The sequence below is a fragment of the Pleurodeles waltl genome, chromosome 3_1 (genome assembly GCF_031143425.1).
Source record: "Pleurodeles waltl isolate 20211129_DDA chromosome 3_1, aPleWal1.hap1.20221129, whole genome shotgun sequence".
NCBI lineage: Eukaryota > Metazoa > Chordata > Amphibia > Caudata > Salamandridae > Pleurodeles > Pleurodeles waltl.
The window spans coordinates 679,453,356-680,030,071 of record NC_090440.1 but is presented as its reverse complement, the minus strand read 5'-3'; the positions used below and the strand labels follow the sequence as shown (position 1 = coordinate 680,030,071).

At 47.4% G+C, this 576,716-nt stretch overlaps 1 non-coding gene across 1 annotated transcript; it reads right to left on the bottom strand.

The window, feature by feature from the left end:
- Positions 1–482,654: 482,654 nt before the first annotated feature.
- On the bottom strand, positions 482,655–482,808 carry LOC138286329 (5.8S ribosomal RNA). Its single transcript, XR_011201975.1, has one exon. It is a non-coding gene; the product is annotated as a 5.8S ribosomal RNA (ribosomal RNA).
- Positions 482,809–576,716: the final 93,908 nt, after the last annotated feature.

Genomic DNA, 576,716 nt, shown 5'->3' with positions numbered 1-576,716 from the left:
ACAGGAGACATGAAAGCGACAGGAAGATGGGGGAAATTACAAGAGAAAAACAGAGATCCATTAGGTACAGGAAGTCACAGACATAGGCATATACTAGTTTAGAGAGCAATGAACAGCAGGACACAGGCACATGAAGGCTACGGGAGATTGAGACAGTAGGCAGTGACATATGAAGATGGACATTGAGAAAAAGGAACAATGGGAGCCACGAAATCAGAAAAACGTGAATCTGGGAACCATTTGCTTTACAAATACTTTCTAGTGTAGCATAACTTACAATTACTTCTAACTCTTTTTAATTAGTATCAGGTGAAATAAAAGCAAAAAAAAGTGTTGGTATGGTCCATTAAAAGTATAGCTGTTCTGGCTAGAAGTATCGCTATTGTGCACTAAAAGTGAAGCAGCACTTCTGACACATGTCAGTACTATGCAATAAAGTTATGGGAGACTCAGCCTTACTCAAATGTTTTTGTACAGAATATGAAATTGCAACTGACTTGCTGAGAAATGATGAAATACCAGCTCAGAATTGCCTTTTTCATCCATTTTAAGCAAGTATGCTAAAATTCCAAGACTGAGTCAAGAAAATATGTTATAATATTTCCTTCGTAATTCCTAAATTTTAAATAAAATCAGTATTAATACTTCTCTGACAATTATTTTTCAATGCACATAGTATCTACAAAGACTGAACTAAGCACATTGTTTCAGTACAGCTTAACAACTCATATCTAGCCAGATCTGGTGGCTTAGTGGACTAATGCGTTCAGTGTTAGTCGATAAAATGAGTACTGTTAGGTAACGGTAAACATCTGTTACTCAGCATCAAGATACCCTTCTAGGTGAACGTTTTCTTTAGAAATGCACATGTTATGTTATATATCCACAAATGTTTGTTGAACCTTTAAATTTACTCAAGTTACCATTATAATAATGCCCTACAATAAATATTAGAAGGTGGGTTATCATTATGGATGGAAATATGCAAGTTGGAGGAGGTTTTAGGTAGAGACTGCCTTTTGCACATATGGTGACAAAAGTTTGTTTACTGATCTGGCATTGCAGCTAAGAACTGTCAGTGCCGGCGAACGTATAGCACCACTTTTGAGAAGTAATGGTATTATTTATGAAAAGTATTGCATCCCAGCTCAGGGCAGTGCAATTATGGTGAAGAAATGATGGGTAACTAAAATATTTTTCACATAAGCTGCCTATCTGCAGCCGAATTCAATGAGTCACAGAGGCATGCCTAGTAATCCAAGAGCCCTACCTAGCCCTGTTAAGCTCAGAGAGACCATGTTTTCAGTTTCCTGCACAGACAGGCTTCAATGCCTTCTACAGTTACAGTGCACAATTTAGACTCAGCATGTGAAGGTCTGCGCAGACAGGTTAGGCAGATGTCTACACACTGTTACTACTAGGCTTCAAAGCACTAGGACGGGTACGTATGGTGGAAAGAAGGAGTTTTTTTTTTCTAGGGGGTGTTACAGCTTTACCACATACTTACCTCAAGGCATTGTTCCTTTGGAGGGAGATAGCAGACGTCTGGTTTGTATGCTAGCTAATTGATGATGGTGGATACTATATAAGTAACCCCTTACTCTCAAAAGAGAGCTGGGTAATCTTTGTTTCAAACCACAATGTCCCAGAGGGCATCACTAGAGAAAGAAGTAATATATAAACCCTTACAATACTGAAAAACCATGTATCGTGCAACCAACTGAATTACAGCACAAATAAAGAGTATCTACAGATATGGCCAGACACGAAGTAGTCAAATATATTCTATCAAGTTTATGTATGTACAACTGAGAGCAGCACTAAACATGGATCAAGCAGGTGCTCGTGGAGCAAGGTGAACACATAGCGCTTGTTAAAATCAGGTAAATGCCGCAGTGTGAAACAGGCAAAATAAAAGAACAGAGAAAAAACACATCAATAAATATTGTGCATGATTATGATATGTCCAGTATTTCAAAATAGTTTCATTGCATAATAAGTATATTTTTTCTGGTAGGAAATGTCGACAGCATTTTGACCCTCCACAATTTGACAGTTCATCATCAGGACAAAATGAGCACAGTGAACATGATTGCTGCCTGTAGGACAAAAAATACCTATGCAAGACCCATGCACACACCCTTGCACTATGGCTCAAAGGTGTGTATATGGCGCTCAGGAGCAATATTCTGCACCAGCACTAGACTGAGGAGAGGAGAATGCCATAGCTCTGTAGCTGTAATGCTCACACAACGCAGCAAAGTAGTTTTGGCTGCTGTACTGCATTAGGTGACACTTTCATAAATCTGTCCCTCGGTCTGCTACCCGGAAAAACCAAATGTTACAATGAAGAAATCTACGCAGAAAAAGCATGCCTCTTTTGGATCTTATTCAAGATCAACTCAAGTGCACTTTTTCTACTTGTGAAGGGGATGAAGATGATGCAATTAAGGTAGATAACCTGGTACCCCCTTTGATTCAGGTACTCCTTCGCTTGCACATCAGGAAAATATAATGTTTTAATATGGTGCTACAAATCGATGTTCCTGCTTCAGAGTGTCCATTTCTGTACAGGAAGTACAACTTGCTTTTGTTGTGAAAAAATATCTGAATTGCATTATTTACTATGGTACTAAACTCCTCTCTTTTTATGGAAATAGTGGTAGCTAAACAACACACATAGGGTATTTTACTATTTATTGAAGTCTTGGTGGGCCAGGTCGCACACACTTGTTATAAGTCTTAACCAAAAGCAGCAGTTTCAAGAATGGTGTCTAAGAAGCTTTGGCTTGCTCTGCCTAATCCATCGTATTTCACTTCACAAACAATCCCAGAGAGCTTAGCTATTTAGGCTTTTGGCTGATAAATTTAAGTCTGAAATGATTCACGCTGTTTAACATGATGGAGAATCTCAAAGGTTGTATTCTTGGGATGGCAAGCATTTTGACTCAGGTACTGATGCTTTCAAATTCACCAACCTATATTGTTTGCTGTTAATGTATAAATATGCATTTCATGTGTACGAAGCTGATGTACTCCTCTACTTCCACAAATGATGAGAAAGGTGTTCCATGGTCTGTGTAGAGATGGCGAGGATGCTTCTTGGTATGCAATATGCAAGTTGCATTGGATCTGTGGATTCGGTGGGACACCCACTGGGGTCTGCTGTGGTTTTGTGCAGATATTCATGAAAACTCGAAAGAGATTTTTCAAACGATGTTTAATCTTCTTGATTTGTTTTTGAATGGCCAAAGATTGTTCAGAGAGAAAGCAGATGATTCTCTCTCCTACCATTTTTCATAATTTTTAAAAAAGAGCAATGTTTCTAAGTAATGAGAGCAGGGCAATCTTTTGCAAGTAGCCTGCAACCAAAAGTAATAAAAAAAAATAAAGAGAGAAAGAAAGAGTCCTTGCAGAGGTTCAGCAATTTGGAATATTTGATGGCACACACTACTTAGAAAACATTGTCTACATTGTAGAATACTAACATCTCTTACAAATAAACAAACGTTTACATTCCTGACTTAAAAACGGCAATTAATTACAACTAGGAAAATTAATAATATTACAATATGTTATTACCTGGAGCAGTCTTCTTTTTTCAAGTGACAGAAGTATTTTAAAACTTTTGTACTGTCACTCAATGTTAATCTGTGTAACATTGCTCCTCAGATAAAAAATGAAATCAACTAGTAAACCTTTTTAAAATGTGTCAAAAAGTATATTTAACAAATGCTATAATTAAAGATAAATATGGCTGTAAGGAGTACTATTATGTTTTCATAATATATGCCAAACTGCCTACAGTAAGCAATTAAGAGCCTGATTAAATGTTGGCGGAAAGGTACAACATCACAAAAGTGACTGAGTACCCGTTCCATTAACTTGAAGGTCCGCCCTGTTTATTTACAGATGGGCAGATCTGATCTTCAGTATGTAGATGGCAGAGACTACTCCGTCTACGCCACCTACCTACCTACCCCTCAGATGGCCAGACAGGTTAAGGACTGGCAGAGATTTGGTTATGTGTCCACGTACCCAATTTAGAATGGGTTGACACATAGCCAGTTTTTAAATGACAAATTGTGACCTAAACATGGAGGTATGTAAAAGTAAGAGCTTTTCAATTCCCCCATGCAATGAGAGGACACTCTGAAAGTGAGGATGATTATTACTTCTTTTAATTTCTAAAACAAAATCTGGCATTGGGATTTTGTTTTTAAAAACAAAAAAAGAAAATAACAGTGTGCCGTTCAACACAGTCATGTTGACAGAGCAGTGAGGCACACTTTAATTGCATTTTCAGGAACAATTGTGACAGTGGTATCTGTAAATGCAAGAGATGTCTGTTGGGACATCGTACATCTCTAAATGTGGCAGTAGGAAATACCCTGCTATAGCAACATTATAAACACCGTCTGGCAGCATTTAAATCGAGGTCCTAAGTATGAAAAATATGTGTAATTATCAAAAACTGCTCAAATGGAAAAAAAGGAATATAGTGGTTGAAAAATAAAAGTACATCCTACTTTTTTTAAACTTGAAGCAGAAACAATAGAGTACTGATACGCAAACTGTTCTGACAGAACCCCTTTCAGAGTGTCACGTGGCAAGCAGGAGCTATAGAGCCCAACCATGGTGGTTGAGGCTTTTTACTCCTGATATCCCAGGCATGACCTACTATAGATCCTCAGCAACTGGGCCAAGTACCTTCAACACTTGCCTCTTAGTAGTAGCATGAGTTTAGCAGTAGGAGGCTTCTCGAGAGGGAGGTAGATACATGAGATTGAACACAGGTTTATAACTCAAATTACGTTAAAAAGCAACAAAAATGACTGTCCAGGTAAATACTTGCTTTTATGAAAAAATTAGTATTTATATACAAACAGTAAGTGAAATACAGCGTACACAAACAATACACACAGCCCCCTAAGGTTAGGGCTCTAGTGTTCAATAGGCAGAATCCTGAGGCCCATATGCCTCTTGTTAATTGTAGTGGTTATTCCAAATTCACTATTGGTGATATCCAAGTTAAATCCAAGTAGTAGTCTGAGTCTCAGGAGTCTCACTCCAACTCTTTCAAAGTCAAAGCTGTTCCAGCGCTCAAAGTACTCTGTGGCAGAACACGTTCCCCCCATAAAATTCTGTACGTATGATGAGTCCTACCTGCTTGCTCTTTCAGGAATTGTGTGACCGGAGATTTAGGGGGTAATTCCGAGTTTGGCGGGTGGCCTCTGCTGCCCACCAAACCCAACCCGCCACCTGACCGCTCGTGCCGCCAGGACACCGCGGCCCTATTCCGACTTCACCGCAGGGCCGGCGGGCGGAAACAGCTTTAACATTGACGCCGGCTCGGAATCGAGCCGGCGCCAATGTGGCGGTGCAGCTGGTGCAACAGCACCCATCGCACTTTTTACTGCCTGTAATTCGGGCAGTGAAATGCGTGACGGGGCTGTGCATGGGGGCCCATACCAATTGCATGGGCAGTGCAGGGGCCCCCGGCCCCCTCATTCTGCCAGCTTTTCCACGGTGGTGTGAAGCGCCATGGAAAGGCTGGTGGAAAGGAACTCGTAATCCTGCTGCCAGTGCTGCTTGAGCCGTGCCCTGGTGGATTACAACCACCGGGACTGCCAGGCTGGAGGCTGTCTCCAGCCTGGCAGTGTCAGTGGTATTACTGCAGCGTTTCACCCGTGGTCGGAATTTGGCGGATCAGATGGCCACCTCGAGTCTGGCGGTCTCAAGACCACCAGATTCAGCATGACCCCCACAGTGTACTCACAGACATCACAAAGAGATGCAGCAGCTGCTTTTGGTGAGTGGCACTCGTGGCTCTGCACGGGCAGGGGCTGGGCTTCTATGGCACTTAGACAGTAAGGCCCATATTTATGAAAACTTGCACCACCTTTGTGTAATTTTTTTATGCAAAAGTGGTGCAAACCTACCACCATATTGATATTTTGACGCCTGACCCGTCTAGCAACAAAATATATGAGTTGGTGTCATTTTTTGGCAGCGCCAACCCACATTGCATCATTTTGCAACAATAATATGCAGAGCAGGCATTCCCTTCCAAAAATTGGCACTAGCCCTATATTTGCTGCCCGATGCAAAAATAACGCGCAGGAAGGAATCGGTCTAAAAAAATGTGGCAAAGCCCGATTTGAGTCAATTTTGAACGCCTGGTCAGACGAGGCGTTAAAATGAGGCCCACATACCACAACTCAGGGAAAACCTACAGAAGGAGCATTAGCCAACTTGTGGACAACATGAAACTGTTAATGCTCCAGCTTGGCACATGCCGCAGAAAAACAGCAACAGGTCCCTCCAGCACCACCACAGCAACCTCAAACACCACCACAGCAGCCACAAAGGCAGTGCAGAAGGCAGGAGAAGATATTCCAACAACGCACAACCATTGTTGGGCCGAGGGAACAAGAAGTCATCAGAACCTAGCATCTGAAGCGGGAGTCCATTGACGCCTGCTGCGCCACATAGCACCAGACATCACTGCAAGGGTGGAAACTCCAACTAATATACCACCCATGATCTGACTCCTCACAGTCCTCCATATGCTGGTGTCAGGATCATTCCAGACAACAGGTACACAAGTGGCTGGTGTATCCCAGCCATCCTTCTTGGCCTTCCTATGAAAGGTTCTGGATGCAATCATCCGCCTCACACCCCACCACATCTGCTTCCCCAACACCCATCAACTGCAGCAGGAGACCACGCAAGGTTTTTATCAAATTGTTGGGTTCCCGCATGTGCTGGATGCAATGGACTGCACCCATATCCAACTTGTGCCACCTGCTGCAACGGAACACCTCTACTGGAACTGCAAACACACACATTTCATGAATGTGCAGGCCATTGTGTACCACAGTGGGCTCTTCATAAACATCCTAGCCAAATATCCTGGCAGTGTCCATGATACCTACATATTTCAGCATTCCACCATCAACGAGTGCTTCCAGGATGGGCAATGCGGCAATGGCCTACTCGTAGGTAAGCCAACATACCAACCAGTACACAGACAACACACCAACCTTGTAGGCCAAACAAGACATACACCACACTAAACACACATGGGCAGGGGAACACAGATGTACAAATAACAACACATATGCCACATGCCACACTGCATTGCGTTTTGTTGCACATCACACACACATACACACAAAAGTACATAATCCAGCCACAACCTGACTGGCACACCACATGAAGGATAGGTGAAGCTATGTCCCCTTTGTATACAGAAGCTGGGCCCAAACCACTGCAATTGTCCGCTGGTTGACAACTAAATACTGATCCCACACACATAACACCAAACAATTTAAAGCTCAGCCATGTGCGTGGCATAGGCCACATCAATGTAAAGAACGTCACACATTGGCACAGCCTCACATTTGTCATGGTGTACAAGCCTCTGGTGGCACCAATATCAAATGCCACACAAGTGTTAGCATGAACAACTGCATATCACCTACACATACCTGACATACCTGTAGTGAGTAACTTCATCTTTCTGCTTCATTGTGCCACACACATAGGAATACAACATCACCTGCCATGAAAGACCATGGGTCAGATAAATGAGAAGTGGTGCTGCACCTAGTCCAGTGCAACTTCACTTGCTCCCCTTAGCATCCCGTAACCCCACCATGTGTGCACTGTATACAAGTAACAGGATAACATGGCGCACGGTAGGTGCAATAATGGATGCCATAGTAGGACTCTGTAGGAGTATTGAGAACATACCTGATCTTTCATGGACCGTACATAGGTACCCAGGCAAAAAAATGGTGTGGCCTCTCACCAAAGCCTGCACTTTGCATATGTTGAAAGTGTCTGTGAGAAATCATGTACAAGAACCTTGGAGATTCCACTGCACCTATTTTGCTTCTCCTCCAATTGTGTGAATCACACCATTGTACACATGATGGCTGGTACAGCCATCATCTGCCAAAAAGTGTTGCAAAGTGTCACATTGCATGCATCGTGCCACATGGTAACATGGAGGCCTACGGTGGTGTCAACAGAAATGACACTATTGTGGTGCAAGGAGATTGTAGGTCCCACTAACAATAGGACACAGCCTCAAATATGGACACAACATGTGTATGGCATGGTTGAACTGTCAGTTTGGATTATTTGTACAATCACCAGGTCCCTAAACCACAATCCATGATAGTAATGCCCATCAGTACAAACCAAGGGAACCATACTACAAAACAGAACCACACACAAAATACCAGAAAAATTTACATCTGCCATGGAACATACAAAACCACATATATGCATTACCAAAACATGTTTTCTCATTCCTTTGCAGCCGACCAAGGTTACAGCATACAGCCATGGGTGATGACTCCATTTGGCAACCCAGCAATGGTGGAGGAGCGGGCATACAATGAAGGGCACAGAAAGACACAAAGTGTGGTGGAGAGGACATTTGGGCTCCTGAAGCCAAGTACAGGTACCTGGCCCTGACAGCAGGAAACCTGTTGTATGCACCACTGTTGTATGTGCAATCTTGAATAGCATATGTATACGGCCCAATGTTCCCTGGGATGAACTGGTTGATGTCACAATGAGGAGGAGGATGACAGTGGTGCAGCACAGGTGGAGGGGGAACAATAAAACACTGCTGCTGGAGATCACAGGAGACAACAAATTGTACAGAACTTCTACACCTAGACCATGTACAAATAATATCACTTGTAATCGTCACCAATCAATCATTTTCCACCTGAATGTCCATGTTTTACTCATTCTTCACTACATATACCATTAGAATGTAGCTCATACCTCAGAGAGCAGGAAAGAAACAAAACAGTATCAAAAATGGTTGGAACATAGGTTGTGATGTAGGAGGGTATAGCGCCTCCATGCCACACATCAGTGTCACATAACTCACTGCCATGTGGCTCTCTCTTACCTAGATCCACACAGTACAAAAATGTATGTGGTGTTAAGTGGCCATTGTGTAAATACCTACCCCTTCCCCCACATCATTCCAATGCCTGGCAAGATGTACGCAGGGGGACGTGCATATGTTAGAGGCTGTCCCAAATAGTGCATTAGGAAAATAGGTACTGAACTGTGTCACATCTCAGGAGGATAGCAGCTACACCAGCACTGAGCACGTGTGACAAGGGGGGACACCATTGTTATCAATGGACCTTCCTTGACTGTTCAGGGTTAGCAACCAAAGTTTGAGCCTGCACTGTATATCAATGGTGTTATGTTCCAGCACTGCCATTGTGCCCTACCCTGCCACATGGTTTGTTGTACCTCATATATAGCACACACATGTTGGCTGTGGAGCGTGCTAAGGGTTGCTAGACAAGTAAAGCAGCAATGGGTGCTGATCCACTCTCCATTCATATGGCCTATAACCAGGATTTTAGTATAAAATGGGGCAATGCACTACCAAATTAATGACTGGGTTGAATGTGGGCAGAGCCTGTCCCACTCCCTATGTACATTCTAACACACTTGTCACACAAATCTGCTGTATGGACACATGCATGCAGCTAATCTGGATATACATGTGAAGACTGATGCACGGGTGTATGGCCTAGGTAGGAAAGGGTTTGCAATTACCAACAATGGTTGACATGTCAGCAAGGTTACCCTGTAAAGTCTATATCATAGCATCACACACTACATATGAAAACACACCTCTCATTGACACTCACATGCCTGACGAAGAGTAAGTTACCAACACTGACAAAATTTCCTAAAATGTCTAGGTCTCCAACATGCCACTCTGGTGTGGGATGTGCAAGTATGTCTAGCAGTGTCCAAACATGTCACAGACCCATCCTAAAATGTATATCATGAAGGAGACAGATATGTTACACAATGGACAGAAAATGATACAGCGCTGAGATGATTTCACTCACCAACAAGATACACTCATGGTGACACTGACATAGGCTGTGGAATGCTGAATTTAGTGCAAGCAGATGTACACCAAAGGATGTGGAAGGATAGCTGAGAGAATCCCACAGAAACTTGGAAATACAACATGGGGAGGTCACTTGGGGACTATACAAGTGCTGGGGCAGGTGTACTGTCAGGTGTGTGTAGAAGTCATGTAATCTGACAGAGCCTGGAATTGGGAGGTAAAATATCATGCAGCCAGTAGTAGAAGATGTGTACATCTCCAAATTACACAAGTCACATGTTGCATTCTGTCCATGTATGACTGCACAATGCTGCAGTAGACGATGTGTACAAAGTGTAAGCAGCCTAAAGAATGCCAGCAATGTAGGACCTAATCTATTCCAAACAAGATATGCCATAAATGATGGAGAAGGTACACACATAGATCAATACTGACTGGGCAACACAGCAATGTCATCATAAGATCACTCAACATATGTAGAAAGGTGATGGCTAGGACAGTACATAACCCATCATTTTTTGCTACAACAATAACATTGCAGTTTCCCATCACATACTATTCTGACAGAAGGCAGTGACAGATGACAACATCTATTCCCTGGGTCATACAAAAATTACAAGTTACAATAGAGATTTAGGCCCTAACCAAGCTGCAAATGGAAATTAAAGAGACTGTATTACCATGACTGTCAGACCATGCCATGCGACATGTCCTACATGTACAAGTAGCCAGACCTCTGTACATGATAGGGCAAGCCTGACATCAAGTACTCCAAAGGAAAATGAAAATCCCAAGCTATTTGATCAGAAATGGATATGTATCATTCTGCAGGGGACTGTGCATTGCTCTGTTGAACAGCTATCATGAGGAGGCAGCTATGCCAACGTGTGCAGCTATGGAATAGTGGGTGTTAGGAATAGGAAAGCATACCCACATATACAATGATGTCAATCGTGATATGTGTCTGAGCCTCTGTTTCTCTGATTAGCATGCCTGTTGCCAACTTACATGGCACTGCACTTTTGACAGCACTGTGTGCCAAACATAGCTTTCAGTTAGTCAGGAAACTGTACAGATGATGTACACGTTTAGAGGTCTCTAGGGGGCTTATGTAGGAGACACTTGCAACACCTGTGACTCACTACTCTTCAGATTTTGAGTGAGGCAGTGGTTGTGAAAGGAGCCTTATTGTGCTGGCCAACAGTCAGTTGAGTACACAATGAGAATACAACTCTGCTCAAGTAGGTTGTGGGACATGTCTATGGTATATAGCAGACTAGATGTGTACTGATATACCAACGTGGTCTACCATCATGATATTTGTCAGTGATCTTGGTCACATCACGTGAGCATAGAATGTGGATGTTGAGTACATAGTACCTGGTACATAGGAGATGTCAGACATGCATGTGCACATGTTGTTTAATATGTAGGATTACTGTAGCTGCACCTAGTGCACTGCCAATATTACTGTGCACCTTAGGCTACCCACACATCCACCATGTGTGTGCCGCATTACCCAATTTGCACAACATAACACAGGGTAGAGGGCAATAGGTACCAATTCTGTAGACAACATAGATGTACTGTTCATGCTTTGGCCATACTATATGGGCACTAAGCCTGAACTGTACATGGGGGCCCATTGTGAGCAATGGTGTGCCCTCTTGTAATGTGTGCTCTGAGCAGGTATTAATCCACAGAGACATGAATGATGCTTTGCCAAACCTTAGAATTGCCAGTGGGAAGTTTCTTGTCCCCCTATCAGATGACCCCCACCTTGCATCCATGATGCCTGTCCAAAGCTTGAAGGGGCACCAGGGGGTGTCAAAATGGTTGATTGGATACATTGGGCCACAAATTGATAATGGCACAGGGGTTCTGGAATTGTAGGGCCACTTGAGCCTCACTAGTCTGATGGCACAAATGTTGAGCAAGGACGCAGTAGTCTACTTAGCTCTGGGCCCTGATGGTCAGCAATGGATAGCCGTTACCCCAGTGACATGTACATGATACCGTAGATGGCTGGTATGAAGTTTGAATCAATTTGGAGTTTGTCAGTGTTGTGGAATGTCTGATGAACAGCATGTATAAACTGAGGATGCTTTGTACATTGCATGTCTGTTCTACCTCAAACCAATGCTTCATTTGAAGCCATGTTCTCTTCATCTTTCAGCAGCCAATATGATCCCAGTGGAAAAACATTCCTTTGAGAAGAGGGCTGACAGTTACCAGCACATAATGGCAGTACAGGCCGGGTACCAAAAAATGGAGAATACATATAGGAGGGAGAAATCAACTGGGGCTTGGCGTGCATTTTCGAATGGGGGACCTCCGCTACAGCCCACAACTTGTCAGGCCACATCGGGGAAGACATCTTGGACCGGGGAGGCTCTGCTGGCCCTACCCCCTCCACTTCAACAGCACCAATCCACATCCAGACACCCCAAAAGCCACCTGCTCCAGCAACAAGCTCTATATTTGAATCAGACAAGAGGCAGGACTTGGCAGCCATGATGGCAAGACTGGATAAGTTGGAGAGAGACAATGCCCATAATTATAAACCTCTAAAGTACTGCAAGAAAAAACTGAAGAAGTTGTGCCACATCCTCCCAGTTCCCCCCTCTCCAGTTTACTGTTGTTAAATTATTAAGTGGGTTTTAGGTGGGTAGTGATAGGATAGTAAAATAGTGTAGTTTAGGTGTAGGTTAGTGTTAGTATAGTTGGGGGGGGGGGGTTTAGTGCTTTTTTTATTTTGGGGGTTTGGTGGGGGGGTTAAGATGGGATTTCTCTGTTTACTTAAAAAATAAGAAATCTGAAAAAATCACAAAAAAATATATAGGTTTAGGTAACAGTTTAGGTTAGTACATGTGTAGGCTTAGTTTATGTTGTCCTACGCGTGTCTTGTCATTTAAGGTGTTGTGGGGGGACAATGTTTAGTGTGGCGTTACATGTGTGAGATTAGTTTAGAATAGGATAGATAGGTGTAGGTGTAAGTTAAGTTAAGTTAATTTAGTTTAGGGTAGTGTATAGGATAGGTTTAGATATGATGTTTATAATATTTGTAATTAATCCTGTCAGTATTAGACAATTATCTCTCTGTGTTGATTGAGTGTCCTTGTGTTCTCATGTGTGCACTGGCCAAGTAGGTGGAATGGCTTTAGGTATGCTTTCTGAAATTATTTCCATGGATGACCATGTGCATCCCCTATGACCAAAGAGCTCTCAGATTGGCTGCTAAATGACATCAGCTAGTCCAAACATTTATCATCCACAGTTTCAGCCATTCACATTGTGTATGTATACAGTATCTTAGACAGGTAAGTATGGAACTTCAACTGTCATTGCTGGGGTCTGGCAGTAATATTGTTGGAAAGTGTGGCACATATGACAGCCATATTTGGTTCTGTATCCTGCCACACTGACTGCTGCTCATCACTGATTAGATTTGCCTCTTCTGATTCACACATATTAGTTGTACTTGTTTTCTCATCTGGGTAAATTAACATACACTTGGTTCAGACCCATACATGCCATATGCCAACTTCTATGGATATCTGTTCAATACATGTATTTAAGACTCTGTAAATTGGTTGTTGCTCACAACACCATTGTTCACCTTTTTCATGTTAGGATCATAGTGTGTGGCTTTGTGTCAGACAGTAATGCACACATATAATTGTGTTCTGTTCTCATTGACATAGCTTCACACATTGCATATTTGTAGCTGTGTAGATGGGCCCCAGTAAACTATAAAATGTTACATGTAAACAAGGTGATTTATTTGCAGGTGCAAGTATATTTTCCAATGCTATACTATGTCCAGTTCACAGACCCCATGAGAGATCCTGAGCCATTTGTTGAACAGAGTTCAGGAGTGAGGGACATGTCATGATACATGGTTAGGAGAAGTGTGCATTAGTGACGAGGTGTCCAAATTGCCAATAGGTAAAATTTGAGACAATGACGTACATAGCAGAGAAGTCAACAGTGATTGAGTGAAGAGGGCAAACTGCCTGTTGTCACACATTGGCATCATCTTAAGCATGGTACTAAGATACTGTGCATTAGGGACATACTGATGGTACTGTGTGGTTTTCCTTGTTGGTGTTGTTCCTTACACATCTTTATCCTCTGATGTGTGTGGTGCCTCCTGTGCTATGGGTGGTGCTGTTATTGAGGGGTTCACACACACTTCAGGGGATAGAAATGTGGAGTCAAAGGTCCAGCAGATGCTCTTTTTGGGAACACATACAGCATCACTGCAGCAAGGAGGAACTTCTGATTTCTCAACACTGCAGCAACATCACTGTTGTGGGCAGCCATGTTTTCCCTGAGGGAGGCCACTTCCCACTGTATGGACTCCAGGGTATTCTGTATAGCCCCCAGCCTTTTGTCTATCATGCCGCTGCCATTTTGGAAGGGCAATTGTTGAAGCCTCTGCCTCATGACAACAGTTATGTCGGCCAGGGACTGCTGGAGTCCACGTAGTGGGGAGCTGGTGCCTCTGATGGCAGCTGAGTTATCCTTAATTGGACTGAAGCACCTCTGCACTCTCTCTAGGCTGCCTGCCATGGTCTCCATCCCCACGCGTACCTGCTTGGCCAGCTCCCACTAGACTCCTACCACTGTCCTCTGGAAGGAGATGTCTGGGTCCTCGGAGTCCAGGGATGTGTCAGTACTAACTGGTGCTGTGTGTTGGTAGCTGTGTGGTTCATGTGGAGACCCCGCAATGCTGTGTGTCTTCCCTGTCACTGGAGGTGGTGTCTGGAGGGAACCTAGGACATCCTGGAGAATCTCTTTATTGATCGTCGGCAGCTGGTCATCCATGTCATCTGTAATATCCAAGACAGACAGGTCAGCAGGAGGTAAGGCATCATCCTATGCAATGAGATAGTGATATGTCAATTTTTGATTGTGGTGGCTGTTGGCATGGCACATCATTTACTTGCTACTGGAGGCTCAGTGACATGTTATAGACCCCATTTTTTTTTCTTTATAATGTGTAGCATTGTGTATTACACATGGGGAACCTTACAGGGTATTTTGTGCTTTGATCTTCCACCACCTACTTCCTTTCAGACTCCTTGTCCCTGCCACTGACAACATGGTTGCACGTATTTTGCCTTCCTATTCACTGTGGTGGACATTGCCACAGTAGTGTAATGTGTGCTGTCACTCTTTTGGTGCTGTAATACATTGGCACCATGCATGATGGCACTAGTGCAGCATAGCACAGGTAGGTCCATTATGTACATTGCTTGTGTTACATTCTCATCTGCCTGTAGCAGTCCCCACACATGTGCTAATTGGAAGAGACAGTGCAGCCATTATAGACTGTCTGTCCCAGTAGTTTGTTCCTCCCTATATTTGGGCCATTTTCTTGCACACAGCATATCTGCAACTTTGATGCCATTTATGCCAGTTGTTATGTATGTTGCTTGTCCCATTAGGCAGTCCACCAACCAATCACACAATACACTCAATTTTGTCAGATGGTGAGATTGCAATTAATTGTACAGCTGCACAAGTGACACAAAGACATGCCCCATGTGTTGTATGAGTTGCCTTTTGTGGCCATTCCCGCCATTCCCAAATGGTGCATGGAATTGTGTGAGAGTTGTTGTTGGTCCACCCTGTGTGGTTTGCGTTCCACAGGTTGCACACTTAAGGCCTGATTTTAGCTCAGTGCAGCAGCAAGATGTGTTTCATGGAGCTGCACCAGTTTTTAAATGCAGGGGTGCCTCATGTTTACTGGAATAAGGCACACTCCTGCGATTGCCCCTGCACCTGTGCAAAATTGTTCTCCCTGCACCAATGCAGGCATTGTTGCACCATGATGAAGGGGTACCTGTGTTGAGGGGATAGATTGTTTAAGTTCAGGGAGGGGTCCCCTCCTGCACATGTACAAGCTATTATGGCAAGGTGGCATTTCAATGTGTGCTGCGGGAAGTAGCACACATGAGAAAGGCAATGATTCAAGGAGAAAGGGAAGCATTTTGCATTGTTACGCCATCCTGACACCACCCCTGGGGTGCTATTGACTTCAGTCCCATTCTCTGATGCACATGATGTGTTAGATCTTAGGCAATGACAATATCCAATGGGTGCTGTTTTGGCACAGCCACACTAATTGCATGTCCCTTCCAGCAATGTGCTGCAAATTGACATGGTGGTGGAAGGCATTGTAAGTGGCTTATGTCCACGTTGTGTAAATGTCAGGGTGCATTGCACAACCAAAGAGTCACTACAAGTGTGGCTTGGGTGTCGATGGGGCATTTTGATTCAGGGCCTATGTGTCCCGATGCACCCATTTAGCATGCATTGAGTGTGTCCTATGTGCCTCATCCTTCTGCCATTTGTAAGATTCCAAATAGTTCCCCACTGTAACTTACCATGCATTTGTGGTAGTTCTTGATAGTCTGCGCTGTCCTGCGATTCCAGAAGCCAGCTCCTCCGGATGACTATCTCTTCCAGCTCATCCAGGTCCTTCTGTGGTGCGGTACTTCCACTTCCAATGTGCAGTGCTGTCCTTTGGTTCCTGGCCAGTTTTTACTTAGTCCTGCGCTTGCAATCGTGCCAGCACATCTTGCAGTCGGTGACAGTCCTCCACACCTCTGCCATGCTGTTGACTTTGTCTACTATTGCCTACCATATGGCCCCTCTCCTATCTATTGAAAATTTGGAGATTGGTCTAAAGCCACACTTCTGCTTCCTCTTCTCCTTCTCCTGGGACTTTGCATGACCCTCCTGACTGGTCCTTGGCTGATTCGGGTCTCCCTGGGGTCACGCCTGGCCTGCATTTTCCATCTTGTCTTCCTAGATGTTTATTTTGTGCTTGTGCAGTTTTTTTTATGCTAATGCGGTTAAATATGGATCTAACACGTTTTGCGTCAAAAATATGTGCAGCAAAACTGTCTAGAGCAACTTTTGCAGCATTAACCTAATTTTTTCTTATGGCATGTTGCAATGGTTAGCGTCATTTTTTGGGTGCTGACCTTTCCTTAGTGCCATTGTGCGTCATTTTTTAAATACTGTGCACCGATGCGCTGCGGAATGATTGTAGCTTGTGTTAAATATTTTGATGCATAGTTCTCATATATCTGCCCCTAAGTTTGTCTGATACTTTTCATGGGTAAGAGGGTTAGTTCCTCCGGATCAGACCCTCAATCAGGGCTCAGGCCCAGACGGGTCACCACAGTAGCCTTTACTCTCAAAGAAGGCTTAAATCAGGTAATGGTGCTTCTGATCTCCGACGGCCACTCTGACATACAGGATCACTAACTTCACTCTGCACATGGACTACAGGCTGTTAGCATGGCAGTAATATTCACAGTGGCCCCTTCAGCATACACGGTCACTGACTTAACTCCACACACTGGCTACAACCCAATCTCACTGCAGTGATGCCAACCACAGCTAACTTCATGTGGCCCACTCTGGCATACAAACTTGCTGAATTCAAGCTACACGTGGGAAATGTCTAATCAGTGCAGCGGCTATCTCCTCACACCGCTCTACAGGGACCCACCCACCAGTATCCCCCTCTGGACCTTGCTTCCTCCAAGTGCTCTCTTCTTCTACACAGGGGTCACTTGTCCTGGCAGGCAGGCACTGCTGCTCCAGGTGCAGGTGATCTTGCATTTCCCTGGGTGATATCCCCTTACCCAGCTGGGGGACTGGCAGGCCTTAGCCTCTATTAATGATCACAGTCAAAATTCTTATAGAGCTGTTCCTCCTTCTACAACCCAACTGGCTGCTTAGAAGTTTGCAATTTTGGAGGCCCCAACCGCTTCTTCTTATAGTCCATTTTCAGACACCAAAGCCCTTATTTCTACTTTTTGGTGCAAAACTGCACTAACGCAGTTTTGCACCAAAAAGTTTCGCACTGGCTTGCACCATTTCTGTGCACCAGCCAGGCACCGTATTTATGGAATGGTGGAAGACGGTGCAAAGGGTAGGCTAGCATTTTTTTAAATGACGTTCGTTGGGTGGGGTTGGCGGTATGGAAGAAGGGTGTTTTGCACCAAAAAATGACGTCAGGCAGGTTAGAGTAAAATAAAAGACTCTAACCTGCCTAGAGTAATTTTTTGATGCAAAATCACCCATACCACATGACTCCAGTCTTAGGAATGACAGGAGTCATGCCCACCACCCCAATGGCCAGCACAGGAGAACAGGCTCCCCTGGGCATGGCCATTGCATCCAGCACCATATAGGGGGTCCCATTTCAGGGCCCCCAAAGGCACTTTAAAAAATAAAATACTTACCTGTACTAACCTATACTTACCTGGGTTGGGGTCCCCCATCCTCTGCTGTACCTCTGTTGTGGGTTGGGGAGTCCCTTGGGCCTGGGGAGGGCACCTGTGGGCTGATTCCATGGTGTTCTGCCATGGAAATAGGACTACAGGTCCCCTAGTGCCTGCCCTGACCCAGGCGTTAAAAAATGGTGCAAGCTATGCACCATTGTTTGACCCCCTCCCCACTGAGCGTGATTTTTGCACGGGAGGATAAATAAGGTGGTAGGGCCTTAGGGAAAAAAATTTCCCCGTAACGCCTACCTTGCATCTCATTGATGCAAGGTAGTTTTCTACAGGCAAAAATGACTTTAACTCAAATATTTTCGCGCTAGACTTGTCTAGCGCCAAAATATAAATATGGAGTTAAGTTTATGCCTGATTTGCATTAAAAAAATGATGCAAATCCGGCACAAACAGAGTATAAATATGCCCCCAAATGTGATCTATGGTTTGAGTCTTTGAGGTTTGTGTAGGGGTCCTGCTTCCTTTGCAAGTGCCCACTCCTCTGCCCTTCCTCCTTAAAGTGGTCTGTTACAGCTGGAACAACTCTAAATCTGATAGCCGCACAACACAGGACTTGGGAGTGACTGGAGTTTCACATGTGATATGTGCATCAGAAGTTTATCCGAGGGCCCCAGCCCTACTCTTTATGATTTTCCTATCAGCCCTATCTGACAAAAAAAAGGAACAAATCAAATGGAAAAAAATATATTTTGCCCCACCTAATTCACTCTAGCGTATCCCGGCACTCTAGTCCTGGGGACAATTTTTCAAGCTTCACAGAAAGTACACCTCAGAATGGCCGCCTCTTTGACAATGTGCATTATCATATCCCTTTCCAAATGTTACATTGTCGTGTTTTAAAAACAATTTAAGAACAATTTATACTGGGACATTGTGGCTCTAAGTTGGACGATGATGGTGCCTTGGCAGTACTTAGAAAGCTTGGCCAAACTGACTGTAAACAAAGTGGCCAAGGTGCACTTCTGAAGAATTGCATACCATGCTGCTTTGGTGTTGAATCACTGTGAGGATTCAACACAAATAGAAGCAGGAGAAGCTTTCTGTTGGGCAGGGGCAAATAGGAGGGAACTAATTAATCTAGTATTTTTTGATATATCAGTGATCTCTTTGGAACCCATTCATTTTATTCACATGGCAGATCACAAGCATCAGACATCTGCAGTAAGACCTGATGTTAATACACTCATTTAGGGAAACAGAGCTTGAAGGAGAGACGGATTTCTGTCTGGTATTACAATTATGTACCTTTCATACTATTGAACCATATCATTGGACCCTGCACAAACTGATTTGGAATACAAGTGAGAAGTCCTGGACTTAAGCAGTCTCAACATTTTGCCATCTCCACTTACTTATCAGGAATAGACAAACTAGAAAATTGAATAAATAATATGGTGCATGTTATTTTGTCTCTTATACGCATTGGTCTATCCACTTTCTACCACAATGATGACATTGTAATACGTTTCTCACTTTCAGATTCTGGCCCAGAATTAAGAGGGCCTAGTGCCATTCCAACTCTACATTAGCTTAATTTTATTTACGCTAATGTGGCATTAGAAGGACAAAATATACGCACCACATTTTCAAAGTGGCGCAATGCATGCATTGAGCCACTTTGTAACCACTTGTGCCACATTATGCCTGCGGCAGGCATATTGTATGCAAAAGGGGGCATTCCCCCGGTAGGGGAGGCTGTAAAAATGTCACAAAGAAATTTAACAGATTTCTTGGCATAATTTTTACCAGGATTTCTAATGCCTGCTCAGAGGAGATGTTAAAAGGAGGCTCCCATTGGTTTCGAATGGGCCTCTTTATGCTTTGCAGGGTTAGCGTTGTTAGACCTGGCATCCATGGTGTGGTCTGCCCTGTCCTTTTTGCCTCTGCTTCCCCGGTTTTGACTGTATGCTGGACTCTGTTTTTCTGTTTTTGGTACTCTGAGCACTTTACCACTGCTGACTAGTGCTAAAGTGCACATGCTCTTGTGTAAATTATATGTGTCATTGACTTTTCCATGATTGGCATATTTGATTTACTAGTAAGTCCCTAGAAAAGTGCACTAGAAGTGCCCAGGGCCTGTAAATCAAATGGCACTAGTGGGCCTGCACCACTGGTGTTGCCACCCACATGAGTAGCCCTGTAAACATGGCTCAGACCCGCCACTGCAGTGTCTGTGTGTGCAGTTTCAAACTGCCATTTCGACCTGGCAAGTGTACTCACTTGCCAGGCCCAAACCACTGTTGCAAGGCCTATCTCTCTCATATCTCCAAGGGCTTGAACTGAGCTCGCCACCTGTTTTGAAGTCTCAGGGCAATCAAAGACTTCCTCTGCCAGCACCTGGACTCCCTGCTGAGACTCCTGCCCTGCCAAGTGGGGCCCTATCCAGTCCCTGGGCCCTTGAAAGGTGAAGTTGGCAGAACACCAAAATCCACGTACAGAACACCGTGTGGGGAAATTTTAGACACACCACCTGCAACTCGGTTGAAAAACGACACGCCACCCTCTACGCAGCTGAAACCGGCACCCCCGGCATCGCAGCTGGAGAAACAACTCAACACCCACTTGTGGCTGCACATAACGAAGCAAACCCCACGCGGCGTGGTTTTCTAACACCACGCAATTTAATTTCTCATGTATCGTCGCTGGACATCAAAATATTTGTGAACCTGTTCAGATCCGAGGTGCCCTGTCTGAAAATTGACACATCGCTTTCTTGCGAGGGAGAAAAATTACACATCGCCTCCCCGACTGGAGAAGAGATGATGCACACCCTCACTTGCGAGTAAGGAACCAATGCATCACTGACTTTTTTGATGTACACTCGCCCGTGTGACTTTTTTTACGCAAACCAGGTACTTTGTGTAACAACAACATTTCCATTGTTTTCTATGGAGTAAGACTCTTATTCTTTTGAAAATTCTTATCTTGACTTCTATATGTTGGATTTTTGTCATTCTGGTCTTGTTTGATTTAGATAAATATGACCTATTTGTCTAAACCAGTGCAGTGTCTATTTTGTAGCATTTTCACTGCATTACTGTTTGTGTTGGTACAAATACTTAACACATTGCTTCTGGGTTCTGGGTTAAGCCTTTCTGCTCGTGCCAAGCTACTAATCCAAGCTAAGAAGGGGGTGAGTTGGGGTTAGCCAGGTTTGTTTCTCCTTTGCCCTGACTAGAGTGAGGGTCCTTGCTTGGACAGGGGGTAACCTGACTAGCAACCAAATATCCCATTTCTAACAATGGGTATCATTGCACACTATCACTGCAGGAACTTGAACAACACTATGATCACACACTATCTTTATGGAGACCTGGGCATCACTATAATCACATACTATCTTGGAGGAGATTTGAACAAGAGTATCATTGCACACTGTCACTGTGAGGATTTTTCCAGCAGTATCATCACACACTATCTTTGTAGGGACCTGGGCATCACTACAATGACACACTATATCTGTGGGGACTTGAACATAACTATCATCACATACTATATGTAACGGGACTTGAGCAGGACTATAATCAGACACTATCTATGAGCAGACCAAGGCATCACTATAATCACATACTATCTCTGTGGGGATTTGAACATATCATTGCACACTATCACTGTGGGGACTTGAATAACATTATCATTACACACTATCTTGGTGAGGACCTGAGCATCACTATAATCACACACTATCTCTGTGGGGACTTGAACATGACTATGATCACATATAACCTCTGTCAGTTCTAGAATATTAGTGTTATCAACCGCCCTCTCTAAGAAGACTAAAATTACAAGGTCATTTAAAACAGACAACTCCTAATGGTAAAGTTAATAAAAATTGAACCAGAAAATCTAAGGGCCAGAGTTAGAACTCAGCGGACGGGTTACTCCGTCACCACAGTGACGGATATCCCATCCTCTGAAATCTAAACCCTATAGGATTTAATGGGATTTAAATTTCAGCAGATATGATATCCTTCACTGGTGGCCAGTACGGACGCCGCTTTTCATCTGTGGTCGGACGTGGACCACCAAGATATTCCCACATGGGGTACTTGGAAAATAATTGAGATTGTCATATACGAATTCCATCTTGGGAAACTTTGTAAAATGGATGCACTTTGTAGGAAACGTACCTGCACATCAAATAATAAGTACAAGTGTTCTTTTGGATTAAAATGAATTACTCAATAGTGAGAAGCCTTGAAAAAGTCCTATAACAGGACCAAACACTTGTCGGCTGAATCCTGTCAACGTTTGCCAAAATATCTACAAATGGACACCTCATGTTTGAATTGTTAAGAAATAGGCTGGATTTTGTATTAATATTTAAAGATTATTTTAAATGTAATTGAATTTTGATTATTAAAAATTTAATTTTGTAAAGGAACACTATTGTGTCAAATAAATATATCTATATATGAATATGTGCCACATACCTGTGTATATATGTAGCAACTACTGTTTTTGACTATATCTTATCTTTATAACTTGCATATTCTTATTGGAATACAGTAACTATTGAATTTAGCTTTTTTTTTTGGACAGTTAAGTTTTATGGAATTATGTCTCTGTGTGTGCACCACTAATTGTTCTTGATTTGATATTTACTGGTTTAGATTTTTCTATTCCGGTATACATACTTTGGCAACAGGTATGTTTTTAGTGTTTGAGCACCACATATGAACCTAAAAGAATTTGTAGGAAGTTGCAGCTTATTTAAGTCATTGTTGCCAAATACTTCTAGGATATCCGTCACCACTGAGTTCTAAATCAGGCCCTAACTCTAGCTTTCTCACTTAACACCATTTTATTTTCTGAGGCCATTCTATTATTTTGCCTATGTCTCTTTTCCTAATCTCTTACCATTGTGAGAAATTAGCAATGGACTAGGTATCTGTGAGTCTCTTTATGTTTACTTGCTTGATTACATTTTTCTGGTGGGAAAGGTATTATCATCAAAATCCATTCTGTGTGCGTTCCTAGGATAAGCATGTCTATTGCTATGTGCATAAACAATCATGTAATCAAGGTCAAGCACTGAAAAATAAAGATGTAAACATTTGACTGTGAATGCATTCAATAAAAATTACGGTTTTGGAGTAAGTCCTCACAAGGGTAGTAACACGTGTTCAGGTACCCATAATGATGGTTATGAGCGCATGATTAAATAAAGCTATATTTGCAAATTTGAAGAAGGATCCTGTATCCTGATTTTTTTCTGAACATGTATCTGTTATTTGTATAGTTTAAAACCATTGTGAAAAGTTAGTCCCCACAAGGCAGGTATCCACATATAGGCCCTCTTTATGACATTGGCAGTAAATCCCACTTACCGCCACGCTGACTGCTGCCAACATACTGCCGCCACGGCGGATATCCATTCACCATATTATGACACACACACACACCAATCCATCACTATTCAGCCACAGATACAGCTCTGTCACACCAAAGGTCAGTGATAAACTGGCGGTATCCACACCCACACTGTTACGCCAACAGAACAACGCCCATCACATTATGACCCACAAATCACATAGCGGACATTCAATGGCGGTAAACCATTGGTGGTACATACTGCTGCGCTCAAAATACACACACACACATACAAAACAGCACCACATTGGACAATTCAAACTACACACACCTGACACCCATTCACATACCACACCCACACCACTATAAAACAGGCACCCACAGTACCCACATCCCTTTACAACTACAAAACATTGCCACGAGACAGACACCACAGCCACAGACAAAACCAGAGCCACACACCACCATCACCTATACACCACCCACGTACCTTACAACACACCCAAACACATCACCCTACACACCCTCACCCACACTACTCACACAACACCCATGGCACCACAAAGACACCCCCGATTCTCAGAGGAGGAGCTAAGGGTCATGGTGGAGGAAATCATCAGGGTAGAGCCTCAGCTATTTGGAGCACAGGTGCAGCAGATATCCATTGCTAGGAAGATGGAGCTATGGCGGAGGATCGTGGACAGGGTCAACACCATGGGACAGCACCCCAGAACAAAAGATGATATCAGGAAGAGGTGGAATGACTTACGGGTGAAGGTACGTTTCATAGCAGCAAGACACCAACTCGCTGTACAGAGGACTGGCGGTGGACCCCCACCTCCTCCCCCACAACTAACAACATGGGAGAAGCAAGTCTTGGCAATCATGCATCCTGAGGGCCTGGCCAGAGTTGGAGGAGGACTGGACTTTGGTACGTCAACTCTATACTACTACTACTACCCCTCTACCTGCATGTCATCACATACCCCCACCCTCACCCTCACTCCCATCACTCCACCACCTCCCACACAACCCACCATCACATATCACCCATCCCGAAGCCAAGCCCTCCATGCACCACCAATGCATGAACATCACTCACACCCCTGCATGGACACCTATCACTAAAGCATGCACACTAGAGAGAATCAGCTAGCCCACCACATACCAACTCACACAAGTGAAAGCTGCCAGGGCAAATACAACCATAGAAGGCAACACACTGATTCACAATATGTCACGCACAGAAACAATAACACTGCATTTACATCCCCACAGGTATCCCAGCCAATGTCAGCGGAGAAGAGGTGTCAGCAACTTCCAGTCCCCCCACAGAAGAGGCCCACAGTGATGACATCGACTCTGGTCACCTGGATCCTGATGACCAACCTGGCCCATCAGGGACCTCTGGACAGTCGATTACCCAGGCACAGCCTCCCTCCTCAGGAAACACCACCACATCACCCACTCAGCCTACCCATACTTCTGTCCCAGGACATGTCAATCAGCAGTGTGTCCACCACTACAGGGACCACAGGACACACCTCGCCCCCAAGACAATCAGGGACCTGGGGTCAGTAGCAGCTGGCACATGATTCAGGGGACAGATTCACAGGACAAGAGGGACACTGGGAGGACAGGCCCAGGGAACCGACTCTCCAGGAGGCACTCACTGAGATCCTGGGAGCATACCAACATTCCCAGGATACGCTGGGCCAGATCCTGGCCAACGTGCAGGAGAACAGGCGGCTGCAAGAGCGACAGTACCAGGGGATCAGGGATGACTTGCAGGCAATTAACACCACCCTGGTCTCCATTGCAGGGGTGCTGGCAGACATGGCCAACATTATGAGGGAGGCAGCCTTACAACAGCGGGCCCCTGCCACTAGCCAGACATCTGAACTGTCTTCCAGCTCCGCTGCCGCTAGTGGACAGGAGGCCCTGCCACAGGACCAACAGGCCACCAGTTCTGTTGTCCTCATCCTCATCCTGTGCCTCCTCATTTTCACTGTCCACAGGGTCCACTGCTACCACACGGGCATCTCCTGCCTGCTCCTGCTGCAGAAAAGGCACATGGCGTCTCAAGGTAAGGTTGTGCAACATGCAGCAGGCCACGATTATGTGGCAGACCTTCTTGGGTGAGTAGCACAGGGATCCACCTGTTGGACGGAGGCACCAAAATCTGGCCTTCAGGAGGCTAAAGGTACATTAAATTATCCTTCTTGTTCGCCCATGTGCCTCATCGAAACATTCCTCTGTCCTTGTCCTGGGATTCCTCACAGGGGTCAGTAGCCATGATAGGTTGGGGTAACCAGAATCACCTGCAAATATCAAGAGACAACATTTAGCCACACACTATCCCATATGGCCCACACCATACACATACACCAACCAGGGCTCACCTATTAGCCACACACACTGCCTCTGCAGTTGGCCATCACATTTGGGATGCTGCTATTCTTCAGGATAAAGGCATCATGCACAGACCCAGGGTACTAGCATTGACATGGGAGATGTACTGGTCCACCACGCACACCATCTGGACATTTATGGAGGGAAAACTTTTTCGATTTCTGAAGACCTGTTCATTTTGCCAGGGGGGGAACAAATGAAATCTGCATTCCATCAATTGCCCCAATTATGTTGGGGATTTTTCCCATTGCACAGAAGTCAGCCTTCACACTGGCCAAATCCTTCACCTGGGCGAAAACAATGTACATGTACATGTGTTTAATCAGGGCAGACAACACTCTGGTCGGCACTATTGAGAACATTGGCTGTGACATTCCTGCTGCCAAACCCACTGTCAGTTGGAAAGAACTAGTTACCAAGATATGGAGCACAGATAGCATTTGCACAAGAGGGGAGGATCCCAATGGGGTGATGGATAGCATATATTAGGTCAGGCCCCAATTGGGCACACAACTCCGCGATTGTGGCCCTGTCAAGTCTAGAGGTGAGGATGATGTGTCTGTCCTCCACTCTTGCCAAGTCCACCAGGGGTCTGTACATGGGGGTATGTCTCCATCTCGTATTCATCTGCAGCGGTAGCAATCTTTGGGGCAAAAGAGTGAGGAGCCGGTCACAAACTGTACATCGTAGCCACAACAGTACATTGCATGATTTACATTTTTAATGTACATGTGCCATATGTCCTGTATGTCCAATTGTGTACTGTGACGCAGTTATAATCCAGGGCCTGCCCCTCCCCCCCCCCGAAGTGGCATCCTCCTGTCCTGTGTGGAGGGACAAGTGGAAGTGAGGTAATTACGCTTCCGTTGTGTGCCGTTGCGGGAGGTGGTCGGGAACCGCCGTGCAGCTCCTCATTGGATAATATTTGTCCCTATTGGTTACAGTGGCCAATGGTGATGTACGCTGGCGGTGACGGTATACACTGCCACGGACGTGACCACCATTTTCTATCTGTTCACTCACTTGCTACCTGACCTTCAACAGGAGAGGACCTACACTGAATGTGCTGCTGTGACCTGTGTTTGGAACCCACCATGGCTCGTGTGACGGGGAAAGGGCCCCTGCCTGCACCTCGGCAGAGTTGGAGCGACTGTGGATGGGGTCCTACCCCAGAACCGACTGCTGTATGGGCCTCCAGGCCAATAGGTGAGTACACTGTGAGCACGATGCATGGGGCATGAATGCATGGAGTGGTGTGTGTGAAGGCCTCATGTGGGGGGGAGGGTGGATGGCCCCTGGGTGGCAGACAGCTTGTGTGCTGGGCCCTGTTTATGGAAATGCTGATATGAAGGGGTATGGTGGGCCATGAGTGTAACAGGTAGGATGGTCTGACTAATACCTTTCCCTGTGTGTATTTGTCTGCAGGTCAGCGCCCATCAAAAAAAGTGTATATGTGTGCCATTGCCAAGGACGTGCGGACCCTGGGGGTCTACGGCAGGCAGAGCACCCACTGTCGGAAATGGTGGGAGGGCCTGAGATGCTGGGCACGGAAGATGACAGAGGCCCAGCTGGGGATGACCTCCCAACGAGGAGGGGTTGCCCGTCAAACCCTGACCCCCCGATGGTCCGCATACTGGTGGTGAACTATCCGGAGCTGGATGGGCACTTGAGGGCATCACAGCAGCCACAAGGGGGTGAGTACAGTTCCCACCATTACAACTTACCCATGGTAGGGGGGGTGCTCAGGTGGGGGATGTGTGTCAGTGGGTGCCCTTAGGACAGGCCTGACATTGCAGAGTAGGTCCCATGTTGGCCAGGGTTCTGAAGTGATATTCCTGCTACCTAGCTTGTAGGTATCCACTACTGGGCAGGGCTGTGTGGGTCCCAGGTATGCTGCAGTTGGTGGTATGTGTCCCTGCCCATGCCCTGGTGGCTAGCATTACTACTGGTAGTGCATTGCATAGTGCGTAAACCTGTACCCTGTATGTGAGGGTGCTGTGTACGCCAATGGTGGTGTTGGTGCAGCCACTGACCAAGTGTATCCTTTGTCTCTCCCCCCTTTTTTGTTTTGCACCCTGTCCTTATGTCCATTAGCATCATCTGGTGGAAGAGCAGAGGCACCGGCAACGGAGGGAGCAGCATCCCACAGGACCCAGGAGGCAGAGTCCACCGACGCTGAGGGCACCAGTGGGACGGAGGGTGAGGGGAGAACCACGGCAGAGACTGGAGGGGACAGTTCAGACACAGATACCTCCTCCGGTGGAAGCTCCCTGGTGGTGGCGGACACCTCTGTGCCCACCCCAGCTACAGGTACAGCCGCCACACCACGTACCAGCACAGCCCTCCCAGCAGCCCCTCATTGAGTTTCCCGTGCCCGCTCACCCAGGAGGGTGGGCATCTCCTTCGCCCCAGGCACCTCAGGACCTGCCCCAGATAGCCCTGCTGCCGTGAGTGAAGAGGCTATTGAACTCCTGTGAGCCATCTCTGTAGGGCAGTCAACCATTGTGAATGCCATCCAGGGGTTGGCAGCCCAAATGCAACAGACAAATGCATTTCCGGAGGACATTCACATTGGCTTGGTGGCCCAACAGAGATTAATCCAGGCTCTGGCCTCCTCTCAGATGGCAGCCATTGTCCCTGTTTCCACCCTCCTCCCTCTAACGTCCTCTTTCCAGTCCCATTCTACTCAACCCCAACCTATCCCAAGCACACCGGCAGATGTGCACGCACACAGGACAACACACAAGAATGGCACAGGCAAACACAAGCACCACACATCATCCCACAGGCACTCACACAAACACCATCCAGATGCAGACATACCAACATACACTGCCTCCACTGTGTCCCCCACCTCCTCCTCCTTCTCCACCTCCCTCTCAGTTGCATCTACACTCACACCTGCAGGCACTACATCCTCATCCACTACCAGCATCACCACCACACCTAGCAGAATCCACACCTCACTGGCAGACACTTCTACAACAGCCATGCACACATCCCCTGTGTCCTCCCCCACTGTGTCTGCCCCCCCCAAGGTACACAACCTCAAGCATTCATACACCAAACAGCCATCCACCTCACAACAGCATCCAGCCCATGCACCTGCACCCAAACACAGCAGACAGACACCACCTACAACCACTCACTCTACCTCCACTCCCAAACGTTCTCCCTCTTCCCGCCCAAATGTCCCTAAGCAGCTTTTCCTCTTCACCATTGACCTCTTCCCTACCCCTCCTCGTCCTTCATGTATGGCCAGGGTTGCAATAACCCAAGCAAGCACCTCAGCCACCCAGTCCACGGGCCCAGTAGTCTCCACACCCACTCGTGGTGGGAAAGGATCCAGGGCACCAGCCAGCCTCACAGAAAGTGTGCCTGCCCCAGCTGCCGCCCGGAAGGGCTAGGAGCCTGCCCCAAGTGCTGTCCGGAAAGGCAAGCAGCCTACCCCAGCTGCTGCCTGGAAGCACTAAGTGCTGCCCGGAAGGGCAAGGAGCTTTCCCCAAGTGCTGCCAGGAAGGGCAAGGAGCCTGCCCCAAGCGCTGCCAGGAAGGGCAAGGATCCTGCACCAGCAGGCAGAAAGAACAAGGAGTCTGGTGCAGGGACTCAGTCGGAGCCCCCACCACCAACCATGGTTGTGCAGCCGTCCGAACCTCCCCCCACCACTGCCAGCAGCAGCACCACCACCAGTGGGCAGCTGTCCGAGCCTGCAGGAGATAGGCTGGAGCCTTCCCCCACCAGCAGCAGCAGCACCACCACCACCGCTGAGCAGCCGTCACCGCCGGAAGATGGTCTGGAGTCCTGCCTCCATGGGCTGTTGTGCTGCCTGTCCTCTACTAATCTTGTGGGAATGACACCCAGCTGAGAGACTGTGACCTTGCACTCCCCAGGATCTAAAGCACAGGGCACGATGCCCCTTCAGAACCAGTGGGTAAAATACCCACTCACCCCATCCTCCCCAGGATCAGAAGTACAGGGCACGATGCTCCCTCCAGAACCAGTGGGTATGGCACCTAGTCATCCCATCCTCCCCAGGATCAGAAGCACAGGGTACGATGCCCCCTCCAGAACCAGTGGGTAAGACACCCACTCACCCCATCCTCACCAGGAACAAGAGCACAGGGCACAATGCCCCCTCCTGAACCAGTGGATAAATCACCCACTTGAGAGACTGTGGCCTTTCACTCCCCAGGACCAAGCACAGGGCATGTTGCCCCCTCCAGGACCAGTGGTGTTTTTCCATCTGCCGGCTGAGGTGCCTCCCATTCGCCGCCCCCCTGAGTTGCCTGCATATTGTCCAACTGATGCCCCTGCAGTGTTCCCTCTGTGTTGCTGTAGGAGACAAGTGGGGCCTTGGACTTTGTCATGTGGCCCTGTGGCCCACACGCATTGAGGACTGGGCAGTGTCCTTGAACTGTACATGTATTTTCATATTTCTACTATATTTATATTATTACACTCACTTTCATCTATTCCTATAGTCATTGCATTATTCTTGAGGGGTACGGGGTAAATATGTTTTTTTACTGCATCTGTTTGTGTGTATGGTGTTGGGGGTGGGGAGGTGTGTGTTGTGTGTGTGTGTCACTCTCTTTTTCCTCCCCTGTGTGCTAGGCAGCTGTTCTCACTGTGGTCATCTTTGCCGTCGTTGGTGTTCGTGGTGGAGCAGGACGTAGAAGATCATTAGAAAATCTGCAGCTCGGGCTCCATGGTGGCGTGGTTCTTCCATGTGTCTCCAATGGTGAGTCCTTTCCATTCTGTGCAGTGTTTCCGCCAGGCTTTTGATGTTGTTGGTACCGCCCTGGAAAAGGTGGCAGATTGGGTTATCTTAATATGGTGTGCGGATCATTGTCTTCCGCCTGGCTGTAGGCGGCTACCGCCGTGGTGGCTGTTGTTTCCACCCTGGCGGTCGGTGTGGTAAAGTGGCTGTCTATCTGAGTGCTCACAACATGGTCATAATTTGGTGGGATTACCGCCAGCCTGTTGGCTGTATTACTGCCACTTTATCACTGACCACCGGGGTTGTAATGAGGGCCATAGTCCCCACAAGGATGGTAACACATGTATGGGTTTGTATGTTGGGGCATGGGAGCCTAATGTGTCCTAGCACTGGGAGAAGTGAAAAAACATCACCATTTCTTAGTATATATGGTGTGGCTTCTCTCTCACCCTTTGATGCAGCACAGAAACTTGGTTGCTCTGTTGTATGGTGTCAAAACTTAGTAATTATGCTCCTGCCTCTCAGCAAATCAGCACAAAGTTTCTATGTGGCTGGTTCTGCTGTGCAGAAAGCAGTCCCTGCAGTTCAATTATACGTTTTGCTACTCACATTTCTTTAAAACCCATACAAGCTAGCCTCCTTAGTGTAGGGATATCAAGCTTTAGAAATGGGATTTCCCTCAAGAAGCAGAAAATCAGTAAATATAGACATACAATGAGGACTATTCAAGTCCGCAGTCAGACTGGGACAGAACATAGCCCAAGGCACCATAATAAAAGTTGCCCATTAGTGAACTGGATAGCTCCCAGGCATAGGCATAGCCAATAGGTTTTGCCTATGCGAGATCTGTTGGCTTTGTCAATGTCTCCAAACAGACATCGGGGGTGTTAGAGAGAACAAAAAGGACTGGGGTGTGTGTGGCCAAGATGGAGACCAGAGCGGACGTCTGAATCCAACTCCGCTCCAGGCCCTACGTATATCCTGCATTAATAGCCTCATTCCAAGCTGATCGACATGAGGGCCCCAACAATGGATACTACTCTGCTGCCACTGGTGAAAAAGAACAATCTGTATGGCAGGAGGTATAACCGCTGTAATGGAGCCACGGCCGACTGAGGGAGTGAGACCGTGGCGCAGACCTGGAAGCCCTCTGATCGGGTCTACTGATAAGGGCCCGGGCACAGAAGCATCGAGCTGGACTCAGCAGTGTAGTGCACTTCCTATCCGGAGGTGTGTGATCAGTGATCCCGGCGGGCCACGGCGCTGCAGAGAGGCAGCGGACCTCCTGGGGCACATCTCAGGGCATGCAGGGAGTGATGAGTTGCTGAAGCTGGGACGGGTAGCACCCCATGGGAATGGCGGCTGCCCCAGGCAGCCCCGCTGTAGAAGAGGAACTCCCAACCCGGCAGCATTGCACCAGGGACCAGGCACATGACTCTCCCTGCGGGAGCAGGCCCCCTCCAGGCCTATCGGAGTCCCAACGGAGGCTCACTGAGGACACTGTGCAGAGTTAAGGAAGGAGCACCACCGGAGGAGCTGATTGACTGGGACCCCCCCCTTCCCTCCGCCTCCGGTCAATGAGCCGCGTTCCGAGTGGTGACTTGATAGGATATCAACGGCTACCAGGTGGAAGTAAGGAAGACATACGGGAGAGGGGGGTGAGGTATCATAACACAGATAGGCGGGCTCATGGCTCCCTGAAGCATAGAATCGGGAAGGACATTCTAGCACTGCCTAATGCACAGTAAACAAACACAAGGGCAGGAGAAATCAGCTGCTAGTCGAGAAAAAATGATCTGGGTGCCTCTCTGCGAGCTAGCCACATTAAATTAATAATACAGCCTGAAAACAGGCCTGGCAGCAACAAACAACTTATTACAGACACAAAGGACAGAATGGGGATGGGCTGCAACAAAGACAGACAAACCTGAGATGAGTATCTTCCGGTCGCAGGGGGCGATGCGCTTGGAGAACACAGACACCCCCACATGACTCACTGGTGGAGACATTAGCAGAGCATTCCCAAAGATTCAATGAAATACTAAGCGCCATACTTGACATCAAGACCACACTAGAACCCAAGATTGATGCATTGCGCATTGATATGGGCCATATGCGGGAAGATCATAAAAAGCTCAAGGAACAGGTTGATGCCACAGAAGCTACAGTATCCACCCTAAGACCAACCGTTGCAGATGCTGCTTCCCATATTAGGGCTTTGCAGAAGGAGTTGCGTCAGTTGTGTCAACAAGTAGAGGATCAAGAGGGAAGATCCCGCCATAAAAACACATGCATAGACCGGGTGGAGGGCCCCAGCATGGACTTATACATCAAAGACTGGCTCTCCAGAACAGTACTGCAGGGTAAACACTCGTCTTTTTTCTCTGTTGAGAGAGCTCACAGGGTCCTGGGCAGGCCTCCCCTTCCAGGGGCCCCCTCGCACCCTGGGGTGCCCTGCATCTTTAATTACCGGGACAGAGACCATATACTGCAGGTTGCCCGTGCATGTGGCCCAGGGAGTGTATAGGACTCACATGTACACATTTACCCAGACTATACCTTGGAGGTGCAACGCAAGCGAACATTGTTCCTCCTGGTCAGACGCACACTTAGAGACCATAATATTAAATACACACTGCAATTCCTGGCAACCTTCCTGATCACGTGCGATGGCATTACCACATTCTGCACCTCACCAGAGGAGGCATGGACATGGATGGAAAGCAGAGGCATAACTCGCAGGATACCAAGGACATCGGCTCAAGCAACAGGGAGCCTGAGACAAGGGGACCAAGGCACACACAGGCAGCGGACAAAGACAGGCCCATCTAAGGAACAAGCGGCTAAAGGATGAGCTCAGTCGGTGGCAGAAGTGGAACACTGGGCGAGTTGCCTGTACCCGATCATGGCAATACAGGAGCATACAGGCGACAACACCTTTGAGGTGGATGGCGAACTGACAAACGCGCTGTTTTGCGGTGGCCCGCCCGTGACTCCACAGACTTCAGACGACCTGATATAGGACCCGATAATACTAAGGTTATGTACTTGGGTTCAGGGGGCCGCATGCACATGTTGTCTTATGTACAATCCGAGAGGTAGGGATGATGTTTCTATCCTAAGGGCTGAGTACCAATGTTTTGCAAGACTTTAAGGTATGCTCATTTGACATGTAGTCCATGTGCCCCCTACATACACAAAAGGTGTATTCAGAGTTGAACAGATGTCAACATTGTTACTTGTAAGCATCATAGTGCTATTGGCTGATCGCCCGTTCGCACCACAGCCTGGGACTGGGAGTTCACGGCCATACCTGTGTTGTTTTCTATGTTTCTAGCAGTTATAGTTGGTTATGCATATGGGAGTGTGTGATCAAGATCGTGATCGAGAAACCACAAGACCCCAACACCGCATCCCTCCTAGACAACCTTCACAACATAGGACTTCGACCGATCATGACAGAGCCAACACACTCGGCAGGACACACCCTCAATCCCATCTTCACTACAGGAACCTCCACTACTTTCAGCCACACTACGGAACTCCCATGGACAGATCACCAATGCATCCACTTCACCTTCAACTCACCCACCATCACCAGACCCCAACTCCAATCATTGCATACAAACTGTACAAGAATAACTGACGATCAGCTCACCGCCGCCCTTGCCGCACCCACCATCACACGCAACGATGACCCAAACACCGCAGCACGCACCTACCACAAGTGAATCACCGACTGCGCCAACACCATAGCCCCCCTCAAAAAGAACAACAACACCCACGCAAAGAGAGCCAGCTGGTTCATCCCTGAACTCTGGGAATCAAGACGCACCTGTTGCTGCCTTGGTAAAATCTGGAGAAACACTAATGCTCTCATTTCGAACATGGTGGTTCAGGCCGCCATGCCGGCGGTGGCGGTAAATACCGCCATATTCTGAACAAGGGTGGCCCACCGCCAGGCTACCGCTGACAAGGAGCCTGACAATGGGGGAATACTTTATCCGGCAGGGCAGCACTGCCCTGCGGATAAAGAACCCTTTTTCCTCTAGCCTTTCCCTGGCGGTTTCCCCCTGCCAGGGAAAGGCTGGCGGAAGGGATGCTCCGGGGCCCCCCTCGGGGCCCCTGCACTGCTCATGCACTTGGCATGGGCAGTGCAGGGGCCCCTGTGCAGTGCCCCGTCGGGCAGGTCACTGGCCGATTTACAGGCAGTGATCTGCGCGAAGGGTGCTGCTGCACCCACCGCACAGCACCATTGACGACGGCTCCATGTTGAGCTGTCGGCAATGTCCCGGCCCTGCATTCTGCTAGCCGGTGGGTGGAAACGCTGTTTCCACCCACCGGCCAGCAGAATGTCCATTATACGGACGGCAGAGTCTCAAGGGGGCTGGCGGTCTGTGAAAAGACCGCCAGCATGAACGTGGCGGGGTTTCCTGCCGTGTTCATAATGACCTCCTAAATTCCCAGAAGCCCACAGCAACTTCTAAGCTGCCACTACCACACACCACCAAGTCATCAGAAACACCAGAAAGAAGGCTATTCAAGACAGGATCTCCTCACAAGCACACAACAGCAAGGGACTCTCCAACATCATCAAGGAGTTCGCCCAGCCCAACCGCGAGACAACGGACATCCCACCCTCACAGGACCTATGTGACAGACTCAACACCTACTTCCACCACAAAATGAAGATCATCTATGACAGTTTCAACAAGCACAACCCACACGCAGAACCCCCTGTTCAACCACTGAAACCAACAAACCCACAATCTCCACTTGAACATTCCTCTCCACCGAAGATACATTGAAAACCATGAAGTCCATACACTCCGGGGCCCCCATGGACCATGCCCCCATCACGTCTTCACTGGAGCTGCAGACACCATTGCTCCAAGCTCTGCCTCACCATCAACTGCTCAGTAGCCCCCGCCACCTTCCCCGATGACTGGAAACACGCTGAAATCAATCCCCTCCTCAAGAAACCCTCGGCTGACCCCACCGACCTCAAAAACTTAAGGCCCATCTCCCTACTTACATTTCCTGCAAAAGTCATACAAAAAGCTGTCAACAGCCAACTCACCATGTTTTTAGAAAGCCACAACACCCTCGACATCTCCCAATACGGGTTCAGGTCAAACCACAGCACCGAAACAGCCCTCCTATCCGCAACAGACAACATCCTCTCCGTACTTGACAAGGGAGAGATGGTGGAACTCATCCTACTTGATCTCTCATCAGCGTTCGACACAGTCTTCTATCACACCCTGATAAGAAGACTCCACAAAGCCGGCATTAGAGACAAGGCCCTTGACTGGATCCAATCCTTCCTCTCTGGCAGAAAGCAACGAGTGAAACTCACCCCTTCCTCGCAGAACCAACACCCACCACCTGCGGAGTGCCCCAAGGATTCTCCCTCAGCCCGACACTGTTCAACGTCTATATGGCCCCACTAGCCACCATCGTCAGAAGCTATGGAATAATCATCATCTCCTACGCCGATGACACCCAACTCATCCTCTCCCTCTCCAACGAACCAGACAAGGCCAGACACAACTTCTATGAGGACATGAAAGCAGTCGCCAAGTGGATGAGAGATAGCTGCCTTCAACTCAACACAAACAAGACTGAGGTACTCTTCCTGGGCCCTCAATCCAACGCATGGAGCAACTCCTGGTGGCCACCGACCCTCGGAAACCCATCCACCCCTGCCCGCCTAGCCCGCAACCTCAGAGTCATCCTGGACCCCAACATCAGCATGAACCATCAGATCAACTCAGTCACCTCCACCTGCTTCCGCACCCTCCCCGTCCTACGTAAGACCTTCAAATGGATCCCTATCGAGCATAGAAAGACCATCACACACGCCCTTATCACCAACAGACAGGACTACGGCAACGCACTCCACACCAGAATCAACAAAAAACTCATGTGCAAATTGCAAAACATCCAGAACACCGCCACCAGATTGATCATCGACCTACCCCGACAATGCCACATCTCACAACACCTACACACACTGCACTGGCTCCCCATTAAGAAAAGAATCCATTTCAAAATCCTCACCTACACACACAAAGCCCTCCACCGGACCTGCCTACCTTAACCAGCCACTCAACTTCCACATACCCCACAGGACCCTGCACTCAGCCCAGTTCTCTCTCGCAGAAGTACCCCACATCAGGAAAACCAGAACAGGAGGACACTCCTTCTCCTACCTCGCCGCCACCACCTGGAATGCCCCACTCATCCACATCAGACAAACCACCTCCCTCCCTAGCTTCACAAAGGAACTGAAGAAACAGCTTTTTTAATCCACCTTCGGTACACTCTACACCCCCCAAGCGGCTTGAGACCCTAATGGGTGAGTAGCTGCGATATATAAACTCTGATTGATTGATTGATAAGCAGGCGTGGGTCAGACGCAAAGAGGTCAGAACCTCTAGATGGCATCAACAATGCCTTAAAGGGCATATGCAGACCCTACCACCCTATAAAGTAAATGTCACACCACTCTTTTTTGACATGGAATGTAAGGGGGCTGGCTGGGTTCTTTAAAAGAGATAGGGTGTACCAGATTTTACAGCGATGTAAAATACATGTGGCGCTGCTGCAAGAAACACATTTTACTGCATTAAACTTTGAGAGGGTACACAAACGCTGGCGGGGCACACTTGTGGTGACCACATACGCTAGTTATGCCCGGAGGACCCTTATCTGGCTTGCGCCGGGAGTGCCATTAGAGGTGTTGAACACCAGAACAGACCCAGAGGGAAGGTATGCAGTACTAGAAGGGAACTTAGATGGTGCACCAATCTCAATAATTTCACTCTTTGCCCCCAACTCTAACCAAGCCACGTTCTTACAATCACTCACCACAGCCCTATTACATAACCCGATGTCACCATGCTATTGGGGGGGGAATACAACAGCATCCCAGATATAGAACTAGACCTGTCTCGCCTGCCAGTGTCTGGCACCCAATCTATAACTATTACAGAACATTTGCGCCAGTGGGCAACCTACAACCAACTCCACAATGCATGGAGAGCTCTATATCCCAAAACGCATGGATATTCATATTACTCAGGATTGCATGATTTACATACCAGGATAGACCTTTTTTATTGTAACTCGGAGGCATTGTTGAAGATCACCAATGCAGAATATCTTGGTCGTGCATTGTCAGATCACTCTTCCCTGCAAATTTGGTTAAAGTGGAATTGCAACCCCCGAGCATACCCACATGGAGGCTTCCTGTGTCAGCCCTACAGGATGCAGCACGCAGGCACTCCATTAGAGAGCATATTAAAAACATTTTTTAGATGAACATGGTATCAGCATCTGATGTGGGGATTGAGTGGGATGCCTTCAAGGTAGTTCTCAGGGGGCATGCGATAAAAACAAAGTTACATTACGCAGGGAACTTCAGGAACTAGAGTCCAAAATACGACACTATGAACAACGCCGGCCAACAGACGAGACTTTGGCCTCCCCCTTGGTGAATACATGCCTTATATACAAGGGGCCCTAAACAGACTTGGCAAGTTTGACTACAAGGAATACCAAGTGCAAAAACATTCTGACGGGGAAAAAGCGGGCAAACTCCTGGCCTGACATTTGAGCTCGGAAGCCACTCGTGCCCCAATTGCATCTATTTGGGACGTGGCTGGACAGATGCTTAACACACAGGCGGCTATTAATTCTACCTTTCCCATGTACTACTCCAAATTATACACTGCCCCCACGTCGGACACTGAGGACACTAGGTACATTTCTAAATGGTGCATACCGTGCACAGAACCAGAGGACCATGACACCCTAGAGACTCCTCTGTAAATTTCGGAAATAGAAGAGGCAATCAAACGCATGGTGTGAGGTAAAACTCCGGGCACCGATGGCTGGCCGATTGAATTTTGTGCCACACACCCAGATTATTAACAACTTACAATACTACATACACCAAGGGGATCTTGCCTGCTTCTATGCTTGAGGCAGCGCTAGTAGTGTTACCCAAACCAGGTAGTAACCCGCTATTGATGGGTCGTACCGCCTACTGTCACTACTAAACTCGGACTACAAACTACTTGGTCGTGTACTGGCGAACAGGCTGTCACCCATAATTAAAGAGCTGATCCACCCTGACCAGAATGGATTAATTCCGGGCAGAAATATGTTTCGGAACCTCCAGTGGTTGTTCTCACTCATGTGCTGGGCGCAAAGTGAAAAGGCTCGGGCCTGGGTGGCGTCACTCAACATAGAAAAAGCATTCGACACACTGGGTTGGGACTACTTGATGTCGGTGTTAATAATAATGGGCATTGGCCATAGTTTCCTTAGGTGGATCGCCCTTCTCCATAACACACCACTTGCACAAGTGATGACAGGCAACCTGATATCATACCCCTATGTTATTGAGCATGGGACCCGCCAGGGATGCCCCCTGTCGCCACTGCTCTTTGCATGCCCCTGGCTCACACCCTTTGGATGCGCGCACCCAATTGGGGCTTACCGGTAGGTGATAGTTGTCACTGTACATGGATGACGCTCTAATATACCCTTGCAATGACACTAGGGTACTGACCCAACTGATGACACTATTGCAACATTTTGGCAGGTCATTAGGCCTGAAAGTAAATTGGGAGGAATCATGTCTTTTCCTCCTCACACCCCTGTCAGTAGATCAGCGGCAACAATTTCCTCCCACCCCCCTGACATGGGCTTGTAACAACATCAAATACCTGGGGATCAGAATATACCATGAGGACAGGGACCTCATAGATACAAATGTTGGCAGGGCCCTGATGGACGTGAGGTCTTCCCTGCAGTTTGGGACCCCCCCCCTCCGCAATGGGCAGACTTGCCATCTCCAAGATGTTAGTGCTCCCTAGATTATTATATTACTTCTCAGCCATCCCGGCCTTACTTCAACGCAAAATGTTTACTGAAATGTGATCCCTCCTTATAACATTGATTAGGGGTAAGGGAAGAAGGCGGGTGTAAACAAGTCATACACACCAATATCGAGATGGGGTCTTGGCGCACCAAAATATGAACACTATTACGTAGCAGCTCAGCTTCAATGGCCCAAGCATTGGCTGACAGCACACAATCTACATGAGCTGGGTGACAGCTACAGACATGGTTCCCACACCAAGATACTGAGTTGGATAATGAAATCTGGCCCAGATGTCCCAGGAGACGATATTAATATTCTGATGAAAACCACCAAGAAATGCTGGAATACCTACATGCACTTCAAACACCAAAGTTACCCATATGCCCCTCGTTTGCGGCTGTGGGTTCTGCCGGGATGCATAGACAAGCACTATGAACTAACGGCGCACACATGGGAGAGAGCAGGCATAAAGGAGCGGGGAGACCTTTTCGAGGACCAAATTTTGGTCTTGTTTGACAGTTTAGTCACTGGCTATGGCATACCATTGGGCACCTTCCTGACATGTGCTTCCCTAACACGATACATTATGCAATACTGGAACAGAACAGAAGGGGAGCCACCCACATCCGCATTGCTCCAGGTTCTATTATCCCAAGAGGGTGCAAAATGTGCGGTCACAAATATATACAGCGCGTTAAGTACGGACAGAGAACAACCCCTCCAGGCGCTTAGGCAATATTGGGAAACTGCTCTCCACAGACCGCTCACAGATAAACAATAGGCGCAGGCCCTCTTAGGACCGAAGATCATATCCACGAACGCCTGTTACAAATTCATATAATTTAACTACCTGCACCACACTTACCTCACTCACACAAGACTGGCAAGTTTGTACCCGGGATTGGAGAGCATATGCCCGAGATGTCAATCACGAAATGCCGATTTCCTACATATGGTATGGACATGTGACCCTGTGAATAATTTCTGGGAATCCATAACCAAAATACTAAATGTAATCACAGGCAGGAACTTACGTCAGGAGGGGATACATTACATACTGGGAGTCACGAACCAAACCCCACAGCGAAAATCTACCAACAAGGTTCTAGACCTTGCACTGATCCTTGCAAAACTTCACCTAGCAATGTGCTGGAAATCTGATGCAACAGAACCAGTTGCGGGATGGTTGTCAGACCTACTAACAGGGATACTTGCTGAACAGCAATGAATGTATATAGCTAACACACATTGTAACCCCCCAGCCAGACCCCGAGACTGGTCAAGACTACTAGAAGAAGTCTAGAGACTATCAAACATGCAAGGGGCCCAGATGGATATAACACACAGGAGACCCAATATAATATGAGCCGGCTCTCCTACCGCCTGCAATGCAGCGCACTACCCCATGCGTAATGCTGATCACTCGTGCACCTCAACACACTCTAAAAGTTTTAAGTTGCATGTATTGGTTATATAGGATGTTCAAGGGAAGAGCATGTCCATAGAATACTTGGCAAAACTTGGCACTATAGCCCTCACCAACAGTTACGTAGTGGAGATATACGCATTACCAAGGGGATGTACAATTCTGACAGCCTAATTGCTGGAAATATTGTGATGTTAAGAAATACCTACCTTGTGTGCAAATGTGGAAATGATAATTGAATGTAACCTTTTATATTATGCACAATTATTTTGTTCCTGACTTTATTAAAACAAATAAAGAATTATGAAAAAAAGAGAGAACAAAAAGGACAGTAGGAATAGGGTGGGTTGGAGTGGAACAAAACAAACAGCTAAAGAAGGGTGGGGAGAGCAACACATGTAAGCTGTGGGGGAGGGAGAAGAAACAATGGACAGCTGGAGCAGCTTTTAGCCAGTGAATGGACACCGGCTGCAAACGGGAAGCAGTACTAAGTCCATGCCCGACAGCTGGGACAGCTGTCAGGAAACACGTTGCATTGTCAGTAAGAAGCAAGGAAAGAAGAGTGGCATGGAAGCCACAAAGTGGTAAGTATTAGTAAGTAAGGGATGGGCGCTAAGCCCGTTTCCAAGTTTTATTTTTATTTACAATACATTTTGCTGACAACACATGCGTGCTGTAGGCAAAACCTAAACAGTGGCCCACATGTGCAAATTGTGGCACTTTTGAATTTGCGAAGACACACTTTATAAGTGTTTTGCAAGGTGTGAAAGACTGCATGGATTTGAGCTTGTTGCAGGCAATACTCGTTTTACTATCAGGGAACTCAACAGTGCAAACAGTCCCAATAAACCATAAAGTTGGCCACAAGCAGCAGGATCAGTGAGAGTGGGGATAGGATCAAAGGCATGACCAAAAAGAACAAAGGGCCACATATATGAACAATTTGTGAATCACAAATTGGTCACAAATCATTTTGCGAATACAAAAATGGCTGTATACTATGTATGGCAGGATTTCGCAAAATAAAAATAGCAATGCTACCAGTTAGCAAGTCAGTACATTTTGAAACCAGATTTAGCAAGTTGAAGTTAGGGAATTCCTAATTGGAAGTCAAAAACAGCATATACAAGGCAGTCGCAAATTGTGAATAGTCTCAAAATTAACCATTTGCACATGCAATTTACCACTAATTAAAAAAAGGTGGTAATTGGTCCAAAGTATAAAAGAAGTAGCCCCAGAATGCCTCAGGGGCTTCTACAATGGCTGTTCTGTACCTAATAACCATGAGGGTGAGCATGCTGCCAGCTCAGCACAGCTGGCGGAGACAGGAGAAGGTATTCAGAGTCAGCACAGGAGGCGGAGATAGGAGAAGGTATTCAGAGTAAGACTGACCATGTTTGAGAAGCCAAAGGAAGAAATTTATGAACAATACAGGCTGAGTAGCACAATCATCCTGGAGCTAACTGCAACTTTAAAGCCACACCTTCCAAACACTATGCAGTGCACCAATGCAATCCCCCAATCATGTCCAGGTGTTGTGGTCTGTAGGAGGCTGGACTGGCTTGTAGTGAGTACCAAGGGGTACTTACACCTTGCACCAGGCCCAGGTATCCCTTATTAGTGTATAGGGGTGTCTAGCAGCTTAGGCTGATAGAAAAGGTAGCTTAGCAGAGCAGCTTAGGCTGAACTAGGAGACGAGTGAAGCTCCTACAGTACCACTAGTGTCATATGCACAATATCATAAGAAAACACAATACACAGATATACTAAAAATAAAGGTACTTTATTTTTATGACAATATGCCAAAGTATCTCAGTGAGTACCCTCAGTATGAGGATAGCAAATATACACAAGATATATGTACACAATACCAAAATATGCAGTAATAGCAATAGAAAACAGTGCAAACAATGTATAGTCACAATAGAATGCAATGGGCGCACATAGCGATGGGGGCAACACAAACCATATACTCTAGAAGTGGAATGCGAACCACGAATGGACCCCAAACCTATGTGACCTTGTAGAGGGTCGCTGGGACTGTAAGGTAACAGTGAGGGTTAGAAAAATAGCCCACCCCAAGACCCTGAAAAGTGAGTGCAAAGTGCACTAAAGTTCCCCAAAGGACATAGAAGTCGTGATAGGGGAATTCTGCAGGAAAGACACAAACCAGCAATGCAACAACGATGGATTTCGAGGGTACCTGTGGAACAAGGGGACCAAGTCCAAAAGTCACGATCAAGTCGGGAGTGGGCAGATGCCCAGGAAATGCCAGTTGTGGGTGCAAAGAAGCTGCCACCGGATGGTAGAAGCTGAGGATTCTGCATGAACGACAAGGGCTAGAAACTTCCCCTTTGGAGGATGGATGTCCCACGTTGTGAAGAGTCGTGCAGAAGTGTTTTCCCGCAGAAGGACTGCAAACAAGCCTTGCTAGCTGCAAGGATTGCGGTTAGGGTTTTTTAATGCTGCTGTGGTCCAGAAGGGACCAGGATGTCGCCAATTGCGTGAGGAGACAGAGGGGGTACCCAGCAAGAGAAAGAGCCCACTCAGAAGCAAGCAGCACCTGCAGAAGTGCCGGAACAGGCACTACGAAGTGGAGTGAATTGGTGCTCACCCGAAGTTGCACAAGAGAGTCCCACGCCGCCGGAGGACAACTCAAGAGGTCGGGCAATGCAGGTTAGAGTGCTGTAGACCCAGGCTGGGCTGTGCACAAAGGAAATCCTCGATGAGTGCACAGGAGCCGGAGTAGCTGCAAAACACACGGTTCCCAGCAATGCAGTCTAGCGTGGGGAGGCAAGGACTTACCTCCACCAAACTTGGACTGAAGAGTCACTGGACTCTGGGAGTCACTTGGACAGAGTTGCTGAGTTCAAGGGACTTCGCTCGTTGTGCTGAGAGGAGACCCAGAGGACCGGTGATGCAGTTCTTTGGTGCCTGCGGTTGCAGGGGGAAGATTCCGTCGACCCACGGGAGATTTCTTTGGAGCTTCTAGTGCAGAGAGGAGGCAGACTACCCCCACAGCATGCACCACCAGGAAAAACAGTCGAGAAGGCGGCAGGATCAGCGTTACAAGGTCGCAGTAGTCGTCTTTGCTACTTTGTTGCAGTTTTGCAGGCTTCCAGCGCGGTCAGCAGTCGATTCCTTAGCAGAAGGTGAAGACAGAGATGCAGAGGAACTCTGATGAGCTCTTGCATTCGTTATCTAAGGAATTCCCCAAAGCAGAGACCCTAAATAGCCAGAAAAGAAGGTTTAGCTACTTAGGAGAGAGGATAGGCTAGCAACACCTGAAGGAGCCTATCAGAATGAGTCTCTGACGTCACCTGCTGGCCCTGGCCACTCAGAGCAGTCCAGTGTGCCAGCAGCACCTCTGTTTCCAAGTTGGCAGAGGTCTGGAGCACACTGGAGGAGCTCTGGGCACCTCCCAGGGGAGGTGCAGGTCAGGGGAGTGGTCACTCCCCTTTCCTTTGTCCAGTTTCGCGCCAGAGCAGGGCTGAGGGATCCCTGAACTGGTGTAGACTGGCTTATGCAGAGATGGGCACCATCTGTGCCCATCAAAGCTTTTCCAGAGGCTGGGGAAGGCTACTCCTCCCCTGCCTTAACACCTTTTTCCAAAGGGAGAGGGTGTAACACCCTCTCTCTGAGGAAGTCCTTTGTTCTGCCTTCCTGGGCCAAGCCTGGCTGGACCCCAGGAGGGCAGAAGCCTGTCTGAGGGGTTGGCAGCAGCTGCAGTGAAACCCCGGGAAAGGCAGTTTGGCAGTACCCGGGTCTGTGCTAGAGACCCGGGGAATCATGGGATTGTCTCCCCAATACCAGGATGGCATTGGTGGGGCAATTCCATGATCTTAGACCTGTTACATGGCCATATTCGGAGTTACCATTGCGAAGCTACACATAGGTAGTTACCTATATGTAGTGCACGCGTGTAATGGTGTCCCCACACTCACAAAGTCCGGGGAATTGGCCCTGAACAATGTGGGGGCACCTTGGCTAGTGCCAGGGTGCCCACACACTAAGTAACTTAGCACCCAACCTTTACCAGGTAAAGGTTAGACATATAGGTAACTTATAAGTTGCTTAAGTGCAGTGTAAAATGGCTGTGAAATAACGGGACGTTATTTCACTCAGGCTGCAGTGGCAGGCCTGTGTAAGAATTGTCAGAGCTCCCTATGGGTGGCAAAAGAAATGCTGCAGCCCATAGGGATCTCCTGGAACCCCAATACCCTGGGTACCTCAGTACCATATACTAGGGAATTATAAGGGTGTTCCAGTATGACAATGTAAATTGGGAAAATTGGTCACTAGCCTGTTAGTGTCAATTTGGAAAGAAATGAGAGAGCATAACTACTGAGGTTCTGATTAGCAGAGCCCCAGTGAGACAGTTAGTTATAACACAGGTAACACATACAGGGCACACTTATGAGCAGTGGGGCCCTGGCTGGCAGGGTCCCAGTGACACATACAACTAAAACAACATATATGCAGTGAAATATGGGGGTAACATGCCAGGCAAGATGGTACTTTCCTACATGGTCCATCCAACTTTTGGCCAATGTCATAGCTGTGGCCAGAGGGGTGTCGCAGAGTACACTTTCATTTTTCTTTTGAAATTTCCTAGATGCCATGCTCCTCTACATACATGATGGGCAAGTGCAAAAAGCTAAATTGCAATTCTACAGGATAGCCACATTCCCACAGGTTACAGAGTGTATAGAAGGAACCCATTTGCCCATGCTTCCACTTCCCACCTGAACATATATTTAAGGCCCACAAAAACACCCATTCTTTGAACATCCAAGTTGTCTGTAATGCACACAATATCATCACATATATAGTGGCTCAATTTCCTGAGAGCACCCGTGACTCCTACATGTTCAGGTATAGAGGGATTTACTAGTGACAGGAAAAACTGGAGTTTGATGAAGGTTACCTTCTAGGTATTGTAAAGTAATATAAAGACATACATTATTGCCCAGTAAGCATCCCTTCCATGTTGTCTCACGCACATATATTTGCTTTGTCAGGTCAAAGTGTGTTTGCCCTGAGGCCATGGCTCCTCACACCCTACATGTCTCCAAGAAACTCTCATGAAACGCAATATAACACGGCACATAGGCACACCAGGTTGGTGTTTGCGAGTACCTTTGGGCTCCTCAAATTACACTTCAGGTACCTGTACAAGAGAGGGGCAGCCTTACAGTATACACTCAAGCCAGCTTGCAAGATTTGTGGCTACCTGTGCCATCCTCCATAACATTGCTTTCAGGAGAGGATTACCCACTGAGGTTACCACATTGGATTTCCAGGGTGAGGATCTTGGCTCACCTATCCAGCAGCCAACCGAGGCAAGCACAGCAGCTGAGGGCAAAAGGTGTAGGTACAACATAGCCAAACATTACTTTGCTCGGTAAGACATGTTTATATGCACAATACTGTCAGATGACAGGAAACAAGTGAATGTTTGCTCTAAACAAAGATCCCTCCAATGGCAGGGTTCAACAAACATTGACAGACAAACTTTCGTCATACAGAAACTTAACTACTTTGTGGGCACATGTTGGGTGGTTAAATTCCCGCCAAATGAAAGGGTAGAACAGAACAGAAAATACCCTGAGTTTGGCACAGCACTAACTTTTTAGATTCACATCCAGTATGTGTGCTGGTGCCCTGAAGAGGTGCTGGTGTGTCGCTCCTGCTCAATTGCAGCACAGAGGCATCTGAGGCAGATATGCTGCTGAGCCTTGACACCTCACTGTCTGGACCTTCAGCACTCACCCCGATGGCAATGTGGGCAGTCTGGATGGCTTCCACTGCTGATGTGATCTGTTCCAGACCCCGTAACACATCTCCAGTGTATTAGTCCAACTCAATCTTTAGGGTGACTGAGTGCTTTGACAGAATAGTTGTATCCTGTGCAAGTCTGCCTATGGCCCTTGTCATGGCATTCATCCTAGCACTTCTGCTCCTCTCCCTGCATCTCTGCTGGAACCTGTCCACTGATAGTACAGTGCATAGTTGGTTCAGACACCTGTCAGTGCATCCTCTTAGAGTCCATACGGGCCTGATTCTCTTCCAAATGGCTGGTTAAGTTGGTGAAGCCCAGAGTGACATTCTGGTTAATCAACTGTATTTGTTTTTGGTGTAGGCGTGCAGCATTGCCTCTTCCATCCCGCCATATACTTCCTGTTGGTTTGCATTTGTCTGGCACCCAGATGCCTGCCTTGTCTGGTGGTGCCTACGACCATGTAGGTTGGAACGCTGCCGTTGGACCAGGCTGACTGGATGGTGGCTGTGAGTAGGTGTGTGTCTTGTCTCCTGTCCCCATACTGATGGTGGCTATGTGAAGGTGGGCACAGTGCTGGAATGGCCATGTGTTGTGAATGGCTCACTCTCCGGCACTCCTCTTGGGTCTTCCTCCACCTTACCCTTATCTTCTTCCTCAGCTGCCATGCCTTCAAGTTCATTCACTGGTGTATCTAATTGGATAATGGGAATATCAATGAAATGTTACGTATGACACACTATCTCGTTGGCCATACAACTTTATTCTATCAATATCTGACACTGACTACACTGTTTATGTCTTTGACTACATTTTCCTTAATGCTCTATGTATGATTTCTGGTACCTGTACATGAAAAATTCTGATATGCTGCTGTAAGGTTGTGTTACATGCATTTAGATACCAGGTTTAAGGACAGTAAATGTGGCTTAGTAGAGGTTTCACACTTACTTGGCGTAAGTGGAGGAGCAGACGTCTCCAGGGTCCCAAATCCTGCTACTGCCTCTGGCTCTAGTGTCGTCTCCACCATTGCCTCTGTTGGTGTGGGTGCAGTTGAGGGACCACCTCCTGTTGCCCGCGAACCCCATAGGCATGTTGCCACCCTTTCCTTAGCACACAACAGTAGGTTATATCACCACTTTTTGATTTCCTCCACTGAGCATTCTGCCACTCCAACAGCATTAAACCTCTGATGCATGTCTTTCCAGATCTTACTCTTTTGTCACTCAGGGACAGTCATGGAGTCACATTAAAAAAGCTGGTCCTAATTGTTGCAGCACTCCTCTATCAAGATTTGCAGTTCTCTCTCAGAAAACTTACATTTTCTTTTCCTCTGCCCTGCGTCCTGTTCTCCATGTTGGCTGGCCATGCCTGGATGTGTGTTAGTAGTGTCCTGGGCTCCTCAGCTCACTTTGCCTGCGCTGCACTTCTGTCCCTCTCACTGTGTTTGCTCTCCAGGCTTCTCCTGAGCAACATTTCAGGTGTTTGGGGCCTTCCCCTGACCTTGAAAGCAGAAAGGTAGTATTTAAGGGATACCGTTGTTAATTGTAATAGCAATCGCAATTTGCAACTGCATTCGCTAATTGCGACCAAATATGAAATCGCAAAAAGCAATTTCCTATTTTGCAATGCAACTTGATATGGAGTTGCAAATTTGGCCATACATGCAAACGTAAATTTGACTTTGTTACTTCCTAACTGCGAGTCGCAAAACTTTGCAATTAGCAAGTCACACATTTTGCCGATTGTTCATGTGCCCCAAAATATACTGTAACTATTTTTTGGGTAATTCACCTTCAAGTACTGCATACAAAAGAGCATGCACCTTAAACAAAAAATAAATACTTGTTAAACTAATTAGTGAGAAATGCAGTATTTTTCATTATAAAGCCTCTGTTGGTTAGTGCAATCACTGCGGATATCTATGTGTGTAGCCAGAGAGCCACTTAGTTGAAGTCTGATTAGTGCAGTATTGAATAATGACTTGTGTGTTTTTAGCCTTATGAGCTCCCAACCTGTGACAGGAAGCACTTTGAATGTGTACATAATTTTTTCAAACTTGCATTGCACACAATATAGATAGACTGCCAAAAAGTGAACAAAAAATGTAGTCTCAAGATAAAAAAGAACTTCCAAAATATAAATCTGAGTAATATGTAGACTGTACGAATGGCAAATATTTTTATAATTGTCCCTTAAATCCGCACACTCCACTGCTCATTAGGTCAATTTACAATACATCTCAAAGAGAATATGCTTCAAGTGACCCCATCAATTAAAGCCAATACTGGCTTCCAAGGAGCCTTTACATTTGCAGATTAACCAAATGTGCACATTGACATTTCTTTCAGGCTGAAGTCTCTCTGGCAAAGTTTGTTTCTTTTCAGGTGTCTCTCCCTACCTAGGCTTCATAGCACTGGAGACGCTCCCCCCTTTCACTTCAGCTAAGATGTCTCAAATGTGGGAATTAATCCATCTCCTGCAGCACATGCAAAGAAAAAGAGGACCTCGCAAGCATGAGTTTCCTTTAAAAAATAAAGAAGAGCTGGCGTTATCAAGACATCCCTTATGTAATTTCATTTTGTTCTGGGAGCAGGGAGCGCGCTCCTACAGAGAAAGGGCTGGATGGAGCAAGGCTGCGTGCCTCACAGGCGCACAGTCCAATGGGAACTTAGATTGTAACCCTTTGAAGCCAGGTTTAAATTGTAAGGTGTTAGCCACATCTGTGCCATTCATCCCTTCCTAGCACACTCCTGAGAAACGGTTCCTATTTGAGAAGAACAAATAAAAGATGCTGTAGCACGTCTGCTGGATTTTCCTATTAAATGTATAAAAGATGTGAAATAGTTGTGTTATAACCTTGTATCTTTGCCATGTGAGTTATTTAACAATGTTCCATGGTCTAAATAATTATGAATAATATGCACTTTGATAAATTAAACAAACTTGTTGTGAAAATAATGCACAAAGTTGTGTCTCTGAATCTCTGAGGCTCTGCACCAGTGATTCAAAGATTCTTGCAGACCCAGGGCCATACTAACAAGAAACTGGTGCATCAGCTGTGATGCACCAGTTTCCTTATGCTGTTTCCTTGTGCTGCCCTGCAACTCCCCCACCCACCGACTGACACCATGGTGGGCTGTATTTACAATACAGCCCACCATGGCGCTTGTGAGCACAACTACATCACAATTTGGGGCACAATTGTAGCGGTTTGTTGGACTAGCGCTAAACATTTTGGGGCTAGTCCAACAAAGGTCAGGGAGGCCCATAGGATATAGCAGTATATGTCACTTTAACACCTGCCCTGGACAGGCGTTAAAAAAGGACACTAGAATGGCCCAGTGACATCTTGAAGACTTCACTGCACCACTTTTTTGGGCTTCCCTGCAGTGGAAACCCTCCCTTGCATACATTAAACCTGACACAGGTATAATGTGGGGCAAGGGTTTACAAAGTGGCACAATGGTACCATTTTGCCACTTTGTACATATGGCGCAGGGTGAAGGCCTGTTTAGCACCGATGTAGTGTAAAAAATAAATGACACTACGGTGGCAAGGGGCTTGTAAATATTCAATACAATAAATATGGCCCCAGTTTCCAATTCATTTTACAGATTTGTTGCACACTGTCTTTTATTTATCAAACATAATTGACATTGCTCACTTTTACAAAATTATTGAATGTGGCATGTTGAGTTTATTCCTTCATTCTTAAATTCACTTGTTTCAAGCTTGTTTGGTAGATTTCCAAACATTCCTCTGCTAATTGTGTGACATTCTCATCTTTTTTTTTATTATTCTAGTTAAGAAATAAACCAGTGCAACCAATCGCAAGAACTACAACTTTCCTACTTTTTACCTTCGGCAACTACATTGGTTGCCTGTAACCAAATAAATCCAATTCAAAGTACTAACCTTTGCCTTTAGAGCATTTGAACAGAAAGACCTCTTTACCTTAGGAGGAAGTTCAAGACTTGCCATCAGGTTAGATCCTTGAGATCGAACATTTTAAAACCACTCCAACTGCTGAGGATTCACAAAGTTAAGAGAGGTGGGAGATCTTTTGTCTACCTCAAGTCTAAGCTCTGGAATTGTCTTCCTCTCAGCCTTTGCCTTGGACCATCAGAAACTGCCTTTACAAAAAAATTTAAAACTTTTCTTTTCAGTTCTCTTTTGGTTGGTCCCTGACTCTGAAATACTTTGAGTAGCTTTATTACTGGTCTCATGCCACGAGCACCAGGATACTTCTTTGAAAGTAGCTGTGCACTTTATAATTGTTTATTTTATGGTATTGTATCTCTAGATTTCTTGGATGGTGATGATTTTATCAGTGCCTATGTCCTTCTACTTCAATAGCGGTTACTGAACCAAGAAGTGGAGGTCAAATATTAAGCATTCTTATGCTCTATCCTCGATTTTTCAATCTTCTATAACTGTATATTATGGATTTTGCAGAGGCTTCATGACTTCAACATCATCAACTGTAAAAGAATAAGAACACCTCAGTCAGGTACCAGTATGAGACAAGAAAGAAAATGAAGACACGTTTTTAACATTTCCTTTTTTTGTACCCGGCTGCGACAGTAGCATTGGAGTGCTTTCCCAGTTTGTATTTTTTGATTTGTCAATGTGTATATAATCTCTAACAAGATTTCATGCATATATGTAATGATAAAAATGCCTCCATCTTTATTATCAAGTTCGGCGATGTCGCAAACACCGTGACAGTTCCTGTACAGACTTTTCATTTTTATCCGATTAGGCTCTACTATTTCAATTCCTTGTCATATTCAGATTCTACTATTTCATTTACAGAAAGTGGAAATTTTAAACATGCGTAGAAATGCTAAACACTTGTCTGCACCCTTTGCACCTGTTGTTATCATTAAGATAATGGAGTTGACACATTTGTTGCCATGATTGTTTTGTCTTGTTGCTGGTATAGTGTCTGTCAGTCCAATTGTTTTCAAAATACAAAGTAAGATTGATAATCCGATTCAATTAAAACAAGCATTTACAATGCAACGGGTCTCGCGTTTGCTCATGTTAGAGCTGATCGCGTTGTAAACTCCTAACCCGACTTTTCACCTATCGGGCAAAAGTGCATTTATGTACAAAACCCGAAAAAGTGAAATTAACTACTTAAAGCTCTCGACTTGTGCCAAGCGAGATCGCGCTCGTAAATTAGAGAAAAAGAAGTCCCCGAGCCCGATGGAAAACAGCGAGCCTCGCATGTTTTCTGTACTTGGTCGCTGCGCTCGAGGAGGGCTAGCTACCGGAAAAGGCATGACGTATGCATGCTTTCGACTAATGAAAGCAAGCAGATTTTATTAGGCAATCCCACGAACCAATAAAAAACACTAATGTGAAGTTGACAGGGCTCCGAGCCCTTTTCTAAATACTAAAGCGCCTCGCTGCGATACGCATGCGTGAGCGCATGCAACGCAGGCTCGATCCTAAAAAACAGATATCTGAAGACATTTTAGTGCAGAACTTCACATCACCAGGGCTATTGAGACAGAACTCACGCCAGTTTTCTTCATGAGAAGATCATGCCACCTACTCAGCAGATTTTGCAGAAATAACAACTTTCTGATACGTTTATGCTCTATGAACTTGCATTGTGAGAAACGTTTATGAAGGTCATCAAAATGCATGCATTTTAGCATTATATGCTCCATTTTGCCCTTTTAGGTACAAGCTCTGGTTGATTCAAATGACAATTGCTGCCTGATTAATTGATGTACTGCTTAATAATTTTGCAAGAAAGTTTTTTTTTGATTTTTGGGCTTCTTGGCTTCTATACACACTTGTATATTCAGATGCTGCTGCACCCTGTTTATGTTAATTTCCTAATTATTTTACCTATTCTTAATTTTAAAATTTCATTTAATGTGACCTGTTAGAGCTGCCTGTCTGTTTGGAGCTCAGCAGTGACTAACATCTAACTTCCAATTGACCTGGTCACATGATTCTCTTTGTCTTTTTATGGTGGCTGCTACCTCTGAGCTCAGCATACAGGCACTGTGGGCAAGCGCGTTTATTTATGTTTGTGTCTGCCTGGTACTAGGGACCAGCCATGCTGCTGGTTTGCAGACTGATCATTTAAACTACCCAGGTCAGGAGCTACCTGACATATTTTCATCTTATTATAACGTACACGAGCAAGCCGTAAGGAAGATAAATATACTTCAAATATACCCATTGAATGGGGCAGGTCCTCACTTTGGGGCAATATAAAAGTGTGTCCATGGGGTCACCAGTATCATAGATGGACTAATCAGTGTCATTTTATGCAGTAAAAATGCTTAGGCCCTCATTACAACCATGGCGGTCGGTGTTAAAGCAGCGGTAATGCCGGCAACAGGCCAGCGGTAACAAAAATGGTATCATGACCACAGCGGAAACCACCAACACTGACAGCCACTTTAACACTCCGACCGCCACGGCGGTAGCAACGAACACTGCAGCGGTAACCGCCAACAGCCAGGCGGAAGACAATGTACCACCCACAGAATTACAACCTGCCCATCTGCCAGTTTTTCCGGGGCGGTATCAACGCCATCAAAAGCACGGCGGAAACAGTACTTTGAAGGGAAACCACTCACCTTTCGACACTCAAGGAAGAACCAGGACGCCACTGAGCCTGAGCTGCAGGTCCTCCCCATGCTGGTGTATCTGCTCATTTACCAGGAGCACCAACGCTGGTGATGACAATCACAGTGAGTACTGCACCTAGCACACAAAGGAGGGGGGGGGGGAAAGAGAGTGACACACACACATGCAACACAGAACACCCGAACCCCCACCCGCACCCCCAACAGCATACACCCAAACACATGCAACAACATTACATATACAACCCCGTAACCCTCTGGAATAATGCAAGGACAAAAGGAATTGAGTCAAATGAGTGTAATATTCGAAATACTTAAAAATACATTAAGAAATAAATAAACGGTATTTACAATATATACAATATATACAAAATGAGGGACAATGTCAAAACAAAAATAGTCCGAGGCCCACTGGGCCATAACACATAAGCCAAGCCCACACTTGACTCCTGCCTCAAAATGGAGAGAACACTGCAGGGGTATCAGGTCAAAAACACACAGGCACCTCGGTGGGATGGGGAAGGGGGGGCCACCTCAGCCGGAAGATGGTACTATGCCACTGCTCCTGGAGGGGGCACCAGGCCCACTGCTTGATCTTGGGGAGTGCAAAGCCACAGTCTCTCAAGTGGGTGGTTTGCCCACTGCTTGGTCCTGGGGAGTGCAAAGCCACAGTCTCTCAAGTGGGTGGTTTGCCCACTGTTTGGTCCTGAGGAGTGCAAAGCTACAGTCTCTCAAGTGGGTGGCTCCTCCACTGGTGCTGGAGGGGGCCTTGTGCCCAGTGTGCTTCTTCCTGGCAAGGAGGGGCTGAGTGGATGCCTTCTTCCACTGGTTCTGGAGGGGGCTTTGTGCCCAGTGTGCTTCATCCTGCCAAGGATAGGGTGAGTGGATGCCTTCTTCCACTGGTCCTGGAGGGGGCTTTGTGCCCAGTGTGCTTCATCCTGCCAAGGATAGGGTGAGTGGATGCCTTCACCGACTGGTTCTTGAGGGGGCTTTGTGCCCAGTGTGCTTCATCCTGCCAAGGATAGGGTGTGTGGATGCCTTCTTCCACTGGTTCTGGAGGGGGCTTTGTGCCCAGTGATGCAGCACTTGGGGGGTGCTGGGTCACAGTCCATCACCTGGGTGTCAGAGCCACGAGATTTACAGTGGCCAGGATGCATGATACTCCATGGAGGCAGGGTTACAGTCCATCCGCCGGTAGCTATGGCTGCACAGTGGTGGTAGTGCCGGTGCTGATGGGAGTGCTGCCAGTGGTGGGGGGAGGCTCCAGCCCTTCCCCTGCAGCCTCGGACGGCTGCCCACTGGGGCTGCTGCTGCTGGCAGTGGTGCTACTTTCAGCGGTGCAGGTGGCAGTGCAGGTGGCGGTGCTTGCAGTGGGGCTTGCAGTGGTGCAGGTGGTGGTGCTTGCGGCGGTGCAGGTGGCGGTGCTGGCAGTTGTGCTGCTAGCCACCAGGCCTTCACCTGCAGGCTTGGATGGCTGGAGTATCTTGGCTGGTGTTCTGTGCCCCTTCCTGCTCTTGGCAGATGGTGGTGTCACCTTGGGTCTGGCAGCTGGAGTCTTTGACGTGGCCTTGCTGGCTGGTTGTGGCTCCTTCTTCTTGCTGGATGCTGTCCCCTTCTTGACCTTGCCAGGTAACGGAATCTTCTTGGCCTTGGCAGGGGTTGGTGGCACACTGGCTGGGCTGACGGACCCTCTGACAGCTGCAGAAACCACAGCAGATGTGGGCGTGGTGGCTGAGGTGGTGGGCTGGGTCCTGGCCACCCTCGCCCAAGGTGAAGGATGGGGGGTAGAGAAGAAGTCAATGTTGGCTAGGAAAAGCTTCTCAGGGACATTGGGGCAGGAAGAGGGTGAAGGTTTGGGAGTGGAGGAAGAGGGAGTGGTTGTAGGTGGTGTCAGTCTGCTGTGTTTGGGTGCAGGTGCATGAGCTGGATGCTGTTGTGAGGTGGATGGCTGTTGGGTGGGTATGTGCTTGCGTTTGTGTACTCTGGGAGGAGGGGTCACAGACACAGTGGGAGAGGACACAGGGGGCATGTGCATGGACGTGGTGGTGGTGACTGCCAGTGAGGGGTGTGTAGTGATGGGCGTGCTGGTGATGGAGGTAGTGGATGAGGATGTAGTAAATGCAGGTGTGAGTGGAGAGGCTACTGGGAGGGAGGTGGATGACAAGGAGGAGGGGGACACAGTGGAGGCAGTGGATGTTGGTGTGTGTGAATGAGGATGGTGCTTGTGTGAGTGCCTGTGAGATGAAGTGTGGTGCTTATGTTTGCCTGAGACACTTCTGTGTGTTGATTTGGGTCACTGCTGGTCTGAAGGTATGCTTGGGATAGGCTGGGATTGAAGGGATTGGGACTGGGTACAGGGAAACACGCTGAGGGGCTGCTGGGAGGGTGGTGCTGGTAGTGGGGGTGGCAGCTGTACCTGTTCATTGGGTGGGCACCGAGGTGTCCGCCACCGGCAGGGAGCTTCCATCGGAGGAGGAGTCAATTTCTGTAGTGTCCCCTCCTGTCTCTGTCGTGGTGCTCCCCTCATCCTCCGTCCCACCGGTGCCCTCACCGTCGGTGGATTCGGCCTCCAGGCCCATGTGGGATGTAGCTCCCTCCGTAGCCGGTGCCTCTGCTCCTCCGCCAGATGATGCTAATGCACAGAAGGACAGAGTGACAAAACAAAAAGAGGGGTAGAGACAGAGGATACACTTGGTCAAACACTACAGTTGGTGTACACAACACACAGGGAGCAGCCCTATGCACTAGGCCATGCACTACCAGTTACAAAGATAGTCACCAGCCCATGGGGTACATAACATAACACCATCAGCTGCACACCTGAAACAAACTGGGCCCTGCCCAGTAGTAGATGCCCACTAACACCATTGGGGTTGGAGTGCTTCAGAGCCTGACCAACAAGGGACCTACCCTGCCATGGTACCCCTTGCCTAGGGGCACCCACAGTCCACATCCCCCACCGAGGTAAAAACTTAACGTGCGCAAAGTCATGATTCTGAATCTGTACTAACCCCCTTGTGGCTGCTGTGATGCCCTCAAGTGCCCATCCAACTCCGGATAGGCCACCACCAGGATGCGGAACATCAGAGTGTCAGGGTACGATGGGTGCCCCTTCCTCGTTGGGAGGCCAGCTCCAGCTGGGCCTCCGCCATCTTCCTTGCCTAGCGGCGCAGGTCCTCCCACCATTTGCGGCAGAGGGTGCTCTGCCTGTCAAAGACCCGCAGGGTCCGCACCTCCTTGGCGTTGGCATGCCCAGTACCCTTTTTCTGATGGGCGCTGACGTGCAAGAAAAAGACAGCAGAAAAGGGATTAGTCGTAGCGTCTGGACTGTCATACTCATGGCCCACCATATCCATCCCATCCCCTTATGCACATACATTGACCACCATACATGCAGCACTCTCCCCAGGACCCCTCCACCCCCCCCTACATGTGGCTTACACACACAGCACTCCATGCATTCATGGCCCATGCATCATGCTCACAGTGTACTCACCTGTTTGTCTGGAGGACCATAGAGTAAAGTGTACTGGGGGTAGGACCCCATCCACCAGTCTTTCCAACTCCTCAGAAGTGAAGGCAGGGGCCCTTTCCCCAGACTCATGAGCCATTGTGGCTTCCAGACACAGGTCACAGCAGCACTTGCAGTGTAGGTCCTCTCCTGTTTAAGGTCAGGTAGCAAGTGAGTGAACAGATAGAAAATGGAGGTCACGTCCATGGCAGTGCATACCCTCACCTCTGGTGTACATCGCCATTGGCTCCTGAAACCCATAGAGCCTAGTGTTAACCAAAGCGAAGTTGCGCGGCGATCGTTGACCGCCGACCGCTACGACGCACTACGCCAGCGGAATTACCTCATTTACACTTCTCTCTCCTGAGAGGTCAGGCAGCTGCCATTTCAGGGGGGCACAGGCCATGGCACCTAACTGTGTCACAGCAGACATTGGCACATCAACTAGCTCTCAAATTCACATAATGTTTCCGTAAAGGAAGAGATGCATCATCATTTCAATAGATGTGTGAATATGACCCTCTGCTCACCGTTTTTCTCCCTAGACTTCAACCGCTGAGGATGAATATGAGATGGAGACATCCTCACGTGCACGTACCCCTGGTGGACCTGGCGACAACGGAGGACAGACACATTATCCTAACCTACGGACTTGATAGGGCCACAATCCAAGAACTGTGTGCCCAATTGGAGCCGCCAGACCTAATTTCAGCTATCCACCAGCCCACAGGTATCCCCCCTCTAGTGCAAGTCCTGTCAGTGCTCCATTTCCTAACAAGTGGGTCCTTTCAAGCAACAGTGACCATGGCATCAGGGATGTCACAGCCTATGTTTTCAAATGTGTTGACCAGAGTGTTGTCTGCCCTGCTAAAACACATGCACAGCTACATCGTATTCACATAGGTGAAGGACTTGGCTACAGTGAAAGCTGACTTTTATGCCCTGGGATATATCCCCAACGTCATTGGTGCCATTGATGGTACATATGTAGCATTTGTCCCTGCCCGGAGGAATGAACAAGTGTTCAGGAATAGAAAAAGCTATCACTCTCTGAATGTGCAGATGGCGTGTTTGGCGGACCTGTACATCTCCCATGTGAATGCCATGTATCCTGGCTCTGTGCATGATGCCTTCATCTTGAGGAATAGCAGCATTCCACATGTGATGTCTCAACTCCAGAGGCACAGGGTGTGGCTAATAGGTGAGCCCATGGTCCCCACCCAGTTTATGTAGGTATATGAGTTTGGGGTTGTCCCTAAGGGTTAGTGTATGTCTAACAGGTATCCCTCGAATATTTGCAGGTGACTCTGGTTACCCCAACCTGTCATGGCTACTGACCCCAGTGAGGAATGCCAGGACAAGGGCAGAGGAACGTTACAATGAGGCACATGGGCGAACAAGGGAGATCATTGAAAGAACCTTTGGCCTCCTGAAGGCCAGATTCCAGTGCCTCCATCTGACAGGTGGATCTCTGTACTACTCACCCACGAAGGTGTGCCAGATCATCGTTGCATGTTGCACAACCTGGCCTTGAGACACCAGGTGCCTTTTCTGTAGGAAGATGAGCCTGGAGATGGTCTTGTGGCAGCGGTGGAGCCTGTGGACAGTGAGGAAGAGGAGGCAGAGGAAGAAGATGTGAACAAAAGAAGATCACTCATACAACAGTACTTCCAGTGACACACAGGTAAGACACTGTAGCTTCACTTTCCATTGTAGTTTTGTGGTGGACATTGTACATGGCAGCCTGATTTTCCATATTGTACTTTCTGTACCCTTTGGCATCTCTATTTTCAGATATATGTGCCCCACTCTGGCTCCTAGTGTGTTCCCTGCTGCCCACTACAGGTCATACCTATGTATACATGACTGTACAGTTGAATTGCAATGTTTACAGCTTGTTAAACTAATACATATTTGAATCAATTGACATACTCCATACTTGTATTAGTTCCAAGGGTGTATATTTATGTGCAAATAAGTGGAGGGGGTATTGCAATGGGCTGGGTTGATGATGGAGGAAAGTCCAGGGTAGAGACCAGTCTATTGGTATCACAGGTGCATTGTCCAATAGGGCATAGGAAGGGGAGCAATAGCAGTGCAAGGTGGACAGGGTAACAGAGTGGGACAGAAGGGTGACAATCAGGAGAGTCTTATTTCCTGGCGGTGGTCTTGGAAATGTTCTCTGGCATCTGCCTGGATCGCAGGGACTGTTTGTGGGGTGGTTCTCCTTCTGCAGGGGGTGGGGTGCTGGTGGCCTGTTCGTCCTGTGGCGGGGCCTCCTGTCCACTAGCACCAATGGAGGTGGAGGGATGTTCATTGGTGTGGCTAGTGTCAGGGGCCCGTTGGTGTGCCACTGCCTCCATCAGGACGTTGGCCATGTCAGCCAGCACCCCTGCAATGGTGACCAGGATGGTGTGGATGTGTGTGAGGTCCTCCCTGATCCCCAGGTACTGTCCCTCCTGCATCCGTGGGTCTCCTGCAACTTGTACAGTATCTGGCCCAAGGTCTCTTGGGAATGTTGGTAGGCTCCCAGGATCCCTGCAAGTGCCTCGTGGAGAGTGGGTTCCCTGGGCATGTCCTCCCCCTGTTGCACAGCAGTTCTCCCAGTGTCCCTGTTGTCCTGTGCCTCTGTCCCCTGAACCATGTGCCCACTGCCACTGACCCCAGGTCCCTGATTCTCCTGTGTTTGTGGGGTTGCCTGGGGTCCCTGTAGTGGTGGATACACTGCTAATTGAAGTGTCCTGGGGACGGAGGTATGGGCCCCCTGGGTGGGTGCTGTGCTGGTGGTTCCTGAGGGGGGAGGCTCTGTGGTGGTATGGGCCTGTGGCAGGGTAACTGACTGTCCAGAGGTCCCTGATGGGCCAGGTTAGTCATTGTGATCCAGGCATGCAGAGCTGCTGTCATCACTGTGGGCCTCTTCTCGGGGGGGACTGGATGTTAGTGGCACCTCCTCTCCGGTGATGTTGAGTGGGGGTCCTGTGCGAATGAAATGCAGTGTTATTGTATCTGCGTATGCCATCTTGTGCATGGGTATGTGTCTCTTTATGGTTGTTATTGGCAAGGCAGCTTTGGCTTGTGTGAGTTGTGAATCGTTTGGCTAAGTGATGGTCACTAGTGTGCATGCTGTGCTCATGGGTGTCCATGCAGGTCTGTGATTGGTGTCCATGCATTGTTGTTGCATGCAGGCCTTGGTATTGGGATGTGTGGGTTGTGATGATGGGGTATATGTGAGGTGGTGGAGTGATGGGGGTGAGGGTAGGGGTGGGGGTTTGTGATGGCATGCTGGTAGGTTAGGGGGGGATAAAGTAGTAAAGAGTTGACTTATCAGAGTCCAGTCCTCCTGCTACTCCTGCGAGCCCTCAGGATGCATGATCGCCAAGACTTGCTCCTCCCATGTTGTTAGTTGTGGGGGAGGAGGTGAGGGTCCACCGCCAGTCCTCTCTACCGCTACTTGGTGTCTTGCTACCACGGAACGCACCTTGGGTGCTGTCCCAGGGCATTGACCCTGTCCAAGACTCTCCACCATAGCTCCATCTTCCTTGCAATGGAAGTCTGCTGCACCTGTGATCCGAATAGCTGTGGCTCTACCCGGATGATTTCCTCCACCATGACCCTTAGCTCCTCCTCTGAGAACCTGGGGTGTCTTTGTGGTGCCATGGGTGTAGTGTGAGTGGTATGTGTGAGGGTGTGTGGGGTGATGTGTTGGGGGTGTGCTGTGAGGTGCGTGGATGGTGTAAGGGTGATGGTGTTATGGCTCAGATTGGGTGGGTGCTCCTGGCTTGTCTCTCTCTCTCAGTTTGCAATATTAATAAGGGATTGTGGGTGTGTGTTTTATAGTGTTGTGGGTGTGTGGGTGTGGTGTGTGTATGTGTGTCAGGTGTTTGTATTTTCAATTGTCCAATGTGGTGTAGTTTTGTTAGTGTGTGTGCATTTTGCGTGCGGCGGTGTGTACCGCCAATGGTTTACCGCAGTTGAAAGACCACCATGGTGATTTGTGGGTCCTGATGCTGTGGGCGTATTTCTGTTGGCGTAACGGTGTGGGTTTTGGTACCACCAATTTATCACTGACCTATGGGCTGGCGGACTTGTGTGGGTGTCTGTATAGTGGTGGATTTCTCTGTGTGGGTCATAATATGGGTAGCGGTATACCACCACGGTCACAGTATCTTGGCGCCCGTCAGCACGGCGGTCGGCGGCATTTACCGCCAAGGTTGTAATGACGGCCTTATTGATTGACAATCTTTTAATTGCTAAGAAACTGAATTTCTTTTACATTACAGAAACCTGGTGGACATCATGTGTGTCATCATCAACTGAGGATCTAAATCCATCATATTTTAAACTTAATTTAAAAAGACAGAGGCAAGTTGGATGGAGGTATGGCCCTGATCAGCAGGAATGAACTCAATCTTAAATTGATCTGCCATATTGAATTATGAAGAACATATTCTGTTGTCAGGAAATGTCAACTGCCACATAAAATACATGGATGTAATATTCTCATATACCAGCCTCCTAACATCCCAGATGAGTTTTTTCAATGGCTCAATTATTTTTTTTACTTCAGTCAAAGGAATCTCAGAATCTCATCTCCTGTATAATAAATCTCCTGCTTTTAATTTGAATCAGTTGGTGAGCATCCCCACTCATAAAACTGGCCACAGCTTAAACTTGATCTGGACCATTCAAAGACACTGTAGGCTCTTTGATCCACGTTATTTTTATCAGATCATTTTTCATTCCTTTCAGGATCCAGTCCAGGTTAGAGCAAAGTCATTAAATCCTCCAAATTAATTACGTAAGAATTCAGATCTCGCAAAATATTACACCAAGCCTTACATTCTGTATTAGATGAAGCATTTGTGAAGTTAGACTGTGACACATTATTAGCAGATGCATCTTTATACCTCCAGCTGATAAATACGTTTGGGCCATATGTACAACAGCATTTTGTGGTCCCAAATGGCCCACATTGGGTGGAACTCGAGGAGTTGCACTATGTGGAACTCTGCCGAGTGGCCCAAAACTTCTGCCATTCTATGTGGCATTCAGCGAGAGGGCAGAGTTTCCTGGCACTCCTGTTCGCATTGTTATATGTCAATCGCAACACAGAGTACGTCTTTGTGTTCAAAATTGCATGTGAATAGCACCATGTGGTTCGCATGGGCGCAGCCATCTTATTTTCTTACTCTGCTCATGTTGCTGGGCCTCTTTTTGAATCCCTTCTTAATCTTTTCAAGCTTCCACCCTCTCAGTTATTCTATCTCTTTATTTTTATTTATTGTATTAGTGTGTGTTTTTGTGTCTCTGTAATTTTTTGTGTTTTTTTGTGACTTTTTTCATTTTTGTTTATTTTTCCATTTTCTTCCTTATTTCTTCCTTCCTTCCTTTCTCCCTTCCTTCATTCCTTTCTTCCTTCCTTCCTTCCTTCTTTCCTTCCTTCCTTCCTTCCTTCCTTCCTTCCTTCTTTCCTTCCTTCCTTCCTTCCTTCCTTCCTTCCTACCTTCCTCCCTTTCTTTCTTCCTTCCTTCCTTACTTCCTTCTTTCTTTCCTTCCTTCCTTTCTTCCCTCCTTCCTTATCCTGTTTCTTTTTTTACCCCGCCAGTGCCATGGCAGAGCAGGACAACCAGGAGTGGGGCGGCACCATGACCCCCGAACAGCAAGCAACAGCTGTCACCTACCTTGCTGACAGCAGCGACCCGGGCAATCTTTTGTGAGGTGGAGGTGGCATCACTGTTTTTGTTTTCTTGCAGCGCCACCTCCCCTCCATGCTCTCAGCAGGCGGCAGGCCTAGCAGTGGATGCGTTGGCTGCATTGGGGGAGGGTGCACAGCTGTGTGCAGTGCACCAGCCAAGTCCAGGACACCACCCAGCAGTTGACACACCGGCGGTCCGATATCCTACACTGGAAGCAGGACCTGCTCAATCTGTTATGTATTGAGATTCCGGGGCTCTGTAAATATTAAGAATTTGTCATGTTTGTGTTTTATAATTCAAACTGTTTTTCCAACTAACATGCTGCTCACACTCAGAGGTAAGTTATGTTAAGTTTACATTAAGAATATTATTATGTGATCCAGTATGAGCTAGGCAGGTGCTTGGTGCTACCTAATCATACTCATCAGTGCTCACTTTGGCTGAATATTTAAGAAGCCATTGCAGACTCCTCTGCCTTCCTGTCACCATAATGAATTAGTGATATCAGTAAGTTAGTGTTCTTTGTGACTTACTAGTTCAGAGAAATTTCACAGTGATATCTTGTCCAAGTATGCATCGATGCATTGCAAAAAAGGGAGACTGAGTTGGTCCATCAAGGGGGTTGAGAAATTAGAATAGAATAAAAAATAATTTATTGCAATGCTTTAGTTCCAAATGTAGTTTTTGTAAATTAAATTTGGAATATTGATTTTAGGATTAGTATGGCCAACTCAACAATAGTTGAGAGATTTGATTTAGATAAGCACAATGTTAAAGCAGCTGCCTGTTATAATAATTTTGTGGAGATAAACTGTACCACCGATCTATTTTTTTATCTTCTTTGCTTCTTACATTAGCACCCAATGGCAAGAAGAGAGGCAGCACAGAGGTGAGTCCTGGAAGAGGTGGGGAGGAGGGGAGGACCACCAAAACCACTTCTGAGGGCTCTTCTCATCCCAATGAGTCCTATAATTATTATTATTTCCCTAACTTTTACCTCTGCCCACTATTATACTACTTTTAATTTTGCCTTCTTTATTTTTTCACAATGTCTCCTTTTTTCCAATCCCCTTATCCGCTTTTTGTTTAATTCCTGTAATCCCTGCATTATCTTTTTTTTTTCTCCTTATTTCATGTTTTTATTTTGGTAGCTGGCTTTTTCCAGTCTATACTATGAACATGTTTTTGGTACTCTACTGTCTACTGTGAAGATTGCAAGACCAAGTAAGCTAGTATTATAAATAATATTCACCATGTATTTTTGTTGAGAAGGCTTTCGTTTTAGTGCTCATTCTCTAACAGTTAACAAGAGAGTGGCCATGGTCATGGACCACCCCCTAAACCCCCAATGTTGAGCTGTGTTACTCATTCATACAGTATACCAGCAGTTCCCATTGCATTTGTCAATCAACACCATATCTCTTTCATTGACCATTATTATTCGACCCCCTCATTGCACTTCAATGATTCAGATTCATCATCTTGTTTTTTTTAACTTTGGAACTTTTCTTTGGACTTCGTTGTGGAATTTTGTTCCTTTTGTTGTGGGCTTTTGTTGGACTTTTGGGGTGGGCTGTTTGTTTGGGGGAGGGGTAGGCCTGTTTTGGGTGGAAAAGGTGGGTTTCCTATTTGTAAAAAATAAAAAGGGGTTATTTATTTTGCTTAATATATTTCTGAACTAAACTTAGGAAATTAAATCCCTGAGTCAGAAGTGGGCACAGAGTCTGGAGTGGTTGGACAAGGTTAAGCATTTACGCAACACACAACACAAGCCCTTAATGATGATATTGATGGGGTGGATGCAGACTATTGCTCAGGTAATAGAAGGTCATGCTGTGAGTTGGTGTCGTGTTCACCACATCCTCCCCACCAAGTGTGTGATCCATTTATGGTGTAAAATTAAATCACACCACAATAAATTACACTGCCCTGGGGGAAGAGGGTTAGGGCCTCAATGAATCGATGGGATAGGGGATTTGGGGAAAGGTGTGACAAAGAAAAATACTACACAAAAGAAACCATGACAATATTCATTGGGGTGCTGAGAAACACCATCAACAAGCTGTTGTGGAAGGAATCAATAATGGAATAAGTATGACACAGTTCAGTTAAATACTTTGCAAATAGTCCTTCTGCCCCAGAGAGACCCAAGATAGCATGGGCCATATGTACAAAGCATTTTTCTAGTCACAAGAATTGGCACGTTTGCGACTAGAAAATTGCTTTTTGGGATGTACAAAGTCCAAATTGGGATTCGGTAACTTGTTACCGAATCGCAATTTGGGTTTCGTGATTCGGTATTAGGAAGGAGCGTGCTCAGGGCGTTCCTTCCTAATACTGACTCCGAATGGTATGTATGATAGTTTTGTGACCGTGAATGCGGTCACAAAACAATCACAGTTAATACCAATTTCAAATTGGTGCTAACCCATTCACTTTGTGAATGCATGCCATGGACCACTGTCTACTCTGAAAAAATGAAACTGAAATGTTTATTTTTTTTATTTCTAAAAACACAGCCTGTTTTCCTTTAACCCCGTCCCCGCCACGGACGTAATGGTTACGTCCATGGCAGCGCCCGTGTGGCGCCATGGACGTAACCATTACGTCCTGAATGCTGCCCTCGGGAGAAGCGCTAGCGCTCCTCCCGAGGGCCGCCCCCCCACCCCCCTAGGTCAGGGCTGACAGGGGAATCCCTTCCCTTTCAACCCCCGACCCCCCCACCCCTGTGACGTCAGCGCGCGAGCGCGCGCTGAAAATCACACAACCTCCCCCATCGCGCTGGAAGCAGAGCTTCCAGCACGATCGAAAGAGAAATGCTCAGCATTTCTCTTTCGATCACGTGGGGGAGGCCCGGAGGGGCATCAAAGGGAAGGAAATGTATTTCCTTCCCTTTGAAGTCTCTCCGAGGGTTTCAAAAGCCAGATTGCTTGCAATCCGGCTTTTGAAACCCCACTAGACACCAGGGATTTTTTTTTTTTATATGAAATTGACAGAAGGGAGCGACCCCTTGGGCAAGGGTCGCTCCCAGGGGGTCATTTTTTTTTTAAGGCCTTTTCTGCCCCCCTGGGGGCAGATCGGCCTATTATTAGGCCGATCTGCCCCCAGTGGGGGCAGAAACCTCTAGACACCAGGGATACTTTTTTTTTTTTTGTTTTTTTATTTGTTTTCTTTTGTGTTTTAGGTGTGGGATGCGACCCCTTAGGCAAGGGTCGCTCCCATAGGGGGGAAATTATATTTAGGCCATTTCTGCCCCCTTTGGGGGCAGATTGGCTTATTTTTATGAGGCCAATCTGCCCCCAAGGGGGGCAGAAACCACTAGACACCAGGGAGTTTTTTTTGTTTGTTTGTTTTTCACGTAAGGGGAGCAACCCCTTAGGCAAGGGTCGTTCCCTTCGGGGGCAAATTTATTTTAGGCCATTTCTGCCCCCCATGGGGGCAGATCAGCCTATTTTTATTAGGCCGATCTGCCCCCACGGGGGGCAGAAACCACTAGGCACCAGGGATTTTTGTTGTTGTTGTGTTTTATAGATGGGGAGCGTCCCTTTAGGCAAGGGTCGCTCCCCTGGAGGGGCAAATTGTATTTAGGCCATTTCTGCCCGCTTTGGGGGCAGATCGGCCGATTTTAGGTCAATATGCCCCCAAGGGGGGCAGAAACCACTAGGCACCAGGGATCTTTTTTTTGCGCCGTCACGCAAGGGGAGCGACCTTGTAGGCAAGGGTCGCTCACCGGGGGGGGGGTGAGGGGGGCAAATTTATTTTAGGCCATTTCTGCCCCCCCTGGGGGCAGATCGGCCTATTAGTATTAGGCCGATCTGCCCACAGGGGGGGCAGAAACCTCTAGGCGCCTGGGCAAATAGTTTTTTTGTGGTTTATTTTTGTTTGTTTGTTTTTTTAGAGATGGGGAGCAACACATTAGGCAAGGGTCGCTCCCCTGGGGGGCAAATTGTATTTAGACCATTTCTGCCCCCCTTGGGGGCAGATTGGCCGATTGTAGGTCAATCTGCCCCCAAGGGGGGCAGAAACCACTAGGCACCAGGGATCTTTTTTTTGCGCCGTCACGCAAGGGGAGCGACCTTGCAGGCAAGGGTCGCTCCCCGGGGGGGGGGTGGGGGGGCAAATTTATTTTAGGCCATTTCTGCCCCCCTGGGGGCAGATCGGCCTATTGATATTAGGCCGATCTGCCCCCGGGGGGGGCAGAAACCTTTAGGCGCCAGGGCAATTTTTTTTTTGTGGGTTTTTTTTTTGTTTGTTTGTTTTTTTAGAGATGGGGAGCGACGCATTAGGCAAGGGTCGCTCCCCTGGGGGGCAAATTGTATTTAGACCATTTCTGCCCCCCTTGGGGGCAGATTGGCCGATTGTAGGTCAATCTGCCTCCAAGGGGGGCAGAAACCACTAGGCACCAGGGATCTTTTTTTGCGCCATCACGCAAGGGGAGCGACCTTGCAGGCAAGGGTCGCTCCCCGGGGAGGGTGGGGGGGCAAATTTATTTTAGGCCATTTCTGCCCCCCCTGGGGGCAGATCAGCCTATTGGTATTAGGCCGATCTGCCCCCGGGGGGGGCAAAAACCTCTAGGCGCCAGGGCAAATTGTTTTTTTTGTGGTTTTTTTTTTGTTTGTTTGTTTTTGTAGAGATGGGGAGCGACCCATTAGGCAAGGGTCGCTCCCCTGGGGGGCAAATTGTATTTAGACAATTTCTGCCCCCCTTGGGGGCAGATTGGCTGATTGTAGGTCAATCTGCCCCCAAGGGGGGCAGAAACCACTAGGCACCGGGGATTTTTTTTTTGGAACCAATGTCACGCAAGGGGGGGGGCGACCCCATAGGCAAGGGTCGCTCCCGGGGGGGCAGGGGGGTTGGACAAATTTATTTTAGGCCATTTCTGCCCCCCCTGGGCCCGGCTGAGCTAGAGGCCAAAATCCACAGGTAGGCACTGTTTTCTATGAAAAAATGTGATGTGTCCACGTTGTGTTTTGGGCCATTTCCTGTCGCGGGCGCTAGGCCTACCCACACCAGTGAGGTATCATTTTTATCGGGAGACTTGGGGGAACGCTAGGTGGAAGGAAATTTGTGGCTCCTCTCAGATTCCAGAAGTTTCTGTCACTGAAATGTGAGGAAAACATGTTTTTTTAGCCAAATTTTGAAGTTTGCAAAGGATTCTGGGTAACAGAACCTGGTCAGAGCCCCACAATTCACCCCATCTTGGATTCCCCTGGGTTTCTAGTTTTCAAAAATGCGCTGGTTTGCTAGGTTTCCACAGGTGCCGGCTGAGCTAGAGGCCAAAATCCACAGGTAGGCCCTGCTTTCTATGAAAAAATGTGATGTGTCCAGGTTGTGTTTTGGGCCATTTCCTGTCGCGGGCGCTAGGCCTACCCACACAAGTGAGGTATCATTTTTATCGGGAGACTTCGGGTAACGCTGGGTGGAAGGAAATTTGTGGCTCCTCTCAGATTCCAGAACTTTCTGTCACCGAAATGTGGGGAACATGTGTTTTTTTAGCCAAATTTTGAGATTTGCAAAGGATTCTGGGTAACAGAACCTGGTCCGATCCCCACAAGTCACCCCTCCCTGGATTCCCCTAGGTCTCTAGTTTTAAAAAATGCACAGGTTTGGTAGGTTTCCCTAGGTGCCGGCTGAGCTAGAGGCCAAAATCTACAAGTAGGCACTTTGCAAAAAACAGCTCTGTTTTCTGTGATGTGTCCACGTTGTGTTTTGGGGCATATCCTGTCGCGGGCGCTGGGCCTAACCACACAAGTGAGGTACCATTTTTATCGGGAGACTTGGGGGAACGCTGGGTGGAAGGAAATTTGTGGCTCCTCTTAGATTCCAGAACTTTCTGTCACCGAAATGTGAGGAAAATATGTTTTTTAGCCAAATTTTGAGGTTTGCAAAGGATTCTGGGTAACAGAACCTGGTCAGAGCCCCACAAGTCAACCCATCGTGGATTCCCCTAGGTCTTTAGTTTTCAAAAATGCACAGGTTTGGTAGGTTTCCCTAGGTGCCGGCTGAGCTAGAGGCCAAAATCTACAGGTAGGCACTTCGCAAAAAACACCTCTGTTTTCTTCCAAAAATTTGGATGTGTCCGCGTTGCGCTTTGGGGCGTTTCCTGTAGCGGGCGCTAGGCCTACCCACACAAGTGAGGTATCATTTTTATCGGGAGACTTGGGGGAACGCTGGGTGGAAGGAAATTTGTGGCTCCTCTCAGATTCCCGAACTTTCTGCCACAGAAATGTGAGGAACATGTGTTTTTTTAGCCAAATTTTGAGGTTTGCAAAGGATTCTGGGTAACAGAACCTGGTCCGAGCCCCGCAAGTCACCCCTCCTTGGATTCCCGTAGGTCTCTAGTTTTCAGAAATGCACAGGTTTGGTAGGTTTCCCTAGGTGCCGGCTGAGCTAGAGGCCAAAATCTACAGGTAGGCACTTTGCAAAAAACACCTCTGTTTTCTTCCAAAAATTTGGATGTGTCCGCGTTGCGCTTTGGGGCGTTTCCTGTTGCGGGCGCTAGGCCTACCCACACAAGTGAGGTATCATTTTTATCGGGAGACTTGGGGGAACGCTGGGTGGAAGGAAATTCGTGGCTCCTCTCAGATTGCCGAACTTTCTGCCACAGAAATATGAGGAACATGTGTTTTTTTAGGCCAAATTTTGAGGTTTGCCAAGGATTCTGGGTAACAGAACTTGGTCCGAGCCCCGCAAGTCACCCCTCCTTGGATTCCCCAAGGTCTCTAGTTTTCAGAAATACACAGGTTTGGTAGGTTTCCCTAGGTGCCGGCTGAGCTAGAGGCCAAAATCTACAGGTAGGCACTTCGCAAAAAACACCTCTGTTTTCTTCCAAAAATTTGGATGTGTCCACGTTGCGCTTTGGGGCGTTTCCTGTAGCGGGCGCTAGGCCTACCCACACAAGTGAGGTATCATTTTTATCGGGAGACTTGGGGGAACGCTGGGTGGAAGGAAATTTGTGGCTCCTCTCAGATTCCAGAACTTTCTGACACAGAAATGTGAGGAACATGTGTTTTTTTAGCCAAATTTTGAGGTTTGCAAAGGATTCTGGGTAACAGAACCTGGTCCGAGCCCCGCAAGTCACCCCTCCTTGGATTCCCCTAGGTCTCTAGTTTTCAGGAATGCACAGGTTTGGTAGGTTTCCCTAGGTGCCGCCTGAGCTAGAGGCCAAAATCTACAGGTAGGCACTTTGCAAAAAACACCTCTGTTTTCTTCCAAAAATTTGGATGTGTCCACGTTGCGCTTTGGGGCGTTTCCTGTAGCAGGCGCTAGGCCTACCCACACAAGTGAGGTATCATTTTTATCGGGAGACTTGGGGGAACGCTGGGTGGAAGGAAATTTGTGGCTCCTCTCAGATTCCAGAACTTTCTGACACAGAAATTTGAGGAACATGTGTTTTTTTAGCCAAATTTTGAGGTTTGCAAAGGATTCTGGGTAACAGAACCTGGTCCGAGCCCCGCAAGTCACCCCTCCTTGGATTCCCCTAGGTCTCTAGTTTTCAGAAATGCACAGGTTTGGTAGGTTTCCCTAGGTGCCGGCTGAGCTAGAGGCCAAAATCTACAGGTAGGCACTTCGCAAAAAACACCTCTGTTGTCTTCCAAAAATTTGGATGTGTCCACGTTGCGCTTTGGGGCGTTTCCTGTCACGGGCGCTAGGCCTACCCACACAAGTGAGGTATCATTTTTATCGGGAGACTTGGGGGAACGCTGGGTGAAAGGAAATTTTTGGCTCCTCTCAGATTTTAGAACTTTCTGCCACAGAAATGTGAGGAACATGTGTTTTTTTAGCCAAATTTTGAGGTTTGCAAAGGATTCGGGGTAACAGAACCTGGTCCGAGCCCCGCAAGTCACCCCTCCTTGGATTCCCCTAGGTCTCTAGTTTTCAGAAATGCACAGGTTTGGTAGGTTTCCCTAGGTGCCGGCTGAGCTAGAGGCCAAAATCTACAGGTAGGCACTTCGCAAAAAACACCTCTGTTTTCTTCCAAAAATTTTGATGTGTCCACGTTGCGCTTTGGGGCGTTTCCTGTCGCGGGCGCTAGGCCTACCCACACAAGTGAGGTATCATTTTTATCGGGAGACTTGGGGGAACATAGATTAGCAAAACAAGTGTTATTGCCCCTTGTCTTTCTCTAAATTTTTTCCTTCCAAATATCGGAGAGTGTGTAAAAAAGACATCTATTTGAGAAAAGCCCTGTAATTCACATGCTAGTATGGTCACCCCGGAATTCAGAGATGTGCAAATAACCACTGCTCCTCAACACCTTATCTGTGCCCTTTTTGGAAATACAAAGGTTTTCTTGATAGCAATTTTTTACTCTTTATATTTCAGCAAATGAATTGCTGTATACCCGGTATAGAATGAAAACGCACATCAGGGTGCAGCTCATTTATTGGCTCTGGGTTCCTCGGGTTCTTGATGAACCTACAAGCCCTATATATCCCCGCAACCAGAGGAGTCCAGCAGACGTAACGGTATATTGCTTTCGATAATCTGACATTGCAGGGAAAAGTTACAGAGTAAAACATAGAGAAACATTTATGTTTTTTTCACCTAAATTTCAATATTTTTCTTTTTCAGTTGTTATTTTCTGTAGGAAACCCTTGTAGGATCTACACAAATGACCCCTTGCTGAATTCAGAATTTTATCTACGTTTCAGAAATGTTTAGGTTTCTGGGATCCAGCATTGGTTTCATGCCCATTTCTGTCACTGACTGGAAGGAGGCTGAAAGCACAAACAATTGCAAAAATGGGGTATGTCCCAGAAAAATGCCAAAATTGTGTTGAAAAATTGTGTTTTCTGATTCAAGTCTGCCTGTTCCTGAAAGCTGGGAAGCTGCTGAGTTTAGCACCGCAAACCCTTTGTTGATGCCATTTTCAGGGGAAAAACCACATGCCTTCTTCTGCAGCCACTTTTTCCAATTTTTTTGAAAAAAACGAAATTTTCCCTGTATTTTGGCCAATTTCTTGGCCTCTTTCAGGGGAACCCACAAAGTCTGGGTACCTCCAGAATCCCTAGGATGTTGGAAAAAAAGGACGCAAATTTGGCTTGGTTAGCTTATGTGGACAAAAAGTTATGTGGGCCTAAGCGCGAACTGCCCCAAATAGGCAAAAAAAGGCCTGGCACAGGAGGGGGAAAAGGCCTGGCAGCGAAGGGGTTAAGAAAAGCAGGCTACATTTAAAAAAAAGATTGCTTTACTTAAAAGCAATCACAGACATGATGGTCTGCTGACAGCAGCAGGCCACCATCCCTGTGTTTTTTGCGATTCGCAGTGCGTCGCAAATTGTGACCTACCGCATTATCATTAATGAGGTAGGTCTATTGCGACCCACAGGGAATCGTGAAAGAAACTCAATGGGGTTTCTTACATTTGGGATTGTGATTTCCTAATTGTGATTCACAATGAATCACAATTAGGAAATCACAATTTTAAATGTTCGTACATGTGGACCTATATGTCTAAATGTTATGTCTTCTAGGTTTCAAAAATACAAATTATAGAGGATTGAAGTCAACCTACCCAGTTATAAAAATTATGATTATTAAACGGAAAATAATACTGTATTGCCGAATTGGGGGTGCATCTCCATTCTTCTTGGAATGACGCTCTTGAGTGCCTGGCTGAACCTCTCTGGTAGGTAAGCTGGAGTGTTGAGCTTTCACCAACTTTTGTTCATGCAGGAGATGACTAGGAGAAGGCCTGCGTATTGGAAAACAGTAATTGTTTTATAGAGTAAAGGGAAAGGATGAAAGGAAGCAAGGTAAGCTTAATTAGGAGTCAAAAGTGTACCAAGAAGACTCAGAGGCAGAGCAAGAATATAAAGAGGAGTTTCACGTTTGAGCCAGCAATGCAGTAAACACACATTCAGCAGCATTTCCCGAATCAACGTACCTTTCTCCAGTCCACAGAGCTAAATGAGTACTAGACCTCAGATTCTTTGCCATAATCATGGGTTCTCTTTGAAGTTGATAATCTTCTCCTTCTAGCTGTTGAGGTAGTCCTGCCCTAAGTCCTTCCATCTTCCTTATCCTTCTCTTCATTTTGAGTAACTCCATCCCAGTCCCATCACGAGTGAGGTAGACATGTGTCGTGCACTGCTGTTAAAGAACAATTAGAGAGACAGAATTGGAGTATTTTGTGTAGATTTGTGTTTGATATCTAAAGTGACTGTCCTAGTCTCTGAGGAACCAGAAAGAAGGAGTGGACCCTACTGGAAAAGTTAGCTAAGTTTGAAAGGCCAATCACTTTTAGGAAAAAATGATCACCCATCAGTCTCCAAACATTGTAAATCATCTAAATCAAGTTTGCAAATTTCATGAACTCCATTCCTGTCTGTCAGCCACTACATACATCATCAATCATTACTCACAGTCTCTCAATATATCACCACTCATTGATACAATAGTTAGTAGTTACCTCTTCCAATCCAAGCACAGTGGTTAATACAAAATATTATCTCCTCTTTGATGGTAGCAACACATTGAAATTTGCCACTGCCACTGGCAGTCTTTTTTTATCAGTGGTCTTCTGGGACATCCAGGCTAGATGATGTATAAATAAAGAAAATATAGGCAATGGTATGTGAGTGAGGGGGGCATTGTCTTGAATGTCCTGAAGGGGATGTGGGGGCCTCTTCACTGCACAAGGGTCCAACTCCAATCTGACCACATATGTGACAAAAAATGGTAGGACAGCACAAACTCAAAAAAAGCAATGCTCCACTAACTATGTTTTCCTTTTTTTGCAAAGAAAGAAAGAAGTTACACGAGAAATAATTAAAAAGTTCTATGGTGGCACTGGTAGCCTCTGTTGGGGAAGTAGAATGTGTCCTCAAACTCAGGGAGTTAACTCAGAAGTTGGTCAGCAACCACACTTGATTCTGAGGAATCAACCTCTTCCTCCTCCTGTGGTGTTTTGGGAACCGTGTAGTCAGGTGGTATAAAATGCTGGTTCATTTTGATCATGGTAAATCTTGCCACGTTTTGAGGTGAGACATTGGTCCATCTCACTATAACAACTGCACCAGCTGCACTGAAGACAAATTTAGCAGACAATCTGGCTACAAGACAAGCTAAATACTTTATTGCCAGCCTGCTGAACTCTGTCCATTGGTGCATCTTCCCACACCAATACACCAATGGGTTTTGATGCACATAAACCTCTTTTGGGTCATCCAGGTATTCCTGGAACATCCTCTGAATGGTCATTGGTGCTGGCACCTGCTCGATCTCTTTTGCCTTCCTCTCTGTGCGGACCTTAAAACCTGTCACTTGAAACCAAGCAAACGCAAAGGTTGGCTCTGATTCTTCTGATGCTGTTGTTGCCGGTGTACTTGTTGCTGGTGTTGGCTGCTGTGACATAAGACTGCCCTCTCTGGATCTTTTTTTCTGGGAAACAGACCCAGGTGACTTCAGAGAAATAGGTGGGGGCAGACTCAGTGTGCATCATGGTGCGGTAACTGTATGCCGTAGTGTCTCCTTCTGACTCTGAGTCTTCCTATGCCATTGTGAGGTCGCTGAGGTGCGGGATTCTGGTGCACTGCTAGGGACAGGGCTGCTTTGTGTGAGGCTGTCAACCTCTTCCTCCTCATTTTCCAGCGTGATATGACCAGTTGTATTTCGTGTTTCCTGGCTCTCCTCACATTCACTACCACAACCATGTTCAGCAATTTTTTTAAGGTGCTCCTCCCACCGGATTCTGCAATATATGGGTCATCCGGACTCCAGTACTACAATGTGAACCAGGCTTACTTCAAGAAACCCTTGTGTGGAATATGGAAGGTGTTGCAATATTCTCCTCATGTTTGCTAATCATAATAAAGTCCCAAACTGGGGAGAAGTACTTTCTTACCAGGCCACACCAAATGCCTGAAGAAGAACTATAGGTAGGCGAGTGTGTAATTTGCCTCTCTGCAGTGCATACTTCTATTGGGGTAGGAGTAGGTTCAGGTCTTTGTTGGGGCCTTACAAACATGGGAGCTGGCAGTGCAGGTTGGATAGTAATGTCAGACTTCTCTGTGCTAGCTTCCACAATGACTGGCTTGTCGTCATCGTCCTCCTCACCATCATCCCCTTCCATGATTCTAAATCTTTCTGGAACTTTTATTTTCCCTTGTCTGTCCTGGAATCTCCTGGACTTTTCCACGGTCCACTGCATGTCCCTTTCATCATCATCAAAAGTGGTGCTTGTTGAAGATGGTGAAGTAGTACCCTTCCCTTTTCTTGCTGGAGATCTGTGAGTCATTGGTTCTAAAAGAGGAGGTTCTTGTTGGGTAGGAAGCATGACCTCCAGTTCTGCTCCAACTTCAGGAAGATCTACTATTGCTGGATGAGGCTGCTGTCTACTTTGCTCTGTTTCCTGAAATGATTGGGTACTACTTTTCAAAAGGGAAGCAATCAAATTCAGCATTACTGCTTTTTGGCATCGCCATATTGCAGTTGCTGCCTCACTGACAGTTATGGCCTTGGGCTTAGTTTGGGGCGGTGCTGTTGATGCAGAAGTGCTGCTCCCAGGCTCCTCCCCGGAGGTTGGTGTGGTAGGCACACATCTCCCAAAAAAGGTTGTGGTTGGCACGGCATTGGTGGAAAGCTGATTCTTCTCACTGACCACTTTCTTGGAAGCAACTTTCTTTGGGGCCATCTTAAAGCTCTCAGTTGGCAGTGGCACTGCGCGTGATGTGATGTCTCTTCTCTTGTGCACCTAAAAGCAACCAAGCAACAAAAAATGTAGTTAGTGAAACGTGGCATTGTTGCAGGTTAAAATAGTATAGAAAAATGTAATATTAATGTAGTTGGTTACATATGTAATAAATACCAATTTAATCAAACATTGTAAAGTCAAACCACACCACCACACCATAAAATTTAAATTCAAATCAGGCAGCACTACATGCATATATAGCTCTTTGCTTTATCTCCATCTGTGAAAGAGACACCTGTGGTAGTCAGAGAGAGGTGCATGGATAAATAGAATAATCCATAATTAACTTGTGGTGGCAAGATGGTCCAGGGGAAATGGAATAATTATTAAAAAGAACAATTTATGCTGCTGATGTGTCACTGCAGTCAGAGTGTCCAGGAGGAAATGGAATTATTATACACTTAAAGAAAGCGAATGCTGTAGTGTGGCTGTGTGCCTTTGGTGGATGGCTGGAGGAATGAAATAAAACATATATTTTTTTTTTAAACTAACAAAAATGTAAAAAAATAAAATAAAAATACAAATAAAATAATAAGTTATAAAAAATTGAAATAAAAAAACAAAGAATTAAAAAAATAATACAAATTAAAATTAAATGAAATAAAAAATTAAAATCGAAAATGAAAATAAAAAATGGAAAGATGATTTTTCAAAAAAAACCTGAACAAAATTTGTTGATGTTTGTATGCAAGCCTCTGGCAAAGGCACACTGGCTACATGCACAGAATGGATGCCAGCCACAAACAATAACAACAAGGAGCAAGGAGGCCTAGCAAACAAAGAACACATGCAAGTGTATGGTGAAGGGACACTGGCTGGATGCACAAAATGGCCGCCAGCTACATGGTCAAACAACAACAACAAGGAGCAAGGAGGCATGGGAAACAAACAACATATGCAAACCTATGGCAAAGGCACACTAGCTGGATGCACAAAATGTCCACCAGTCACATGGTCAAACAATAACAATCAGGAGCAACAAGGCATGGGGAACAAAGAACACATGCAAACCTATGGCACACTGGCTGGATGCACAAAATGGCCACCAGCCATATGGTCAAATGGCAACAATGAGGAGCAAAGAGTCGTGGGGAACAAAGAACACATGAGAGCCTATGGCAACGAGACACTGGCTGGATGTACAAAAAAGCTGCAAGCCACATAGTCAAACAGCAACAACAACAAGGAGCAAGGAGGCATGGAGAACAAAGAACATATCCAAGCCTATGGTGAAGACACAATGGCAGGATGCATGAAATGGCTACAAGCCACATGGGCAAGCAACAACAACAAGGAGCAAGGAGGACAAAGAACACATGCAAGCCTATGGCAAAAACACAATGACGTGATGCACAAAATGGTCACCAGCCAAATGGTCAAACAGCAACTTTGGTCAGGCAGGGAGAACAAAGAACACAGCCAAGCTTATGGACATAGACTACACAAAATGGCCCCTAGCCACACGGCATGGAGAACAAAGACAAATGGTGGACAATGACAAACACACACACACACATACATACACACACATACACACACTGGTCATAAGGAGGCATAATGTTAACACTGAGCAAAACAGGAACATTATTTCAGCAATTCAAAACCCGAAAAATAACTGATTAATGAAACTTTAACAACACCAGTACCTATGCCATCAAATATTACTTCACAATATATGCACTTTTTGAAAACAAAAAATTAAATGCGAATAGCCATCATTTTTAATTTAATCTAATGTCACCGCATAGAACAAAAGAACTTTCTTTTCCAGTTAACTTGGTGAAGCTAGCGCACAGGGGATCACTAGGCTAAAGGTATTTTGATCTTCCCTAATGAATTTTGCATAATCCTTGTGTTGCTTACTTATCTTTTACTACGAAGATTGTTTTACTGATATTTTAACCTGTTTTTACATGCCCGTGTTCAGTGGCATTTTTACACTCCTCTCCTCACTAAAACAGCCATTTTCCACCCTCCTGCTTGCTCCAACAAGAGCCGCCATTTTGACAGGCGGTCTAGTCTTTCTTTCCTGCGGCACCAGCCCACTGTAAAGGGCTTGATGAAGCGAACACACAGAGGATCACTAGGCTAAAGATATTTTGACCTTCCCTAACAAATTTTGCATAATCCCCGTGTTGCTTACTTACCTTACTGAGATTGTTTTACTGACATTTTAACCTGTTTTTACATGCCCGTGTTCAGTGGCACTTTGACACTCCTCTCCTCACTAAAACGGCCATTTTCCACCCTCCTGCTTGTTCCAACTAGAGCCACCATTTTGAGTGGCGGTCTAGTCTTTCTTGCCTGCAGCTACGGCCCACTATACAGGGCTTGATGAAGCGAGCACGTCAACGGCGCGCCTAAGGCAAGCCCGTCTGCACCCATCCGCGCCCGATCGAGACCAGGGACGAGGAATGCCACCCAGTGCTCTCCTGAAAGCTTAGTCTACTTAGCTTCTCAACTGTTAGCTATCAGGAAGGACACTTCTCACCTCTGTAAACACTCTTTAAATCCTGTCTCCCCTATTATACATTGTAATGTATGTCACTGGTCTCCCTTGTCTCATTTCCAGTTCCAGCAGCGGAACAGCTTTGGTTGAGGTTGCCAAATCCTTCTTCTCAACTGTCGTTCCCTGCCTGCGCATAGCTCCATATTTTCTCACTATTAATTGATCATGCTCTGGAGACATTATTTCTAACAGAAACCTGCCTATCCGAGGACCCTGGTCTCGATATAGCCATGGCTCTTTCCAATGATTATCATATACACCAATTAGACAGACCTCACTCCAAAGGAGGTGGAATCACAATCATTGTTAAAAATACTATAAATTGTACTACCCACAATTTGTCTATTCCAGACTGTGAAAGTCTCTTTTTCTCATTTTTTTTTTGGGGGGGGAAAATCTTTTAATTGACATTTTCAGTGCGTGACATACAGTACATTAGACATTTTTGTATAAAAATAAACATAGATCCAGCCCTGTTGGCTGTACAAGTGGCTTTGAGAGCTAACATTTCAGGTTAGATATATAAGATCCTCCATTTAATACAGTACAAGCTTCTCAGCTGTGATATGGTGTATATTAGTCTGGCATAGTATATAACCTTCAATCAACATGTTCTACCGTTTCTCTCATTTGATTTCAACTTTAACTTATTAAACTTAACCTAAATCTGACATCATCAATCTTTTCTATGAGGGATAAAGTGTATGTACCTTTCATTGACCACTGCCTTTAGTTATATCTTGGGATAATGTGTTGCATGTGTTTGTTTAAGCATACGTTTCTATCACCAACGGAAAGCATTCTAGGATTAAGATTTCCATGTCACTCGTTGTGTGTTTATATAGTGACATCACTATATAGTAATTTCAAATCCTTCTGTTCTGCATATTGTCACAAAATTCTCTAATATTTCATCCCATTCGTCAGCCAAGGGGTAATTTCTCATTCCTCTACTTTCCTCTCTTTTAAGAGCTGTACTTTCTGCTTTTCCCCAGTCTAGCATCTCTGCACACAACTGTGTCACCTGGGGGGGCGCTGCAGCTTTCCAGCGCTTGGTTAGTAAGCGTTTTGCTAGTATGAGTGCTAGGTTTGTTAGCCGTGGGTGTGCCTTTCCTTTCTTTGGACGTGGGAACAAACCCAACAAGCAGGCCTCCGCTGTCTGGCACATAGGTGCGCCCGTTACTTTTTCCAAAACAGTTGTTACACTATTCCAATATTGAGCGATGGCTGGGCAACTCCAGAGCATGTGTAATAAGTCTGCCTCTTCAGTACCACATTTGGGGCAGCCTGGTGATGCGTTGGGATATAGCAAGTGTATCTTGTGCGGTGTGAGATATGCCCTGTGTAAAATAGCATACTGTATACATTTAAATATAGTATTATATGGTATTTGACTAGGATATTTCAGTATTGTCTCCCAGTCATCCTCTGAAAGTTATTTTCCAACATCTGTCTCCCATTTAGTCTTCAGCTGGGCTAGAGGCGATGATAAATGAGTCCTCAACCCACGGAACAGCCATTTTATTTCATGTCTACCATGTCCTACTGTGTAAACAGCATTTACAAGTTCATGTGTTTGGGGTTCTTTACTGTCTCGGGCCCAGTGGTTTTTAATATAATGCAGTATGGTAGCAAGTAGAAGAAAGAGCGATGAAGTCAAGTTGTGTTCATGCGTGAAGTCCGTGTGTACTAATAAATGCTGATCTTTGAGGAATGACCCAACCGTGTCCACGCCTTCCTGTGACCACTTCAGTAGTTGTCATTGGGACAGTATACCTGTGTTTACTGGTGGTCCCAGAAGTGGAATATTGGGGGAGTACGGGATTGTTTTAGTTGTATATTTGAGCGCTGTTTTCCAGTATTGCAAAGCTACTCGTAATAAGAGTGATAGTAACAGGGAATGTATGTAACCTTTATCTAACATTTCTTGGGTGTACTCGATTTCTTGTAAATTTCTTCCGGCTAGCCAATATGCCAGCCATTGCAGTTGAACTGCCATACAATAAGCCTTAAAGTCAGGTGCGCCCATGCCTCCTCTCTCTGTTGGCATCTGCAGTTTGGCTAGGCCTATACGGCGTCTACCCCTCCCTCAGATCAGGTCGATTAGCATCGAGTTGAGGGTTTTGAAGTGTATTTCTGGGATTTTCACTGGTAAATTCATAAAATAATATAGCAAGCGGGGTAGCATTACCATCTTGGCCAGGGCGAGCTTACCCGCGACTGATATTGGCAGTGATGTCCAAAATTGTATCTGTGATCTAAGTGAAGCCATCGCTTTTAGTAAATTATCTTCCATTAGATCTATTGAGGTGCAATAAATTTGTATGCCGAGGTATCGGAACGTGTCTGCGGCTAGTTGTAATTGTTTGTCGCCAAATGTTATTGTATTTCTCGGATCTGGGCCAGTGAGGGAGAACGTCACTGATTTGTCAAAGTTTATAGATAGTCCTGATAGTGGTGTGAAGTTTTGGAATATTTGTGCTATTGTACCCAGGTTCTGCCTCATATCTTTCACACATAAAATAATGTTGTCCGCATATAGTGATACTGTGTGATTGGTCCCAGGTGTGCCTATTCCCCAGTCTATCCCGTCTTGACGTAGCCTGCAGGCTAGTGCTTCTATCGCCATAATGAACAGTAAGGGGGATAGCGGGCATCCTTGCCTGGTGCCCCTTTGTACATGGTAGGTATCTGAGATGTTCTGTCCAGTTCGTGCCCTGGCTGTCAGGGAAGTGTATAATAACCGAACCCAGCGTATGTAGTCGTGGGGGACATTGAACCTCTCTAATACTTTAAACATATATTGCCAGCTCAGGGAGTCAAATGCCTGTCGGAGATCCAGTGACAGGCATCCTGCTTGTGGATAACGACTCTTAGCAGCATCCATTACATGGTACAGTCGACGAATGTTTAGGGAAGTGTTACGGGACAGAACAAATCCGCATTGGTCCGTGTGTATCAGGCCATCTATGTAATTAAGCAGTCGCTGTGCTAGTATTTTTATAATATTTTATATTCTGTATTTAACAGATAAGGGTCTGTAAGATGACATATCAGTTGTGGCTTTTCCTGGTTTTAATAGTGAGGTGACTATTGCCTGTTTAGTTGTGTCTGGAAGAACTCCATGTTTTAGAGAGGCATAGTATAATTTTTCTAACTGTGGGGCAAGTTCTGAGCAGTAGAGGGAGTAAAATTCAGATGGTAACCCGTCTGAACCCGGTGCTTTATTTCGCGCCATACTTTTAATTGTTTCCTTTATTTCGTCTTGTGTTATCTGCACGCTTAATTGCAGCTTGGCCTCCTCTGTCAATGTTGGTAGTCTAATGTCAGCTAGGAAGACATCGATCTCGGCTCGATTTATAGTTGTAGGGGCTGAGTATAAAGTTGTGTAATATTCATGGAAAGCATTATTTATCCCCAGTTGTGTATTTATTGTATTTTTTTGTGGCGTAATAATCTGCAGGATAGGAGTGGGGGGGGTTCAGCTTTAATCAGGCGTGCCAATAGAGTTCCTGCTTTGTCTCCTGCGCTGTGGATGCATTTGCGGTATTTTACATAGTCTATTTTCCGTAATCTTTCCACAAGCTCTGTGTGTTTCGCTCTTGCTTCTTGCAGCTGCTGAGTCGATGAGGGTCTTAATATCACCTCTTTTTCTAGTGTGTGCAGCCTGTTTTCTATTAGCTTTAATTCCCTGGTTAGTACTTTACGTACTCCAGTTGTCGCTCCCAGCACCACGTCCCTTATCACCACTTTAAATGCTTCCCATTCGAGTAATGGGGAGGATGCAGAGCCAGTGTTGTCGGTGAAGAAGTTTGTGATCGCTTTGGATATTTCTGTTCTTAAAATATCATCTTCTAGTATTGATGGCTGTAAACGCCATGTGGGGATCGGCGTAGATCACCGCCCCCACAATAGCGCTATCTCGAAGGGGTTATGGTCTGACAATGTTTTCCCTAAATATGTGGCTTGTGATATCTGAGTCTGTACTGAAGTAGTGCACACTACACGATCTAGTCTCATATGTACTTTATGCGGATCCGAATAAAAGGAGTATTCTCTTATACCTATGTTTCTAGCTCGCCAAATATCCGTCTGTGACCAGCCTTATAGCTAATTACGCAATGCTTCTGCCTGTCGTTGTGCATTAGTTCCTGACAATGGGGGTATGGTGCGGTCTGTCATGATATCCAGTACCGCGTTAAAGTCTCCGACTATTATCCATGGGATGTGAGCCCATTGCAATAGTACCCTCGACAAGCGCTCCAGGAAGGTATGTTGTGCAGTATTCAGGGCGTATATGCTTCCTAGTATTATATGTTTCCCATCTAGATTACCTTTGACTAGTGTGTAACGGCCTTCATCATCAATTTTGGTCTCTAGTATTTCAAATGGTACCCCAGCACGTATCCATATCGCCGTTCCCCTTGTGAACGCGGAATATGTTGTGTGTAGGAGTTGGCCCCGCCATTTCTTGCCGAGTTTTGTTGCTTTGTGGGTAGTGATGTGAGTTTCTTGTAAATAGGCAATATGTATATTCCGACAATTTAGTTGAGCTAAAATTCGATGTCGTTTTTTAACGGACCCCATTCCCCGTACATTCCAGGTGATAATATTGTATTCACGTAATGCAGTCATATTGAGATATTAATGTAGTTGTCTCTTTAGTAGTCTGTGTTACTGTCTGTCCCTCTTGGTATAATATATATGATATGTGTGTTGATGTCAGTGTTCTAAATCTACTTGCAACTTTACTTTTTAAACTGAATACTGGGCGAAGATCAAACTGGCTTTGCCAAACCGTTGAGCTATATAGAACCATTATCGTTGCCACCAACGGGGAAGCATCTACAAAGAAAGGGCCTGCGCTCTGGGGTTCTATTTGGTGTACTGTTAATAGTTCTCGCCTCTAGCCAACTAGTTATTTGGTAGATGACGAGGAGTACGGTTCTCAACCGTCCGGGCCCGCCATGTATAAAGGAAGAAGAAGTCTCTGCTAGCGGTGGGTGCCCAGCGGCAGCTATAGAATACTGTGTCTTTCTTCAGAGGTCGAGGGCTGACTGCGGGGTAACAGCAGGGATTGATGAAGGAGGTCTGTGCGGGGAGGAGTCTGTCCCTTGTAGGGAATACGCTGATTGCAGTGCCTCATTTCGGCCCTCCAGGACCTGCAACATAGTTGGGCCAGTCTTTTTTAGAGTCGATTGCATCCTACCACGTCCGCTTCTACGTGATTGATGGGGCTGTATCGGGGGCAGGGCATCACTACGCTCTTCGTTCCTCAGGTGAGGAAAGGTCGCATCCAGCCAGTCGCATGCAGAGTGTGGTGTTTAGAAAAAAATTGTTTTCTGATTAAATGTGACACGCAACCGGGCCGGGAATAATAGTGCATATTTCAGTCCTTCAGTTCGTAGCCTCCTTTGCACTACTTGGAAAGAGGCTCTGCACTTATGGACCATTAGTGTGTAGTCAGGGTATAGAGAGATTCGAGTGTTTTCTACCGTGATGGGGTCCAGATCTCTTGCCGATTGTAGTATGATGTCTCTGTCCCTGTAGTTTAGGATCCGGGCTATCAAGGGACGTGCTGGCGCGGCCGGAGGGGGTCTCTTTCCTGGCATGCGGTGCGCCCTCTCTACTGCAAAGTGGGTTGACAGTTTGTCTGCCGTTATTTTCATCAGCCAGTCTTCTATGTATTGCGTAGGATTCCTGCCCTCTGTCCCCTCCGGGAGACCTATCATGCGTACATTATTGCGCCAGGATCGCCCCTCCGCATCTTCAACACGTTCTTGTAGAGTTTGCACCTGTTGTTGGAGGCGTTCAATGGCATTTTTGTTTTCTTTGTGGGTCGGAAGGATCTCAGCGACATTGGATTCTGCCTGTTTCAGTCTGTCCGATAATTTTTTCTGGTCATCCTTCAGGATATTTAACTCAATCGTTATTGATCCTAGTTTTTTCTCTATTGCTTGCCTTGAGTCTCTAATCTCCTGGAGAATAATGTCCAGTTTGTATGTTTGATCCCCAGGTGGCGTTGCTTGCATTGGGTCATCAGTGGATGGTCTTTCTATGTCTTCTGATTGCTTTCCCTTGGTGCGGCCCATTGTTACTTGTTTCTATGCTGGTATTTGCGTAGAGGGATGCTTGTTATATGTGGTAATTGCTAGCTGTAGTCTGGAGTCTGCGGGCTTTCCTTCTGTGTGCGTCTTCAGCTGCCAGGCTTAGCGGGTGTGGTCTCGTGGCCGATCCGAAACTTTGTGTTGGGCTCCGTTGGTATTGGGGCATGCAAAGTTTTAGTTTCAGCGGTGTTTCCCTCTCGGGCTGTCTGGTCCCCTCTGTGTGTCTGTAAGGCCCTTTTGGTAGGGGGCCAATTAAGTTCTGAATGGGGACTCGACCGTCAAGCGGGGGTGGGGCTCCAGTAGTCCCACGGCGCAGCACTCTCCATCAGAGGGGTGCCGCTGCTCCCCCGCTTTTGTTTCCCGTGCACGGACGGGCCGCTGGTGTACTTAGTCCCTGGGCCGCCTCCTCGCTCCTCACCACCCAATTTGCGCTCTCGGCGGGCCCCGCAGGCAAGATTCAAGGCGTGGAGGGGGAGGGAGGGGGCAGCCGAGGAGCGGACTCCCCGTTTTCTCCAGGTACGCCGCGTCAACCCCAGCCCCCGGCACTAGCCCGGACTCGCTCTCCTCCCCTCACTCACCACAGTGCGGCTTCCTCCGGTCAGCGTCCATCTACACGGCTGCTGCGGCGCGGGCCCAGATCAGGGCCAGGTCCGGTATTTCATTCTCGCGCCCAGCCGAGTGCACCGATCGCTCTTTAGGGGTGGTCCGCCGGCTCCCACGCTTTCCGGATAAATTTTCACCACAAAGCAACCCAATTCCGCGGCAGAATCTACATTTTAGGTGGGCCCGGGACGGGAGCTCTGGGATTAGACAGCCACCATCTTTGGCGGTAGACCACGCCCCCCCACTCTTTTTCTCGTTAACAATCAACCCTACCTTTACTCTCTCTGGAACATTAATTTATCATCCTCCTTGTCCTGAGAGAAAATTTCTTCAAGCTTTACCAGAGCTTATATCAGACTTTGCCTGTAGGAACTCTAACTTCACCATTTTGGGTGATTGTAATATTCACGCTGAAGATGAATATAACAATCTGGCAAATACTCTGTTGATGGATCTAGCAGCTTTAGATCTGCCACAGTTGATCCAAGGCCCCACTCATATTAATAGACACACCAACGACTTGGTGTTTAGTAATTTGTCAAACCTTTTGGTTTTGCCTCTACTCCCTCTAGTTTGGACTGATCAATATCTAATTTCTCTTTCACTCCATCCTACCCCTGCATCATCACAGTCCTCACCTAGCACTACCACCCATCGCCCCTGGTCTAAGTTAAGTCACAAAAACTGGATAGATAGTTTAGAACATCATTGTCTGTTCTCCACTACTAATGAGACTTGCTTGGTGTCAACATTTAATGAATGGATTTCCAACTCCCTGGACAATGTACTTCCGGCTAAGACCGTCCATAACATTGCATGTACCAAGAAGTCCTCTGGTTTTTTCCTAAGATACGGCAACATAAAAAGATATGTAAACAGTTAGAAAGGAAATGGAGAAAAACCTATGACGATGAATCTAAACATGAATATAGGGCAGCAATTAGAGACTATCATGCGGAAATTAAAACCGTGCAAGGACTGTTCTATGATGCCCGAATAGAACAATCCTCTAATACTCCTAAATAAATCTTTACAATTTTTAAAGAATTAACTCAAGACCCTTCTCCTTGCAGCCTAATTCAAGCATCTTCGGAGCACAGTACCAATTTGGCAGCTTTCTTTCATGAAAAAGTTCTTGATATTCAACAAGGCTTCTCCCACCTCTCCACACAAGAAGCCACTATGGCATTTCAAGACCCCTCAAATGTCTCTTTCATAGCTTTCCAGGCTCTGACTGAGAACCTAGTTCTCGATCTCCTATGCACTATAAAATCAGGCTCTCCCCTTGATCTGGCCCCACCGTTTATGTTAATCCTCGGTGCGAACGTTATTGTGCCTGTTCTAACTAGGATTCTCAATAATTCTCTCACCTCTGGTCAGCTTCCACAAAACTGGAAACATGCTGTCATCAAACCCTTTGAGCAATTATAGACCAATTGGCCTTCTGCCGAGAAAATCAAAAGTTATCGAAAAACTTGTTAACAAATTTCAGGCTTTCTCGAGGATTACAATCTTCTACATCACACTCAGATGGGTTTCAGACCTTTGCATAGCACATAATCTGCCCTGTTGGAGGTTACCAAGGACCCGTCAACACTTGGATTCAAGTGGCTATGCAGCAATTATCCTTTCTGATCTGAGTGCTGCATTCGATACTGTAGATCATAATATTCTCCTTCAGAGAATCTCTCAGATGGGCTTTTCAGAGACCCCATTTGAGTGGCTCTCTGACTTCCTGAAGGACAGGACCTTTCAAGTCCTAGATCAATCTTTTTTTTCTAAACCTCTGCCACCGAGTTGTGGGGTGCTGCAGGGTTCCTCTCTGAGCTCTACTCTTTTTAACATTTATATGTCACCCCTGGCAAGCATTATTGAGCCACATGGACTATCGCTAGTATCTTATGCGAATGATTCTCAGTTGGTCTACTCCTTCTCTGCTAAGAATACCCAAGAACAGGCTACCTTATCTTCCTGTCTCTCAGATATCACCAGATGGATGATAGAGAGCAAGCTTAAGCTCAACGATGGGAAAACAGAAGTTATGATCATCGGGAATCCTTCTTTACTTATGTCCCCATCCTTAGCAGTGAACTTGCCTAAGGATCTACCTCCGCCTAAAGATTCCATAAAAAGCTTGGACTTTTGGCTAGATCCGCACCTTACAATGGAATGCCATTCTAAGAAACTGGCAGCTACCTGTTTCGGTTTTCTAAGAACCCTTAGGAAAATCTTTAAATTATTTCCATTTTCAGCCAAAAGACTTCCTACTCAGGCTCTGGTACTTTTACATCTCGATTTTGGGAATGTGCTTCTCCCAAACTCTCCTTCGCATGTTCTAAAGAGACCTCAGGTGGTGCAGAATGCTGCTGCTCGCCTACTCACAGACACCCCCAGACATTCATCTGCCACTCCAGCCTTGGCTTCCCCCATTCACTTCCGATTGAACAACGCATTATTTTTAAAGATATGTGTTTTATTCACCGATCCCTTCGAAACAAGGGTCCAGTGTTCCTCAGACGAATGATCACTCCCTATACGCTCCGGAGAATACTCAGATCTTCTTCAGCTTTTTTAATTAACTCATTTCGTGCTAAGAAAGTTAGATGGGGGGATAGATCCTTCGCCTGTAGAGCAACTAAGATCTGGAACTCCATCCCCTTGGAACTTCGTCATGACATGCCAGAATCTTCTTTTCGTAGAAAATTGAAAACTGTATTGTTCCTGTTAAGGTCTGTTCCTCTTACCTGGTGATCTTCCTGAGTGCTGGGAGGCCTTTGGGTAGCCATGCGCTCTACAAATCCTCAAAACTAAACAAAACTAACTAATTAAAATAAATAAATGCAGACCTCCAAGGGGGGAGCAAACAGCAATGAAACCCTCTCAAACGAATTGTAAGCATCTCTAAATCAAAAACAAACATTTGATAGCAAACTATTCCTCTCACTCAGAGAAACCACTTGGAGATGTTTAAATGGCTATCTTTTAAGAGCTTCTACTGCTAATGTTTAAAAAACAAACTGAGACACTTTGCCTGGGAAAGCTAGCTACGCTGACCAGCAGTACTTAACCATTAGCCACCAGCAACATAAAAGAACACGCACAGCAACTGAACTGACTACCGAACTATTAGGAACATGGCCTCCTACTGTGGGGAAGGGATGGGGGTGGAGGGCAGTGAGTGTAGTGGCACCCAGGCCCAGTGCTTGTGGCTGGACAAGTGAGTAAACAGTAAACACAGCACCTGCAATGCATGTGAGAAAAGCCCCACCCACCCTTACCCCAAAACCTGCCTTCATCTAGAATCCATTTCCCTCGCTGTTTCCACCCCAGAAGATGGATTCTAGGCTTGCCCAATCCCAGTGAATTCATAGTGCATTGTCCTGAAGACACTAACCTGTCCCTGGCTCATCCTTAGGGCAATAGGAGGACGGTCTGTGCTTCCTTGGCCGGGAAGGAATCCTGCAGCTCCACGACCCTGCCCTACCTCTTGCGCTAATAAACCTAGCTCGCTGATAGGCTGAAGGCTGTAAGCATGCACCAACCAGCACTTTTAAACTTGTCTTGCTGCTCGGATGGGCTATTTGGTTACATGGCTGAAGCAGGTACGCCGAGGAAGACAGAAGTGAAGATGGCTCTCAGGCTCTCATCCTCATTGGAAGAGCAACGGGTACATAAATCCTGCAACCCAGCTGTCAGGTAAGAGAACACCTGAGAAGTAGGGATGGTCATGCCAGTAAACTCTGTCACGTGGCAGGTGGTGGGGTGTTTGCAGCTGCAGAACTCTGCAAACACTGCAGGCGAAGCTGAGTTTACCACTTACTCCTCCTATGTGCACTTTTACATCTATCTAGGTGGATGAACTGATCACTTTTACTAGGGCGCGGAATGTCTCTCTACAAGTTCAAGATTTACCAACTATACTGGAAGTCAGAGCTGGTGGTGCATGGACCATGATATCAGAGCGTTGTGGTCTCAGAGAGATTTCATGACTTCTTCTGGCTCACCTATCAGGAATGGAAATTTTGTGAAGAACTTACTAGTTCCGTTGTAAGTGCCTAGAGAAAGAGCTGTAATGAAATGTGCAGAACAGAGTGGATGGGATTTTGTGACTGCTGGAAACTGCTAAGCGGAACAGATGGATAGGTACTGTTCTCCTGGGTCTTGCATATTCAATAGTGAACTAAAGTGTATTCAGAAAGAGGCCCCAGAGGGCAAACAGGAGAAGTGGGTCATGTCAGGGTTCATGAAGAATCAGAATAAAAACAGGATTTTGACAGATAAGAGACATTTCTATAGAATGTCATGTTGTCTCCCATGTTGTCTCATATGGCAAGGCATTTCCATGGTTCCACTCACATAAGGAGAGATGCTATGGTTTATCTCTACAAGACCTACTGGTTTCATCCCCATTTCTGTGTCTTTGTAGAGAATTGGTGTCACAGATGCCTTACTTGCCAGCAGTTTAGTGCGGGCAGAACAGTTCTGACTATGAGTCACATAGGAAGTTTAGGTGATCTCTTTTTAATCAAATGCAACTTGACTTTGCAGAACTGCCACTATATTTTGGTGGTAGTCTGTCTCTTTTTTAGTTGGGAGGAAGCATACCCAACTAGGAGGAATGACACTCTAACAGTGGCCAAACTATTACTGATGTAGTTGATCCCTAGTTTGGGCTGTCGGTTTCTGTGTATTCCGATAGGACCTAATTTAAGAATGAATTTTGAGGATGCTGTGTGTATCACTTCAAGCAGAGCAAAGGGTCCATTGTAGCTACAGGCCAGAGGTATCTGTGATTATTTAACAAATCAATGGGATGCTAAAGTCTCCACTAACCAAAGAGTGTGCATCCACTTTCCTCAAATGGCCTGACACTTTTGCCCTGGTTATGATGAGCATAGGAAGCACGTGTTCAAAGGATCGGACTCTCTCTCTAGGAGATTATGATGGGGAGAGCCATTAGACTTCCTGTTGTACCTGCAGCTCTGCTTGTGAATACAATTGATGAGATGATTCATGACTACTTCAAAGGACTAGCTGGCATGATGTGTTCTGTTTCTCACCAGGTTGAGTTGGCAACTCCACTTCCACAACAAGAACAGTGCCATGACCTAAGTCAATGGGACTCGGTTTTGCTGAAGAAACATCAGGAAATCTCACCTGGAACCCCACTCGTGTGGTCTCTTACAAATCATACTTTTAACAAAAACTGCCAGGAAGTGTGGGGGCCTTCCAAACTGGATTCATGCTTTGCACCCCAAGAAAGAGAGACAAGCCAGTGAAGAAGTGGAAGCAACAACCACTGATCCTCAGAGGGTGGAGAAGAAGCTGATAAGAGAATCAAAGTCAACTCGAGACATTTGCAGAGTCTGTGGTGAATAAGCAAAGAGTAACCAGAGTAAACCATAGTGAACCAAGCTGCAGAAACTAGAAGTGGAATCCCTGAGCTTGCAAAAAATGCACTTCCCGAGGCTGAAGCTTCTTATTTATATACTGAATATCAATTGACATTATGAGGGGCCAGGAACATGCAGAAAAGTTGGTTTGTCCTTAAAAAAAAGAGCTGTAGGTTTAGATTCAAATTCTGAAGTCAACTGAACTAATATAGCTGCCTCTAATCAACTGAAGTTCACTGATTTGCACAGTAGAGCGATGAGTAGAATTTCTCTTTTTGATTTTTAATTTCTTTTGATCTGTTCTGGGAGAAACTATGGTGTACAATTCACCAAACAAATGTAGAATGTTAATAATATCAGTGGCAATTGCCTTAGTTACCTCGATGATTGGCTTATTAGTGGGTCTAAATTGGCTGTTGAGCAGGCTTTCACTGAAACTAAACCTGATTCAGATTATTTAGGAATGCAGCAAAGAATTAACATGTACATTTTACATAATGATGCGTCTGAAGGAAACGTCTTTGAAAATAAAGGGCCATATTTATACTTTTTTAGCGCCGCATTTGCGCCGCTTTTTGACGCACAACGGCGCAAAAAAAGTATAAATACGGGCCAAAATGTGTACACATTTGTTTTGAGTACTATTTTTTGATTTATTATCTGCTTCTAGATGATGTGCCTTCATATAAGAGCCTGAATCCGAATGCTGGAGCAAAGTTAGTGGTGAGAGTGGGTTATGAGTTAAGGTCTAACACAAAAGAGTAATGTTTCTAAACTTCACAATGGTAGAATTGCCTCTAAATTGTCCTGACCAGAGAATTTTATTGAAGAATTTGAAGAAAGGAGGGATGAAGTCGAGAGAAGGGCAAAGAGAGGAGATAAGATGGAGTGGGAAAAGAAAGAAGAAAAGATAAAGGCAGCAAGAATACATCCAAAGTTATATTTGAATTTTCAACTGGAAGGAAAGTTGTGTATCATGAATCAAAAAGGACAAGTTAGGAATCCTCAGATGATGGGCTGGAGTGAATGTGTATAGAGGATGGACATTACAGGTGACCAGATATTGTCTGGGAAGGATCCTGTTTTTCCTGGGATTTATCATGTGCTCGACAAAAAAGTGTATTTTTCACTTCCTGTGAATAGGATTTGTAGCTGCTGCCTCTCACTAGGGGTGGGTATAATTCATATAAATCCAAGTAGCATATTTACGCTGAAGTACCCAAATATTCTGTGAGATTATGATGAATTAGCAGAGAAAAGCAATTCTGCATTTAGCACAGAAAATGGAAAGTGAGCACAACTATTGTTTGCTAAATGTAGTCTTGTTGTGGAATTTCTTTACTCCAAATTGCTTTAAACTACACAAGTGGGTGTAATTGCATCATTATTGGTAATTGTGCAACAAAGAGTAACATGGAATTACAGAAATTACTCTGATTACTCCAGCAGAATTGAAATTCCACCCAGGCCTACCTAGTTCTAGTGTTTCCATGTAGATGATGCAAATAAAGAAGTAGTTGCTCAGGAATGCCCTAAGCAAAAGAACTAAGGAGCATATTTGTACTCTGTTTGCTCCGAATTTGCGTCAAAATTTTTGACGCAAATTCGACGCAAACCTAACACCATATTTATACTTTGACATCCGACCCTGGGAACGTAAAAATTCAGCAGTGTGCGTCATTTTCTGGATGCGTGAAACCGCCTTGCGTTAATGACATGCAAGGTAGGCGTTCCCATCCAAAAAATGACTTTAAGGCATGTGTGCCTTATTTATACTCCAGCGTCATTTTGACGCACAGGAGGGGGCAAGCCTTAACAAATGGTGCACAGCCTGATTTGCGCTGTTTTATTTACACCTGGTTGAGGGCAGGCGTTAAGGGACCTGTGGGCTAATTTACATGGTCTCTGATCGTGGAAGCAGTCCACAGGTGCCCTTCCCTGCCAAAATGGGACACCCCATGCCACCCTCGCCCACCCCTGGAGGACACCCATGGTTGGGCCCTCCTACATGTCATTGTGCCCAATGACCATGCCCAAGGGGCACAGGTCCCCTGGGCATGGTCATTGGGCGGGGGGGCATGACTCCTGTCTTTCCTAAGACAAGAGTGATTTCAATGGGGGTTGTGCATCAAAAAATGGCGCAAGTTCGGTTATTGCCATGATTTTTTACTCTAACCTGACTTGCACCATTTTTTGCAGCACAACCCCCATTCTTCCCTAAGCCTGTGTTGCCCAGTTAGCATAATTTTTTTTTACTCTAACCAGGCTGCAGAGCCGGCTAACGTCAATCCATAAATAAGGCGCCCGCCTGGCGTTGGAATGGCGTTAGCCAGTGGTTTGCATCAAAAAGTATAAATATGGGCCTAAGTGTAGTGTTTTGCAAGTAGTAGGTCACATCTTTGGTACTATGATTCCTTCTGTAGGGGTCGTTTTGAATGATTTAAACATTAGAAAACTGTCTATTTAGTTAACTACTAGCAATGACAGTGGTTTAACTGCCATTAAGTCTGAGCTTGTGGCAATAAGAGCAATGGTTTTACAGAAGAGACTTGATTTAGATATTTCACTTGCAACAGAAGACAGAGTATGCTTAATGTTCCGTGTCCCACAATGTTGTACATTTGTCCCTAACACCAGTGATGAAATAAGGAATTTGTTGCTGATATTTCTGTCATTTACAAAGACTTGGAGGAGACACATGCCTGGGCAAGCAGTAGGGAAAGGATTTTTTGCTGTTGGCAGATGACTTAGTGGTAATGTTTGTGGATATAATTTAGATTTTTGTGATATGCATATATATTCTCATAAAGGGAACAAGAATGATTACTGCAAAGGGTGGGTCAAAATATAATAGACCAAAGCAGCTGAGACGTCACTAGTGATATTATAAATGATGTCACAGAGCATGTCATGAGTGATGTCATATGTGAGGTCATAAGGAGTGCATGACGTGGGAGCAAGATACAGTTAGCTCTGCTAAATTTAACTGGTGAATTTCTGTTTTTTTTTTTTGTTCAAAACATTATTGTTGTCGCTGACAGATTCACCTACCTATAACGTTACTTTTACCTTTGGTTTTTAAGTGAATTTCTTAGGTTTATTTTTTTTAAAAAAAGGTCTTTTTATCACCCAAAATAATGTTACTTTAACTTCTGTTTTTTGCTTTTGAATTTCTAGGGTTTTTGTAATGTAAAGTAATATTTAATTGCAATACGTAAATCCAACTCTCGTCTGCAGCCAGGCTTGCAGCCAAAACCCCACATGCAGCTGACCCCATGCTGGGGAGTTGGCCACAAGGCCTGCGGCCAGGTACAGTGGCAAACCCTGATAAAGGCAGCCAACCTCGCACTGCACATGGCCTTTAGCTGTGCACGGTGAGGGGTTAGCTACAGAGTCCAGCCCCGGAGACCCTATACCCCAGGGCCTTTTTTCTAATGGAGAGAAGGGCAGTGTGAACCACTTCCCTTAGTGTCATTATGCCCTGGGGTCCCACCCCCCCACGCCCCCAGTACCAAATATGTAAGTTAAAAGGGCATGGCCCCCTTCCCTGAGCCTTGTTAGTTCCAGGGGACCCCATCTTAAAGGCCATTTCTAAAAATAAAGGGGAGGGGCCACACAGCCCCCTCTCTGAGCTGTTCTTAGCCCCAGGAACGCCATCCTCTGGGGTCACTTATTTAAATAATGGGCAGAGGGGCTGTCACCAGGCAGGTCGCTCCCCCCATCTGCCACGCAGCCCCCTGTGGGTTGAACCTCCGTTGCTGCTTTTGCCGCCTGACTACTCGCTCCCTTTTTTTCGGTACCCCTGTGCTTGGCTTCTGTGCTACTTTGTTTTTTCATTCTGTGCCCCTGTGTTTTGCTTTCTGTACCCCTGTGCTCTGTTGTCCCTCTCCCGCCGTCTTTTCCCGCCGTCTTTTCCCGCTGTTTTTTTCCCCGGGTTTTTCCCTCGCCGCTGAGCCCCTGCTGCCCCGCCCCCTTCACTCCCATTGGCCGCCCCGCTCCCACCTCCCAGCTGCTCCTCCCTCCCTCTGCCCTCATATGGAGGCCACGAAGCGGGCGTGCCGCTGGCTCGCCGAAGGCGCGCCTAAGGCAAGCCTGTCTGCGCCCGTCCGCGCCTGGACCGCACCCAGCACCAGAACCCCTGGAACCTTCCCCCCCCTGCAACGCCAGACTGCACTACGACGCAAGCACCCTCCACGAACTCAACATCAGACGAGACCACCCCTGCTACCGGGCCACCCCAAACACACCCAGGGGCCTTTCGCCTGCCGGAACTGCAGATTCACCAGCATCCAACCCTCCACACCACCAGCCAGAGAACCCAACCACCTCCGCTGCATCCTCCTCAACACCCACTCCGCTTGCAAGCACGCCATCGAACTTTGGGACCTCTTAGACTCCACCGCCCCCGACGTCGCATTCCTGACGGAGACCTGGCTGAACGCCACCTCAGCACCAGACATCGCCATAGCCATCACACAGGGCTACAAGATCTCCCGCAGAGACCGCACCAATGGAGTGGGAGGAGGAATCGCCATCATCCACAAAGACTCCATCAAAATCTCAACAAACACCGATGACACCCTCACCACTGCCGAGCACATGCACTTCCAGATCCACACCGACCCCAACACCACCCTCAAAGGAACTCTCATCTACAGACCTCCCGGATCCCGCCCACAGTTCAGTGACATCATCGCCGACCTCATCAGCACCCACGCCCTCGCTTCCACGGACTACATCCTCCTCGGGGACCTGAACTTCCACCTCGAGAACAACAACAATGCCAACTCCACCGCCCTGATCGACAACCTCGCCAACCTCGGACTCAAACAGCTCGTAACGACACCTACTCACGCTGCTGGACTCATGCTCGACCCCATCTTCTCCGCAAGCCCCCACGTCTCCTTCAACCACACCACCGAACCACACTGGACCGACCACAGATGCGTCCACTTCACCTTCAGAAAACCCACCACACAACACCGCACCCAACAGCTACCATGCCGCTGCTGGGGTAAGGTCACCGAGGACCAACTGACTACCGCCCTCGCCCTGAGACCACCCACCGTCCCCACCGACCCAGACACTGCCGCGACCAACCTCACACAGTGGATCAACGACTGCGCCAACACCCTCACCCCTCTCAAGACCTCTACAACCAACCACACCAACAAGAAAGCCGCCTGGTTCACCGAGGACCTCCGGATCTCCAAGCACACCTGTCGGAAGCTGGAGAAGAAATGGCTCCACGACCGAACACTAGACAACCTCACAGCCCTCAAGAGCGCCACCCGCAGACACCACCAACTCATCAGGACCGCCAAGAAGACCGCCTTCAAGGACCGCCTAGACAACAACGCACACAACACCAAAGAGCTCTTCAGCATCGTGAAAGAACTCTCCAACCCCAGCTCCATCACCAACGACATCCCGCCATCTCAAGACCTGTGCGACTCCCTGGCCACCTTCTTCCACCGCAAGATCACCGACATCCACGACAGCTTCAACCCCGACACCCCCGCACCCACCACTGAGTCCACCACCCCTGCGACTACCACTCACACCAGTCGCCTGACTGTCTGGTCCAGCGTCAGCGACGAAGACACCATCAAAACTATGAACTCCATCCACTCCGGATCCCCATCGGACCCCTGCCCTCACCACGTCTTCAACAAGGCCAGCGCAGCCATCGCGTCCCACCTCCGGAAAACAATCAACTGTTCCTTCAAGACAGCAACCTTCCCAGAAAGCTGGAAGCACGCTGAGATCAATGTCCTTCTGAAGAAGCCCAAGGCGGACCCCAAGGACCTCAAGAACTTCCGGCCCATCTCCCTTCTCCCTTTCCCGGCAAAAGTGACCGAGAAGATTGTCAACAAACAGCTGACCCGCTACCTCGAAGTCAACAGCATCCTGGACCCTTCCCAATCCGGTTTTCGCAGTAACCACAGCACCGAGACCGCCCTCATCGCCGCCACTGACGACATCCGGACCCTGATTGACAAAGGAGAAACAGCCGCCCTCATCCTCCTGGACCTATCAGCAGCCTTTGACACGGTCTGCCACCGCAAACTATCAGCACGCCTCCATGATGCCGGTATCCAAGAGAAGGCCCTGGCCTGGACCACATCCTTCCTCTCCGGCAGAACCCAAAGCGTCCGCCTCCCACCCTTCCACTCCAAAACCACCGAGATCATCTGCGGCGTCCCACAGGGATCCTCCCTCAGCCCGACACTGTTCAATATCTACATGGCCCCCCTCGCCCATGTCGCACGACAACACAACCTCAACATCATCTCCTACGCCGACGACACCCAGCTGATCATATCCCTCACCGAAGATCCCCACACCACCAAAGCTATCCTCCACGAGGAATGAAGGCCGTAGCCGACTGGATGAAGGACAGCAGACTGAAACTGAACTCAGACAAGACGGAGGTCCTCATTCTCGGACCCACCCCATCAGCCTGGGACGACTCTTGGTGGCCCACGTCACTAGGCACAGCCCCGGAACCCACGGACCACGCACGCAACCTGGGGGTCATCCTCGACTCCACTCTCTCCATGACCAGGCAAGTCAACGCTGTCTCTGCGTCCTGCTTCAACACCCTCCGTATGCTCCGCAGGATCTTCAAATGGATCCCCCTCGACACGAGAGAAAACGTTACCCAGGCCCTCATTACCAACAGACTCGACTACGGGAACGCCCTCTACTCAGGAACTACAAACAAGCTCCTGAGACGACTCCAACGCATCCAGAACGCCTCGGCCCGACTCATCCTCAATGTCCCCCGCCGCAGCCACATCACACTCCACCTGAGAGGCCTGCACTGGCTCCCCATCAACAAAAAGGATCACCTTCAAGCTCCTGATCCACGCACACAAAGCACTGCACAACACCGGACCCACCTACCTCAACAACCGACTCAGCTTCCACACCCCCACCCGAAGCCTCCGCTCAGCCAACCTCGCCCTCGCCACAGTCCCCCGCATCCGAAAAACCACCGCCGCCGGCAGATCCTTCTCCTACCTCGCGGCCAAGACCTGGAACACTCTCCCCACCATCCTACGACAGACCCAGGACCTGCTGGCCTTCAGAAGACTCCTCAAGACCTGGCTCTTCGACCAGTAGCACCTCCCTCTCCCCAGCGCCTTGAGACCCTCGCAGGTATGTAGCGCGCTTTACAAATGCAGTGATTGATTGATTGATTGATTGTGACCTCCTCCTCCACATCTTCACTGCACAGTGACGACTGCTCAGCCTCAGCTTCCCTCCTCTCATACTCACCTGTCTGGAGGTGTCGTCTTCCTCGTGTCTCGTCCTTCCAATTGCTCGGCGTCCTCACAAGGCAGTTTTAAGCATTCCGTGAAAAAACAATAAATGACAAATCCCAAGAGCTATAGGTAGGGAGGACTAGACATATATGTATCTCTTCTCATTATCCATCTGCCCATCCTACCACCAAGTAAATGACCTCCGATTATATACATTGCCTTTGTACATAAATTTGTTCCATCTGACTATGATTCTATTATATAAATACCTACATACATATATTCATATATACATACACACTCAAATACATTACCACTTACTCCGGCTTCTGTTTGCACCCAATGCATTGCAGGGTTGGAGCACACACACATACAGAGCTGAAGTTATCCAGTACTTGAATGAAACTTTTAGATTTGTATTCTGCTGCTCGCAGACCCGTATTTGTAATGAGAAAAGAAAAGGTGCAACTATCAAACTAAAACCATCATTTGATAAGCTAACTGCAGTTTAACCTTTTAGTGCTAATCTCTCTAATAACGCACGGAGAGGCTTTCTAGAATTCAATGCCAAGAAGACATGGTTAAAGCATTCAATGTATAATCTAGCCTCTCACCAATACATGTGCAAAAATAGCATTAGTTTCAATAACTGATTTGCCTTTCTCCAGGGATGTTCATTTAAAATAGAGATGTAATCGTATTTATTATTCCTAAAAGTACCTCACAGTTGCTAGTCAATTTTTACCCTGGATTTCGAAGCGACAAGGGTGCTCAAATGCTCAAAAAGTCTGGGAATAGACGTTTCTTTCCCCTGACTGTGATAGCTCTGCTACCTAGAGAGCATGCAGGGTATATAAGATACACATTCTTTTTATGTAGGATTGCAGAGACTTTTTGCTCCAAAAGATAAGAACCACTTCAGTGCCCCATCCTTCGTGGCAGCCTTCCCTCAAACTCGGGTAGTGGGTGAGAGCCTATGTTGTCATGACTGCCGCTGAGGATCAGGTGTGAATGGGCGCTTTGCCAGGTTCAGCATAACAAAGGGCCGAGAGCTTGACCTTCTCACTCCATCTGGGCCTGTTTCACACCCTGGCTCCAGTATATGCGAGACAGTAGGCTACTCAGGGCTAGCCACTGCAATACTGGGATGTAGCTGTAAGAGGAGAAGGTAAAAGTGGGCTCATGTGTAAGGCTGATATTTGCATCCTCCGAAGGAATCTGCCTGTAGGCATAGTTAGTAAACAGATAAAAATTGATTTTAATAAACTGTAGTAGCATAAAAATAAGAACATTATTTACGCATAAAGGGATAAACAAACATTTTCAAGTATTTCGTTTACTTTCTTCTACTATGCAAAAGTAATAAGCGTAATTCAAGGGCATATGTTCAACAATTGGAGGGCAAACCCACCATTTATAGCTCAACTATTTTCTATTTGATGACAAAATACATTTCTCAATCTAGACCGTCTTTCTCCACAAGCTGTAATGCTGCCAATTGCTAGTTATTAATACAATATCCACTTAGAAATGTGAAAAGTTTATGGCTCCAATATATCATTTGTGAATTTGATAAACCGAAACAGGGTGATATAGGAAGGCTGTGCTTTCAGACGACTAGCCTAGTTAATTTTGTAGCACATAAAACGAGTTATATATATATATATATATATATTAACACTGGCGTCGGCGTGGTCACTCCCCAAGAGATCGCGGGTGGTGCTGCACTTTGAACGCGCACCACCGTGTTCTATAATCCACACTTGCCTTCAATACTGAATTGAGGAAGCAGAACTCCAGAGCGTGTATTCATAAATTTTATTATACGAGCACAACAGGAACGCGTTTCGGCATAACTGCCTTCATCGGCCTGCTGGCCGCCATTTTAATTAACTATTTATACATTTTAACACAATCATCTTTTTTCCTGTCCATTCTGCCGTAATCAAATTTCTCACATTCATAAAGTCAAAATATATGATTTCCCAAAATATATATACTAAATCATACACTGAAAATAAAATTACCACATCTTTGCGCTGTTTCCGTGAAATCACCCAAACATTTAGCATAATGATGACGATTCCTAAACAATACTCAGCCCGATCTTTACAACAAAGCATTCTGTCTCAGTAAATATTTCCGCCAGATCAAAATCAACAGTTTCTTCGCTCATAGTGAATATACCAAATCAGGCAATAAAATTTATTTTATGCTTCCGTAAGATCCCCAATTCATTCGGCATCATTTCACCTCAGATACTGTTTGAAGCGTCACAAAACAAAGGTGTGGGCTTGTCTGTGAACATTGTAAGAAATAAATGATACAAGATAATATATATAAAAATAAATAATACAAAATAAAAAATAAAAATGATATATATATATATATCATATAAATGAACGTGAAAAACCATTGACAAAACCCCAATGGTCAATAATCTCACTATATATTAAATATTGAGCGGAAATGATGAAGAAATCTTCTCACCACATTCAACGTTATTGATCAACTCCTTATTTCCATGCTATCTTCTATATTAATCCACTATCATTTCATTTTTGTGGTTGACACTTAGTTTTCACATTTTAGGAAATCAACCTGAATGACTTCATCTACACCAATTTTTTTTATCATACTGAATAATTATCCATATAACAATTTAATTTAAACCTTTAAATGTATTTGTAGCTCTTCACTTTTATTTAATCCGTTAGATTCTTTAGTATCAAACGCCAATATATACCTTGATTCAAGTATTCTTAACTTTTTCTCTCTGTCTCCACAGCTAAGATCCTTTGGTATCCCATCTATCACACTATGTTTTAGATTAGTGGTATCTCCTGCATGCATTTCCCGAATATGACTGGCTACCGGATAGGAATCATCTTGATTGTGAACTGCTCTCACAAGTCATCAGCAAACTTTGTTTCATAATAAAGTCAAGATCCCTGAGAAACAAGAAGAAAATGAGGGACCACAACTAATATTAACATACAGTAAAGAAAGTAAGACAATTGTAAAGATTTTCAAAAGATATTGGAAGATTTTAAGGAGTGATTAAGACTTGAAACAAATAATTGGAACAAGACCACAAATAACTTATAGGAGATCAAAATCTTTAAAAGACATGTTGGTCAGAAGTCACTATGTAGAACATCCTAAAACAAACTGGTTAAACAAAAGTGTAACTGGGTTCTATAAACATAACAAGTGCAAAGCATGTCAAATCACAAAAAACATGAAATCTTTTGTGGATTACAAAGGAAGAGAAGTACAGATTGTACAAAGATTGACTTGCAATATCCAATTTGTGGTATATCTGATCAAATGTCAATGTGGACTTCAATATGTGGGTAGCACAATCTGCTCACTGAAGAAGAGAATACTGAAACATACTAGAGCATTTCAACATCAAGATCAAAGTTATGCAGTGTCTAGACATCATAGTAAATGCCATACCACAGATTTGAAAAGTATAGCATTTTTTGGTTTGAGCACAAGTAAATAATAATGAACATGGAGGAAATAGAACATTACTGTTGAGACAACTTGAAAGTAAGTATATCATTCGACTCTTGAAAAAAATCCCATTTGGGTTAAGCGTTGATGAAGAACTTTTTGTACATTTAAAGTGAACCAACTATACCAACAATGAATAGTTGAGGGGATTAGTACAATATTGAACTGAATGATTACCAAAAATTATTGGATCATTTGTGGACAATTGCTAAGTTTTCTATCAATTGGAAAATAATCATTATGAAATAAAATTATTGTTCGAATGGGGAGGATATGGATAATATAACACTTAATTTAGTGTAAGAACAGATATGATTGAATCTGATATGAAGGCTTGATAGTTATTATGTTTAAATAATCAGTTTCCTTGTTGAGGTGATGTTGAAATTTATTCCGTAAAGGCACTTAGCCGACATTTAATGATTAATAATTGTTGTAATATTTGGTAAGCAGCGAAGAAAGAGCTGAAATGATTTATATGTTTCTATTTATATGAGATAACATCATAAGCAATATATGGTTTGATAATAGAGTAAGACAAGATCAGTGATAATCCTATCCTCAAAAAAATGAAAAATTATAAGACTATAAAAAGAAATACATATATAAAAATATGCAAGTAGGTATATGCATAACATTCTCATGATAAAAATTACCGACTGCAAAAATGGAGGCAACATATTTAAAATGCAGAAAATAACACTGGTTACAAGTCTAATTTATATAGAAGTAATTATTTTTATGTAATTAGATGTTTTATGATTCTAATTTGAGTGATATTTTTCATTTAATTTTTTAAATTTCACTTTCATATATGCTTTTGTATAATGTCAAACTACCATAACCAGAATGCAATGGGGCGGTAACAATGACATCACACTATTTAAGGGTGGTGTGAAAAAAAAAGCATTTACCATGAGCAAAACTCAAGTGGAGTTTAAACACGTTGGTGGTTGCTATTCTTATCAATAAAACTGCCTAACATTGGAGTGAGGTAAATTACTTTTTGGACACTAAATATCTTTCGAGGGTGGTCTCCTTTGTTACCGGCACCGGCAGCTGAGTGAGCCTTTAAGAAAATGACTCTGACCATTTGGATAAACTATATATATATATATATATATATATATATATATATATATATATATATACATATATATATCTCTTCATGCCAGCTTAACATACAGGTTAAAGATGCCGCACTCACAGAATTCTGTAATTAATCTTCTTTTATTCAACAAGAAAAAAAACCACCAAAAAGATATGGAAAATCTGACAAAGGAACAAAGACAGGCATTGAAAGGTTTAATGGACAATCAAACAATAGTGATTAAACCTGCGGATAAGTGGGGTAATACTGTAATTCAGAACAAAGATGATGAGGAAGCACTGAGACAATTGAATATGCATGTAAAGTACTGTAAATTGACGCAAAATCCCATCAATGACCTAATATGGAATCTGAATGAAAGATTAGACAAATGGTACTCAGAAGGATTAATCAGTTATGATGAGAAATTATATATGATGAACAATAATCCAATCATGCCAACAATATATTTCTTGCCTAAAATCCACAAAACCCTAGATAAACCTCCTGGTAGGCCCATCATATCAAGTTGTGGCTCGCTATATGAAGGTATTTCAAACTATATAGATCACTATCTGGCCCCAATGGTAAAAGGTTTAAATTCATACATACAAGATGCTGGAGATTTCTTAAGAGCATTGGATGGTGTAGTATGGCAATCGGATTATTTGTTGGTTACAATAGATGTCGTGTCACTGTATACATCTATCTCACATCAAGTGGGGTTAAATGCAGTAAAAAAATTCTTGGGCCAAAAAAGCATTCACTTTTTGAAACATTCTGAGATGCTATTAGAGATGATAGAAATATGTCTCAATAATAACATTTTTTTGTTTAATCATCAGATATATAAACAAATATAAACAAATCTGTGGTACAGCGATGGGAATGACCTTCTCCCTGAGCTATGCGAGTCTCATGATGGGGTGGTGGGAGAATTGTTTAGCTTGGGTTCAAGAGAATGATAGATACATGGACAAGGTGATCATGTGGCTTCGTTACATAGATGACCTGTTTTTGATCTGGCACGGAACTGTGAGAGAATTTGAGCAATTTTTTAGCATACTAAATAACAACGATGTAGGACTACATTTTACATACAAAATAAGTGATAGCTTGATTTAATTTCTAGATGTACAAGTATACATTGCAGCAGGACCATTACACACCACATTATATAGGAATGCCACAGCAACTAATAGTATCTTACATGGTACCAGTTTCCACCCTAGGTCTCTGATTGGTAGTATCCCATATGGAGAATTTATTCGGATCAAAAGGAACTGTTCGGATGAACAGGACATGAATGAGGAATTCAGTGAGATCAGACAAAGGTTTATCAATAGGGGATACACTTTGAAATCAATCAAGCAGGGAGAAATGAAGGCAAGGAAGAAAACCCGTGCACAGGTATTGGCTAAGAAAAGCAATGAATTAGAACAGTCAGCATGAATAAAGAATGAGATTAGACTAATTTTAGATTATAGTAAAGAAAGTCACCAAATAGCAAAAGTATTGAAAAAATACTGGCATCTAATTAAAAAAGATAATGATATTGGACATTGTGTCGCCACTTGTCCTTCAATTACATATCGGAAAGCACCATCTCTAAAAGATATGTTAGTTAAAAGTCATTTTGAGATGCCCAAAACCTGCAATTGGTTATCAAGGGGCAACAAGGGTTTTTTCTGCTGTAGGAAATGCAAAGTATGCAAAATTGGTTGTGACAAAAAGTCCGTAACAGATTTCAGAGGAAAAGAAATATTGATCAAAGAGAGAATTACATGTGAAACCTCCTTTGTTGTATATGTTTTGGAATGCCAATGTGGTTTGAAATATGTGGGCAGTACCATATGCCCCTTAAAAAAAGTGCATTCTAGAAAATATAAGGGCAGTACAAAATGAGGATACCACATATGCTATAACGAAACACTTGAAAATTCACTCAGATCTAAATTGGATGTCCATGAAATATTATGGTATTGCAACAATACCAAAAAGTGAACAAGGGGGTGATAGGGTTCAGAAACTGAGACGTTTAGAATCCAAATTTATTATCAAATTAAAAACAAGATGCCATATGGGATTAATTACGATGAGGAGCTGTATTGTCATTTATGATTTGTGATTGTAAAATAGAATAAGAAGATATTACTGTCTCTGAATTAACCTAAAATAATCTGCAATAAATTTGATGTTGGTTAAAATAAGGATAATTATCCCTATGATGAATTAAGGCACAGATAGGTTGTGACTTTGATTAAATAACAATTGGAAATGCGTAAGAAGTTCTGGTATGACAGTAGAATATTATTATTAAGAATATGCATAAACATTGTGGGGACTATGGAAGTAATGATCTTGTTTTTGGTTGTATTCGATATTGTATGGCTGTATTTATATTTTGGGTGCACATACATTTTTCACATGTTTATTTCGTTATACTAGTAACACTGTTGGATATTTTTTATGTTATGGATGGTTTCATTCAGTATAATCCATGTTACATAAAACTACATATCCCAGAATGCCACATAAAGGCATGGCTTAGTGGAAGAGTATAATTAGTACATGGATTGGATTATTGCTTTACCATGATCAAGACCAGGAAGGTCGAAACACGTTGGTGTTATTTGGTGGGGTTTTTTCTTGCTGAATAAAAGAAGATTAATTACAGAATTCTGTGAGTGCGGCATCTTTAACCTGTATGTTAAGCTGGCATGAAGATTTATTGGGAATAGGTCCTTTCCCTGATGCTGGCACCAACGTTAAGAGCGCGCCTTTTCTGTGGACCTGCTGGAGTGTAAATATATATATATATGTATATATATATATATATATATATATAGATATATATATATATATATATATATATATATATATATATATATACAAAACCTATATGTCTGTAAAATATTGTCGACTTTTGCACGTGGACACCTTGGATTTAACTATCGCTTTTGCGCTAGACAAAACATTATGCAGTCCCTTCTTAACTGCAGGTAAATTTCCCGTCAAATTCTGTTTTTTTCTAACACAGTCACTACTGGTCTTGCACACCTATTCGGGTTTGAGACTTTGCTACCAAAAACCTGTTTCTCTGCACAGTGTCCCACTGTTCATAGGTCTACGCTTAATTGAACAGCCGCAGAAGATAGGAGCAGGCGCATTATGGACAGAGGAAGTCACAGGTTGACATAAGAAGACATGAAAATGGCAAATGTTGAAAGACACAAACATACACCAACACAGGGGACCTGAAAAGCGACAGGAAGATAGGGGGAAATTACAAGAGAAAAACAGAGATCCAATAGGTACAGGAAGTCACAGACATAGGCATATACTAATTTAGAGAACAATGAACAGCAGGACACAGGCACATGAAGTCTACTGGGATCAAGACCGAGGGCAGTGACATATGAAGATGGACATTGAGAAAAAGGAACAATGGAAGCCACAAAATCAGAAAAACATGAATCTGGGAGCCATTTGCTTTACAGACACTATCTAGTGTAACATATTTTACAATTACTCCTAACCCTTTTTGTTAATTAGTATCTGGTCAATTAAAAGCAAAAAAAGTGTTGATATGGTCTATGAAAAGTATGAAAACCTTGCAGTGAAGAGGTTTTGGAGGTTTTCCCATTAAATATATAGTGTTGGTAATGTTCAATGCAAAATCAACAAACCCACTGAAAAATGTTTAAGCTATGCCATTAAAGGTATAGTTGATCTGGCTAGAAGTACCGCCATTGTCCACGAAAAATAAAGCAGCACTTCTGAGGCATGTCAGTACTCAAAAGTGTTTGTACAGAATATGAAATTGCAACTGACTTGCTGAGAAATTATTGAATACCAGCTCAGAATTGCCTTTTTCATACATTTTAAGCAAGTATGTTAAAATTCCAAGACTGAGTAGTAATATTTCCTTCGAAATTCCTAAATTTTAAATAAAAATCAGTTTTAATACTTCTCTGACAATGATTTTACACTGCACATAGTGCGGTCTAGTTGTTTTTTTTAAGCCGGCTGAGGCTGCCATACGTCAGTATTTAATGACTGACAGGCGCTGGCCGCACAGCGGACACGCGCAGCGGGCGCGCCGCTGGCGCGCCAAAGGCAAGCCCATCTGCGCCGTCCGCGCCCTAGAGCACCCAGAGATGCTGCCCTTTACACCCCTATCAGGTTAGTCTATTCCTCTTCGCAGCTGCAGGCACTGAGAACTACTGACCCCTGACCTTCCCGCCATAGTAATATGAGTCCCCTTCCCCTTCTCCCATGCCCACATTGTTCGTGGACTGTTCTGCAACCGACGTCCTCTGACATCCCCCTCCCTCACCTTGGCAGAATGATGTTGCTCATCTGCCGCTCCCTTCCAGCCCACTCCTTAAACATTTACACTCTCCTGGAAGAACTCCTGCCCGATGTGCTATTCCTTACGGAAACCTGGTTGGACGATGATTCTACAGTGGACATTTGTAACTCTCTGCCCTCTACATACTCTATGCTACATCTAGATAGACCTGTCACCAGAGGTGGGGGAATAGCTATTATTCATAAAACTACTATTAAGTGCACCATTTCACCTTTGGACATTCCTGATTACGAGAGCCTGATGTTTTCATTATACCTGTCCTCTACCTTCACTTTTTCGGGAATCCTGCTTTATAGACCCCCTGGACCTGTTTCCCGCTTTCTGGACAGCTTACCTGAGATTGCAGCCAGCCATATTTGCATATTCTCTAATTTAACTATTCTAGGAGATTTTAACATTCACCTTGATAAATTGGATTGCCCCTCGGACAAACTATTAGTAACTTCCCTTTCGGCACTTCAATTAACCCAGCACGCAATTGGCCCTACGCATCTGAAAGGCCATATGCTAGATCTTATTTTTTGTAATATTGCTAACCTGACGGCTGCTCCCCCTCTGCCACTAACATGGACTGATCACTCCCTTCTATCCTTCACCTTCCCTTATGATGTTATTCAGGAACAGCCCCTTAGTTCTTCAACATCTGGGCATATTTGGTCAAAACTGGACCCAGAGGAATGGCGTAGTGCCCTCCGGGCCCTTGGTAAAACCAATTACTCTCTTGCTCCAGAATCGGCAGACTCATTTGATAATTGGATTTTATCCTCCTTGGATGTTATTTTGCCCATCAAACCTAGAGTAAAAAAATCTTCTCATAAACCCAAACCTTGGTTTTCTCCCCCCCTTCTTGAACTTAGGAAGAACTGCAAAAAGTTAGAGAGGCTGTGGCGAAAAAACTACAGTCTCTCTGCTGGAGATATTTACAGACAGTCTATCAGAGTATACCATCACAATATTAAAATTGCCCAGTCCACCTACTACGGTGGGAAAATAGAAAATTCCTCATGCCCCCAGAAAGAAATTTTTAAATTTTTTAAAGAACTTACTACACCTCCCATATCTGCCCCCATGACTGAAGCGTCTGTTACCCACAGTAATCTACTGGCATCATATTTTCAGGATAAAATCACCAGTACATACTCTGGGTTCCCCACCTCAGTGAATCTGCTCGCTATTTGCCAGGCCTTAGATTTTTTCTCTGAAGGAGTCTCATTAACTACTTTCTCCCCTCTCACTGATGTGATAAATGACAACCTTTTGTCCAAAATTAAATCCGGTTCTCCCTTGGACCCTGCCCCTCCTTCTGTTCTCTTACGGGTATCGGATACTATTGTTCCTCCGCTTACTAAAATTCTGAACTATTCTCTATCCTCTGGCTCCCTTCCTCAGTCTTTTAAACATGCTGTTATTAAGCCTCTTCTGAAGAAACCCAAACTTGACCTTACCCTACCAGAAAATTACAGACCTATTGCCCTCCTTCCTATTGCCGCCAAGATCCTGGAGAAGCATGTCAATTCTGAATTAACCAGCTATCTTGAGAACCATGAGCTCCTACATCCCACCCAAATGGGCTTCAGAGCCTTGCATAGCACTGAGTCAGCCCTTCTTACTGTAACTGAGTCGGCTCATCAGCTCTTAGATCAAGGGACTCATGTGGCCATTATCTTGCTTGATCTGAGTGCAGCCTTCGACACAGTCGATCACGATCTCCTCTGCTGCAGACTTCAGAAATAGGGGTAGGAGGATCTTCTCTGTCCTGACTAACTTCCTTTCTCAAAGGTAGATCCTTTCAAGTTCTGGACCGCACTTTTTTCTCTGATATTTTCCCTTTGACCTGTGGAGTCCCGCAGAGCTCCTCTCTTATTCCCACTCTTTTTAATGTTTATCTGTCGCCGTTAGCCAAAGTGATCGCTCCTCACAACCTCTCATTGGTCACTTATGCAGACGACACCCAATTGGTGGTGTCCCTCTCCAGCTCTGGAGACTCGTCTGTGGATAACCTCTCCTGCTGCATGAGGGACATCACTAATTGGATGATCGAATCCAAACTTAAATTTAACGATGGGAAGTCGAAAGTTTTGGTTCTAGGCAATGGTACCCTGCCTTCCCTCTTCCATCATTCTCAGATACTTTAAATAATCTTCCCCCTCCCAAAACACAAGTTAAGAGTCTGGGCGTGTGGCTCGATCCTCGGCTTACCATGGATTCTCAAGCCAATAAAGTTTCCTCCACTTGTTTCGGTCTCCTACGTGCGTTTAGGAAGATTCTCACCCATCTCCCTCCCACCGCCAGAAGAATTCTTATCCAAGCTTTAATTCTTTCCCGGCTTGACTACGGAAACTCCCTGTTCCTTAGCTCTCCGCTTTACGTAATAAAGAAGTTGCAGAGAGTGCAAAATGCAGATGCCAGGCTTCTTATTCAATTACCAAAATATTCTTCTGCCAAATCGGCTATTTCTAGTCTCCACTGGCTCCCCATCAAGGAGCGGATTCACTTTAAATCACTTTGTATTGTTCACAGGGCCCTTCATGGTAGGGGTCCAATCCTCTTAAGAAAACTGATTTTCTTATATACTCCATCTAGGAATCTTCGGTCTTCCTCTCTTAGGTATGTCCACATTTCTCGGAGAGCCTGGTGTAGCAACTCCTTCTCCAGTAAAGCTGCCCGTCTCTTGAATGCCCTTCCCTCGGAGCTCCGCCATGAATCCTCAGAGCGACTCTTCAGGAAAAAACGTAAAACTATTATTTTCCGTAACTAACTCTTGGTCTCCTACCTGTACATGATTTCTGCTGCTGTTAGCGCTGGGATGCCCTTGGGTAACTATGCGCTCTATAAATCCAAAAACGAAAACTAAACTAAACTAATCGTGAGCTTTAAAAATACACGTTATGTTATATATCCACAAACAGTGCTTTAAATGTGCTGGTACTGCCCGGTACTGAGTACCAGCCCGTTTTTATTTTGAGAGGAAGAGTACCTGCACTTCTCAAGAAAAACGTAATACTTTTCATTGGACAGTAGTGGCACTTCTCAGACTCAAGAAGGTACTCTGATACAGAGTAGCTGAACTTCTATTTTTCCATTTCAAATACTGTCAACAAATGTTTGTTGAACCTTTAAATTAGTCAAGTTACCATTATAATAATGCCCTACCATAAATATTAGAAAGTTTGTTATAATTATGAATGGAAATATGTAAGTTTATCACTTTTTTATGATCTTTTATAAGGAGGAGGTCTTAGGCAGAGAATGCCTGTTTCACATCTGGTGACAAAAGTTTGTCCTTCCCAATTACTTATCTGGCAGTGCAGCTACGAACTGTCAGTACTGTCAGTACTGGTGAAAGTATAGCACCACTTTTGAGAAGTGATGGTACTATTTATGAAAAGTATTGCATCCCAGCTCAGAGGAGTGCAATTATGGTGAAGACATGATGGGTACCTGAAATATATTTCACATAAGCTGCTTATCTGCAGCCAAACTTAGTGAGTCACAGAGGCATGCCTAGTAATCCAAGAGCTCTCCCCGGACCCCTCTTTAAGCTCAGAGAAACCATGTTTTTAGTTTCCTGCACAGACAGGTTTAAATGCCTTTTACAGTTACAGTGCACAATTCAGACTCAGCATGTGAATGTCTGCCCAGTCTGGCTAGGCAGATATCTACACACTGTTACTACTAGCCTTCCATGCACTAGGATGGCTACATATGGTGGAACGAAGGAGTTTTCTTCTAGGGGGTGTTACAGCTTTGCCACGTACTTACTCAAAGCAGTGTTCCATTGGAGGAAGACAGCACGTGTCTGGTTTATATGCTAGCTATTTGGTGATTATAGATACTACATGAGTAACCCCATACACCCAAAAGAGAGCTGTGTAATCTTTGTATCAAACCACAATGTCCTGGAGGGCATCAAAAGGGAAAGAAGTAACACCTGATCCCTTAAAATACTGGCAAAACATGATTATTTAACCAACTGAATTCTGGCACAAATAAAGAGTAGCTACAGATATGGCCAGGCAAGCAGTAGTCAAATAAATTCCATCAATTTTATAAATATAACTGAGAGCAGCATTAAATATAGATCATGCAGGTGCTCATGGTACAAGGTGAACACATTGGTGGTCATTACAACCCTGGCAGACGGTGTTAAAGCGGCGGTAAAACCGTCAACAGGCCGGCGGTAAAAAAATTGCAATTACGACCGTGGCGGAAACCGCCAACAAAGACAGCCACTTTAACACTCCGACCGCCACGGCGGTACAAACAAACAGCGTGGCAGTCACCGCCAACAGACATGCAGGAGACAATGTACCGCCCACACTATTATGACAGGCCAATCCACCACCTTTTCCGGGACGGATTCACCGCGGATAAAAACACAGCGGAAACAGGAATTTCGAAGGGAAAACGCTCACCTCTACACACCCCACGAGGAACCAGGACACCATGGACCCGGAACTCCAAATTCTCCCTGCGATAGTCTTCCTGCTCGTCTACCAGGAGCACGAACGCCGGCGGTGAAGAACTGGGTGAGTACTGCACCTACGACACAGGGGAGGGGGGAGGGAAAAAACAGGGACACACACACGCAACGTCCCCACCCTCACCCACTACAACGCACACAAATGCATATCAATATATCACAGTAACACCCTCCAACCCCCCTGGAAGAATGCAAAGACAACAGAAAATTAGTGTAACCATTGTAATATATTAAAAATAAGTAGGCAGGAATATATATATACACCATGTACAAAATAAATACCAAGCATAGTAGTCCAGGTAGTGCACTAAGATAGTCCGTGGAACACTGGGACCACACGGTATGAGCGAGAGCCAACACAAGATCCCCGATCATGATGGATAGAACACTGCAGGGGCATCAGATACCAAGAAAACAGGCACCTCAGGGGGAGGGAAAGGGGGGGCACCTCAGCCGCTTGAGTGCACGACGCCAAATCCACGAGGGGGCCACATGACCACTGTTCCATCCTGGGGAGTGCAAAGCCACAGTCTCTCAAATCTCTACAGTGGGTGGTCTGCCCACTGTTTAAATCTGGGGAGTGCAAAGCCACAGTCTCTCAAGTGGATGTCAGTCTCCACTGGTTCTGGAGGGGGCATGGTGCCCAGAGTGCTTCCTCCTGTTAAGGACAGAGGTAGCGGATGAAGGATCTGCTGCTGGTTGTAGTTTGATGGATGCAAGGGACTGCAAGGTTGGCGGAACGCAGTTGGCAGGTGGGAGTGTGGAAGGTGAGTCGCTCGTTGAGGTACGCCGGGCCCGTGTTGTGAAGAGCTTTGTGGGCGTGGATGAGGAGTTTGAAGGTGATCCTCTTGGTGACGGGAAGCCAGTGAAGGTCTCTGAGGTGGGCTGAGATGTGGTCGCGGTGTGGGATGTTAAGGATGAGGCATGCAGAGGCATTGGGTATACGTTGTAGTTTCTTCTAGAGCTTGGCTGTGGTTCCTGCGTAGAGCGTGTTGCCATAGTCCAGTCTGCTGCTGACGAGGGCGTGGGTGACTATCTTTCTTGTTTCGTTGGGGATCCATCCAAAGATCTTGCGAAGCATGCGGGGGTGTTGAAGCAGGAAGATGAGACGGCATTGACTTGCTGGGTCATGGTGAGCGATGAGTCTAGGATGAAACATAGGTTGCATGCATGGGTGGTGGGTGTTGGTGCGGTTCCTGGGGTGGCTGGCCACCAGGAGTCATCCCATGTGGAACGGTTGGAGCCGAGGATGAGGATCTCTGTCTTGTCCAAGTTAAGTTTGAGGCGGCTCTTCTCCATCCAGTTGGCGATGGCATGCAGTTCGTCATGGAGGTTGGTTTTGGCAGTGGCGGGGTCCTTGGTGAGTGAGAGGATCAGCTGGGTGTCGTCGGCGTAGGAGACGATGTTGAGTTTGTGGGATTGGACGATGTTGGCGAGCGGTGCCATGTAGGTGTTAAAAAGACTTGAACTGACAGAAGACCCTAGGGGAACGCTGCAGATTGTTTTGGTGGCTTCTGACAGGAAGGGAGGGAGGCGGACTCTCTGAGCTCTGCCAGAGAGGAAGGATTTGATCCAGTCCAGAGCCTTGTGGCGGATCCTGGCGTCGTAGAGGCAAGTGCAGAGGGTGTGGTGGCAGACGGTGTCAAAAGCAGCTGAGAGATCCAGGAGGATGAGGGCTGCGGTTTCACCTTTGTCGAGCATAGTCCTGAAGTTGTCGGTTGCGGCGATGAGGGCGGTCTCGGTGCTGTGGTTCCTACATGTTGGACTGTTTTGCTTATGCAGGGTCATCCCCAATCTTTTGCCTCATGCCTCCTATTTTTTCTGACCTGTTGCTGTTGGCTTTAGAACTCTGAGCACTTTACCACTGCTAACCAGTGCTAAAGTGCATATGCTCTCTGTGTGGTTGATTGGTTTTTCCATGATTGGCATATTTGATTTACTGGTAAGTCCCTAGTAAGGTGCACTAGAGGTGCCAGGGCCTGTAAATTAAATGCTACTAGTGGGCCTGCAACACTGGTTGTGCCACCCACATAAGTAGCTCTGTAATCATGTCTCAGACCTGCCACTGCAGTGTCTGTGTGTGCAGTTTTAACTGTAAATTCGACTTGGCAAGTGTACCCACTTGCCAGGCCTAAACCTTCCCTTTTCTTGCATGTAAGACACCCCTAAGGTAGAGAAGAACTCTCCAAGGGCTTGGACTGAGCTTGCCCCCTGTTCTGAAGTTTCAGGGCCATCAAAGACTTCCCTTAGCAGCACCTGGGCTCTCTGCTGAGACTCCTGCCCTGACAAGTGGTGCCCTATCCAGTCCCTGGGCCCTTGAAAGGAAAGGCTGGTGAAAACTCAAGGAAATCGACTTCGGACAACTCCGGACCGCTGCTGCTGCTGAATCCAGTGACGCCGCCTGCACCCGACTCCGTGATCTTCGCTGGAACGCGACGACCTTCGCAGGCTCGACACCGCTGCAGCCCCACCGAAGTCCGTGACTCCGTGGAAGTCGCCACACCACGCCGTGACCGACGCCGCTCGAAGTGCATGGATTCAACATATCGTACAGATGCCGCGATCCCTGATTTCGTGCATTGGCTTGTTTCCATTCTTCACCAAGGTACTGTACCTGGGGGTCTACTCGCTGCTGGTGTTGGATTGCTGGGAACGACTCCGTCATGACGCATGTTAACACCTCATCGAAGCATTTTGTGTTTATAAGTGCTATTTTGGGATTTAGGGGGTCATTCCAATATTGGCAGGCGGCGGGCACCGCCCGCCAAGCGGCAACCGCCAAATGGACGCTCCGCGGTCAGAAGACCGCGGAGGCCATTCAGACTTTCCCACTGGGCTGGCGGGCGCCCGCCGGCCCAGCGGGAAAGGCCCTGCAACACAGAAGCCGGCTCCGAATGGAGCCGGCGGTGTTGCAGGGGTGAGACGGGTGCAGTTGCACCCGTCGCGATTTTCACTGTCTGCTATGCAGACAGTGAAAATCATGCTGGGGCCCTGTTAGGGGGCCCCTGCACTGCCCATGCCAGTGGCATGGGCAGTGCAGGGGCCCTGTTAGGGGGCCCCACGACACCCGTTCCCGCCATCCTGTTCCTGGCGGTTTTAGGCTGGCGGGAAGGGGGTCGGAATCTCCATGGCGGCGCTGCTTGGAGGTTCTGCCCAGCCAGGGGAAATCCGTCGGGAAACCACCGGATCCCCTTTTCTGACCGCGGCTTTACCGCCGCGGTCAGAATGGGCAGGAAAGCACCGCCAGCCTGTTGGCGGTGCTTTCTGTCGGTCACGGCGCTGGCGGTTTTTACCGCCTGGGTCGGAATGACCCCCTTAATCTTTAAATATTCATAACTTGACTTGTGTATGGTGGATTTTTTTCATTTTGGTCTTGTTTTGTTTAGATAAATAATTCCTATTTTTCTAAAACTGTGTTGTGTCATTTTGTAGTGTTTTCATTAAGTTACTGTGTGTGGTGGTACAAATACTTTACACCAAGCACTCTGAAGTTAAGCCTACTGCTCTGCCAGGCAACCAAGGGGGTAAGCAGGAGTTAGCTGAGGGTGATTCTCTTTTACCCTGACGAGAGTGAGGGTCCTTGCTTGAAGAGGGGGTAACCTGGCTGTCAACCAAAGACCCCATTTCTAACATTACAGAATCCGGATTAGGAGATGTCCAGCGTGTTGTTTTCCTCCAGGAAGCGGGTTAGTTGGCCGATGACGATCTTCTCGATGACCTTCTCCGGGAAGGGGAGGAGGGAGATGGATCGGTAATTCTTGAGGTCTTCGTGGTCCGCTGTGGGTTTCTTCAGCAGAGCGTTGACTTCGGCGTACTTCCTGCTCTCCGGGAAGGTGGCAGTCTTGAAGGAGCTATTGATGATCATACGGAGTTGGGGGGCAATGATGGGGCTTGCTTTTTTGAAGACATGGTTGGGGCAGGGGTCAGAGGGAGATCCGGAGTGGATGGTTGTAGGAAGTTGGCTCTGTATATACTATCTCAAAGTAAGAGATAGTGTGCATACAGTCCAAAGGTTCCCCTTAGAGGTAAGATAGTGGCAAAATTAGATAATTCTAATGCTCTATTTTGTGGTAGTGTGGTCGAGCAGTAGGCTTATCAGAGGGCAGTGTTAAACATTTGTTTTACACGCACGGGCAATAAATGAGGAACACACACTCAAAGACTTAACTCCAGGAAAATATTTTTTATGTAGAAAAATATATTTTCTTAATTTATTTTTAGAACCACAAGTTCAAGATTTGAATTAAATACATAAAATGCCAGGTACTCCACACAGGTAAGTTAGGAACGATGAATTAGAGCAATAACATATACAGTTTTTGTTAAAATGGCAATAACCTATTTTAAAAGTAGACACAGTGCAAAAATCAACAGTTCCTGGGGGATGTAAGTATTGGTTAGATTGTGAGGTAAGTAAGACACTTACAAGTCTCAGTTCCTGGGCATAGGCAACCCACCATTGGGGGTTCAAGGCAACCCCAAAGTTAACACACCAGTAGCTCAGGGCCGGTCAGGTGCAGAGGTCAAAGTGGTGCCCAAAACACATAGGCGCCTATGATAACAGGGGTGCTCCGGTTCCGATCTGCCAGCAGGTAAGTACCCGTGTCCTCGGGGGGCAGACTGGGGTGAGGTTTGTAGAGCACTAGGGGGGACACAAGTAGGCACACAAAACACACCCTCAACGGCACAGGGGCAGCCGGGTACAGTGTGCAAAGCAGGCGTCGGGTATTGAATAGGAAACAATGGAGGGATCCGGGGGTCACTCTGGAGGTGCAGGCAGGGCACAGGATGGCTTCTCGGGCCAGCCACCAACTGGGCTAGGTTGAGGGTTGCCTGGTGGTCACTTCTGCACTGAGATTCGGTTCCTTCTGGTCCTGGGGGCTGCAGATGGAGTGGTCCAGGTGCTGGGTTGCTTGTTACAGGCAGTCGCGGTCAGGGGGAGCCTCTTGATTCTCTCTGTATGCGTCGCTGTGGAGGCCCAGGGGGGTCGTCTCGGGCTACTCACGAAGTCGCAGTCACCTGGGAGTCTTCCCCGTGGTGTTTGTTCTCTGGATCTCGAGCCGGGGGTGGCGGGTGAAGAGGGTGAAGTCTCACGCTTCCGGCAGGAAGAGTGAAGTCCTTTAAAGTTGCAAGAAAGTTGCAAAGTTGTTGTTGAAGTTGAGCAGAGCCGCTGCTCACTGGACTTTCTTGGTCCTTTGGTTCAGGGCAGTCCTCTGAGGCTTCAGAGGTCGCTGGTCCCTGTCGGATGTGCCACTGGTTGCAGGTTTTCGAGTTAGGAGAAAGGCCGGTAGGGCTGGGGCCAAAGCAATTGTCGTCTTTCGTCGTCTCTGCAGGGCTTGTAGGTCAGCAGTCCTTCTACTTGGTTCAGGTTGCAGGAATCTGATTTCCTGGGTTCTTGGGTGCCCCTAAATACTAAATTTACGGGTGTGTTTAGGTCTGGGAGGGCAGTAGCCAAAGGCTACTGTCCTGGAGGGTGGCTACACCCTCGTTGGGTCTCCTCGCTGTGGGGAGGTGGGCACATCCCTAATCCTATTGGGGGAATCCTCCAAACTTAAGATGGAGGATTTCTAAAGGCAGGGGTCACCCCAGCTCAGGACACCTTAGGGGCTGTCCTGACTGGTGGGTGACTCCTTCTTGTTTTTCTCATTATCTCCTCCAGCCTTGCCACCAAAAGTGGGGGCAGTGGCCGGAGGGGAAGGCATATCCACTAGCTGGGATGCCCTGCGGCGCTGTAACAAAAGGAGTGAGCCTTTGAAGCTCACCGCCAGGTGTTACAGTTCCTGCAGGGGGAGGTGAGAAGCACCTCCACCCAGTAAAGGCTTTGTTCCTGGCCACAGAGTGACAAAGGCGCTCTCCCCATGTGGCCAGCAACTCGTCTGGTTGTGGCAGGCTGGCAGAAACTGGTCAGCCTAGCACTAGAAGTCGCATTGGTATTCAGGGGGCATCTCTAAGATGCCCTCTGGGTGCATTTTACAATAAATTCCACACTGGCATCAGTGTTCATTTATTGTGCTGAGAAGTTTGATACCAAACTTCCCAGATTTCAGTGTAGCCATCATGGAACTGTGGACTTCGTGTTTGACAAACTCTCAGACCATATACTCTTATGGCTACCCTACACTTACAATGTCAAAGGTTTTGCTTAGACACTGTAGGGGCATAGTGCTCATGCACATATGCCCTCACCCGTGGTATAGTGCACCCTGCCTTAGGGCTATGAGGCCTGCTAGAGGGGTGACTTACCTATGCCACAGGCAGTGTGAGGTTGGCATGCCTTTTTCTCCCCACCAGCACACACAAGCTGTGAGGCAGTGTGCATGTGCTGAGGGAGGGGTCCCCAGGGTGGCATAAGAGATGCTGCAGCCCTTAGAGACCTTCCCTGGTGTCAGGGCCCTTGGTACCAGGGGTACCATTTACAAGGGACTTAACTGGGTGCCAGGGTTGTGCCAATTGTGGAAACAAAGGTACAGTTTAGGGAAAGAACACTGGTGCTGGGGCCTGGTTAGCAGGGTCCCAGCACACTTTCAATCATAACTTGGCATCAGCAAAGGCAAAAAGTAATGGGGAAACCATGCCAAGGAGGCATTTCCTTAAAATGGTGCTCATGGTTTTGATGGTGTCCTCGTCATTGAGGTGGGTCCAGGAGTGCAAGAGGTTGGTGTGGCTGGGTGCGTCGGGGTTGATGGTGGCGGCGGTGGTACTAGGGGGCGAGGAGTTGAAGCTGTCGTGGTTTCCGTGATCTTGCGATGGAAAAAGGTGGCGAGGGAGTCGCAGAGGTCTTGCGATGGAGGGGGGTCGATGGAGCATGACCTGGGGTTGGTGAGTTCTTTGACGATGCTGAAGAGCTCTTTGCTGTTGTGGGTGTTGTTGTTGATGCGATCTTTGTAGAAGGATCGTTTGGTGGTCTGAATGAGGTGGTGGTGCTTGCGGATGGCTGTCTTGAGGGCGGCGTGGTTGCTTTCTGTTGGTTCATGGCGCCACTTCTTCTCGATTTTCCAGCACTCCCGGTTGGAGGCCTGAAGGTCGGCGGTGATCCAGATGGCCTTGGTGCTGGTGCGGTTGTTGAAGGATTTCCTGAGCGGAGCAAGGGTGTTAGCCCAGTCTTCTAGCCAGTGTCTGAGGTTGAGGGCGGCTGTGTTGGGGTCGGTGGTGCTTGGTGGCGGGGCCCGGGTGAGGGTGAAGATCAGCTGGTATTCCGAGATCTTGTTCTAGCTGCGGCGGAGGATCTGTTGTGGAGTGTGGTGAGTGGCGGATTTCTGGAAGGTGAAGTGGACTCAGCGGTGGTTGGTCCAGTGGAGTTCGGTGGTATGGCTGAAGGTGACATGGCTGCTAGCGGAGAAGACGGGGTCCAGCGTGTGGCCGGCGGAGTGGGTGGGCGTCATGACCAGTTGTTTGAGGCCGAGAGTGGTGAGGTTAGCGATCAGAGCGGTGGAGTTGCTGTTGTTGGCGTTCTCAAGGTGAAAATTCAAGTTGCCGAGGAGAATGTAGTCTGTAGAGGTTAGGGCCTGGGTGCTGAATATGTCGGGATGGAGTCACTGAACTGTGGTCAGGGACTTGGGGGCCACAATGAGGTGAGTAGGTCCCAGAGTTCGACGGCATGTTTGTGGACAGAGCAGGTGTTGAGGAGGATGCAGCTGAGATTGTTGTGCGTGGTTCTGGCGTGATGCTTGGCGGCTTGGGGGCAGGTGAAGCTGCAGGGCCGACGGGAGAAGGCTCCGTGGCTGTGCCTCGGGTTGGCTTGGACGCAGGCAGTGGAGCGGCCTGAGTTGAGGGCATGGAGTTCGTTGGCACTGTAGCGGCGTCTGGTGGCGTGGGGAGTGCGCGCCCAGGGGTATGGCACTGGACGGGTGCAGACGGGCTTGCTTCTGGTGTGCTTTTGGCACAGCTGCACCATTAAGAAGGGGAAGTGGGAGGGAGGAGCAGCTGAGAGGCGGGAGTAGTGGGCGAATAGGGGCGCGAGGAGGGCGGGGCCGCAAGGACTCAGTGGCGGAAAAGAACAGCGAGGAAAAGCCGCAAACGGACGGAAGGCACGAAAAAGAACCCACTAGAATCGATGCAGCTCCTGCTTTGCTGCCAGAAATTCAATCCACAGCCTATCGGATCCATGCACAGCCAAAGCGGAACGACGCAGCCCGATTCCTGAGTGAAGAATTGACGCAGCGGCTGACGTGTGACAGAAAATTAGACGCATTGCCTACAGGATCGATGCAACACCTGTGAATTCTTCCTGCATGCCCAGGATTTTACCAGCATTGTCCCTGGGCATCAAACAGATACCTGCATCGCAGTGTAGAACCAAGACTGCACTCCGCGAATAGTCGCAAAGCCCCTTGCAACATGGAAAGGAACGACGCATGGTCTGTGCCGCGCCAGAAAATCAGACGCACACCCTATTTTTCCACACTTCTCCTCCTCTGTGGTCTCCGTGCCTGTTATTTTTTATGCAAACCAGGTACTTTGTTCAAACAAGCGACAACTGTTGATTTCGAGGATTCAAGACTCTCTTTAATCTTGCAAAAGTGATATCTCAACTTATACTTATTGTATCTTTATCGTTTTGACCTTAATTTAACCAGATAAATATCATATATTTTTCTAATCCTGTGCAGTGTGTTTTTGTGGTGTTTTCACTGTGTTACTGTATGATTTGTTGCACAAATACTTTACACCTTGCCTTCTAAGTTAAGCCTGACTGCTCAGTGCCAAGTTACCAAAGGTTGTGCACAGGATAATTTGGGTTGTGTTGACTTACCCTGACTAGAATTGTGATCCCTATTTGGACAAGGGTGTATACCCCTGCCAACTAAAGACCCCACTTCTAACATGCATAACATGCATAATTATGATATGCCCATTAGTTCAATATAGTAGCATTGCATAATGAGTATCTTTTTCTGGTAAGAAATGTCGACAGCATTTTCACCTTCCACAATTTGACAGTTCATCATCAGGACAAAATGAGCACAGTGAACATGATTGCTGCCTAAAGGACAAAAAATAAATATGCTAGACCCACGCACACTCCCTTGAACCATGGCTCAAAGGTGTGTGTATGGCGCTCAGCAGCAATATTCTCCTCCAGCACCAGGCTGAAGGGAGCAGAATGCCGTATCTCTGTAGATGTAGTGCTCTCCAGCTCCCTCCCTGTCACGTAAGGCAGCACAGCAGTTTTGCCTGCTGTGCTGCATTGGGTGACACTTTAATAAATCTGTCCCTCGGTCTTTTGTAAAAGAGATTAGCTACCCAGAAAAAACAAATGTTACAATGAAGAAATCTAAACAAAAAAAGCATGCTTCTTTTGGGTCTGATTCAAGATCAATTCAAGTGCACTGGAGAGGGGATGAAGATGATGCAAGTAAGGTAGATAATCTGGTCCCTCCCCTTGATTCAGGTACTCTTTAGCATGCACATCTGCAAAATATATTGTTTTGATATGGCGCTGAAAATAGATTTTCCTGATTCAGAGTGTCCATTTCTGTAAAAGAAGTACAATTTGCTTTTGTTGTGAAAAAGTCAGTTAAATATCTGAAATGCATTATATACCGTGGAACCAAACTCCTCTCTTTTTATGGAAATAGTGGTAGCTAAACAACAAACAGAGGGTATTTTATCATTTATGGAAGTCATGGTGAGCCAGGTCGCACACACTTGTTATAAGTCCTAACCAAAAGCAGCAGTTTCAAGAATGGTGTCTAAGAAGCTTTGGCTTGCTCCGGCTTATTTGACTTCACATACAATCCCAGAGAGTTTAGCTATTTAGACTTTTTGCTGAAAAATTTAAGTCAAGAATGCTTCATGGGGTGGCAAGCATTTTGACTCCCTACTGATGCTTTCAAATTCGCCAACGTATGTTGTTTGCTGTTGATAATTATGCATTTTAAGTGTACTCAGCTGTTGTACTTCCTCTTCTTCCACAAATGATGAGAAAGGTGTTCCATGGCCTGTGTAGAGATGGCAAAGATGCTTCTTGATATACAATGCAAGCTGCACTGGATCTGTGGATTCGGTGGGACACCCACTTGTGTCTACCTTTGTTTTGTGCAGATGTTCATGAAAGCTCAAAAGATATATTTTAGAAAATGTTAAATTTTTTTATATATGTTTTTCAATGGCCAGCGATTGTTCAGAGAGGGAGCAGATGCGTCTCCTATCATTTTTTATAAATTTGAAAAAAAAGCAAAGTTTCTAAGTAATGAGAGAAGAGCGATCTTTTGCAAGTAGCCTGCAACCAAAAATAATTTAAAAAACTAAAGAGAGAATGAAAGAGTCTGTACGGAGCAAGTAGGAATGTTTGGTGGCACACACTACCTAGAAAACGTTGTCTACATTGTAAAATACTAACATCTCTTACAAATAAACAAACTTTTACGTTCCTGACTTTAAAACGGCAATTAATTACAACTAGCAAAATGAATAATTTTGAAATATGTTATTACCTGGAGCAGTCTTCTTTTTTCAATTGACAGAAGTATTTTAAAACTCTTGTGCTGTCACTCAATGTTGATCTATGTAATATTACTCCTCAGATAAAATACGATTTTTTTTTTTTTCTACAATTCAAACATTTCTGAAAAATGAAATCAACTGGTAAACCCTTTTAAAATGTGCCAAAACGTATATTTTTACAAATGCTATAATTAAAGGGCAATATGGCTGTAGGGAGCACTATTATATTTTAATAATGTACGCCAAACTGCCTACATTTAGCAATTAATAGCCTGATTTAGCTGTTGGTCCGCCCACTTTATTTACAGATGGGCTGACCTGACCTACAGGAAGTAGGTGGCAAAGACTACTCTGTCTCTGCCACCTACCTACCCTTAAAATGGCCAGACAGGTTAACGGCTGGCGGAGGTTTGGTTATGTGTCCACCTACCCAATGTAAAATGGGCGGACAGATAAGCAGTTTTTAAATTACAAACTGCGACCTAAAACATGGTGGCATGTAAAAGTAAAAACTTTTCAATGACCCCATGCGATGAGAGAACACTCCTAAAATTAGGGTGGTCATTGCTTCTTTTAATTTCAAAAACAAAATCCGGCATTTGGATTTTGATTTTGAAAATTAAAAAAAAAAAAATGTTCAGTGTTGAAGGAGCAGTGAGGTACACGTTAATTGCGTTTACAGGAACAATTGTAAAATTGGTACCTGTAAATGCAAGAAATGTCTGTTGGAGCATCAGACATCTCTAAATGTGGCAGAAGGAAAATACTCCGCCATGGGAACAATATTAATACCGCCTGCCAACGTTTAAATCGAGGTCGTAGGTATGAAAGAAATGTGCAATTATCAGAAACTGCTAAAATCGGGAAAAGGAAAATAGTGGTTGAAAAAGAAAAGTACATCCCACTGTTTTAAAACTTGAAGCAGAAAAAATACAGTACTGATGAAACCACTTTTTTTTTTTTTTTAAAGTAGCGTGTATCTCTGCAAACATAATAGGGAAAAGATTAAAAATGCAAACCAAAACTACACAACATTTGATTCCTCTTCATAAAACAGCTTTCTTGAGTCAGACCAGATTTTAAAATGAGGTCCACACACCACACCTCAGGGAAAACACACAAAAGGAGCATTGGCCGCCTTCTGGACAATTAATGCGCCAGCTTGGTACAGGCCAGATTCAACAGCAATGACAACAGGTCCCTCCAGCACCACCACAGCAACCCCAAACACCACAGCAGCCACAAAGGCAGCGCAGAAGGCAGGAGAGGATATTCCGACAATGCACAACCATCATTGGGCTCAGGGAACAAGATGTCATCAAAGCCTACCCTCTGAAGCGGGAGTCTATTTTACGCATGCTGCACCACTTAGCGCCAGACATCACTGCAAGGGTGGAAACTCCAAATAATATACCACCCATGACCAAACTCCTCGCACTCCTCCATATCTTGTTGTCAGGATCATTCCAGACAATGGGTGCACAAGTGGCTCGTATCTCCCATCCACCCTTCCTGGCCTTCCTACAAAAGGTTCTGGATGCAATCATCTGCCTCACACCCCACCACATCTGTTTTCCCAACAGCCAGCAACCACAGCAGGAGATCAAGCAGGGTTTCTAGCAAATTGTTGGTTTCCCGCAAGTGCTGTATGCAATGGACTGCACCCATGTCCAGCTTGAGCCACCTTCTGCAATGGAACACCTCTACAGAAACCACAAACACACATTTCATAAATGTGCAGACTATTGTGGACCACTGTGGGCTCTTCACAAACATCCTAGCCAAATATCCTGGCAGCGTCCATGATGCCTACATGTTTTAGCATTCCACCATCAACAAGCGGTTCCTGGATGGGCAATATGGCCATGGCCTACTCATAGGTAAGCCTTCATTCCAACCAGTACACAGACAGCACACCAACCTTGTAAGCCAAACAAGACATACCCCACACTAAACACTAATAGGCAGGGGAACACAGATGTACAGACAACAATACATATGCCACATGCCACACTACATTGCATTCATTGCAAATCACACACACATACACACATATGTACATAATGCAGCCACAACCTGGCAGGCACGCCATGTGAAGGGCAGATGGAGCTATGTCCCCTTTGTATACAGAAGCTGGGCCCAAACCACTATCAGTGTCCACTGGTTGATAACTAAATGCTGATCCCACACTCATAACACCAAACAAGAAATAGCTCAGCCATGTGAGTGGCATAGACCATGTCAGTGTGAAGAAAGTCACACATAGGAACAGCCCTACATTTGTCATGGTGTACCAGTCTCTGGTGGCACCAATATCAAATGCCACACAAGTGTTGGCATGACCAACTAAATATCACCTACCCATACCCGATGTACCTGTAGTGAGCACCTTCACCTGTCTGCTGCATTTTGCCACACATAGGAATACGACATCACCAGCCATAAAAGACCACGGGTCAGATAAATGTGAAGTGATGCTGTGCCTAGTCCAGTGCCACTTCAGATGTGCCCCTTAGCATTCCGCAACCCCACCATGTATGCACTGTTTACAAGTAATGGGCCAACATGACGCACAGTAGGTGCAATACTGTAAAGATAATGAATGCCATAGTAGGACTCTGTAGGAGTATTGAGAACTTTCATGCACCGTACATAGGGACCAATGCAAAAATATGGTGTGCCCTCTCCCAAAGTATGCACTGTGCATGTGTTGAAAGTGTCTGTGAGCAATCATGTATAGGAACCTTGGAGATTCCACTACACCTATTTTGCTACTCCTCCAATTGTGTCAATCACACCCTTGTATACATGATGGCTGGGACAGCCATCATCTGCCACAAAGGGTCACAAAGTGTCACACTGCATGCGCAGTGCCACACAGTAACATAGAGGCCTGAGTTTGGCGTGGTAGGGCTACCATGGTGTCAAAAGAAATTACACTATTTTCGTGCAGAGAGGTTGAAGGTCCCACTAACAATGGGACACATCCTCAAATATGGATAACACAACATATGTATGGCATGGTTGAACTATCAGTTTGGATTATTTTGAAAATCACCAGGTCCTTGAGCCACAACCTATGATAGTAATGTCCATCATCACAAACCAGTGAAACCATACTTCAAAACAGGAACACACACAATACTAGAAGCAAGTTGGAGTCACCACTCCACCTAAAATTAACATCTGCCATGGAACATACAAAACCAAATATATATATTACCAAAACATGTTATCTCATTCCTTTGCAGCCGACCAAGGTTACAGCATACAGCCATGAGTGATGACTCCATTTGGCAACCCAATGGTGGAAGAGCGGGCATACAATGAAGGGCACAGAAGGACATGAAATGTGGTGGAGAGGACATTTGGGCTCCTGAAGTCAAGGTACAGGTGCCTAGCCCTGACAGCAGGAAGCCTGCTGTATGCACCACCACTGGTATGCAAGATGATACTTGTATGTGCAATATTGCATAACATATGTACATTGACCAATGTTCCCTGGGGTGAACTGGTAGATGACCTCAATGAGGAGGAGGATGGCAATGTTGCAGCACAGGTGAAGGGGGAACAACAAAACACTGCTGCTGGAGTTCGCAGGAGAAAACAAATTGTTAAGGACTACAGGACTTCTACACATAGACAATACAAATAATATCACTTTGCAATCATCACCAATAAATCATTTTGCACCTGAATGTCCATGGTCTACTCATTCTCCACTACATATACCATTGGAATTTTGCTCATACCTCAGAGAGAAGGGAAAAAACACAAAAGTAACAAAGAGAGTCTGTCCCACTCCCTATGTACATTCTAACACACTTGTCACACAAATCTGCTGTCTTGACACTTGCATGCAGCTCATCTGGAAATGGTGTATGGCCTAGGTAGGAAAGGGTTTGCAATTACCTACAATGGTTGACGTGTCAGCAAGGTTACTCAGTCTAGTTTGTATGATAGTATCACACACCACATATGAAAACAAACCTCTCATTGACACTCACATGCCTGACCAAGAGAAAGCTAACAACACTGACAAAATTCCCTAAAGTGTCTATGTCTCCAACATGCCACTCAGGTGTGGGATGTGCAAGTATGTCTAGCAATGTCCAAACATATCACAGACCCATGCTAAAATGTATTTCAGAAGAAGGAAACAGATCTGTTTCATGTGGCCAGAAAATGAGACAGCGCTGAGATGATTTCACTCACTAACAAGATACACTCATGGTGACACTGATATAGGTTGTGTAATGCTGAATTTTATGCAAACCGATGTGCACCAAAGGATGTGGAAGGACAGCTGAGAGAATCCCACAGAAACTTGGAGGTACAACATGGGGAGGTCACTTGGAGACTACACAAGTACTGTGGCAGGTGTACTGTCATGTGTGTGTGGAAGTCATGTAATCTGACAAAGCCTGTAAATGGGAGGGAACATATCATGTAGCCAGTAGTAGATGTGTGTACATCTCCAAATTACACAAGGTACAAATTGCATCCTGTCCATGTATGACCGGACAATGTTGCATAAGAAGATGTGTACAAAGTGAAAGCAGCCTAAAGAATGGCAGCAATGTAGGACCTAATCTATTCCAAACAAGATATGCCGTAAATGATGGAGAAGGTACACACATAGAGCAATACTGGCTGTGCTACACAACAATTTCACCATGTGATCACCCAACATATGTACAGAGTGGATGGCTAAGACAGTACATAATCCAATCATTCTTGCTAAAACAACAACGTTGAAGTTGCCCACCGCATATTATTCTGACAGAAGGCAGTGACAGAGGACAAAATCTATCCCCTGGGTTGTACAAAAATTACATGTTACCCTAGAGATGTAGGCCCTAACCATGCTGCAAATGGAAATTACAAAGAATCTATTATCATGACTGTCAAACCATGCCAAAGGATGAGACATGTACAAGTAGCCAGTCCTCTGTACGATAGGGCAAGCCTGACATCAAGTACCCCAACGGAAAATGAAAATTCTAGGACATTTGATCACAAATGTACATGTGTCATTCTGCAGAGGACTGCGCATTGCTCTGCTGAAGAGCTGTCATGAGGAGGCTAGATACAATTTGTCATGGGTATCACATGCTTGACCATATATTGGACAAAGCCCATCATATCTACTGTGTTGGAGTCATATGTACATTTGCAAATCAGACATTACAATGTGGTACACCCACATATATGTCTTAGATCACATATTTATAATCCTAGTACACATTTTGTGACATGTATGTGTACAAAGTCTAGCAACACATGCCCATATGCAAACAGTATCAGACATCGCATGCATCACACACAAATATACAAACACAATGGTAACACATACAGATATTAGCGTTAAGATTTATACAAACATGCACACACATGTAGCCATACAATAGTTACTACATACATGCATAGCCCCTGTGACCTTGTATGTGAATCTGAGTGCAACTGTTGATGCAAACGGCAATATCCAGTAGTCCGCTATGCCAAAAATATTACACCTATCCCCTGCGCATCAATCTCAAGTTCACAGGCCTTGTCAGGCTTCATGGGAAGGATTACCACGCATGACCGTCACGCATCAAATATTTAGATGCAAACGCAACTACTTGCTCAGGAAAAACTGATGCCTGGCCCCTGCGCGTCAATCCCATGTCTTGAAGCGTTGTCAGGCTCAATGGGGGAAAATTGACACATGGCCGTCATGAGTCAAAAAATGTATGCATTACTGAAAACGTGACACACAGGCCCAGAAAGTGATGAAATAGGACTTCCTGGCTGCATACATGGTACAGTGGATTCATTTTCACTTCACTGTCTTTTTTTCTGTGACTATATGAGGGTGTGTTGGACTGGTGCTGGTGGAGGATTGGTGTTGTTTGAGAGTTTTATGCTGTGTCCTGTTGCTGTTGTGTGCTTTAGTCTTTTTCTTCAGTCTTTTGTAGTGTTTTTGTCCTGCATTTGTTATTATATTGTGGGGTGTTTGTCCAGGGGTAGGATAGTTTTTTGTGGTAATTGAGGTTAGGTGGAGTAGATTGTTAATTATTTTTTGGGTTGATACATTTGCAGTTTGTACATACTGCATAATGTCAGGGAAAGGGAGGGCAAGCAAGATCCTAGCTGATGAACTGGGACGGTTCATTTGGTTGGTGCAGCATTACCTTCAAATGATGCTGAATTTGAGTGGCTGCATAATCCAGGGATACCTCACACAGGCAAGGTAGCAGTGGTGGGACAAGGTGTTCCTCCACCTGTGCAGAATATTTGAAGTAGTGAGCACCGACCACCTATTGAAGCATAGTTGGGCTGACCTGATAGCACGGGAGCAAGATCTACTGGATCATCTGGGGATACAGATTGGTAGACCATTTGGTAAGTACCCCATTTGCATAGCTACATCCTTATTTGCATGGACATGACAGGCTGACATAAGGTTTAGTGCAGCATGTTTTGTCAAGAGTCAGGACAGGTTAATGTGGGCCACATTTAGGAGCCCCTACCGCCACCTTAGCGCTGCCATTGGGAAAATAACAAATTATGCTAGGCCAGGGCTGAAGGGCCATTTTCCTGCGCCATATTAACAAAGTGGTGTGTTGCATTCATAGCACCTCTTTGTAAAGAAATGCACAACATGATTGCTACACCAGCGATCATGTATGGAAGGGGTGCTTTCCCGTGTAAGGAGGGGCAAAATAAATGGGGCAGGGAATAACATTACATATCCTAGGGTCAATTATTCAACCACTTTGAATGCCTGCTCAGAGTAGGCTTTAAAGGGGTCGTACATTTAGATATGATGGTCCCCATATACTCTGTAGGAGTAGTGCTAAAATTTGGTTCCACTCCTGCTGAGTACATATTTTGCCGCTATTGCCCCTACCCTGCAGAAAAATGAGCCGTATACTACATATGGTGCACGCATGGTGGGGGAAAGAGGGCGCCAAGGGGCGTAAGGACAGTTGCAAGGTACTACATGCAGCACCACTCTCCTTCAATCAGCCTTTTTGTGTCTTTGGATGATGGCATTTAAGAGAGCTTAGCTAGGCACCGAGTCCAGACTACTTGCACATTCCTGTTTGTTTACATCATGTATCACATACACCGCACAATGTTATTGAATCTGACACACGTGCAGATTTTGTACCACAGACCTGCCACGTTTTACACACAATATGGGGCAGCACTAGCACATAACTCAGGAGTCAGCACCAATACAGGCATACATGGACCAGAGTGCAAGTGTATCTGTGTTGAGGGGAGTGTATATGTCCAGGTTGGTATCCCTTCCTGGACATATATGATCTACTATGGTGACAATGGCTGCCCAGACAGTATTGGCAAGGCACCCGTAATATTATTAGGGAAACTACGTGAACATGAGGAAGCTGCCATGCCATTTTAGCTCTAGTGTGTGTGCCTTGACATGACACACACACATTAGTGACAAGAAACAAGGATTTATCAATGCATTCCTCAACACTTTGCTATGCTCTCTCCACCCCTGGGCAGTTGTTAGATTTGTTAGCGTTAATAATGACTAAGATGTCTTCAACATTCTGGGAAGAATTACAAGGAATAGGTGTTACATTGGGGCGGTCACTACAACAACCATTACATGCCCCTCTGATGCAGAATACTTTGTCATGCTACCCCATATGGACATGGAAGTGTAACACTAATAAACAGCAGCATGACAAATCCATGTGCATACGGTGCAGTGAAATGCACCACAGGAGCGTCAGGGTAACTGAAGCTTTGGTGGTGCCAGGGTCTCCATTATCTGGCCCTTCATCACACAGACATATAAATGTTTAGCAGTTATTCTGACCTACCACCAAGTTGAGTTGCTTACTCAGCTTAACAAGATGAATATGAAACTGTTGTCCACGCAAAGAATTGTCCAAATTTAACTAAGCTGTGTTTTCCTGTCAGGTATTGCAGGTGGGCCTCCACCATACACCACTGGAGAAGTGTCCCGATTTGAAGACGCCAATGCAGCAGTAAGTGTCAATTTGCGTGACACGTGTGTCATTCCTGGGTTTTGTGTGAGAGGGTCTGATGTGTGCAATGCAATGATGAAATATAATGTGTGACCAATAAACTGACGTCATATGAATTAGGATAAGGACCTCATGTGTGATGCTATATTGAGGATGGAGTGTGAGCTGATTTTTGCACAAGTGCCTATGTGTACAGCTATGGAATAGTGGGTGTTAGTAATAGGAAAGCATGCCCACATATACATTGATGTCAATCGTCATATATGTCTGAGCTTCTGTTCCTCTGATTGGCATACCTGTTGACAACATACATGTCACTGCCCTTTTGACAGCACTGTGTGCCAGACGTAGCTTTCAGTTAGTCAGGACACGGTTCAGATGATGTACATGCTTAGAGGTCTCAGGAGGGCTTATGTAGGAGACACTTGCAACACCCGTGCCTCACTGCTCTTCAGATTTTGAGTGAGGCAGCGGTTGTGAAAGGAGCCTTATTGTGCTGGCTAACAGTCAATGGAGTACATAATGAGAATACAACTCCCCTGAAGTAGGCTGTGGGACATGTCTACGGTATACAGCAGGCTAGATGTGAGCAGATGTAACAAAATGGTCTACCCATCATAATATTTGTGTGATCTTGGTCACATCACATGCATAGAATGTGAATGCTGAGTGGGCACCTGGTACATAGGAGATGTCTGACATGCATGTGCACATGTTGGTCAATATGTAGGACTACTGTAGCTATATCCAGTGCACTGCCAATCTTACTGTGACCCTTAGGGCACCCATACAGTCAACATGTGTGTGCTGCATTACCCAATTTGAACAACAGAGTACAGGGTAGCGGGCAATAGTTACCACTTCTATAGGTAACATAGATGTACTGTTCATGGTTTGGCCAAACTATATGGGCATTAAGTCTGAACTGTAAATGTGGTCCCATTGTGAGCAATGGTGTGCCCCCTTGTAACGCATGCTCTTAGCAGGTGTTAATCCAAGGATACATGAATGATGCTTTGCCAAACCATAGAATTTCCAGTGGGAAGTTTCCTGTGCCCCTATCAGATGACCCCCACCTTGCATCCATGATGCCTGGTCAAGGCTTGAAGTAGCACAAGGGGTTTCAAAGTGGTGGATTGCATACATTGCACCATGTATTGACAGTGGCACAGGGATGCTGGAATTCCAGGGTCACTTGATCCACACTAGTCTCATGACACAAATGTTGAGCAAGGATGCTGTAGTCTACTTAGCTCTGGGCCCTGATGGTCAACAATGATTAGACGTTACCCCAGTGACATGTCCATGATATGGTAGATGGCTGGTATGAAGTTTGTATCGATTTGGAGTTTTTCAGTGTTGTGGAATGTGTGGTGGACAGCATGTGCAAATTTGAGGATGATTTGTACATTGCATGTCTGCTCTACCTCCAAACAATGCTGTATTTAATGCCAATTTCTCCTCAAGTTTCAGCAGCCAATATGACCCCAGCAGAAAAACATGCCTTTGAGAAGAGGGCTGACAGGTACCGGCACATAACAGCAGTACAGGTCGGGTACCAAAAAATGGAGAAGAGACATAGGGGAGAGAAATCGAAAGGGGCTTGGTGTGCGTTTTCAAATGGGGGACCTCCGCTACAGCCCACAACTGATCAGGCCACATCAGGAAAGATATCTGGGACCAGGGGGGGGCTCTGCTGGCCCTATCTCCTCCACTTTAACAGCACCAATCCACAGCCAGGCACCCTAACAGCCACCTGCTCCAGCAACAAGCTCTGCATTCGAATCAGACATGAGACGGGACATGGCAGTCATGATGGCAAGGCTGGATAAGTTGGAGAGAGACAATGCCCGTAATTATAAACTTCTAAAGTACTGCAAGAAAAAACTGAAGAATGTGTGCCACATCTTCCCAGTTCCTCCCTCTCCCTTTTACTGTTGTTAAATCATTAAGTGGATTCTATGCAGGTAGTGTTATGATAGTAAAATAGTGTAGCTTAGGTGTAGGTTAGTGTATATATAGTTGGGGGTGCTTTAGTACTTATTTATTTTGGGGGTTGGGTAAGGGATTATTTTGGGTTTTCTATGTTTATTTGAAGAAAGAAAAAAATCAGAAAAAATGCAAATATATATTTGTTTAGGTAATAGTTTAGGTTAGTACATGGGTAGCCTTAGATTATGTTGTCCTACTCATGTCTTGTCACTTAATGGGGTGAGGGGACAATGTTTAGAGTGTGGTGTTACATGTGTAAGATTAGTTTAGAATAGGATAGATAGGTGTCGGTGTATGTTAATTTAAGTTAGCTTAGGTTAGTTCAGCGTAGGGTAGTGTATAGGATAGGTTTAGATATGATGTTTTCAATATTTTGATAAATCCTGTTAGTATTAGACCTCTATCTCTCCACATTGATTGAGTGTCGGGGTATTCTTGTGTGTGCACTGGCCAATTAGAAAGAATGGCTTTGGGTATTCTTTCTGTACTTATTTCCATGGGTGACCTTCTGCATCCCCTGATTAAGGAGCTGTCAGACTGGCTGCTAAATGACATCAGCTAGTCCAAATATTTATCATCCACAGTTCCAGCCATTCACATTGTGTATATATACAGTATCTTCGATAGGTAAGTATGGAACTTCAACTGCTATTGCTGGGGTCTAGCAGTATTACTGTTGGAAAGTGTAGCACAAATTACATTAGCCATATTTGAGTCTGTATTCTGTCACACTGGCAGCTGCTTATAAATGATTAGATATGCATATTCTGATTCACACATATTAGTTGTACTGGTGCTCTCATCTGGGTAAATTACCATACACTTGGTTCAGACCCATACATGCTCTATGTAAACTTTTATGGATATCTGTTCAATATATGTATTTAAGACTCTTTAAGTTGGTTTTAGCCCACAACACCATCATTCAACTTTTTCATGTTAGGATCATAGTGTGTGGCTGTGTGTCTGACAGTAATGCACACATGTAATTATGTTATGTTCTCATTGACATAGCTTCACCCATTGCATACATTTAGCTGAGTTGATGGATCACAGTAAACGTTGAAATGTTTCATGTGAACAAGATGATTTATTTACAGGTGCAAGTGTATTTTCCAATGCTATACAATATCCAGTTCACAGACTCCATGAGAGATCCTGAGCCATTTGTTGTACAATCAGATTCCAGGGGTGAGTGACATCATGCAACATGGTTAGGAGAAGTGTGTATTAACGAGGAGGTGTCCAAATTGCCAATAGGTATGATTTGAGACAATGACAGTACATAGCAGGCAAGTCAACAGTGGTTGAGTGAATAGAGCAGGGCACATTGCCTGCTGTCACAACACTGACATGATCTTAAGCACAGAACCAAGGAGATACTGTCCATGTAGCACAGACTGGTACTACCAGGTGTTTTTCCTTGTGAACGTTGTTCCTTCCACATCTTCATCCTCTAATGTGTGAGGTGCCTTCTGTGCTATGGGTGGTGCTGTTGTTGAGGTTAAGGGTGCCACACACACATCAGGGGATAGAGATGTGGAGTCAAAGGTCCCGGCAGCTACCATTTGTGGGAACACAGTAAGTATCACTGCAGCAAGGAGGAACTGCTGATTTCTCAACACCACAGTGCTAGGCAGCCATGTTTTCCCTGAGGGAGGCCACTTCCCGCAGTATGGACTCCAGGGTAGTCTGTATAGCCCCCAGCCTGTTGTCTATCATGCCGCTGCCACTTTGGTAGGGCAATTGTTGAAGCCTCTGCCTCATGACAAGCAACTATGTTGGCCAGAGACTGCTGGAGTCCACATAGCAGGGAGTGTGTGCTTCCGATGGCAGCTGAGTTGTCCCTATTTGGACTGAGGAACCTCTGCAATCCCTCTAGGCTGCCTGCCATGGTCTCCATCCCCACCCACACCTGCTTGGCCAGCTCCTGCTGGACTCCTACCACTGTCCTCTGGAAGGAGATGTCTGGGTCCTCCCAGTCCAGGGCTATGTCAGGACAGGCTGATGCTGTGTGTTGATAGCTGGGTCATTCTTGTGGAGACTCAGCAATGCTGTGTGTCCTCCCTGTGTCTGGAGGGAACCTAGGACATCCTGGAGAGTCTCTTCATTAACTGTTGGCAGCTGGTCATCCATGTAATCTGTAAAATCCAGGACAGGCAAGTCGGCAGGAAGTAAGACATCATCCTCTGCAATGAGATGGGGATATTTCAATCTTTGACTGTGGTGGTTGTTGACATGGCACATCAGTTACTTGCTACTGGGGGTTCAGTGACATGTTACAAACCCCATGTTGTAGTTGTATATTATGTGTAGCACTGTGCATCACACATGGGGCAACCTTACAAGGTATTTGGTGCTTTGATCCCACACCACCTACTTCCTTTCAGACTCCTTGTCCCTGCCACTGAAACCACGGTGCCACATAATTTACCTTCCTATTCACCGTAGTGGACATTGCCACAGTAGTGTAATGTGTGCTGTCACACTTTTGGTGCTGTAATGCATTGACACCATGAATGATGGCACTAGTGCAGCATAGAACAGGTAGGTCCACTGAGTACAATTTTTGTGTTATTCTCATCTGCTTGTAGCACATGTACTAACTGGATGGGACAGTGCAACCATTATGGACTGTCTGCCCCAATTAGTTTGTCCCTCCCTAAATCTGGGACATTTCCTTGCACACAGCATAACTGCAACAGGCATATGTTGGTGTGAGGATGTAGAATGTGGATCTATGCATGCATTTTGAGACTGTGTTGATATTGAGACGGGGCCACTCACCTGAAAAGCAGGATCTCTGCAGGGGCGATGGTATGCCCCGACCTCCTGGAACACTTGTCGCCACTTCCTGGTGGACACAGAAACCCCGGCAGGTGTCCCTAAAGGAAAGGGGGAGTGGAAGCGAAAGAGACAAAACACTGCCAGGTCTTGCCGGTCCAGCCAGACACCCTGTATCTTCGGGGGGGGCAGGTCGTTGTTGACAGAGTGATAGTAGAGTTAGTGCACTCACCTTCCTTCAAACTGAATCTCTCTTTCTGATATGGGCACGGGAGCGGTAGAAGAACACCGGGATGCTTCAGCACTTTTCTTGGATAATAGTAACTGTTGGCACAATTACTAACACTGCATTACCAAAAACCCAAACTGAGTACCATAACAATAAGTGCTGCAACACGAGGGCTGGCTTCACAGAGATTCACTGTTGCACACTACAATTAGAACTGTGGTTGCACTTTTCATGCACAAGAAAGACAAACAAGGGCATTAATTATATCACGTATAACGTTCCTGCATGCATAGGGTTAAATTAAAAGGAACAAAAGCAATCCAAGAAATACAAATGTCCACTCTGGGTTTAAACAGTTAGGGTGGCACAGTTTTTTTTGGTTTCACTGTGTGTGTGAAAAACCCTTCAAAAGCAAATTCCTCAAACCTGAAACACAGGCATGAATGACACAATTTAAATCCAAGAGTTATGCTATTAGAGAAAGAAAAGTCATGTAAATGCTCTTTTAAAATTGCACTGTCACTTTTTGTAGTACTTGAGCTCAAGCAGATTTCCTGAAGCACATTTAGGCAAGTAACAACAATAATAATGTAGACTGTTCAGAAATGCATTTGTCTCTTCAAGATAAGCACTCTGCCAAAATACGAGGTCTGAAATACACCAGCTGTTCTAGGAAAGCGTGGGGCTCAAAGAACAAACTCCTTGGAGAATACTAGACACTTAGCTGCAGTCTTTTCCAGAGTGCTGGAGGAATGCCTGGTGTCATCTGGTACAGAAACGAAGAAAAGAATGAATGAAAGGCCTGATATTTTCAATGGCACAGCTCAGTGCAGCAGCAATATGTGTTGCATGGCACTGCACCAGTTTTTAAACTCAGGGATGCACCATGTTTACTAGAATACGGCACACCCCTGCGATTCCCCCTGTACCTGTGCAGATTTGTTCTCCCTGCACCAATGCAGGCATTGTTGCACCATGATGAAGGGGTGCCTGTGTTGAGGGAATAGATTGTTTATGTGCAGGGAGGTGTCCCTTCCTGCACATGTACATGCTATTGTGGCAAGGCGGCATTTCAATGTATGCTGCAGGATGCAGCACACATGAGAAGGTCAATAACACAAGGAGGAAGGAAAGCATTTTGGCTTGTTACACCATTCTGACATGGCCGCTGGGATGATATTGACTTCAGTCCCAGACTCAGATGTACATGTTATGTTAGCACTAGGGCAATGGCAAAATGCAATGTGTGATGTTGTGACACTGCCACAGCCACAGTAATTGCACGTCCCTTACAGGCAATGTACTGCATTTTGACAAGGTGGTGTAAAGTCATAGTAAATGGCTTTTGTGTATATGTTGGAGTGCATTGCGCAACCAGATCCTCACTACAAGTGTGGCTTGGGTGGCGATCGGGGATTTTGATTCAGGGCCTATGTGTCCTGGTACAACCCTTTAGCATGCATTGAGTGTGTCCTAGGTGCCTCCCCCATCTGCCATTTTTTGAGATTCCAGAAAATCCCCCCACCTGCAATTTACCCTGCATTAGTGGTAGTTCTTGATAGTGTGCAATGTCTTGTCCTGTGATTCCAGAGACCAGCTCCTCCGGGATAATACACTAATTTAGGAAAACATAGCAGAAGAGGACGATAGATTTCTGTCTAATATTACAATCATGTACCTTTCATACTGTTACACCATATCATTGGACCCTGCACAAACTGATTTGGGGTACAAGTGAGAAGTCCTGAATGTAAGAGATCTCAACATTTTGTCATCTCCACTTACTTACCAGGAATAGACATACTAGAAAATGGAATAAATAACACGGTGCATGTTAATTTGTGTCTCATAGGCATTGGTCTGTCTACTTGTACCAGTTTATTAGAAGTTACAGTGATGATATTGTAATAAGCTTCTCACTATCAGATTCTGACCCACATTTAAGAGGGCCTAGTGCCATTCCAATGCCACATTAGTGTAATTTTTGTTTTTTTTACACTAATGTGGCATTAGAAGGCTAAAACGCCACGCCACATTTACAAAGTGGTGCAATACATGCATTGCGACACTTTGTAACGCCTTGCGCCATATTATGCCTGCACCAGGCATAATGTATGCAAAGGGAGTGTGCCCCCATTGGGGGTGAGGGGGCGTAAAAACGGCACAAAGAAATCTAACAGATTTCTTTGTGTCATTTTTACCAGGATTTTTAACGCCTGCTAAAAGTAGGCATTAAAAAGAGTCTCCCATTGGTTTCAATAGGCCTGTGGGTGCTTTGCAGGATTAGCATCAACATTGATGCTAATCCTGCAAAGTGCCAAACTAGCATAAAATATTCTGACCCTAGTTCCCTAACTACCACCATGGTGCACTGTATATTAAATACGGCGCACGCATGGTGGCATCAGGAAGGCCCTAAGGGGTGCAAGAAATGTGGCGCTGCACTAGGTGCAGCGCCACTTTTCAGAAATATGCACCTCTGTGTTCTTCGTTGAAACTGAACTGTTCTAGGGCTTTTTTGTTTAAACTATCTGGCTAGGAGATGGAACAGCTACTTAAACCAAACATTCTAAAAGCAGGTCTGGAGTAAGACGCTCAGAGAAATGTTGTTCTATGGTACAATGGATAGAACCTGAATTTGGGAACATTTCAATAGTTTCCATTGAGCACTGCCTTTACATGACATCGCCTTTGGCTTAATTTATTTGATACGTTTTATGATTAAAAATTAACCTTTTTGGGCAATAATTCTAAATTTGACTTTGCTGGAAACATCCTCATACTCTACAGAGAGTACGCTCATGGGCTGTCCTTGCTCCCTTTACACAATGTGTAACTGGTTTGAGCACTTTTGCAAGGGCTGATTTTGCTTCCTTATCTAACCCGGTATGTACACAGGGAAGTAAAAACTGTCCAACTGCATAATTGGAATTGTCATATAACGTCCATGGAGTCACACATTGATGATATGGTAATTTTACTGAAAATTAAACAAAATAAAGCATTTCCAATACGAACTTTTAGTACTTTTAATGTATTTGCTAAAAAGTCTTGATTAGTGTTTTGCACGGCTTTTCATTTACTTTAACGTGCTGTAAGGAAAAAAAGGCAGTGCCAAGAAAAATGTGCAAGTTGGTCGAGCTTTACCACTGAAGTATTGTTATTATAATTTTGCAGGGTATAAAGTCACATGACACCAGGAAGAATACTGCCTACTGTTTCCACTGGTGTAAAAATGGTGTCTGTTTTGCACAATTCAAGTTCCATAATACGGAATGGAGTAAACAGGATTTCCACCATTCCATCCTACGTAAAGAATTATTGCAGAAATATGTGACACTTTGCTAATAATTTATTTATATTCTATAAATTAAAATATATTTGTGCACCATCTGTGCAGCATTCATAATGAGAAAGTGGTACTAACTCAGTTTGCCCATCACGTATCATCTCCTTTCATTTATTTTAGTGGATAATCAAAATTTGATTCTTTCCTTAGTACGTAAACCCAGCATATGGAGACTTAGAAATGCCTACAGTAGTATCTAAAATTGATCAGCAAAATATGTTTTTCCGTTCCACATATGTATCAAGCAGTTCATAACAAAACTGAATGCAGTTTTGTTTCCATTTAGTACCTTGCAGTTATATCTTTCAAAACATTATGATTCTTTAAAACCATTTTAGCATTTGTTCTTATACCAAATTCATATGTGGTAACCTCTCCTATATGTGAGAGACGTTGCGGTCATGCTAGCCATCGCTGGTTTTAAGACTGAACTCATCTTCTATGAGGGAATAGGGCTCACGAAAGTGAAAACGTCAAGTCATTTGCAGTTTAGTTTTTGACAAACCAAATCATACCTGTTACATACTAGGAACACATGCAAATTTAGAAAGTAGATGCACATTTCAAGGTAATGGCTACGAAGAGGAAAATGGAGAAAAGAGACAATTTTATATACTTTCATAGCTGTAGCTGTATAGATGCAAATTACAATGTTAGATGTAAACTCTGCATGTGAAAAGGTTTTGAAGTTGTCCTGGCGGGCAGACATATAGTTTACCAATGAAAACACACATATGGCATCCTACACTCGTGAAAATATTTTTATTTTGTAAAAAAAGTGAATTGTAACTTGATTTACACTGTGCATGCTTGGAATGACACACAAAGTTCTCTTTAGAGTTTACAGGATTCGAAAAAGACTGTCTCCTTGAGAATTAATGTCTGAAGACAGCTTAATCAGAGTGAAGCTGTGATTCCGTCACCGCAAGAAACAAGAATGCTTTTCAAAGACATGTTGTCAGGTGCTTCACCTGCTGTGCCTGCATGAGACAGCCTTTCCACTCTAGCAGGGGGGAGATACCAGGCACAGATTGTCGCATCAGCAAATCAATAGACTGAGCATTGAACCCATCAGCTCCCGAGCCACTGACCACGGGGAAAACCAACGTTTAAAAGCACTTCACCTGTTTTGAGAATGAAGTACGTTTTGGTGGGTGTTTCAGCCTAGAAAGGGGTTGGGGAGTGAAGTGAGATTAGTTACCAACATGAAGGATGAGTTTTGAAATTCGAAAAAACAAACACTTTATTAAAACGCGAGGTTGTCATTTTACTGGAACATTTAATACCTCTCTTGGTGAAATGACGGCCTGGTGAAATAAACCAACGAAACTACTTCACTTTCAGTTAAATACACCACTAGGTAATGCAGGCTGCCCTGTTATAGTGCTATTCTAACAAACATAAGCTAATCATAGGCCACAGCGAATTATCATACCGTTGCAAACTATCTACTGACCTCACAGATGTTAGCGCGTCTGACCTTATTTGGTTATTTGTGATTAATATATAAGGGTACGTGTTAGAGATTCGGTGGACCTTTTGACTGGGCTTAGAGTAGTCCCCACCATAAATTCAGTTCCGGTACAAATCAATAACAACATCAATCAATAACATCAATAATCTTAGGAGTCAGTAATTTCCACACACCATGACCCCTTGGCCATGAATAACCAGATCTTCATGTAAAAGTTAGAATGTTTATTTCCCTATGTTAACAATGCTAACATCACATAACTTAGTCTCAAAATCAAATGATAAGCATACAGAAACCATACTGGTTCCCAAATCTTCTAAAGAATCTCAATTTAATCAAAGCTTGAATCACTATAGATTCCAAGGTTGCAGTGCTAATTAATAGCAAGAATAACTGCGCAAAAGAAATGGCATACATTTAGATTCAGCAAAGAAAAGACATCAACTGTTTTTAATATTTAGCAGGCATCGATCAGTGAGTATCCTAACTATCCTTCAGATTTGAATGGCATGTTTGGGCTTCATGCAAAACAATTTAGTCAACACAAATTTGGAAAACATCTAACTATGGCTCTATCAAATTTAGCGGTGGTACCTAAGGACAAAATCAAGTAGACATAACAATCAGTAGCATCGTCTTATACCTTGCCTCAGTATGGTTCAGCAAGCTGTAACTCTCTTCATAAACTGGACATCTGTTCGGTCAGCAAAGCATCGGAATTCAGCATTAAAGTTCAAGATACAAAATGTCTCTTCATGCAGTCCAGAAAGAATAATAACTATGCTCTCTGGACGTTTAGGAAGGAATGGGGAGAATGGCCTCTCGCCTCTCGGTGCAGCCTGGCTAAGTTAGATTCCCTAAAACCACTTCCCACATTGCTATTGATCAAAGAATCATACGTTTAGTCCAATCAAAGTAGAACCTCAAATCTAAGAATTTACTAAACCATTATCACATGTCGATGATTGGCTCCTCTTCTCCTGTTCCCGTCGTTGAGGTCGTCAGGTAACACATTTGTATCAGCTTATACCCCAGTCAGTGCATCCATTGTCTGCTCCTGGGAACATTGCCTTTACACACACTAAGTTATACAGAGTATCCTTAACTATTACAACATATTCAAGCAAATAGTTCTGAAGAATTCTAGTTACTATCATTCGGTCAATTAAATGGAAAACTACAATTTAAGTCTCTAAGCATCCTTTGTATAATTCGACTAAGCAATGCAACTTGACAGGAGGCCGTGCAACTAGGCCCAAGACCTTGCTAAATTAAGGCCTATGATTGATAGAGCAAATACTCAATACATAACTATTAATATGACATACTACTACATTAATCCAAATACAAGCTCAACATATTACATTAATAAGCTGTTAATAAGTACACTTCATTTTCTATGCAGATTCAACACTCAGAATGAATGAATATTCATTAGTAACATTTCAATGTTATCAATCCCTCCTCTGATGACTAAATATGTCATCACATTTACATCTTCCCCAAAAAAAATTCAGTTTGAGCTAAAAGTTGTCATCTCTATCCCTTTTATTCTTCATTCCCTCCTTGAATTTTCCATATACAAATTTTCCATTTGTATGTCTTTCTTCCTCTGGTCATTTTTTATTTTCTTTGATTTAATCACATGATACAATTTACTTATTCTCCATGCTCCAATTATGCAAATAACAATAATATATATCCCTTGTATTATTTTCAATATTATCCCTTTCCCAATATTGCTCAGTCAATTTCTAACTGAAGCAAATCCTTTGCCAACTTTCTCCCAAACACCTGGGCCCATAAATATACTTTTTGACGCAAAGATGCGCTAACGCAGTTTTGCGTCAAACAATTTAATGCTGACTAGCGCCATTTCCTAAATCCACCGAGCATCATATTTATATTATGACACTGGGTGGCGCTAAGAACAGGTTACAGTAATTTTTCCTGACGCTAACCATTGCGACTTGACATAAGGGAAAATGTTGTTAACACAGGAAAAATGACTCTAATCCATTTTATGGAAATGCACCATTTTTGCCCGCAATAGCGTCAAAAAGAGACGCTAACGGAGCAAACAATGCAAAGGAGAGGCAAGATGGACCCACAAAGCCAGGAGAGACCCCAGGGAGACCCCAGACAACCAAGAACCAACCAAGAGGACATTGACAAGACCCAGGGAAGAGACAAGAAAAAGAGGAAGTGTTGTTTCAGGGAAGAGGAGCATGAAATATTGGTGAGAGAGGTGACGGAGCACCAACATCAACTCTTCATCATCTCTAAGTTGCCAATTGGAAGGAGAGAAGCAATTTGGCAGCAGATAGCGGACAAGATTAACAGTGTGGCAGAGGTCAGGAGAACTGTCACTGAGTGCAAGAAACACTGGCTTGACTGCAAGCGGAGGATAAGGAAAAAATGGCAAGAAACAGGAAGGCAGAATTTCAGAACAGAGGTGGGAGTCCAGCACCACAAGAGGACCTGGACGAGATGAAGGAGATGGTTGCAGGGGTAATTCCGGAAGAAAACTTCATAGGTATCGCAGGACAGGACAACACAGACTACCAGGAAAGAACAATATGCAGGGTAAGTTGCATGGGGGAAAAATATGCCAAAATGTAAAGTGCAAGAAGGGGGAGGCTCATAGCTTATACACAATGCATGTCAGCCCTGCAAATCAGGCAGTGGAAAGGGCAAAGAGCAAGGGAATGGGACCCCCTGCACTGCCCATGCCAGGTGCATGGGCTGTGCAGGGGCACCAAGGGGCACACCACAACACAACACCAACAACCTCTGAATGGGGGTTCACCACAATGCCAAGGCTGGTGGAAATGCTGAAACAGACCAGGAGGGTAGCGTTGAACAAAAAAACGGTGTGGTGTCCCAGGACAGCTGGTATTGCCAGAATGTAAACTGCAGGAAACTGCCCCATGCCAGGCCGTGCTGTTGGCGTTGGTCATTTAGGAAATGGCAGTTAGGTGCCCATAGAGCAAACACACTTGAAATGAAGGTTCAGTATGACTTAGTGATCAATCCCCATCAATCCCTATCCAAGTACAACTCCTGTCAACTGGTCATGTCCATATACTCAATAACCATCAGGCACTGTAACGTACATAGGGGGTGATTTTAACCTTGGCGGACGGCGGAGGCCGTCCGCCAAGGTACCGCCGTGAAATGACCGCACCGCGGTCAAAAGACCGCAGCGGCCATTTAAACATTTCCGCTGGGCCGGCGGGCGCTCTCCGAAAGAGCGCCCGCCGGCCCAGCAGAAATGCCCCTGCAACGAGGACGCCGGCTCAGAATTGAGCCGGCGTAGTTGCAGGGGTGCGACGGGTGCAGTTGCACCCGTCGCGTATTTCAGTGTCTGCAAAGCAGACACTGAAATACTTTGCGGGGCCCTCTTACGGGGGCCCCTGCAGTGCCCATGCCATTGGCATGGGCACTGCAGGGGCCCCCAGGAGCCCCGCGGCACCCCCTACCGCCATCCTGTTCATGGCGGGTTTCCCGCCATGAACAGGATGGCGGTAGGGGGTGTCTGAATCCCCATGGCGGCGGAGCGCGCTCCGCCGCCATGGAGGATTCAATGGGGCAGCGGTAAACCGGCGGGAGACCGCCGGTTTACCCTTTCTGACCGCGGCTGAACCGCCGCGGTCAGAATGCCCTCGGGAGCACCGCCAGCCTGTTGGCGGTGCTCCCGTGGTCGGTGACCCTGGCGGTCACCGGCCGCCAGGGTCAGAATGACCCCCATAATGATGTTCACAGCAGTAATCTCATACCCATGCTGGCCAACCCTGGGTTTACCCCTGTGCCTGTGTCACATTAGTTGCAATGCCACCATGCAGCATCTCAGGTATCGTAGTGCAAGGACGACTGCATTGAGGGGGTGGGCATAAGTGGGAAGGCAAACACACCCACACAGTCACAAGAGGAAATGGAACTCTGCCAGGTCCATCTGTGCAATGTTATGTAGCACACATACGCAAACATAAACATGAGGAACTAGCAATGGTAACAAATGCATTGTGTCTTGGCAATGCCATGCATGGGGTGGTGCTAGGACTCATCACTGCATATGTGTATCTGAAACATGAAAGACTGGGACAGGGCCATATTGTCTTGTGTGGTACCATGGCATCAGCACAGCAACACCCATTGCAAGGCCTCACCATGCAAATGGAAGCATAGGGAGGGTCGATGTTGGACAAGACGGTGGGAAGCCACAAATAAGACAGAACCCACACCTAGAAGATGTGGAGCAGACAATTGCACAAACTGCTCTTCCCTGCATGTGACATGCAGGCGGGCATAGGGTTGAGAGACTGCAAATATTAAGTACAGGAACAATGTATGGGAACCAAGATGACAATGTGCCACCAATAGGAAGTCAGTGATGTCACATATCAACTGCCACAACACAGAGTCACTAATTGTACAAGATCTCATTGCAGAGGACGATGGCTCTCCTGCGGATCTGCTTGTCCTGGACTACCCTGATGACCTGGATGACCAGCTGACAACCATCAGCCAGGAAACCCTCCAAGATGTCCTGGGAACCCTCCAGACACACTCTCCAGTCGCAAAGAGGAGCATTCATGTAGCAGTCATCCCAGAGGCCCCACCCACCACCTCAATAGTATCACCTGCCAGCTCCAACACAGCTGAGGACTCCAAGGACACAGGGACCAACTTTGAGAGGACAATAATGGAAGTCCAGCCGGAGATGGCCAAGGAGGTGTGGGTGGGGATGCAAAGTATGGCAGCCAGCCTTGAGGGTATGCACATGTGCATCATAACGGCCACTGAACAGACAGCAGACAAACAAGGCACACAATCCCCACTGCATGGAGTCCAACAGTGTGTGAGGGACCTTACCACTGCCGTGAGGGAGTTTACACAACACCTGCCCTCCCAATCTGGCTGCTGCATGCATGACAACAAGCTGGACTCCATGCACCGGGAACTGACCTCCCTCAGGGCAGACATGGCTGTCTACCATAGGGATGTTGCTGCCATACTCAATAATCAGCAGCTCTTCCTTGCTGCAGTGATGCCATATGTAGTTCCCCAGGTGGCAGGTGCCAGGAATTTGGTGTCCACTTCTCCAACCACTGAAGTGTGTGTGGCCTCCTCTGCCCCACCACCACCACAATCAAGGGCAGAGGAGACAACACACACATCAGAGGATGAAGATGTGGAACAGATCATTTTCACCCGTAGGAGTACCAGGTAGCACCAGCCCATGCCACATGGGCAGTGATTTCCCATTGTCCTGTGCTTGACATCATGCCAGTGCTGCTACAGTTGGTGACATGCACTCTTTACCGACACACTGTTAACCTTTCCACTATGGACTGCAATTGTCTCTCACTACTCAATTGGCAATTCATGTTCCCCTGAACTGTACAACACTTCACCCCAGCATGTCCAATGACATGTCCCTCAACCCTGGACTTGTGTTGTGTCACGATAGAATGGTTTTCACTAATAGGGTCACAGACCTGGACAATGTAAATATTGCACTACAGCACTTTGAAATAAACAGCACCTACACAACCGCATTGTCTCTGTGTAATGTGACAAATCTACCTTGCTCTTGATTTGAGATGTGTGTAACATGTCTATAGTCACAGAGTGTCAGTACAAGAGTGCAGAAATATTGGGGGCATGTATCTACGCACAAGGTACCTACATTATGAATGTCAATGCTGGACACATCCCTTACGAGCAAGTCACTGTGTATGTGAAATATGGTTAACACATGTATGCCTCACCCACTACATACAGCAGGAATGGCTTTGTAAGAGTGCTCGGGCAATATCGTCAGAAGGGAGTACCAGTGAAGCATATTTATGTGAAACAGATATACTTAACCTCATCTGAAATTGGCACTGCTCAGTTTAGCAATGTTGACATGAACTTCAGGCTGCAGGCAGACGTTCTGACAGAGGACCTAAATAATGACAGCTTACAACCCACACCTGCCTGTCCAATACATGGGAACCATAGTCGCCTTGAGTAGTGGGACATTGGATGGCAGATGCATTGACAAGTAGATGTGTTGTAGCTGCCAATGTGACAGCTCAGCTGAAAGTGGGAATGAACATGTCAAGAGAGGGATCTGGATGCAGGACTGAATCCCCAGGCCAACAGATAATTAGCACTGTGAACTCATGGGAAGACCCCGAGACCCAAGTATATGACACATGCAGTAAGGGAGTACCAAAACTTGTATTATATATGTAGAAAATTGAACTGAAAACATGCCTATCCTAACCTAATCTATCCTACCCATACATTACCCACAACTGGCCCTAACTACCTGCCCCCCCACCCCACTTATATCAGAAGACACATGCAGGACAACATAAACTAACTTAAACATATACTATCTAATCCTAAACACATATATATATTTTATATATTTTATCATATTTTTAAATTCTTATTATTAGTTGTTTTAAAAACAGAAATGTCCCAACATTACCCTGCAACCATCCACCCACCCACAAACTAACATGTAATCATTTGAAAACCCACTCCCCAAAACCTACTTATCCTATCAGAACAACTAATCTAATTTAACCCATCACTAACCCCCTAAAACCCACTCCAAAATATGGTAAGGAATGAGGAGGGAGGGGACTGAACTGGGGGTGAACAGGAGGCATCAGTTCAGAGGTTGGCCCTCTTGAGTGTCCTCTTGATGGCCTTTCGTCTCTTTGTGTTGCAGTCCACTTCGTTCTTTAGGCTGTCCAGCTTCTTGAGGACCTGTTTCATGTCCCTCTGTAGGTCCTTTATTGCTGACATCTCCATTGCATCAGGCATGGGATGCTGTGGTGCCAATGTAGAGGGTGTTGCAGGTGGAGCAGAAGTGACAGTGGCAGCTGTGGCCCTCTGTGTAGCTGTGGTGCTTGGTCCACGCTTTATGGCCAGTTTGGGCCCCCCCTGGCTGAATGCCCCACATTCCCCAGTGGCTTGCTCCTTTCGATAGTGTTGTGCCATCCTGCGGTACCCAGACTCCACATCCAATATGTGTCACTAGCGCACTGCCCTCTTCTGGAAGGCCCTGAGTTCCTCACTGTCCACGTTGGCAGCTGTTAAATTGAGACAGGCAACCATCAGTGTCAGCATTGTGTGATGTAGGTACAGATGATAATCTAACTCTGCCACGATTTGCACATGCACTTCGAATCACATTCCAGATAGTACAATGTCCCTGATGAATGTAACAGCAATGCTGCCTACCCATCAAATCATTATCACGAAAGCGATGCACAACAAGAGTTGGAACCAAAAAAACTATTTTGTGCATTGATTTAGTGCAATGTGTCACAATGCAAAGGCAGCAACAACTTCACATGGGCCAGGCCCACTAATCTTCATCATCTGAATCAACTTTAAACCACACAACACCAGTAACTAGTAGATGTCATTGGGAGTATGATAAGAAGTTGCTAATCATAAGGGGTCAGTGTTGATTGGGACCCATGAAAGCCTGATTGAGATGACTGTCATCTACACTAGACCATCACATCTTCCTACATATATGTTGTTTCCCTACCCCTGTGCCTCAGGGGGGATGGGCATGCAATCCATCATCACAACTGTGGAGGTCAACCACTAAGCATGTCCACTTATACATGGAATGGAGTGAGGGAGTGGACCACATGTGAGGGGGGCTGCCACCTAGGAAGCAGGTATCTATATGTCATTCACATCTACATTCATGTGTCCAGGTGTGTACACCTCTCAACACCTGATCTGTCAACACAATTCCCTAAACACCCACATTGATGCCAGCACACATCTGGTGTTGACCTGCATCCGCACCTATTACATACCACATAAGTGTCACGTAAATGGAATACAACTTATGGGGCACCATGCTGCGGGACAGTTTCCCACCCAGTCCTACATGTACATTACAATACAGGGATGCACCAATTTGTGTGGAAAACTGGTGCATCACTGTGTTCTGAGAATGACCGTATGACCCAGTGCCAATATACTGACAGTGGTGTACTGCCAAGTCACATGTGGGCCTACTAATCACCTTGTTCACACGCTGCTGCCTGTTGCACAGCGCCAGAGTCCCAAGATATGACTCTCTGCTTGTGAATGGGTAACCCTTGTATGGGACACAATGTCACCCTCCAGCCTACTTTGAAATCTTATCATGTGCCAGCTCATCATATCTAGCATTGAGTGCAACACACAGGAGTCACTCACACAACAGCCACAATCACAAGATGGGACAGACATTATCACACTTGCTGGATACATCTGGGTCCTGAAATCTTGCCACTTCTCCAGTAGTGTAGGGGGAAGGTCCACCTGTAAGACATGGATGGAAAAACATGTTCAGTGTCATATCACTGTCACTACGAGTGGACAACATATCACAGTGTGTAACATTTTAGATGAGTGAGCTAGTGATCCTGCCTGAAGACAGTACAACAGACATACCACTGCAAACTCACATTGACACTGACACTCCGGTGATTGAGAGCCACATTATCTGATGTATCCTACAACAACCATATATGGCCAATCCATTTAAGATGGTACTCTGTGGCATGATTTGTATTTGGGTGAAAAATTCATGGCACTTCCCTGGCACACTGCAATACAAGTGACTCAGGTATTGTGGCTTGTGCATCAAGGCACACTAAGTTAACTGTTTGATTGATATGCAGCTCAATTTTTATACTGCAATTGCCATGTGTTCAGTAGTCCATGACTGATGTGGCACAGTTGTATGTTGGCAACAAATACCCCATTGCCAGTGTCCCCTATGGCGGGTATGCCCCCTTTGCCAACATAATGGCAGGGATCATGTGTGTGTGTAGTGATGACAATGTAGCGCTACATATGGATTGCCCACTTTGCTGTCAGGATCCAGTGAAATATGGTATGCTGCCGGTGTCTTGCCTTATCATCATTGAAAGAATGCAGAGGCACAGTTGTTGCCATGGCCCCTGAAATGTGTCACTAAGTGATAGTCGTACATGTCTCAACAAACCTGACCTGCATTGTTAACATGTATAGACATGTGGACTCCATCTCAGTACTGGGACAGTAACACTTCGTTCTGGTTGCATTCAACCTGTCCACAAGCATTGCATGCAGCACACCATCACATCTGCTACTGTCACTCAGGAGCATTCTACTGTATGTCAATGGAATACTCACCAACAGGGACACCGATCTCCACACCTAGGTGGTCCAGCAGATCCTGCACTCCACCAGGTCAGTCCAGCGATGCTTTAGGTGGTGCTCATTACGGCTGGTATGGTACACCCTCTTCAGGTGGTGGAGCACCCTGCCCACCGTAGCCACCTCGCCTCCGTCTGATACCCCTGTATCACTCTGCCACCCATCTTGAGCATCATAGGTAAGAAGTGGCACACCAGCCACACAAAGCCTCCGAGCTCCTCCTCCCCCATCAGTGTCAGCCTCGCCCCTCCTGACATATCCCTCATGCACAATATGAAACAGTAAATAAAATTAAATGAAAAAGAGGAAACTTACAGCCCAAACGTATGAAGCCAAACTAATCTAATAGCCAGACCGACACCCCAAAGTACAAGTACAAAGTAAAATACAGTAAACTACACAAAATCACAGACACTAGTACAAGTAACAATCAGATTTCACAAAAGACACAACAAGAGAGACACCACAAGGTACAAAAATCGCCTACAACACACCAGTAACACCAAGACACAGCCACACAGTCGACAAATGCACAGATTGTAAAATGAAAGTTAAAGTACACCCACTGTACCATGCCTGTAAACAGTATTTCCTATTACATCACTTCCTGTCCCCTTGCGACACGTTTTTCGTCATACGTGTATTTTTTTTTACACATAAGATGTTTGCGTGACTATTTTCGACACATTACCTACGTGTGTAGCAATATACACAGGCTATCCGCATGAGTGTAGTGTAAGGGTGGAAGTCATGCTAAGGGCCCATGTATCGCTAGTTTGCGCTTGTGTTTTTTTTTGACGCATTAGTGTAAATTATTTTGACTCTATTTGTGATTGAGTGATTTTGTTCTATTTACCATGGATGCACCCTGTATCATCATGCAAATGGGATGGTATGGGCTGCAGTGTGTAATATTGTAAATGGTCACGTGGTAAAGCATGTAACTTTGTGATTTGGGTGTGAATGGTCTGTTACACTGATGTGTGTGTTTCTGAATGAACGGCATACAATACTTTGGACGTCATGAATATGTATGAATGTGTGCCAACTGTGTATCCGCATTTGATGGCAGTCAGTGATCTACAACAGTGATTGTATGTGTTTGTGAAATGTGTTGACTCAGGTGATGTGAGTAGTTGTTTGACTTAGAGGATATTACATTTTAGACGACAAACACAACTCAGGCATTATTGATAATGGCTAATGAGTGCTATGTAGGATATGTTACCCCTCATATGTCTCTAATTGTTGGTTATGAGTTCATGGTGACTTTTGTGTGGACCACACAAATGTCTGACATGTGTACACATTTGGTACGTACTGTGTTTGACACACTGTGCCTAAGTTCCAACCATATAATGTTTTGTACATGTCAGTTTGACTCATTACAATTAGCTATGTTTCTTGTGCTGCTGTGATGGACCTGCTGCCCTAGCTGCATGTGTTTACATTATTTCAGATGTGCATTCCACAGAAGTGTCCAGTCCAAGTGTGTGGGCATGTGCACCTTGTGTCAGGATTGGTCTCCATGGCAGTGGCAGGTCTGAACATTGCTTGTCATGCCTGGGACAATCATGCTATCCATTGTCACAAATGATGCCCCCATTATCACACAAAAGGTCCTTGCAGACATTGCAAGTGTCACACTTAGTAATGTCAGTGGTCTTTTCATAAATTCCTGTCCTTCTGAAATTTCACATCCACTGCCTCATGTTTGGGGCCTTTGCTTACCTTAAAATTGGAGATGTCATAGTTGTGTGTCATGTGCTACAGTTGAACATGTTGGCAACGTGGATGTGACTCATATATGCCTCCTGTGATGTCTAGGCACCTGAATCTGACCTTCAGGATGGCAAAAGTCCTTTGCACAGTGGTGCGTGTCCTCCGATGTGCCTCATTATAGGCACGCTCTGCTGCTCTGCTGCTCTGCTTGGAATTAGAATGGGTTCATGATCCATGGCTGGATCCCATAAACCTGATATCCTTCAAAAGATAATAGGAGTGAGTATTTTGTTAGTGCTTGCAACAGGATTGTCAGTTGATATCTTGTGTTTTCTGTGACCCAACGCTCACGCCTCAGCAACTCTGGAATCAGCGATAGAGCCCTGGACTGGGTAACCTCCTTTCTCACCGGCAGAACCCAGAGAGTCCCCCTCCCCCATTCCGCTTGGAGGCCACGAAAATCATAATCGCCCGATCCCACAACCTCAATATCATCTCATACACCGACGACACCCAGCTGATCCTCTCCCTCACCATGGACTCTGCCAAAACCTACCTCCACATAGGAATGAAGGCCATCGCCGAATGGATGAAGAGCAGCTGCCTCAAACTCAATTCTGACAAGAAAGAAGTCCTCTTTTTGGGCTACACTCCCTCCGCATGGGATGTATCCTGGTGGCCTGCCACTCTTGGAGCCACTCCGACTCCCACTGACCACGCACACAACCTTGGATTCATCTTGGACCCCACACTATCCATGACCCAGCAAGTCAACGCCATCTCCTTCTCCTGCTTCAACACCCTCTGTATGCTCCAAAAGATCTACAAATGGATACCCACCTAAACCAGAAGTTCAGTCACCCAAGTCCTCGTAAGCAGCAAACTGGACTACGGCAATGCCCTCTATGCAGGAACCACGGCCAAACTCCAGAAGAGGTGGCAACGCATCCAGAACGCCTCCGCACGCCTCATCCTGGACATTCCCCACCACTGCCACATCACAGACCGCCTGAAAAACTTGCACTGACTTCCAGTCAACAAGAGAATCACCTTCAAACTCCTCACCCACGCTCACAAAGCACTGCACAACACCAGACCAGAATACCTCAAGAGACGACTCTCCTTCTACTCCTCGACCTGGCATCTCTGCTGACCTCGTCCCCGCAACCATCCCACGCGTCCGCAGAACTACAACCGGCAGTAGATCATTCTCACACCTCACTGCCAAAACGTGGAACACTCTTTCCACCCACCTGCCCCAGACCAAAGACCTCCTTACCTTCAGGAAAATTCTCAAGACCTGGCTGTTCGAGCAGTAGCAGAACCCCCCCTCATCCTCCCTCCTCCCTGTCTCAACGCCTTGAGACCCTCACGGGTGAGTAGTGCACTTTACAAATTTCTGATTGATTGATTGAATGACTCATATGTGTTTGTGGTATGGTGTGAGTTCCTGGGTTTCTGTGAGGTCTTCTCAGCACTGGGTTGTTGGACATGACAACTTGTGAATGGCTCATGGACCTGGGATATATGATTTGGTTTCCTAACTGTTGGTCATCATGTATGTACCTTGCGTTGTGTAATGTCCCATATCTATCAGTGTGCTTTTACTGGCGGGGACATAATACATCCACAGACACAATGGGTTCAGATGTGGTGGTAACATGTTGCACTACATGGCCTGGACATCCCATCCATTTAGACATGTGTTATTGCAGATGAAATGCAACACTGAGGCCTTTTGAATTGGGTAGGTGACAATGCACAACACATCTCCATAAGTTGGCAGCACTGAGCTGTTCAGTATTGACAATGCACGATTGTCCTATGTTTGACTAGGCAAACCTTTGGTGTTCCCTTTACTAGTTGCTCATGTGCAACCGTGTACCTACACTACCGAAATTGCACCAGGGAACCTGGTTAACGTCCTTGTGGTGGTGGATGTATCTGTGCAGGAAGGGCCATCTCCCTGTATATATGCTGCTTTGATGGACAATTGGCTCTTTTAGTGTGTGCAGCAGTGTGCAGTTTGCATTGGTGGCACATCAATATGCGTTCATAGCACAGTCAAATTCCTTATTGCAACCTGCAAACAGCACCCCAGGAGTGGCATTTGATGTTGGCACTGCCTCAGCATTTCCATCACCTACATCTGAGTCATCATCATCATGTTATGTGTCTCATGGTGTTGGACCTGCTGCAACACACATTGAACACCCCTTCCATGCTACGTTCTGCTTGGGAGGGCGGCCGATTGACTATGTGGCCTAAAGTAATTGTAATAGTCCATCTTCTAAGTTGTACTTACAGTACAGGGCATGTCATTGTCACTGTGGGCTTTAACATTGGTCCCTTGGTGCTCTAGAGTGGCAGCTAATGTTTGTGGCAGCCGTCAGTTGTCCAAGGATGTGTATCCCATTGTGCCAGGGTGTAGAACATAATTACCAGTGTCACACCTCAGCGTCACCCTGCCCACGTGTCAGTGTATTGGTGTATGTCTTGTGTGTCCTGCAGGGTTGTTGTGCTGTATGCATACTGCTAGGTTTGTTGACATACTGACAAGTCAGCCATTGCTATGTTGTCCATCCTGGAAGTACTCATTGATCCTGCTGTCCCTGGTGGTCAACTATGGCCTGCACATTAATAGAATGTGTGTACTTTCTGTTCCTGAATAGGTGCTCTGTTGCTACAGGTGGGACGATTCAGACATGGGTGAAGTCAATTGCACCAAGCACATGTGGCAAGCCATGGATTTGATAAAACCCTTGTTCTATCTCCTGCTGCTAGGTGTTGGGGAAGCTGATGTGATGGGGTGTGAGGGAGATTATGGCATCTAAAACTTTGGGCAGAAGAGCCGAGAATGAGGGCTGTGATACCCCAGAGACCAGGGCACCTGTTGTCTGGAAGGAGCCACTTGCCAACATATCCAGGACAGCTACCAGCTCGGTCACAGATGGCATGTTGTGTGGTGTCTGTAGGCTGCTGCAGTATGGCTTTGCAGTTGAGTCAATAGCTCCGAATGATGTCCTGTTCCCTGAGGCCATGGAGGGTTGTCGTGTTTCTGAAAAGTCTCTCCTGCCTTCTGAGTTGCCTTTGTGGGCTGCGTTGTGGTGGTAGTGGTTGCTGCTGTTGGCCATGTACTCGGCATTGTCTTGCAAGCTGCATCAGTAGCACCTCCATGTTGTCCTGTTGGTCTGTAATATAGCTTGTGTGTGTTTTCCTCAAGTAGTGGTGTGTTTGCCTCATTTTAACGTCTGCCCTGACACAGGTGTTAAAATTTGACACAAATCAGAGTTAATGTAATTTTTTGGGTCCGCCTCCCACCCGTGAGTAATTTTTGCCTTGTTCGATAAATATGGCGCTAGGGGTTTTGAGTCATTTTTGCGACGGGACGCCTACCTTGCATCTCATTGATGCAAGGCTGTTTCACGCATCCTTAAAATTACGTTAACTTAATATTTTTGATGCTAGAAGGGTCTAGCATCAAACTATAAATATGGAGTTAGGTTTTTGCTGAATTAGCATTAAAAAAATGACGCTAATTCAGAGCAAACCAAGTATAAATATGCCCCCAGGTTCTTTCAGCTCTTTCAAATCAGCACTTTAATTTGTCAGATTAGTAAATAACCCCTTCTGTTCCCAGGACGTAATGGTTACGTCCTGAGGCACAGTGCTGCCAATTTATTTTAGGCCATTTTCTGCCCCCCCTGGGGGCAGATCGGCCTATTGTTATTAGGCCGATCTGCCCCCGTGGGGGCAGTAACCTCTAGAGGCCAGGGCAAATATTTTTTTGTGTTTTTTTTTTTTTTTTTTGTTTCTTTAGAGATGGGGAGCGGCCATCTTTTCAATCCAAAGTTTAGACAAGTTGCTGAAGCAGTTTGCCATTGTTGCGCCATTTATCAACAAATGGACACAGGTAAAGGGACAGTGGTCAATTTGAGTCATATTGGAAGAGCAGGAGGTCCATTCAGCAGACTACAGATGGATGTTATTGAGATGCCTGTGTGTGGAGGATTGGGAAATGTGTTGGTGATTGTCTGCATTTTTAGTCATTGGATTGAAGCTTATCCTACACGAAGAAATGACAGCCTCACAGTAGCAAAATTACTGCTTAGGGAACTGATACCACGTTTTGGGTTTTCGATCTCTTTAGAATCAGATAGAGGAAGTCACTTCAACAATGAAGTAATTAAATTACTAAGTGCAGCCTTAAACATTGAGCAGGAGTTGCATTGTAGTTACCTCCCTGAAGCATCAGGACTAGTGGAACAGATGAATGATACCTTGAAGTCAAGAATGGCGAAAATGTATTTGTCTACGAATCTGAAATGGCCATACGCACTACTGTTAGTTCTGATGACAATGAAAAAAACACCTGATAGGAAGACAGGATTGTTACTGCATGAGATCATCATGGGCAGAACAATGAGGTTGCCAGCGGTTCCTGCAAATGCTCTTGTGAACATAACAGATGATATGGTATTGGACTACTGCAAGGGTCTGGCTGATATGGTTCACTCTTTTTGCAACTGTCTCAAGATCAAGGACACAACCTGAGAGCAGGTGACTGGATTGTGATCAGGAAACACGCGAGGAAGACATGTTTCGAACTTCATGGGAAAGGCCATTTGCAGGTAGTGTTAATCATCCCACCGCTGTGAAGTGTGCAGGAGTTCTGAACTGGATCAACTCAAGCCATACGAGAAAATTGGCATGTCCTTTGGACAATGAAGAGAAGTTGTTGAGAGTACCAACAACAACCATACAAACCTAAGAGCTGGAAAGAGGCGAAAGAGGAACTGAGAACGGATCTGAGCCAACTGAGAATGGTTCAGCCACTCCTGATGGAGATGAAGGAAAAGACCTACAGGAGAGGGGAAGTGAACCAATCTCAATTGAGGCAGCAGGAAAGTTTAGTCAGAGCAGGGATTTCCCAGAAGCAGATGATTTTGAGAGACAGAGCAAATGACAGACCTGAGGGGGAAGGAGTTGAGGTGGATCAAAGCTGCTGTGGTCTGGCTCCTCCTGAACCAGTTGCAGGTCCATCAAGAGAAAGTCCTGCAGAGCAAGAAGAAGTTACAAGTTCAACACTGGAAAGAACATTGACAAAAGGTCCACTGAAAGGTCCACTGAAAGGAGATAAGTGGCCGGAGTCACAAGCAAAGAGAAAGGAAGAAGTTGCAGTGACGATTGAGGAGGAAGTAGATACAACAAGGAGAGAAGATCTGAGTGAAGGAAAATTGAATGGAGATTGAAAGTTGAAAGGAAAGAAAACTGCAAGTCAAAGGTACGCTGGTCATGAATGGGCGTATGCAACAACAAGTGAATGGCAAAGAGAATTTTTGTCTTTTTGTTTTGATCAAGATATTCCAGGTCAATATTTTTGCACTTGAAGGAAACCAATAAACTGAACCATTGAAGCTAGAAGCTGGGACAGTGCAAAGAAGTATAAAGACAAAGATACTGTTGAAAGTAACTGGAAAAGATGTTTTTGATCACCTGATTTGACAACACAGTCCTGGACTCTCACCATGCAGCAGCCCCACCCTGGAAACCACTGTCCCCCCCACCACCCAGTCAAGACCAGCAGCCCAGGGCAAGCATCCCCACACCAGTGTATCCAGGCCACAGACTGGTGGAACACAGGTACAGAGGCCACAGTCTCCCACTCTTAACATGCAGGAAGGCGAGGGCCCCAGTACAAGTGGTACTGACAGACCTGTGCAGGGGACACAGGCACAGGGGGCTAGGGCACGTGCAAGGGTGGCAGTGGGCCAGGGGGGAGGCCACAAGATGGATGCAGCAGCCCAGGATGTGATGTCAGAGGTACTGGGGGCCTACCAGCATACCCATGACAGGTTGGCACAGATTGTGTCTACCCTGGAGCACAGTCAGAGGATGCAGCAGGAACACCACCAACAGGCCATGGAGCAGTGGAAACAGCACAACGCCACAATAGCCACCATATCAGGAGCACTGCTGCAGCTGGTCCAAAACCAGTCTGACGCCCACACAGGACAAGAGGCCCCCACAACAGCACCGGACAACCAGCATCAGATTACCCTATCAGCAGAAACATCCCAGGAACTACCTTCACAGGAAACCCAAGGGTCTATCATGTCATCCCCTGAAGATCTACAGTTCCACCCAAACGGACCCTCAGGCCAAGATATGGCACTGGAATCCCAGCAAAGAACAAGGTCCCCTTCAAAAAGAAAAGTAACTCAGCAACAATCTGCACAGCAACCATCCCACCCAATCACCAACCACACATTGCTAAGAGGCAATATGAACTACTGTAAGACAAGAAAGACCCATCATTATTACCAACAAGGCTGCCACCATGTTGGTCTTGAGGACACCCACCCCTTACGACTTGCCATCACTGTAAATAGCACTATTCACTCACATCAACCAATAAAACACATATCACACCTGTAACACTGTCCCCTGTGTTAAATTGTGAACAAAGTGAAGTATGGATGTAACTGGCTGATAACTACTTTATTGTAAAATCTGTGCATGAAGGGAGTCCTGTGTGGGTAAACGGTGGCAATGAGTAAATGCATAACATTTCAATCTGTACCATGCAGAAGTGGACCAAGTTTTGCCTATCATTACCAACCCCCCCATATGACTGACCACACTGAAAGTATTTGTCACAAACCCCAATGTCAGGCCCAAGTCCCACACATTTACTGGAAGTAGAGTTGTATCAGTTGGTTCCTGGAATTGACATCTTTCCCTTCTTCATCATCACCATCACTCTCCTCACCTCTCAGAGGTAGTTGATCAGGACATACAGCACCCTCCACCTCCAAGAGGGGGATAGAATCCCTCACTTCCACGTTGTGCAGCATGCAGCAGGCCACCACTATTCTACACACCTTATCAGGCCCATAGGCCAGGGAACCCCCAGAGATATGTAGACAATGAAATCTAGCCTTCAGGAGACCCATAGTTTGCTCTATCACCCTCCTAGTACGTCCTTGGGCCTCATTGTAATTCCTCTCTACATCCGTCCTGGGATTCCTCACTGGTGTCAGGAGCCAACGCAAGTTTGGGTAGCCAGAATCACCTAGAAAAAGGTGCAATACAGAGTCGTCATTGTTATGCCCCTTAATCAGACAGCCTAGCTGTCCGCTATGTGTCAGTTAGTGACAGGCACACTTACCTATGATCCACCCTCTGTCCTCTTGGAGTTGTTCCATCTTCTGTGGCACACTACTGTTCCTCAAGTCAAAGGAATCATGAACTGAACATGGGAACATGGCATTCACATGTGAGATGTACTGGTCTGCAGTACATACCAATTGGATGTTCATGGAGTGAAAGTTCTTTCTATTTCTGTACACCTGTTCACTCACTCTTGGGGGGATGATCGGTATGTGGGTGCCATCGATGGGGGTATGGTGCCAAAGGCATAGAATTCAGGCTTGATGGCAGGGAGGTCAGTACTTTGGGGAAACCTCACATAGGACTGCAGGTGTCATACAAATGCATTCAGAAATCTTGTCAGTACCATGCTGAACATTGGCTGTGAAAATCCAGCACCCATGCCCACTGTCACTTGAAATGAGCCTGTTGCCAGGAAATGGAGTGCAGAGAGCACCTGCACTTCAGTTGGAATGGCATGCTGATTATGATTTCACAGAGTTAGTGCAGGGTCCATTAAAGCACAAAGGGCCAGATGTATGAATCTGGCCCATTGCGATTCGGTAATTGCGATTTTTAAGAAATCGCAATTACCGACTCGCAAAGGGCCATGTATCACATTTGCGATTCGGTAATTGCGATTTCTTAAAAATCGCAAATGCAATTACCGAATCCCAAATTGCGATACTGGCCCCATTCGCAGCTATGGGCCTGTTGGCCCATAGCTGCACATTTTTTGCATTTCATAAATTGCGATTTCTGAACCAGAAATCGCAATTTGGGAAATGCAAAAGGCCAGGGTGCTGGGGGCCTAAGGCCCCCTCTCCTGCACCCCAATTTTTTTTTTTTTACCATGTAAAGTACACACATGCCAAAAGGGCATGTGTGCTTTACATATTAAATTTAAAAATGCAGTTTTACTGCATTTTTAAATCTTGCACCAGGTTACCACCTGGTTGCAGACAATGGTATTTTGCATGTGCAAAATACCATTCTGCGAAAAATCGCAATTTGCGATTTTTTGCAGAATTGCCTTGCGACCTGGATTTTGCGAATCGCAAATTGCGATTCGCAAAATCCAGGTTGCAACGCAGAAAATCACAATTTTCATTTTGTGGTCTGCGAATGCCTTTGATGCATTGCAGACCACGATTTTGCACTCGCAAATGGCCGATTTTGCCATTTGCAAGTGCAAAATATTTTGATACATCTGGCCCAAAGTTCCTGAATTGTTGCACATGTGAGTCTGTAATTGATTATGATCTGACGCTCCACCATGGTCCTCATATCTACAAGTGGTCTGGACACCGATGGTGCCCTTCGTCGCCACAAGGGTCGGTACCTACGGGGGGATTCAAAATGGTGTGATGAAGACACATACATAGGCACACTTGTCATCATTGATGCACTGCATAGTTCATTGTCGTGACTCTACATTAACTGCTACCTGACAGATATACATGTACATCACAGAGAGGGAACAGAGTATTTTATGTGTGGTAGGATACTGAATGGACAGAGGCCTAGGTGCTTCATGTGGCTAGTAGGGCCTGCATTGTGAAATGTTTATTTTTTAGATGCGTAATTCATGGCAAAATGTCTGCCCACTGTAATTCTGCCCTTTGGTTGAGGAAGTGACCTCATACCGCTAGCGGTTGACGTCACAGCGTAAGACCCCGGATCTAGTGCGTACAGGTACTCCACTGTGTGTACTGCTGTGGCCTGCCTCTGGCTATGGATGTGCCTCGTGTTGCAGGGAAAGGGCCCCGGCCTTCACCCAGGAGGAACTGGAGAAGCTAGTAGACGGGGTCCTGCCTCTGTATGCAAAACTGTACGTACGGCCAGAGGTGCAGGTGAGTCTGGGTTTGGGGGGCACTGTGTGTGTGTAATGGATGGTGTTGATTGGACAAATATGTGCACCTCTAAGCCTGCATGGGCCATGGTGCATGGCATACTGCGTGCGTATGTCCTGTATGTCTGACAGTACTGTCCATCCCATAGTGGACGAATAGCCAGCTGTACCTATCATGCAAGTGCCTGACCTCTGTGTTCCATTTCTGTGTCACCCTTTCAGGTCAGTGCCCACCAGAAGAGGACACTTTGGCATGCCATCGCCAAGGAGGTGCGGACATTGGGGGTCTACCACTGGTGGAGCACCCACTACAGAAAGAGGTGGGAGGACCTGCGGCGCTGGGCGCATAAGATCAGTGAAGCCCAGCTGGGGAAGTCCTCCCAACGTGGAAGGGGTGCCTGTCGGGCACTGACCCCCTCATGCGACGGATCCTGGCGGTGGCGTACCCAGACCTGAATGTGCGCATGAAGGCTGCACAGCAGTCACAAGGGGGTGAATACTCATTTCACATACTTCAGTTTGGAAGGGTGTCTGGGTGTGCATTAGGGTTCATGCTGCTTAGAGGCAGGGACTTCAACTTGTGTCCATCTACTTTATTGTCCCCAAAGGGTATAGGGGTGTCTTTGTCAGGTCTCCCATACGTCGCCTCCTTAGGTAGTCCAGGGGATGGGTGTAGAGCAGTACTCTGTCAGTAGTCAGGGGCATGGGCATAGTGAATGGTGCTGCCTGTTGGGTGTGTCTTCTGGGTGGGTGTATGTCTGGCCATTATGTACCTCCATTCAGCTACTTACAACTGTCCCTCTTGTTTTGTCTCCCCTTCCCTGTTCTCTTGTGTTGGTTTGGTACAGCATCAACATCTTTCGAGGGAGCTGAGGCACCGGCAAATGGGGAAACAGCGGCACACGGATCATTGGAGGCAGAGACAACCGACGCCTAGGGAACCAGTCGGTGGGAGGGTGAGGGGAGTTCCACGGGGGAGGCAACTACCACAGGAGGTAGTGACTCCGAGACCTCCTCCGATGGGGGCTCCCCGGCGGTGGCACACCCTAGTGGCCACACCACTACCGTGACATTTTCTGCCACCCCCCATTCCATCACCGCCCTCCCTTCTGCTCCCCACCGAGTTGCCCGTGCACGCTCACCCAGAAAGGTAGGTGTCTCCTTCACCCCAGCACCTCCTCCCCTTCCCCAGGCAGCCCTGCTGCCCTCACAGAGGGAGCTATTGACCTCCTGAGAACCATCTCTGTAGGGCAGACAACCATCGTCAATGCCATCCAGGGGCTAGCATCAGAGGTGCAGCAGACAAATGCCTATCTGGATGGCATTCACTGTGCCGTGTATGCCCTACAGAGATCTTTTCAGGCTCTGGCCTCCTCTCGGACAGCAGCCAGTTTCCCTGGCCATTCTGTCCCCCCTCCAACCTCCTCTATCCCTTCCAGCACCCCACTCCCTTCACCCATCCAAGGCACACATTCAGACACACAGTCAAGCACATCAACACACAAGAAACACACTTCAAAACACAAGCACCACACCTCCCACCACAAGCATTCACACAGCCAACAGACATATGCACACACAACAACATCCACTTACCCCAGTGTGCCCACCTCTTCCGCCTCCCTGTCTGTCCCCTCTACATCCACACCCTCATGCACTGCACCTTCAGTCACTGTTGCTGCTCCTCTTACTGCACTCACCACAATAGCAGACATCCATACATGCACCCCATACACCACACTTGCACTCACCACAGCTACTGTAGTTGACACATGCAGCACACTCACCAGACTTGCAGACACCCACACAACATACATCCACACTAGCTGTCTGTATTCTCCCACTGTGTCCACCCTCCCTCCAAAAACACACAAACGCACCAAGACACCCACCCATCAGACACCCACCACACCACAGCATACTGTCCAGTCACCTGCACCCACTATACGCACCCCTACACCACATACATCCACTGCCTCTGCCTCCACTCCCACGCCCTCATCCAGGACCACCCCAATTGCTCCAAAGAAACTTTTCCTCTCCCATGCTGACCTCTTCCAACCCACTGGCCCACCCTGTCTTGTCCCCAAGCTTGCTCACCTTCTTGCCCTTTCCACTCCTTCCACATCACAGCCCACCCCTGTCCGCCCTTCACATTCCTGTGCCCCTTCCGCAGATTAAAAAAAGGCCCGGATTGAGAGGAGTCAATCTAGCTCCACCCGATCTAAACACCCCTCACCCCCTTCAAAGAAGAAATCCACCCCATCCACCTTCCAAACGAAAATCCAAGGCCCACCCCAGTCGCAAATCCCCACCCCCACCCCCCCATGCCCCCGTTCCGTGAGGTGCCTGGATGCCCATATGTTGCCCCATTAGGTGGAGTTCCATGCACTTGTGGAGTCAGGTTGGGTCCGTTGTGGCCCATGGCAATTGTAGCCATATGGACTGGCCATTGACCGTGTTTGGACTGTTTGGCTCTGTGAGCTTCACATTAAAGATTTCTGTGTCGCCTGTGTTTTGGTGGCACGCTGTTGAACCCTGGTCTTTTGTTTCATTGTTCATGGGTGTGGGGCATTTGTATGTACTATGGTCAAATTGGATTGGCCTTGTGTCGGGTAAGTACCTCTTGCTGTGGGGTGTATGACTTGTGCTGCTATGAAGGATTGGGGGGCCGTAGCAGGCTGGGTGGGGTGGGTGTGTATGGAACTGTGCCCTTTCCTCCCTTGTTTCGTAGAATGCAGTACTTACCATTGTCGTCTTTGTCGGCGGTCTCCGTCGTGGAGGTATATGGCAAGGAGAAGGGCTGGCATGATCTGCAGCTCTCTATCCATGTCTGCTTCAGCGCGTTGTGTGGCCCTTCGGTGAGTGTTTCCTTACATTTGGTTCATTTCCACCTGGCTTTGTGTGGCTGTGGTTCCCGCCCCGGAACTGGCGCGGACTGGCGGTTCATTATTTGATGGGTGGCTTGGGCCTTACCGTCGGCCTGTGGAAGGACTCTGCCGTCGTCGTCGGCACTCCTCTGCTGGCAGTGGGTGGTTTTCGGGATTCCTGTCTTTCGTTTAGTTCATTATTTGGCTGCCCGCTCCTCTGTTGGCGGTTTTTACCACCACTGCCGGCGGCGCGGAACGGACCACCTGCAGTAAGATCTATGACTCTTCAGAACTGCCATGTGTTGAACATTCTTTTAGCAAAGGATGGTGGAGTTTGTAAAATGCTGAATTGGAAGCATTGTTGTTCATATATTCTTAATAATAGGAAAGAAATTAGAAGCACAACCCCTTCGCTGCCAGGCCTTTTCCCCCACCTGTGCCGAGTCTTTTTTTGGCTATTTGGTGCAGTTCTCGTTTAGGCCCTCATAACTTTTTGTTTCAAATAAGCTACCTACCCCAAATTTGCGTCCTTTTTTTTCAACATCCTAGGGATTCTAGAGGTACCCAGACTTTGTGGGTGCCCCAGAAGGAGGCCAAGAAATTAGCCAAAATACAGTGAAAAATTTGTTTTTGTAAAAAGAAATTGGAAAAAGGGGCTGCAGAAGGCTTGTGGTTTTTACCCTGAAAATGGCATCAACAAAGGGTTTGCGGTGCTAAAATCACAAGGTTCCCAGCTTTCAGGAACAGGCAGACTTGAATCAGAAAACCCAATTTTTCAACCCAATTTTGGCATTTTACTGGACATACCCCATTTTTACGATTTGTTGTGCTTTCAGCCTCCTTCCAGTCAGTAGACAAAATTCTGAATTCAGCAAGGGGTAATTTGTGTAGATCCTACAAGGGTTTCCTACAGAAAATAACAACTGCAAGAAAAAAAATATTGAAATTGAGGTGAAAAAAAACTGCAATTTTTCTCTACATTTTACTCTGTAACTTTTTCCTGCAATGTCAGATTTTTTAAAGCAATATACCGTTACATCTGCTGGACTCTTCTGGTTGTGGGGATATATAGGACTTGTAGGCTCATCAAGAACTCTAGGTACCCAGAGCCAATAAATGAGCTGCACCCTGCAGTGGGTTTTCATTCTATACCGGGTATACAGCAATTAATTTGCTGAAATATAAAGAGTAAAAAATAGCTATCAAGAAAACCTTTGTATTTCCGAAATGGGCACAAGATAAGGTGTTGAGGAGCAGTGGTTATTGGCACATCTCTGAATTCCGGGGTGCCCATACTAGCATGTGAATTACAGGGCATTTCTCAAATAGACGTCTTTTTTACACACTCTCTTATATTTGGAAGGAAACAATGTAGAGAAAGACAAGGGGCAATAACACTTGTTTTGCTATTCTATGTTCTCCCAAGTCTCCCGATAAAAATGATACCTCCCTTGTGTGGGTAGGCCTAGCGCCCGCGACAAGAAATGCCCCAAAACACAACGTGGACACATCCCATTTTTTTACAGAAAACAGAGGTGTTTTTTGCAAAGTGCCTACCTGTAGATTTTGGCCTCTAGCTCAGCCGGCACCTAGGGAAACCTACCAAACCAGTGCATTTTTTAAAACTAGAGACCTAGGGAAATCCAAGATGGGGTGACTTGTGGGGCTCTGACCAGGTTCTGTTACCCAGAATCCTTTGCAAACCTCAAAATTTGGCAAAAAAAACACATTTTCCTCACATTTCGGTGACAGAAAGTTCTCGAATCTGAGAGGAGCCACAAATTTCCTTCCACCCAGCGTTCCCCCAAGTCTCCCGATAAAAATGGTATCCCACTTGTGTGGGTAGGCCTAGCACCCAGAAAAGGAAATGGCTCAAAACACAACAAGGACACATCACATTTTTTCACAGAAAACAGTGCCTACCTGTGGATTTTGTTTGGCCTCTAGCTCAGCCGGCACCTGTGGAAACCTTGCAAACCAGCACATTTTTGAAAGCTAGACACCTAGGGGAATCCAAGATGGGTTGACTTGTGGGGCTCTGACCAGGTTCTGTTACCCAGAATCCTTTGCAAACCTCAAAATGTGGCCAAAAAAACACTTTTTCCTCTCATTTCGGTGACAGAAAGTTCTGGAATCTGAGAGGAGCCACAAATGTTCTTCCACCCAGCGTTCCCCCAAGTCTCCCGATAAAAATGGTACCTCACTTGTGTGGGTGGGCCTAGCGCCCACGAAAGGATATGGCCCAAAACACAACCTGGACAGATCACTTTTTTTCACAGAAAACAGAGGTGTTTTTTTGCAAAGTGCCTACCTGTGGATTTTGGCCTCTAGCTCAGCCGGCCCCAGGGGGGGCAGGAATGGCCTAAAATAAATTTGCCCCCCCCCCCAATTCCCCAGGGGAGCGACCCTTGCCTATGGGGTCGCTCCCCTTGGGGGCAGATTGACCTAAAATCGGCCGATCTCCAGGGGAGCGACCCTTGACTAAGGGGCCGCTCCCCATGTTGGGAGGGATGCAATGCTTTGCTTGTTTAAACAGTATTTTTGATGGTCATTGGTGCTGGCACTTGCTTGACCTCTTTTGACTTCACCTCTGCACTGGCCTTAAAACCTAACACTTAAAACCAAGCCAATGCAAAGGTTGGCTCTTATTCTTCTGATGTTGTTTTTGCAGGTGTTCTTGTTGCTGGTGTTGGCTGCTGTGAGTGAAGACTGCCCTCTCTGGAAGTTGAAGGCAGCACCCCAGAATTGCAGAATGGGACTCTAAGTTCCAACAATTCTTCTCGTAGTACTCCAACTTGCTCAATAATCCAATGCTTGTATTTCGAAACATCCCGTTCAGAAAAAGGAATGAAAGTGGGAAGAATTGTTTTGTAGCGTGAATCAAGTAGGATGGCACAGATTTACTCTTTGGGTAAGATAGTGTAATGTTGCAGCCTTGCATTATGAGTCAAGTGATAGCTTAGGCTCTCAACCAAGGCATGTGCTTCTGAGTGAGAACTTTACAGACACCTTCTTTAGCTGCACCTGTGGCAGATGCAACAATGGGATAGCTTGGCTCATCGTATTGCCCTTTTGCTAACTACCCATGTGAAAACCTCAAAAGGGAGCAGCATCTTTATCAGGCATTTGACTAGGCCCCATTTGTTTGCATTCATAGTCATACCTTTCCCAATTGCATCCCCTCTTCTTAGAATGACATAATCATTGATCTGTCTATACTGCTCGAACAGAAGTTGCAACATATAATAGGTTGAATTCCACTGTGTTGGTACCCCCTGATACAGGGCTTTAGCTGGAACTACATTACCATGCAGAATAATCTGCAACTGCTTCTGGGCTTTAAAATAATGGCTGAAATGAATGCAGATTCAACTGCAGGTGGTCAGTATGTTGCTAACTATATCTTTTTTTGAGAAAGTATTTCATAACCAGGTTGATGCAGTGTGCCAAACACAGGACACTGAAATAGCCACCACCTGCCATGGCCTTGACTATGCTACTGCCGTTGCCTGTGGCAACAAATCAAATTTGTATACCTCTGGATCACAGCCATTCAGACACCTTGCTATTAAATTAGTTCAAGCTGATTGCAGCTGTATGTGGTTTCTCCATGGAGAACATGGCTACTGTTTCATGCCACTGAATGCTCTTAAAAATGTATTGAGGGCCAGGACCTGTAGATAGCTTTTGCTTTACCCTAGCAAAAGAGATCCAGTGTGCATTGATGCACATGTAATTAGTAGCCTGACAACTGGTTTGCATGTCTGTTTGCAGGTGGATAGCGTGGACGATAGTTTGGTGCAAAGCTTACACAACCAATTGCAGCACATAGTGATGCAGCACTGGAACATCACCTATGGCAAAATAGATCTGACTTTGAACCTTCCATTTTGGGCAAATGACTGACACAAGTTCTGAGAATCCCACTCCTTCAACAAAAGAAAAAGGGAGGAGGTTCAGCACTAAAATGTTTGCCAGCTTCCCATTGCAGAAACGTGCCATTGGGTGGCTGCGGTCATAGGGCCCCCCTGCCTAAACATGCCCATAATAGTAGCCTGAATTTTCTTCTTTTCTGGGAAACTGAAGCAGGTGACTTTCGAGAAATAGGTGGGGGCAGACTCGATGTGCATCGTGGTGAGGTCACCGTATGCTGTGATGTCTCCTGACTCTTAGTCTTCCTCTGCCATTGTGAGGTTGCTGAGATGGGGGATTCTGGTACACTGCTGGGGACAAGGCTGCTTTGTGTGAGGCTGCCAACCTCTTCTTCCTCATCTTCCACTGTTATATGACCAGTTGCAGTTGATGTTTCCTGGCTCTATTCACATTCACCACCACAACCATGTTCAGTAATTTTTTTAAGGTTCTCCTCCCACTGGATTGTGCAATATATGGGTGATATGGACTCCAGTACCATAATGTGAACCAGGCTTAGTTCACCAAACACTTGCATGGTATATGGAACATATTGCAATGTTCTCCTCATGTTTGCTAATCATAATTAAGTCCCAAACTGGGGAGAAGTACTTTCTTACCGGGCCACACCCAATGCCTAAAGAAGAACTAGGTATGTGGGAGTGTCTTTTGCCTTTCTGCAGTGCATACTTCTACTGGGATAGGGGTTGGTGCAGGTCTCTCTTGTGGCCTTGCAAATATGGGAGCTAGAAATGCTGCCTGTGCCACATCCCCCAGAGCAGGTTGGATAATAACGTCGGACTCCTCTGTGCTAGCTTCCACACTGACTAGCTCATTGTCATCATCATCCTCACCATAATCCCCTTCAATGATTTTAAGTCTTTCTGGAACTTTTATTTTCCCTTGCCTCTCCTAGAATATCCTGGACTCTGCCACGGTCCGCTACATGTCACTTTCATTGTCATCAGAAGTGGTGCTTGTTGAGGATGGTGGAGGAGTACCCTTCCTTTTTCTTGCTGGAGATCTGTGAGTCATTGATAATAAAAGAGGAGGTTCTTGATGGGTAGTAAGCTTGACCTCCAGTTCTTCTCCAACTTCAGGAAGATCTACTATTGCTGTCTGAGGTTGCTGTTTATTTTGCTCTGTTTCCTGAAGTGATTGGGTACTACTTTTCAAAAGGGAAGTAATCAAATTCATCATTACTGCTTTTTGGCCTTGCCATTATTACAGTGGCTGCCTCACTGTCAGACATGGTCTTGGGCTTAGGTTGGGTGGTGCTGTTAATGCATACATGTTGTTCCCAGGCTCCTCCCTGGAGGTCGGTGTGGTAAGCGCACATCTCCCAAAAAAGGTCGCGGTCGGCACGCCATTGGTCGAAAGCTGCATCTTCTCACTGACCACTTTCTTGGAGGCAACTTTCTTTGGGGCCATCTTAAAGCTCTCAGTTGGCAGTGGCACTAAGCTGCACAAACAGAAGAGAATGAAGAACTAATTGTACAGACCTTCTCTTGGCAGTACTGCGGGTAATGTGACGTCCTTTCTCTTGTGCTCCTAAAAGCAACCAAGCATCAAAAACATGTAGTTAGTGAAACGTGGCATTGTTGCAGATTGAAATAGTACAGACAAATGTAATATTAGTGTGGTTGGTTACATATGTAATAAATACCAATTTAATCAAACATTGAAAAGTTAAACCACACCACCACACCATAAAATTTAATTTCAAATTAGGCAGCACAACATGCAGATATAGCTCTTTGCTTTATCTCTACCTGTGAAAGAGACACCTGTGGTAGTCAGAGAGAGGTGCATGGACAAATAGAATAATCCTTAATAAACCTATGGTAGCAAGGTGGTCCAAGGGAAATGGAATAATCATTACAAAAATGCTGCTGATGTGTCACTGCAGCCAGGGTGTCCAGGAGGAAATGGAATTATTATACACTTAAAGAAACCGAATGCTGTAGTGCGGCTGTGTGCCTTTGATCGATGGATGGAGGAATTAAATAAAAAAATTCAAAAAACAAACAAAAATTTAAAAAACTAAAATTAAAATTAAAATTAAAAAAGAAAGTATAAAAAATTAAAATGAAAAACTAAACAAAAAATGTGAAAATATATAAAAATTAAATAAAATTAAAAATTTAAATAAAAATGAAAAAGAAAAAAATAATTAAAGAAAAAACAAAATTAAAACTAAAATCGGAAATGAAAATAAAAAATGTAAATATCATCTTCAAATAAAAAACTGATTAATGATTGCTGATATTTGTATGCAAGCCTCTGGCAAAGAAACACTGGCTACATGCACAAAATGGCTGCCAGCTACATGGTCAAACAACAACAATAAGGAGCAAGGAGGCATCTAGAACAAAGAACACATGCAAGCCTATGGCAAAGACACACTGGCTGAATGCACAAAATGACCACCAGTCACATGGTCAAACAACAAAAATGAGCAAGGTGGCCTGGTAAACAAAGAACACATGCAAACCTACAGCAAAGACACACTGGATGGATGCACAAAATGTCTTCCTGCCACATGGTCAAACAACAATAACAAGGAGCAAGGAGCCCTGGCAATCAAAGAATGCATGCAAGCCTGTGGCAAAGGCACACTGGCTGGATGCACAACATAGCCACCAGTCACATGGTCAAACAATAACAACTAGAAGCAAGGAGTCCTGGGAATCAAAGAACATATGAAAGCCTATGGCAGAGGCACACTGGCTGATGCACAAAATGGCCACCAGTAACATAGTCAAACAATAACAACCAGCAGCAAGGAGGTATGGGGAACAAAGAACACATGCAAGCCTATCACAAAAGGACATTGGCTGGATGCACAAAATGGCCACCAGACATATGGTCAAACAACAACAACAGGGGGCAAGGAGGCATGGGGAACAAAGAACACATGCAAGCCTATGGAGAAAGGGGACACTGGCTGGGTGCACAAAATGGCCAAACAGAACAACAAGGAGCAAGCAGGCCTGGGGAACAAAGAACACATGCAAACCTACGGCAATGAGACACTTGTTGGATATACAATCGTGTTGGATATACAATATGGCCACCAGTCATATGATCAAATAACAACAAAAAGGGCCAAGGCGGCATGGGGAATGAATAACACATGCAAGCCTATGACAAAGAGACACTGGCTGGATGCACAAAAAGGCTGCCAGTCATATAGTCAAACAGCAATATCAACAAGGAGCAAGGAGAACAAAGTACACATGCAAGCCTATGGCAAAAACACAATGACTAGATGCACAAAATGGTCACCAGCCACATGGTCAAACAGCAACTGTGAATAAGGCAGGGAGAACAAAGAACACAGCCAAGCTTATATACATAGACTACACAAAATGGCCTCTTAGCACATGGCATGGAGAACAAAGACAAATGGTGGACAATGACAAACACACACACACACACACACACACTGGCCATAAGGAGGCATAATGTTAAAACTGAACAAAACACTAACATTATTTCAGTAGTACAAAACCCGAAAATTAACTGAGCTTTGAAAATTTCACAACAGTACACAACCTCCTACACCATCAAATATCACCCTACCATAGATACACTTTTTGAAAACAAAAAATGAAATGCAAACAATAGCCAACATTTTCAATTTAATCCAGTGCCATCCCTGCCTTAAATGAAGTTTTTGAAACATATACCACTGAAACATTTATATGATGCACTGATGACTACTAGGAGTGGGCCTACTGGCTAGATGGACATTTGGAAATCTAGACCACATAGTAAAATAATATAACACATGTTACAAACATGTAGAAAACGTACTGAGCTGTGCAACAATTTTCCTTTACAAAAGATGAAAATTCAATAAAATACAAAATAAATACTAGCTATGCTCAAACTTAAACTCCAGGCCATTCACAACTATAAAATTTAAAAATCAAATTAAAATACAAAGAAATACTGGTGCATTCCAAAGTAAAAAAACAACACCCTTACTCAATAGTTTTTTAACTTACTTGTGTGATTTCACAAAAGCAAAGTCCTTTAATCCAAAGGTATATCCAGGAGACAAAGAGAGTGATCCTTCCACTTCGAAATCCCAATGAGAAGTGACCAGGAGATGGACAAAGCACTGGGAGGAGCCTGGTGAACAGGAACTGGAAGTTGGAGTATCTGCGGCATTTCCTTCCTGTCTGAAAAAAATAAAAAAGGTTTCTTACATTAAAAACAACTTGAAGAGTGAATTGGAGAAGAAAATCCAATCAAAAACCTCTTTTTGACTAGATTTAGATGCATCTCGAGTAGGAAACCTACTCCAGGGACGTTCATGAGTGGGACTGTTTCCGCCTATGCCGCAGCCGGAAGCAGCCTGGGTAAACGTTAATTTTCGTGCATGGCTTGAAGTTGGACAAGTGAACACTAAGGGGGTCATTACGACCTCGGCGGTCTTTTCAAAAGACCGCCGAGGCCGCGGGAGACAGAATACCGCCATTGCCGGCGGTATTTCTGTCTCCCTATTATAACATTTCCGCTGAGCCAGCGGACGGTAACAGTGTTACCGTCCGCTGGCCCAGCGGAAATGTCACATCAACATTGCAGCCGGCTCGTAATAGAGCCGGCGGCAATGTTGATGTGCAGCGGGTGCAGTAGCACCCATCGCGCACTTCACTGCCCGAAATTCGGGCAGTGAAATGCGCAACGGGGCTATGCCTGGGGGCCCCTGCACTGCCCATGCCAAGTGCATGGGCAGTGCAGGGGCCCTCAGGGGCACCCCCAGTCCCCTTACCGCCGGCCTTTCCATGGCGGTGTGTACCGCCATGGACAGGCCGGCAGTCGGGGACTCATAATCCCCAGTGCAGCGGTGCTTGCACCGCTGCCCTGGGGATTATGACCGCCAGGCGGAATCCTGGTGGGAAAGTGGAGGGGCCGGCGGTATGGCCGTGGCAATTCCGCCACGGTCATAATTGCTGGCGGAACACCGCCAGCCTGTTTGTGGTGTTACTGCCAACATACCGCCGGCCGCCAGGGTCGTAATGACCCCCTAAGTCTTGTGCATGCTAGCTAGCGGACCAAGAATATTGTGGGGCTCGCAATAGAATACCAAAACCAAATCTCATGCACATGCTAATGAGCCTGGTCCTTAATAAGTAAACTTGCAAGGGGACGCGTAGAGGCCGATGACCCTTTGGGAGCGCATGGAGTATCCTAATCACGTAGTGACCAATGGCATTTACAATCAATGTCATCAATCAGTAACCACTAAGAGAGCCATTAGTCAATAAAAAAATTATAATCAACATTTCATGAATAACCACAACTCGATAAAACGTTTAACAATTCTGATTTCCCTATTAATTACAATTTTAATGCATTCGGTTAACTCAAACTTTATTCAATCAGCTCAGAATTCGTTTATTAGCGACCACCAATAACACAATCTAATCAGAACTTGAGAAAACATGTGCTCAAAAGCTTCAGCAAAAGCCAACAAAGATGAATATATCAACATTAATAGCAGAGTTAAGCAATCAGTCCATCAAACATTTGTCACTGTCAACGTCACCCAAAAGAACCCTACCTAACCCAGATTAGCATCAGCATGTGGGACTTCATGCGAAAACAATTTAGACAAAACATGAATTTGGAAAAACATCTAGCTAAGAGAAAAACTATAAAACAGCGCAGTTGGTACCTAGAAGAAAAGGCAAAAAGTTAGTCAGTCACATTTTTATAGCTACCTATCCACGAAATGGATCAGCAACAAAGTTAGTCTTCATCTTCAGGTCATCAAATAGATCAGCATCCCATCAAGCTCTCAAGAATATGAGCCTAATGACAAAATCTCGAACCGTGTCTCCTGAGGTCATCAATTCTCCCCTCGCATCTCCCCAAATTCTGAAGTTTTAGCCCCTTGTCATGACTTTTTATTAGAGTTTTTCAGTCTGTCCCCCTAATTCCTAATTGGTCAGTCAATCGGGAGATATGACTCTAGCCTATAATATTAATTTTAAAAATCTAAGAGTTCTAATATTTCTTCTTTCTCAGTTCACAGATTGGTCCACTGCACAATGTCTTCATCATCCGGGTCTTCAGGTATCGAAAATGTTGCATGTTCCTCTTCAGTCAGTGCCCTGGGAAAGTACATTTAGCCTACTCTACACATAATTTTATCAATTTGACTTCATCATCTCCTGTCCGTCGGTACATTGCAGAAAATTCTAGCTAAGCAACTTTCACATGGGGTGGTTCAGGGTCAGGTGAAGGCATCAGCTTCTATGCAGTGCTCTAGAAATTCAGCTTCTTGGGTGAGGCCTGGAAAAGACTAGGCCATAACTTCAGCTAAGTTAATGCTACAAATTAATGCAAAACATAGGTTATACATCTCAATATGACATATTACTACATTATTCTTATACGTTTTCATTATTTCACGCATTTTATGTTATTTTAGTACAACTTTGGTATAAGTTGATGCCATACCCAGTGGGCACATTTTGAACGTGCACATTATTTTCCTTACAATTAATTTCTCTACGAGTTTTTCATTAATTAAAACACATAAACATTCATTAATAATTTCTAATTAGCATATCTGCGTCAACAGTCCTTCCTTTGATGACTAAATATGTCATCACACCTTTCTTTTCCCGTCATTTCCCAGTCCTGTTTCATTTGTATTTTGTCTCTTTCTTAAATCTTCCCTATAAATTCTTTCCCTCTTTCGTTCTTCCCTCCTCTGATTATTTTTAGATCTTTTCAATTTTATCTTTTGACATAATTTACATGTGCCCCTTAATCCTAATATGGAAGCAATCACAATTAATATTCCTTGTATGATTTTTAATAATACCCCATTCCAATTTTTTGACTGAGACAATTTCCCACTGAAGCAAATCCCTTTCCAACTTTCTCCCAAACACCTGGTTCTTTCAATTCCTTCAAATCCTTACTAGAATTAGTCAGATTAGTGAGTAAGTGTCTTATCTCCTTATCATTGTTCGGAAAATACAAACAACAAAGCCTAGCATTAATCATTTAACAGACTCCGCCATCTTTCGCTAAAAGAATGTCTAAAGCAAGCCTATTTTGAAGCGTCATAGCTCTATCCGCGGCTAATTCAGTATCTATCAGAAGTATTGCCCCTGTAAAATTCATCAGCATGTTATCCACAATAGTAGACAACTTTTGTATCTTGATCAAATTCAAAATGACTTCCACTGAGGGAATCACTGCACCAAAGATATTTCCCACAATTGCAGAAGAGGTTTCCCTCCTCTGTTGCTTATAATGTAATTCAGTCAATTTTGGAAACATCTTTAAGTCATCTATCCGATCAATTTTAGGGAAAACTATCCCCAAATAACATGTCCCATACCATCGTCTACGAAGATGGTGATAAGCACTAAGTCCACAAATATAGTAGATTCCAGGAATAGCAGGGTCCTGAATATTCAGCATAAATGTCTACTTACTCTGAAACAAAAACACATGCCTACATTCACTAGTTCCCACTAATAAAGTGTCAGTGTGCGATTTTGGCCTTTGTATACAAAGCCTCCCTACATGTAATGCATCTAATGCTAATTTCCCTTGTGTTTTAATAGCTGTGTGAGCATAATCATTTTTGTAAGTCCTTTTCTCTAACCGTTTTTCTAATTTCTCTTTTAATGCTCTTCTTCTTTCATCAGTATGCTCTTTTCTAAAGGTGTAGGCAAGCATGTGAGGTTATTGCGATGTGCAGAAGCAGTCCCAAATGTTAGTATTGGCTCAAAGAATCCTCTAACTAGTACTATATAATGTTCTCTAGCTATTCTACTCAGATATCTAATAATAGGAACAAATGAAAACACTACATCACAGCTAGAATAAAAATACTGTATATACTCTTGGTTATAAAATCTTGTTAGTACCAAACTATAGCTTGTTCCATAAGTTAAAGGAAGACTATGATACGTAACCCCTTCCTCTACTGACAAAGAATTTGCGTACACACAAGACACTTCCTCGCACCCATTGTCTCAACATACTCACTCAACAAGCAATAGAAAATATTAGAAGAAAACTCTTCTTGAGCATTAATATAGTCATGCAAATACTTCTCATCTAATTTAAACCTTTCTTAAGCTGTTAGTGTATTAGTTTCAGAAGCAGAAGTAATAATAGCTCTTTTCATATCATGAACAGACATTCCCACAATAATTATTATAAACATTATTCCACACATAACTGCCAATCCAACAATCATGTATCTACAGTGCCTAATATTTATATCTTGATTATTTAGTTCAGCCATGATCTGTAAAGAATCAGAAAGCATAAGTAACTCTTAGAGAAAGTGCAGTAAAAAAAAAAAAAAATGAAGGATTTTTTTTTTCTCACAGTTCAATTTCACATCCAGGAACTCCTTTTTCCTTTGTAAAAATCGATTAGCAGCTTGTCACGTCTGGTTTTCAATTGTCATATCAGGTTATCAATGTATCTTTCGGTTTTATTTTAAAACAGTTCCTTAAGTCTTTCAGATTAGCTCAACAATTCAGCTTCCTGATCACCTTCAGGTTACATCAAAATACTGACTCAGAACTTCTCTATCAAAACAAAAAGTCATAAACTTGTGTTGTCACTCATTGGTAGTTGCATATGCCCTTTCAGGAGCTGCGTAACGTCGACTTGCTATTCTCTTTCTTTTCAATCTTGGATCACCACTTAGTTCTCCTTCACTTAAATCTTCCTTTCTTGTACTGTCTACTTCTTCTTCTATTGTTTCATTTATGACCAGTTCCTTTTTCTTCCATATTTGCGCTTCAGGCCAATTATCTCCTTTTCTTGCTCTTTCTGTCAATATTCTTCTCAAGATTGGACTCTTCTCCTTTTCCTTTTCTATGGTGTTTTCTCTTGATGGACCTGCAACGGGCTCAGGAGGAGTCGGATTACTTTGACTTTGATCTGTTTCAACTCTTTCCCCCTCTTGGTCTGGCACTTGCTCTGTCTGTTTTTCAGAACCACCTGCTTCTGGGAGAACCTCTGTTGTGCTAGGCTCTCCTGCTGTATCCGTCGAGATAGGTTCCTGCACACCCTCCTGTAATTCTTCACTTTAATCTCTTACAGGGGTAATGGAACCATCTTCCACAAGCTCTGGTTCAACCTCAGGTTTTATTGGTTCTTTTTCTGGCTCAGGTGCGGCAACCTGTTTCCCTGTTGTTGGTGCTCTCGACAACGCTTCTTCATGATCTGGTGGACATACCACTCTCTTTGTATGACTTGCATGTATCCAGTTCAGGAGTCCTGCACACTTCACAGCTGTTGTAATTGTTAATACCACCTGGTAAGCACCAACCCAACGCGGTTCCAAACAGGTCTTGTGAGCGTGATTTCTGACAACGACTCAGTCTCCGGCTCTCAGATTGTGATGTGAATCATGGATGGCTGGCAGGGTAGTGGCCTGCACCTGCTGAGAGAAAGAGCGAACCACATCAGCCAGACCCTTGCAGTAGTCCAACACCACATCATCCAAAATATTGATAAGTGCATTGGCTGGAACTGATGGTAATCTCATTGCTCTGCCCATAAGGATTTCATGGGGTGACAACTCTGTCTTCCTGTCAGGTGTGTTTCTCATTGACATCAACACCAAAGACAATGCATCTGGCCATTTCAGATTCGTAGCTGCACACATCTTTGCAATTCTTGGTTTCAAGGTATCATTCATTTGTTCTACCAGTTCTGATGCTTCAGGGCAGTAACTACAATGTAACTTCTCAATGTTCAGAGCTGCACATAAGAGTTTAATCACCTTGTTATTAAAGTGAGTTCCCCTATCTGATTCTAAAGAGATCGGCAACCCAAAACGTGGTATCAACTCCCTAAGCAACAGCTTTGCCACTGTGAGACTGTCATTCCTTCTTGTAGGGTATGCTTTGATCCAGTGACTAATGACACACACAATCACCAGCCCATACTTCAAACCTCCACACGCAGGCATTTCAATGAAATCCAGTTGCATTCTGCTGAATGGACCTCCTGCTCTTCCAGTGTGGCTCAAATTCACCACTGTCCCTTTTCTCACGTTTAGTTGCTGACAAATTATACAGTGATGACATACTGCCTCTGCTGCATGTCTGAATTTAGGGTTAAAACAATAAATTTTAAACAATCTAACCATAGCATCCCTCCCAATATGTGCCGGTCCGTGATAGTAACGGGCCACTTGCGACAATAAACTATTGGGCAGGACCATTTGACCTTCCTCAGAAACCCAAATTTCATCAGGTCGTTTGACACATTTTAACTTAATCCAAAGACGTTTCTCTTCTTTGTCAACATTATTCTGCAACGTTTTTAACTCTTCCAGAGTATCGATCGCTTTCAATGAATAACTTGTACATGTATTGTATTCTTCTGACATCAGTTCCCACTTGTCTTTGAATGATATACAATTCAATGCACAAAACCTTGCAACTTGATCTGCATATCTATTTCCAAGTGAGATGTAATCCTGTGCCTTTTGATGTGCACTACATTTTACCACAGCAATTTCTTCAAGTAACTGTATTGAATACAATAATTCTTTTATCTTGTCGTCATTTCTTATTGGTGTATCAGTAGAGGTCAGAAAACCTCTTTGCGACCACAATTGACCAAAATCATGAACAATTCCAAATCCCTATTGACTGTCAATATAGATTCTGACTCTCAGTCTTGCATGGCATTCCCTGCCTATCCTGCCACTTGTGCAGAATATACACCCTGAAGCCAGAAAGCTTCCAATGTACCTGTGATTGTGCATACAGCATATTCTGCTCTTAATATCCCTGTACCATCTCTGAGACACGAGCCATCAGCAAAGATAATTTTATCATTTTCTTCTAATCGTGTATCTCTGATATCAGGCCTTGGTTTTGTACACAAATCAGTTACCTCAAGACAATCATGTTCGATGTCTTCCTCTTTTTCAATTTCAACAGTATCACTTGGAAGTAATGTTGCTGGGTTCAACACTGTTCATCTTTTAAATGTTACAATTGGAGCACCTAGTATGCTCGTCTCATACCTTGTCAGTTTTGCACCAGTCAAATACTGTGTTTTCGTAATTGTCAGTAAAATTTCAACAGAATGAGGAACCATTACCGTCAAAGGGTATCCCATCACTACTCCCTCACATTGAGGAAGGTTTTGACCAACTGTGGCAACTGGCAAAGCTGCTGCGACTGGGTCCAAGGTAGCTGAAAAATAGGCTACTGGGCGATAAGCACCTCCATGGACCTGGGTCAAAACAGACAAAGAACAAGCATCACGCTCATGACAAAACAATGTGAATGGCTTTGTGTAATCAGGCATTCCCAATGCTGGAACTCTGCACAAACTCTCTCTCAACTCAGTAAATGCTTTCATCTGATCTTTATCTAATGTAATGGGATCTGTGAAATCCTTGTGTGTCAGCTGTTGCAATGGTTTGGCAATCTCAGCAAAATTTGGAATCCACTGTCGACAATAGCCTACCATTCCCAGGAACATTTTGACATCTCTTTGTGAAGTCGGAGGACTTCTCTGCAAGATCATTGTAATCCTCTCTCTGGAGATTATCCTTGACCCTTTCTCAATCTGATGTCCCAAGCATTTCACTGACTTCTGACAGTACTGCAATTTCAAAAGTGACACCTTATGTCCAAACGTGTCCCCTGTCTTGGATGCAATCAGCAAATCATCAATGTACTGCACTAGAGTCGATTGGTACAGTAGTTCCAATGACTCCAAATTCTTTTTCAAGATCTGATTGAACAGAGACGGTGACTCCGTTTACCCTTGTAGAAGTCTGCACCAGCTGTAGACTCTGTCTAGGAATTTGAAACTAAAAAGAAACTGACTATCCTCCTGAAGAGGCACAGAAAAGAAAGCTTGTGACAAGTCAACCACTATGAACCACTCAGAATCACCAGGAATCTGAAACAGTATCACTGCTGGATTCGGCACTACAGGGCAACACTTGACCACCATGTCGTTCACTTTTCGCAAGTCCTGCACAATGCGCACTTTTCCACTCGGCTTCTTTAAGCCTATTATCAGTGAATTACATGGACTGCTCAACACTTCCTTTAAAATCCCTTGCTTTGGAAAATCTCCAATTATCTGCGCCACTTTCATCCGAACATCTTGTGCCATGTTATACTGTGGAAGCGGAAACCCTACAACTCAACCTGTACTGGATCTGTGATCGGATTTGCAAATTGTCTGTTTGCTACTCCCACAACCTGAACTGTTCTACCTGAAAGAGGTAAGTTCGGAACTTCTGCACTTCTCACTGCAGAGCGTGTAACTCCTGTGTCCACTCAGAATGAGACTTTGTGACCCATCACTTTTCCCTTCAAAAAAGGTCCTCTCTGATCTAACTCTAAGGATGCTGCAAGCATACGTGGCTCTTCATCTGAACTAATACTCATCCATTCATTGTTTATTTCATTCTCACTACGTAATGGGAAATGGTGCACTGTGTCATTACTTCTGCCTTGTCTCTGACCTGTGCAATGCTGAATAAGCATCATCTGTTGCTGTTCCATTAGGGCTTGATGTATCTGTATTTGCTGTCTAGTTACCATGGGAACCTGCTGCTGCATTGTTGCAATGGTGTCACTTGTGCATGCAGCATTTGCACCTGCTACATGGGTTGAAAATTCTGCACTTGATTCTGAACATTCGGATTAAGTCCACTCATTCTAGGGACTTTCAGGTTTGAAATGCATTGACATCACCACCTTGCTGAACAACACCATCCTGCACCATCAACGGACACTCCAGCTACCAGTGTCCCACGTTTCCACACAGATGACACGGTAACATCTTTTTCATCCCTTGCACATCATTTTGAACCACTACAGTACTCAAATCTGGACCGCGATTCATATTGACCCAACGACCCCTACCTCTCACCTGAGGTTGGAACACAACAGTTCCCTGCTGCTGCAGTATCTGTTGCACTAAAGCTCCCTGCATTCCTGTTTGAGCTGCCTTAATCTGCATCACCATCGCCTTCTACCCCCAACTTTTTCTGCTTCAACTGAATCTCATCACTACAGTATTTCGCATTCTGCAACACCTCATCAATTGGCTTTGCTTGCCAACAAATCAAATGACTCTTAATCACCTGGGCTATATTAGGTCTCAAACCTTCAACGAACCTGAACGGAAAGTGCAACATGTCTTTCAGCTCAATTGCTTCTTTACCACTGTACTCCTTGAATGCCTTCAACAATCTCTCATAATAGGTATGTATTGACTCTTTCGTCTCCTGCACTGTCCTGTCAATCTTTCGCCAGTCAATATTTTTAGGCGAGATTCTTGTCTTCAGGAACTCAATCACCTTATAATAATACTTCATCACTTCAGGTGATGGTGCACCTGTAACCTTATCCCTTTCTGGTTCACTCGTTGGCCAATCTACTGCTCTCTTGCACTCAACCCATAAGTCAGATGGAACCACTATTTGCAACAATGTGTTCAACTCTTCCCACAGACATTTAGAAAGTTTCACAAATCTATCTGTCTGCTGGTACCACTCAACCGGTTTCTCTCTCAGTTTTGGGTAATCATTTGTGAATGACAGTGTATCACTCCTCTGCCATGGGACATGAACAAACTGCCCCCCTGGAATTTCCCTCATCTGTAATATCTTTACTGGATCCTTTTCTTTCTGAACACCTTCAGACCCTTCTTGTTAATCTTGTTTCCATTTATCCTTCTTCTTTGCCCATCTGCCTTCCCACTTCTCTAATGCTCCCCAAATCTGAGCACTCTGCATTAATTCTTTAAGATGCGCTTTTATCCCTGCTGACCTCATGTGCTCGAAATCCTTCACCTCAAAATCTAACCCGTCACAGCTTTTCAAATGTTTGGTTCTCTAAATCTGTATGTCATGTTTGTCTGCCAGATCTGCCAATTGCTGATGTATCTTGCTCACCTCCCTTGTAATCCTGGGACACAAGTACCTCGACTCTTCTTCTGTGTAGGATTCCAATCTGTTCACTCCCATCGTTCCTTCAACTAGCTCAGCTATTTCTATACCTAATCTTACACGATTTATCTGCTCTTCATCCTTGGAAGTATTTAGAGGAGTTTTTAAACTGTCAATCCATTCACTCAATTGTTGTGCTGTCAATTCCTGTAATGAGATGTTACACTCATTCGGCATTGGCACCTGTTGTACCACTGCACTTGGAGTCTGCGGTGTCAAAAGCTTCAAGCTCTGACTTGCACTTGGGCCATTTACCGCATCTGGAAGTGTAACAAGTGGACTAAGATCCATTAAAGGTACAGATCCATCAAAGGTCTGACCCATAGATTATACCACCTGCACATGGTCACTCACTCCCCTCCTCACGAGGCTCTGTGATATTTCACCCTGATCTCCTGCAATTGTTTTATTTTACGCAAACAATGGTACTGCTGGACCAACTATAATCGGCAGCGATACTCTATCTGGTGCTGCTCTGACACTCACATTTTGTGGAATGATTACTCCCATGTTCTGATTCTGGTACTGGAACTGGTACATCTGGATAAATTCTCTATATCAATGGTGGGTGCATCTGCGCTTGGACCACCAAAGTAGTCACTACATTAGGAGTACTTTGTACTACCCCTTGTACTGGTCCATTATCTGTCTGCACTGGTCCCACTGTCCCCGACACTTGTGCTGGAGCAGTTGGAGCACGACTAGTACTCGGACCCCCTACATGAGCCGCATATGGCAGAGGTCGGTCCCTCAACAATTGTGTAATAAGATCCTCGACATCTGAATCTTCTTCTTCTACATAGGTCTTTTTCTTCTTTCTACCCCCTGACAAACTCTTTTCTCTCTTGCTAGTATCTTCATTCTCATCAGACTCATCTCCTTCTGCAATAGCATGAAACAACTTAACACCTTGCAGTATCTCAGTTCCCCACTTCTTCTGTTCCCAATCCCACGTTGCTTCTGCCAAGGACATTTCTACCTTTCTTATTCTCCTCTGGAATTTCATCTCTTGCTGCTGTCTGACTACAAGCTCCAAAACTGATAAAGCCTCAAACTCTGCTGGCCTCAGAACTGGCTTCGTTTCATGTAATGTAATTTGCAACTGATCCAAAATTCTCAAATTAACCGTTCCATGCTCTGGAAATGCTAAAGCTCCCTGTTTCTCTGTCAAGTTGCACCACTGCTTTAACCAAAGGCATGGCGCGACACCTCGCTCCTCCATCACAATATATGCCGGAGAATTTTCCGGTGGGGTTGGCTCCCCAACTGTCGCCTTACTGTAAGAATCACCCTTCATGGCACTTCTGAACGCCTTGAAAAACTTAATTTTCTCTGTCTTTTGTGTATTTGATTCAATAAGGAAATGACTTTTACTCCCAAGATTCCCTTCTCCCGCTTACTCAACCAATTGCCTCTTACAGACAGCTGCCAATCTGCTCACAACTTTTCTCACTAACCAACCTATCCCAGCGCGGCTCAGCTCACTCTGATGGCACACTCACACATTGGGGCTAACAAAGTCTTGCAGCTTGTCCTCCTAACTTTGACTTGCATGGAACTAATGCAAAATTATTGCGAGCACTGACCAAAAATCAAAACAAACCTGCTAGTTTACTACAGGGTTTACTACAGGCCTACTGGATTACTACAGGCCGGGAGTGTTATGAGAAGGAGCCAGGACTATGCTACAAACTATTGAGGATTAGTTTGGTTATTTGAGCTGAAATTTTGCAGCCTCACACCCTTGCGGATTTGCTCAGAACTGATCTATATCAGAGTCTTCACCAGACTAATAAAATGACGCGGTGCCTACTTTTGATACATTGCCCTGACGAAGGTGGCATACACAATTGTGACTGAATTGGATGGTGTAAGCCCACCGAAATGCGCGTTGGCAACAGCAATGGCAAATTATATGGCAACGACAATGATGTATTATCACTCAGATGAGCAATGATACGTGGATTTCAACTCTAAGAAACAGCTGGGTTGAATACTTATATACCGTCTTTCATTTCTTCAAGAACAGCTTTGCACTATGATGTGGTCATGTATTCTGGATATTTATCTCAGTGCATACTGGAACTGAATTTTTCAGAATAAGTTGGGAATGGATGATCATATTGTTCTTAATTCAGTTTTGAATCCATGAAATAATTAGAATTCAAAGTTGGTTACTTGATTACTTTTTTTTTTGGTATATGAAGTGTATTATAGTGAATATATGAAATTTGTCATGTGAAGTTTAACATGTGTTTGTCCATATGTATGTGATTTGTTTGTTGCTCTGGTGTCTTGATGTTATTTTGGCCTTATTCTTTGGTGTTGTGTATTTATATGTTTGTTTATATGTTGTCTTGTGATATTTCATATCTGTTATCTGTTTTATCGGGGGAAATTGTTGTATACCAGTTTTTCTTCTGTAATTTTGTTATATCAGTATCTATATACTGTATCTATATCTATATATTGTATCTATATATTGTTTAAATAAACTATCGGAGTGTGTTATATTGTGTTGAATCATTATATCAAATGCATAGATGGAGTGAACAGGAGAGAGATGTGTGTGCTTTGTATTTTATGATTATTTCCCTGGTACTCTCTCCTTATTTGGTCAGGGACCCTTTTTTCTTTTGAAGTTACTACAGGGAAGGTACACAATCGCTTCAGAGATTTCGGATTTTCACTAATGGCCCTCTCGCTCATGTAGCTATTCATCTTTCTCAGTCTCCTACATTTGCAAGTAAAATTCGACCCGTGAATTTCACTCTCAACTGATCAATGGGTCTGTCCAGGTCATGGGTACTCACAAACATTTTCCCAGGGGCCGCACTCTTTGGTCTGTGTTGTGACTGAGGGCCGCATTGATGCTCACAGGGCGGCAGTCGGAGAGCTGGTGGTGGGGAGGGGTAGTGGTAAAGTGGTTGTAGGGTAAGTGAAGCGTATATATCTAGTGTCTGAATTGTGCAATGTGAAACCAGAAACTTGGGTATAAATCCCAGCTTCTCCACTTAACCAAATTGTGTGATCCTAGGCAAATGTTTGACTTCACTTTTCCTCCTTTTTCTTCATCATCACATATAAGAACCTTGAAATACATCTTCAGGATGTATGCTGCATAATACCTTTTGTGTCTGATTTAATCAAATATAATGTTGTTCGTGTACAATTGAAACCCAGCCCTCCCAAAGAGTTCACATAACAGCTGGCTTGCCTCTTAGTTCACAGTTCACATTGTTGCCAGGGTGTGGGGGAAAGAGGGATAAAGTTTTTTAATTTATGTTTGAAAATTATCAGTCTAAAAATACTTCTCAGTGCAGTGACATAATTGTGTGTACTAAGGTGAAACGGTTCTGCAGGTTAATGAAATGCACCTTTTGAATTTCAAACAGATCATACTTTTATATTTCTGCTGCACGATGTCTCTAATAATGAAGGTGTTTCTAAAGTTGAGTTTCAGGACACCCTAGTTCCTCCCTTTTCAATTAGCCTTCAACTAAATACTTGCCCGTTTAGTTAACAGTGTTTAGTTCTGGTGCCTCGTCGAATAAACAGCAGCACAGTGCTGCTGTTGACCTGGGGGCATCATGTAAATGTCAGGAGGGCCGCATGCGGCCCCCGTGCCGTACTTTGAGTATCACTGGTCCAGGTGCACATAGGACTCGCCAAATCTCAGATGAATATTTCTCTTACTGGCTAAACTCACACACCGACTTGTTGACCACGCCCGATCAACCTACTAAACCAGACAGATTACAACATATATCCAAGTGTCTCCTACACTTGTCAATATACTCCGGAGTCTTAGACCACGCAGGGTCCGTACATCACCAACAACCACGCAGATAATTTTTGAGTACAAAGTTCGACGACTTCCCTACTCTCATCCTGCGGAGTACGAACACTCCTACTAAACTTCAACTGGAGTACACAAAATCCCTACTTTATCTCTCATACATCACAATTCACCTGCGATTTGCATAAGCCTTTGCAAGCGCAACCTACCACTTTCACACAATCACAAGAAGGCCGAGAACATACCCGTCTTTACTAGCGGGATCCAGGATCTGGGAAAGTCATTTCTAGGCTTAAGGGGACATCATCTTTGCTACAATTACCATTTCAGAAAAACAAAATTCAAACCTCGTAAAAACAAACAACTAACCCTAACTTAAACTACCACCATAAACATCGGTCACCACATAACTAGTTCTCTAAGGAAGCGAACCATCAAGCTGCTACCAAAACTGCTAACGTGTCTGGTCCTTAATAAGTGAACTTACAAGGGGACACGTATAGGCCAATGAACCTTTTGGATCGCATGGAGTATCCTAATCACGTAGTGACCAATGGCATTTACAATCAATGTCATCAATCAGTAACCACTAAGAGGATCATTAGTCAATAAAACAATTATAATCAACATTTCATGAATAACCACAACTCGATAAAGCATTTAACAATTTTGATTTCTCTATTAATTACAATTCTAATGCATTCGGTTAACTCAAACTTTATTCAATCAGCTCAGAACTAGTTTATTAGCGACCACCAATAACACAATCTAATCAGAACTTGAGAAAACATGTGCTCAAAAGCTCCAGCATAAGCCAACAAAGATGAATATATCAACATTAATAGCAAAGTTCAGCAATCAGTCTGTCAAACATTTGTCACTGTCAACGTCACCCAAAAGAACACTACCTAACCCAGATTAGCATCAGCATGTGGGACTTCATGCAAAAACAATTTAGACAAAACATGAATTTGGAAAAACATCTAGCTAAGAGAAAAACTATAACACAGCACAGTTGGTACCTAGAAGAAAAGGCACAAAGTTAGTCAGTCACATTTTCATAGCTACCTATCCACGAAATGGATCAGCAACAAAGTCAGTCTTCATCTTCAGGTCATCAAAGAGATCAACATTGCATCAAGGTCTCAAGAGTATGAGCCTAATGACAAAATCTCGAACCGCGTCTCCTGAGGTCATCAATTCTCCCCTAGCAGCACCCTAAATTCTGAAGTTTTAGCCCCTTGTCATGACTTTTTATTAGAGTTTTTCAGTCCGTCCCCCTAATTCCTAATTGGTCAGTCAATCGGCAGATATGACTCTAACATATTATATTAATTTTACAATTCTATGAGTTCAAATATTTCTTCGTTCTCAGTTCACGGTTTGGTCCCCTGTATGATGTCTTCATCATCCGGGTCTTCAGGTATCGAAAATGTTGCATGTTCCTTATCAGACATTGCTCCCATTGTTCAAGTCCTAGGAAAGTACATTTAGCCTACTCTACACTTAATTGTATCAATTTGACTTGATTATCTCCTGTCCGTCGGTACATTGCAGAAAATTGTAGCTAAGGAACTTTAACATGGGGTGATTTAGGGTCAGGTTAAGGCATCAGCTTCTCTGCAGTGTGCTAGAAATTCAGCTTCTTGTGTGAGGCCTGGAAAAGACTAGGCCATACCTTCAGCTAAGTTAATGCTACAAATTAGTGCAAAACATAGACTGTACGTCTCAATATGACATATTAATACATTATTCTTATACATTTTCATTATTTCATGCATTTTTTGTTATTTTAATGCAACTTCCGTATAAGTGGCTGCCATACCCGATGGGCACATTTTCAACGTGCACATTATTTTCCCTACAATTAATTTCTCTAAGAGCTTTTCGTTAATCCACACACATAAACATTCATTAATTATTTTTAACTAGCATATCTGCGTCAACACACACAAATAAACTCCGCTCCACACCAGGTTGCAAAATTCAGGAACTCCATACTACTCCGCATAGCAAGAAGTGCCTGAATTAAGTAAACTCTGATGGTGGAGTCCTGTGCACAGGCCTAATATGAAAAAGACCACACCATGTCAAATAGTAACTAGGTGGGGCACTGGAAACAAGAATGAAGACTATATCCAAATTAAATGAAAATTGATGTTCCATTGCCAAAGATGAATGGGATGCCAATGCACAATATGCAAATGCAAAGACCCCATAGTGTTCATATGCCCAAAGCTCCTGTGATAAAACAAAACATAATCAACACAATGTATAATCCAAACCTGAATCCAAAGGTTCAGCAAACCCCTTTTTGAGCCTCAAACGTTTTCAACAGTTCTCGGTTTTCAACAGCCACGCTAAGATGAATTCTGACCAATCACAATGGCAGTGCCTGAGAGGGTAGAAAGATCACAGGCTTGGCGCCATTCTAGAGCAGGCCAGGGTGGGCCTCATGTAAATGGGGAGGTGAATGGCCACCCCATATCATTCGTGATTGATACTGGAGTTACCTACTCTACTGTTAGAATGGTAGAGGTCCAAAGCCTACCACTCTTGGGAAAACACATCCAAGCTCTAGGTATTGCTAATAAGCAGAGCACAAACCCACTTTCAGCTGAAGATAGGGTCTCTTGAGAAAGGTCATCAATTTGTAATATACGATTCAAGTCTAGTCAATCTTTTGGGAAAGGATTTACTCTGCAAGATGAATTGTGTGATCTAGTGCACATTGGATGATGCTGAGCTTCAGACACACAATGAAGATGTATACTTTTTTTGAAAAAACTTAGGAGTCAACCATTGGATTGTTCTCAGTACTGACAAGGGAAGCCTTACTTCTTGATATAACACATGTAATTAAAGAAGGGATTTTACAGGCAAAAACATTGGTCTCATCAAAGATGTTGAACCAGTGAAACTAATTATAAAATCAAATGCAGAGCCTCCACAATGCCTCAATAAAACCTCTTAATAGAAGTTGAGCTGGAACTATGCCTGTGGTTGAAATCTTGCTAGACCATTGCATCCTAAATGATATATTAGTGAATGTAAAATTACCCAGATAGTTTTCCCATATTTTCCTGTGGTGACGAATTCCTGATCTTTCAAATAGCCCACAATGCTGAATGGTTCTCCTCCATTACCCCATTTTGCTTTTGGATTTCAATATAAAGTTTTTGCATGGTGCAGAATCCCACAGGGATATTTAGAAAGCCCATCAATCTTTAATCACATACTGAAGAAAAACATGGCGACTGCAGTTGCATTTTATAGGAGGCCTAATAGCGTTGATAGTGCAACATGCATGCAAGCAAGTCCCTATTACTTTGGTGAAGCATTTAGCAGAGAAAAGTAAAGTACTGTTAAAAGGAGGTTCTATATTTGGGACATCAAAGTGAGAATTTCTACAATCCTGAAAATAAATCCTCCAACAACATAGAGAGAATTCCGGATCTTTCTCGGAATGGTGGGCTACTGTCATCAGTGGATTCCCAACTTTTACCAAAGGCAATGCCTTTACAGAGACTTACACACAAGGATATGTCTGGTCTGCTACTTGGAACAACAAATGCATGATTGTGTTTCTAGAGCTGAGAGAAATTCCCTGTCGCGTCCCGACTCTAGGAATGCTTAATTACGAGAAAAATGTTGTACTTTATGAACCTGAAGGCTGTGCTGTCCATGTTGACACTGACCCATGGTGAAGCCAAAGGACCCGCTGCCTACTTCTCCGTCACACTTGATCCATTAGGCGCAGTGTTGGCTGAATGTCTAAAGGCACTATCTGAAGTTGGTGTCAGCATGCAACAGCGCAAGGGCATTGTAACGGACTAGTCATTTATAATCATTGTCCCACACTCAGTTGAGATTTTGTTGACCTACAATCGAACACAACACTTGACAAATAGTAGATATAACTGATACAAACACATTATTCTAGCTTCTGAGAATATCATCTTAAAACATTACCCCTCTTTGAACCCTGCTACCATTTTGCCATTGCTTTTGTCTGAGGAGGATGGGGTTTATCATGACTTTCTGGATGTGACAGAATTATGTACCAAGCTAAGACGTGATATTCAAGATGTCCCTCTAAAACAGAACAATTTTACCTTGCTTGTGGAAGGCTGTTTTGTTAGAGATGAACAAGTAATTCTGAGAGCAGCATATGCCATGTGCACTCTAGGACTAGGGGTTGGCAGGACTTATGGAATTCCACCCATCCCTTTTGGGCATGAAGAGACAAGAGAATATTGAGTAGAACCAAGACTCTGGCTTGCCCACCTGATGCAACATACTTTAAACAGCACAAAAATAAACATATGCAAGAAAAGGCACATTTAGAATTCATTGAGTGACATGGGTACGATGGACACCTCGGAGAGATCCGAGGTATCTAAATGAGACACTTGTTATTGAACTGAATCAGTTAAAACAATAGCTCCCAACTTGAGCTGGGTAGTAGTTTACATGCTCAGCTGGCCATGTGAACTAAAATATGCACTAAAACAACAGTCTGTGCTCACAAACGTGCCATGCAGTGCCAAATACTGCTGTCCCTCGTCACCGATAGAGCTGACCACATGTCAGTCAGGCTCTGTTGCTGAGGAAGCTTCTCAGCCAAAATGCCCCTCCTCCTTCTTCCACATGGAACAAGAGAAGCAAATCTTTATTTTCCCAAAAAAAATTCAATTAACTTTATTAATATAAAAAACTTGAGGATCTACAAGGGGAGAGCAAAAAGCAATGAAACCCTATTAAATGAATTGCAAGCATCTCTAAACTGAAAACAAACATTTGATGAAACCACTTGGGAATGTTTAAATGGTTATCTTTTAAAAGCTTCCACTTCTAATGTTTAAGACACAAACCAAGACACTCCTCCTGGTGAAGCTAGCGACGCTGCCCAACAGTAGATAACCATTAGCCACCAGCAACATAAAAGAACACACACACCATTTTCACTGACTACCAAACTATTAGGAACATGGCCTCCTACTGTGGGGACAGGATGGAGGGGCAGTGAGTGTAGCCACACCCAGACCGAGCGCCGGTGGCTGGACAAGTCAGTAAACAGTAAATACAACAACAACAATGCATGTGAGGAAACCCCCACCCACCCTTACCCCAAAACCTGCCTTCATCTAGAATCAATTGCCCTCATTGTTTCCACCTGAAAACATGGACACTAGGCTTGCCCCATCCCAGTGTACTCACAGCGCATTGTCCCAAAGACACTAACCTGTCCGAGGCTCATCCTTAGGGCAATAGGTCTGTGCTTTCTTAGCCAGGAAGGAATTCTGTGGCTCCACGACTCTACCCTACCTCCTGCACTAAAAAAACCTAGCTCACTGATTGGCTGTAAGCACACACCAACCCGCACTTTTAAACTTGTCTTGCTGCTCGGTTGGGTTGTTTGGTGACACGGCTAAAGCAGGTACTCCGAGGAAGAGAGAAGTGCAGATGGCTCTCATCCTCATTGGAAGAGCAACGGGTTCAGGAATCCCCAGCTGTCTGGGTAGAGAACAGCTGAGAAGAAGGGGGGATCATGCAAGTAAACTCTGTCACCTGGCAGGTAGCGGGGTGTTTGCAGTGGCAGAACTCTGCAAACACTGCCGGCAGAGCACAGTTTACCACCCACCCCTACACAGAACTTGTTGTGGAACCCTCCTATTTGCGCAATATACCATCTATCCAGGTGGCTGATCTTTTACTAGAGCATGCTGTGTCTCTCTACAGGATTGAGTCCTATCAACTATACTGGTAGTCAGAGTCGGTGTGGCATGGACCATGATTTCAGAGCATTGTGGTCTCAGAGAGCCTTCATGACTTGTTCTGGCTCCCCTATGAGGAATGGAAATGTTTTGAAGAACTTACTAGATTCGTTGTAATAGCCTAAGAAATAGCTGTAATGAAATGTGCAGAACACAGCGGATGGGATTTTGTGACTGATGTAAACTGCTAATCGGATCAGATGGCTAGACACTGTGCTCTTGAGTCTTACATATTCAATAGGGAACTAAAGAGAATTCAGGAAGAGGTCCCAGTGTACAAACAGGAGAAATAGTTCATGTCAGGGTGCATGAAGAATCAGAACGAAAACTGGATTTTGACAGATGAGAGACAGTTCTACAGTATACCATGGTGTCTCCCTTGTTGTCTCCTATGCCAAGTCATTTCCATGGTTTCACTCACATAGGGAGAGATGCTATTGTTCGTCTCTACAAGACCTACTGGTTTCATCCCAGTTTCTGTGTGTTTGTAGAGAATTTGTGTCACAGATGCCTTACTTGCCAGCAGTTAAGTGCAGGCAGGACAGTTCTGAATATGAGTCCAATAGGAAGTTTAGGTGATCTCTTTTCAATTGAATGCAGCTTGACTTTGCAGAACTGCCTTTTGGTGCTAGTCTGTCTCTTTTCTAGTTGGGTGGAAACATAGGGGGTCAATCCGACCCCGGCGGGCGGCGGAAGGCGCCAAAAGACCGTACCGCGGTCAAATGACCACGGCGGTCATTCTGACTTTCCCGCTGGGCCGGCGGGCGACCGCCAGATGGCCGCCCACCGGCCCAGCGGGAAAGCCCCTTCAACAATGAAGCCGGCTCCGAATGGAGCCGGCGGAGTTGAAGGGGTACGACGGGTGCAGTGCCACCCGTCGCGATTTTCAGTGTCTGCACAGCAGACACTGAAAATCTTTATGGGGCCCTGTTAGGGGGCCCCTGCACTGCCCATGCCTATGGCATGGGCAGTGCAGGGGCCCCCAGGGGCCCCACGACACCCGTTCCCGCCATCCTGATCCTGGCGGTATTTACCGCCAGGACCAGGATGGCGGGAAGGGGGTCGGAATCCCCATGGCGGTGCTGCAAGCAGCGCCGCCATGGCGGATTCCTTGGGCCAGGGGTAAACCGGCGGGAAACCGCTGGTTGCCCTTTTCTGACCGCGGCTTTACCGCTGCGGTCAGAATGGCCCTGGAAGTACCGCCAGCCTGTTGGCAGTGCTTCCGCGGTCCCCGGCCCTGGCGGTCATGGACCGCCAGGGTCGAAATGACCCCCATAATCAACTAGGAAGAATGACAGTCTAACAGTGGCCAAACTATTACTGAGGGAGTTGATCCCTGATTTACCCTATCAGTTTCTACATATTCAGATAGCAGGACCCATTTCAAGAATGAATTTTGAGAGTGCTGTGTGTAGCACTTCAAGCAGAGCAAAGGTTCTATTGTAGCTACAGGCCAGAGGCATCTATGACTATTTAACAATTCAATGGGATGCTGAAATCTCCACTAGCCGAAGAGTGTGCATCCACTTTCCTCAAATGGCCTGACACTTTTACCCTGGTGATGATGAGCATTTGAAGCACCCCTGATCAGAGGATGGGACTCTCTCCCCAGGAGATTATGATGGAGGGAGCCATTAGACTTCCTGCTGTACCTTCAGCTGTGCTTGTGAATATAATGGATGAAATGATTCATGACTACTTCAAAGGACTAGCTGAAATGATGTTTTCTCTTTCTCACCAGGTTGAGTTGGCAACTCCACTTCCACAACAAGAACAGTGCCATGACCTAAGTCTATGGGACTGGGTCTTGCTAAAGAAATATGTCAGAAAATCTTGCCTGGAGCCCCACTGGTCTGGCCTACTACAAATAAAACTTGTAACAAAAACTGCCAGGAAGTGTGGGGGCCTTTCAAACTGGATTCATGCTTTGCACACCAAGAAAGTGAGACAAGTCAGTGAAGAGGAGGAGGCAGCAACCATTGATTTGCAGAGTCAAACTCCAGTGCAAAATAAATGCTCAGAGGGAGGAGAAGATGGTGATAAGAGTATCAAAGTCAACTTGAGACATTTGCAGATTTTGTGGTGAAGCTCCAGAAACTAGAAGTGGGAACCCTGAGCTTGAAAAAAGTGCAAGCAATTTTGCCAGGGGACAGCAAAGAAGAGAACGTTGGACAAACAGGGATGAGAACTGAGAACTGTCAGAAGAATGCATCCCAGAAATGAAGAAACAGAGAAAAGTGATCAAAATGAAAGTGACAGTAAGCAGCCAGTAGTCGGAAGATTAAGGAGAAAATGGTTGCCTAACCGAATCAGAAGCTATTCAACCCCTGAATGGAATTACTTTGTTGAAAGTTGGCCTGACTCAAGAACACATGAGACTGAGAATCAACAGAAAATTTTAGAAAAGCCTCCATAAATAGCACTACCAGAGTGAAAATTTGACAGATTGAATTCTAGTAGCACACTTCCTGATGCTGAAGCTTCATGTTTATATACTGAATATCAAGTGACATTATCAGGGGCCAGGAACCAGTAGAAGAGTTGGTTTGTCCTTTAAAAAAATGGGCTGTAGGTTTAGGTTCAAATTCTGAAGTCAACTGAATTAATATACTTGCCACGAATGAACTGAAGTTCACTGATTTGCACAGAAGTGCGATGAGTAGAATTTCTCTTTTTGATCTTTAATTTCTTTTGATCTGATCTGGGAGAGACTATGGCGTCCAATTCACCAAACAAATGTAGAATGTTAATAATATCCATGGCAATCTCAATGATTGGCCTATTAGTGGGTCTAAATTCTTCTGTTGCGCAGACTTTCACTGAAACTAAACCTGATTCAGATTATTTAGAAGTGCAGCAAAAAACTGAAATGAAAAGTTTACATAATGGTGTGTCTGAAAGAAACGTCTCTGAAAATGTGTACACATTTGTTTTGTGTACTACTTTTTGATTTATGACCTGTTTCTAGATTATGGGGGTCTTTACAACCCCGGCGGTCGGTGCTATAATGGAGGTATTACTGCCAACAGGCTGGCTGTACCTACTTCCACTAATGTGACATTGGCGGTTTGGCCAAAGCCAAACCTCCAAGTCAACACAACGACCGCCGGGCTGGAGACTTCAGTCTCCAACCCGGCGGCCATCACTAGGCCGCCCATGACATTTTGACCCCGCCCACCGCCATGGCGCCATGGCGATAGGCACTATCAGTGCCAGGGAATTCCTTCCCTGGCACTGATAGGGGTCTCCCCTGCCCCCCTCCCCAGAGTCCTCCCCCACCTTTCCCCTCCCACCCCGACCCCCCATATGCACCACGCACATACATACACACCCATACGCACACGCATACACACATTCACCAACGCATGCATACATACATACACACTCACTGCAAAAACTCACAAACATACATCCAGGCACACACACAAGTACATGACACAACATGCATGTACACACACACACACACACGTGCATTACACATGCATGCACACATTCAAACACAGTCACACACATACCCACAACATCTCCCACCTCCCTCTCCTGTCAGAGAACCCGACTTACCTGCTTGAAGGAGGACCTCCTGCTGCAGGAGACAGGACATGGCGCTGCTGCCAGCAGCAGCGTCCACCAGCAAAACACCGCCAGGCCGTATCATGGAACATGATACAGTAGGCGGTGTTTTGCTGGAGCGGTGCTGCTTCTGGCAGCAGTGCCACTTCACCGCCGTCCGCCGCCATGACCGTCACTAGAATTCTACCACCCTTCTGGCGGAATTCCGGCTACAGCCATAATGGCATGGACGGTCGGTAACCACGGCGAAGGTATGTTGGTGGCCGTCGCTGTGGCGGTAGGCCGCATTTGCCGCCAATCTCATAATGAGGGCCTATGTGCCTTTACATTAAAACCTGAATCCGAATGCTGGTGCAAAGTTAGTGGTAAGAGTGGGTCATTAATTAGGGACTGAAACAAAAGAGTAATGTTTCTAAATTTCACAATGGTAGAATTGCTTGTAAATTGAACAGACCTGAGAATTTTATTGAGGAATTCGAAGAAAGGAGGAATGAGGTTGAGAGAAGGGCAAAGAGAGGAGAAAAGATGGAGTGGGAAAAGAAAGAAGAAAATGTAAAGGCAGCAAGAATACATCCAAAGTTATATTTGAATTTTCAACTGGAAGGAAAGTTGTGAATAGTGAATCAAAAAGAACAAGTTAGGAATCCTCAGATGATGGGATGGAGTGAATGTGTATAGAAGGGGGACACCACAGGTAACCAGATATTATCTGGGAAGGATACTGTTGTTCCTTGTACTTACCATTTGTGCGGCAAGAAAGTGTATTTTTAACTTCCTGTGAATAGGATTGGGAGTTGTTACCTCGCACTAGGGGTGGGTATAATTGAAGTAAATCCAAGTAGCGTATTTATGCTGAAGTACCCCAAAAGTCTGTGAGATTATGATGAATTAGCAGAGAAGAGTAATTCTGCATTTAGCACAAATTTCTTAGTGCAAAAATGCCCCCTCTCATTTTGCACTGAAAAATAGCACAAAATACAATAGGAAATGGAAAGTGAGCACAACTATTGGTTGCTGATTGTGGTCTTGTAGTAGAATTTCTTTACTCCAAATTGATTTGAATAACACAAATGGGTGTAATTGCATCATTATTGGTAATTGTGCATCAAAGAGTAACATGAAATTACTGAAATTACTCTGATTACTCCAGCAGAATTTAAATTCCGCCTAGGCCTACCTAGCTCTAGTGTTTCCATGTGGATGATGCACATAATAAAGAAGTAGTGACTCATGAAATAACTAAGCAAAAGAACTAAGTGTAGTACTTCACAAGAAGCAGGTCACATCTTTGGCACTATGATTCCTTCTGTAGGGGTAGTTTTGAATAACTTAAACATGAGAAAACTGTCTATTTAGTTGACAATTACCTACTAGCAATGCCAGTGGTTTAACTTACATTAAGTCTGACCTTGTGGCAATAGGGGCAATGGTTTTACAGAGGATACTTGATTTAGATATTTTACTTGCAAAAGAAGACAGAGTATGCTGCATGTTCCGTATCCAACAATGTTGTACCTTTGTCCTTGACACCAGTGATGAAATTAAGAAATTTATTGCTGCTATTTCTGTCATTTCCAAAGATTTGAAGACATGGAGGAGACACATGCCTGGGGAAGCAATAGGGAAAGGATTTTGTGCAGTTGGCAGATGATTTAGTGGTAATGTATGTGGATTGATAGGTAGTATACTAACTCCTATACTAATAATTTTGATTTTTGTGAGATGCCTATTTCTTCTTATAAAGGGAACAAGAATGATTTCCAAAGGGTGTGTCAAAATGTAAGGGACAAAAGCAGTTGGGATGTCATCAGTGATGTTATAAGTGATGTCACAGAACATGTCATGAGTGATGTCATATGTTAGGTCATAAGGAGTGCATGGCGGGGCAGCAAGTTATAGTTAGCTCCACTCAGTTTAACAGGGTAATTTCTGTGTTTTTTTTAGTTCAAAACATTAATGTCGCTGACTGAGTCAAATACCTATGTTACAATTACCTTTGGTTTTTAAGAACATTTCTTACACTTTTTCTTTTTTTTAAACTGATCTTTTTATCACACCTAATTATAACATAACTTTTTTTTTGTTTTTGAATTTCTAGGATTTTTGTAATGTGTAATTGCAACAAGTAAATCCAACCACCGCCTGGCTTGCAGACAAAATCCCACATGCAGCTGACCCCATGCTGGGGGGTTTGCCACAAGGCCTGCAGCCAGGTCCAGTGGCAAACCCCAATAAAGGCCTCCAACCCCACACTGCACATGGCCTCCAGCTGTGCGCAGTGGGGGGTTAGCCGCAGGGTACATAAACGGAGACCTCATACCCCAGGGCCTTTTTTTAATGGAGAGGATGGCTGCTTGAACCCCCTCCCTGGGTGTCATTATGCCCTGGGGACCCCACCCCTCAGGACCACATATGTAAGTTAAAAGTGCATGGCCCCACTCCCGGAGCCTCGTTAGGTCCCGGGGACCTCATCTCAAAGTCCATTTCTAAAAATAAAGAGGGGCCACATAGCCCCCCTCTCTGAGCTGATATCATCCCCAGGGACCCTATCCTGTGGGGTCACTCATTTAAATAATGGGCAGTGGGGCCATGTGGCCCACCTCTTCCAACTCTTCAGGCCCTGGGGACCCCATTCCCCACATATATCCAAAGAAGGAGAGGGGGCCCTGCAGCCTTTCTCACCAAGCAGTTATCAGTCCTGGGGACCTCAACGCCGCGGGCACCACATGATTTTTAGGGGGAGGGGAGCACCTTGCCCTCTTCCCAGGCCGATATCAGTCCTGTGGACTCTATCCCTTGGGGCCCATGTGACTTTGAGGGGGGAGCCGGGCATGAGGCCCCCTCCCTGGTCCATAGCTTGCGAGACAGTCCTTCGGGATGGGGTCACCATGGCAATTAATGGCTCAGGGAGGGAGGCTCCCCTCCTGTAAAGTAATTAGCTCTGTGGGGGGGCTCTCTGAGGCGTTCGAGCCCTAGGAAGGGGGGCACACAGCCCATCTCCCCATTTATATTAATTTCAGTCCCAGGTGTAGGCTCCTCAGGGGCTCTGGAGGCATGGGGAGGGGTTGCACAGCCCCCTCCCACATAAACAAATTTCAGCCCCTGGGGAGGGCTTTCTGGGGCCTCTGGTGGCTCGGGAGTGGGCGCCATGCAGCCTCCCTCCCATTCATGAATACAGACCAGGGATGGTGTCCCTGGGCTTATAATTATTGACCTCCAGGGGGCTTTAAAATTTATCTATGCTGCCAGCCACATCTTTTCCTAAAACTACAACACAAAATAGATACACCTACAGAGGCTCTTAATCAACACTCTATTGCTATTGGTCTATTCAAATGCCACTCAAATACTGCTCCCTTCCACCACAGCATAAAATATAGCTCAATTGACCAACCCACTTCAGCTATTGGATGCTTTCGCTCTCAGTGACTGCATTTTGTCCTTGCACATGTATACATACACTTAAAAAAATAGCTTGCAAAGACTAAAACTTTTTAGACACTTAAACTTCTCAGTGAGTGCTAGCCCCAATATATAGTAGGATTTCATCAACTCTTTCCATAATACTCAAGGCATTTATTGTAAGTTGCAATGTTGGCTCATCACTATCACTCAGCTTTGGGATATTTATTCATTCTTTAAAAAATGAGCACAAGACATTAGAGTTGCAAGAGTGTAAATGGAAATTTCTAGGTTGGAGCCTGCAAAACCCCCTCAGTTTTGACTGGCATGTCAAGCAGTTGTAAAAGACTAGAATGGGATCTTTGGTAAAGACTTAAGGAATAACAGCAGCTTTGCAGCCCTTGTACTTCCTTCTGATACATTGGTGTTGCACTTACATGTATCCATTTTGTGCAAACATTCTAAGATTGTAATCTAGGATAGCTGTTCAGTTGCCATGCCCTATTGGAGTGCACATGCTAATGGCTAAAAAGAAATTAAAAGTTTAATGGTGGAACTCAGTCTATGGTAAGTGCGATCCTACAAAAGGTAATATTATATTTATTGCACTTGTTTGAGGAAACCTGATTCTAGATGCAAAGGAGTTCTGTATGTCTGTTCTGAAGATGTCAATGCCGTGTGACTTTTGCGTAAGTTGCTCTTCCACAGTGTTAGTATGCACCCTGGAAGGGCTATGACATAATTGTACTCTTCTGTGAGGCCCTATGTTGGTAGAATTGTACAATATAGTGCCACATACTTTGCATTGTTCTATGAATACCTCTCTTGATAGTATGGAGCAGCTGCAGCATTCAGTCTCCATCGCCACTGTATTCCTCTATGAAGACCTCTGTTGGTGGAAAGGTGCAAAAAGGTTTCCATTAAAATTCTATTATTCTATGAGGTCTCTGTTAGTAGTATAATAGAATAGTAACTGTCCTGCACAGGTAATTGTAGGAAAGCATGAGGAAGGGTTGGGTAGGTTGGTGGTTAGGGTAGGGTGGCTGTGATGGCTAGGTTAGAGTGGTAGTGGTTAGAGTAGGGTGGTGGTGGTTGTGGCAAGGATAGGGATGCCAGACGCCACATGCATAACACAGATGCCTCTTTAAGGTGGATCGCATAGCCTTTAAAGCTATGCACTGCACCATGACAACTGCTCATGATCAGCTTTCCTCCCCCTGTACTCACCTGTGCGGATGTGTCGTCTTTCTCATGCCTCGTCCTTCCGATTGCCTGGCATCCTCACAAGGCAGTTTTTTGCTTTCCGTGGAGTCATCGGGTTCCCTTCTTCTGTGTCACTTTAATCTGCCAAAACCTGGAAAAGACAAGCAAATTACATTATTCAAGCGGTAACTGTTACAGATTGGTATTATTTATGGTTCATACTAAAACAATGAACGAATACTTATCTGAAGGAGTACTGTCAGAAAAGACTGGTGAAGTTAACCATTATTTTTCTGTTGTTGTTTCTACCCAAGGAAAGGAAAGACATTTTATTATTATTTTTTTCAACAGTTTTCCCACAGAATGTGGGGGTAAAACCGTTGGGCTGCTTTCTGCAGCTAGCAGGAGAGGCGAGGGTCAGATTTCAAAGGCAGCAAAGCCTTTGAAGCTGACTGCTGAAACAGGGTGTCTGTCTGGGGGAGGAGGTGTGACACCTCTGCCCAGAAAAGGTTTCATATTCTGGCTCCTGAGAGCAAAGGCTCTCTCCTGAGGAGTCCAGAATCATGTCTGGTGGTGGCAGGCTGGTTGAGACTAGTCAAAAACCATGCCAGGGCTTTTATGTTTTGAAGGGGGCACCTCTAAGGTACACTCTGGGTACATTTGATAAGAAATCCCACACTGGCATCAGTGTGAATTTTTTATTCAGAGTTCTGAGAGGCCATCATGTAGCTGGGGAACTCGTAGTGGCCGGTGGCCAGCACCTGCACTTGCTATGGCTTCCATGTACACTTACTATGTCTAAGAATTGGCAATGACACAGTAGATGCATTTCTGCTCATGAATATATGCCCTCACATGCATTGTAGTGCACCCTGCCTTGTGGCTTTAAGGACTGCTAAAGGGGTGACTTACCTATATTGTATGTAGTGTTGGTGGACATGGCACTCATGGTGAGTGCCAAGTTGAGTTTGCATCTTTGGGTACAACTTGTCATGCACTTGCAATGGCAGTTTGCTTGAGGCTGCTGTGGGGCCTCTCGGGGTGGCAGAATTGGTGCTGCAGCTCTGGGGGGCCCTCTTTAATACCCACGCGCTAGGTACCAGGGGCACAATTTACCAGGGACTTATACATTTTACAGTACAGTTTTGAGGGGAAAGATTTGGCCCTGGGAACCTGTTTAGCAGGGGCACAGGACACTTACAGTTCAAAACCACATCATGTTCCAGGCAAAACGTGAGGGGCTAACCATGTCAAAAGAGCCACTTTCTTACACACAGTGGCTCAGGCGTGACTTCTTTTGGAATCCGTTTGGTTCATAGGGAGATTGGGGACTACTTCATTTCCATTTAACTCCTGCTGAAAGGTATAAGCCTGATAAGGGTGGGGATGGTTAGGTTGGTGGTTGAAGTGTCTGTAAACAGGGTTGGTGATGAAAGAGTGATGGTGGTAGGGGTAGGGTGGTGGTGGTGGTTAGTGGGGTGATGGTTAGGGTGGTGGTTATGGTTAGAGTGGTGGTTAGGGTGGTAGCTTGGATGGCTGTGGTTAGGGTCAGAGGCGGCTAGGATGGGGTAGTGGTGTTGGTGGTGGTTAAGGTGATGGTGGTTGAAGTGGAAGTTATGGTGGCTGTGGTTTGGGTGGTGGTTATTGTCTGTGGTTGTTAGGGTAGGGTGGGTTTGAGGGTGGGGGTGAAGGTGATGTCACGCTGGAGGCAGATACAGCAGTGGTTATGGTGGTGGTTGTTAGGGTGGAATGGGGTGGTTAGGGTGGTGGTTCTCTGAGTAGTCTACAGGTCAGAGGTGAATCACTGTCAGATTACCTCAACCTTTTACCTTCTTAGGTTGATGGAGATAAGTAACAAGATGACTGAGTAAACAAAATAAGCCTATTCTACACCTCCTAACATAAGGTGAATATGGCTGTCGAACAATGTTGTAGCAGGGGTTCCATAGGCCAAAATGCAAGCAAAGAATTGAGGTCGCTGCTGCTGATTTGGTAGTAAAATACATCAATAATATGGATTTAGCACACCTATCAGGCATTTGGTCCCTGGTTCCACTGTGCCTGCTGCTCCATTAATAGCTAAGCTCCTGCTATTGAAGCATGACTGTTCATAAGGTAAACAGCACTTGGACAGGCAGACCACTGCACACAGAAGTTTGGGAAGTTATTAGTTGTGATAACACTAACAGATAACCCAAGTCATTAAACCTTAAGAGAGTACATGTGCAGGGTTTACAATGCTCATGAAAACATTCCTAGACAAACTAAGGTGGGTGTGGCCATTCACACAGAGGGTAATAGATCATCCTGCACATGTCAGGTGAGTGGGAGAGGAAGACGTACTACAGGAGCTACAGGTCCTCAGTATTTATTTGTAGAAAGTGAGTGTCAGGGCCCTTCTCAGGAGGTCACTGCAGCTTGCACCACCCATTGCCAGTGCTACCAATGACAGAAGCAACACAATTACTAACCATCACACTCCTAACAATGTGATAATTCAGACTATTCCAGGCCCCCAAAACATAAGAATGGCATGATATGCAGGTATTAGTCATTTTAATGTTTATTGTATTAATAAATAACTGTTGTTGTGTTCATCTCTAAATTAGATAAACAGACTGTCATAGTGTGGTGTTGACAATTAAGTCAAAAGTATAAATATGGGCCTAAGTGCCATTGCTGAGCATCGGAAACCACTGGTTCAAATTAACCACTGGTTGTAATATTGGCAGCTGCAACATGGATGTGCAGCATACCGGCACAGCTGGTGCGGCAAAGGCAACTTTCACCTAGAAGACTGAAACAACCCTTGCTTCACAGCACTCCAGGAAAGCTTGAGTAACATGGGACTTACCCAGCTTGTCTCAGAACCAACACACAGTAGGACACACACTGGACCCCACTTTCACCACAAGCGACAGCATCAAATACAACTCAGTCACACTGATCACATGGACCAACTACTCTATCACCCACTTCCAAATCAACACACCTGAAGTCAAGACCCCTACCAGGTTCAACATTACAAGCCACAGCTGGGACAAAATCACAGAAGCAGACTGGCACAGTGCCCTCTGCACAGATCAACCTAGCCCCACAGACAACCTAGACAAGAACATCAACAACTTCAAAAACTGGATCAAGAATTGCACAGACTCTCTTGCACCCATCAAACCCAACAAGCATAGTAGATCAAATAAGCAGGCCAGCTGGTACAAAGAAGTTGTCTGAGACACCAAACAACACTATAAACAGATAGAAAGGAAAAGAAGAGCCAGTTACTACAGCTAGCAATCCACATCAGAACTACCTACAATGCGGCACTCAGATGCTATCACCAGCAAATAAGAGGCACCAAGAAAAAAGCACTAGTGGACTGCATCAAAGGAAGCTCGAACAGCTAGCTGCAAGAAGATTTTCTCAATCATTAAGGATTTCACCTTGCCCTCAGCCACTATCAACAACACTGCTGCCTCCCAACAACTCTTCAATAATCTATCCAACTTCTTCCTCAGCAAAATCGCAAACATCTACAGAAACATTGCAACTTTTCAGCCCAATTCCAGAGAACTCTTTGCTAACCTACTGACCACCAACTAAGATGCCGACCTGACCAAATGGACAACCCTCACTAGAAACGACACACGGGATATCATGCAGAATATCCACTCAGGGGCCCCAACTGACAAATTCCCCCACTGCATCTACAACCTGGGAGCATCACTAATCAGCAACCTCCTGACTCACATCATAATCACATCCATTACATCTGCCACTTTCCTGGATAAATGGAAACTTGCAGAAATCAATTGACTCCTCAATAAGCCCACAGCTGACCTGACTTAACTGAGCAACGTCTGGCCCATCTACCTGCTTCCCCATCCAGCCAAAGTGATTAAGAAGGCCATCATCAAGCAACTCACAATGCACCTCGAGCTTCACTATCTTCTAGACAACACTCGATTCAGAAAGACCAACAACACTCATTGCGGCCTCTGACAGCATTCTAATCATCCTGGACAAAGGAGAAACAGGGGCCCTTATTCTGTTCAGCCTCTTAGTGGCTATCCACACTGTCTCCCATAAAACCCTCATCTGAATACTCCATGAGACTGGCGTACAAAGGTCTGCTCTCAAATGATCTTTCCTTCCTCAATGAAAGAACCCAAAGGGTCAGGCTGCCACCTTTTACATCTGAGACCAAGAGTTTCATATGTCAATTCCCACAGGGATCATCCCTCAGCCCCACACTATTAGCCATATATATTACACAGCTCATCAACATCATCCAATCACAAAACATCATCATCATCTCATACGCTGATAACACCTAACTCATCCTCTCCCTGATGGACAAGACAACCACTACCAGCACCAGCTTCACCAACTAAATGACCATGGAGCAGACTGGATGCAAACCAACTGCCTGCAGCTCAACTCTCAACTCTGACAAGTTGAAAGAACTGGTCTTCGGCAACAAGACCTCCTCATGGGATTTTACCTGGTGGCTGTTGAAGCAAGACCAATGCACACACCAACAGACCACACAAGAAATCAAGGGATCATCCTACATGACAAACTCAACATGATGGCTCAAGTCAACACACTGTGCACCTCCTGCTTCCCCATCCTGAACATGCTAGGATAGCTGTTCAAATTGTTACCTCAAAACACAAGATAGACCATCATGCAAGCACTCATCACCAGCAGGCTGGGCTATGGTAACACTTTAAAAAAATATATATATTTATTAATCATTATGCACACACAACAGTACATTTTGCTATTAATAATTTTGCGATCTGTTTACACACATTTATAAGCTTGTACAGCGCGATTGCGCAATGAAGTGCTGAAATACAACTTGAAACTGTGCAACAAGTGGTTAAAGTCACAACTGAATATCGAATAATGAATGCTGGTATCACACATGATGCTGGCTACACCAATTGGAGGGTGGGGGGGAGAGAGAAAGATATACCTGCTGTGTATGGGAGCCGTGAGGCCATAGCTGAGGTATGAATTGTGGGTCAGAAAGGGGCGCGGAGCCAATCGAATAGTGAGCAAGGCTAGGCATAGGTTACATAAGAGCATAGCCGTAGGAGAAGCACCAAGAGACGTTACGTTGTTGCATTGAGGAGGGAAATGAAGAAGTAAGTATAGAGAGTGAGTGTTGGGGGGGCAACTGGGAGTAGCGTGGTATAGATATTGAGCAAAGAGATAATACATATACAGTTACTAGTTTAGGGGGGATATGTGTCATCCCTAGCTTCTATTGCTACCACAAAAGTATCCCAGACTTCGGCACCATCTTGTAGTAGGCCTTTATGTTGTAATAAGCGTAGTGTCTGAGCTTTGGCTTGTGAGCGACTATGTAAGTCGGGGAGTCAGGCAGAATGGGAGGGAATGTGTGGGGCCTTCCAGTGCGTAGCTATTAGGCGCTTGAAGACAACAAATGCTAGATCGATAAATCTGTGTAGATGTTTATCGCTTTTGGCTCGGTGTCGTATGCCAAGTAAGCAAGAGTCTGGGGTGGGTAACAGGGTGTGGGACGAAATGTCTGCTGTGACATCCGTAATGCGGTGCCAGGCTGAGTTTATTGAGTGGCAGCTCCAGACCATGTGGTAAAAGTCTGCTGCCGGAGTAGCGCATCTGGGACATACCGGGTTTGTGTTCGGGTATATTCTTTGGATGCGGGCCGGGGATAGGTTTGAGTGGTGGATATAATTGAATTGGGTGTAACCCAATCTGGGATTGCGGGATATTGACTTGATCATTCTGAGAGCCACGACCCAAGTTTTTTGTGGTAGTGGTGAAGGGAGGACGGAGTCCCAGCGTGCTTTAGCAAGCGGCAGTGCAGAGCAGACTTCAGCTAGCAGCACTTTATATAGTTTAGTTATGATGCCTTTTGTGCTTCCTATGGTAGGGATAGTGGTGAGTAATTGGGACTCGGGTGGTTCGTTGTTGCCAGAACCCCATAAGTTATTGAGTAGCCATTTAGTGGCGCTATATGTCAAAAAGGCTCCAGTGTGCATAACCCCAGCAGCCACTAGTTCTGCGAAGGTGCGCATTGTGGAGCTAGAATAGTAATTGCCCACATTCAGTGTACGTATGTCGCGTGTATCGTGGTGTAATGAGAGTGTTTAGGTGCCCGGCGGTTGAAACAGCTGTAACAGAGGGGAATAAGGAGGTGAGGGAGCCTTACTTTGAACGTATCTACGCCAGCAGAATCTAACTGCTTCCAACAATATGGGTTTTGACTATAGGCGGTTAGGGCCGAATAAAAGTGAGGACAGTATCGTTTGCGGGGCTATATATGCCTGCAGCATTATGCATTCGGGAGGAGGAGTTTCCCTGAGCCATGTGGATAGCCACAACAGCTGGGCAGCTGCATAGTATATTTCGAAGTTAGGCATGCCCAGTCCGTCCGCTTCTTGCGGATATTGTGTTATAGATAACGCTACTCTGCGTCTGTCTTTGCCCCAGAGCAGGTCAGTTAATAATGAGTGCAGTTTATGAAAGAACGAGCGTGGTAGACATAGTGGAAGTGCGGTAAAATAATATAAGAACCTGGGAAGGATGAGCATTTTGGCTATTGCTACCCGACCCATGGGGGATAGGGGAAGTGAAGTCCAGAACGACAATGAGCTGCGGGTGGAACTGAGTGCCCTGTCAATGTTGCCCTCTTTCAGATCGGCAAAGGAGTGGTAAATTTGTATCCCGAGGTATTTAAAGGTAGTGTGTGACCATGGCAGTTGATACTGCAGTAATACCATGTGAAGGTCGATTGGTATGGGGGTGAGAGGGAAAATACTTGACTTGGACCAGTTGACACGAAGACCAGAGGTGAGTGCGAAGGAGTCAAGTTTAAGCAACACCCCTGCCATGAAGGTGGAGTGATTACGCAGGTATATCAGGGCATCATCTGCGTATAAGGATATAATATGATGTGTATTAGATTCTGTGATGCCTCATTTGTGTGCGTAGCTACGTAGCTTAATTGCTAATGGTCCCATGGCTATAGCGAATAATAAAGGGGATAATGGACAGTCTTGTCTAGTACCTCTGCCTATGGGGAATGCTTCAGAGATAGCTCGTCCATTTTTGACTCGAGCTGTGGGTTTGGAGTAGAGCGTTTTGATCCATCTAATGAAAACGTGGCCGAATCCAAATGCATTGAGTGTGCGTAGAAGGTAATCCCAGCTCAACGCATCAAACGCTTTTTCAATGTCTAGGGAGAGGGCCACCGCTTCTGATTCTGTATTGCTGTGCATTATGTGGATCAGTCTTCTAATATTTAAAAAGGTGCTTCTCCCTGGAATAAAGCCAGACTGATCAGAGTGTATTAAGCTTGGTAGGTAGGGGAGTAGCCTATTTGCCAATATTTTTCCCAGTAGATTGCAGTCTGTGTTTAGTAGAGAGAGCGTCCTGTATGATTTAACGTCGAGAGGGTCACGGCCTGCCTTTGGAAGAACGACTATCAGAGCTTCGCGCATGGAGTCTGTCAATTGTGATTTATTGCGCGCTACATTGAATACCTCTATGAGTGGTTGTAGGAGGTGAGTAGCATGGGAGTTAAAATACTCTACCGGTAGGCCATCTGAGCCAGGGGTTTTGCTGCGTGCCATTTGTGCCAGAGCTGAGCACAGTTCTTCTATAGTAATGGGACCGTCTAATGTGGCTGCATTGTCAATAATGTGTTGGTTTTGGGAAACGAGTGATAGTATGTCAACTAATTGCTGCTCCGATGGGGGGAAGGAGGCGTATATAGGGCACGACAGTATGTAGAGAAGGCTTCATTGATTCCTACTTGGGTGTTGATAATGTCGTCGGAGTTCAAACGTATCGCACCAATGGGCGAGGGTTGCTAGGGTTGGGGAGTCAGCCACGCTAACAGTCTACCTGATCTATCCCCCTCAGCGTGTTGTCGTGTCATGTAGTGTCTGTAATCATGTTTACATAGTCTGGTGTCTACTTCTCTATGGGCAGCTCTAAACGAATTCAGTGCTGCTAGTGTCGACTCGTTTCTGGAAACCTCAACCTCTGCTTTGCGGAGTTTAACCTCCAGAGCTTGTCGTTCTTTGGTGAGTGTCTTTCTTACCCGCACTGTGGCCGCAAGGCAGTGTCCGCGTATTACCGCTTTGTGGGCATCCCACTCTATATCGCGAGATGAGGTTGTATTTTTATTCAGTGAGAAATAATCTGCCAGTCGCTTGGACATTTCTGCGTGGAAGGGGGGGTCTAAAAGAGCTTCTGTCTGTAATCGCCATGTTGGTATGCGAGTGTGCGTGCGGCCCCAGGCCATTATTGCGCAGAGCGGGTTATGATCTGATATGGTGCATGCCAGGAATTCGGTCGTACACACTTTCTGGATTACGGCTGCGGATACGAAAATCATGTCTATTTTGGTATGTAACTTGTGCACAGAGGAATAGTAAGAATATTCACGGTGGGTGGGGTGACCGACCCTTCAGATGTCTCTCAAACCATTATTGGAGGCCCAGTTTGCTAGTGCTTGTGAGGCATGATTGGATGGAGCCGTGAAGAGTGGGGGAAATGAGCGGTCTATCTGAGTATCTAGGACGCGGTTAAAGTCCCCCCCCCCCCATATGCACTCTAATGTGGGGTCACTAAGATTACCAGGAAGTTGCGTTGATTTGAATTTGGGGAGTATAGCGCTACTAGCGCTAAGGGGGACCCGTCAAGGACACCTTCTAGTATCACGTATCTACCGTTTGGGTTGCATTGTGTACGAGATGTGATGAGTGGGACCCCAGGAGCAATCCAAATCGCCACCCCTCGAGCAAAAGACGAGGAAGTGGTGCCGTGCAATTGTCCTTTCCATTTTGAGCGTGTGCTTTCCAACGTGGATTTAGAGAGGTGTGTCTCTTGTAGTAGGGCTATGTGTACCTGATGTCTCTTAAGAAATGTATGAATCCTTTGCCGCTTACGCGGTGTTGCCATACCTTTGATATTCCATGTGAGTATCTTATATTTTAAGACACCTTGTTGAGTTTGAGAGGTCATGAAGCAATTATGGATTTAGCAAAACCGGAGAAATGTGTGTCCCCAGCCCCCATTGTGGAAGTATTGTGTTGGTTACCCTCCAAGGCTAGCGAGTTAATGTCCTTAGTGTTGTTAAATGTAAACCTATTGATAAGGTAAATGTGACATGCGCATTTGTCAATGTGTTTACAATTAATTAGCGTGTGACAAAACCAACAAAACAAAATGCACCCAAAAACAGTATATAACATCAACTGAAATAATGAAGAGTCAAAAGAAATTCCAGCGATTGCCGGCTTGGGAGAACAGTCCATATGGAGCAGGGGGGTGCCGAAGGAAGTTAGTTCAAAGTCATGGAATTACCCTGCCCGAGTTACTCTCAGTGCTGGATCAGCCGCCCAGGACCACAAGCGGGCAGAGCGCTGCAACGAGGGACCAGTGGTGCCTCCAGGCCATTTCTGAACAGCTGGGGGTGGCAGGATATGTTATTGTATATAAGGAGCGGAAATAGATGGTGCTTGTCTTAGCAAATATCATCTGCTGTGCGCGGCGTGAGGGTAGGACCCCATGCAGATTCCGCTGAATCAGAGTTTACGTCGTGATCTGGTTTCCCGTCCGTTTGAGTGGACAGGGCTGTTGGCGACGTGTTAACAAATCTAGATGTGGCTTGCAGGAGAAGGGAGCGTTCAGTTTGTGACTGTTCAGGTGAGGGTTTACTTCCTTGTTTTTTGCATTGCCTACGCCTTGTCTTGGGAGAGGACCAATTTTCACCCGGAGTGCTTGTGTCTATCGGGTCGGCAAGGCCCTTGGCATGCAGCCAGATCCAGGCGTCTTCTGGTGTAGTGAAGAAAAGTACTTGTGTGTCATCTTGTACACGGAGCCTGGCTGGGAACAGCAACGCATACTTGATGTTGTGTTTGCAAAGGCATTCTTTAACACGATAAAAAGAACTCCGCTTCCTCTGAACTTTTGCTGTAAAGTCTGGGTAAGCTGTGATCTCTGCGTTTTCAAAGTGTAACGGGCCTGATTTGTGGAATAACTGTAGGATGAGGTCTCTATCGCGGTAATTAAGGAGTCTTGCTATCAACGGGGGAGGCTGCGCACCAGGTGGAGGGGGTCTGCCAGGGACCCTGTGGGCACGCTCAACGGAGAAAAACTTCGGGATATTGTCTTTAAGAATTGTTTCCGTGAGCCATTGTTCTAAGAATAATTCTGTGCTGGGGCCTTCGACACGCTCAGGGAACCCGACCAAGCAAATGATATTGCAACGGGACCTTCCCTCTGCATATTCAGCTCTACGTTTTAAGAAGTCCACCTTGGTCGTTAAATGAGACAATTGCGATTGGAGATCTTTCACAGTCCGGGGGAGGGATACAGAGTCTTTTTCCAGTTCAGACACCCTGTCAGCCAGTGCGTGTTGGTCAGTGCGGAATATGTTGAGGTCTTCTGTCACCGAGCCTATTTTGGCTTCCAGGGTGGACTTGGGGCCATATTTATACTTTTTGACGCACAACGGCGCCAACGCAGTTGTGCGTCAAAAATGTTAACGCCGGCTAACGCCATTCCAAAGCGCCATGCGGGCGCCTTATTTATGGAATGACGTTAGCCGGCAGAGCTGACTGGTGTGCGTAAAAAAAAATGACCCACATCAGGCAGCGCCGGCGTAGGGGAAAATGGAGCTTGGGCGTCAAAAAATGGGGCAAGTCGGTCTGAGGCAAAAAATCTGCCTCAACCCGAGTTGCGCCATTTGTTTTGACTCCCACCCTCTATTGACATGACTCCTGTCTTAGCAAAGACAGGAGTCATGCCCCCTTGCCCAATGGCCATGCCCAGGGGACTTCTGTCCCCTGGGCATGGTCATTGGGCATAGTGGCATGTAGGGGGGCACAAATCAGGCCCCTCTATGCCACAATAAAATTAAAAAAAAAATACTTACCTGAACTTACCTTAAATTCCGTGGGATGGGTCCCTCCATATTTGGGCGTTCTCCTGGGGTGGGCAAGGGTGGCAGGGGGTGTCCCTGGGGGCATGGGAGGGCACCTCTGGGCTCCTTCCGAGCCCACAGGTCCCTTGACGCCTGCCCTGACCAGGCGTTAAGAAATGACGCAAAAGCGGCTGGATGTCATTTTTTTTTACCCGCCCACTCCCGTGCGCCATTTTTGCACAGGAGTTTAAATAAGGCGCACATGCCTTGGAGTCATTTTTTAGACGGGAACGCCTACCTTGCATATCATTAACGCAAGGTAGGTGTCCACGCAAAAACATGACGCAAACTCCAAGATCTTTGGCGCTAGACAGGGCTAACGCCAAAGTATAAATATGGAGTTAGCTTTGTGACCCAATTCCGGCGCAAACAGAGTATAAATATGCCCCTTGGTGTCTAGGATGGCTTGCAATATCTTTTCAAACTGTGACGTGTGTGATTGTAAGGTAAGTTCCATCTTCTGCAAAGCCAGCTGCATGGTGACGTGGGCCTCAGAGGAGGGGAGGGTGCTGGAGTCCATTCTACCCGGAAGTGCAAGTGGGGTTTTTGGTTTGACCATTTGACGAGTGCGGTTCCAGGTGGTCACTAACGGAGTAGGACCAGTTGGAGACGGTGCGGGCAGGGCGGACAGACAAATAAGCTGCGGCGTTGTGAGGTCCCGGTTCCAGAGCGCTATGGGTAACTATTGAAGGCCAGAAGCAATATGCTAGAGTCAGTTGAGTGTTGCGCGAAGTTTGGGAAACACCGCACCCTCTTCCGGGCCAAGTGTACAGGTCTGTGATAGTAAAGCAATCAGACTAGTTCCTGGTGGTTAGCAGAATACTTTAGCGCTGCGCCGTATGCCTGCCTCACCTCCCGATTTCAGTCAACAGAGGGGCCAAGCGTGTTATCTTCCTATGTTCACATAAAGCATCGAAGACAAGTAACCACGCAGGGGCGTTGGAGCAGCAGAGATGTGGGAATTGTTGTATACGGCCGAGTCAGGAGGCACACCTCAACTCAGATCAGCATGTCACTGAGGTCAGACAAAGCATTAGCAGGCCAGTGAAGGATGGTGGGTAATGGCCTAGTATATTGGCGGTTGCTTGCGCGGCTTGGGGTTGGTTGCGCTGATGGGGAATTCTATGTAGGGCCTGGAGGGTCAGGGACAGTACCTTGTGTGCCTTGTTAGCGCCTCAAGCTGCTCCGTGTAAATTGGTCTGGGGGGAGGTGGTCATCTAATTTGCGCGCTGCGACTCGATTAATGTCGCCGAAAGGCTCACCTCTCACTTCCTTTCACTTCATCTTCCTTCTACGCTCCTGTCCTCCTCCTTCACACCTTTTTCTTCTCTTCTCCTGTGGTGAAGCTCAGACGAGTTCCAGGTGAGGCCCCAGGCCTGTGGTGTTGTTGGTAGCAATTGAGGCCCAGCTACCGGGCTGCACGTCTTCTTCGAGGTCTCTGCTCTGAGAGGCCTCATCCGGGCAGGCTTCAGCTTCCCCGAGCCTCTGGGCACAAAAGGGCGTCGGACATGCCCCCTCCCAGTGAGCGGGGGAGCCGGGACGCGGACACCAGCGTCGGCGACCTCGCACGGAGGTCAGTGAGAATATAAGCCTGCTTCAGCAGGCATCAGCGGGCGGGGCGTGGCTCTGCTGCAGGCCAGCCTCGCAACGGCGCTGCCGCCCTGGAAGGCAGGAAGAAGCAGAGCGCCCGCCTCCGGTGCTGTCCATGGGGCCGGAGCTCCTACGCCGCAGTCTCCGGTCTGGGCGCGGTTCTGCCACCCGGCGCCGAAACCCAGGAGGTGGCTCCAGGCGGCGAGCGTGCAGGATGCAGCTGCGGCCGCGGGCTCAGCAGCACAGCGGACCGCTCACAGCCGGCGGAGCAGCCGCGTCATCCAGTGTGCAGCCGCGGCTGCCATTGCGGGTCCCGGGCGGCTGACTGGGTGACGCCTGTCACCCTTAAAAGGGAGTACAGGCGCCGCTAGCAGGATATTTGAAAGGGCCAGGGATCGGAGCTGCAGTTTATGCTGCCGCTCCGGTCCCCATGTTGGCCACGCCCTGGCTATGGTAACACTTATGCTGGATTCTTCAAACAACTCCTACACAGACTACAGACCATCCAGAACACTGCTGCAGGACTCATACTCAACCTCCCAAGCTACACCCATATCACATAGCACCTCAAGAAGCCTCACTGGCTCCCCATTAACAAGCGCAGCCAATTCAAACTTCTCATGCACACAAAGACCTACACAATACAGGACCAGAATGTCTGAACATCTGCATACACTTTCACCAACCCACAAGACACCTACACTCTGCTTCACTCTCACTCACACACATTCCCTGCATCCGCAAAGAAAAACTGGAGTTCTCTCATTCTCCTACATCACACCCAAGACATGAAATGACCTCCCTCAAAACAGCTGAGCTTTCACCTCACTTCTTGAGTTCTGCAAACAGCTAAATACGTGTCTCTTTGTATTATCACCTTTGGGGCAACACACCTACCCAAGCGCTTGGATACCCTCTTGGGTAATTAATGTGCTATACAAATATAACATAGGAGAACATATGTCTATCTAGTGATGGACTGGGAAGCAAAATCAGCCCAGTCAAATATGTTCACCAGTCCCATCCTGCAGGAGGCCGCAATTAGAATGAGGCCAGTGCACGGCTGTCTCATACTGCTATAAAAGCAGCCTCCCAGTCTGCAGCAGATCACATCTCACAGAGTAAGGGAACATGTACATCTCAAAGAATAAAAGGAAAAGACAGGTATATCTCACAGAATAAAAGTGTATGTATGTTTCCGAGAATGAAAAGCCTTGCATTTCACACAATGAAAAGACAAGAACATGTTATAGAGAGTAAAGACGTGCACCTCCAAGGATGAAAAGACTATGCAAAATACAGCGTGAAAGCACATATTTATCTTAAAGCCTGTGATGTATTGTGAGGGCATTATGAATAGGCTGAGAATGTGAGCCCAATGGACGGTAAGCAAACACTGGGGCCTGGATGCTTTTAACAAAACACAAGAATTCACAAAGTCATAATGAATGGACGCGATTTTTTTTTTATTTACTTTTTGCAAGCATGTTCAGTTGAAATTAAGGCCCAAAAATTATACTTTTTTAGCGCTGCATTTGTGTCATTTTTTAACGCAAAAGAGGCACAAACTTAAAAAGTACAATTGCATTTTGTAAGTTTGAGCCTCTTTTGCGTCAAAAAGTGGCGCAAATGCGGCGCTACAAAAGTATAAATACGGGCCGAAAATCTCTAAAAGTTTAAAAAAAATAAAAAAAATTACATTGGGAACTGCTAGTCCAATGGAAACAAGAAAATGAGGAAGCCAAAAATGTACATTAAAAAAAAAGAAAATGAAAGAACAACTAACTAAATAGCACTGGCACTGTTAAGCAGATGTGCCTATGTGATTCGGTAAAAATGACAGCAAGAGCTCAAGAGAGCCAGTGATTAAAGTGAGCTAACCAATTGTGCAATGCTGCATGTTTGGTGGGCAGCAACATTGAATGACAACTAAACAGACCGTTTAATAAAAAAAATACCCACTGGGCAACAGGAAACTAAAACAAAAGTTGTCCGTCACACATTTTCACCAGCCAACCTGCATCCTCCAGACACATATGAAGACACATGCCGATTGAGGTAAAATTAAAATAATCGCCAAAGGCATTTACACAAGGCTGGTTTGGGCAGTCTCAAAATTGGATTGCCAGAAATCACAATATCCAAACATGCAAAAAAAAGTGTTTGAAATCCTAGGGGCTTATTTATACTCTGTTTGCTCCAAATTTGCATAATTTATTTTAATGCAAATTCGGTACAAACCTAACTCCATATTTATATTTTGACATTAGACACGTCTAACGTCAAAATATAGGAGTTTGCACCATGTTTGGATGCGTGCACCTACCTTCCGTCAATGAGATGCAAGGTAGGATTTCCCATCTAAAAAATGGCGCTATCCCTCATAGCTCTATATTTATACTCTGTGCTAAAATGACGCAGGGGTGGGAGGAGAGACTAAATGCCGGTGCAAAGTTTGCTTTGCATCATTATTTAATGCCTGGGTCAGACCAGGCGTTAAGGGACCTGTGGACCCATTTCCATGGTAAACACCATGGAATGGGTCCACAGGTGCCCTCCCCAAGCCCTAGGAACAAACCGACCCCCACCAGAGGGACACCAGAAGATGGGGGACCCCATCCCAGGTAAGTAGGGTAAGTATTGGTAAATATTTTTAAAAAAATTTAAGTGCTATCGGGGCCCTAACTTAGGGGCCCCTGCATGGCACAGGAGCAATGGCCATGCCCAGGGAACACTTGTCCCCTGTGCTGGCCACCGAGCTGGTGGGCATGACTTCTGTCTTTCCTAAGGAGTCATGTTTTTGGTGGTTGTGCGCTAGGAAATGGCGCTAGTCTGGTTAGAGGCATTTTTTTTTTGCCTCTAACCAGGCTAGCGCATTTTCTGATGCAGAGCCCCTTTCTTCCCTACTGCCACCCCCACCAGGCTAGCATTGTTTTTCAGAATGCTAGCCAGGCCTTACTGCTGGCTTGCACCATTCAATAAATATGACGCACGGCATGCGTCTGAGAATGACGCAAGCCATCTGTAAAGTTTTTGACGCAAAATTGCGCTAGTGCAGTTTTACACCAAAAACTATAACTCTGGGCCCAAGTTCTAAAAAGTAGTCCAAATCTCCCTTTACAGGGCCATCCTACAGCACCTAGACTAGCAAAACCATTTTCTTTTTCAAACACTGAGGCTGACTGAAAACCTCTGAGTCCACCTCTATGTTAAAAACATGAACTGCCAATGGCAGTGATTCAGATTTTTCAGTAACAAAACTGCAACACATTTGGAAAGCCTACGGACTCGAAACTGCAGGATTTTCTTTAAACTTCCTGAGTTTTACAAAATACAAAGATCTCAAAATAAAAGTATTACTAAAGCCAATAGGTCTTGCCTTTTGGAACTATTTGCTTTTCCAATGGTGTTTGCGATGCTGTGCAGAATGACTAAAGAAAAAGACAAAAAAATGTGCTATGATGCAGCTGCTACAGCCACGTAATTTTGTAAGTGCATGCACCAAACTTGCATCCATGATGGATCAGTAAATAAAGGGGCAGAGTTAAGAAAAGTAGCGCTGCATCCAATCCAGCGCCACTTTTCTTGCGCCCCTTAGCGAGCCCCTAACGCTACCATGTGTGCGTCGTATTTATGATAAGGCGCACCATGGCAGCAGTTAGGGAACTAGCATCAACATTTTTTACGCTAGTTTGGCGCTTTGCAGGATCAGCATCAAAATTGTTGACGCTAATCCTGCAAAGCACATTGAGGCCCTTTATAAATAATGGTGGGCCTCCTTTTAACACCTGCTCTGTGCAGGTGTTAAAAATGCTGCTAAAAATGGTGCAAATAAATCTTTTAGATTTCTTTGCACCGTTTTTCAGCCCCCCTAATGGGGGAAAGCCCCCTTTGAATACATTGTGCCTGGTTGGAGGCATTATATGGCACAAGGGGTTACAAAGTGGTGCAATGTGTGCACTGTGCCGCTTTGTAAATCTGAAACAGTGATTTTGGCCTCGTTGAGCAACATTAGTGTAAAAAATGACGCTAATGTGGCGCAAGGAGGCACTACGCCCTCTTAGATCTTGGCCAAAGTTCCTTCTCAAAGTTCACAAACTTTGACACAACTGATTTCTGTAGCTAAATCTCACAGCATTATTGGAAATCTAGATACAGAGTTTTGGGTGAAAACAAGTTACTCAAGAGTAAACAAATGCAAACCAAGGCCACAACTTTCCATGAGAACAACATTCAAGTAATGAATTGAAATGGTTGTTAAAACAATAAAGAGCTTCTACAGGAATTCAGATCCATGTTTAGCGAAAGGGTGGTGGTGGATACTTTAGGAATATAAAATTGGTGGTAGTGATGAAAGTGGTGGTCATAGTGGTGGTGAGGGTGGTGGTGGTGGTGAGGTGGTGGTGGTAAGGCTGGTGGGAGTGTGGTTAAGGGTGGTTGTGTTGAGGGTGGTGATAGGACGGTGGTGAGATGAATGTGATGAGGGGTGTGGTGGTTAGGGTGGTTGTGGTGAGGCTAGGGTTGGACAGGGTCAGGACAGTGGTAGTAATGAGGGTGGTGATGAGGGTGGGGAAGATGATGGTGGTTAGGGTGTTGGTGTTAGGATGGTGGTTAAAGTAGGAGGGTCATGGGTGTTAGGGTAGTGTGGTGGAGGTTAGATTAGACTGGTGGAGGCTATAGTAGGGGAGTGATTAAGGTAGGGTGGTGGTGTTGGTTAGAGTAGAGAGGTGGTAGTTGTGGTTAAGGTGGTGGTATGTAGAGTGGTGGTAGGGCAGGGTGGTTAGAGTGGTGGTTGGAATGGAGGTAACGGGCGTTGGTGCCCTAGGGTGATGGTAATAGGGGTAGGGTGGTAGTAGGGTGGTGGCAGTCTGGTTAGGGTGGCATTGGTTACAGTGGTGGTAGTTGGAGTCATGGTGGTTAGTGCGGTGATGGTTAAGGCTGTGGTGATAATTAGGGTGGTGGTGGTTAGGGTGGCTGTGGTTAGATTGGGTGATAAAGGTGGTTAGGGTTGGGTAGTGTTGGAGGTGTTTAGGGTGGTGGTTAGAGTGGAGGTTAAGATTGTTGTGGTTAGGGTAGTAGTTAGGATTGTGGTAAGGGCCTGGGGTGGCTAGGGTAGGGTGATGATGGTAGTTGTTAGCGTGGTAGTGGTGGCGAAGGTATTGCTGGTGGTAAGTGTGATAGCAGTCAGGATAGTTGTGGTTAGTGTAGTGGTTTGTGTGGTGGTGGTTAGGGTGGACTGGTGGCACAGGTGGTTAGGGTAAGGTGATCTTGGTTAAGGTGGTGGTGGTGCTTAGGTGATGATGTTATGTCTAGAGTAGTAGTGGTGGTGGTAGGGTGAGGTTATTGAAAGTGGTGGGGTTGATGGTTAAGGTAGGATGTTGGTTAAGGATAGGATGGTGGTGGCTACGGTGGTGTTTGGAGCAGAGTGGTGATATTTAGGCTATGGTAGTAAGTATAGTGATGGTAGGGTGCTGGGGGTTAGGATTGGTGGTGTTAGGGGTTAGAGGGTGGCAGGGTGATGGCGTAGATGGTGTTATGATAATGGTTTAGGTGGTGGTTAGGGTGTGGTGGTTGGGATCAGGTGGTGGTGGTTATGGTGGTTAGGGTAAGGTGGAGGTGGATTGGGTGGTGTTAGGGAGGTGGTGGGGTGGTAGTGGTGGTAGGGTGCCGGTGGGTTGGTCATGGTATGCGGCGGGTTAGGGTAGTGGTTAGGGTGGCAATGCTGGCTAGGGTAGAATGGTGGTGGTTAGGGTGGTGGTGGTTATTATAGGGTGGTGGTAAGGTGGTGTTGGATAGGGTGGTTTTTGGGGATGGTAGCAGGTTGATGATGGTAGGGTGGTGGGGTGGCAGTGGTAGGGTGGTGTTAGGCTGGTTCAGGTGATAGTGGTGAAGATATGATAGCTAAGGTGGTGGTAGTAGGGTAGTGGTGGTGGTGGTAGGGTGAGGGTGTTGAAGGTGGTGGTGGTTAGGGCAGTAGTTAGTGTGGGGTGTTGGTTTGGGTAAGGTGATTGTGGTGGTTGGGGTGGTGGTTATGGTAGGGTGGTAGTATTTGGGTGGAGGTGTTGGTTAGAGTATTGGTGGTTGTTAAGGTGGAGAATAGGAAGGTGGAGTTAGAGATAGGGTCTTGTTTTCTATAGCATCTAGAAACTGAAAAGGGGCAGTATGAAGCCTTACAGAGAGCCATAGTAAACTGTGAGTGACGTGTCAGCTTCCTCACATGGCTAATCTTATCAATTCTATTCCGAGGAGATCAGGCTGCTCTTTGAGGCAGGGCTTTGAGGGCTGCAGTGCATGAACAGCTGACCTGAGGCATAATAGTGGATTTAAAGACAATAGCTGTGTGCATTAAGTTGTATTTTTGTTGTATGCTGAATAAAATCTACTATGTGAAGGAAGATAGTCACAGTGAGCAGCTTTCTGTCTGGTATCATTATGTTTACTTATGTAGCAGTCACTTAGCCCTAAAGGCTCTTTTGTTAAGGTTATCACAGCTTTACTGTTCACTACAATAAATAACAGAGTGGCAGCAGAGAAACACATGGGGAAAGGGAGCAATATGGGTGTGGGTGAGGATTGGGGAAACAGAAAAACATGGGTGAAACAGGAATGTGGTTGTGGTGATGTAAAGAGGCACATAGAGCTTGAGAAGACAAGGAGTGCAGGGAGGAGAGAAGCATGCAATAGAGACAACTGCAAAACTCATGCACTCTCATGGAGTGCTTCACAAAACATAGAAAGAAAGTTCCTGAAAAGCAAGCACTCGTGGAAGAATAGGAGGAGCCACTCAGGGAGGTAGTTAAAAGGCTATGCTCCATGGGAAGGACAAAGATATGCTTGAAGCAGTCTTAATTTGTAAATTAAAACGTGCCAGTGCTCAAAGCCCTCCTCTGAAACATGCGGCTGCTGCATTTAAATGTGCGAGCACGGAATACTGAGGCATCGTAATCCTGAAGCCATCTCGGGCCTCTTCAATCTATTTAAAGCCATTCATCGCCCCTTCAGTGCACTCTAGCAGCTTTCTGCTTTTTAGGTCGAGCATTCGAGACCTATTGTATATACTTTAGTATATACTTCTTTGTGGGGTCTCTGCTTTTTCACTGGTTTGTTTCAGTGTCCTTAAAAAATCCTTGCTTGCTAATGGTCAAGCCTTGCTCTTTGTAAGACCTTTTCCACAGTTGTATACTCCCCTGGAGCATGGCCCTAGTACTTGTACCCTTCCACTTGTGCCTATGTAGCATGTGCTTAGGGATTACTTTGTTCAAAGGCTAATAGCATTTGACCAGAGCGCTGGATGCTTCAGTGGCCCCAGTCTATTTCTGTTAACAGGGCTCTAGTCTATTACTTACTTTTCATCTGCACTGATGTGTGACTTTGTTTATTCCATTCATTACTCTCCCTCGCACATTTTCTGTTCTTGCATTACAAATGCTTGTTACTTTTGTCTGTCTCTGCGAGCTCTCAGCAGCACTTTGAACCGGCTGCTTATGTCAACTGTTTTACTTTTTATTTTCAGTTTGTGGCAAGAAAACACTAATAGCTGAAACTCGAGCGAACAGGAGACCTATTGCAGTTCAAATGCTTTGTTATTTTCAGCCTGTGTGACAATAAAAGTCCAGTCAGTAATTTACAACGCTATGAGCTCTAACTCGAGCAAACACAAGACTATTGCATTCCAAATGCTTTTTATCTTTTTTCGCAGCGCGATCTCGCTTGGCAGAAGTCAAGCGCTTTCCATGAGATCGACCCTGTTACATAGTTAATTGCACTCATTATGGCTGAAGTGCGCACATAAAAAGCGCAGACTGTAAATTGTTTTGTTTTTAGATTTTAGGGGACTCGAAGTCCCCCCTCAGCTCAGCTCAGGTTACCCAGGAGTGTTTTTCTGAAGCGTATTTCCATGGTTGCCGCACCCAGGGAAGGATGCTCTGGCAGAGCTGTGCGGGGAGCAGCTTCTAAGCATCTGTCCACTATTATGTGTTTTCTTGGACGCTTGCAAGGGAGGCGGCACAGAGATGCTCCCCACCCTCATGCGTGAGGGCACCACGCCACTCCTCTCCTCCCCCCCATCCTCCCAAAGAGCAGGAATGAGAAAAGGAAGTCCATACAGTGCTGGGCCCGGGGCGCCGGTCTCCCGAGAGGAGAGGAGCAGACACCACTAGTTTACAATTGGGACGAGCACTTCCCATCAGTGGTCGTGTTTTGTTTCCATCCTCAATGCGTTCGTGCTTCACGATCGCCGCTCTTTACCTGGTGGCATTGTGCCACTTTTGTGGGGCGTTCTTACTCTCGGTTGAATAAGTAACACACTTTTAAACAAACAGTATCATGTCCCTTGTGGAAAGGAGCGATATTTATGTTTGAGGTTCGTACATAGCACTTCCTTCATTTTTTTCCCTTGTGATTTCATTTCAACCTGCAGCATAATAGCACTTTTGGGAGGACTTTTTACTAGTCGCATTCACTTAGATAAATTGCTTTTTGAGCACTTTAATTTACTAACCAGATGTGAAAGGTGCGCTATTTAATTTTTGTGCATAGCGCCAACGTAATTTTTTTTCCTGCGTGATTTCAAATCATTGATGTGTTTTGTTTTCATCCCCAACGTGGCATCTGCTTTGCGACCACTGCGCTTTATCTGGCAGCATCATGGCAGTATGAGGACGTGTTCTTACTGTTGGTTGAATTAGTATCATACTTTAAAACAAGCAACAGTACTGTGAGAGAAATTGATTTTTCAGCACTTTAATTTACTAGGTACCTGTGAGAAGGAGCGCAACTTAATTTTTGTACACAGGTCCAGCTTTATTTATTTTCCGTGTTATTTCAAATCTTTGTTGTTTTTTCCTATAGGAAGGAAATCTCACAAACTAGGTGAACGCTTCACGAAAGCAGCGCTTTATCTTTTAGCATTGTGGCTGTTTTGGAAAGTGATTTCATGTTCGGAAGAGGAATCAACATATTAAAACAATAACAGTCACAAACTACAGCATCATGTTTTGAGTGGAAAGGAGCGCAATTTACTTTTATAGGAACCACTTGATTTATTTTTGGTGTGATTACATTTAATCTTTGAACAACATTTCATCAACGCGCCTCAATAAAGTACCATGTTTTTGCTTCTGTGGGCATACGGCCACTTCTGCTTTTCTGACGCTTTCAGGGGTCTTCTGGCTCTGCCGATCTTGCTTCTCCCATCTAGAGCTGCAAACCAATGTCATTTTTAAGGTCGAGCCTAAATCAGGGATATGTGTCTTTACTCTGTGTTTTCCCATTTTTTTTGTTGTTCTCAGCCTTCTGCTGGGTTTCAAAACTGCCACTTTCATAAATACATTACATAGCATACTAGCTGTGATACCGAATAACAAACAAAGGACATAAAATACCATTTACATATATGCAGTGCCTAATTTGTGCTTGTTGTTTCCAGTGCGGAGCAACAGCACTTTTTTTTTAGGCTGGCACTTATTTTTTTGCCACAAGCATTTGCTGTGAGCAAAAGACACATATGGGAAAGACAAAGGAAGAGAAAAACGAAAAAGCGTCAGAGATGGAGAAAGCGGAAAGCTGCAAGAGTGAGCTGAAGGGGCAGGGAGTGGCTGTAAATGGATTGAAGAGGCCCGAGATGGCTTCAGGATTACGTTGCCTCATTATTCCGTGTTCGTACATTTAATTGCAGCAGACGCCTGTTTCAGAGGAGGGCTTTGGGCCCTGACACCTTTTTTATTTAGAAATTAAGCACTGCATATATGAGGAGCACAACAGAGGCATTCTTTATTTAAACTTTACACAATGGAAAGCTTTGTATGGTGTGTTAAATATTATAGAGGCCTTTTCTTTCAAATACATTCTATTTTTCGGTACCCTAAAAACAATATAACTCTCTCACCGCCCGACAGACTACTTGTTGCTAATTTACTGTTGTTCAGGGTAAAAAAAAACTTTCCACAGATGGCTCTAAAGGTCAAATGTGTTCTTTTTCATGCCATTAGGCTACCTTTACAATGAAAACCAATTCCCATGCATTCACATCTGTTTAGAAAGCGATATCTACCCTACATGAAAGAACAAATGAGCCTAGCTGTAAAGGTCTGTCTCACTCCTCACATTTGGAAATGTCTGTTTTGTTGCTGTGTAAACATGGCATGAATTGCCCTGAATCACCAGCTCTAAAACTTCACAAAGAGACTGGAACGGAGTTGGCAACCTACCAAATTATTTGATATACATTTCAAGTTACATTTGGTGTAACTGTGGTGGCTCTGGCGCTTAAGCAAAAATAAAACTGTCTTAAACTAGCAATTGGTCCCATGTATATATAGCACAAAACATTGTCAATGGTGTTTGTAAACTTCCTCTCTCTGTTTGCTACTTGGCTTTACTTTATAAAAAGAAATTTAAAGTGAGAGAACCCGTCTTGGAAGGTGCATTTGTCACTTTTTATGACACCAAACTATCTTATGTTTCTTAGGACAAAAGCTTACAACGTGCATCATCACAATATCCCTCTTTCTCTCCAGAATACATTCTGGCCATCTGTGACACCACTCATTAGCCATATTTCGTGCCTGTCTTGTTGTGTTTGCCAGCGTACATGACGGTGTAAGTGTTTTCTTTTTTTTTTTTTCTAGGAATTGTGTTAGCTAGCAACTCTGATGGTGGGGTGATGAAAGTGGTTTTGTATTGAAATTAGCATGGCAAATGCTAAATGCTAAATTACAACATGTTTATTTATTTTTTGCTACTGATAGAAGAAGAAGGTCAATGGAAGTGCTTTACTTATTTGCAGGGCCACTTGAACTCTGTGGCAGAAGAGGACTAAATTATGTGGCAATATAAGTCCAATTAAGCATTTACAACACCAATAGCTCTAACTCTCGCAAAGGCGAGACCTATTGCATTGCAAATGCTTGTTTCCTTTGTGACGCTTTTTCGTTTTTCTCTTCCTCCGTCTTTCCCATATGTGTCTTTTGCTCGCAGCAAATGCTTGAACTAGAAGAATAAGCACCGGCCCTGAAAAATAAGTGCCGGTGCTCAGCACCGGAAACAACAAGCACAATTAAGCACTGGCTTGAGGGGCTAAAATAAATAAAGCCAGCAAATTGAAAGCAAGCAAATTGAGCAGCAAAACATAAAGTCTGCGTAAGTAATGATTGAACTGCATTCCAAGTTTAGCTTTGAGCATATCCCCAATATGTTTTTGCCATATGCCTTTGCTGTGCTGTCTCGTAGTCTTCGACCTAATGAGGAAGGCAGGACGGGTATTATGAGTGGCAATGTGCTCTTTCTACTATAAACTTCGCAGAAACACTTGCTACCTAACATGTGGAGAAGGTCCTCCTCTTCATAGAGAAAGAACTGGGGCAAGAAGGGCGGGCTCGTCGATAATGCATGCAGTCTCCCACATCTTGCAAACACCCATTCCACTTGCGCTTCGAACTTTAAAACTGCCCCGAATTTCAAATATATATACTTTTTTAGCAACTCTCCGACTCTCCAATAGATGGCACTTTTATATTGGTGCAGGGTATACTTACTGTTCCAGGCCGAGTCTGAACACGGCCCAGGTCATATTTAACAGGTTGAGAGGCCTCGGGCACTTTCAATCCTATGGCTCCTGAAAGGTTTGAAGCGATGTGGCAGAATTATTAACAAACATTGGCAAAGCCAGTAGGTCTCGCCTTATTGACCTATTAGCTTTACCACTATGTTTTGCCGATGCTGTGCAAAATTGGCCAAAAAGGGGGTCAGGGTGCAGGCTTGATGAAGCAGCCGCTTTATTACTGAGGCTCCAGCGTGCGTGCTGACGTTTGCACATGCATCTATGAAATAAACAATGTAATAAGTGATGATTGATAGTACTTTTCAGAGTACTTTTGGGATATAATGGATCACTCATGTATACACAGGGTTTCCAACATTTGAGTACATAATTAACGCGTTGGTGCATTTCTTTAGTCTGCCTCCTTTTAACAGGAAATAGAATATAAATAAATATCGAAATGGAAAATAAAACGTGTATTCCCACAAGACACTCAAGTCCAAATCCCAGGAACGTTCGAAAATCCCAGGAGGGATCAGAATCTGAAAGAAAGCTCTGGAGTTAGTGGCTGCCCAGGTTTATTACATTTGCGCAAAAAAACATATATGCATGTACGTAATACAGAGGGAGCACTTGAGAGAGACAGGCAGTGTTCGGCTAATACCTAAAGCCGCCGCTGAGCACTGCGTTGTCCCTGATGAAGCTATGTTCAAAAACGTGTTTAGTTTATTGCTGTTGATTAGCAGGGGGAAATAGCCCCTCATCCCTCTCCGCGAAGTTCCACGTGATCGCATGATAATTATGTGCATCATTTCTTCAGAAAGTGAAGATGACTGCCTTTATGGAAATCAAATCCACCGCGGCATTTGCTTACAATCACCCAGCTTACCTCTGCTCTTTCACATATTGCTTACTTACAACGTGTGAGCCATTCTCAGGCCATTGATTATCCGTCATTTCACATTTACATCTCCGCAATCGCATCTTGTGCATTGGGACCAAGCATTATCTGTTGCATGCTTAGGAGGGGAAAAATAATAGAGGACCGATAAACCATATTGAATGAAGATGATTATCGAATCCAATATATATTTGTAGTAAGATGAATGGAGGCTCAACAGAAGCAATTAGGTTTACAAGGCTTTATTCTATTTTCATGTATAATGTGAGAAAACAGGGCTGATTGCAGAGGCCCCCTAACTTTTTGCCCCCATTTTCCACTTTATGCTGGTGTTTTCCTGACTCTGATGGTGCCCTGGGTACTGCTAACCAGTCCCAGGGCCTGTGCTCTGTGTAAAATCAATATGCAAATTAGGCTAATTATAATTGGCTAAGTTAACCTACCTATAAGTCCCTAGTATATGGTAGGGCATGTAGGTTTAGGGAGCACAGCATAGGTGGTGCACACCTAGCTGCACTGCTGAGGTGCCCAGTGTCATTTTAAAAGCAGGCCTGCCTTGCTGGCTGCTTTTAAATTAAAGTTATATGCAAATTCGACTTTGGAATTAAAGGTAGTTCCAAAGTCTTAAACTACCTTATTTTTACATATAAGTCACCCCTAAGGTGTGCCCTATGTGCCCCTAGGGCTGGGTGCCATGTAACTATAAGCAGGGACTTTATAAAAATAGATTTATAAGCCCTGGTGAGGTAAAAACAGCCAAATTCGTTTTTCCCTCATTGAAGTAAATGGCCTTCATAAGCTAGAATGGGGAGACTTTATTTTAAATTTTAAAGTCTCCTTAAATGTTGCATACCAAGAATTTGGTATCAAATTAATTGTTGTAATAAATCCCACAACTTCCAGTTGTGGGATTTAATATAACTTGTTCAGGTAAAAAGTTTAGACTTTACCTAAAAAGTTGCCAATTTCAGCTCTGCATTGTTTTTGCTGCTGTGCTCTGATTGGCCAGCCTGCAGCAGCTTTTGCCAAGCTGCCTTGATGAGGTGTGAAGTGGCCTGGCTTCACACAAAGGAATGTGCTTGGGGGAGAGAATCTCCCCTCAGCAAATGGTGAGGCAGGAAGGGGGAGGGCTGCCAAACTGGTCTTCAAAGGCAGAGAAGGACATCTGGAGCACCCAGCAACACCCCCACATCCTGCAACCCCAGACAACTAGGTGCCCCCTTGATTCGATTAGGAGCGGGCACGAGAGGGGTGTGTTTATGATTTTTAGCCACACCAGTGGGTGGGCTCAGCCAGATGTAACCTCCAAAAATCAGATTCAGCCATGTTGGATTTTTAGAGACTGTTGCCTTTTGGGATGGATTTTTGCCACACTTCCCAGGAAGTGGTCATCACAGGGGGACGACCCTGTACCTGATTGGAGGACCAGGACCCCCCTGCTTTTCACCCAGGAGCAAGGATAAAACTGGCAGACCTGCCCCCACACCTCAGATCCCCACCAACTTTCAAGAAGAAGGAACTAAAGGAGAAGAAGGACTGCCCTGCTGGACCCCTGGCCTGCACCTGGAACCTGCACTCAGAAGGACTGCACCAGCTGCACACTTGGGCTTCACCACAAGAAGGACTTTGCCTGGCTTCAACTGGTTCAAGGAGGGACTCCCTGTTTGCTACAGGTGAAAAATTGCTATCCAGAGTCCCCTGCACCAACTCCTGAAAAAAAGAGACCAGTTGACCACTGCCCAGTGGCCAAAAAGGAGTTTGCGCAAGGTGCATTCTGGGAGTTGAAGTCCACACCCCCCAAGGACCATCACAGAACTTCTGGACCCTTGGGGTGAGCTGTGGACCCCAAAAGAACCTTAAAAGAACATCTGGGTGAAGCCCCAGAAGTTTGGAAAAGATTTGAAAAATTTTGTAAAAAAGCTCCAGAGAGGGACTGACCCGCCGCGGAAATTCTAGCCGGCTTGCCTCAACCGCGACCCGGCCTGACTTGGTGGTTCGTCCCGGTAAAGAAAAACCTCCGAAAAAGAGACTAAGTCCGAAGGTAAAAAGTTGACCGGGACCTCCCAGCCATCGTATCCGAGAAGGGCTCCACGGACGTCGGATCAAGATCCAGGTTTACCCCGGTCGAAGGATTTTAATCTCGAAAAAACGACTAAGTCCGAAGGTAAAAATCTCCACCGAGGAAACCCACATCGCGTATCCGGACAAGGGCTCCAGGAGGTCGGATTCAACTGGTAGGTTCGTCCCGGTGAAGAAAAACTTCAAAATAAAGACTAAGTCAGAAGGTAACTTTTTCACCGAGGCCTCCCGCGACTTGTAGCCGAGCAGGGCTCCATCGCGGTCGGCCTGAAACTTTGACTTTGCCCTGGTCGAGGTGCAACCAGATGACCCGATTGGCGCTTTTTGTTTCTAAGCGCTAGAAAAATAATAATTTTTTTAAAATTCATATCTCCGGTTCCCCTGATTCAATTTTATTAGTTTTTGTGTCATTTTAAAGATAAAAATATAAACTATTTTTATAAATTGGTTTTGGATTTTTAAACTGTTTCCTGTGTTTTATTTAATTACTGTTTTGTGATATTTGAATGCTTTACACACTGTCTCCTAAGTTAAGCCTTGACGCTCGTTGCCAAGCTACCAAGGGTTGAGCTGGGATTAATTTACTGAGACCTAACTGTACCTAGGTGGAGGTTAGTGGCTTGTTGCTAGGTGTAGGTACCTACCTGCCCTTACCAATAACCCAAAACCCACCACACTGCACGTCCTTCCATTCCTTCCATTTCGAATCACAACAGCAAGCTAACTGCTGTCAAGGAATCAGGCTGTCAGTTCACGAAACGTGTGGTGACATACATTAAAACATAGCAGCGCAGGCATCTATACCAGTGGCCGCAGCTGCAAATCTCAAGGTGTGGGGGGGGGGGGGCGGGGGGTTGGGGGACAGGGGGTACGGAGGCTAAGTAGAAAATATATAATTTAAAACATCATACCTTTTCTCGTCACCGCCTGCTGCATTGCTCCTCTGGTACTCTTATGGTGTTCCTGCATTTGCTGGGACACAAGCAAAGCACAGGCGCCCCAGCAGTCCTGACACGAAACCATACACACATGCACACTTAGTGCACTCCACTCCACCCCCCTCCCACCTCCCACAGCCAAGCCACAACCCACCCTGAACACACTGCTCGCTGAGCTGGCAGATGAAAGATAAAACGATAATTAAATATTGTTTAATCTTTCATCTCCTGCCTTAGTCAGGTGGGCAACGCTCTTCCGCCATTGTGAAGAAGCCGTCCCTGAGCTATACACCTGAACGCAATACATATATAGCACGCCTAGTACATTTGAAAAATGCATAACAAAAATGCTGATATATACTGATACATTACATCACATCTAATGCTGGATTTAACCCAATGGAGGCCCCTAGGTAGTCAAAAATAGACCCCCCTCGCAAATTATCTCCTAAAAATTGGTTAATTCTACCAACCAACAATTTAAATAAATCAATTTTATTACACAAAACTAAACATTACATGCACGTAGCTTGCACCAATTGTTTTTACAAACTGACAGGTGACAGAAGATGAGCTTTTAAGAGACAAACTGTTATGTGAATCTGGTGTCTGTGGTTTATGTACTTTTAGTTGTTAATGGGTACATCAAATTAATACAGTATTTTCTCTATAGAGTCTTTAATGTAGAGTTTTTGTTTCTTTGGGTTGATTTTTTTTTTTTATCTTTTAACAATTTAAGAAAGCTTGATTGTAATTTTCTTTCAAGATCAAATAAATATTATTTTGATCTATTGTCATGGGTCCCCTAAAAGGAGAGGACCATAGGCTGGTGCCTACTTTGCCTATTTGGTAATCCTGCACTGATCACATCACTGTAGCCCCTTTAAAATTAAAACAAAAATAATAATAATAAAATAAAATTAAGCCAATTAAATGAAACCATATACCCCTGAAAGAACACATACAGAATAATTACAATTTGCGTAAATAATTACGAGAGTACAAAGTCGTCAAAACATATTTGTCAACATGCACCTGGTCACTAATTACACAAGTGTTTGAGCCCACTTGAATGCTCATGGGTTGTAGCCACTGTGCCCAATCAACATTATGAGCAGACCCTGTAAGAATCAATAAGAATCAATAAGAAGCACAGAGTACCTCATGTTACTTGGTAATGTGGAATAAGGGCCTGAAAAATCTAACCCTAAATTCTCCCATGCACTCTCAGGAAAAGATGTCGGGAGTCTGCATACTCTTCCAGTGTTTGTCAGGTAGCAAACACTCAGGACAACTGTCAATCATGATCTTCACTTGGCTATCCAACACAGGCAACCAATAGTGTAGTTTGAGCTTCCTGCATGTCTTGATGGTCCCCAAATGACCCAAATGTGCATTGGATATTAAAATTGCACAATTCTGTGGGTGGAACAAAACAATCTCCTCTGATTATAATTCCATGAACCACAGACAATTCATCAGCAACCTAAAATACTTCCTTACAGTCCGGATCACAACAGCAAACTAACAAATGTCGAGTAATCCCCACTGTCAGTTCACAAAGCGTGTGGTGACATACATTAAAACATAACGGTGCACGTGTCTATACACATGAACACAATACATATCTAGCATGCCTACTACATTTGAAAAATGCTTAATGAAAATACCGACAAATACTGATACATTAATCACAATATTGTTTTCATGCGCACATTGTAAAACACCACATTATTATATATCAATTACTCTGTTTTATTCAGTTAAATATAGAAATCTTGGTCACAAATTATTCAGCAAAAGTAGTAGAGCAGCTTAGACCAGTGATCTATGTTTGTCAGACAACATTTTAAAAATGAAGTAAACAAAAAAATGACAGTGCTCAAGCATGTGTGTGAGCTCAAAGCTGTGTATGTGTGTCAAATCTAAATAGATGAAACTGGAATCCTTTCAATGCAGTCTGGAGTGGTCAGCAGCATGAATGTTAATTCTAGTCGTGGCTCGCGCTAAACAGAAGGGGTGGGGTGGCACGCGGGCAGGGGTGGAGTTTTGGGAAGAATTAAATTAACAAAAAAATAATTTTTTAAAACCCCATACTCTCATCTCTTCCGCAGCGCGCTGCTCCTCTGTCCCTCGTCGACTGCAGGCACAGGCTCCCAGCTTGCCCTGCGACCAATCCTGACACTGCTTAAAGCAGCATCAGGATTGGCTGGGAGCTCCCAGCCAGACTGGGAGCCTTTGCAGGCTCCCTCCAGTGCAGCAAACGTGTTGCTGGGCTGGAGAGAGCCCGGTGCGCATGTGTTTTTGGCCGGCCCGAGACAGCCAGCCAAACACACATGCGCTCTGAGGGGGAGACCTGTGCACTCGCCCTTATTGCTCATCACCCTGTGGCCCTGCCCCTTTTCCTAAAAAACGATCATAAATACAGTTTATCATTGTTGTTTGGGAAAAGGTTTGCAGCTGGCGCTGCTGGCGGGGGGAAGGGGTGATGCTCCTCCGCCCTTATGGAGGAGCCGCCCCTGGTTAATTCACCAAAATGCCAGGGGTAGCAGAAGCTGACCTCTACTTTCACTCATACTTACACATACATATACATGCATACTTACATACACTCTCTCACATAAACACACTGTTACCCACAAGCACACACACCACATACACTTAAAAGCATTTTTTATCAAACTTAGCTGCTACGGAAAAGCGTATTCCAGCTAACTGTATTCTATTTTTATTGCACTAATAGTTTACAATATACTAGTATTCACTATTTGTGTAATACAAAATTGACAGACAACAAACAGTGTGGGGCTCAGTCCAGAAGGACAAGCTGTCATTGTGTTCCTGGAGCTGAATTTGAAACCTCAGAGGCCAGGGGTCGCAAAGGCAGGGCCAGGAGCCTCAAAGGGCGGGCCAAGGGTCGCAGCTATGACCCCTGGCAACCCCTAAATAACCTTCATGGCCAAGTCATATCTAATAGGTAGGCTGTAAGCTCTTTGCGTAGACAGAACTTGCAGCGACAGTGCATGCTGTCTCAGATGAGACCAAAAAAACAGCGATGGGGACATTCATTTTAAGACCACTCTTAATGTGCTACATGAAAGTACACTTAATTAGCTATTAAAACAATTTCAGTTGTGTAAAATAGTGTCTGAACTCTATTTTCTGCATGGGTTCTACCTGTCACTATGTGTGGCTTTTGAGTAAACAGAGAAGGGCATCCTATGTTTAATGTTTGTTTAAAATATGTTAAGGATAACAGTGCACAAATGTTGATAATACAATGAATGAAAGCTTATTTTGTGTGATCATTTTCATTTAAAAGTTGATGTATTAATTGTTGTCTTAAAGATCGGCATTTTATAGGTTGGCTTGTCACAATGTTGTCAATCAAAACAAACCGCAGAGTATAGAACCAATGAGAGGAGAAGGAAATACAGGCTTTGGATATCCTCATCACGGGACCATCCCAGGGATGTAAAACAAATGAGCTCTAAAGGGCTTGTTTTCGGTTAGATTGAGAGGAAGGTGCTTGGTGCCTGGGTGGCTACATGCTGTGGGGAATGGTGGATATTAATCATTGTGTGGCTACCACAAGGGATGGCTATATTTGCTGTGTGTAGCTGGAGGTAGTTGTCTGCACGGCTTTCTGCGGCGTTTCAGTGTTCAATACCTGCAGTTCTAAAAACCAGGTGCTGAGACGGATCCCTATTGCGTTTTCCATTTTTGCCCTCACCCTCAGAATGAAATAAAAATCTTAACTTGGCAGCAGCACCACCCTTAAGCAGCCTTTGATGTAACTTCAAACAGACTCGTTATAGTAATTTCACAGTCTCATCATCTTAGAATTAAAGCACTTTCAATATTATATACAACAAAGTCATCTAGTTACTTATCTTATGCAACCAACAGCCATTGACAAAGTCAACAGTCCTGGGTTGTTTTAGGTTTAATCAGGAGTGTTAAAATTCTGATAGCAGCACTTTATATGCCTTGACTTCTTGTGCGTTCAAACAAGGGGCCCCTAAAAGTGACGCAAACGTTTGTGATGGACGGGGACATGAAAACATGCCACAGCACCAACATAAAAGAGGCACCATTAGCAAACCTAATAGCTAACAAAATTGGCCACGTTTCCAAATCAGGCCAGTTCGGAACTCATAAACCCAGCTGTGCGGGTATTTTGCAAAGTATGGAAGACTGCATGCATTTGTGATTGCTGCACGAAATTGTGGTAATGTCAGGGAATTAACAATAAAACTCAGCCCACTTAGGCCCACAAATTGCTAACAGACGCCCGCACACTGATCTGCCAGACCAGCCCATCGGACTCTGCCTTCATTCCTATATAGGCTATTCCGACCCTGTGGATGATCACTACCAATTGTCAACAGAAATGCTTCTTAACGCTTGACCCCTATACTCAGGAGTATAAATATATGACTCGGTGAAGGTGGTTCGACTGTAGACATGGGTTTCCTATCAACAATGCACGTTAAAGCCAGTGTCTCGCATGTTTGCTTAATAGACTACTGGCCCGCATTCGAAATGAATGGCACCTGGAAACGTGATTGTCGGGAAGCAGAACATTTGTATTGAAAGCGCCATTGTTATACTTTCTTTAAAAAAAAAAAAAAATGCAAAATGGGTGCGCTCTAAGCCCTTTTTAGATTTTTTTTTTAAAGAACAATAGAACTCGCAGTGACAGCATGTGCGCTCTCATGCTGCACCTAAAAACGGCCTCCTTTGTGACATTTCGCAGTAGCAAGAAACAATTCTGCTACCGCAAAGTGAAATAGGTTTACTGGTATTGCATGATAGAAATTCCTTGTTCTTTTTCAATTTCATGGTTTTATTGAGCAACAATAATTAGAGCATTATTCAGATATACAAATAAACTAACATTGCAATAAATAAAAATGTAATATATACACGTTAAGGCTCCATTAAGTCAATACACATATTAAAAGCGTTAAATACGAAGGGCTACATATACAAAGAATAGGAATAGCGATTTCCTAATAGCGATTTCGTGTTTCCTAATTGCGATGTCGCGTAAATTGCAATTAGGAAATCAGGGGGTGTGGCCACCGGCCAAAGACGGCGGATGCCTGAGTCTGCAGCTCCCAGTCCCAGACCCTGAAACGTCAAATATACGGCAACATCTGCTACTATCTGCACCCCCAGATACCGTCACAGTGATCTGTAACACCGGGGCTGCATCTCTTGCCCGGCAGCACCCTGCTGTTGGCCCGTGCGCTGCAGGTCTCGACATGTGCAGAGGGCTGAGGTGGCGAAGCGCCTGGGCTGGGTTGTGGTGGAGTAGTGAGCTGAATCCCAACTACGCCATGAGCATGAAACCCCGCAGCCACGGGACCTGAGCGGACCAGGAGGATCTGGGGAAAGCCGGACAGGCCCACCCATCTCCTGCCCCCTGTCACTCGCCCCCCTCATTGACGATGAAAGCTGAGAGTACCGGCCACGATGTGGGTGCAGGAGCATGGAGTCCACCCCTGGAGCAGCAGGAGGGGCGTGGCCGGAAAGAGCGAGGACCTGCTCCGGTCCCTCGGGGAGACTGCATGCAGTCATCTGGGCCATGCGAACTCTGGGGCCTGAGGTCTGAGGTGCGGGTGCGGCCCGGCAAGGGGAGTTTACCGAAAAAGTTGCAGTACATGTCTGCGACCCGCTCCACTGACACCCACGGCCATCTTTCTGGAGCCCTGTCGGCCCACGGCATCACAGGAAGTAAACTGTGGCATCCGTGCTCCCCCCCCCCCCCCCCCTCTCCCGACTCCTGCTGGCCCGCAACATCAAGGAGGCCAGATCTGTGGCTTACTTACATGAAATCCCTGCAGCCGATTGCTCCAGAGCACTTTTCTGCATGAACTCCACAACACATCAGCTGTCCAGCTGCCCCCAAAACAATACCATGCTGTAGGAAAGTGCCCCTTTTGGCATGCTTATCCCCCACTTTTTGCCTGATATTGATTCTGACTTGACTGAGAGTGTGCTGGGAACCTGCTAACCAGGCCCCAGCACCAGTGTTCTTTCCCAAAACTGTACAATTTTTTCCACAATTGGCACAACCCTGGCACACAGCTTATTCCCTTGTAAAAGGCACCCATGGTACCAATGATCTGTGGCCAGGTAGGGTCTCCCAGGGCTGCAGCATGTATTGTGCTAGCCTAAGGGACCCCTCACCATACAAAAGATAAAGTCAACATGGAATTTCTCTCAGGGTGCCATGCCCACAAACCACTGCCTGTGGCAAAGGTAAGTCACTCCTCTAGCAGGCCTTACAGCCATAAGGCAGGGTGCCCTAAATCACAGGTGAGGGCATAGCTGCATGAGCAATATGCCCCTACAGTGCCCAGGTCCATTCCTAGTCATTGTAAGTGCAGTGTGGCCATACTGAGTACATGAGGTGAGAGTTTGTCATTATGAACTCCAAAGCTCCATGATGGCTTCACTGAGGACTGGTAGGTTTGGTATCAAACCTCTCAGCACGTTAAACCAATACTGATGCCAGTGTTGGATTTATTGTAAAATGCACCTAGAGGGCATCTTTGAAATGCCCTCTGTATTTTGCCCAACCCTTTAGTGCTAGACTGACCAGTCTGTGCAAGCCTGCCACTAACAGACATGTTTCTGACCTCATTGTAGGAGGCTGGCATGGCTTATAGTGGGTACCTTGTGGTACGTACACCCTGTGCCAGGTATCCCTTATTAGTAGAATAGAGGTGTTTCTAGCCGCTTAGGCTGATAGAAGGTAGCTGTGGCAAAGCAGCTTAGGCTGAACTAGGAGACATGCAAAGCTCCTACTATCCCACTTATATCATATAGCACAATATCATAAGAAAACACAATACTCAGAGTTACTAAAAATAAAGGTACTTTATTTTAGTGACAATATGCCAAAAGTATCTCAGAGGATACCCTCACTTAGGAGGTAAGTAATATACACAAATTATATGTACACAAACCCAAACAGGTAAGTAACAGTAAGAAAAGTAGTGCAAACAATGTAGAATCACAATAGGATTGTAGGAGGCTGGCCTGGCTTGTAGTGGGTACCAGAGGTACGTACACCTTGTGCCAGGTCCAGTTTTTCCCTTTTTAGTGTAGAAGAGGTGTTTCTAGCAGCTTAGGCTGATAGAAGGTAGCTATGGCAAAGCAGCTTAGGCTGTACTAGGAGACATGTAAAGCTCCTACTATACCACTGGTGTCATGTGCACAATATCATAAGAAAACACAATACACAGATATACTAAAAATAAAGGTACTTTATTTTTATGACAATATGCCAGAAGTATCTCAGTGAGTACCCTCAGTATGAGGATAAGATATATACACAAGATATATGTACACAAACCAAAATTATGCAGATAATAGCAAAAGGAAGTAATGCAAGCAATGTAAAGTTACAGTAGATTGCAATAGGAGCACATATGTATAGGGGCAACACAAACCATATACTCCAAAAGTGGAATGCGAACCACGAATGGACCCCAAACCTATGTGAGCTTGTAGAGGGTCGCTGGGACTGGTAGAAAACAGTGAGGGTTAGAAAAATAGCCCAACCCAAGACCCTGAAAGGTAGGTGTAAAGTGCACCTACTACCCCCAGAGAGCACAGAAGTCGTGATAGGGGGATTCTGCAGGAAGAACAAACACCAGCAATGCAACAACAGTGGATTTCCGGACCTGAGTACCTGTAAGACAAGGGGACCAAGTCCAATAGTCGCAACAGTGTCGAGAGTGGGCAGGAGCCCAGGAAATGCCAGCTGAGGGTGCAAGGAAGCTGCCACCTGTTGGAAGAAGCTGGGTGTTCTGCAAGAACGAAGAGGACTAGGAACTTCCCCTTTGGAGGATGGATGTCCCACGTCGTGAAGAAGCTTGCAGAGGTGTTCCCACGCAGAAAGACCGCAAACAAGCCTTGCTAGCTGCAAGGGTTGCGGTTAGGGTTTTTGGGTGCTGCTGTGGCCCAGGAGGGACCAGGATGTCTCCACTTGGATGAGGAGACAGAGGGGGCGCCCAGCAACGTAAGGAGCCCTCACAGAAGCAGGCAGCACCTGCAGAAGTACCAGAACAGGCACTTAGGAGAAAAGTGAACCGGAGTCCACCCGAAGTCACAAAAGGGAGTCCCACGACGCCGAAGGACAACTCAGAAGGTTGTGCACTGCAGGTTAGAGTGTTGGGGACCCAGGCTTGGCTGTGCACAAAGGAAATCCTGGAAGAGTGCACAGGAGCCGGAGCAGCTGCAAATCACGCGGTACCCAGCAATGCAGTCTATCGTGGGGAGGCAAGGACTTACCTCCACCAAACTTGGACTGAAGAGTCACTGGACTGTGGGAGTCACTTGGACAGAGTTGCTGAGTTCCAGGGACCACGCTCGTTGGGCTGAGAGGGGTCCCATAGGACTGGTGATGCAGTCTTTTGTTGCCTGCGGTTGCAGGGGGAAGATTCCGTCGACCCACGGGAGATTTCTTCAGAGCTCCTGGTGCAGAAAGGAGGCAGGCTACCCCCAGAGCATGCACCACCTGGAAACAGTCGAGAAAGCCGGCAGGATGAAGCTATACAAGGTTGCTAGTAGTCGTATTTGCTACTTTGTTGCGGTTTTGCAGGCGTCCTGAGCAGTCAGCGATCGATCCTTGGCAGAAGTCGAAGAGGGAAGTGCAGAGGAACTCTGGTGAGCTCTTGCATTCGGTATCTGAGGAATAGCCCAGAGGAGAGACCCTAAATAGCCAGAAAAGAGGTTTGGCTACCAAGAAAGGAGGTTTGGCTACCAAGAGAGGTAAGCACCTATCAGGAGAGGTCTCTGACGTCACCTGCTGGCACTGGCCACTCAGAGCAGTCCATTGTGCCCCAACACCTCTGAATCCAAGATGGCAGAGGTCTGGGACACACTGGAGGAGCTCTGGGCACCTCCCCTGGGAGGTGCAGGTCAGGGGAGTGGTCACTCCCCTTTCCTTTGTCCAGTTTCGTGCCAGAGCAGGGCTGGGGGATCCCTGAACATATAGGTGACTTATAAGTTACTTATGTGCATTGAAAATGGCTGTGAAATAACGTGGACGTTATTTCACTCAGGCTGCAGTGGCAGTCCTGTGTAAGAATTGTCTGAGCTCCCTATGGGTGGCAAAAGAAATGCTGCAGCCCATAGGGATCTCCTGGAACCCCAATACCCTGGGTACCTAGGTACCATATACAAGGGAATTATATGGGTGTACCGGTGTGCCAATGAGAATTGGTAAAATTAGTCACTAGCCTGCAGTGACAATTTTAGAAAGCAGAGAGAGCATAAACACTGAGGTTCTGGTTAGCAGAGCCTCAGTGATACAGTTAGGCACCACACAGGGAACACATACTGGGCATACATTATGAGCACTGGGGTCCTGCCTAGCAGGATCCCAGTGACACATGGGCAAAAACAAACATACATACAGTGAAAATGGGAGGTAACATGCCAGGCAAGATGGTTCTTTCCTACACAATCCCCACCACCCCCCAACCGAAGGACAATAAGGCTAACCTTGCCCAGATGAGTCTTCAATGTCTAAGTGGAAATATCTGGAGAGTCCATCTGCATTGGAGTGGGTACTCCCAGGTCTATGTTCCACTGTATAGTCCATTCCCTGTAGGGATATGGACCACTTCAACAATTCAGGGTTTTCACCTTTCATTTGTTTTAGCCAAAGTAGAGGTTTGTGGTCTGTCTGAACAATAAAGTGAGTACCAAACAGGTATGGTCTCAACTTTTTCAGTTCCCAGACCACAGCAAAGGCCTCCCTCTATGGCAGACCAACACTTTCCTCTAGGGGTCAACCTTCTGCTGATAAAGGCAACTGGTTGATCCTGGCCCTCAGAATTCAGTTGTGATAGTACTGCCCCTACCCCTAATTCAGATGGATCAGTTTGAACAATTAATTTCTTGGAGTAACAAGGGCTTTTTAGGACAGGTGCAGAGCACATGGCCTGTTTGAGCTCCTCAAAAGCTTTCTGACAGCTGGCTGTCCACAATACCTTCTTAGGCATTTTCTTGCTAGTGAGATCATTAAAAGGGGCTGCTATGGAGCCATAATTCTTTATGAATCTCCTATAGTACCCTGTGAGGCCTAAAAAGGCTCTCACCTGGGTTTGAGTTGTAGGGGGAACCCAATCCACGATAGTTTGGATTTTCCCCTGTAGTGGTGCAATCTGTTCTCCACCAAACAGGTGGCCCAGATAAACCACTTTCCCCTGCCCTATCTGGCACTTTGAGGCCTTGATAGGGAGGCCTGCCTTTTGTAGGGCCTCCAAAACTTTCCATAGGTGGACTAGGTGATCATCCCAGGTTGAGCTAAAGACAGCAATATAATCTAGATATGCTGTACTGAAAGCTTCCAACCCTTGCAGGACTGTGTTCACCAACCTCTAAAAAGTGACAGGTGTATTTTTCAAACCAAAGGGCATTACTGTGAATTGGTATTGCCCTCCAATGGTAGAAAATGCAGTCTTGGGTTTAGCATCTTCTGATAATCTAATCTGCCAATACCCTGCAGTTAGATCAAAAGTGCTAAAATACTTGGCAGAAGCCAGTGTATCAATGAGCTCATCTGCCCTGGGTATAGGGTGAGCATCAGTTTTGGTTACCTGATTGAGCCCCCTGTAATCTACACAAAACCCCATCTCTCTCTTTCCATCTTTGGTGTGAGGTTTTGGTACAAGCACAACTGGGCTAGCCCAGGGGCTTTCAGAAGGTTCAATCACCCCTAAGTCCAACATTTTCTGCACCTCTTGTTTAATGCAGTCCCTGACATGGTCAGGCTGCCTATAAATTCTACTTTTGACAGGCAGGCTGTCTCCAGTGTCAATTGTATGTTCACACCAGGATGTTGTACCTGGTACAAGTGATAAGAGGTCTGAAAACTGACTTAAGAGATTGATGCAGTTGTCTTTCTGTTCTGCAGTAAGACAATCTGCTAAGACTACTCCCTCCACTAAAGCATCCTCTTCAGTGGAGGAGAAGAGATCAGGGAGAGGGTCACTCTCTTCTTCCTGTCCTTCATCTGTTGCCATGAGCAGGGTGAGATCTGCCCTGTCATAGTAGGGTTTTAGGCGGTTGACATGAATCACCCTAAGGGGACTCCTGGCAGTGCCCAGGCCTACCAGATAGGTAAACTCACTTTTTTTTTCTCAACAATTAGATGGGGTCCACTCCATTTGTCTTGGAGTGCCACACGCTCCAATACCCACACCTTCTGTCCTGGTTGGTACTGAATCAGAACAGCCTTTGGGTCATGCCATTGCTTCTGGAGCTCTTGGCTGGCCTGAAGGTTTTTACTGGCCCTTTTCATATACTCAGCCATTCTGGATCTTAGGCCAAGTACATAGTCCACTATGTCCTGTTTGGGAGCTTTCCCAACCCTCCTTCACAAGTGTTAGTGGACCTCTTACAGAGTGCCCAAAGAGGAGTTTAAAGGGGCTGAAGCCCAGTCCTTTCTGGGGTACCTCCCTGTAAGCAAAAAGGAGGCAAGGAGTCCCATTATCATTCCTTTGAGAGTTTTATTAAACCTCTCTACCAGTCCATTAGTCTGTGGATGGTAAGGTGTGGTGAATTTGTATGTTACACCACATTCCTTCCACATAGCCTTCAGGTATGCAGACATAAAGTTGCTACCCCTGTCTGATACAACCTCTTTTGGGAAACCCACCCTGGAAAAGATTCACAGGAGGGCTTTTGCCACTGCAGGTGCTGTAGTGGTCCTTAGAGGAATTGCTTCATGATATCTTGTGGCAAGGTCCACAACCACCAAGATAAACCTATTGCCAAAAGCAGTAGGATGGTCAAGGGAGCCAACTATGTTAACCCCTACCATTTCAAAGGGGACCCCAACCACAGGTAGTGGAATAAGGGGAGCCTTTGGTGTGCCACCAGTCTTTCCACTGGCTTGGCAGGTCACACAAGACTTACAAAAATCTTTTGTGTCCTCTGACATCCGAGGCCAGTGAAACAGGGTGACAAGCCTTTCCCATGTTTTGATCTGGCCCAAATGCCCAGCTAAAGGAATGTCATGTGCCAGAGTTAGGAGGAACTCTCTGTACTGCAGGAGAATGACCAATCTCCTGGCTGCTCCAGGTTTTGGGCCCCTTGCCTCTGTGTACAAGAGGTTGTCCTCCCAGTAAACTCTGTGTGAGTCACTGACATCCCCATTTTGCTGCTTGACGGCTTGCTGTCTGAGACCCTCTAATGTGGGACAGGATTGCTGTGCCTCACTCAACTCTTCCCTGGCAGGCCCCCCTCCACCCAAAAGCTCAGCAGTGTCTGCTTCCAGCTCGTCTGGTGAAGGTTCTGCACAGGGAGGAAATTCTTCTTCCTCAGAAGGAGAATCATCTGTAGAGGCAGGGATAGTGGGTAAGGATTTACCCTTGCTACCCCTAGCTTTAGGGAGCACTTGGTCCATTGTTCCAGGATCCAAGTTACCCTGTCCTTTTTGCTTTTTGGCCTGAGCCCTTGTCAAAGCAAAAATATGCCCAGGAATGCCCAGCATTGCTGCAGGAGCCTCCAACTCCACTTCTGCCCAAGCTGATGTCTCTAAATCATTTCCTAGTAGACAGTCTACAGGTAAATTTGAAGCAACCACAACTTTCTTTGGACCAGTAACCCCCCCCAGTTGAGATTCACAACAGCCATGGGGTGGCTAAGAGTGTTGTTATGAGCGTCTGTCACTTGGTACTGCTGACCAAGTAGGTGTTGTTCAGGGTGTACCAGTTTCTCTATTTCCATGGTAACACTGGCACCTGTGTCTCTGTAGGCCTGAACCTCAACACCACTTATTAGGGGAAGTTGCTTGTACTTATCCATATTAAGGGGACAAGCAACCAAGGTGGCCAAATCAATGGCACCTTTAGAGACTAACACAGCCTCTGTGGTCTCCATAACAAGACCAACCCCAACTAAATTACCAAAAGTGAGCCCAGCTACTCCCTTGGATTGGCTATTAGTAGGTTTTCTCCCACCACCACTGCTATTACTAGGGGCACTAGAATTTGCAGTAGGGGTTGTGGTAGTGGGAGGTTTGGTGTTTTTCTTTGGACAACTGGCATCAGTTGTCCAATGGCCTTTGACTTTACACAAATAACACCAAGGGGTTTTAACTTGATTTAAAGAGGATTTGGACCCACCACCCCCACCAGAGGATTTTTGTGGGCCTGATGAAGACTCATTTTTAGGGTCGAGCCTGCGTTGCATGCGCTCGCGCAGGCGTATCGCAGCAAGACTCTTTTGTATTTAGAAAAGGGCTCGGAGCCCGGTCAACCTCACGTCAGTGTTTTATATTGGTTTGTGGGCTTCCCTAATAAAATCTGCTTGCTTTCATTAGTCGAAGGCACCCATATGTCATGCCTTTTCCGGTGGCAAGCCCTCCTCGAGCGCAGTGACCAAGTACAGAAAACATGCGAGGCTCGCTGTTTTCCATCGGGCTTGTGGACTTTTTTTTCTCTAATTTACGAGCGGGATCTCGCTTGGCAGAAGTCGAGCGCTTTACAAACTTGATTTCACTTTTTCGGGGTATGTACATAAATGCACTTTTGCCCGATAGGTGAAAAGTCGGGTTAAGAGTTTACAACGCAATCAGCTCTAACATGAGCAAACGCGAGACCTGTTGCATTGTAAATGCTTGTTACTTTTGTCCCCACCTTTGTCAGAAGACTTACCATCCTTCTTCTTGCCATCCTTGTCACCCCCTGTATGAACCTTTCTGTTCACTCTTGTTCTGACCCATTTGTCTGCCTTCTTTCCCAGTTCTTGGGGAGAGGTCAGATCTGAGTCCACTAGATATTGGTGTAACAAGTCAGACACACAGTTTTTCAGAATATGCTCTCTCAGAATAAGATTATACAGTCTTTCATAGTCAGAAACTTTACTGCCATGTAACCACCCCTCCAAGGCCTTCACTGAACAGTCAACACAGTCTATCCAGTCTTGTGAGGACTCTTTTCTGGTGTCTCTGAACGTAATCCTGTATTGTTGAGTGGTTAAGCCAAATCCATCCAAGAGTGCATCCTTCAAAACTGCAAAATTGTTAGCATCACTTTTTCTAACAGTAAGGAGCCTATCCCTACCCTTTCCATTGAAAGATAGCCACAATATAGCAGCCCACTGCCTTTGATGGACCCCCTGTACCATACAGGCCCTCTCAAGTGCAGCAAACCACTTGTTGATGTCATCCCCCTCCTTGTAAGGGGGGACTATCTTGTGCAGATTCCTGGAATCATGCTCTCTAATAGGATTACTATCAGGAATACTGCTATTGCTGCCACCATGGGGTCCAAACCCTAATCTCTGTCTCTCCTTCTCCAGGTCTAGGGATTTCCTGTCTAGAGCCAGCTGTTGCTGTTTAAGCTTCAGTCTGGTCTCTTCCACTCTCAACTTTTTGAGTTCCCTTTCTAACATGTTGTCTTCAGGGTGGGTGGGTTGGGAATGCTTGGACACAGAGGATAAATGGGAAACAACAGAGGGAGATCTGTCCCTAACTGACTGGACTCTAACAACCTGGCCTCCAGGAATAAAAACATCCCTACTATGATGGGAGCTCCTGTTACTACTAGCATTGCTAGGTGGTCTGCTAAGAGGCAGATTTGGAACAGAACCCTCCCCACCTCCCTCAAGGTGATCCCCTGAGTCAGAATGGGAGCCATCTATTAACTTCTCATTTGAAGTGCCTGCTTGGGATGTGGTACTGAAAATTCTGGACCCGTGTTATAAACATCGTCGTATCACAACGATTTTGGTATCAGCAGACCGAGAATTATTAGAATAGTATGCACAAGCATTGTATTCATATTCGGGTGACGAAATCACCCGAATATCAGAGTTTCCGTCCTGAACCCTTGGGTTCCATTTAAACGACAGCCATTTTGTGATTGCCCTCACATAGGCCAATGACTAATGCCGAAAACGAGTCTGAAGGACACGTACATCTTTGCTGACTCCTCTGTGACCTGGGCAAGCTGACTCCACTGCCTGAAGCCAAACCTGTTCGGCCAGTTTCTTTCCCAGTGGCCGAATGAGATTAGTATCAAGGCACAACACATCATAAAACCTTTCATCACACACAAACCATGCCTAATCTTACACGCACCTGTCCCTGTTTCTTTCATTATGTCTTGCTTTACAAGGAGGAGGTGCCTGTTTATATTGGGGGTCCGTCGATATCTGATGAAAGTACTGAGCCTTGCCGGGTAATTGATTGAGGGCTGGACAAACTGAATTATGGGCTTGTCATCATAACCCTGCTATTTCTTTGTAGTGAAAATATGTGAATGGTCAACTGTAAAATAAGGGATGTTTGCCTAAAGCATAATATTTTGTATAAAAAGAGAAGGTTAGCTTTGCAAGGAGAGCAGTCTCCTGAGAATATACACCGTGTTGTACTTCTAGGATACCTGTTACTGGTTGCAGCCAATAAACAAGATCTTTGACTTCACCAAGAAGACTCTGTGTTTCTGTAGTCTGAAACAGGAAGGACTCGAAGTCTTAGGGTGTGTTCCCTGGCACCACTGGGTTCTGAAAAACCCAGTACTTCAGGGACTCATCATTCACAATCAGCATGTTATATAGAAACTCTTTTGTGGGGTTCTTTCCTATCACTTAACCTCTATCTAAGCAGAGACTCCTTAGGATCTTGTAATTCAAATTGTCATAGGTAGTATTGACCATTTTAAGAGCAGACTCTACATCAGACATGATAGAAGAAGGTTTAGAGACAGTGAGAAGAAAGAAAAAGTTTCAGAACTTTTTAAAGAACAGAGAAAAAAACTTTTTCTAACTTTTTGGAAACTTTAAAAAGTTTTAGAGTACTTTTCAGCACTTAGTAGTGTCGCATGGGCTCTCATTATCCTAAATGAGACTACTGGATTTCCAGGTAGCAGGATCGTTCCTGTTGTGGGGAACTGAGTCTTACCCACTTAGAAGGACCTCTGTCACCTTCAATCCGGTTTTGCTCCGGCTAACTAGCAGTGCCTCATCTCTCCCAAGGGGAAGGGATGATTGGGCAGCCGAGCGCATGACATCTATAGAACTTCTCAGGGAAGTCGTGGTCACTCAGGTCCCAACCAGCTCTCTCATTTACAGTATGATCTCATAGACAAATGACAAAGGCAGTTTAAGTTTTATAGATTGTTTTTAATAAAACGACTGCATTTTAGATATTAAGGCGTGAGCCGCAATAACCAGAACCATACAACACAGTAAGACTGAAATAGTCACGATGAGAGTGAAACATAAAAACAACGCTATCATGGTGTTAATAGATTCTATTCTCTCTCAGTAAGTTGTATTTCGAGCACAGCATGTTAAGCTATTAACTTGCCTTTCAGATTCCCCGGGAAGACATCAACCCTCATACCTGAGCAAAGGCCTGTGATCTGGTTCAGCATCTGCAACAGGGCAGTCAGCGTCTAGTTGTGGTTCCCTGGTCGGAATCTCCCTTTGCGTGTATTAGGACAAGGAAGTGTTTTTATAAATAACATGTCAGTGTGATCACAAAATGTCCCTGCACAAGAATGTGTCCAGAGACTAAGCTCCTACCACGTCTATCGGCAATGTACCAGACTGTATCCTTGACTGGAGCCCAGAGTGAGCAAGAATGTGTTATTGAGAACTCCAGCACTGAACAGTGTGATATCAAAAATAAAACAAGACCGTAGAACTGGCTATTTGAAAAATAACAGTACGAACCTGAATAAAATGCATTGAGAGCAAAGTGCACCGAGGCTCAATGCTGCAAGCAAAGGAATAAAATACATCCAGGCAAAAGTGCACAAAGGCCTAACGCCTGAAGCAAACGCGCAAGGATACATAAACCTGACCACACTACACCCTCCCCTTGTCGGTAGTAAGTGGTTCTAAACAAAATGAAAAACAATAAAAATATGCCCCAGACGCAAAAATACACACAATATATTTTGACAAGTCCAGAGGACAGCAAAGCACAGATCCATATTTAAATTTGTTAAGCATGTGACGGTAAAAGCCGAATCAAAATAATGTCAATTTAGAGGAAAACCCAATTTCAAATGGAAGTCACGGAAAGCAGGATATCCTCCACTTCGGCAGATGTCAACACCAGAAACTCCACGCCAAATACTATCATGGAGTTGTGTTCCAAAGCCCCAGAACCATCCAAGGCGGCATCCCGTGTAGGGCCTATGAACGAGACAATACCATCTTCCTCCAGGAAGGGAATCTCTTAAACAGCCTCACAAAGCAAATGCAATGCAGTGCACATGTCTGGGAATGAGCCCTAATCCGGGACATCAACAGATTAGCATCAACCACTGTGGGCGCTGCAGTGAGAGACATAGAGCCATCGCATGTTCAAACGAGCACCAGAGGCACCGAAACACGGGTTGCACACAATCCAGAACTGGTCGGAATGACAGAGACCAGTCACACTCCAAATATCCCAGGAGTGTTGCTCCAAAATGCTGCATCATGCGCTCACGACACAGCTGCGCTGATGGGAGCGCCCATATTGGATCTTGTCGCGGCGGGACAGCCATTGCAGACGAACAACTGCAACAGCAAAACACCAGCCAATAAAGCCAAAGTGATCGGAAATCCCCCAAAGATGCTTCCGAAAATAGAATGAATAGCCAAAGGTATCAAACCGAATATGGAAGAGAAGGCATGAGCAAACCCAACACCAACAGCTTTAAAAAAATGTGCAATTCCAGCAGTGCTGGACGCATTAAATATACGTCCCACGAGTTCCACAAAGTGACTCGGAAAGTTAGTATTTAAAAGGGACTGTATTTCTGCCGATGACCTCGCCACCTGAAGTGCGTAGGTCTCGCGTGAAGAGGTAAGGGCCACATGCTTTTGAAACAATAGAGCCTTTAGTCGACTCAACTTGTCGAAATTCACCTTGGAAGTAGCAATGTGAGGCCAGATGTCTGCTACCTCCCTAAATTGAGTGGGGGGAAACAACACATTCCCGCAGCACGTAACGGCCTTGGTGACAACGACCACGTAAACTATTCCGTCCCGCATGCCACAACTGGCTTCACTATTAAGAAGGACGTAGCTGCCGTTTGAAAGCACCTGGAATGTGTTTTTAATCACGGGGACCGGAACTCCCTTTAGATAGCAAGCTAAATTCGCAACCGAGGCATTACACGCCCCATGTAAGGACAGCTGCTTACAAACCATTGAATGGCTGGCAGAAGTTTCACATTCGCTACAGCTAAGAAAAACCTCCCTCACACCATTAAGACATCTGTATAAAAAGGGAAGCTCCCACACCTCATGTATGTAACTGTCTCCCAATTTCTCATTTCTGCCCACCGGAATATGCTTCAAACAAGAAGTGAATTGCAGAGTGGAAATAGGCAAATTTATAACCCTGTGTATCAACCATTCAGCTGACGGAATCTCAGCCACAGTAAAAGGCAACTTCTCCAACTTTTCAATATTCAACATAACATATGTCGCTTCCTTTTTAGCCATCAGCTGCTGCTGACACGTCAAATTAAAGGAAAAAAAAATCTCTCTGGCTCTGATGTGCTGCCACGGAACGCCTTCAATGTCTGTAGAGTCCAACCCAACTGCATAATGGACCACGTTTGACTCTGCCCATGATATAAAGAAGACATATCCGATCTAATAATGTCTATAGCAAAGGAAACAATATTGTCAATCGTATATACACGGTCGGACAGGGTATGCATTCCATTATCCACAACAGACAATGTTTGTTTCAAATTTTCCTGATCTATCTGCCTCAACCTGGCCGCTGCCTCCTGTTGTGAAAGTTTCCATATCTCATTGTACACTTCATACAAAAAACGTTTCTTCCGGGGCACTCTTGGACCTGACAAAAAATCTTGCAAGTCAGTATAATTAGACAGTAAAGTGAGATGTGCCTTAACTGCATCTAGCGTGGATGACTTTAACCATTGTTGACAAAGTTTCTCCACGCTATATGTAGTAATAATATCAGCATGCTCTGGTGATATGTAGCGAGGGTCCGCCCTACTAGTCCTGAAACCTCCCGAAGAGGTGACAAAACGTTGATGACACCCATTAGTGTCTATGGGCCACAATAACCACCCGCCTGGACGTGTCAATGAAGTGTTAAGCGTACCATTCTGGACCCAGTCTGTAAGCTCACTAAACATGGCATTTATATAATGTTGCCAATCTCTCAATTTGGAAGGGACAGGTATGCCAGGCATATTTAATTCTCTAATCGTTGCTAAGCCTAAACAGCTAGTCTGTTGTACAGTGTCATTTAAGAAAGTCATCTGGACAGGAATAATACATGCCCTAAACAATGTGTCCCTACCCCGCATTTACCAATTTTTCGTACCCCAAACACTTTTCAAATCAACAGTTTTGGACCAGTATTCATACCCCTCAACAGATAGTTTGGATACAAACAAATTGGAATACAGTAATTTAGTATCAGTCAACAACATTTGCTTATTAACATGCGGAGTAACTCTAAAATAATATGACTTAGCATTCTGTTGATGATGCCCAGAAAAATATGCAAATTTGTCAGAATAAGTTTTAGAACTCCCCTGTGGCGGAATCGGGCAATGTTCCCATTGCATATACTCAAATATCGATTTAGGGCTACTGGCTTTATGAATAAAGTGGTGTCCATAATAATTGTAACAAAACATGTCACCATAATTATCTCTAAACTGGTAAGCATTTTCATTTTCATACACAGTATAATACTGCAATTCTGTTAACATAGAATCAACTGTCTTCACATCCCAATCATCAGATACAATGCCTGGTATAACAATATAATTCATTGATAATTTGAGAACATACGGTATTTGAATGATTTCAGTGGGACCATATATATCAAACATTACTCTATCCCACACAATCCCATCCGGAATTGGTATAGCAGAAATGTTCACAAAGGACAAATCTCTTCGAACCATATGTGATGAAAAATGCGGTTTCAACACCTTCTCCACCTGCTCAATCTCAGATCGCTCAGGAAGAAAATGACCATGTATCACCAGAAAAAAGGTGACAACAAACCCCAGCCATAGGAAAAAAGCCATCAAAGTCATGAAAAGCCACAGATAGTTCCAAGGAACAACAAAATACGTATGTTTGAGCCAATAGAGCAGCTTACGTGGACCCAGGGCTGGTGTTGAAGAGGACGAAGAGTCTGACACAGTATTATTGTTGTTATTAAAGCAGCCGGAGGCAGTTCTAGCAAAAGGTGCAACAGTAAACAAAGGAGCAGATTGTGTCTCACGCTGTGGTACGCTGTTGATAACACCTTCAGCAACATCAGAAGTCACAGCAACTTGATCAAAAGATTCCAAATTATTCGCCGTTAGTGGAACAATCGCAAGATCATCTTCCACCCTCCCCAAGCTCGGAGAGGAAACAGTGTTGGTGCAAATCACCTGCAGCGGAACATCTTCCCCAGTAGTGAGAGGGATTCGGGAACTACTGGGCATTCCTCTTGGCCTGCTGTGCAGAATCGGCCACATGTTGTAACTTGACATTGTCGATGGATACAAAGCGATTTCCTTTGGCTCCTTGTAACGGCGGCAAAATCACAATTCTTGTGCCGTGTATCCCCAGTACAGGGACTGGTGCTCGATACGAAGGGCCAAATTATTTTTTCACTGCGACCTTTTCACGCACAAGATCCCCAACTCTGGGAATCCAACCAGTAGACGTTACTGGTTCATCCTTAATTCCTGTGGAGGCAGCACTGGCAGAAGAGTTATCTTCACGGAATTGTTGTAAATCCTGCAAAACAGTGACACGATCATTTATGCCAAAGGACATATCTGCCGCCTCCACACCAGGACCATCTAGATCTGGAACAAACATTCGTGTTCCAAACAGGCACTCATATGAAGTACGACCCCCCAGGGACCTTCTAGGCAAGTTATTCAGTGCTCTATGTACTCCATACAGGTGGGCTAGCCAGCTACGACCCGTACCTATAACTCTGGCCATTAAGGATTGCTTTAAATCGCGATTTAAACGCTCCACGACAGAATTTCCCTCGGGATGAAATGGAGACGAGAACTGGAGCTGGACCCCCAACAAAGCCATGGTTTCCCTGAATGCCTTAGAGGCAAAAGCAGGGCCATGGTCCGAATGAAAATCCGCAACTGCATATATATCGACAAAGATGCACAAATCTTTAATAACAATCCGAGCATCAGCCGAGCGCTGTGGCCAGACCCACACAAATCTGGAGCACGAATCTACTGCTACCAATATATATTTGTATGCACTATCTGTGGTCAACGGACCACAATGATCTAAGTACACACACTGTAATGGTTTATTAGATATTAGAAGGGGCGTCTGCTGCGGGTGTCTAGCCGTGGAAACTTTAATTTGTTGACCGATGTCACAACAAAGGACATACTGCTTCGTCTCTTTATAGAGGCCCGGCCACCAGTAATGGGCCTGTAAGAGTGAAATAGCGGCTGCCACGCCGGCATGTGCAGATGCCGCCCCCTCATGAGCTGCAGTAATCAATTGAGGTCGCACAATTTTATTGGGCATGTCGCGTACACCAACGCCTGGGATCTTAACCTCAGCGTTCAGCATACTACCCATGGAATAATGATATTTTGAAGGGAATCCTTTAGGATATGGCGTGCCATCAGCCGTAGCCTTTATGGCCGCCAAAATCTCTGTGTCTGGTTTGGAACTCGAACGAGTTACTGCGGCCACAGTGGCAACTGCCACAGCCGATTTCGAGGCTTCATCAGCCAAAGTATTTCCAGCAACGTGTATTCCAACGCGCTGGTGTCCAAGTGTATGCACAACATGGACCTTAGGAAGCGTTTCCTTCAGATCCGCAACCTTCCCCCACAGTAACCTGTGTTTTATGGTTTTGCCTTTGGAATCTCTGAACCCATTTAACCTCCAGTAATGTAAATATTCATTGAAAGACTGAACACAGTAATAGGAATCACACACAAGCAGTGTAAACTGTGCCGGATCCGCATGTTCTAATGCCAATAACAGAGCTTTCAGCTCAGCCAGCTGTGCCGTACAGTCTCCCAAGGTCTGTGTATAAGTATGTTGGGGGCAGAACACCTCCCGCTCCATATGGCCGCTCACCACTGCACATGCAGCAGAATACTGTTGTTTAGTTCCCACCGCAGGTTGCGCAGAGCCATCAGTGTATATGACTACTTGATATTGATCAATAGGCAACGTGCCAGCGGGAACTGGGTACTCCATTTCATAGTGAAGAAATTCCTTAGTCTGCAGTTTTGGGTCAAAAATGTAATCTACATCAGTGGCTGTCAAAGACGTAGCCCATTGCATCCATCGCGGGTGTAGTGCTTTCGCATTAGGAACACTCGCTTTTGTAACGGCCTCTAAGGCTGGAATCAGGGAAACGACAATGATGCATTGGCCCTGGGCAAGAGGTCTCTCTTTAATCACAGCCATCTGTACAGCAGTGATAATTTTCCCTGTTTGTGCAAAACGTTGTTCTGCAGCAGAATACAAGTTAGTCTTGTATCCTATCGGGACTGTCTTACCCTCATTAAAGGTGACATACGTAAACCCAACGGCCCCAGCTATTACTCTGATGACCAGATGTGTCTTATTGTCCTGTGTGTGTGAATGTTTTGCAGCTTAGAGATCAGTTTGCAAGTCTCGAAGAATATGTGTATGCTCAATCATCCAAAATCTACTCGAAAAATTTGGGCGAATCAAATCGTATCATGGCTTTATACGTGTAGCATAATCAGGAATGGAAGTTCTGCCAAAATTTAGAAATCCCAACAACGACTGAAGTTTCTAAATCATATTAGGAGGTTGCAACTGTGCACATTTTTCCAAAAAGTGTGTCGCTAAGCTCCTGCCCTCATTCGACAGCTCATATCCCAGGAAAATGACGCTGAGGAAGGCAATTTTTGACTTCTTGAAGTTAAATTTGTAGCCAATTTCGGCAAATCCCACAACAATGCGGGCTACCCACCTTAAATGTTGTAGTAATTCGTCATCTGTCAGATATATATCATCGACATACGACAAAGCTTCAGGGTCCAACTCGTGTAAAATTTCAGTCACACAAGCCGAAAACAGTTCTGGGCTATTCCTATACCCCTGTGGCAAACGACAAAAAAAAATTTGAGAGCCAAACGCACTAAAGCTAGTGAAATCCCTACTTTCGGGTGCTATATTCTGGCAGAAGAAACCATTCGAGATATCTAAAGTGGTCTTGTACTTTTTTCGTACAATATTATTCATGAGCGCTGCACTATGTGAATTTTGTATAGCATATGTGCGTGCATGGCCGTTTAAATATCTGTTATCCACCACTATCCTATAAGAATGGTCCGGTTTAGCTACAGGGAACAAGGGATTATTCATCGGCGAGACACAGGGTTCAATTATTCCCTGGTACTCCAACTGTGTAAGAACGTTCCTTACCGATGCCCTTGCCTCAAATTTTATGGGATATTGGGGGTGCGGCTGAGGTTCGCCCTTGATTGGAATTACATGATAAGGTGAATCCCTATCCCACCCCACATGATTTCTATATAAGGCGGGTGCCTGTGCCAGAGCCCATTCAATACTATAGGACTCCGTGAGTTCTCCCGGAACAAGTGGTGAGAACGAAGGTGTAATACCCTCCTCCCCAACAGGACAGTCGCGAACAAAGTCTGGGGGCCAATCCTGTTCTGCTAGCAGAATGTCATACAATTTGACTACACGATCCCAAAAGATGGCATGTATAGTGCGTTCAATGTCCCCTTCTAACTGTAGAGTAACTGTAGAGACTCTAACGGGATCAGAGACACGCATATCTGCTGTTTCGACTTGTATGAAGTCATCAGTTGCTTTCACCTCCAGATGCTCTAGAAGATTCTGGCGAACTATTGTGACCTCTGCCGCGCTGTCTAACAGTGCTATTGCCCATGTCTTGTTCTTCAAGAGAACTCTCTTCTTGTGTGGCATGTCTAACTGAGACCGCCGCCACTTTCTTCTTTTTAAACTGCTGTTTTTGTTGGACCGGTTTCTCTTCCTTCTTCACAGAAACCTCCGATGAGCGTTGTGATTCCTGTCTCGGTTTCACGTACTCTGTTCTGCGCTCTGACCGCCCACCTCTCTCATTTCTCTTTTCCGATGAGTCCTGAAAGAAACGAGATTGGCGTGTATCAGTATATTGATATCTATCAGGCGTCTTCAAGTTATCCCTATTTCTAAGATTATACCTAGCCTGCGGGGTCTCCGGTCGCGGAGATTCTCCCCTTTCTTTTTTAGGTGTTTGCTGTTTTTTCTCCCAGCGCTTTTTAGTACCCTCAGGTTGCTGTTGCTTAGTAGTATCCTTACCACCCTTACTCTGAAACTGTGGTTTTTGTGGTCTAGCCCCCAGGCTATCACGACCGATACTTGAATATGTTTCCGCTATTATTCTCGGCAGTTCCCACTCCTGATTTAGTTGCGGGACGTCTCGTAGACGCATACGCACCGCTAGTGCCACTGCCTCCCCTTTTAGATTACTCAATATAATAGGAGAAACCGTGGTAAAATTGCCCATCAGTTGCATTCCCAAATCTAAGGCTGGGGCAGCCCCATATTCATCTTGAATTTGTTTGAGCACCTCCGGTAAATTAGCCAATGTCGGAGTACCCTGTGCTGTAGTGTAGAGCGCGGCAAACACCGTGCCCCATGTATTGCAGTGGTCCACAGTAGGAACCATACCAAACGGCAAACACATCGTTAATATTCTATGTTTATCCTGAGGTCCCGTATGGGGAAATACTACTTCCAGCGTATGAATTTTTTGTGCCAGCCAAAATGGAGTCTCCTCACGTTAAGCCGGTACTTTACCCATCACTGAGTGCACAGTGGCCGGATTAATACCCAGAACTAATGCATGTTGTTGCGCCAGAGCAGCACGCGCTGGGTTTGTGTTCAGTGTCTGCATCACAAATTGTACTAAACGTCTATATGTAGCCGTTAATTCCGTATATAAGCGCCGAACTTCAGCCACTGCCAATTGAGCAACCGCAGGATGAGGTGTATATGTAGCCAATAAAGGCCAGGTAGGACCATCGTTACTTAGTGGACCTAGCCTAACTGATGCTATGGTGTGGGGTAGGGCGCCATCAAGCCAATTATTATGTTCTTGATATGATAAAGGTATTTCTAAGTATGCATATGCCCTGTATTGTCCAGGGACATTTGCAAGAGTGTAATCGTGAAATGTGTGCGTATTCCCATCAACTGCCGGAAACACTACCCAAGAATAAAAAAATTCTGTTCTATAGGCTGCATCGGCGTCCACCACAAACATGACTGGACCCCCCTGGTTTGTCAAACCAAGTGCTAACAAATGTACTGTGAGCGGTTGTCCCATATTAACTGCAATGTTCATTACTTGGGGATTCGCCATAATGAAAACAGCACTAGTCCAGAGAAGGCACACCTATATCGGGGATTTCCTTTCAGAGTTCAAGCTTGAACAACCAACCACAAAAAAATAGGATCTACCTATATTGCGGTGGACGTTAACGGAACCGAGCAGTCAATATATATATGAGACCGAGAGAGTCAGTCGGACCCGAATATTAGAGCCTCACCAATCGTTGGCGGCGCCATGTCGCGTGGGCTCTCATTATCCTAAATGAGACTACTGGATTTCCAGGTAGCTGGGTCGTTCCTGTTGTGGGGGACTGAGTCTTACCCACTTAAAAGGACCTCTGTCACCTTCAATCCAGTTTTGCTCCAGCTAACTAGCAGGGCCTCATCTCTCCCAAGGGGAAGGGATGATTGGGCAGCCGAGCGCATGACATCTATAGAACTTCTCAGGGAAGTCGTGGTCACTCAGGTCCCAATCAGCTCTCTCATTTACAGTATGATCTCATAGACAAATGACAAAGGCAGTTTAAGTTTTATAGATTGTTTTTAATAAAACGACTGCATTTTAGATATTAAGGCGTGAGCCGCAATAACCAGAACCATACAACACATTAAGACTGAAATAGTCACGATGAGAGTGAAACATAAAAACAACGCTATCATGGTGTTAATAGATTCTATTCTCTCTCAGTAAGTTGTATTTCGAGCACAGCATGTTAAGCTATTAACTTGCCTTTCAGATTCCCCGGGAAGACATCAACCCTCATACCTGAGCAAAGGCCTGTGATCTGGTTCAGCATCTGCAACAGGGCAGTCAGCGTCTAGTTGTGATTCCCTTGTCAGAATCTCCCTCTTGCGTGTATTAGGACAAGGAAGTGTTTTTATAACTAACATGTCAGTGTGATCACAAAATGTCCCTGCGCAAGAATGTATCCAAAGACTAAACTCCTACCACGTCTATCGGCAATGTACCAGACTGTATCCTTGACTGGAGCCCAGAGTGAGCAAGAATGTGTTATTGAGAACTCCAGCACTGAAGTAGGCTAAACAGTGTGATATCAAAAATAAAACAAGACCGTAGAACTGGCTATTTTTAAAATAACAGTACGAAGCTGAATAAAATGAATTTAGAGCAAAGTGCACCAAGGCTCAATGCTGCAAGCAAAGGAATAAAATACATCCAGAGCAAAGTGCACAAAGGCCTAACCCCTGAGGCAAACGTGCAAAGGATACATAAACCTGACCACACTACAGTAGAAAGTGTAAGAGGAGAAAAGGAAAACTTTTTGGTTAGGTGTACATACATTGTATATTATTCTCTTATGAAAAAGTACACAATGACAAAGTGGTAAGTAGTTAGAAGTACTTATCCCACTTATTTGCACAACCAATGTAGGAGGCTGGCTTGGTTTGTAGTGGGTACCAGAGGTACTTACACCCTGTGCCAGGTCCAGTTATCCCTTATTAGTGTAGAAGAGGTGTTTCTAGCAGCTTAGGCTGATAGAAGGTAGCTATGGCAAAGCAGCTTAGACTGAACTAGGAGACATGTAAAGCTCCTACTATACCACTGGTGTCATATGCACAATATCATAAGGAAACACAATACACAGATATACTAAAAATAAAGGTACTTTATTTTTATGACAATATGCCAAAAGTATCTCAGTGAGTACCCTCAGTATGAGGATAAGATACATACACAAGATATATGTACACAAACCAAAATTATGCAGATAATAGCAAAAGGAAGTAATGCAAGCAATGTAAAGTTACAGTAGATTGCAATAGGAGCACATAGGTATAGGGGCAACACAAACCATATACTCCAAAAGTGGAATGCGAATCACGAATGGACCCCAAACCTATGTGAGCTTGTAGAGGGTCTCTGGGACTGTAAGAAAACAGTGAGGGTTAGAAAAATAGCCCAACCCAAGACCCTGAAAGGTAGGTGTAAAATGCACATACTACCCCCAGAGAGCACAGAAGTCGTGATAGAGGGATTCTGCAGGAAGAACAAACACCAGCAATGCAACAACAGTGGATTTCCGGACCTGAGTACCTGTAAGACAAGGGGACCAAGTCCAAAAAATGCCAGCTGAGGGTGCAAGGAAGCTGCCACCTGTTGGAAGAAGCTGGGTGTTCTGCAAGAACGAAGAGGTCTAGGAACTTCCCCTTTGGAGGATGGATGTCCCACATCGTGAAGAAGCTTGCAGAGGTGTTCCCATGTAGAAAGACCACAAACAAGCTTTGCTAACTGCAAGGGTCACTTGGGTGCTACTGTGGCCCAGGAGGGACCAGGATGTCGCCACTTGGATGAGGAGACAGAGGGGACGCCCAGCAACGTAGGGAGCCCTCATAGAAGCAGGCAGCACCTGCAGAAGTACCGGAACAGGCACTTAGGAGAAAAGTGAACCGGAGTCCACCCGAAGTCACAAAAGGGAGTCCCATGACGCCGGAGGACAACTCAGAAGGTTGTGCACTGCAGGTTAGAGTGTCGGGGACCCAGGCTTGGCTGTGCACGCAGTACCCAGCAATGCAGTCTAGAGTGGGGAGGCAAGGACTTACCTCCACCAAACTTGGACTGAAGAGTCACTGGACTGTGAGAGTCACTTGGACAGAGTTGCTGAGTTCCAGGGACCCCGCTCGTCGGGCTGAGAGGGGACCCAGAGGACCGGTGATGCAGTCTTTTGTTGCCTGCGGTTGCAGGGGAAGGATTCCGTCGACCCACGGGAGATTTCTTCAGAGCTCCTGGTGCAGGAAGGAGGCAGGCTACCCCCAGAGCATGCACCACCTGGAAACAGTCGAGAAAGCCGGCAGGATGAAGCGATACAAGGTTGCTAGTAGTCGTCTTGCTACTTTGTTGCGGTTTTGCAGGCGTCCTGAGCAGTCAGCGGTCGATCCTTTGGCAGAAGGTGAAGAGGGAGATGCAGAGCAAGTCTGGTGAGCTCTTGCATTCGTTATCTGAAGAATTCCCCAAAGCAGAGACCCTAAAAAGCCAGAAAAGGAGGTTTGGCTACCAAGGAAGGAGGATTGGCTACCAAGAAAGGTAAGAAGCTATCAGAAGGAGCCTCTGACATCACCTGATGGCACTGGCCACTCAGAGCAGTCCAGTGTGCCACAGACACCCATGTTTCCAAGATGGCAGAGGTCTGGGACACACTAGAGGAGCTCTGAGCACCTCCCCTGGGAGGTGCAGGTCAGGGGAGTGGTCACTCCCCTTTCCTTTGTCCAGTTTCATGCCAGAGCGGGGCTGGGGGATCCCTAAAATGGTGTAGACTGGCTTATGCAGAGATGGGCACCATCTGTGCCCATCAAAGCATGTCCAGAGGCTGGGGGAGGCTACTCCTCCCCTGCCTTCACACGTATTTCCAAAGGGAGAGGGTGTTACACCCTCTCTCAGAGGAAATCCTTTGTTCTGCCTTCCTGGGCCAGGGCTGCCTGGACCCCAGGAGGGCAGAAACCTGTCTGAGGGGTTGGCAGCAGCAGCAGCTGCAGTGGAAACCACGGAAAGGCAGTTTGGCAGTACCCGGGTTCTGTTCTAGAGACCCGGGGGATCATGGAATTGTCCCCCCAATGCCAGAATGGCATTGGGGTGACAATTCCATGATCTTAGACATGTTACATGGCCATGTTCGGAGTTACCATTGTGACGCTGTACATAGGTAGTGACCTATGTACAGTGCACACGTGTAATGGTGTCCCCGCACTCAAAAAGTCTGGGGAATTTGCCCTGAACGATGTGGGGGCACCTTGGCTAGTGCCACGGTGCCCACACACTAAGTAACTTTGCACCCAACCTTCACCAGGTGAAGGTTAGACATATAGGTGACTTATAAGTTACTTAAGTGCAGTGGAAAATGGCTGTGAAATAACGTGTATGCTATTTCCCTCAGGCTGCACTGGCAGGCCTGTGTAAGAATTGTCAGAGCTCCCTGTGGGTGGCAAAAGAAATGCTGCTGCCCATTGGGATCTCCTGGTACCCTGGGTACCTCAGTGCCATATACTAGGGAATTATATGGGTGAACCAGTATGCCAATGTGAATTGGTAAATTTAGTCACTAGCCTGTTAGTGACAAATTTGGAAAGCAGAGAGAGCATAACCACTGAGGTTCTGGTTAGCAGAGCCTCAGTAAGACAGTTAGGCATCACACAGGGAACACATTCAGGGCACATACTTATGAGCACTGGGGCCCTGCCTGGCAGGGTCCCAGTGACACATAGACTAAAACAACATATATACAGTGAAATATGGGGGTAACATGCCAGGCAAGATGGTACTTTCCTACAAGGATGCAATAGGTAAACATAGGTCTAGGGGCAACACAAACCATATACTCCAAAAGTGGAATGCGAATCACGAATGGATCCCAGACCTATGATAGGTTGTAGAAGGTCGTTGGGACTGTAAGAAAACAGTAAGGGTGTCCAAGATACCCCACTCCAAGACCCTGAAAAGTAGGAGTAAAGTTACCCTACTACCCCAGAAAGTCAGAATAGCTGTGATAGGGGATTCTGCAAGAACCACAAGCACCAGCAAAACACTGAAGACGGATTCCTGGACCTGAAGACCTGTAAAGGAAGGGTACCAAGTCCAAGAGTCACGCAAGTGTCCAGGGGGGCAGGAGCCCATAAAACCCAGGATGAAGGTGCAAAAGGGCTGCCTCTGGGTGGAAGAAGCCAAAGATTCTGCAATAACGAAAGGGGCTAGGAACTTCTCCTTTGGATGGAAGATGTCCCACGGCGTGCTGGAGGTTGCAGAAGTGGTTTCAGGCAGAAATACCGCAAACAAGCCTTGCTAGCTGCAAGAGTTGCAGTTGAGGATTTTGGGTGCTGCTGGGGACCAGGAAGGACCAGGATCATGCCTCTTGGAGGAGGAGATAGAGGGGGCGCTCAGAAACTCAGCAAGCCCCCACAGAAGAAGGCAGCACCCGCAGAAGTACTGGAGCAGGCACTTGGAAGATCTGAGGACAGCGGTCGACTCAGAGTCCCAAAGGAGGGTCCCACGACTTCGGAGTCCAACTCAGCGGGTTGAGCACTGCAGGACGGAGTGCTGGGGACCCAAGCTAGGCTGTGCCCAAAGAAATCCTTGGAAAAGTGCACAAAAGCCAGAGCAGCTGCAAATCACGCAGTACACAAGTTTGCTGTCTGGCGTGGGGAGGCAAGGACATACCTCCACCAACTTTGGACAGAAGGGCCACTGGACTGTGGGAGGTACTTGGACCCAGCTTCTATGTTCCAGGGACCATGCTCGGCAGAATGAGAAGGGACCCAGAGGACCGGTGATGCAGAAGTTTGGTGCCTACGTTAGCAGGGGGAAGATTCCGTCGACCCACGGGAGATTTCTTCTTGGCTTCCAGTGCAGGGTGAAGGCAGACAGCCCTCAGAGCATGCACCACCAGAAAACAGTTGAGAAAGCCGGCAGGATGAGGTGCTACAATGTTGCTGGTAGTCGTCTTGCTACTTTGTTGTTTTGCAGGCATCCTGGAGCAGTCAGCGGTCGATCCTTGGCAGAAGTCAAAGAGGGAATTGCAGAGGAACTCTGGTGAGCTCTTGCATTTATTATCTGAGGAATAGCCCAGGGGAGAGACCCTAAATAGCCAGATAAGGAGGTTTGGCTACCAAGGAAGGAGGTTTGGCTACCAAGAGAGGTAAGCACCTATTAGGAGAGGTCTCTGACTTCACCTGCTGGCACTGGCCACTCAGAGCAGTCCATTGTGCCCCAACACCTCTGAATCCAAGATGGCAGAGGTCTGGTACACACTGGAGGAGCTCTGGGCACCTCCCCTGGGAGGTGCAGGTCAGGGGAGTGGTCACTCCCCTTTCCTTTGTCCAGTTTCACGCCAGAGCAGGGCTGGGGGATCCCTGAACTGGTGTAGACTGGCTTATGCAGAGATGGGCACCATCTGTGCCCATCAAAGCATTTCCAGAGGCTGGGGGAGGCTACTCCTCCCCCTCCCTTCACACCTATTTCCAAAGGGCGAGGGTGTAACACCCTCTCTCAGAGGAAATCCTTTGTTCTGCCTTCCTAGGACTGGGCTGCCCAGGCCCCAGGATGGCAGAAACCTGTCTGAGGGGTTGGCAGCAGCAGCAGCAGCAGCTGCAGTGAAAACCCCGAAAGGCAGTTTGGCAGTACCCGGGTTTCGTGCTAGAGACCCGGGGGATCATGGAATTGCCCCCCAATACCAAAATGGTATTGGGGGACAATTCCATGATCTTAGACATGTTACAGGGCTATGTTCGGAGTTACCATTGTGACGCTACACATAAGTAGTGACCTATGTGTAGTGCACGCGTGTAATGGTGTCCCCGCACTCACAAAGTTTGGGGAATTTGCCCTGAACCATGTGGGGGCACCCTGGCTAGTGCCAGGGTGCCCACACACTAAGTAACTTGGCACCTAACCTTCACCAAGTGAGGGTTAGATATATTGGTGACTTATAAGTTACTTATGTGCAGTGAAAATGGCTGTGAAATAACGTGCACGTTATTTCATTCAGGCTGCAGTGGCAGTCCCGTGTAAGAATTGTCTGAGCTCCCTATGGGTGGCAAAAGAAATGCTGCAGCCCATAGGGTTCTCCTGGAACCCCAGTACCCTGGGTACCTAGGTACCATATACAAGGGAATTATATGGGTGTACCAGTGTGCCAATGCGAATTGGTAAAATTAGTTACTAGCCTGCAGTGACAATTTTAGAAAGCAGAGAGAGCATAAACACTGAGGTTCTGGTTAGCAGAGCCTCAGTGATACAGTTAGGCACCACACAGGGAACACATACAGGGCATATATTATGAGCACTGGCGTTCTGCCTAGCAGGATGATCCCAGTGACACATGGGCAAAAACAAACATACATACAGTGAAAATGGGGGTAACATGCCAGGCAAGATGGTACTTCCCTACACTCATGAGGTGAGAGTCTTTGAGCTCTCTCAGGCCAGAAACAAAGCCTCCTCTGGGTGGAGGTGCTTCACACCTCCCCCCTGTAGGAACTGTAACATTTGGCGGTGAGCCTCAAAGACTCAGACCTCCTGTTACAGTCCCCCAAGGCACTCCTGCTAGTGGAGACACCTGCCTCCTGGGCAAAGCCCCATTTTTGGCTGCAAGTCAGTGTGAAAATTTGGTAAAACAGGGAGGAGTGACCACTTCAGCTTGAACCACCCCTAAGGTGTCCTGAGCTGAAGTGACCACCTTCCTTCAGAATCCTCCATCTTGGTTTGGAGGACAGGGACCAATAGGGTTAGGTCTGTGTCCTCCTCCCTAAAGGGAGTGAACACCGAAAGGTTGTAGTCACCGTCAGGGACAGTAGCCATTGGCTACTGCCCTCTGACCCCTGTAATGGCCCTAAATCTAGGATTTAAGGGCTCCCTTGCACCTAGCTTGTCAGATTTCTGGCGACCTCAAGAAGAAGAAAAGGACAGGACTGCTAAGCCGAACCCACAGCAAAGAAGACTCCAGACACCAACTGACTTTTCCCCAGCCCTACCAGCCTGCCTGCAGCTTCAGAAGCCCTGCTACCAAAAGGCGATGGATGCTGCAGGACCAGACACCTCTCCAAACCCCCAGAGGACTCCCTGCCCACCAGACAACCAAGAACTCCTGAGGGCAGCTGTCTTGTCCATAACAAACTCCAAGAAGGACTCCAGAACTGCCCCGGATCCCCACTCCTGCCCAATCTTCACCCGATGCCCATGGCCCATGTCCAGGTGGCCCACCAGTCCACAGCAGGTCCCCAGGTGTTTCTGACCTTGTGTCCACCCTGGGTTGACCTCTCCTGTCCAACACGATGACTCCAGCAGCCTAAGTCCAGATGACCCCACTGACCGCAAGAGAACCGGATGAAGTTTACTGATGCCTTAAGGTACCCCTGCACCCGCAGCACCCTGGCCTTAGGGAACCTGACCACTGGTCCAGCAACATTCAGCAGGTGGCTTCATCCTTGACCAGCCTGTGAATTCCTGGAACCGACTGCCTGGACCCAGCCTGCAGTATCTTTATGACCCCCAGAGTCCCCCTATTGAAAAGCAATGGGAGCCTGACGCTGTGTTTGCACCCTGCACCCGGCTCCCTGTGCCGCTGACAGTGTGTGTTTGGTGCTGACCTGTGCCCTCCCCCCCAGTGCTCACCTAAAACCCCCAGGTCTGCCCTCCGAAGTCACGGGTACTTACCTGCTGGCAGATCTATTTCAGAGTGCCCCAGTCTCAGTAGGATCCCATTCTAACTCTGACACCAACTTTGACCTCTGCACCTGGCCAGCCCCGTGTTGCTGGTAGTGTGTGCTTGGGGTCAACTTGAACCCCGACCAGCGGACATCCTAACACCCAGAGAGTGGAACTTTAAGTCGAGAGCTTACTGCAAAACTTCACTAACACTTTTTCTCCTCAGGACTGTGTTGAAAATTGCAGTGTGTCAACTTTTGAAACAGAAAATTGCTATTCACTTGTAAATTGTTTTCTTTGCCAAATCTAAACAAACTAGTGTTGATACATATGCTTGAATCTTACTTGCTAATGTACTTACCTGCAACAAGATCATTTTGGTTCTAGAAATAAAGTAACATAATATATTTTTGCCAAGTAAAAACAATTGGCCCGGAGTTAGTCATTTAGGCCCTCATTACAACCCTGGCAGTCGGTGATAAAGCGACAGTAATACCGCCAAAAGGCCGGCGGTAAAAAAAATGAAACATGACCACGGCGGAAACCGCCACCGCAGCCAGCCACTTTAACACACCGACTGCCACCGCCGCAGCAACAAGCACCGCAGCGGTAACTGCCAAGAGCCAGTCGGAAGACAAAGTACCACCCACACTATTATGACACACGTATCCGCCACCTTTTCCGGGGCCGTACCAATGCCATCAAAAGCACGGCGGAAACAGTACACAGAAGGGAAACAACTCACTTCAGAAGGGAAACAACTCACCACTCGACACTCAATGAAGAACCACAACTCCATTGAGCCCGAACTGCAGATCTTCCCCATGCTGCTATACCTCCTCCTACACCAGGAACACGAACGATGGCAAAGACAACCACGGTAAGTACTGCACCTAGTACACAATGGAGTGGGGAGGAAAAAGAGAGTGACACACACATGCAACATGCAACACCCCCACCCCCACCCCAAATAACATACAAACAAACAGATGCAACAACATTACAAATACACCCCGTGCCCCTCAGTAATAGCGCAAGGACAAAAGGAAGTGAGTACAGTCAGTGTAATAAGATAAAGTTCAAGAAATACGTCCTCAAAGCACAAAACAATATCTACAAAATATACAAATGGAGGGACAATGCCCAGTCCAAAATGTCCATGGCCCACAAGACCATAACACATAGGCAAAGGCCACACTTGACTCCTGCCTCAATATGGAGAGAACACTGCTGGGGCATCAGATCGAAAAGATACAGGCACCTCGGGGGGAAAGGAAGGGGGGGCACCTCAGCCGGAAGATGGTATAATGTCACTGCTCCTGGCGGGGGCTACATGCCCTCTGCGATGTCCTGGGGAGTGCAAAGCCACAGTCACTCTAGTGGGTGGTTTGCCCACTGCCTGGTCCTGGGGAGTGCAAGGCCACAGTCTCTCAAGTGGGTGCATTGCCCACTGCTTAGTCCTGGGGAGTGCAAAGCCACAGTCTCTCAAGTGGGTGCTTTGCCCACTGCTTGGTCCTGGTGAGTGCAAGGCCACAGTCTCTCCAGTGGGTGGTTTTCCCACTGCTTGGTCCTGGGGAGTGCAAAGCCACAGTCTCTCTAATGGGTGGTCTGCCCACTGCTTGGTCCTGGGGAGTGCAAGACCACAGTCTCTCACCTGGGTGGCTTCTTCCACTGGTTCTGGAGGGGGCTTTGTGTCCAGTGTGCTTCATCCTGGCAAGGAGGGTGTAAGTGGATGCCTTCTTCCACTGGTTCTGGAGGGGGCTTTGTGCCCAGTGTGCTTCATCCTGGCAAGGAGGGGGTGAATGGATGCCTTCTTCCACTGGTTCTGGAGGGGGCTTTGTGCCCAGTGATGCAGATCTTGGATGGTGCAAGGTCACAGTCTCTCACCTGGGTGTCACACCTACAGTTGTTGCAGGGGCCAGGACGCACTACAGCCCATGTAGGCATGACTACACACTGCCCTCCGGCGGTGGCGGCTGCTCAGTGGTGGCAGTGGCGGGGCTGGTGGCGATGCTGGCAGTGGTGGGGGGAGGCTCCAGCCCTTCCCCTGTAACCTCAGACAGCTGCCCACTGGGGCTGCTGATGGCAGTGGTGCAGGTGGGGGTGCAGGTGGCGGTGCAAGTGGCGGTGCTGGCGGCGGTGCAGGTATCGGTGCTGGCAGTGGTGGAGGGAGGCTCCAGCCCTTCCCACGCAGCCTCGGATGGCTGAAGTGCCATGGCTGGTGTTGTTTGCCCAGATGCTGCTCCAGCACAAGGCCTTTTTCATTGCCCTTGGCAGCTGGTGTTCTCTTCCTGCCCTTGGCAGCTGGCGGTGCCTCCTGGCTTCTGGCAGCTGGTGTTCCCTTCCTGCCCTTGGTAGCTGGTTCTCTCTTTTTGCCCCTGCTACCTGGTGGTGCCTCCTTGCCCTTGCTAGCTGGTGGTGCCTCCTTGCCCTTGCTAGCTGGTGGTGCCTCCTTGCCCTTGCTAGCTGGTGGACCCTTCTTGCCCATGGCAGCTGGTGAAGGCACACCGGCAGTGCTGACTGGTGTCTCCTTGGAGCCTCTCACACCTGCAGTAGCTGCAGAAACTACAGTGGCCGTGGACTGGGTGGCTGAGGTGCTGGCCTGGGTGCTGCCCACCCAGGCCCAAAGTGAAGGACGGAGGGGAGGGGCAGGAAATAGGTCGAGGGTGGAGAGGAAAAGCCTCTTAAGGACACTGGGGCTAGAAGAGGGTGAAGGTTTGGGAGTGGAGGAAGAGGGAGTGGTTGTAAGAAGTGTCTGTCTGCTGTGTTTGGGTGCAGGTGCATGGGCTGGATGCTGTCATGAGGTGGATGGCTGTTGGGTGTCTGAGTGATTGTGTTTGTGTACCTTGGGAGGAGGGGGCACAGCCACAGTGGGAGAGGACACAGAGGATGTGTGCATGGATGTGGGGGTGGTGACTGCCAGTGAGGGGGGTGTAGTGATAGGCGTGATGGTGATGGAGGTAGTGGATGAGGATGTAGTGCATGCAGGTGTGAGTGGAGACGCTACTGGGAGGGAGGTGGACAACAACGAGGAAGGGGATACAGTGGAGGCAGTGGATGTTGGTGTGTCTGCATCTGGATGGTGCTTGTGTGAGTGCCTGTAGGATGAAGTGTGGTGCTTGTGTTTGCCTGAGCCACTTCTGTGTGTTGATTTGGGTGCATGCTGGTCTGAATGTGTGCTTGGGATAGGCTGGGGTTGAGAGGAATGGGAATGGGGAGAGGAAGTTGGACTGGGGAGGCTAGAGACAGGGACAATGGCTGCCATCAGTGAGTTGGCCAGAGCTTGGAATGATCTCTGTTGAGCTGCCACACCAGAGTGACTGCCCTCCAGGAATACATTTATTTGTTGCAAATATCCTGCCAGCCCCTGGATGGCATTCAGTATGGTTGACTGCCCAACAGAGATGGATCTCAGGAGGTCAATAGCCTCCTCACTGAGGGCAGCAGGGCTGACTGGGGCAGGGCCTGAGGTGCCTGGGGCGAAGGAGATGCCCGCCCCCTGGGTGAGCGGGCACGGGAAACACACTGAGAGGCTACTGGGAGGGCGGTGCTGGTACAGGGGTGGCAGCTGTACCTACAGTTGGGGTGGCCACAGAGGTGTCCGCCACCGCCAAGGAGCTTCCATCGGAGGAGGTGTCACTGCCCGAACTGTCCCTTCCAGTCTCCGCCGTGGTGCTCCCCTCACCCTCCTTCCCACTGGTACCCTCACCATCGGTTTATTCGGCCTCATGGCCCATGTGGGATGCAGCTCCCTCCATCACCTGTGCCTCTGCTCCTCCGCCAGATGATGCTAATGCACACAAGGACAGGGTGACAAAACAAAAAGGGGGGGAGAGACAGAGGATACACTTGGTCAATGCCAGCAACAACACTACCGTTGGCGTACACAACACACAGGGAACAGCCCTATGCACTAGGCCATGCACTACCAGTTACAATGCTAGTCAACAGGCAATGGGGTACAATGCCTAACGTCAATAGCAGCACACCTGAAACCCACAGGAACCTGCCCAGTAGTAGATGCCCACTAGCATTTTTGGGGTTGGAGTGCATCTGAGCCTGCCCATCATAGAACCTACCCTGCCATGTTCGTCCTGGCCTAGGGGCACCCACAGACCCACATCCCCCACCCAGATAACACCTCAACACGCACAATTTAATGATTCTGAAACTGTCCTCACCCCCTTGTGGCTGCTGTGATGCCTTCAAGCACCAATCCAACTCCGGATAGCCCACCGCCAGGATGCAGAACATCAGGGGGGTCAGGGTACGACGGGCACCCCTTCCTCGTTGGGAGGTCATCCCCAGCTGGGCCTCCGACGTTTTCCTTGCCCAGCTGCGCAAGTCCTCCCACCGTTTGCGACAGTGGGTGCTCCTCCTGTCAAAGACCACAGGGTCTGCACATCCTTGGCGATGGCACACCAAATACCCTTTTTCTGATGGGTGCTGACCTGCAGAAAAAGATACATAAGAAAAGGTATTAGTCATACCGTCTGGCCTGTTACACTCATGGCCCACCATATCCCTCCCATCCCCTTACCCACAGACATTGCCCACCATACATGCAGCACTCTGCTCAGGACCCCTCAGCCACCCCCCCCCCCACACAAGGCTTACACACACAGCACTCCATACATTCATGCCCCATGCATCATGCTCACAGTGTACTCACCTGTAAAGTAAACGGTACTTGGGTAGGACCCCATCCACTAGTCAATCCAACTCCTTGGAAGTGAAGGCAGGGCCCTTTCATCAGACACTCGAGCCATGGTCGCTTAAAGACACAGGTCACAGCAGCAATTGCAGTGTAGGTCCTCTCCTGTTTAATGTCAGGTAGCAAGTGAGTGAACAGATAGAAAATGGCGGTCACGAACGTGGCGGTACGTACCATCACCGCCTGCGTACATCACCATTGGCTCATGGAACCCATAGGCCCCAACGATAACCAATGAGGTGTTGCACGGCTGTCGTCGACCGCCTCCCGCAACAGCGCACAATGCCAGCTGAATTACCTCATTTCCACTTGTCCCTCCTCATAGGTCAGGCGGGCACCATTTCAGGCGAGAACAGGCTATGGCACCTAACTGCATCACAGCAGACATAGGCACATCAACGGACCTACACGTTCACATACTGTTTCTGTCACAAAATGCAAGGCATTTTACTCTGAGGATATCTTTGAATATGACCATCTGCTCACCGTTGTTCACCCTAGAGTTCAACCGCTGGGGATGAATAGGAGATGGAGACATACCCCTGTGTACAGACCCCTGGTGGACCATTGCGACAATGGAGGACAGGCACATTATCCTAACCTACAGACTTGATAGGGCCACAATCCAAGAGCTGTGCGCCCAATTGGAGCCAGACCTGATCTCAGCTATCTGCCACCCCACTGGTATCCCCCCTCTTGTGCAGATCCTGTCAGTGCTCCATTTCTTGGCAAGTGGCTCCTTCCAAGCGACAGTGGCCATGGCAGCAGGGATGTCACAACCTATGTTCTCAAACGTGCTGACCAGAATGTTGTCAGCCCTGATTAAACACATGTGCAGCTACATCGTATTCCCCAAGGTGGAGGATTTAGCCACAGTGAAGGCTGACTTCTATGTACTGGGACATATCCCCAACATCATTGGTGCTATTGATGGTAAACATATTGTCTTTGAAATCGAAAGAGCTTTCACTCTCTGAATGTGCAGTTAATGTGCCTGGCGGACCAGTACATCTCCCATATCAATGCAAATTATCCTTGGTCTGTGCATGATGCCTTTATCTTGAGGAATAACAGCATTCCATATGTGATGGCTCAACTCCAGAAGCACAGTGTTGGAAGTTGGCTCTGTATGTGCCATTTCAAAGTAAGAAATAGCATGGAGGGAGTCCAAGGGTTCCCCTTAGAGGTAAGATAGTGGCAAAAAGAGATAATTCTAATGCTCTATTTTGTGGTAGTGTGGTCAAGCAGTAGGCTTATCAGAGGGTAGTGTTAAGCATTTGTTGTACACACACAGGCAATAAATGAGGAACACACACTCAAAAGACAATTCCAGGCCAATAGGTTTTTATTTAGAAACACATTTTTTCTTAGTTTATTTTAAGAACCACAGGTTCAAGATTTACAATCGATACTTCAAATGAAAGGTATTTCACTCAGGTATCATAGGAACTTTGAATCAGCAAAATAGCATGTACAGTTTTGGCACAAATGGCAATAAGCTATTTTAAAACTAGACACTGTGCAAATTTCAACAGTTCCTGGGGGAGGTAAGTATTTGTTAATTTTGCAGGTAAGTAAACCACCTACAGGGTTCAAAGTTGGGTCCGAGGTAGCCCACTGTTGGGGGTTCAGGGCAACCCCAAAGTTACCACACTAGCAGCTCAGGGCTGGTCAGGTGCAGATCTCAAAGTGGTGCACAAAACGCATAGGCTTCAATGGAGAAGGGGGTGCCAGGTTCTAGTCAGCAGGTAAGTACCTGTGACTTCGGAGGGCAGACCAGGGGGGTTTTGTAGGGCACCGGGGGGGACACAAGTCAGCACAGAAAGTACACCATCAGCGGCACGGGGCGGCCGGGTGCAGTGTGCAAACAGGTGTCGGGTTCGCAATAGGTTTCAATGGGCGACCCAGGGGTATCTTCAGTGGTGCAGGCAGGCAAGGGGGGGGCTCCTTGGGGTAGCCACCACCTGGGCAAGGGAGAGGGCAACCTGGGGGTCGCTTCTGCACTGGAGGTCGGATCCTTCAGGTCCTGGGGGCTGCGGGTTCAGTGTCTTTACCAGGCGTCGGGTTCTTTGAAGCAGGCAGCCGCGGTCAGGGGGAGCCTCGGGATTCCCTCTGCAAGCGTCGCTGGGGGGGCACAGGGGGATCAACTCTGGCTACTCACAGGGTCGCAATCGCCGGGGAGTCCTCCCTGTAGTGTTGGTTCTCCGCAGGTCGAGCCGGGGGCGTCGGGTGCAGAGTGGAAAGTCTCACACTTCTGGCGGGAAACGTGGAGTCCTTTAAAAGTTGTTTCTTTGTTGCAAGTTTCAGTCTTTGTGGAACAGGGCCGCTGTCCTCGGGAGTTCTTGGTCCTTTTAGATGCAGGGTAGTCCTCTGAGGCTTCAGAGGTCGCCGGACCCTGGGGGACGCGTCGCTGTTGCAGTTTTTCTTGAAGTGGGGAGACAGGCCGGTAGGGCTGGGGCCAAAGCAGTTGGTGTCTCCATCTTCTCTGCAGGGCTTCAGGTCATCAGTCCTTCTTCGTCGTCAGGTTGCAGGAATCTGTTTTCCTAGGTTGTGGGGGCCCCTAAATACTCAATTTAGGGGTGTGTTTAGGTCTGGGGGGTTAGTAGCCAATGGCTACTAGCCCTGAGGGTGGCTTCACCCTCTTTGTGCTTCCTCCCTGAGGGGAGGGGGGCACATCCCTAATCCTATTGGGGGAATACTCCATCTGCAAGATGTAGGATTTCTAAAAGGCAGAGTCACCTCAGCTCAGCACACCGTAGGGGTTGTCCTGACTGGCCAGTGACTCCTCCTTGTTTTTTTCATTATCTCCTCCGGCCTTGCCGCCAAAAGTGGGGCCGTGGCCAGAGGATGCGGGCATCTCCACTAGCTGGAATGCCCTGTGGCACTGTAACAAAGGGGGTGAGCCTTTGAGGCTCACCGCCAGGTGTTACAGCCCCTGCAGGGGGAGGTGAGAAGCACCTCCACCCAGTACAGGCTTTGTTACTAGCAACAGAGTGACAAAGGAACTCTCCCCATGTGGCCAGCAACATGTCTGGTGTGTGGCAGGCTGGCAAAACTAGTCAGCCCACACTGGAAGGGTATGTTTTCAGGGGGCTTCTCTAAGATGCCCTCTGGGGCGTATTTCACAATAAAATGTACACTGGCATCAGTGTTCATTTATTGTGCTGAGAAGTTTGATACCAAACTTCCCAGTTTTCAGTGTAGCCATTATGTTGCTGTGGAGTTCGTGTATGACGGACTCCCAGACCATATACTCTTATGGCTACCCTGCACTTACAATGTCTAAGGTTTTTCTTAGACACTGTAAGGGCATAGTGCTCAGGCTTCGTTACTAGCCACAGAGTGACAAAGGCACTCTCCCCATGTGGCCAGCAACATGTCTGGTGTGTGGCAGGCTGGCAAAACTAGTCAGCCCACACTGGAAGTCGGGTATGTTTTCTGGGGGCATCTCTAAGATGCCCTCTGGGGTGTATTTCACAATAAAATGCTCATGCACCTATGCCCTCACCTATGGTATAGTGCACCCAGCCTTAGGGCTGTAAGGCCTGCTAGAGGGGTGACTTATCTATGCCATGGGCAGTGTGAGGTTGGCATGGCACCCTGAGGGGAGTGCCATGTCGACTTAGTCATTTTCTCCCCACTAGCACACACAAGCTGGCAAGCAGTGTGTCTGTGCTGAGTGAGGGGTCCCCAGGGTGGCATAAGACATGCTGCAGCCCTTAGAGACCTTCCCTGGCATCTGGGCCCTTGGTACCAGGGGTACCAGTTACAAGGGACTTACCTGGATGCCAGGGTGTGCCAATTGTGGAGACAAAGGTACAGGTTAGGGAAAGAACACTGGTGCTGGGGCCTGGTTAGCAGGCCTCAGCACACTTTCAAATCATAACTTGGCATCAGCAAAGGCAAAAAGTCAGGGGGTAACCATGCCAAGGAGGCATTTTCTTACACACAGGGTGTGGCTAATAGGTGAGCCCATGGTCCCCACCCAGTGTCTGTTGGTATATGGGTGTGGGGTTGGCCCTAAGGGTGAGTGTGTGGCTAACCGGTATCCCTCGATATTTACAGGTGACTCTGGTTACCCCAACCTCTCATTGCTGCTGACCCCAGTGAGGAATGCCAAGACAAGGGCCGAGGAACATTACAATGAGGCACATGGGTGAACAAGGAGGATCATTGAGCGCTCCTTTGGCCTCCTGAAGGCCAGATTCCGGTGCCTCCATCTGACAGGTGGATCCCTGTGCTACTCCCCCAAGAAGGTGTGCCAGATCATTGTTGCATGTTGCATGTTGCACAACCTGGCCTTGAGATGCCAGGTGCCTTTTCTGCAGGAGGATGAGACTGGAGATAGTCATGTGGCAGCAGTGAGCCTGTGGACAGTGATGAAGAGGAGGCAGAGGAAGAGGATGTGGACAACAGAACAACTATAATTCAACAGTACTTCCAGTGACACACAGGTAAGACATTGTAACTTCACCTTCCATTGCAGTTTTGTGTTAGACATTGTACATGGCTGGCTGATTTTCCAAATTCTATGGCCACTTATTGTTCCCTTTGGCATCTCTATTTTCAGATATCTGTGCCCCACTCTGGCTCCTGGTATGTTTACTGCTGCCCACTACAGGTCATACCTATGTATACATAACTGTACAATTGAATTGCAATGTTTACTGCTTGTTAAACGAATACATATTTCAATCAATTGACAGACTCGCTACTTAAATTTGTTCCAAGGGTGTTTATTTATGTGCTAATAAGTGGAGGGGTATTGCAATGGGCTGGGTTGCTGATGGAGGAAAGTCCAGGATAGAGTCCAGTCTATTGGTATCACAGGTGCATTGTCCAAGGGGGCATAGGAAGTGGAGCAATGGCAGTTCAAGGTGGACAGGGTGACAGAGTGGGACACAAGGGTGACATTCAGGGGAGTCTTATTTCCTGGCAGGGGTCTTGGCAATGTTCTCTGGCTTCTGCCTGGATCGCAGGGACCTTTTGCGTGGTGGTTCTACTTCTGCTGGGGGCCTGTTGTTCCTGTGGTGGGGCCTCCTGTCCACTAGCATCAGCAGAGGTGGAAGGTTGTTCATTGGTGTGGCTAGTGTCAGGGACCCATTGGTGTGCCACTGTCTCCCTCATGGTGTTGGCCATGTCTGCCAGCAACCCTGCAATGGTGACCAGGGTGGTGTGGATGTCCCTCAGGTCTTCCCTGATCCCCAGGTATTGTCCCTCCTGCAGCCGCTGGGTCTCCTGCAACTTGGCCAGTATCTGGCCCATGGTCTCCTGGGAATTGTGGTATGCTCCCAGGATGTTGGTGAGTGCCTCGCGGAGAGTCGGTTCCCTGGGCCTGTCCTCCCCCTGTCGCACAGCAGTCCTCCCAGCTTCCCTGTTGTCCTGTGCCTCTGTCCCCTGAACTGTGTGCCCTCTGCCACTGACCCCAGGTTCCTGATCGTCCTGTGTTTGTGGGGTTGCCTGGGGTCCCTGTAGTGGTGGACACACTGCTGATTAACGTGTCCTTGGGACAGTGGTATGGGCACGCTGGGTGGGTGCTGTGCTGGTATTTCCTGAGTGGGGAGGCTCTGTGGTGGTATGGAACTGTGCCTGGGTAACCGACTGTCCAGAGGTCCCTGATGGGCCAGGTTGGTCATCCTGATCCAGGCATGCAGAGCTGCTGTCATCACTGTGGGCCTCTTCTGTGGGGGGACTGGATGTTGCTCGCACCTCCTCTCCGGTGACGTTGTGTGGGGTCCTGTGGGGATGTAAATGCAGTGTTATTGTTTCTGAATGTGACATTTTGTGCATGGGCATGTTTCCCTCTATGGTTGTCATTACTAAGGCAGCTTTGGCTTGTGTGAGTTGTGATATGGTTGGCTAAGTGATTGTCACCAGTATGCATGCTGTGGTGATGGGTGTCCATGCAGGGCTGTGAGTGGTGTCCATGCATTGGTGGTGCATGCAGTGCTGGTTACTGGGATGGGTGGGTTGTGATGGTGGGGTATATGTGAAGTGGTGGGGTGATGGGGGTGAGGGTAGGTGTGGGGGTATGTGATGGCATGCAGGTGGGGGTTGAAAGTAGTAAAGAGTTGACTTAGCAGAGTCTAGTCCTCCTGCTACTGCTGCCAGGCCCTCAGGATGTATTATTGCCAGGACTTGCTCCTCCCATGTTGTTAGTTGTGGGGGAGGAGGTGGGGGTCCACCGCCAGCCCTCTGTACAGCCATCTGGTATCTTGCAACCACGGAACGCACCTTCCCCTGTAGGTCATTCCACCCCTTCCTGATGTCATCCCTTGTTCTGGGGTGCTGTCCCACGGCGTTGACCCTGTCCACGACTCTCCGCCATGGCTCCATCTTCCTAGCAATGGACCTCTCCTGCACCTGTGATCCGAATAGCTGTGGCGCTACCCGGATGATTTCCTCGACCATGACCCTTAGTTCCTCCTCAGAAAATCTGGGGTGTCTTTGTGGTGCCATGGGTGTAGTGTGAGTAGTGTGTGAGGGTGTGGGGGGTGATGTGTTGGGGTGTGTGCTGTGAGGTGTGTGGATGGTGTGTGGGTGATGGTGTTCTGTGGCTCTGGTTCTGTGGGTGCTCCTGGCGTGTCTCTCTCTCTGTTGTAAATTGTTTGTAGTGGTAAAGGGTTGTGGGTAATGTGGGTGTGTGTTTTATAATAGTTTGTGTGTGTGTGGTGTGGTGTGTGTATGTGTGTCAGGTGTGTGTAGTTTGAATTGTCCAATGTGGTGTTGTGTGGTTACTGTGCATGTATTTTGAGCGCGGCGGTATGTACCGCCAATGGTTTACCGCAGTTGAATGTCTGCCACGGTGATTCGTGGGTGCTAGTTCTGTGGCGTATTTCTGTTGGCGTAACAGTGTGGGTTTTGCTACCGCCAGTTATCACCAAACTTTGGGCTGGCGGACTTGTGTGTGTGTCTGTATAGTGGCGGATTTTATGTTTGAGTCTTGATACACGTAGCGGTACACCACCGCGGTATGATGGCGGCAGTCAGCATGGCGGTAAGCGGCGCTTACCGCCAATGTCATACTGAGGGCCTTAGTGTGTGCTTCATTTATTGCCTGTGTGTGTACGACAAATTCTTTGCACTATAACTATATCTCATTTGATATAGTACATACAGAGCCAGCTTCCTACACTTGCACACTTAATGAACTCTTTTTAAGACCAGCAGTGTGCTAGGGAAAGAGTGGCCGCCATCCAACAATCAACCCAGGCACAAAGACTATACAACCATACCTGAACATAACTCCTTGTCTCTGTCTTTTCCCTCCTGCGCTGCTGATCGCACTACGTGATAGTGACGGGTGCCACCACTGAGACCCACAACCAGCCCAGGTGTTTTTCCCAGATCTTGGTTTCGGGGCATTACAATGATGCCAGCTACGGACGCACTAAACTAAAAACACCTGTCCAAGATAAAGGGTTTTTCCCCCATACTCCCTACTCAGGTTGTTCCTCCACAATAATGTCTACAGACTTTGTGCCCCCAGTAGGCATATTGTATCTAATTATACATGAGATTAGAGAATCTAGAGCTGCTATGGAACTTCATCTCGGTACCCTATCCACAGACATAGGCATCATGAAAGATGAACAGCGCAAGTTGGTAGACAGGGTCTACGTAACTGAAACACTAATGTCAATAGTGCCTGATCTAGCAGAACAAACATCTCTTGTCACACATTTGCACAGGCGGAGCATCTACAGGAGCATGCCGAGGATGCAGAGGGAATGCATGTCGCAATAATATATACATTGTAGGACTGTCAGAAAGCACGAAGGTGCCCACACAACGGAATACATAGAATCTTGGCTGCATGCGATTAGGTCCCTCACAGGGCTCTCAGACCATTCTGCAGCGGAGAGGGCACACCGTGTACCGATGAGGGAACCCATACCCGAAACACTCCAGAGACCCATTGTGGCAAAGATTCTAACTTATAGAGATTGGGATCAATTACCCCGGGCAGCCACAGAGCGAGTGCCACTCATTGTAGAAAATGCACGGGTCTCTCGCTGTTCCCAGACTACAGCTTGATGGTACAACGCTGATGCTCTTCATTCATGGATGTCAAAAATCGACTTTGTGCGGCTGGTCTCACTTGTGCACTGATTTTCCCAGTAAAAATTAAAGTAATCCAAGAACAATGCTCCCACTTTTTTGACACCCCGGAAGCTGTAGAAACATGGCTGGACCACAACATACCAGACTCGCAAGGGCCGGACTGACAGTTCCCGCTGCCAGCACTGCAGAGGAGCTACAGAGACTCGTACATGGTCTGCACCATTCACGCCAAAAGCCAAGGAAAGCCAAAAAGAGGCATTATTTTTGGTGGCGGCCCTACAAACCACAGTGTGCCACCCCAGCCTTAGCACATCAGGCGGTAGTGCCTCAGACTCAGATACGGACGGAAGTATGGCACCTTTTCCGACAATAACACCACAATCGACCAATGACTTATGAGGGTATGTGACTGTAAATATAATCGACTGGCCAGTTCTGTCACACTACTATAGTAGATCCAACATGATTACTCAACTGTAATGTTATGTATACTTTACTGCTCTCCTCGTGTGGACCTCTTCAAACAGAGCCTCCTATATGAGTGTACCGTTACAGTCACAAACCATCATGTCACTTATATTAATTTGGGGTCCCAAGAATATAATGTTTTCCTATATATATACTGCATATGTGGTGTTGTATTGGGTAAAAGGGTCCGGACAAATGTTTGGTTCCCAAAATGTGCCTTTTATGTGGCGTCCTAAACAGCCCAGTTAGCATGTTACTCCCCAGAGGAAAATGCATATGGTTTGCTTTGTATTGCATATTATTTTGTTATATTAGTTCGGTAATACAAATTTTGCTCGCTTGACCATGCATTGGGGAAGCTACAGTTAAAGTTTCAACCTGGCACTGAGAACACGAACATTGAGTGGCGACGTTATCAACAGAGAGCTGAACACACTCATCATTCCCCTTGAAGCTATGACCATAGTTCGTAATGCTTATAAACTACTCACCTGGAATGTTAATGGGTTAAGCTCATTGCATAAGCGACACAGAGTGCTGGCACAAATACATAGACAGAAGATACACATTACTTACATTCAAGAGATGCATCTTACACTAGCAGAAGCACAAAAACTATAAAAACAAGTAGAGGGGCCAATTGTTCCACACTTCATATTCAGCATATGCCAGGGGGCGGCAATATGGGTGAGGGCTGGAGTCCCCTTCTTACATCAAGAATCCAAAATAGACATGCAAGGTCGATATGTCCTGCTGTGAGGCAGCTTAGATGGCGTACCAGTAGTACTGGGATGTATCTACACCCCCAATTGAGAGCAGGATATATTTCTATCTCATTTATCTAAGGCATAAGCTGACTGGGCACATCTCCCATGGATACTGGATGGGGTCTGCAATGCAGTGATGGACACCTTATTAGACCATTCCCACCCCTCCTTCCCAAGTGCGGGCTCGACCAGACATGCCAAAGCCCTGCAACAATGGGCATGGGGCTGGGATGTTGTGAAGGTTTGGCGCAACCACTATATTGGAATACAAGAATACTCATTCTACTCTTACCCACCTGCACTGCCTTGCTGCCTTGATCGGTTCCTCTACACTTCGACTCTCCAACCCCAAGTCACCCACACCACATATTTGGGCAAGACATTGTCTGATCATAACCCATCAGAAATACCACTCACATAAGGCCGAGTCCCGATGCCGATCCTCACATGGTGACTACAACCGTTGATGCTGGATGTTGCTGTTATCTGTGATACGTTAGCAACAAACATTACTACATATTTTGCCAAAAATGCCGATATGGCCTCTTCTGCACTGATTGAATGGGAGGCCTTTAAGGTGGTAATCAGAGGTATCTTTCTAAAGATTTTGATGGGTGTCAGGGGAGAGATCATTTGTGAACTTACGCAGATAGAGAATAGTTTAGCCCCCACTAGAATGAACTGCAGTACATAACCATGAAGACACCTCTAGACATCAAGCGTCTCGAGCGACATATGCTGACCTGTTGAAATGCCGCAGACTCCTTGACTACAGGACATACCTCCACTAGACGCATACCGAGGCACACAGATCTGGCTGATTAAACCAGTGCTCCCACCTTCCCTGATTCCTCTTATTAACACACAAACCCATGGTCTGGTTCACACTAAATTGGAAATAAATAATGCATTTTGTGAGTATTACAGAAAGCGATACACTGCACTGCCCATGGTCGACCCAGCAACCAGAGCCTCCTATCTCACTCGGATAGCACTTCCCCAAGTGGAGGTCCCTGAACGCGTAAACCTAGAAGCTCTTGTTACTGTGACGAAAAAAAGCAAAGTCACCAAATAATTAGACTGTAACAAAACGCCTGCAACGATGGGTTACTAATGGAATTTAATTCCACCTGACACACATCTAATTCCCCATCTTGTAAAATTATATAACATTTCGTTAGAAAAGGGTAAGCTCCTCCCTTTGACCTGGGAGGCCAAGGGATATCCCTTCTCAAACCTGGAAGACATAATGCTGCAATGTCTTCCTACAGACCCCTTTCCCTTTTGAACACAGAATATAGGATCCTCAGTAGAGTACTTGCCCACCGACTACTCCCACTGCTTCGACATTTATTACGAGTCAATCAATGTGGCTTTGTACTTCAGCGCTGCACTTCATTAAACATACGTAGACTGTTTCAATGTCATGGACGCAGCCCATAAGCGTCACCCATATGCTGGCTGTCTCTCCCTAGATATTACACAAGCCTTCCACTCCCTCAGCTGGGCCTTCATGCTCTCAGCTCTTTCTGCTTACGGTATACCCCCAACCTATATTTGCTGGGTGAGATTACTTTATTCGAGCCCCACAGTAAGAGCCAAAACTGAATCTCACATTTCAGTTCTGTATCAGATATCATGAGGCACCAGACAGGGATGCCCCCGGTCCCTGCTACTGTTTGTCCTAGCAGTAGAACCCTTGGCCCAATATTTTCATCAACAGGCCGGTGGTTGGGGAATATATGTGGACCAATTGCTTCATGTGATATCACTCTATGCGGACAACATGGTTATCTGTTTCAGAGACCTGAGGCAACATCTTTGGGAAGCGGCACATAAAATGTCAGATTTTGGTGACCTGTCAGGTCTGCGAATAAACACAAACAATTTTTTAGGTGATTATGAGATTATATAACGCCCCACATGTCATATTTGGACCTCTACAGATCCACCTATCTCCTCAAACATTCAGTTATCTCGGAGTTCAGGAGTACCGTGACCCAGTAAACCTCTTAGATGGCAACTTAGTTTGAGCAATTGCATCACTGCAGTCGCAAGTGCATTTCTGGACCACCCTGCCCTTGACAGTGGCCGGCTGTCTGGCTTTGTACAAAATGGTTCTTCTTCCACGGTTACTATATTATTTTGTAAACTTACCTATACTGTTACCATCGCGCACATTCACAGCACTAAACACTGTGTTAATCGTCCTGTTAAGGGCCCAGATCATCACAGGATCAGCCTAACAAAATTTCAACTACCACCAGATAGGGGTGGGATGGGAGCCCCGGATCTGAAATCATATTGTAGAATGGGTCAGTTACAATGGTTGGCATATTGGCTGGCAGGGCATAACCTAGAAGACATTGGCTACTCTCTTCGCATGCTCAAAGAGGAAGTTTGCATAAAATTATCTGCTGAGGTACCACCAGCAGCCCCCTACTGCTGAGAGTTGCCCTCTCTTATTGGAAACTGACCATAAAGTACATGCACTCACCTACACCCAACACCCCAAACAAACCGTTGTGTTGCCTCCTCGCCTTCTAAAAGATGCTTACGACTGGAATGTTATGCCCCTGGAATCAGGGGATGGAGGTGACTGCAAGTTCCCTATTCACGGATGGTATATTAATGCTCCACCTCGAGTTAACACAGACACAGGGATTACCAGATATTCTATTCTTAACACATGCTAGCATAATCAAATATGTGCATCACTATTGGGCTCCGGATGGTTGCGCACCTGAAGCGCATGAATTACTACAGGCACTCCATACTAAGGGACACAGGGACACAGGAGGCACCTGGTCAGATGTTCGAATAATGGATTCTGAGCACACCTTGGGATCCCCTTAGACTCACTAAAATGTAAATGGGAGCTCGACATAAACAGGACAATAACTAACAAAGAATGGTCCTTCCTCTTAAAATACCTGAAACACATTTCACCCAACACATGTTTCAAATTTATAAAATTTTCCATATTCCACAGGGCCTACCTCATGCTCCTCCGAATAAACCTTATGTTCCGTTCAGCCTCAGTGTATTGTCCTAGATGTCATGCACAATGCAGACCTGGTCCACATGTTATGGTCCTGCCTCCTGTTGCTGGCGCATTATTGGACAGAAGTGGGGACGACATTGTGAAGTCTGACTGGAAATGATCACTGGCGCATACTGGAACAATGTTTATTAGGCTTATACCCCAGATCCAAATCGTCTACGATGTCCTGCTTTTTGGACCTGTCATTATTATTGGCCAAATGTTTATTGACACATCACTGGAAGTCTTCACGGCCCCCTTCGATTCTCAGCTTGAGGGGAGAGGTGGCACAATGGAGGCTAGCAGAAGGGGTTGCACTTCATCGAGAAGAATGTAAAGGGCTCTGCAAACAGCAAATAGCAATGGAATGGGACACTATCCTAGAAAAACAAAGCGTTCCAGACAGAGAGGTAGACAGTGCTGGCTAGGCCATTGTAAAGATATTCCATTAACAACCGACCCCTACCACGACCCACACCAATGTCTCTTCATAGTTCCTATAATACACTTCCTAACAGATAATGGGGCTCATTATGAACATGACGGTAAACACCATAGCCTGCCGTGGCGATGGTAAACAAAATACCGCCATTGGCGGTGAAAAGAAACCTGCCATATAAAGATGCCAAAAACAGAACCCACCAAAATTTATGTTACCACCAGCCACCACCAGGGCCTTGTCGGTGGAAAGGCTGCACATCCCACCCGCCACCGCTGAGCACCTAAATCCCCCTCCCTCCAAATAATGATGCACAAATCACCGCAGCGGTTAGTGGATGCCGAACGACCATTGGCGGTACAGACTGCCACGGCCAGCAATGGGAACCAACAGCAAGAAATGCACACATATACAAGTTTGAAACCCACACACCTGACACACATCCACAACACTGTAAAACACTCACATACACAACCCACAATCCTTTCCATCACCAATAGGAGAAGCCAGACTGACAACACTACAAGCAGATGCTGAATGCAACACACAACTAACACACAACTCACACACCCAACCACACAACAGCACCCTCACCAATATCCACACAACACATCACCCACAACACACACCATGGCACCCCCTAAGTACCCACGCTTCACAGAAAGGGAGTTAAGAACAATAGTGGACAAGATACTCAAGGTCGAGCCACAAATATTCGGTGCACTGATCCAGCACACACCCATCGCCAGGAAGATGGAGTTATGGCAGACGATTGTCAACAAGGTCAACACAGTGGGAAACCATCCACACACGAGGGACGACATCTGCAAGAGATGGAATGACCTGCACAGGAAGGTGAGGTCCATGGCATCGGGCACAACATTGCAGTCCAGGAGACTGGGGGAGGATCCCCATGAACACCCCCAACCACACCGACTGGGAGGAAAAGGTACTGGCCATCCTGCACCCTGAGGGCCTCACTTGACTCACTGGAGGAATAGACTAGGGTAAGTCATCTACAATTACCCTATATCCACCACACCTGTAATGCATGCACCACCTCACCCCTCCAACTTCCACCAGGACCACACCCCACACTGGCCACAATCACTACATCCAGTCACCTTGCATGCCCACTAAGCCACTAATAGGCCCACATCCCTCCCCCTCTGCACAGCCACCCACCCCTGCAAGGTATCATATTGGCACTACACCACCCACAATGCACCTCCACATCCCATGCTAAATGCAATGGCAACCTCACATAAGGACCCTGCATGGCCCAACAGTGGAACACCTGCACAAAATAGGCCTGCCCTGTGCACCCCATCCGATTTTGTAAATGTAACATGCATGTCCAATCCCCCCCACAGGCACCACCCCCCATGTCACCCTGATGGAAAGGCCAAGGAGTGCCAGTGCCCCACATTGCGATAGAGGCACAACTTAGGACACTGGGGAGGGAACTCTGGACAGTGAGGAATACCCTGGCCCATCACACAGTCCTGGACTGTTACCATCCAGCAGCTGCACCCAGGACACCACTGACACTCGGGTCGCTCCCCACGCCACACGGCTCCTCCTGGGTGCCCGTGACTCACTCCCGCTGCTGCCGAGGGTTCGCCGCCCCTGGTGACTGTTGGTTGTACTGCTAATCTTTTTTTCTCTCCCAAATTGTCTTGTAACTTGTTGTTTATATTTTGGCATTCTGCTTTTGCTTTCTGTCTCTCATTTTTGTCTCTCTGCTAGGCGCTCCCATTTGTGCCACTGCCCTCTGTGCCCTCCCTCCCCCCGCTTCCCACCACTGCTCCCCTGCGGCCCGCCCCCTTTTACCTTCTGTCTCCCGTGCCCTCGCCCATTGGCTGCCCCGCTCCCACCTCCCAGCTGCTCCTCCCTCCAACTTTGCTTGTTATGGAGGTTGCCGCGCAGCTGTGAGTGCGACATGACCTCAGGTCTCTCCCCACGCTGCACGGCTCCTCCTGGGTGCCCGTGTCTCACTCCCGCTGCTGCTGAGTGTTCGCCACCCCTGGTGACTGTTGGTTGTACTGCTAATCTTTTTTTCTCTCCCAAATTGTCTTGTAACTTGTTGTTTATATTTTGGCATTCTGCTTTTGCTTTTTGTCTCTCATTTTTGTCTCTCTGCTAGGCGCTCCCTTTTGCACCACTGCCCTCTGTGCCCCCCTGCTTCCCGACGCTGCTCCCCTGCGGCCCGCCCCCTTTTACCTTCTGTCTCCCGTGCCCTCGCCCATTGGCCGCCCCGCTCCCGCCTCCCAGATGCTCCTCCCTCCCACTTTGCCTCTTATGGAGGTCGACGCGCAGCAGTGAGTGTGACATGACCTCGGGTCGCTCCCTACGCCGCACGGCTCCTCCTGGGTGCCCGTGTCTCACTCCCGTTGCTGCCGAGGGTTCGCCACCCCTGGTGACTGTTGGTTGTACTGCTAGTCCTTTTTTCTTTCCCAAATTGTCTTGTAACTTGTTGTTTATATTTTGGCATTCTGCTTTTGCTTTTTGTCTCTCATTTTTGTCTCTCTACTAGACACTCCCTTTTGCGCCACTGCCCTCTGTGCCCCCCCCTGCCCCCGCTTCCCGCCGCTGCTCCGCTGCAGCCCTGCCCCCTTTTACCTTCTGTCTCCCGTGTCCTCGGCCATTGGCTGCCCCGCTCCCACCTCCCAGCTGCTCCTCCCTCCCACTTCGCCTCTTATGGAGGTCGCCGCGCGGCAGTGAGTGCGACCTGACCTCGGGTCGCTCCCCACGCCTTACGGCTCCTCCTGGGTGCCCGTGTCTCACTCCCGCTGCTGCCGAGGGTTCGCCGCCCCTGGTGACTGTTGGTTGTAGAGCTAATCTTTTTTTCTCTCGGAAATTGTCTTGTAACTTGTTTATATTTTGGCATTCTGCTTTTGCTTTTTGTCTCTCATTTTTGTCTCTCTGCTAGGTGCTCCCTTTTGCGCCACTGCCCTCTGTGCCCCCCTCACCCCCCGCTTCCAGCCGCAGCTCCCCTGCGGCCCTGCCCCCTTTTACCTTCTGTCTCCCGTGCCCTCGCCCATTGGCCGCCCCGCTCCCGCCTCCCAGCTGCTCCTCCCTCCCATTTCGCCTCCTATGGAGGTCGCCGCGTAGAAGCAGAGCGGACGCGCGCAGCGGGTGCGCCGCTGGTGCGCCAAATGCAAGCCCGTCTGCACCCGTCCGCGCCTGGACCACGCCCAGCGCTAGGACCCCTGGACCCCCAGCAACGCCAGACTGCACTACGACTCCAGCACCCTCCATGCACTCAACACTGGACGAGACCACCCCTGCTACTGGGCCACCCCGTAGCGCACTCAAGGGCCCTTCGCCTGCCGGAACTGCAGATTCACCAGCATCCAGCCCACCAAACCACCAACAAGATAACCCAACCACCTCCACTGCATCCTCCTCAACACCTGCTCCGCTCGTAAGCACGCCATCGAACTCTGGGACTTCCTAGACACAGCCACCACCGACGTCGCCTTCCTGACGGAGACCTGGCTGAACGCCACCTCAGCACCAGATATCGCCATAGCCGTCCCACAGGTCTACAAGATCTCCCGCAGAGACCTCACCAACGGAGTGGGAGGGGGAATCGCCATCATCCACAAGGACACCCTCCGAGTCTCAACCAACACCGACAACACCCTCACCACCGCCGAGCACATGCACTTCCAGATCCACACCAACCCCAACACCACCCTCAGAGGAACACTCATCTACAGACCACCTGGACCACGACCACAGTTCAGCGACACCATCGCCGACCTCGTCAGTACCCACACCCTCACCTCCACGGACTACATTCTCCTCGGGGACCTGAACTTCCACCTCGAGAACAACAACAATGCCAACTCCACCGCCCTGATCGACAACCTCGCAAACCTCGGACTCAACCAGCTCGTGACAACACCCACCCACACTGCTGGACACACGCTGGACCCCATCTTCTCCACAAGCCCCCATGTGTCCTTCAGAGACACCACCGAACCCCACTGGACCGACCACAGATGCGTACACTTCACCTTCAGGAAACCCACCACACACCACCGCACCCAACAGCTACCACGCCGCTGCTGGGGCAAGGTCACCAAAGACCAACTGACTACCACCTTCGCCCTGAGACCACCCGCCGACCCCACCGACCCAGACACCGCCGCGACTAACCTCAAACAGTGGATCAACGACTGCGCCAACACCCTTGCCCCTCTCAAGACCTCCACAACCAACCACACCAACAATAAAGCCACCTGGGTCACCGAAGACCTCCGGATCTCCAAGCGCACCCGTCGGAAACTGGAGAATAAATGGCTCCACGACCGAACACCAGACAGCCACACAGCCCACAAGAGCGCCACCCGCAGACACCACCAACTCATCAGGACTGCCAAGAGGACCGCCTTCAAGGACCGCTTAGACAACAACGCACACAACACCAAAGAACTCTTCAGCATCGTGAAAGAACTCTCCAACCCCAGCTCCAACACCAACGACATCCCACCATCACAAGACCTGTGAGACTCCCTGGCCACCTTCTTTCACCGCAAGATCACCGACATCCACGACAGCTTCAACTCCGACACCCGCACCCATCACCGAAACCACCACCCCTGCGACCACCACCCGCACCAGCCGCCTGACCGCCTGGTCCTACGTCAGCGACGAAGACACCATCAAAACCATGAACTCCATCCACTTCGGATCCCCATCCGACCCCTGCCCTCACCACGTCTTTAAAAAAACCAGCACAACCATCGCGCCCCACCTCCGGAAAACAATCAACAGTTCCTTCGACTGATTGGATGTTTGTCATTTTGGTCTTATTTTACACTGATAAATGTTTTCTATTGTTCTAAACCTGTGTGGAGTTTTTTGTGTGGTGTTTCCATTGTGTTACTGTATATGTCTGTTGCAGAAATACTTTAGACAGCACCTCTTGAGATAAGCCTGACTTATCTGTACCAAGCTACCAGATGGTGAACACAGGTTATCCCTAAGTGTGTATCTAACTTACCCAGATTGGAAGGGGTGGTTCCTGCTTGTACAGGGTGCATACTCTGACAACCAGAAACCCCATTTCTAACACCAGTATATGACTACTAAACACAGGCAGGAAATGCCCTGCTGTAGCTTGGCCTGGGGCTGACCAAGGAGGCCCCACACCAGTGAGTGACACCAGAGCACTATGCTGTTTTTCGTGTCCAGTGTCTAATGGGCCTGCTGATGCAACACAACAGGCTGAGGTAGGGTGGAGCCCAGTGACTGGCGATGGGCCTTCATGTGTACCCTGTGAATGGTGGTCTAGCTCTAGGTCACTCAGAGGGTGATCTGCTGCCGAGCCAGCACTGAAGAGGGTCTGATGATCTGGAGTGCCTAGTCATGTGGCAGTCTTCTGGGAACCTGGGGGCTGGGCCTTGAATGCCTGCTGTGGCTGAGTCTCTGGTGTGTGCTGGAGATTGGGGGATGGTAATGGGGCCTGGATTTCCACTGGGGCCAGACGTGGATACGTGGAGATCTCACTCATTTCTCTTGCCTCTGCTCTCCTGTCATCTGCCCTTGGCATTGGTATAAGGAGCTGGGCTACTACATTGGAGGGGCTATAGCCTGTGATAAAGGTACTCGCCCCACAACAACTTACGTCCCCTTAGGATTTGGTCCTCATATATCCCACTTGTTGCTTAGTCTACTCGCATGTATGTGGAGTCCACATCAGAGCCCATAATATCTACATTGTCACTCGCTGGATGGACTGGGTCTCTGTATGTGCGAATGGTCAGTTACTGGCAGGATGCACAATTTTCACATTGTGAGGAGGATCTGTGAGGAACAAACAGACGAGTGACCAGACACAATGGTGGGTGGAGGTGTTTATCATCCATGTGTGACAGTAACCTGGCAGACAAGCCAGCGATGTTCAGCTATAATGGTTAAACCCAAGGCAGCACTTGTGATTCCTCCCAAGAGCACTATCTCCTCACTGAAGTCATCCTCATAGGGTGTAGTTTCCTTGAGTCATATTGAACTAACCCTGAACAGGCACAATATGAATTTTGACAAAATACTACAGGTTATTCTGGACACTAAGTCCACACAGAAAGGAGAAAATTAATTTGGTTGCCAGAGGTTGATCTATTACGAGTAGGACCTAGAAAACTGGTGGAAATGGTGAATGGTGCTCAATTTTGCCTTGGTGACAATAAGCCCCACTCTGATGGAGATGCAAACACAAATGAAGTCTTCACAGGAAGATATCAGGTCTTTAAAGTTCAGGGTTAAGGTTGCTGAAGGGAGGGTAGTCCGAATTCTTGAGTGCAACAAGGGCCCTAATGTGGAAAAGAGAAGTGGCTGACCACAGAGGTACTGCAAGGGAAAATTTCCAAGTTGTTTCAGTTGAAATGGCTCACTGAGGCCTGGGTCATCTTTCACCTCCACATACATTTATTAAAAAGTGATTGTTTTTTAAAACATTCCTGACTCGCTAAGCAACTACAACGCTATTAAAGTAGTAAGAGGCAAGTCAGTAGTCATGTAAAACCTAATGTGACCTAGATTCTTATTATAGATGGAGAAACTTTATAATCTATTAAGTTAAATATTAAAAGTGCTTGTACAGTTGACATTCTGAACTCAAGTATTTAAAATTCTGCTCATATGTGATAGTAAAGAAAACAAGGAGCCTCCTTGAAATTAAATATTTGCTTAGAATCACATAATTTGGACAAGCAGGAAAGTTGGAATCATTCCAGGTTATCTGGTTTTGCATTTTGAAAATTAGCCACCAGATAAGTATTTATCTCTCTCTCTTACTCTCTCCCTCTCTCTATCTCTATCTCTCTCTCTCTCTCTCTCTCCTCTTTTTTGTATCTTTATTTATGGTTTTACATAAGAACATATACAACCAAACTTCATGAGGTACAATCAGTATATATCCAGAGATGCTTATTGCCACACAATAGAGTTAAATAAATGCACCTGTGAGTACAACATGCTGCTCATGGTCCAGAAATCAAACCATTATTCGAGGATCTATAGCGCTATGCTTCTAAATGGAACTTGGATGTCACAGATATGTAGTCAAATGATGCATAGAAATTGGTAAATTGCATTGGTAGAGTTGGCGCACCCTAATTTGAGGTGATGCAAGTGTGTCGATTTGGTGATTTGACACACCGAGTTCTTCATCCCATTATCAGTGGTGTGTCGATAACTTCATTAGTGGTTGGTGAAGGGGGCAGCTTTCTGATGTGTAGGTATCATCGGATGGGGCACCATTTATCTCTGGGTCGGGAACCTGGTGGCATTATGTCCCAATTTGCATCTAATTGTTCCTGGCAATATGTGGCGTCATGTTGCCAGGCGGTAACTGTGGTGATGGGGTGCCGTCCCCAGTGCATGACCACGCTCCGTTTAGCTAGCAGGAGTAGCATGGATGTGAGACGTCTACTGTTGACAGGCATCTCCTTTACCTAGCCCAGTAACGTGACCAACGGCGTTGGAGGGAGAGGAGGTGACCCCTTATTTCTTGTATGATTCGAAAAACCTCCTCCCAGAATGACATTATTTGTGGACAGTGCCACGCCAAATACAAGAAGGAGGCTTGCACTTGTCCGCATCTGATGCAGTTTGCATCTGAGACCAGTCCTATTTTAAATAATTGTAAGCAGTATCGGTCAAGGCAGTGTAGAAAGTTGAAGTGAATGAGGCGGAATATGGAGTTAAGGGAAAGGTGTTCCATTTGACTGCAGCAATAACACCATTGTTCATCAGTGAGTGTAGTTTAGAGGTTGTCATCCCATTTAGCATGGGCCCAAGATGTAGGAGTGTGGCGGAAGCTTAGGTGGATGTGTAGAGACATGTAATCAAATGCCGTGATGACAGGGATGCAAGAACGAGTTCTAGGAGTGGCAATGAAGGTGGTGCAGATGGGAAGATGGGGTGTAGGGAGTGACATGCTGCCCGCAGTTGATAATGCATAAGTGTGTCTAGCGGGGTTTGGTGCTTCCCTTCTAACTCAGGCAGTGTACAGATGAAGTGGTCATTGGGATACAAGTCTCTCTCTACCCTTTACATCAAAGGTTCCCGTGAGTTTGTTTATTCTTGGCTCACAAGAACAAAAAACAAGTAGCAGACCTGACTCAGGGCCCCCAGATCCAACTAACAACCCAAGAATAAATTTATTTAAGGGGTGTCATACCCCAAAAAAAACCCGTCCGAAGCTATGCCCCTGACTCCAATCCATGGTGGTCAGACTCTTTATTTTGAGAGACAAGGATCTGATACTCCAAATGACAGGTAACAATGGACCCTGGGTCATGGAAGGGAGAACAGATAGCATATGCTTTGCCCACACCAAAGGGGTCTAATGAGAACAAGCTAACCCTATGGAAATCAAGAACCAACTGCAGACACCGGACCTCAGAAAAGCTATCATGTAACCTGCTAAGCTGAGAGTGACAGATAAGGACACAACCTCTATGGTTGGTGGTGGGGACTCCGAATGAGTCTATTATTCAACTTGATGTGTTTATTGTACCAAATTGACAAATTTAGAAACTGTACTCTATCTTCATTGTATGAAGCAAAAATAGGCTGCAGAATTCTGCATGAGTTTTTCAAAATTGGGAGGGAGATAGATGTTGGTTTATTTGACAGTGTTAATACCTCCTGAAATGTAAAAGGAACAACAAATGACTTTTCAACTTCAACCCATAAAGGTAAAAAAGCAGAATCATCTTCCTTCAATAAACAAGAAGCTTGCTTAAGAGAAAAAGCCATATGATAAGAGCAAAGATTCGGAAAATTAACCCTTCTGCAGATTTTAGGTCTCATCAATTTTTGGAGGGACATTCTGGGTTTCTTATTATTCCACAATAATTTGGTTAGAATAGAGTCCAGCCTCTTAAAGTAACTATTTGGGATATTAATTGAAATGTTTGATAAATAAAAGAGAATTACAGTAAGTAACATAATCTTAAGAGAATCTAATCTACCCCACCAGGATAAAAATAAAAGGTTCCATTTGGATAGAAGAGAGTCAAGAATAGAAAATAGTTACACAAAATTACAAGAAATTTTATCTTTAAAAGAAGGCTTAAACCAAATTCCTAAGTATTTAATTTTATCATTGTCCCAGTGGAATCTTGAAGATTTAAAATCTTTAGGAAGGCAACATTTATTTAAAGGGAGTATTTCACACTTATCTTTATTTAACTTATACCCTGAAATAGAAGCAAAATTCTGTACTTTGAAAAGAAAAGAGGGAAGTGAAGATTTCAGATTTGTGAGAAAAAGTAAGATATCATCAGCATAAGCCAAAAATGTTATCTGTCCTTCCCCATACCGGAAACCATGTAAATTTGGATTGGCTCTAAGTTTAAAAAAAAAAGGGTCGCAAGGCAAGAACAAACAAAAGCGGCAAAAACAGACATCCCTGACGAAATCCTCTATGAAGTGAGAACGAGGGAGAGATGAGACCATTAAATAAAATAGTGGCCTGAGGAGTGGAATACAATAATAAGATAAGATTTATTACCTTAGTTCCAAAGCCAAACCAAGAAAGCGTTGAGAAAATAAATAACCAATTAACACGGTCAAAAGCTTTTTCAGCATCTAGAGCAATTGCCGATAGAGAGTCCTTATGCGTCACAGAGTTACTTAAAATATTAAAAAATAATTGTGTTTTGTCAGATAATAAACGTACTTTAATAAAGCCAGACTGCTCTTTACCAATTAACTTATGGAGAATCAATTCCAAACGCACAGCAATCATTTTAGCAAAGGTTTTATAGCCCAAATTTACTAGCGATATAGGTCTATAATTCTTACAAAACTTTGGATCTTTGTTATCTTTTGGTATAAGAACTATAAAAGCCTCTTGAAAAGATCCTCCAGGGGTAAAATAGGTAAAAAGTTTAAGTAGTCTTGGAACTAATAATTTAGGAAAACGTAAATAGAATTCAATAGTAAAGCTTTCTGGGCCTGGAGCTTTCCCTTTTTTAATAAGATTTAGTGCATGGAGAATGTCTTTCATGGAAATATCATTATCCAGAGCAGAGAATTCAGAAGAGGGAAGTTCAGGTGGATTAATGGTAGACAAGTATTGATCAATAAGATCCTGCATGGGAACAGATTCAGGAGTATATAACTGTGTGTAGAAATGAACAAATTCATCCAAAATTTCTTCATTCTTATGTAATAAAAAATTGGAAGAGTTATAAATGGATTCTATCTTTGTTCTATCTTTTTTAATTTTAAGAGAATTTGCTAAATGTTTTCCCAATTTATTTTGGCCCACGTAATACTTAAGAATATAAGAATTAGCAATATCAGTCGAATTTTTGTTGAAAGCAAATTTAGCTTGAAGTAATTCATTAAGGGGGGTATCACTTTCTACAAAGAATTGTGTGGCAAACTTCTCAAAAAGCTGAGTAAAAGTAGTATCAAGAAGTAATGAATTATTGAATCTCCATCTATTAGTTGGTTGAGTGTGTGCAATAAGATCAAGATCCATACTCACTGGAGCATGATCTGAGATTAATATGGACATTTCTGAACTCTAAACGTGTTGTACGAGATGCTGTCAGACAAATAATCAATCCTTGATTAGGAAGAATGTACTGGGGAAAAAAAGGAAAATTCCTGTAATGTGGGATTACACGATCTCCAAACATCTGTTATTGCTCTTTGTTTAAACATAGAGGTGAACTGTAAATTTATGGTGGATGGTACTAATCTAGAATTGGATTTATGGTCAATAAAAGGATCAATAACCATATTACAATATCCTCCATAGATCAAATATTTATCCGAAAGAGTCATTAGTTTAGCTAATATTTATTTTCAAAAAGATTTATCAGGTTGGGTTGGAGCATACACAATAAATATAAAAGGCACTTTATTAATATTCACTGAAACTATAACCCATCTACCCACCTCATCAAAATTTTGAGAAAAATCAGAAACATTCAAAGCTTTATGACACAGTATAATAACCCCACTTCTCTTCCCCGTACCTGGAGATGCAAAAACATGACCCACCCATTGTCTTTTAAGTTTGGCTACCTCATCACCTGTTATATGAGTCTCCTGCAACAGAGCAATTTCAGGTCTCAATTTCGAAATATGTGTTAAAACTCTTTGATGCTTTATTGGGGATCCCAAACCTTTAACATTCCATGAAAGAAACCTAATTGTCATTTAATATAAAGAATAAGTGATATGACCATGAATTAATGCATATAAACCATTTATTATTACGGAGAAATCAAACAAAAAGAAATAATTTGACGTATGGAAAGAGAAGCATAAAACTATGAACATGAGAAAATAGAAATAAGGAGAGAAAAGGAGGAAAAATAGAAAAAGAAGAAGAGATGAAGAAGAAGAAAACAAACAGAATATAATATAGTAGGAAATATTAAAACTACAGAAAAACCACAGAACAAGTAATAAAAACATAGGGAAGACAACGCAACCTTCACTCCACGACTGCAGAAACGGAAGGGAAGAGAGACCCGGACACACAGGCTGCTACCACAAAATATGGGAACGTTAATGAATTAAGATCTAAAAAGAAGAGGAAAATAGGAAACATTTAAATCTCTTAGATAATCTGGCACTCTTAAGTTTACATGAACTAGTAATGGGCATATCCATTAAATAACAGCAAAAAGAAAAAACAAAAATCAATACAATAGTCAAGTCTCTGATATTTTGGAAGTATCCATTGTTTCGCCTCTACAAGAATCAATACATTGCTGAAGTAATACTGGATGTTCATATGTTGTGGTCTTATTATTGTAAGTCTAATATCTAGCCTTAAGTGACTTTAATGCCGAACGCATATCAGAAATTTCTTTTGTTTGTCCGCCATCGATTTAGGATAATCCTGAGCAAAGACGAGATTGGAACCTGACCATGTGATCTGACCTTTAGTTCTTGCTGCTCTAAGAACCTTTAGCAGGTCTACATACTCCAGAAAAGAAAGTATTATTCCTCTTGGTTTCTTTGTCGTCGAAGCCAAATGTGAAGGATGACCAAGCCTTTGTGCTCTTTGTATATTTAAAGCAGGAGAAGTAGGCAGATCCACAATTTTGGGCAGAAACGATTGAAAGAAAGATAATGAGTCTGAACCTTCAATTCCTTCAGATAGACCATAATACATAGATTATTTCTTCAGTTCCAATTTTCTATATCCTCTGCATGCTTTTTCAACATAGTGACTTCAAATTGTAGAGACTTAATAGACGCAATTGAGTTTTCAAGCACTTCCACTCTTCGTTCCACACAAGAGCCTTTGTTCTGCACAAGAGACCATTTGTCGTCCAATATTTGTAGTTGTTTATTTGTATTTTCCATATATGGTTTAAGCGCCCTTATTTCCTCAAGAAGTAACTCCATAGATATGGTGTCTGCAACTTTAATAGGAGATGGAGGATCCTTTTTAGTTCTCTTATTCGTGGACGTCGAAACCGTTACTGGAAGCTTGGATGATACTTTATTAACAACAGTAGAGGGAGAAACAGGTGTTGAAGGTGTAGCATCAAGAGAAGTAGCCCCTGTACTCTCCATACTTGTCAAAGGAGCAAATGAGTTTGATAAAGGAATATTACCAGAACTTTTATTGCTCTGCACTTTTGTTATTAGTCAATTGAAGGTTTCTAGATCTGCCCATAAGCAAGACTATACAATTCTGCCCAATATGTATTAAAACATATAGGCCCTCATTACAACCCTAGCGATCGGTGATAAATCGGCAGTAATACCACCAACAGGCCAACAGTAACCAAAATGGAATTATGACCACGGCGGAAACCGCTCAGGCAGACAGCCACTTTAACACACCGACCGCCACGTCAGAATCAACAAGCACCACAGCAGTATCCACCAACAGCCAGGCGGAAGACAATGTACTACCCATTGTATTAAGACAGTCCAATCCACCCCCTTTTCCGGGGCGGTACCAAAGACATCAAAAGCATGGCCGAAACAGAGCTCAGAAGTTAAAGGACTCACCTGTGGAGACTCAGGGAACATCCACGACGCCATGGAGACCGAGCTGCACATATTTCCGATGCTCGTCTACCTTCTGCTGCATTATGAGCAGCAACGTCGGCAAAGATGACCATGGTGAGTACTGCTGCCTAGCACATAAGGGATTGGGGAGGAAAAAGGGAGTGACACACACACAACACTCAACACCCCCACCCACAACACCATGCACACAACCAGAAGCAGCAAGATAATATACCTACCCCGTACCCCTCATGAATAATGCATGGACAAAATGACTTGATGAAAGTGAGTGTAATACGATAAAATACTAGGAATAAGTGCATCAAATTACAAACGTATAAACATATTTACATATGGAGGGACACTGCCCAGTCCTTAGTGTCCGTGGGCCACAGGGCCACAACACATAGGACAAAGCCCCACCTTACTCCTTCAACAACACGGAGAGAGCACTGCAGGGGCATCAGGTTGAAAATACACAGACACATCAGGGGGTCAGGGAATGGGGGTACCTCAGCCGGAAGATGGTACAACACCACTGGTCCTGGAGGGAGGTACATGCCCTGTGCGATGTCCTGGGGAGTGCAAGGCCACAGTCTCTCTAGTGGGTGGTTTGCCCACTGCTTGGTCCTGGGGAGTGCTAGGCTACCGTCTCTCAACTGGGTGGTTTGCCCACTGTTTGGTCCTAGGGAATGCAAGGCCACAGTCTCTCAAGTGGGTGGTTTGCCCACTGCTTGGTCCTGGGGAGTGCAAGGCCACAGTCTCTCAAGTGGATGGCTTCTTCCACTGGTTCTGGAGGAGGCATTGTCCCCAGTGTGCTTCATCCTGGGAAGGATGGGGTGAGTAGATGGCTTCTTCCACTGGATCACGAGGGGGCATTGTGCCCAGTGTGCTTCATTCCGGGAAGGATGGGGTGAGTGGATGGCTTCTTCCACTGGTTCTGGAGGGGGCATTGTGCCCTGTGGTGCAGATATTGGGGAGTGCAAGGTCACAGTCCCTCACTTGGGTGTCAGACCCAAAGGATTTTCAGGGGCAAGGATGCTGGCAGTGGTCGGGGGAGGCGCCAGCCCATCCCCTTCAGCCTCAGACGGCTGCCCACTAGGGCTATTGCTGCTGGCAGTGGTGATAGTGGCAGTGCTAGCAGTGGTGGGGGAGGCTCCTGCCCATCCCCTGCAGCCTCGGACGGCTGCCCACTGGGGCTGCTGATGCTGGCAGTGATACTGGTGGCAGTGCTGATGGCAGTGCTGGTGGCGGTGCTGGCAGTGGTGGGGGGAGGCTCCAGCCTTTCCCCTTCAGCCTTGGATGGCTGCCCACTGGGGCTGCTGCTGCTAGCAGTGGTGCTGGTGGCAGTGCTGGTGGCGGAGCTGGTGGTGGCGCTGGCAGTGGTGGGGGGAGGCTCCAGCCCTTCCCTTGCAGCCTTGAATGGCTGAACCACCATGGTTGGTGTTGGGGACTCCGAATGAGTCCCAGCACCAGGCCTCCTGTCCTTTCTGCTTGCTGGTGCAGGCCCCTTGCCCTTCCTGTCAGCAGCCGGGAATTTCTCCTTGCCCTTCCCTGTCGCAGCTGGTGGTGTCTCCTTGCCCTTCCTAGACGCTGCTGGTGGTGCCTTCTTACCCTTCCCTGTCGCAGCTGGTGGTGCCTCCTTGACCTTCCCTGTCTCAGCTAGTGGTGCCTCCTTGCTCTTCCTAGATGCTGCTGGTGCAGGCACCCTTTCAGTTTTGCTGACTGGTGCCCGGGAACCTCTCCCACCTGCAGTAGCTGTCTACACTACTGTGGCCGTGGACTGTGTGGCTGAGGTGCTCACCTGGGTTCTGACCACTCTGGCCCGACGTGAAGGACGGGGGGGGTGGTAAGGAAGAGGTAAACAGTGGAGATGAAAAGCTTCATAGGGACATTGGGGCAGGAAGAGGGTGAAGGTTTGGGAGTGGAGGAAGAGGAAGTGGTTGTTGGAGGTGTCTGTCTGCAGATTTTGGGTGCAGGTGCATGGGCTGGATGCTGTTGTGAGGTGGATGGCTGTTGGGTGTCTGAGTGCTTGTGTTTGCGTACTTTGGGAGGAGGGAGCACAGACACAGTGGGAGAGGACACAGGGGATGTGTGCATGGATGCGGGGGTGGTGACTGCCAGTGAGGGGAGTGTAATGATAGGCATGATGGTGATGGTGGGAGTGGATGAGGATGTAGTGCATGCAGGTATGAGTGTAGACGCAACTGGGAGGGAGGTGGACAACGAGGAGGAGAGGGACACAGTGGAGGCAGTGGATGTTGGTATGTCTGCATCTGGATGGTGTTTGTGTGAATGCCTGTGGGATGATGTGTGGTGCTTGTGATTGCCTTAACCACTCCTGTGTGTTGTCTCATGTGCATGCTGGCCTGCTTGTGTGCTTGGGATAGGTTGGAGTTGAGGGGAATGGGATTGGATAGAGGAATTTGGATGGGGGAGGCCAGAAACAAGGACAATGGCTGCCATCAGGAAGGAGGCCAAAGCCTGGATTGATCTCTGTTGGGCCGTCATGCCAGAGTGAATGCCCTCCAGGAATGTATTTGTTTCTTGCAAATGGGCTGCCAGCCCCTGGGTGGCATTCACAATGGTTGGCTGCTCCACAGATATGGATCGCAGGAGGTGAATAGCCTCCTCACACAGGGCAGCTGGGCTAATGGGGCAGGGCCTGAGGTGCCTGGGGCAAAGGAGATGCTCACCCTCCTGGGTTAGCGGACACGGGAAACACTCTGAGGGGCTTCTGGGATTGTGGGCTGCTGGGATTGTGGTGCTGGTATGGGGATGGTGGCTGACCCTGTAGTTGGGGTGGGCACAGAGGTGTCCGCCACCACCAGGAAGCTTCCATCGGAGGAGGTATCACTGTCAGAACTGTCCACTTCAGTCTCTGCCGTGGATCTCCCCTCACCCTCTGTCCCACTGGTTCCCTCACCGTCGGTGGATTCGGCCTCCTGGGCCCGGTCGGATGCAGCTCCCTCCATTGCCAGTGCCTCTGCTCCTCCGCCAGATGATGCTAATGCACATAAGGACAGGGTGACAAAACAAAAAGGTGGGGGAGAGACAAAGGATACCTTTGGTCAATGGCGGCAACAACACCACCGTTGGCGTACACGACACACACACACAGTGAACAGCCCTACGCACTAGGCAATGCACTACCAGTCACAATGCTAGTCACCACTCCATGGACTTGGACACCTAACAACAATTGCGGCATACCTGAGACCCACAGACCCCTGCCCAGTAGTGGACGCCTACTACCTTGGTTGAAGGAGGTTTACATCAGACCCTGCCCAACATGGGACCTACCCTGCAATGTCTGGCCTGGCCTAGGGGCATCCATAGGCCCACATCCCTCTCCCGGATGCCACCACACCACAGTAGTATATTGGGGCACTGTACTCACTCCCTTGTGGCTGCTGTGATGCCATCCCCAGCTGAGCCTCTGCCGTCTTCCGTGCCCAGCATCTCAGGTCCTCCCACCATTTCCGACAGTGGGTGCTCCGCCTGCCGTAGACCCCCAGGGTCCACACGTCCTTTGTGATGGCCTGCCATGTACCCTTTTTATGATGGGCGCTAACCTGCAGAGAAATACACATAGGAAAAGGTATCAGTCAGACCGTCCTGCCTGTTACACTCATGGCCCATCATAGCCCTCACATCCCCACCATACATGCAGCATGCTGCCCAGGGCCCTTCCACCAACCCCCCCCACAAGGTCCTCACACACAGCACTCCATGCATTTATGCCCCTTGCATCGTGCTCACAGTGTAGTGACCTGTTGGTCTGGAGGTCCATACAGCATTCGGTACTGGGGTAGGACCCCATCCACCAGTGTCTCCAACTCCGCAGCGGTGAAGGCAGGGGCAATTTCCCCAGTGACACGAGCCATGGTCGGTTCCAGAAACAGGTCACAGCAGCACTTGCAGTGTAGGCCCTCTCCTGTTGAAGGTCTGGTAACAAGTGAGTGAACAGATAGAAAATGGCAGTCATGTCCGCGGCGGTGCGTACCGTCACCGCCGGCGTACATCACCATTGGCCACTGTGACCCATAGGGCCCAATGATATCTAATAAGGATTTGCACAATCGTTCTCGACAGCCTCCCGCAACGGTGCAAAACGTCAGCAGAATTACCTCATTTCCACATGTCCCTCCACACAGGACAGATGGACACCATTTCAGGGGCACACGCCATGGCACCTAACTGTGTCACAGTACACACAGGCACCATTTGGGCCTATCCAACAATATACTGTTACAGTTATAACACACAACGAAGTGTAGTGTTTGTAAATATGGAATACTGACCAGCTGCTCACTGTTTTGCCCCCTAGATTGCAACCGCTGCGGATGAATAGGAGATGGAGACATCCCCAGTGTACAGGCCCCTGGTGGATCTGGCAACAATGGAGGATAGGCACATTATCCTAACCTAGAGACTTGACAGGGCCACAGTCACAGAGCTGTGTGCCCAATTGTAGCCTGGCCATATCTCTGCTATCCGTCAGCCCACCGGGATCCCCCCTCTTGTGCAAGTCCTATCTGTGCTCCATTTCCTGGCAACTGGCTCCTTCCAAGTGATAGTGGGCTTGGCAGCAGGAATGTCTCAACCAATGTTCTAAATAGTGCTGACCAGAGTGTTGTCTGCCCCGATTAAACACATGCACAGCTACATAGTTTTCCCCCAGGTGGAGGATTTGGCCACAGTTTGCTGATTTCTATGCAATGGGACATATCCCCAACATTACAGGGCTATTGATGGTATACATATTGCATTTGTCCCCCCTTGGAGAAATGAATAGTGTTCAGAAATCGAAAGAGCTTTCACTCAATGAATGTGCAGATAGTGTGCCTGGCGGACCAGTACATCTCTCATGTCAATGCAAAGTATCCTGGGTCTGTGCATGATGCCTTTATTCTGAGGAACAACAGCATCCCATATGTGATGGCTCAACTCAAGAGGCACAGGGTGTGGCTAATAGGTGAGCCCTGGTTCCCACCCAGTTGGTGTTGGTGTATGGGTATGGTGTGGGCCCTAAGGATTAGTGTGTGGCTAACAGTTATCCTCAATATTTTCAGGTGACTCTGGTTACCCCAACCTCTCATGGCTATTGACCCCTGTGGTGAATCCCAGGACAAGAGCAGAGGAACGTTACAATGAGGCCCACGGGCGAACAAGAAGAATCATAGAGAGGACATTCAACCTTCTGAAGGCCAGGTTTCTTGCCTCCATCTAACAGGTGGATCCCTGTACTACTCACCCAAGAAGGTCTGGCAGAACATCGTGGGATGCTGTATGTTGCACAACCTTGCCTTACATCGCCAGGTGCCTTTTCTGCAGGAGGATGAGGCTGGAGATAGCCGTGTGGCAGCAGTGGACCCTGTGGACAGTGAAGATGAGGAGGCAGAGGATGAGGATGAGGACAACAGAATGCAATAATACAACAATACTTCCAATGACACCTGTAAGACACTGTAACGTCACTTTCATTGACAGTTTTGTGTTTGAGATTGTCACTGGCAGGCTGATTTTCCCACTTCTATGGCCACTTACTGTGCCCTTTGGCATCTCTATTTGCAGATATTTGTGCCCCACTATCACTCCTGGTGTGTTGACTGCAGCCAACTGCAGGTCATTCCTATGTATACATTACTGTACAGTTGTATTGCAGTGTTTAAAGCTTGTTAAACAAATACATAGTTCAATCATTTGACAGACTCCATTCTTGTATTCATTCAAAAGGTGTTTATTTAAGGGCACATAAGTAGAGGGGGATGTGCAATGGGCTGGGGTGATGGTGGAGGGACATCCAGGATAGAGTCCAGTCTATGTGGATCACAGGTGCATTGTCCAAGGCTGAATATGAAGTGGAGCAATGGCAGTTCAAGGTGGACAGGGTGACAGAGTGGTACACAAGGGTGACAATCAGGAGAGTCTTTTTCCCTGGTGGGGGTCTTGGCAATAGTCTCTGGCTTCAGCCTGGACCACAGTGACCGTTAGCGGGGTGGTTCTCCTTCTGCAGGGGGAGGGGCACTGGTGGCCTGTTGGTCCTGTGGTGGGGCCTCCTGTCCACTAGTGGCAGCAGAAGTGGATGGCTGTTCAGTGGTTTAGCTAGTGTCAGGGGCCCGCTGGTGTGCCACTGCCTCCCTCATGGTGTTGGCCATGTCTGCCAAAATATATCAAAGTGATTATCAACTGCAAGGTACACAGCACATATATGTGAATATATTATAGCATAACTGCCAAGCAAAGAATAAAGTCAAAATTCATCACCGTAGGGCCTATCACTGTTCTTCATCTTTCTCATGCCAGCAAGATGATGACCCCTGTTCAACTGCGAGAAAGAGTTTTTCCACCCTCACGGGAGGTCAGGCAGTTGACGTCTACTCCTGACTGAAGTCTCTGAAAATTCCCCTGGCTGCTGCCCAGGAACACCTTTTATAGATTAAATAATCATGGGAAAAAGCCTTCTAAAAGGCCTTCCCTCTCAGATGTGAATATTCAAAACATTCTAGCTACTGTAGGTCAGAGTTGGAAGAAACAACGTTGAACGTTGGCCAAGTTTTCAAGGCTCTCTCTCCCAAGGCCGAGTTCTTCCCTGCACTAAAGAAAAAAACAAAATATGCGCTTCCTTATCATGCTATCGTGTTCGGTAAGAGAAAATATGAAAAACACAAGCTTAGTTTACCATGTGGAAAAACACAGTTCATCTGCAATGTCTCAAATGCAATGTCTAACGCCACGATAAAGCTAATAGGCAGCTAAACTGAACACAAAATGTAATGTCTAATGCCACGTTAAAGCCAATAGGCAGCTAAACTGAATACAAAATGTAATGTGCTACTGGTGAACATTGAACAACTAAATATGCACAGTGGTGAAACAAAGTCAGTGGTCAAACATACTTATTGTCACTACATGTGTGTATTGGTGTCAGGTGTATGTTATTCAAATTGTCCAATGTAGTGTTGTTTGTTAGTGTGTGTGTATTTTGAGCGCAACGGTATGTAGCACCAATGGTTTATCGCCATTGAATGTCCGCTGCAGTGATTCGTGGGTCATAATGCTGTGGGTGAAGTTCTGTTGGCGTAACGGTGTGGGTTTTGCTACCACCAGCTTATCACTGACCTTTGGGCTGGTGGACTTGTGTGTGTGGCTGTATAGTGACAGATTGCTCTGTGTGTGTCATAATATGGGTAGCGGTAATCCTCTGCAGCGGCGGTATGTTGGCGGCAGTCAGCATGGCGGTAAGTGTTACTTACCGCCAATGTCATAATGAGAGCCATAGTCTATGAAGTAAGATTCCACCTCAGAAAAGAGAGTAGACCAAAATAGAAAATAAACTGGGCAAAATCTTCCAAAAAGCAAGCTAAGTTGAGCAGAGAGTGTAAACATACACTTTTATGCCAAAAAATGCAAAAATAAATTCTCAGGCAGTGATTTATAAAGTAAAAAAGGAATTTGTGAGGTGAAAACAAAAACAAAATGGCGGTCGCACTGGATTCCTCAAATGACCGCCATGTAATCACTCAAATAGGGCATAAAAAGTACCTTTTAAGTCATTTCAAGGGAAACAATGCATTCCCTGTATATTCCCCCTAACCTTTCTTCATTGCAGTAAAGTGAAAATATGCCCAAGAAAAAGCTGGCTCTCCAACTCCTGCCGCGGTCACGGAGCTCCGAGGAAGGCAGCCATCTCCGCACGGCGTCAAGCCACGCCCCTCAGATAACATTGTTTAATGTAGACTATTGCTATCAGTGCCACAGTATCCTTGCATAGTTCTGGTGGGCTCAGATGCAGGGCATGGTATGTAAGACTGTGAGTTTTAGTTTGGGGGATTTTGCATATTAAGAGGGTCATGGTGCTGGCCACATAGTCCCTAAATGGTCACTACTTCACAATTCCCACATCCATGAAAACCATGGATAACCTTATGTGCTCTGTGTTCCATTAAACTAGTTTGGGTGGCAAGGTCACTGTTGTGTCCTCACCCTGGGTGATGGGGTTGGGGTTGTTGCTTTTTTTTCTTGTCCTGAGGATCTATATGTTGGTGTCTCATGTCAGAGACTCGAACATAACTTACCGCCAGGCCATTTACTCTGGTAAAGTGAAGTGGGGAGCGACTGACTGGAAATGTTCTGACTTCTGGGACCCTGTTTAAATATGCCTACGCAAGATAACTTTTCCACATGGAACATTCCGGGAATGGCCACTTTGATGAAGTGATATAGAGAATATTCACCTTCTGGAAACCCATCTAAGAGGTCCGGGACTTCAAAAGGTGGACAGGCAATGGCTGGGAAAGTCTTTGGCACCAATTATTTATCATTCACAAGGGGTAGGTAAGTATGAATCGCTTCAGGGATATCCTTTGACTTCACTTGCATCATTACTGGGGAAGACTTATAGCCTTGGAGGGGCAGTTGGATGATACGCCTCTAATGTTGAAAGACTATATGCCCCAGTGTGAACCCGATACCCTTTTTAGATACACTGTCTTTGCTACGTTTACAAGACTGACAAGTCCCGACACTGTGGGGGGAGACTTTCATTGTATACATCATACAGAGCTGGACCACTTCAAACCTCCACTACGGAACACTTTAGAAATCAAACTGACACAACAATTTCTTATGTGACTTGAAAACTGATGCCTCCTTGAGGCATGGGGAATTATGCATCCCCAAATCAGGGAGAACTCTTTCTTCTCCACAGTGCACTAGTTACACACCAGAACAGATATGACAATGTCCAGTGAGATGATGGCCACTATTCAACCATAACCTACTTAAATTTGTTGTGTCCTTGTATAGCATTAGAGCTGGAACTTCCACATGGAATCTGCGTCCAGAGGTATTGACTGGTGGCCTGTACAGGAACTCACTAATCACACATATTATGCAATATTTTATAGAAAACTCAGTACAGCTTCGACTGCATAGTGGAGCGGGAGGATTTCAAGGTGGTTACTGGGAAGCATTGCATCATGAATATCTGGGGTCTTATACGCACATTGACTAGGGATCTTCTCTTCACTGAGCAACACATTAGGAATGTTTGACTCTAAGGGCCAGATGTAGCAAAGCGTTTGCGAGTCACAAACGGCGAAAAACGCCGTTTGCGAGTCGCAAAAGGCTCACCGGAATGAGGAAATGCATTTTGCGAGTCGGATCCGACTCGCAAAATGCATTTCCGACTCGCAAATAGGAAGGGGTGTTCCCTTCCTATTTGCGACTTGCAATGCTATGCAATTTCATTTGCGATCGCAAATGGAATCGCAGTTACCATCCACTTGAAGTGGATGGTAACCCAGTCGCAAATGGGAAGGGGTCCCCATGGGACCCCTTCCCCTTTGTGACTGGACATAAAAAAAAAATTCTGAGCAGGCAGTGGTCCAAGGGACCACTACCTGCCCTGAAAAAATCCGAAACAAAAGGTTTCGGGTTTTTTTTCAAAGTGCAGCTCGTTTTCCTTTAAGGAAAACGGACTACACTTTAAAAAAAAAACTGCTTTATTTAAAAGCAGTCACGGACATGGTGGTCTACTGTCTCCAGCAGGCCACCATCCCCGTGAGTGCCCCTACTCACAATGGGGTCGCAAACTGCGACACACCTCATTAATATTAACCCCCATTGCGAGTTGCAGAAGGTGTCTGAGTCACCTTTCTGCATTCCAAATTGCGAGTTGCAATTTGCGAGTCGCAGGGACTCGCAAATTGCAAGTCGCAATTTGGAGTTTTGCTACATCTGGCCCTAAATACCTTCATATCCAGAGGTGAGACAACATTTTGCCATACTTCGATGGAAATACTTACTTAGGATTACTGGCTAGAATAGATTATAGGAAGTATGTGGCCAGTAAACAAGCCTAGGTGGATAGGCCAGGCATGATTCTTGCTTGGCTTATTAACTGAGGCACCTTGTTCACCATAGGGGCTATCAGGAATGAAGGCAGGGGTCTTGGTCATACTCAGGGGGGAGATAAATGAGATATTTGCACATTATCATAGCACTGCCACCCTTTACACAAATATGTATATGGACGGGATCCCGCTCCCATAAATCAATCAGTTACAATAACTTATCTTACCTGCCAATCCAGACTGAGGAGGCCCAGGCAGCCCTTACACAGATGGGGCCTCACAACACCCTGGGTACAGATGGGCTGTCTATAACATTTTATGCTCCTTTCAGCACCACTATAGTGGGCCAGCATCTCGCGCTTCACCAGAAGCCGAAAGAAAATAGTCTTCCCGGATTCAATGAGCAAGGACAATGTAGGGGCCTTGCCGAAGAGGGCAGGGATCCACTGGTTGAGTGCTCATACAGGATACTGTCATTAATGAACCAGGGTTAGAAAATTAGGAGTAATATATTTGCTAACAGGCTAACACCAATGAACCCATACATTAATCTACTCAGACCAGAACAGGTTGATGCAAATCAGGAGTACATATCTCAACCTTGGGTACCAGATCAAAGTTAAAGCAGATGGAGCATGCACAGCAGAGACTCACACTGCAGTGTTGCTCAACATCGAAAAGGCCTCTGAGACCTTGTTTGGCCTTATATTATGGAAGTCCTCAAGAAGACAGCATAGGCCTGGAGATTCTCGTCTGGGTGAAACAGGTATGTTCTAATCCCGCTGCTAGAGTATGCACAGGGCAGGTCATTTCACAGCATTTTGTTGCGTAGTATTGTTTTGTAAGTGGTCAAATATGAGATGTGTCTGTCTACCTAGCTCCATCTTGACTTTCTAACCCAAGATTAAACTACTGAGGGCAGGAATGACAGTTTACCCTTGGAGATGCATCGCCAGATTGGTATTGGCAGCAGACACATTGACACAGCACTGTGCACATGATGATACCAGTCACATATACAACAACGTCCTGGGTTTACTTGCATCCCGCTCAACTAGACCTCAAATGGTCAACGTCATATCTTGCCTTTCCATTGTGTTGACTGCACTGGTGATAAAAGTTCATTTTTAGGCAATCTTCCAAAGTGCCACTGATCTGCACATCTCATCAGCTGCTTGAGTAAAATTGGGTTGGCATGCTTCACACATGTCATGTCAAATCACCCAATACCATGGTTACTTGGCACAACTGGATTACTTACAACGTAACTCTGTCCAAGGTCTCTGCTTACTGTAACACCAAACGTTTGTCACAATTCAATGAGTAACACTGTGCTTTTTTCATCAACAGGTGGATCTGCAGCTGAGCACATGGAGGCCACAGAACAGACTACCAATACCCCCCTGGATGAAGCCCTCAGTGACAACAACACTCCTGGACTTGTGGATGTGGAGGATGGTTCTGGCCCATCTAGGCAACCTGGTCAGACCACAACAGTGAGTCTCACTGTGCCCACAACATTACTTCCCAGCCCTGTTCCTTCAACCTCACAGGAAAACATTTGCCCCAACCTGTGTACCTAGCACAGTTTTCACCATCTTTTGCCCCCCAGAGCTGGATCCTGAGTTGCAGCGCAGCACTTCAGACAATAAGGGTCCAGCAACAAGTCATATCGGGCAGCCTGTGACAAGGGCACAGGCCTGTGGGGGGAGGGTGCGTGGGAGGGATGTTGTGGGCCAGTGGGGTGAGGCCGATGGGGCTGCTGTTGGCCAGGACACCATAAGCCACATCTTGGGGTTCTACTAGGAGTCCTAAGGTGTGATGGGCCAAGTGTTGACCGTTTAACAGGAAATCAAGCAGTTACAGAGGGACATGCATAGGGACATGAACAAACAGATGGAGGCTCATGCACCCAAACTATGGCCCTCATTATGAAATTGGCGGTAAGTACCGCTTACTGCCATGATGACTGCTGCCAACATACGGCCGTCGCTGCAAATCACCGCTACTCATATTGTGACACACACATAGCAATCCGTCACTATACAGCCACACACACAAGTCCCCCACCCCACCATCACAACCCACCCATCCCAATACCAAGCCCTGCATGCAACACCAATGCATGGACACCCATCACAGACCTGCATGGAAACCTATCACTAAAACACGCACACTAGAGGGAAACAGCTAGCCCACCAAATAACAACTCACACAAGGCAAAGCTGGCAGGGCAAAAACAACCTTAAAGGGCAACACACCCAAGCACAAGATGTCACACACAGAAACAGTAACACTGCATTTACATCCTCACAGGTCCCCCAGCCAACGTCGCCAGAGAGGAGGTGCCTGCAACATCCAGTCCCCCCCCAGAATAAGCCCACAGTGATGACAGCAGCTCTGGACACCTGGATCTGAATGACCAACCTGGCCCATTAGGGATCTCCGGAGAGTTGGTTACACAGGCACAGTCCCATACCACCACAGAGCCTCCCCCCTCAGGAAACACCAGCACTGTACACACCCAATAGGCCCATACCTCTGTCCTCAGGACACATCAATCAGCAGTGTGTCCACCACTACAGGGACCTCAGGCCACCCCACAAACATAGGATGATCAGGGACCTGGGGTCAGTGGCCACACGTTTCAGGGGACAGAGGCACAGGACAACAGGGAAGCTGGGAGGACTGCTATGTGACAAGGGGAGGACAGGCCCAGGGAACCAACTCTCCAGGAGGCACTCACCGCGATCCTGGGAGCATACCACCATTACCAGGAGACGATGGGCCAGATACTGGACAAAATGCAGGAGAACCAGCGGCTGCAGGAGGGACAGTACCTGGGGATCAGGGAGTACTTGAAGGACATAAACACCACCCTGATCACCATTGCAGGGGTGCTGGCAGACATGGCCAACACGATGAGGAAGGCAGTGGCACACCACCGGGCCCCTCCCACTAGCCAAACCGATGAAAAGCCCTCCACCTCTGCTGCTGCTAGTGGACAGGAGGCCCCGCCACAGGACCAACAGGACACCAGCACCTCTCCCCATGCAGAAGCAGGACCACCCTGCAAACGTTCCCTGTGATCCAGGCAGAAGCCAGAGACTATTGCCAAGACCCCCACCAGGAAAGTCGACTCTCCTGATTGTCACCCTTGTGTGCCACCCTGTCACCCTGTCCACCTTGAACTGCCATTGCTCCACTTCCTATGCCCCCTTGGACAATGCACCTGTGATCCACATAGACTGCACTCTATCCTGGACTTTCCTCTACCATCACCCCAGCCCATTGCACATCCCCTCTACTTATTAGCACTTAAATAAACACCCTTTTAAAAAATACAAGTATGGAGTATGTCAAATGATTTAACTATGTATTCGTTTAACAAGGTATAAACACTGCAATACAACTGTACAGTAATGTATACATAGAAATTACCTGTAGTTGGCTGCAGTCAACACACCAGGAGCGATAGTGGGGCACAAATATCTGCAAATAGAGATGCCAAAGAATACAGTGAGTGGCCATAGAAGTGGGAAAATCAGCCTGCCAGTGACACAAATTTGTCAATTAAAAGTGAAGTTACACTGTCTTACCTGTGTGTCATTGGAAGTATTGACAAATTATTGCACTTCTGTTGTCCTCATCCTCATCCTTTGCCTCCTCACCTTCACTGTCCACAGGGTCCACTGCTACCACAAGCCCATCTCCAGCCTCATCCTCTTGCAGAAAAGGCACCTGGCGATGTAAGGCAATGCTGTGCAACATACAGCATGCCACGATGATCTGGCAGACCTTCTTGTGTGAGTAGCACAGGGAACCACCTGTGAGATGGAGGCAACGAAACCAAGCCTTCAGGAGGCTGAATGTGCCCCATATAATTATTCTTGTTCACCCATGTGCCTCATTGTAACGTTCCTCTGCCCTTGTCCTGGGATTCCTCACAGGGGCAGTAGCCAAGAGAGGTTGGAGTAACCAGAGTCACCTGCAGATATCGAGGGATGCCTGTTAGACACACACACTAACCCTTATGGCCCACACCATACCCATACACCAACATCCTCTGGCTGGGAACCAGCGCTCACCTATTAGGCATACCCAGTGCCTCTCGAGTTGAGCCATCACATATGGGATGCTGCTATTCCTCAGGATAAAGGCATCATGCACAGACCCAGGATACTTTGCATTGACATGGGAGATGTACTGGTCCGCCAGGCACACTATCTGCGACAAATGCAATATGTGTACCATCAATAGCCCCAATAATCTTGGGGATTTGTCCCATTGCATAGAAATCAGCTTTTACTGTGGCCAAATCCTCCACCTGGGGGAAAATGATATAGCTGCGCATGTGTTTAATCAGGGCAGACAACACTCTAGTCAGAACTATTGAGAACATTGGCTGTGACACTCCTGCTGCCAAGCCCACTGTCACTTGAAAGGAGCCAGTTGCCAGGAAATGGAGCACAGATAGGACTTGCACAAGACGGGGAATCCTGGTGCCATGACGGATAGCAGATATCAGGTCAGTCTCCAATTGGGCACACAGCTCTGTGATTGTGACCCTGTCCAGTCTATAGGTGAGGATAATGTGCCTGTCCTCCATTGTTGCCAGGTCCACCAGTGGTCTGTACATGGGGGGATGTCTCCATCTCCTATTCATCCTCAGCAGTTGCAATCTATGGGGCAAAATGGTGAGCAGCTGGTCAGTATCTCATATTTCCAAACACTATACTTCTTTGCATGTTGCGATTGTAACAGTATATTGTTGGATAGGTCCAAATGGTGCCTATGTGTACTGTGACGCAGTTAGGTGCCATGGCCTGCCCCCACCCCTGAAATGGCATCCACCTGTCCTGTATTGAGGTACATGTGGAAATTAGGTAATTCCGCTGAGGTTGTGCGCCTTTGCGGGAGGCAGTCTACAACCTCCTTGGTTATTGTTGGGCCAAACGGGTTACAGTGGCCAGTGGTGATGTACGCCGGTGGTGACAGTATGCACCGTTGCGGACGTGACCGCCATTTTCTATCTGTTCACTCACTTGCTACCTGACCATCAACAGGAGAGGACCCACACTGCATGTGCTGCTGTGACCTGTGTCTGGAATCGACCAAGGCTCGTATCACTGGGGAAAGGGCCCGTGCTTTCACTGCAGCGGAGTTGGAGAGACTGGTGGATGGGGTCCTACCACAGTACTGAATGCTGTATGGGTCTCCAGACCAACAGGTGAGTACACTGCGAGCACGATGCATGGGGCATGAATGCATGGAGTGCTGTGTGTGAAGGCCTTGTGTGTGGGGGGGGGTTGGTGGAAGGGCCCTGGGCTGCGTGCTGCATGTTTGTTTGGTCATGTCTGTGCGTAAGGGGATGTGAAGGGCTATGGTGGACCATGAGTGTAACAGGCAGGACGGTCTGACTGGTACCTTTACCTATGTGTATTTCTCTACAGGTCAGAAAAAGGGTATATGCCATGCCATCGCCAAGGACCCTGGGGGTCTACGGCAGGCGGAGCACCCACTGTTGGCAACGGTGGGAGGACCTGAGATGCTGGACATGGAAGACAGCGGAGGCCCAGCTGGGGATGGCCCCTCATCGAGGAAGGGGTGCTCATCCAACCCTGACCCCCCTGATGGCCCGCATATTGGCGGTGGCCTATCTGAAGCTGGTTGGACGCTTGGTGGCATCACACCAGCCACAAGGGGGTGAGTACAGTGTCCCAATATACTACTTGCGCATGGTGGGGTGGTATCTGGGTGGGGGGTGTGGGCCAGTGGGTGCCCCTCGGCCAGGCCGGACATTGCAGGGTGGGTCCCATGTTGGGCAGGGTCTGATGTGAACCTCCTCAAACAAAGCTAGTAGGCATCCACTACTGAGCAGGGGTCTGTGGGTCTCAGGTATGCTGCAATTGGTGTTAGGTGTCCATGTCCATGGGCTGGTGACTAGCATTGTGACTGGTAGTGCATTGCCTAGTGCGTAGGACTGTTCCCTGTGTGTGTGTGTGTCGTGTATGCCAACAGTGGTGTTGTTGCCGCCATTGACCAAGTGTATCCTTTGTCTCTTCCCCCCCTTTTTTGTTTTGTCACCCTTTCATTATGTGCATTAGCATCATATGGCAGAGGACAGAGGCACTGGCAATGGAGGGAGCTCCATCCCACAGGGCCCAGGAGGCCAAATCCACCAATGGTGAGGGCACCAGTGGGATGGAGGGCGAGGGGAGCACCATGGCGGACACTGGAGTGGACAGTTCGGACAGTGATACCTCCTCCGATCGAAGCTCCCTGGTGGTGATGGACACCTCTGTGCCCACCCCAGCTACAGGTACAGCCTCCGCCCCCTGTACCAGCACTGCCCTCCCAGGAGCCCCTCAGCGTGTTTCCCGTGCCCGCTCACCCCGGAAGGTGGGCATCTCCTTTGCCCCAGGCCCCTCAGGCCCTGCCCCAGTTAGCCCTGCTGCCCTGAGTGAGAAGGCTATTTACCTCCTGTGATCCATCTCTGTTGGGCAGTCAACCATTGTGAAGGCTATCCACGCGCTGGCAGCCCAAATGCAACAGACCAATGCATTCCTGGAGGGCATTCACACTGGCATGGTGGCCCAACAGAGATCAACCCAGGCTCTGGCCTCTTCTCCGATGGCAGCCATTGTCCCTGTTTCTAGCCTCACCCTCCAACTTCCTCTAACCAAACCCATTCCCCTCAACCCTAACCTATCCCAAGCACACAGTCAGACCAGCAGGCACAAAAGTCAACACACAGGAGTGGTCTAGGCAAACACAAGCACCACCCATCATACCACAGGCACTCACACAAACACCATCCAGATGCAGACATACCAACATTCACTGCCTCCTCTGTGTTCCCCTCCTCCTCCTCGTCCACCTCCCTCCCAGTTGCGGCTACACTCACACTTGCATGCACTACATCCTCATCCACTTCCACATCACCATCACGCCTATCACTACACGCCCCTCACTGGCAGTCACCACCCCCACATCCATGCACACGTTCCCTGTGTCCTCTCCCACTATGTCTGTGCCCCCTCCTGCCAAAGTACGCAAACGCAAGCACTCAGACACCCAACAGCCATCCACCTCACAACAGCATCCAGACCATGCACCTGTACCCAAAATCAGCAGACAGACACCTCCTACCATCACTCCCTCTTTGTCCACTCGCAAACCTTCACCTTCTTCCTGCCCCAATGTCCCTAGGAAGCTTTTCCTTTCCACCGTTGACCTCTTCCCAACCCCTCCCCCATCCTTCACGTCGGGCCAGGGTGGTCAGAACCCAGGTGAGCACTTCAGACATCTAGTCCACGGACACAGTAGTGGCAACAGCTACTCCAGGTGGAAGAGGATACCGGGCACCAGGCAGCCACACTGAAAGGGTGCCTGCACCAGGTGCTGCAAGGAAGACTGAGGAAGCACACCCAGCTGCGTCAAGGAAGGGCTAGGAGGCACCCCCAGCTGCTTCAAGGAAGGGCAAGGAGGCACCCCAGATGCTACAGGGAAGGGAAAGGAGGCACCCCCAGCTGCTTCAAGGAAGGGCAAGGAGGCACCACCAGCTGCAACAGAAAAGGGCATGGAGGCACATCCAGCTGCTACAGGGAAGGGCAAGGGGCAATCCCCGGCTGCTGACAGGAAGGGCAAGGGCCTGGACCAGCAGAAAGGAAGGACAGGAGGCCTGGTGCTGGGACTCATTTGGAGCCCCCACCACCAACCATGGTGGTTCAGCCATCCGACACTGCAGGGGAAAGGCTGGAGCATCCCTCCACCACTGCCACCACTGCCACCAGCACGGCCACCAGCACCACTGCCAGCAGCAGCAGCCCCAGTGGGCAGCCATCCGAGGCTGCAAGGGAAGAGCTGGAGCCTCCCCCCACCACTGCCAGCACCGCCACCAGCACTGCCACCAGCACAGCCACCAGCACCGCCATCAGCAGCATGGCAGCAGCAGCATTCCCAGTGTGCAGCCAACCGAGGCTGCAGGGGAAGGGCTGGAGCCTCCCTCCACCACTGGCAGCACCAACACTAGCACTGCCACCAGCACCGCCACCAGCACCACTGCCAGCATCAGCAGCCCCAGTGGGCAGCCGTCCAAAGCTGCAGGGGAAGGGCTGGAGCCTATCCCCACCACTGCCAGCACCACCACCAGCACCACTGCCAGTACCAGCAGCCCCAGTGGGCAGCCATCTGAGGGTGCAGGGAAAGGGCTGGAGCCTCCCCCCCACCACTGTCAGCACCGCCACCAGCACCACTGCCACCACTGAGCAGCCGTCACCGCCGGAGGACAGTGTGCAATCCTGCATCCATGGGCTATTGTGCGGCCTGACCCCTGCAAATCCTGTGGGTCTGACACCCAGGTGAGAGACTGTGACCTTGCACTCCCTAAGATCTGCATCACAGAGCACAATGCCCCCTCCAGAACCAGTGGAAGAAGCCATCCACTCACCCCATCCTCCACAGGATGATGTTCACTGGGCACAATGCCCCCTCCAGAACCAGTGGAAGAAGCCATCCACTCAACCCATCCTCCACAGGATGAAGATCACTGGGCACAATGCCCCCTCCAGAACCAGTACAGAAGCCATCCACTCACCCTATCCTCCCCAGGATGAAGCTCACCAGGCACAATGCCCCCTCCAGAACCAGTGGAAGAAGTCATCCACTCACCCCATCCTCCACAGGATGAAGCTCACTGGGCACAATTCCCCCTCCAAAACCAGTGGAGAAGACATCCACTCACCCCTTCCTCCCCAGGATGAAGCTCTCTGGTCACAATGCCCCTCCAGAACCAGTGGAAGAAGCCATCCACTCACCCCATCTTCCACAGGATGAAGCTCACTGGGCACAATGCTCCCTCCAGAACCAGTGGAGAAGCCATCCACGCACCCCATCCTCCCCAGGATGAAGCTCACTGAGCACAATGCCCCCTCCAGAACCAGTGGAAGAAGCCCTCCACCAGAGAGACTGTGGCCTTGCACTCCCCAGGACCAAGCATTGGGCAAACCACCCTCTTGAGAGAATGTGGCCTTGCATTCCCTAGGACCAAGCAGTGGGCAAACCACCCACTTGAGAGACTGTGGCCTAGCACTGCCCAGGAACAAGCAGTGGGCAAACCACCCACTTGAGAGAATGTGGACTTGCACTCCCCAGGACCAAGCATTGGGCAAACCACCCACTTGAGCGACTGTGGCCTAGCATTCCCCAGGACCAAGCAGTGGGCAAACCACCCACTTGAGGAGACTGTGGACTTGCACTCCCCAAGACCAAGCAGTGGGCAAACCACCCACTTGAGAGACTTTGGCCTAGCACTCCCCAGGACCAAGCTGTGGGCAAACCACCCACTTGAGAGACTGTGGCCTTGCATTCACTAGGACCAAGCAGTGGGCAAACCACCCACTTGAGAGACCGTGGCCTAGCACTGCCCAGGAACAAGCAGTGGGCAAACCACCCACTTGAGAGAATGTGGACTTGTACTCCCCAGGATCAAGCAGTGGGCAAACCACCCACTTGAGAGACTGTGGCCTAGCATTCCCCAGGACCAAGCAGTGGGCAAACCACCCACTTGAGGAGACTGTGGCCTTGCACTCCCCAGGACCAAGCAGTGGGCAAACCACCCACTTGAGAGACTGTGGCCTAGCACTCCCCAGGACCAAGCAGTGGGCAAACCACCCACTTGAGTGACTGTGACCTTGCACTCTCCAGGACAGCGCACAGGGCATTCAGTCCCCTCCAGGACCAATGGTGTTGTACCATCTTCCAGCTGAGGTACCCTCCCATTCCCTGTCTCCCTTAGGTGCCTGTCTATTTTTGATCTGATGCCCCTGCAGTGTTCTCTTCGTGTTGTTGCAGGAGTGAGATGGGACCTTGGCCCATGTGTTGTGGCCCTGTGGCCCACGGACATTGAGGACTGGGGAGTGTCCCTAAATTTGCAAATATGTATACACGTTTTGATATTGATGCACTTATTCCTAGTATTTTATTGTATTACACTCACTTTCTTCAAATCATTTTGTCCTTGCATTATTCCTGAGGAGTACGGGGTAGATATGTTATATTGGCTGCTTCTGGTTGTGTGTATGGTGTTGGGGGTGGGGAGGTGTATTGTGTGTGTGTGTCACTCTCTTTTTCCTCTCCCCTCCCTTGTGCGCTAGCGGAAGAACTCACTGTGGTCGTCTTCGCCGGCGTTGGTGTTCATAATGAAGCAGAAGGAAGATGAGCATGGGGAAAACTTGCAGCTCGGGCTCCATGGCGTCGTGGTTGTTTCCTGAGTCTTCACAGGTGAGTCCATTGACTTCTGAGATCTGTTTCTGCCAGGCTTTTGATGTCGTGGGTACCGCCTTGGAAAAGGTGGCGGATAGTCCGGTCATAATAGAGTAGGCAGTGCATTGTCTTCCGCCTGGCTGTCGGCGGTTCCCGCTGTGGTGCTTGTTGATTCTGCACTGGCGGTCGGTGTGTTAAAGTGGCTGTCTGAGTGGTTTCCACCATGGTCATGATTCCATCTTTGTTACCGCTGGCCTGTTGGCGGTATTACCGTCACTTTATCACCGAACGCCAGGGTTGTAATGAGGGCCTATGTGATCTACATTACCTGGAACAATCAATGTCCACTTCGTATGTCAGAATAGCATCACATACCTGCCAGTGTCACAACTCTGAAATTCTAACATGAAGGTGTCATGGTGAAGGTACCTGTACAAAGAATAAAACAAGGAGTATAGGCTTGAAACCATACATATGACACAAGTCACACAGTAAGCATCTGGAAAACAAAGTGCATTGAAATAATTCTGACATAAACAAAACAAAATCATCAAGGTGGAGATGTGTCAAAAGCTATCTTATCAATCAACCTTTGGCTGATTTTTGCAGAGTATCAGTTCCCTAACTGTTTCAAACACACTAAACTCTAAACATTCTCACAACTGCAGTTCATTATATAGTCATAGCTAACACAACACATGACATACTTACACTCATGAGAAGCAGCTGTCAATGAGATATTCTCGAAAGTCAGCTCCTTCTTCTTTGCCACTGTAATCTTCATATGGCAATTCAGGATTCTCATCCAGTGGCACTGCAGGCTCCCCCTTCTCTGGGATGTATGGGATATTCCTCTGAAGGACGATGTTGTGGAACATGCAGCATCCCACAGTGATCTGACACACTTTCCCAGGTGAGTAGAGAAGGGTTCCACCAATCCGGTCCAGACAGCAGAATCTGACCTTCAGTTGCCCAAAAGCCCACTCCACTGCCCCTGTGTTCTTCCATGGGCCTCATTGAAGCAGACTTCTCCTGGCATAGTTGGATTTGTCAGTGGTGTCAATAACCAAGGAAAGTTTGAATATGCTGAGTCTCCTGTTAAGGAATGGGACGTAAGTGCAACAATGAGTCACTCACTTCATGATTGTAGCACCTGATATTGCTCACACCCAATCAGTACAGACATGACTTACCAACCAGCAAGGCCCTCTCTGGTTGCAGTTATGACCTCAGCTGGGGTATGCTCCACATTACAAAAGAATCATGGGCTGATCCAGAAAAACGGGGACACACATTTGAGATGTAGAGATCCACCAAACAGACAACTTGCACGTTGATGGAATGAAAGTTTTGTCTGTTGCAATGGACTTGTTCAGTCACCTGTGGTGGCACCAAGCCAACATGTGTGCCACCAATGGCCCCTACCACATGTGGCATGCGGGTAAAACCATGGAAGTCAGCCTTCAGATTAGCTCAATCCTCTTCTCGGGGGAACCTGACATAGCTGTCAATGTGTTTCCACATTGCTGATAGGAAATATTTCAAAATCAGACTGAACATAGGTTGGGACATACCATCAGATAGAGCCTCTGTATGTTGGAAGGACCCTGTTACCAGGAAGTGCAATATGGACATGATTTATACAATGGATGGTATGCCATATGGATTACTGTCAGCTGGCATCAGATCTGACTCCAACAGATGTCATAAATCCACTATTGTTTGTCTATTCAGACAGAAGGGATGGATGACTTGGCGTTCCTCCATGATCTGAAGGTCAGACAATGGATGGTAGACAGGAGTGCAGGAAAGTATCCTCTTTCTGGCATGGTTACCTCCATTTTTTTCCTGTTGTCAGTATGTTTTGACTGTGTTCACTGGGATCCTGCTAACCAGGAGCCCAGTGACTATGTTCTATCCCTTTAAACTTGGTTGCTTGGACCACAAACACCCTGCATTTGGTAAAATGGTGCCCCTTTGTAAGTCCCTAGTATATGGCACCCAGGTACCCAGGGCATTGGGGAACCAGGGGTCCCCCATGGGCTGCAGCATGTATTAAGCCACCAATGGGAGCCCATGCAAAGTGTATCTGTAGGCCTGCCATTGCAGCCTGCGTAAAAGGGTGCATGCACCCTTTTCTCTACAGGTCACTGCACCAGGTCTTTGTAAGTCACCTCTATGGTAGGCCCTTCTAGTCCAGAGGGCAGGGTGCAGGTACCTGTGACTGAGGGCACTAACTCCAGCTCCATTTTCATGGATTTCGTGAGTGCGGCGATGCGATTTTACGTGTGTACTGGACATAGGTTACTACCTATGTCCAGCTACATGATGGTAACTCCGACCCTAGGCATGGTTGTTGTCAAACATGTTGAAATCATACCACAATACTGTTGCCAGTATTAAAAGTATGATTCTGTGCACTCTGGGGGCTCCCTAGAGGACCCCCTGCATTGCTCCTACCAGCTTTCTTGGGTTTTCTGGGCAGCCAAAGCTGGTGCCACCTCTCAGACAGGTGTCTTCCCTCCTAGTTTCCTGCTTGATCAGCTCAAGCCCAGGAAGGCAGAACAAAGGATTTCCTTTGGGAGAGTGGGGTAACACCCTCTCTCTTTGGAAATCGGTGTTGCATGGCTTAGTATGCTTTGAAGGGCACATTTGGTGCCCTTCTTGCATAAACCAGTCTGCACCGGTTCAGGGACCTTCAGTCCCTACTCTGGCACGAAACTGGACAATGGAAAGGAGAGTGACCACTCCCCTGTCCATTACCACCCCGGGGTTGGTGCCCAGAGCTCCTCCAGAGGGTCCCTTGATTCTGCCATCTTGAATCCAAGGTGAGCAGAGGCCTTTGGGAGCATCTGAGTGGCCAGGTCAGGAGGGTAATGTCAGAGCCCCCTCTTGATAGGTCCCGTTCCAGGGCTACTTAGGGTCTTCCTCTTGGATGGACCCTCACATTCGATGAGCAAGACTCTAGCAGGATTCCTCTGCATGGTTTGCTTTAACTTCTGGCCACTGGAAGTGCAACTGGACCCTCCAGGAACTGACAATCTGCAACCATGATGAAGAGTCTGCTTGGAACATTGTTTCCATGGCTCCTTCCAGCTTCTACAACATTTCCCTGGTTGTGCATCCCCTGAGGGCAGCAAGCTTTCAGTCTCCATGAGAATGAAGAGTGAATCTTCCTTGGTGTGAAGGAGTCACTCCCCTGCATCTGCAGGCACCAACTGCAACGTCAGTGGGCTATGTGGATCTCCTCCCATCCTGAGCTGCATGGATCCTGTATCACGGGTGGTAGTCTGGAGTGGTCCACTTGGTCCTCTCTAACAGCTGTCCAACTTTGGTGAAGGTAAGCCTTTGCCTTCCCACAAGGGCAGTAGCCCCGTGCACCGTGTCTCATGCAACTACCAAGGCTTGTTGGCATCTCCTCCAAGGGATCTTCACCCCCAACACTCTTCTCTGTGATGCACAGCCCTCTGCATGCTTCTCCTGTGGTGTGGGACACTTCTTCAGTTGTGCTGCATGGGCTCCTCTGCGACTCCTGGGTCTTCTTCCAGTGGGTCTTCTGTGGGGGACTACCTTTTCTTCTGTGGACTTTCTGCCTTGCTGAGGGACCCTTAGGACTCCCCCCGTATGTTGAGTCCTCCTGAACCTAGCTGGTCCCCAGCAGCTCCACTTATCATCTACAGAAACTCTTACCTTTGTCAAGGCTTGTTGTTGTTTTTTCCACACCAAAGACAGACTGCAATCTTCCATCTGGAGAGGGGCATTGACTTCAACCTCCAGGAACTCTTCACCGACTCCAGGACTCCATTGCTGACCATCTTTGGTTGGTTTCTTGCAATCTTCTCTGGGTGTTACATTATCCTATTTTCAGTCCTTGAGGTAGTTTGGGAAAAATCCAGTAACTTACTCCTTTCTTCCTGGTCTTTGGGGGGCACTGTGGTACTTACCTTTGTAGTTTCCTAGTTCCTCCAGCTCCTCTCTACAGATTCCGCTTACTTGGGTGGGGATCCTGCATTTGCATTCTATTTTTTTAATATATGGTTTGGGCTTCCCCTGGGGTACTATTGTCTATTGCTATTGCACTGTTTTCTATTGCTATTTATGCCTGTTTCTGATTATTAGTGTACATATTTAGGCCCTCATTATGTCTTTGGTGGTGTTTACCGAAGACCGCTGTGGTGACGGCTGCCAAAAGACCACTGCTGAGTCTGCAAACCGCCCGCCAGATCATGAATCACAAACACAAAACTGCCAGAAAGCAGCCAAAAGTACAATCCTGCCATTCCCAACAAAGACGTGAGAGAGTTGGTCCCACCACCCTCCCTGCCACGGCACACCGCCTTCCAAATATTGACCCACATATCACCACAGCGGTCACTCAACGGAAGTTACCCATTGGCAGTGTAGACTGCTGCAGTCGATTTGGCCACTCCACACAACAAAAGCCAACGTTGGCCAGAATGAAAAACCCACACCCGACACACGTACACACACCATACATACCCACCAACAGCACTATAAAACACACACCCACACAACCCACAATTCTTTGCAAACGTGAAAATCCAGCTGCACATTGCCAGCCCACACATTTCCAGAACTGCACACACAAACCATAACCACCTATACACCCTTCAGGAATCACACACCACACATCATATCTCTACACCGAACACACACAACAACACTGGGCACAATCACTACTTCACAGCATCCCACATACTCACACACCCTGCACCCTGACCAAACATTCCACCCTCTGCACAAAATACACACTACACCCACTACACAATTGGCATGTCCCCACACAAGAACAACCATTTCACTGATGGGGAGTTGTGGGTCATGGTAGACAAAATTGTTAGGGTAGAGCCACAGCTATTCGGTGCACAGGTCCAGATGATATCCATTGCCAGAAAGATGGAGAGCAGTGGACAAGTTGAACTCCATGGGAACCTATCCACGCACAAGAGATGACATTAGAAAGAGGTGGAACGACCTCTGGGGTAAGGTACATGCAATGACATCCAGGCACCACATTGCCGTCATGAAGACTGGCGGAGGACCCCCGCAGTTGTCAACATGGGAGGAGAAAGTCTTGGCTATCCTGCATCTCGAGGGCCTCACTGGAATCACTGGTAGGTCAGCATTACTTCCCCACAACCACCCACACCTTCATGGCATGTCTCTGAGTCACCCTATCTCCCTTCACCCCCACTCCATCCCAAAGAGAGATCCACCCCCATAACCACCCTCAACAGTTTACCCCTGCATGCCCTACCTACTTCAAGCACACCTATCCAAGGTCAACAGTCACACACATGAGTAATGCATGGGCATAATGTAGCACTACCAATCCCACCATGCATCACCATTCACAAACCAAAGGTGGAAAAACCACATCCATCCCATAGGGACACCCAGAAATGCAGAATATGTATATGAGAATGAATTTAACGAATATCATTCATGTCCACATGCACCCCAGCCAATGTCAGCTGGCATTGTGTGCCACGTCAACCCAGTCCTCTACCAGAAGAAGGCCCCAGTGATGACAGCAACTCTGAATGTCTTGATGTGGAAGATCTCCCTGGCCCATCTGGTACCACTGGTCAGTCAGACACCACAGGCAACACCAGGTCCACCCCAGAACACCGCCACATCAGACTCCAATACAACAGTAGCCACCCAACGTCCCCAAACCTCTGTCCCTAGGACACATCAATCAACAGCATGCCCACCTGTACAGGGACATGAGTCAGCACCTCACAGGCAAGACAAAAAAGGTCCTGGTGTCAGTGGGAGTGGGCACACAGTTCAGGAGACACAGGCACAGGGGGCCAGGGCCAGTGGGAGAATATCTGTGACCAAGGGTTGGGCCAACCCAGGGAACCGACTGCCCAGGAGGCACTGTCACATGTCCTGGGAGCACACCAGAAATCCCAGGACAGGATGGGCCAGGTACTTACCATCTTGCAGGAGAACCAGAGACTGTAAGGGGAACACCACCAGAAGGCCATGCATCAGTTCCAGGCCTTCAATGCCACCATGGCCTCCATTGCAGGGGTGCTCAGTGATATGGCTACCATCATGCATGAGGGTGGGCCCCTTTCACTACAGAGTGTACTAACCAGCTCTCCACATCTGCTGCAGCTAGTGGGCAGGAGGACCTGCCACAGGGCTCACAGACCACCAGCACCCCTCCCTCTGCAGCAGAAGAACTACCATGCAAACGTTCCCTGCGACCCAGACAGCCACGAGAGGCTGTAGCCAAGACCTAAACCACTGCCAGGAAGTGAGCATCTCCTACATGTCTCCCTTGTGTGCCACTGATATACCTTGATTACTGTGGACTGGCATTGATCCTTTTCCTATGGCCCCATTGATACTGGACCTGTGCTACAAACAAACTGGGCCACTACACTGAAGATGTCATCCACCATCACCCCAACTCTATTGCACTATCCCTTCCATTTTGTCATTTCAATAAACCCTTGAAAACAACTGAAGGATTTGTGCTTTCATTTCAACAATATGTAATGTATTGACCTTTATTATCCTGTGCAAATGTAATGTAAAGTGTGAATCCATCAAATGTACAGTCAGTTTGAGGTACACATAACCAGTGTAAGAGCATGCCACAAGTCACCATCCACCGAACTGTGTGAAAGCAGTCTGTAGGCATTACATGAGTTCACAGTAGTGACCACACCAACATCTTTGAAAAGGGGAACCATTAGTGACATTCAAATGAGAAGTTAAACGTAGTAGAGCAACATGGGCCCCTGTAACATAAAAGCCTACATTCAGCTGGTCACATCAACTCAGAAATGTGCACTGTAATTGACTCCAAACACCAGAAGTGAAGAGAAACAACTCATTTAATGCCCTCAGATAAGTTACCATAGAATTAGTAATGCCATATTGTCAGTATGTCAGTCCCTCCTCTAGACCACCTCGTCTAGGCCAAACTGTCAGGGACAATGAAGTCACATTGTGTAAGCACATTTCAACTCACATAACATTCCCAGCAACAAATGCTCAGTACTGTATGAAATGTGGACACAGTTTGATGTGGGCATGTATTTTAAAATGCAAAACAGCTGATACATTGCATAGGCTGAATACGCGTTATCACTATCATCATACCACTGGCACGACTGACCACAGATGGAACAGTGTCAGGTTACAAAATGCACATATTTGTACTTGGTACATCATAGCTGCCACACAGCTCTTAATTGTGATGGTGGTGTGAACAGAAGTACAGTCTTACCTGAGTGTGATTGGAAGTACTGGTGTATCAGAGGTGCATTGTCTTTCCCCTCCTCCTGCAGGAATGGCACATGCCGCCTGAGGGTCAAATTTTGAAGCATGCAACAGGCCACCACTATCTGGCAGACCTTTCCAGGGGAGTAGAGTAGCGATCCACCAGAAATATGGAGGTACCTGAACTTGGCTTTCAATAACCCAAAAGTTCTTTCGATCACTCTTCTGGTCTGTCCATGTGCCTCATTGTATTGATTCTCTTCCCCTGTCCTCTGATTCCTTACTGGTGTCAACAGCCAGGATAGGTTTGGGTAGCCGGAGTCTCCTGGAAATAGTAAGATATACACATTACTTGTGTACAATAGCACAGAGGACAACTCCAGGTGGCATACAGTGACATACATAGTGTGAAACATCAAGCTCACCAATGAGCCAGACTCTCTCTCTCTGTAGTTGTGCCATCATCTGTGGGACCCTGCTGATCCTCAATACGAAGCATCATGCACAGATCCTGGAAACACGGCAGTAACGTAGGAAATAAACCGATCAGCACGGCACATCATCTGCACCTTTATTGAATGGTAATTCTTCCTAATTCTGTACACCTGTTCATTTATCCTGGGAGTGACCAAAGCAATATGGGTCCCGTCAATTGCCCTAATCACATGTGGAATGTGTCCCATTGTGTAGAAAGCAGCCTTCTCAGTGGGCAAATCATCACAGTGGGGGAATGAGATATAGCTGCTCATGTGTTTCAGCAAGACAGCCAAAACTCCACTCAGCCCATTAGAAAACATTGGCTGTGGCATACCTGCAGACAAGCCCACAGTTACCTGGAAAGAACCACTGGCCAGGAAGTGGAGCACTGACAGCGCCTGTACTGCAGCGGGTATTGCTGTAGGACTATGAATAGCAGGAATGAGATCTGGCTCCAATTGTGCACACACTTTGATGATTGTGGCCCTGTCCAAACAATAGGTGAATATAATATGGCATTCCTCCAGTGTAGCCAAGTCGACTAGGGGTCTCTACACGGGTGCATTCCTCCTCCTCCACAGTGGTTGGTATCTAAACAAACCAAACATCACAAGTGTGTGACAGTAGGAAGGATAGACACACAACATCAAAGTAAACAGAGCTGTCTCATAGATTTCAGGCAACCAATGATTGGCATTTGCACTGGTGTACTCTACATGCAAATGGACTTCTGAAACCATACATTCTTATTCTTTTTCCACAGTGCCTCACAGATGCAGTCGAAGTCATGTGACATGATTTGTCGCATCACATTTGTCATGTTTTGTCAACTACTCTTCTACAAGCAGTGCACTGGTATGAGATGTCATTGAAGAGCCAGAGTCTCCCACCAAAATAAAATATGTAGATGGCTTGTAATTGCCTTGGTGTGTACCATCCGTACCTATGATGCACATTTAATTGACTGCCATGAGTACTATCATCAGGTAATGGTACCCATCTGCCCTGCATGCAAAGGGCAGGTGGGTGTGACCTTGTTCCGCCGGCGTTTGATGTTGTGGCAAAGGGCGGTCTAAACCACGGTGCAACTCCTTATTGGTTAGCATTGAAGTCTATGGAGCACAGGGGCCAATGAAGATCACCGCCGGTGGTGACAGTGATTACCGGCGTGGATGTGACTGCCATTTTCAGAAGCCCATGTCACTTGACTCCTGACTCTCACCCTATCAACACCTCCACTGCGTAAGCTGCTGTGTCTTGTGTCTGAAATCCACATTGGCCCATGCTACAGGGGATAGGGCAACAGCCTTCACATCTGAAGAACTGGAGAAGCTTGTGGATGGGGTCCTACCCTTGTATGGTCAGATGTATGGGCCTCCAGATCAACAGGTGAGCACCCTTTGGGTATTTTGGATGCAACATGGCTGTATGCAGATGTATGTGTGCAGGCAGTGTGTCCTTTAGGGAGTGTTTTTTTTGCTGCACCATGTACGCAGAGGTACGAGTTATATGTAAGATGAATGTGGGATCAATGCAGTATGTAGTCCATTGCTGTAACAGAATGTAGTGTGTAGTTGATGGTGTCCTTCTGTCTGTGTTTCCTATGCAGGTTAGCGCCCATCAGAAGAAAGGGTTATAGCGTGCCATCACTAAGGACGTTTCCTATGCAGGTTAGCGCCCATCAGAAGAAAGGGTTATAGCGTGCCATCACTAAGGACGTGTGGACCGTGGGGGTCCGTAGCTGGCGGAGCACCCACTGCAGAAATAGGTGGGAGGACCTGCGATGCCGGGCCTGGAAGATCGTGAAGGCCCAGCTGTGGACGTCCTTCCAACAAGGGAGGAGTACCTGTCAGACCCTGATCCCCCTCATAGTCTGCATACTGGCGGTGGCCAACTCAGAGTTGGATGGGCCCGTGAGGGCAGCACAGCAGCCACAAGGGGGTGCGTACACGCTTTGTTAAATTAATTCCTGATGCCTGACATGGTGTTTGGATGCAAGGTAATTGTCAGTGTATGCCTCAATATGACCCTGTAGGTCGGTGGCCAGACCGCACTGAAGGTTCAGGGAGAGAGATGTTGCTATACCTTTGGTAGTTTACCCTTGATCTCTCTCTCCATTGATCTAGAGGCCCTGTTTTCTACTGGGTTTGCCTATGCACCAATGTCATATGCTATCTGTGCCCTACAACATTCTACACTGGTGGTTGTGTAGTTGGACCTACACAACAAAACAGATCGAGGATGTTTGTGATGATATTAAACTTATATTGCTTCTATGACACATATAACAGGGCCATATATAGTCCTTCAAGCTGCCAAAACGGCCGATGCCTGACCTACTCCTCTGAACATTGGTAACTGCCTGCGGCCACCGGAAAAAGTCATCTAAATGGTATGCAGTTTCAACCGCGGTGGACACAGCTATAGGCTAATGTTGTTGTCTCTGACTGTCACGGCCCAATGGCTGTATGTGTATGCCGCATTGTGCAAAATCATTCACTTAACTCCTGACACTGCTGCCAGCAACATCTCCACCTCTTAAGCTGCTGTGTTCTGCCTCTGGGAGAAATCATGCAATGCCTAGCAGTTGAAAGGGCACCTGCCTCCTCTCCAGGGGAGCTAGAGAGGCTTGTGAGTGAGGTCCATCCCGGTATGGTCAGCTCTATGGCTCACCAGAAGAGCAGGTACGTACCTCATAGGAACAATTGACTTTGTTGAGCACCATCCTTTCCCTCCTCACAGGCTACAATGTGCCCCTGTATGCCAGTTCGACTTCTTGTGTGCCTGTTGTTGCAGTTTGTGGTGCATCAATGGTATGAACAAGGTGCAGGTATTGGAGACCAGTACTGTATGTTGTGTTCATTCACATTGTGTTGTGTGATTTTTTTTGGGCTCTAGATCCGCCTTGTGTTGGATGCACATAACTAGGGCTACCAGAGTGCGCAAAGTCATGCTACTTGGAACTCTGCAAAGTTGCAAAAAAATCTGCCGCACTACACTGAGGGGGTCATTACAACCCTGGTGGCCAGTGGTACACTGGCGGTAGCACTGCCAACAGGCTGGCGGTATTCCGCCAGTGAATTATGACTGCGGCGCATTAGCCACGGCAATACCGCCGGCCCCTCCACTTGACTTCCAGGCTTCAGCCAGGCGGTCATAATCCCCAACCGCCAGCCTGTCCATGGCGGTAAACACCGCCATGGAAAGACTGGCAGTAAGGGGGACTCGGAGTGCCCCTGGAGTCCTTGCACTGCCCATGCACTTGACATGGGCAGTGCAGGGGCTCCCAGGCACAGCCCCATCGCGCATTTCGGGCAGTGAAATGCACGACGGGTGCTGCTACACCCAATGCATATCAACATTGCCACTGGCTCTATAATGAGCCGGCTGCAATGTTGATGTGACTTTTCCGCTGGGCCACCAGACGGAAATGCTGTTTCCATCCACTGGCCCAGCGAAAATGTCAAAATAGGGAGCCAACAATGCCGCCAGCAGTATTGTGGCGCCTGTGGCTTCGGCGGTCTAATTGCAGGACCGCCGAAGTGGTAATGTGGGCCTGAGTTCTGCGAACGTGTGGAGTTCACTGTAGTGCCCATTCATGTTGCGTTTGATGTCAAACGCAACGCGTCAGCGCCACTTGGGTCACAAGGGTGCGGCCATCTTGTTTTTCACTTTGCTTATGGTGCTCGGACTGTTTTTCCATCTCTTTTTTATCCATTTAATCCTCCACCCTCCTAAACTAACTACTGCCCATTTTTATTTATTTTAATAGCCTCTCTGATATTGAATCTTACATTTTTTCCTTATTTCATTATCTTTTTCTTCTCTTATCTCTTCGCCCCGCCCCACCCAGCACCATGGCAGATCGTAGCAGCAGTGTCTACCTTGTGGGCGGCGGCTCCTCCTATGGGTGCAGCCTCACCCCCATCTTCAGAGAGGAGGATGTAGCAGCACTCACTTTTTTTGTTCAGCGCCACCTTACCTCCATGTTGACAGCAGGGGGCTGGCCTAGTTTAGATTTCCCCTTTCGGAAGCGTCGACTGCTGTGGGTAGGGTGCTTCAGCTGGTTTGTCAGCGCACTGGGAGACAGCGCACCCAGCAGCAGTTGATGCACCATTGGGTGGACATCTTTGACCACGAACCAGACCTGCTCGACCTGGTGGGAGTCCAGGTGTCTGGGCTTGGTGAGTAATAGTTATTTTTTTTATACATTGTTGTGTGTGATGTTGTTCCACATGCAAGTCGCTGCGTTGACTCACCCTGTGACAGGGAGACGTGCCATGGGTGTTACAATGGAAAACTCCTCTAGCAATTAATTTTTTGCAGGAAGTTGTCCCTTCCTGGACAAAAACAATCATCCCCTCAATGCAGGCACCCTAGTAGCATGGTGCGGGGTGCCTGCATTGGCTCATTGCATTCTATTGTGTGCCAACGTAGGGGAAAATGAGAACAGGAATGCTCCATATCTACAGTAGATGCAGCACATTCCTGCCCTGTCCTTTTGACACAGGGAAGCGCTGCAAGAAGACAGCTGTCCTGGGTCAAAGTTTGTAAATAATAATGTAGCTTGTAGTTTAGGAAATTTGGAGTAGGGCTTAGGTGTAGGAATTAGGAAAGTAAATGCAATAGGCCAGCTTGAGTTGAGCCCATCATACTAGGCAATCTGATATAGGAAAGTATAACGTTACTGTATTTGCCTCCGCTTGTCAAAAAAATGTTTGGGGGAGATTAACTGTACCACTAATCTTTTATTTTTATCTTTTTTTCTTACGTCAGCACCCAAGGGGAAGAAGAGGGCAACAGCATCCACAGGTCCAGAAGGAGAGGATGCAACCACTTCCAGTGCCACCACCTGTAGGGACGCTGGCGGATCAGCTGGCCACAGTAAGTCTTCCTGTTATATCATTTATATTTCCCTATTTTTTCACCTCTCCTCATTTAATCATTATTCTTTTAGGGGCCTGTCTACATTTTTTTAACTTATTTTTGTTCTACAAACGATTTGTTAAATTCTTGTTATTCCTACATTTATCTATTTATTTACATCTTTCTTCTGTACCTGACTTCCTCCTGCCTGCAGTCTGTATTAGCTTTCTTCTGCTTTGCTAATATTTACTAAGCTTAGCTTTCCCTTCTCCTCTTATATATCTGTTGGACTAATACTCAATTCTAAGAGGACAGAGTTTTAGGACAGGTACCCTACCAACAAGATTGCATACCCAAGTCAGCTTTCCTACTCGTTTCTGAAGGTTTTCTTCGCCTTACTCATTCCTATTGCATTTGACAACCAAGATCTCGTCATAGGTTTTCCTGGATTGACCAAAGTATTCCACCCCGCTTATTGCACTTCAGTGACTTGGTCTAAACCACGGTGCAACTCCTTATTGGTTAGCATTGAAGTCTATGGAGCACAGGGGCCAATGAAGATCACCGCCGGTGGTGACAGTGATTACCGGCGTGGATGTGACTGCCATTTTCAGAAGCCCATGTTACTTGACTCCTGACTCTCACCCTATCAACACCTCCACTGCGTAAGCTGCTGTGTCTTGTGTCTGAAATCCACATTGGCCCATGCTACAGGGGATAGGGCAACAGCCTTCACATCTGAAGAACTGGAGAAGCTTGTGGATGGGGTCCTACCCTTGTATGGTCAGATGTATGGGCCTCCAGATCAACAGGTGAGCACCCTTTGGGTATTTTGGATGCAACATGGCTGTATGCAGATGTATGTGTGCAGGCAGTGTGTCCTTTAGGGAGTGTTTTTTTTGCTGCACCATGTACGCAGAGGTACGAGTTATATGTAAGATGAATGTGGGATCAATTCAGTATGTAGTCCATTGCTGTAACAGAATGTAGTGTGTAGTTGATGGTGTCCTTCTGTCTGTGTTTCCTATGCAGGTTAGCGCCCATCAGAAGAAAGGGTTATAGCGTGCCATCACTAAGGACGTTTCCTATGCAGGTTAGCGCCCATCAGAAGAAAGGGTTATAGCGTGCCATCACTAAGGACGTGTGGACCGTGGGGGTCCGTAGCTGGCGGAGCACCCACTGCAGAAATAGGTGGGAGGACCTGCGATGCTGGGCCTGGAAGATCGTGAAGGCCCAGCTGTGGACGTCCTTCCAACAAGGGAGGAGTACCTGTCAGACCCTGATCCCCCTCATAGTCTGCATACTGGCGGTGGCCAACTCAGAGTTGGATGGGCCCGTGAGGGCAGCACAGCAGCCACAAGGGGGTGCGTACACGCTTTGTTAAATTAATTCCTGATGCCTGACATGGTGTTTGGATGCAAGGTAATTGTCAGTGTATGCCTCAATATGACCCTGTAGGTCGGTGGCCAGACCGCACTGAAGGTTCAGGGAGAGAGATGTTGCTATACCTTTGGTAGTTTACCCTTGATCTCTCTCTCCATTGATCTAGAGGCCCTGTTTTCTACTGGGTTTGCCTATGCACCAATGTCATATGCTATCTGTGCCCTACAACATTCTACACTGGTGGTTGTGTAGTTGGACCTACACAACAAAACAGATCGAGGATGTTTGTGATGATATTAAACTTATATTGCATCTATGACACATATAACAGGGCCATATATAGTCCTTCAAGCTGCCAAAACGGCCGATGCCTGACCTACCCCTCTGAACATTGGTAACTGCCTGCGGCCACCGGAAAAAGTCATCTGAATGGTATGCAGTTTCAACCGCGGTGGACACAGCTATAGGCTAATGTTGTTGTCTCTGACTGTTACGGCCCAATGGCTGTATGTGTATGCCGCATTGTGCAAAATCATTCACTTAACTCCTGACACTGCTGCCAGCAACATCTCCACCTCTTAAGCTGCTGTGTTCTGCCTCTGGGAGAAATCATGCAATGCCTAGCAGTTGAAAGGGCACCTGCCTCCTCTCCAGGGGAGCAAGAACTAGACTGGAATAGTGAAAGACTGGATGAGAGAGTGTAAACTTAAATCAGTTGGTGGGTATCAAAGGTGAATAGATTAGACAAATGAAAAGATGAGTGTATAATTACTTGGATGAAGAAGAAATAAGGGATCTGTTGTGGAGAGGGACATGTCTGCTGTTCACCTAATTTGCCTGCTTAGCTTGCATGGTTATCAAATTTATGGTTCAAAGTGGAGGTATTTTAATTTTCTGTCTTTTCCCTTAACTTCCTGGAGTTGAAGCAAGGCAGATATGTATCCTCCCACCCAGCATGGTCACACCTCCCTCCCCGTTTGTCACCAAAGCTACTACGAGTACGTAACTGCAGTGTGGTAGTGCACAACAGTGTTATATGTGCAATGTGTGCATCTGCTTTAGTTAATGCAGCATTTACAAAGTTGTCAATGCATTCAAACCTAAAAAGGTGTTTCCCTTCCACCCCAGTGCCCACTCTTTCACCTCCTAGTACCTCAGTCCTTTATTTTTTTCCAAATTTCTGTCCCAGGCCTCCCCAAAAAAATGTAAAATCCCTTTTAACATGTGCCACACTTATGTATAAGTGAATAATATGTCATGGCTTCCATAATGGATTCGTCCAGTTCAAATTTTACCCTTTTGACATTCGGACATTAACTCAACTACAGTGGGGCATGTATGGGTAAAAAATGGCACTGTTACTCACCATAAATAATCAGCTACATCAAATTCCAATGTCCCTAAAGGACCAGCAATTTACTGCTACTGTGCCACTGTACTTTTTTGAAAATTGTTTGAACAGAGTATGGTTTATAATTTGTCATTTTCCTTTTTCTTTCCTCATCCAAGTCACCAGGAGATAGCAGCTCGGCTCTGACAGCAGAGGCTAGAGGGCATCAGAATGAATATCGGCGGCTGGTAGCCGTCCAGGAGGAGGAGGAAGCAGCACTTATGGCTGCCGGTGCTAGCTCGACCAGCCAGCCGCCAGAGCCTCCAGCCTCCCAGCGGTACCGGCAACACCATTGGAGCCGGCAGCCAACCCATCCCAGTTCCACCACTGCTGCCCCCCATCCTCATATGGGGCCCAGATCTGCATATTCTAACACTGCATCCTACAACACCTTGCACGACTGGACCAACGGGTGGTACATATTGAGGTGGCCCTCAATAATATCCAGACCCTACTCTAGTCTGAACTTGGATGAGCCCTCTTTGGGCCCTTTTTTACATTTTTTGTTTTGGTGGGAGGGACGCTTGTTGTGGGTGGAGAGGGTGGGGATGGAGTTGACACGGGGTTTGAAAGTTACTTGGACTTTTCATTGGACTTTTTCGGGACTGGGCTATAAGTTTGGGGAGAGGGGCGGGCCTGTTGTGGGTGGAAAGAGTAGGTGTTCTATTTGTAAAATTAAAAAGGGGATAAATTATTTTATTCTTATTTATGCCTCAGTCAAATGTTTATTTTGGTATTTTGGGTGGAAAGGGTGAGTGTTCTATTTGTAAAAATAAAAAGGGGTCATTTTGTTTTAAATGCGTCAGCCAAATGTTTATTTTGGTGGTTGCACAAGCCAGGACAAGCCAGATACTTTATTGCGAGCCTCTGACCTCTGGCCATTGCTGCATCTTCCCATGCCAATCCACCAATGGGTTTTTATCCATATACACCTATTTCAAGTCATCCAGATACTCCTGGAACATCCTCTAAATGGTCATCGGTGCTTCCACCAGCTCAACCGTTTTTTTCAATGTGAGACAAGACTGCCCTCACTGGAAGTTGAAGGCGGTACCCCAGAAATTATTTTTCCAGTTCTCCTGCCTGCCCAACTATCCACCTCTTGTATTGTGAAACATCCCCTTCAGAAGAAGGAATAATAGCAGAAAGATTTCTTTGTTGCGTGGATCAAGTAGACTGGCACAGATGTACTCTTTGGATGAGATGATGTAATTTTCCAGCCATGTATTACAAATCAAGCAATAGCTTAGGTTAGTAGACAAGGGATACGCTTCTGGGTTTCCATTCACACCCCCGAATGTGAACCTTTCAGACACCTTTTTTAGCTGCTCCTGTAGCAGATGCAATAACTGGATGACTTGACCCATTGTACTGTCCTCCTTGCTAACTTCTTGTGTGGAAACCTCAAAAGGGAGCAGCATCTGTGCAATGCCTTTGTCTAGGCCCCATTTGTCGGCATCCATGGTCATAGCTCTCCCAATTGCATCAGCTCCTCTTTCAATGACATAGTCATTGATCTGTTTGTTGTGCTCAAACAGAAGTTGTAACATATAATAGGTTGAGTTCCAATGTGTTGGCAGCTTCTGTATCAGGGCTTTAACTGGTACTCTGTTATGATGCTGAACAATCCGCAGCTGTTTTCGGGCTTTGAAAGAATGGCTGAAATGAGTGCAGATACATCTTCAGGTGGTCAGTATGTTGCTGACTATGTCTTCTTGTTTAAGAAAGTCTTGCACAACGAGGCTGATTCAGTGTGCCAAACACAAGACCCTGAGCCACCGTCTGTCATGGCCTTGACTATGTTACTGCCATTGTCTGTGGCAAATCCAACTTGAAGACCTCTGGGTCGCAGCCATTCACACACCTTGCTATTAAATTCCTGTAAGATGTTTTCAGCTATGTGTGACTTCTCCATGGCGAACACAGCTACTGTTGCATGCCACCGAACACCTCTTAAAAATTTGTTCTGGGCCACGACCTGTAGATTGCTTTTGCTTTACCCCCAGAAAAGGGATCCAGTGTGCAGTGATATGTAATTAGTCACCTCACAATTGGTCCACATGTCTGTCGTCAGGTGGATAGTGTGAACAACACTTTTTCTCAAAGCTTGTCCAACCAATTGCAGCACATCGTGATGCAGCACTGGAACAGCAACTCTGGCAAAATAGGTCTGGCTCGGAACCTTCATTTTCAGGCAGAGGGCTGCCACAAATTCTAAGAATCCCACTCCTTCCACAAAAGAAAAAGGGAGAACCTCACACAAGAATATGATATGCAAGGGTCTGGTGCTGAGGTCAACTCGTCACCAAAATATGTAGTACTCACTGGAACACACACTCTGAAGAAACAGCATTTATTGAAGATAAAATGACCCCAGCTCCTACAAACAGTACAGCCCTTCCATCATATCCCCATGTCTTTTAACTTCACCCACCAATATTCCCTCTTTAAGCCATTTATCCCTGTTTCAACTGTGACATCATTTAATTCTAAGTGACATCAGTCACAACACTGTTGATGCAGGAGTGTTCCCAGGTTCTTCCCCGGAGGCCAGTGTGGTAACAGGCACACATCTCACGAAAAAGGTTGCAGTTGGCACACCACTGGCTGAAAGCTGCTTTTTATCACTGGCCACTTTTTTGGGAGCAACTTCCTTTGGGGCCATTTTAACTAGCTCTAGGTTGGCAGTGGCACTAAGATGCACAAGCAAAAGTGTTTGGTGCCTGTGGACTGAAGTATCTGTGGGACCTTCTCTTTGGCAGTACTATGGGTAATGTGGAGTCTCTTCTCTTGTATACCTAAAAAAACAAGGAAGAAAAACATATGGTAATGAAAAGTGGAATTGTTGCAGCAGGTTGAAAATAGTACAAAGAAATGCAATCTTAGTGCGGTTGGTTACTTATGTAATATACTTAGTATTTAATCAAACATTGTAAAGGCGAACCACACATCACACCATAAACAAATTACATTTCAAATCAGTCAGTACAGCAGGCAGATCTAGCTCTTTGCTCTATTTCTATCTGTTTTAGGAGACACCTTGGGTCGTCAGAGAGAGGTGTATGGGTAAATTGAATAATATTTTAAATAAAATAACCTATGGCAGCAAGGTTGGCCACGGGAAATGGAATAATCACTAACAAAATGAATTATGCTGTTGATTTGCCTGCCATGCTCCACTGACAGAGTATCCAGGGGGAAATTAAATTACATCTAAGAAACTGAATGCTGTAGTGCAGCATTGCATCTTTGGCGGCGGAATAGATGGATGGAGGAATGGAATGGATCGAATGGATGAATCAAGACAAATCGCAGAGTTAAATAATGCTTTAAATTACAATAAAAAAATATTTAAAAAGATGAAAAATAAAATATACAAATTAAAAAGTAAAAATAAAAAAGTTTTTTTTAAATAAGTAAAATATTAAAATTAAAATAAAAAGAAGAAAAAAATTTAAATAAAAAAGTATAAAACTTAAATTAAAATTAAAAATGTAAAAAATAAAACTGAAAAAATTTAAATAGAAACTTTAAAAAGAAATAATCAATAATTAACAATGTTTGTATGTAAGCCTATGTCAAAGACACACTGGCTGCACATTGTATGAACAAAATGGCTGCCTGCCAGCCACATGGTAAAACAACAAGAAGCAAGGAGGAAGCACGGAGAACAAAGAACATGAGCAAGCCTATGGCAAGGTGCATTGGCTGGATGGACAAAATGGCTGCAAGCCAGCCACATGGTCAGACAACAACAACAAGGCACAATGAGGAAGCATGAAGAACAAAGAACACATGCAAGCCCATGGCAAAGGGACACTGGCTGCATGCACAAAATGGCTGCCAGCCACATGTTCAAACAACAAGGAGCAAGGAGAACAAATAAAAATACATGCAAGCCTATGGCAAAAGGACACTGGCTGCATGCACAAAATGGTTGCCAGCCACGTGGTCAAATAACAAGAACAAGGAGCAACAAGAACGAAGAACACATGCAAGCCTATGGCAAAGGGACTCTGGCTGCATGCACAATGGTATATCCAGGAGACAAAGGGAGTGATCCTTCCACCTCGAAATCCAAGTGAAAAGTGACCAAGGGATGGACAAAGCACTGGGATGAGCCTGCTCGATAGGAACAGGAAGTTGGAGTCTCTGACACACATCCTTCCTGTTTGAAAGAAAAAGGCTTCGCAATTTGCAGGATCCATTAGAAAATAAAATCTAGTAAAAAAAGCTCTTACTTGACTACAATTAGTGGCTTTGGAGTAGAAAATCTACTTCAGAAGTGAGTTCACGCTTGTGAGCGGCCCGTTTTGGCTGTCAGCATGACTGGAAGCAATGCAAAAGAACGCAAAGTCTTTCACAAGCTCGCTAGCAGCCCAGGAGAATAGTCTCGCTCTTGAGAGAGCACCAAAACCCAATGTCGCAAGCACAAAAAAACTCCAATCCATACCAGACACCAGAATTTGGGAACTCCACACTACTCTGCGTAGTGCGTAGTGCCCCAATTCTGCAAAAGCTGCGAGTGGAGTACAGTTCTATGCCCAGGACTACAAATAACTAGGCAAGGAGAATTTACTGCCATCCAATTACATTTCTTTACTTATGATGTTTGTAAATGTTAGACAGCATGTATGTGCATCACAGCATGAGCTGTGCATGTATCTTGTCTGAGTCATTTGAGGATCTTGTAAGCTATGTGAATTGTGACACAGATCTTTCATACTACATCTGGCCTTGCCACACTGTTGACTGGAAGGCATATTGTGACTCACTGTGCCCATCAGGTAGCCACACAAGCTACAAGCCACATTGCTGATGGCCACATGATGTACTGTCATGCATGGAAGTGATGAAAAAGTGAGTGTCATGTAGGTTCTGTATGCTCAGCCTGCAGAGATCAAGGATGTCAAATGTGTCTCCCAATATGGGACATAGTCCAGGCTGTGGGAGAAACACTGTGGCTATGCAACTGTGGCACTGTGCCCCCTTCCTGTAGACCAGCAGATCCTGTCAAGTGGTCAATGAGGCTCTAGTGGCAAAACTTGCCCTAAATGCCTTTGTCCATTGACTTGATTAGGAATGGGTACTGCGGTTAATCCCTGAACTAGCCCATATGTGCATTTTGCATCATTGTCAATGTGTGTCTTTGAATCATGACAGGTCTCTTACTCCCACAGCTCTTTTGTCACCTTCACAGAAGTCATATTTGTCCTCTACAGGCTTATTGCACAAATGACAGACTCACAGTGCTGACAGTGTGTAGATTCCTGGGTGGCCATGACACGTGACTCAGTAGCTTGGTTACTTCGCAGCAATTGTACAATACCTACCTTTGATCGTTGGATGCCATCACTTTAAGTTAGAAACATATGTTCAAAGTATATAGGTACATACCAATGAAACCTACCGTGAAGTGGCATGAGTCAAGTCTGCATTTGGTAGGCCACATGTCCACACATGAACAGGGAAGACACTTTCCATACTGACCATGCCAGCCCTTTTATTGTCACTCAAGTGTAAGGATGAAGTCTGTACTATCGTAGTTGACTGTAGGGACGATATGTATTGAGTCAATGTTGCTGAGTGTAAATGTGTTTGTCCAGTCAGACCTGAGGAGTTTACCCTTCAGAAACCACATTGATGTGTGGTGTTTCACTATGGCTCACATCACAGTGCATGTTGTTAGAGCATGGGCTACCGGATGTCAGTAGACTTGCTTAGTCATTGTAGACCATTTGCAGGGTGGTTGGTTAGTTTGCTGATGAATCCAAAAGGGTTTAGTCATGTCCCTGTATTATTGGCATGTGTGCATCACACTTGTGGATTGTTGACAAATTTCCCATTTTGTGCTTAGTGTTACTGACATGTGTGTGACAACCATTTGGGCAGCAACTTGTGTTTGTAATCACTTGATTTGTCTCTTGCATCCATACAGGTAAACGCCCATCAGAAGAAAGAGATTTGGAGAGCCATCACCCAGAAGATGTGGACCTTGGGGGTCGATAGCCCTAGGAGAGCCCACTGTCGCAAGAGATGGGAGGACCTGAGACGCTGGGCCCAGAAGATCGCGGAGGTGCAGTTCGGGCTGTCTTCTCAACCTAACCTGGGTGGGGGGCATGTGGGAGCATGACCCCCCTAACGGCTCGCATTCTGGCAGTGGCATACCCGGACCTTGATGGGCATTTGAGGGGAGCACAGCAGCCACTAGGGAGGGAGTACAGGGTATTTCCCTGCCTGTCACATAGCCATGTTGATTTGTTAGGTTCTGACATCTTCTCCTGATGATTGGGGATGGGTCATGTTCGACACACAAGATGAGCAAGTGTTTGTGTGGATATGTAATTTGGAGCATACTGATGTGCCTTGCCAGTTATCCTAGGGACCTAGGACGCAACTGAGTACAATCCACAAAAGAATTTGCTCTACAGGGCCAACACATGGCTGTGTACAGTGATCAATCAAGTAATGTATGTCATTGTAGTGGGTTTAAATTCTAAGGATACTACTCCTTATTGTGACAGCCCAAACAAAATGAAATGATGGATCATTGTCCTCAGCCATGTGTCTGCTCAAATGAGTAACTTTGCAACTCCCCGTTTTGCTTTACTGAAGACTAAGAAGAAATACACAAATACTTAAAGAAATTTCTGGTATGCAACCCTCTCAGTCCGGGAAATACATTTATCAAGTTACTTTGCAAGATTTGAATTAGAAGGTGAATTATGTACAACATGAGTGCACATTTGAAGAAAGTCACTGCAGTGAAATAAAAGTGTTCTGCATTTACTTTAAACTGATAGGAAACACAAATAAAATGATTCCAAGAATGCAGAGCTCTTAGTGTGAGTAATAAATGTATTAAAGCTCCGTTTCAGGTTCGAATACAGGAGGCATGTATGTCAAATGCAGCAACACGAATACACTTCCAAAAATAATCACACCCGTAGCATAATAATGCACATAAAAACAAACAACAAAAGTTCAATACTTTAATCATGTATTTTATATCTGCATATACAGTGATTATAAATTCATGCACAATGCAAAGCTAGAAATAATAATCAAAAAGAATTAATCACCATGGGGATCGCTTGCTTTGTCTCCTTGCCACCAACAGGCTGTGAACCCAGTCGACCGTGAAATAAGAGAACTATCCTCAAGGGAGAGAGGTGGGCACAGGCATCCCCGTCCAGGCCAGCGTTCAATATTTCTACAGTTGTCTAGTTTCCTCTTCTTATATACTTTAAACAAGCTGGAGAAGAGAATTCTAGAAATCCCTCCTCTCATCCAGTGAGCTGCTGTTCAAACTCTGGCCAAAACAGATTGGTTTTGAGAAGGGCACATTGTAAATTGACCACATCCCAAGGTGCTCTTCCATGACCAAAATGTTCCTTGCAGTACCATAAACATCATCCTGGTTCAGCCTTATCTACTCATATCATTCCATGTCATGTTCTAGCCATTAGTGAGAAAGATCACGAAGAGTGAAAACATGAGCAAAAAACACATTACATAACTTGTGCACGGAAAAAAACCTGCACTTCTAACATCGGTGACTGAAGCTAAGTTAAGCACAAAACTGAGTCAGTAATCAAAATGGGGATGGTGGCTGCCAATGTGATGGTGTGAAGCTAAGCAGAAAATTGAGTCAGTGGTCAAGATGGAGCAGTGGTGAAATGCAGATATCATTACACCCCCAGAAGCCATTTGTCTTCATTGTGTCACAAGAGCTGGGGCCTCACTACTGTCTGTCATGGGAAGGTGTCCATCATATATGTGACAGAGCATGCATTGTTCTTTGGGTACAGCTACAGATCAAAACCTTCCCTTGGTAAGTGGGGAATGCCCATTGGTATGATTTGTGTGACATCAATGTTGCCAATATTCCTTGTGCCTACATGTTAGCCTGTGTTCCTTTTACTTTTCACACAATATTTATACTGCTGTTTCCTGCATGGTCTACCTGTGTTCATGGGATAATTTATGTGTTCCCTCATAAACATGTGGATGCCAAACTGTGTTTGGAATTGGACAAATGGAATGGGGCTACATTTCATGTGGTTCCACAGACAGGAGTGTATCACCATTGACTGTTGGCTCACACATAATCTTACCCGACCTTCCATGTCATTTGGCATGTACAACTGCAGAAGTAATGAGGGACATAACAGGTAGGACTACAGTTTTTACACACAATGTGCATTTCCATACCATTGATGTTGCATCATGTAGCAAAGTGCTCTGCACATGTGAAATGGGGAAAGTTAATTACCTGACTGTTGCCATGTCTCATGGAGTGACTTGCAGGGATGTGGGAATCATATGTGGTTGGGTACAACCATTCATCCACGGACATCTGTGTTTGCAGGACCATAATACAGACAGTGATGCAGTTCCCATTGGGCAACATGTTGAGGGTTTTCTACAAGTGCATGAGAATTCCTGGGCCTCTCCAACATTCAAAGGACTAATGTCTTCTACTGATGCAATTAGAGTATGTCATTATAAGGGGTGCCATACAGTAGAGGTGATTTCCCTAGGGCTATTTGATTCATTGTGTTGTGAATCTTAGACACATATCTCCCTAAGAATTTTCATATTTTGTCTACAGTGTACATTTCCATGGCAAACATGTAGTAAATTTGAGCAGCATGAGTACTGCCTACATGACACCATTAGGAAAATGTACACATGGTGAAGTGTGCATTGTTGATTTTTGTCCAGTGTGACATGGGTATTTCCATGCCACCTTCTTCAGCCTATAGTACTGTCAGCAACATGCCAAGATTTTGGAGCATCATTTCTTATTGTTGTGCTGTTGTGTATGTGACAAATAGATGTATGCATGACCTTGTGTGGGATCAGTGGGAATTCATTTGGCATTGTCCTACTATTGTATGACAAAAGATAACCGAGGTATGGTCCATGAGGCAAACCATTTAAGGTGATGAGGTCTCCTACTCGTTCATTGGTTACTGTGTTGCACAACTTCACCCATGCAATTGGAGTTGTCTGAGATCCTGATTTTCTTGTGGTCAACTTTTGACAGTTCATGTGGCATGCATGCATATGGTATTGTACATGTAGGAGCCACTTTGATGTAGTTTGTTGCTGGAGCCTACTTGATGTCAACCTCGCCATCTTCAGGTTCTACCTCCAGTGGCTACTTCCTGGTGGTGGCAGACCCATCAGGACCTGCTCTTGTACCATCCTTGCCCGCCACCCCCAGTTCTATGGCCACCCTCCCTGTTCCTCTCCAACCAGTTGGCTGTGCCCGCTCACCCAAGAGGATGGGCCTCTTCTTTGCCCCAGGCACCTCAGCCCGAGGCCCTGCTAACCCTGCTGCCATGAGTGAGGAGGCTATTGACCTCCTCAGGAGTATCTCTGTGGGGCAGACTTCTATTGTTAATGCAATTAAGGGAATGGCAAGCCAACTTCAGCAGACAAATGCATACCTGGATGGCATTCACATTGACATGTCTGGCCTAAAGAGATCTTTTCAGGCTCTGGCCTCCTCACTGATGGCAGCCATCCACCCCACACATTCCTCCCTCCCACCACCTCCCTCTTCCCAATTGAAATTCCCTATTTCCCTACCTGTCCCAATCACACAGACACATCTGTACGCACTTACCTCAACACACACAATCAGCACAAAGAGATACAAGCACCACAAGACACACTGGCATGCAGGCACTCAACAGTTACCCTCAGACACCACAAAAGCCCCCATTTCCATAGGCAACTTCATCACCCCCACCGATACACACACACACACCACAACCACCATACCTACGGACACCACCACAATAGCCAGTGACACTTCCACCACACCCACCATACACCCAGACAACACCTCACAACCCACAGACCACACATCAGACACCATACCCCCAGACACCACCACAACACCCACAGACACATCCACATCAACCATACCTGCAGACACCACCCCAACATACACAGAACATCCACAGCATCCATCATACCCACAGACACCACCCCAATAGTGTGGCGGTGCAGTGTCAATCACCTGCCCAAAGGGGGCGTTTAATATCTGTGAATGTGTCATTTATTGTGAATGACTCTGACCCGGGACACAATGATGAGTGTACTTGGTCCTTGTAGTTTTCTCCCCTTATCATGTGGATTACAGCACAACAACCTTTTGTTGAGCTTAATGACACAGATAGGCATGTGTTCTTACTGTCTGTTGCATTCACGGTGGCATGGATTTTGGGCTCCATCTATAAACAGCAACAGAGGTGTGATGGGCTCCATGGCACCACAGCATGTTTGACACATCGCCCAGGTGAATTCCTTTCTTTATACTCTCCGTTTCCACCTGCTGGAATGTGGTGGTTGGACTGCCACAGTTACATCAGCGGTAGGCAACATCATAATGTGTCTTGCGGAAACACTGACTCCCTCGGCCTGATTGGCCTGTCTTGCCACAGCAGCAGTCTATGCTGCCTGTCAGTGCCAGCGGGACCGTGGTGGTCCTAGCTCCATGGGAGCAAATACATGGGGGCACAATACAGTGGTCTGATTAAAACGCCGATGGAGGTTGAACGGCCGCCGGTGCCATGGCGGACCATGCACTGCCAAACTCATAATTAGGTCCTAAATTTTTCTAAGTATGGCAGATTTTTAAAAGCAATATACTGTTACTCATGCTGGACCATTCTGGTTGCAGGGATATACAGGGTTTGTAGGTTCTCCAAGAACCTAAGTTTTCCAGAGCCAATAACTGAGCTGCACTTTGCAATGGCTTTCCATTGTGTACGGAGTATACAGCAATTCATTTTTTTTAAATATAGAGAGTGAAAAATGGATATAAATAAAAGATATGTTTTCCTGAAATGGACAAAAGATAAGAAGTTTAGAAGAAGTGATTATTTGCACATCTCTGAATTTGGGGGTACCCATACTAGCATATGAATTAGAGGGCATTTCTCAAAATTACTCCTTTCTTACACACTGTCTTACATTTGAAAGGTGCAAATGCAGAGAAGATCAATTGGTAATAACACTTGTTCTATTATCTTGTGTTCCCCCAAGTCACCCAAAACAAATGGTACCTCACTTGTGTGAGTAGCCCTAGTGCCTGCGCCAGGAAATGTCCCAAAACGCAACATGTACACAGCACATTTGTCCACTCTAAACTGACCTTTTATTTGGAATGTGCCAAGCTGTGGATTTTGGGCTATAGCTCATCCAGTACCTAGGGAAACCTAGCAAACCTGTACATGTTTAAAAACTAGACACATAGGGGAATCTAGGATGGGGTGACTTGTGCAGCTCTTACCAGGTTCTGTTACTTAGGATCCCCTGCAAACCTCATAATTGGCCTAACAAAACACATTTTCCTCACATTTCTGTGATGGAAAGTTCTGGAATCTTAGGAGAGCCACAAACTTTCTTCCACCCTGCATACCCCCAAGTCTTCTGATACAAATGGTACCTCACTTGTGTGAATAGGTGTAGTGCCAGCAACAAGAAACATCCCAAAACGCAACATGGACACATCCCATTTGTCCACACAAGACTGACCCTTTTTCAGAATGTGCCTAGCTGTGGATTTATGACTCTAGCTCACCTGGCACCTAAAGAAACCTAGCAAACCTGTAGCTTTTTGAAAGCCAGACCCCCAGGGTAATCCAGGATGGGGTGACTTGTGTGGCTCTCACCAGGTTCTGTTACCTGGGATCCCTTGCAAACCTCAAAATATGTATCTAAAAAGCAAATTTTCCTCACATTTCTGCAATGGAAAGTTCTGGAATCCGAGGGGAGCCACAAATTCCTTACTGCCCAGCGTTCCCCCAGGTCTTCTGATATAAATGCTTCCTCACTTGTGTGGGTTGACTGAGTGCCCAGGACAGGGAAGGGCCCAAAACGTATTGTGGACTCATCAAGATTATCTATCACAAAACAACCTGTTTTTGTAAGGGGGCACCTGCCTTTTTCGTCCTGGGCTTGGCAGCCATCTAGGGACACCGACCAAACCCAGACATTTCTGAATACCAGACACCTGAGGGAGTCAAAGTAGATGTGGCTTACGTGGATCCCCCAACATTTTCTTACCTAGAATGCTATGGAAACCTCAAATGTAACTAAAAAATCATATTTTCCTCACATTTCTGTGTGGGATCACAGCACCAGCACGAATTTCCTACCACTCAGAGTTCTCCTCAGTCTCCCGATAAAAACGATAACTCACTTGTGTAGGTGGGCCGACTGCCTGTGAAAGGGAAGGGCCAAAAAACGTGTAGAAATTGAGGGGGTACCAAAGCGGGTCCAAAAGGGCATTTTTTTGTAATACGTTTTTAGGCTGACTCTGCTTTGGGCACCCACACAAGTGGGTCAGAATTTTTATTGGTACAGATGGGTCAATGCTGGATGGTAGGAATTTTGTGGATTCCTGCAGATTCCAGAAGTTTCCATCATAGAAATGTAGGGAAAATGTGTGGTTTCAGGCAAAGTTGAAGATTTGCAGGGCATTGTGGGTAAGAAAATGGTGTGAGGTGCATGTGAAGCACACCACCCTGGACTCCCCCAGATGTTTAGCTTTTAGAAGTGTCTGGGTCCGGTAGGTTTTTCCAGGTAGCAGCATACTCAAGTCCCAAAAGTGCAGCCGCTCACCATTGCAAGTGGGACATTATTGGGAGTTAGCCAAACTCTCTTGGCCCATATGTACAATCAAAACCCACAAGAGTCAAATGTCATATTGCTTGCCATTGGGATGAGATGCTTTAGTCCACACAGGGGGAGAAAGGCTGTTATCCCCTTCATTTGGGGTGGGGGACAAAACCATGACAATGGCAGTGGGTATGCCCCACACCTCTCATTTTTTTAAATTCCTGGCGTCTAGTGGGCTGTCTGCCGCTCCAGGGGCAGATCAGGGGTAATTACCCCATCTGCCCTCCAGAGAGGCAGAAAGACTGTGTACCCTTTTATTTGGGGTGGGGGTATCACCATGTCACCACCCCTCTTTTTTTAAATAAAATTCTTCCCTGGTGTCTAGGGAGCTTTCTGACCTTCGTGGGGGCAGATCGGGTGTAATTATACCCTTCTGCCCCCCAAGGGGTGCACAAAGACTGTGGCATTTTATTGAGCAGGGGGGTCATTGCCGGGTGGGGCATTGCAATGCCCATTCTGGGCAGCGATCACCCCTACACTAACAAAAAAAAATAGTCCCTGGTGGCTAGTGGGCTTTTTGCCCACCCAAGGGAGCATATCAGGCTAATAACCCCCATCAACCTCCTAGAGGGGCAGAAAGACTGTGCCTATTTGTGTTTGGGAGAGTTGGGGTCATTGGCAGGCCCATTTTGGGCAACCCCTACTGCAAAAAAAAATCTCTGGTTCCTAGTGGGCGTTCTGCTGCCCTCCCAGAGGGGCAGATTTGGGCTACTATCTCCATCTGTCGCTCAGGGGCAGAAATTTTATATGTTGTGGGGGCATGGCCATACCCATGGTGGGTAGCCCCCACCCCTCTTTTATTAAAATAAAAAAATTGTGGTGTCTAGTGGACTTTCTGCCACTCTGGGAGCAGATTGGTGGTAATTATCCCCTCTGCCCCCCCCCTCCGGGGTGTACAGAAACACTGTGCCTATTATTTTGGGGGCTGAGGGCATTGATGTGCCCATTCTGGGCAGCCCCTACCCTTTCCTAAACAAAAAACGTATCCCTGGTGCCGAGTGGGATTTCTGCCCCCCCTAGTGGCTAATCGGGGGCTATTGCCCCCATCCTCCCCCAAGGGTGGTCAGAAGGATTGAAGTGCGCCAAAACAATTATAGGGGATCAAAAGTTGTTTCCCAAGGGGCCACTCCTCCTGGAGTGGATCCATTCTTGAGGATCGCCCTCCGTCGGGTGCCAGTCAATTGATCAAGTAAAACTGCATAATGTGGCACATTCTACACAGTAGGCCATGAGGACGCCAGGGTATTTACTTACTCCTCTCACTACCCTACAATACCTCTGCAAATATTGAATAACACTAATACTGTTTCTCCTAGCTGGAGAGGGAACAAGAATGAACCTTTTTTGATTCCTGTCTCTGCTGCAAATGCAAATGCAAGAAATACATCAGACCTAGGTCTACAGTTTTCTACTGATACTCATAGCAACAGAGTTGTTTATGATGAACCACCTATGGGGGTGTCTACCAGTTCTCTATCACCTGTGCAGGCTGCTGTTTTCAGACAGACTGCTTCTGGTTATTTTGTCAACATTGACGACTTCTCTACTGATTCTTCTCACATTTCACTATATGGTGTACGTGATTTTCTTAGCTGGTTGAAACACACTTATCTGGTCCCCCCATAGTTCTATTTGTGGATTGCTATTTCACTGCTTTTCCTGCTCTTGTGGGTTGGATTTGTGCCTGTTTTCCTCTTTGTTATAAATGGGCATTGTCTCCCAGGACACTCTACTGTAGAACTGGTAGCTGAGGTGTTGAAACCTCATTCATCTTCCCACATAGTGCAAAGAAGTCTGCCCCTAGTGAACATTTCTACTTTTCCTGTTTCTGATGGAATTGTGTGGGATAAGGGCCCATATAATATTTCCAGTTCAGTAGAAACTCTGCAAATTCCTGATATTTTTAAAGTAGCGAAGGATGATCTAATAATCCCAGGTGTTATTTCTGATGAATGGGATGTAAAAACAGTAACTTCATTGCTATCTGAGCTTGAATATTATACTTTATTTGAAAGAGAGGATATTTTCATAAATTCTGCTAATTATGGTGAAATGTGATGTTACCATTGCTCTGTCTGCAACTACCTGCATAGAACTAGTACACCCTGTACAGATTTTAACTGTACCCAATAGGAACATTACCCAACACCACCAGTTGGCAGTCCAAAAAGATATTCAAATACATTTGCATATTTTGTTGGGCCCGATTATTCTGGTCCAGTTTCTTATTACTATAAATTAGCACCTTAAAAAGCAAGGAAAATATGCTGACCCAGACAAAACTGATTTATTAAAATTCCTTTATTTCCCAACTGCAATATCACGCTATGGATATTGGAAAGAAACAATTGATTTAAAATCAGTTTGTGGAACAAAACATGGGCAAGTGCAAGGTATTGATGCCCATATATAAAGCATGCTCACTTACAATACAGATCAATTTTCTGAATGACACAGTGCAGCAGACCACTTGCTTGGGTCTATCAAAAATTAAAGAAAAGAATGTGTCTAGTATTCCCCCTATTGCACGTTTTGATAATTGGCAACTTGCTGTAATTTACACTGAAGAATAACAAAATGGCATGGTACAGAATGGTACATTTAATACCACACTTTCAGGTCCCAATGGGTGGTTATTGTGGCCAGTGGACACAAATGGTTGTCAGGCATGTTTTTTAAACTCCACACAGAGTTTTAACCCATTTAGGGGGTCATTCCGACCCTGGCGGTCGGTGTTAAAGCGGCGGCCAACCCGCCAACAGGCAGGCGGTCAAAAAAATTGAATTCTGACCCCGGCGGGAACCGCCAACACAGCCCGCCACTTTAACACTCCGACCGCCACGGCGGGACAAACAAACAGCGCGGCGGTCACCGCCAACAGGCAGGCGGCAGACAATGTACCGCCCACCCTATCACAACTCACCAATCCGCCACCTTTTCCGGGGCGGGAGCCCCGCCGATAAAAACACGGCAGAAACAGACTACGAAGAGGAAAATGCTCACCTCTATACATTCCACGAGGAAGGAGGACAGCATGGAACCCGAATTAAACATCCAACCAGCTATTGTCTACCTGCTCATCTACCAGGAGTACGAACTCCGGCGCAGACGACAACGGTGAGTACTGCACCTACGACACAGGGGAGGGGGGAGGAGGAAAGGTTACGGGCACACACATACGCGATACACCCACCCCCCACCCCAAATACCTACACACCAATGCAGAGCAACAAGTCAGAGTGACACCCCCAAAACCCCACGGAATAATGCAAAGACAAAATTAAAATGAACTTTAAAATGTAAGTATATTATAGCTCAATTGAAGTTATGGGAAATATGCAATATGAAATATACATATTAAAGAATGAACATAGTGAAAAATATATACATAGGCAATAAGTCCTGCACATTTTGGCAAAGTTCCATAGTCCGTGGGCCAATGTGCACAAACACATGGGCAAAGCCCACACACAAGACCAGATACCATTGGAGAGAACACTGCTGGGGCATCAGATGATAAAACTACAGGCACCTCAGGGGGAAGGGAAGGGGGGGCACCTCAGCCACATGAGTCCACGACGCCAGATCCACGAGGGGCCTCCATGCCCACTGTACCATCCTGGGGAGTGCAAAGCCACAGTCTCTCAAGTCTCTACAGTGGGTGGCTTGCCCACTGTTCCATCCTGGAGAGTGCAAAGCCACAGTCCATCAGATGGATTACCGACTACAATGGTAATGGAGGAGGCATGGTGGCCACAGTGCTTCGTGAAGCCCTGCTCGACACAGAACCGGCACTGCCAATGGGCCAGCGGTGCTTGAGACGGCGGTGCCCAGCGGAGCGGTGCTTGAGATGAAGGGCCCAGCGGAGCGGTGTTTGAGATGAAGGGCGGAGCGGTGCTTGAGATGAAGGGCCCAGTGGAGCGGTGCTTGACAGGAAGGGCCCAGCGGAGCGGTGCTTGACAGGAAGGGCCCAGCGGAGCGGTGCTTGAGATGAAGGGCCCAGCGGAGCGGTGCTTGACAGGAAGGGCCCAGCGGAGCGGTGCTTGAGACGGCGGTGCCCAGCGGAGCGGTGCTTGAGACGGCGGTGCCCAGCGGAGCGGTGCTTGAGATGAAGGGCCCAGCGGAGCGGTGCTTGAGATGAAGGGCCCAGCGGAGCGGTGCTTGACAGGAAGGGCCCAGTGGAGCGGAGCTTGAGACGAAGGGCCCAGCGGAGCGGTGCTTGACAGGAAGGGCCCAGCGGAGCGGTGCTTGAGACGGCGGTGCCCAGCGGAGCGGTGCTTGACAGGAAGGGCCCAGCGGAGCGGTGCTTGAGATGAAGGGCCCAGCGGAGCGGTGCTTGAGATGAAGGGCCCAGTGGAGCGGTGCTTGAGATGAAGGGCCCAGCGGAGCGGTGCTTGACAGGAATGGTGCAGCGGAGCGGTGCTTGAGATGGCGGTGCCCAGCGGAGCGGTGCTTGACAGGAAGGGCCCAGCGGAGCGGTGCTTGAGATGAAGGGCCCAGCGGAGCGGTGCTTGACAGGAAGGGCCCAGCGGAGCGGTGCTTGTCTTGGCGGGGCCCTGTTCAGCGGTGCTTGTCTTGGTGGGGCCCTGTTCAGCGGTGCTTGTCTTGGCGGGGCCCTGTTCAGCAGTGCTTCTCACAGCGGGCCCTGTTCAGCGGTGCTTGTCTTGGCGGGGCCCTGTTCAGCGGTGCTTCTCACGGCGGGGCCCTGTTCAGCGGTGCTTGTCTTGGCGGGGCCCTGTTCAGCGGTGCTTCTCACGGCAGTCCCTGTTCAGCGGTGCTTGACCTGTGTTTCTAGGGAACCAGACCTGGCCAATACTTCCCACTCAGTCGCCATCCGACCTTTCGGTTGCGGGGCCCTCCTGTGATGGAGTCCTGGGCCCGTGGGTGTCGTACGTCACACCCGGAATGGGGCTGGTTGGGCCCTCCTGGTCAGCTCGCCTGCTGCCTGACTTGTCCGCCCTGCTGCCCTTGCCCTCCTTCGCTGAAGCTCTGTGGCCCTTGCCTCCCTTTGTTGATGTGGCAGGTGACGGGGCAGTGCTACTGTCCTTGTTGGCAGCCGTCTCAGGCTTGTCACGCCGGCCCTTCGTTTTTTTGGTCCTCTTCCCAGGGGGTGGGCTGGCTGTCCCCTTGCTGCTGGCCGATGTTCCTGCCCTAGGAGCTGGTGGACTCCAATAGCCCTGAACTATGGTCCTAGTAGATGCAGGGCTTGTGGTGGCTGAGGTGCTGTTTGTACTCTTACCAGATGGAGGGGGTGGGTCAGGTGATGCAAAGAGGTTAATTTTGGAGAGGAAAAGTTTTTTAGGAGCAATGGGAAGGGTAGGTGCAGTGGGTATGGGAGTGGAGGAAGAGGATGTGGTTGTAGGAGAGTCAAGTGTGCTGCCTTTGGGTGCAGGTGCTTGTGACGGAGGCTGTCGTGAGGTGGATGGCTGTTGGGTGGGTGGCTGCCTGCGTTTGTGTGGTTTGTAAGAGGGGGTGACAGACACACTGGGTGTCAAAGCCCAGCTCACCTGAGTTCTTGTTCAGTTCTGATGGAGGTTGAAGACAATCCGACCCCACCCTGAAACTGCTTATTCCAGCACACTAGTTTTTAAAACAGTGCACTAAGAACAGAAGCTCAAGGGAAGGGGGGAAGTGGATAAAATAAAAAAGAGAGACAACACCGTTCTTGCGTTTCCACTGTTGAAGTGCTGCACAAATCTGCGGCCCTTTCTGACTTCTGTAGAAACTGGTGCCTAATGAAACATAAACAAAGAACAGATAAGTGCAACCTATTCCTAAATGGGTTCCTGACTATCCCTTTATTTATTAGAAATTCTCTTCTAAAAGTACCTCTTGGATCCTGGTCTCTAGTTTCCAGGTTTGGAATGTGTTACTGCTCTGGGATGTGTTTTCTATTACTGTAAAGCTTCTAAAACATTAAACAAATACCGTTATCAGAATTACCAATATCAAACATTCATCATAATATAACTAAAGCCTAAATTCCCAATAGTAGACTCACTTTTCCCATAGTTCCAGAATCTTTTATAAAACAATTACTGTACTTTTACATCAAAATACAGCATGTAATTTGTGCAAGTCCTTGATTTACTGTTTGCCTTGCTGTTAATGGTTTCCACTGTTCCATTCTTAAAAGTTCCATGAGAAAAAACAATGTTTGCTTCACAAAGTTCTGCAAAATATTCTTGTAACAAAGATTTTGAATCACAATGTTCGTGGAAGGTATTTCGTTTCAAATTGTCTATACACGAATCCAGAAATTGTTGTCAAAGTTCTTTCAGGTAATAAAAGGTTTTGCACTTACTTGTTGCTGGCAAGAGATACTGATCAGTCTAACCTTGTCTTCTTTCTCTTTTGCAGGTTACTCATAGGAGAGAGGCTGAAGCAAGGAGGAACCGGAAACCGGAAGAAGGAAGAGCCAGAAGCTGCGCCCATTGAAGTCAATGAAAGTCTGTAAAGAGCAGGAGTGCCAGCGCCGAGGGATCTGTTCTCAGGTAAGCGGGAGGTAGACGAGCACAAGCACTGGGTGAGGCTCGGGGGATGCCTTTTATAGACAGGGCTGGGTGTGGTTTGAAGGGCTGGGTGTGGTCCTCACATGCTGCACATGTTCTTGGAAGGTGTGCAGAGCTGGGTGTGGTTTGAAGAGCTGGGTGTGGTCCTCACATGCTGCACATGTTCTTGAAAGGTGTGCAGAGTTTCAGTTATTATACAAATGAGTTGGATTAACACATGGCCTAGGGAGGAGTATTTTAAAGAAGCCTTGGTAAAAGCAAGGCCCAATGTGTAAACAAAACAGCACATTAAACAACATACACAGAAGCCTGGGGGGGAAGGTGAGATAACAAGAAAGGCTTTCAATAGTAAGTTTAAAAGGGAGCTATAACAGAACCCACTAGTGCAGTGAGAGGGGACATGCTCTTTGCTGTGTACAAACCCTAACACTGGGAGAGGACACAGGGGACGTGTAAATGGCAGTGGGGGTGGTGACTGCACATGTGTGGACTGTACTGGAGGGTGTGCTGGTGATGGAAGTACTGGCTGATGGTGGTGTGCATGCAGGTGTGAGTGGAAACGTCACAGGGAGGGAGGAGGGAGACGAGGAGGTGGGGGACACAGGTGGTAGTGACTGTTGGCATGTCTGCATCTGGATGTTGCTTGGGTGAATGCTTGTGTGATCTGTGGTGCTTATGTCTGGATGAGCTGCCCTTGGGTGTTGAGGTGTGTGCAGGCTGGTCTGATGGTGTCGATGGGATAGGCAGAGGAACAGGAGACTGGGACTGGGTGGAGGGAGTTTGAAGAGGGAGGCTGGAGACAGGGACAATGGCTGCCGTCAGTGCTGAGGCCAGAGCGTTGAACGATCGCTGATGGGCAGCCTGACACGAATGAATGCCCTCCAGGTATGCATTGCTTTGATGCACCTCCCTTTCTACACCCTGGATGGCATTCAAAAGGGTAGACTGCCCAACAATGAGCGTCTGGAGGAGGTCAATGATCTCTTCACTGAGGGCAGCAGGGGTAACTGGGGCAGGGCCTGAGGTGCTTGGGGCGAAGGAGATGGCCGGCTTCCTGGCCGAGCGGGCACGGGCCGAACGCTGAGGGGCTGCTGGGAGGGCGGAGCTGGTGCGCTGGGTGGCGGCTGTACCTGTTGTGGCGGTGGGCACGGATGTTGCCGCCACCGCAAGGGAGCTCCCTTCCGAGGACGTGTCTGTGTCGCTGACGTCTCCATGGGTCCCCGTTGTGGAGCCCCCCTCGCCCTCCGTCTCACTGGTGTACTCGGAGTCGGTTGCATGGCCCTCCGGGGCCATGTGAGATGCAGCTCCCTTATGCGCCGATGCCACTTCTCCTCTGCCTGATGATGCTAATGCACACATGAACAGGAAGACAAAGAAAATGGGGGGGGGGAGAAATGAAGACAGGTTGAGTGCATGCATTGGCAACACCGTTGTCGGAGAGGACAGACACAGAAGCCCCCAGCACTAGGCCGCGCAATCGGGGTACACTACTCAGTTATTGTGACTAGGCCTATAGGTCTATGGACGACAAATGCACACATAGGTGAGGCCTAACCATGGATAGCTGTACTTGGCACCCTACAGAGGTGGGGGGCGGGGGCACAGGGCCATGCCTAACGGAGGGGCCTAGCCTACAGAAAGCGCCCTGGCCTAGAGATAGCCACAGCCCTCCTCCCCCACCCAGACACCTCCACTGCGCGGAAAGATAGCAGATTGTGCTGATACTCACCCCCTTGTGTCTGCTGTGATGTCCTCACGCGCCCATCCAAATCGGGGTAGGCCACCGCCAGGATCCGGGACATCAGGGGGGTCAATTGCCGGCTGGCACCCCTCCTACGTTGGGAGGCCATCGCCAGCAGAGCCTCAGCGGTCTTTCTGGTCCCGCGGCGGATGTCCTCCCACCTCTTTCGCCAGTGGGTGCCCCGTCTGTTGTGGACCCCCAGGGCCCGGACTTCCTTGGCGATGGCACGCCAAATGTCGATCTTCTGATGGGCGCTGACCTATGTGACATGTACAGTGTGGGAAAGGAAATATCATCACTTTTCTGCATGGTCAATGTGAGTGGCCCCCCCTCACCAACCTTGCCATGTGGCACATGCTCTCATCTGTCGTGCGTTGCACTCCTCATTCGCTCACCTCCCCACCATCTTACATCCACCCCACTCAACACAGGCATAGCCCATACAACGTGCACCCTGTGTACTAACCTGTTGGTCTGGAGGACCGTAGAGTAGCGCATACTGGGGGAGGACCCCATCAACAAGTTTCTCCAATTCTTCTGAAGTGAAGGCAGGGGCCCTTTCCCCAGTCGCAGCAGCCATTGTATCTTCCAGACCGAGGTCACAGCAGCACTTGCAGTATAGGTCCTCTCCTGTGGATGATCAGGTCTCGAGTGATTAATCAGAAAATGGCGGTCACGCCCGCGGCGGTGCGTACCGCCGCGGTGCGTACCGCGACCGCCGGCACACATCGTCATTGGCTCCTGAAACCCATAGGGTGCAATGTTAACCAATGCGGCTTTGCATCGCGGTCTTCGACCGCCTACCGCCACGGTGTGCCCCGCCAGCGCATTGACCTCACATCCCATTGTCACACTTCACAGGTCAGGCAGCCGCCATTTCAAGGGCCCACATGGCATATTTTCTACTGCGTCACACAGGCCTCGGCCTTGCATTGCTACTCATACAAGCCTTTCAATGCATAGCGAATCGTGTACTGTGCAAGCTGTGGTTACGTACCTGTGGTTTGCTTGACTCTGTGCTCCATGTTGTCCTTCCTAGGCACCGTCCGCTGGGACTTGCGAGGAGACGGATGAATCCTCCTGTGTACCGACCGCTGGTGGACCTGTCGACAATGGAAGAACGACATATCATACTTTCATACAGGCTTCACCGAGCCACTATACAGGAACTGTGTGCCCAGCTGGAGCCAGACCTGATGTCCCCCATCCGCCAACCCACAGGGATTCCCCCTCTGGTGCAGGTTCTGTCAGTACTCCATTTTTTGGCAAGTGGGTCTTTTCAGACAACAGTGGCCATGTCATCAGGGATGTCTCATCCTATGTTTTCTAGGGTTTTGTCCAGAGTGTTGTCTGCCCTGATGAAATACATGCGGAGCTACATTGTGTTCCCTGAGGTGGGCGATTTGGCTACAGTGAAGGGTGATTTCAATGCCCTTGGACATATTCCCAACATCATTGGTGCCATTGATGGGACCCATGTGGCTTTGGTTCCCCCCAAAGAAAGTGAGCAGGTGTACAGAAACAGAAAAAGTTTTCATTCTATGAATGTCCAGGTGGTCTGTTTGGCTGACCAGTACATCTCCCATGTAAATGCCAAGTTCCCTGGGTCTGTGCATGACGCGTACATCATGCGAAATAGCAGCATCCCTTATGTGATGGAACAGCTACAGAGACACCGTGTGTGGCTAATAGGTGACTCTGGTTACCCCAACCTGTCGTGGCTACTGACCCCAGTGAGGAATCCCCGGACCAAGGCAGAGGAACGGTACAATGAGGCCCATGGGCGATCTAGGAGGATCATAGAAAGGACCTTCGGGCTCCTGAAGGCCAGGTTTAGGTGCCTGCATATGACAGGTGGATCCCTAATGTACTCACCAAAGAAGGTGTGCCATATCATCGTGGCCTGCTGTATGCTTCACAATCTTGCTTTGCGATGCCAGGTGCCTTTTCTGCAGGAGGATGGTCCAGATGGTGGTGTTGTAGCAGCTGTGGAGCCTGTGGAGAGTGAAGAGGAGGAAGACGGCGGGGACGACACGGACAACAGGGATACAATCATACAACAATATTTTCAGTAGCACACAGGTAAGAATCACCCACGCCATTTTACATTTACTTAAGGCCTCCTGCGTCTCTAATGTCTGTGTTTCCCCCCAGTTCCTTTTAACTGATTTGTGACTTTCCCTTCCCTTTTCAGAGCTGTATGACCCACTGCGTGACTTCTGCTTTGTTTGACCATGGACTAAAGCTTATTGACATTGGTATGTTGTCATCACAAAGTAACTGAACATTATTGCACCGTTATGTGTAATACATTTGTTAAGAATACAAGCAGACTCCTGATTTTTTAAGTGCAATAAGTGATTTATTTCAAGTGCTACATATAGGTACATGATTGTAAAACGGTGATGGGTGGGGGTGGAGTAATGTCCATGGCAGAGTCCAGTTCTCAGTCTCACAGGTGCATTGTCCATATGCCTGTGGAAGGATGGACCAGGGGCAGTTAAAGGTTGGACAGGGTGACAATGTGGGACAGTGGGATGACATCAGGGGGTATCTTATGCTGGCGGGGGTCTTGCAATCCTACTCTGTCTTCTTGTGAGATATCAGGTTCCGCTTGCTTGGTGGTTCTTCTTCTGCAGGAGGTGGGGTTCTGGTGGCCTGTTGTTGTGTGGGGGCCTCCTGTCCACTAGCGCCAGCGGAGGTGGTAGGCTGTTCCTGGCCTGGGCTAGTGACAGGGGCCCTTTGGGGTGCCACATGGTCCCGCAATGTGGTGACTATCTGGTTAAGGGCCACGACGATGGTCCCCAATGTTCCTCAGTTCCTCTCTGAACCCCATGTACCGTTCCTCCTGCAGTGCCTGGATCTCCTGGAACCTGACCAGTACCGTCGCCATTGTCTCCTGGGAGTGGTGGTATGCTCCCATGATGGAGGAGAGGGCCTCTTGGAGAGTGGGTTCCCTGGGACTGTCCCCCCCTGTCGCACAGCAGCCCTCCCAGTTCCCCTGTGTTCCTGGGCCTCTGTCCCCTGGACGGTGTGCCCACTACCACTGCCCCCAGGTCCCTGTTGTTGTTGGGGTGGTGGGTCAACCTGGGTGCCCTGTAGTGGTGGACACACCGCTGATTGACGTGTCCTGGAGACAGAGGCATGGGCCCGCTGGGTGGGAGCTGTGCTGGTGTTCCCAGAGGGGGTTAGGTCTGCTGTAGCATGTGGCTGTCTGTGGGGAACCGACTGTCCAGAGGTCCCCGATGGGCCGGGCTGGTCATCTGGGTCCAGGGAGACAGAGCTGCTGTCATCGCTGGGGGCCTCTTCTGGGGGTGGGATGGACATCTCTGTACCCTCCGTGGCGGTGTGGTGGCGTTCGGGTCCTGCAGGGGTATAAGGGTATGGTTATTGCTTCTGTGTGTGGCATTTCGTGTGATGGGTGGGTGTCCGTGTACCCAAGTGCAGGCATTCCCTTGTGGGGGCTTTTGTGAGGGTGGCTTGTGGGGGTGATGTGTGTGTGCAGTGGGCATGCTTTGGTGATGGGTGTCCATGCTTTGTGGTCGCATGCAGGGCTTGGTGTTGGGATGGGTGGGTTGTGATGGTGAGCCATTTGCAAGGAGTTGGTGTGATGGGGGTGGGGGTGAGGGTGGGGGTATGTGCTGGCATGCAGGTGGGGTGGGGGTGGGAAGAAGTAGTTAAGATTTGACTTACCAGAGTCCATTCCTCCGCCTACTCCTGCGAGGCCCTCAGGATGCAGGATGTGCAAGACTTCCTCCTCCCATGCTGTAAATTCTGGGGGAGTAGGTGGGGTCCGCCGACAGTCTTCTGCACCGCAATGTTGTGCCTTGATACCATGGAACGTACCGTCCCCCGTAGGTCGTTCCAGCGCTTCCTTATGTCATCCCGATTGCGTGGATGCTGTCCCACCGCGTTGACCCTGTCCACTATCCTTTGCCATAGCTCCATCTTCCTGGCAATTGTGGTGTGCTGCACCTGTGCCCCAAAGAGCTGGGGCTCTACACAAACTATTTCCTCCACCATGACCCTGAGTTCTGCGTCAGTGAACCTGGGGTGTCTTTGGGGTGCCATGGGGTGGTGTGGATGAGGTGTGGGGTGCCGTTTGTGGTGATGAGTGTGGTGCGTGTGGTGGTGTGTGGTGTTTTGTGCGTGGATGTTGTGTGGGTGATGGTGTCGTGTGCCTCTGTGTTGTGGGATTGTATATTCTGTGCTCTCTCTCTAGCCTTCGTCAATAATTTCGGGTCGTAGGGGTTTGTGGGTGATGTGGGTGTGTGTTTTATATTGTGTTGGGTGTGTGGGAGTGGTGTTAGTGTTTCAAAATGACCAATGTTGCAGTGTTTTGGAGCTGTGTGTGTATTTTGACCGCGGCGCTGTGTACCGCCAATGGAATACCGCGGTTGAAAGACCGCCGCGTGGATTCGTGGGTCGTAATGGCATGGGCGTATTTCTGTTGGCGTGACGGTGGAGGTTTGGTCATCACCATTTTTTCGCTGACCTTTGGTGTGGCGGACTTTTGTGGATGTCGGGTTTTTGGCGGTTTTCAAGTTGCGGGTCAGAATGACCGTGGCGGTTTACCGCGGCGGCGTTATGGCGGTCTTCTGACCGGCGGTAAGCGCCTTTTACCACCGAGGTCAGAATGACCCCCTTAGTGCTGAGGACGGAATGGTTCTGCCTCAGCCACTCTGCTCATGTGCTGAGGACAGAATGGTTCCATGCTCAACACATGACCACAAAATATCTCTGCTGTATACAGCTGTATACAGCAGGGGAATTTCATTTTCCTTTCATTTTGGAAGCCAGCAGCTATTTTTTTGGTTCACTATAATGATGATTTGGCGCACTGATCGTGCGCATGGCACGCTGACGTCATTACATTGAAAGTGAAATGAGCTGATTGGCTCATCTCACTTTCACTGCTTTAGTGCTTGTGGGCTACCTCAGCCCCGAATACCGAATTTCATGGTAGGGGTATCATTGGAAAGGGGATAATCTCCCCTTTCCAGTGGTACCTGTACTAAGTGGATCCCTGCTTGGGGATCTCCCAACGAGGGCAATCCCCCAACAGAGATCTACCCCACTAGACACCAGGGATTGTTTTTGGGAGCAGACCCCAATATTTGGGAATTAATGTTGGCCATTTCCCCCCCCGGGGGCAGATTGACCTTACTTGTAAGCCAATCTGCCTCTAGTGGGGGGCAGAATGCCAATATGCACCAGGGATAAAATAATATATAAGTTGGGGAGAAGCACTGTTGGCAAGGGCCACTTCCCATTATGGGGTGATTATTTTGTTCATTTTCTGGCACCACCGAGGGGCAGATTCTAGGCCAATCTGCCCCCTGGGGAGCAAAGTACCACTAGACACCAGAGATTACAAAAAATGCAATTTGAGGAGTGGCCCCTTGGGCAAGGGATGCTCCCCATTATGGAGTGATTATGTTGGCCGTTTTCTGCCTTCCCATGCTCACATTGGCCTTATTTTTAGGCCAATCTACCCCCAGCAGGGCAGAAAATCACTAGGCACCTGGGATTAACATTTTTATTTATAGGGATTGGGGCTGCCCAACATGGGCATGCTCCCACCCGCCCTCCAAAAAAATACAATTATTCCCATCTCCCCCCCCAGCGGGCAAAAATCCCACAGGACACCAGGGATTACTTTTTTTTGTATTTGTATATGTGGGAGCTGCCCAGCATGGACATAGACATGCCCCTCACTGCTCCACAAAATAGGGAAAGTATTTCTGCCCCCTGGAGGAGGCAGTTGGGCCAATTACTCACATCTGCTCCCCAAAAAATACAGTTGTCCCATCTGCCCCCCCGGGGGCAGAAAGCCTACCAGACAGCAAGAGTTATTTTTTTTAATGATATCAGTGGCGGCCCTTCAGCATGGGCATGGCCATGCCCTGCCCAAAAAAGGCAAGCAGTCTTTCCAGCCCTGGAGGGGCAAATTGGGGCAATTATTCCTATCTGCCTCCCCCAGGGGGGCAGAAAATCCACTAGATACCAGGGATTACTTTTTTTGTTGGGTAGGGACTGCCCAGCATTGGCATGGCCACGCCCCGCCCCCTCAAAAATGGGGAAACAGTCTTCCTGCTCCCCTGCGGACTAAAGCATCGAATTCCATTGGGAAGCAAGATGGTATTTGATTCTTTTGGGTGTTGGGTCAGTTTTCAGTGGTAAAATATCATGTGTCCATGATGCATTTTGGTCAGTTTCCTGCCGCAGGCACTAGGCCTACCCACAAAAGTGAGGTACAGTTTTTATTGAGAGACTTGGGGGAGTGCTAGGTGTAAGGAATTGTGTGGCTCTCTTCAGGTTCCAGAATTTTCCATCACAGAAATGTGTTTTTAGAAAAATCTGAGGTTTGCAAGGGATTCTGGGTAACAGAACCTGGGGAGAGTTGCACACATCGCCCCAACCTGAATTCCCCTAGGTGTCTAGTTTTCAAAATTGTCCAGGTTTTTCTAGGTTTCCCCATGTGCCGGCTGTGCTAGGGCCAAAAATCCACGGCTAGGCACAGAGAAAAAACTTAGCAGTTTTCAGTGAATAATTGTGATGTGTCCATGCTGCATTTTGGGACATTGCCCACCCATACAAGTGAGGTACCATTTTTATCAGGAGACTTTGGGTTACACAGAATAGTAGAACAAGTGTTACTACCAATTTTATTTCTCTGCATTTGCACCTTCCAAATGTAAGACCGTGCGTAAGAAAGAAGTCATTTTGAGGAATGCCATCCAATTCACATATTAGTATGAGTAACAACAAATTCAGAGATGTGCAAATAGCCACTGCTCCTAAACTCCATATATATATTTTGCCCATTTCGGAAATACATAGGTTTCATTAACATTAATTATTCACTCTCTATATTTTAACACATGAATTGCTGTATATCCAGTATATAATGAAAAACTATTGCAAGGTGCAGATCCGTTATTGGCTCTGGATATCTCAGGTTCCTGGTGAACCTGATAGCCCTATATATTACTTTCTATAGGAAAGCCTTGAAGGATCTATTCAAATGACCCCTTGCTGAATTTAGAATGTCTACTTTTGAGAAATGTATAGTTTTCTGGGATCCACAATTGGTTTCATACCCATTTCTACCCCTAACTGGAAGGAGATTGAAAACACACAAGAAAATAGGAAATATTTGCTGTTTCCCAGTAAAATGCCAAAACTGTGTTGATAGGTTTGGGTTTTTGATTCAAGTCTGCCTCTTCCTAAAAGCTGGGATAATCATGATTTTAGCACTACAAACCCTTCTTTGATGCCACTTTCAGGGAAAACCTAAGATGCTTTCTTCTGCAGCACTTTTTCCCCATTTTCCCCCAAAAACACATATATCAGCTGCATTTTCATTATTTTCGAGGTCCCCTCCAGGGTAACCCAAAAACCCTGTATACTATTAAAATTCCTATGATGTTGGAAAAAAAGGTCACACATTTGGCATGGATACCTTATGTAGACAAAAAGTAATGGGGGCCTAAGTGCAAACTACCCCAAATAGCCAAAAACCAGCTTAGCCCTGGGGGTGAGGAGTGGAGGCATAGCAGCGAAAGGGGTAAAGCAAGCAGACTAGACACTTGTTATGTCCAATCTCAACATTCTGGGGGGGTCACTACTCATAGTGTAGAAAAGTTATTCCAGTAATGGTTACAATATTCCACCTTATCTGCAGTAAAAGAATACCTCTCTCTCCTCTCAGATGGTATGGATTTATGAGATCTATTTTTTAGGTCCTTGGTCACCACGAACCAAAAGGTTTCTTTATGCCAAAAACAATAAAATTAGGAAGCTTTCGCAAATGGAAGCTGTTGCTCGTTTAAGGCAAATCAATCAGGATAATTTAGAAAAAGCATTTGCTGTTGTTTGTAATGCAATAGATACATATAGGCACATTGCATAACAAATCATATTCAATTGATATTTTACAGAATTACATGACTTGACAACATAGGCAAAGTCAACTTAGATATATTATGCAACTGAGTTGGATATTACAGGTATTGAAATGAAACTGCATGTGAATTCTGCAGAATTGTATTTGCCTTTTAAATTAACATGCAAACAACAAATAATGGCAAACAAAGAAGCTACTTATATAATTCTGAATATTGAAAGATTAGAAAAATTGCCTTGCACAGTAGCCTGAAACACCATCAGCAGCATGGCTCATTCATGGAGTTATCACACTACCAATTTCAACGTTTCAGTTCACATCGTGCTTGAAACTTTTTCCAGTAGGCAGATATGAAATATTTTGGGAGATTTTCATTCACGAGGTGTGGGAATTATCCTTTGAATACAAGTATGTGAGTGGGATAAAAAAATCTTCTTTAATGGAAACAAATGTCAAACTTCTCTAAGTCACTCTCTGTCTCAAAAACAGGTAACAGTGCCCATGGCATGCAATGCTTCTCTGGGCAATCTGGCATGTTAATTGAAAGAAGTATCAGTTTTCTTGATTCACCCAGTATTTCAATTGTTTTCAAATGAAATGTATTTGATGTTGAATGATCAAGGCTATTGTGGGATGAGAGCAGGTGTCCCCAATGTGGTTTCTGTTTCTCGAGTAGCGACCTGCTGTAGTGACATGATTTTCCCTCCTGTGCATGAGATTAGAGTAGCCAGAAAATGTTAATTTTCAGACGCTGAGCAGACTAAAGGCCCTATTGTTTCAGAAAAATGTTGCACTTACATCTGCCCGTGAATTATGCGAATTGCAAGTTTCAATGTCACACTCTGAAATACAATCGCTATTAAATGCAAACATTCCCAGACATTTAGGTGAGCTTGTGCTACCTCAAGGCCAAATGATGATAGAAATACTGCACATCCAGCTGTGTCCTGAATGCATGATGCATTACTTCAATTCCTCTTTACTGGAGGAATTGAATGAAAACTAGTCTTTGGGGGTCATTCCGACCCCGGCGGTCAAGGACCGCCGGGGCCGGGGATGCGGGAGCACCGCCAACAGGCTGGCGGTGCTCCTCAGGACATTCTGACCGTGGCGGTTCAGCCGCGGTCAGAACAGGAAAACCGGCGGTCTCCCGCCGGTTTTCCGCTGTCCTGCAGAATCCTCCATGGCGGCGCAGCTTGCTGCGCTGCCATGGGGATTCTGACACCCCATACCGCCATCCTGGAACAGGATGGCGGTATGGGGTGTTGTGGGGCCCCTGGGGGCCCCTACAGTGCCCATGCCAATGGCATGGGCACTGCAGGGGCCCCCGTAAGAGGGCCCCACTTTGTATTTCAGTGTCTGCTTTGCAGACACTGAAATACGCGACGGGTGCCACTGCACCCGTCGCACATACCCACTCCGCCGGCTCCATTCGGAGCCGGCTTCCTCGTGGGGAGGGGTTTCCCGCTGGGCTGGCGGGCGGCCTCCTGGCGGTCGCCCGCCAGCCCAGCGGGAAAGCCAGAATGGCCTCCGTGGTCTTTCGACCGCGGAGCAGCCATATGGCGGCTCCCTCCAGGCGGGTGGCTCCCGCCGCCCGCGGGGGTCAGAATGACCCCCTTTGTCTTTTCGGTCAGTATGGTTCTATTGTGTGCAACCTGTGTTCTGCTGTCTTTGGTGCCCTTTCAAGTGTGTGCCCGACCTCTGTCTTGCAATGCAATTGGTACACTCTATGGACATGGATCTGCCAATGTCACCATTGAGGGTTCATTTCCGCAGTTGTCCACTGAGACTGATGTTGCTTCCACATACTTTTTATGAGCCGTTCTATTTTTTTGGCAATGGATTCATCAACACCAGGATTCCTTCACACTGGCACTCGTACTGTCGGCACTGTACATGATGCAACAACCTTGCCGTTAACTGAGGGCACCAATCATGTTTGTTCTTTTGATTTGCTCACCAAGCCCATTGTGGTTCTGTTGTCTACAGAAGCGGGATTCGTTCAAGATTCCATTGACACTGATGACATGGATGATATTTTAGACGCCTCCTTTGATTTTTTAAACTTTGGCCCTTGTTTTATCAAAGTGTTTTAATTGAATTTATATTTTTAAATGGCATATTTTAATGGCTTGTTTGCTTTGCTTGTTGGAGTTAACATTTTATTTCTTTTTAGAGTAGTTTGTTAGGAAGCACGTCTTTACAGAGCCAAGGGGAGTGTGTTGTGAGGTCTTCCTGGGCCCATGTTGGTATTACATTTTATGCTCAGTTTTATATTTTATATTTTACACATTTTAGCTGACATTGCTATTAGCAGTGACATTTTACATATTTGGGTTTGCAAAATTTTATTCCAAGAATACACTGTACATGCTGCTTGGTTTAGTTAGCCTTGGCAAGTAAGCTGTACACTCTTTCAAGGCTAGCAACACAGTACACAATGTCCTTGTGCTTGAAATGCATGTTTGGAAACAGTTTCTAACAACTAGACATATCATTGCATCAGAGTTGAGCCTCTACTACAAGGTGGTTTTGATTATATAAACTGTGCACTGTCACTGAGGGATGAGAGGAGCACTCTGGCCACTTCTAGAATGAATGCTGTCTTCAACATGCAGCTCTGCTGACACTGATCTTTCATCGCTCAGAGAAAGGTTGCCAGCTCCACTCTAGCTAACATCCTAGCTCAGCTTTCCAGGTATGGGGGTCCCAGGCTATTCTTTAGATCGGGCACAGGTAGGAGGTACACACGCTATGTGCTCATATTTTAGATAGAGCTAGGTAGGAATATGTAGGTCTAAGATCACCATGGTTGGACTGTTTATTCTTTTCAACATGTTAGAAGCTCTTGTTACAAAGATTTGTTTCTTCTACCTAATTATTGCAATTCATTCTCTCTATGCAAGAATATTGCTTCAATAAATTATTGAAAAACTTTATTCTTATCCTTCTTGTGTGTACCCTGTGCATGTGTGAGTAAACAATGAAAGAGGTAAGATCTGTTTCCATGACTTCCTTGGGAGTCAGAGCCTCACGTTGAAAGTTGCTGTAATCACGTATTGCCCTGAGAAGGTTAGGGATTCAGGTGAGGCACTGTGAGCTGGCTAGGAATTGGGTTGGTAGTTACTGATGGTGTAGAAGAACTCAGTCCTCTCGTCCTGAAGTTCTACCACCCAGATACATAGTCCTGCCTTTTAGTGGGAACCGTATATCACCATTAGGTTGGGTTTTCCAGTTATTTATGTAGTAAATCTGAAACTTTATATATGCAGTCTTGTTTATTCTTTGGGTTTCCTTGCTGCATTTAGTAGGAGTGTGCTGCATATGAAGTTTGTTTTTCTAGTGGACAATTATCATATCCTCTAAATAGTAGTTTGGGTGGTTCAAATAACACTGTTTAAAGGCAGCAAATTAGAGGACATACATTTTGGCCCCCTATTGGACATTTAGACCAGAGTGGTCTTCATCATGGCATGGGTGCTGGGTCACTTTAGCACAGCATCCAAAATTGTATTGTATTGCAACACTTATATGGGGCTCCCTATCCTATGTGGGAGTGCTAAAGCACTTGCATACATGGGTTAGGCCATGTAAAGTGTGTGATGTGAAGGATGTTGTCTTTGTTTTGAGTCTATAGTGTACGTTGCGTGCAATGAAGACCTAGATGCGATTTTCTGGTAGCAGTGTGGTGGATGATGAAGTGTGAGAGACAGACATGCAGTTTTAAGATTTTTAGTATGCTGGTAGCTTTGAACAGATCTATATATCCCTTTATGGTATTTCTTATGATATAGTTTGTATAGCTGGTTTCTGCACTGGGTTGTCCAGTCTGAGATTTTCTGAATAGTTGCAGTCCTGAGCTGGCATATTTGGAAGTGGGGAGAAGTGAAGAGATCTTTTAGGAAGGGCATTTGTATTTTCATCCCATATCTGAGTTTCTTTGTGAGATGTAAAGAAACTGTAAGATTGTATAGATGTTTGGGACCGTCAATGGTGGACTATTTTTAAGGCTCATGGAATTATGCTGCATAGGAGGACCAAATTATGTGGCAGGGTTGTCTAAATTGTGTGGCAAGCTAAAACAAATTATGCAATCTAATGTGCCACATTTTGTGATGCTATTACTTTATGATATTGTAATTATTTCACATGCTAGTACTGTCAGGGCAAAGGTTTCACCTCCTCAATAACAGTTTGACATGCAAGTACAGTAATAAACAACTGAAAGACGACCAGTCAACCTATGCATAGTGCCATCCACTGCACGGCAAGGAGTAGCTACAATTTCAGTAACTCTTCTTCCGCTTGAGCTAAAAACATTTTTTTGTTAAAATCTGCAGATTATGCAGCAGATGATGGATTATGTGACAAATGCGGCAAATACATAATGTTAGACCTGGCATCCTTGGCGTGGTCTCCCCTGTCATTTTTGCCTCTGCTTCCCATGTTTTGACTGTTGGACTCTGTAAAGTGCAAGTGCTCCTGTGTAATTTGCATGTGTAAGTGGCTTATTCCTGATTGGCATATTTGATTTACTAGTAAGTCCCTAGTAAAGTGTGCTAGAGGTGCCCAAGGCATGTAAATCAAATGCTACTAGTGGCCCTGAAGCACTGTTTGTGCCACCCACCTCAGTAGCCCTGTAAACATGTCTCAGGCCTGCCACAGCAGTGTCTGTGTGCAGGCTTGCACTGCCCATTTGACTTGGCAAGTGTACCCACCTGCCAGGCCTAAACCTTCCCTTTTTCTACATGTCAGGCACCTCTATGTAGCCCCAATGGGCAGGGTGCAGTGTATGTTAAAGGTGGGACATGTACTGGTGTGTTTTACATGTCCTAACAGTGAAAGACTGCTAAACTCAGCTTTCACTGCTGCAAGGCCTGTCTCTCCTATAGGTTAACATGGGGGGTGCCTTTAAATAATATTTATGTTCGGTGTCTCTGAACTCACAATTTAAAAATGCATCTTTTGGTAAATTTGGTTTCTAAATTGTCAGTTTGAAAATGCCACTTTTACAAAGTAGCCATTTTCTTGCATAAACCATTCTGTGACTCTTGCTGTTTGTGGATTCCCTGTCTGGGTCAGACTGATGGTTGGGCTGTTTGTGAATCCCCTCTAGACAGTGAGACAAAGGGAGCTGGTGAGTAGCCTGCATATCCTGATGGGCCATCTGAGCTAATGTGGTGAGAGGAGTGGTCACTTACACCTGAATGGGCTGTGCCTGCCCTCACACAATGCAGTCTCCAACCCCCTGGTGTGAGTTGGGAGCCTGGCCAAGGCAGGATCCTGTGAACAACAGAGACTTTCCTATGACGTTTTCCATCTTCAAAGGCAGAAAGGGGTTTAGCTATTGGACCCAAAACCACTGAAAATCAGATTTCTTCATGGATTCAAGAGGTACCTCTGCCAAGAAGAAGAGCTGAAGAGCTGAGGAGAAGTGCTGCCCATGCCTTTGGGCAGTTGGACTCTCCTGCAGTTGCTGCTTCTGTCTCTGACAGGGACAAAGACTGGACTTTGTTGTGCATTCCTGCTTGAGAAGAATCTCCAAGGTCTTGAGTTGAGCTTGCCTCCTGTTGTTGAAGTCGCAGGGCCATCAAAGACTTCCTCTGCCAGCACCCGGACTCTCTGGTGAGACTCCTGCCCTGCCAAGTGGTGCCCCATCCAGTCCCTGGGCCCTTGAAAGGTGAAGCTGGTGGAAAATCTATGCAAAGACCACCGTGTGGGGAAATTTTCGATGCACCATCCGCAACGTTGCTGATAAACGACGCGCCGCCAGCCTCAAAGCTGAAATTGATGCTCCACCTTCATCGCAGCTGGAAGGTCGACGCATTGCCGCTGGGGAAACTACACCCAACACCCGCTTGCGGCTGCTGATAATGATGCAAACCCCATGCAGAACGGTTTTCTAACACCGTGCGACTGGATTTCAAACGCAATACCTCTGGGTTTGAAAAATCGGTGCAAAGCCTGCCCAGACCTGAGGTACCGGTACCTGTCTGGAAATCGACATATCGCTCTCTTGCGAGGGAGAAAAACAATGCATTGCCAACCCGACCAGAGAAGAAACAACACACAGCCTCACTCACGAGTAAGAAATCGATGCATCACTGACTTTTCCAATGCACGCTCACCTGTGCAGTTTTATTTTTTATGCAGACCAGGTACTTTGTGTAACAACAGCATTCTCACTGTTTTCTATGGATTAAGACTCTTACTCTTTTGAAAATTCATATCTTGACTTGTGTATGTTGGACTTTTGTTGTTTTGTTTGCTTTAGATAAATATTACCTGTTTTTATAAACCGGTGTGGTGTCCATTTTGTAGTGTTATCACTGTATTACTGTGTGTGTTGGTACAAATACTTTACAGATTGCTTCTGGGGTTAAGCCTTTCTGCTCGTGCCAAGCTACCAAGGAGGAGAGCGGGGGTTACCCAGGGGTGTTTCTCCTTTAGCAACATCACAAAACTAAATAAAATGACAGACGGAGTGTTGAAACTTTTCAAACACTCACCCCCAGTCACAGATCTGGGTTTAATCCATTGTTATTTTGCTCGTCATGTCACTCCAGTTTAGACCCAACCCATATGCAAATCAGTCTTGACCCTGTTCTCCATGGGAACAGTCCAGCCCGAACTGCTAGGCCAGGTCCTCCCTGGACAGGAAACAAGCATCCTGGGACCGGTTTCAGGGTAACACCCTTCATCAGCCAGGCTAGCTTGAATCCAGTGGCGCAGCGAGCAAGAGACCCACGTCGGAGCTTACCCCTGCCACTTAGGGCGCACAAAGCAACATTACAAAACAAAATTAAATGATGGACGGAGTTTTGAAACTTTTCAAACACTCACCCCCAGTCACAGATCCGGGTTTAATCCATTGTTATTTTGCTTGCCACGTCACCCCAGTTTAAACCCAGCCATATGCAAATCAGTCTTGACCCTGTTCCCCATGGGAACAGTCCAGCCCGCACTGCTAGGCCAGGTCCTCCCTGGGCAGGAAACAAGCATCCTGGGACTGGTTTCAGGGTATCACCCTTCATCAGCCAGGCTAGCTTGAATCCAGTGGCGCAGTGAGCAAGCGACCCACATCTGGGCATACCCCTGCCACTTAGGGCGCACAAAGCAACATCACAAAACAAAATAAAATAATGGACGGAGTGTTGAAACTTTTCAAACACTCACCCCCAGTCACAGATCTGGGTTTAATCCATCGTTATTTTGCTCGCCACGTCACCCCAGTTTAGACCCAGCCATATGAAAATCAGTCTTGACCCTGTTCCCCATGGGAACAGTCCAGCCTGAGCTGCTAGGCCAGGTCCTCCCTGGACAGGAAACAAGCATCCTGGGACCGGTTTCAGGGTATCACCCTTCATCAGCGAGGCTGGCTTGAATCCAGTGGCGCAGCGAGCAAGGGACCCACATCTGGGCATACCCCTGCCACTCAGGGCGCACAAAGCAACATCACAAAACAAAATAAAATGATGGACGGAGTGTTGAAACTTTTCAAACACTCCCCCTCAGTCACAGATCTGGGTTTAATCCATCGTTATTTTGCTCGCCACGTCACCCCAGTTTAGACCCAGCTGTATGCAAATCAGTCTTGACCCTGTTCCCCATGCGAACAGTCCAACCCGAACTGCTAGACCAGGTCCTCCCTGGACAAGAAATAAGCATCCTGGGACCGGTTTCAGGGTATCACCCTTCATCAGCGAGGCTAGCTTGAATCTAGTGGCGCAGCGAGCAAGGGACCCACGTCTGGGCTTACCCCTGTCACTTAGGGAGCACAAAGCAACATCACAAAACAAAATAAAGTGACAGACGGAGTGTTGAAACTTTTCAAACACTCACCCCCAGTCACAGATCTGGGTTTCATCCATCGTTGTTTTGCTCGCCATGTCACCCCAGTTTAGACCCAGCCATATGCAAATCAGTCTTGACCCTGTTCCCCATGGGAACAGTCCAGCCTGAACAGGTAGGCCAGGTCCTCCATGGACAGGAAACAAGCATCCTGGGACCGGTTTCTGGGAATCACCCTTCATGAGCCAGGCTAGCTTGAATCCAGTGGCGCAGCAAGAAAGAGCCCCACGTCGGAGCTTACCCCTGCCACTTATGGCGCACAAAGTAACATCACAAAACAAAATAAAATAATGGACGGAGTGTTGAAACTTTTCAAACACTCACCCCCAGTCACAGATCTAGGTTTAATCCATCGTTATTTTGCTCACCACGTCACCCCAGTTTAGACCCAGCCGTATGCAAATCAGTCTTGACCCTGTTCCCCATGCGAACAGTCCAACCCGAACTGCTAGACCAGGTCCTCCCTGGACAAGAAACAAGCATCCTGGGACCGGTTTCAGGGTATCACCCTTCATCAGCGAGGCTAGCTTGAATCCAGTGGCGCAGCGAGCAAGGGACCCACGTCTGGGCATACCCCTGCCACTTAGGGCGCACAAAGCAACATCACAAAACAAAATAAAGTGACAGACGGAGTGTTGAAACTTTTTAAACACTCACCCCCAGTCACAGATCTGGGTTTAATCCATCGTTATTTTGCTCGCCATGTCACCCCAGTTTAGACCCAGCCATATACAAATCAGTCGTGACCCTGTTCCAAATGGGAACAGTCCAGCCCGAACTGCTAGGCCAGGTCCTCCCTGGACAGGAAACAAACATCCTGGGACTGGTTTCAGGGTATCACCCTTCATCAGCCAGGCTAGCTTGAATCTAGCAGAGTGACAGTAGCCCCTCCCCCCCGAGTCCCAGGTTTCTGCGGAAACAAACGGTGAAAATGACGAATCAGAAGAGGGGCGTCAACAGAGGACGCATCTTCCCAAGAGCATTCACTGAGAGGGTAACCCTTCCAATGAATCAGATACTGAAGAGGTTTGTGAAAGATACAAGAGTCACACATTTCCTATACCTCATATTCAGGTACATCATTCACGAACAAAGGAGGAGGACAAGGAAACTGTAGAGAGTAAGGATCAGGTACATAGGGTTTGTGCTGGGAAACATGAAAGACCGGATGAATCCTCCAGGTACGAGGCAAGTGAAGACGGACAGTGACAGGATTAATCAGCTGAAGAATACGGAAAGGACCGTAGTAATGAGGTGTAAACTTAGTCTGAGAAAGTCACAAAGGCAAACATTTTGAAGAAAGCCAGACTTTATCCTGGAGGTGATATACTGGAGCATCCCTACGCTTCTTATCTGCTATTCTTTTCATGTATCACTTAGTGTTCAGCAAGTTAGATCGAATCAATCTATGGATCTGTAAAAGTCGTCTGGAAAATGAAGTGACAGCAGGAAGAGAAGAGGTAGACTGAGGAGTAGTAGGAAAAGAGGTAGGATGATAGCCATAAGAACAGAAAAAGTGGGTGACCTTGGAGGTACTATGGACAGTGTTATTGTAAGAGAATTCAGTGATTGAGACGCTCAGTCTGTCCATTGGTTTGGGGATGGAAACCAGATGATAGTGCTATATTGATACTCAGTATCTTCCAGAAATGTTTCCAAAATCAGGAGATGTACTGAGGTCCCCTGTCTGATACAATGCTGTGTGGGAGTCCATGGAGACGGATAAATATCTGACTTAGTTCTTGAGATGTAGGTAATTTTTTCAGGGCAGTGAAGTGAGCCATCTTTGTAAAGGAATCTATTGTTACCATGATAACCTGGTTTCCTGCTGATGGAGGTTGTGAACACATGAAATCAGTAGAAATGGTGTGTCAGGGAGCCGGTGGAACAGGCAATGGATGTAGTAATCCCGCAGGTCTGGTACAGGGTATTTTTACTTAGGCACATATGGGACAAGCCTGAACGTATCTTTCAACATCCAATTTTCAGGTAGGCCACCAGAAGGACCGCAAGAGTAATTCCTGTGTGGCCTTGATGACTCTATGACCAGCAACCGGAGAATCATGGCACATTTGTAGCGCCTTTTCTCTTACTCCATTAGTAGGGAGGAACAACAGGTTCTTATAATAATAATACCCCTTCTGTTTACATATTAGGGGATTTAGGTTCTTTTACTCTTGATCAGACAGGTTGAAATATTCCAGTTGTACCTCATCCAGAAACGATTGAGCTACGCCGATGATTTTACTGGGCTCAAGTAGATATTGTGATGGCATAGGAGTACAATCTGGATAACGGCGAGACAGAGCATCGGGCCAGTATGTTTTGGGATCCCGGAATATAGGTGACATAAAAGTCATACTGACTGACGAAAAAGGCCCAACGAGCCTGACGACTGTTCTGGCATAGAAAATTACATAAACATTGTAGGTTACGATGGTCTGTTCTCACCTCAAAGGGCTCTTTGGAACCCATAAGGAACTGTCTCCACTCTTGGCAGGCTGTTTTCAGGGCTAATAACTCCCTTTCTAATACTGAGTAATGTTGTTCTGATGCAGAGAGTACATGAAACAAATAGAAAACAGGATGTTCAAGACCGTCATCTTCTTGTTGGAGAAAGGCAGCTCCAATGTCTCTTTCAGAAGCATCAGTAACAACAATAAATTGTTTGTTGGTATCTGGGTGTCTCAATATCGGTGCTTGAGTGAAGGCCTTTTTTAGACTCTGAAAAGCTGTTTCAGCCGCCCTGGTCCCGACAAAGCTTTTATTTAAATTCTCCTTCTTTAATGTTTGAGTTGTGTGGCTGGTTTGTTCAGCAAAGTCAAAAATAAACTGTCTATAAAAATTAGCCAGTCCTAGAAAACATTGCGTCTCCTTAATAAAGGAAGGGGAAGACCAGTCTAGGATGGCTTGTACCTTTTCCGGGTCCATTGCTATTCCAGTGGGACTAAGGTGATATCCCAAATATTTGATTTCGGTCTTGTCAAACTCACATTTTTCTGGTTTACAGGACAGCTGATGTACCCTGAGTCTTTGGAGGGCTTGTTTCACGTGAGTAGAATGAAGTTCAGGATGTGTAGAGTAAATAAGGATATCGTCTAAGTAGATGACGACCGTATGGTTCAAGAGATCAGAAAACTCAGAGTCAATAAATCTTTGGAAAATTGAGGGGGCTTTAGTGAGACCAAAAGGCATAACTCTGTACTCATAATGACCAAATGGGGTTCGGAAGGCAGTCTTCCACTCGTCTCCTTCTTTGATGCGCAAAAAAGGTGGTAGGCTCCACGAAGATCTAGTTTGGTATATCGTTAAGCCCCTCTGACTGCCTCTAAAATATCCTTGATGAGGGGCAAAGGATAACGGTCTTTTATAGTGATCTTATTTAGACCACGAAAACCAGACAGGGATGAAGATCCTTCGTCTTCTTGGGTACAAAAAAGAGAGGAGCCCCTGCCGGAGAGGATGATGGTATAATAAGACCGCTATGCAAGTTTTCTTGCAGATACTCTTTGAGAACCTCCCTTTCGGGTTCCGTGAGTGAATACATTCGCCCAAAGGGAACGATCGCCCCAGGTTCCAGGGAAATAGCACAGTCCTAATCTCGATGTGGGGGTAACACAGGTCTGGATGGTTTTTGGAATACATCTTGAAATTCTAGGTAGTGATTGGGGACTCCTTGGACTACATTGATGGAACAACCGGTAGTAATTTCAGTAGGCATCAACCTCTTGGGTGACCAGTATGTGTCAGAAGCGAAGCAATTTTCATGACAAAACTGTGAGGACAAGGAAATAGTCCGGGTTTCCCAATTTACATAAGGGTTATGTCTTACAAACCACGGAATTCCTAAAATGATAGTATGATTGGATGATGAAATTAGGTCAAATGAGATGTGTTCTTGGTGGTTCCCAAATTGTAAACTTAGTGTCAGGGTGGTAGTATCGACTGGACCAGAGGATATTAAGGACCCATCCACTGTGTGAACTTGTTCCGGGACTTCTTTGGGTTGTGTTGGTATTTGTTGTGTTGTGGCCCAAGTCTTATCCATATATATGCCACTAGCACCACAATCAAGTGAGGCCATTGTTCTTTCTTCACAACCGTCAGGTAACTGTAACGCCACAGGTAGCATAAACAAAGTTGTGGCATTGTCCTTGAATGAACTTATGGAAAGTATAGCAGATGATCCCGTCCCGCCCTTCTTACAGAAGACGGGAAGTGGCGTTTCCCGATGGCCTTAGAGGACGAACGGGGCAGATACGAAGCATGTGACCGGCAGCACCACAATACAAGCACAATCCTTTCTTATGTCTTTCTTCCCGCTCACTGATGGAAAGTGGGCCTCGAGTAGTATCCACCTGCATAGGTTCACCTTCTGTGTCTCTGAGGGGAGGACGAGGTTCCTCAGGACGATGCAAAAAGACACGTGAAGTACTTGGCTGGGAAGATCCTCTACTTTTTCTCTTCTCCATACGTCGTTCTTGGAGACGGTATTCAATGGAAAGAGCTAGATCCATCAGACCACGAAGATCTTCAACTCGGGTGGAATGTACTAACTCATCTTTGATCTCCTCTTTATGTCCTCTACGGAATAAAGTCACCAGAGTTCGTTCCACCCAGGTTGTCTCGGCCGCAAGCTGTCGAAAGCGGGTAATATATTGGAGGACATCTTGAGAGCCTTGTTGGATGTCACTTAATGCTTCTTCAGCAGAGGCCTCCAATCCTGGACAACTAAACACCTGTTTGAACCGATTCACTAAGGCTGGATAGTCAGAAAATACTGGGTCATTGGATGATACCATTGGAGTTGCCCAGGCCAAGGCAGGACCGGATAGCGCACTGATGAGATAACCCACCTTTGTCTTGTTGTGGGAGAATTGGGTGGGTCGGAAGGCAAAATACACAGTCAATGCATCGAGGAACTCTCGCAGTTTAGTTGGTTCACCGGAGAAACAAGGAGTTGAGGTGGAGACTATCGGAACATCTGCACTGTGGAGAGCCAAAGCCTGACGTAAAGCAGCATTCTCATTGTGTAATTGTTGCAGTTCCTGAGCCGGTTGCTGAATGGTTGCCAGAAGAGATTGATCAGGATCTGCAGCAGCCACCACTGTATCACCCATGGTGTTAGACGATGTCGGGAGTATTTGGCGCTGCAATCTGTCACGACTTACGCGCTGATTTAACCTGGAGTGCTCAGAACGAGTGGCGAGAATCTTGTTCCTGAATGTTCGGCCTTGGCCCAGGTAGGGGCGACTCTTTCTGGTAGCCACGGTGCTGCAGGCAATGGAAAGGCCAAGAGCAGGCCATGTCCTTCAGAAGTTGTGCCAGAGGGAAAAAACTCCCGGAAAGGGGAAAAAACCTCCAAAAAGGAAAGGTTCCTGAAACAGGAGCAAATTGAATAGGTAATTACAAGAGCAAAAGTACAGGAAGAAACACTGTAACAGACGTGAACCAGTAATGAATACGAGGAAGCAGGAGCAAAGACACCATCCAAACAGAAAGTGTTGCAGCGCAAGGAGAGAAAGAATCACAGCCCTTAAATACCAAAAAACAGGAAGCGACCAACAGTAAGTACAAAGACACCATCTTAGATAGGGAAAAAAACATAGAACATAATGGACTAGGAGCCATAGACAGTAGGGAACTAAGGCATGCTGGGAAGAGAGGGGTAATTTGGGAAAAGGAAAAAACATAAAGGAAGGCACAATGAAAAGATAGAAAAAGAAGAACAGGTAAGTGGGGGCGGTCAGACCTGCATGTAAGCGCATCGCGCTAAGAAAGAACGAGGCCCCATGCCCAGTTTGGGGCCTCGTAATGTGCACAGCAAGCTGAGGACGCAGCGTGTCTTCATGCCGCGTGGTGCAGCCCGAGCCGAATGTTTGGCTCGTGCCGCGCGCGGCAGAGTGACACATATAGCAATAGTCTGGTGCTTCCGCTATTGTCCCAAGGTCATAACCTCTGTCTTTGCGGTATTGAGCTTTACATGGTTATTCATCAGCCATGTGTTTGTGGCATGGAGGCAGATATCAAGTTGCGAAGTGTAGATGTCTTTGCGGCTATCCATTTTTAAAATGATTTGGGTGTCATCTGCATAGTTGCAACAGGTGAGGTTGTATGGTTTAATTAGATTTAGCTGGGGGTTTGGTATATGTTGAATAGTAGAAGGAATATAATGGACCCTCTGAGGAACACAACCGTGCTGTGTGTGAGGAGGTGACGTGAAAGGTGGTAGGAAGACTAAGCTTTGTTTGTCTGTGAGTTACAGTAATCCATTTTAGAGAATTTTCACACATTCCAACATTGTGGAGTCTTTGTAGTAGCGTGTGGTGGGGGACAGTGTCAAATGCACCTGATAAATCCAGAAGCAATATGGCAGCTGCTCAGTTCTTGTCCAGTGTGAGTTTTAAATGATCCCAAATGGATATGATGACTAACTCTGTGCCTCTGATCTGAAGCTGCACTGTTGTTAATAAACTCAGAGAGTCGATTAAACACTGCTCTCTTTAAGGTTTTTCCTAGGAAGGGTCCATTTGATATGGGCCAGTAGTATACTTACTCAGATGGGTCGAGGTTTTCCTTTTTGAGGAGAGGTCTACTGTAGGAGATTTTCAGCTCATGTGGGAATGAACCTAGTGCCATGGACTTGTTGAGTAGGCATCTGATTACTTCCACTCCACAGGTCGAGAAAAGGATATTTTTTAAAGTTTTTTGGTGGAACTGGGTTGGTCAGAAGATGATCTGGCTGCAGTGATAATATTGATCACTTTTTGTGACAGGGTATTGAAAGTATGCATTAATGGATGATTACTGTTGTAATTTTCTTTGGTCATGTAAAGTTGTGGTGATGTCCACATTCTCCTTGAGATAGTTTTCAATATTTTTTGTTTTTGAGATCAATTCATTGGAGATTTTGGCAGACATGTCTTGTGATCATGATGTTTCTATGTTTTGGCATGCTAGATTGCAGAATTCTGTTAGAGTTTTATAGCGTTCTTTAGAAGGTAAGTCTGCTCAACTTATGCACATGGAGTAGAGGTGTATTTTTGTGGTTCTATTAGCTCTTTTGCAGGCTCTATTATTGTGGGAGTGTGTGCTTTTGCCTATTTTATCTCCCGATGTTCTCCCTCTACATTATAGTATGTTGAGTTGTGATTTCATTCTTTGGATGCGTCATCAACCCATGTGGTGTTCTTTTTGTGGTCAACCCTGGATGTGTTTTTTTGGTATCTATTTGTACAGTGCAACGGAGATCCTATTGTAGAAAGTGTGTATGTCTTTCCGCTGCATGTGTATTGGGGTTCATCTGTTTAATCGAGAAGTAGATTATGTAGTAGATAGTAGGTTATACAGTGAGTGTAGGTAACTCAAATGTATGTGTAAAACAGCTGGGCAGCACAACAACATTTTCCAGTGGTCCTGTGTATAAGTCAGTCTCCATAGATGGAAGAAAGTGATAATACACACATACACAAACTGCACATGGTTCACAAAAAGATGCGTTGGTACAATCTACCACTTTTGTTGCGTATGTGAGTAAAGTTCAAAACCTTGGGTATATTTGGACATTTTTCACACATCTTGCTTGGGGAGTGCCAAAGCAATCGCTAAGAAAGGACACTGCACTATGATGCCCATCCACAATGTTGTAACTATGTGGTAGTCACAAAGTTTGAGGAACACGCTTTCATATATACCTAAAAACCAAATGTATACCCAAATGGCCCTATACAAGCTGTGCACCAATAAATTAGATTATTCATAACCAGAGTAAGAAGAAACAAAACATATGGGGGGAAATAATGACATTTGGGAAAATAAATGTAACGGAAAATCAGAAGGGGAATGACTTCAAACACAAGTCCCATGAGGAGGGGCAGAAATGAATGCACACATGCACACTTACTGAAAGAAAGGTGAGTCCCTTATTTCACTGATCTGACAGCATCTGAGTATAATAGGATTTCAACAGCTAGTTGATTTCTTTCATCAGTACATTTTGATCATAAAACGATGATGAATGAGGGAAAACACAAAGAAAAAAGTATATATCATCCATGCCATGCTCCCTTTAAACCCAGTCTTCTTTACCTGGGTAGGCACTGTTATTTCCCGGGCCCTGGCAGGAGACCATGCTCACTGATGAAATACAGGACGCCACTGTCTGCGCATCAGCACTCTTCCCGATCCACCTCATTGGGGTCTGTGGTCCTTCACTGCTCCTCTGCAGTCCCCTGTGTCTTGGTGTAACAGTGAAAGGTCAATTGGCTAAAAGGGCTTCAGCATCTCTTTAATAGTGGTGGACCCTGTAATGTGCAGTAGTGGGGGGCACACACAGACACACACTGTCTTTTACACTCACACTCATCCACATGCACACTCACTCACATCAATGCATTTGTCAGAGCGCGCACATACACCCACCATTCATAAGAACATAGACAACCAACCACCCATTCACAGCACACATGCGCAGATACACATAGATTCATACATGCATGCATGCATACACCCAAACATTAAAAAAGTGAAAGAAATAGATAAAAGGTTCTTTATGAGATCTGTTTCCTCAATGCGATACATTCTGCGTCCCGAATGTCTTTGCAAAACATGATAAAGACACAGATTTTAAGGGAAAAGAGGACTTGGATTATATTCTCAGTCCTCATTCCTTGCAGAAAATGTATGCTTTGGAGAATGCAGATAAGGTTCTTCCACATTCTGTTAAGATTGATTTCCGATAGCCAAATCTATTTGGGCGTACAACAGTATATCTGAGGACTTTGCACCAGTGTATCAGATGGGCAAATTGATAAAGAATACTATGAAGACAGTGCACATTGACAATAATCTAGCATTACCAGCAAGAACCTATGCAGCATACACAGCACAATCAGTGGTAAAAGGCTTTGAATGCTTGACTAGATACATACCTAAAGGTGAAGACTGATCTGATATTCATGCACAGATGGAACAACAAGCCCATTTATTAGATGTTGCTCTGACAGGGGCATCTGTGTTAGCTTCAAGAGCCTCTGTGCTGGCCAGAAGTCACATTAGAATGAGGCATTGGTAGGGTGATACTTATGATAACTCAGCTCTGGTAAGGATTCTCTTTAAAGGCATTAAGAATTTGGGAGATTAAATAGATCAAATGATTCCAAATCTTTCATAACCACAAAGCATGCCTTGCCATATAAAGGAAAGTCCTCCAGTTTTTTATTTTCTGGAAGTTGGGATTCAAGAAAGCATTAATTTCCTTCTTCCATTTCCTACAGAATTAAGCATTTCAATCCAAGAATTCAGAGAATATGAGTAATGAATTCCAGATTGCTTCAGGTCAGAATAAGCAGTAATATTTCCAACTATGGGGGAGTAATGGAGGATGATCCAGTGGGAAGACAAAGCCCAGAGTCCTTGACAGCATGGTAGGCAGTCATCTTAGAGTGCTGGGTATTACAGTTAGTTCATGAAGACTATGTAGACTTCATCTCATTGCCTCCCAGCTCAGACATAATCCCTATTCCCCTACACAAAACAAAGCCAGAACTCTGTAACATAGTGTAGATATGTAGAAATCATCCTCACCCAGGAGGATATCCTGGCACCGAGCAAGTGTGAGTCTAGCCACACCTAGGGCTTTGTGGGACATCTTGAAAAGCCAGGTCTTTAGCTTTGTGTGAAATTCAAGAAGTAAAGAGGAGGCGCTTCTGTGTAGCGGCAGGTTGTTCCATGCTTTATGAGCAATGTAGAAGCAGGTTTGTTAGTGTGTAGCTTCTGTGGTCTTCATCCAGTGGGCATGTACAGTCATGCAGACACTATACTTGTATGTGTTAAAGAGGGTTGGACTCAGGGAGGATCCTTGGAGAACTCCGCAGATGAGGTTGCACACATGTAAGGTGTACCCTGCCAGGCTGACTGACTGGGTCCTTCAAGTCAGAAAGGAGAAGATCCATTGGAGTGGATAGGCCATGTCAAACGCTGTGGATAAGTCCAGGAGGATAAATGCCACCATGTTTCCTCCAGCCAGAGTCATGAAAATGTCATCCATGGGGGCGATGAGAACAGTTTCCATCCTGTGGGTGAGTCCGAAACCAGACTGAGTGGTGTCAAGGAGTTGTTGGGCATTGATCTCTTCAGTGAGGTGTCAGCTGGTGATTTTCTATACGAGGTTGGTTGGGAATGGTATAAAGAAGATCTGTGTGTCGCTGGCTAGCATTGAACGGTTTGTGTAGGGAATCTTCAGCAATGGGATGACAGTTGTGTGTTACCAAACATCTGAGAAGTTCGCAGAAGAAGTAGAGGTGTTCGGAAAGGGTTTGTGCATGGCACTGATGGATTGCAGTCCTCTGCAGTAGACGTGGTGGGTGAAGGGGTCTAATGGGACCACTGAGTGCATGGGCTTCATGGTGGCAGCAGTTCTTCTGGGGTGATGGTGGGCCATGTGGTTAGCTTTAGTTCTTTGAATAAGACAGAGAGAGTCATTTGGCTAGATCTGTGGGGTCTGGTTGTGAGCTGAAGTTGCTAAAAATGGTGGTGATTTCTAATGAATTGCGAGAGATTGCTGCAAAGGTCTTGCGAAGGGATGATTGAGTTGGAGGAGGCTCTGGTGAAGTGAAATCACTATGGCAATAATTTATTTGCTCTTGTTGGTGTTGGCAGCAATATAGTCCACCAGAGTGGCGTGTTTGGTGGTCCAGATCCTTTGATGGAGCTATCTCAGGGTGGCTTTGAATAGTGACCCTGTATGCATTGCCCTTGTTCATTCTCATTAACATCCTGTTCTAGATTTATATAGTGTCAACAAGAGGGATCACATTTCAGGATGAATTGTCTGCAAAGAATAATTCCATTGGTCCAGTAAGGTAAGTTCTTGGCCACCTTTGATCTCCAGGGTGGTTATCTACACATCCAGATGCATCAAAACCATCAGCGATAGCTGAGATTGCAGTAGAGAATCAGCATTTTCAGTTTAGCGAACTGCTGTTTTGTCTAATGGAATCACCCAAGATGTTTATAAAGATGATGGCTCCCCTGTTGGGTTTCCTACATGCCAATGACACATTTTTACATCCTTGTTTGAACAACAAGATGGTTCACTCAGCATCACTAGCTCAGTCTTTGAAGGAGAATGAGATGAAGGAGGTATTTGCAGGCTTGCTGAGTCATAGTCTTCTAAGCTATTAGCAGAAATGCCCCCTAGGTCCAGGATTATAGATCAAAGATTCTACTAACTCAGGAGAAAAGAACGAGCTTTCCTTGTGGTTGGAGGATCACCATCTAAGGAAAGGAGTTTCTATAATCAATCTTCTTCCAACTATCATCACAATGGATGTTAGTGGTATTGATTGGGGTGCCACTCTAAAAGAGAGAACCTTGCAGCATTTGTGGAAGCAAACAAAGGAATGACATTCCTCAGACTGGAAGGAGCTCAAAGGGAGCTGCCTGACTCACCTGGGGCATACACCAGTCCTGGAAAAAAGGTGATGCTTAATAGTACAGACAATGTAACTGCAATATTGTACATCAGTGTATAGGGACAATCACTGTCAGTCTTTACCAAGGATAGCAGATACTTTTTTTTATGGACAGAAAATGCTAATATCCCTAAATACAGCGTTTCTCTTGGGGTGGACAATGTGGAAGCCAAGGTTTTCTTTCCCATACTTTATGCGTGAATCCTCATCTTTTTCCCTGAAGTAAGGGGGTGTTCAATAATAGACAATGTCTCCGATATGCGGTTCGCCAATCACATCTGCACGCTGAGCAAGGAAATATGTTACTTCTTCCTTTTTATTCCAGGTTTCAGATTCAAGGTCTCCAAAATTAATGAAGAAAATCAGGTCAGAGAAATCCAGGGTGATTCAAATTGTTCCAGCTTGGTCCGACTCCTCTTGGAATCCTCTTTTATGTCACATGATTACTTGCCAGGAATGGTTATTCCACAGGGTTTCATCTCCTCTGAGGTTTCCAAGCATTCTTGTTGACTTGGAAGTTGATGAGGGAGGGGTTACAAGGGACGGTCTAAAGATCTAGGGTCTGATTATGAGTGCTATGGCACTTGTAATACGGCAGATAAGATAGGATATCCTTCACATTTGTGATGTGCTAACATCCACAAAACTCTTAGTTTTAGCAGTTCAGAGCTCTGGGAGGCAATCTACCTTTCTTATTCTAGGCATTGGGTATCCTTCAGTGATTGGCATTCTCGCTAAAGGGTGGATCTGATGCCTGAGAAATATGTATGCATTCTATCATTTGTTTACATTTTTTTCAGATATATATGTCAGTGTCTATGCTTCATGTACAGTGGACATAAATTACAGCATTTTAGAACCTAGGTCGGGGTCCAGGCCTCTTCACCTTATCTGCTGAAGCTTTTAAGTTTTTCAATTGCTCACCCAACAAGAAAAAAATTGGTGACAAGTTGGGATTTGCAGGTGGTCCTGTCAGTTTTGCAATATCGTACTTTTGGGCCTTTTAATTCCATTCATTTGAAGTTGTTGACTTGTAAAGTATCTATTTTGGTTGTAATAACTTCTGCAAATAGACTGAGGAAGATAATGTCGGGCCTGAGAACACCCTAATAATGCAAGGTCCCCAGACAGTGCAAAGCTAACCACGGAAAGCATGGACAGAGCAGAATGCCCAGGGTATGATGATTTAATGTCCCTCCAGAATTAACTGCCAGAGAAAGCATTGCCCCTTGCTATTCAGCTGCAGGAGCCATGCGGAAACTCACATTGCCCTGGGGGCAGTCCATTCAAGGGAAAAGCAGAGTGGCTTTTAAGCAGCTGCTCCATGTTTCACTGTGCAGGCTGCAACCTGTTTGCACATTTAAGGGGGATTAGAGATCCCCTTGCAGGCAGGTGTAGGGAGGGACTGCACCCACCTGTAAGGGGATGGTGGGTCCATAGGACCTCCTCCAGAGGGCGGCCATCAGGGGCACACTGACAGTGATCCCACTGACAGCTTCTTTGCCTCTACGTCCGCGCCTATAATATGGAGCACTCACAGAGGCAAAGGGATTCCCTCATTTACATGGGGCCACACCCCTATGTAATTGAGGGAAAACCCTCTGGTGATATGCTGGCAGTATATGTGCACCAGTGCTATTTGTATTACAGAAAGGGGCACACAAGCGTCTCCTGCTCTTACTGTAATACCAAAGTGCCCAGGGGGCATGCAAATCAGGCACACATGCCTGTTGCGCCCCGGTGCCACTTTGTATAATCCGGTCCAAGGCCAATAATGGTGGTGCACACTGATAGTGACCTGCCACTGCCATACGGCCACTTTCATGAGAGACCCAACCGTGGAGTGGAATGGCAGTTGGTGGTGGAAGAGGGATTGCAGACCAACACAACCAAGGGAGGCCCTATTACAAATAGGGAGCGCTTTCTCTGTTTGCGCCATGGCGCACCTAGAAACAGGTGCCCCAGGCGCAAACAGAAAAAGTCTGCCATATTACATTGAATTCGCTGCCCCCAGGGCAACCACGAACTGCTGCTGCCCTAGGGGCAGTGGATTCAAGTAAAAATGGATCTGCTTTGAAAGAGCCGGTCCGTGTTTCACTGTGTAGGCAGCAACTGGCCTGCACTTTTATTTTTTTTGTTTTTTTTGTGCTCAGAGTCTGTTTATTAGGTTTTCAACAAACAGTACATTTCAAATAACTTAGAAAGATGTTAGACAACAACAGAGGCATAGAGTATACAAATACTGTTCATACATTCACAGCATATTAACATTTGATATCCCCCGAGGCCAGAATGGTTATGTTTGGGCTAGCATTAGCCCAGTGGCCCAACAGGGGAGACATAGCTGGAGTAGAAAGCAGAAAATGCCATGAAGTCTACAAGCAGATGAGGGAAGGAGAGAGGCCCAGGTGTCTGTCTTGACTAGGATGTAAATGCCAAGTCCAGGGCCATGAGGAAATGAGCCCCCACACCGAAAGTCGGTCAGCCGATACAGGTGAGGGCATGGGCATAACCCATAATGGAATCAAAGCAGGTCCTGCTCAGCTTTGACCAGACAGAGGGGCTAGGGTGCCAATAGGCCCAACTAGGTAGGAGTGGGAAAAGCCCAAACTAGAACCAACACAAAGAGGTTCTGGGAGTCCTACCTGCACAGCTTCAATGAGTAAATGCTACAAGGGAAGGGATCTTCGCTGGGGGTGAGGTTCACTTTTAGAGTGGGTTCCATAAAGAGAGAGAGGGGAAGGGGAGGGCTCCTCTCCCCGTCACTTGCCATCGGGATGTCCAGTGCATGGTTAGTAGCAGGGAGGATTGTTAATCGAACAGATGGAGTGCTTGAAACCTCGAAGGCAAGAAGTACAAATATTCCAGGCGTGACATTTAGCCAATGAGGGGTTGTCAGAGAATGAGATCTTGTGTGACATATGCTCTATGGCCATCGCATGCCATAGCCATGTGAACCAAGCCACCACAGGAGGAGCAGAAGGGGTTTTCCAGGCCAATGTTATGAGTTGCTTTGCTGCTCCAGTCATGTGGATACCAGGTACCAGTCACCATATGTTGTTGCCTCAAGTGTGACTAGTGGCACTGAGAGGATGACTGTGCCGTAGTCCACTGATATGGGAAATCCCAAGGTATTCTTGATGTGCCCCACTATTTCGTTCCAAAATATAGTGATAATAGGGCAAGACCACCATATGTGTTGGAAGTCCTTAATCTATGTACCACACCTCCAGAAGGTATCTGCAGTGGCAGAACCATGGTGTGTAAGCGAGCAGGGGTGTAGTACCAACGCAGCATTAATTTATAGGCCAATTCTTGATGGGTGATGGTCCTCTGTTCTTTGGGGATTTCATGCCATAACAGCTCCAATTGTTTCTGGGAGATGCCAAAAGTGCTATCTTGCTCTCATGTAATCTGGTAGGTGTGGTGGGGAAGTGTACCGGACTGCTGGAGAGCATTGGACAGTTTAGAGATAACGCTTTCAGAACCCTCAAAGCTATGCACTAGAGTTTCAAAGGGGGTAAGAGCTTGGTTGTGTCAGCAGGGTTGGGTGGGAATAGTGCCCTATGGTGGAGCTGGAAATACTGATGACGGGATTTGTTCGGTACAGTGAATTCAAGTTTACACTGTTCGAAGGGCTTGATAGCCAGCCTATGGAAGATATCCTGTAGAGTCCTGCAATCACTTATTTCCCATTTAGAGAAAGAGCCTGGGCTCAGGGCAGGGGTATAGTCTGTGTTGTGGGCCTTAGGGTATTTGGGGAGGGAAAGGAGATAAGTCCTCTCCCGATCCCTAGCTTGTCCCAGATCTCCAGGATAGATCAATCTTGTCTGAGACAGATAGTCAGGGGTTCCACCATGAAAGCAGAAAGCAGGGGCACCACTGTTGAGTGCCCCTGTGCCGTCTGCACTTTTAAGAGGGATTAAAGATCCCCTTGCAGGTGGGTGCAGTGAGTGACTGCACCTGCCTGCAAGGAGATGTCTGAGGGTCCATAGGACCCCATTTTCCCCCTCCAGAGGGCTGCCATCAGCGATTGCACTGACAGTGAAACCTGACAGCGCACCACCTGAGAGCTTCTTTGCCTCTGCTCCCGCGTCTATAATACAGCTGACATCAAACATATGTGTGGAGATGTGACAACATGAAGCAATACTGCAGAGATGTACTAGGCCATACCAGGACATTTACAGGGAAATTATTAGAACTTACCACTAGATTGGACCTGGATGTGATGCACAGAATGAAATTAGACCTGAGCCTGAATTGACATCATTATGAGGCATATAGGTCAAGACCAAACATTCCATGGATGAGCACACTATTCCACATTGTACTAATGTTTTGGAAAAATGCGCTGCAAAAAGCCTTCTTTTTGGATGGAAAAGTCTCTGCATGGTGACAGATGTGTATCCCTGTCCTGAGTGTCCCAGCTGCAAGGACATCTTCATCCCAGATAGTGATTTTTGGTCATCAGTAAACACAAATCATGCATGTGTGCCATGAATTAGGACTGTTTCAAGATAATGTGGTCTTGTTAAACCAGGAAAGATGCACCAGGTGGTACCCTCATAGAGGTAAAGGGCAACTGCTGTTACCTGCATTTGAGTGACTCAAGTGCGGTGGTAGCAGCATACCCTCTTTGTATTTAATAAGGATCAGTAGTGTGAACAGGCCTTTTACCCTGTGGCACTGATGTGGTGCCCAATGGCTCACTCATTTAAAGTTCAGCTGCTGTGTACTTAAATCACCCTTGGCCTACATGGTGACTATATTTAGTGCAATACAGAGTATTTTACTAACATGTGTGTGCTGGGATGTTTGTCTGTGTGTGCAGAGTGCATAATATGGAGGTTTGTTGGTTCCATTTTAGAAGTCCAGGGCCTGGAAAAGCAGGTTGCAGTGAGACCTTCAAACGCCCCCAGTCAGAAGATGTCGATCATTGACATTTCTGAGAGTTGGCTTAGGAAAACACACACAGAAGGAGGAAGGTCAGAGCTTCTTCTGTGCACATCAAAAGGTCTCTTATTCTGGAAAGAGTTACTGGGCTCAATGTCAGGGAAAAGGTGGGTCAGATATGGTTGGCACTGAAGTGCTAGGGAATTAGATGGAAGGTGAAGGCTAAGTCCTTTGAGCCTTTGTGATTCATGTTTTAGTGGAGGCTGACCTTGTGATCCCCAGTTACTCCTTTGGCCTGCCTTGAGTGTCATTCAAAAATGGAGCTGCTCCAGCTGTGGCAGACTGCCCCTTTGAGAAAGAACAGGGGAGAGGGCCCTTCAAAGAAATCCAGACCCACAGCCAGAAAGTCTAAGGACCAGACACTAAATCACATCTGCTTATTGATTTGGACTGTAAAGGTGGGAGCAAGGGTCCCACAATTTGTTCAAAAGCGCTATTCCTCAACAGAAACGAACTCACCATGACTTCAAGCTGTGGTTCAACCAGGACTGGAGACCAAGGTCTGCTAGTCTTCCAGCTGGGCGAGGCGACCATGCCCAGGAAGCCAAGAACACTTTCCATGTGCCTAGGGCACCAGCCTTCTTCAATCCTTCCAAGACCAGTGTGCACTTTGAGGAGGAAAGAGCCTGGAGGGAGTGAGCCCAAGTGAAGATCCTTGCTAGTGGATCCCAGTGAGCAAACTTTGGGGCTTGGTCCAGTTGGGGCCTCCCCCCCCCCCCTCCTCCCTCTCTCCTGCTTCTTTTCTTCTTCTCTGTTCTTCCTCCTCGCTCCTCTTCTGTAATCTTCTTCTGCACTCTTCCTTCGCTCCTGCTCCCTGTCTTCTCTCTTCATCTGTGTGCTTCTCAGCCTCTCCTCTGCACCGTGACCCGCCTGTGCCTCTTCTTCTCTGTCCCTCTTCTTGGCTCCTTCCTCTGCCGCTCGTCGCCCCTCTTCTTCTTCACCTTCATCTGTATTCTTCTGTCTTCTGCGCTCCTCTTCTTCACCTTCACCTGTACTCTTCTGTGCTCCTCCTCTTCACCTTCATCTGTATTTCTCTGTCTTCTGCGCTCCTCTTCTTCTTTATCTTCTTCTATAGTCTTCTGTCTTCTGCTCTTCGTCTTCTGTACCTTCTTCTGTGGTCTTCTGTCTTCTGTTCTTCGTCCTCTGTACCTTCTTCTGTGGACTTCTGTCTTCTGTTCTTCGTCTTCTGTCTTCTGTCTTCTGTTCTTCGTCTTCTGTCTTCTGCTCTTCGTCTTCTGTCTTCTGTTCTTCTGTTTCTTCGTCCTCCGTCTTCTGTTCTTCCCGCGCCTGCCCTCCTGCTCCTGTCTCATCTCTCTCCCTCACTCGCCTCCCCCTCTGTATCACCCCTATCTACCCCGTTCGCTATCTGCCTCCCTCACTCCTCCTATCTACCAATCTACCTATCTCTCTATCTCACTATCTATCTACCTCACTCACCACCTCCTCCTACCTACCTATTTCTCTATCTTTCCCCCCCACTCTCCACCCCCTCTGTTACCACCCCTATCTTCCTATCCTTTCACTCTACCTCTCACCCTCACCCACCTCTACAACCCCCCCTCCCCTATCTTCCCAACCTTACTCCTATCTCTCTCCCTAATCTCATCAACTTCCTAAAACTCACCCCCACCACTCTTAAACCCCCCTCCCCCAGCTCTTCTCCCTCTACCTGTACCCCCCCTTCCGCTTTCCCGCCGCCACCTCCTGCACGCCCCCGCCCCCCAGCTCCCATTCGCCCCAGCTGACCCCTCCCCCCCTCCCTTTTATGGCGGCCGCTGCGCGACAGTGGTAGCGACCCTTGACCCAAGGGTAGGTCGCTCCCCCTGCCGCTGCAGCTCCTCTAGCTCCTCCAGCCCAGGTTCCTGAGACCACCCAGCTACCTCGCAGTAAGTACCCCCCACCTCCCAGCCCCTCGCCCTGCCCCGCGCTACTCACCCTCTCTCCTGCTTCTTTTCTTCTTCTCTGTTCTTCCTCCTCGCTCCTCTTCTGTAATCTTCTTCTGCACTCTTCCTTCGCTCCTGCTCCCCGTCTTCTCTCTTCATCTGTGTGCTTCTCAGCCTCTCCTCTGCACCGCGACCCACGTGTGCCTCTTCTTCTCTGTCCCTCTTCTTGGCTCCTTCCTATGCCGCTCGTCGCCCCTCTTCTTCTTCACCTTCATCTGTATTCTTCTGTCTTCTGCGCTCCTCTTCTTCACCTTCACCTGTACTCTTCTGTGCTCCTCCTCTTCACCTTCATCTGTATTTCTCTGTCTTCTGCGCTCCTCTTCTTCTTTATCTTCTTCTATAGTCTTCTGTCTTCTGCTCTTCTTCTTCTGTACCTTCTTCTGTGGTCTTCTGTCTTCTGTTCTTCGTCTTCTGTCTTCTGCTCTTCGTCTTCTGTCTTCTGTTCTTCTGTTTCTTCGTCCTCCGTCTTCTGTTCTTCCCGCGCCTGCCCTCCTGCTCCTGTCTCATCTCTCTCCCTCACTCTACTCCCCCTCTGTATCACCCCTATCTACCCCGTTCGCTATCTGCCTCCCTCACTCCTCCTATCTACCAATCTACCTATCTCTCTATCTCACTATCTATCTCCCTCACTCACCACCTCCTCCTACCTACCTATTTCTCTATCTTTCCCCCCACTCGCCACCCCCTCTGTTACCACCCCTATCTTCCTATACTTTCACTCTACCTCTCACCCTCACCCACCTCTACAACCCCCCCTCCCCTATCTTCCCAACCTTACTCCTATCTCTCTCCCTAATCTCCTAAACTTCCTAAAACTCACCCCCACCACCCTTAAACCCCCCTCCCCCAGCTCTTCTCCCTCTACCTGTACCCCCCCTTCCGCTTTCCCACCGCCACCTCCTGCACGCCCCGCCCCCCAGCTCCCATTCGCCCCCAGCTGACCTCTCCCCCCCCTCTCCCTCTTATGGTGGCCGCTGCGCGACAGTTGTAGCGACCCTTGACCCAAGGGTAGGTCGCTCCCCCTGCCGCTGCAGCTCCTCCAGCTCCTCCAGCCCAGGTTCCTGAGACCACCCAGCTACCTCGCAGTAAGTACCCCCCACCTCCCAGCCCCTCGCCCTGCCCCGCGCTACTCACCCTCTCTCCTGCTTCTTTTCTTCTTCTCTGTTCTTCCTCCTCGCTTCTCTTCTGTAATCTTCTTCTGCACTCTTCCTTCACTTCTGCTCCCCGTCTTCTCTCTTCATCTGTGTGCTTCTCAGCCTCTCCACTGCACCGCGACCCGCGTGTGCCTCTTCTTCTCTGTCCCTCTTCTTGGCTCCTTCCTCTGCCGCTCGTCGCCCCTCTTCTTCTTCACCTTCATCTGTATTCTTCTGTCTTCTGCGCTCCTCTTCTTCACCTTCACCTGTACTCTTCTGTGCTCCTCCTCTTCACCTTCATCTGTATTTCTCTGTCTTCTGCGCTCCTCTTCTTCTTTATCTTCTTCTATAGTCTTCTGTCTTCTGCTCTTCGTCTTCTGTACCTTCTTCTGTGGTCTTCTGTCTTCTGTTCTTCGTCCTCTGTACCTTCTTCTGTGGTCTTCTGTCTTCTGTTCTTCGTCTTCTGTCTTCTGTCTTCTGTTCTTCGTCTTCTGTCTTCTGCTCTTCGTCTTCTGTCTTCTGTTCTTCTGTTTCTTCGTCCTCCGTCTTCTGTTCTTCCCGCGCCTGCCCTCCTGCTCCTGTCTCATCTCTCTCCCTCACTCGCCTCCCCCTCTGTATAACCCCTATCTACCCCGTTCGCTATCTGCCTCCCTCACTCCTCCTATCTACCAATCTACCTATCTCTCTATCTCACTATCTATCTACCTCACTCACCACCTCCTCCTACCTACCTATTTCTCTATCTTCCCCCCCACTCGCCACCTCCTCTGTTACCACCCCTATCTTCCTATCCTTTCACTCTACCTCTACCCTCACCCACCTCTACAACCCTCCCTCCCCTATCTTCCCAACCTTACTCCTATCTCTCTCCCTAATCTCCTAAACTTCCTAAAACTCACCCCCACCACTCTTAAACCCCCCTCCCCCAGCTCTTCTCCCTCTACCTGTCCCCCCCCTTCCACTTTCCCGCCGCCACCTCCTGCACGCCCCCGCCCCCCAGCTCCCATTCGCCCCAGCTGACCCCTCCCCCCCCTCCCTCTTATGGCGGCCGCTGCACGACAGTGGTAGCGACCCTTGACCCAAGGGTAGGTCGCTCCCCCTGCCGCTGCAGCTCCTCCAGCTCCTCCAGCCCAGGTTCCTGAGACCACCCAGCTACCTCGCAGTAAGTACCCCCCACCTCCCAGCCCCTCGCCCTGCCCCGCGCTACTCACCCTCTCTCCTGCTTCTTTTCTTCTTCTCTGTTCTTCCTCCTCGCTCCTCTTCTGTAATCTTCTTCTGCACTCTTCCTTCGCTCCTGCTCCCCGTCTTCTCTCTTCATCTGTGTGCTTCTCAGCCTCTCCTCTGCACCGCGACCCACGTGTGCCTCTTCTTCTCTGTCCCTCTTCTTGGCTCCTTCCTCTGCCGCTCGTCGCCCCTCTTCTTCTTCACCTTCATCTGTATTCTTCTGTCTTCTGCGCTCCTCTTCTTCACCTTCACCTGTACTCTTCTGTGCTCCTCCTCTTCACCTTCATCTGTATTTCACTGTCTTCTGCGCTCCTCTTCTTCTTTATCTTCTTCTATAGTCTTCTGTCTTCTGCTCTTCTTCTTCTGTACCTTCTTCTGTGGTCTTCTGTCTTCTATTCTTCGTCTTCTGTCTTCTGCTCTTCGTCTTCTGTCTTCTGTTCTTCTGTTTCTTCGTCCTCCGTCTTCTGTTCTTGCCGCGCCCGCCCTCCTGCTCCTGTCTCATCTCTCTCCCTCACTCTACTCCCCCTCTGTATCACCCCTATCTACCCCGTTCGCTATCTGCCTCCCTCACTCCTCCTATCTACCAATCTACCTATCTCTCTATCTCACTATCTATCTCCCTCACTCACCACCTCCTCCTACCTACCTATTTCTCTATCTTTCCCCCCACTCGCCACCCCCTCTGTTACCACCCCTATCTTCCTATACTTTCACTCTACCTCTCACCCTCACCCACCTCTACAACCCCCCCTCCCCTATCTTCCCAACCTTACTCCTATCTCTCTCCCTAATCTCCTAAACTTCCTAAAACTCACCCCCCACCACCCTTAAACCCCCCTCCCCCAGCTCTTCTCCCTTTACCTGTACCCCCCCCTTCCGCTTTCCCACCGCCACCTCCTGCACGCCCCCCGCCCCCCAGCTCCCATTCGCCCCCAGCTGACCCCTCCCCCCCTCCTCCCTCTTGTGGCGGCCGCTGCGCGACAGTTGTAGCGACCCTTGACCCAAGGGTAGGTCGCTCCCCCTGCCGCTGCAGCTCCTCCAGCTCCTCCAGCCCAGGTTCCTGAGACCACCCAGCTACCTCGCAGTAAGTACCCCTCACCTCCCAGCCCCTCGCCCTGCCCCGCGCTACTCACCCTCTCTCCTGCTTCTTTTCTTCTTCTCTGTTCTTCCTCCTCGCTCCTCTTCTGTAATCTTCTTCTGCACTCTTCCTTCGCTCCTGCTCCCCGTCTTCTCTCTTCATCTGTGTGCTTCTCAGCCTATCCTCTGCACCGCGACCCGCGTGTGCCTCTTCTTCTCTGTCCCTCTTCTTTGCTCCTTCCTCTGCCGCTCGTCGCCCCTCTTCTTCTTCACCTTCATCTGTATTCTTCTGTCTTCTGCGCTCCTCTTCTTCACCTTCACCTGTACTCTACAGTGCTCCTCCTCTTCACCTTCATCTGTATTTCTCTGTCTTCTGCGCTCCTCTTCTTCTTTATCTTCTTCTATAGTCTTCTGTCTTCTGCTCTTCGTCTTCTGTACCTTCTTCTGTGGTCTTCTGTCTTCTGTTCTTCGTCCTCTGTACCTTCTTCTGTGGTCTTCTGTCTTCTGTTCTTCGTCTTCTGTCTTCTGCTCTTCGTCTTCTGTCTTCTGTTCTTCTGTTTCTTCGTCCTCCGTCTTCTGTTCTTCCCGCGCCTGCCCTCCTGCTCCTGTCTCATCTCTCTCCCTCACTCGCCTCCCCCTCTGTATCACCCCTATCTAAACCGTTCGCTATCTGCCTCCCTCACTCTTCCTATCTACCAATCTACCTATCTCTCTATCTCACTATCTATCTCCCTCACTCACCACCTCCTCCTACCTACCTATTTCTCTATCTTTCCCCCCCACTCGCACCCCCTCTGTTACCACCCCTATCTTCCTATCCTTTCACTCTACCTCTCACCCTCACCCACCTCTACAACCCCCCTCCCCTATCTTCACAACCTTACTCCTATCTCTCTCCCTAATCTCCTAAACTTCCTAAAACTCACCCTGCACCACCCTTAAACCCCCCTCCCCCAGCTCTTCTCCCTCTACCTGTACCCCCCTTCCGCTTTCCCGCCGCCACCTCCTGCACACCCCGCCCCCCAGCTCCCATTCACCCCCAGCTGACCCCTCCCCCCTCCTCCCTCTTATGGCGGCCGCTGCGTGACCGCGCCGCTGGCGCGCCGGAGGCGCACCAGAGACAAGCCTGTCTGCGCCCGTCCGCGCCTGGCCCGCGCCCAGCACCACGACCCCTGGTCCCCAGCTCTCCCAAACCCCGCTGCTCCGCTACGACCCCACCACCCTCCACGCCCTCAACCCAGGGTGCTCCAACACCTGCTTCCAAGCTCACCCTAAACGCACCCATGGACCTTTCGCCTGCCACTCCTGCAAACGCATCTTCCACCACTCAACTACCACGACCACCAGCCCACGCGCCATCAACCACCTCAAGTGCATCCTGGTCAACGCTCGATCCGTCCACAAGCACGCCGTTCAACTCTGGGACCTCCTAGACTCCACAGCCCCGGACGTCGCCTTCATCACCGAGACCTGGATGAATGCCTCCTCGGCCCCTGACATCGCCACTGCCATCCCCGAAGGCTACAAGATTTCCAGGAAAGACCGCACCAACCAAGTAGGAGGAGGAATCGCCATTGTCTTCAAAGACTCCATCAGCGTCACCACCTCCACCGAAGACACCCCCCTCGCCGCTGAACACCTGCATTTCCAGATGCGCACCAACCCCAGGACCACCCTCAGAGGATCCCTCATCTACCGTCCCCCCGGACCGCGCGACCCTTTCAGCGACTCCATCGCCGACTTCGTCTCCCCGCACGCCCTCGCCTCGCCGGACTACATCCTCCTAGGCGACCTCAACTTCCATCTGAAACAGAACAACGACCCCAACACCACCGCCCTGCTCGACAACCTCGCCAACCTCAGCCTCAAGCAACTGGTGAACACCGCCACCCACATCGCCGGACACTCGCTTGACCCCATCTTCTCCGCCAGCAAACACGTCTCCTTCAGCCACGCCTCCGCTCTACACTGGACCGACCACAGCTGTGTCCACTTCACATTCCGACAACAGACCCGCCACCTCCGCACTCAACCCTTCCCTCGCCGACAGTGGAACAAAATCCCCGAAGAACAACTCTTCTCCGCACTCATCATCAAACAACCTACCCTCACCACCGACCCCAACGACGCAGCCCTCAACCTCTCGAACTGGATCTCCAACTGCGCAGACAACCTTGCTCCCCTCAGATGCACGCATCCACAGGCCATCACCAAAAAACCTCTCTGGTTCTCTGACACCCTTAAGGAATCGAAGAAAACCTGTTGCGCACTCGAGAAAGCCTGGCGCAAGGACCACACCGCCGACAACATGACCGCCCTCAAAAACGCAACCCGCGAACACCACCACCTGATCCGCGCAGCCAAAAGGAATTTTTTCACCGACAGACTGGACAAAAACAGCCACAACAGCAGATAACTTTTCAGCATTGTTAAAGAGTTCTCCAACGCCGTCACGCCCTCACAAGACCTGTGCAACTCCCTCGCCACCTTCTTCCATCGCAAGATCACCGACCTCCACGACAGCTTCGGACACCAGACCCAACCAAGCATCACCGAACCCACACCCCCGGCCATCACCCTCAACGCCTGGACCCACATCAACACTGAAGAAACCAAAACCACCATGAACTCTATCCACTCCGGCGCCCCATCGGACCCCTGCCCTCACTTCATCTTCAATAAAGCCGACTACATCATCACCCCGCACCTCCAGACCATCATCAACTCTTCTTTTTCTTCTGCTACCTTCCCTGAAAGCTGGAAACACGCCGAAGTCAACGCCCTACTCAAGAAACCTACAGCTGACCCAAGCGACTTGAAAAACTTCCACCCCATCTCGCTCCTCCCCTTCCCTGCCAAGGTAATAGTGAAGACCGTCAACAAACAGCTCACCAACTTCCTGGAAGACAACAACCTTCTAGACCCTTCACAAACCGGATTCTGAACCAACCACAGCACCGAAACCGCCCTCATCTCAGTCACAGACGACATCAGAACCCTAATGGACAACGGTGAAACAGTCGCCCTCATCCTCCTCGACCTCTCGGCTGCCTTTGACACCGTCTGTCACCGCACCCTAATAACCCGCCTCCGCTCCACCGGGATCCAAGGCCAGGCCCTGGACTGGATCGCCTCCTTCCTCTCCAACCGCTCTCAAAGAGTTTACCTCCCACCTTTTCGCTCAGACCCCACCGAGATCATCTGCGGCGTACCTCAAGGCTCCTCGCTCAGCCCGACACTCTTCAATGTCTACATGATCCCCCTCGCCGACATCGTACGCAAGCACAACATCATCATCACCTCCTACGCCGACGACACCCAACTTATACTCTCCCTCACCAAGGACCCCGCCAGCGCTAAGACCAACCTACACGATGGCATGAAGGACGTCGCAGATTGGATGAGGCTCAGCCGCCTAAAGATGAACTCTGACAAAATGGAAGTCCTCATCCTCTGCAACACCCCAACCGCATGGGACGACTCCTGGTGGCCCACGGCCCTTGGCACCGCACCGACCCCTTAAGACCACACCCGCAACCTCGGCTTCATCTTGGACCCCCTTCTCACCATGACCAAACAAGTCAACACTGTGTCCTCCGCCTGCTTCCTCACCCTCTGCATGCTCCGCAAGATCTTCAGCTGGATCCCCGCCGACACCAGAAAAAACGTGACCCACGCCCTCGTAACGAGCCGCCTGGACTACGGCAACACCCTCTATGCTGGGACCACCGCTAAACTCCAAAAACGCCTGCAACGTATTCAAAACGCCTCGGCCCGCCTCATCCTCGACGTATCCCGCAACAGCCACATCTCCGCACACCTGAGACACCTGCATTGGCTCCCAGTCAGCAAAAGGATCACCTTCCGACTTCTCACCCATGCACACAAAGCCCTCCACAACAAGGGACCTGAATACCTCAACCATCGCCTCAGCTTCTATGCCCCCACCCGTCTCCTCCGTTCCTCTGGCCTCGCGCTCGCTGCCGTCCCTCGCATCCGCCGCTCCACGGCGGCTGGGAGGTCCTTCTCCTACCTGGCAGCCAAGACCTGGAGCACCCTCCCCACCAGCCTCAGGACCACCCAGGACCACTCCGCATTCCGGAGACTCCTCAAGACCTGGCTTTTCGAGCAGCAGTAACCCCCCCTTCCCCATAGCGCCTTGAGACCCGCACGGGTGAGTTGCGGCTTTATAAATGTTAATGATTGGATTTGATTTGATTTCCTGCATGAGAGAGGAATTCGCCCTCGTGAGTAAGTCAGTGACCCCATTGAGGTCGCTGTGAAGTTGTAGGCCATTGCCCATGGATTGTTGGAGCCATCACCCTTGTCTGTGATCCCCATATGCCAGGAGGAAGCCATTAGGACCACTGGGGCCATCATGCATTTCAGGGGAGCCCTTGGACCATCAGCGGGCTCGAGATCAAGAGCAAAAGCCTCTCTGCACCACAGCACTTGCTGGAAATTCCAATTAGGAGCCACTGTTTTCACCCTGAAGCCGTCGCCAACTGCAACCGTCTAAAAGCAATGCTCCTGCTGACTGCTGGAAGACACAGTGCAACTTGCTCAGTGCTGGAGTATGGGAAGACCCAAACTCGGAACAGTTCTTCAGGCAGCAGTTACGTAAGGCTGGAATAGGACCAGCAGAACCTTTTAAAATTTGCATGAACTTGGCATAGTGGTGCTGGAGTGTGTAGATCTTTCAGGCCCAGAGAAAAACTTTGATGTCTATTACTGCTGTGAGCAGCACGGGTGTGGTTGCTTACAGTACAATGCCAGGAACACATCGTCAGCATAAAGAAGGAGAGAGGGAGAGAACCTGGGGGGCACTGGCTGGGAAAGCACTAAAGAGCTTGTCCTGAGAGACGTTAGCAAGTATTATTTAATGTGCGGGTGTAATAAATAATTATTTTCCTACTAATAGTAAGTATTGGAATGGACAATCAGATTGTTGGGGTAATCTCTTGTATTTTTAGTAATTCCCCTTCGCTTACCTTGCACGCATCTCGTCACCAAAAACCTTACACTGCTCAACCCATGCCACCAAAGAGAGTCAAGTGATGAAGGGGTAATACATGGCCCATCTCTCTCTTCAAGATCCCTAGTAGATCAGGCCCCAGGACAACAGGAGCAAAAGGCCTCAGTCCTCACGGTTGGTCTCAGTAGTCCCTCCCTGCTCTCTGGCCCTCAGAAAGGGGTTGTGACACCAACTATAACTCTTTAAAACCATCAAGTGGGAAGCAAGGAATAAGAGGGGAACCACATTTCTAAGGAAAGAGTTTGACAGTTCTTACAATTGCTCCATCTGTAACAACGTAATTGTTCAAGCCATCTATGATTTTAAGGATGCAGCACCACAGTCTAGCACCTCCAATCTTAAACGCGTTCCAGCACTGCTGTTATGAAACATTCACACCTGAAGCACACACTCCATCCAGATACCAACACCTGTCTGTTTAGCAGTCACCATCCTGTCATTGAACCCTGCAGCCAATCAGGGGTTGGCCTTGTAGCTTCGGGAGAGAGCCCTGTCCATCATTAACAACTCTCCCATTGGCCCCCACCTAGCAGAAGTGGTATCTCTGTGTGAAGAATGGGGATGCTGCCCCCATTGGAAATACCGAGAGCCTGCTTCACTATCACTCCTTCAGATGGCTTTTACGCCCTGCTACTGCTCTTAAGAAATAAGTATGAGTGGAGCAGCTTTGAAATGGGTCACTGACAGGCTCTACAGTCACCACATTAAGACTACTGGCAAAAACAGTGGTCGATTTCTCAACAAAAACTGTTAAAAAAAACCCTTAGGGAATTTAATTTCAGCGATGCAATCCCTGTTTACATTTCACTTGTTTTATTTCATATTGTATTCCTTAGGAGTATTGGATTTTTCAAGATGTGGCGTTTCTGCAGTTTTTTTAATGTATCAATGACTCTTGTATAGTGCATAATTCAAACTGAGTTGCGATCTGGTGTATGAGTGAGTTCAGTTATGGTTGGGGATTTATGACTGAACGCAATAGAGACCTATGAGGTTTAGGCTCAAGGCACTGTAAAGTTCTCAAAGTGCCCGTCAATGAATCTTAAAGGCGCGCATTCTACGTGCACGTCCAATCCTTGGCCTCTATGCGGAGCACACTGAACCATTGTCACATATGTGCCGCTTGTAACTGTGGGAAAATGTGAGATATGTAAATGGGGAATTTTTTGAAAGATTTGAAAAGATGTGTCTAACAGATGAACTACATAAAAAAAGGTGGTGGTAAAGGGGTGAATAGGTGTGTTTGAGGCACTCCTCGGGCCACTAACCCCCTCCAAACACCTTGGTAATGTTTAATTCAATCTCCTATTTTCAGAAATGTCTGGATGCATTCACAAAAAACTCACTGAGTGGCACCTATATACTGGTCAGGTGGCACACCGTGTGAAGCTCCGGATTTTAGTTTACATGTTCTAAGCCACGCCACTAACACCATAGGCCATGCCTCTTAGAAAGGTTTCCTAGTTAAGCTTCTTTGGCCATACACTGCAACCTAAGTGTTTGCAACATGCTGAATACAAGCTGAATTGTATTGATGTTCCACTTTATCTTGGGTACTTGGCTAACTTAGTTACAGCCAATATTCCAGATATTTAGTTTTCAAGTTTTCCTTCGCAAAACCAAGAAGTTAAAAGCGCAATTTGTTAAACGTCAGATCACTTCTTTAGCTGGTGCACCGGCCTATTTCGGCCCGAAAAAGCTACGTGCAGAAAGAAGGTCTGGGTTTGAATGACCTAGGCTCCAGGAGTGTAATTTCACGCAGCTCAGCGCAGTACACAGATTTGATATTTACACATGAATAGTTAGGAACAATGCTCTCCTTAAGTGCCTTCCAACTGATGAATGGAATACAGATCGCGCCAAACCTACGGAATGCGGGCACGGGCGAAGCTCACTGACAATGACCTGGCACCGCCATCAAGTGCCTAGTCAGCGAACAAAATGGCGTAGCTCAGTGGCAAAGGTCTGATGGCCAACCCCCATACCAAACTCACCACATCCAAAGTTATGGGCACAATTGCGATTTCAGTAGCGTCTGTAAAAGTGACCAACAGTTCAGAGCAATAGCTGGAATCGCCTAACAATCACCACAGGACATGCAAGCGGTCAGTGTGCGTACACCCTCCCAATACGTGGTCACCTGGCGTTGTTGTCGAAAGACTATTGTGCCTGTACAAAGGCGCTGGGAATAGGGGTGCGAAGGGTGAGGGGAGGGGTGCTCCCGCACCCCCAAAATAACCACGTTGGAGGTCCGTAGTTGAATGAGCATTAAAGATTAATTTAAAAATAGTTTTTATTTTTTCACATTGGTTGTGCGTTCAAAGTAAGGGGTCAAATGTCAGTCTAGTCGCCTGACAAAGTGTTGCTTATTCTTTTAACAAGGAGCCTCATGTTTACTTTTCTTTTGCTTACCTCAAAGTGTGAGGATTTTGGAAAGTGAACTACGTGACAACTCGAGTGAAAGGCTGGCTGTAGGATGTCTTTTCCTCTAACACACAACAAAATGTAAGTACCTATAAATGAACTATAAAAATATTTTAAAATATACAAATATTTGGCAAAGCACCGATTAAGCGTGTTTTTCCGAATTCTTAAGTGTGATGGAAACAAAGATGTTAGCAGAATCAAAGAAATTCCACACACTTTACTTGGTGATACGCATATAACAAATATTCCATGAAATCCAATCTCCTCACATTATTGTTCGTACTCAGTAAAACTGCACGTCTGTGTACATTTCGTGGTCATGCAATGCAGTGTGCTGTCTGTAAATGGCAGTGTGCTACAGCATCATGCTTTAGTAATGTATTTGCGACTGTGTGCTCCTGAATGCGACACCAGCGCATACCACACCCTCACCACTCTCCTGCAGGATGTTTGTGGCTCATTTGGGACACTTGCTCTTTATGTGATGTTTAGATTTTTCGGACTCTGTATTTCAGTGATGTATTATTGATGGCAGGACCTCCGTCTGAAAATTGATTCAGCACCACTGCCCTTGCCCCAAAGATACATCTTATCTATATACCCCTTTGGCGTTTCCAGTGCTTTAAATGGAAAAATAGAAGTGCAGGTACTCTGTAATAGAGTACCTGCTTGTTTCTGAGAAGTGCCGGTACTCTCCAATTAAAAGCATTACGTTTTTCTTGAGATAAGCCGGTACTCTCCCTCTCACAATAAAAAAGTGCCGGTACTCAGTACCGGAGAGTACCGGCCCATTTAAAGCACTGGTGTTTCTCCAGCACTGAACTTGGTGCCATAGACGTCATTTAGGGATCACCAGGAGTCGCAGCTGCCACCCTGGATTGCTTCTTATAGCCCCTACTTGCATTGCCTTTGCGACCTATGGCCTCAGATGCTGCAAAATCAGTGCCACAAGGACAGCTCGTTCTTATGGACACCCACTGGGGCTCAGGGGCGTAACAAAGCCCCCCACAGCCGCGCGAGTGCAGGAGGGCCCTGAGATTCATGGGGCCCCCTCAGCGTAGTGCACCTGACTGGGTGCAGGAGGAAGTCGGGGCCACTGCAGGTACTTTGCAGGGGAACCACTTTAAGTTTCCTTATCCACTGTTGGGGCTACACTTTCCTTGTTTTCCGTGAGCTGTTTATATTACACTAATAGTGATTAATATCGTATTATTCACTATTAGTGTAATAAAAATGGGCAACAGTTCGCTGGAATATGACCCAGTCTGGCAGTTGAGGCAAACAAAAATATTTCCAAATGTAGGGTGTGTGGGTGCTTGCCAGTGAGAGTGTGCATATGTAAGAGAGCGTGTATATGTGTGAATGTTTGTGTATGTGTAAGGATCTGTGTGTGAGTGAAACTGAGGATCAAATGGGGTATGATGACACTCCGCCACCCCTGGCATTTCGGTGAATTTACGTGCATGTTTGGCGCGATGGTGGATGAAAACAGTCCGTCTGAGTCCCTTTCCAGTGGAAAAAAATGTGATCAGTACTAGAACCCTAACCTGTCTCACTTTGATAAGATGTGTCCAGCTATGTCTAAGGTTGAATGTCAATTTTATGGATGTTCTAGGTGATTCTGAAGTCACATTGATTCCTATTATCAGCAGTTTCAAAAACATCTCACCCATGCTGAATAGTATATGATTATACATTTATTTTCCCATTTCCAGTTATATTATGGTAACTCGGTCTATGCTGACCTTTGGGGAAAAGTAAAAAAATGAAGGACAACCAGTATTCAGCCGTTAGGAGTCCTTTTTTAATCGGAAAAAAGTGATTATGTCTCAGGAATCAAGGAAACTTTACTAGCTTCTGAGTATAACCTACCATTTTTAGGGTCGAGCACACAGGCGCTCTGTCCCTGTTGTAATCGGTGTTGCCAGATTTTGAGACTTGTCCTAAGCCCAAAGCCGCTCAAGTATAAACCCAAATTTAGCCCAAATTACCATTGTCAACCCAAAAAGTAGCCCAAAGTTGCAATGCTCAAATTATGCAAAAATAGTCTTCAGAAAACATTTAAAGGATTAATCTAAATTCTATTCAATAAACAGATAGTGGGAGGAGGTTAACTGGGCACTTGTGTTATTAACTACTGATTTTCAAGACCAGTCCCCACTGTGACTTTTCAACTTGTAGTTCTGTCACCACAGATCCAGACCTGAACCTGACATTCATGAAGGAATGCTTCAAGAGCAGATTATAACCCACTTTATGTCTATGAATGGGAACTTCAATGCTATTTCAGCAATGTGACTCCAAAACCAAGAAATTATGCAGCATTAACACCACACAATGAAACACTAATTAAGAAACATCCCCTTGTATTAAAGTAATTGCAACACACCTTGTTTGACTTGGCCTACATTCTGTCTACTTGCCTGAAGATTTTCAACAAAAACTCCTTTACAATGACAGTATGGGACAACAGCCATAATAAACATTGCAGGAGACAAATTTGAAAAGCAGTTTTCATGCAAAAACATGTGCATGTCAATGTGAAGCAACAGTTTGAAGACTGATGGTTGATGCAGTAATCCAAGAGCTCCAAACCTTTTCAGTCAAGATTAACTGAAGAGGTCAGAGAAGGGACAGTCACTTACTTTTACAAATCCCCTGCCCTCCGTTCCAAAGACCTTCACCGTGACCACTGGCTCTGGCACTAAAAGCTGTAGAGGACATTCTTGTTTCAATTGTCTTGCAGCCAACACTAGACTAAAGCTGATAGTCTTGACAAGCAGCAGATGGGTTTGTTTGGGTTACAAATTAATGCACAGCTATTCGAGAAGAAAGGAAATTGGCAACACCCTCAACCCTGACGCTCCCTCAAATTTGCTGATACTTTCACCACTCTTCTTGTTCATCACACTCCATTCTCTTTCATCATTAGCACTGTCCCGCTTCCATACCACCTCTTGCCTGGAAAATATATCATGAGGCTCCTTTACTCCCCTATTACTCACCCAGGCTTTAATTATTCATGCTCTTAACTTTATTTTCTCAGCAATGACTGCAAACGCCCTAAGGATTAGAGTGCAGATCAGTAGAATCTAATCTAATCTAATATCATGTCAGTAGTCACTATTTTACCTTGGCAGTTTTACATAGATCTAAGCTTGTTACAGGTCATAAGAGCATGCACTTCACATTATCCAGAGACTAAATTTCATGTTGTTTACTAAAGAAAAAAGATCTTTCTTGCAATATAATTAATTTTATCATACCTTAATAAAACTGCTGGGCACACAGGGACTCTCACACGCGCAACACAAGCAGGCTGCAGATATGGATGCCACTTCAAAATACCAGGGGTAGCAGAAGTGACATCATGTGCCCTTTGACCGTGAATTATTACAGGGGGTGACTTCTTCATTTGAAATTAACCTATCACATCAAGTAATATCATGGAAGTGGATAGAAAATTATTCCTAAAACAAATTTGAAACCTCAAAAAAAAAAACTCAACTCCTACTAAAAATGCTCCACTTATGTTGCCAGTGTCAAATAGTATTCCTAGATATAGGGCTGTGTTGAAATGAAATGGTGTAAAGACTCTGATCAAATGCCATACGGTCAGGCTCAAAGCCCTTTAATGAGCTATGCATCAGCCCAGAGGAAAATGCATATCATTTGTGACTGCTCATTACATGAGGAAAGTGACCAAAATTTTGACTTGTGCCGGGTGGCTGCTGGTAATCGTAGCCAATTATAAAAACATATTTTATAAAGTGCTTCATATTAAAATTCTGCCATTTATATGCACTGTATATAACAAGTGGTATTACCAGATGTAATGGTACTCAATTTATTGAATTTAGGAGGATATGGCTGAGATTCAGACTTCTCAAATTTCTGATGTGAACATTATGCATGGCTCATTGCAAACACTCAAGTCACTGAGATATACTGCCAGCTGTCTAAAGGACTCAGGTGCCATGTTATAACTTTGAAGAACAGAGTTAAAATTAGGGCTGCAGGTAATATTGAGACAAGGCTGTTCAAAACATTCTTTTAATGGAATATTGTTGGCCCTAATAATGTACAACAAAAGCGTGCTTTGTATTAGTGAGTGATTTAGGAACTAGTACCGTTCAATATGTGTTAGACTTTTCATCCTTGGCGTGGTCTCCCTTAACTTTTTGCCTCTGTTTCCCAGGTTGTTGATGTGCGTTGGACTCTGTTTTTGCTGTTTTTGTTACTCTGGGCACTTTACCACTGCCAAGCAGTGCTAAAGTGCAAGTGCTCCTATACAAAATGTGTATGTAATTGATTTATCCATGATTTGTATATTTGATTTACTAGTAAGTCTGTAGTAAAGTGCACTAGAGGTGCCCAGGGCCTGTAAATCAAATGCTACTGGTGGGCCTGCAGCACTGGTTGTGCCACCCACATAAGTAGCTCGGTAATCATGTCTCAGACCTGCCACTGCAGTGTCTGTGTGTGCAGTTTTTGACTGTGAATTTGACTTGGCCCCACTTGCCAAGCCGAACCTTCTCTTTTCTTACATGTAAGACACCCCTTAGGTAGGCCCTAGGTAGCCCCAAGGGCAGGGTGCAGTGTATGGTTAAGGTAGGACATATAGGCCCTCATTCTGACCTTGGCGGGCGGCGGAGGCCGCCCGCCAAAGTCCCGCCGTCAGGTTACCGTTCCGCGGTCGAAAGACCGCGGCGGTAATTCTGACTTTCCCGCTGGGCTGGCGGGCGGTCGCCTTCAGACCGCCAGCCAGCCCAGCGGGAAAGAGGCTTCCACGATGAAGCCGGCTCGGAATCGAGCCGGCGGAGTGGAAGCTGTGCGACGGGTGCAGTTGCACCCGTCGCGTATTTCACTGTCTGCGCAGCAGACAGTGAAATACATGTAGGGGCCCTCTTACGGGGGCCCCTGCAATGCCCATGCCAGTGGCATGGGCACTGCAGGGGCCCCCAGGGGCCCCGCGACCCCCCCTACCGCCATCCGGATCTCGGCGGTCCGACCGCCGGGATCTGGATGGCGGTAGGGGGGGTCGGAATCCCCACGGCGGTGCAGCAAGCTGCGCCGCCGCGGAGGATTCAATGGGGCCGCGGTACACTGGCGGGACCCCGCCAGTGGTGCCGGTCCGACCGCGGCTTTACCGCCGCGGTCGGAATCCCCATTGGAGCACCGCCGGCCTGTCGGCGGTGCTCCCGCGGTCCTCCGCCCTGGCGGTCAAAGACCGCCAGGGTCAGAATGACCACCATAGTAATGTGTTTATATGTCCTGACAGTGAAATACTGCTAAATTAATTTTTCACTGTTGCAAGGCCTGTCCCTCTCATAAGTTAACATGAGGGCTACCTTTAAATATGATTAAAGTGTAGATTCCCTTTGGGAGTGGATAGATATCTGGAGTTTGGGGTCTCTGAGCTCACAATTTAAAAATACATCTTTTAGTAAAGTTGATTTTAAGATTGTGTGTTTCAAAATGCCACTTTTAGAAAGTGGGCATTTTCTTGCTTAAACCATTTCTGTGACTCTGCCTGTTTGTGGATTCGCTGTCTGGGTCAGTTTGACAGTTGGGCTGGTTGCACCTCTCACTAGACAGTGACACATAGGGAGCTGAGGTGTAGTCTGCATTTCCTGATGAGCCTTCTGTGCTAGGAAGGAGGGGAGAAGTGGCCACTAGCACCTGAAAGGGCTGTGCCTCCCCTCACACAATGCAGTCTCCAACCCCCTGGTGTGTGTCTGAGGCCTGGCCTGAGCAAGGCAGGATTTCAAAATCAAGAGAGACTTTCCTTTGAAGTAAGCCTACTTCAAAGGGCAAAATGGGTATAAGAAGAGCACCCAAAACCACAGACTTTAGAACACTTCTGGAACCTTTGCCTGGAGAAGAGCTGAAGAGCTGAGGAAGAAGAGCTACCCTGCCTGTGACTGTGCTTTGAGGAGCCCTCCTGCAGTTGCTGCTTCTGCCTGTGCTAGAGGACAAAGACTGGACTTTGTGTTGCCTTCCTTTTTGAGAAGAACTCTCCAAGGACTTGATTTAGAGCTTGCCTCCTGTTGTTGGAAGTCTCAGGGACAGCAAAGACTTGTCTCTGCAAGCATCTGGAGTCTCTGGAAAGACTCCTACTTTGCCAAGTGGTGCCCATCCAGTTCCTGGGACCCTGAAAGGAGAAGCTGGCAGCCCAAGAGTGAGAAATCCACACACTGACCGCCGTGCGGAGAAAAGATCGACACAACTCCGAACTGCGGCTGAAAAATCGATGCGCCGCCGGTTTCGCAGCTCAAAATCGACGCTCGTCTGCAACGCGACCGGAAGATCGATGCCCGGAGCTGGGGAAACGACACGCAGAATCGCTTATGGAGGCTGGTGAGATCGCAACTCGCGCTGTGTGGTTTTCGGGTCATTGTGCAGCTGGATTTCTGACTCAAATACCGCTGGGCATGTAAAAATGACCAAGGCCTGCCCGGACCCGAGAGTGCTGACCGGATCGACGCATCGCTCTCCTGCGGAGAGAAGAAACAACACACGCCGACAAGACTAAATGAGAAACAACGCAAGGTCTCGCTCGTGAGTGAAATCAACGCATTGCAAGCCCTTTTTGATGCACATTCGCCCATGCAGGGTTATTTTTGATGCACCCAAGGTACATTTTCACGCTACCAGCTTTAGCATTGTGTTTAAAATTACATGAAGGCTCTGTTTGGTTTTTAATTGATAACTTTGACTTGTGTATTGTGGATTTTTGTCATTTTGGTCTTGTTTTTTTTAGATAAATATTTTCTATTTTTCTAAACCTGTGTTGTGTCATTTTGTAGTGTTTTCATTGAGTTACCGTGTGTGTTGGTACAAATACTTTACACCTAGCACTCTGAAGTTAAGCCTACTGCTCGTGCCAAGCTACCAACAGGGTAAGCGGGGTTAGCTGAGGGTGATTCTCTTTTACCCTGACTAGAGTGACGGTCCTTGCTTGGACAGGGGGTAACCTGACTGCCAACCAAAGACCCCATTTCTAACAATGTGCATCAGCAGCAAAGTAACATGCATACTGCAACATATATATTCATTTTTAATAAACTGGGACTCACCTTTCAAACGCTGCATTTCAGTGGAAAGGTATGGTTCAAATGGATTCAAAGCAACAAATACTTTAATACAGCTCAGAGGAGCTATGATTGATTTCAGATGCAGTCAAGAATGAGAGTGATATGCGCAACAGTTTTGTAAGGTGGAGTCACTATAATAACTATCATGGTCAAAGCAGATTTTTTGTGTTTAAGTCAAACACTGGAGATTGCAATAAATCTGAACATGCATGCACTGGCCTGCAAAATACTTGCTGCTACTTAGGAAGAGTTCTGCTTCCTATTCTGGACCCTCATTTCATAACTCATTCAAATCTATAATATTAACTTCATCTTCAATAACCATTGGAACCTACATTTTTGTAAATGTTTTTCATAATTACACATTAGTGAAAGTTATGTGCAGCTTTTAAAGTTAAACTTTCCTAATGATCCATGCCCCCCTCTGCATATTGCTTACATTCCTCGTACATCCAAACCCGCCTTTTACCTTAAATGATGGTAACTGTTTTTCAGAGAGATCAGGTAATTTGTGTTTAGCCTCGCAGGTCTTTTATTATCCTTGGTACTGACCCTTATGTCCACTGGCACACGCAGCAGATTGGGGAGCCAATCAACAAAAACATCTCCTAAGGTCAGTGTTATTTTTGTGAGTTTTCTTTGTGTAACAGTACTTCGCTAACAAGGACAGGCAAGGTTGGTAAGCACCACAGCATCCGTCTTCCTGCGAATATACAAGCCCTGAGCATGTGTGCAAAAGAATATGCACTTCCCCCATTCATAAGCAACCACCTCTGAGGCGGTACAGCACAAAATTCAAAGTGTAAGGCACGGACTCCGACCTCACCTTGAGTACATCTCTTGCAGAAATATACCAGAATAAATATTATAAAAGCATACAAACAAAAAATCTGCATTCCATTTAGGTGCTACAGAAAGATTAAGTAACTGAATTTGGCTAGTCTTAAATCCAGGGGTCGTAAACAGATGATCAAGGCCCTTAAATGACATCCGTGGTTGCAGGGAAGGCCAACTAGCCCGGGCCTTGGCACTCTGCCTCCCTCAAACTCGACAGCGCTCTGGCTGCATGAGGTAAAGCCTGCCCACATAGCACGACAATCAATAAAAAAATGACAGACTCCCCCTGCGAGAACACATTGGTGAAACCACACAGGGAAATCACCCAATCTGGCAACACTGGTTGTAATCTCTCTTTGGGCTTTTAACCATGCCCATGTCAAGCTTGTCACTTAAATTGGTTTGTGGGCTTGCCTTTTAGAATCTGCTTGCTTTCATTAGTGAAAGGCATGCCTACGTCATGACTTTTCTGGTGTTTAGCCCTCCTTGAGCGCACCGGCCAACTACTGAAAACATACGAGGCTCCATGTTTTCAGCCTGGTTTCTGCACTACTTTATCTTTTTATAGTCCACGCAGCACGATCCTGCTGGGTTTTACATAGCGTGATCGCACTCTTTTTTTTTTCTTTCAATTTATGTGGGAAGAAATGTCCGGTTAGGAGTTTACGACGCTAATAGCTCTAACTCGAGCAAATGCGAGACCCATCGTATTGCAAATGCTTGTTTAAATGGTCTTTGTGATGCACTAAACCGATTCTCAGTTTAGCTAATAATTTAAAAAAAATGCTGCCCGAAAGTAAAGTTCGTTTTGACGTTCATGTTTTGTTGTTTGTTTTACCTTATAGAGATCACTGGTTGTGACCCTTTTCTTTTTTAACAATTCATTTTATTGTTTGAAAGATAGAAAATCGTGCAATGGCATTTATTTTTACTGGTTCTATGCATACCAGTCAGCTTGCATCAACAGATGGATACCAAAACAAGACTAAAAAGGGGGAATATCTACGTAATGCATCCAGAGTTCTATGTCTTCGCAAATTTATTTTTTCAACCTCCATTGGCCTATACAATTTATTCGACTGTAGTAATATAATACATCTCACCCAACCAATCACCCATTGGTAGTGCAAGTCTAAGCACTAGATCCAGGGTATATTGTGCTTGGCTGGCAACCACCCGCTAATATTTAGAGTATGTGTATACTGCCATATGTATATTTCACACATGAGGCCCAGGGTAGCTGCCTTGGTAGACAGGACAATCTCTTCATTCCTTACTCTCTCAAGAGGCGTATAAATCTACTGCAAGTTTCGAACAATGATTGGGTAAAACCAAATTGTGTGTAGAAATGTATCTATTTCTATATTACATCTGTGGCATTGAAGATCGGGACTATGGTCCATTCCCCAAAGTCCTTTGCAGTCCAAATAGCATCTATAAAGATAAATTGTATGAACTGTAGTTCGGATGAGTTTGCAAGGGATAGAGAGTGAATTGTGGGCTTCGCCCCACACCAGCTTCCCATTTAGCTCTCAATTTGGCCAATGGGCCAGGCGCGTTCAGGATTAGGGCTGTGTATCCTTATGCTATACCTTTCTCACAAAGTTGTTTCATTGTACGTTTATGTTTAAGGGGCTTTTATTTAGGGAGTGCCTGTTCATGTGTGCTCAGGGTGTTCCTTACTTGTAGGTATTTGAAGGTTTGTGTTTTATGTAGTGAGTAGTACTGGACAAGTTGTTCATGTGATTTTTTTATGGCTCCCTCCCATATGTTTCCCAATTTTGAAATACCAGTTAGGCCTCATCACTTAATTCCTTCCAGTTTAGTCACTTTTGATAACAGTCTACTCAGCCAAAGAAGAGGTTCCTGTGTAAGTCGTTTGTCCCATTAATTTCACTTTAACACTTGGTGCCAGCACCGTATTGGGTTGGAACTGACCACAGGCAATGTGCTTAGAATGGGGTTGCCATATTATAGACTTGAAACCTCAGTCTTTTCCTGTAACTATAAGTCCAGTCTAATTGCGTGATCGGGCCAATTCCCTAAGACCCAGTGATTAATTTGTGACATCTGAATCGCCCTGTAACATATTTCTATATGGCTACTACCTAGTCCATCTTCATAGGATGTGTGTGTATCTCCTGGGTGTGCCCCTAAACCATAAATACGTCGTCAGAAAGGACCGACGTTTAAAAAAGAAACTGGGGCGGATGTTTCAAAGGGTAGTTTTGTAGAACATATATAAACCAGATTAATGGCATCTTAAATAACATACCCTTGCCGACTATATTCGGCAGAAATTTCATCCACGACTCCATATCTTACTGTATGCAAGACAGCAGCAGGTTGATATTCAAGTCCCAGCTTAACTTCGGGTTTTGTGAAATATATGTATCCAAATATATGAAGTTTTCAGACTGCCATCGGGGACTTGTAGTGTAAGGATTTTGTTTGTTCGTCTGACAGTAGGGAATGAGTGGATTTATCCCAGCTCACTCGAAGGCAAGAGATATCTCCAATTACTAGTAATAGATGCATTAGTCTAGGTACAGAAAGGTAAACTTTCTGAATATGTATAAACATATCGTCTGTGTTAGAAATAGGGGTCTTTGGTTGGCAGTGGGGTTAACTCCTGACCAAGCAAGGACCCTCATTCTAGTCAGAGTAAGTCACACACAATCCAAATTATCCTGTGCCCACCCTCTGGTAGCTTGGCACTGAGCAGTCAGGCTTAACTTAGAAGGCATAGTGTAAACTATTTGTGCAGTAAATCATACAATAACTGTAAGGAAATGCCTCCTTGGCATGGTTACCCCCTGACTTTTTGCCTTTGCTGATGCCAAGTTATGATTGAAAGTGTGCTGAGGCCTGCTAACCAGGCCCCAGCACCAGTGTTCTTTCCCTAAAACTGTACCTTTGTTTCCACAATTGGCACACCCTGGCATCCAGGTAAGACACTTGTAAATGGTATCCCTGGTACCAAGGGCCCTGATGCCAGGGAAGGTCTCTAAGGGCTGCAGCATGTCTTATGCCACCCTGGGGACACCTCACTCAGCACAGACACACTGCTTACCAGCTTGTGTTTGCTGGCGGGGAGAAAATGACTAAGTCGACATGGCACTCCCCTCAGGGTGCCATGCAACCTCACACTGCCCATGGCATAGATAAGTCACCCCTCTAGCAGGCCTTACAGCCCCAAGGCAGGGGGTGCTATACCATAGGTGAGGGCATAAGTGCATGATCACTATGCCCCTACAGTGTCTAAGCCAAACCTTAGACATTGTAAGTGCAGGGTAGCCATAAGAGTATATGGTCTGGGAGTCTGTCATACATGAAATCCACAGCACCATAATGGCTACACTGAAAACTGGGAAGTTTTGTATCAAACTTCTCAGCACAATAAATGCACACTGATGCCAGTATACATTTTATTGTGAAATACACCCCAGAGGGCATCTTAGAGATGCCCCCTGAAAACATACCCGACTTCCAGTGTGGGCTGACTAGTTTTGCCAGCCTGCCACACTCCAGCCATGTTGCTGGCCATATGGGGAGAGTGTCTTTGTCACTCTGTGGCTAGTAACAAAGCCTGTACTGGGTGGAGGTGCTTCTCACCTCCCCCTGCAGGAGCTGTAACACCTGGCGGTGAGCCTCAAAGGCTCACCCCCTTTGTTACAACACCACAGGGCATTCCAGCTAGTGGAGATGCCAGCCCCCTCCGGCCACGGCCCCACTTTTGGCGGCAAGGCCGGAGGAGATAATGAGAAAAACAAGGAGGAGTCACTGGCCAGTCAGGACAACCCCTAAGGTGTCGTGAGCTGAGGTGACTCTGACTTTTAGAAATCCTCCATCAATTCCCCCAATAGGATTAGGGATGTGCCCCCCTCCCCTCAGGGAGGAGGCACAAAGAGGGTGTAGCCACCCTCAGGGCTTGTAGCCATTGGCTACTAACCCCCTAGACCTAAACACCCCCCTAAATTGAGTATTTAGGGCCCCCCAGAACCTAGGAAAACAGATTCCTGCAACCTGAAGACAAAGAAGGACTGCTGACCTGAAGCCCTGCAGAGAAGACGGAGACACCAACTGCTCTGGCCCCAGCCCTACCGGCCTGTCTCCCCACTTCAAGAAAAACTGCAACAGCGACGCGTTCCCCAGGGTCCAGTGACCTCTGAAGCCTCAGAGGACTACCCTGCATCTAAAAGGACCAAGAACTCCAGAGGACAGCGGCCCTGTTCCAAAGAAACCAAAACTTGCAACAAAGAAAGAACTTTAAAAGGACTCCACGTTTCCCGCCGGAAGTGTGAGACTTTCCACTCTGCACCCGACGCCCCCGGCTCGACCTGCAGAGAAACAACACTACAGGGAGGACTCCCCGGCGACTGCGACCATGTGAGTAGCCAGAGTTGACCCCCCTCAGCCCCCCCAGCGACGCCTTCAGAGGGAATCCAGAGGCTCCCCCTAACCGCGACTGCCTGATTCCAAGAACCCGACGCCTGGTAAAGATACTGCACCGCAGCCCCCAGGACCTGAAGGATCCGACCTCCAGTGCAGCAGTGACCCCCAGGTGGCCCTCTACCTTGCCCAGATGGTGGCTACCCCGAGGAGCCCCCCCCTTGCCTGCCTGCTTCGCTGAAGAGACCCCTGGGTCTCCCATTGGAACCTATTGCAAACCCAATGCCTGTTTGCACTCTGCACCCGGCCGCCCCCATGCCGCTGAGGGTGTACCTTTTGTGCTGACTTGTGTCCCCCCCGGTGCCCTACAAAACCCCCCTGGTCTGCCCTCCGAAGTCACGGGTACTTACCTGCTGGCAGACTGGAACCGGGGCACCCCCTTCTCTATTGAAGCCTATGCGTTTTGGGCACCATTTTGACCTCTGCACCTGATCGGCCCTGAGCTGCTGGTGTGGTAACTTTGGGGTTGCCCTGAACCCCCAATGGTGGGCTACCTTGGACCCAACTGTGAACCCTGTAGGTGGTTTACTTACCTGCAAAACTAACAAATACTTACCTCCCCCAGGAACTGTTGAAATTTGCACTGTGTCCAGTTTTAAAATAGCTTATTGCCATTTTTGCCAAAACTGCACATGCTATTTTGCTGATTAAATGTTTCTATGATCCCTAAGTGAAGTACCTTTCATTTGAAGTATTGATTGTAAATCTTGAGCCTATGGTTCTTAAAATAAACTAAGAAAATATATTTTTCTATTTAAAAACCTATTGGCCTGGAATTGTCTTTGAGTGTGCGTTCCTCATTTATTGCTTGTGTGTGTACAACAAATGCTTAACACTACCCCCTGATAAGCCTACTGCTCGACCACACGACCACAAAATAGAGCATTAGAATTATCTATTTTTGCCACTATCGTACCTCTAAGGGGAACCCTTGGACTCTGTGCATGCTATTTCTTACTTTGAAATAGTACATGCAGAGCCAACTTCCTACAATTACACCATATAGTACCACAAAAACACACCACACAGTGTTTGTAAAATTATAGAATCTTTATCTGAATAATTGTAGGTCAAAAACTATTAGAATGCAATAAGTATACGTTGAAATATTACTGGAAAAGTAATATAAAATGTCTTTAGAATTGTAATATTACTGCAAAAGCAATATAAAGGGGGTCATTCTAACTCTGGCGGGCGGCGGAGACCGCCCGCCAGAGTTCCCCCGACAGAACACCGCTCCGCGGTCTAAAGACCGCTGCAGTGATTCTGTGTTTCCCGCTGGGCTGGCGGGCGACCGCCAGAAGGCTGCCCGCCAGCCCAGCGGGAAACCCCTTCCCACGAGGAAGCCGGCTCCGAATGGAGCCGGCGGAGTGGGAAGGTGCGACGGGTGCAGTTGCACCCGTCGCGAATTTCAGTGTCTGCTAGCACAGGATTGTGGTATGGGGTGTCAGAATCCGCATGGCGGCACAGCAAGCTGCGCCGCCATGGAGGATTCTGCAGGGCAGCGGAAAACCGGCGGGTGACCGCCGGTTTTCCTGTTCTGACCGCGGCCATACCGCCGCGGGCAGAATGCCCTGCGGAGCACCGCCAGCCTGTTGGCGGTGCTCCCGCCGACCCTGGCCCCGGCGGTCCTTGACCGCCGGGGTCAGAATGACCCCCAAAGTGTCTTAAAGTCTTCTAGAAACAACAAGTGTCTCTTGCAGGGCAAAGTACCTGGTTTGCGTTGAAAAGTTCTCACAAGGGGTCGCAGAGGAGGAGATGCGTGGAAAACAGGTAGGTGTGCGTTGGTTTTGCCCCTTCGCACACGGACTTGCGTCAATATTTTCCACGCGGGGAAGCCTTGCGTCGATTTCCGGCGCGCGGACTCGGATCCTCTTCAGGGGCGGAGTTTTCGGATGCCCCGGGGTCAATGTGTGGAAAATCCTGGGCTTGCGTTGAAGTCACAAGCGTAGCGTCGATTCCAGTGGGCGATGCGTGGACATTTCTCCTGCATGGCAGGCGCGGAGTCTAGTCCTCTCTGGAAGTCAGGCTGCGTCATTCTGGGTTGGCTGTGCGTCGATTCAGTGGCCCGTGCATCAAAGTTCTGGTCACGTCACAGGCACTGCGTCGATCTTCCTGTCGCGGAGTCGGGCAGCGTTGTTCCGGATTCGGCGTGCAGTGATTTTTCACCACAGTGCAGGCTGTGTGTCGTTTTTCGCAGGCTGTGCGTCGTTTTTCGACGCACAAGGAATTTCTTGCAGAGATGAAGTCTTTTCTGGTCCTGAGACTTCAGAGAACATGAGTCAAGCTCAATACAAGCCCTTGAAGAGCACTTATGCAGCACAGCAAGAGAGCAGCAAGACAGCAGGGCAACAGCAAGGCAGGAGTCCTTCACCGAAAGCAGTCAGGTGAGTCCTTTGGGCAGCCAGGCAGTTCTTCTTGGCAGGGTGCAGGTTCTGGTTCAGGTTTCTTCTCCAGGGAGTGTCTGTCTTGGTAGTGCAGGGGCCCAGTTTTTATACCCGAAAGTGCCTTTAAAGTGGGGGAGACTACAAAGAGTGGCTCAGAAGGACTCAAGTTCCCCTTTCAGTTCAATCCAGTCTGCCAAGGTCCCAGTAGGGGGTGTGGCAGTCCTTTGTGTGAGGGCAGGCTACTGTCCATTGTCATGTAAGTATCAGGCCCTCCACTCTCCCAGCCCAGGAAGACCCATTCAAAATGCAGATGTATGCAAGTGAAGCTGAGTATCCTGTGTTTGGGGTGTGCCTGAGTGAATGCACAAGGAGCTGTCAACTAAACCCAGCCAGACGTGGATTGTAAGGCACAGAAAGATTTAAGTGCAGAGAAATGTTCACTTTCCAAAAGTCGCATTTCTAAAATAGTAATATTAAATCCAACTTCACCAGTCAGCAGGATTTTCTATTACCATTCTGGTCATACTAAATACGACCTTCCTACCCCTTTCAGATCAGCAGCTACCACTCAAACACTGTATGAGGGCAGCCCCAATGTTAGCCTATGAAGGGAGCAGGCCTCACAGCAGTGTAAAAACAAATTTCGGAGTTTTACACTACCAAGACATGTAAAGTACACAGGCACATGTCCTACCTTTTGCCTAAACAGCACCCTGCCCATGGGTTACCTAGGGCATACCTTAGGGGTGTCTTACATGTAGAAAGAGGGGAGTTTTAGACTTGGAAAGTACTTTTAAATGCCAAGTCGAATTGGCAGTGAAACTGCGCACACAGGCCTTGCAATGGCAGGCCGGAGACAAGGTTAATGGGCTACTTAAGTGGGTGGCACAATCAGTGCTGCAGCCCACTAGTAGCATTTAATCAACAGGCCCTGGGCACATATAGTGCACTTTACTAGGGACTTATAAGTAAATTAAATAGTCCAATTGGGTATGATCCCATGTTACCATGTTTAAAGGGAGAGAGCATATGCACTTCAGCACTGGTTAGCAGTGGTAAAGTGTGCAGAGTCTAAAAACCAGCAAAACCCGTGTCTATAAAGTGTAGGGAGGCAGGCAAAAATTTAGGGGTGACCACCCTAAGGCTGTCAGGTCTAACATGTGCCCCCGATCTGAAAGTAGGGAGAGCTACCCAACCTCCTGAGAGCTCTCATCGCTAAGGCGGAAGTATCTGGAGATACTATCAGCGTTGGCGTGGTCAGTCCCCGGGTGATGCTCCACCGTAAAGTTCATCCCCTGTAGGGAAATGTACCACCTCAAGAGTTTAGTATTTTCACCCCTCATCTGCATGAGCCATCTGAGGGGCCTGTGGTCTGTCTGAACCAGAAGTGAGCACCAAACAGGTATGGTCTCAGCTTCTTCAGTGCCCAGACCACAGCAAATGCTTCTCTCTCAATAGCACTCCACCTCTGTTCCTATGGTAATAGTCTTCTGCTAATAAAGACTACTGGTTGGTCTGAGCCCTTCTCATTTAGCTGTGCTAGAACAGCCCCTATGCCATGTTCTGAAGCGTCTGTCTGCACAATAAATTGCTGGGTGTAGTCAGGGGCCTTGAGCATGGGGGACGTGCACATGGCTTCTTTAAGAGAATCAAAGGCTTTCTGGCAAGTCTCTGTCCACCTTACCAACCTAGGTTGCTTTTTAGAGGTAAGTTCTGTCAAGGGTGACAAAATGGTACCCTTGACAAACCTACGGTAGTATCCAGTTAGGCCTAAAAAGGCTCTTACTTCAGTCTGTGTTCTAGGTGGTTCCCAGGCCTTGATAGTTTCAATCTTGGCCTGGAGTGGCTGCACCTTGCCACCACCTACTAGGTGTCCCAAGTACACCACGGAACCCTGCCCAATCTGGCACTTACTGGCCTTGATGGTCAGGCCTGCCTGTTGCAGGGCCTGAAGCACCTCCTTGAGGTGGAGCAGGTGTTCCTCCCAGCTGGAACTATAGACAGCTATGTCATTTAGGTAGGCTGCGCAGTAGGCCTCCTTTTTTTTTCACAAATTTATTTATTGGCATTTTTCAACTTTACTTAGCTTCATGTTACTACATTTGTTTACGTTTCATACAGCATGGCATGTGTTCTTAAATCATTACATAACTGATATTGTATATAATATGCATTACTGCAATATATCACTTGGTATATGTTTGTAATTTTTCAGTTATACATTTCTGTTGTTACGACATCCAAGGTTATCATATCATGTTGTACCTGTTGCTTGCTGTGCTTTAGCTTTATCAACCCCTTATAGGTTTGCAGGAGTGATGGCCCCATAGGGTTTCTGATGTTTATCAGCATGCTCATACAGTGTACGTTGATTTAAATTTATTTCTAGTATATGTGTTCAATTGGAGTGGTCTGGTTAGGTATAGTGAGGAGAAAAGGAAAGGAATCATGAGCTTCGTATATATGCTTATTTGTGATTGAGGAGGAGGGTGCATAACAACAAGGGAGAAAAAGATTAACATTCAACATTTGCCGGCAATGGACACTTATGTGGAATATACTTATGTAATTATTTCCAGTCGGGATGGGATTATATTGCTGCGGAGCAGTTTATTAATAGGAGGGTTGGGTCAGGTGTCAGGTTAAGTAAGCAGTGTCATTTTTAATTCCAGTGTCAAGGTATATCTGGCTAACTTTTCTTATTCAGTTCCCCCATGTATTGTTTTTTCTTGTCGGGAGGGCGTCCTCCTGTATTACTCCACTTCCTCTTCTGATGGGTGCATTCCCTCTTCTCGCAGCCGCAATAACATTCCCTCCCAGCTAGCAGACAATGGAAACTGTCTCAGCCCTAAAACCTCCTCCCGTTCCAGCGCTGTGCCCTCAGCTCCTGCCCAAACCTCGAAGGAACGCTTCCAGGCCTGTATCGGTGGCGGGTCAGGCGATTTCCATCTGCGGGTCACTAATCGTTTTGCTACTATAAGTCCCAGGTCAGCGAAGCGTATCTCTGCTCTATGTTGCTTGCTTCTGGGAAATAAACCTAGTATGCAAGCCTCCCACGTAAAGGGTATTTGTAGCGCTATACAGTCGGATATGCTTTCATATACTGCTCTCCAGTAGGAGCTCAAGGTAGGACAGGACCAGAACATGTGTAATAAGTCTGCTTCAACTACCTGGCATCTGGGGCATGCTGCATCTGTGCGAGCAAAGTATCTGTTCACTCGAGCCGGTGTGAGGTATGCTCTATTCACTATGTAGTATTGGATTAAGCTAAATCGGGAATTGCGGGGTATGTTAAGATGGCTTGAAAGGGCAGTTTTCCATCTTGGTATTGTGATTGTCTCACCTGAGTCAGTTTCCCATGCCATACGCAGCGCTTCGTTGTCAAGAGCGGTTTGGAATCTCAAAGCATCTGCTAGCCAGCTAATTAAATGGTGCCCTCGGCCTATCACCTGTAAGTATTGAATCAATAAGTGAGTGGGAGGAGCCACAGAGATGTCGCCCCATTTGGATCTCATTGCCTCTATCAGGGAGCGGTGCAATAAGAATTGGCCTGGTGGTAGCCCCATTTCTTGTAGTCTGGCAAAGGGGAGCAGTGGGGAGTCTTCATACAGGTCTCCCAGTGTGTCTATTTCTATCTCATGCCATGCGTGCAGTTCTGATTCTGAGGTGATTCTGGAACCTCTTGGTGTACCTGATATCGCCAAGGCCGGTGCAAAAGTGAGCTGTGCATTTGTAAGGCGAAGTGAGCGACAAAAGCATTTGTGAGCCACTCTGAGATAGAGTTGCCGGGGTGTTTGTGCCTGCGTGAGTGGGTGAAATAAATGCTGTATGTGTGAGAGTGTCCAGGGTCTGCTTTCTGATGCCGTGTCTACACGCTGAAGATCTGCCAACCATCTGGCTATCCATTGAATTTGAGCCGCTAGGTAGTATTGCTCCAAGTTAGGCACTGCTAGGCCACCCCTATCTGGTGGCAAGTACAGTTTCTTTAAGGCTACCCTACAGCGGCCATTGTTCCAAATAAATTCCCTCAGTCCTGACTCCAGAGCCCTGAAGAAACCAGAAGGAACATAGGCCCTCATTCTGACCCTGGCGGTCTTTGACCGCCAGGGCGGAGGACCGCGGGAGCACCGCCGACAAGCCGGCGGTGCTTCAATGGGGATTCCGACCGTGGCGGTAAAGCCGCGGTCGGACCGGCACCACTGGCGGGGTCCCGCCAGTGTACCGCGGCCCCATTGAATCCTCCGCGGCGGCGCAGCTTGCTGCACCGCCGCGGGGATTCTGACCCCCCCTACCGCCATCCAGATCCCGGCGGTCGGACCGCCGAGATCCGGATGGCGGTAGGGGGGGTCGCGGGGCCCCTGGGGGCCCCTGCAGTGCCCATGCCACTGGCATGGGCATTGCAGGGGCCCCCGTAAGAGGGCCCCTACATGTATTTCACTGTCTGCTGCGCAGACAGTGAAATACGCGACGGGTGCAACTGCACCCGTCGCACAGCTTCCACTCCGCCGGCTCGATTCCGAGCCGGCTTCATCGTGGAAGCCTCTTTCCCGCTGGGCTGGCTGGCGGTCTGAAGGAGACCGCCCGCCAGCCCAGCGGGAAAGTCAGAATTACCGCCGCGGTCTTTCGACCGCGGAACGGTAACCTGACGGCGGGACTTTGGCGGGCGGCCTCCGCCGCCCGCCAAGGTCAGAATGAGGGCCATAGTGTGGAAGATTAGTGAAGAAGTATAGAAGTCGGGGTAAGACCACCATTTTCAGGAGTGCTATCCTGCCTGCCACTGACAACGGTAGTGTTTTCCAGAAGACCATTTGGGATTTAACCGAGGACGCTGCTCTTACAAGATTGCCCTCAAATATGTCTTCCTCACGGTGGTATATTCGTATACCCAAGTATCTGAATGTATGGGGTTGCCATGGGACGGGGTTTCCAGAAATAACAAGTCTCGGGTCAGGGAGACCCGGGTCGAATGGGAAGAGGCAGGATTTAGACCAGTTGACTCTCAGGCCAGATGAGAGGGCGAATTGTTGTAGGAGTAATCCAGCCTCGGGAGGGATTCGCGTGATGTCTCGGAAATATAAAAGAAGGTCATCCGCATATAGTGAGATTATGTGAGTATCATCTCCTAATGGGATACCCCAGCCATCTCCCGCTCTGCGCATGGCTATTGTAAGAGGTTCCATAGCGAGTGAGAAGAGCAGTGGTGAAAGGGGGCAACCCTGTCTCGTACCTCTGCCCACTCGAATTGGTTCCGATATTTCAGACCCCAGTTTCACTCGGATTAGTGGTCTGGTATATAATAACTTAGTTAGGCGAGTGAAGAATGGTCCCGCACCGAATTGTCGAAGGACTCCGAACAGGTAGGGACATTCCAATGAGTCAAAGGCCTTTTCCAGGTCTAAAACGAGACAGCCCGCTCGTGGCCAGCCCCGTTTCGCGTGTTGCATAACTCAGAATAACCTTCTAATGTTGTGGGAGGTGTCTCTGGCTGGGACGAAGCCATTTTGGTCTGAGTGTACCAGGCCTGGTACAGCCGGTGCAAGGCGCATTGCCAGTAATTTGGCTAAAATTTTATAATCCGTATTCAACATTGCCAATGGTCTATACGAACCCATGTCTACTGGGTTACCTCCAAGTTTAGGAAGGGAGACCAGCAGTGCCTCTCTCTGAGTGGCTGAGAGATGGCCTTCTCGCTCAGCTGTCTTGTAGAGATCGAGTAATTTGGGCACCAGATGCACTGCAAAGGCTTTATAGAAGTCAACTGGGAGTCCGTCTGGACCTGGTGTTTTGCCAGATGCGAGCTCACGGATACTAGTTCGAATTTGTTCCAGTTCTAGTGGTGCTTCAAGGGCTTCGGCTTGTTCATACTCCATGTGTGGTAGTACTACTCTGGCGAGGAAGTCTAGGTCGAGGCCGCTGTCCGAGGTTGCCCTTGAGGCATAGAGTGCCTCGTAGTGCCTTGCAAATTCAGATTGTATCTCCTGTGGCGTGTATAGTAATTCCCCTGCTTGCGAGAGGATTTCCAATATTGGTTTCCTCTCGCAGTCCTGTTGAATCAATCAGGCCAGGAGCTTGCCTGCCTTATCAGCGGATGTGTGTGTTCTTGCAGAGTGTGCGGAGTAATTCAAACAGTGCAGACGCTCCAGTAGCGATAGATGCTCAGCGCGCATTGCTGGCAGTCTCGAGAGATCAGGCTGGCTGTTGGTTGCTTCCCTCTCTGGTTGTATTAGATCCCGCTCTATTTTAGTCAGTTCCCGTTCAACAGAGCGGCGCAGGCTGCATTGAGTGCCTAGACAATGTCCACGTATGAAAACCTTAAATGCGTCCCATTCTATCAAACCCGAGGAGGCCATGCCGTCATTTTGTAAAAAAAATTCTGGGATTACAGCGCTTAACGATGCTCGGAAAGCAGAGTCTTCCAGCAACTCTGGCCTCAACCTCCATGTGGGAATAGCCGCGCGGGGGGAACCCCAGCACAAACGTGCAATTAGGGGATTGTGATCAGAGTGCGTGCGCCCTAGGTATTCCGAATCTGCCACTATCGTGGCGTGATTCATGGTGCAGAACATTCTGTCTAGTCGTACGTGTAGGGATTGTGTTGCAGAGTAGAAGGAGTAAACCCTGTCCAACTTATGACGTTCTCTCCACACATCTACCAGTTGCCATTGCTGGGCCCAGTTCACTAGGCCCTTTGAGGCCGCTACCACTGGCGAAGTAGGCAGCGGGGGTTAGGAGCAGTCCATTGTCACGTCAATTACACTATTGTAATCCCCTCCGAGAAACCATGGGAGGCCACTCCAACCCGCCAATTGGTGGGAAAGCCCGTGCAGGAAAGTGGCTTGGTCTGTGTTTGGGGCGTATATTGATCCTAGTACAACCATTTGACCTGCAAGTTTTCCTCTAACTAGCACAAATCTGCCCTGTGGGTCTACAATCTGCTCCTCTACCTTAAAGGGGGTGCCAGCTCTAATCCAAATTAGCGCACCTTTAGCGTATGCTGAGTGCCCTGTTGCATATAATTGTCCTCTCCAGCGCCGACGTAGGCGGGGGACCTCTAGGCTTGTTATGTGTGTCTCCTGTAAGAGAGCTATGTGAATAGAGTGACGTTTGAGGTAGGAGTAAATAGCGTATCGTCGTTTGGGGGTGTGAATACCTCTCACGTTCCAGGTGATTGTTGTGTATGTAGCCATGCTGGAAACTTTGGATTATCTGATATAACTCCCTGCCCTGTACTTTCAGGTCGGAGCTCTTCATTGTTTTCCCTTTTTCCGATAGGTGTAAAGGATTCAGTAAGTGTCGGCCGGCAGAACCAAAACATACCTAATGCCATTGGAGCAGATAGACAACAGGTCACCGCCCAAATCAAACAACAGAAACAACAATGTGTTAACACACACCTGTACATTATTTGTCTCCACTGATAGGAGCTTGGGGGAAGGTCAGAGTTAGACCAAAAGGAGTGTCTTGGGTATGCACCTTGTCCGGTCCGGATATGTCAGTTAAAGGCGGGAAGATAGGGGGCATGGAAGGGGGGCCTCCCCCCCCCCGGGTATAGTGTCTAGGGGGCAGGGGGGCCAGGGACCCAACGTTTGTATTATTGGTTGCTGGCTAGTGTGTGCGCACAGGGAGTGGGTCAAATGTCTCACATCTCTTAAATTACGCCAGTATGAGTGTCATTGGCTTGGCGATTCCTGCTGCGTGTAGTTTTCCAAGCATTGTTCTAAGTTTCATTTTCTTTTTTCCCCTCCTCTTTATTTTTTAAAAGACTTCATCAGCAGTTGCCGGTGTTACGGAGGGGCCTCCCGTGTGTTCTGGCTCCAGTAGCTGTTCCGGCGTGTGGGGGCGGTCACTGCTTGGTTGAGAAAGTTCTGTGTCAGATCCCGAAGGCAGGGGTGATGCACTTATTGTTGCTGCTGTGTGAATCGCTTCTCTTCTCTCCTGAATTAGTTGTTCTAAATCTGGTGCACATTTTGTTAATTCAGTGCGGATCGAGTTTCTCCTCCGGTCCCTCCTGATGCGGCTGCATTTGGGTCTAGGTGGTGGTCCCACTCGTTCTGACGCTCCATCAGGTGACAGGCCAGATATTTCAAGCCATTCCCATGCTGCCTCAGGGGTGGAGAAGAAGTGTGTTTTTCCTCCTGCCACAACACGTATCTTGGCTGGAAATAACAGAGAGTAAGTTAAGTCTAGGGAGCGCAGCTTGCGTTTCAAGAGCAAGTAGGAGGCTCTATCTCTTTGTACCGCTAAGGTATAATCGGGAAATAGCAAGATCTGCATGTTGTCTATTTGGGGGGGAGGGCCGGCTCTCACCGCTCTTAGTATAATGTCCCTATCTGCGTAGTGGAGTAGATGGATGATGAATGGGCGTGGAGTCTTGCCCGGCGGTCTTGACCGGGCCGGGATGCGATGCGCACGCTCCACAGAGAAGAAAGGAGTCAGTTCGCCCTCCGGTACCAATCCCCGCAACCAGCTTTCGGAGTAGGTCACAGGGTCACTGTCTTCAATGTCTTCTGGTAGATTCACTACCCGAATGTTGTTTCTTCTAGAGCGGCCTTCTGCGTCTTCGACTCAATGTTCTAGAGCTGTGACTCTGGCTTGAATGTCTTCCATTCCTGTCTTCAGTTGGGTGGTCGTGGGTATTAATTTGTTTACTGTGGCCTCAATCTCTTTGGTTCTATCTGTGAGATTGCGATGGTCCGCATGGAGAAGGACAAGGTCGCCAGCTACTTTATCAATTTTGTCTTCCAGTGACGTACGGGCACGTTCCAGTGAGTCTCCGATACGTTCCACTGCTGCCAGTACTGCATCAAGTTTTTGGCTGTCTTGGTTTGGCGAGTCTTGTATTTTCCCAGTTCCTGCTCCCGAGCGGAGTCCACCCGTTCCAGCCATGATCTCGCTTATTTGGGGAGGGAGGAGCAAGAGTACTCTTTAGTTTCAGGACGTTGATGTCCGTTTTGTTGGATAGCGTATAAGCTTTGCGCTCTAGTTTAGTTTCATCTAGGCTGACAAGGGGGAGGTTAGGTGAATAGTTTGCCAACGGGACCACACAGATCAGTTCCGAGCCGTGTCTCCCGCGCTCACCGCCGCTCCGTGATAATGCTCTCCCCTCGTGGCCTATCTAGTAAGGGATTGCAGTTTGTGACACTTCCAACGTAGATATTTGCGTGTCTTTGATCATTAGTTTGCACTTGATCTTTGGTGGATTTTCTGTTCACCAGATACTGGGAGGGCGTAGGCGGGCCCGCTTGTCTAGGGGATGACAACCCCCCTGTGACAGCACGAGCATCCCGGTTAGGTTGTTTGAATGACTCCCACGAGTTCACAGAGGATTTAGCTTGTTTATCACTTTGAGGGGCCTGGGCGCCCTGGGGGGAAAAATCTTCTTTTGCGCGAGACGTTGGCGGCGTAGGGTGCACTTGTTCTTTTTCTTACTTGATTGCGAGGTGGGTGTTGCCTCCTCCCTCTGTGTCAATTTCACTGTTCTCTAGGGGGGTCCCCCGGTGGGATTTAGGCCCATATTATTGCCCAGGACTGTATTGCTTGTTTTCACCTTTGGCTTGGCTTGTTTCATGGACTAGTCCATTTATATGGTGACTTTGTGATGGGCCGCTTGCCCCTACTGATTGCCCAAGCTTGCATTTGCCTCTCACACGCAGTTCAGGGGGATCTTCAGCTCAGGACCAGGACGCCCAGGCCGCTCTTAATGCCCCCTCTTCCCCAGGTGTCACGCTCCAACTCCCAACATCAGATCGCAGCCCATGCGGACATGTTCATTCACTCAGTCCGTGCTGCCTCTCACCTGGAAGCCACTGTGCCTTGTAGACCGGTCATAGCCCACTCGGACACAACGCCGGCTCAGATGCCTTTTTATTCTAGGAGGTCATCGGTTCCTCAAGCATTCGAATCACTTGCTGCAATGTGGTCCTCAGGGGCGATACATCGTTGCCTCGCTGCAGGCCCTCAGGTCTCCGTCCCTCATGACTCCTTAGTTCCGCTCCGATCTCGGGCCCTAGTGTGTCGTCCTCGTGGTCGCGGGCCACCCCGACCCACGGCTTAGGGTCCGGTCATAGCCCGGTAAGGGACTCCCCGGCCCTCCCTTCTTCTGACCAGCGAGAGTATAGCGCTATCCAGTTATTGAAAGCGCCAGGGAATCCACCGCCGGCATGTCCAGCACCCCAGATCCAGAGGGCCCGATCTTACTTCCAGGCTCCGGATGGAGTCCGTGCGGTCAGAGAGGTCCCGCGTCTCGCGTCTCCTCCTACTCGTAGCTGCTCCAGTTCCCAGTTCAGGGGTCGGGTGTGGTTCGGGAGGTCACAAGGCCACCTCTGTATATATTTAAAGAGTTCCTTGCTCCTCCAGTGCCAAGGCCCAGAGCCCGGAGCCCCGGCCCCCAGCGCAGCCCTCACGGCTCCAGCGCCGATTCACGTCTGCGGAGCGCCGAGGGTCCATTCACGGCGCCCTCGGCTCGTCGAGCCTCACCTGTTCCATTTCAAGCCTCGGGGGAGTGGGATGCCCTCCCGCCCACCTTGATTTGAGTCGGATTAACCGGACGCGGTGCGGAGCTCTAAAAGCTCACGTCCACCATGTTTGGCAGCTTGGCCACGCCCCCTGCGCAGGAGGCGTCCTTACCGGCTAGGACCCCATTTACCAACCGTTGGAAGGTAGCAGGGACATTTTTCAACCCAAACGGTATCACCCGGAACTGGTAATGGCCATCAGGTGTGGAAAATGCAGATCCCTCTTTAGCCCCCTCAGTCAGGGCGATCTGCCAGTATCCTGATGTAAGATCAAACATACTCAGGAATTTGGCAGCGCCTAGTCTGTCAACTAGCTCATCAGCTCAGGGGATGGGGTCAGCATCAGTCGGTGTGACTGAGTTGAGACCCTGGTAGTCCACGCAGAACCGGAGTTCTGGCTTGGCACCGGGGGCAGCAGCCTTAGGGACCAGCACCACAGGGCTGGCCCAGGGACTACTGGATTTCTCAATAACCCCTAAGGTCAACATCTTGGAGACCTCCTCCTTGATGCTGGCCTTGACCTTATCCGATAACCTGTAAATTTTGTTCTTTACAGGGGGACTGTCTTCTGTGTCAATATCATGAACACATAAATGGGTAAGTCCAGGAGTAAGGGAGACCAGGGAAGAGAACTGTCCTAATAGCTCATAGCAGTCTCCTTTCTAGTTTAGAGTCAGAGAGTCAGATAGAAGGACACCCCCTACTGACCCATTACCTTCTTTTGCAGAGAGAAGGTCGGGGAGAGGTTCATTCTCCTCTTCCATGCCCTCATCTGTGACCAGGAGCATACTGACCTCAGACCTCTCAAAGTGAGGTTTAAGTCGGTTGTGATGGAGAACCCTTAGGGGGTGTCTAGGGGTCTTGAGGTCCACTAGGTAAGTGGCCTCCCCCTTCCGCTCCTTAATTTCAAAGGGGCCAGTCCAGCGGTCCTGGAGAGCCCTAGGCTCTACTGGCTCCATCACCCAAACCTTGTCTCCAGGTGAGAGCTCAACCAGAGTGGCCTTCCGTATGTACCACTCCTTCATCACCTCTTGACTGGCCTCACGGTTATCTTTGGCCTGCTTCCAGAAGCATTGGGTTTGGTTGCCGAGGGCCAGCATGTAGCTGACCATATCCAGGGGAGGGGTCTTGGCAGCTTTCTCCCAGCCCTCTTTCACTATTCTGAGAAGTCCCCTGTCAGGGTGACCATAGAGAAGTTCAAAGGGGCTGAACCCCACCCCTTTCTGGGGCACCTCTCTATAAGAAAATAACAGGCATGATAAGAGGACGTCCCACTTATGCCTCATGGCTTCAGTCAGGCCACTGATCATGCCTTTAAGGGTCTTGTTGAATCTCTCAACAAGCCCATTGGATTGACGATGATAAGGGGTGGTAAACGGGTAGGTCACCCCACACTCATCCCGCATGGACTTCATGTACGCAGACATGAAGTTTGTGCCTCTGTCAGACACAACTTCCTTAGGGAATCCCACACAGGTAAATATTCCCAGCAGGGCTCTGGTGACCACTGGTGCAGTCACTGTCCTCAAAGGGATGGCCCCTGGATAGCGGTGGCATGGTCCACCAAACCCAGGATAAACCTGTTGTCCAAGGCAGTTTTGGGGTCCAAGAGACCAACAATGTCGATGCCCACCCTTTCAAAGGGGATGCGAACGACGGGGAGTGGGACCAGGGGAGCTTTAAGCTTTGTCCCTGTTTTCCCACTAGCCTGGCAGGTGGGGCAAGCTCTGCAGAAATTATCTGAGGCTACCCTCATTCTGGGCCAATGGAAGTGGGTAACAAGCCTTTTAACGGTCTTGTCTTGGCCCAGATGTCCTGCCAGGGGAATGTCGTGAGCCAGACCCAGTAGGAAGGCCCGGTAACACTGGGGGACCACCAGCAAACGTGCTCCCCTAGGGGCCGGAACCTTAGGCTCACTGTAAAGGAGATCATTCTTCCAGTAGATATGGTGAGTGCCAGAGGCATCACCTGCTGCTTGGGCTGTGGCCTGTTGCCTCAGACCCTCCAGTGTGGGGCATTCCTTCTACGCTGTGCAGAATTCTGCCCTGGTTGGCCCACCCTCTACTTGCCAGCCAGCAAGTTCAGGCAGGTTGCCCAGGTCAGCTATGTCCTCCCCAGTTGGCTCAGGGGCCTCCTCTTCCTCAGGGACCCCGTCCGCCACCATGGGAACATTTGAAGCGGGTTTCCTGCGCCTCTTGCCCTTCCTTTTTGCAGCGGTTAGGACCATTTTTCCAGGCTCTAGACGCCCTTGACTCCCTTCCCGGGCAGCCATGGACCGTGTGGTCATGCAGACCCACTCAGGCAAACCTAACACCTCCAGGGGGGATCTGAGCTCTACCTCCTTCCAGGCAGTGTGCTCAAGATCATTGCCTAACAGACAATCTATCAGCATGGCAGGACTCACAGCTACTTTCAGAGTACCAGAGACCCCCGCCCCACTCAAAAGGTACCAGAGCCACCAGTAGGTGACTCTCGTGATTGTCAGCGACTATGACCTGGTGGAATGTATTAGGGATTATCTGCTCTGTTGGCACCAGCTGACTCTTGACAGTAGTCATACTGGCTCCTGTGTCACGCAGAGCCTCCACCCTTTGCCCATCAATGGTGACCCACTGCCTATACTTGGAAGTATTTTGGGGCATGTGGGCTTTAGGCACCATTTTCTTTCTCCCAGGGACACTAGAGAAACCTCTGCCTGCTCCCCAAAGTTATCTGGGTCTGTCTCCCCCCGAGCGCTACGCTAGTCAGCCCAGGTGCCTGTCCGGTGGTGGACTGTGCTCTCTTGGAACACTGGGAGTCACCCTTAGAGTGACCATGCCGGTAGCAGTCCAAACATTTGGGGATGAATTTCCCTAATGATTTGTCAAAATACCCTGCCTTTTTCCCAAATCTGGAAGAGGAATGGTTCCAACCCCTCCCTGGGAATTCTTTTGGGGGCATTTTGAGAGTTCCTTATCTGTAAGTTTATCTCCCCCTTCTTTCTTCTGTTGGGAACCCTGACCACCTTTGTGGGTGTCCCCCCCAGATACCCTTCTGGACACTCTGGTGCTAACCCAGAGGTTCGCCTCCGCAGAAAGCTTCCTGGGGACAGTCAACTTACTATATACCAACTGCTGGCACAACTCTGTAAAACAAATGCTGAGCATATGCTCTCTCAGAATCAAGTCATATAACCCTTTGTAATCATTTACTTTGCTGTCCCGCACCCAACCATTCAGTGCCTTATTGGAGAAATCAAAACAGTCAACCCAGGTCTGTGTGGAAAGTTTGGTACTGTCCCTAAACCTCTGACAGTATCTTTCAGGGGTCAGTCCAAACTTGGCCAGTAAAGCGGCTTTCATGAGAGGATAAGTAGAGTGATCATGTGGGTCTAGTGTAAGGAGTGTGTCCCTCCCCTGTGGGGGTACATAAAACCACAAGGCTGCCCCCCATTGCCCTTCAGGGACCCCATGAGACCTTAGTGCAACTTCATAGGCAGCCAGCCACTTATCAATATCATCTGCCACCACAAATTTGGGCACCACACTCTTGGGTATACAAACCTTTTTCTCTCCAACAGGTCCTGTATGTATGCTGCCACCATCACTGCTGGACTCAGACTGTCTCGCCTTGATCTCCAGCTCCCTGAGACTCAGTTCATGAGCTAACAACAGTTTTTTCTCAGCCAAGGCTCTCTCAGCTACAGCTTCAGCTCTCTGAGCTTCAATCTGCTTGGCTGCTCTTTCAGCCTCACCTTGTTTGGCTTCTCTTTCTGCCCTCCTTTCCTCCTGTTGAGCCTCAATTTTTAATTTTGCCATTTGCAATTGAAACTCTCCTTTCCTCTGCGGTCAGGCTTTGATCAGAGACACAGCTCCCTGGTTTGGCAGGGGGCACAATTGCAGTGGTAACACTATTCATTAATGGAAAGAAATCCTATGAGGGGGCTATCCTCTGGACACTCCTCCTCAGCATCCTCCTCTGAGTGGGCTTCTGCCGAGGCCCTCAGCGCCATTTGAAATCCTTTCCGGAGGCACCTTGGGTGGGTACTCCCAAATCCCTGCAGAACCCTTTCAGCTGTTTGACAGTACATGTCTCCAACAGGGCTAGGTCAAAATCTCCTGATTGAGACCCCGTCTGAGACATGTTGAGTGAGGATTTCAGTCAAAAATTGACAGGAAAAACAAAGTTGCAAAAAGAGATAAAAAATCAAGTTGACCTTCAACTGTGGGTAGGTAGTGGAATACTTAGCTACTGAATGTCACTGCACAAATACAAGTCCTATCCTCAAAGCTGATCACCAATGTTAGAAATGGGGTCTTTGGTTGGCATTCAGGTTTACCCCCTGTCCAAGCAAGGACCCTCACTCTAGTCAGAGTAAGACACACACAATCCAAATTATCCTGTGCCCACCCTCTGGTAGCTTGGCACTGAGCAGTCAGGCTTAACTTAGAATGTGTAAAGTATTTGTGCAGTACATCATATAATAACATCAAATAGTACAACAAAAACACACCACACAGTGTTTGTAAAAATATAGAATTTTTATCTGAATAATTGTAGGTCAAAAACGATTAGAATGCAATGAGTATATGTTGAAATATTACTGGAAAAGTAATTTAAAATGTCTTTAGAATTGTAATATTACAGCAAAAGCAATATAAAGTCTTAAAGTCTTCTAGAAACAACAAGTGTCTCTTGTAGGGCAAAGTACCTGGTTTGCGTTGAAAAGTCTTCACAAGGGGCCACAGAGGAGGAGATGCGTGGAAAACAGGTAGGTGTGCGTCGGTTTTGCCCCTTCGCACGCAGACTTGTGTCTATATTTTCCACGTGGGGAAGCCGTGTGTCGATTTCCGGCATGCGGACTCGGATCCTCTTCAGGTGCGGGGTTTTCGGAGACCCCGGGGTTGATGCGTGGTAAATCCTGGGCTTGCGTCGAGGTCACATGTGCTGCATCGATTCCAGTGGGCGATGCGTGGAAATTTCTCCAGCACGGCAGGCGCGGTGTCGAGTCCTCTCTGGAAGTCGGGCTGCGTTGTTCTGGGTCGGCTGTGCGTCGATCCAGTGGGCCGTGCGTCGAAGTTCTGACTGTGTCGCAGGCGCTGCATTGATCTTCCTATTCTGAGTTGGGCAGCGTCGTTCCGGATTCGGCGTGCAGTAATTTTTCACTGCGGTGCAGGCTGTGCATCGTTTTTCGCAGGCTGTGCGTCGTTTTTCGGCACACAAGGAATTTCTTGCAGAGATGAAGTCTTTTCTGGTCCTGAGATTCAGGTAACAGGAGGCAAGCTCAATAAAAGCCCTTGGAGAGCACTTTTGCAGCACAGCAAGATAGCAGCAAGACAGCAGGGCAACAGCAAGGCAGCAGTCCTTCACAGAAAGCAGTCAGGTGAGTCCTTTGGGCAGACAGGCAGTTCTTCTTGACAGGATGCAGGTTCTGGTTCAGGTTTCTTCTCCAGGGAGTGTCTGTCTTGGTAGGGCAGGGGCCCTGTTTTTATACCCAAACATGCCTTTGAAGTGGGGGAGACTACAACGAGTGGCCCAGGAGTGCACAAGTTCCTCTTTCAGTTCAATCCTGTCTGCCAAGGTCCCAGTAGGGGGTGTGGCAGTCCTTTGTGGTAGGGCAGACTACTGTCCATTGTCATGTAAGTGTCAGGCCCTCCACCCTCCCAGCCCAGGAAGACCCATTCGAAATGCAGATGTATGCAAGTGAGGCTGAGTATCCTGTGTTTGGGGTGTGTCTGAGTGAATGCACAAGGAGCTGTCAACTAAACCCAGCGAGACGTGAATTGTAAGGCACATAAAGATTTAAGTGCAGAGAAATGCTCACTTTCTGAAAGTGGCATTCCTAAAATAGTAATATTAAATCCAACTTCACCAGTCAGCAGGATTTTCTATTACCATTCTGGCCATACTAAATATGACCTTCCTACCTCTTTCAGATCAGCAGCTACCACTCAAACACTGTGGCCCTAATTAAAATTTAGTGCAGACAGTGAAAAGCTCCATGGGGCTATGTCAGGGGGCCCCAAAGGCATGGGCAGTGCAGAGGCCCCCAGGGGCCCTGCAACTCTCCTTTCCGCCAGGCTTTTCATGGCGGGTCATACCGCCATGAAAAGGCTGGCGGGAGGGGGACTCGTAATCCCCTGGGTAGCGCTGCAAGCAGCGCTGGCCTGAAGGATTAAATCCGCGGGGACCAACGTGGCGATAAACCGCCGGTCCCAGCGGTGCGACCGCAGCACTTCCGCCGCGGTCGTAATAGCGAGTTTGCACCGCCATCCTGTTGGTGATGCAAACTCCAAAACATCCCTGGCGGTCTTTGACCGCCAGGGATTTAATGAGGGCCTGTATGAGGGCAGCCCCAATGTTAGCCTATGAAGGGAGCAGGCCTCACAGCAGTGTAAAAACGAATTTAGGAATTTTACACTACCGAGACATGTAAACTACACAGGTACATGTTCTGCCTTTTGCCTACACAGCACCCTGCCCTATGGGTTACCTAGGGCATACCTTAGGAGTGTCGTATATGTAGAAAGAGGGGAGTTTTAGACTTGGCAAGTACTTTTAAATGCCAAGTCGAATTGGCAGTGAAACTGCACACACAGGCCTTGCAATGGCAGGCCGTAGACAGGGTTAACGGGCTACTTAAGTGGGTGGCACAATCAGTGCTGCAGCCCACTAGTAGCATTTAATCAACAGGCCCTGGGCACATATAGTGCACTTTACTAGGGACTTATAAGTAAATTAAATAGTCCAATTGGGTATGATCCCATGTTACCATGTTTAAAGGGAGAGAGCATATGCACTTCAGCACTGGTTAGCAGTGGTAAAGTGTGCAGAGTCTAAAAACCAGCAAAAACAGTGTCTAAAAAGTGTAGGGAGGCATGCAAAAATTTAGGGGTGACCACCCTAAGGCTGTCAGGTCTAACATGTGCCCCCGATCTGAAAGTAGGGAGAGCTACCCAACCTCCTGAGAGCTCTCATCGCTAAGGCGTAGGTATCTGGAGATACTATCAGCGTTGGCGTGGTCAGTCCCCGGGTGATGCTCCACCGTAAAGTCCATCCCCTGTAGGGAAATGTACCACCTCAAGAGTTTAGTATTTTCACCCCTCATCTGCATGAGCCATCTGAGGGGCCTGTGGTCTGTCGGAACCCAGAAGTGAGCCCCAAACAGGTATGGTCTCAGCTTCTTCAGTGCCCAGACCACAGCAAATGCTTCTCTCTCAATAGCACTCCACCTCTGTTCCTGTGGTAATAGTCTTCTGCTAATAAAGACTACTGGTTGGTCTGAGCTCTTCTCATTTAGCTGTGCTAGAACAGCCCCTATGCCATGTTCTGAAGCGTCTGTCTGCACAATAACTTGCTGGGAGTAGTCAGGGGCCTTGAGCACGGGGCCATGCACATGGCTTCTTTAAGAGAATCAAAGGCTTTCTGGCAAGTCTCTGTCCACCTTACCAACCTAGGTTGCTTTTTGGAGGGAAGTTCTGACAAGGGTGACAAAATGGTACCATAGCCCTTGACAAACCTATGGTAGCATCCAGTTAGGCCTAAAAAGGCTCTTACTTCAGTCTGTGTTCTAGGTGGTTCCCAGGCCTTGATAGTTTCAATCTTGGCCTGGAGTGGCTGCACCTTGCCACCACCTACTAGGTGTCCCAAGTACACCACGGAACCCTGCCCAATCTGGCACTTACTGGCCTTGATGGTCAGGCCTGCCTGTTGCAGGGCCTGAAGCACCTCCTTGAGGTGGAGCAAGTGTTCCTCCCAGCTGGAACTATAGACAGCTATGTCATCTAGGTAGGCTGCGCAGTAGGCCTCCTTACCAGCTAGGACCCCATTTACTAACCGTTGGAAGGTATCAGGGACATTTTTCAACCCAAACGGTATCACCCGGAACTGGTAATGGCCATCAGGTGTGGAAAATGCAGATCCCTCTTTAGCCCCCTCAGTCAGGGCGATCTGCCAGTATCCTGATGTAAGATCAAACATACTCAGAAACTTGGCAGCGCCTAGTCTGTCAACTAGCTCATCAGCTCAGTGGATGGGGTCAGCATCAGTCGGTGTGACTGAGTTGAGACCCTGGTAGTCCACGCAGAACCGGAGTTCTGGCTTGGCACCGGGACCAGCAGCCTTAGGGACCAGCACCACAGGGCTGGCCCAGGGACTACTGGATTTCTCAATAACCCCTAAGGTCAACATCTTGGAGACCTCCTCCTTGATGCTGGCCTTGACCTCATCCGATAACCTGTAAAGTTTGTTCTTTACAGGGGGACTGTCTCCTGTGTCAATATCATGAACACATAAATGGGTAAGTCCAGGAGTAAGGGAGAACAGGGAAGAGAACTGTCCTAATAGCTCATAGCAGTCTCCTTTCTTGTTTAGAGTCAGATAGTCAGATAGAATGACACCCCCTACTGACCCATTACCTTCTTTTGCAGAGAGAAGGTCGGGGAGAGGTTCACTCTCCTCATCCATACCCTCATCTATGACCAGGAGCATACTGACCTCAGACCTCTCAAAGTGAGGTTTGAGTCGGTTGTGATGGAGAACCCTTAGGGGGTGTCTAGGGGTCTTGAGGTCCACTAGGTAAGTGGCCTCCCCCTTCCGCTCCTTAATTTCAAAGGGGCCAGTCCAGCGGTCCTGGAGAGCCCTAGGCTCTACTGGCTCCATCACCCAAACCTTGTCTCCAGGTGAAAACTCAACCAGAGTGGCCTTCCGGTTTTACCACTCCTTCATCACCTCTTGACTGGCCTCAGGGTTATCTTTGGCCTGCTTCCAGAAGTGTTGGGTTTGGTTGCCGAGGGCCAGCATGTAGCTGACCATATCCAGGGGAGGGGTCTTGGGAGCTTTCTCCCAGCTCTCTTTCACTATGCTGAGAAGTCCCCTGTCAGGGTGACCATAGAGAAGTTCAAAGGGGCTGAACCCCACCCCTTTCTGGGGCACCTCTCTATAAGCAAATAACAGGCATGATAAGAGGACGTCCCACTTATGCCTCATGGCTTCAGTCAGGCCACTGATCATGCCTTTAAGGGTCTTGTTGAATCTCTCAACAAGCCCATTGGATTGAGGATGATAAGGGGTGGTAAACGGGTAGGTCACCCCACACTCATCCCACATGGACTTCATGTACGCAGACATGAAGTTTGTGCCTCTGTCAGACACAACTTTCTTAGGGAATCCCACACGGGTAAACATTCCCAGCAGGGCTCTGGTGACCACTGGTGCAGTCACAGTCCTCAAAGGGATGGCCCCTGGATAGCGGTGGCATGGTCCACCAAAACCAGGATAAACCTGTTGCCCAAGGCAGTTTTGGGGTCCAAGAGACCAACAATGTCAATGCCCACCCTTTCAAAGGGGATGCCAGTGACGGGGAGTGGGACCAGGGGAGCTTTAAGCTTTGTCTCTGTTTTCCCACTAGCCTGGCAGGTGGGGCAAGCTCTGCAGAAATTATCTGAGGCTACCCTCATTCTGGGCCAATGGAAGTGGGTAACAAGCCTTTTAACGGTCTTGTCTTGGCCCAGATGTCCTGCCAGGGGAATGTCGTGAGCCAGACCCAGTAGGAAGGCCCGGTAACACTGGGGGACCACCAGCACACGTGCTGCCCTAGGGGCCGGAACCTTAGGCTCACTGTAAAGGAGATCATTCTTCCAGTAGATATGGTGAGTGCCAGAGGCGTCACCTGCTGCTTGGGCTGTGGCCTGTTGCCTCAGACCCTCCAGTGTGGGGCATTCCTTCTACGCTGTGCAGAATTCTGCCCTGGTTGGCCCAACCTCTACTTGCCAGCCAGCAAGTTCAGGCAGGTTGCCCAGGTCAGCTATGTCCTCCCCAGTTGGCTCAGGGGCCTCCTCTTCCTCAGGGACCCCGTCCACCACCGTGGGAGCATTTGAAGCGGGTTTCCTGCGCCTCTTGCCCTTCCTTTTTGCAGCTGTTAGGGCCATTGTTCCAGGCTCCAGACGCCCTTGACTCTCTTCCCGGGCAGCCATGGACCGTGTGGTCATGCAGACCCACTCAGACAAACCTAACATCTTCAGGGGGGATCTGAGCTCTACCTCCTTTCAGGCAGTGTGCTCAAGATCATTGCCTAACAGACAATCTATCGGCATGGCAGGACTCACAGCTACTTTCTGAGTACCAGAGACCCCGCCCCTCTCAAAAGGAACCAGAGCCACCGGTAGGTGACTCTCATGATTGTCAGCGACTATGACCTGGTGGAATGTATTAGGGACTATCTTCTCTGTTGGCACCAGCTGACTCTTGACAGTAGTCATACTGGCTCCTGTGTCACGCAGAGCCTCCACCCTTTGCCCATCAATGGTGACCCACTGCCTATACTTGGAAGTATTTTGGGGCATGTGGGCTTTAGGCACCATTTTCTTTCTCCCAGAGACACTAGAGAAACCTCTGCCTGCTCCCCAAAGCTATCTGGGTCTGTCTCCCACCGAGTGCTACACTAGTCAACCCAGGTGCCTGTCTGCCTCTCTTGGAACACTGGGAGTCACCCTTAGAGTGACCATGCTGGTAGCACTCCAAGCATTTGGGGATGAATTTCCCTAATGATTTGTCAAAATACCCTGCCTTTTCCCAAATCTGGAAGAGGAATGGTTCCAACCCCTCCCTGGGAATTCTTTTGGGGGCATTTTGAGAGTTCCTTATCTGTAAGTTTATCTCCCCCTTCTTTCTTCTGTTGGGAACCCTGACCACCTTTGTGGGTGTCCCCCCAGATACCCTTCTGGACACTTTGGTGCTAACCCAGAGGTCCGCCTCCGCAGCAAGCTTCCTGGGGGCAGTCAGCTTACTATATACCAAGTGCTGGCACAACTCTGTAAAACAAATGCTGAGCCTATGCTCTCTCAGAATCAAGTCGTATAACCCTTTGTAATCATCTACTTTGCTGTCCCGCACCCAACCATTCAGTGCCTTATTGGAGAAATCAAAACAGTCAACCCAGGTCTGTGTGGAAAGTTTGGTACTGTCCCTCAACCTCTGACGGTATCTTTCAGGGGTCAGTCCAAACTTGGCCAGTAAAGCGGCTTTCATGAGAGGATAAGTAGAGTGATCATGTGGGTCTAGTGTAAGGAGTGTGTCACTCCCCTGTTGGGGTACATAAAACCACAAGGCTGCCCCCCATTGCCCTTCAGGGACCCCATGAGACCTTAGTGCAACTTCATAGGCAACCAGCCACTTATCAATATCATCTCCCACCACAAAACTGGGCACCACACTCTTGGGTATACAAACCTTTTTCTCTCCAACAGGTCCTATATGTATGCTGCCACCATCACTGCTGGACTCAGACTGTCTTGCCTTGATCTCCAGCTCCCTGAGACTCAGTTCAAGAGCTAACAAAAGTTTTTTCTCAGCCAAGGCTCTCTCAGCTACAGCTTCAGCTCTCTCAGCTTCAATCTGCTTGGCTGCTCTTTCAGCCTCAGCTTGTTTGGTTTCTCTTTCTGCCCTCCTTTCCTCCTGTTGAGCCTCAATTTTTAATTTTGCAATTTGCAATTGAAATCTCCTTTCCTCTGCAGTCAGGCTTTGATCAGAGACACAGCTCCCTGGTTTGGCAGGGGGCACAATTGCAGTGGTAACATTATTCATTAATGGAAAGAAATCCTCTGAGGGGGCTATCCTCTGGACACTCCTTCTCAGCATCCTCCTCTGAGCAAGCTTCTGCCGAGGCCCTCAGCGCCACTTGAAATCCTTTCCAGAGGCACCTTGGGTGGGTACTCCCGAATCCCTGCAGAACCCTTTCAGCTGTTTGACAGTATATGTCTCCAACAGGGCTAGGTCAAAATCTCCTGCTTGAGACCCAGCCTGAGACATGTTGAGTGAGGATTTCAGTCAAAAATTGACAGGAAAAACAAAGTTGCAAAAAGAGATAAAAAAACAAGTTGACCTTCAACTGTGGGTAGGTAGTGGAATACTTAGCTACTGAATGTCACTGCACAAATACAAGTCCTATCCTCACCGCTGATCAACAATGTTAGAAATGGGGTCTTTGGTTGGCATTCAGGTTACCCCCTGTCCAAGCAAGGACCCCCACTCTAGTCAGAGTAAGTTACACACAATCCAAATTATCCTGTGCCCACCCTCTGGTAGCTTGGCACTGAGCAGTCAGGCTTACCTTAGAAGGCAATGTGTAAAGTATTTGTGCAGTAAATCATACAATAACATCAAATAGTACAACAAAAACACACCACACAGTGTTTGTAAAAATATAGAATTTTTATCTGAATAATTGTAGGTCAAAAACGATTAGAATGCAACAAGTATATGTTGAAATATTACTGGAAAGTAATTTAAAATGTCTTTAGAATTGTAATATTACAGCAAAAGCAATATGAAGTCTTAAAGTCTTCTAGAAACAACAAGTGTCTCTTGCAGGGCAAAGTACCTGGTTTGCGTTGAAAAGTCCTCACAAGGGGCCACAGAGGTGGTGATGCATGGAAAACAGGTAGGTGTGCGTCGGTTTCGCCCCTTCGCACACGGACTTAAGTCTATATCTTCCGCGTGGGGAAGCCGTGTGTCGATTTCCGGCATGCGGACTCGGATCCTCTTCAGGTGCGGGGTTTTCAGACACCCCGGGGTTGATGCGTGGTAAATCTTGGGCTTGCGTCGAGTTCACAAGTGCTGCATCGATTCCAGTGGGCGATGCGCGGAAATTTCTCCAGCACGTCAGGCGCAGCATCGAGTCCTCTCTGGAAGTCTGGCTGCGTTGTTCCGGGTCGGCTGTGCGTCGATCCAGTGGGCCGTGCGGCAAAGTTACGGCCGTGTTGTAGGCGCTGCGTTGATCTTCCTGTTCTGAGTTGGGCAGCGTCGTTCCGGATTCGGCGTGCAGTAATTTTTCACTGCGGTACAGGCTGTGCATCGTTTTTCGCAGGCTGTGTGTCGTTTTTCGGCACACAAGGAATTCTTGCAGAGATGAAGTCTTTTCTGGTCCTGAGACTTCAGGTAACAGGAGGCAAGCTCAATAAAAGCCCTTGGAGAGCACTTTTGCAGCACAGCAAGATAGCAGCAAGACAGCAGGGCAACAGCAAGGCAGCAGTCCTTCACAGAAAGCAGTCAGGTGAGTCCTTTTGGCAGACAGGCACTTCTTCTTGGCAGGATGCAGGTTCTGGTTCAGGTTTCTTCTCCAGGGAGTGTCTGTCTTGGTAGGGCAGGGGCCCTGTTTTTATACCCAAAAGTGCCTTTGAAGTGGGGGAGACTACAAAGAGTGGCTCAGGAGTGCAAAAGTTCCTCTTTCAGTTCAATCCTGTCTGCCAGGGTCCCAGTAGGGGGTGTGGTAGTCCTTTGTGTTAGGGCAGACTACTGTCCATTGTCATGTAAGTGTCAGGCCCTCCACCCTCCCAGCCCAGGAAGACCCATTCGAAATGCAGATGTATGCAAGTGAGGCTGAGTATCCTGTGTTTGGCGTGTGTCTGAGTGAATGCACAAGGAGCTGTCAACTAAACCCAGACGTGGATTGCAAGGCACAGAAAGATTTAAGTGCAGAGAAATGCTCACTTTCTAAAAGTGGCATTCCTAAAATAGTAATATTAAATCCAACTTCACCAGTCAGCAGGATTTTCTATTACCATTCTGGCAATACTAAATATGACCTTCCTACCCCTTTCAGTTCAGCAGCTACCACTCAAAAACTGTGGCCCTCATTACAATTTTGGCGGGCAGCAACCGCCGCCCACCAAGTTGTAACTGCTGCACGGCCGCCAATGCGGCCGCACTTCTGCGATGGCCATCACAACATCCCGCTGGGCCGGCGGAGATGTCGGGCGCAACAAGGGAGCCAGCCCCAAATGTAGCCGGCGGTGTTGTGGCGGTGCGACGGGTGCAGTTGCACCCGTCGCGCTTTTCACTGTCTGCTATGCAGACAGTGAAAAGCTTCATGGGGCTGTGGCAGGGAGCCCCAAAGGCATGGGCAGTGCAGGGGCCCCCAGGGGCCCTGCAACTCCCCTTTCCGCCAGCCTTTTCATGGTGGTTCCTACCGCCATGAAAAGGCTGGCGGGAGGGGGACTCGTAATCCCCTGGGCAGCGCTGCAAGCAGCGCTGGCCTGGAGGATTAAATCCGCCGGGACCAACATGGCGATAAACTGCCGGTCCCGTCGGTGCGACCGCGGCGCTTCCACCGCGGTCGTAATAGCGAGTTTGCACCGCCATCCTGTTGGTGATGCAAACTCCAAAACAGCCCTGGCGGTCTTTGACCACCAGGGTTGTAATGAGGGCCTGTATGAGGGCAGCCCCAATGTTAGCCTATGAAGGGAGCAAGCCTCACAGCAGTGTAAAAACGAATTTAGGAATCTTACACTACTTAGACATGTAAACTACACAGGTACATGTCCTGCCTTTTACCTACACAACACCCTGCCCTATGGGTTACCTAGGGCATACCTTAGGAGTGTCTTATATGTAGAAAGAGGGGAGTTTTAGACTTGGCAAGTACTTTTAAATGCCAAGTCGAATTGGCAGTGAAACTGCACACACAGGCCTTGCAATGGCAGGCCGGAGACAAAGTTAAGGGGCTACTTAAGTGGGTGGCACAATCAGTGCTGCAGCCCACTAGTAGCATTAAATCTTCAGGCCCTGGGCACCTATAGTGCACTTTACTAGGGACTTATAAGTAAATGAATTAGTCCAATTTGGTATGATCCCACGTTACCATGTTTAAAGGGAGAGAGCATATGCACTTTAGCACTGGTTAGCAGTGGTAAAGTGTGCAGAGTCTAAAAACCAGCAAAAGCAGTGTCTAAAAAGTGTAGGAGGCAGGCATAAAGTTAGGGGTGAGCACCCCAAGGCTGTCAGGTCTAACAGTCTGCAAATAATGAGACGGTCCTTGTGTCCCTGGGCTATGAGAATCCCTAAATCTGTGGATGTGCCCTGAGTGGGACTAGAGCAGAGATCTTCAAAGCGTTTTGCTCTGAGCCCCACAAAGCAAAATATTTTGATGTAAGGACCTCCCTTCAAAACTTTATGGCAAGGATTGGAGATCAGGAGATGCATGGCTGAGCGCAGTGGTGGAGCATTTGAGATAATTTCATGGTTACTTATTTTGTAGCTCACAATCCACAATAAATGTGAGACATATATCAGGGCAAAATTATCAAACAAACTCAGAAAATGCATAAAAAAATGTTCTCTCCATGTCTGAGTATTGTGAGCCCCTTGCACTTCTGGTCCCCAGTGCAACTGCACCTACGGATCCGATAAGGCCTTAAGTAGCAGTCCATCTCATGTGCCTCTTTCACAAATTCTCCACCATGACTGGTCATCAGTCCAATCTTGAAACAGGCTCTCAGTCCCTTTTTTTTGGTTTTAAGTAGGGAACATTGCACCCAAGAGCACTGGAACACTATACATGAACACCATCTAAATTACACAAAAAGGTCAGATTCATTTTTAGGGCCTGGGCAATTGAGGGATTTGTCTAGTATCAGAAAAAGTTGAGCTGATGCCAGGACTTGAACTGGGTTCCAAAGTAGGCAGCTCTCGTCGTTTGGCCCCATCTCCTCCCTCAAAAACAAAAAGAGCTCCAATGTGTTGCCCCCCACCTTTTTACAGCAAACGTGATCTCAGGTCTATGCTACCAAGGAAAATCAACCCCATGCTCATTTTTAAGACACATAGGTGGTGATTATGACCCTGGCGGTTGACTACCGCCAGGGCAGAGTGCCGCGGATGCACCGCCAACAGGCTGGCGGTGCATCCATGGGCATTCTGACCGCGGCGGTACAGCCGCGGTCAGAAACGGGAAACCGGCGGTGTCCCGCCGGTTTCCCGCTGCCCCAGGGAATCCTCCATGGCGGCGCTGCTTGCAGCGCCGCCATGGGGATTCCGACCCCCTTACCGCCATCCTGGATGGCGGTAACGGGTGTCGTGGGGCCCCTGGGGGCCCCACTAAGATTTTCAGTGTCTGCCAAGCAGACACTGAAAATCGCGACGGGTGCCACTGCACCCGTTGCACGCCTTCAACTCCACCGGCTCCATTCGGAGCCGGCTTCCTCGTTGAAGGCGCTTTCCCGCTGGGCTGGCGGGCGGCCTTCTGGTGGTCGCCCGCCAGCCCAGCGGGAAAGCCAGAATGGCCGCCGCGGTCATTTGACCGCGGTGTGGTCATTCGGCGGCTCCTGCCGGCCCTGCGGTTACCGCAGCCGGCGGGAGTCAGAATGACCCCCATACAGTCATAATTGTGTGTTGCCACACATTAAAAGGATCTTCCCAAAGCATGACCAGTCACCTTTCTGTTACTTATTGCTATATTTAGGTATTAAACTGGTATTGATGAGGTGAAGCCTATGCCAGATAGAGTTACTAAATGTAAAACAAAATGACAAAATAACAAAGTAAGACTATCACAAAATGTGCTGTATTACGCCACGTAATTTGCTTTTTCTTGCCACATAATTGAAACATCCCTACCACAAGGTTTTGGTCCTTCCCTGCTGCCTACTTCCAATGACCCTGGGTTTCGGTGATCCCCCATAGCGCTGGACTCTGTGCAACTGGTTAAGCAATAAACATAAAAGGTTCTTAGGAGCCAATATGTGCTTTAACTGATGGAGTCATAGTACTTTTTACCACAAGCTTGGACCTTGTAGCTCTATAAACACATAAGTTATTATTCCCTAGTGTGAAAACCAGGATTCATTTTTGAGGCTCTCTGGTCACACACAGAAATCGGTAGTGAATGTTTTAGCTAAAAGAGGTTTATATTGTAGGAGAATGCATTTTCCACAATTAGTTTAATTCGCATTGATTTTTTTCATTTATTGTGGGGGGGGTGATTTTTATATTGAATTATCTGAAGGTGAAAAATGAGATAGTTACTCTATATTTTGTTCATTTTAGCCACATCCCTGCGCTTGTCACCCTACTCACTGTGCCCCAGGGTGCTCAGGATTACAGTTGCGGGGGCGTGGTCTGGCCATGCAAAGAGATGGGAGCCTAGCCGGTTTGCTCCGCTGTCGGCGGGCCCCGAATCGGGCCGGAGGGCCTTCCGACATCCGATGCCCCCCCTTGACGGAGTCGTGAGGGACCTGTGAGGTGCAGGGGCAGCCGCGGGCTCCCTCGAATGGAGCCACGAGAGCCCCGTCCTCATTCTCTTCTCCCCCGAGGCCCGATCGGAAGGCGAGGCCTGCGCGCGGCTGGGAAGCTGCGGCCTTTAGTACAACACTCGGGTCGGCGGGCAGAAACCAAACCAACAACAAAGAGAGGGGGTGAGTGGGTGAGGGGGGCGGCAGAGGCACTGACCGCACCAGAGGGCCGGCGCAGGAAGGAGCCAGACTCAGGCCAAATTCCAAGCCAAAAAAACCCTACCGATCTGTGGATGCCCTCCCTGCGTCCCCCCTCCCCACTGGGCCATACCTACCCTGAGAGGCACCATTAATTAAGCAGGAGCCCACCTGTCCTTGCCCGGGCCACAAAGAGATGAGGGGGAAGTACAAGGACACCTGGACCCAACTAAGGAGCAGCTGAAAGAAGACAAAAGCTCCCACCAAATCCTGTGAGGCCACCTCATAGCAGAGCCCCCATTGCACATCGCGCATACCGCTCCAAAAGGAGATTGAACTGAGGGCATTACTGTCTCACAGAGCTGCAGGACGCCAACGCGGGGAGCAGACATTTTAGAACCAACGTGCTGCTTATTGCAGGATCTTACGCCATCCCCTGCTAGGTCACTATACCCCAGCCCTCTGCGATACCCCCTCCTCTCCTCCCAACCAAGAAGACCTTTTTCGCACGGCATGAGGAGGGGAACCTACTCAGATGCTATGTGACTGCAAACGGTCATTCTTACTACAAAAGGGAGGAACGGTAGACATAGCAAGTCAATTGACGCTGCATTCCTACACCGCAGAGAGAAGAACCCCACACTTTGGGCACTACCCTACATCCGCGCCCTCCATATTTCGCAAGAGCCCGCGGTGACCATGGCAGTGACCCCCTAGACGTCGTAAGGAATGTCCACCCACCGACTACGCGACCACGCTGCCTCTCATCAAGGAGCCGACGCTCCAACAGTACTCTTACCCCCCGGTGCCCATCATCTGGTGATGCCAGGGAACAAACCATCAAACAAACACCTGGGTAAACCAGTGAGACAGTTGCTCTTCTCGGAAGCCCTGAGACAGAACAGATCCCCACCTTCGACACCCCAGGAACATCTGACTAACCAGCCTAGTGACATGGCGGATGCCTCACAGGGTGCAACAATGGACCGCATCCTGCAGGAGATATCGGCAGTGGGCCGCAGGCTCAAGGGCATGAATAGCAGGATGATCTCCCTAACAGAGGAGACAAAGTCAATTCGCCTGGACATTGCGGGCTTCCAGTCCAGAGTGACCACATTGGAGCAACGGGTGACAACGGTGGAGGCGCAAGCCACGCTCACTGCGAACAGGGACCAGGAACTCTTATACCTTCGCAGCAAGGTCATCGATCTTGAAGACAGAAGTCGCAGAGACAATGTCCGCTTCCTTGGCTTCCCGGAAGAGATTGAAGGGACGGATGCGCAGTCTTTCCTAAAGAACCTCTTACCTCAACTCACTGGCCTCACCTTTGACCCCCCCTTGGAGTTCCAAAGAGCACACAGACTGGGCCCCAAACATCAGGAGGGAGCCAACCACCCTCGAACTATCATCGCTTGCTTCTTACGACACACACAGGCACGCCAGCTTTTACAAAAAGCGCACATGCAGGGCCCTTTCCGCATGAACGACCTCCAGATACGAATGACGGCCGACTTCTCCAAAGAGACCAGTGAATACAAAAAGGCATTCCTAGCCCTACGCCCCCGCCTGCGACAACTAGAGATCAAGTGCAGCCTCTTTGAACCGGCAAGAATGTGGATCACAAAAAGTAATGTATCTAAGGTCTTCTATGACCCAACAGACTTGAGTCTTCACCTAGACAGCATCTCAGACCGTCTGATAGACATGTCCAGCCGGATCCTACCTCAGGCCCAGACCACACAAGCCCAGAACCCACCATCGATGGAAATGACTCCCGAACGCCAGGACCCCGACCCCTCATAAATCTCCAACAGAGGCAGAGACCTTGAAAGACTCTCTAAGAACTATGAGGACAGGGGCCAAATATTGCACGCAGTGGTTAAACACACCCAGGGGACAGACAGGGACAAATCCTGCTCTCCCTTAAGCTCCCCCCAGCCCCCACCTGAGATGGAAAGACCAGGGCATACACCTCGCGGAATGGGGAAAGAGGAGACATCCTTCTTCCAACCCTGTACCTACCTACCTGTTCTGAATCTACAGCCACGACGAACAGCAAATGAGTGTTGCATGAAGTTCTACCACTGTGAATTGTTATCCTTGCTTATTTTGGTCTGAATTTTGGGTGTATTTCTATTGGGCTACATACTAGCCACTGGTTCAGCTTTGACACTCTGACCCCCTGCTCCTTCGCTTACATCCCTGCGTCCCCCCTAGTTATCCCGCGCCGCGCTCATGCCGGCCCCATCCATATATCTACCTATCTATCCATTCATTCTCCTCGCGGCCCCTTCCACTGGAAGAATGGCCGATGGTTTTACAGCCACAGCGAATGATGGGGGCCCCCGCCCTCGATAGGGTTATTTTTGGTTTCTAGGAAACGCTCCCCCGCGCCCTCCCCCCATACCAATACACTGATCTGTCACACAAGACACGACTTCCCTCTTCATGCCCTCTACCTCTCCCTTCTTTCTAGTACTGAAGAAAGGACGTCGTCCACTGTAAAAGGGCCATGAGGGCTCCTGCTGTGGGATACCGCTGTTGAAGACAGGGAAACAGAACAAAGGGGTTCTGACATCCTTGCTACCCCAAGGGTGCTTGCCCTTCCTGGTCATGGGGCCTGCTGACCGGGACGGGGCTTCTCGATCTGGGTCTAGACCCGCAGACTACAGACTCCGAAGAGCGGGACTATAGCGCCTTTGCCTCAGCTCCTTTCATTCCTCCCCTTCCCCCCTATATCCTTTTCTTCCTCTCCTTTTACCTTACTCCCTCCCAGCTACCACTAGTTTGTGTATCCATTTGCACAACCCTTCCCTTCTTCCCCGCAGATATTTGTTAACTTTCCCTCCTACCTTCCTTTACTATCGTTCTCTCTTTCCCATTCCCTCTTTCTGCCTCTCCTCTCCCCAGGTCGCCCCCTCTTGATCCTGATTTCTGATCGTCCTTGCTTGATACCATCCCCGCTTCGTGCTCTCCATCACCTACGACTTTCCCACCCTCTGCACCCTCCACTTCTCTCTCCCCGCGATCCTTGTCCTTGCCCTTCGCCTCGTCTGATCTCTTATACTAGTGTAAATACTAATTCCCGTTCCCCCTACACAGCTTATATATACTCTCCCTTCTAACCCCTCTAGTATCCTTATACCTCTCCATCTCTCTGCCGCATACATCTACTAACCCCCACCAATACCCAGACGAACTCCACACAACAGCCTGCATATATGGCAGGATCCTCCCCACATACAATCACCCCCCTACAGATTATCTCATGGAATGTCAACGGCCTGACCCAGTTCATCAAGTGCAAAAAATACTCTCATACCTCCAATCGAAACGAGCAGACATTGCCCTCCTACAAGAGACCCACTTAAACAAGGTGGAATCTACCAAATTGCACCGGGAGTGGGTGGGGACGGCGTTATACAGCTGCAGCCCTCCTTCTGGAGATAGAGACGAGGGTCCCCCACACAAATGTGGTATAGCCGTACTGATACGGAAAAATATTGCCTGTTCGGTCTCTAAAACATGGATAGACACAGAGGGCCGGTATGTGTTTGTTAAACTCAATTTCGGAGACTCCTCCTTATGTGTGGGGTCCGTCTATGCCCCCACAGGCCCCATGCGCCTGTTCTTTCTGCCACTCAATCGTCTATTGTCGGAAATAGGAGCTACCAGAACCATAATGGGGGGGACTGGAACCTAGTCAGAGATGCAGTGCTAGACAGAACGGGTCCCTTAGATGTGGCCAAAAATGGAGACAGGGCTCTACAATCAGATGTGATGCAAGACAATGGTATGGTAGATTACTGGAGAATGGCATACCCGACAGATAAGGAATATACCTTCCTATCATCGGTACATGGTACCCAGTCCCGCCTGGATTATTTTCTTATATCACATGGCCTAGCGGCGCGGGTCACAGATGCCCGGATACTGGAGGGTGGTTTATCGGACCACTCCCCAGTGCAAATCGCAATTCAACTGGGCCTAAAGTCCCCCGGTCGTAAACCCTGGAGACTGGCAGTCCACCGATACCGCTCTCCACAGGGCAAGGCACGACTACAAGAACACATGTCCTCATACTGACTCGCGGAGGGTCCTGTGGGCAGTGGCCAAGGTGACTGTGAGGGGACAGATGATGCGGGACGCAGCGCTGGCAAATCGGGACAGGAAAATACAACAAGCAAACTTGGAAGAATTGGTCCGTCAATTGACGAGGCGATACACATACCACCCCTCTGTCACCGTGCACAGGCGCCTGGAGGCCGCTCGCATGGCACTCAACGACCTGCACACTACACAAGACGAATCTGCTCTCCAACATATACAGGACAGGAATTATGAGCAGGGGGAGAAAGCAGGGAGACTATTAGTGGCCCAACTTCGTCAGAGAACAGCAGCCATGGCCATACCAGTGCTGACCGCCCGTTCCGGAACAATGCTTACACGTACGCAAGACATACTGTAGTTAATGAGTTTGCATCTTACTATAGCCATCTTTACACTCCTGAGTTGACAAATACACCTGAATGCATAGACACCTTCTTAAATGGTATAGAACTACCCTCCCTCTATGCGGAGGGATGCGCCCTACTAGAGGGAGACATCAGCCGACTGTAGATATCACAGGTTATCTCTGACCTCCCCTACCACAAATCGCTGGGTGAAGACGGCTTCCCAGCAGAATTGTGCAAATGGGCAGGGGATGAAGCGCTTGATGTCTTACACGGAGCGCTGGATGAAGCCTGTCAGACGGGCTCCCTAGGCATGATCTCTAATACCGCCACAATAGCGGTACTACAGAAACCCGGACGCGACCCTCTACTCTGTAGCAGTTATCGGCCAATCTCCCTCCTAAACGGGGACATCAAGATCCTAGCCAGCATTTTAGCGAACCGTCTACGCAAAGTCATACCCTCACTTCTACATCAATCCCAGGTGGGCTTTGTGCCGGGCCGTACCTCTAGAAATCATCTGCGTACCCTTTGCCACTCCCTATGGACATCTAGAAATATGGCGGAAGCCGTCTTAGCTTTGTCCCTGGATGCGGAAAAGGCGTTCGACCGCATCGAATGGCAATGCCTCTTTGCGACCTTGAAAAGATTCGGCCTTGGAGAACAGTTCATCTCCAAAGTTCGCCTCCTATACGATAACCCAACAGCACGGGTCAATTGATGGGGCTTTCTCTCCGAACCTTTCCCCATTCTAGGAGGAACCCATCAGGGATGCCCCCTTTCCCCTCTTTTATTCTTACTAGCTATGGAGCCACTCGGGCCACTAATCGCACTTCCCCTTCAATAACGGCTCTCACCATACCCGGCGGCGTCTCCAAAATGTACCTTTATGCCGACGACATCCTACTCACTATAGCAGACCTCGGGCGCTCCCTTCCTGCGCTACTATAGACCATTGAGACCTTTGCCCCCATCTCAGGCTACCGAGTGAACTGGAAAAAAAGCAAGGCCCTCCCCCTCTCACGCATGACAACGAAAGCCGACATACATGGACATCCATTTAGATGGACTCCAAAACATCTTAAATATTTAGGAATGCTGGTCAACAGAGGACTGGACCACATGGTGATGGATAATCTTACCCCTTTGATCACACGCATGAGGCTAGACTTTGACAAGTGGTCCCATCTGGGCCTCTCCATGTGGGGTAGAGTACAAGTGGTGAGAATGGTTACCGTGCCGCGCTTTACCTATGTTCTTGGCCTCCTTCCTCTCCAGATACCTCTCCCGTTACTCCGGTCAGTGGATGCAGAGATCAGAACCTTCATATGGGGCTCCACGCGACCACGCTTGGCCCCGCCAAACTTTTGGCACGCCGTTCCTATGGGGGCCTGAGCCTCCCTCAGTAGAATACTATGCCCTAGCCTTACACCTGTCGCCGTTGGCCACATTAGCATCGAATATGAGAGAACCACCCCAGTGGGTAGCAATTGAGAAAGCCCTGCTCACCCATGGCGGCAGTATAGAGAGTCTATACTGCACTGACACAGCCTCCCATATACTTGCGAATCCGATACTAAGAGCAACGTTAATAGCATGGAGAAGGGCCTACTCCTTGTTTGGAGTCCACCCCTCTCTGCACACCCAGGCACCCCTATGGAACAACGACGGACTGCTGATAGGAGGGAGGGTCTTCACATGGCCGTCCTGGAGAGAGGTAGGCATAGTACATTTAGGCCAGATCCTGCAGGACGGAGCGATTAGGTCCTTCATCTCACTGAAAGAGAGCTTTGGTCTCCATCCGAGGCAAGAAAGGCGGTACATGCAACTCCAACACTGCCTGCAACATAACACAAACATTGCCCATCAAGGTTCAAAATCGGCACCAGTGATGCAGTACATCCGAACATGGGAAAAACATAAGGGTGTTATGGCAGGCCTATGCGAGGTCCTCACACAGCATAAATTCTCTCAACCCCTTTTAGAAACTCTATGTTTACAATGGCAAAACCGACTGCAGAGATCCTTCGATGCGGATGACTGGGTGGACCTACTAAAGACGTTGGACAGAGGTGTTCACGAGGTTCGCCTGAAATTCTGCCTCTTTAAGATCATACATAACTGGTACTGGACCCCTCTACGGCTACATAGAGCAGGTCTCCTCCCGCACGCGACCTGCTGGCGCTGCTTGGAGACTCAGTGTGATTTACTCCATATCTTGGTCGGCTGTCCGTCGGTCCGCCCTCTATGGGAGGCCGTCAGCCTCACCCTCTCCACCTCAATTCTGCTCCCAGAACGACTACCTCCCTCTCTTATCATCTTACATGACATGGCCACCCTCCCGGTATTATCGCGCCCCTTTCAGAGACTGCTGCATACCGCACTCGCATGGCGAAGATATGTATCCTTCGCCATTGGCGCTCGACGGACCCTCCCACACCGGGAGGCGATGACCCGGATAGCTGCATGCAAGAAGATCATTTACAACCTCCAAGACCAGGCGGTCATTTTCCACAGAGTATGGGCCCCGTTCCTCACCGATCCTTTGCCGCCGCAAACACTATAAACACCGCAGAAATTGCTCTGTAAATAATAACCCCGCAACAGTGATTACTTATCGTCTGACCTCACAACACCACCCGCTGCTCAGAACCCATTCTCGCCCACATCACCTCCCTCTCTCCCTTCCACTTGTACTATTATCATGACCCATTCATGCATATATCCTACCGTCCTTATTCATTGTGCATTTCTCTACAGCTGTTCCCCATCCCCCCTCCCTGCATACTATGACTCGCACCCCCTCCGTCCTCCCTCCTAATTCATTTTTTCCACTATCCCCATTTATCCCCATCTCTCTCCCACCTCCCTCCTCCCCCCACCCATGACACAACTCAAATAAGGTACTCCATCCTCAGGAGACACCCTCATGTTCCTAGGCGACCCTCTCTATCTCTCTTTCTCTTTTCCTGCCTTTTCTCTTTCTCTTTCTCCCTCCCTCCCCTTTCTTCTCCCCCACCTCTCTGCTGCCTTCCCTCTCCCCTCCCTTCCCCCCTCCCGCTTCATCTCCCCTATCTCACCCACTCGCTCTCTCTTCTTTCTCCTCGCTTCTCCCCACTCTCTCCCCTCTCTATCTCTCTCTTTCTTCCTACTGATCCATTACCTCCCACTTCCGGCTTCTCACGGATATATCCCTCTACTTCCCTTCCCTCCCCCTGTACTTTCCTTCAGAACTCACCCACTACCTCCTCATAGTCTATTGTATAACCGTATATAAAGCTAAGTGATACGTTCTATATAGTACACCCCTTCGTTCCCTTTGCACAACTCTACCAACATTAAGATGGCCAGCCTGTTAGCAAATACGTTCTACAATGTTTCGTGGCACGACCTGCATATTCCCCCAACCCGCCCCGGTCTCACCCACCCATTCCCCCCCCGACCACTGTTTCCTCGATTTTCCTCAGAATTATTACCTCCTGAGAACACGACGGATGGTGTATTACCAAGACTATAGTCAACACCAGTTGAGTTATTCTTCTAATGCATAGATACCAGAGTTAAGTATATGTATTAATATACGCCTTTTCCTCCTCTGTACACAATGTTGAATAAGCCTGCAAAGGATGAATCATGCTTATCCCCCATTTCTGAATTGTTCTCTCTTTTGTGGATAATATAATAAAATAATTACAACACAAAAAAGGATTACAGTTGCATTCTTTTTATGTAGTTTAACCTCTGCACATAAATGACAGCCTGGAAACATGGCAATTAAACAAGGTCACTGCTTCCAAGCCACCATCATTTACAAGTCCTTGCAGACCTATTTGTACTTCCACTGGAATGTAGTCACGTACCCCCATGGGGACGCGCCCCACAGTTTGAAGACCTGTGGCCTAGAGGCTCCACTACTATGGTAAATTACAAGGTGGAACAGGAGCACCCCTGCAGTGTTAATTGGAAAAGTGGATGAGAGGGCACTCGCTAACCCAAACTTGTATCCACAGTTCTGTGTAAAGAATCTTAACCAGCATTAAGAGAACTGGACTGAAGCCTCATTTCTTCAGCACTTAGAACAAAAGGACCAATCCAGTGAGTGAAAGGCTTTTTCAAAGTCCACCGAAATTAGGGCACTGCCTCCAGGCAGGGATTCCACTTGCGCTGTTGCTATGTGAAGTAATCAAAGGCTTCAGGTGTGTATCTCTGCGGACATAAAACCATTCTGACCAGGATTTTGAGAATTCTGTTTGAAAGGACTTTTGTCACTATGTTCATTTCAATATTGATAAGCGATATATGATAGTATAATGCACATTCTACTGAAGGTTTCCTGGCGTCGGGTAGCATTACTATAGCTGAGCCACGTAAGTCATACGAGAGTAGCTCTGATTGGATATCTTCCTAATAGAGAGTTAGGAGGTGAGGGATAAGGAGGGATGCATTCAGTTTAAGAAATTATAAAGGAATGTCGTTGAAGCCTGTATCTTTCTAGAGGACAGTTCCTCTATCGCCTCCTGTATCTCTTCAAGTATAATATGGCCTTCCATACCAGTCCTACTTCTAATATTAATTGGAGTAACATGCAAGTCATTTATAATCAGATCATCTAATTTGTATTCACTAGGACGTAGTTCTTCATTGATCTGACTGTAATGACATGCAAGTCATCCACTATCAACAGAGAATCAGTGATTCATCCCATAACAGAGTCTTTTATGGCTGGGTTCACTACAGTGACCTGTTCTTTATTAGCCAGTCCAGAACAGCAGTTCTGCCATATCATCGGCTTCATGTATCCTATACTGAGTTGCCGCTCAGGACACTCTAGCGATGTTCAGCAGAAATTGTCTAAGAGAGAGGCGTGTAGTATCTCGCCGACAGCAGGGGTGTAGCTACCGGTGGTGCAGCCCATGCAATGCACCGAACCCAGAGGTGATTGAGGGCCCAACTACAACAGTCTCTTGACATATCAGAGGGCAACTAAATAAACATGCTAGAGTTCCGAATGTGGAGCGTTAAAGATTACTTTAAATTTTGTTTTTATTTTGTCACATTTGCTGTGCATTCAAAGACAAGTCAAATGTCAGTCTAGTTTTCTGACAAATTGTTGCTTATACTTTTAACACAGACACTGGTATTTTTTTTTTACTTACTGCAGAATATGAAAAGTTTGTTAAGTGAACTATGTACAAATCTTGCTGATGTGGAAAGAAAGGCTGTAAGATGTAGTTTTCCTTTAGGGCACAACACATTTTAAATACCTGTAAACAAACTGTACAAAAATGTCAAAATTAATAGTGAGGAAAGTACTAATAATGCCCATGATTTCTAATTCTAAAGTGTGATGGAAGCAATGATTTTAATAGGGACAAGACATAGCAAAACACTTTACTTGGTGATGCGCAAATGACACGTATTTGCTGAAAGCCACTTTCCACATATTATTGTTTGGGTGCTATAGTTTTATCAGTGGAATTGTATGTCTAGGCAAATTTAGTGATCATTCCAGTGGAGAATGTGCCGTCTGTAAATGACAGTGGCTACCAGCCATGCTGTGGTAATATATTTGTGACTGTGTGCCTCTAACAGCAACACCAGCTACACCCTTACCATTCTCCTGTTGAATGGGCGTGGCTCATTTGTGACACTTGTGCTTTGTGTTATGCTTGGATTTTTCAGAATCCCCATAAATTTAGTGATGTAACACTGATGGCAGCACCACTAGTCTGAAAGTTGTTCCAGCAGCACTGCCTAATGGGGCCACATAAGCTCTTAAGCTGCATAGCAAACAGTGTGCATTTCGAGGGTGCTGGGCAAGGGGACCCCTGCACTGCCCATGCCTTGTGCATGGGCAGTGCAGGGGGCCCCCCTGCTGCCCCCTGCCCTTGTTCTCCACCAGCTTTTCCATGGTGGTGAATCTGCCATGAAAAGGCTGGCAGAGAACAAGGTTGTAATCAGCAGGGTGGTGCTGAATTCAGTGCCACCCTAGCTGACTACAAACTGCACCGCCTTCACCCCGTCGGGATCTAAGATCCTGGCTGGGATGGCGGGAGGTTGACAGGTATGGCAGCCAAACTTGTAATGTGGTTGTCGGACAGCCACAACTGCTGCGGTCTGACAGCCGCCATGGCATTGGCGGTCTTTGGACCGCCAATGTCGCAATTGGGCCCTTTGTCTCCTATGTTGGCAGTTGATGCACTAGTATTAGTGTAGGAAGTATGTATGGACCATGATATGCCAAACGCTGGTTACAATAAAACTGAAATACAAACCAACACCATCCACAGCTCCCCAACTTCCCCCTTCTGACACTGCCACCCAAGAAGTAGCTGTCACCAAAATACTATTCTACTCTACTGTCTTTAGAAATTGTGGGGAAGCATGTCTGCCAAGGCCTACCTGACACTATCTCCCAGCCACACTCCCAACTTAAAAAATTACTACAACAGCAGCTTTATTAATACAATACAGTATCTGTTATTGTCGAAGTATTTCACATTATGTGCAAAGGCTCCCTTGCATTTGATCCATGTCTGCATAGGATTCTTATCAGAATTCTAGGGTTGGTTGTTTATCCAAGCATTCTTGACTCTCATCATTGCTGTCACTTAGTCCCAGACTCAGTATGTAGTTCCTGCATCTCCTATGCCTCCATCCCTCTTGGGGTCTGTCCCAATCCGTAGATCCCAATTGTAAAATTGAAAGTTTAAATGGTGCTAGCATTGTCTCAGAATGCTTGCACTTCCAGCCAGTCCGAAGTAGCCTGATGGCTGACGAAGTAAAAAAAAAGTGTGTTTCCCCTTGAAACAAAAATTGCAGAGTTTCCTGAAACAGAAGGGCATGTTTTAACTGCAAAGCTCTCATTTTCTGTTTAACCTCTTCAAACAATCATCTGTGCAGCTGATCTTCGCAACTGTAGTAGGGAATAACATGACTTTGGTTGAGTCTAAAAAACCTCTACCGCCTGCCCTGCTTCTTCAAGAATAACATATGCTTCTATGTAGTTCATGAGTTTTCTAATAATCTTTCATGTTTGTGCGAATGGGGGAGGCTTTTGGGATAAAGCCGATAAGCTCCCTCAATCAATCAATTGTTTGGCAGGATCCAGTAATTAAGCCATGATCTGAGAAACTGGATAGGGTTGACACCTTCCATACCTTCTGGTATGCCCACAATTCTCACATTATTTCTATGTGCTCATTGTTAGCATCTTTCATTCTCTCTTCAAGGAATTTCAATGTGGAAGTAAGGTGTGTCACCCTATCTCTGAGGGTTGTTAGGGTGGTCGCCCATCAGCTTCTGTAATCAAGTCAATAGCATTTTGGAGACCTTGTTGAATCCTAGAAACATTAAGACATATCACCCTGATTTGGTTTCAAGGTATGTTCTTGACTCCAGGATTGCTGAAGGATATTGTTCATCATAGCAGTGGTAGTGTTTTCTTTAGTAGTTGGATTATCAACTGCTGCCACTGCTTCAACAGTCATGTGCTTTGCATATCTTTCTATCTTGTTATGTTGGGAGCAAGCATTAGCCTTGTATTTAACAATCATTCTTTTACTAATGTTTCAGCCGTATTCCACCTGGGGTCCACTTGCATTCACTTTACTACCCGTCATTGCATTGGATGGTTGCCTTTATGTTCACTGTTGCACTAGCGACATGTAAGTTAAATTGTTTTCTAGAGGGAATTGTCAGAGACCGGCACCAGACTCTAGTGTTTCAGCAGTGGCAAGTCATTCAGCCAGTATCATATTTCAACAGGAGACCCCCTTGTAAATGATGGGGAGGGTAGGAGAGGAAGAGAGAGTGAAGTATGCATCATCCACTGAATCGCACAGTCACAGAACTGGAGAGAAAATACCTTTCTTCCTCTTCAATGGGATTCAAGGACAATCATAGGGTACTGCTCTGTAGCATAAACGTCCTGGTATCACTCTCTTGAGGGTGACCCCATCTATATTATTGCCAGGCGTACAATTCCAACTATGACATCCAGGTAGCCATTGCTCCTTTTTATTCCTCAAGGAAGGTAAAATGTGTAGTCTTTCATTGGTAGGCCATGGGTTTTTGAGAGTCGTTCTCCTTTTTTCTCACTTTAAATGTACTAGAAACTGGACTTTCCCTATCATAACTCTGTGTTTACACTGTTCCTCTACCTTGAAACACTGTCGTAGTTTATCATGTGATGACTGATGGTACTGTTTCTTGTTCTAAATAAAGAAGTGCAAGTTTTGCTCTTACAGTTGAAGAACAGTCCCAGAGACTTTCCCCAGCACTGAGCTTAGCCAAGGTCAATCCAACTGTCTCAGGTATCATATACAATATATCAGCTAGTATGCTCGAATGAAATGTGAAAATGATTAAATTCAATGTAATCTTGCAATGAGAGAATCTCTGAATGTATTTTGTAGTAAAATGGTTCTTCTTGCTCGTTTCCCATTGATGCACATTCTGAGAAACATGTACTTGTGTAAGAGATGTATAAAAATTCTTTGTCTAAAGTCTTATGAAAGGTTGCATTGCTCTGTACCCCAAAACTCATATTTCAAATCCATGCTGGATTTCATATAGAACTTTACTGAGTTCTTTGTACTTTGTACGCTTTTGCTGCTGAACTCATTGATGGCATATATTATGATATTTGCTTATTTACTTCTTATATAACGTTTCACACTATAACCAGTGTCTGTCATTTTTATTAGGATGCCTTGGCAGTGATTTCTGAACTTGCTCACTAAGTTATTATTGACGGCACCAAAGTCCATTTCGGGACTACTCCTCTACCAGTCATATACATTGGCATGCTTTTTGGTATGATAATTTGAGATGGGTTTGCACACCAACAGATCTGATACCAGAGGTGATGACCCCAATTGTATCTGAGCAGTAAATAATAAACTAATTAATTACCTACAGGACTGAGTACTGCATCATCATAGTACAGACAGGTTTTCACCAAGATTTAAACTGACCCAATCCCAACCTGATCCTGGTTCCAGGAGATGAAGTGGCAGAAGAAGGATGATGTAACTATAAGTAGAGATTTGCTTGCATGTGAAAAATGAATAAGTTGTGGAGCAGTGCATGTTGGGAGGTGTAGTTGGTGCATTGTGTTTGAATAGAGTTGATGGAGTTTCAAGGAAACTATTATGTGACTTTAATATTTATATTTATTGGACTGATCATTATTATATTGTTGATGGTATGGTTTGATTTTTAAAGAACGACAAGTTGTTATACATATAGTATAAAGCTAAACCGGAGGTTTCTGCATAGACAAAGCAGGCAAATGGGGAACATTTTTGAAACGCATTTCAGAAAATTCAGGCATATTCGGGTGTTACTTCATCAAGATACCATGCAGGGATTGACTGGTGAATGCCATAGTCATGCTGTGATAGGGCGGCCTTTGACAGAGACACACTGGTATTGGTGGATTGATTGTGAACCCATTAGTAGGGAGTGAGTATGTGACTGGAATGGAAAGTGGCTGAGAACTTGTCATGATGTGAAATTCCATAATAAAAAATGGAAAAAGATGTAAATAAGGAAGAGAAGTTTCCCAGGAAGGCACACCAGCAAGGGAAATGTCAGCCAAGAAAGGGTTGCTCATGTGCATGTGGCTTAACCAATGACATTTGAGGAGCCTAGGCTGAAACAATTCTGTGCTTTAAAACTGTGGGAAGAAATGGCAAATGAAAAGTAAAGAAAGAAATTTGAATTAAAAATCTGCAGTAGAACTCAATCTTGCAAAAGCCTGCAGGATAAGGAAAGGCAGAAAAACTGCAGGGAAGAAGTAATTGAGACTGTTGGGAACTATCCGATGATAGAAAGCGAAGAGAAGGAGAAACCCAAAGGGGAAACAGAAACAGAGAGTGAGGGCCTCATTACAAATGTGGTGGTCAAGACCGCCACTGTTGCGGTGGTCCGACTTCCACATTAAAACCCTGGCGGTCAGACAGTTAGGAAACCGCCAACACCTCCAGTCCATGATCCTGGCAGCCTGGTGGCAGCAGAGATCGTAATCCACCAGGACAGCGCTGCATGCAGCGATGCCTTGTGGATTACAACCTTGTTCTCTGCCAGCCTTTTCATGACAGTAACACCGCCATGAAAAGGCTGGCAGAGAACAGGTGCAGGGGACCTTGGAAGGGTTCCCTGCGCTGCCCATGCACTTGGCATGGGCAGTGCAGGTGGCCCCCTGCTCTACATGAGCAAAGAAGCAGCAAGAGTAGCAAGAGAATTGCATGCAAGGATGGGAAATGTTTTGGATGACTACAGAATTGACATAATTCAGTGTAAAAAAAATTGTGGAAGAATGTGAGGATGCTGATGGGTGAGAAGGAGTTCAAACTGTTGAAGTTTTATGGTGTCAGAAAAAAACATCATGATTCAGAAATATTGTGTCTAGTATATCGAGATGGCAGAAATATCATCAACAGGAATATCAAAGGTAACAATTTTGTTTTGATTGTTGTTTTCACTATTGTTGCAAAGAATATCAATGTAGAAAATATTATTGCATGTAATATCATTTGTAAGTCCTAATTAGTATGTCATCTGTTGTAGTGTGTTTTGAGTTGTAGTAATATATATGAATGAATGAATATTGATTTGATACATTTTTTGGTAAGCAGATATTGGGATTTTAGGGTTCAGGGTGAGGAGATTTTCCAAAAAGTGTATATTTTAAATACATTTCTTGGTATTAATTTTAATGATATCCAAAATAATATTCTACAGTTTTTAATTTTATATTGTTAGATTAATGTTTTAATATGTTGCAATTTAATATTAATTAAAATATATATTCATGGTAATGGTAATACATTGAAAATATTTTAATATTAATGAAACAATTTATAAACAAAAAATAAAATATGTTTTATTAAAGTAAAATAAATAGAAAATATTTTTATATAAAGGTTTAACATTTTAATTTTACTAAAAAATATTGTTAATACAAAAATGTAACTTAATTTTGTTTTTTAAGGATTAGTAATACAAATATTTGTAGTACATTTTATTTAATATTCAATAAAATGTAGATTAATGGTATTAAATGTGAATAAGAAAATTAAAATTTTGAAAAGAATTGTAACTTATTAAAATAATTTAACATCTAGAAAATAAAAGTTTATTTTATAAAGCAAACTCATGAGAAATATTTGTATGTACACATTCAAATTTGTTATAATTTTCAGTCTTTTTTTGAATGATAGAAATATTTATATTTTATTTTTAAATTAAATTTTTAAATCAAAATGTTATGTTTAATTTAATCTAATCAAAAATGGTTTTAATTACGTTTTAATTTTATGATTGTTAATATTGGATTATGATTTACATTTTATGGCATAAAGTTTAGTAATGGTAGCACATTTTTTATGTTTGTAGTAATTATTAATTGCCATAATGTATTCAAATATTTTGTGTATATGTAGGTTTGTAATTTCGGATAGTCTGTCTTTAGAATACATTTTAATGTATTTTATAATTAAATAATTGTTTGTGCATGGAGTATTGAGTGTTTACATTATGGGGGTTATTCTAACTTTGGAGGAGGTGTTAATCCGTCCCAAAAGTGACGGAAAAGTGACGGATTTACCACCAGCCGTATTACGAGTCCATTATATCCTATGGAACTCGTAATACGGCTGGTGGTATATCCGTCACTTTACCGTCACTTTTGGGACGGATTAACACTCCTCCAAAGTTAGAATAACCCCCTATATGTTTAATTTCTGTTACCTTCTCTAAAATGTGTTAGATTGAAGAATATACATAAAATGTCACCTCTTTGGTCTCTATCACCTTCCAGTGGGAATAGTAAATGTAACTCCTTAGGTGTCCAACACCTTCCTTCAAACTGGTTAGACTGGTGTGGAAGTAGCAAATGTTACCCCTTTGTGTCCAACACCTTACCGCAATACAGTTAAATTGGACTGGGAATAGTACCTTACACCATGTTAGTGTCCAACAGCTTCCCCAAATTGGTTGACATTGGAATGGGAATAGTGAATGCCAAAATTGTAGAGTCCAACACTTTCCTCCAATATGGTTAGATTGGAGTGGAAATAGTAAATGCCACCCCTTTAGTGTCCAACACGTTCCCAAAATAAGGTTACATTGGAGTGGGAATAGTAAATGTCATCGCTCTTGTATCAAACACCTTCCCTCAATATGGTTAGATTGGAATGGGAATAGAAAATATCACCCTTCGATGTCCAACACCTTCACCAAATTGGTTTGTAGAAGCCTAATTATTCAGCACCCATTCAGGATACAAACGACCGTTAGCCAGCTCTTCTAGATAAACATAATATCAATTTATTAGGGATAGAATAGAAAGACATGTACATGGAGGATGCTCTGTACTAGTGTACACTCGAGCAGCCTAATACAAGGAAGTAATACATGATCTTTTATAGTATTAAACCACAAACATAATTCAACGTCTTATTGGTTCTTTGGCTTTGACGTATGATTGACGCATGACTACTTCTCCATTATGGCTGAGGTCGTTTTTCCTATCATACTATATATAGTAACAAAAAGCATAGAAAAGGATTTTACACAAGGTGGCCTACGTGCCTAATATCACATGGTCCATCTTGTGACAGAACTCGAGAACATCACGTACTCAGACTGGTACTTTCCAGAAGGGAGATTGCTTCAGCTAGCATATAATGACGAGGATCTTTCATGATGTCTGTTCAGAGGGCAAGCCTTGCAACATAATGCTTTCCTAGCAGTAGCGAATTACATTTGTAGGCCTCTTTACTTAATGATAGGCCTGTGCAGAGATTGTCATTGTGTATCACAGGGGCCACCAGGCATAGCATACCTAAGAACTGTAAAATGCGATTCCACATTCCGCCCTCTGATACTCAATGACAAATCTAAGGGTCATGGTGTATTGCTCTCATTTATACCTCTTCCTTGTCCCTGTTGTCATCCTTATATCTTTTTCTTTGATAATGTGTGTGTTTCTGGTGACAGTTTCTTTTTTTTTTTTTTTTTTTTTCAAGAGTAGGGCCAGGAAGGATGGACAAACTGGTATGAGCACACATATCGTTATCAGTGCCACGATCCCTATCGCTAGTACCTCTACCAACCAGGTACCCCAACCCCTGAACCATGCTGCTACTCGATCCAGCATTCCTCTGACATCTGTCCCATCTGCCACTTTCCCAGCTCCTTCTTCTTCCTTTTTTATATCCTCTATTTCCTTTCTTACATTCCCCACGTTGGTGTCCTCTTCCTGCGCACCCCGCCAAGTGTTCTCTTTTCCCCCTTCTGTAATTCTGTTCTATGTGCCATTTTTGGTAGCACGAATGCTAAGTAGCAGGTACCTTGCCAACCTGCTGGCAATTTAAAAAAATGCAGATGTCCCACATATAATAAATATTCCTTTGGGAGGTGTCAGGCCTATGGACAAGCCTGTTGTGTCATTTCTTTTGTAGTCCAGGCTCAATGTTGTATTGCAAATACTATGTCCCACATCAATTCCGTGTTTGCTAGTGTCTGCGTTACCTCTTGAGCATTTGAAACACCATGGTGCCTTTATTTCTGTATCTATGGCCAGGCATGGTATTCGTTGTTCTGAGCCATGATCCCTTTCAGTGTAACCCTTCCCTCTTTCTGTTGTAAATGCATTCAATACATTCTCTTCTTCTTTTTTTTAAAATTCTAATCTCCTACACTTCTTTCTTCTCCTTCTATCTTCTTCCTTCAATTTATTTGACACTCTTTCTACCAATTTTCCTTGCATATCACCTACATAAGGTTCATCTTCCAAACCATACTCATCCCTTTTTCTCCTCATTTCTCCTTTGTTTATATTTTCTCTTATTCTCTCCTTTTTTTGTTTTTCTTTTCCCTGTACTCATTCCTTTTAAATTTCCCCCTAACATATTATCTAATATGTTACGTGCCACGAATTCTGTGAGGGGCATTTAAGTGTAATTTCTTTTCTCCTGGCTAGTGGTCGGTAGGTGGGTACATATATAACAATCAGACACATTTGCTAGTTCTTTGTACATTGATACCATTTGCACAAATGTATTGTCCTTATAATCTTCTCCATCTTCTTTCCATTTTGTATATTTCACCCATTTTGTTTTATCCTCCACCCTCTCATGTTATTTTGAGATATTGTTGTTCTCACCACCTGTTGTTCTTTCACCTTGGCCATTTTTGGGGATGTAGTGTTCCTGGTCGAGCCATGGAATGTGTATGTCGTCTTTATATACTATCAGTATTGTTGTTATTACTATAGCTGCTACTGGGGTGAGTAATGCTGTGACCACCACAGGCCACTTCTTCTGCTCCTTTTTCTTATGTTGTAATCTTAAATCCATGTCGCCTTATAGGGTGTGGTCAGATGTGGCTAGCACTTGAAACCAGTTCTATTGGTATGTAACCTTTGGTACCTCCTTATTCCTGTAGGAGTGCCACACGAGTAGTCTATTCCTTCTGTATATTTTCGGGGCGACGTTGAATGCTATTTGACACTTGTAGTTATGCAGAGTATAAAGGGATGAATCCCAGTGTCCAGTTCTAAGGGGGTTGAATGCGATAGTCCCGAGGGATGGCCCTTTTGTCCTATTTTTGCTATATTCCTAATTGGAAGAGGCACCTCCCAATGGGGCTACAAACCGCACTGATCCTAGTGACCAGCCGCTTCCGTAGGACTGGGATCTGTACCTCTTGGCGCAAATTTTTCTAGCGGACTTTTAGTATTCTGTTCATTTATATCCTGATGTCTTTAATACTTAAGTGGCCTTGCTTGACTCTCCGACTCCTGTGGAGAGTAGCACGAGCAGTTCTGAAAGAATATCCTGGTGTCTTGAGGACCCGCTTGCACCCTCCGACTCCTGTGGGGCTGCAGCACGAGCAGTCCAAGAACAATGCTCTGGTGTACTGGGGAACCCGCTTACACTCTCCGACTCCTGTGGGAGTGTAGCACGAGCAGTTCCGTCAGTGTTGACTGGTGGCGCTTGTCGAACGAAGGTTGTACCGCTGTGGTGAAGGTGGCATTACTCTCATCGGCAACTTTGTTGGCGGCTGGTCGTCCTTTGGTCCAGCGGCCTTCTTGGTGTGTGAGGTATGGACCCAGGATGTGATGCCCTCACACTTGGCTGCTGTGGCTGTTGTCAACAGGACTTGGTATGGTCCCCTCCACCGTAGTTGAAGGCAGTGACGTCTGGTGTGGCCTTTACCCACACCCAGTCTACAGGATGCAGTTGTGTTCCGGTGGTGTACCTTCTTGGTGTAATAGCTGTGGATCCAGGTCATTCCCTCCTACTTTTCAGGAGACCCAAGCCCAATCTCCCTGTTGGAGATCATGTCCAGGTAGTGCTGTCCAGCCAGGAAGGGCCTGCAACACCTAATGCTGAAGGTAAGGCAAACTGCTGTCAAAATGTCTTATCAGATAATAACTTCTCAGCACCAGACATGTTCATAGGCCAGTCAAACAGTATCTCAGTCGGTGCTCACTTTGACAACTTTGTCAAGGGTGCCTTTCTTGACCAATGAAGCAAGCGGTATTGCATCAATCTAGAACCGCTCAGCAGATGCACAAAATCTTATAAAGGGACATATCTGACTTGTTTATGGGGTAACTAGCACACTCTTAAACTCAAATAAACACTAAAAAATAAATAACAATTACACTCAGTAACAGTGGAATATTCACACAAACTATTTCACCAAACAAATGGTGATCCAAAGGTCAGGCGAAAACACATGTTACACTGGTATACAGCCAGTATAATTTTTTAACATAGCATTGTATCCTATTATTCTATTTCAACACCCAGAATATCTGCATCAATGCTGGAAGGGTTGGGACTTTGCAGGCATCACCGCCATCAGAAGTCACTTCCCCTTTCTCGTACAAGTGTGATGTTCTGAAATGCTGATGTTCCTTTAAGATATTATATTTATTTTATTTATTTATATTTGGCACCCTCATCATCAGAGGTATATTACTCATAGCTGTATTGCAGTACTACATAGCACATCCTAAGGTAGTAATAACTCTATCCTAATATAGGTATTTTCAATACCCAAAACCAGTTTGGAGAATATTTAGTTGCAATCTACCAACACATGAAGGCAATCCATTTCACTGCGCTCATTTAAGATGTACCACGGAAGACTCCCATTAATTATGAAAACATAAAACGTAACATAGACAGACGGATACAGAAACCACATCTTCTAGTCCATGTTCTGAAACCTAGGGAAAAACATGGATAGAAAAATACTCCTACGTAGATACATACATCCTGCGTCCAGGGTGTATATAAAAAAAAATCCTATTCCATTCAGCTGTACATTTATTTTACATTTCTACTTGGAACGTCATGGTAACATATCGCAACAATCCGTGGCTTTGCCCTTGGAGTCATGCCCAGAGTCTGTGGTTTTCAGAAATGGGGAAGGTAATCTTAACTGCTACAATTTAATACAGGGACGGGACCTGGCAGATAAATGCACAAAATAAAATACCATAAAAATAAAACACATTTGTGACAAATGTGCTCCATTTTTACCCATTCATTGCCCTTTTGACACCCTGGTTGTACTCACATGACTTCAACATACTACATGTACTGCAGATGTTTAAACATCCACTTGTGTTATTTTCTTTTAGCCTCTCATTAAGTGAAATCGATCAGTCACTAACACGTCATGTGTAATCATTATTACTGCACTAATGTGTTTATTTTAAATATCAATACACCTTAGTAGAAGTTTGTTATCACATAATTAACTCACTCTACACCCCAACAATAACCCACATTTTTATATATCTCTTATTTACTTATATTATTTACAATTCATCACATTTAACACTTCTTTTAATTTCTATATCTCTTCTTTCATTGAACATGACTAAATTATTAGTATGTACTCTATAGAGCTATGAAGAAATACACAACCAGGTATGGAACTACCGTAAACAAATGCCCAGCACAATTCTTCCAGAATGCTCTCTCATCAGATGCAAATATCTGCAGAAGCTCGAAAGCAAAATTTTGTTATTCCTTCCTTTCAAAATACCTTCACAAACAATGTAACTAGGAAAGAAACATTCTGCTAAACTACCATGATATTTTAGGTGTCATTTCTTTGAAGCATCATTTAGTAAAATGTGCGGATGCATGGTGGTATTTCCAACATTTATATTCATAACAGGAAAGATCAATGTAACCTTTTCATCAAAGTTACACATTGCCATAGTAGTTCCTGGCATGAACAAAACTACTTTGTGCCAAAACTACTTTGTGCCAATATTCTTCGTATGGAAGAGCAGAATGGTGTCACTACCACTGAAGCCAGCCAATAAACAGAGAGACAGAATTCAAATAACAAAAGATCTGTGATAACCATTTTATGGCAGAATTCTCAAAGAAAATCACAAAGTACACCCATGGTATCTGTTCCTGCATTAGTGCAAATTTACAGCTTTTATACATGAGCTAGCATTTAATGAGGCAGACCAGGAAATCAAACTCCTAGACAATATTTGTAAACACCATTTTAGCAGGAGGAAAATATGCATGTCTTTTTACAGGACAAGTAGACTGATGACACAAACTGTCCCATGGACAATTTAGACATTTTATAAAATTCCACACTCCTGACAACATATTGTTAACTGCTGCAAATGAATCCTCTGTTCCCTCCAGACTAAATTTGTTCACTGTAAGAATTTTGGCAACCTTTGCATGGGTCAAATATTTTTAAATGTAATCCCTACATAAGAAAGTTCTAATTTGTTGTACACCTGTGGTTCCTAACCTTTTTACTCCTGGGGACCACCAGTGAAACGTTACTGGAAGCCAGGTACCCCCAAGCAATTTGCACAATTTAAATTTCAAACATGAAATCATTCTTTTTATATTGAAAAAATATGCAAAAATCTAAACATTTTATTGGAAATGTTGGTGCTGCATCTTGGCGACCAACTTTTCAATTTTTAACCATAAGTGCCTCTCTTCTCTCCCTATCCTTTTTGTCACATTTAATTAATTTTTATTATAGCATCTCTCATACCAGTGTAGGTGTTGGAGCACTTTACAGCACTTTAAAATGAAAGACTGGGAAAAAACAGCTTTCTAATTTGTGCTATGCAGTTGGCATGCAGCTCCTTAATTGCAGTTCATAGCTCAATATGCTAGATTACTATTATGAACTGTACAGTAACTAAAGAATCTCTGTGACAAAAGCAGTAACCCACTGTGCCATCCACTGCCACTGTCCCAAAACTCTCATTCCTCCCCAGCAGGTACATTAATCACTGGAGTTATCTTGACGCTTTTATTTTTTTGCTGTACAATGCTCTTTGCAGTACTTTTAAAGCAAATAACAAGTAATAAAGTCTGAATTTTGTGTCTTATTACGTGTGATAACTTAACAATTAAACTTAAATTTTCTACAGTGTGTAAGCATGTTACAGCCATCCCTTGTCTACTTGCAAACCTTTCCCATACTCAGTGTAGTGTCAAATTATAGTGTAGTAATTGGAGTAGTGGCCACATATTTCAGGCCAGTGTATCGCCTTCTTACAATCCTCCCACCAATCTCATGGTACAATAATGCTAAACAATGTATCCAGATCCTTCCAAAGCAGCCCTTCCCATGGCTATTATTCTGTTTAACTCTGTACATTTTTATGTACGTCGAGAGACTGTCTCTTGTGATCTCCAGCTGTGTGTTTGTATTGCTGAGCACCTCCTTCCACATCTTGATGTTATGCATTGTGTGATGTGCATAAGTGGACATATCCCATAGTAAATTGTGTGATCCCTCTCGCCCCTTGCCAATAAATTTTTCCATTTCATTTGATATCTGTTCGTACTTCTGTTCATTTTTTTCTAATTGCATTAGCCACTTCCTCTTTACCCAGGCTATGGAATAACTGTCTAACTCTTTCACCAGGTCTCTTATGTTTTGCTTTTATTTTTCACTTCCTCATCCATCAAACGCCATTCCAGGGTGCGGCTTTCACGTTCCGTCTCTGCCTGCTGTTGTAGAGGCAGCTCAGAGTGTTTGGTCCCTGCTGTGGTGCCCTCACGCTGTATTGTATTTCCCAAATGTCTTCAAACAAAATCGATATTTTGTTCCTGTGACTGTGCACTTGTCACAGGAAGAGAGCTTGACAAGCCCCTATTATCTCTCTTTTTGTTTTCCGTCCTCCAATCTTCCCTGCCCTTGTCAGCCCCCCCACCATGTGGAGGAAACCATTCTTCAGTTCACTTTATTTATTTCTCTTTTTTTTTTTTTTATCCTCCACATACAGGACAGCCCCACATTCAATGCACATCCCATATGCAACTAGCATGTAGGCAGCATTGTAAAGCACCACACATGTCCGCAAAGCTACAGAAACACTACTGTCATTTTCCTTGCAAAGTCAAAGTCTAAGTACAGTAGTGCCTATAGGCCTTCTTTCGCCTCTATTTGGTACGCTGGACTGTCTTTGGGGCTATGTTGATGTGTCTCTACTTTGCCTTTACTAAGAGGGTTCCTCGTGACTGTCTTACCCTAGCCTTTTGTTACATAACACGAAGACAATTACAATCGTTCCAGAAAACAGTAGGATGTCGGTGTATTTTTTTTTACACCGCTCATACCCCGTGACACAGAAGGGATAACAATGGGTATATTCACATACGCAGCCTCTCTTTGCCAGCCGCAATTATTGATTAGTAAAAGCAGGAAGCAAGCCGGTCTGCATCCATGCCACAATTTCAGCCAGCCATGTCCACCTTAGCTCACACAAAATTTGAAATCAGACAGTACCCAAGGGGCTAGTGATGGCGTCCACACTGGCGTCCTTTGGGGTGAATCAAGAGATGACAGAATAGTCAGGAGGGACAGGGTGCAGCTGTATGATATTGGAAGCTGGACCAGATCCTTGGCCAGTGACACACAGATAATGCAATAGCGGTGAACAAGTCAAGCAACCACATGTGACGGCAGAACCATAGACAAGGGTCACAGTACAATTAGCCCTGTGGGGTGATCCTACTCCCAACCCTTGTATCAATATGTAGTGAGTGCAGGGGGGGTGTTTGTACTGTGTGATGTTTGCAGATTAAATCAGTCAATTGTCATAAAAATCTGTATTATGTCGCCCATGAGTCCACCCACCTAGTCTTAAATTTTCTAAAAATTCTTATCCTAAATCGCAAATGCATGAAGTCAAAATAAATCACAGTACACCACCTTGTTGTCAACCCTTCCTTCATCAATCCAAAACCACTTTCGCACACACACTTATTTATATCTCAAAAACCACTTTCAGACACACCCACCGATTTATACCTCAAAAACGACTTTCACACACACACACGTAATCAAACGAGCATCTATAGTTTACACCATTTCACATGAGTAGCCGATAGTTCAATATGCCATAATCATTGTTCAAAGAGCTGCAATATCACAGGAAACAGATAACATAACAATTGTTTAACACGACAAACAGAGCCTGCCTGCTCCACTGGAATGAACAACTATCACTCCTATAAACACAAGGATGCTGACATCACATGCCAGTTCCTCTTAAATGTACACATAGAACCTGGAACGGACCTCTACCATTCCATTTCACATCTGGGCAACGCCCTGTTAACCAGGGGTTGGCTTGGCGCCCACAACACCCTCTCTGGCCAGAGTTATCCGCCCCAGCCCCTCCGGCTGGGGACTGCAAACAGCGACTCCGCTGTGTTCTGAAGCAACACCGCTAGTTGCCTCTATTCCTCGGACATCTTTTATTAACAGTAACAAGCTACATGAAATACAGGAAGCTATTCTAAGTATACAGCTGCAGCGCAGGGAGGAAGGAAATGGTGTAATACAATGGAAGAACCAAATTAACACAGAATGCTAGCAGCCTGCGGACGGTTATCTATCTGAATGTTTTCACGAGGTGCATTATCGGAGCCCGCAACAGAGGACAACAGAGGAAGAAATGCCCTTGGCATGCCACCGGAGACAGAGAAGAAAAACAAATATCATTACAAAAAGCTGGCTAAGGGGTACGGCAAAATAGAAATATTAACCATAAATGCATAACCACTGTATGCAGGAAACATATTAACGAAACACCCCAGTTACCTCCCTGTTTCGCAATATTTACACCGGAAAAACAGTAGAGCAAACAGCGAGAGCAGGACCACGAAGCAGCAATAGATACTCACGACAGCTCCAGACTCCGTCGCAGGAGGGGCCCTGTCCAATGGGTCAGCTGTCGCCCCAACCGAAACAGGAGCCGGGCTGAAGGAAACTATTCGCTGAACGAGACCGCAATTCTTCCATTCTCCAGCAAATGTAGAAGCCTAATTATTCAGCACCCATTCAGGATACAAACGACCGTTAGCCAGCTCTTCTAGATAAACATAATATCAATTTATTAGGGATAGAATAGAAAGACATGTACATGGAGGATGCTCTGTACTAGTGTACACTCGAGCAGCCTAATACAAGGAAGTAATACATGATCTTTTATAGTATTAAACCACAAACATAATTCAACGTCTTATTGGTTCTTTGGCTTTGACGTATGATTGACGCATGACTACTTCTCCATTATGGCTGAGGTCGTTTTTCCTATCATACTATATATAGTAACAAAAAGCATAGAAAAGGATTTTACACAAGGTGGCCTACGTGCCTAATATCACATGGTCCATCTTGTGACAGAACTCGAGAACATCACATACTCAGACTGGTACTTTCCAGAAGGGAGATTGCTTCAGCTAGCATATAATGACGAGGATCTTTCATGATGTCTGTTCAGAGGGCAAGCCTTGCAACATAATGCTTTCCTAGCAGTAGCGAATTACATTTGTAGGCCTCTTTACTTAATGATAGGCCTGTGCAGAGATTGTCATTGTGTATCACAGGGGCCACCAGGCATAGCATACCTAAGAACTGTAAAATGCGATTCCACAGGTTTATATTGGAGTGGTAAAAGTGAATGGCACCCATTTAACACTTTTAAAAAAATGGTTTATGGTAAACTGTGATTATTTAATTGTATAATTTTAGTTTGAAGTCCTTTATTTTAATTGTATTTGTATGTAGTAAAATAGTTTGTGTTACTATTGTTGGTATTTAGAAAAATAATAAAAAATAGTTGTATGTTTGTAAACAATAATATGATTAATTACATCTTTGTATAGATTAAAGACATATCATTTTTCTCATTTTATTTATGATTTCAAAGTTTATTTATTGTATAATATTTAAGGCCTGATTACGAGTCACAAGACTACAAGACTCGCTGTCGAGGTTAGGTTGATGCGGCAGTCCGACCGCCACATTACGAGTTTTACTGGCAGACCTGTCAACAGACAGCCGCGTCCGCCAGGATACAAGATCCCAGTGGGCTGACGGCTATCCTGGTTGTAATCAGCTAGGGTAGCACTGAACTCAGTGCCACACTGCTGATTACAACCTTATTCTTTGTCAGCCTTTTCATGGTGGTCTCCCCACCAAGTAAAGGCTTGCGGCAAACAAGCGCTGGGGGCAATGGGGGACCCCCTGCACTTCCCATGCCCATGGCATAGACACTGCATGCCCATGGCCCGAGAACGAATGAGGACCCATAGACTGACAGAGTGACTTAGATTTGTTTTCTAGTTGCTGTGGCAGCTCTGCCGAAGTGGAGAATGAGGCTGTGCTGTGCTGCTGCCTCCTGCCACCACTGAAAACCTGCATTGTGGCGCCCGCTGGGTACGTGGTTGAGGCCCCAATATCAGGGGGTTAGGGGCCTTGCCTCTGGCCTGAATCCTAATAGATAATGGGGATCTTGGCACATAGAGCAGTGGTAGAAGAGCTCCCCCTGCTCTCGGCCTGAGTGCACCCCGTATGTCAGTGTGAGAATACCAATAAATCAAATGGAACGCAGTGGAGCCTCCAGGCAGGGAACAGGAAGATAAGGTGACCAGGTGAGGGCCCCCCTCCAAAGGTTTGGACCTTCCATGTGTGGCCCTTGTTAGGGTCCTCTCTGGCTGCCTGACGAGGTGTTAGTAGGGGACCCTCTGACCTTGGATGGCCCACTGGTATGTTAGAGAACTCCTACCGATACCCTGGAAAATGCCATCAATTGGTGACATCTCAGAGGGACCAGGATGGAAACTTGTGTGCCCCGGAATGCCAGAACTTGGCCATTGTGCGTGCTCAGTGGGGCACAGGTGAGAAGTGCTTGGGTGCCCATTTATCTGTGGCCTGAGGGACAAAACTTGCTGCAAGCTGCCCTTCTCTTCTGTCCCCTAGGTGCTCGAGGGTACGGTGATGGGCATGTATGTGGCCAGTTGCTCCCTGGAGCAGGAGCTGGAGTGTAGTGTTCCCTGGGGCCACTCAGCACTGTACTGGTACTATGGGAAGGTGAAACGCAAGCAAGGCTTGGTCTTGGCTGGTGCTCCTATGGACAGCCTGTTGATGTCCCATGGAGGATCCCAGGAGGGGTCCACCCTCCAGGATATACTGCTGGCCATTACTGCTTCTAGGGAAGCACTAGAAACTAAGACTGATACACTCGGGTGGATTTGGGTATCCTGAAAGATGATCATAGGCATTTTCTCTGAGGTAGTCACAACTGCAGAGAAGACTGTGGTGGACATACACCTGGATGTCTTGGCTATGCAAGAAAGTCTCACTGTCATGGAGAAAAAAGTACGGACACTAGAAGTCACAGCAGAAGATAGTGAAAACGGACAAGAAGGAATAATATTCAGGTCATTTGACTCCCAGAGCGTATAGAGGGGAACAACAACTTGCCATTTCTAGAATGGCTGCAGGAAGCGGTGGCCCCAGAGGGCCTCTCTCCATTCTATGCCCTGTAAAGGGCACACACAGGGTCGAGCCCGCCCACCCCCTCCAGGTTCACAGCCCTGTCAAGTGGTGGCTAGCCTACTCTAATACAGAGACCATGTTCCTATACTTGCCCTGCTAGAGACAAAGGGGACATTAAAGCAGATAACAATAAGGTCATTATCTTCTCAGACTATACGAAGGAAGTTCAAAAGCAGAAATCTAATTTGACCAACTCTAAACAACAGCTTCATCAAATGGGACTGCAGTCTGCTATGATGCTCCCGGCCTGATTATGAGTAGTGACCCCGGAGGGGGTGCAGTTCTTCTGGACCCTGCAGGAGTTGTGGGACTGGGTAGAGATGCAACCACAGGCTGGGCCCAGATGAGGGTTTCAAGAAGGGGAACCAAAGAAGTGAAAACGTGGAAGGGAAGACACCTACAGAAGGGCTCCGAATGATGCAGAAGTGCAGAGAGAAAACCAGTGTGTTGTAGAGGCAATGAGAGGTGGAGGACTTGGTTTACCCTCCTCTCTGGGAGGGGGAGAGGCCAGAGACTCGGATTTACTCAGCAGTGTCAACTCTGCAGAGAACTCGGCTAATGAACTGCTTGAAGTCACACCTCACCCAGCGGACAAACTTTTCTGATGCAGATGGTGAACTGTAAGACTTTTATTTTTTCATAATGAGGGGCTAGGAGTTTCCTTTTTTCCACTGAATTGAAGTGTTAAAGTTTGAGCACCTGTGGTCATGTAGTTTCCTCCTGCTATTGAGGTTGGGTGGGAGGGAACCAGGTGCAATGTGGTTAGTTGGTCACTGCCTCCGTTGCTTTGTGGTTTCAGTGGGTGCAGCCACAAAGCATGTTAGTTGATTGTGGGTTTGGATTAGGGGCACTGTCCTGCTTGTCCTGGGGTGTGGGAATTTGGGAATTTACTATTGGTTGATTGGATTGCGAGGGTTGCGGCATGACCTGAACAGATGTTGAATTCTATACAGGAGGGAGACTTTTTTAGGTGGGGGCACTACAGAAATTTCCAGGGATTTTCTGAATAATTTTCATTACACGCAATGGTGACCCCTGTACCATATAACATTTTGACCAGGACTATCAGGGGGATGCACACTATGATCAAGAGGCACAAAGTATTTTCATACCTTGCTAGGCGAGGGGTACAGATAGCGCTTCTTCAGGAAACGCACCTCATAGTCAAGGGGGTCATAGCGCTTCAATGCAGATGAAGGGAACAAGCCTATTCTACTTTATACTACTCTTAGGTAAGGGGTGTCCTGATGTGGATTTGCCCCAGGGTCCCCTTCCAACACACTGGTCACCTGATACACCTGGTCAGTTGTTACAGGCAGACTATTGATCAGGCAACATTTTTTGCTGACCTCTCTTGGGTGTTGGCCCCCCATTTGATGGATTCTGTTATTTAGGGGGGTGATTATAATTGTGTAGCAGACCCAGTTTTCTGCTTGGCAAGAAGAATGGGGTTTAGTGGATTCCTGTTGTCTTCATCACCCAGGAGAACATGATTATTCTTTCTTCTCCAACCTACATGAACTCCATGTGTGGTTGGATGCACTGCTCTGCACTTCGGGCATCCACAAACAGGTCTGCTCCACTGAACACCTATCCCGCACTATAACTGATCATAACCCCCCTGTTACTGGAACTAGGATGGGAAAGGGTGTGCCCCTGCATTCCCTCGTGGTGACTGCACCCGGAGGCACTGGAAGACCTCGCCTTCCACGACACAATTGGGACAGCCCTTAAACAATATTTTGATGAAAACACCGGGGCTGTTGCATTGTCTCAGATGGCATGGGATGTGTTTAAGGTGGTACTTAGGGGCCGGTGTATTTCCAAGTCGATGGGAGTCCGAAGGACTCTACTGCAGGAACTCCTGACTTCTGAGGCTATGCTGCGAACTTGTGAACAGTGCAGACCTGGGCATCCAGAAACACAGTCCGACCTACTGGATGCTAAAAAGAATGTTGCTAAAAATATAGAGAGTCTGAGCTGTTTTGACTACCCCAATTACATAGTGTGGGCCCATGCAGAGAGGAACTGTACCGGGTTGCTGCTTGCATAGCTGGCAAACCTGGCCAAATGGGATTCAGTGATTGAAAAGGTCGATAATCAGAGGGGTCCACGGTATACCGACAGGAGGACATTAATTGTGAATTTTATGACTACTATTCTACTCTCTACTGCAGTGCTGTAGAGGATTCAGTAACTGATATTGAGGCCTTTCTGGTGCTCCTGACTCTCCCTATGATTTCACCAGAGGAGGCCAAGGAATTGCGAGGGGAGATTATGCTCCAGGAGGTCCAGGCCTACATTTAAAACATGGTCCGGAACAAAACCCCTGGGAAAGATGGACTGCTGGTCGAGTTCTACTCCGCCTATGTGGAGGATCTGGCCCCCAGATTGGTGGACCTCTATAAGACAGTCAGAGATACTGACTTGTTACCACAGTCACCCTGAGAAGCCCTGATCATACCTCTGCTACAATTGGGGAAAGCGGCCCATGCCTATCAGCCATTGTCGATACTGAACACCGATTGTAGCATTTTGAAGTAGGATCCTTGCAACCCGCCTCCTTCCTCATATGCCCAGTCTTATCCATCGGGACCAGACGGGATTCATCCCAGGCCATAACACAGCTCATAACATTTGCAGACTCTTTACAATATTATAAGCCAATACGTATGAAAGAACAGAGGTTGTAGTCTTCGCTGTGCATATACAGAAGGTCTTTGTTAGCCTGGAGTGGCCTTTTCTGTGTAGCCTGGTAGGGTACTTTGGCCTGGGATGTCGATTTGTAGCTTTGACTAGATTACTATATATGGACCCTTCAACCAGAGTTGGGACTGGACGCATTATCTCCGTAAGCTATAGAGTGGAGCTGGGCACCAGACTGGGCTGCTCGCTGTCACCTTTGTTATCTGTCCTGGCCATGGAGCCGTTGGCTTGCTACACTAGAGCGGGGAATGTTTAGCAGGGCATTATGGTGGGTGTCCAGACCCACCATATTGCATTATATGCAGATGATCTTTTGCTCTTTTTATGGTACACAAGGATGGATCTGGCAAATGCCCGGGATTTCCTGGGGCAATTTGGCTCCCTGTCGGGCCTCCGCATTAACTGCGAGAAATCCTGCTTATTCTCAAGGCAGGATTCTAGAGCTCCTCTGGAAGGCATGGGGGCATTGCAATTTGAGTCCAGCTGGCTACTTTATTTGGGGGTATGAATTTACCACAACCCTATGGATTTACTGGAGGGTAACATAGGCAAGGCCTTTCGTGCCTATGAGCCAGGGCTGACCTTTGGGGGACACTTCTGCTATCACTAGCAGGCTGAGCGGCACTACTGAAAATAGTTGCCCTCCCCATCTGTTGTTTCTCTTTGTGGCACTACCAGTCTGTATCCCCAACACATTCTTTTGGGACATAGTTAAGATTACTACAAGCTTGCTCTGGGGCTCGGGCAGCAGGAGGTTAGCGTTGTCCACACTTCAGTGACCAGCGACTGAGAGAGGGTTGGCAGTGCCCAAATTTGAATCTTACTATTTGGCGACGCAGCTACAATGGCTAACACAAATGGGTGACATGCAGATTTACCACTGGGAGTGAGGTTGCCCTTTTTGTCCCAGATTGGTATAAGTTAGCTAGAGTACTTCTTAGACTTCCGAGCCCCAGCGCTGATGACACTACTGAATTTCAGGTACTGCGCTGCTGTTGGACTAGAAAGCTACAGAGGACACAGATGCAGATACCATACTCTTCTGACATCCCAATGAGATCCCTAATGGAAATCCCACACAGGGGAACTGGCACGTAGTGGGTGGCAGCAGGTGCAACAACAATCAGGGCCTTCTTTGAGGCCAACAGGTTCTTTCTATTTGAGGAATATCACCTGAGGCATGACTTGCCCCTGGGTCACTTCCTCTTGCATGGAGTGGTAACAACAGTTATTCATAAACACTGGAAGACGGACATGGTGGAACCACACAGGCAGCATGTTGTCAGTACGTGGTTACTGCCTCAGGGACCTTTAAGGCTGTCACTTGCTTATATAGGAGGTTACAAAGAGACATATTTCTGCCCCTGACTGACCTGAGGTCCCACTGGGAGGAGGGCCTGGGAATAGCAGATGAGGAATGGGCCTGGGAGATCATTTTAGAATGTGCACCTAAATCATCTATGAATGCCAGGTTCAAACACATCAATTTTTACATACTACACAGAGCGCACCTCTCACCTGGGATGAACACATACTATGCCTTAACCAATGAAAAATGCCCTTCATGTGGGGAGGTGGAGGCTGAGTTCTTCCATATGTTTTGAAGTTGTCCTGAACTGACCAGTTATTGGGAGGACATTGCAGGAATACTGGCCAAGACACTGAGAGGGAAGTCCTGTTCACTCAGGTGCATTGTCTTTTGAGCTGGTTCCCACACAAAGCTAAGACTAAGGCTAAGAGCACATTCCAAGGCTTGTCTTTCAACCTTGCAAAGAGGGAAATTGTCAGGAACAAGAAAACCCAGAGGGGACCCCAGGTGGCAGCATGGAAGGAGTTGATTAAGTGGGCAGGATATGAGAGTGCAGTGAGACTCCAAGAGGCTAAAGGAGGCCAGGGCTCCATTGACATTGCTAGGGGGTGAGAAGCATTTGTGGACACACTGCAGTATCCTGACACTAATACCTGAGGAGATATAACATAGGCCCCTTGACTTGTTAGCGGTTCCAAAAGGTGGCCTACAACATGGGCCACACACACGGGAACTCCCGGAAACAGGAATGCTTAGAATGCAGCACTTCTGCCAGGCACCGGGTAGGCTTTCCTCCACAGCCACATTCACATACAATCTCTACAGAAGTGGGGAATGCTAGGGCATGCACTGGGATGGAGTGAGGGAGAACAGGAGGAAGTTGTGGCTCTTAGTTCAATGAGAGCAGCAGATGTATGTATGGATAGATGGGGCATATCATGATGCGAGAATCACAAATTCCTTGTTGGGAGACTGTTCAGTAGCTGCTTTAACCTTTTTCTTGGTATCTGCTACATATAACTGAACAGTTGAGAGTTAAGCATGGAAGGTAATATTTTGGAACAGCAATACTCCCTGAAGGGCGTTGTATTTCCTGATAAAAACTGGAATAAAATGTGTTTTTAAAAAGTCATTTTTATGTATGTTTTTTCAGTATATATTAAATAAACATGGATATTTCATACTTTTATTTCATTTATACTTTACAATTTTTTAACATTTTTAACATAATTTGATGTCATGTTTAATCATGTTTTACATTGTTTCATGCATTTATTCAACAGTTTTATTTATTCAATATTATTTCCAATTCATTTCTATGGAGGGATAGTTTTATTTTCTAGTTTCATTTAGAGGCCAATTAATTTTACCTCTACCTTCTATTTTGTATATTTGTGTTATTTTCAGTCCATTTTCCCTGAACTGGGTAGCGGTAAAGTGCTGCTGTCTGTCAGAACTACTAAGTCCTTTTTTAATGATTTTTTTAAGGGTTTTCAGGGCAGGGAGGCTTTGGGAAGGTAAGTTTACAAGTTAGGAATAGAAGTGTTTTTCACTAATATGTAGTTGTGGGTTTTTCTAGACTATTTTAGTAATGTATAATTATCTTATATTAGACTGTGTTATCTTACCTATATTTTGATGGTTACGTATGATGCATATGTCTTTTTGGGATTGTACTGTGTATTGCGGGTGGATTTTCTAATTTTCTTTATAGGTTTTTACCAACAAACGTGTCCTACTGGTACTGGGAGTTTTCTTTTTGAAAAGAAGTCAATTTTGGTTTATAATAAACCGATGCTTCTTGCTTGTTTTGGTTTCCTGGAGCATTTCTGTTTTTTACAACACTTTTTTCAGGTTTTTTATGGTCCCTACAAACTTTGGATTGCTTCGAGGGATCTTCTGGATACATTTTATTTTTGGTGCTTTTTTGGATACTATTTTCCTCTTTTTTGGTGGATTGCTATTTTTGACTAAGTGGATGCAGAGGAAGATCTGCAGATACAGAGTAGAATGTTTTATTTATTTCATTTATTTTGGGTGGGAAATGTGATATTTTATTGTTTGTGTAAATATTATGTGATTGTCACATGGAATTTGGTTTATGTGTTCTAATTTATTTATGTGATGGATTGAGTTTGTTTTTAGTTTCTTGGTTAGCCACGGTTACATTTTTTATTTCAATAATTTATATATAATTTTATTTTCTCAGTATTCCTTAACATTAGAATTGTATTTAATTATTTGGCTAATGTAATAAACCTTTAGATTCATTATTTATAAAAAAATATTTAGTTGGTTCAGATTTTGTGATCATTGTTTCAAAAGGGTAATTTTTATTTTATAAAATTCTTTTGGCTACCATTTCTAAGTAATGTTCTCCTTTGTTATTTGTGAAGAGTTTGACTTTGAATTCTAGCATTACGTACATTCTTTTGGTTTGTCTGCTAAGTTTTGGGGCAATTTGGCTAAGAGTGCACATTCGTAGTTTTTGGTAGCTTTGAACTTTTTGTAATGTATCCATAAGTAGTGTAGGGTGGGTTCTGAGTAGTGTGGTTAAGAAGGAATTGTGCCACCCTTCCAATGCATTGTTTGTTTTGGCTTACTGTGCCAAGGTACTGTCATAGACCCTCCACCATGGTATTTGTAATTTAGGTTGGCGTCTGTGTCTGGAGCAATGCAGTCTATCAACCCAAGTGTCTTTGAAATTGTCCATTGGGGGCTTAGTTTGCCATTGTTTTGTTGATAAAAAGGGCTTTCTATTAGTAAATTGCAATTGTGGGCCATCTCTGTGACCAAGACTTAGGGCCAGATGTATCAATCAATTTTGCATTTGCAAAACGGTGCGAATCGCAAAATTCTGCCATTTGCGAATGCAAAAATGCCTTTCAAGATGTATGCAAGGCATTCGCAATGCATTTCCAAGGAATCGCTAAAATACTACTCCATTTAGAGAATCGCAAATTGCAATTCTCTAAATAGGAAATCGCAAATAGGGAATTCCTATTTGTGATTTCCAAAGCACATGTATCAAGCATTTCCTAAATGCGAATTGGGCCTTTAGGAAATGCAATTACCACCAAATCCAAGTTGGTGTTAAGCATGTGCAATTTTTAACAAGCATTTGCAATGCAACGGGTCGCGCGTTTGCTTATGTTAGAGCTGATTGCGTTATGAACTCCTAACCCGACTTTTCACCTATCGGGCAAAAGTGCATTTATGTACATAACCCGAAAAAGTGAAATTAACTATGTAAAGCGCTCGACTTCTACCAAGCGAGATCGCGCTCGTAAGTTAGAGAAAAAGAAGTCCACGAGCCCGATGGAAAACAGCGAGCCTCGCATGTTTTCTGTACTTGGTCGCTGCGCTCGAGGAGGGCTAGCCACCGGAAAAGGCATGACATATGCGTGCCTTTGACTAATGAAAGCAAGCAGATTTTATGAGGCAAGCCCACGAACCAATAAAAAACACTGACGAGACGTTGACAGGGCTCCGAGCCCTTTTCTAAACACTAAAGCGTCTCGCTGCGATACGCATGCGCGAGCGCATGCAACACAGGCTTGACCCTAAAAATGCATTATAAATGCATTTATAAAAATGACATGTAGTGCACACATGCCCATAGGGGATGTGTACGCTTCACATGGCCACAAATATTTTTTAGGGTGCATCAAAGGGGGCCCTAGGCCCCCAGCACCCTATTGTTTGCATTAACTAATTTGCAAAGTCCTAACAGGAATTCGCAAATTAAGTAATGCAAAACCATTCGCACCTAGGGGCCTAGGCTCATAGGGATGAATGGAGTCCCATTCCTTAATTGCGATTCGGTACTAGAGATTGCGACTTTTAACAAATCGCTATTACCGAATCGCAATATTCATACATCCCATTTTGCATTTCTTAAATAGCAATTTCTTACAAATCGCTATTTAGAAAATGCAAACCGGGATGATAATACATCTGGCCCGTACACCCTTATTATGCGTTTGGCAGTCGCACTACAGGATCGCCAAACTCATGGGGAGGACGCCACTGCCATGGCTGTGACATTCCCTGAGCGTATTACAATGCTCCCACCGGGCTGACCTTTAAGGGAGCTGAGGCCAATATCCTAACACAACAGCACCCTTGGAATGCTCACTGTCTGCAGAGGAACCCCTGCACTGACAATGCCATGTGCATTGACAGTGAAGGGGTCCCCTTGTGGCCCCCCACACTAGCTTTCTGCCAGCCTTTTCATGGGCTGGTGGAAAGAGGCATTGCAATCAGCCAGACGGCGCAGGGTTTAGCGCCGCCCTGGCTGGTTATGAGCTTGACCGCTGTCATGCCATCAGGAAACATGCTCCCAGCGGGGACGGCAGTCCCCTGGTGGGTCCATCCACCAGGGTTGTAATTGGTCAGTTGGACCACCAAAGGTTCGGTGGTCTGACTGTCAATGCGAGTGTGACAGTCCTAGGACCGCTACACTCATAATGAAGCCAATAGGCTAGTGTTATCATTTTTTTTAATTCCAAATAAAAATCAGCTGTTTGTAGAATATTATAAATTTAGTGCAGATTATTGGAGGTGTTTCAATATGCTTTGAATAAAATGATACTAACAACCTTGTATGGCTGTGTGGGAGTACATTTTTTAAATGGTTTGAATCATGGCTTGCTCACAGTCTATGAGTGTTTTTGGGGATAGTAGTTATTTGTTTTATGTTTAATGTGATTTAACAAGTCATGGTAAGTGCTGCTTTGTTTATTTGGTAGTAGGGCATATTTCAAAGGGGTATTTGTATTTTGATATTCACTGTGTATGGTGCATATCTGAGTGAACGATTTGGGACACATTTTGAAGGTCCCATCCATCAACCACGTTTGACTTTGGGCAAGTTTTAGATAGTTATATGCTGTAGAGAATATTAGGATGTGTTTCTCATTATTTAGGTTGTCATCTAAAAGGAAAGGTTATTTGCTCTGTATTATTGTTCAATTTCCTGGCATTTGTGTTGTTGCTATCTTCTAGGGGCAGGAGGAGTATTGTGAGTGCCTTTTTTAGTTCATGCAAGTAAAAGTTTTAAAGTGGGTATGGGTTGTAGTTGACTTGTGATGTGTTCGGGGATTTTAGGTAGTATATCTTTAAGGATTTTGGTTGTGGGTTCCTGGGAGTAAGGGTTTGCCTCTCACATCCTGCAATATCTCCCTTACTCCTGTTTCAGTCACATTTCGCGGTGGTTGTTTTCTCTTACATGAATTACAACATCATCTTTTGTAGTTGCCTTCCCACAACATGCATTAGAATAATATTTTGTACATTTCACATTTATATTTTCTGTGTATGCACTTTCTTGGCTGTGGGTGTAGCCCATGTGATTTAGTAACTGCTTTTCTTCGTTTGTTGCCACGGTCATTGTATCTGAAAGTAGTGCAATAGTTTAAATCCATACAATATTTTAAAGTTTGTTCACTTGTTATTACATGTAAATTTATGCAACTAATTCTATTTTGTAAACATACATGTATGGTGTGTTTATGTGTTTCACACAGATCTGCAGCTTTTTTCCTTTGGGGTGTGTTCTAATGTGGAGCAGGTGCTTTATTTTCTGTTGGTCCAATAAAAGGTTAGTTTAATTTTAAATGTTAACATGCTGGCCCTTTGCAGTGGTTGAGGTCATTAGGTTTAGTTTTGCTAGTTATTTGGGTGATTTTAGAGTTTTATAAATCATTTATGTATACTTAATTTCCTACATCTTTTCGATAGTTGTGGTAGTTGTTTTTTTCTGGCACTTTATCACTTATACAAGTTGTAGCTTTGTCTTCTTGGAAGTCTATCCAAAAAGATAGGAATTTGAAAGTGTTTTAATAATTATTTGTTAATTTGCGATTTTAAATTTATTAACAAATACTTTTTAGTTTGAATGGAAGTTTTACTTGCTTGGTTAGGTAATTGTTAAAATGTACACAGTTTTTCTTTAATGGTCCGGTGAGAGAATCCAGGAGAGTTTCCTTGTCTTTGAAGTATTTAGTTGTTCAAATTAGTGTGCCTTTTATATTGTTAGCTTAGCTTTAGTTTGAATTTTTTTGATCAGGTATGTCCTTCTATGGTAAACGCTAATTTAGGTGGTCCTGGGGACCACCACTTCACCCAGGAAAACATATAAAAAATATATGGGGGGGCTGCAGGGAACCCTTCCAGACCCCGGGGACCAGCACCTTCTCTGGGCTGCATTTTAAAACCATGCTGGGGCACAAGCACCCCTGGGCCCAGGGGACCAATACTTTCCCAGGGGTACTTAAAAAATAAAGGGGGACCCTCAAGGACCCCCCAGACCCAGGGCCACCACCTCCCCAGTGCCAAATACACTTTTTAAAAAGGGAGGGGGGCATGTGCCCCCCTACGTAGGCCATTTTGCCCCAGGGACCCCATCCCCTAGGCACTGGCCACCTGTTCCTGGGTGCCGAGAGCGCCCATTGAAATGTATGGGGATTGCAGGGGGAGCCTCACAGTGCCTGTGGTTCCAGACAGCTCCCGTCCCCTGCGAGAGCCAGCATCGTTCCCACAAGGAGAGAGCTGCTGCAAATAGCAGCTCCCTACCTGTAAGAGCAATGCTTCCATCTCTTTACCTTCCCGCATGTTAGAGGGTAGTGTAAGAGATGAAAAATCTACTTTCAGCAAGTTGGAGCATTTTTAAAGCTCCTGCTTGCTGAAAATGGTGTGACTGGTTTTGCTTGGTGCTTGGTGGGAGCTGGCAGCAAAAGCAAACAGCTACCTCTGGAGCAACTCAGGATGTAACAGGAGTCGGCCCTGAGGGGTGGTGATCTGCAGGGCCATGTACGGCTGTAGGAGGGGGGCCATGTGGACCTCCTCCTTTTCTATTTCATCCTGGGGAGGCGGTGTTCCCTGGGGCCGGGGGTCCACATGGCTCCCCCTCTTCCATCATCTTGTAGCCCAAGGGGCAGTGACGGTACCAGGGGGAACCATGTGACCTCCAATTTAATTTTTGTGAGGTGGTGGTTCCTAGTTCATGAGAGGGCCACACGCCGCCCTGCATACTTTTCACAGATAGCCCCAGGGAGTTGGTGGTCCCAAGGGCATGGGTAGGCCACGTGCCCCCCTGCATACCTTTTACATATAGTCCCGGGGAGTTAGTGATCCCCACATAGTATTAAAATATAGCCCAGGGTTGTGGTGTTCCCCAGGGCTTCTAAAAGCCCTGGAAAGGGGGCCCTGTGCACTCCACTCCTATTTCTTGGCTCCTAATGCTCCCGAGACGTTGCCCACCTAGGGCCAAATAAATTAACAGTGCAGAAGATTGCACTTTTTTTTTTTAAATTCTCAGAAAAAACTGTGAATCCATCTGTGGCTTTTTCATAGAATTTAAGAAAAAAATACTTTTTAGCCCTATTGGAGCCTCAGGGGGACTCCTGGGCCAAGGCTAAGGGCTCAGGGTACTCCTGCCCTCACCCCTTTTTCTTTTTTTTTGCATATTTTCTTTGGGACTGAGCTGAAGCTGAGTTCGAAAATAGCTGTCAACAATTCCTTGTTGAAGTGTTGGAAGCCAATCAGATATCAGCATGGGACAGCAGGATCCGCGGAGGATCCGCGTCCCTAGATATCTATATTTTTAACCTTGGATTTCACTAAAACTATTGAACTGATTTACACTAAATCACAAAGAGCACAATCTGCACAGCAAGATCTAGCTTATTGCCAAAACCGATGTAATGCTGTTCATCGGTTCTGTCTGTAGTCAGGACTATGGAAATTAACATAGGAAATGCACCTTTAGTGACCCCCCTTTTTCTCGGCCATCGCTTGACGGATCATCCTGAAACTTTCCAACCGCAACAAAACCTGATAGGACACTCTTTTTGAAAAATAATTTTGTGAAGATTCCTCAAAAGGTGCCAAAGATATAGGCAAGTAAAAAAACACTTTTCCTATGGAAGCTAGGTCCTAACCATAACTACCTATTGGTGAGGTGATATATATAATGTCAATTTCTTTATATACATATTACAGAGCATTTGAGCTGCTGTTCTATATAACTTAAAGTTTAAAAAAAACTGATTGACACCGACAGTAGGCAAAACCTATTGGTTTTGCCAATGGTTGTTTTTTTAAGTATTGTATTTTGTTTAATTCAGTGTTCAATGAGGGGCCACAGATGTTATCATGATGATATTGCTCATAATTCCATGCAAACTCCTACTGCATAGTTATGTTTCTTTCAGCAGCGGCTTCCGCAAATCTCAAGCGGAGGGGAATGGGGGCACTGGGGGATCAATGAAAAAATATATAATAATCTATTTTTTTTAAACTTACCTTTCTCCCATCGTCGCCGCCGCCTCCTGCTGCGTTGCTCCTCTGGTCTTCTTATGGCGTCTCAGCATTTGCTGGGATACCAGCACATGCTCTCCAGCAATCCTGGCACTGCTTACATGCTAAACATAGCCGCTCAGACACAAGCCTAGGAGAAGCCTAAGTGTTTGCTTGGACAGCCTGAGACAGCTGGCAAGACACACATGCACACTTAGTGCACTCTCTCCCCTCCTCCTCCCCCTCCCACCTCCCACAGCCCAGCCCCGAGTTGCGCCACCCTGAGCACACTGCTGGCTGAGCCAGCAGGTGAAAGATAAAATGATAATTAAAATTTTGTTTTATCTTTCCTTTCCTGACTTAGCCAGGAGGGCGACGCTCCTTCACCATTGCGAAGGACCTGCCCCTAGTTTCTTGTTGAAAATGTTTGGTGTTCACAAATTTATAATGACCTCTGACCCACCCTCATGCTTTACTTTCCATTTCATTTAGGTCTGCAGGGATAGAAAGTTCACTACTACTGAGAACATCATTTCAGTGCCTTCATGTTTTGAGTTTTTTTTCAATACGTTATGGTACCCGAAATACTTAACAGTTCATTTTTTACCCCAGTATCAACAGTCAACATCCCTTTGCATTTTACCTTTCCATTTAGCTAAAATACTTATCAGTTTTTCAATATGTACAGATATATGAAAGCTTTAAAATTTGTGCTATGTTGGTTGTCCACGTCAGCATCGTTGGGAGCAGAATGTTCCTACTGTGTGTAAAAGGGCAGGTGCAGCATTTACCTCAATACTCATATTTTTTGTGCCCTGACAGGGACACTAGGATATTGCAACAAACCTCCCAGGGCCACAGATGGGACACCAGTCATCACTTTCTGTCTCAGGGACTGGACAGGAAGGGAGGGGACAAAAAGGGCAGATTAGAGAAGGACAGTGGCATCATGGAAAACAGCATTCTGAAATTATGAAGAAACGTGCAGAGGATGTGGCAAAGGCCAGAACTGCAGACTTTGGGGCTGGGGGAGCCAGCTTCGAGTCTCGGCTCGCCTCAGCATTCTCTAATTGTCAGCAAATCAGCAGGGGCGGCTCCTTTGCAATGTCAAAGGAGCACTGCCCCCCTGGCTAAGAGCGAGGAGCTGTGAAATAAAACAATATTTCATTACCATTTTATTTTAAAGCTGCTGGCTCAGCCGGGCTGGGCCATGGGAGGGGGGAAAGAGGGAGAAGTGTAGTCTGTGCACTATGTTCACATGTGTATTATTTCTAATATGTATACTTGTACAACATTATATGAGAATGAACCCATCATCTGTTCAATATTTTGGGCCCTATTATGAGATTGGCGGATGGTAAAGCCCACCTGCCAAACTCCCGACAGGGTGCCCACCTCCTATGCGGCAACCTCTCCACCGGTGTTATTAAGAGTTTCCTGCTAGGTCGGTGGGCGGAAATCTGAGTTTCCGCCCGCTGGCCTAGAGGGAAACAGGCTACAGCATTGTCTTCGGCTCGTAATCGAGACGGCGGCAATGCTGTAGCCTGCAGTCTGCACCAGCACCCTTGCAATGTTCACTGTCTGCAAGGCCAGGGTGTTGGCCAGGGGCCCCCCTGCACTGCCCATGCCAAGTGCATAGCGAGTGCAGGGGCCCCCCAGGGACCACCTGCACCAGTTCTCAGCCAGCATTTTCATGGCGGTGCTACTGCCATGAAACCGCTGGCAGACAAGGGGGTTGTAATCTCCAGGGCAGTGCTGCTTGCTGCACTGCCCTGGCAGATTAAGACAGCCAGCAACCTCCAGACCGCCGGGATCTTAGATCCTGGTGGAGCTCGTGGTTTCCTGGTGGCCCAACTGCCAGGGTTGTAATGTGGCGATCGGACCGCCACAGTGAGTGTGGCGGTCTAGGCACAACCACACTCATAATTAGGCCCTTAGTGTCTAATATTCTGATCATATTACTTGATTGGCCTTTTTGGTGATAGTATGTTCACCTTCTTGTATTTGTTTTATGTGTGATGCTTTATCTAATCCAGATTATTCAGTTTTCCTTGTTTAAAGAACCACACCGAAAAGCTCTGAAACTCAAAATGAACCTGGAGACAGGAACAAGATGACTGTTGCTTCTTCTTTCAGCATAAAGTGGCAGCACGTGCCCTTTGTCCTTCAACCCATGGTTGCTTCACAATCAGGGTTGCAAATAGATTCTGAGGCTGATTCAGAGCATGCCTATGAGCAATAAATCATCTGTCTCTCCTTGAAAGCAAATACAATAAAAGACATCTGGAGATGGCACCACTCAAAATAAAACTATTTTTGACAAACATTTATCAGCATCTTGTGTACTGAAATACATCAGGCATCCTTTTGTGTAGTACTGTTTGACAAAAACCTCACGTAATGTAGTAAATTGGCCACATGTAAAGAAGACCAGTATCTGTGTTGTGCCTTTAAGTCTTTCAGCAAACAAGTAAGTGTTGACTCTGACCTACGTGTGATCCAAGTGTGCAGAGTAAAGTGGTTCTTACATGAAGTCTGTCTCTTCCAGCCTAGCTTACTGACAGCTCGAGTGAACATGGTGGGAAATGGGTTTGGTACTCTGATGCTGTTGAAAGTGCAGGGGTCAGAGATGCGATTGAGTCATGGTTGCTAGTTCTGAAGCGATGCAAGCAGTGGAGGGAGCACTTACATCGGTGTGCCGGGGTCCGTTGGCTTGTGCTCCCTAGAGAGTGTGCCAGGGATCCTGCAGCCTTCACTCCTCCTCATGAGCAACCACCGAGGCTGCCTTTCACTCAGGCTTCTGCACAGTCTGCATCTCTGCTCAAACTCAGACAAGCTGAGACATACAAAGGCATTCACAGAGATGGTAAACTACACAGAACCATGACGTAGACAGAGACAATTTAACACACTACTATATAAAAAGAAACAATACCTCACTTAAAACTGCACAGAGAAAAAGAACTTCTGGACAAAGAAGCAAAGAAGAGGCAAGCAAAATGAAACGAACATGAAGCGGAATGGAAAACACAAAAATGCACAAAGAATTGCGTAGAGGAATATAAACCAGAGAAAACATTGCTTTACTAGTGCAAGCGAGAGACTGCAGACCCATGCACTCTCAGTGGATGAAAAGCCTACTGGCCAGTGAAAAGACATTGGCCACTGGAAGCAGTACTTGGTCCAATTGCCACCGCATGGACAAAGAATCTAAGGAGCTGGAGCATAGATGTGCATAGATGTGCTGACCAATAGCATTCAGTAAACTAGACCCACGTGGGAGCCAATCACTGCTAAGTAGAGTGAAGTGGGAGCCATGTGGGATCAGCCAATAGTGAGTAGAGGTAAGTAATGGGTAGGCTTTAAGCCCCTTTCAAGGTTTAAAAAAAAAAATACAATAGATTTTGCCACAGTCCAAGCGCTGTGCAGGCACAACCTAAAAACCAGAGAAATTCACTTAAAAAAAACCAAAGGTTAGAGGGACATTATAGTTAGGTTGTGAATTTACTCACACAAAACCAAAGAAATTCAGCAGTTAGAGTTATTTCAAGTAACTATAACTCACGGCCTAAGGTAACTATAACTCGCACCCCCATTTTGGCAATATGATTGTTCCTGGTGCCTGTAACTTTAGAATTGTGTGATTACATGAATCCTCCTATAGAGAGGCCAACGAGAATACAAAGATGTAAATCTCCATCAAATCAGGGTCCTACTTCTTATCTATATGAAGAAAGTGCTTCTTTGTGTTGTGGAGATGTTCCCATATTCCTCAGCATCAAGAACACACCATCCAAACCAACGGGAAACACACTGGGGCCCTTTGGGAAGCTGTACATCATCCTGACAAAAAGGGGAAGACCTTTGTATACTATTAGGGTGGACAGTGCGGGACCTACTTGGCGCATCTTCCAGGTGATTTGTCCATTTCCATACTTGTAGCAATTTTGAGGGACAACCATGTACTCTAGGGGAGGGGGGCTATGCCGATTTCGTCCCTGGGGACCCCATCTCCCATGGCCTACCATTATTCAATGTGGGAGGGGAATTGAAGGGCCCTCCTCCCCCAGCCAATTTCAGCCCCAAGGACCCCAATCCTTGGGCCCACTACTATTCAATGAGAGGGGTTGCACAGCCCCTCCCAGTGCTGTTTTTGGCCCCAGGGACCCCATCCTCAGGGGTCCCACACTATTTAATGGGAGAGGGAGACACACAGCTCCAAGGACCCCATCTTCCGGGGCCAGGCCATGTCACTTAGGTGGCCTGTGCACCCAGTGTGCATGATGGGGAACGGTGGAGGAGCCTCCCTGCCTCCTGTGTGAGCCAGCATTGCTCTTGCGCACAGGGAGCTGCTAAAAATGCAGCCCCCTTTGTGCAAGAGCAAGAGTTTCATCTCTTGCCCTGTCCGCATTACTGTGAGCATGGAAAGAGATGAAACCTCTGCTTCCAGCCTGTGGGAGTACTTTGACAGCTCTCAAATCCTGGAATCAGAGTGCTTGCTCTGACTCGATGGGAGCTTTCAAAGCTCCCGCCAAGTCAGAGCAAACAACTATTTCCCAGGGGTGGGGACCCCAGGACATAGCAGGAGCTGACCCTGGGGGTTGGTGGACCCCAGATCCATGTATGGCACCACGAGGGGGGGCCATGTGGCGCCCCTCAAACCTTTAATTTAACCCTGGGGAGATAGTGGTCTCCAGGTGCTGGGGTTCGCAACAGACCCCCTTCATCATATTATTTCATTCTCAGGGAGGTTGCAGACCCTGGGGCTGTGGGGAGGCTGTGCGGCCCCCACTTAATTACAATCAATTGCCATGGGGAGGTGGTAGTCCCATGAGCTGCCGGGGGGGGGGGCACATACATTTCATATTCAGACACAGGGAGCTGGCATTTCCTTGGGCTGTGGGGAGGCCGTACAGGATCCCCCATTACAAATACACATTTTTCCCAGGGGAGTTAGTGGTCCCCGGTCCCCAGTGCGCAGTTGGGGCCGCAGGGCCCACCCAACCTTTAACAATAAAAAGTTTCTGCCCCAGAAAGGTGGTGGTCCCTGGGGCACAGGGGGCACCACATAAAATTTATATTAAGCCCTGGGGAGATGACGGTCCCTGCTGCATGAATGAGCCCTTGAAGGGGGTCCATGTGCACCCCTCCATTTTTTTAAAAAGGACAGCATGCCCCCGGGACCTGGCCCACCTTGGGTTTAATTAAATACAAGTGCAGTAGACCATACTTTTTTTTCATTTGTGCCCCAAATTCACAAATTTGACTGCAAAAATGTAAAAAAGATGCTTTTTTACCCTGCCAGGGCCCATCTCGGACCCCAAGAACAATGCTTGGGGTTCAGGGTATTCCTACCCTGCGCCTTTTTCATTTTTCTAACATTTTTTGTGGGACTCATCTGAAGCCGAGTCACAAGGTGGATGCTAACACTTCCTGGTTGAAGTGGTAGCAGCCAATCAGAGCTCTGTATTTTCCTGCACAAGCTCGTTATTATTCGTGAAGTCATCAGGGAGGATCCACGGCCATAGATATACAAATATGGATTTTCTTAAATTTATCAACAACTACTAAACGAATTTACACCAAATAACAAAAAGCAGAATCTGATGAATTTTTTTCTTCGCTTTATGACAAACTTGGTGTAATTCCATCCCACGGTTCGAGCTGTTTTCGTGTTCAAAACTCTGATGGGAATTAACACGGGAAACAAACTTTTTTTGGCCCCCCCATTTTCTCAGCCTGTGCTTGGCAGGTCACCCCGAAACTTTCCATGCATAAGAAGAATCATGATATACTTGTAAAAAAAATAAATTGTGAATATCCGTCAAAGGGTGTCAAAGATATATGCAAGTCAAAAGACACTTTTCCTATGGAAACACGGTCCTAACTATAACTACCTAGTGCTGACCGAAAGAAGGTAATATCGATATATATATATATATATATATATATATATATATATATATATATATATATATATTATTGTTATTCTTATTTAACTTGTTTAAATGTTTGTAGTTAATGGTAATTGTATTTTGGGCTGTACTGTTCTAACCATATCATTTTTTTTCGTAAATGGTAAAGATTTTGTTGATGTAGTATATTTAGATTTAGTTTAAATATTGTAATCAATAGTGTGTGAATCAATATTTTTGACATATGAGATTTTTGTTTAACCCCTTCAGTGCCCAGGACATAATGGTTATGTCCTCGCCTGCAGCACTACTGTGCCAAGGGTGTAACCCTGTGGGCCACCCACCCACAGGCCCCACCACTGGGCATGGCAATGGAAGACCTTCCGCCACCACCCCTGACCGGCCACCTCGCCGATCTGATGATGTCGGCACGCACATGGCATACTCACTTCATCAGAGCAGGGAGTAAAATGTGGTGTGTTTTGCGTGGCTCCCACAAGGTTTCCTTACCTAGAAGCACTTGTAAATGGTTGATTTTTCAATGACATTTAGGGATTTTAGTCAACGGTGAATAAAGTTATTTCTTATCAACCATTTACTTACCCTCATGTCAAATTTAACCAGTATGCCTGAGATGGACTTGTGGGTGAGTGTTTTGGAGTTTTTCTTTGCTTTCTACTGTCCATGCATACTCTCTCCGAAGCGAACACCATGCTGTCACATCTTTTTTAGAAACTGGTCACTAAGGAAATAATATGTGTTATGTTTTGTGTGGATCCCACAAGGTTTGCTTACCTAGAAAGCACTTGTAAATGGTTGATTTATATTTGCGGATTGGCAAACTGGAATAGGGCCTCCACCCACGGCCAGCCGGAGCTTTCACCCGGTGCCCAGTCATAGCTTTCCCACCTAGCCAGGCCCAGTCATAGCTTCCCGACACTGCCAGGGACCTCCCCAACCCGGGCGCTTTGCAACACGGAGACCCGAGGGAGGGAGCCCGGGACCCCAGTGGATGGCTTGCAGACCCTGGTCGACTGATTCAGTGGGCTTGCAGACCCAGGCCTGCTGGGTCCATGTCCCTGCGGAGCCCCGTCCTGGTTGCTCTGTAGCTCGGAAGCCCTGACCAGGAAGGGGGTTCAGCTCGGCCTGGTATTTATAGCCAAGCAGCCTAAAGTCGCCAAATAGGCCCAACTGTGGCGTGATAGACCAGAGTCGGGCATGGACCCTGCTGAGGGTTTCTCTGAGCTTTCCTGGGCTCCTCTTCCAGCTCGGCACCCGGCAGGAGGGGAGGGGACTAGGCCTTCATGCAGGGCTGGTCACTGCTCTAGGCCTGAACCTGGTGGGGGAGCACAGCAGTCCTCTCCGCATTGCACCCAGCCTGCCTGAGTAGTGACTGCCATCACCATACTGTGGGCTCAGGGTGATGCCTTTGGGCGGGTGCCTTCCACCTTCCTGGAGCCCAGGCACGGGAAGACCAGGAGGATTAAGTCCAGAGTGCCCCACACCCTCTTCCCACCGGCCTGTCCATTTTCCTCGACTATTAAGCCCCCACAAATTAGGGACTTTCAGAACCCCGGGGAGAGACAAAAGTCAGAGTTAGGCTGGCGGCCCGGCCCAGCAGCTATCTGGTCGCCCAACCGGCGGGCAATCTGGTCAGCTAGCCTAGTGACCAGATGTCCCGGGACGACTCGGCGACCAGGTAGCCTGGGATGACCCTACGGCCAGAGTGACCCAGGCAGCACAGCAGCCAGCCCGGCGAAGACAAGAGCTGCCGTGCACTCTGAGAGGCTCCTTCCCGAGGCAGCTTGCCCCCTGGTGACTCGTGTAGACCAGGGATTCCCACTCTGGTCATCTGGCTGCCCTGTTGACCTGCAAGCAATTATGGCCCCTGACCCTGCACCCCGTGGTGCAGGGCAGGAGCCCCACCGGCCTGGCAGCAGAGAAACCCTCCCAGGTATGGTGATGGGGGGGAACACTCTTGGCTCAGAGGATGACTTTCAATAGATCACAGCGAGGTACCTGCTCTACTACTTACAAAACCCTGACCCAGAATCAGGTCATCTACAAATGATTTAGCACTGGATGCCCCACGAACATGTGGTGCACTAAGGGCGAGGGAGGAGGCCCTCTTCTGTCCAGGTCCACTTAAATTCAGCATGTTGACGCGCCTGATCTGAGGTCATACTCAGATGCCAAAGCAGTGGGGGGGGAGCCAGGAGCACTGTCCCCTGGGTTGCAGGAGACAGTGGGGCCACGACAGCACACCCTTTTTCCTGGATTGAAGCACAAGGCCAGCAGTTGGCCCTCTCCCTCGGGGAACCTGCCACAGGTGTGGGTGCCCAAGGTGGTGCGAGCAGGCAGCCGTGGGACACCACAGACAGCCACACGCAGCCTGCAGCCAGGTGCCCCAGGACGTACCTAGGACAGAGCAGTCGCCCACTCGCATTCCGCCAAAGCAGGGTGGCAAGGCTAGGCGCACCGGATGCATGCCTCCATGACAAGACCAGAGGTGGGATCCTGCTGCAGGTGATTGGGGGGTCTGACCTTGGAGGGGAGACAAAGGGAGCACAGCTACACTGCGACAGCCCCAGTCACCCGGGAAAGCCCCAGGGCGATCGACAATCAAGCAACCCTCAGACAGACGTAGCCCTGGGAGGAACCCGTGGCCGCAAGGTGCGTTGGAAGTGTGAATGATCAACGTGTCCTGCAATTCACACCCATTCGCGCAGCTAGCAGCGTTCTTCATCAGCACGCAAGCTGATGGATCCACCGCCAAAAGTCATAGGCATCTTTTCTCAATGATCACCTACCTGCAGGCGCAGGAGAGGCAAGAGGAAGGTGGCACCACCAACCACGCAGCAAGACAGCCCAGCACCCAGTCAGGCTTCCCCTCTGGGAGTCATTCTCTATGATTCAAAGAATATCACCAGGTGCTCGGCCCAGGAGCCTCCCTGCGGGCAGCCCAATTGCTGCTGGTCCCTCTCAGAGGACTGGGAGGGACCACGCAAGCCTTCAAACCCTTAGCCCAGCCACACAGGACCAGGAGAAGCCAGGTACCTGGCAACAAGGGATGGTCGCCCAACCTGCACGCCAACCATCCACCACCAGGTCTCGACCCCTGTGTGTCAAGAGTCACCGCCTTAAGGTGGCAGCCCTGAGCCGTGCAAGCATGCTGACAGATAGCCCACCCCACTGCCCTGGTCAGAGGCACCAGAAGGGAAGATCACCCCTCCAGCACACCTCCACCGAGAGGAGATGGGGTTCCCTTGGAGCCCCAGCTCCTCCTGATCCAGGCCACCCTGCCGCTCAAGAAGGGCCACTTCTCAGTCACCGAAGCCCGGGCAGGCTGGGAATCAGGCACATGAAAGCCCAGGTGGCAGGGCCTTCGGGGGGGTGGTCCCAACCCAATGAGGCACTTGGATTCAGTTTCCCTCCCGGGGTGAGAATGGGTTCCAACTCAGGAAGGGCTTTTCGTCTTGCCACTCTTGTAGGGGCCAGATCTGGGGGGGACATACCCCCACCCCCCAGACCCTCCAGCGTAAGAGGTTCAGGTCCTCCCGGGTGGAGGAGCCCACCCCATGCCCGGTCCTCTCCCAAGAGCTCCAGCAGCAGTGGACTGCTCTGCCAGCCAAAGAGCATGAGGGGAGGGCTGGGCCCTGTCCTATGGGTGTTCCATTCTTGGAGGCGGTGAGGGCTTTGAACTGGTGCCGTCGGTCGCCCGGGCCCCTCGGCTGTTAATGATCATGCCGCAGGTTCACCTACAGAAACCTTGTCACAACTTTTACTTCCTGTAGATATTCAAATTTGATCTTCTTCTCAGCTCTCCACCAGGGCCATTGCCGACTCTGGCAGGGCTGATTCGAGGACCTCACTAAACCATCCAAACAGTGGTAGCTATGGGCGATGTGTACAAAGGGCAGGGGCTTAATCCACACAAGCTTACGACCCACACTTACTGGAATTCTTCGTTCATGGGAAATAATTGCAATTCCCAATCCCTATCATGAATGGGGTTCAGCGGGTTACCCACACATGTCGGTGAAGGGTAGACACATGCTGATCTGCTCAGTGTAGCACACGTGCAGCCCCGGACATCTAATGGCATCACAGACTTGTTATTGCTCGATCTCGTGTGGTTAAACGCTACTTGTCCCTCTAAGATGTTGGACGCCGACCGCTGGGGGTCGTGTAACTAGTTAGCATGGGGGAGTCTCGTTTGTAATCGGAATTAACCAGTCAAATTGCTCCACCAACTAAGAACGGCTGTGCACAACCACCCATAGAATCGAGAAAGAGCTATCAATCTGTGAATCCTTTCCATGTCCGGGCGGGGTGAGATTTCCTGTGTTGAGTCGGATTAAGCCACAGCCTCCACTCCTAGTGGTGCCCTTCCGTCAGTTCCTTTAAGTTTCAGCATTGCAACCGTACTCCCCCCGGAACCCAAAGACGTTGATTTCCCAGAAGCTTCTCGGAGGGTCATGGGAATAAAGCTGCCGGATTGCTAGCCGGCAGTGTTTTTGGTCGGAACTACAATGTTATCTGATTGTCTTCGAACCTCCAACTTTCGTTCTTAACTAATGAAAACATATTTGGCAAATGGTTTCACTTGGGTTCGTCTTGCGCCGTTCCAAGAATTTCACCTCTAGTGGCACAATACGAAAGCCACGGCCATCCCTCTTAATCATGGCCCCAGTTCCGAAAACCAACAAAATAGAACTGGAGTTTATTCCATTATTCCTTGCTGAAGTATTCATGCGACCGGCCTGCTTTAAACACTCTAATTCTTTCAAAGTAAATGGTTCATACCCCCAGGACAGTCAGTCAAGAGCATCAAAGGGATGCCGAGAGGCAGGGGCTGGGACAGGTGGTAGTTCATCTCTCGGCAGACCACCAGCTCGATCCCAACATCCAACTACAAGCTTTTAAACTGCAGCAAACTAAATATATGCTATTAAAGCAGAATTACCGCAGCTGCTGGCACCAGACTTGCCCTCCAATGGATCCTCATTAAAGGATTTAAAGTGCACCCATTCAATTTATAGGGCCTCAAAAGAGTCCTGTATTGTCATTTTTCGTCACTACCGCCCCAAGTCGGGAGTGGGTAATTTGCACGCCTGCTGCCTTCCTTGGATGTGGTAGCCATTTCTTAGGCTCCCTCTCCGGAATCAAACTCTGATTCCCTGTTACCTGGGGTCACCATGGGAGGCACAGAAAGTACCATCGAAAGATGATAGGGAAGAAATCTGAATGTATTGTCGCCATCCCAGGGTTATGCGTTCAGCTCAAGGTTATCTAGAGTCACCAAAGCGGCTGTGCCACCCCGGATTGGTCTTGGTCTGATAAATGCATGCATCCCTGGAAGTAAGTGCTTGGCAGCATGTATTAGCTCTAGAATTACCACAGCTATCCAAACAACAGATGGAGCTATCAAAGGAACTATAACTGATTTAATAAGCCATATGCGGTTTCACTTTACTGGCCATGTGTACTTACACGTTCATGGCTTAATCTTTGAGACAAGCGTATGCTACTGGCAGGATCAACTAAGTAGCCGCGTGCTCATCTTGGACCGACCTGTGCACCCCACGGGGGGAGGTCTGCTGTGGGAAAGCCCCTGCATGGGCCTTGCTGGGGAGGACAGGGCAGTCGCAAGGGCACTGGCAGCTCCAGCCGTTTCTGTGGGAGGGAGACCGCTGGGCCTAGGTGCAGCCGGAGCAAGATGCTGGGGTGCCTGCTGGCCTGAGCTGCACAGTTCCGAGCTGCTGCAGAACTGCGCTGGGTGGAGGAGGGTGACAGCATGAGCATGCCTGGGCTGCCAGGCAGCTTCTGAGACCTGGCACCACCTGACTGCCTTCCACTCAGGTCCCACAGCTGGAGGGGCAGAAGCTGCCGGGGTTCTTGGCCTTCACTCTGCCAGTAGGGGAATGGACTCCGGGAATGGACAGTCACTGGCGGGGTGGAAGCTCTTTGCTTGCAACAACAGTCGAGGCTGGCCAAGCAGTCCATCCTCAAACAGACCAAGTGTGTCCAATCAATTGGAGTACAACGCTAGCTGGACCCTCTTCCCAGGTGGGTAAGGGGAGGGCAGGTCGCCTTGCATGGGGATGTTGGTTTGCTCTCTGGGGCAGCTAGGTTCGGAGGGAGAGACTCATCTGACAGGGCTGCAAGGTGGCCACACACCGGGCCATGAGGCAGGCCGGCCCGGGCCCTTCTGGTTCCCAGTGAAGAACCACAGGACCCCAAAGGTGTCTGGAGTAACCTGTCCCTAGTAATCTGGAGGAAGGCTACCATGCGCACCGAGAGATGGAGGGGACCATCGACGAGAACATATCCGACCTCCTGGAACCCTGACTGGGTTTGAGGAAGCAAATGAGCCCTCATCGGGACTTCCGGGGCATCTGGACATGCATGGGAACACATGGAGCACAACCAGATGCCCCGGGGTCTGAGGGCAACCAGATGGCCGGGTCATGAGGCTGGAGGAAGGGAGAGCCCGGTGGGAGGCCCAGGGCCCGGTTGGGGCTCTCTGAACATGGTCATGCAAGGGAGGCCTCCCTGGACCCATTCCAGGTGCCTTGCCAGGGGGCCAGAGGACAAAGCCCGGGGGACCCTGAACCCGAACCGACAGGGGGAGCCTCCCTGGGCCCAGTGGACTCCTAGGCCCAGGCCCCTCAGAGTGCAACAGGCTAGAGAGAGGGAGCGCCCGCTGCAGGACCCTTCAGTGGGCCGGTTGGGACTCTCTGAACACAGCCATGTTGGTGAGTCCTCCCCAGACCCTATCCCGGGTGCCTTGCCACCCGGCGGGCCAGAGTGCAAAACCCAGGATAGGGGCTCCCACCCCAGGGCCCGGCCGAGCCCCTGGACCCGAACCGGCAGGGGAAGCCTCCTTGGGCACAGTGGACTCCCAGGCCTGTGCCCCTCAGGGTATGGCAGGCTGGAGAAAGGGTGGTCCCCTGAGTCTCCAGAGTAAAATAATACCTCACTCGTGTGGTGGGCAAAGTGCCTGCAACAGGGAAGGGCCCAAATCTTGTGGCGATTGAGGGGCTATCACAGCAAGTTGGTGCAATTCTTAAAAATGTTTTTAGGCTGACAACGCTTTGGGCACCCACATAAGGGAGGTAGTTTTCAAGGATCCACTATTGTTTTCAGACTCATATCTATCGCCAAATTGAAGAAGGTTGAAAGCACAAAAAAATAGAAAAATGGGTCATGTCCCAGTAAAATGTCAAAACTGTGTTGAAAATGTGGTTTTCTGATTCTAGTCTGCCTGTTCCTGAAATCTGGGAAGGTGATAGTTTTAACACTTTGTTGATGCCATTTGCAGGGAAATAACCAGATGCTTTCTTTTCCAGCACTTTTTATTCTTTTTTTCTTTCAAAACTCCAAATTTTAGCTGTATTTTGGCTAATGTATTAGTAGGCATAAGGGGAATCCACAAACTCCAAGTTCCTTTAGAATCTCCAGAATGTTGGGAAAAAAGGACGCAAATTTGGCGTGGATAGCTTTGTGGACAAAAAATTATGAGGGCCTAAGTGCAAACCATCCCAAATAGCCCCGAAAAAAGCTTGGCACAGAAGGGGAAAAGCCCTGGTAGCAAAGGGGTTAAGGATAACAACATTTTTGTTTTTGATATAGGTAAATATCAATGGGCCTTACACTTTTGGCCTAAGTTTAGACCAAAAATGCAAGTTAACGACTTTTAGGTATTCACAAAAGTAAGTTACGAGTAGTATTTTTACATCCTCACTCAAATGGGGCGGATCAACCACTCTCGGGGAGGATCATCTGCACTTGGGCCGTTCATCCGCACTCAGGTCAGATGAGGCAAAAATGCATGATGACACAGCTGTGTAGTGCCTACCATCCCCCACCCAGCTCCAGCTGAAACTCCCCAGCCCACACTCAATCCCAGCCTTGCTGCACACATAAAAGCAAAGCTGACACAAACAAACCATTTCAGACCTTGCAAAATGTTGCTGAATGTGTTTGTCGGTTTTCCCCTTGCCATCCAACAGGATTATTTGAGCAGAAGGAGGAGAGTAGAGAGGATCTTCAGACAAGGATAAACCTCTTTGGGATGTCCAGCCAAGATGTCGTTTCCACATACCATTTTCTACCTGATATCATCCTGCAGATGTTTTGTGAGTGGTAGCAGGATCTTGACTGTGACCTGCCTCTCCAAATCCTGGCAGCTCTCCATTTCTTTGCTATGGGGTCATTCCAGAGAGTCACTGGTTAACTTGTGGGCATCTCTTAGGCAACCCAGTCCCGATGCCTGTATCAGGCACTGAGCTGCATCAATAGGAGAGCCCATCACCACCTATGAATGTCCTATACAGTGGCTAGAAGGCAGAGGGTAGCTAGGTATTTTTATCTAATTTCCTGTTTCCCACGTGTGCTGGGTGCAATTGATTGCACTCATGTGACTCTGCAGCCACTCTGCCACAAAACACACATTTTCTACAACAGACACCGCTGGCACTCCATCAACATGCAGGGTGTCTGTGATGCCAGTGATAGCTTCATTGATGTGTGGGAAGTGTTTCCAGGCAGTACCCATGACAGCTATGTATTCCACAGGTCACCTCTTGGCTAGCGGATTGCAGCGGGAGAATTTGGCAACATGTGGCTACTGGCTAAGTACCAAGCACCTCACAAGTTTGAGGTGTATAATTGTGTCTGTATATGTGCACAAACATTAGACAAAGCTGATCCTCATGCCACAGTCATGCCCCCAACAGACACAGTAGGTGCCACTTCATACAGCATGTACTATACAGATGCATGAGGGACATTTTCAAATATCACTCCATTTCCTTGCCCAGGTGATGCTGCATATGCACTCTCCCTTCATCTCCTCACACCATACAGACATGCAACCCCTGTACTCCAACATAAGTACAATAGGGCTCACAAACATAGAAGGGCCATTATCGAACACAGTTTTGGGATCCTGAAGTCAAGATTCAAATGTCTCGACCGTACAGAGGGGGTGCTTCTGTACTCCTCTCAAGTTGCGTGCAAGATTATTGTAGACTGTTGTGTTTTGCACAACATATTATTAAATCATGGCTTACACATACCTCTGGACCCTTAGCTAGGCCTAAATCTGGGCAACCGGACCATTGTACAAAACAGAGGGCAGGGTAAGCAGGTGCGTAACCAGGAGGTTGACACTTTTTCCACCTGAGCAACATGTTGTGTCACGGCCTTCATGTGGTTTGCGGTCTGTTGTCAATTTTGACTGTGGGACTCTTAACACTCTGTCCGCATATGGCATCCTGTGACTGCTTTGCGAGCCATACATGATGTCTGTGTACAACAGCTGCCCCCAAGAGTTAAAAGATTGTCTGTGCATGTTGTCATGTGCACGTCATGGACTAGTGTGTCAGATGTTTCTTAAGGCTCCATTGGCTATGGGGATCGAAGCTCAGCATGTGTGAGAGCTCCCTGGACAGTGTCACAAAAGGTCTATGCTTCACAAAGGGCCTTGTCCATTGAGGTGGAGGTACCACATCAGAGGGTGAGTACCTGTAACCAAGGTGGATTTCCTGCTATGAGATATTACAGAGTAGTGATCGTAACCCACGTGCAATAATTGAGGGGCCACTGTAACTAGTGCGTAGTTCGTGGGCCTGTCCAGACTGGTCAGGAGGGGTCAATGGGCTTTTGTCACGGGCTCTGGAGGGGAGGGGCAGGTCTCATTATGGTGTTTTGATTCAAAACTGGCATGGTAATATATGACACCAATTTCAAATCAGCAATTCTGCATGATCCACACTCTTTCATTTAATGTTCCTGTGTTGGGCTGGGGTGAAAAACTTGCCAGTTCTGCAACGTCTTCTTAGTCTTACTCTGAACTTCTGGCCCTTGGTGTACTTGGTACGATGTGTGCAGGCATTGACATCACTACCTGTGCCTGGATTGGTGATACCGTACAGTTGTTCTAGATGTGAGTCAGATATGTTGACCACATGTACCATAATGCAATGCAAAGGGGCAAACTGTGCTGGGAAGTCCTGTAGTGTAGAGTGTAACCACAAAACATTTCATTCCTCCATCACTGTTCCTGCCATTCCTACATGTTTGCATATGTCATGTTTGATTTCCTTTTTTGATTTTCTTTCTGATTTCTGTTCTGATTTCAGATGGCATGCCCCACAAGCAGATCCTATTCTCCGTAAGTGGAGCATACTCTCCGGGTGTGAATGATCTGCACTCAGGGTGTAGAATCTGGTTACGTGCAGAAACCAATGATAATCAACAAGAAATCACAATCACACAGAGGAAATGTACTGCAGGAAGTCCATGACAGGAAGCTGCAGACAGCCATTATATTTCTCATTCTGAGTAATCATCTGCTACAGACAGGATTATCTGCCACCCTGCTGCTCTCTCCACCCTTACTGCCCCCAACATGGCTGAGGTAGTTGAGGAAAGGGCACCCTTCTTCAGTCAAAATGAATTGGACATCTTAGCTGGGGGGGGGGTGCTGAACAACTACCCTCAGCTTAATGGGGGCTGAGGAGCAGCTGAGCAACTCACCACATGTCAGGATCTGGGAGCAGATAGTGCAGTGCTGCAGTGCAGTGGGCACATACCACCAGTGGGCCAGGACATGCAGCTGGGAGGACCTGAAATGTTGGGCCTGACTGAGGGCCCAAGAACTGTTGGGACAGTCCTCCCAGCCCCACGTGCACCAGCCCCGCCTCAAGCCTCTGTACAGGAGGGTCCTGAGTACAGCCTGACTGACCCTCCTTCCTCAGCTGGAGGATTTGGAGCAGCAGAGATCTGGTAAGTGCATTGCCTGCTTGCTGAGTTTGGTGGCAGGGTGTGAGTAGCGACAGAGCTGTACAAACATGTATTACATGTCACCATGTACAGAATCTGGGCAATTGCTGCAGCAGTCATAAGGCCAAAGCCCCATGGGATCACATGGGAAGCACTGACCAAAGTGCATTCTGGGACCTGCGTGCTGGACACTACTGGGGAAATAGCCATCACTCATGCATTTACATGGAGAAATTTAATGCCTACACCATGAATGGTGAAGCAAGGGTCTTATCACTGCTGGGTGTAATGTCAAAAGAATGGTCCAGACACTGTCCAGTGTGAGGTCAAGTGGTTACATTTTTGTGTCGGATGCTGTGTCGTGCATACCTTTGTTGTGTGTATCCTTAGTGTAAAGGATTTTGGGGGTTATTCCAACTTTGGAGGAGGTGTTAATCCGTCCCAAAAGTGACGGAAAAGTGACGGATTTACCACCAGCCGTATTACGAGTCCATTATATCCTATGGAACTCGTAATACGGCTGGTGGTATATCCGTCACTTTACCGTCACTTTTGGGACGGATTAACACTCCTCCAAAGTTGGAATAACCCCCTTTGTCATGTATTTTGGAGTAATAGCTGACTTTGGAATACTTGTCTCACACAAAATGGTTCCAGGATTACCGAGGTTGAACTAATGCACATGTCTTTGCAACAGTGGCACGTATGTCTCAGGTAACAGCTAGCTTGCTGAGCCAACTTAGCACACGTGCCAACTGGTGTGCAGCACCAAGAGTCAGTCTTGAACTGCCAAATGTGGCACATGCCATGTAGATTGACAGATAGTTTTAGGCATCCTCCAAACCATGTACTCACAGCTTATCAAAGATCAGAACCAAGGGCTGGTTTCTATTTGCACACCCTTTCAAGCATTTATGTGGCATCAGACCATGCTGCACAGCAGACGCTATGCAATGGTTTTAATCTACCAAGTCTGCACTTAACAGGGTGATCATAGAAACATGACTTTGGGGTGGACAGCTCCATCCAGACTGTGTATACATGTCCACTTGTAGACTGACTTGTGAAGATGACTAGGTAGTGAGGACAGGAAATCCTTGGGCCAAATTACTTAGAGTAATTGTAACTTCTGTCCAATCATTCACACATACAGCGTTTATGTCCTTTGTGAATCTGGCCAAGACTTTTAGATCTTGCTTAAGGTTAGGCTTTGTCACTACAGTAGGGTGCACCACCCACAATTGTGACAGATGTCAATGTGTGAGTTATGTCTGGACATCTCAGTGATAGTACACATTCTATTGGGAATCTAAGTCACATGAATTGGTCAGTGAGATCAAAGGAGAACAAAGTCAACATTTGCTTCTTGTACTCATGTACCTTGCCATGAGTTGCACACCAACTACATAATGTTCTCACTTCCATTTCAGTGGACCCTGCTGGCCAAGAAAAGCAGGGGGAGGACTTGGGACCAAGGAGAGCTACCAGGGGATGACAGTGGGCACGCCCTCTATCATCTACTGCAGAAGAAGAGAAGGAGGAGGGACCTCTACCATCTACAGGCAGGGGAAGTGTGCCCGCCTGGACGGACTCTGAGGACAATGAGAAGGTGGAGGCTGTGGATACTGTATTGGGGGCCTTGATCTGGACGCCTCTGGCTGGGGGGGAGGATGTTGCATCTCCCCTGAACACTGAAGATCATGACCAGCCAGAGGTATCCCCAGAATGGCAAACTACAAACACCTGGGCTTGCATCTGACCGCTCTCTACAACATGAGGCCTCCAGTCCAACAGGACCCCCATCTGCCATCCCTTCTACTAGTCCCCCTGCAAGTGTCTGCCTTAGTCCCAGGGGGAGCTCAGTTGTCTCCGATACCCCACATCCCTCTTGTTCTACCCAAACCCCTGTGGCTGCATCCCAGGAAGGAATGGTGGCATCCCAATGCCCCACATGCCTCTTGTTCTACCCAAACCTCTGTGGCTGCATCCCTGTGTTGTCCCCAACACCCCACATCCCTCTTGTTCAACCCAAGACCCCTGTGGCTGCATCCCAGGAAGAGATGTGGCATCTGAGGGGGAGCTGGTCAATGTCTCTTGGCAGCTGTTGATAGATGAACAGCGTAGGACCTGAGAGAAGTTGACCAATTTCCTGGATTTGATCAATGCCACCCTTACTTCCTTGTGAGAAGCCATGATATCTGCCCTGTCTCAGCATCCCTCCCATACCATTGTCCATGTGTCTCCCTGTCGATCCTCTTACTCTGTTTCTTCCCCACCCCTCTCAGTCCCCTGGGTTGTCTGGCCCTCCAACGGTCAGCCAGGAAGAGGCCACAACAGCAGAGGATCTTATTGTCATTGAAAAGGAGGATGACCAGAAAGACAATTGACTGAACATTTAATGTGGACTGGACTTTTTCTTTACCCCCTGTAAATAGCCTGCTTTTCCTTGACGTTTCCTGATGTGTTTTATTTGTTTTGCTGAACCCCCTCCATGTCTCCTGCCCCTACTCCGTGAAGAGCAATATTTGATTTTGTTTCTCCTTTCCCAACTGACTTTTTTTTTTAGATTACAATGATCCATATATACAAAAGATAAAACACAAAAATACTATGTTGTGTAGTTCACTGTCTGTGCTGGAACCAAAGTATGGAATTCTACTTCTGGAGGTGGTTAGTTATGCCTTCCACATGACACAACTGTACACAGATGGTTCTAGTGATGAACATGTCTTACCCACATTGTTGACACATACATGGCTTACAGCCACATTAAGCATTTGCACACCATCAATTAATGTCAAAACTGGTTGAAATGTAAAATATTTAATTTATTGACATAGTGCTGTGCACGCATATCTTACAGTGCTCATGGGGGATCTCGACTGCGTCTTTGGTGGTGAGGATCTTTGTGATGTTTCTTGAAGTACTTAGTTGCAGGTGGGTGTGGTGCCTGACCAGTGTGGGGGTCTGCCTAGACAGGGGATGTCTGAGCCGGTACAGTGTGGGTGTCTGCCTGGTAAGGGGGTGTCTGAGCCAGTCCAGTCTGGGGGTCTGCCTGGACAGGGGATGTCTGAGCCTGTACAGTGTATGGGGTCTGCCTGGACAGGGGGATGTCTGAGCCTGCACAGTGTGGGGGTCTGCCTAGACAGGGGGTGTCTAAGCCTGTACAGTGTGGGAGTCTGCCTGGACAGCAAGTGTTTAAGCATATACAGTGTGGGGGTCTACCTGGGCAAGGGGTGTCTGAGCCCGTACAGTGTGGGGGTCTGCCTGGACATGGGGGTTTTGAGCATGTACAGTGTGGTTGTTTCCTTAGACAGGGGGTGTCTCAGCATGTCAAGTGTGGGGGTCTGCCTGGATAGGTGGTGTCTTAGCCTGTGGGGGTCTGCCTGGACAGGGGGTCTCAGAGCCTGTACCAGGAGAGGACGTGACGGTGCATTGGAGGGCTTGTGCAAGGGGAGTGTTCCCATTGTGGATTGTTGGGGTGCCTGTGGAGGTTGCCTAACCAGAGGGTGGAGGTGTGATGGTGCAGGTATATGTGTTGGCTCACCTCCATCCATTGACTGTGAAGGATTTGGTACCATTTTGAGCATCCCCTCCATCATATTCGTAGCCAAGCACTCGCTTCCCTCTGTATGACCATGATGTCATTATGCCTCTTCTTCATGTCTATCTATTGTCTCCAACACCTGGGTCATTCTGTTCACCAACTGTGGGAGTCAGTGCATGTGATGCAGTGAGGCATACATGTCGGATAGTGTAGCCCCTATGTCACAAATATCCTGCCTCACATCTGACTGCTGCTAGAAACAAATGTTCCTCCCACTCTCTGACATGTATATCTGCCAGTCCTCTCCAACTGGGATGGCCTTGGATACAACCAGCAGGTCCACAAGCAAGGGGGTGGTGCCAAGTGGAAGGTTGTGAGGAGTAGAGTTGTGCCTAGGGGCCACCTGCTCCTCACCAGGGCTAACTTGTCCCTCAGATGTTGGTGAGAAGGTCTGTGAGACAGTCAGTGTAGGGGAGTGTAGGGGAACCATTGTGTCTGACCTGGATGTGAGGGCTGTGAAGATGTGAGCAGAGGGTTGAGGTGTGTGGGAATGGGCAATCCTTTGGGGTGTAGGATGAGGTACCATGTCAAACTCAGCAGATGTGGACTTTGTTTATGAGCTGCATGGGCCAAATAGAGGGGTCAGTGGATTAGCGTTCACATTACTTGAAATCAGCCCCTGATCTCCCTCCTCCTCTACTTCCTCCTCCCCCGCCTCCTGTGCTGTTCTGACAGCTGACAACCCAACTTCGAAGAGGAGTGGGTTCTCCAGTCGGATTGCCCGTCACCCGTCACTGGTAGTTTCTCCGTCATCTGGACTCAAATCTTCATCCTCACCACCTGTGAGACAGAGGATGTAACAGGCTAAGTATTTGGCTTACAACATGATGTCGTGCAACACAGGTATTGGTTAAAAAGTATCTTCAATTCAACAAATTTCCACATTTGACCTAGTTTGTGTGCTTCTACACATGATAGCTCACACTGTGGCATTGTGGTGTTCAATGCAAATGTAAAATACATAAGCAAACTCACCAGCTCCAACCACAGGTCTGTGTGGTACTGAAATACCCCTAGATGTCAGCTGATGGACCGGGCTCCTTGAGTGTGTAGCAGAAAGAAGTAACACCATGGTTGCTATTCTCCATGTATTATATGTGATAATGTGCACCTGGCTTAAACACCACTGTTCTTTAGGGGTTAAATTTACACACCAACTACAGGAGAGATGCTAAAGTGGCAATATCTGCTCATCCACTTCCACTAGGAATTTGTTCTTGTTCAAGAGTAAGGTATCAATAGGTTACCACACCATATGGCACACTTACCTGACAGATGGATGGTAGTGTGTTTGACTGCTGCAGCTAGGATGCCTGCTAAACTCCTGGATGGTGTCATCCTTATCACCGAGTTTGTCCTGGCAGCAGCTGTAACGTAACGTATGTACTGATTGCAAAGGATGATGGTGACAATTCCATATGTACATCTAATTGGTATGGATCAGTGATCTACAAGTTACAGGCAGCCCCGGATCAACCAGGTTTCACACTTACAGGCAAACGTGTATTTGGAGGTTACTGAGAGCTATAGGACAGGAAAAACTAAGGTGTCCTGCACTGGCTTCCTCTGGCCACACTTACATCTTCATTGGCATAATGCATTCTATGTATGATGGGGTATATGCTAATTTGTAAAGTAGTCTTCCAGAACATGCAGAGTTGGTTAACGTTTGCACATCAGATTTTGTCTGTACATTTTTTTAAAACATCTTTTCTTGTTATTATTTCTGCACAGATATTTGTCAAACGTTGCTACAATCATGACAACAAGTTCACATTTTTCTGTGATTATATCTCACAATATTTGCCTTTTATGCACAGCTGAGTCGAACCTTATATATATGTAAATAAAAGTAGGAATAATGATGTGAACGGCAGGTTGGCCAAGTGTGTCCACTGTTTGTCCCCTGTAGTGTGTGGCGGGGTGTGGTCTGTGTTATTTCTTGTTAAGACATGTGTTTCCATATTTTACTTGCTGCTCCCTTGTGGGTTACTTATGCTCCTCCCCCTATCTAGTCTAGGTTGTTGGTGGTGCTTTGGGTATGTGCTCGCATATCAAGTGTGGGTCTCGATGGCTCTTCCTGTTGCTCCCATGGGTTCTGATTTTTCCTTATCTTGATTAGTTTCTATCTATGTGCGTGTTTGCGGTGAGTATATTTTGTACGACTGCTTCGCTCGCAGGGCAGGTCTACATATGCGACATCCCTCCCTCCGGTTCCGAGATGCTGTCAGTTGTCACGGCGGGCGCTCATCGTTTTTGGCTTCCAATTTAGTATTGAATGACTCCTATGCGTCACATCCAGTATGTAGTTGGCCTTGGTCTGATAATTTGCGTAGCACCAGATATTCTGTCTGCGACAACCTTAATGTCAGAGCTCTCCACGTTTTCACATCTGGTGCCTTCGGGGCTTTCCAGTTCATTACTATCAGTCTCTTGTACATTATGAATGCTAGGTCTGCAAATGTATGTACGTATCTGTGTTTTTTCCCCCTTACTCTTACTCCCAATAGGCAGGAACCGGGGTCCAACATAAACAAGTGGTCCGTTATCTCTGAGACATCAGTTAGTATTCTCCGCCACTCTACTGCGAGAGGACCACATTCCCAAACCATGTGATAAAAGTGGGTGGATGTAGAGCCACAGCGGGGGCACAATGGGTCCGAGCCCGGAAATATACGTTTCAGCCTAGCGGGTGAGAGGTATGTCTGTTGTGTATAATTAAATTGAGTATATCTAAATCTGGGGTTTCTGGATACCCTTTGTGCGTGTTGCAGGGCTTGTGACCACTCCTCTTGTGTTAACTGGTTCGGTAGTACAGTGTTCCACCGATTTCTTACCTTCTCTAGTCCCATGTCGGGAGAGCTGTGTAAAATTTTGTATACATTTGTTATGATTTTATCTTGAGTGTTGTATGACAACATATGATGAAATGCGGGGGATATAATTGGTTCCCGGTCGAATGACTCCCAAGCCTTCTTAATTAAGCGACGTATAGTGTGGTATGCCATGAATTTACCAGGGCCCACTGCCGTAAGATCATTCATAGCTTCGAATTACATCAGTACCCCATCCTCAAAGCAGTCTCCTACTGTCAAAATCCCTGCTTCCGCCCAAATAGTGGTTGAGTACATTCCATGTGCACCTCTCGACCCCGGGATCTGTCCCAGGGGAACAAGGGGAGAATACGGAAACCCCATGCAAGGTTTTTGAATATACCATGACCAGCATGTATGCGCGGCCAGCATTAATGGATTACCCGAGGTCCCCTTTGTTATGGCGCACGACAACCACGTGACCAGTGGCAGTCCATTTAACTGTGTTCTAATCCACATGGATTCTGCCGCCTGTGGTCTATGTATCCAGTTTAGTATCCATTGTAATTGGGCAGAGGCAAAATATAATTCGAAGTTAGGGGCGCCCAGCCTGCCCTCCTTCAGTGGGCGATGTAAGGTGGCTAGTGCCATATAAGCCCCATTAAAACTGTTTTTAGTTCGCAAAAGAAACTCTTGGGTACTACGACCGGTAATGCTGCAAAAAAATAGAGAAGACAGGGTAGTAATAACATGTTCGCCACTGCCACTCTGCCTAATGGTGACAGTGGTAGCGAGCACCAGAAGCACAGGGATCCCTTCATAGATTTCAGTGCTCGGCCCAGGTTGCCGTCCCGGTGGTCTCCAGACTTGTGGTAAATATGGACCCCTAAATATTTAAATGTATCGCAGCACCACTTCAGGTGTCCTGTCGGTGCGTTCTCCCTGTTCTCCATTAGTCAGTGGGTATACACAGGATTTATCCCAGTTCACTACCAAACCTGATATTCTCCCATAGTCTTCTAACAGGGATATCACTGATGGCATCACTACGCTCCCCCTTCTCACGTATATCAGTGCATTATCTGCATGCAGTGATATAATGTGGCGAGTTCCTGCACTAAGTACCCCCCATCTCTCCCCCATCGCCCGTAATTTAGTGGCCAGTGGTTCCATAGCTATGGCAAATAATAAAGGAGATAGCGGGCAGCCCTGCCTTGTGCCCCTGCCTATTGGGAAACTATTAGATACAATGCCACCTGTTTTCACTCTGGCCCTCGGTTCCGCATACAATGTCTGCACCCAACGTATATAGCTAGGACCAAATCCCATGTTTTGCATAGTAATGAACAGATAATCCCACCCTAGTGTATCGAATGCTTTCTCTATGTCTAATGACATTGCCACACTATCATATTCCCCTATTGGGGTATCCCCCATTATGCTCAAAAGCCTGCAGATGTTTAAAAATGTGTTGCGTTTAGGTATAAAGCCATTCTGGTCTTCATGTATTACGGTATGTATAATGGGGGCCAATCTATTCACCAGTATCTTACCTAGGATTTTACAGTCTAGATTCAAAAGCAAGAGTAGTCTATAGGATTTAACATCTGTTGGCTCCCGTGCCTGCTTGGATAGGACCACTATAAATGCTTTTCTTTGTGTGGGTGGAAGTATCTTATTGGACCATGCTTCTTCAAACACCGCCAGTAGGTGTAGTTTCAGGTGTTTTGAGTAGTTGGTACAGTACTCTATTGGTAGGCCATCTATACCTGGTGCTTTATTTCAGGATATCTGCCTTATGGCCGCCTCTAGTTCTTCCATTTGTATAGGGGCTTCTAAAACTTCCTTATCTGATTATGGTAACTTTGCTAGGGGTGTCCCTCCCAGAAAAGAGCCCATTGTCGGTCCGTACATTCTGTCTGCCACCTCTTTAGACCGGTGTAATAGTCCTCAAATGCTTTGTTGATTGCTTCCTGGCTGGTGGCTATGATTCCATCAGCCAGGCGTATGGACCCTATGGGGGACTGTTGGCGGTGCACGTGAAGGAGCCATGCCAGCAATCTCCCTGATCTATCTCCTTCAGTTTGTAGTCGCGTCAAATGATAGTTGTGGTCATGTCGGCGAAGTCTTAAATCTGCCTCATCATATTTAACGCGCACATCTTTTAGTTCTGTATATGATGTTCTATTTTGTGCCACTGCCACTTCTAGTTTTCTCACTTCCTTTTCTAATTGAACGACCTCAACATGAAGGGAGCGCCGCACTCCCCAGCTAGCCGACATACAGTACCCCCGGACAACGACCTTGTGGGCATCCCATTACACTGCTCTTGTGCCTGCTGAGTCCTTGTCAATCTCCCAATATTGTCTTATTGTGGTGTTCAGCTCTTCCCTGAAAGCTTGATCCTGGAGAGCATTCACCTGTAAGCGCCAGGTGGGGATCACAGATCGTCTCCTCCGCCACCATATTGTCAGTTTTAGCGGGGAGTGGTCAGACAAAGTTATGGCCAGGTACTCAATATCCCGCATAGTGTGAGTTGCAGACTGCACCATGTACTGTTATGAGGGAATCGTGTATGTATTGTAACCAGTGATATCGTTTCGCCCCAGGGTAGCGTTCGCCTTCCCCACCGTTCATTAGAATATATCAGCTGTAGCAAAGTTTTGCATATTGTAAAAAGACCTATTAAACTAACATGAAAACATTCCCACCTCCCCCCCAACCTAACTAAACCCCAAAAACTATGCTGTACTTGCATTATTTTAGTCATTAGCTGTGAAGACAAAGGGGGTCATTACAACATTGGCGGTAAAAGGTGCTTACCGCCGTGCAGAAGACTGCCAACACACCGCCGCGGCGGTGGGAGCCCGCCACAGCTATTATGACACACATCATGGAATCCGCCGAAATTCAGACACCCACACAACACCGCCACACCAAAGGTCAGCGATAAACATGCGGAAACAAATCCTCCACCTCCACGCCAACAGAAACACGCCCGTGCCATTACGACCCACGAATCCACGCAGCGGTCTTTCAACCGCGGTATTCCATTGGTGGTACACACTGCCGCGCTCAAAATACACACACATCTCCAAAACACAGCCACATTGGACAATTACAAATACACACACCTGATACACATACAAACAACACTCCCACACATCCAACACAATATAAAACACACACCCACATCACCCACAAACCCCTACGACCCAAAATTAGAGAGAACACCATAGAGAGACAGCACAGAATAGAGAACCCCATCACACAGAGACACACTACACCATCACCCACACAACATCCACGCACAAAACACCACATACCACTACACTCACCACACTCATCAACACATACACCACCCAACACCTCACCCACACCACCCCATGTCACGCCAAAGACACCCCCGCTTCTCTGAGGAGGAGCTCAGGGTCATGGTGGAGGAAATAATCCGGGTAGAGCCACAGCTATTTGGCTCACAGGTACAGCACACATCTATAGCCAGGAAGATGGAGCTATGGCAAAGAATATTGGACAGGGTCAACGCTGTGGGACAGCACCCAAGAAATAGGGAGGACATCAGGAAGAGGTGGAACGACCTACGTGGGAAGGTGCGTTCCACGGTATCCAGGCACCACATCGCGGTACAGCGGACTGGCGGCGGACCCCCACCTCCTCCCCCACAACTAACAACATGGGAGGAGAAAGTCTTGACCATCTTGCATCCTGAGGGCCTCACAGGAGTCGTTGGAGGAACGGACACTGGTAAGTCAAATCTTAACTATCATATCCCCCACCTTACCTGCATGCCATCACACCCCCCCACCCTCACACCCTCCCCTATCACCCTAACTCCTCACTAATGTACCCATAACACCAACCACCCATCCCAACCCCAAGACCTGCATGACACAACTAAGCATGGATACCCATCACTAAAGCATGCCCACTGCACATACCCAGAACACCCCCCAACCATCAACACACAAGCCCCCACACAGGAATGCCTGCACTGGGGTACACGCACACCCAACCATTGCACACCATGAAACACACACATGCAATAATCATGTACTTATACCCCCGCAGGAACCCGAAGGAACGTCACCACACCAGAGGGTCCAGACAAAACCACTCCACCCCCAGAAGAGGCCCACAGTGATGACAGCAGCTCTGCCCTACTGGATCTTGATGACCAGCCCGGACCATTGTGGGCCTCAGGACAGTCGGTTCCCCTTGCCCAGCCACAGCCCAACACCGAACTTCCACCCTCTGGTAACACCAGCACAGCACCCACCCAGCGGGCCCAAACCTCCCTACCCAGGACAGGTCAATCAGCGGTGTGTCCACCACTACAGGGCACCCAGGCTAACCCACCACCCCAACAACAACAGGGACCTGGGGGCAGTGGTAGTGGGCACACGGTCCAGGGGACGGAGGCACTGGAACACAGGGGGACTGGGAGGGCTGCTGTGCGACAGAGGGAGGACAGGCCAAGGGAACCTACTCTCAACGAGGCCCTCTCCTCCATAATGGGAGCATACCACCACTCCCAGGAGACGATGGCGACGGTCCTGGACAAGTTGCAGGAGACCCTGCGTCTGCAGAAGGAGCAGTATTTGGGGTTCAGGGAGGAGCTCAGGACCATCGCCTCCGCCCTGGGCACCATTGTAGGGGTGCTGACGGACATTCAAAAGACTTTGAGGGACACGTGGCACTCCAAGGGGCCCCTGACACTAGCCACGACGATGAAATGCCCACCACCTCCGCCGGCGCTAGTGGACAGGACTCCCCGCCACAGGACCACCACACCAGCACCCCACCCACTGCAGACGGACAACCACTACAAAAGCGGTCCCTGAGATCCAGACACAGGACAGAGCAAGATGGCAAGACCCCCGCCAGGAAATAAGACTACCCTGATTGTCCCCCCACTGTCCCACTTTGTTACCCTGTCCAGATTGGAACTGCCCCAGCTCCACTTCCAATGGCCAGATGTGCAATGTACCTGTGAGACTAATAGACTGGACTCTGCCATGGACATCCTTCCACCATAACCCATCCACATTTCACAACCCCCCTTTATTTTTATGCACTTAAATAAACACCCTTGAAACACTAATAAAACTGGAGTCAGTCTATGATTTTGAACTTTGTATTGTCAATTACAGTGTCAAAAAAGGTTACCCATTGGAAGGCCAACATACCAATGTCACACATCACAAGCCTTTCAAGGGTGCCAGCTGTTGACACGTAGGTCACCACATTTGTGAAACTGAAATGGAAGGGGACAACTCAATTAACAAATAGTGAGTGAAATGTAGGTACAGGATTGAGGTAGACGTGTGAAAGTCAATGTAATGTTAAACCTGAAAATGTACTCACCTGTGTCTCACTGGAAATATTGCTGTATGACTGACTCCCTGTTGTCGTTTTCTTCTTCCTCAGCTTCATCCTCATCACTGTCCACAGGCTCCACAGGCTCCACAGCTGCTACAACACCGTCATCTGGATCATCCTCCTGCAGAAAAGGCACCTGGCGTCGCAATGCCAAATTATGGAGCATGGAGCAGGCGATGATGATGTCACACACGTTCTTCGGTGAGTAGAATAGGGACCCACCTGTCATATGGAGGCACCTGAACCTGGCCTTCAGGAGGCCGAAGGTGCGTTCGATCACCCTCCTAGTCCACCCATGGGCCTCATTGTACCGTTCCTCTGCCCTGGTCCTGGGATTCCTCACTGGGGCCAATAGCCACGAAAGGTTGGGGTAACCAGAGTCCCCCAATAGCCATACATGGTGCCTCTGGAGTTGACCCATCATATCAGGGATGCTGCTATTCCGCAGGATGTAGGCGTCATGCACAGAGCCAGGGAACATAGCATTTACCTGCGAGATGTACTGGTCTGCCAAACAGACCATCTGGACATTCATCGAATGATAACTCTTCCTGTTCCTGTACACCTGTTCACTCCTGCGGGGGGGACCAGAGCTACATGGGTCCCATCAATAGCACCTATGACGTTGGGGATATGTCCAAGGGCATAGAAGTCACCTTTAACTGTAGGCAAATCCTCCACCTCAGGGAAAATGATGTATCTCCTTACGTGTTTCAGCAGGGCAGCCAACACTCTGGACAAAACGTTTGAAAACATAGGGTGGGACATCCCTGATGCCATGGCCACAGTAGTCTGAAATGACCCACTTGCAAGGAAATGGAGCACTGACAGCACCTGCACGTCAGGGGGGATTCCAGTTGGATGGCGGATTGGTGACATCAGGTCTGGCTCCAACTGGGTACATAGTTCCTGGATTGTGGCACGGTCAAACCGGTAGGTCACGATTAAATGTCTCTCTTCCATTGTCAACAGGTCCACCAGCGGTCGGTACACCGGAGGATTCCGCCATCTTCTCGTATGTCCCATCTGACGGTGCCTAAGAAGGACAACAGCGAAGAACCAGTCACTATTCCTCCAGGTATGTACCCACAGTTACACACAAGACTACACCACTCACAAAACCCCTTCCTGTATGTGTGTTGATTATAGGCCTAGCTATGTGTGACGCAGTAGTAAATGAAGCCATGTGGGCCCCTGAAATGGCGGCTGTCTGACCTCTAAACTGGGACAATGGGATTGTGGGGTAACTGCGCTGGCGTTGCACACCGTCGCGGTAGGCGGTCGTAGAGCGCGGCGCAATGCTGCATTGGTTAACATTGGACCCTATGGGTCCCAGGAGCCAATTAACAGGTGCGCCGGCAGGGATGATGCGCCCCGCCGCGGACGGCACCGGCGCAGACGTCACCGCCATTTTCTATCTCTTCAATCACTAGATACCTGACCTTCGACAGGAGAGGACCTACACTGCTAGTGCTGCTGTGACCTCGGTCTGGAAGCGACGATGGCTGCTGCGTCTGGGGAAAGGGCCCCTGCCTTCACTGCACAGGATTTGGAGAAACTTGTGGATGGGGTCCTCCCCCAGTACATGCTACTCTACGGTCCTCCAGGCCAACAGGTAAGTACAGAGGGAGCACGTTGGATGGGCTATGCCTGGGTGGAGAGGGCTGGTTGGAAGAGAGAAGGGTGCAGAGTTCATAGAACAGAAATGCATGGGAATGAATGGGCCACATGGCCAGAGTAGGGAGGGGGCCACTCACATTGACGGTGCAGTAGGTAATGACTGTTCCTCTTTCCTTGTGCATGTCATGTAGGTCAGCGCCCACCAGAAGAGGGACATTTGGCGTGCCATCGCCAAGGAAGTCCGGACCCTGGCGGCCCACCAGAGACGGGGCACCCACTGCCGTAAGAGATGGGAGGACATTCGCCGCTGCAGCAAGAAGACGGCGGAGGCTCAGCTGGGGATAGCCTCCCCAACGTGGGAGGGGTGCCCGTCGCACCATGACCCGCCTGATGTTCCGGATCCTGGCGGTAGCCTACCCGGAGTTGGATGGGCGCTTAAGGACATCACAGAAGACACAAGGGGGTGAGTACAACCTCATTCTGTGGACTTTGCGTGCAGTGGAGGTGTCTGGGTGGGGGAGGTGGACTGTGGGTGTCCCTAGGCCAGGTCGAGTTAAGTAGGCAAGGCCCCTCCGTAATTTAGGCCATGTGGCACTCTACCCCACCTCAGAACAGTGGCAAGTTGATGTATAGTTGCCCCTTTGCCATCCATGTGCGCAGATTTCTACCATTGCCATGTAAGCCATATCCCAGAAATTGCATGTGCAGAGGGCAGGAGCACGGAGTAATGCATGGGGCTGCTGCTTCTGTCTTGTCCGCCAACGGTAGCGGTATGCCATGCACTAAAACTCTCTTTCTTCTGTCTCCCCCCCTTTTCCTGCTCTCCCTGTCCTTTTGTACATCAGCATCATCAGGCGGAGGTACAGTGGCACCGGAGCACGAGGGAGCTGCATCCTACATGGCCATGGAGGGCCACACCACAGACTCTGAATGCACCAGTGGGACGGAGGGTGAGGGGAGCTTCACGTCAGCCACAGGATCACCAACCAGCGACACTGACTCGTCCGCCGATGTGAGCTCCCCTGTGGTGGCGGCACCATCTGTGCGCCCCACTTCTACAGGTACAGCCGCCACCTCCCCTATTAGCACCGCCCTCCCAGCAGCTCCTCAGCATTCGCCCTGTGCCCGCTCACCCAGGAGGGTGGGCATCACCTTCGCCCCAGGCACCTCAGGCCCTGTCCCAGTCACCCCTGCTGCCCTCAGTGAGGAGGCCATTGACCTCCTCAGGTCACTCACTGTTGGGCAGTCTACCACTGTGAATGTCATCCAGGGTGTAGAAAGAGAGTTGCAACACGGTAATGCATTCCTGGAGGGCATTCATTCTGGTCAGGCTGTCCTTCAGCGAACCCTGCAATCTCTGGCCTCAGCACTGATGGCAGCCATTGTCCCTGTGTCCAGCCTCCCCCCTCCAACTTCCTCCACCCAGACCCAATCCCCTGTACCCCAGCCCATCCCAAGCACACCATCAGACCAGCATGCACAGTCAACAGCCAAAAGTAGCTCAAGCACACATAGGCACCACACACACCACAGCCACTCACACAAGCATCACACCCATACAGACACAGCAACATCCACTGTCTCCACTGTGTCCCCCTACTCCTCTTCTCCCTCCTCCCTCCCAGTCTCGTCTACACACATACCTGCATGCACCACATCTACAGGCACTAGGACTCGCACCAGGACACCCAGCACCACAAGCCGCTCACCTGCACTCACCACCCCCACTGCCATTTACACGTCCCCTGTGTCCTCTCCCAGTGTGTCTGTGACGCCCCCTCCCAAAGTACCCAAACGCCGGCAATCACTCACCCAACATCCATCCACCTCACGACAGCCTCCAGTACCTGCACCCAAAACACCTAAAGTGACACCTCCTACAACCACCTCCTCTTCCTCCACTCCCAGACCCCCTCCAACTACCCATCCCAGTGTCCGTTAGAAACTGTCCCTATGTCAAATTGACCTTTTTGCACCCACCCCCCCCTCCAATTCATCAGTCCCGTCGTAGCGCCTCAGCCAAAAAGCCTCCAGTACCAGTGGTGCGTGTTCCAGGTTTTTGGAGTGCACCGTCCGCCAGGGCAGGCAATAGGACCCGGAGCCAAGGCACTGGCAGCCCACCCCCTGTAAAGGCTCTGAAATTGGAGAGTGGACGACGGGACCGTGTCAAGACTCCTGGTGGGACTACAACTGAAATGGGATCGAAGGCGATTGGTGAGTCCAAAAAAGGTGGGGAAGGTCCCGAGGAAGTCTCCCCAGCCTGTTGTGAGTGTCACTGCAGAGAAGTGCGCCATCATTTCCGGCGGTCCAAACACAACCGCCAGCACCGTCGTTACTGGTCAGGAGACCACCGCCAGAGTCACAGCCCAGGAGGGCCCAAGTATCGTTACTGGTCAGGAGACCACTGCCAGAGTTACAGCCCAGGAGGGCCCAAGTATCGTTACTGGTCAGGAGACCACCGCCAGAGTCACAGCCCAGGAGGGCCCAAGTACTGTTACTGGTCAGGAGACCCCCACCAGAGTCACAGCCCAGGAGGGCCCAAGTATCGTTACTGGTCAGGAGACCACCGCCAGAGTCACAGCCCAGGAGGGGCCAGGATGCCACAGCCCCGCTGGCCAATGATGGTACATCATGCCACACGAAATGTCCAGTGTGGAGATCGTCATGCCACACACCAATGTCCAGTGTGGAGATCGTCATGCCACATACCAATGTCCAGTGTGGAGATCGTCATGCCACACACCAATGACAGTATCAGAACCACCATGTCAAAGCCCTGCTGAACAGTCCTGAACCGCCATGGCAAAGCACCGCTGAACAGGGCAAAGACCGCCATGGCAAAGTACCGCTGAACAGTCCTGAACCGCCATGGCAAAGCACCGCTGAACAGGGCAAAGACCGCCATGGCAAAGCACTGCTGAACAGTCCTGAACCGCCATGGCAAAGCACCGCTGAACAGGGCAAAGACCGCCATGGCAAAGCACCGCTGAACAGGGCAAAGACCGCCATGGCAAAGCACCGCTGAACAGTCCTGAACTGCCATGGCAAAGCACCGCTGAACAGGGCAAAGACCGCCATGGCAAAGCACCGCTGAACATAGCAAAGACCGTGTAGGACTGAATGTACCGCCACATCAGGCATCCTTATCCCATGTGCAGCTGGGACAGTGACAGGACAGGGACTTTCACGGGGAGACTCATCCAGTCTGTGCACCAGTCCCCCCCAGTACCAGTAGAGAACTGCATCTACTTGAGAGACTGTGGCTTTGCACTCCCCAGGATGTCACAGTGGGCAAGCCACCCACTGTAGAGACTTGAGAGACTGTGGCTTTGCACTCCCCAGGATGTCACAGTGGGCAAGCCACCCACTGTAGAGACTTGAGAGACTGTGGCTTTGCACTCCCCAGGATGGCACAGTGGGCAAACCACCCACTGTAGAGACTTGAGAGATTGTGGCTTTGCACTCCCCAGGATTGAACGGTGGGCAAACCACCCACCGTAGAGACTTGAGAGACTGTGGCTTTGCACTCCCCAGGATGGCACAGTGGGCAAGCCACCCACTGTAGAGACTTGAGAGACTGTGGTTTTGCACTCCCCAGGATGGCACAGTGGGCAAGCCACCCACTGTAGAGACTTGAGAGACTGTGGCTTTGCACTCCCCAGGATACATCAATGGGCATGGAGCCCCGTCGTGGATCTGGCTTCGCATTCAAGTGGCTGAGGTGCCCCCCCTTCCCTTCCCCCTGAGGTGCCTGTAGTGTTTCTATCAGATGCCCCGTCAGTGTTCTCTCCGATTTTGGTCAGGTATCTACAGTATTGTGGGCGTCGCCCATGCATTTTTGGACTGTTGGTGCACGGACATTGTTGTGTACATATCTGCACTACTTCTTGTATTGTATATATAATTATGACAGATTTGGAGATATATATCAGTATATTTTTGTATGACATGTATATTGGCACATTACAATGTTTGACCGCAATTCGCTTTGTCTTTGCATTCTTCTGGGGGGATTGTGGGTTGTTCATGTGATATTTTTGACTGCATTGGTGTGTATGTTGTGATATGCGGGGGTGGGGGTGTTTGGTGGGTGTCCCCCTAACTTTTGCCTCCCCCCTCCCCCGTGTCGTAGGTGCAGTACTCACCGGTATCTTCGGCGCCCACGTCGCTGTTGGTCGTAGAGGAGCAGAAAGACAAGGGCAGGTAGTATTTGGAGTTCCGGCTCCATGGAGTTGTCGTTCCTCGTGGGATGTGTAGAAGGTGAGCGTTTTCCCATAGCAAAAACTGTTTCCGCCGTGTTTTTATCCACGGTGAATTCGCCCTGGAAAAGGTGGCAGATTAGTGTGTTCTGATACTATGGGCGGTACATTGTCTCCCGCCTGTCTGTTGGCGGTGACCGCCGCGCTGTTTGTCTGTACCGTCGTGGCGGGCAGTGTGGTAAAGTGGCTGTCTTTGTTGGCGGTTTCCGCCAGGGTCATGATTCCCTTTTTTTGTCCGCCGGCCTGTTTGCGGTCTTACTACCGCTTTAACACCGTCCGCCAGGGTTGTAATGACCACCAAAGTCTTCATCACTCTCCCAGCAATAAGAAACTGTATCCATATGGATGCCTTCCGGAGGAACATGGCGATACTTGGTGGCAGCTCTTGTTAGGGGCCCCCACCCTTAAATTAAACATATTACGCATTTTGGCACCCTCGTGGTGTCGGCACCCCCATCACATCAGTATTAATATTGTATATTCCAAGGATGAAAGCGGATGGGACCTTCCATCTAGCATTTATTTATGTGAAGACAATTACCTATTCTGGCCAGCTCCGGAGAGCCATGTTACACTATCCTGTTTTGAAGTGCCTGGAGAACCAGAAGGCCCCACCGATCGATCTGTCGGCCATCATAGTGCATCCGCGGACCTAGGTGTAAACTTCGGGCCCTTGAGGGCTTCCAGAATCGTGGAGTCTGAACTAGCGGAGTCCGAGTCTATATGATCATTTGCGTCAGTCTGTAGTGCATCAAAGGGGTTCTGTGTGTGAAGTGACGCTTCCTTCATCACTTTAGCTCTCTCTGCGGCTGCTTGTGTTTCTGTAGGTTGGGCCTTCGAGCGCCTCCTGAGTCTCCTCCTCGACAACGTGGTGAGCCATGCTTCTTCCTCTCTCTGGCCCTCCTGTGGCTGTGCCAATCCTTTGGCATGTAGCCACGTCCATGCATCCTCCGGGGACGCAAAGACGGGTGTTCGGTCTTCCGAGATGACTCTCAGCTTGGCAGGGAACATTAGGGCATATTTAATGTTGTGCTCACGGAGCCATTGCTTAATTTTCATGTAGGAGCTACGCTGTCTTTGTACCTCTTGGATAAAGTCCGGGTACGACGTGACGGGGGAGCCCTTGTATTGTGCAGGGCCTTTGCTGCGAAAGTGCTGCAGAATTGCATCCCTGTCCCTGTAGTTTAGAAATCTTGCTATTAGCGGTCTGGGCTGTTGTCCCGGGGCCGGCTGTCTCCCAGGGACTCTGTGTGCCCTTTCCAGTGAGAAAAACTTTGAGGGAGTGCCGTGCAGTACCTCTTTAATCAACCATTGTTCCAGGAATAGCTTGGAGTTTTGCCCCTCTGATCTTTCGGAAAACCCCAGAAAATTAACGTTGTTATGGCGGGACCTGCCTTCTGCTTCCTCCGCACGGCGCCACAGGACCTTCACTTCAGCGACCAGACGTTGGATTTGTTTTTGGTTTACTGTTGCTACTGGGTTTAGCCCACTTAGTGTGTTTTCTGTAATCTCACCACGTTTCGCTAGATTACGATGATCCACCCTCAGTAGGTTGAGGTCCTGGGATACTGTATCAATTCTGTTTTCTAGTGAGGATTTGGTGTCCATAATCGCCTGTAATATTTTCTCAAATTGTGTTGAGTGGGCTTGCAGGGTTTGTCCTAGGGATTGTAGGCTGGGCATTATTTGCTGCTCTCCTATTGTTTCCGCTGGTGCCGGCCACTCCTGCGCCTTTGCTGACTTAGATTTGCCAGCCATGTCCGCTGCGCATTTAGTCCCTGCTGCTTATGTGCTGATGTTCCAATATATGCGGCTTGCAGTGTTGTTTTCCTATGGGATTACTCGTGTGGTCCGGCGTGAGGTCGCTCCGGGTAGTCCCCCCTGTTTCGTCTTTATCAGGATCCCTGTGTACTCAGGAGGAGAGAAGGATATCACTCAAGTGGACACAAAAGTTTGCTGGGCTCTGATTCACCGTTGCCTCCAGTAGGGTCTGTTGTGGTAGTTCGGTGGGCGGCAAGATTCTCCTCCGCCCACACCCCGACCCTGCTTTGTTGTCTCCTGGATCTTCAGTGGGGGTCCCTGGTTTCCCGCTGCAGGCCCTGTTCTGGCAATGGCTCTGGGTAATGTTTGCGGGAGGCAAGGGGGGGGTGCACACCCCGCAGAGACCCCTCCACCGACCCCGATCAGTCGCTTCCCCTCCACCGGTGCTAGTCGCCGCCGCCCTATCCACCGGGCTTCTGTGATCACCCAGCTCCGGTCCTCAATCTCTTTTTTTTCTAACCCCCAAGGTCCCAGTCCCAGCCGATCAGCAGGCCTCGCCTAGTTCAAGGGGCCGCCTGAGCATGTCCGTTCCACCGCGGTTCCCCTCAATGTCTACCTCAGTGCTCAGCGTGCGGTGATATCTCCCTCCATCCGCGCTCCGACATCTCCTTGCTGCCCCAGGATCCAATGGGGGTCCTCTGGGCCTCCTCTGTGTGCCTCACTCCGCTCCACCTATGCAGTACAGCAGCGCAGCGGTGGGGGGGGGGAGAGGCTTGGGGCAAGGAAAGGGCCGCGCAGCCTGCAGTGACCCCCCTCGGCCGCCCCCACCAACCACTCACCGCACCCCAGTGTGGGACACCGTCACCTCGTCCTCAGCGAGCCCCGGGACTTCCAGTGCCAGTCCCCTGCTCCCTCCAACACCCGAGGCCCCAGTCTCGGTCGTCTGCTAGGCCTCTCCCGAGTCGGATGGCCACCGGAGCACGTCCGCTTCGTAGCGGCTCCTCTCTGTGTACTCTATAGTGTCCAGAGGGGCACGGCTTCTTGTCAGTCCCCGGCTCCCTTCAACACTTGAGGCCCCGATCTCGGCCATCCGTTAGGCCTCTCCCGATTCAGAGGGCCCCCCGCTTCGTCGCGGATATGAGTTATTGTGCTCCATAACATTGCCTCCCTGATGGTGTAGGAACCTGTGCCCCAGTGTGTAACTGTTCTCTGGTTGTATGTGGCAACAGACCAAAAAGGTAATCAGACATGACCAAGAAATTTGATTATATGTAGTCTGTGACATGACAACACATTTGCATCTATGTGCCAACAGCAGTAAATGTATGAGGGGCATTGTTTATTGCCAAACACCAGTGTGAAGTGGATGAGGCAGCAGCGATGAGTCACTGATTGGGACTGAGGTTTTATAAATTTCTATTGGCATCACAAAGGATTCTGGTACTTGCAGTGTAATGAACTAGCTGAGACACGTGACAGTCTGAACCACCATGCAGATTGCACTTACCTGTGACAACATTTGTGGTCACATTGTATGAATATCACAAACACTAGTCATTTGTTGTCATTGTTAGTCTAAATGCATATTACCTGGAACCACACTGCAGTCATCAGTCACAGGCAGCCCATGGAGCAGCTGGGGGTCTTTGGTGGAGATGCTATCCCTCTCAAGTAGGGTGAGTCGAAGCGGACTCCAGTTTGTAGACCTGGGAGAGCTCTGGCTGCGTCTATCCTGGTGTATTTCTCCTTCACCCTCCTCTTCTCATCCTGGCACTTCTTCTTGATGTCATTCGCTGTCCAGGATATCCTCCCCAATGCAGTGACTGCCATGGCTAAATTCTGCCATAAAGCTGCCTTCTGTGAGGAACTGCTGCTGCTGTAGGGTTGGGGACCATGCAGACTCCTGTAGTTCCTCACAATAAATTTCAGGATCATGGTGGTCTCCTGCTCTGTGTAGTTTTCTTTTCCTCTTAGTAGGCAACATGGCTTCAGGATATGCAGCACAGGCAGGCACATTCTGGTTCTTGGGAAACCAGAGCCTTGCTTGTGTGAAGCACCCATACCCATACCCCGTCCCCAGTCCTGACACCATCCACCACCCTCACCATGTCCCCCCCAAAAAATCCACGCTTCACCGAAAGGGAGCTAAGGACCATGGTGGACGAGATCCTGAAGGTGGAGCCACAAATATTCGGCTCCGAGGTGCAGCACACACACATTGCACGGAAATTGGAGCTGTTGCAGACCATTGTCAACAGGGTGAATGCAGTGGGACACCATCCATGCACCAGGGATGACATCCGCAAGAGATGGAACGACCTGCAGGCGAAGGTCAGGGCCATGGAATCCAGGCACCACATCGCAGTGCAGAAGACTGGGGAGGACTGCCACCAACACCACCGAATACACCGACTGGGAGGAGAAGGTACTCGCCATCCTGCACCCAGAGACACTTACTGGACTCACTGGAGGAATGGACTCGGGTAAGTCATCTACAATTACCCCATATACAAAACATCTGCAATGCATGCAACACCCCACCCCACCCACACCCACCTAGACCCACACCCCACCCATCCATTACCCACCACATCCACCACCCTGCATTACCCACAACTCACTACCAGGCCCACATTACTCCTGCTGTGCACAGCCACCCACCCCTGCTCGTACCCACAATGAAATAATACCCCCCACCACAATGTAACCCCACCACTGCCACTAAATGCAATGTTCATGTCACAAAGGCACCCTGGAAGGCCACTGGAAGTCACACCAGCACAAAATTGCACAGTTCTGTACACCTCAAACCATCAGGCATATGTAACAGACATGTCTATGTCCCCCAACAGGCACCACCACCCATGCAACCCTAATGGAGGGGACAAGGAGTACCACAGCACTCCAGGGAGACAGAGGCACATCACAAGACCTTGGTGAAGGACCCCCGGACACTGTCGAGCAGGCAGGCCCCTCACACAGCCATGGATGCTCACCATGCAGCACCCCCAACCAGAAAACCACTGTCAACCCTAACACCCAGTCAAGACCAGCAAGCCAGGGGAGGCATACCCACACCAGTGGACCCAGGGCACAGACAGGTGGAACACAGCTACAGAGGCCACAGTCTCCCACTCCCAACATGCAGGAAGGCGAGGGCCTCGGTACAAGTGGCACGTCAAGACCTGCGCAGGGGACACAGGCACAGGGGGCTAGGGCAAGTTCAAGTGCCCCAGTGGGTCAGGTGGTAGGGCACCGGATGGATGCAGCAGCCCAGGACGTCATTGCAGAGGTATTGGGGGCCTACCAACATACCCAAGACAGGTTGGCACAGATTGTGTCCACCCTGGAGCAAAGTCAGAGGATGCAGCAGCAACAAAACCAACAGGCCATGGAGCAGTGGAAAGAACACAATGCCACAATGGCCACCATTGCTGGAGCACTGCTGCAGTTGGTCAACAATCAGTCAGACACCCACACCGGACAAGAGGCCCTGGACAACCAGCAACAGATGACCCAAGCAGCAGAAACAGCACAGGAAATACCCTCCCAGGAATCACAAGGGCCAACCATGCCACCCCAAGAAGCTCCACAGCAGGCGCCCAAATGTAGTCTCAGGCCAATATATGGCACTGGAAACCCAGCTAAGAACAAATTGACACTGATACTACTGCAAAGCAACCATCCCACCCATTCACCAACTACACTTAGCTGAGGGCAAAATGAAGTACTATACTACAAATAGGAGCCACCAATGACATCCAACAGGGCTGCCACCAAGTCGGTTTTGAGGATACCCAACCCTTACGACTTCCATCACTGTACATAGTACATTTCACTGTAGTCGACCAATATAAACACATTTCTCACCTGTAACACTGTCCCCTGTCTTCAATGTTGAACAAAGTGCAGTATGGATGCAACTGGCAGAGAACAACTTTATTGTCAATTGGTGCTTGGTGGTGGTAATGTGTGTTTCAAATTAGGCATGGAGGGAATGCATATATTGTCTGTCAGTACCATGCTGAAGAGGTCCATGTCTTGCCTATCATGACCAATCCCCCCTATATGACATGGCACACTGACAGTATAAATTCACAAACCACAATTATAGGCTTAAGTCCCACACAGTTATTGGAAGTAGAGTTGTATCAGTTGGTTCCTGGAATTGTCATCTTCCCCTTCCTCATCCTCACAGTCACTCTCCTCACCTCTCTGAGGTAACTGATCAGGACCTATAGCACCCTCCACCTCCAAAAGGGGGATGGAATGTCTCACAGCCACGTTGTGCAGCATGCAGCAGGCCACCACTATTCTACACACCTTATCTGGCCCATAGGCCAGGGAACCCCCAGAGATATGTAGACACCGGAATCTAGCCTTCAGGAGACCTATAGAACACTCTATCACCCTCCTAGTACGCCAATGGGCCTCATTGTATTTCCTCTGCATCTGTCCTGGGATTCCTCACTGGTGTCAGTAGCCAACGCAAGTTTGGATAGCCAGAATCACCTAGAAAAAGGGTCAATACAGAGTCGTCATTGGAATGTTCCATAGTCAGACATGCAGGTTTTCTGCAATGTGTCAGTTAGTGACAGGCAAACTTACCTATGATCCACACTCTGTCCTCTTGGAGTTGTTCCATCTTCTGTGCACACTACTGTTCCTCAAAACAAATGAATCATGGACTGAACCCGGAAACATGGTATTCACATGGGAAATGTACTGGTCTGCAGGACACACCAATTGGATGTTCATGGAGTGAAAGTTCTTCCTGTTTCTGTACACCTGTTCACTCACTCTTGGGGGATGATAGCTATGTGGGTGCCATCGATGGCACCTATGACATAGGGAATGTTTGCAAAGGCATATAATTTAGACTTGATGGCAGGGAGGTCATCACTTTGGGGGAATTGCACATAGGACTGCAGATGTTGTACAAATGCATTCAGAGACCTTGTCAGTCCCTGGCTGAATATTGGCTGTGAGAAACCAGCACCCATGCCCACTGTCACTTGTCACTTGCCAGTAGCCAGGAAATGGGGTGCGGAGAGCACTTGCACCTCAGTTGGAATGGAATGCTGATTATGATTTCCGGGAGTCAGTGCAGGATCCAGTAATAGTTGCACGTGTGAGTCTGTAAGTGATAATGATATGACGCTCCACCATGGTCCCCATATCCACAAGTGGTCTGTACACCGATGGTGCTCTTCCTCGCCACAAGGGTCGGTACCTATGAGGGATAAGAAAAAGGAGTGATGCGCACACATACATTGGCATATTTGCTAAATACATGCAGTGCATTGTTCATAGTAGTGTCTGTACAATAACTGCAACCTGACAGATGTACATGTACATCACTAGGATAGAACAGAGTATTTCATGTGTGCTACAATAGTGAATGGTTAGAGGCCTAGGTGCTTCATATGGCTAGTAGGCCCTGCATTGTGAGTATTATGAATTTCAAGATGCGTAGGTGATGGCAAAATGTCTGCCCACTGTAGTTCTGCCCCTTCGTTGTGGAAGTGACCTAATACTGCTAGCGGTTGACGTCACAGCGTACGGCGGTGTTGACCGCTGTTTGCACCCTCATTGGCTAACATGGATGCCAATGGGGAATCCTGGCGTATCATGATTGCCGCCAGTGGTGACGGTGCATACCGCCGCGGAACGTACACGGGTTCATCATCGTTTGATCACTTGACTCCCTGATCTCGTGCGGACAGGTACTCCACTCTGTGTACTGCTGTCGCCTGCCTCTGGCCATGGATGTTCCACTTGGTGCATGTGAAAGGGCCCCGGCCTTCACCCAGGAAGAACTGGAGAAACTAGTGGAAGGGGTCCTGCCCCTGTACGACAGACTCTACGGCCTGCCAGAGGTACAGGTGAGTCTGGGTTTGGGGGGCACTGTGTGAGTTATGGTTGGAGTGGATTGCACATATGTGTGCTCCTGTGAGCCAGGATGGGCCATGGTGAATGGAATGCTGCATGCCACTGTCCTGCATGTCTGGGAGTACTGTCAGTCCTATGTTTGACAAACTGCCAGCTGTTCCCATCGTGCAGGTGCCTGATCTCTGTGTTCCATTTCTGTGTTACCCTACTAGGTCAGCGCCCATCAAAAGAGGGCACATTGGCATGCCATCGCCAATGAGGTATGGACCCTGGGGGTCTACAACCGGCAGAGCACCCACTGTGGAAAGAGGTGGGAGGACCTGCGGCGCTGGGTGCGAAAGATCACTGAGGCCCAGCTGGGGAAGTCCTCCCAACGTGGAAGGGGTGCCTATCGGGCACTGACCCCCCTCATGTGAAGGATACTGGCGGTGGCGTGTCCAGACCTGGATAGGCGCTTGAAGGCTGCACAGCAGTCACAAGGGGGTGAGTACTCACATACCGTACTTCAACCTGGAAGGATGAGTGTGTGTGTGATAGGGCTCATGGTGCTTAGAACCGGGAATTTGACTGGTGTCCATCTACTGTATGATCCCCAAAGGGTGTAGGGGTGTCCCTGTCAGGTTTCACCTACCTCAGCTCCAATACTATTTCAGGGGATGGGTGTAGGTCAGTATACTGCTCAGTAGTCAGGGGCATGGCCATGGGCCTACTGCACAGTGCTGCCTGTTGGGTGTGTCTGCTGGGTAGGTGTATGTCTGGCCATTGTGTATCAGCATTCAGCTATTTACAAGTGTCTCTCCTGTTTTGTCTTCCCATCCCTGTTCTCTTGTGTTGGTTTGGTACAGCATCAACATCAGGCGAGGGAGCTGAGGCACCGGCAAGTGGAGAAGACAGCAGCCCACGGATCCTCCGAGGCAGAGACAACGGACGCCCAGGGGACCAGTAGGTGGGAGGGCGAGGGGACTTCCACAGGGGAGGCTACTACCACAGGAGGTAGTGACTCTGAGACCTCCTCATATGGGGGTCCTCCGGCGGTGGCGGACCCTAGTGGACACACTACTACCATGAGATCTTTCGCCACCACCCATACCATCAGCACCCTCCCCTCTGTTCCCCACCGAGTTGCCCATGCCCGCCCACCCAGAAAGGTGGGCGTCTCCTTCGCCCCAGGCACCTCCTCCCCTGCCCCAGACAGCCCTGTTGCCCTCACAGAGGAGGCTATTGACCTCCTGAGAACCATCTCTGTAGGGCAGACAACCATCGTCAATGCCATCCAAGGTCTGGCATTAGAGGTGCAGCAGACCAATGCCTATCTGGATGGCATTCACAGTGCTGTGTCTGCCCTACAGAGATCTTTTCAGGCTCTGGCCTCCTCTTGGACGGCAGCCAGTTTCCCTGGCCATTCCGTTCCCCCCTCCAACCTCCTCTACCCCTTCCAGCACCCCACTCCCTTCACCCGGCCAAAGCACACAATCAGACCCGCTTACAGGCACATCAACATACAAGAAACACACTTCTAAACACAAGCACCACACCTCCAACCACAAGCATTCACACAGACACCTGCATACACAACAACGTCCACTTCCCCCAGTGTGCCCCGCCTCTTCCGCCTCCCTGTCTGCCCCCTCTACATCCACACCCTCATGCACTGCACCTTCACTCACTGTTACTGCTCCTCTTCCTGCACTCACCACGATAGCTGACAGCCATACATGCACCCCATACACCACACCTGCACTCACCACCTCTATTGTAGTTGACACATGCAGCACACTCACCAGACTGTCAGACACCCACCCACCCAACATACATCCACACTAGCTGTCTGTCTTCTCCCACTGTGTCCACCCCCACCTCCCAAAACACACAAACACACCAAGACACCCACCCATCAGGCATCCACCACACCACAGCATACTGAGCAGTCACCTGCACCCACTACATGCACACCTACACCCCATACATCAACTCCCTCTGCCTCTACTCCCACGCCCTCATCCACACCCACCCCAATTACTCCCAAGAAACTTTTCCTCTCCCGTGCAGACCTGTTCCAACCCACTGGCCCACCCTGTCTAGTCCCCAAAGTGCCCACCTCCTTGCCCTTTCCGCTCCTTCCATATCACAGCCCACACCGGTCCAGCCTTCCCATTCCTGTGCCCCTTCCCCGGGGAGAGGAAGGCCCGCTCAGAGCCTAAGCCATCCAGCTCCACCCGAGCCAAACAGCCCCCACCCCCTTCTAAGGAGAAGCCCACCCCCCTCCAACCTCCTCACGCAAGTCTAAGTCCCACCCCGTCGGAAATCCCCACCCCCCAACCCCTTCCATGAGGTGCCTGGATCCCCATATGGTGCCCCGTTCAGTGGAGTACCCTGCACTTGTGGGAGTCAGGTGTGGCCAGTTGTGGCCAAGGACAATTTGCTTTTTATGGGCTGACCATTGGCCCTGTTGGCACTGTTTTGCTCAGTGAGCTACAAATTAAAGTTTCTGTGTGGCCTATGTTTGGGCTGCACGCATTTCCACCCTGGTGTTTGTTTTAATTTTTTTATGGGTGTGGGGCTATTGTATGTAATATGGTCAAGTTGCAGTGGCCTTCGGTCGGGTACGTACCTCTTGGTGTGTGGTGTCTAACTTGTGCTGCTGGGAAGGGTTGGGGGGGCGTTGCAGAGTGGGTGGAGTGGGTGGGTATGTAACTTTGCCCTTTCACTCCTTGTGTCGTAGGTTGCGGTACTTTGTCGCCGGTCTCGGTCATGTAGGTATATGGCAAGGAGCAAGGCTGGCATGAGCAGCAGCTCTTTGTCCATGGCTACTGCTGCACGTTTTATGGAACTCCAGTGAGTCTTTCCTTCTATTTGTTTCATTTCTGCCTGGCTTTGTGTGGCGGTGGTTCCCGCCCCGGAACTGGCAGCGGAATGGTGGTTCATACTTTGATGGGCGGGTTGGGCCTTTCCGACGGCCTGTGGGCGGACTCTGCCGTCGTCAGCGGGACTCCTTTCCTGGTGGTGGGTGGTGCGCGGGATGCGTGTATTTTGTTTGGATCATTATTTGGCAGTCCGGACCGCTTCTCTGTTGGCGGTTTCTACCGCCGGCGGAACGGAACGGACCACCATGTTCATAATGAGGGCCTATGTTTGCTTGTCGGTTTAGACTCTGACTAGAAAGGTGAATTTATTAAGGTGTACGTTTGTGCTTTACAAATGTCTGAATAGAATAAAATAGAAGATAAATGAGTATCTTCTCCCCAGTTGTCTCTCTAAGGTTCTTTTTTAGCAACTGTGACTACGCGTCAAGTGATGCAGGTATATTTCCTCTGTGTCAATCCTATTATGTTCTGCTATGCTATGTTACGGCATGTTATGGTATGGTATGGTATGGTATGGTATGGTATGTTATGGTACGGTATGGTATGGTACGGTAAGATTTGGTATGGTATGGTATGGTATGGTATGGCACAGTATATATATGTGTAGACCACAGATATCCTGGGTTTGAGCAGGCATGGAGCATCCTGTGGCCCTTTCCCACAACAAGGTGTGGGAAATGAAAGTTCTCTGGAGGGAAAGTATCCTAATGGTGGGAGGGTAAGGATAGGCAGATGAGCACAATTTCAGGCAACACAGTGACTCTGAAGAAGAAAGAAGAGGCCTATGCCAAGGTTGCAGGGACTTGAGTACCTTTAATTGGTCTTGGGTGCTCCCTACTCTGTAAACCAAGGACATTGCAAGGGCTCATCATTACCATCCTAAGTCAATAGAAAATTATTCAAAGGGCTCCAAAACAGACATGATGAAGCCTGTAATGGCAAAAACAAGGTCCTTCACCCACCTGATGCCTGCTGCTGTCATAGTCATGGGGATTTAGATGCATTATTCTGGGAAATCTTTGACTTCTTCCAAATAATTGACTTGCTATTCACTATTCATTCAAATATTGTGCTATTCAGTGCAAATATACTTAATTACCTCTCTTTACTTAAATAAATACTATCATTACTCATCTCATGATATTCATTTTCTGGGCTTTGGAAGGATGAACAGTGAAGTTAGCAAGCTCCCTTTCTATTCTTTAACCTGCAAATTACAAACATTCTTTTGATTGACGGTCAACCCACTGATCTATCTTATAGGCTGTCATTGCCACCATCAGTTCCGTCTTGAAGCACTGTCATTCACTGGTGAACTGTGCAGCTGCAGTTATCCTAAACCTACCTCCCTACCACCCAGCTACCCACAGGTGATTTTGTGACTTACATAATCCATTGTCATGTTGTTCTCTGTGTCAACTGTCCTTAAAATCTATTGGGCATCATATGTGTCACAGGGCAGTCAGAAGTCACTTGTCTCACTTCAAATACAAGACTTACCATTATACTACTGTGTGGGTCTGACTGATGCTAACTGGTACAGTAGCATTCACATTTCATGGTCCATATGTATAACGAGCACTGTGGGGGCAAAATACTTTGTATTAAAATTAGGGTTGCATGAAATGTATTATGCTTATTTGGCTGGTGATGCCTTGTTTACAAAATGAACATGTGGTTCACGGGTTGGACACAGAGTTGGCAAGCCCATACATAGCCATTGGTTGGTGGTGCCTTGAAAGTGAAACGTCACTGGTGATGTTTTGGGTAAAATGTAATTTTGAAGCTGGAAAGCTATTGCAGATGCATGGCTTTCACTTTGCATACCTGCAGGGCTGCCAGGACTCTGCCCAGCATAGGGGAGGAGGTTCTGTCTGGTTCCTGGAGCCCCAGAGAAGGGGACCAGCCCCCCATTCCCACTGTGATCTGCCCAAGCTTCACAGACCTCACCTCCTGGGGCATTTTTGAGCTAGTCAAGCTGGAGGAACATGAGACTCCTCCTGATTCTGGAGGTACCTTCTCTTGGATATAGAAGGTGGCTGTGGCCCGTGCACAGAGCCCTGGGGTTTGGAACTAGGCCCCAGCAAGCATGTGATCTTCAGCGGCCATTCACTGTGGCAGCCACTGCCTGGAAACCTGGCCCAGGAGATGGGGCCCGGGCATCTGCAGACGCTTCATGGAACTTCCACTCTGGTCTTGTCTGAGCTCAAGGCCCAGGATGAACATAAGAGTTCTCTATGTTCTGTTGGCAACCTGCTGCAGGGAGAAAAGTTGGCTTTGGACAGTGTTTGGAGCCCTTGCCATGAGGTCCTGGCCAACGCATTTGTACAAGCTCATCAAGCTCTACTGGGGCTTTTTGACCTGGTCAGTACAAAACACCTGCTGCCTGGAGAAATGGCAATAAAGAACAGGCCTCCACAGGGATTTCACAGAGACCCCATTGCAGTTTTGTCTGATTTCCTCACCCAGGAGGAGCACACCACTCTTCCACACTCTGGCGTGCACCCTTGCCCAGGAATGAAAGGTGGCTCTGGTACTGCCTGGAGCACTGGGGCTTGTTCAAGGGGGCTGCATCCTGACCGGGGAAGTCAACATAGTTTAACTCCCCCACCACATCTGTTGTACCTACCCAGGAAGCCTTTTGTTCCTGACAGTTAAGCCTCAGAAAGTGGGGGCACAGGGGACACAGGAGGAGCGAAATGTTGGACATAGTCGCACTGCCTTGCCCTATGACCGTTTGGTCCACCACATGACCCTGACCAGGTGGCAACCAGATAGCCCAGGCACATTGGAGCTGCTGGTCAGAGTGCATAGGTCCACTGGAGCTACTGACCTGATTGTCAAGGCCCACTGGAGCTGCTGGACAGAAAGCCCAATTCCATAGAGCCACCAACAAACATGCTTCCAGTGCCTATGCCAATGCCTACCCAGGCCATCTGTTTATTATTATGACTTGTAATGTGAATATGCCTCTTTCTTTGCAGCTGCTGGAGGAATGCAGAAGACCATGTGTCACACGATATGTGGAGTCAATCTCCCTCAGAGAAGCACACTAGTACAACCACATGCAGCAGATAAACACTGGCATGGGAACCCACAGAAACAAAACCTTGACTTGGACAGAAGATGACTTTTAATAGTTAACAGTAAATATCTGCATCTGTAGTCCCTTCCTTACTAAGAAGGTCGACTATTACAACAAAACATCATCAGTAGAGGTGTAAAAAATGTGTATATTTTTCTTTGGAAAAATTACATAAAATGTTGTGAAATTACGCACAACTATGCAAACTTCAAATTCATCATTTAATGCTATATTTTAGTGCAAAAGGCATCCTTATGTCAGTTTCAGGGCAATACATACAAGTGCCACAAACAACAGCAGCTTATGTTCTGGTTGTTCGTGTTGTTGCTGCCCTCCTGCACTATAATCTTGCCACAAGCATAAGCATAATTGCATGACATGGCATGATAGTGTAATTTCTGGAGTTTTTTCAAAGGTAAGCAAATTATGCAGGAATAATTAGATTTCGGCTAGGCCTAATCATTAGAAGGTAAAACTAACATGTCTCACAGCAGTCTTAATCCAGCTCATATTCCCTACTAGCAGGTGAACAATTATGCATGGTGAATTGTGCTTCACAATAATAGAGATAGCCCACTTTTTCAGACACCTCTTTGTTAAATACTAAAAGGTCAGAAGGATTGTTATGTTCTACCTTTACAGTCTATATTCAGATCCAGCCTACACCTCTCATTTCTCTATACACTGCTAGACTAGAGTGAAGCTCAACAGGGACACCTTTCCCTGCTGATTTTGACAGGGCCAATGCCTTCCCTGTGGGGTCCATTAAGTAGGTTGGGATTGTGGAAATCTTATTCATCGATTCATGTGTGTCACTAATTAGATGACAAGGGATTTGGCTATTTGTAGGGTAATACGGTGGGTTATTTAATAATTGTTCCAGTATCCAACTACAGATTAAGATGACCTTGCAGACCAGAAATCACATATCAGATAAGTAAAATACACCCTCAGGTGGTGCTGTAATAATTTAACATTGACTAGCACCACACGTCTGGGTTTTTGTAATGTTCATTGTCCTGTGCAGAGTGAGTTTCAATTAGCTTTTGCAAAATGTTAACTACATTAACAGTTGCTTTATTATACTTCTAAATGTGCACTAATAAACATTAATAAACAGTATCATTAATCTAAATTTTTTTAAAGCTAAAAACAATACTCTAAAATCTATTATAGCATGCTGTGTCTAATATTTTAAAAGTGAAATAACATGTTTCAAATATTATTATCTATTCTACCCTAATATTCAGATGCTATGTTTCTACTCCATAAGTTATATATTTCTTACAAATCCTACAACTGACACTTCACTTTTCTGACATCTTTATTTTAATCAAATTAAAATGTCAACTTTTCTAAACATAATTTGCTTGAGCTTTGCAAGTCATTGATTGAACTTTGCTAGTCACTTAACTATTCATGAAACTTTTAACATTTTTAAAGTATCTATTAGTGTAGTGAGGCAGACATTCTTCTTTAAAGTGAATAACATTTGAAGTCTGTTTAGGGAAACATCATTAAATTGTGACCATATTCTTGAAAACCTATGAGGAAGCCATTATATTTGAAAGTGAAACAGTAGTCAATGAGAGACTTAGGGCCTCCTTATGGGTTTTGGCAGTCCATGCACCGCCATGGCAGCGTCAGCGGTCTGACAGCCATCGGCTTGGCAATTTGACCACTGTATTACGATGCTGGTGGGTCCATAGAGGAAAGACCGCTCTGGTCCCATTTGTACTGCCAGGCAGCACAGACCACCACAGTGGCGAGGCAGGTCAAACAGGCTGACGGAGCAAGTGTTTCCGCCGGACACATTATGATGTTGCACACCGCCAATGTGACTGTGGAGGTCCAACCACAACATCCCAGGTGGCGGAAATGGAGAACATAAAGCAGACACCTCACCTGCAGGCAGCGTTACACGTCCTGTGCCACCATGTAGCCTATCACATACGTCCTGCCACTGCTGCTGCTCATCGATGGAGCCCAAAATCCACGTTGCTGTGGACACCACTGACAGTAAGGACACACACCGACCTGTGTCACTAAGCTCAACAACAGATCATCGTTCCGTCATCCACATGATATTGGGCTCACGCTACAGGCACCAAGTACACATGTCATTGTGTCCCGGGTCGGAGTCATTATCAACGAATGACACATTCACAGCTATCAAAGGTCCCCTTTGAGCAGGTCACTGAACCTGCACTACCAAACTCCACAATAACACATGTCTGTCCATCTCAGACACAGGGACAGTGAAGTGTACAGAACATTTTGTCACACAACAACACCACAGAAACATCACATCTACGAATTCAACTGACACCCTCACATTCCTCATATGCCTTGGACTATTGTCAGATTGATGACACACATGGAACACAAATGCCTCTTCCATGAAACACCCTTGTAATGGACCCACACATCACCTACATTGCAACACAATGGAAGGTCAATGGGATGCACAATATTTTGAGAGGCAAATATCCAAAGCTCACAATGCAAATAATACCTGCACAAAAGGGGTGGGGGCATCAGGAGCACTCATGGAAGGATGCTGCCCTTGAAGACAGCTCACTTTGCACCTACCCCTAAAACACCATTTGCACAGGAACTGGCCCTTCATGTATGTCAGGGACAAACAATAGTATAGCCAAGTGACATGTCTAACTCCATAGTGTGTAAGTCAAGAAATCATATACAAAAGCAACAGCATCCGCCGTACATGTAGATGAAGTAGCTGCAAGGTCCACACATCAAAATGGACACATGATCAGTAAAATGCAAAGGAAGCTATCATAATTGAACACCTTCCATGTGCGGACAAACAAAACTCAAACTTCCACACACTGGACAAATATACAATCCATATCAGGGGGGACACACCTAACACCACACATGCTGACATTGGACAACACAAGATGAAATACTTACCATAGCACACATAACATAATGCAATGACAACCCAACTGGATTAACAAACAAACATCCATATAGTGAACGTCTATTTTTGTCATGGTTGACACCAGCACTGCCCACAAAGTCATATATTGCAAACAGCAGCAAATGGATCAGCAATCAAGGTGAAACACACACAGCTGTAGGCATACAACAAAATTTACTCAGGAGAAACATAAAGGTAGAAAAGTAATGACAGGACAAATGTGCACCCAACAGAAAACAACTTGGGTTTATTGGATTCAAATGCTTAAGAGCAAAGGCCATTGGCCAGCCCACATGAGTTCATGCATATTACTGTGCCCAACCTTGGCTCCAATCACTGCCAGGGAATCTCCACAGGATTGGGCATCAAGTGGGCAGGCAGGGACCTCAGGGATCATTCTTGGGTAAGGTGGGCTCTGATTTGGGAAGGGTTGGTTTGCGTTTGGGTGAATCATTTTCTTTAGAGGGGTGGGCTTCTTCTTTGGGGGGTATGGTGCTCGCAGAGGGGCAGGTGTGACAGGGGAAGGCTTTGATGTGGAAGGGATGGGTTGGGATGTGGGTAGGGGCTTCTTGGGTTTGGAAGAAGGTGGAGGGAACACGGGAAAGGGCAAGGTTGAAAAGGAAACTCTCTTTGGGAAAACAGGTACGGCCATCAGAACGGGTTGGGGATTTGGAGGTGGAGGGAGTGGTCATCTTGTATGTCGGTTTGGATGCCTTGGGTGTGTGCATGTTTGAGGTATGCTTCTATTTGGGTGGTGTCTGCTGTGTGTGTGAGTGTGGGCATTTGTGTGTCTTGGGGGACTGGGAGGTAGCGGTACTGGGTGATGTGGGAGTGGTGTATATGTGTGTGTCTGTTGGGGTGGTATTTTGGGTATGCTGGATGGTGTGGATGTGCCTGCGGAGTGGTGTCTGTGGCTATGTTGGATTTGGTGGATGTGTCTGTGTGTGTTGGAGTGACATCTGCAGGTATGGTTGATGTGGTGTATGTGTCTGTGGATGTTGTCCTGGTGTCTGGGGGTTTGGTTTCTGAAGTGTGTGGGTCCATGGGTTATGAGCTATTGCCTCGTTATATGGTGGGTGTGGTGGAAGTGTCACTGGATGTCTGTGGGTATGGTTGATGTGGTGTGTGGGTCAATGGGGATGATGGGGGTTTCTGTAGAAATGGTGGCTGATGTGGTATCTGTGAGTGAATGCTGAGTGCCTGCATGCTGATGTGTCTTGTGGTGTTTGTGTCTATGTGTGCTGCTTGTGTGTGTTGAGGTGGGTTGTGTGTGGATGTGTCCATGTGCTTGGGTTAGGTAGTGGAATTGAGAATTTGGATTGCGAAGAGGGAGGTGGAGGGAGGGAGAATTGTGGTGGGTGCATGGCTGCTGCCAGTGAGGAGGCCAGAGCCTGAAAGGATCTCTGTAGGCCAGACATGTCACTATAAATGCCTTCCAGGAAAGCATTTGTCTGCTAAAGTTGGCTTGCCAACCCCTGGATGGCATTCATAATGGCAGTCTGACTGACAGGGATACTCCTCAGGAGGTCAATAGCATCCTCGCTCAAGGCAACATGGGTGACAGGGGCTGGAACTGAGGTGCCTCTTGGGTGAGCGGACGTGGCCAACTGGGTGGGGAGCAACAGGGAGGGTGGTGATAGAACTGGGGGTGGCAAACAAAGATGGTAAAGTGGCAGGTCCTGATGGGTCCGCCACCACTTGGGAGTGGCCACTGGAGGTAGAAGCCGATGATGACAAGGTTGATCCTTTGTCCTCCGTGGTGCTCCCCTCATCCTCCGGGCCAGTGGGTCCCTCAGTATTGTTGACTGGAGGTACCATAGCCAGATGCTTCCCCACTTGGTTGCACCCTGTCTCCTTCACTTGCCTGGGATGATGCTGCAAATACAAAGAGGAAAAGGGTCACCACATGTTCCTGATCACACTTGAACAACAGCTGTGATTAGAAAACATTACAATGATGTCAAATAGGCCCCCGCAACAATGGACATCAAAGTGTCTTCCACATGTACCACATCATATGTATGCATGCCACATGAACTGTCAACAGTTGCTCACAGGCGAATCAGATCTCAGACAACAACAATTGCATGGGTGAGGATTTGCAATCACAGTAACCATTGAACAAGTAGGAGACCACATCATATTCCATGCTTTGAATCATGGAGCATATCTCGGTTACTTGTTGTCATACAATAGTAGACCAATGCCAAGTTCATTCCCACAGATCCCACACAAGTTCATGCATACATCTATTTGTCACATACACAATAGCACATTAAAAGAAATGATGGTCCAAAATCCTGCCATGTTTATGACAGCAGTGCAGAAGCCTAAAGAAGGTGACATGGAAATACTCATGTCACACATATCAACAATGCACACTTCACGATGTGTGAATTGTCCTAATGGAGTCATAGAGGTAGCACTAATGTTGCTCATTTCCACTACACACTTGGCATGGAAATGTACACTGTTAACAAAATATGCATATTGTTGGGGAGGTATGTCTCTAAAATCCACAACACAATGAATCAGATAGCCCCTGGTAAATCACCACTACCGTATGGCACCTCTTACAATGAAGTACTCTGATTGTATCAGTATAAGTCATTAGTCCTTTGTATGTTGGAGTGGCCCAAGAATTTGAAAGCACTTGTAGAAGGAACTCAACATGTTAGCCAATGGGAAGCTTCATAACTGTCTTGATTTTGGTCCTGCAAACCCAGATGTCTGTGGATGAATGGTTGATTCCAACATAACTGCAAGTCACTCCATGATGCATGCTAACAGTCAGGTGACAAACATTCCCCATTACATATGTGCAGTGCACTTTTCCACATGATGCCACATCAATGGTATGGAAATCCACATTGTGTGTAAAAACTCTAGTCCTACCTGTTATGTCCCTCATTGCTACTGCAGTTGTACATGCCAAATGACATGCAACGATGGGTGAGGTATGCGTGAGGGAACAATCAATGATGACACACTCCTGTCTGTGGCACCACATGAAATGTAGCCCCATTGCATTTGGCCAATTCCAAACACAGGTTGGCATGCACATATATGTGAGAGAATAGAGAAATAATCCCATGAACACAGGTAGACCATGCATGGAACAGCAGTGTACACATTTTGTCAACATTTAAAGCTAGACATGCTAACAAGAAATATTGGCAACAGTGATAGCACATAAATCATGTTAATGGACATTCCCTACTTACTAAAGGAAAGTATTGCTCTGTAGTTTCACCCAAAGAACCATGGCCCTCATTACAACATTGGTGGTAAATGCCGCTTAGCGCCGTGCAGAAGGCCGCCAACACACCGCCGCTGAATTCCCCCACAGCTATTACGACCCACAGCTCAGAAACCGCCAAAATCTAGACACCCACACAAGTCTGCCACACCAAAGCTCAGTGATAAACCGGCGATAACAAAACCTCCACCGTCACACCAACAGGAATACACCCACACTATCACGACCCACGAATCCATGTGGCAGTCTTTCAACCGTGGTATTCCATTGGCGGTACACACCGCCGCACTCAAATTACACACACATTTACAAAACACTACCACATTGGACAAATCGAAATACACACACCTGATACACATACACACACCACTCCTACACACCCAATACAATATAAAACACCCACATTACCCACAAACCCTTACTACCAAACATTTTGAAGAAGGCCAGAGAGACAGCAAAGGAAAGACAACACCAGCATTCAGAGCCACACAACACCATCACACATACACATCTACGCACAAAACACCACACACCCCTATACATCACCCCACACATCACAACACACACCACCTCACACATCACCCACACCACCCCATGGCACCGCAAAGACACCCAAGGTTTTCAGAGGAGGAGCTCAGGGTCATGGTGGAGGAAATCATCTGGGTAGAGCCACAGCTATTCGGATCACAGGTGCAGCACACCACCATAGCTAGGAAGATGGAGCTATGGCGCAGAATCGTGGACAGGGTCAATGCAGTGGGACAGCACCCAAGAACACGGGATGACATCAGGAAGAGGTGGAACGACCTACGGGGGAAGGTGCGTTCCGTGGTCTCAAGACACCACATTGCAGTTCACAGGACTGGCGGCGGACCCCTACCTCCTTCCCCACAACTAACAACATCTTGGCTATACTGCCATCTGAGGGCCTCGCAGGAGTAGCGGGAGGAATGGACTCTGGTAAGTTAAATCTTTCACTACTTCATCCCCCACCCTACCTGCATGCTATCACATACCCCCACCCTCGCCCTCACCCCGATCACGCCAACTCCTCACATATGTCCCATTATCACAAACCACACATCCCAACACCAAGCCCTCCATGCAACAACAAAGCATGGACATCATCACCAATGCATGTCCACTACACATACCCACACAGACCCCTAAACAATTATCACACAAGGTCCTACACAGGACTGGAAACACTGTGGTACAGGGCCACCCGCCCATTGCACACCATGGCACAGACAGATGCACTAATCATGCCTTTACACCCCTGCAGGACCCGTACCCAACGTCACCGGACAGGAGGTTCCAGACATGTCCACTCCACCCACAGAAGAGGCCCACAGTGATGACAGCAGCTCTGTCCAACTGGATCTAAATGACCAGCCCGGCCCATCTGGGACCTCGGGACAGTCGGTTCCCCTGACACAGTCACAGGCCACCACAGACCCTCCCCCCTCTGGAAACACCAGCACAGCACCCACCCAGCGGGCCCATACCTCTGTTCCAAGGACACGTCAAGCAGCATTGTGTCCACCACTACAGGGAACCCAGGCTAACCCACCACCCCAAGAACAGCAGGGACCTGGGGGCAGTGGTAGTGGGCACACGGTTCAGGGGACAGAGGCCCAGGAAAACCGGGGTACTGGGAGGGCTGCTGTGCGACAGGGGGAGGACAGGCCCAGGGAAGCCACTCTCCACGATGCCCTCTCCAACATCATGGGAGCCTAGCATCATTCCCAGGAGACGATGGCAACGGTACTGGCCAAGTTTCAGGAGACCCAGCGGCTGCAGGAGGAACAGTATTTGGGGTTCAGGGAGGAACTCAAATCCATCAATACCACCCTGGACACCATTGTAGGGGTGCTGAAGGACCTTGTGAACACCAGGAGGGACACTGTGGTGCAACAAGGGGCCCCTGACACTAGCCTGGACGATGAACTGCTCACCACCTCCGCCGGCGCTAGTGGACAGGAGGCACCGCCACAGGACCACAACACCAGCACTCCACCCCCTGCAGATGGAGAACCACCCCGCAAGCGGTCCCTGAGATCCAGGACAAAGACAGAGAACAATGCCAAGACCCCTGCCAAGAAATGAGACCCGATTGTCATCCTTCTGTCCCACTTTGTCACCCTGTCCATCCGTAAACTGCCCTAGCTCCACTTCCTATGCTCCTTTGGACAATGCACCTGTGAGACTAATAGACTGGACTCTGCCATGGACATTCCTCCACCATCACCCCTGACTGTTTTACAACCCCCTCCACTATTTAGCACTTAAATAAACACCCTTAAATCACAAAACAGTCTGGAGTCAGTCTGTTCTTTCACAATTGTGTATTTGCAATAACTAAGGGAAATAGCAATGTCCATTGTATTGTCAACATACCTATGTCACACAGCTCTAGTCCATGAGGTAACATAGCAGAGGTCACACAGTGGGACCTACATCTGGGAAATCGAAAGGCAAAGTGACAAATCAGTGTCCATACACTGGGTGAAAGTGATAGACAGATGAGAGGTCGAAGAATTTTATCAGATGTAGGAGGCAGTGATGTCTTCTTACCTGTGTCTCACTGGAAGTATTGATGGATCACAGTGTTTCTGTTGTCTATGTCCTCTTCTTCTGCCTCCTCTTCTTCTTTCTGTCCACAGGCTCCACAGCTGCCACAACACCTCCTTCAGGACCATCCTCCTGCAGAAAAGGCACTTGTCGTTGCAAAGCCAAGTTGTGCAGCATACAGCAGGCCACGATGATCTGACACACCTTCTTTGGTGAGCAGTATAGGGAACCACCTGTCATATGGAGGCACCCGAACCTGGCCTTCAGGAGGCCGAAGGTCCTCTCTATAACCATCCTAGTTCGCCCATGTGCCTCATTGTAGCGTTCCTCTGCCCTTGTCCAGGGATTCCTCACTGGGGTCAGTAGCCATGACAGGTTGGGGTGGCCAGAGTCACCTGCAAATGTCGAGGGACAACTGTTTGACACACACTAACCCTTAGGGACAACCCCAGACAACTATTCACACTGTATAGGGTCCATGTCCTCACCTAATAGCCACACACAGTGCCTCTGGAGTTGCCCTATCACATAAGGGATGCTGCTATTCCTCAGAATGTAAGCGTCATGCACTGAGCCAGGAAACTTGGCGTTCACATGGGAGGTGTACTGGTCGGCCAAACACACCATCTGCACATTCATTGAATGGTAACTCTCCCGGTTTCTGTACACCTGTTCACTCCTGCGGGGGGGACCAAGGCCACATGTGTCCCATCAATGGCACCTATGATGTTGGGGATATGTCCCAGGGCATAGAAGTCACCTTTCACTGTAGGCAAATCCTCCACCTGAGGGAAAACGATGTAGCTGCACATGTGTTTCAGCAGGGCAGACAACACTCTGGACAACACGTTAGAGAACATTGGCTGGGACATGCCTGATGCAATGGCCATTGTTGTTTGAAAGGACCCACTTGCCAGGAACTGGAGTACTGACAGGACCTGCACTAGAGGGGCGATTCCTGTGGGATGGCGGATAGCTGACATCAGGTCTAGCTCCAACTGGGCACACAGTACCTGGATTGTGGCACAATCAAGTCTGTAGGTGACTACTACATGTCACTCTTCCATTGTCGACAGGTCCAGCAGCGGTCTGTACACCGAAGGATGCCGCCATCTCCTCACCTGCCCCAGCGGACGTGCTCTAAGGATGAGAACAGCGATCAAAGGGTCAGCCAACATTGAGGTACGAAATAAACAACTTTATTGCACACATTTGTCCATCCACTATGTGCCTGTCTTATTGTGTATGCAAGGCCTACATTGGTGTGACGCATTTAAAAATTAATGCCATGTGGCCCCCTGAAATGGCGGCTGCCTGACCTGTAATGTAGGACAAGGGGATATGAGGTAACTGCGCTGGCGTTCTACACCATCGCGGTAGGCGGTCGCAGACCGCGGCGCAATCCTGCATTGGTTAACATTGGACACTAGGGGTCCCAGGAGCCAATGACGATGTACGCCAGCGGTGACGGTACGCACCGCCGCAGACGTGACCGCCATTTTCTCACTGTTCACAAACTTGATACCTGATCTTCGACAGGAGAGGGCCTACACTGCAAGAGCTGCTGTGACCTCAGTCTGGAAGCTCAAGTGTCTGAGGAAAGGGCCCCTGCCTTCACATCGGAGGAGTTGGAGAAACTAGTGGATGGGGTCCTCCCTCAGTACACGCTACTCTACGGTCCTCCAGACAAACAGGTGAGTACACTGTGAGCATGCTGTATGGGCAATGCCTGTTTGGAGTGGTGTGGATGGGAGATGGGGGGGGAATGAGGCGTGCATGAAACGACGGTGAGTTGATGTGCGTCAGTGCAAGGTTGGGAACGTGGGCCAATGACTGTGACGGTCCAGACAGTTATAGTTTTTCCTTTTCCCCTGTACTATTCCTGTAGGTCAGCGCCCACTAGAAGAAGGATATTTGGCGTGCCATCGCCAAGGACCCCCGGGCCTTGGGGTCCACTACAGACGGAGCACCCACTGCCGGAAAAGATGGGAGGGCATTCGCGGCTGGAGCAAGAAGACGGCGGAGGCCCAGCTGGGGATGGCCTCCCAACGTGGGAGGTGTGCCCGTCGCACCATGACCCCCCCTGATGTTCCGGATCCTGGCGGTGGTGTATCCGGAGTTGGATGGGCGCTTGAGGGCATCACAACTGCCACAAGGGGGTGAGTACACTCACATCCATCTGATTCAGCACGCATTGTAGGTGTCTGGGTGGGGGAGGTGGGCTGTGGGTTCCCCAAGGCTAGGGCGAGCCTTGTAGCAAGGACCTTTTGTGAGGCAGGCTCAGTGGCACTCCATCCCCACCAGTGGTAAGAGCCATCTACACCTAGTCAGGCTCCTGTGACTTGCATGTGTGCAGCAATCGGGCATAGGCCTTGTACCCCATGTCTCTGTGATCAATTAGGGAACTCAAAGTGCATGGCGTAGTGCAGAGGGCTGCTGTGTCTGTAGTGTCCGCCAACGGTAGCTGTATTGCATGCACTGAACATGTCTTTCTACTTTCTTTCCCCCCCTCTTTGTGGTCTTCCTGTTCTTGTGTGCATTAGCATCATCAGGCGGAGGAGCTGTGACACCGGAGCAGGACGGAGCTGCATCCCACATGGCCCTGGAGGGCGAGACTACGGACTCAGAATTCACCAGTGGGACGGAGGGCGAGGGGAGCTCCACGGCGGGGACAGGAGTTGAGACCAGCAGCACCGACTCCTCCTCTGATGGGAGCTCCATTGCGGTGGCGGGCCCCTCTGTGCCCACCACATCTACAGGTACAGCCGCCGCCCCCCCTACCAGCACTGCCTTCCCAGAAGCCCCTCAGCGTGTGCCCCGTGGCCGCTCACCCAGGAGGGTGGGCATCTCCTATCGCCCCAGGCACCTCAGCCCCTGTCAGCCCTGCTGCCCTCAGTGAGGAGGCCATTGACCTCCTCTGATCCCTCACTGTTGGGCAGTCTACCATTTTGAATGCCATCCAGGGTGTAGAGAGGCAGTTGCAACAGACCAATGCAGACCTGGAGGGCATTCGTTCTGGTCAGGCAGCCCAACAGCGAGCATTTCAGAGTCTTGCCTCAGCACTGATGGCAGCCATTGTCCCTGTGTCCAACCTCCCCCCTCCAACTTCCTCCACCCAGACTCAATCCCGAGTACCTCAGCCTATCCCGAGCACACCATCAGACCAGCAAGCACCCACCTCAACACACAAGGGTGGCTCTGGCAAACATAAGCACCACACATCCCACAGGCACTCACACAAGCATCATACCCATGCACACATACCAACATCCACTGCCTCCACTGTGTCCCCCTCCTCCATGTCTCCCTCCTCCCTCCCTGTCACGTCTCCACTCACACCTGCATGTACTACATCTTCATCCACTACCTCCATCACCAGCACGCCCATCACCACACACCGCTCACGTGCACTCACCACCCCCACTACCATTCACACATCATGTGTCCTCTACCAGTGTGTCTGTGAGCCCTCCTCCCAAACTACACAAACGCAGTCACACACCCACCCAACAGCCATCCACCTCACGACAGCCTCCAGCCCATGCACCTTCACCCAAAGTCAGCAAACGAACACCTCCTACAACCACTACCTCTTCCTCCACTCCCAAACCCCCTCCATCTACCCGTCCCAGTGTGTCTAAAAACCTTTTCCTGTCAAACCTTGACCTCTTCCCTTCACCTCCCCGACCCCTTCCTTCCCCTAGGGCCCGCCTTTCCAGGTCCCAACCCAGCCCCTCAGCCCCCACATCACCGGAAGCAGTGGTGCCAGCAGTAACCGGCTTCTGGAGTGCGCCAAGCAGCAGGGCAGCCAGTGTCCCAAGGAGCGAGGCCAAGGACATTCCCCCACCTCCAAAACAAAAGAAGTTGCCCACAGCCCGGAGGGAGAAGGCCAAAACACCTGCCACCACGGGCTCAGCCCAGACAACAGTTGGGAATGGCAAGACAGCTGCGCCACCATCCAAGGTGGAGAAGGGCCAGTGAAAGAAAGGGAAGTCGCCGGCAACCTGCACGGTGGACAAGACTGCCACCGGCACCGCCACATACACCGCCGCCACGTGCACCGTCACTCAGAACACCACCGCCAGCAGCAAGCTCAGTGAGCCCTCACCAGCACCGCCACTCAGGACACCGCCACCAGCAGCAAGCTCAGTGAGCCCTCCACCAGCACCGCCGCTCAGAACACCGCTGCCAGCTGCACGATCAGTGAGCCCCCCAGCAGCACCGCCGCTCAGGACACCGCCCAGTGAGCCCCCCACCAGCACCGCCGCTCAGAACACCGCCACCAGCAGCATGCTCAGTGAGCCCTCCACCAGCACTGCCGCTCAGGACACCGCCGCCAGCAGCACGCTCAGGGAGCCCCCCACCGGCACCGCCACTCAGGACACCACCGCCAGCAGCACGCTCAGTGAGCCCTCCACCAGCACCACTGCCCAATGAGTGCCACAAACACCGCCGCTACTGAGCCCGCCGCCAGCAGCCACGCCACATCCTGAGCCAGTGGCACCACCTCAGACACGGCTGCCATCCCCAGTGGTCATTCGTACAAGGATGGTGGTCAGTTCCAGGGACCTGGACAGCTTCCATGTTGCCCCACCGTCAGTGGAGTGTCAGATCCACTACCTCTGTCCTTGGCAGGATGAAGCACTCTGGGCACCAAGCACCCTCCAGAACCAGTGGAGTATGACATCCACTACCTCTGTCTTTGGCATGATGAAGCACTCTGGGCACCAAGCCCCCTCCAGAACCAGGGGAGAAAGGCATCCACTACCTCTGTCCTTGGCAGGATGAAGCACTCTGGGCACAAAGCCCCCTCCAGAACCAGTGGAGAAAGTCATCCACTACCTCTGTCCTTGGCAGGATGAAGCACTCTGGGCACAAAGCCCCCTCCAGAACCGGTGGAGAAAGGCATCCACTACCTCTGTCCTTGGCAGGATGAAGCACTCTGGGCACAAAGCCCCCTCCGAAACAAGTGGAGAAAGGCATCCACTACCTCTGTCCTTGGCAGGATGAAGCACTCTGGGCACAAAGCCCCCTCCAGAACCAGTGGAGTATAACATCCACTACCTCTGTCCTTGGCAGGATGAAGCACTCTGGGCACCAAACCTCCTCCAGAACCAGGGGAGAAAGGCATCCACTACCTCTGTCCTTGGCAGAATGAAGCACTCTGGGCACTATGCCCCCTCCAGAACCAGTGGAGACTGTCATCCACTACCTCTGTCCTTAGCAGGATGAAGCACTCTTGGCACCATGCTCCCTCCAGAACCAGTGGAGACTGTCATCCACTACCTCTGTCCTTAGCAGGATGAAGCACTCTTGGCACCATGCCCCCTCCAGAACCAGTGGAGACTGTCATCCACTACCACTGTCCTTAGCAGGATGAAGCACTCTGGGCACAAGGCCCCATCCAGAACCAGTGGAGACTGTCATCCACAACCTCTGTCCTTAGTAGGATGAAGCACTCTGGGCACCAGGGCCCCTCCAGAACCAGTGGAGACTGTCATCCACTACCTCTGTCCTTAGCAGGATGAAGCACTCTGGGCACAAGGTCCCCTCCAGAACCAGTGGAGACTGTCATCCACTACCTCTGTCCTTAGCAGGATGAAGCACTCTGGGCACAAGGCCCCCTCCAGAACCAGTGGAGACTGTCATCCACTACCTCTGTCCTTAGCAGGAAGAAGCACTCTGGGCACAAGGCCCCCTCCAGAACCAGTGGAGACTGTCATCCACTACCTCTGTCCTTAGCAGGATGAAGGACTCTGGGCACAAGGCCCCCTCCAGAACCAGTGGAGACTCATCTACTTGAGTGACTGTGGCTTTGCACTCCCCAGGATGGAACAGTGGGAAACCTACCCACTGTATAGACTTGAGAGACTGTGGCTTTGCACTCCCCAGGATGGAACAGTGGGCAACCCACCCACTGTATAGACTTGAGAGACTGTGGCTTTGCACTCCCCAGGATGGAACAGTGGGCAACCCACCCACTGTAGAGACTTGAGAGACTGTGGCTTTGCACTCCCCAGGATAGAACAGTGGGCATGTGGCCCTCTCATGGATTTGGCGTTGTGCACTCAACCGACTGAGGTGCCCCCCCTTTCCCTCCCCCTGAGGTGCCTGTTTTCTTGATCTCTGATGCCCCTGCAGTGTTCTCTCTGTCATGGTCGGGGATCTTGTGTGGGCCTCGCCCATACCGTGTGGGCCCAGTGTTCCACGGACTTCATTGGAGCACTACCTGGACTACTAAGCTAGGTGTATATTTTGTTTATAGTGTATGTATATATTTTTGCGTACTTAATTTTAATATATTACAATGGTTACACTCATTTCCTTTTGTCTTTGCATTCTTCCGGGGTCTTTGGGGGGTGTAACTGTAATGTATCATGCTGTATTGGTGTGTGTGTTGTAGTGGGTGAGGGTGGGGGTGTTGCGTGTTGCATGTGTGTGTCCCTGTTTTTTCCCTCCCCCTCCCCTGTGTCATAGGTGCAGCACTCACCATTGTCTTCCCCGCCGGCGTTCGTGCTCCTGGTAGAGGAGCAAGAAGATAAGGGCTGGCAGGATCTGCAGCTCTGGTTCCATGGCGTCCGGATTCCTCGTGGGGTGTGTAGAGGTGAGCGTTTTCCCTTCGAAGTCCTGTTTCTGCCGTGTTTTTGTCCACGGTGAATATGCCCCAGAAAAGGTGGCAGATTGGTAGGTTGTGATACTGTGGGCGGTACTTTGTCTTCCGCCTGTCTGTTGGCGGTGACCGCCGCGCTGTTTGTTTGTACCGCCGTGGCGGTCGGGGTGTTAAAGTGGCTGTCTTTGTTGACAGTTTCCGCCACGGTCGTAATTCCAATTTTTTTACCGCCGGCCTGTTGGCGGTCTTAACGTCGCTTTAACACAGTCCGCCAGGGTTGTAATGACCACCATTATCTATTTCAATGATATTACTGCCTCTCTGCCCTTCAACTTGTCACTGTTACCTATTGTTTGGTGGTCCTCTTGCCCGTGAGGCCTACTTGTATTACGGCAATCAGTGAAGAGAATACTAATGCAGGTAAAGCATACCTGTATGAGCACACACAGTGTTATCTGTATTGCAACCCCTATTATCATAACTTCTAAAAGCCAGGATCCCCAGTTGCTAAGCCACGTCTCTACCATTTCCCAGATGCCACCCGTATTTGTTCCCTTTGCTTCCTTCTTGACCTTTTTCATATCATCTATGGCCTACTTTATTTTTCCACTGATGTCCGGTATATACGCACAGCAAGAATGGTGAATGATGGGACAGATCCCACCCTCTTTTGCTAGGAAGTTGTCAAACGCAATGCGACTCTGGATCGCCATGGCCATCATAGCTGTTAGTTCTTTTGTTTTGTTTCCTAACACTGTTGCTGTGGAATCTGCCAATTTTTCTATCAGTTGTGTGAGTTCATATACTCTAAATGATGAATAGGGAATCCCTGCAGGGGGTGATACCACACTTATAGCTGTGAAAGTATGATCAAACCATGCCAGTGTCCTTTTCCCATGGGCGCTTGGGATATCTAAATAACCTATCAAGGAAATATTGGCAATATTGCCATGGGTCATTCGGGGTAGCAATAGTGAAGAGTAACAACTGCCATACCAACCAGGAGGCATTCAAAAATATGCTTGTAGGAAGCTGGTCTGGTGAGTGGTGAGCACCTATGGTGTTATCACCGTATACCAGGTCCAGGTATTCCCTATTAGTGAAGGGTAGGCAGTGTCTAGGAAGCCAGGGCTCTCCAGGGGTAGCTGTGGATGAACAGCCAAGACTTATCTAGGAGACATGCAAAGCTTTTGTAATACCACTGTAGTCACACAGCACTTACACACATGAAAGTACCATACAGTACTACAAAAATAAAGGCACTTTATTATGGTAACACAAATACTAAAATGCTGTATAGGCCATACCCCAACTAGAGGTAAGTAAACACACTATTATATACACATTAGCAATCAGGAAATAGCAGGAAAGCAATAGGCATTGGTAAAAGCAATAGCAAATAGTGATAGCCCCAGGGGAGGGCCAAACCATATAATGATGATCTCGGTGGGGTCTGAGCGGAACGGTGGGAGGTAGATTCTTTTGGAGCGGTTGGAGAGGAAGGAGGTGATCCAGTCCAGGGCCTGTCCTTGGATACCGGTGGAGCGGAGGCGGGATATTGGGGCTCGGTGGCAGATGGTGTCGAAGGCAGCCGAGAGGTCGAGGAGGATGAGGGCGACTGTTTCTCCGTTGTCCATCAGAGTTCTGATGTCGTCTGTGACTGAGATGAGGGCGGTTTCTGTGCTGTGATTAGCTCGGAATCCGCACTGAGAAGGGTCGAGTAGGTTGTTGTCTTCAAGGAAGTTGGTAAGTTGCTTGTTGACGGTCTTCTCTATGACTTTGGCAGGGAAAGGGAGGAGCGAGATGGTGCAGAAGTTTTTCAGGTGGCTGGGGTCTGCCGTAGGTTTCTTCAGTAGGGCGTTGACTTCCGCGTGTTTCTAGCTCTCGGGGAAGGTGGCAGAAGCAAACGAGCTGTTGATGATGGTCTGGAGATGCGGGCGATGATGTCATCGGCTTTGTTGAAGATGAAGTGTGGGCAGGGGTTTAGGGGGCACCGGAGTGGATGGAGTTCATGGTAGCTTTGGTCTCTTCTGTGCTGATGTGAGTCCAGGCATTGAGGGTGATGGCTGGGATTGTAGGTTCTGTGGTGGTTGGCTGTGTCTGGTGTCCGAAGCTGTCGTGTAGGTCGGTGATCTTACGATGGAAGAAGGTGGCGAGGGAGTTGCAGAGTTCTTGTGAGGGCGTGATGGCGTTAGCGTTGGCGTTGGGATTGGAGAGCTCTTTGACAATGTTGAAGAGTTCTTTGCTGTTGTGGGTGTTCTTGTCCAGTCTGTCTGTGAAGGAAGTTCTTTTGGTGGCACGGATCAGTTGGAGGTGTCCGCGGGTGGCGTTTTTGAGGGCAGACATGTTTTCTGCGGTGTGGTCCTTGCATCAGGCTTTCTCGAGGGTGCAGCAGTTTTTTTTAGATTCCTTGAGGGTGTCTGTGAACCAAAGAGGTTTCCTGGTGTTGGTCTGTCTTGGGAGACATCTGAGGGGTGCGAGATTGTCTGCGCAGTTGGTGATCCAATGCGTGAGGCTGAGGGCTGTGTTGTTGGGGTCGGTGGAGAAGGTGGGTTGGTTGTCGCTGAGAGTGGAGAGAAGCTGTTCCGCAGGGATTTTGTTCCAATGTCTGCGTGTGATGGGTTGTGTGCGGAGGTGGCGAGTCTCGCGTCGGAAGGTGAAGTGGACACATCTGTGGTCGGTCAAGTGTATTACAGAGGAGTGGCTGAAGGATACGTGGTTGCTGGCGGAGAAGACGGGGTCGAGCGTGTGTCCGGCGATGTGGGTGGGGGTGTTCACCAGTTGCTTGAGACCGAGGTTGGCGAGGTTGTCGAGCAGGTCAGTGGTGTTGGGGTCGTTGTTCTGTTCCAGGTGGAAGTTGAGGTCGCCGAGGAGGATGTAGTCCGGCGAGGCAAGGGCGTGCGGGGAGATGAAGTCAGTGATAGAGTTGCCGAAGAGGGCGCGTGGTTCAGGGGGTCTGTAGATGAGAGTTCCTCTGAGGGTGGTCCTGGGGTTGGTGTGGATCTGGAAGTGCAGGTGTTCGGTGGGGAGGGGGGTATCTTCGGTGGAGGTGGTGACGTTGATGGAGTCCTTGAAGACGATGGCGATTCCTCCACCGACTTGGCTGGTGCGGTCTCTCCTGGAGATCTTGTAGCCGTCGGGGGTGGCTATGGCGATGTCGGGGGCAGAAGAGGCGTTCATCCAGGTCTCAGTGATGAAGGCTACGTCCGGTGCGGTGGAGTCCAGGAGGTCCCATAGTTCAACGCGTGCTTGTGGACGGAGCGTGCGTTGATCAGGATGCATTTGAGGTGGTTATTGGCGCGTGGGCTGGCTGGCGGGGTGGATTTGCGGTGGAAGGTGAGTTTGCAGGTGAGGCATGCGAAGGGTCCATGGGTGCGTTTAGGGTTGGCTTGGAAGCAGGTACTGGAGCGCCCCGGGTTGAGGGCATGGAGGGTGTTGGGGTCGTAGCGGTGCTGTGGGGTTTGGGGGTGCTGAGGGCCAGGGGCCGTGGCGCTGGGCGCGGTCCAGGCGCGGACGGGCGCAGACAGGCTTGCCTCGCACAGCGGCCGCCATAAGAGGGAGGAGTAGGGGTCAGCTGGGGGCTGGGGGAAGGGGGCAGGAGGGGGGCGACGAATGGGAGCAGGGGGGGTGGGCCGAGCAGGAGGTGGTGGCGGGAAAGCAGAGGGTGGGGGGGTCAGGTAGAGGGGAGGGGAGAAAAGATAGGGGGGGTTACAGAGTTGAGGGGAGTAAGGAAGAAACAGAAGAGGAGAAGAGAGAAGAGTCAAGAACAGAAGAGAGAAGAGTCAAGAACAGAAGAGAGAAGAGTAAAGAAGAAGAGGAGAGAAGAGTCAAGAACAGAAGAGAGAAGAGTCAAGAAGAAGAGTAAAGAAGAAGAGAAGAGTCAAGAGAGAAGAGAGAGGAGTCAAGAAGAAGAGTCAGGCAGAAGAGGAGAGACCTGAGAAGCAGAGGAGAGGGGTAGCGTCCAGAAGATGAGGAGAGGCCACAGAGGAAGAAAAGGAACACGCAGAGAAAAAAGTACAGCGGAGGAGAAGAACACGCAGGTCGGGTGCAGAGGAGAAAGAAGAACACAGATGAAGAACACAGATGAAGAATACAGATGAAGAACACAGAAGAAGAAAGAACACGCAGGACGGGGTGCAGAGAAGAACACAGATGAAGAAAGAACACGCAGGTCGGGGTGCAGAGGAGAAAGAAGAACACAGATGAAGAAAGAAGAAAGAACACGCAGGTCGGGGTGCAGAGGAGAAAGAAGAACACAGATGAAGAACACAGATGAAGAATACAGATGAAGAACACAGAAGAAGAAAGAACATGCAGGACGGGGTGCAGAGAAGAACTCAGATGAAGAAAGAAGAAAGAACACGCAGGTCGGGGTGCAGAGGAGAAAGAAGAACACAGATGAAGAACACAGATGAAAAACACAGATGAAGAACACAGAAGAAGAAAGAACACGCAGGACGGGGTGCAGAGAAGAACACAGATGAAGAAAGAAGAAAGAACACGCAGGTCGGGGTGCAGAGGAGAAAGAAGAACACAGATGAAGAACACAGATGAAGAATACAGATGAAGAACACAGAAGAAGAAAGAACACGCAGGACGGGGTGCAGAGAAGAACACAGATGAAGAAAGAAGAAAGAACACGCAGGTCGGGGTGCAGAGGAGAAAGAAGAACACAGATGAAGAACACAGATGAAAAACACAGACGAAGAACACAGATGAAGAAAGAAGAAAGAACACGCAGGACGGGGTGCAGAGAAGGGCACAGATGAAGAAAGAAGAGAGCACACGCAGGTCGGGGTGCAGAGGAGAAAGAAGAAACACAGATGAAGAACACAGATGAAGAAAACAGATGAAGAACACAGAAGAAGAAAGAACATGCAGGACGGGGTGCAGAGGAGAAAGAAGAGCACGGATGAAGAAAGAAGCAGGAAGAGAACGCGGTGAGGAAGAGGAGCGGGCCCGAGGAAGAGCGGAACACGCAGCAAGTGGGCTGCAGAAGAGGAGCAGAGAGCGAAGGGTGAGAGGACAGCAGAGGTGCGGAGAGAGGTTGGAGGAGAGAGCGGAAGGCAGAAGACAGACGTACAGGAAAAGAGGTGAGTAGCGCGGGGGTGGGCGAGGGGCTGGGCGGGGGGAGTACTTACTGTTTTAGCATGTCTTGCTGGGAGGTATCAGGAGCCTGGGCTGGTGGAGCTGCAGCGGCAGGGGGAGCGACCTACCCTCGAGATGAACGTTTTGCAATGCTGAAGAGGATCAGCAAAGCCCAGGGGACTCGACCCAAGGAGGAGAGTCTGAGGTGACCCTCAGCAGCTGGGAGTGTTACAAGAAGAGGAAGCATCCCCCACAGGGGACCCTTGGGCAGCAGGTACAGGAGTCGCAATGAGGCCCACTCAGCACACCTTAAGAGTTAAGAGGAGTCCATGATGCTGGAGCAGCAGGCAGGAGACTGTACTTTGCAGGATGGAGTGCTGTGGCCAGGGCTACTAGGAGCCTGAAGATCCCTTGTTGGAGGAGCAAACAAGCCTTGGTAGCTGCAAGAGTTGTGGTGCACAGGGGTACTGTCCTGCACGGAAAGGCAGGGGCTTACCATCTCCAAAGTTGGACAGCTGGTAGAGAGGACCAGGGGGACCACTCAAGACCACCACCTTTGATGCAGGATCCATGCAGTTCTGGAGGATAGAGGATCCAGTCAGCCTGCTATGGTTGCAGTTTGTGCCTGCAGATGCAGGGAATTGATTCCTTCACTCCAAGGGAGATTCTTCTTACTTCTTGTGCAGGCTGAAGACTTGTTGCCCTCAGAGGATGCACAGCCAGGGAAATGTTGCAGTTGCTGGAAGGAGCCGGAGAAACAATGTTGGAAAGCTGAGTCATCACTGGAGTTGCAGATTGTCGGTTCCTGAAGGGCCCAGTTGCAGTCCCTGTGGCCAGAAGATGAAGTAAACAATGCAGAGGAGTCCTGCTGGAATCTTGCATGCTGAATCTGAGGACCCACCCAAGAGGTAGACCCTGAATAGCCCAGGAAGGGGTATTGGTCCCCTAGCAGGGTGATCACCTATCAAGAGGGGGCTGTACCATCACCTGCCTGACCTGGCCACTCAGATGCTCCCAGGGGCCTCTGCCCACCTTGGATTCAAGATGGCAGAATCAAGTGGCCAGCTGGAGGAGCTCTGGGCACCACCCCTGGGGTGGTGATGGGCAGGGGACTGCTCACTCCCCATTCCATTGTCAGGTTTCACACCAGAGCAGGGACCTGGAGTCCTTGGATTGGTGTAAACTGGTTTATGCAAGGAGGGCACTAAATGTGCCCTTCAAAGCTTTCCGGTGGCTTGGGGAGGCTACCCCTCCCAAGCCATGTAACACCTATTTCCAAGGGAGAGGGTGTTACCTCCCTTTCCCACAGGAAATCCTTTGTTCTGCCTTCTTCTGCCTGAGCTAGTCACGCAGCAGGAGGGCAGAAACCTGTCTGAAGGGTGGCAGCAGCACAGGCTGCCCGGAAAACCCCCGAAGACTAGTCGGAGCATTGCTGGGGGTCCTCTAAGGAGCCCCCAGAGTGAGTGGAATCATAGAACCAATATTGGCAACAGTATTGGGGTATGATTGGGACATGTTTGATACCAAACATACCCATGTTCGGAGTTACCAATATGTAGCTGGACACAGGTACTGGTTAAATGGCTTCCTCGCACTTACGAAGTCCAGTATAATGGAGCTGGATTTTGTACGGGCACCTCTGCTCATGCAGGGGTGCTCTCACAGACAGGTACCTGCACCTGCCCTCTGGGCTAGAAGGGCCTACCACAGGGGTGACTTATAGTGACCTGGTGCAGTGACCTGTAGTGAAAGGGTGCACGCACCTTTTCACGCAGGCTGCAATGGCAGGCCTGCAGACACATTTTGCATCGTCCCATGTGTGGTACAATACATGCTGCAGCCCATGGGGAATCCCTAGTGCCCCAATGCCCTGAGTACCTATTTACCATACACTAGGGACTTATTTGGGGGCACCAGTATGTCAATTGTGGGGTGTGTTAAGTCCCAAGCAACCAAATTTAGAGGGAGAGAGCACACTACTGGGGTCCTAGTTAGCAGGATCCCAGTGAACACAATCGAAACACAGACACCAGGCAAAGCCTGTTGTTGAAAGCATTCCGGATTAAAATACAATCATCTTTTGTCGGAGGGCCAGATGCCAATTGAACAATTTAATGTTTCATGTTCACATCCTCACAAACACAAGGAGTATGGGGTTCACTTATAAGACGGAGCCGTGGGGAAAAGATTTACTTTATGCTCTGTAATCTCAGACTATGAGTTCCATATAAAGTGCTGTGGGAATTTTGTGGTAGGGAAAGTTTAATTTACGTACTAGGTGGTCTCACACACTATATAGAGTCTTGCTTCATCATATGACCACACCTAGTCAGTGTTTTTTTATTCTCCCTGGCGTAGCTGGATCCCATTTACTTCCAGACAATCTGAATTTCCGCACTCCCTCCCATTCTTTTAACAGTGAGGTTGAGTCCGCCCAGGTGGCACTGTCCTACCTGGGTGGGGCTAGGTGGTCATATGATGAAGCAAGACACTAAATAGTGTGTGAGACCACCTAGTCCGTAAAGGAAACTTTCCCTACCACAAAATTGCCACAGCACTTTATATGGAACCTGAAGGGCACAGTGAGTCATTATGAAATGTCTTCCAGACAACAGTCTGGCAAGGCCTGATGTTGGTTGAAAGATCTGCTGCACTATACACATTGATTGCAAGATACTCAATTGCCTCAGACAAAATGCATACACAGCCTATCCTGTCATGCACATACATGTTGTCTAACATTCACACCCATCAGAAACAAAGAAATGTCATTGAATGGCAGTAAAGTCCCCTTGTCTATTCATGTGCATCCAATACAGGGAGGATCTAGGACCCCAAAAACATCACACAACACAATGTAAATGAACACAACATATAGTACTGGTCACCAGTACTTGCACCATGACATCATGTACATCCCATTGATACCACACAGACTGCAACAACAGGCACATAAGAAGTCTTACTGAAACAGAGGGGCATATTGTAGCCTGTGAGGAGGGAAAGGTTGTTGTTGAACAGAGTCAACTGTGCACGTGAGGTACTTTCCTGCTCCTCTGGTGAGCCATAGAGCTGATCATACAGAGGAAGAGCCTCACTCACAAGCCTCTCCAGATCCTATGGAGAGAAGGCAGGGGCCCTTTCACCTGCTGGACATGGCATGATTGCTCCCAGAGGCCGCACACAGCAGCTGAAGTAGTGGAGATGTTGCTGGCAGCAGTGTCAGGAGTCAAGTGACTAATTTTCTAGAACGTGGCGGACACATATGCTATGTAGGCAGTCATCACCCCAGACAGACACAGTCATTGGACTGCGACTGCCACAGGAAACAACATTAGCCTATGCCTGAGTCCACCGTAGTTGGAACTACCTACTACACAGACGACTTCCTCCGGCAAATGCGGGTGGTTCCTGATGTCCAGTGGAGTAAGTCAGGCATCCGCATTTCGGTGGTTTGAAATACTGTATATGGCCTTGTAAAATGCATCACACCAACAATATATATGTAGGATCATCACAAACATCCTCATTCTGTCTTGATATGTAGGTCCTACTACAAAACCACCAGTGTAGTGTGTTGCAGGGCACAGATGGCATATGACGGCAGTGCACTGTGCACCATGGCCGACAGTATTTTTGGCGGTCAGAAAATACAGTCACATTTCGACGGTCAATTGTGTAGCAGATAGTTGGCTGTCACCTGAATCCAGGTTGCGGACACATGTGTACCCTTGTGTAGTTGCCTTCTGTAATGTGTACTGGATGTCATGTCTGTCCAGTCAGAAATGCTTTTCCACATGATATTGTTGCCATGCATCATGTATTTTGATGTGGATACAGTGACTAAAGTTCAAATCACGTCTTTTCACACATACATGCCATTCGAGAGGGAGGCTGTGACAACCTCATGTCTAGCGTCCATTGCCAGACCTTCAGATCATGGAGGAATGTCACTTCATCCAGCTCTACTTTCTGAATAGGCAAACAATAGTAGATTCATGCCACCAAATGGGGCCAGATCTGATGCCAGCTAACAGTAATCCATACTGCATACCAACCATTGTACACGTCATGTCAGTATTACACTTCCTGGCCACAGTGTCCTTCCAACATACAGTGTCCCTATCTGGCGGTATGTCCCAATCTATGTTAAATCTGGTGTTGAGAGATTTTCCATCAGCAATGTTGAAACACATTGACAGCTATGTCAGGCTCCCCCAACATGAGGATTTAGCCAATGTGAAGGCTAACGTATATGGGTTTGCCCGCCTCCCACATGTGGTTGGGGCCATTGATGGCACACATGTTGGCTTGGTGGCACCACTGGCTACTGAACAAGTCTATCACAACCTAAAAAAATTCCATCCATCAAAGTGTCTCTTTACATTTAAAACGTGCTCCTGGATAAACCCATGATTCCTTTATAATGCAGAACAGCACCATACCCCAGCTGATGTCACAACTGCAACCAGAGAGGGCCTGGCATAATGGTAAGTAACGTCTGTCCTAATTGTGTGTGTGTGTGCAATGTCAGGTGCTACAATCATGAAGTGAGTGACTCATTGTTGCACTTATGTCCCATTCTTTAACAAGAGACTCAGCATATTCAAACTGTCCTTGGTTATTGACGCCACTGAAGAATCCAACTACGCCAGGGGTCCACTTCAATAAGGGCCATGGAAGAACATGGTAGACAGTAGAGCAGATATTTAGGCTCCTGTATGCCAGATTTCGGTGGCTGGACTGGACTGGTGGCACCCTCCTCTACTCACCCAGGAAAGTGTGTCAGATCACTGTGGCATGCTGCATGCCCCACATCGTCGCCCTGCGTAGGAATATTCTGTACATCAGAGGAGGGGGGGCATGCAGTGCCACTGGGTAAGAATCCTGAAATGCCAACTGAAGATAACAGTGATGAAGAGGAACGAGCTGACAAGTGAGAAGATCACATCCACAGATACTGCATGCATGCATGTTGTGATATTATGACTGTGACTGTACATTGACCTGTAGTTGTGAGAATGTGTGGAGTTTAGTGTTTTCCAAACTGCTAGGGAGCTGATACACTGCAAAAATCAGCCAAAGGCTGATGGATAGTTTTTAACACATCCCCACCTTGATGGTGTTGCTTTGTTAGTGTCAGAATTATAGCAATGAACTTTGTTTTGCCAGATGCTTGCTATGTGACTAGTGTGATATGTATGGTTTGAAGGCTATACTCCTTGTTTTTTTTTGTTTTTTTGTATAGGTACCTTCTCTAGGACATCTTCATGTGGGCATTTCATAGTTGTGACATTGACAGATATGTGATGCTGTTCTGACATACGAAGTGGACATGGATTGTTCCAAGTAATGTAGGTCACATAGTTTGGGTGTATGAGACCTGTGCCGAGACAGCTTGCACAGTATTTGGATGGAAGTTCAGAATTGCCCATTGAACTTGTTTTGTGTCCTGTGGTGGGCCTGATGCATCATGTGTGTCATCAAGTGGTCAAAAAATATGTATTGATAGCTTACGACTAGAGGTGTGCGGTGACCTCAGCTCCGCTCACAGAGTTTGTGGAGTTTTTCCCACTCCGCGCTCTGCTTAGACCACGGAGTTCTGAAAACCTCCACGTAGCGGAGCAGAGCTGAGTTTTTTTCCCCGTTGTGATCGCTAACATTGTGTTGGTGAGCGTGAGTGAGGAAAATCAGCACCTCTCAGCGAGATTTCTCAATGCGGGCGGTAGCGGATGGTCGCTACCGCCCGCATTGAGAAATCTTCTGTTCGCATTGAGGAAGTTGCCGCTCAAGTAGAAAATCTACTTGAGTGGCAGAAAAGAAGCTGCGCCCTCTTGTGCTGCATATGGTGCCGTTTATGCTGATTTTCCAGCGTGGGACAAACACCCAGCGCTAAAAATCAGCGCGAAATGCTTGATCTAATGTACTCTGCTGCTTGGGGAACTCCACGTAGCACTGCAGAGTTTTTTGGTCACTTTGCAGAGTTCCATGTACTCGATCTCTGCAAAATCCACGCAGGCCTGCTTACGACCAAGTCATTTTCCATTCACATTGGCTGAACACTCTTTTTGTATGACCTGTATATACCTGTAGGTGTGTTTTATCATTGTAGGCCACAGTACCTGTGCCAAAACACTGACATATGTTTTTGTCATACCATCTGATGCAGGAGCCTTGGATTATAGTAGGCCTGTTATCAGGAACTGTTGTACTGCCATCTGTCTGAATCCTGGATAATGTGATATTGGATTACTTTGGTGTGGCATGTGATAAGGCTCAAGCTGATGACATCAACCACTTCAATGTTTGCCTATTCTACAGGACAATGTCTGACAAATCCCTTCCTTCCGTGCTCTGGAGGTCTGTACCTGTAAATATGTTCATTTACTCAGTATGAGACAATCATTTAAGATTTCCAATAGTTCAGATATATATTGGCAGCATGTGTGCTGAACACTATCATAAATTCTTTAGTTTGACCAGACACTTGTATGTGTTTGTGTGACATTGTTGTAATCCTGAGCTGGAAACTGTGTGCATGCAATATCCAATCTTTAACAAGCACCTTGGATCATCACCATATGGTTCACATGGTCTGATATATCTACATGGCTAAATATGAAATCAAAGCCAGCAAACAATGAATCAGTGATGTGTGATTTAAGTGAAGCAATGAAAAACAGAACCAATATGTGACATAAATTAACCCCAAAAAATATGTGAATGGGTCAGTCGTGGTGAATGAAGTCATTGGTGTACATGTCACGCTATTGGAAGTCCAAAGTCCTCCCATTAGAACTGAAAAGTGGTTCAGGATCAGTCCACAGTGTGAATATGTGGCACACAAAGGAGGACATTACGGAAGAGGTCATTGGCTGGCAGTGGTGAGTGTCTTGCCATCTGCACTTCCTGGATTCTTTGCTAGATGCTCCGATTTGTGGGGGTTGGTGATTAACTGCTACAGATGCAGGGGTTTTGTGGCTGGATCTTCCTCTGGCAGGGCCTCCCTTCCTGTGGCTGCAGCCGATATTGATAGACCAGCTGTTGATGAGCCAAAGGAAGGGGTAAACTGGTTTTGAAAAGCCATGCTCAGGGTGGTGTATATGCCCCTCCCCTGTTAGGGAGGTCATGTTCGAATAGTGGACCTCCATCTGTTCACGGGGGTTCCTATGCATGTCCTTTGTAGCTGCTTGATTTCCCAGAGTTTGGTTAACACCTGGCCCATCACGCCTTGGGGCTACTGATAGATCCCCAAGATATGGTTGATGGTGTCCTGGCCAAGAGCAGCCCCAGAGGCCTCATCCTGCTGGCTCACAGCATCCCTTCCACACACCCTATCCCCATAGGCCTGTGCCCTTGCCACATGGTGTCCTCTCCAACTTACTCCTAGACTCTCATTGTTCGAAGTGTTGCGCTGCAACTCAGGATCCAGGACTGGGGGGCACAAGATGGTGGACACTGTGCTAGGGACACAGGCCGGGAGTGAATGGTTTCCTGTGATGTTGATGGAAGACGGCTGGGAGGTGAAGTTGTGGGCACAGTGAGACTCACTGTTGACGTCTGACCAGGTTTCCCAGAAGGGCCAGAACCGTTCTTCACATCCAGAAGTCCATGAGTACTGTCATCACTGAGGGCTTCATCGAGGGGGGTAGTGGTAATCTGTTCCGTGGCCTCAGTGTGCCCAGCGGCAGCTCCACCTGTTGATGAAAAACATAGATTATTACTGGTTGAATTGGGACATCCATCTCCAAAGGTTTTGTGTTACAGTAAGCAGAGACCTTGGACAAATTTAAGTTGTAGGTAATCCAGTTGTGTCAAGTAATCATGTGTGAGGCATGCCAACGCAACTTTACTCAAGCAGCTAATGAGATGTGCAGATCAGTTGCACTTTGGAAGATGGTCTGAAAACAACATTTTGCCACCAGTGCAGCCAAAACAGTGGAGAAGCAAGATATGTCTTTGATCATGTGGAGGCGTAGTTGAGTGGGAACCAAGCAAACCTAGAATATGTGACTGGAGTCATCATATGCACAGTGCTGTGTCAATATGTCTGCTGCCGATAGCAATCTGGTGATGCATCTTGAGGCCCTAGGAATACTTGTACACCCTGGGTAAGATGTCATTTCTATTCTCAAAGGTTTCATCTTGGGTTAGCAAGTCAAGCTGGAGCTAGGTAGACAGACACGTTTCTAAGCTGAGCATGATCAGTATCTTGATCACTCCCAGGTGAGTGCACTTGAATTGAGAGTAACAGACAGGGGTATTTGGGCACTCTCTCTACTACAAATGGTATCTTCCCAGATGAGTAAACTTCAATTGAAATTTAACAAACAAGGGAATTTGAACAAGTGAACACTGGGCTTGTGATTGAAGTTACAGAAACAGGGCCTCATAGGAGTTACAGTCAGGTCACTCCCTCTACTACACACACTATGCAAATGGTGTCCTTGCAGGTGAGTACACTTCAATTGAGAGTTAAGGAACAGGGGTATTTACTGAAGTAAACACTGGGCTGGCGGTTGGAGTTACAGACACAAGGCCTCCTGGGAGTTGCATCCAGGTCACTTTCTTTACTACACACACTATACAAATGGTATCCTCCCAGATGAGTAAACATCATTTGAAAGTTAACAACCAGGAGTATTTGGACAAGTGAACACTGGGCCCGTGGTTGGGGTTACAGACAGAGGGCCTCCTGGGAGTTGCAGTCAGGACACTCTCTCTGCTACACACACTAAACACATTTTGGGTATTACATATCTGTATGCAGACTGCATTTAGGTTTGGGCATGCATTTACATGTTGAGACATACCCTGAGTCCTGGGATGATTTTTTGATATGAAAGACTTCCAGGCACCATTTGGACATTTGGCATGTGATGGGCCTTGGTAACTGTGACAAGTCTTTTGTTCTCAGATCAGAAACTACCACTTAAAAGCATAGAAGGGAAACACTAATTCTGGCCAATGAGAGAAGCAGGCTTCACAGTAGCGAAGGTTTTTCACCACCAGGACATGTACAAATTATAAGTACATGTCCTGCCTTTAACTTACATAACATCCTGCCCTATGGGTTACCTAGGGCCTACCCTGTGGATGACATATGTAAAAAAGGGGGATTTAAGACTTGGCAAGTAGTTTTAAGTGCCAAGTCAAAGTGGCAGTGAAAATGAAACTGAGTCATGGTTAAGAGGTTAATCAGTGCTGCAAGCCGACACCACTAATAGCCTTTCATTTACAGGCCCTGGGCTCATCTTGTGCAGTTTACTAGGAACTTACAATTAAAGTAAATATGCCAATTAACTATGAACCAATGTTACCATGTTTAGGGGAGAGAACACAAGCAATTTAGCACTGGTCAGCAGTGGTAACATGCACAGAGTCCTAAAACCAGCAAACAGGAGATCAGAAAAATGAAGGAAGGCAAGCAAAAAGTTGGAGTAAGACCACCTTAAGGCTGTCAGGTTTAACACCTAATATCCTTGGTAAACACTACAACTGTTTTTCTTAGTTCACATTAGCCGACTTTCAAACGAGGTTTTCTATATACTAGCCACCCATGTCATTTTGATCTATCTATAAGAAGCTCCAGTGTCTTATTGTGCCTTTTTATTCCTATGCCTTTTGTTTTGAGACATGTTCCTGATATGCATGAAATCATCTCATAATCATGTGTGCAGTGCCGACAACTATAGAATGATTGATCTCTCCTTCAGGAGATCATCTCTCTTGTATTCATGACATTTGCTCTTAATATAAGCATTGTAATGTATTGATTTTCCTTCCAAGTCATGCACTTGGTATCCAGAAATTTGAACTTGGATTATTTTAAGTTATTTTATGTCATATTCCTGCAGATGCATTTTCCATTTTTTTAAATCACCAGTCCTCTAGTCATATGATACCTCAAGTTTAAGCTGTGTGTTTTTATAAAATGGCTAATTTTATAATTTATTGTACATCATGCATACTTGAATGGGTGAGCAGTATACAGTTCAGGAGCATTTTTAAGATATAGTAGGTTGTTCGCCTTGTTGATTCCTATTGATGTACATAGCTTTGGTATTGCAAACCCTCATTTGATCTTTCTAGTACAACAATCCATCACATTCATACGCTGATTGAAGCAAATAACTCCCCACAAATGTATTTGTTGTTTGGTTGAGTTCTATTAAAGTTTTTGTCTCAGTGCTTAACATTTATAGTTGCTATTGCAGCTTGAAAATTAAGTATTGGCAGACTATTAAACTTTTTAGGTGGGCTTGCATGATAGGTTACGTAGCTTTGCAGCTGATTCAGTTAATGGCTCATTTAATTTGTTGTTTTTTGTATGACCCATGTGAGGATCAAAGTTCAATTCATGGCATCTTTTACCATCACCTTGCCATATTTGTTTGATATTCTGCTTGTCTAATTGCCACGGTTTGCAGTTCTTGGCTAATATTTTATCTTTGTGATGGCTTATGAAGAACTCATATATCTTCTTGACATTCAGTGGTAGGCTGGTTGCCTTCCTAAATTTTTCAGTGATCTTCAAGCTAGTACTCATACCTTCCCATGTGTCACTGAGTACTTCAAGGTCATATATAAAGGCCAGAGCAGTGAGGTATTCTATGAGTCCACACGATCGAGACATAAAGCACTTGCTGTTTCTCTAACATTACACAGTAGAGGGACAAAAGCAATATTGAACAAAAGTGGGTGTTAGAAAAGAGGTTTCTGGTTGGCTACGGTATGCACCTAAGCCAGGCAGAACTCACCACTCCAGTCAGGGTAAGGGAGCTACACACGCAAGATAAGCCCTGATCACCCCCTTGGTAGCTTGGCACGAGCAGTCACGAGCAGAGGCAATGTGTAAAGTGTTTGCACAATACACACACTCCAGTGACACAATAAATATGCCACAAAAGAGATTCCTCACAAAATTATGAAAAAATATAAAATATGTTGTTCATGAATCGGAGACCAAAACCTCATATAACAGTGATTGCCTTGCCATTCAAGCAATTGTCAAACATCAAAATGAGTGCAATAGAAGAAAAAGGTTTCTATGTTGCATCTGTCATGAAAACACAAACTTCCAAGGCATACAAGGCAGATCCTGAAATATGCTTGTTATCCTGACAGGGTAAAAACTTCATATACCATAACATCAGATCATGAAGTGCAGCAGTTAGGTGAGGGAGAGAAAACACATACAGGCCGGCGGTCCAAAATATGCAATTCTGACCCTGGCGGGAACCGCCAACACAGCCCGCCGCATTAACACTCCGCCCGCCACGGCGGAACAAACAAACAGCGCGGCGGTCCCCGCCAACAGCCAGGCGGCAGACAATGTACCGCCCACCCTATCACGACCCACCAATCCGCCACCTTTTCCGGGGCGGGAGCACCGCCGATAAAAACACGGCGGAAACAGACTACGAACGGGAAAACGCTCACCTCTACGCACTCCACGCGAGATTCCGGCAGTATGGAACCCGAGTTGCAGGTCATCCCCGCACTCCTATACCTGCTCCTGTACCAGGAGCACGCCCGGCGGCGCGGAAGACATTGGTGAGTACTGCACCTACGACACAGGGGAGGGAAAAGATTACCGGCACACACCCACCCACCCATACCCACTACAACACACACATCAATGCATTCCCACAGATCACTGTCACAACCCACAACCCCCCCCCTCCGAAATAATGCAAAGACCAAAAGAAGAGATCATAAACGGGCAGATATATTGAAATATGGACACCAGTAATCCCAATAAATAAATAAACTATGTACAAAATATATACAGCTACTAAATGTAGTCCAACCACTGTCCGTGGACCACAGGGGTCCTGTGCAAAGGGGCAAGGCCCAGTCCCACGACAAGAACTCCACGGAGAGAACACTGCAGGGGCATCAGAAAGAAAATAGGACAGGCACCTCAGGGAGAAGGGAAGGGGGGCACCTCAGCCACTTGAGTACACGACGCCAGATCCACGAGGGGACTCCATGACCACTGGGCCATCCTGGGGAGTGCAAAGCCACAGTCCATACAGTCCATACAGTGGGTAGCCTGCCCACTGGGCCATCCTGGGGAGTGCAAAGCCACAGTCCATACAGTCCATACAGTGGGTGGCCTGCCCACTGGGCCATCCTGGGGAGTGCAAAGCCACAGTCCATACAGTCCATACAGTGGGTGGCCTGCCCACTGGGCCATCCTGGGGAGTGCAAAGCCACAGTCCATACAGTCCATACAGTGGGTGGCCTGCCCACTGGGCCATCCTGGGGAGTGCAAAGCCACAGTCCATACAGTCCATACAGTGGGTGGCCTGCCCACTGGGCCATCCTGGGGAGTGCAAAGCCACAGTCCATACAGTCCATACAGTGGGTGGCCTGCCCACTGGGCCATCCTGGGGAGTGCAAAGCCACAGTCCATACAGTCCATACAGTGGGTGGCCTGCCCACTGGGCCATCCTGGGGAGAGCAAAGCCACAGTCCAAACAGTCCATAACAGACTCCACTGCCACTGGAGGAGGCATGTTGGCCAGAGGACATCCTGCAGCCCTGCCCGAGACAGATCCTGCCCTGCCACGTCTGCCAAAGGGCCAGCGGTTCTTGCCTGCAAGGGCCCAGTTCAGCGCTTCTTGCCTTGAAGGGCCCAGTTCAGCGCTTCTTGCCTTGAAGGGCCCAGTTCAGCGGGTCTTGCCTTGAAGGGCCCAGTTCAGCGGTTCTTGAGACGGCGGGGCCCAGTTCAGCGGTGCTTGAGACGGCGGTCCCCAGCGGAGCGGTGCTGGAGACGGCGGGGCCCAGTTCAGCGGTTCTTGAGACGGCGGTCCGCAGCGGAGCGGTGCTGGAGACGGCGGGGCCCAGTTCAGCGGTTCTTGAGACGGCGGGGCCCAGTTCAGCGGTGCTTGAGACGGCGGGGCCCAGTGGAGCGGTGCTGGAGACGGCGGGGCCCAGTTCAGCGGTTCTTGAGACGGCGGTCCCCAGCGGAGCGGTGCTGGAGACGGCGGGGCCCAGTTCAGCGGTGCTTGAGACGGCGGGGCCCAGTTCAGCGGTGCTGGAGACGGCGGGGCCCAGTTCAGCGGTGCTTGAGACGGCGGTCCCCAGCGGAGCGGTGCTGGAGACGGCGGGGCCCAGTTCAGCGGTTCTTGAGACGGCGGTCCCCAGCGGAGCGGTGCTGGAGACGGTGGGGCCCAGTTCAGCGGTTCTTGAGACGGCGGGGCCCAGTTCAGCGGTGCTTGAGACGGCGGGGCCCAGTTCAGCGGTTCTTGAGACGGCGGGGCCCAGTTCAGCGGTTCTTGAGACGGCGGGGCCCAGTTCAGCGGTTCTTGAGACGGCGGGGCCCAGTTCAGCGGTTCTTGAGACGGCGGGCCCAGTGGAGCGGTGCTGGAGACGGCGGGGCCCAGTTCAGCGGTTCTTGAGACGGCGGGGCCCAGTTCAGCGGTTCTTGAGACGGCGGGGCCCAGTTCAGCGGTTCTTGAGACGGCGGGGCCCAGTTCAGCGGTTCTTGAGACGGCGGGGCCCAGTGGAGCGGTGCTGGAGACGGCGGGGCCCAGTTCAGCGGTTCTTGAGACGGCGGGGCCCAGTTCAGCGGTGCTTGAGACGGCGGGGCCCAGTGGAGCGGTGCTGGAGACGGCGGGGCCCAGTTCAGCGGTGCTTGAGACGGCGGCCGGTCTATGGCCAACTGCTCATTGCCTGGTGGTGCCCTCCTGGGCAGCGGGGATGGTGCTCCTTCAATGCCCACCTGGCCAGCTGGGCTGGGTCCTCCCTGGGCAGCGGCTATGGGGGTGGTGGGCTCCTCCTGGGCAGCAGGCCTGCAGCCTGACCTCTCCGACTTGCTGCCCTTGCCCTCCTTAGTCGGGAGTCTGTGGCCCTTTCCTCCCTTTGGAGCTGTGGCTGGTGACTGTGTCTGGGTGGTGTCCGGGGGGGATGTAGAAGCCGGGCTCCTTCGGCGCCCCTTCCGCCTTCTGCTCCTCTTCCCAGGGGGTGGGCTGGCTGTCCCCTTGCTGCTGGGCGAAGATCCAGACATGCGGGCTGGTGGGCTCCAATACCCCTGCACCCTTGTCAAGGGGGCTGCAGGGCTGGTGGTGGCTGAGGTGCTCTTCTTACCCCGACGAGAAGGAGGGGGGGCTCAGGGTCAGGAAAGAAGTTAGCAGTGGCGAGGAAGAGTTTCTTGGGACAATGGAGAGTGGTCGGTACAGTGGGAATGGGAGTGGAGGGAGAGGATGTGGTTGTAGGTGAGTCACGTTTGCTGTCTTTGGGTGCAGGTGCAGGAGGGATAGGCTGTCGTGAGGTGGATGGCTGTTGGGTGGGTGGGTGGCTGCGTTTGTGTGGTGTGGAAGAGGGGGTGACAGACACAGTGGGAGAGGACACAGGGGACGTGTAAATGGCAGTGGGGGTGGTGACTGCACGTGTGCGGACTGGAGTGGACGGTGTGCTGGTGATGGAAACACTGGCTGATGGTGAGGTGAATGGAGGTGTGAGTGTAGACGTCACAGGGAGGGAGGAGGGAGACGAGGAGGTGGGGGTCACAGAGGTGGTAGTGACTGTTGGCATGTCTGCATCGGAATGTTGCGTGTGTGAATGTCTGCGTGATCTGTGGTGCTTATGTTTGGATGAGCTTCTCTTGGGTGTTGAGGTGTGTGCAGGCTGGTCTGATGGTGTGGGTGGGACAGGCAGAGGAACAGGAGACTGGGAGGAGGGAGTTAGTAGAGGGAGGCAGGAGACAGGGACAATGGCTGCCGTCAGTGCTGAGGCCAGAGCCTGGAACGATCGCTGATGGGCAGCCTGACCCGAATGAATGCCCTCCAGGTACGCATTGCTTCGATGAACCTCCCTCTCCACCCCCTGGATGGCATTCAAAAGGGTAGTCTGCCCAACAATGAGCGTTCGGAGGAGGTCAATGACCTCCTCACTGAGGGCAGCGGGGGTAACAGGGGCAGGGCCTGAGGTGCCTGGGGCGAAGGAGATGCCCGGCTTCCTGGCAGAGCGGGCACGGGGCGAACGCTGAGGGGCTGCTGGGAGGGCGGAGATGGTGCGCTGGGTGGCGGCTGTACCTGTAATGGCGGGGGGCACGGATGGTGCCACCCCCGCAAGGGAGCTCCCTTCCGAGGACGTGTCCGTGTCGCTGCAGGGTCCAGTCGTCCCCGTTGTGGAGCTCCCCTCGCCCTCCGTCTCACTGGTCCAGTCAGACTCTGTGGCATGGCCCTCCTGGGCCATGTGAGATGCAGCTCCCTCCTGCCCCGATGCCACTTCTCCTCCGCCTGATGATGCTGATGCACACAAGCACAGGAAGACAAACAAAAAGGGGGGGGAGAGAGAAATAAAGGGATATTGAGTACATGGATCTCCGGTACAGTTAGCGGACATGACAGACACAGATGCCCCCTGCACTAAGTTGCGCACTTGGGGTCCGCTACGCATTCCGTGGAACATGCCCTACACGCCTAGAGTTGACAACTGCACCCATGGATGACACGGCCCAGGGATGGCTGTACTGACAAACTACTGAGGGTGGTGGCTGGGGACACAGGGGCTTACGGGGGTGCCCAGCCTACAGATATCGCCCTGGCCTAGGGGGACCCACAGCCCTCCTCCCCCACCCAGACACCTCCACTGCGCGACAACAGAGTAGATAATGCTTGTACTCACCCCCTTGTGTCTGCTGTGCTGCCCTCACGCGCCCATCCAAATCAGGGTAGGCCACCGCCAGGATCCGGAACATCAGGGGGGTCAGTTGACGGCAGGCACCCCGCCTACGTTGGGAGGCCATCCCCAGCAGAGACTCGGCGGTCTTCTTGGTCCCGCGGCGGATGTCCTCCCACCTCTTGCGGCAGTGGGTGCCCCGTCGATGGTGGACCCCCAGGGTCCGGACTTCCTTGGCGATGGCACGCCAAATCCCGATCTTCTCATGGGCGCGGACCTATGTGACACGTACAGGGAGGGAGAAATACCACGTTCAAGTTTGTCTGCATTTCCGTTGCCAGTGGCCCAACGCCCCCCATCCCCGCCAGGCCCCCCGCCAGGCCCAACATGCCCCCCATCCCCGCCAGGCCCCCCGCCAGCCCCAACATGCCCCCCCATCCCCGCCAGGCCCCCCGCCATGCCCCCCGCCAGGCCCAACATGCCCCCCCATCCCCGCCAGGCCCCCCGCCAGCCCCAACATGCCCCCCCATCCCCGCCAGGCCCCCGCCATGCCCCAACATGCCCCCCCATCCCCGCCAGGCCCCCCGCCATGCCCCCCGCCAGGCCCAACATGCCCCCCCATCCCCGCCAGGCCCCCCGCCAGCCCCAACATGCCCCCCCATCCCCGCCAGGCCCCCCGCCATGCCCCAACATGCCCCCCCATCCCCGCCAGGCCCCCCGCCATGCCCCCCGCCAGGCCCAACATGCCCCCCCATCCCCGCCAGGCCCCCCGCCAGCCCCAACATGCCCCCCCATCCCCGCCAGGCCCCCCGCCAGGCCCCCAAGCCAGCCAGTGGCCCCAAATCCAGATTGAATTAAACTCACTTGTTGGTCTGGAGGACCGTAGAGTAGCGCATACTGGGGGAGGACCCCATCCACAAGTTTCTCCAACTCCTCTCCAGTGAAGGCAGGGGCCCTTTCCCCAGGCGCAGCAGCCATTGTCCCTTCCAGACCGAGGTCACAGCAACACTTGCAGTATAGGTCCTCTCCTGTGAAAGTTCAAGTCGCAAGTGGATAAGTAGATAGAAAATGGCGGTCACGTCCGCGGCGGTGCGTACCGCGGCGGTGCGTACCGCCACCGCCGGCGCCCTTCGCCATTGGCTCCTGAAACCCATAGGCTTCAATGTTAACCAATGCGGCTTCGCGCCGCGGTCTTCGCCCGCCGCCCGCCGCGGTGTGCCACGCCAGCGCATTGACCTCACATCCCATTGTCACACTTCACAGGTCAGGCAGCCGCCATTTCGAGGGTCCACATGGCTCAATTTCAACTGCGTCACACAGGCCTAGGCCTTGCATAGCCACTCAGACACACCATTCACTGCATAGAGAATCGTTTACTGTGCTAGCTGTGAGTACGTACCTGTGGGTTGCTTGACTGTGTGCTCCATGTTGTCCTTCCTAGGCACCGTCCGCTGGGTTTTGCGAGGAGACGGATGAATCCTCCCGTGTACCGACCGCTGGTGGACCTGTCGACAATGGAAGAACGCCACATTATCCTGACCTACCGTCTTAACCGTGCCACTATACATGAACTGTGTGCCCAGCTGGAGCCCGACCTGATGTCCCCCATCCGCCAACCCACAGGGATTCCCCCTCTGGTGCAGGTCCTGTCAGTACTCCATTTCTTGGCAAGTGGTTCATGTCAGACAACAGTGGGAATTGCTTCTGGGATGTCTCAGCCCATGTTTTCGAAGGTGTTATCCAGAGTGTTGTCTGCCCTGATGAAATACGTGAGGAGCTACATCATTTTCCCTGAGGTGGGCGAATTGGCTGCAGTGAAAGGTGATTTCTATGCCCTTGGACATATTCCCAACGTCATTGGTGCCATTGATGGGACCCATGTGGCTTTGGTTCCCCCAAGAGACAGGGAGCAGGTGTACAGGAACAGAAAAAGTTACCATTCAATGAACATCCAGGTGGTGTGTTTGGCTGACCAGTACATCTTGCATGTAAATGCCAAATTCCCAGGGTCAGTGCATGACGCCTACATCCTGAGGAATAGCAGCATCCCTTACGTGATGGAACAGCTAGAGAGACACCGTGTATGGCTATTGGGGGACTCTGGGTACCCCAACCTGTCGTGGCTACTGACCCCAGTAAGGAATCCCCGGACCAGGGCAGAGGAACGGTACAATGAGGCCCATGGGCGTACTAGGAGGGTGATCGAACGCACCTTTGGCCTCCTAAAGGCCAGGTTTCGGTGCCTGCATATGACAGGTGGATCCCTAATGTACTCACCTAAGAAGGTGTGTCACATCATCGTGGCCTGCTGCATGCTTCACAACCTGGCTTTGCGCCGCCAGGTGCCTTTCCTGCAGGAGGATGGTCGAGACGGTGGTGTTGTGGCAGCGGTGGAACCTGAGGAGAGTGACGAGGAGGAAGACGACGGGGCTGAAACAGACAACAGGGACAGAATCATTGAACAGTACTTCCAATAGGACACAGGTAACAATTCAAAGATAATTTAGTAAATGTGAACTACTCTCCTGCATCTCTGCTGCCTGTCTATTTGCCCCAGTGTATGATGACTGAGTTGTGGCTTTTCCCTCCCTATTTCAGATCTGGGGTCCCCACTACGAGTCCTGTGCTTCGTTTCCCCATGGACTACAGCTTTGTGGCAGCTGTTTGTTGACTTCACTATGTACAAGGACATATTTGCACTGTCATGTCAATTACAATATTTTGAAATCACAGCCAGACTCCAGATAGTTTTGTGCAAAATAGGTGTTTATTTAAGTGCTCAAAATGGGATGGGTGGTTTCAAGTGGGTGGGGGCTATGGTGAAGGAATGTCCATGGCAGAGTCCAGAGTAACAGTCACACAGGTGCATTGTCCAGAGGCCTGTGGAGAGATGGAGCATGGGCAGTTCAAGGATGGACAGGGTGACAATGTGGGACAGTGGGATGACATCAGGTGGTATCCTTTGCTGGCGGGGGTCTTGACATCCTACTCTGTCTTCTTGCGAGATCTCAGGGCCCTCTTGCGGGGTGGTTCTTCTCCTGCAGGAGGTGGGGGTCTGGTGGGCTGCTGCTGTGCGGGGGCCTCCTGTCCACTAGCGCCGGCGGAGGTGGTTGGCTGTTCTTGGTCCCGGCTAGTGGCAGGGGCCCTTTGTTGTTGTTGAGTGTCCGTCCTGGTGTTGATGAGGTCCTGCAGCAGCCCTACCATGGTAACCAGGGTGGAGGTGAGGGCTCTGATGTCCTCCCTGTACCCCCGATAGTGTTCCTCCTGCAGTACCTGGATCTCCTGGAACCGGGCCAGTACCGTCGCCATCGTCTCCTGGGAGCGGTTGTATGCTCCCATGATGGTGGTGAGGGCCTCGTGGAGAGTGGGTTCCCTGGGCCCGTCCCCCCCCTGTCGCACAGCTGCCCTCCGAGTTGCCCTGTTTCCCTGGGCCTCTGCCCCCTGGCCGGTGTGCCCACTACCACTGCCCCCAGGTCCCTGTTGTTGTTGGGGTGGTGGGTTATCCTGGGTGCCCTGTAGTGGTAGACACACCGCAGATTGACGCGCCCTGGAGACAGAGGCATGGGCCCGCTGGGTGGGAGCTGTGCTGGTGTTCCCAGAGGGGTTTGGGTCTGTAGTGGCCTGGGCCTGTGTGAGGGGAACCGACTGTCCAGAGGTCCCCGATGGTCCGGGCTGGTCATCGGTGTCCAGGTCGACAGAGCTGCTGTCATCGCTGACGGCCTCTTGGGTGGGGGGTGTGGAGAATTCTGGGCCCTCCGCGGCGGTGTGTTGACGGTCGGGTCCTGCAGGGGTATAGAGGTATGGTTATAGTTTCAATGTGTGGCATATGGGTGTATCTGTGGGTTCCCGTGTCCCCAAGTGCTGGCATTCGTGTGTGGGGGCTTTGGTGAGGGTGGCTTGTGGGGGGGATGTGTATATGCATTGGGCATGCTTTGGTGATGGGTGTCCATGCTTAGAGGACGCATGCAGGCCTAGGTTTTGGGATGTGTGGGTTGTGATGGTGAGACATTGGCAGGGAATAGGTGTGCTGGGGGTGGGGGTGAGGATGGTGGTGGGGGTGAAGATGGTGGTGGGGGTGAGGGTGGGGGTGAGGATGGGGGTGGGGGTGAGGGTGGGGTTCGAGGATGGGGGTGAGGGTTGGGGTATGATTTGGCATGCAGGTGGGGGGGAAGCAGTAGTGAAGCTTCAACTTACCAGTATCCATTCCTCCGCCGACTCCTGCGAGGCCGTCAGGATGCAGGATGTTCAAGTCTTCCTCCTCCCATGTTGTAAATTGTGGGGGTTGAGGTGGGGGTCCTCCGCCAGTCTTCTGCACGGCGATGTTGTGCCTGGATACCATGGAACGCACCTTCCCCCGTAGGTCGTTCCATCGCTTCCTGATGTCTTCCCGATTTCTGGGGTGCTGTCCCACAGCGTTGACCCTGTCGACAATCCTCTGCCATAGCTCCGTCCTCCGGGCAATGCTGGTGTATTGGATCTGTGTGCCGAACAGCTGGGGCTCTACCCGAACGATTTCCTCCACCATGACCCTGAGTTCTTCGTCTGAGAAGCGGGGGTGTCTTTGGGGTGCCATGGGGTGGTGTGTATGATGTGTGGGGTGGAGTATGTGTAGTTAAGTGTGTTGAGTGTGGTGGTGTGTGTTGTTTTGTGTGTGGATAGTGTGTGGGTGATGGTGTTGAGTGGCTGTGGCTGCTAGTTTGTGGATGGTGGTGTCTCGCTCTGGCCTTCTTTCAGAATTTTTGGTCGTAGGGGTTTGTGGGTGATGTGGGTGTGTGTTTTATATTGTATTGTGTGTGTGGGAGTGGTGTGTGTATGTGTATCAGGTGTGTGGAATTCAAATCGGCCAATGTGGCTGAGGTTTGTTCGTTTGTGTGTATTCTGACCGCGGCGGTTTGTCCCGCCAATGGAATACCGCGTTTGAAAGACCGCCGCGTGGATTCGTGGGTCGTAATGGCATGGGCGTATTTCTGTTGGCGTGACGGTGGAGGTTTTGTCACCTCCACTTTTCCGCCGACCGCTGGTCTGGCGGTCTGTTGTGGCTGTCGGATTTTCGGAGGTTTGCCTTCTGCGGGTCAGAATGACCGTGGCGGGTTTCCGCGACCGCGGCGGGATTATGGAGGATTTCTGACCGGCGGTAGGCGCCTTTTACCGCCGAGGTCAGAATGACCACCATAGTTACAATCCACCGTCACATCTATTATATGTTAGGCAGTATTGTCAACACCAACTGTAGGTTGCAGGAACACCTGCATGCCTACTACAGTAAATACAGTAATTTCAGGGACAATTTAGGGCACCAGAGCACATTTGTGCCTGCTATAGTTAATACAGCAAATTCAGGCAGAAATAGAAGGATCAGGGCCTCCATCGAGGATTGCCATCCTGTCCTGCTAGCTAATCACCCACGTCGGCAGGGAGACTTTGCGAGGTCCCCCTCCCCAGCATGAGAATCCTCAAAGGCTGCTAGGGATATGGCTGGCCCTCCCTCTCAGGGAGGTACGATACTCTCATTGAGCCTCCTGGCTCTGGGACCTTACCTGGTGTGAAGCCCAGCATTCAGGCTCACTCGAGTCCTCCTGAGACTAGTGAGCTCCTGGTGGAATGTGACGCTCCTAATATACACCTGCACTCATCCAGGACGGTTCATATTCAGAGGCATTCCTAACATGGAGGCGGCTGCCGACTGTGGGCGCCCTTGCGGTGTCAGTCACCAGGTCAGGGTTTTGTTGAAGGTGTGAGAAGTCCACAAGGTGTGCTCAGCACGGAGCGGCTCCTATGTTGGGTGGCGATCCCGTCTGGTCGGAGTTTCCCTTCTCCTGCAGGCTTACTGCTTCACTGGGCACCTGTGTTTCTCCCGTGCTGCAGATAAGTGTTCTACGTGCGCTGACCCAGAAGAGGAAAAACAAAGCACACACTATTCAGTATTCGGGGGAGCATTCAACCCACACCATACTAGGCAATCTTCAGCGCCACCCTGGGTCTGTCACAGTGCTTCACTACATGCTGGAATGTAGTAAATGGGGGGCACACCATCCCTTCCTTGGAAACAACTGCTGAGCACAAGAGCAGGGAGGCAGGCAGCAGACCAACACACTGGTGTCTTCAGCAAAGTGGCAGTCTCACTGAAAGCCAAGCAGGTAGGTCAGCAAAGCAAAGTCCAAGTTGTGGTTTCCTCTTGCAGCACATCTGTACAGTTGTGCAGCATGTAGAGCCAGCAGCACCTGGCTACAAGTTCACGCAGTGTCTACCAACATGAGGTACAACCCCTGTACTTATACTCAAGATGTCTTTGATCTAGGGTGCACTTCAAAAGAACTGTAGAAGTGCACAACACCCCCTTTCAGCCCCAGCCCTGGCTGCAGACACCAGTAGGAGAAGGTGGATAAATGTGGCACAATGGTTAGAGCGGCAGACCCTGATGCAGAGATCTGGCCCAGGACCAGGACCAGGGTTCAATTCCCACCTCAGCAGCTCTTGGGCTCAATTCCCTTGGACCAGATAATTCTTGCCTCAGTGCCTAATCTAATTAATGGGTCCCACTCTGTAACTCTGGGCAATAGCTTGCTTAATCTCCACAATGGCCCTCACAGCGCTTGGATGCCTGGCTTCACCCTGGGACTGTCCAGGAGTGGGCGCCTCACAGGGAAAAGCCAGGTGGGGCTCCACAGCGGTATGTGTACAGCGCCTTGAGACCCTAACAGGTGAATAGTGTGCTATACAGGTGCGAAGTTTACAGTAGGGGGTAAACAAGCCCTTTGTGTGAGGGCAGGACACAGCCTATACAAATGTAAGTGTTCCCTGCCTACCTCTCTCCCAGGCCAGGAAGACAATTCTAAAAGTGGCATTTGCACAATAGTAATAAAAAGTCCACCTACAGCAATAAGCAGGATTTCTCACTACCATTCCAAACATGCCCACACTACTACTCAAAGATTAGGAAATTACCACTTAAGTACCTTTAAAGTAATTCCCAGTGCTAGCTTATGAGAGGAGCAGGTCTCACAGCAGTGCAAAACCAAACAGGCTGTTTATCACTACCAGGACATGCCACATAATGAAGGCGCATGTCCTACCTTTTACCTACACAGCACCCTGCCCAGAGAGCTACCTAGGGCCTACCAGGGTGATTTATATGTAGTAAAAGGGGAGTTCTAGGCTTAGCAAGTAACTTTAATTGCCAAGTCAATGTGGCAGAAAACTGCGCTCACAAGCCCTGCAGTGGCAGGCCTGAGACAGGTTTGAAAGGCTACTTCTGTGGGTGGCGCAAGCTGGGCTGCAAGCCCACCAAACGTATTTGATTTACAGGCCCTGGGCATATGGGACACCACTGTACAAGGGACTTAGAGGTAAATTAAATGTGCCAAACAGGTGTAAGCCAATCATACCAAGTTTAAAGGAGAGAGCACATGAACTTTAGCACTGATCAGAAGTGGTAAAATATCCAGAGTCCTAACATCAACAAAAAGAGGGACAGAAAATCAGGAAGGGGAAGGCAAAAAGGTTTGAGGAGAACCCTGCCAAAAAGGCCAGGTCCAAAAGTGTGGAAAGTAATCCACATTGTTTAACTCTAGATTTCATTGTTATTTGAGATGTCAAGTCTAGATACAGGTTTTTTTCATTAGGTTTTAGGTTACATAAAGCCCTTCTGCCTTTGGGTCAAGTTCACTAAAAATGATTTGTCTGATCATATCTATTGCAATCGGTCCCCAGATTTTTATTTTGTTGAGATTGTTTATACACACATTTTTTATAGAGTGGTTCTTTTTATTATACTTCATAACTCTTTCCATTTCCATCTACAGGAATAAGAATTTAGGCAACAGTTCTTGGTTCTTTTTTGTATATTGAACAGATTATTTAGGACAACATTGCTGGGACCAACTTTTTTTACGTTGGTTTCTTGAAATGCATATTATTTTAAGAGTTGTAATTTCTTTACCTAGATGTTCATAGTCCCAATCTTCTTGGACTAGGGTAATTTTGGCAAACTGTAGATCTTTATTATTTTATTTTTTAAGTATTCCTTGGTTGTATGCATAAATGCTATCAGCAGCTATCTGGCACATGGCGTCCTCTGTTGCATCTGTGCTTTTTCTAACCATTTTGTTTTTTTGTTTTTGTTAACATTGATAGTATTCATTGAAGTTTTTGTTTGATTTTGTGTATCATGATTTTTTACTTTTGTAAGGCTTGTATTTTTCTTTGGGCTGTTGCTTCGATCCGATGCATTCTGATTTTCTTCTTTGACAGTGTTCATAGGCTCATTAACTCCCTCATTGGTTGCCTTTGTATGAGTATTGTTACTGGGCCTAGGATGAATGTTGCTGGTGCCTTTCGGAACCCCGGGTTGTGATTTCAGACAAGTCGTGTTTTCTAGCCTGTTGTAAGTATTTAGGTGACATACTTGATCTATGGCTTGATACAAGTGGAACCTTTCAGTACTTTTAAGGAAAAGAGTTTTAAGAAAACACCTTTTTTATTATTAAGAAATCACCACAGCAACAAGAAACCATAATTTAGCGATTCTCATACTCTGAGACCTAATTTGATACAGAGTCGGTATTGTCACAAGGTGGTCTTCTGGGAGTGTTCTGTCTGTTGTAGTGGGAAAGAGTAATAGTTCCACGACTCACAAATGTTGGTATCTTCCACAATATAGTAAAACCACAGGAACGCTGTGGTAAATGAAGTGGTTTTTTCCAGTCTTGAGGAAAGAAGACAGGACAGACAAACCGCTGGTCAAAAGCCAAGATTCCAGCAGTTGCCCACTGAATGTTCCAAAAAACATGGTGGCATAATGGGTACAAAGCAACAACATGAAGAAAAGGCTATAGTGCATAGCATATAAACTGCAAACAACGTGAATACTTCACTGTCATCGAGGAATCAGGCCCAAAGAATGGGTGACGGAAGTAGATGTTTGAATGAATGTACCTGACTTCACGAGTCCTGGGTGGGCAAAAGATTCAAATGAGCCTTCCAGATAAAGCTTAGCCATCTAGTATTAATTTCTGATGGTGAGCCACCTCAAAGCCTGGCCATCTTTTTGTACCATGCATTCAGGATGGGTACAACTTTCTATTTGCACAAAGGAGACAGGCTCACCAAGGTGGGACATCTTATGCTGGTGGCTGAAGATAGGCCCTCAGAGTCATCTGGAGTTCTAGCTGATGTCCAGTAAGAGCTTTTTGATCCTCAATTGCCGGGGAGACCCCGCTAGGCTTCTAGAGGCTGCAATAGGTGCAAGGGCCACTTTAGGCCAGCAGCTGCTTTCATCATTTAATGCTCTGATTTAATGAACACAATCTAAAGTGTTGCAAATACTTATTATATACTTTTTAACCTCATGTTTTATTAAAACCAATACAAACATTATGTTTATTTTTTTTTGTAATATCTATTCATCAAGACTGCATTAGAGTAGGGCATTATATTGTGATAAAGGCTTTTTAAAGATATAGGCCCTCATTATGTAAATGGCGGTAAATCCCACTTACCTCCACGCTGACTGCCGCCAACTTAGCTCGGCTGCGGCGGATATCTGTTCACCATATTATGACACACATACACCAATCGGTCAGTATTCAGCCACATACAAAAATCCGCCAGCCCAAAGGTCACTGGCAGTATCAAAAGCCACACCGTTACGCCAACAGAACAATGCCCATCACATTATGACCCACGAATCACCGCAGAAGAAATTCAACAGCGGTAAACCATTGGCGATACATTCCGCTGCACTCAAAATGGACACACACAAACAAAACAACACCACATTGGACAATTCAAACAACACACACCTGACACCCATACACACACCACACCCACACAACCACATCACTATAAAACACCCACCCACATTACACACAACCCTTTACCATTACAAACAATTGCCACCAGAGAAACACCAATACCACAGATACAACCAGAGCCACACACTACTCACACCTGTACACCACTCATGCACCCCACATCACACACCCCAACACATTACTCAACACACCCTCACCTACACACCGCACCAAACACCCATGGCACCACAAAGTTTCCCCGATTCACAGAGGAGGAGGTAAGGGTCACGGTGGAGGAAATTCTTAGGGTAGAGCCACAGCTATTTGGAGCACAGGTGCAGCAGATATCGTTAGCTAGGAAGATGGAGCTATGGCAGAGAATCGTGGACAGGGTCAATGCCGTGGGACAGTACCCAAGAACTAGGGATGACATCGGGAAGAGGTGGAACGCCCTACGGGGGAAGGTACGTTCTATTGCAGCAAGACACAAACTCGCTGTACAGAGGACTGGCGGTAGACCACCACCTTCTCCCCCACAACTAACAGCATGGGAGGAGCATGTCTTGGCAATACTGCATCCTGAGTGCCTGGCAGGAGTAGGAGGAGGACTGGACTCTGGTAAGTCAACTCCTTACTACCATCACCCCCCTGCCTGCATGCCATCACATACCCTCATCCTCACCCTCACTCCCATCACTCCACCACTACCCCACCATCAAATCTCACTCATCCCAAAGCCAAGCCCTGTATGATTCACCAATGCATGGACACCCCTCACAGCCCTGCATGGGCACTCATCACTAAAGCATGCACACTATAGGGAATTAGCTATCCCACCATACACCAATGTATACAAGTGAAAGCTGCCAGGGCAAACACAACCAAAGAGGGCAAGTCACGGATGCACAATATGCCAGACACAGAAACCATAACACATCATTGACATGCCCACAGGTACCCCAGCCAATTTCACCGGAGAGGAGGTGCCAGCAACATCCAGGCCCCCAACTGAAGAGGCCCACAGTGATGACAGAAATTCTGGTCTTCAGGATCTGGATGACCAACCTGGTCCATCAGGGACCTCTGGACAGCCGGTTACTCAGGCACAGTCACACACCACCACAGCAACTCCCCCATCAGAAAATAACACCACAGCACCCACCCAGCATACCCATACCTCTGTCCCCAGGACACGTCAATCAGCAGTGTGTCCACCTCTACAGGGACACCAGGGGACACCTCTAACCCTTGACAATCAGTGACCTGGGATCAGTGGCAGTGGGCACACGGTTCATGTGACAGAGACACTGGCCAACAGGGAAACTGGGAGGACTGCTGTGCGCCAGGGTGAGGACAGGCCCAGGTAACCAATTCTCCAGGAGGCACTTGCAGAGGTCCTGGGAGCTTATCAACATTCCCAGGACACGATGGGCCAGATCCTAGACAATGTGCAGGAGAACAGGCGGCTGGAGGAGGGACAGGTCATCAACAACACCCTGGTCTCCATAGCAGGGGTGCTGGCAGACATGGCCAATAATATGAGGGAGGCAGTCACACAACAACGGGACCCTGCCACTAGTCACACATCTGAACAGCCTTCCACCTCCGCTGCTGCTATTGGCCAGGAGGCCCCACCACAGGACTCGCAGGCCACCAGCACCCCTCCCCCTGCAGAAGGAGAATCACCCTGCAAAACGTTCCCTGCGACCCAGACAGAAGCCAGAGACACTTGCCAAGATCCCACCAGGAAATGAGACTCTCCTGATTGTCAAACCTTATGTCCCACTCAGTCACCCTGTCCACCTTGAACTGCCATTGCTCCCCTTCCTATGTCCCCTTGGACAATGTATCTGTGCTACAAACGACTGGAACAATACCCTGGACTTTCTTCCATCATCACCCCTCCCCTTTGCCCCTCAATATTTTAGCACTTCAATAAACACCCTTGGGAAAAAAAATAAGTTTGGAGTATGTCAAGTTTTTCAAGTATGTATTCATTTTAACAGCTACAAACATTACAATTCAACTGTACAGAAAATGAGCATAGATTAATGACCTGTAGCTGGCTGCAATGATCACACCAGGAGCATATGTCAGGTCACCAACAACTGCAAAATGAATTGCCAAAGGGTACAGTAAGTGGGCATAGCAGTGGGAAATATCAGCATGCCAGTGCTACAGAAATTCCAAAACATTCAACAGAAATTTTAAGTAACACTGTCCTACCGGTGCGACATTGGAAGTATTGTCTGATGACTGATGTTCTGTTGTCCTCATCCTCATCCTCTGCCTCCTCATCCTCAGTGTCCACAGGGTCCACTGCTGGCAAACAGGCATCTCCAGCCTCCTCCTCCTGCAGAAGAGGCACATGGCGTCTCAGGGCAAGGTTGTGCAACATGCAGCATGCCAGAACTTCTTGGGTGAGTACACAGGGATCCACCTGTTAGATGGAGGCACCAAAACCTGGCCTTTGGGAGGCCAGAGGTCTTTTCTATTATCCTTCAGGTTCGTCCATGAGCCTCATTATAACGTTCTTCTGCCCTTGTCCTGGCATTCCTCACAGGGGTCCACAGCCATGATAGGTTGGGGTAACTAGAATCACCTGCAAATTCTGAGGGACAACATTTAGCCACACACTATCCCATATGGCCCACACTATACCCATACATCAAAATATACTGGGTGGGAACCAGGGCTCACCTATTAGCCACACCCTGTGCCTTTGTAGTTTGCCCATCACATTTGGGATGCTGCTATTCCTCAGGACAAAGGCATCATGCACCGACCCTGGATACTTAGCATTGGCGTGGGAGGTGTACTGGTCTGCCAAGCACACCATCTGTTAATTCATAGAGTGGAAACTCTTCCGATTTCTGAAAACCTGTTCATTCTGAGGGGTGGGAGGGGACAAATGCAATATGTGTTCCATCAATCGCCCCAACAATGTTGGGGATATGTCCCATTGCATAGAAATCGGCCTTCACTGTGGCCAAATCTTCAACATGGGGAAATACAATGTAGCTGCACATGTGTTTAATCAGGGAAGACAAAACTCTTGTTAGCACTATTGAGAACATTGGCTGTGACATTCCTGCTGCCTAGCCCACTGTCACTTGGAAAGAACCAGTTGCACAGAAATGGAGCACTGATAGAACTTGCACAAGAGGGGGTATCCCAGTGGGGTGACAGATAGCAGATATCAGGTCAGGTTCCAATTGGGCACACAGCTCTGTGATTGTGGCCCTGTCAAGTCTATAGGTGAGGATAATGTGCCTGTCCTCCATTGTTGCCAAGTCCACCAGGGGTCGGTACACAGTGGTATGTCTCCATCTGCTATCTATCTGCAGCAGTAGCAATCTATGGGACAAAAGACTGAGGAGCTGGTGACAAACAGAACAATGGGGCTACAACCGAACTTTGCATGCTGTTAACTTGTTTTGTACAGTATGCCCTAATTCACCAGTGATTCAGCAAATACCCAGGGCCTTAGCTCTCCCCCCCCGAAATGGCGTCCACCTGTCCTGTGTGGAGGGACAGGTGGAGGTGAGGTAATTCCACTGACATTGTGCATCATTGCAGGAGGCGGTCGGGAACCGCCGTGCAACTCCTCATTGGATAACATTGGGCCCTATGGGCTACAGTGGCCAATTGTGATCTACGCCGGCGGTGACGGTATGCACCGCCGCAGACGTGACTGCCATTTTATATCTCATCCCTCACTTCCTACCTGATCTTCAACAGAAGAGGACTTACACTGCATGTGCTGCTGTGACCTGTGTCTGGAACCTATCATGGCCCGTGTGACTGGGGAAAGACCCCAGCCTTCACTTCGGTGGAGTTGGAGAGACTGGTGGATGGGATCCTACCCCATTACGGACTGCTGTATGGGCCTCCACACCAACAGGTGAGTACACTGTGGGCACGATGCATGTGGCATGAATCCATGGAGTGGTGTGTGTGAAGGCCTCAGGTAAGGGGGGTGGGTGGAAATCCTCTGGGTGGCGTATTGGTTATGTGCTGGACCATGTGTGTGTAAATGGTAATGGGAAGGGGTATGGTGGGCCATAAGTGTAACAGGCAGGACTGTTTGACTAATTCTATTTTTCTGTGTGTAATTCCTCTGCAGGTCAGCGCACATCAAAAGAAGGGTATATGGCATGCCATCGCCAAGGAGGTGCGGACCCTGGGGGTCTACGGCAGGCGGAGCACCCCCTGTCGGAAACGGTGGGAGGACCTGAGACAATGGGCACTGAAGATGGCGATGGCCTCCCAACGAGGAAGGGCTTCCCAATGAGGAAGGGGTGCCCGTCGAACTCTGACCCCCCCTGATGGCCAGCATACTGGCGGTGGCCTATCCTGAGCTGGATGGGCGCTTGAGGGCATCACAGCAGATACAAGGGGGTGAGTACAGTGCCCATCATTACAACGTACAGGCAGGGTGATATCCAGATTGGGGATGTGTGTCAGTGGGTGCCAGGCATGACATTGCAGCATAGGTCCCCATGGTGGCTAGGGTTCAGAAGGGAAAATCTTGCTACATGGCTCGTAGGCATCCAATACTGGTCACGGCTGGGTGGGTCCCAGGTGTGCTGCATTTGGCGGTGTGTGCCCATCCCCATGGCTTGGCTCAGAACTATTTCTCTGGTAATGCTATGGCATATTGCATAGGCCTGTTCCCTGTGTGTGAGGGTGCTGTGTAAGCCAACGGTGGTGTTGGTGCAGCCATTGACCAAGTGAATCCTTTGTCACTTTCTTTCCTGGTTTTGTTTCGTAACCCTGTCCTTATGTGCTTTAGCATCATCTGGTGGAGGAGCAGAGGCACCGGCTATGGAGGGAGCTGCATCCCACAGGACCCAGGAGGCTGAGTCCACCAACGCTGAGGGCACCAGTGTGACGGAGGGTGAGGGGAGCACCACAGCGAAGATTGGAGGGGACAGTTCTGACATAGACACCTCCTCCGGTGGAAGCTCCCTGGTGGTGGCAGACACCTCTGTGACCACCCCAGCCGCAGGTACAGCCGGCACCCCCGTACCAGCACTGCCCTCCAAGCAGCCCCTCAGCAAGTTGCCCGTGCCTGCTCACCCAGGACGGTGGGCATCTCCTTCGCCCCAGGCACCTCAGGCCCTGTCCCAGTTAGCTCTGCCACCCTGAGTGAGGAGTCTATTGACCTCCTGAGATCCATCTCTGTAGGGCAGTCAACCATTGTGTATGCCATCCAGGGGCTGGCAGCCCAGATGCAACAGACTAATGCATTCCTTGAGGGCATTCACACTGGCTTGTCGGCCCAATAGAGATCGATCCAGGCTCTGGCCTCCTCTCTGATGACAGCCACTGTCCCTGTTTCTACCCTCCCCCTTCCAACTTCCTCTTCCCAGTCCCATTCTCCTCAACCCCAACCTATCCCAAGCACACAGGCAGACAAGCATGCACCCAGGACAACACACAAGAGTGGTACAGGCAAACACAAGCACCACACTTCATCCCACAGGCACTCACACAAACACCATCCAGATGCAGACACACCAACATCCACTATTTCCACTGTCGCCCCCTCCTCGTCCTCCTCCTCCTCCTCCACCTCCCTCCCAGTTCCGTCTACACTCACACCTGCATGCACTACATCATCATCCACTACCTGCATCATCACCACACCAGGCAGAACACACACCTCACTTGCAGACACCTCCAGAACATCCATGCACACGTCCCCTGAGTCCTCTCCCACTGTGTCTGTCCCCCCCCAAGGTACACAAACGCAAGCACTCAGACACCTAACAGCCATCCACCTCACAACAGCATCAAGCCTATGCACCTGAACCCAAAATCAGCCTCTTCCTCCACTCCCATTCCTTCTCATTCTTCCCACCCCACTGTCCCTAAATAAATGTTCCTATCGCCCATTGACCTCTTCCCTACCCCCCCATCCTCCATGTATGGCTAGGGTGGGAAGAACCCAGCCAAGCGCCTCAGCCATCCAGTCCACGGGCCCAGCCGTCATGTAAAGGACCCTGCCCCAGCTGCCAGGAAGAGCAAAGAGCCTGCACCAGCAGGCAGGAAGAGAAATGGGCCTGGGGCAGGAACTGTGACCGTGCCCCCCCGACCAAAAACCACCTGCCCATCCCCTGCAGCTGTCCGAGGCTGCAGGAGATGGGCAGGAGCCTCCCCCCACCAGCACCACCACAGCCACTGACCAGCAGTCACAGCAGGCGGACAGTATGTAATCCTACCTCAATGGGCTGCTGTGCAGCCTGCCCCCTGCAAATCCAGTGGGTATGCCACCCAGCTGAGAGACTGTGAGCTTGCACTCCCCAGGATCAAGAGCACAGGGCACAAGGCCCCCTCCAGAACCAGTGGATAAAACACCTACATTGCAAGACACCCCAGGATCAAGAGCACAGGGTGCAAGACCCCCTCCAGAACCAGTGGCTAAGACACCCACATAGCCAAGACACCCCAGGATCAAGAGGACAGGACACAAGGCTTCCTCCACAACCAGTGGGTAAGACACCCACATAGCCAAGACACCCCAGGATCAAGAGCACAGGGCATGTTGCCTCCTCCACAACCAGTGGGTAAGATACCCACATAGCCAAGACACCCCAGGATCAAGAGCACAGGGCATGTCGCCCCCTCCAGAGCAAGTGGGCAAGTCACCCACCTGAGAGACTGTGGCCTTGCACTCCCCAGGACCCCGCACAGGGCATGTTGCCCCCTCCAGAGCAAGTGGGCAAGTCACCCACCTGAGAGACTGTGGCCTTGCACTCCCCAGAACCAAGCACAGGGCATGTTGCCCTCTCCAGAACCAGTGGTCTTGTTCCATCTCCTGGCTGAGGTGCACCCCATCCCCCTGAGGTGCCTGCCTATTTACCAAGTGATGCCCCTGCAGTGTTCTCTCCGTGTTGATGCAGGTGACATGTGTCGCCTTGGACTTTGGACTGTGGCCATTTGGCCTACGAACATTGTGTACTGGACTGTGTCCTTTTGTGTGTACATATGTGTACATATGTATATTCCCTTGCCTAAATTATTTTTCTTGATGTGTTGCTCTTATTACGTTCACTTTTTAAAAGTAGTTTTTTCCTTCTATTATTCATCCGTAAAAAGGTTTTAGTGATGCAGCTGATTGTGTGTATGGTGTTGGGGGGGCGGTGTGGTGCGTGTGTGTGTCACTCTCCTTTTCCTCCCCCTCTCCCTTGTCTGCTATGAGGCTGTGCTCACCTTCGGCATCTTCGCCGGCATTGATGTTCGTGGTGGAGCAGCACGTAGAAGATGGTGGGGAAGACATGCAGCTCGGGCTCCATTGTGGCATGACTCTTCCCTGTGTTTCCAATGGTGAGTCCTTTCCCTTCTAAGGTCTGTTTCCGCCAGGCGTTCGATTTTGTTGGTACCGCCCCAGAAAAGGTGGCGGATTGCAGGGGCTTAATATGGTGGGAGGAACATTGACTTCCGCCTGGCTGTAGGGGGCGACCGCGTGATGCCTGTTTTTTCTGCCTTGGCGGTCGGTGTGGTACATTGGCTGTCTATCGGAGATCTTTCCACCATGATCATAATTTGGCTGTAATTACCACCGGCCTGTTGGCGGTATTGCCGCCACTTTAACACCATCCGCCAGGGTTGTAGTGAGGGCCATAGTGTGGATATAATGTGTGTCTTCATTCACTGGCAAAAGAGACTCTGTACCTCACTAATAAATATGTTTTGCAATCTGTTAGACCTGACAGCCTTAGTTTAGGGTGGTCATTCCCCATCTTTTTGCCTGCCTCCCTCCACTTTTCTGGCACTGTTTTTGCTAGTTTTAGGACTCTGCACACTTTACCACTGCTAACCAGTGCTAAAGTGTATATGCTCTCTCCCTAAAAACACTGTATCATTGGTTCATACCCAATTGGCATATTTAATTTACTTGTAAGTCCCTAGTAAAATGCACTACATGTGCCTAGGGCCTCTAAATTAAATGCTGATTGTGCCACCCACATAAGTAGCCCTTTAACTCTGTCACAAGCCTGCCATTGCAAGGCATGTGTGTGCAGTTTCACTGCCACTTCGACTTGGCATTTAAAAGTATTTGCCAAGCCTTAAAATCCCCTTTTTCTACATAGAAGTCACTCCTAAGGTAGGCCCTTTATAACCCAAAGGGCAGGGTGCTATGTAGGTAAAAGGCAGGACATGTACACGTGTGGTTTCTATGTCATGATAGTGGAAAACTCCTACATTCGTTTTCCACTACTGTGAGGCCTGCTCCTTTCATAGGATAGCATTAGGGCTACCCTGATGTTTGAGTGGTAAATTCTGATCAAAAAGGGGTTACCAGGTCATATTTAGTATAGCCAGAATGGTAATAGAAAATCCTGCTTATTGCTGAAGTTATATTTTATATTACTATTTTAGAAATGCCACTTTTGCATGTCTCCAATCAACATTTGGGCTGGGCTGGCTGACAGCTTCCTTTTGAATTTCACCCAGACAACCACAAACACAGCACACTCAGTCACACCTGTACTCATCTGCATGCCGAATGGGTCTAACTGGGCTGGAAGGGTGGAGGGCCTGCCATTTAAAGGCTAGTGGCCTGCCCTCACACAATGGACTGCCAAAATCCCTACCGAGACCCTGGCTGACAGAGCTTTACTGAAAGGGGAAATTGTGCACTTCAAAACCACTCTTTAAAGTCTCCCCGACTTCAAAGTCTTTTTGG